General features: G+C 43.9%; 1 protein-coding gene and 1 non-coding gene across 3 annotated transcripts; one reads left to right on the top strand and one right to left on the bottom strand.

The window, feature by feature from the left end:
* Positions 1–13,221: 13,221 nt before the first annotated feature.
* On the bottom strand, positions 13,222–371,885 carry DIP2C (disco interacting protein 2 homolog C). Of its 2 annotated transcripts, XM_030878350.2 has the most exons (38): positions 371,667–371,885; positions 197,156–197,227; positions 195,405–195,572; positions 185,849–185,959; positions 158,828–158,953; positions 147,765–147,974; positions 137,019–137,153; positions 134,455–134,574; positions 133,097–133,294; positions 126,600–126,691; positions 120,163–120,273; positions 114,262–114,385; positions 113,866–113,975; positions 113,639–113,741; positions 111,806–111,870; positions 108,968–109,061; positions 108,765–108,884; positions 107,369–107,483; positions 87,094–87,233; positions 84,697–84,833; positions 83,312–83,520; positions 82,174–82,288; positions 81,497–81,698; positions 79,441–79,550; positions 78,054–78,134; positions 72,137–72,260; positions 71,476–71,597; positions 70,501–70,612; positions 70,303–70,412; positions 58,302–58,432; positions 46,857–47,025; positions 44,444–44,614; positions 29,884–29,945; positions 21,565–21,622; positions 20,059–20,133; positions 18,066–18,240; positions 16,385–16,508; positions 13,222–13,779 (listed from the first exon to the last, which is right to left on the bottom strand). In XM_030878350.2, exons 1-38 carry the CDS (start codon positions 371,749–371,751, stop codon positions 13,527–13,529), a joined length of 4,839 nt encoding a protein of 1,612 aa, XP_030734210.1. In that variant the 5' UTR covers positions 371,752–371,885; the 3' UTR covers positions 13,222–13,526. The 2 variants fall into 2 exon arrangements, with proteins under 2 accessions (XP_030734210.1, XP_030734212.1); XM_030878352.2 differs by lacking the exon at positions 195,405–195,572.
* LOC115864744 (U6 spliceosomal RNA) lies at positions 219,717–219,820 on the top strand. The gene has a single exon (XR_004044105.1). It is a non-coding gene; the product is annotated as a U6 spliceosomal RNA (small nuclear RNA).
* Positions 371,886–438,129: the final 66,244 nt, after the last annotated feature.

Raw genomic sequence — 438,129 nt, 5'->3', positions numbered from 1 at the left:
GTTTTACAACAAAATTGAGAAGCAGGGACCAAGATTTCCCATATGTCCCCTTCCACCACACATACACAGCCTCACCCATTATAGACATCACTCACCAGAAGTTTTTAAAATTTTTTACCAAGGATGAGCCTACGTGAACACATTAATCACCTAAAGTTCGTAGTTGACATCAGAGTTCACTCTTAGTGTTGTACATTCTAAGGGTTTGCACAAATGTGTAATGACATATATCCATCATAGTATCATATAGAATGTTTTCATTATCCTAAAAATCCTCTGTGCTCTGTCTAGTCATCTCTCCCCACCACCATCTCTGGTAACCACTAATCTTTAAATTGTCTCTATAGATTTGTCTTTTCCTGAATGTCATATTGGTGGAATCATACAGTATTTAGCTTTTTCTGATTGGCTTCTTTACTTCAGAATTTATCATTTAAGGTTCTTCCATGTCTTCTCGTTATCTGAGAGCTTATTTCTTTAGCACTGAATAATATTCCACTGTCTGGATATACTTCAGTTTATTTATCCGCTCACCTACTGAAGGCAACTATGAAGCAAGCTGCTATAAACATCTGTGTGGAGGTGTTTGTATGGACATAAGTTTTCCTTTGGGTAAACACCAAGGAATGTGATTGTTGGATTGTATGGTAAGAGTACGTTTCACTTCGTAAGAAACTACCAAATTGTCTTCCAGAGGTTGCATCATTTTGCATTCCCACCAGCAACGTAGAGAGTTTTTGTTGCTTCCCATCCTCGCTGGCATTTGGTGTTATCAGTGCTTTGGTTTTTGATCATTCTAAGTAAGTTGTGTAGTGTTATCCCATTGCTGTTTTAATTTTCATTTTCCTGATGAAATATGATGTGGAACATCTTTTCATATGCTTAATTGCCATCTGTATATCTACTTTGGTGGCATATCTAATCAGGCCATTGGCCCTCTTTTTATTTGGGTTGTCCATTTTCTTATTGTTGATTTTTAATAATTCTTTGTATATTTTAGATGAGAGTCCTTTATCAGATGTGTCTTTTGCAAATATTTTCTCCCAGTCTGTGGCTTGTCATTTCATTCTCTTAACACCGTCTTTCACAAAGGAGTTTTTAATTTTAATGAAGTCCAGTTTATCAATTTTTTTCATGGACCATGCCTTTAATATTATATCTAAAAAGGTATCACCATACTGAAGATCATCTATGTCTTCCCCTATGTTACCTTTTAGGAGTTTTACAGTTTTGTGTTTTACACTTTGGTGTAAGATCATTTCGAGTTAATTTTAGTGAAGGGTGTTAAGGTCTGTGTCTAGATTCATATTTTTGCATGTGGATGTCTAGTCATTTCAGCACCATTTGTTGAAGATACTATCTTTGCTCCATTGTATTGCTTTTGTTCCTTTGTAAAAGATCAGTTGGCTATATTTATGAGGACCTATTTCTTGCCTCTCTACTCTGTCCCACTGATCTATTATCTATCCTTTCTCCAATACCACACTGTCTTGATTACCAAGGCTTTATAGTAAGTCTTAAAGTCAAGGTGCATAAGTCCTCCAAATTTGCTCTTCTCCTTCAATATTGTGTTGGCTATTCTGGGTCTTATGACTCTCCATATAAATTTTAGAATGAATCAGTTTGTCAATATCTACAAAATAATTTGCTGGGATCTTATTGGGATTGCATTGAGTCAAGGTAGGAGGAATTGACATCTTGATAATATTAAGTCTTCCTACCCATGAATAAGGAATAGCTCTCCATTTATTCTTTGATTTTGTTCATTGGAGTTGTGTAGTTCTCATGTAGTTTTTATATGTATTTTAGATTTATACCTAAGTATTTCATTTTGGGAGTGCTAAAGTAAAGGGCATTGTGCTTTTAATTTCAAATTCCACTTGCTCATTACTGGTATATAGGAAAATGATTGGCTTTTTTTTTTTTTGCAGTATGCGGGCCTCTCACTGTTGTGGCCTCTCCCGTTGCGGAGCACAGGCTCTGGACACGCAGGCTCAGCGTCCATGGCTCACGGGTCCAGCCGCTCCGTGGCACGTGGGATCTTCCTGGACCGGGGCACGAACCCGCGTCCCCTGCATTGGCAGGTGGACTCTCAACCACTGTGCCACCAGGGAAGCCCAAATGATTGGCTTTTGTATGTCAACCTTGTATCCTGCAACCTTGCTGTAGTCACTTATTAGGCCCAGGAGTTGTTTCATTGATTCTTTTGGATTTTCTCCATAGACAATCATGTCATCTACAAACAAAGCAGTTTTATGTATTCCTTCCTAATCTACGTATCTTTTATTACCTTTTCTTGCATTGTTGCATTAGCAAGTACTTCCAGTACAATGTTGAAAAGGAGTGGTGAGAGGGGAATGTCTCTGCATTGTGCCTAATCTTAGTGGGGAAGCTTTGAGTTTCTCACCATGAAGTATGATTTCAGCTGTAGGTTTTTTGTAGATGTTCTTTATCAAGTTAAAGAAATTATCCTCTGTTCCTAGTTTACTAACAACAAGAGCATCAACAAAGTAGCAATATTGTCTTCAAATCTATGAACATAGGATGCATTTTCTTTTACTTATATCTTCTTTAATTTCTTTCAGCAATGCTTTATAGTTTTCATTATACCCAAAGTGATCTACAGATCCAAAGTAATACCTATCCAAATTCCAAAGATGTTTTTGCACAAAAAGAAAACCCCATCCTAAAATTCATATGAAATCTTAAAGGACTTCAAATATCCAAAACAACCTTGAAAAAGAAAATTAAAGTGGAAGGATTTGCACTTCCTGATTTTAAAACCTACTACAAAGCTACAGTAATCAAAATGACATGTTACTGACATAATACTGACATAGGAATCACATAGAGAGCCCAGTAATAAACCTTAGCATATAGTTTCAAATAGTTTTTGACAATGGTGTCAAGAGCATTCAATGCAGATAGGACAGGTTTTTCAACAAATGGTGCTAGAAAATGATATCCACATGCAAAAGAATGAAGTTGGAGCCTTGCCAACACCATATACAAAAAATACCTCAAAATGGATCAAAGACCTCAACATAAGCCTTAACTCTATAAAACTCTTAGAAGAAAACATAGGGCCAAAAATTCCCATATTAGATTTGACAATGACTTCTTAAATACGACACCAAAGGCACAGGCAACCAAAAAAACAAGTAGAAAAACTTGGCTTCATGAAAATTTTAAAATTTTGTGCATCGAAAGACACTATCTACAGAAGGCAACCCACAGAATGGGAGAATATATCTGCAAACCATGTATCTGATAAGGGATTTATATCCAGAGTACACAGAGAACTCCTAAAACTCAAAACAAACCAACAATTCAAAAGTGGGCAAAGGACTTGAACAGACATATCTCCAATGAAGAGCTACAGACTGTCAATAATCCCATGAAAAGATGTTCAACATCACTAGTTACTGGGGAAATGCAAATCAAACCTATGAGATACAACCTTACATCTATTAGAATGGCTACTATCAAAACAAAACAAAACAGAAAATAAGTGTTGGTAAGGATGTGAAGAAATCAAAACTCTTGTGCACTGTTGGTGGGAATGTAAAATGGTGCAGCCACTGTGGAAAACAGTATGGTGGTTCCCCCTAAAAATTAAAAACAGAATTTTCATATGACCCAGCAATTCCTCTCTGGGTATAAACCCAAAAGAACTGAAAGCAGTGTCTTGAAGAGATATTTGTACACCTATGTTCATAGCAGCATTATTCAACAATAGCTAAAACATGTAAGCAACACAAATGTCCATCAATAACCGAATGAGTAACAAAAGGCAGCCAGACGTCAGAGACATCCGAGTAGTGTCAGTCATGATAGATAGGGAGCAATGCCCCAGTAACAGACCCTGAGTTCCTGAAGCTCAAAATTTCAACTCTGAAGGCCAAGGGGACATCCAGAAACCAGGCAGCAAGGCATGTCATTGAGAGATCAGAAGACAAAGGTCACTGCATGGATCCAAAGACCCCTCACCTTTATCCACCTGCAGAAGACACACTTCTCCCCCTACTCTAAAAACTCTTGAGGGGAAGAGCAGGAGACAGGAAGTTAGCTCAAAGACCCAGTGTTCTTGTCCACGAGAGACTGCACATGACCTGAGAGGACCAATTCTATAATCAGTTTAGACCAAGCTTTCCTTTGAACCAGGTCTGTTCAGTGAGTGAGGTCTCAGGTAGTAGGCAAGATTAGGTTTAAACAAAACAAATTATTACACATTCTTTGTTTAAAAAAAAAAAAAGGAATGACAATCTACTCTTTTCTAATTCATTTTAAAGAGGATCATAAAGATTAAGAAAGATCAAGCTATAATTCTTATAACCTTTTAGTAATTCCAGCCACCGAGTACCTGCTGCTGGAGAGTGAAGACATGCCATGGAGCACACCTTCTCCATTTGTGTGTCTCCAGTTTAAATCCTGCGATTTGTGTTCAGTTTCTTTCCGCTGTTGACCTTTAGGCCAGCGAGTGGGAGCTCTTCTTGTAAATAAATCACTTCCAAGCATTTTATTCTGGATTTTACAAGAGTTTGCAGTAAGTTTTTCAGAAGCATAAGGAATGGTCTTAGGCACTGCCCGAGAATCCCAGAGGGCCTCCCCAGACCCGGGCACCTTCTTAGAGAGTGGCTGTGACATGTCCCCCACACTGGCGGGGGACTCCTCACCTGGGCCTGCGTGGGGTGCTCCTCACCCGGCCTTTGGGCCGAGAGCTGCATCTGCTCTGCTCTTGGTCCTTATCCTGGCTGCCCTGAGCCTGGGTCTGAGCAGAGAAAATACATAATTAAGAAGGGCTCAGAAAAAAGGATGAGGGAAGAGTGGAAAGGCGGGAGGGGAAGTTTACCTGGCAGAAGGTCCACGTACAAGTTACGTCTCACCGCCTTTTGTGCTAACCGTGCCCCTTGGGAGAGGAGCTGTCGGTGAGACCTGCCGTTTCAGGTCCCTTATCCGTGTGGAAGCTACCTTTCCCCCCAAGTCTGTCTTTGCATCCTTTACCTCTGTCTCTAAAACCCTTCCTGCAGCTCTGGGAGTAACAGATGGCTCCAAGCGCCTACCTGTCCACATGCATTTTTTTTTTCTTTTTTTAAGCATCCAGCTCACGTCCCATACCGAACTTTTCTCTGCTAATCAGTCCTTTCCCTCAGGTCTGATGTAATAATTAGGACTGGTTCCTTTTATCCGCAGAAATGGCATAGTATCTTGATGCTATACACATTCCTCTGGTCTCCCAGAAAGCGGCTGGTTCCTCCGGAATTCTATTTGAGAGCATACAATAAGAGATGAGATTTTTTTTTAAAGTAAATAAGTTTATGCACAATTGGAATGCAAAGCGGAATCTTTTCTGGTCTTGTAATATTAAGAAGTACAAGGAAAGTGCCTGATCGGTAGCAACATACACTTATCAGAATGACTATCTCCAGGCCCTCACTCATCTTAAGCTCCAGAAAGTCTGGAGCCTAAGACGAGTGAGCCTCGTGGAAAAAACCAACTAAGCAGGAGAAGTAACATGGACTGAAAGCGTCATGTGCTCAAGCACAACAAACTACAAAGCCACACAAGGTGGATACATTCAACCACATAAACATAAGAAAGTTCAGCGTGGCAAAAAAAGTGAATTAAAAAAAAAGTGACACAAAGAGGGAAAAAAAAATCTCAGCTCATCACAAAGGGCCAATCTCCCCAACTAACAGAACTCACAGCAATCAGAGGAAAAAGTGTGTCCAGGACAATGGCAAAGAGGAGCAGTCACGACTCCCGTGACTCCCGATATAAACACGTATCAAAGATTTTACAACGGGTTCACAGGAGGATTCCAGGAACGCCACAGATACAGAAAACAAGGAATTCTGAAGTGAATTTACAAATAGATGTGAAACAGGTCTGTCTACAGGGACACAATCTGCGTTTCTATGGACAAGAATAATCAGTATTATTATCAGTCTTCCACAATTTACAGATTGTAAAGTAGCTCAAGGACAGTAAAAGGCAGAGAACCTGGACAGGTGAGTTAGACAGGACTTCCAATAATTTTTTTTTTTTCCTTTTAAAAACTTTCACAATATTTCCTGACAAGTTAGTAGTTCAAGGGACATGAACAAACAGTCCACAGAAAGAGAAATACAAGTAGCCTTTAAGATATTTTTAAAACATTCAAACTTACTTATAATGAGATAAATGCTAATTAAATCGATAATTTCTGTCTTGAAGAGTTGCTGGTGAAAGTGAAAAATCAAAGTGAAACCACTATGGGGCTCTCTGGCAACATCCGTCAAAGTTACAGATGCATTTACCCGATGACTCATCAATCCTATGTCCAGAAATCTACCCATCAGATACGCTTGCCTACACGTAAAATCAACTGTTTTTGTCATAACAAAAGTTGATTGGAAAAGGTTAAGTGTCCACTGACAGGAATGGAATTAGGGAAGATGTAACGCTGTGACACTTTTTAGAAAACAGCAGCTCTTGGCGCCAACATTACAGAGCAGAGTGTATGGCAGACTATCTTTGGGTTAGAACCAAGGGATGATAGGATATGTATTCATAACTGACTTGTATTCACATAAAGAAACACAGAAATGATACACCAGAAACGAGTATACATGGCCACCTGTCATGGACTGTGTGGAGGGGGCGGTGCCAGGACAAGACTGAACCTCTTCCTGTAGTTTCCATATTTGGACCATGTGACTGGATTACCTATTCAAAATGTTACCTTTTTTTCAAAATGACGATTTGGGTTTTCCTAACAGCCCAGGCTGTAAATGGTGAGGTGGTGATGGCAGGTACAGTGATATTTTTCTCTTTTTCCTCTTGTCTAACTGCATCGTGTCTAACTAGAGAGGTCTGGACACCTTCACACACACTGCGCCTGCCCACTCGTGCTTTCTAGCTTCATTTTCCATAACTAGACTGTTGTCCCTGATGATCTCATGCCTCCTGGAACCTCCTCCCTTATCCTCATTAAGTGCTTTAAACATAGTAGGAGCTCCTTACAGCCATTAAACTGACTTATTGTCCTTGTTCCCTGAACCTCAAGGAGCCACGGGAGCCCACGGCTGAGGGAATCGAGGATTATGTAGCAGAGATGTCTGGATGAAGGACAGGCTGGAAAAGCAGAGGTGCCCATGGGGAGAAGGACCTTCCTGCAGCAAATTATCCTCCACAGACCACCCTCTCACATGACTAAACAAAATATTTAACATGTGAAAACTTGAATATTTGACTTGAATTTTAAGCAGACCAAATGGAGGCTTTAACCGTTCACATTACAAAGGACCATGGGGTCTCTGTAAATAGCTTCTCAAATGTTTCTCCTTATATCCTGAAACATTTGATAGAGTTAGAAACTAAGAGCAAAGTGTTAGCCTCTGCTGACAGATTATCAATCAGGCACTGAGATATAAAATTCTGAACTTGGCTGTTTAAAAAGAATTCTGACATTTTGGGGACTTCCCTGTTGTTCAGTGCAGGATACCAGGCGCCCTAACTCCTATACCACGAAGGGAGGCGGGAGGGGCCGCTCTGCTATTACTTGCCGACAGGGCGTATCGGCACGGACAACGCCCCCAGACACCCTGAGGCGTGTGGCCAGGTCACCCTGGCTCTACTGTGAGAAACACACGAGTCCCTTCCTCCCTGTGCAGCCCCGGCTGAAGCAGGTTAGTTCCGAGGAGCACCAGCTGCTTGATGGTGAGACAAGGCACTGGCCTCATCACCGTATTTTGGTTAGAGGATTAGTCTGAAGAACAGCGTGTGTAAGGGAAACAGGAAGACCGTCTAGTCTCACCCTTCCTTGTAAAGACGGGAAAGCTTATGTGATCTCCTGTGTTGGCAGAGCCAAGACTGACCCTCAGTCTCTGGCTCAGGCCTTGCTGTCCCTGCTGGACACAGACTCGGAGGAGGGTGGGCTCCTCCCCGACTTCAACCCAGCAACAACCCATGGTTGGTGCTCAAATGTTTATTGACTGAATAAGTGAAAGAGACAGAAGTTGGAAAATTAAAACATTTAAAGCCCAAACTATCAGACTCAGAAACTTATTGCTTTTGAAAGAAAAACCAGAATCAGACGTTAATTCTCAAAAGTTTGCCTTATTACTTGTGTGTCTTACAACAGGAATCAGCAAACTACAACCCCAAAGCTGGCCAAATCCAGCTACTATCTATTTTTGTAGGGCCCACAAGCTAAAAGTAGCATCTATACTTGGAAAAAATCCACAGAATAATATTTCATGATGGGAGAATGATATGAAGTTTACGTTTCTGTGTTCTTAAATACAGTTCTGTTGGACCAGATCCTTTCCCACAGATCTGAGGGCTGCACCTGGGTCACAACATCAGGACTTGAATGGTTCAGACAGAAGCCACCTGGCCCTTTACAAACATGTCCGCCACCCCAGCCTTAGCAAGCTGGTGAGGATCCGGTTCAACCCTCACTGGAGCTGTTGCCAAGATGCAGCATAATCAGTGTGCCACTGCCCGTCCAGGTGTAACTGCCCGCTAACGACCAACGGTTTAACCTTAACCAAAAGCATCCCTAAGACCCGTCAAGACCGGCCAACTCACCTCACAGCCCACTCCTACCTCCAGGAACCCCAGCCGGTGACACCCTGCAGCCATTGTCCAGGTGACGCTGACCTGAAAGCCGTGCTGCCCCCTTGGTGGCTAGGAGCTTTGCTCCGCGAGGAGAGCGTCTGTCTTTGAGGATTCACCCCCTGGCTCTCAGCTTCGGATGCTTTTGATGCTGCCTGACCTGTGGGAAAGCCCATTGGACAGTGGTCAGGACAGGTGGCCTCTGCCCTCTCATGGGAGGCTGAGGAATGGGATGCACAGCAATGCTGCCCCTTGCCCCCCAGGTTCAGGGAGCATGGACAGGGCTCAGGGACCGCCAAGGGTGACTTGACAAGATGCGTGGGTGCATCCAGTCCCTCGGAAAAAGTCCCACGGGAATGCAGGGAGGGGGCAGCTCTGGCCGCACATGGCCCTCACCTCACTGCTCCGTCCCGGGCTCTGCCGAAGTGCGGGTCCCAACGCGGTCCTCGTCCTCCTGACGGTCAGCAGAGCGGGGACGCATCAAGTTAGCAGACCTCTGCCCCTCAGCGGCTCCCCCGCATCTCCTGAACGTCTGCTCGGGCTGGTCTGGCCCGCAGAGAACACATGCCCTGGTCCCCCCAGGGAAACTGGACAGGCCCAGAGATATCTGTCAACACGTGTCAACACCAACACGAGGTAGGGAAACGAAGCAACACGAGGGGAGCTGAGGCCAAGCCTGGATCCTCTGCGCCCGCACTGCCGGGCTTCCCTTCCTCCTTCTCACTTTCCATTTCTGTTCCTTTGCTTTTCCCCTGGTCGGTCTGTCCCCCGAGCCCGACAGCCCCACGTGGGGCCCCGCGCTCTCTTCACAGGTGACGAGTGAGGAGCCGCGGAGTCGAGCCACCTGCTGGCCTCCTGCCCCGACGACCAGCACGACCGGCCCGGCCGCAGATGCCGTCCATCTGCTAGAGGCCTCTGTGCCAGCCCTGGGTGGGCCTCCAACTCTCCCCCCATGAACGACCGAGTTGGGGGTGACAGTGATGTGCAGGATGGAAGGGGGAGCCGAGGGGTCACCGAGACACGGGGGATCCACCCCAGCCAGAGGAGCTGATGCGTGGACCACCTCGAGGGGTCACCACCGCCAACCACCGCCCGCGGCAGCACGGCCGACCCAAGTCTCTCGCTAAGGTATCGTACTGACTTGGTCTTGCCCAGCTATTTTGTTCATGGATTAACCTTAAAAACCGAAAGACAGTAAGAGGTGAACTGAGGATCCCACTGTACTGGAGCCAGAGCGGCCGTGACGGGAAAGATGCCCTCTCGGGACACAGTGCCCGCCTGCGGGCCGGCAGAAGAGAAAGGGCTGGCCCACCGGTGGGGACGGGGGCTGTGGGTTCTGCTGCGAAGATGTCGTAAGTCGAGACTACAAGTCACAAGTCACGTGGGTGTCAAGGAAACGGAACCTCTCTCCTCGGAAGCAGTGACACCACGTTCCTTGAGGTGGACACATCACCCGACGTGGGACACCGAGACAACGAGGACGGTAGGACCCAGAATGATGATTGACCAGCTGATCAAACTCCTGACTGTGTCCCCAGACCTCAGCATCGTGCTGGAGGACGCAGAACGGAGCACCAGAAGAAACTCTACGCACGCACAGGAACACACACTCTGCACAAAGCACGGCCACACAGGGCGGTTCTGTGTCAGCAACGTTCTGAGTCACCCAATGCAGGTGGTCTGCACCAGCCACCCACTTTTATACCCCCCATTAGCGCGGGACGGTCCTGGTACAAGTGGAATTCTAACACAAAGGCACTCGGGTGAAGCCTGTCGATCTGTGTGCAGAATCAGTTCTACTGATTTTCACGTGTATTAGACTTAAGCTTTTGTAACCATTAGGCTGGTGGTCAGTTAACCCGCTACTACTTTTTTTTTTTAAACATCTTTATTGGAGTATCCCGCTCTTTCCAAGAGATGAAGCCAAGATCAAAACAAAGATAATCTGGGTTGGAATCGTCAGCGAGACCTATGTCCTGGCAAAGCTTCCTGCCGAGGAGCAGCAGAGAGTATGTGCTCACAGACGCACACTCCTTGTTCCTAAAAGTTACCAATAATCTGTACACTTGGAGCAAAATATGAACAAATATATTTAGATATATTTAAAAGAATTAAAAAAAACATTTCACAAAACATTTGTTGCCATAGGAAGATTTTTAGCAATAAATGCCCACATCAAAATTTAAACATTGTTCAAAGTATGATTATCTATACTGATAAGTAATGCAACAAATTATGTAAACAGAGTCAGATACATTCCTGGTAGGAGTCACTTCCTTCCTAGGATGGAAGCTGGCCCAGTTTTCCAGGGGACCAATTAAGAAACTGCTATTTTCAGAGCAACAAAAATAAAAGCTTTTATTTGTTCATTTGAATATAAAACAGGCGTTATCACAGATGTACAAAGCTTACTGGTGGTTTAACATACGAGAAGGTTGCCGTCCTTTGCACATAAAAATTTTGTTTGAAACCGTGATTGGTTGAGTACATGAATTTCTCTAACCAGTCACCACACTATGAAATAACGCTGCTAGCATCCAACTGGTAAAAGGGACCGTTTCCCTTGGGTAAAGTGTCAAGCAGGATTAAATAGATATAATAAACAAGCACCATGAGGAAGCCGCCCTGTCGGGTTGGTCTGAGTCTCAGTGATCACTGTGTACCCTCCTGTGTGCAAGGTGATCACACGGTTTTGTCTGACTTCAAAAGCACAAGGTCACAAGACAAACACTGGTTACGTTCTCATGAATGACTCATCCACAGCACAATTCCTAGTACAGAACGATCTTCCTTTATTGCTAAACGGGTGGTACTTAGTGTCTCCTTTCCTTTTTCTTGCACAACAGAACTTGGATCCCAGCCCTGAGCCCTCTGGACCTCGACGCTGACACAGGACAGCAGGACCGACCTCACCCCACCTCGCTGGGTCTCGCGAGCCACCTGCAGTCCTGCTTCCTCATCAGTGTCGGACCCGAAACCTTAAACCCCTCCCCCTACACAAGGTGGGCATGTGTGTCTTTTCTGTGTGTGGTGGGGTTTTTTCCGCCTTAGGAAGCGAAAGACTGTGGGAATGTGTATCTGAAGCATGTAGAGAAATATTCATACACAGCAATGAAGTCAAACAATATTTTAAAAATCAAATAACTTGTGGAGATGGAACAACGCACCCCACATGCAGACAATTTTTTTTTAAATGCCACTTAAAATTTTAACAGCAATTAGCCTTGGATCTCAGAAGTCAAACAAAACTCTCTTGTAGCAAAGGGCTCACTGCCAGCACACAGAGCAAAGGCAGATAAGACAACCTCACAGAAAGGGTCTCAGTCTCGCCAGCAGCAATCTTAGTCATGCAGACCTGACACAGCCCCCGTGGGGCGCACTGGGGCAATTACAAAGTGAATCTTGCTCGGACAGCTGATACTTCTTCCTGGCTGGAGGCAGACGGGCTGATTCAGTCCGGGAGTGTGCGAGGAGCTCTGAAAGTTCCAAGGCGTGTGAGGCGGCAGCAGCAGCAGCAGCAAGAGATGGAAATCAGAAGTGTGTCCTCGCAGGAGGTACGGTGATGGGGGTGGGGGTGGGGGTTGGGGGCCTCCTGCCCCAGCCAGTGGCTCTGTTGTCCTGGCAGCGGGGGCGGCTCCCCAGGCACGACCCCCCTCCTGGTGAGTCTCTTCCCTTAAAGCCGCTGAGGGAGTCAGCACAACCTGCTGCAAATGACCACAGAATGACATTCCTTTCATACCGAGGACCAAAAAAAGGTGACACAAACAAAAATGATGGGAACATTGTGCAATGACTTCTTGTGGCCGAGAGAGCGCGTGCTGCGGGCCAGCTGCTCCCCAGGCCGTGCAGTGCGGTGGGCACGCGGCACTGACAATCCGTTGAGACCCCGCAGCAGAGGGAAAAGTGCACGTCCAGCTCCGATCCGCCACCTTTGAGGCGACAGCGCCACTTGCTGGTCTCTGGTTCCAGAGGAAAGGTTCCGACTGTGCTGCTGGCTGTCTGGCCGCGCACACCAGCAACGGGCGAGAGTCTATCTACAGTGCAGTGGAAGGGACGCCATGCAAGTGACAGGTTCTGCGTTTTAAACTTTAAAATCTCCTTTGTTCTTAGTGAATTTATATTTCATATATATATATTTGTTGTGATGCTATCCACGCAAGATAATACAACACTTTTTATATTAGCAAACATTACAAGACTTTAATATTCTTGAATGTTTTCTCTGTTATACTTCTAAAGAGATCAAAATAAATTAAACGTTTTGTACATAATTACATAAGAAGTTAACTTATTTTATCATTTTAGTTTAGTACAAAGATATCTGCAAGGTAATTGCCGAAATACACCTTATTTATAATTTCTTCTCATTCCATGCTAAAATTCAAAGGCCGATTATTAGCCTGTTTCTTCAGCACATTTCTGACAAAGAAAGCTGCTAAAATCTAATTGGAAGGTGCTATTTGGAAGGTTTTCTCGTACCTCAACAAACTGTCCTAAAAGGATGAGCTCCAGCAATGGCTTAAGTTAGTAGCAGGTCCATGGCATTAAGATTTCATGACACATTAAAACAGAGAAAACAATTCTTTGTCACACTACATAAATTGTTTAAAAGAACCCATCTGGAGGGCAGAATATTTTTTTTAATTGCTAGTTTGGCTTAACAAAATACCACATTTACGAAGAAAGCACTTATTATCCAATAATTAAAAAAAAAGAAAAAGTTTTTGAAATGGGCTTTTCCAATAAACTGAAGGCAGTAACGCAAAGTCCTTCTGAGCAAACTTCACATTTCTCGTCTCATCCCCGTGCCGATCAGGACGAGTGGAAAGTCTCCTCCCCACCACTTGGCAAAAGCTCCGCTCGGGAACTCGCCCTGGCGTCTGCACACTCGCGACACTGAGCAGATGGCCCGCCTCTGGGAGTGTCTACATGTTGTAGGCCACGTAAATGGGGTCCAGCTGGTCGGCCAGGAAGCCGTCGCGGAGGTGCATGCGCTGCTTCTCCCCCCGGGAGTTGATGGGGATGACGCCGATGTCCACCACCACCACCACCCCCACCACCAGGTAGTGCTCCTCCAGGACCACGTTGGTCACCAGGGGGACCAGGTCCAGGGCTTCCTGCTCGGACCCGTCGAGCTCAACCACAACCACCAGCAAGTTTGTCCAGGTGAACACAGCACTGGAAGAGAGAGAAGCATCACTGTACAGCGGGGCTTGAACTTAACGATCCTGTTTTCTTTTCCAGACGCTCCATTGGGTTCTTTGTGGACCTGCCCGGGCGCTAAGCCTCCTCAGGCCTGTTGGTCCCTGACCGGCTCTCACACTCCCGTCACGCGCACCTCCTACCGACCTACTCTCGCGGTGGCAGCCCCGCCCCTGCCCTCCCTGGATCCACACACCCCTAAGGGTGGAGTCTGTCCCGCCGGGTGATTGGGTCAGCCTGCAACATGGTCTGTGGGCTTGTTGCTGAGGCTAGGACAGCGGGGGCACTGGGGCTGGTCCTGACTTGCCTCTGCCACCAGGGGGATGAAAAACATGTGCAGAAGAGTTGCCAGCCCCTGGCCCGCCTGACCCGTGGGCTCCAGCCACACTGGGGTCCGATTCCTCAGCGGTCGACTGCAGACCCAGGGCACATTAACTGATTCCTGTTTGAAGTACTGAGTTTAGGATGAGGGCAATGCAGTGAGACCTGACTCATGTGGGGTAATTCCTGGAGAACTCCAGAGATGTACCCAGAAGTGTCTTATTTTGGATCTTTCAACAGGAGTGCCACCCAGAGTATTCTGTCTGCCCAATTTGTAGACGCCTAAGAACAGTGTTTTACACGTTAAGTCACTTTAACATCACATAGTTGGGCTTTTAAAACGTGGTTGTTTAAGAACCTTAACACACACTGCCCTTGGCCACCAGAGCTGCGTGGAGGCCAGGCCAGGCTCTGGCGCCCTGCAGTGGGCTGCGGGGATCTTTCTCTTGCCAGACACAGAGAAGGTTCTATCTCAGTTGTGAGGCAGGAAGTATCTGGGAACATTCACTATTGCTTCCGGAAAGCACAGAGTATGCCTATTAGGAAAAAATGAATATTTTGTTCAGTACGGCCAATGAATACATGAAAATGAAAGGGAAACACTGGAGAAGGTGTTCAGCAGACCCCTCCTTCTGGAGTTTGCTTTGTGACGAACGTGTACACCTAAGGGAACAACCTTGTGGGGAGCTGTTCCCGAGAAGAAGGGCCAGCGCCGAGTCCCAGGGCACAACTCCCAGGCACCGGGCACCGCTCCACAAGGGCCGCGCCTTGAGCCCATGAATCACATGTGGCTACTCTGATGTGCGCTGGGGACAATCTTATCCTGGCATTTGAAATCGATGGCGCAGCATCAGGACCAGCTCAGACTCCACAGTTAACTGGGGAGGGGGTTTGCCAGGAGGCCGCGGGCTGCTGCCGGCTACTCTCCTTCCGCCGGAGCTCTCCTGGGGGCCGCGGTGGCTGAGAGGGCCGGGGGGCTGGACTGTACTCAGTGAGGCAGTCACAGATGTGACCTGGCATCACATCCTTCTTTCTCTGCATGAAAGTGATGGATGGGGGCACCCTGTGGGGGGGCCACAGGCAAGGGGGAGGGAAATAACAGAACAGTTGTGCTGCACAGACTCCAACAGAGAGAAACCCTTCGGAATAAAATGCAGCTTTATTCCACGTCACGGCATCTAAGCAATGCTCAGAACAGAAAGGAGAAACCTACGAGGGGCACTCCTGCCACACACTTTTAAGTGGAAATGGCACCTTTTCAACTACATAGAAAATACTCGAGGGAGGCAATACAAGCCAGTCAAAATTATTTTCTTAAAAATACAAAAATTGAAGGCTGTGATTGGTATTTATAGCTATTCAGATGGAAACTGAGGTGGGCCCCTGCCAATGTCTGGGCTGATACCTTTCTGGGGTTTCTGCCCTGCCCTCCTCGACACACGAGTGGACAGGCAGCTTTGGCAGGCGGAGGACTTGTGCTCCAGACGGGCTCCGTCACTGCTCGCCCTGAAACGCGGCACCAAGTGGGGACAAGGCGCTCCCGTCCACCCGACTCTTCTGTCTGCCAAGTCCTCTGTGCAGTGCAGTGCGTGGCCAAGAACACCAGCCTGCGTCAGCTAACAAGAGGCAGCCGACAATCTCAGACCAACCCACCTGCCGAGAAAACTGCTCCCGAGGGGTTTTGGAAAAAGCCTCCCCTGGGCCTCCTGCCCTGAGCTTCCAGACCGGCTCCATCAGGCCTCTGCCAGTTCAGGGACTAAGGGAATGAGCACACCTGCAGCCAATGGTGCTGAAGCCACTTTTCACTCTCAAATGCCACGTAAAGGCCCCGAGGAGGTCGTCAGCGCTGCAGCCCCCAGGCCAGGCGGTGATCTGGGCACACTCACACATCACAGCCAACCAAACAGCCAGGGAGAAGCGTGGCCTGCAAGGCTCCTCACCCCCAAGGACGGCTGGGGTGGGTGACTTGTCACTGACAACCCAGTGATGCTGGCAAACGCGGCCCCTCCTGGAGCCTAAGATCTTCCCACAGGCAGGCTGTGTTTAGGCTCCCGCGGACAGTCTATTTCCCCTACATCACGCCTTCCTTAACAAAAAACCAAATAAACGGCTCCCTGGAAACACTGCCCAGCCGTCTGTATGTCACTCTCGGGAAAAGCAACAACTCTGCACTAGGAGTGCTCTTCGGAGGTTCAGATTCACCCTGGAAAGCTGACTCCGCCCAGGACCCCGTGCCCTCGGGCTGCTGCCCCCTCCTCACCATTCCGTGACGCTTTTGTGGGCTCTGATGACGGAGGTCTCGATGTCTATCGGGTGATACCTCATGCCGCGCAGCTCCATGGCCTCATCTAGGGCCCCCACCACGTAGAGGGCGTCGTGGCGCTCTGTACGGGGAATGGAAACCGTGTGAGCTTCACCGCAATGCCGCTCAAACCGCTTAAAAAATAAAAAAAGACTACCCCTGAATGCGAAAGAGATGCAAAGAAAAGATCACTGAGCAAGGGATGCTGTCTCCCTTTTACCAGGGAAACTCTGCAGCCCGAGGCTTTCAGGGAGAAGGTGCAGGCGGAAGTGCTGCCTGGCTCAGCGCTGGCCGCACGCCTGCACGTCCCTCCCCTCATCCCACAGGAGTAGCCTCCACACGCCGTCAAGTGCGTTATCACACAGCCCTCAGCAGCATCAGCACCGCCGGGACACGGGCCAGCAGACCTGCTCCTGGAGTCACATGGTGAGGACCCAGCACAGCCCAAGTTATGCCCAGTTCCCTCTGGTGCCAGCACATGAGCTCTTAACTCTCTTATTACTGCACGTCTGGGCGGGAAGAGGAAGCATAGTTTATGAGAATGTTCATGAACAAAAATTTCCTTAGCTCGTGTAATTGTTCAATTTATTCTCATCAGCTGTGCAAACCTTGGGATAATGACAACATGCAGTCTGTCCATCTTTCCTTAAAAACAAGGAGACATCTTTAATCTTTAGACTAGTAAATCTATCATGGTGAGCTTGAGAGAAGTAACTGACATAAAACACTAGAAAATAAAGCTTTTCCAGTTTAAGTCAGATGAGGTGGAGGCAGTTACTTGCTGGCTTCTAACCACAGCTGCCGTGGGGTATCCCACTGTTCCAGCCCCCGGGCTCCGCAGGATGGGACCTGCCCTGCCTCCTGGGAGGTCTGGGTGTTGCTAAGCTTAGTTCTTCAAGGAACCCCAGATAGCATCCTCAAGTAAAACAGTCTATGATTTTCCCAAATTGAAAATGCAACACCAAAGGATCCTGCACTTTTCCCCTAAATTCATGCTGGTTCAGCCAGGTTGGCACAGCCCCCATCAGACAGGTGGGTCAGGAAGGCTCAGGCCCCATCTCTATGTAATACCCAAGTCCTGTCTCTGTTTTTAGTGAAATAAAGAGCGGAGAAAGGATTCCAGGATCAGCAAAGACCTGAAGAGCAGGCAGGCTCTTAATGTGTTAGTTCTGCGTAACACCCACGCCCAGCGCCAGCCCCTCAGAGCTGCTGCTCCCCTCAGGCACCTTGCGGCACCAGGCCTGCTGGACAGGTGCAGAAATGCAGAGCGCCCGAGGCCAGCGCCTCCTGCCCTGGAAGAGAGTAGCAGGGCTTCAGGAGGGCCTGGGCTGGTGGCTCCAGGACTGGCGACAAGTCTGTGAGCTGCACTTACAGGCACTTGTTGTGGACAACATGGCACCTGGCTCTTGCCTCTGGTTTTAAATGTGTTCCTGGCTCACATGGGAGCACAGAGCACGCGACATGCAGCTTCCACGGCTGGATGCACGTGCCCTGAGCTGGCGCTCTCTCACCCTCGGCTGTTTTCAGGCTGGCTTGCAGCAAGCATGCACGCATGCACGTTCTCCCGGGATTGGGATCCCAAACCCCAGATGGGTTTCCGGGGTCTGAGGACCTTCGTGCCGCCTGTTGGGACTCTCACCTCCGTTTGCATCAGTGAGTTCAGTTCTCCGCAGGAACCCCAAATAGCCTGTTCGTGCCCAGATGGTCTGTGTGTCTCCAAAACTTAATCTTGAGTTGAAGTGATCTGACTGGAGGGATTCATCTCCGTAAATAGTGAAATAACCACTGGCATTGTGGGCACTGTGAACCCAGATCTGTTAAGGAAGCAGAATATAACTGGATAAGTTAACTTGAGATGATCTCCAGGGCAGAAGCTGCTTTTACAACTCAATAGATTATATTCCGTGCTATTGAAACTGTCCTTGCCCTCCAAAAACAAGACGATTCCAGTTTCTGGGGAGACACAGATGCCACAAAGTTTATTGAAATGAAGGCATGACAGCAAGCTCATGGCTGAGCAAACAACCAAGCCATCATCTGTTGAGAATTCTATTAAAGCAGATGGATTGAGGGCTTTTGAAATAAACATCAAATGAACGAGGTTGTATGAGTTTCCTTGTATTTATTCAAATGTACCGACTGTTTCTAAAAAGCAAGCTGGAAAAATGTTAAAAAGCTTTGTGATTTATTTTCCCTTTCACTTGGTTTGCATACTTTTGGGAATATTACATTGTAATAAAACAACACAACACAAAACAAACTCTAGCAGGGAAAGGCATTGTAACATCAAAAAATGGGGGACAAAAGTGCCTGAGTGTGGAAATGGGAACCTGCTTACACGGTGCCGACCACGTGGGCTGAGCAGAGCCAGGGACAAGGCAGAGGAGCCCATCAAGTCCGCACAGATAAGGCCCGGAGGAGCCGAGGTCTAGCCAGCGGCCCTCAGTCGTGCCTGCTAAGCAACGAGGAAGCAGACCAGAGACGGAGGGCACCCCGTCAAGCGAGGGGAAGGAAAACCATCTCTGTTAAGACACGTTCCCAGTAGAACATCAGGGTGCAGTGGTTCCTGCCCCTCCGCCCAGCGCACCCGCTCAGCTCCAAGCAAGGCCGCCCGCTGTGAGGACAGCACCCGCCGGGAGCATCTCCAGGTGCCCGAGATGGCGGGTGCTACATCCCAATTTCATTCCTAGACATGTATTTAAAGGAAATCCCTAAAATATAGTGAAGCTCACAGACTAGTTCTGATCTTCACATAGAGAGAGATGAGTGAGGGGCCAAAAAACCGTCCAAGAAGAAAAAGGGTTTGGGGAGTGAGCAGTGGTTAGGACTCACGCCTCATCACTATTCACCCCTTTACGAGGTACACACATGTGCCCAGGGCACCACTCCAGGAGAGTGGCGGGGCTGGTGTGCTGGTTGGGTGCCAGCTGTGGCAGCCTTTTGTGTGTGGCCAGAACGGGTCAGAGGAAGGGGGGGAAGCTGACCGAACAGTGGGCGGCACCTGCAAGAGGGTCCTAGAGGGCAGGACAGGGTCACTGTGGGCTTGGCCTTGGAGAGGAAAACGGGGGTGGGGTGGGGAGGGGAGGCAGACATGTCAGAAGAAACAAGTCCATCAGGGAGAGAGAAGGACAGTGTAAGGCAGAGGCGGGCACACCTGGCCGGCCGAGCAGGGCAAGCTGCGGGGATGACGGCCCAGGAAGGGTCTCCTGCAGCCACACGCAGCCAACAGCGCGCAGGATGAGGGGGCAGGCGGGGAGTCACTGGCCAGGTTCATGGTCAACACAAGGGAGCGGAAGTGACTTTCTGACCCAGATAAACACCTGTCGTGTCCCCAGCCTGCCTGCCACGGTTGTTGGTGCTGTTACGATTCTGGGGTTCGCAAGAGTCCCTCTGCACGTTCTCCACCGTGTTCCTGATGAAGGACTTCCCTGCTGTGAAAGCAGCAGGCACGTGGAAGACAAACCAAGGGCTGGGAAACAAGGAAACTCAGTCCACTCACATGAAGTTTCCTCTTTTCTAAACTTTTGAAGAGAATCTATGATACTCCCTTAAGGAAATCCTACTTTGTAATCTTGAACTTTCATGGACACCCTGTACCTCACCTCACCCAGGTGTGAGTCCCCAGAACTCACCTCACCCAGGTGTGAGTCTCCCAACGGTCCTTTTGTTTCTGGATTGGCAATTATGATCCGAACCCCTGGAAGTATCTATGTTGGAAAGAAGAGTCTCATCAGTGGACAGACAGGTAGATACTGCACAATCAACCTTGACCTTGCTTTCATGCCATGTGCCTATTTTCCTGATTAAAATGGTTTAGAAAGTGAATGGCTTTAAATCAAAATTATATACCACAGCATCATATAATTACAGCAAAACAATTACATTTCATTGTAATTATTACAGTGACAGAGCCTGTGTTAAAGTGATCCTAAAATCAAGAATTTGAACAAAAACATGATACATGATATAATTTAACAGGCTCAATGCTTGCAAAATAGGATTTAGTAGAGCTGCTCTGTGGTGTCCAGAAGAGACGGCCGTCACCACCCACGCGTCTGCCGAGCCACGAGGACACCGCGCCTGCGGCTCGGCTCTGCCCCTCTCCTCCACCACACCACCCACTTTTCCTGCTGGTAAACATCTTCTAGTACAATGTCAATAGGAAGCACCTCCTTCTTAATGGACGTTTAGCTCAGAAATGCTCCACATTCCACTGAAACCACGTAATGAAGCAAAACCTGATTCTGGAAATTTAGAACAGAACCCGTCTCAGTTCAGCTAATTAACACTGTGCGGTTGAGATAAGGCAACACATCTGTGGTGAACGCTCCTCGAACACGTCTGATGAATGGCCCGCCAGACCGACTTGGGTGGGTGGGTAGCGCCGTGTCCCACCTTAGAGCCAACTTAGTACCAAGAATTCTAATGGGCAGTCATGTAGACACAGACTGTAAAAGGTCCAAAAACAATATGCTTTTAGAATTATGCTAAATGGAGAAGAGATCTGACGACTGGAGCCAAAAAGAAAAAAAAATCTTCAATTACGTCTAAATACGTTTCTTGCATTTAGTTCTATAAACAAGATAACCACCGTTGCAGGAACGACTAGCTGTCCCCTGATAACCATTCTTTGTCCAGCTCCGCAGTAAACAAGCCCCGATTGTCAGCCAGGCCCATAGACATTCAAAACCAATGTAGTGCTGCCAACCTGCCTTTCAGCTGTGGGTGACAATGCCCAGGGATACTGAAGTGTGAGTGAGGCAGCTGAGGAGCTGTCCTTAGAGTCTGCACCTTTGGCCTCCTCCTTTTTCTGCTTCTCCTCCTCTGGCTGGAATGTGCAAAGGAAGGCTGGAGCTGGAAAAACCACTCTAGACCCTGAGGCACCCTTGGGAGGGGAGGCCAAGACATAAGATGCCACGGTCCCTGGTGGTTTCTTCTACATGAGGAAAAAACCTAACTCATTTAAAACACTGTCATTTTGAGTTTCTGTGCTCATGGCCAAAACCAGTCCTGATATACTACATTCAAGAAAACTTTTTTGAAAAAAAAAATCTACCATCTATTTCGTGAATTTTCAAAGCCCATAAACTGAGACTCGTGTTTATATGGACATGCATAGGCCTTCCTTCAATACTTACTTTTCCTGATTCCATTAGGGGCAAACTATGAGGAGATCCTCTTTCTACTAAACGGACTCTACAAAGAGAAACAGAAGGTGTTACTGTGTTTTCTGTACCAGCGGTTCCCTTCCCCCACATCCAGCACTTGGTCAATGCCTGGCAGTTTGATGGGGAACATTAACTCTGCTGATGAGCATTACCCAACGCAAAGATAGTCTAGAAGTCAAAGGAAAAGCAGTCGATAGTAGAGAGGAAATGGCGAGGGCCACCACACAGGCCACGGAGAATGGAGATGCAGTCCCACCTACCAACCCGAAAAATGACTGGGAACAATTCTGCATTTAAAGTAACCGGGGGTCGACGTAGCACTTGCAGAAAAGGGAAAGTATAAGGATTAAACTGCATTCCTCAATGAGCTGCCACCCCCGTGACAGCGATGCCTGGTCCTGAAACACTCACGGCCCTGCCCCTGCAGACCACAGGCAGGGCCTCAGACACAGCTGCACAGAACCCACCTCCTCAAACAGGCACACAAGAGAGGACCGGCCAGTTCAGACAGCAAAAGCTCCTTTTAGAAAAGAAGCTCTTTTCTGTTTAAAAACTATTCACTGGTGATTTAATCTTAAAACTGTGGAGGACCTTGGTGCCAGTCACAACCTGAGCTCGCTAAGTCCTTCTCCGCTGTGTTATTTTAACTATTCTGTGACTGGGTTTACATCTCTCCATGTTACTTTGAGACTGTGACGCTGACCATCCACCTACAGGCAACTTTTATTTAAGGAAAACGGAGTGAAGGGGAACCTGCTGGGATGCCCGACTGCAGAACAAGGGGGCGTCAGCAGGAGGATGGGGCCAGGGAACGCGGGATTGTCAAATTCACCAGCACGACCCATTCTTTGTACCAACACAGATCTGCCCCCATAACTGATAAGTGTGGCTGAAGGGGGATGGGCAATGAAGGAAGGACCCTGCGAGGCACAGCTTGGTGGGGCTCCTTTGCAGGCTCTGCTCCGGTCACCCAGAGTGAGGGTCCAGGGCGCGGATGACAACATGAGCAGGAGGAGGACAGACAGACAAGGTCCCGACAGAGAGGGGTGTGGGTAGGGCTCCCGTGCCGGCAGGCATCCTGGGGCTGCAGGCCTCTGAAAAGCAGCTGAAAAGTTCTTACATTCAGGCAAAGGATGCCCTGCCTTCCAGCCAGCCTTTGGTGTGGTGCCTCGTGTGGCTGCAGACAAAAGGAGCAGAGGAGACCCTGGGAGGGCTGGAGGTACCTGAGTAGCTGCAGCAACGATGTAATGAGTGGAAGAAGTCACTGCAGCAATTCTGGATCACTTGATACCCACCACATGCTTCGGCATTTGTCTCTAGGAAGACCCTGATGCTGACAGCAAGAGATGCAGGCTATCAAAGAAAAACCACCTAGATCTTATACTACTTAAGCCTTCCAGAATGTGGGCACACCTCCTTTTATTGCACTTTGTTTGCTTTACTGCACCTCGCAGATACTGTGTTCTTTTTTTTAACAAATTGAAGGTTTGTGGCAACCCTGCATCAAGCAAGTCTATCGGTGCCATTTTTCCAACAGCGTTTGCTCACTTCATGTCTCTGTCACATTATGGTAGTAATTCTTGTAATATTTCAAACTTTTTCATTATTACTATTGCATTTATTATGGTGATCTGTGATCTTTGATGTTACTACTGTAATTGTTTTGGGGTGCCACGAATTTGCCCTTATAAGATGGTGAACTTAATAAATGCTGTGTGTTCTGATTGCTCCACTGACTGGCCATTCCCCGTCTTTCTCCCCCTCCTCATTCCCTGAGACACAATGATACTGAGATTAGGCCAATTAATAACCCTACAATGGCCTCAGTGTTCAAGTGACATTCTTCTCAAGGAAACGTCACGCATTTCTCACTTTAAATGAAACGGTAGAAGTGATTAAGCTTGGTGAGGAAGGCAGGTCTAAAGCTAAGATGGGCTGGAAGCGAGGCCTCTTGCACCACCAGATAGTTAGCCAAGTTGTACATGCCAAGGCAAAGTTCTTGAAGGAAATTAAAAGTGAACATATGAAGCAGCCTTATTGCTGATATGGAGGAAGTTTTAGTGGTCTGGATAGAAGATCAAAATAGCCACAACATTTCCTTAAGCCAGAGCCTAACCCAAAGCAAGGCCCTAACCCTCTCGAACTCTATGAAGGCTAAGAGAGGTGAGGAAGCTGCAGAGGAAAGTTAGAAGCTAGCAGAGGTTGGTTCATGAGGTTTATGGAAAGCAGCCTTTTCCATTACAGAAAAGTAAAGGGTGAAGCAGCAAGTGCTGATGAAGAAGCTGCAGCAGGTTATCCAGAAGATCTGCAGCTGAGATCATTCATGAAGGAGACTCCACCGAAAAACGGTTTTCAATGTAGATTGAACAGCCTTCTATTGGAAGAAGATGCCATCTGGGACTTTCACAGCAAGAGAGGAGAGGACAATGCCTGGCTTCAAAGCTTCAAAGGACAGGATGACTCTTGTTAGGGGCTACAACACCTGGTGACTTGAAGTTGAGCCAGTGGTCATCTACCATTCTGAAGATCCTAAGGCCTGTAAGAATGATGCTAAATCTACTCTGCCTGTGTCTGTGCTCTGTAAATGGAAAAACAAAGCCTGGATGACAGCACATCTGGTTACAACATGGTTTACTGAATATTTTAAGCCCACTGTCGAGGTGTGCTCAGGAAAAAAAACTCCTTTCAAAACACTACTGCTCATTGACAATGCTTCTGGTCACCCAAGGGCTCTGATGGAAATGGACAATGAGATACAGGATGCTTTCATGTCTGCTAACACGATATCCATTCTACAGTCCCTGGATCAAGTACTAATTTTGACTTTTAATTCTTATTATTTAAGAAATACATTTTATAAGGCTATATGGCTGCCATAGATAGTGATTTCCCTGATGGATCTGGGCAAAGGTAATTGAAAACCTTCTGGAAAGGATTTACTATTCTAGATGCCATTAAGAATATTCATGATTCACGGGAAGAGGTCAAAATATCAACATTAACAGGAGTTCAGAAGAAGTTGATTTCAACCCTCCTGGACGACTTTGAGGGGTTCAAGACTTCAGCGGAAGAAGTAACTGCAGATGTGGTAGAAACAGCAAAAGAACTAGAATTAGAAGTGGAGCCTGAGATGTGACTGAATTTCTGCAATCTCATGAGAAAACTTGGACAGATGAAGAGTTACTTTATGGATGAGCAAAGAAAGTGGTTTCTTGAGATGGAATCTATCCTGGTGAAGGTTCTGTGAAGATTGTTGGAATGACAACAAAGGATTTAGAATATGGCATAAACTTAGTAGATAAAACAGGGGCAGGGTTGGAGAAGACTGATCCAAGTTTTGAAAGAAGTTCCGCTGTGGGTAAAATGCTGTCATCAGCATTGCGTGTTACAGAGAAATCCTTCCTGAAGAGTCAGTGGCGAACTTCCTGGCTGTTCTATTTTAAGAAACTGCCACAGCCGCCCCAACCTTCAGTAAGGACCACCCTGTTCAGTCAGCAGCCGGCCACACTGAGGGGAGACCCTCCACCAGCAAAAAGATTATAACCCACTGAAGGCTCAGATGACGTGAGCGTTTTTTAGCAACAAAATATTTTAAAATTAAGGTATGTATACTTTGTTTTTTTCAGACATAATGCTATTGCATGCTTAATCGACTACAGTATAGTGTAAACATAACTTTTATATGCATTGGGAAACCAAAAAATTCGTGCGACTTGCTTTATTGTGATATTCCCTTTACTGAGGGGGTCTGGAATCAAATCCACAGAATCTCTGAGGTCTGCCTGTACGCCAACAGGCTTAACGATGCCATCCTTCAAACATAAACTACGGGCTGCATTAAGACAATTAAAAGGGACTAAAACTCTTCTAGGACCCAGGTAGCATTATGCTAATTTAGGGTGGGTTATAATTAAAAATTACCATTAGAGCACGAAGAATCCATGGAACTTCACCTGTAGCAGCTTTCAGACAGATGTGATGCTTGCAGGAAATATCAATGCTGGGAATGATAACTTTTTATAGCCTGCTGGGTCAGGAGGCTGCAGCCCGTTACACTGACTAAATTAGGCCAATTTAAGTAGTTAGGTTAAGTGAAGAAGCCTGTGTCCAAGTGCTGGCTGGCCGACTGTGGAGTGTGGGTATTGGCAACTGGCTACGGATGGAGAAAGCAAGAAAGAGGCCCAATTGGCTGGGAAGATTATGAGTGGGCAGAAGCAGGGGTGAGGAAAGAGGGAAAGAATGAAAGAGAAAGGGGCCGAGGTAGCGGCTGGCTCAGCCCACCTAGTCTGGCTGCTGCTATGGGCAGGGCAGCTGGCCAGCGAGTAGGCTGGGTGTCCTACAAAGGCCAGACCGTCAGGCAAGGGAAGGGAGCAAAACCTTTGCCAAAAATGAGGGCTGTTCTGGATAAGCTACGCTCTGCTCTTTGTCCACTCACAGCCACCACTCAGGTAGCTCTGGCCGTGGCACTATGACAGGGATGACTTCTGAGTGGGGCACCTGGTGTCATGAATGGAACCAGGCCACTTGAGCCAAGAGTGGGAGCAAGTGCCCTGGCCTGTGACTTGAGCCCAGACATTGTGCTTCTCCTCCTCTCAGACCCCAAGGTTCCCGCCAACATGGGGAGTGGAGTCCATGGCCCGGTCCTCCTTCAGCAGTGGGACTGCTGGCCACACACACTGGCCGGCCTCTGCCTCTCTGGCCAGCAGGCCTCCCCTGCTCTCGGAGTTTAGGAGTTTATCTTGTCTCCTGACCCTCCCTGCTGAGCTGAAGCCTCTGAGGAAGGCAGGCAAATGGGATGTCACCTGAGGATGTCACCTGAAATGTGGGAAACCCTACCGCTAAGAACTTCCTTGCGGCCTCCTGGCTGGGCTGCTGAGTGGTGGCAGGGACCTGGGCCAGCACGGAGGGCAAACGTAAGGACAAAACAAAGAATTTCTTCCCTGGTCAGTATGAAACGGTGCTCTCTGTCAGCAATTCACAGGCAAGCAGGAAGGGGGCGCTGGAATCACTCAGGGGTGGTCCTGTCCTGCCAGCAAATGCCACACGGGTGGCCGTTCCTTCGCTTGAAAATATCCACAGAGCAAAGAGAAAACCACCCCTTACAGGAGGAGACAGAGATGTATCTTTTGAAAGAGCTGGGAGCTACACACACAGGCAGCACACACGGGAGGGCGAGTGACTCACAGAAATACAGGAAACTCAGTAGGAGCCCTTCCCAGGCTTGCACCACAGGGAGGGGAGGCTCTCTCCTCCGGGGACCGCGCCTGCCCACACACCGTAACCCAGTGGCTCTGGAGATGCGCCACAATCAGGAAACCACAGCACCTTCCCCACAGGAGGGCTTGGCAGCGCCACAGCTGCTGTCAGGAGCCGGTCACTTCAGAACCACGGACAAAAGCCCAGCGTGGGCACATCCTGACGGAGCAGGTCAAGGGGACGGGGGTGCTGGACTGCCCAGCGGCCAGCCCAGACACACAGGAAGAGGAGCTGACAGGGCCCAGCGGCGTGCACTGGGCGGCCAGGACGAAGCGTGCACGGCGTTCCTGCGTCCGGGGTGGCCCTGGGCCGAGTCTCCCATGTCCCTGGGCAGCAGGGGGAGGACAGTGCCTTCCAGGAAGGGACACGGTAATTACTCCTTAACGTAAGACACCTATTTGGGTTTCTGCCCCCTTCAGAAGAAGGGGCCCATCAGGAGAGAGCGGCGATGAGCCCGGGCGTGCAGCAGGACCTCAGCCTGGAGGAGCTGCGTGTGGCAGCACCAAGCCAGCCCAGGGAGAAGGCTCCCTGCTGTGACTGCGCGAGGGTGCCTCCAGGGACAGAAACCAGCAGAACACCACGTGCAAGGGCAGGACTTTGCTTTGGTTTCTTAAGTCAAACCCTGACGAAGACGAGGAAGGGACAAGTCCAGTGCACGCGTTTCTGGTGTCTGACGGCCCCACAGCTCCCAGCCATGCCTGTCCTCTGACGCAGGACAGAGCTGAGAATGTGAAACGCGAGGCTGGAGAGTGCTCCAGGGACAGAGGCGGGGACGACTCTGAGGCTTTCTCACGAAGCCTGGACAGGGCGGGGGTGGGATCCCTCTGACACTGGGCAATGCTACCCTTAATTGTAAAGGTCGATGACATTCCTGACAGCGTCACTAACGTAGGACTGCACTGCAATTTCCAGTTCACAAAGCACTTTTACTTCTGTTTTGAATGACCAAGTCAGGAAATGTATTATAAGATATTATTTTACAGATTAGAACAGAAGTGTCACTTAAAAGGATACAGACTTCCCAAGGTCAAAAGATTAGGAAAAGAAACTCCTACTATGACTCAGGTCTCCTGGCTCTTTCTAGAACAGTGAAATCAATCTGATACTGGACTTTTATTACTTTACCATGATACATGGTACGGGTTCCAATTTCACTTTTCCTAAATCACAACTTTTCTCAATAGGAAGATCTGCCACACTGAAGATAGTTAAGAAGGTAGGTCACAAAGCCGTCAGAAAGGAGTTTCTAGATTTCTTTCCTTTTCCAGGAAAGAAAACTCCCTGAACCCCACTCCCAACCATCCCTGGTACTCCAGGAGATTTGTAACACACAATGGGACCAACTGTCCTTTCCTGATTACTATTCTTGTAAGTCCGTCTGAGACTGTAACCTACCCTCTCAGGCCCCAAAGATCAGCAGTTTTTATCTAAATGGTCTTACAAATTTGATCTTCACGTGTTTTGAGGGCCAGGTCACAGACAGAACTGCATAAATATTACTCAAACGGCGATTCTTTGATGAGCTGTTTTTCAGCTTCTGAAGTTATAAAGTTTTTTTCAAATGATTTTTATAGGGAGTAAAGTAGATTTCTTTTTAAAGCCCAGAAGTTGTATTTGGAATTTATGCCCCTGAAACACTGTTACTTAATCTCTTCAGAGCTAAGTGTCTGCATTTTGAAAATGTTCTGGATGGAGCTCTGCTCTAGTGGGCCGGTATGCTCTGGTGGGCCAGTGGTTCTCTCTGCCACCAGATGGGCTGTATCCTGTGATTCCCTGTGAATAGCAGGGTCTAAAATGAGGGCTACAAGGGCCGGGAAGCACCTCTAAGTGTGATGTGTTTAGGTGGATGCAGCGTTTCTTGGTCTCGGCACTGCTGCCATGCTGGTCATTTGCTGTGCGGCAGGAGTCTGTCTTGCATACTGTAGGATGTATGGCTGCATCCCTGGCCTCTGCCCCCCCCACATACCAGCAGTAACACTCCCCAGATTATGCTAATAAGACATGGCAACATGGTAACTCGTCCACTGGGGGTACAAGCACCCGGCTGGGAACCCCTGGTGTGAGTGGGGGCTGGCATTCCCCAGGATACCTGAGCCTGCATGGCACACCTGGCCCCTTCTCAGCCCCTGCAGCTCTGCCCCTGACACACTCACTCACACACAGGACTCAGTATCCTGGAAGAACACGCTCAGCCAGGCCAGGCTGGGGGCTCCTGGTTTCCCACCCACAGCTTTCCCTCTGCTCTCCCAGGTGTTGTGAGCACAGTGCACACGTCAGTAGGCACCACGTGAGGACACGCAAACAGCAGCACAGTATCCGGCCCTCACAACGCGTCCACAAGCACCTCTAGTAATTTACAAAAGGACACCTTCTACTAGAGTTCACGCTTACTATTAACACGTCATAGAAGCATCAATGAATGGGCATCTCCACAACTACCCCAAAGAAATGACCAAATCAGTGGGGAAGTCTATAGGAAAATGATAGCATTCTCTCTTCCCCCTCACGCATGTCAGGAGGGACCCCTTTGGGAGCAGAAGTTCTGCTAAAGATTCCTCATCTTGTCTCCACCTTCCCTCCCTCAAGGTGAACTCACAAGCACTCACTAGCAACACCCCCTTTCGTTCTTGCTCAAGGCTGCTTAGGAAGCTGCACAGAAAGGTCACCTGGCTTATATTTTAGTTTTTCATGGAAAAGCCTTGACACAAATTTTCAATTCATGTAAAGAAATGTGGGCAGTGTTGATATTTTATCAGGTGTACAATGGTGCCTGACTAGAGCGTTCAAGTAAAGGACCAAGTCTTCTGGGCAGACTGTGAGAAAAAGCAACTCTGGTTGCAACGGCTCTGGGCCAATCGTCGTCATTTGTGTCTGAAAATAAGAATTTGGTTGCTCACTGGGTACCTCACGCAGTAAATGTGGAGAGTTGTGAAAGCTCGCTCAATGAACCACCTTGTTTGGAGCAGATGATTCTGTACTCCTTCTAGAAGGAACCCTGCACGCCAGGCACCAAGAAGACAAAAATCACAATACCTGTCGTGTCTCAGAGCTCTCATGTCCACGTAGACGGTGGTCGGATCGGGCCCCGAGGTCCCCTGCAAGCAAGGACACAGTGAGGTTAACACGAGTTTGCTTTGGAGGAGCTGGGTCTGTGCTTCCTACTGGCTAGGGAGCATTTCTATGGTAAAGCCTGAACAAAACCCAAAAGCACTAAAGCCACACCTCTCAACTGATAACCCAACTCCGAAAGGAACATCTTATTAAGATAATACTGGACTTTCACACGGCTTGACTGTCAACCACATTTATGAAAATTAGAAAGAAAAGGGGCATCTTGCCAAATAAAAGAAGGCTGAAACTACAGAGGCAGCATTTTGGCAAAAGCAGGTCGCTGAGGATGTGAAGCATCATTTGCTGAGAGATTTTCACCACATGCATCCCAAAAGGTGTATTTTTAGGGCTCAAGATATTGAAGCAGAACACGTGACGTGAGCTGACAGATTAAGGAAGAAGAGATAAAAGATAATGACCTTGTTCCTTCTAATTCTAATTGTGCCTTGGTTTTCCTCCAATGTGGGAGGCCATTTCTGCCCAAGACATAAGTCAGGGAGGTTGTGTGTTTACCACTGGTCATCTGGGCAGCACCCTGTGTTCTGAACTATTCATTTACCACAGGATCCAGAAACCTTATCTTGGCATCATAAATCTCTTCAAAATATATGCTGAGTTGACTTCTGAACAGCGATCTCTGCTCATGTAAGAGCAATGGCATTAAAGCTGCATTACAAACCAAAATTCTACATACATTTCTTGGGAAAGTAATGCAATACCTTGGGTAGAAAAAGACAGAACCTAAGAAAAATCTGCCAAAAAATAAGGGAGCCTCTCAGAATTTATTTGAAGAACTACACTAAAATTCCTCACGAGAGAATCTTAATCTTATACCAAAGGCACGTTTAAATATAAGAAAAAGATAAAAATAAAGACACCTTTGTTGTACCATACTGGCCCCCCCGATAATCCTCCCCACAGAGAAAGCACATGCAATCAGCCTGGAGGAGGAGCTGCACTGCCATGTGGCCACGGTGCCCTCGCTGATCTGTGACTGCTTGGGGGAGCTGTGTTACAGACCAGCGCTGAGTGGAGAAGCGGTTTGTGGTCTGAGTAATGCAAAGCACATAACCATAAGAGGCCAATTAAAAACAAACAAATCAGAAAACAGGTCACTAGAAGTGGAAAATGAAATAAAACGGAGATGACCCCAAACTGATGGTATAAATGGAGGCACAGCATTTGTCACAAACGTGAGACGTCTGACAAGATCTGAGAAGTGACACCGCGCTGGCCGTCAGCCCTCCTGACCACGGGTCTAGAAGCCCAGCCCATCTCTGCACTCAACTCCTAGTCTGCCCACTGCTGGGAGCTGACGAGACGGTGGTGGTTAGCAGGCACTGGTGTGGATGAGCGGGAAATCCCTACCTTCTCAGCCAGCTTCCACAGCCGGTGGGGCTACAGCAGCAGGAGGTGGGAGCAGAGGAGAGGTGAGGACACCAGACCAACAGACACCGAAAATCCAGGACACACACAGACACATAAACAAACAACCCAACAATAAAAGTGGGATGAAGAAGAGAGAGGGGTGGGGAGGAAAATGCAAAAAGCAGGGAACAAAGTAAAAAGAAGATCAAAAACAATGTCAAATATGGAAGTCGTTAAAATCAATCACTGTACCATTAAAGGTTAAAAAAAATCTAAAAAGATGTCCACATATCCACAGAGCAACAGAGGAGAGTAACAGATGACTAGCCACGGGAAGGTGGACCTGAGTAATTGCTTTTAATACATATGGTCAGTGGGTTTTGATTTTATGGTACCTTTCTCTAGTTTCTTTTCTTTTCTGAGAAAGTGGGGAGTATGAATTTTATTGGCCAAATCTGTCAAGTGTTCCTCACTGAAATAGTTTCAAGTTTCTTACTACAACAATGAAGGGGAGCCTGGAAGTTTGTGGATCTAAAATCAGCCCTACTCACCTACAAGATTAGGACAAGAAAAGAGGTCAGAGTACGAGTGAAGCGTGAATCAAACCTTGGGCTCCTAGGTGGTCTAGCTCAGCGGTGCGGGGAGGGACCCCCCAGTGAGCACCCTGCTTCACCCTCAGCTCTGTCCTCAGAGACACTGCCTTCATTTCTCTCTTGTCTTCCACGGTTTTGGTGCCCACCTCTACCCCTGTTAAAGCATCTATTCCCACGGGGGAAAGACTCCAGAAAGCAACGTGGGCAAACTTCTCTGATGTTGTGTATTCCCTGGCTGACTCGGTATCTTTCCCAAACACTCCTAGAAAACTAGAACAGGGCCAAGTTCTCCCTTGGGTGCGGTCCTGACCCCGTCATCACAGTCACTAGGTGGGCTCCAGAGACAACAGCAGCAGCAACAAAGAAGGAGCTCTTCACTAGGTTTCCTGAGGCAGCAATTTGTGAATAAACAAGGCCAGACTGAAAAACTATCATCACGCAACTTGGAGGCAAGTCTATTTAAAAAAAAAAAAAAAAAAGCAATGGTTCCAGATTTAAAAATTACGATTCCATCCTTCTCTCTGAGACTTCCTTCACTGTGGTAACCATGGCTACTGCTTTCTCTCAGCATCTCTATTTTTAGAAAACTGAGGCAGGACTCCAGGAAAGAGAAGAGGGCCAGGAAAGGTGTGTGCACCTGGAAGGCACACACGACTTTCATTGGGTCTCTTCAAGCTGAATGCAATAATTTAAATAATTTCTCTCATGATTCTTTGAATCCCAAACATTAATTGGAACAAAACTAAGTCCATGTTCTCTCTCTAAATTATTCTAATTCACAATTTTTAAAAATAATTACTCAAAGTAGTATCTCAGAAGAAAAATACACATGACTGGGAACACGTTTCCTATCTTGTAAATGCGTGGAGGAGATAACATCTGGAGCAAAATCGGTCTACTGACTAATGAGGGAGACGTGAACGAAGAGTTAATGTACAGGTGTTTCCAAGTTTCAAAAACCCTAAGGTAGAAAACTCTGAGATTTCAAGATAAATAGTAGGGAGTGCATATTTAACAAAATCTTTACTTTGCCAAAGAATGCAAGCTGGAGTTCCTTTAACTAAGGCGTACGCTCCTAAGTATTTAAAGATAACGGAATACTTCCAGAAGGGACCAGCAAGAAAGCAAAGCTATCGATTCCAACCAAAGTTTATCAGAAATGAAGTCGAAACGTGTTTGAAATTGCAAGTTATATTAATCAGAAAAGAGGATTAACTTTAATGTTCAGTTGTATAATAAAAAGTGACATATGGACATACAATAAAAATCATTTTTTCTTATTGTCATAAAAGTGTATCAGTTAGGTATCAAGCACTTATTGAACAAATGAATTATATTTAAATCTCAGCTGTAGATATACAGACTCACATCCCAAACACAGCACAGCCAATTCAACCCAGTACTTATCTGAACACCTCGGCTGAGTGGTACTTTTCTATTCAGCAACTCACATACTATAGCATCAGTACAATCTAGTATTAGCACATAACTCCTTAAGCTTAAGTAGCAAATTCTAAGCAGAAACGTGATATAAAGACACAGTTCCAGAGTACTGATACTGGGCATATCTACTGTGCTGGTGTTTGAGGAATTGAGGGAGTTTCCCATAACTGGGGGCACAGGAGGCAGCTCTGCAGGACTGGATTCCAGCAGGGTATGGGCACAGCAAAGTGGCTCATCAGTGGGCTCTTCCCCCCGACCTTTAAGCAGTGTTTCTGCCTGCATGACCCCAAGGCACATTCTTTGGTCCTCCTAGCAGATCTGTGTATTAATAATGATGTTTTCACTATTTTAACTGAGATTTCAGCTTTCTTTTGATAAGCACTAGTATGGTGCAACTTTTCCATGCTTATACCTTTAATCTATTTGTGTCTTTATTTTTAAACCATGTTTGTTTTAGGCTATATATAACTGGGTCTTGCTTTTTAAAACTCCAACCTCATGATCTCTGCATCTTAAATGAAGTGATAGAGGATTTATATTTATTACTGATGTGATTATGTTTAAATCTATTTTTTGTTGTTTATAATTCATCCCATCTATCCCCCCACCTTTTCTCTGCCTTCTTTTATAGATCCACTCTCTCTCCTCTGTTGGCTTATTAGCTACAACTCTTTGTTTTTCTAATTCTAGTGGTTACTTTATGGCTTATAGCATACATCTTTAATTTCCCAGTCTACCTTCAAGCGGTATTACACCAATTCACATGTTGGAAGAACCTTATGATAGTATACTTCCATTTTTCCCTCCCAAACTCTGGGCAGTTGCTGTCACCAGTTGACTTTTATAGATGATATAAACCCTACAGTATATTACAAGTTTTGTAAAGGCAGTCAATTACCTTCTAAAGAGACTCAATAAGAAAAACATCTTATATGTTTACCTATGCACTTGCATTTCCAGCATTATTCATTCTTTTGTATAGACCCAGATTTCAAACTGGTATCATTTCCCTTCTGCCTAAAGGATTTCCTTTAATATTTCTTGCTCTGTGGGCCTGCTAGTAGTTGATTCTCAGCTTTTGTATGGCTAAAAAGTTTTTATTTCAAGTTTGCTCTTGAAAGATATTTCCATTGACTACTATGAAATTCTAGGTTGACAGTATTTTTCTTTTAGTATTTAAAAGCTGTTTTCCACTGTCTCTTTGCTTACATTTCTGATGAGAAGTCTGATGTCATTCTCATCACTGTTCCTCTGTAACTTGATTTTTTTCATCTGCTTTTCCCTGTATCATTGGTTTTGGGCAATTTAGTTAAGCAGTTTCCTTCACGTTACATTAGAGCAGTGGGATTTGTGGGTTTATAGTTCCATCAAATTTGATATATTTCTTCATGTATTTTTTTCTAGACCGTACTCTTCTTTTTCCTCTTTCATGGGAACTCCTATTATATGTATACTAAGTCCCTTGAAGTTTCCCCCGATTTCACTGATGTACTTTCCATTAAAAAATACTTTTTTCACGTTTCATTTTGGAAAGTTTCTATCTGTTCAAGTTCACTAATCTTTTCTTCTGCCATTGATTCCATCCAGTGTATTTTTCATCTCACATATTATAGTTTACATTTCTAGAAGTTCAACTTATTTTTTTTTAAACTTTCCATGTCTTTTCTTAACTTTCTGAATATGTGGAATACAGTTAAAATAACTTAGTGTCCTTGTCTATAAATTCAACATCTGTGTCAGTATGGTTCAGTTTTGATTGACTAATATTTCTCCTCATTGTGGATCTGTACCTGCTTCTTGGTATGCCTGGTAATATATATATTTTTTGGTTGCACTGTGTGGCATATGGGATATTAGTTCACCGACCAGGGATCGAACCCATGCCCCCTGCTGTGGAAGTGCAGAGTCTTAACCAGTGGACCGCCAGGGAAGTCCCTGCCTGATAATTTTTTATAGGATGTCAAACACTGTAAATTTGACCTTGCCAGTCACTCATCCCACTGTGTTCTGGCTTCCCCTGTATCTGATGAGAGTTCAGCATCATTTTTATTATTGTCCCCCTTACATAATACATCTTTATTTTGCAGCTGCTTTAAGAATGTCTCTGCTGTTGGCTTTCAGCACTTTGGTGATGATGTGTGTAGGTGTGTTTTTTAAGCTACTGTGCTTGGCGTTCACTGAGATTCTTGAATCTGTGTGTCGATCTCTCTCATCAGTTTTGGCCGCTGGGTCTTTAAATTGTTCTTCTGTCCCATTTTCTCTCACCCCCTCCTTCTGGGACTCCTATTACATGCATGTTAGACAACCTGCTATTCCACAGATCTCAGAGGCTATCCCATTTTATTTTCATTCCTGTTCCTCTTGCGTTTCAGTCTGGATAATTTCTATTGACTGGATTTCAAGATCACTCACTGACCCTTTCCCTGCTGCATTCAGTCTGCTATTAAACCATGAGGAATTTTTAAGACTGTAGTTTTCATTTCTAGCATTTCCATTTGGCTCTGTTTTGTGGCTTCTATCTTTCTGTGGTATTCCTCATCTCTCCATGCAAGGTGTATACCTTTCCAACTAGATTCTTTAACATATTTACCATAGCTATTTTAGAGTCTCTGATAAATCCAACATTTCTATTCTACTGACTCTATTGACCGTGTCCTTTCATGGCCATGTATCCTATTTTCTTTCTTCGTTGCACGTCTTTTTGATTTTGATTGTAAAGCAAACATTGTGTTTAAAAGCACAGTGGAGACTGAAGTAAAAACATTTACCCCCAGAAAAGGGCACACTCTCTCCTGTCAGCCCACTAGTTTGTGTGTCTGAGTGAGCTTGGTCTGGGATTTGTGGCAACGTTAGATTTCATTCATGCTGGCTTCCCATACCTGTGAGCATAATCAGGACTTTGGATCTGAGCACTAGTAAGATTCTGGATACCTCTTTATGCTTTATAGCTTAGAGACTTGCTTTCCAAACTGTGGGAGATTTCTTTCTGCTTCATAGCTTGGCTGCCAGCTTTTTGCACGACTGGCTGCTTCTCTTTCCTCTCCATTCTGCTGCCCAACCCCTAGCCTTTGGAAGGCAAGATCTGCACTTGGGGAAGGCCCTGGGGGCCTGAGAGAGATGTGCTTGGCCTCCCTATCCCACCTCCGTCTTTGGAGTGCAAGGGTGGTACACCAGATGATCTGAGGCTCTCCAGAGAGGGGCTCTCAGCTTTTCTGCTCTCCTTCCAGCCCTCAGGACCTCTGCTTTCCACTCACTGAGGAAATTTTTTCACTTCCAGGGCCCCTCCTCAGACTTCAGAGACCTGTTGCTTTAACTCACCAGAGGCCCACAGAACTGCAGCTGGATTCTCTCAGCTCCTGCTCTGTTCTTGGCTTTTGCATACTGCCCTCTGGAGTAGGTGAGGTCTGTGGGGAGTTGGTGGGGGGTATGTAGAATGACTGGGCTGGGGGTCCCTGGGATTCTCATCCTCTTGCCAAGCTATTTACTGCTGTTAACATTCTCAAAAAAGTTTGGCTGGTTCCTGCTCCCCTGTAAGGGGTGAAAACAATTGTAGGTCTCTTCTCTCTGAAAGATTTAGTTCATTTAGATTTCTCTGAATCTTGGCTCTCTGCTGAATTTTAAAAGCTATGATTTTGTGTATTAACCAGATGGTTTCAATAGTTAGGGCTAGAACAACAGTCTCTTGTGACTTATACATCCTAATCAAAAATGGAAGTCCAGCAGGGAACTACAGATATAGTCAGTATCTAAGGGAAAAAAAGGGAAGTCCAGAATCCTTTTTAATGAATGTATTTTTTGCTCAAATTGTGGTTAGTATTAAGCACGTTGATTGATTTATAAACTGGTATCAGGAGTGGTTGTCAGGGAAACAGGGATCTGAAACTGATTAGTTGGTTTGGTAAAAGCCAAAGGGCAGAGAAAATCCAGCTCATCTGCCAGGCTGGACTCTGCAGATGTCCGTGCCATACCTTGGCAAAATGGTAATTAAACCTCTTTCACAGGGGTCAGCAAACCCCTGTTTTTGCAAAGTCTTCCAGGAACACAGCCTCACCCATTCATTTAAACAGTATCTGTTTCTGCCTTGAGCTACAGAGCTGAAGGTCCCTGAGAAGAGACCACAGACTGCAGGCCCAGCTCTTCACTCTCTGGCAAGAAAAAGTGCCCCAAAGGCTTGTCTTGGGGACCGTTGATCCACAGACCAACGTGAAAACATAGTGAGACAACCCAAACCAGAGGGAACATCTGATTGAGAAGCTTGTGGGTTCAACATCACAGTCTACTAGGACCCCGAACTCCTCATGTGGTTATTTCTGAAGCCCCTGAATGTTCAGATGGAGAGACGTGCTTGGCTACGGCAGTTCCAGCACTGATTCTCTGTTCCATGCGGTGCCCCCGTGCCCAGCACACATCAGACATCTGATGGTGGTGGTGAACTTGACAATCGAGTCTATGGCTTACAGAGAATCAGTGACGGAAGGGCCACCAGCTGGAAACCCTGGACCTGGCCACAGTTGTCTCTTCGGGACAGAGGAAGGGTATGGTATTGGTTGCAAGAGTGAAAACTGCATTGTGGTGGGGTTTTGTGGGGGAGGGGTGATGGGTAAGAACGGGATGAACGTAGCCTTTGGTTGCTCCATTTTTGGTCATCAGGCATCAGAACTCTTTCTGTATTTGGGCAAGTCCTCCACTTTTGCAACCTGGTTGGATACAAAGCCTCTGTCCCTCTGTAGTAACTAAAAACATCTGCCACTCTCCTGCTCAGCTTTCCTGGAAGCCAGCCTGCCAGGTAGCTGCACCTATTCACAGCAAGAGGAAGCACAAATGTTCTTGCCCTTGGCGGCGGACACGTCTGCGACACCACCCAGCGACATTTTAATAAGTTCCTTTTAAGTTACCAAAGGTTTCTGCTGCCCACAAATTAGAACCCTGACTGATATACGGGTAATTGAGAATACAGGTCCCATGAACTCAAATGTTAATTTTCATTGTCTGGGACAACATACATCAGCAGGAGAGGATGTGGAAGTTCTGTGGATGTGACAAATTCCCTGGAGCATGGGAAAACCCCAGAGGCACCTCACTTATGTTCACTTCCCTCGTCTAAAAGCTGTGTTGGGAGAAAATGAATTGGGGGCTCAAATGAATGAGTCTTATTATAACTATTAATTTTATCTTGAGAATTACTTAAGATCTATGTCACCCTGAGCCTTCCACTTTTTTTTTCTTTTAACAATCAATGACTCTACTTCTCATCATCAGGGTGGCTGTATTTCCCTTTCATTGTGTGAGTTTCAAGATTTAAGGTTTAAGACCTTAAGGTTTCAAGATTTAAGACCATAACTGTAAATACTGAGTTAATTCCACACAGCTATTTATAATAAAGCTTTCCTCAGATAAATTAATCGTTATTTTTCTATATAATAAAGATCAAAGTTTCTGTTTAAAGTGGCTTAAAAGTTTTTTCCTAATAAAACAAAAATTGAGATTTCTTTTGGAAAGCAGAAGACCTCATTTCCCCTCCCTTCTTCAACTGGTGAGGAGGATGCTAATTTTTGTTACCAAGAACTAAATTTCTAAATCTAATACATCCAAAAACCTTTCAGCTTATACTTTTGAAAAGAGTAATTGTGAATGAAGCACAACATCTCTTTTGATGCAGGTTAATAAGCCAGTGGCACTTCCTAACAGAACTAAGGAAATTTATGTTAAAGCCAATCTCACAAGTCATAATTTGATCTTTCTAATGCCTACTTTTGTCATAAGTTCAATAAATCAAAAGTGCTTTAAAGTCATTTTTACAGCTAAAGATTCTGGGAAATGTCATTCCAAAGTATAACAAATGGTTCATACTTCTAAATTTCTTTCTTCTGCAGAGTCTAAAATACTCTGCAGAAATCAGAGTCATGTAAAACCAGAGTCATCCACACTGAATTTTATGAGTCCATTCTTTTGCCATTGAACTATGTCAAAAGGACAATTTCAAAATAATTAATGTGTCAATTCCTGCCTTAAAATGATACATGGGTAAACAAGTCACTCGGTTTCTAAGATACAGAAGCCGAAACAACAGCATCACAGAAATTATGACTGTCTCAGTTTTCTGTTATTCTACTTTTGCGATTGCCTCATATGTAAAATTTTTTAATTGCTCATTTGCATACTTGACAATGATGTATTTGTCAATTTTCATGATTCTCTCTATTACAAGAAACTAGGGTTTCATGTCACAGCCCATGAAAGCAGGCATTGAGGAGTCCCTTTGTGGTGGCCCTGACTCTGTTCCTAGTACACGCCGCCCCCCGCCTCCCCACCCCCTGGTGACAACAGACTGAAGAACAGCAACTAGCACACAGATGCACGTCTTCTGAGCTGTTTGATTTAGGTCACACGGAAATAGGGGGTCTGATTTAAAATGTTCCAGGAAAACAGTCAAAAACCGAAGGCAGGATATCCTGCCTGTATACAGTTCAGTTTTGTAAACAGTTTACAAGGCTGTTATTTCACTTGCATAATAAACCACAACATGGAATTGGCACCTGACAAAACTGCAAAATGTGAGATTTCTTTAACATGTTGCTCTGTTTAGATGACACAGTCAGTAGCAATGCCAGTTCTGTTTCCGGCAGCTGTTTTTATTTCCCTGCTTTGTCAGGAAAGCTCACTTAACTTCTCTGAGCCTCAGTTTCTCTCCTCTTAAAACGAAACGACCGAGCTTGCTCTCTGTGAGTTGTAGGCAGCTCTAGCCAGATGCTGCCTGGAATTGAGTGGTGTGACACATTTGTGAGAGAATTTGTTTTCTTTTTTGGGCATGAAGTCTTTTTTCTGAAGGTGCAGGCCCTGGAGCTACTGTTTGAGATGAAAATGCTGCTAGAAGCCTGAAGAGCAGCAAACGTTTGAGTTTCATTTCATTTCACTTCATTTCATTTCATGATAACTTACAAATGATGCTGTGAGTTTTTACCTGATGAAGATTCACATGAGTTCATTTCAGAGAAATTTCAGGACTGCTATGTACTTACTTCCCTCAGGAGGCTTGAGGCTAATAAAAAACACACTGAATTTCTCAAATGTGAAGCATATTTGCAGTCAGAGGAGTCGACACCCAGTACTTCCACAAAATTCAGTCTCAGGAAGTGACTGTGTGGCTATGTGAGTTGTGTACTGGGTTCTCTAAGACAGTTTTTCACAGAGCAGGGGGATAGAAGTTGTTTATGTACATAATTGTGAACTATGGCAGACAACATTAAGTGGGAGGGATGACCTGCCATGGGAATTCAGAGGAAGGAAAGTATTTCTAGCTGGAGGAATCAAAACATGACACCTGGAAAGAGAAGCAGCCTTTTGCCACATGAAGAAGGTGGAAGCCCATTTCAGGCAGAGAACAGCCTGAGTTGTGGCATCAGGAAGTAAAAGTATGAAAGACTCTACGGTAGAGGATGTCATTTAGCGTAAAATTGTACAAAGGGGAGAGAGATGCTCAGGCTGGATTGGTCGGCGTGCCACTGATGAAGTAAACACAAGCCCTGATTTATCTCACGTAAGTTCAGAACCTCAGGCATGAGATGCGTCTCATTCTGCAGTCACAGCACCCTGCCCGCTGCACAGCCCAGCCTCCCCAAGGCCAGGGGGCACTTCTGGAAGGGGACCCACAGACACTAATATTGTGGTCCCCAGCGAGAGCAGCTTGTAAACCCCACATGGCTCGGATGAGGCTCCATTCCTCGTCTGGACAGCGTCCTTCGCGTCCCTACCCACGTACCTCGTGGAGATGGAGACCTGCCCTCCTCCTGCAGGGCTGCCCTCTACCTGAGCACTCAGGGTCCAGTCAAGGGCCCTGAGGAAGGACGACAGGCGATCCAGGTGAGAAAACATGTCCTCAAACAACAACAAATCCACTGAAAACAAATATGCCCACTAACTGATTTCACATATATTGGTAATCCTGGTGTTCCACAAGGAAAATGGTGTAAACTTCTCAATGTCTTTAAACATTTACGACGGGTTTGGAATTTAGGAACTATCTTAGCATTTTTTAAATTTTTTTTACATCAAGGGAGTAATGGTGATTATCTCTGGGTATGACTTATGAATGTTATTTATTTATTGGCTAGTCTGTATTTCCTGATTTTGTTTCCTAAAATAAATATTCTTTTGTAAAAATACTTAATCTATAAAAAAATTCATAACTTTTCATGTTGTTTTCCTCATTTCTTTGTCTAAACATTCTTAAAAATTCAGTTTTAGTATATTTAACATCTTTATCAGGCATTTATTATGTGTCAGGCCCTGGAGAAACACAATGGGAACAAGAGACATGGGATTTCTGCCCTCAGACCTCAAGCTATGCCTGCTCTGTTTGCTTGGGACCATAATCACATATTTTTTAATTTCTGCAAAAATTAATAGAAAACAAACATTTCCACTGACCAGCCCTGCCTCAAGGCTTCTGCACTTGATGCTGCCTTTGCCCAAATTTTTGTATGTTCACCTCAGAGGGCACTTGGCTGAAGTGTCACCTCATAGAGAGGCCTTTCTTGGCTACCCTTCCTAAAATTGCCTCGTGTGTCTCCTTTTCCTTCTTATTTTATCTTTACTAAGAATATTTTACTCACTCACTGAAAAAATCATCTGTGTTTACTGTCCATCTGGTTCCATGAGGGCCAGAACCGTGTCTTGCACTTATCTGAGTAAACTCTGACTTAGGCTGACACGAGCTACTCACAGGATGGAGCGTCACCGAGAGACACCATGTGTGCGGTTACGGGGTTCTGCTCGCAGCCTGCTGGCTCCTGCCTCCCCAATGCCAGAGAACTCCGTAATCCCGACGCACACCTGGCCTCGGGGTTGGCAAGGACAGAGAGTCTGCATTCCTTAGTATGATACACTTAATTTATTTGATTTATCTCTACTATCAGACTGATATTTTCAGCTATTTTCTAATACTGACCATTCAGAAAAAGAAAAACTGGCTGAAAATTAGTTGAGAGTAAAGCACCCAAGTAGAAAAACTTAAAATGGACAAAAACACTTAAAGGTGCTGTCAACATTCCAGAACAGCACCCTGACCCGTGACTGGGGATGTCAGCTCTGATGTGGGGGTCATACTGACGGAACTGTTTTCTAGAAAAAGAATATTTATTCTTTTTATTAGGAGTACAGAACTTAATTTATCCAACATTCTTACAACACATATTTATTAAATATTTACAAAGCACCAGGTACGGTTCTAGGTGCTAAGGACACAGGAATGATGGAGCTCATGTTTTAGGCCACAGAGGTGGCGAACACCTGTGTGCCAACTTCATTCTCGGCTTCTTACCCTTATTTTCTGTCACCTCTATCTTTTCAATTATTTTTAGTGTATTTTACTTTCCCTACTTAATCTACTGCTTCCCTATAAAACTTCTTAAAACATTTTGGATCAAGTAGACGGAAATAAATGAAAAATAGAAAGGTAAATAACCATAAGTGCTCTATTTCTAGTATCTACAAAGTTTTAATTCTGTATAATAAAGTGTAGTAGAACTTGCTTTGTTGCCTGTATGAAGTGGACAAGTGCTAAGTGATATTATGTTAATATGGGATCTATTCTATGCCCTTCTCCCCTTCATCTGCCAACATTCTGAGAGAGAGAGAAAGAAGAAGAAATATTGTGGCCAAGAGCCTGTCTCTCATGGATCCCTGATCTTTTTTCTCCACTACTTGCAGGAGAAGGGAAGCATTACATTATCCTATGGCTAAATTTATTTAAGAAGTGGATTTCTGTATTTCTCATTTCTCCTCATGGAACAGATGGCTAGAAACATTTAAGCAGAACAGATCAAGGTGAATAGGAAAAGAAAACTTCAATATTTAAAGAACTAGTTTGGCAAGATAAATCCAATTCTTCAGATTACCTCTTAGAAAAGGGAATTAATTTCAATCATAGAACAAGGTTCAACTGACTCTTGAGAGGACCCTGGTAGTTATAAATTTTTAGAAATGGAGCTAATTCAAAGAGAAGGAAGACAGAAGCAAAGGAACACCAATGAAAATCAGAACACCTTCCTGTAGCTAATTTTTCTGAAGCGAGCTCAGCGGACTGGTCACATGGGGAGAGTCCTTCCTCTCCAAAGTCCACGCTGAGTCCAGATACTGAGAGCACTGGCCGGGAGAGAGCTGACCAGGAGCTTCCCGAGGTCTCCCAAGGGGAACTGTAAGCAGCATCTCTGGGTCGTAAATGGGAGAGACAGTGGGTGGGCAGGGAGGCGAGATCAGGAGCCAGCTTGTGTCCACTGTCCTGCACTCCAGCACCTGCTGTGAGCAAAGTTCTTGTCCTCTTAATATGTTCCAGGAACAAAGCCTGCAGCTGAGCCCTGGGCTGGCTTGTTTTGGATGAGGCTGCCCAAAGGGCACTGGGAACAGATCCCCATAGGACTTTCCCTTCCTTCATGGACTAGATCTCATGTTAAGAGTTCAGAGACGGAAAGGAATAGTGAAGATGGTCTGAAGTGGGCTAATGAAGAGAAAGAAAGAAAATAAGCTTTTTTTTTTTTTTTTTGCCACATATAATGCAAGGCTATCTTACGAGGGCAGCCTCACTTACAGCTCTGCCTTAGAAATGCAGCAAAAAGTATATACCTCAACGTCACCCCAGCCGCAAATTCATGAATCTGCTTAATGTCCTGGAATTCTTCCTACAGAAGTTACTGTCTGCATACAAGAGACTAAGTACTTCAAGAGACAGGATTTCTTGCCACAATGAAACATTTGTTTAGTATCTCATCTTTAAAGAGCCTGCCTTCACAGGTCTTGACAAACTGCTACTCGTGTTACAAAACTTAAAATGCCCCAGGACAGAATAAGCCTGTGAATGCTAGTTATGAATAATGGTTACTGACAAATGCAGAGTATAATTAAAAACAAAACAAAACAAACAAACAAAAGGTGTATACCAACCACATGCATTTACTGAAAGATACCTTCTAAATGTGGGTAAGCATCAGCAGGGGAAACTATGTTGAGCAGTGTGGCGCTGTATGCCTGTCTTTAAAAGTCACTCTCTGACTCACGCACTTACGGGCATCAAGGAAACTCACCTGTAAGCAAATCGCCAGGTTCACTCTACAGCCAAACGAGGTGCTAACGGCCCGTGGATGGAGGCCCAGGTCTTTAAACAGTTTTGAGAATGACTGGGTGAGTGCTATTCGGGGCCGTTCTTCTGCCACCACTACACAGGTCCGTACGCGGGACAAGTCCAGTCCTCGTGCCTAGAAATAATGACAGCAGTAGGAGGTCAGCCTTGCCAGTGTTAGGGGTGTGACCTGCAGGCTCCTTACCCAGATCTGTACAACAACAGAAACTCCACACAGATATTCATTCCCAGGGCTCTCTGTGTCTGCACCATTAACCAAAATGCTGTAGAACATGTGTAAATAAAAAAACGCCCATATCGGTAATCAAGGATGCCATTACAAACATATCTTAAATAATTCAAGAAGCATAATGAGGAGAAAAGTTGAAGAAAAACAAGGTGTGGATAAAATAATTAAAGGACAGGGTTTGGGGAAGAACAGAAGCACTTGTATACACTCCTGCCAGCATGGATACACAGGAACATCCGTCGGAGAGAAATGAGAAACCTGCTTTTAATGTAAGAATGGAAAATGAAAACATCTGGGCAGCTTCTTAAACACAGCTCTCCTTTCATGTCCTGAGACGTAAAAGGTCCCAGATAAACTGTCACAAGGAAGCACAGCTCAGTTCTGCCCAAATTCCATCTAGTGAACGAAATGGCAACACCCGGGACAGGCAATGAAGTACCTTAAAAGCACAACACTCCCAAGTGGAGCTGAGGAAGAGCAAAACGCGCAACGGGAGTGGCAATGAAACAGGAGGCGAGGGAGCGACAGGGTCTCCATCCCTACACAGGACAGTCACCAGGAGCCATCAGCGTCCTGGAGAGCTGACAAGGGCACCTGAGCTGAGGAGGGACATGAGTCAAGATAACGACAATCTTCCATACGTGCAGTTACACAGGGAAAATTAAGTCCAGGTAACAGGAATGACCCTCGACACATGCGTGTTTTGGGAGGCAATGCACCCTGGGCTTTGAGATGGTGCCCCTGGAGCCACAGATTCAAAATTTGGCTTCAAACTTTACTAAATGTAAGAACTTGGAGAAGGTGCTTAATTTCTCTGTAACCTAAGTTTCCTTATCTTTAAAATGGAAACAATAATGGACCTATTTCAGAGAACTATTGTAAAGGTTAAATTAATCAATTATGTAAAGTGCTTAGAAATCACTTATTATTTCATTTGGTTATTTATAAATGCACCTATAGGTAAAGTTCATGAAACGTACTCAATCATTTTATAGCATAATATAGGTGGACATGAATAATAATATTTTATAAATTTCCTTTGCTGTATAAACATATAACTTCAAGTAATATTTATTTATGTAGCTTAATGTCAAAGTTATCTTGCATTTTGCTTTCTTGTTCAAGCTTAATGCACTAGGTCTGAAGAGGAAAACAAAATTCAGAAGAGAGAAATATATTGCTTTACTAATGGCAAGTGTATAGATAATTTGTATGTGTGCATATATACACACAAATATAATCTGTGTATATATCTATACATACACACCCACACATATCTGAGCATATAAACAGTGAATAGTTGGAATATTAACCAAAATAGGTCATATAATTATTCTCTCCTAGTTACTTGAATAAGGACTACATAATTTACTATGAAAATATGTCTATCAGAAAGTCCTTGGGGCTTCCCTGGTGGCGCAGTGGTTGGGAGTCGGCCTGCCGATGCAGGGGACACGGGTTCGTGCCCCAGTCCGAGAGGATCCCACGTGCCGCGGAGCGGCTGGGCCCGTGAGCCATGGCCGCTGGGCCTGCGCGTCCGGAGCCTGTGCTCCGCAGCGGGAGAGGCCACAGCAGTGAGAGGCCTGCGTACCGCAAAAAAAAAAAAAAAAAAAAAGTCCTTGGCTTAAATGAAGGGAAATGTTGTTATTGTCACATAATGGTAATTGAATATTAAAAAATAAAACCAAGCCACTGTTCACTGGATTGTAAAAATGAATTTTGGTTAGGACCCAGATCTACCAATCAGGGTCCTCAAGGAAAACGAAATGAGTGGCTAAATTTAGACGTATGACTCGAACCCCAGCGTTGGGATAAAACTAACTGCACTCAAGAACTGAATTCACCAACAAATCAAAAGGCAATTCAGGACTCTCCAAGTAGCCCTAACAGAATTAAAGACATCAATAACATACACTCTGACCTCTAACCCTGGCAGTGGGAAAACATCCATGTTATAAAACAAGGTTTTCACGTGAAAACAACTTCGTCAACCTCAGGTGACAGGGGACCTTATGTCGGCTTTTCTGAAGGATCATTTAGCCTCACCACATCTACTCCACACCCTCTGACACTGGTGCTTTCCCAGGATGCTGGCAAGTGTCCCCCAGGCACTCTGAGGGCTGCTTACCTTGAGGGATTCTGTCTGCGAGCCCAGCCCCTTGGTACACAGTTCCATCACTGAGTAGGAGCAAAATGTATCCCGGACTTTGTACTGACTCACGGCAAGCAGCCACAAGGCAGGGTTGGTCTCCAGCTCTGCAGGTGGGATGAGGATGGACTGGTGCCCGGAATACACGCTGCACAGAGAGATGGGAGGGCTCAGTAAGGATGGAGAATGGGGGACCAGCCAGCCTCTGAGAAACACCTACTGTCCATTTGCAAGAGGGGACAGTCACACCAACTCTACTCTCCGGTATTTGTAAATATAAAACAAAAGCGTGTTTACAAAAACATTCTGAAAAATACAAAAGAACTATGGGATTATGATCCGCAGTTACTGCCATTTTGAGCACTCATTGAAAGATCTCAAAGCTCTGATGCTGTTAGGTTTCTCTCAAAGCTGCTATATTCACAGAATGGACTCTCACAGTGGGAAACACAGGACTGAATTTTGGTAAAAGGTCTGGAAGTTCAGAACAGGAGTTAGCAAACTAGATGCTGCCTGGTTTTGTAAATAAAGTTTTATTGGGACACGGCCCTCAGTCCTTGCAGTACCATCTGCAGTGGCTTTCACACCAACGGGCAGAGCTGAGGGTTGCGACAGAGACCATGGAGACTGAATATTTACTAAACAGCCACTTGAGGAAAAGCGTGCCCAACCCTGGTTCAGAAAACTGACATCCAGAGTAAATAAAAGGAAACTAGGACAATTAGAAGAATTAGGATTATAATTTTACTTCAGAATGATCCAATTGGATTACCAAACAGAACTAAGGAAAATACAATCATTCTCTAATTTTACCTTTACATTAGAGAGCACGGGGAGAGAAACAAGAGGCTATTTTGTTTCACCATTAATTAATGGGGCAACTGTGATTTTAAAATAATGAAGTATTTGCCAAACTACATTTTCAATGGTATTAATTTTGTTTGGTTTATGGCTACAAATCAACATTAATAGATATATGCTATAACAGAACATCCTAGATAAACTACCTTCTAAGATTTAAGTAAAAGAGATTTTTAAAATTGAAGTATAGTTGATTTACAATGTTGTGTTAGCTTCAGGTGTACAGCACAGTGATTCAGTTTTATATATATATATATATAAAATATATTCTTTTTCAGATTATTTTCCCTCATAGGTTATTACAAAATATTGAGTATAGCTCCCTGTGCTACACAGTAGGTCCTTCCTTGTTGGTTATCTATTTTATACATAGTAGTGTGTATATGTTAATCCCTCTCCCCACCACTTTCCCCTTTGGTAACCATAAGTTTGTTTTCTATGTCTGTGGGTCTATTTCTGTTTTGTAAATAAGTTCATTTGTATTTTTTTTCTTTTTTTTTAGATTCCACATATAAGTGATACCATATGGTATTTGTTTCTCCCTGGCTTACTTCACTTAGTATGATAATCTCTAGGTCCATCTATGTTGCTGCAAATGGCATCATTTCATTCTTTTTTATAGCTGAGTAATATTCCATTGTATATATATACCACATCTTCTTTATCCATTCATCTGTTGATGGACATTTAGGTTGCTTCCATGTCTTTGTAAATTTCCAGGCTACTGTAAATAGTGCTGCAATGAACATTGGGGTACATGCATCTTTTCAAATTAAGACTTTTCGCCAGATAGATGTCCAGGAGTGGGACTGCAGGATCATGCGGTAATTCTATTTTTAGTTTTTTAAGGAACCTCCACACTGTTTTCCATAATGGCTTCACCAATTTACATTCCCATCAACAGTGTAGGAGGGTTCCTTTTTCTCCACACCCTCTCCAGCATTTATTATTTGTAGACTTTTTGATGATGGCCATTTTGACTGGTATGAAGCGATACCTCATTGCAATTTTGGTTTGCATTTCTCTAATAATTAGCAAAGTTGAGTATTTTTCCATGTGCTTGTTGGCCATCTGTATGTTTTCTCTGGAGAAATGTCTTCCTAGATCTTCTGCCCATTTTTTGATTGGGTTGTTTGTTTTTTTGATATTGAGCTGCATGCACTGTTTGTGTATTTTGGAGATTAATCCTTTGTTGGCTGCATCATTTGCAAATATTTTCTCCCAGTCCGTAGGTTGTCTTTTTGTTTTGTTTATGATTTCCTTTGCTGTGCCAAAGCTTAAGTTTAATTAAGTCCCATTCATTTATTTTTGTTTTTACTTCCATTACTCTAGGAGATGGATCCAAAAAGATATTGCTGAGATTTATGTCAGTGTTCTGCCTATGTTTTCCTCTAGGAGTTTTATAGTAACCAGTCTTACATTTAGGTCTTTAATCCACTTTGAGTTTATTTTTGTGTATGGTGTTAAAGAATGTTCTAATTTCATTCTTTTACATGTAGCTGTCCAGTTTTCCCAGCACCACTTATTATTTTTAAAATTTATTTATTTTATTTTTGGCTGCGTTGGGACTTCGTTGCTGTGCGCAGGCTTTCTCTAGTTGTGGTGAGTGGGGGCTACTCTTTGTTGTGGTGCGCGGGCTTCTCATTGCGGTGGCTTCTCTTGTTGCAGAGCATGGGCTCTAGGCACACGGGCTTCGGTAGTTGTGGTGTGCAGCTTCAGTAGTTGTGGCTTGTGGGATCTACAGTGCAGGCTCAGTAGTTGGGGTGCAAGGGCTTAGTTGCTCCGCACCATGTGGGATCTTCCCGGACCAGGGCTCGAACCCATGTCCCCTGCATTGGCAGGCAGATTCTTAACCACTGCACCACCAGGGAAGCCCAGAAGACCCCCAGCACCACTTATTGAAGAGACTGTCTTTTCTGCATTGTATTATTCTTGCCTCCTTTGTCGTAGATTAATTAACCATAGGTGCATGGGTTTATCGCTGGACTTTCTATCCTGTTCCACTGATCTGTATTTCTGTTTTTGTGCCAGAACCATACACTTTTGATGACTGTAGCTTTGTAGTATAGTCTGAGGTCAGGAGGCCTGATTCCTCTGGCTCCATTCTACTTTCTCAAGATTGCTTTGGCTATTCGGGGTCTTTTGTGTTTCCATACAAATTAAAAAATTTTTTGTTCTAGTTCTGTGAAAAATGCCATTGGTAATTTGATAGGCATTGCACTGAATCTGTAGATTGTCTTGGGTAGTACAGTCATTTTAACAATATTGATTCTTCCAATCCAAGAACATGGTATATATTTTTATATATATATATATATTTATATATATCTTTCCATCTATTTGTGTCCTCTTCAATTTCTTTCATCAGCATCTTACAGTTTTCAGAGTACAGGTCTTCTGCCTCCTTAGGTAGGTTTATTCCTAAGTATCTTATTCTTTTTGATGTGGTGGTAAATGGGGTTGTTTCCTTAATTTCTCTTTCTGCTCTTCTGTTGTTAATGTATAGAAATGCAACAAATTTCTCTATTAATTTTGTATCCTGTCAATTTACTGAATTAATTGATGCGCTCTAGTAGTAGCAAACCGAATCCAACAACACATTAAAAGGATCATACACCACGATCAAGTGAAATTTATCCCAGGGATGCAAGGATTTTTCAATATTTGCAAATCAGTGTGGTATACCACATTAACAAATTGAAGAATAGAAACCATATGATCATCTCAATAGATTCCAAAAAAGCTTTTTATAAAATTCAACATCTATTTATGAGAAAAACTCTCCAGAAAGTGGGCATGGAGGAAACATACCTCAATATAATAAAGGCCATATATGACAAACCCACAGCTAACATACTCAACAGTGAAGAGCTGAAAGCATTTCCTCTAAGATCAGGAATAAGGCAAGGATGCCCACTCTCACCAGTTGTATTCAACACAGTTTTGGAAATCCTAGTCATAGCAATCAGAAAAGAAAAAGAAATAAAAGGAATCTAAATTGGAGAAGAAGAAGTAAAACTGTCACTGTTTGCAGATGACATGATACTATACAGAAAAATTCCTAAAGATGCTACCAAATGGTTTTTTTTGGTCTTAGTTTTAAAAGTCTTATTGTGGTAAAATATGTATAAGATTTACCATTCAGCCATTTTAAAATGACACTCCAGTGGCATTAATTACGTTTACAATGTTGTGCAACCATTACTGGCTATGTATGTCCAAAATTTTTCACCATCCCAAACAGAAGCTCTGTACCTAACCCATCACCACTTCCACCTCCCAGGGCCTGGTAACCTCTAACCTACTTTCTGTTTCTGAATTGCCTATTCCAGATATTTCATTTAAGTGAAATCACACAACATTTGTCCTCTTCTGCCTGGATTATTTCACTTAGCATATTGCCTTCAACATTCTTCCATGTTGTAGCATGTGTCTTCAAGGCTGAATAACATCCCACTGTATGGATAGACCACATTTTATTTGTTCATTCATCCATCAATGGATGCTTGGGTGGTTTCTACCTTTTGGCTACTGTGAATAATGCTGCTATGAATAGCACGTACAAGTATCTGTTTAAGTCCCTGTTTTCAATTCTTTTGGGTATGTACCCCAAAGTGGAATTGCTAGACCACATGGTAACTCTATGTTTAATTTGCCGAGGAACTGCCAAACTGTTTCCCAAAGGCTGCACAATTTTACATTCCTACCAGCAAGGTACGAAGATCCCAGTTTCTCCAAATTTTCCCCGGGACTTGTTATTTTCCATTTTTTTCAGTACAGCCATCCCAGTGGGTGTGAAGTGGTACCTCATGGTGGTTTTGACTTGCCTTTCCCTAATGACTCATGATTGAGCACCTTTTCATGTGCTTATTGGCCATTTGTATGTTTTCTTTGGAGGAATGTCTAATCAAGTCCTTTGCCCATTTAAAAAATGTAATTGGCTTTTATTATATAATTGGCTTTTATTATTATATTTTATTATATCACTGATTGAGGAATCTTAAGCCCCTCTGTCTGTTGAAAACAAAGATTCAAAAGTGTGAAAGTTACCCAATAGTGAGTAGTTCATCATTAGAGCTGTATTCACACACACACACACACACACACACACACACAATGTTTTACGATACAGCATTGTAATGCTGCACTGGTTTTTCTTTTGTGTTATTACTTGAAGTTAGTGTGTAAGCCAGGAATGTTAATTAATCTGATCTCCTCTGAAGGAATATCAGAATAAGTAAAAGAAGACATCGCCACTTTATTTCAACAATTCTATGCCAGTTAGGATTCATTGCACAGGCTGTATTAAATCTACCCAAGCATCTCAGAGCACACTCAAATGCCACAGTTATTGCAGAACAACAGAAGTTTCATTGAAACCAATGTCTCCTTTTAAAGGACACTGCTTCTTCAAGGGAGGAGTAAATAATGAGCCGAGAGTTAGGGCTCAGAGGAAACACCCCCGTGAGCTGAAGGCCCTCTGAGGTTCCACCCACCTTCCCTAGACCACCCTGGGGATCCCAGCTGAGCAAGTGAAAATCATAAGCAAGAACTTTAAAAACAAGGTTCTTAGACTAAGTCTGTCATGTACAAATAACTGACATGCTCTTTGGACGTATTAGAATAAGCACCATTTAAAGAACCTGTTTTTGCTTCATACAAAAGCCTTAGCCTGATGAGGTGGGCTGGGTGTGCCCCTCGGATGTCCCTTCAGAAAGGACCAATCCTGTGATATGCTGCGGGGCAGGGGGGGTGGAGCTCAGGAAGCTCCCGGTGGTGCCGGTTGCCCTGTCCAGTTCTCTGGCCGCCTTTTTACTTGGACAGGTATGACCCCCACAAAAAGCTCTCCTACTCCCAACTCCAGCTCATGACGGCTTTCAGAGGACCTTTCCTGTTTGTAGTGGAAACACTGGCTCCCAGGGATCACACACTCCCAATGTGGACCACTAGGAAGAACGGTCTTTTTAAGGAATGAAAGTGATTTGTTGGCAGATGTGTTCTAACTTGGCTTCTAAAGATGGATTCCACAAAACTTAAATCCAAGACACACGGTTAAAAACTTCCCATTTTTAATATTAAAAGGAGAAAGTGGGATATGGAACCACATACAAACTACGATTATAGCTGTGAAGAAGGGCAAGAGCACAGGAACAAACAGAGCAGGATACTAATGGGGGCTAGGGTAGGGCAGAGGGACCCCGGGCATTTCTCTGCCCATTTGTCAGTTCTCAGGGCACTCATTCATTTCCATAGAATATGACCCATAAACACATTCAAAAACACACACATTTCTATCCTGGAATACCTCTATCACACATTTCTTATCAGGATAACAAAATGCTACAAGTTGGTGATTGCTTTAGATTCTCCTATTGGAGCTTAATGCATCAAAACATCAGACAACCAACAACCAATGTGTGGGGATAAGATGTAGGTGTTATTCTAGGAAGGATATTTGATAATCAGGTGGGAATTTTTCCGGTGGTGGCTTTTGGATTTTTTGAATTTTACTTAATCCTTCTGAGCAAGGAAATCTGATAATGAACAGAGCCCTCTGTATTTAAAGAATTAAATGAAACTCAGAATAGAATAAGAACTTGTTCCAAGTTGAGTTTAGATGAACTTTAATGAGCTCTGAGGATGTGCTGACTGCTCTCAGTAACCAGGAGAAAGGATTATTATGCCCAAAACTTTCCTTTGAAAATTTTCAAATATTTCCTTTGAATTCCTGCTGATGTGAAAGTTTTGTTACACACAAAACATGCAAAACTACACATTCCAGTGGAGCCCTGTGGAAAAGTATAAAAATTATTTCTATAGTCAGTATACAAAAATCAATAAGATACCATTCCAATAATTATAACTCTCAACATTCTGTCAATTTTTCTTTAAGATTTGTCCTTGGGAAATTGATTTAGGCCTTTAAAGACCACTTTACAGTGCGGCTATTTAAGAGCTCAAACAGCACGACAATATATCTGCATTACAATACTGACACCTTGGTCAAACAACTACTTACTGCAAGTAGCATCTATCCAGTAACACTTCTGTACAAATTTAGCTGAGCCCTTGCAGTTTGTGAAAACACGCTTTCATCTGGAAGTCCTTGTAGCCAACACTGTGGTGCTTTAAAAATCAGAGTTTCCATCTGGTTGAGAATCCGGCATGTTTTGTTTTCTCACTTCTGAACCAACCACCACCAAGAATACGCACTGGGGGTCTGAAGTCGAGCCAAACACCTCCTCGGCTCCCGCAGCGCATCAGGGCTGCTCCCCTCACACCCGGAGGTCCTGCGGGCTGTTCCTGAGCCCTTGTCTTCTTTCCAGGGGCCATGAGAGCTAAGGGAGACCCCTGCCCCTGAGGCCACCGACACAAGAGGCGGCCACCTGCGAGGGCGACTTGTTGGACACCGGTGTTTTGTGCCACAGGCACCGTTGCACCCTCTGCCCTTTGCAACGCAGCACTCAAGGATCAGCCCCCACACCACGTCTGGCGTGACCTTGAATTAGAGCTTTCTTTGTAGCTCATGAACCAACTCCAATGAGAAGCCTCAAGGCAACATTAAGCAGGAAGAAATAAAAATAACGGAAAATTTACCTCTGCTGAATGGATATTAAAAGGACAATCTTGGCCAAAAATGGGATCATACACCAGGTAACAGCCCAAGATCTAACACCCTCGCACATCACGCACCATGTAAATCGTTAATTATCCACTAGGAAACATGCCTTTTCCCTCTTTGAAAAGTGATGGTGCACAGTTTTCCGTTAGCACCAAATGTTATTCAACCCATTCGTGAATCGGGGTTAACGAGACCACCTTAATTAGATTCCCCTGCATGACTTTTATTCCAGCTCAAATTTACACCACTTCTCTGACACTGAGGACTTTTACATTTTCTGGCAGGTACCGAACACAGTTAATGACATTGGAGCCCCATGTCTTAGGGAATCAAAATGCAGGTAAAAACCTTATGGTGATCTGCTTAATTATGACAATCTACCCATATTGTTCCCAGCATTTTCCTTTTACATGCTATCATAAGGAGACCAGAAATGACGAAAAGGAAATACAAATCACCCACTGCTAGCTTTCTCAAGAATATACACCAGGATAAATGACTTGCTTGATCAGACTGTTAGCACATGAAAGGGTAGGGTCCAGTGTGGAGTTCAAGGCTAGAGAATATAAGCATACTTGTGAAAACTAAACATAGTTTCACCTCTGTCCTCATTCCTATAAACAGAAGACAACATTAAGAAAAGGTTATTAAATCCTAGTAGAGGACGAACAGAAAACCTGATTCACCAATTTTCTACCTGCCCTTTTTTTTGCTCAATCCAACGAAAGTCGATTTGTTGCTTCATTTATTAACCAACACTGATTTCTTGGCACTGGCTATAAATACTTCCCTACTTAATAGCAGTTGCTTATAGGGAAGAAGATTATTTCCTGTGAATTTCTGGAACCTGAACTATTCTAGTTTAGATCTTAACTTCAAAAAGAACAAAACAACTTAAAAAACATTTTGGGAATATTTTCTCTCAGCCTCTGGCCTGCTCTCATTCTCGCGACAGTATCTTTTGCAGAGCAGAGATGATTAATTTTAATAAAGTCAGCCTATCAATTATTTCTTTCATGCATCATGCCTTTGGTGGTGTATCTAAAAGTCATCAACAAACCCAAGATCATCTAGATATTCTCCTAAGTTTTCTTCTAGGAGGTTTATAGTTTTACGTTTCACATTTAGGTCTATGATCTGTTTTGAGCTAACTTTTGTGAAGGTTGTTAACACCTGTGTCTAGATTCTTTTTTTTTTTTTTTGGCCTGTGGATGTCCAGTTATTCCAGCACCATTAGTTGAAAAGACCACCTCTGTTCCACTGTATCATTGTATTGCCTTTGCACTTTTGTCAAAGATCGACAGACTATACTTATGTGGGTCTATTTCTGGGCTCTCTACAATACCAAGAGTGAACCCTGATGTAAATTATAGACTCTGGGATGATAATGTGTCAAAGGTAGGTTCTTAGTTTGTAAAAAATGTACTACTCTGGTGGGAGATGCTGATAACAGGGGAAGCTGTGCGTGTGGGGGTGGGGTGTGCATGGGAAATCTTTGTACCTTCCACTCAATTTTGCTGTGAACCTAACAATACTCTGAAAAATAAAATCTAGATAAAAAAACAAAAATAAAAAATGTCTGAACAGGAGAGAGAGAGAGAAAAAAAGACATTTTGGTAACTAATATAAATTTGTACATTTATAATTCAATGATTTCAGATTATTAACTTGATAAAACATACAAAGAATTGATAACTCTCACAATTTGGGCACCCTGAGCAAGGCAGCCACACAACTCACGACAACACATGTCACCCTGTGGTGTCACGTGGGTGAGCCTACTGAACTGGGAGGGTAGGGTCTGTACCACGCACTTCAGTTACTCCAAGGAAAGTTGTTTTCCTTTTTAAAACTTTTACTTAGGTATAATTTGCATATCATAAATCTATCCATTTGCAGTACAGAATTAAAAGAACCTTGACAGTTTTGCAGAGTGTATAATTATCACCACAATGCACTTCCATCACCCTAGAACACTTCCATCACCCTAAAGGCATGCCTTGTATTCATTTGTAGTCAATCCTGTTTTCAGCTCTAGCCCCAGTTAATCATTATTCTACTTTCTGTCTCTATAGATTTGCCCTTTCTGAACATTTCCAACAAATGGTATCACATGATACAATCATATAATAAGTGGTCTTTTGAGTCTGGCTTCTTTCAGACTTGGCATATGTTTTTGAAGTTTATCCAGTCTGGGGAGAATTTTCATCTTAACAATAATGAATTTCCTAATCCATGAATACCAACTGTCTGACGTGCTTTTTAAAACAGGTCCAGTTTTTTAAGCAAGTCCATTGTGATCTGTTTCTATAATGGATTTCAGAACGAAGAAGTTTACAGCTGTTATGTATTTATTTTTAGTGCTGCAGGGGTCATAGCTGATTTTGTGACTTCTGAATGAATTTGCAGGTAAGACATTAAGCAAAGGGTCACTGCCACCCTCTCTGTACAATTCCTCTAGAGAGTCCCATTGCTGCTGGTGACATGCAGCAGGACTCACTCCAACCAGCACCTTCTCTGTGGATTTCACGGGGCTTGGCTGGGTGAGCCTGCAGAACCAGAAGGCACTTTTGCCAAGTAACAAGAGACAGTTGCCTATAAAGCTGTAGTTCAGAATAGGTTTCCTTCTCAGCTGGCCAGATATGTCTAAAGTCACTTTGGCCCTACTGTTGGAATGGTATATTCTGAACTATTTTCCAAGAAAAAATTACCCACAATGCTATTGCATTCTGAACTGAGGCAAAAATCATTAAAATATTTCAACTGTTCAATTATATTTGCTTTCTCAAAAAGTTTAATTGTGGTGATTAGAATGACAGTGTTTTTAAAAAATATGTAATTGGATTTAGTCCAATTTAACCCAATTGAATATTATAAATGCATTAAAATAATTGTTTTAGGAGAATGTTTAAAGATGAGAAAATGTCTACTATTATGAAAAAAGGCAATTATAAGCAATTTCACTGTAGCATCTCAGTTTTATAAATATATTAATGTACATTTACAAAATTGTATGTGTACTTAAAGGTTTATGGGTGAAACCGTATGTTTTTTGGTGTTTGCTTTAAAATGCCCATATGGAAAAGGGACAGAAATAATCAGAAGGCTGGATGAAACCAAACTGGCAAAATAAGATCCACGTGAAGCTGGTTGTTGGGCCCTGGTGTTTGTTACAGTGTTCTTTATACACTTAAACATATACACTTGTATATGTTTGAAAATGTCAATAATAAAAAATAGTACTACATTAGAAAATAAACTCTGTAAGACTATATGCCAAAATGCTACTAGTGAGAATTTACTGTTATCTCTGGGTAGTATACTTATGGATGGCTTAATTTTCTTCTTTATATTATTTTGTATTTTCTAAAGTTTCTACAATGAATATCTATGTACAATTAGAGAAAAATGACAATAAACATTCATCCTCTCCATTAATACTTGTTGGCAGCTACCAGGAGGTGGGCCTGGGGGCTGCCAGCTGTGGAGTGGGGGCCACGCAGGGGAGTGGGGGTAGGGGAGCCTGTGGAGCTTCCTTCCAGCCTCCCGCAGCTGAAGTCAGGGAGAAGCCTGAGGAGGAAAGAGCCTGGATGCCCCCGGTGAACACAATTCCAGGCCTGGGACACCTGAGAAGATTTAGAGGCATGAGAAGCAAGCCCACGGCCTGGGAGTTGCTTGGAAAACAGATTCCCAACAGACAGCTTCTGAGAATGGCCCCAGATTCTGTCTCTGTTGGTTTCAGCAAACTTTACGGAGACTAATTTTTCAGATGCTGGAGAGAGTGGCTACCAGGGCAGGTGTCCCTGTGGCACCCGGAGCTGGGCTGAGGAGGAGCCGCACCCTGCAGGCGGCCCCTTCCCGTTAGCAGTTCTCACAAGTGGTCTGAAAACACGTGTGTGATTTACTTACTTATATCGTAAAGGTGCAAAGACGAAACTCACCTACAGAGGCACCACAGGACAAACCCAAGTCCACAGTAAGGGTCCAGGCAGATGGCCACTTCTCTAGAGGGGTAGAGCTCACACTGCAGCTTAATAGAACGGCAGAAGGCACTGGTGGCTGCGTGAGACATCTGCAAGACAGCAAGGTCGCGTTAAGTGCACGGAGCCTGAGCCCATCCTAAGGACTCCTGTAACAGAACAAGGCCGCATGAAATGCACGGGACCTGACATCCGATGCCTAAGGGTGGTTTTATAACAGAGAACAACTGTACCCAAGCTTTGGTTTTGTTAGGAGAGAGCAGCCTGCTGATGTTCTCATTAGTCTTCCCATTTTCAAGAGTAAACCACAAGCAAAACTTCCTGGTCCCCCAGGACTTAGTAACCCTGGCCCATGAAGTCAGGACGTCTTGCATCTGAATGGCGGGTTTGACTGCGATCCCCACTGCAGCCCTGTACAGTAGGTGGGGACTTGTGACTCCTCACTTCCCCTCTCCAGGCAGGGACGACACCTGACTTGTGATTCATCTCCAGGCCCAACACCACACCTGTCGTGCAACAGGGGGACCAGCAGAGCACACTGGACGCACGACTCCTGTCTCAATGATCAGGAAATGTGGCTCAGAAAGGCCACACACATTTGTGCAGTAAGACATGCTCGTCATTTGACGGCAGCCCAAATCCAATCTCAGTGCAGCTAAAGTAAAGAGCTTCTCCAAAGTCAGCAACCAGTCCCACGACAGTCAGTATGGAATGTGAATTCTTTTAAAGTACTGGAAATTATATCTAGTGACATCAATTTTCTCACAGAAGCTTTCTAGCCAAAGAAATCTAAGAGGAAAAGGAAAGTAAAAGCAGCCCAGAAAACTTTACCAAGTTCGTGGTCTTAAACATGTCTCAAGTTACCGTGGAGTGCACGTCACCCAGAGTTGAACTGTAAAAGGGACCAGTGCAGAGCATCGTAATGTTCAGGGAAGTCCAGTCAAATGCCTGGGAAAAGCATTCATTAGCCACTCCAGGGAAAAGAGGAGAGAAACCAGGAGAGGGGGTTTCCATCCTACCACAGAGGATCCCTGTCAGAAGTTCTGCACAGAAGAAGATTTCATTGTGGATGTGTTACTGAATTCATACAAAGCAATGTAGAATCACTCTAGAATCTAACACACAAGCAGTTCTTCACAGTTTGTTTTTAAAACCACAACATTTGTTTAAAGAGGAAATGAAGCTGTATTTATGAAACATGCCTTCAACCCCCTGCCTGCTGCGTCAGGAGTTAGTAAGACCACAGCTACCAAAATCATCCACATTCTCAGATTAGCAACTAAAACAGACCTTCACAGAAACCCCGCTCTGTGCAGGTGTCGTATACAGCTTGAGAACCGAGCTCTCAGCTCAGCTCGGCAGATGCTAATTTGTTAACAGAGGACTTGTGCTTGGGATATAAAAAAGAACACACAGCCTCTGCCCTCAGGAGCTGGCCACGTAGTGGGAAGTTCAGAAACTTGGTAACTGCAGGGGCTGCAAGCACTTTGACAAAGTGTGCATAGAGCTTGGAGAAAGCAGATGATGATTCTCACACCCCTCTGTGGGCTCAGAGGGTGAGTTAACAGAGTTCAACACAGCGACCAGGAAGCTAACAGGTTAAGAAAACATAACTAGGAATGGGGACTGTCTATCCCTAAGCTCATTCCAATCTTGGACCCTGCCAACATCACAAACCCAGAGCCCATGCTCGAATGCTTTACCAGAACCTTTTAGTAAGAAAAACTCCTGCAAACTTGTACTTGAATAAAGAATTAGTTTTCTCAAAGCCCCAACATCAAACTCTAATGCTCTACTCTAAAAGGGACATCGAGAGCAGATACTTCAACGTGGAGGAACTGGGGATAAGGCCAAGGGTATTTATTTTAAGGCTGTATCTTATGACATCTTCAGCAAGTTTACCTTCCAGTGAAGTTTTGCTTTGGCTCACGTTAGAATAAGTGTCCATTCCTGGGGCACACATCAGCTCACGCATCAACTGCAGTGAGCAGGAGAGTGCTCCAGAAGCAAACTGGTGTCAGCGCTAAAACACCCTGCAGGGAAGCCCACCTAAAGCACATGCAGGTGCTGGGCAGGCGCTCCACAGGACGGCTGTGGAGTGGGGCGAATGCAGACCTAGGATCTATCTATTAGGAACCTTCAGAGTTCAAATCACACTTCTAAACAGGGAGCATGAACAACTTAAATTGAACACCTGAACTTGTACATTTTATACTAAATCGGACATTCTGTAATGCCCTTTATAGGGAAAACACTTTACTGGAAAGGCTTTTCTCTGTCAACTTTTGGTGTGTATTGGACGCTCAATGATATTTTTGTTCAAAACCTGAATCAAAATTTATTTCTGAGAAAAATGGTGACCTGAGCAACCACAGAGGTGGGAGTTTCCATTTGGAGCAGACTGGTAAGGCAGATAATTTCAACTCTATTTATGCCTCTCAGTATTTGAAGCATGTGGGTTTTTCACTAAACAACATCACAATACACTTCATTTCAGGTACTCATCAAATAAATTAAACAGTCAAAGGTTTAAGAAAAACATGAATTTGAGAGAAAGTCTAGTTATTCATCTCTCTGGGATTTCCAGAGTCTATACTTACATTAAGAGGAATCATTAGGAAGTAAGAACATAGATCACTTTGGCTCTGTTTCAAGTAGTAAAATCTTTATAGAATCAAGATTTAATATTACAGCTCCCACTTCTGTAGATCATGAAAATGGTACGATCAAAAGTGTGTGCTTCTCTTGTGGCTGTGACAGTAGGAGGCCAACCCAATTTTCATACTTAGTAAATAATTCATCTTGGTCTGAAAATATATCTTTATTTTTAAAAGCTTTTCAAAAATTATTTTATTTTATAATGTACTTTATTGGTGTACCACCTCAAATTCTATAAAAAGCAGAGGAGAGGGTTCAGGGACGATGGCAGAACAGGAATCCCTGTCCTACTTGGACAGTATCCGCACAGGCAGAATCTGATGTAACTACAGTGGAGCTCTGGAGTCAGTTGATGGCTTGCAACTTCCTGGGGGGCAGGGGAAAGCTTGGACAGTGAACCGCAATTAATTTTGGAGAAATTAAGACATTCCCAGGTTTAAAAAAAAGTTAAGGGAGTTCATTACATTTAGACCTGCTGTAAAGGAAATGCTCAAGGGAATCCTGCAGGTTGCAATAGAAAAACATTGTAACTCGATGTCATTTGAAGAAGTAAAGGTCTCAGTAAAGGTAAACACAAGACAATTATAAAAGCCAGTATAATTGAACAATTGCTTAAAAACTCTACTTTTTGTTTTCTACGTGATTTAAGAGACTAACATACTAAAACAAAACGGTTATTGGCCTAAAAACTAGTGTTACTGTAACTTTGGATTTCAATTCCACACTTTTCCTACATAAATTAAGAGACCAATGCATTTAAACGTTTATTACTGGGACTTCCCTGGTGGCACAGTGGTTAAGAATCTGCCTGCCAATATAGGGGACACGGGTTCGAGCCCTGGTCCGGGAAGGTCCCATATGTCGCGGAGCAACTAAGCCCATGCGCCACAACTACTTAGCCTGCACTCTAGAGCCCAGGAGCCACAACTATTGAAGCCCGTGTGCTTAGAGCCCATGCTCCACAACAAAAGAAGCCACCATAGTAAGAAGCCCGTGCACCACAACGAAGAATAGCCCCCGCTTGCTGCAATTAGAAAAAGCCCATGCACAGCAACAAAGACCCAATGCAGCCAAAAATAAATAAATGTATTAAAAAATGTTTATTATTATATGTTTTGGGTCATACAATGTATAAAGATATAATTTTGGACATCAACAACTGAAAAAATGGTGGGACAGAGCTGCACAGAAGCAGTTTTGTATATTACTGAAATTAGGCTGGCATACAAACTAGAGCATAATAACTTTAAGATATCAAATGGAATCCCATGGTAACCACAAAGAAAATAGCTATAGAATATATACAAAAGGAAATGAGATAGGAATTTTAAAGTATCACTACAAAAAATCAACTGAGCACAAAATAAGACAGTAAAGCAGGAAATGAGTAACAAAAAAGCTATCAGACATATGGAGAATAAGAGAGATGAGAAACGTTCCTTCTTATCAGTAATTACTTCAAATACAAATGGATTAACTCTCCAATCAATGACAGAAATAGGCAGAATGGATGAAAGAAATGATCCAACTACTGCTGTCCACAGGAGATTCATTTTAGATCAAAAGACACAAATAGTTTGAACATGAAAAGATGGATAAAGATATTCCACACGAACAGTCACCAAAAGAGAGCAGAGGTGGCTATATTAATATCAGACACATAAAATTTAAATCAAAATGGATACAAGAAACAAAGAAGGGCATTATATATTAATAAAAGGTTCATTACGGCAAGAGATATAACAATTATAAACATCTACAAACCTAAAAGCAAACCATCAAGATATATGAAACAAAAATAGACAGCTCTACAACAATAAGAGGAGACTTTGATATTACCTTTTCAATAATGGGCAAAACAACCAGACAGAAGACAACTACGGAAAGAGAGGACTTAACACAATAAACCAAAGAGCTCTAAGAAACATACAGAGGAATATACAACCACAACAGAATACACACTCTTCTCAAGAGCACTTGGGTCATGTTCCAGGGCAGACCATATTTTAGGCCACAAATTAAGTCTCAATAGATTTAAAAAGATAGATAACATACAAAGTATCTTCTCCAAGCACAACAGAATGAATAGAAGAAAAACTGGAAAACCTACAAATCTGTGGAATTTAAACAGTGCCCTCTTAACCAACAGATCAAAGAAGAAACTACAAGGAAAATCAGAGAATATTTAGACACAAATGAAAATGAAGACAATATAACCAAACCTAAGCGGATACTGCCGAAGCAGTGTTAAGGCAGAAATTTATAGCTATAAATTGTTATATTAAAAAACAAGAAAGGTCTCATGCCAACAACCTAACTTGACAACTTAAGGAATGAGAAGACAAAGGACAGACTAAACCCAAAGGTAGCAGAAGGAAATATTAAAGATTAGAGCAGAGATAAATAAGTAGAGAATAGAAAAATAGCAGAGATAAACAATGAAACCAGAAGTTGATTCTTTGAAAAGACCAACAAAATTGACAAACCTCTGGCTAGATGGCCTAAGAAAAAAGAGGGAAGTATCAGATTACTAAAATCAGAAATGGAAGTGGGGACATTTACTACTGATTCTACGGAAATTAAAAAAAAAAATTATAAGAGAGTACTATGAACAACTATACAACAACAAACTGCACAACCGACAAGAAATGGAAAAATTCTATTTCATGGAATTTGAAACACAAGCTATCAAGAAGGAACATGAACTCTATGAAGACTAAATCACAAAAAATAGAAAATCTGAATAAACCTGTAACTGGCAAGAAAGACAAATCAGTTAAAAAAAAAATCAAGAAGATGTTAAAAAAAAAAAAATCCCAACCAAAAAAGGCCCTGGAACTGATGGCTTCACTGCTGAATTCTATCAAACGTTTAAAGACGAAATAATACCAATCTTTCTCAAACTTCTCCAAAAACTGAAGAGGAGGGAACACTTTCTAATTCATTCTTGGAGGTCACCAAAACCCTGATACCAAAGCCAGACAAGGATACTGTAAGAACAAAAAACTACAGACCAATATCTCTTTTGAACACTGGTGCAAAAATACTCAACAAAATACTAGCAAACCAAATTCAGTAGCATATTGAAAGGCTTATGCATCATGACCAAGTTGGATTTATTCCTGGAATGCAAGGATGGCTCTACATATGAAAATCAAGCAATATAAAACATCACATTAAGAGAACGAAGAGAAAAACCCCAGATGATCATCTTGGTCGATGCAGAAAAAGCATCTGACAAAATTCAACATCCTTTCATGATACAAACAATCAACAGACTAGAAATAGAAGAAAAGTTCTCAACACAGTAAAAGCAATATACAAAAACCCACAGTGGGGAAGTAGCCACATAGCACAGGGTGATCAGCTCGGTGCTTTGTGACCGCCTGGAGGGGTGGGATAGGGAGGGTGGGAGGGAGGGAGACGCAAGAGGGAAGAGATACGGGAACATATGTATATGTATAATTGATTCACTTTGTTATAAAGCAGAAACTAACACACCATTGTAAAGTAATTATACCCCAATAAAGATGTTAAAAAAAAAAAAACCCACAGTGAACATCATACACAACTGTGATAGACTAAAAGCTTTTTCTCTAAGATCAGGAACAAGACAAGGATGCCTACTTTCACTACTTCTATTCAACACAGTGCTGGAAGTTCTAGCCAGAGCAATTAGGCATGAAAAAGATATAAAAGGCATCCAAATTGGAAAGGAAGAAGTAAAATTATCTCTGTTCACAGATGATGTGATTGTATATGTAGAAAACCCTAACAATTCCACAAAAAACTGTTAATAAATCATAAATGAATTCAGCAAAGTAGCAGGATAAAAAGTCAACATGCAAAAAGTAAGTTGCATTTCTATACACTAAAAGAAAAATCTGAAAAGGAAATTAAAGCAATTCCATTTACAATAGCATCAAAAAGAATAAAAAACTTAGGAATTAACTAAGGATGTAAGAAACTTGTACAATGAAAACTATAAAACACTGCTGAAAGAAATTAAAGAAGAAATAAATGGAAACACATCCCTTATTCACAGATGTCAATACTACCCAAGACTATACTGATTCAATGCAATCTATATCAAAATCTCAATGATACTTTTTGCAGAAATAGAAAAGCCTATTGTAACATTCATACGAAATCTCAAAGAAACCTGAGCAGCCAAAACAGTCTTGGAAAAAGAACAACAAAGTCAGAGGACTCACACTTCCTGATTTAAAAGCTTAGTACAAAGCTACAGTAATCAAAACAGTGTAGTACTGGCATAAAGACAGACATAGAGAAAAACAGAACAGAATATAGAGCCTAGAAATAAACCCTCACATATATGGTCAAATGATTTTTTAAAAAAAATTTTCACTAATTTATTTATTTTTACCTAGACTTCACATGCAATTGATTTGATTGATTGACTCATTGAGGTATAATTGACATACATTATATTAGTTTCAGGTATACAATATAACATACATATGTGTATGTATTGCAAAATGACTACCACAATAAGTCTAGTGAAGACAGCTACTAAGATTTACTCTTTTAGCAACTTCCAAATACGCAGTACGGTATATCATTATCTATAGTTTCCATGCTGTACATTACATACGCAGGCCTTATTTATAATTGGAAGTCTGTACCTTTTCATTCCCTTCACCCATTTTGCCCATCACCAATCTGTTCTCTGTATCTATGAGCTTGGTTTTCTTTTTTTTTTTTTTAAGATTCCACATATAAGTAAAATCATACAGTATTTGTCTTTCTCTGCCTTATTTCACTTAGCATAATGTCCTTCAGGTTCATTCACGTTGTCTGAAATGGCAGGATTTCCTTCTACTTTATGGCTGAATTATATTCCATTGTGTGTGTATGGGGGAGGGTGTGGGTAGGTGGGTGGGCATATCACATTTTACTTATCCATCCATCTGCCAATGGACACTGATGTTGTTTCCATATCTTGGCTATTGTAAACAATGCTGCTATGAACACGGGGGTGCAGATATCTTTTCGAGTTAGTATTTTTATTTTCTTCAGATCAATACCAAGAAGTGGAATTGCTGGATAATATGGTAGTTTTATTTTTAATTTTTTAAGGAACCCCCATACTGTTTTCCATAGTGGCTGCACCACTTTACATTCCCACCAGCAGTGCACAAGGATTCCCTTTTCTCCACCCTCTCACGGACACATGTTATCTCTTGTCTTTTTGATGATGGTCATCCTGACAGGTGTGAAGTGATAGCTTACTGTGGTTTTGATTTGCATTTCTCTGGTGATTAGTGATGTTGAGCATATTTTCATGTATCTGCTGTCCATCTGTATGTCCCTTTCAGAAAAATGTCTATTCAGATCCTCTGCCCATTTTTAAGAAACAATTGTTTGTTTTTCTGCTATTAAGTTGTATGAGTTCTTCACATATTTTGGATATTAACCCATTATCAGATATATGATTTGTAAATATTTTCTCCCATTCAGTAGGTTGCCTTTTCATTTGTTAACGGTTTCCTTTGCTGTGCAGAAGCTTTTCGGTTTGATGTAATCCCACTTGCTTAACTTTTGTTGCCTTTGCTTTTGATGTCAAACTCAAAAAATTGACAAGACCAATGTCTAGGAGTTTACCCCTATGTTTTCTTCTAGGACTTCTTTGGTTTCAGGTCTTACATTCAAGTCTTTAGTTCACTTTGAGTTCATTTTTATGTGTGGTGTAGAAAATTGGTCCAGTTTCATTCTTTTGCATGTGGCTGTCCAGTGTTCCAAGCACCATTTATTTAAAGACTGTCCTTGCCCCACCATATATTCTTGGCTCCTCTGTCATAAATTAGTTGACATATATGCATGGGTTAATTTTGGGGCTATTCTGTTTCATTGATCTATGTGTCTGCTTTTGTGCCAGTATAATAATACTGCTTGCATTACTGTAGCTTTGTAATGTCAGGGAGCATGATGTCTCCAGCTTTCATCTTTTTCAAGATGGCTTTGGCTATTGGGGGTCTTTTGTGGTTCCATACGTATTTTAGAATTGTTTGTTCTATTTCTGTGAAAAATGCCATTAGAATTTTGATAAGGATTGCAATGAATCTGTAGGTTGCTTTGCGTAGTATGGCTATTTTAACAATATTAATTATTCTAACCAAGAGTATGGAATATCCATTTATTTCTGTCTTCTTCAATTTATGTCATCAATATTTTATAGTTTTCAGTGTACAGGTCTTTCACCTCCTTGGTTAAATTTATTCCTAGGTATTTTATTCTTTTGATGCAGTTGTAAATAAGACTGTTTCCTTAATTTCTCTTTCTGATATTTCATTATTAGTATATAGAAACACAGCAGATTTCTCTGTATTAATTTTGTTATCCTGCACTTTACTGAATCATTTATTCTAACAGTTTTTGGTGGAGTTTTTAGTGTTTTCTATACATAGCATCATGTCATTTGCAAATAGTGACAATTTTACTTCTTCCTTTCCAGTTTGGATGCCTTTTATTTCTTTTTCTTGCCTAATTTCTCTGGTTAGGACTTCCAGTACTATATTAAATAAGAGTGGTACAAGTGAGCATCCTTACCTTGTTCCTGATCTTAGAGAAAAGCTTCAGCTTTTCACTGTTGAGTATGATGTTAACTGTGGGTGATCAAATGATTTTTGATATGGGTGCCAAGACCATTCAACGGGGAAAGGAGAGTCTTTTCAACAAATGGTGCTTGGAAAACTGGATATCCACATGCAAAAGAATTATGTTGGACTCTTACCTAATACCATAAACAAAATTAACACAAAATGGAGCAAAGATCTAAATATAAGATCTAAAAAATAAAACTTTTAGATGAAAATATGGGACAAAAGTTCACAACATTGGATTTGGAAATGTTTTCTTGGATATGACACTGAAGGCAAAGGCAAAAAAAATTAGACTTCACAGAAATCTTAAAATTTTGTACATCAAAAGACACTATCCATAGAGTAAAAAGGCAACCCAAAGAAAGGAAGAAAATATTTGCAAATCATATATTTGATAAGGGATTAATATTCATAATATACAGAGAACATCTAGAACTCAACAAGAAAACAATCAATTCAAAAACAGCAAAGGACTTGAATAAACATTTCTTCAAAGAATATATACAAATGGCCAATAATTCCATGAAAAGATGCTCAACATCATTAATCTTTAGGGAAATGCAAATCAAAATTACACTGTGATATCACCTCACATCCATTAGGAAGGCTACTATTAAAAACAAACAAACAAACCAACAGGGAGTTCCCTGGTGGCCTAATGGTTAGGATTCCAGGCTTTCACTGCAGTGGCCTGGGTTCAATCCCTGGTCAGGGAACCAAGAGCCCACAAGCCGTGCGGCACGGCTCTTCCCCCACCAAAAAAAGAGGACATTCAAAAGAAAAAAAAAAAAAACCAATGGAAAACAAAATACAAGTGCTGGTAAGGATGTGGAGATATTGGAAACTGTGCACTGTTGGTGAGAAGGTAAAATGGAACAGCTACTGTGGAAAACAGTACAGCAATTCCCCAGAAAATTAAAAATATAATTACCATATGACCCAACAATTCAACTTCTGGATATACACTTAAAATTGCTGAAGGCAATGTCTCGAAGAGATATTAATACACCCATGTTCACTGCAGCATTAGTCACAATAGCTAAAATGTGAAAGCAACTCAAGTGTCCATTGATAAACGAATGGATAAGCAAAATGTGGTAAATACATACAATGAAATATTAACTAGCCTTAAAAAGGAATTCTGATATATACTTCAACATGGATGAACCCTGAAGACACTATGCTAAGTGAAAATAAGCCAAACACAAGAAGACATATACTGTATGATTCCACATAAACATGGTACCTAGAATAGTCAAAATCATAAAGACAGAAAGTAGAGTGGGTGTTGCTGCAGGCAGGGGTGGTTTCAGTTTTGTGAGATGAAATGACTTACAAAGATGAGTGGTGGTGAGAGCAGCACAGAATTCTGAACGTGTTTAACACCACTGAGTTGTACACTTGAACTGGGTAAATGGTAAATTTGTGGTATATGTATTTTACCACAATTAAAAATTGGAAAAAAAAGTAAATGGAGTAAGAGAACTAAATGAAAATTATGCAAACCCAGCAGTCAGGTGGATAATAGGTGAAGGGCTTCCTGAGGCCAGAGAACTTAACCGTGTCTTTTTTTTTTTTTTAACATCTTTATTGGAGTATAATCGCTTTACAATGGTGTATTACTGTCTGCTTTATAACAAAGTGCATCAGCTATACATACACATATATCCCCATATCTCCTCCCTTTTGCATCTCCCTTCCACCCTCCCTATCCCCTCTAGGTGGTCACAAAGCACCGAGCTTATCTCCCGGTGCTATGCAGCTGCTTCTCACTAGCCATCTATTTTACACTGGTAGTGTATATATGTCCATGCCACTCGTCCCAGCTTACCCTTCCCTCTCCCTGTGTCCTCAAGTCCATTCTTTACATCTGTGTCTTTATTCCTGTCCTGCCCCTAGGTTCTTCAGAGCCTTTTTTTTTTAGATTCCATATATATGTGTTAGCGTATGGTATTTGTTTTTTTTCTTTCTGACTTACTTCCCTCTGTATGACAGACTCTAGGTCCACCCACCTCACTACAAACAACTCAATTTCATTTCTTTTTATGGCTGAGTAATATTCCATTGTATATGTGAACCACATCTTATTTATCCATTCATCTGTCGATGGACACTTAGGTTGCTTCCATGTCCTGGCTATTGCAAACAGAGCTTCAATGAATATTGTGGTACATGACTCTTTTTGAATTATGGTTTTCTCAGGCTTAACGGTATCTTGACAAGGACATTGCCTGAGCTGTGAGGGTCCTAATTCTGGTGACACACATAGTAGTTCCATCATTCTTTGATAGGAAAAAGCATCATTTCAGAGGCAATGAGCAGCGTGCTGGCAAGTTATAATGAGACCCATGTTAAACAAGTGAGGAACTCCAGTGCACAGAGTTTTATAATAGAATACTGGGATTTGAGAACCAGCAAGAAAAACATAGGCAGTTTTTAAATTAGAGGTTAGGGAAGCTCTGTTTACATAAAAAAATAGCTGGAACATCTGGAAATAATCAGTCAGCCTAGCTAACTATTGAAATGGTCACGCATTTTAGAGCTTGAACAAAATGCACATATATCGCTCTCTCTCTCCGTGTTTTGCTGCTAGGCCCCACTAGAGTCCTATACCCATAAGAATGAAACTGACCATTGCTTTGTGGCTTGTTAACTACTATTATGCAGACTGTGTTTCTCACCTTCACTCCAGCTAGCATCCCAGTCGTGGACACACTAAAATCAAGATAGGCTAGTGTGTCTGGGTTGGAAGGTTTGTAGATCTGGGCAGGCCGCTTCTTTGGCAAATCATCTAGAGAGCAAAACAAAGCTGTTAGCATCGCTGACTTAATGGAAAAGCAAATAAGCAAACAAACATATCAGCGAGTTGGAGGACGAACCTGTGTCCAGTATCGGGGGCCAGGCCCTGACGTCTACAGCTGCAGCTGCTTCCCTGGACCGTAACAATTTACAGATCAGTTGTGTTGTCATCAAACAGGCGGAGCGGCTCACCTGAGGGTCAGAGAACAAGGAATGGAGAGGAGGAGGGTAAAGGACGGGGATGGACACATGCTCACGTGCCAGCTGTGCACCACGTGGAGGCCATGAAGCTCGCAGCACAGGCTGGGCACCAGGAGCACAGCTGCCTCACAAGGGGCTGTGCTGGCCAATGGAGTTCCACATGACCAGGAATCTGACCACGGAGCACACAAGCAGACCTTGTGGGGACTGAGGTCCCTGGCAGTATCCCCAGTGTGATGGTCACACTCAGAAAGCAGCATCCAAACTACCTGCTCTCACTGTTAGCTCCGTCCCCCAGAAATGCACACATTTACACACACAGTACCATCTACCAGAGTGACAACCTTGAGGGTCCTCCAACACAACTACAAAGAAGTATTCATTTGTGATGTCCCTCATGGTTCCTCCTCCAAGGGAAAAACATATCCTAATCCTTTTAAACTTCCCCAGGCAAAAAAAAATTAAATCAAATCTATACTTTCAAAAAGGAACAGGATGCTTCTCAATCTTGAGAAAAGAACCTTTAAAAATGTATGACTTTCCCACTTGTTTTGGTCTGCTCCTTGGGCTTGGTAGGGAAGCTCCCAGTGTCCAGAGGGATGCCCTCTCTGGGCATCAATTCCCACGCATTGTGGCAAAGCTGCTCTCTAGCCCCTAATTCTACGCACAAGCTGCTATCTTCCTTCCAGAACGAGATGGCCAACTCCTAGAGGGAAGAGGCTGAGTCCCACTCCACCGCTGGGACCGCCGACTCCCATGCAATCCCATGCCTGCACCCAGCCCTTCCCCGGGAGCCCAGGCTCTGTGATCTGCAAGCCCAACACTCAGGCGCAGACACCCGCAGGCAGCATTACCTCCACGATCATCTTCACGGTTGGCAGCGTGGTTGCGATGTTCTGTGGGTGTGGAGGACGGACGGTTATTGGCACACAGCCTGCATACAGGCAACCATAAAATGCTGCGATAAGGTCTATTCCTACATGGGGAGAAAAGCAAAAGTTCTCACTTGAAACAAAACAAGCTGTTTAATGGCCATCATCCCTGTCAGCAGAATCACCAGCTGCAAACAGTCAGACGGGTACAGCAGTAACTGAGACCTTGAATAGACCTGTCCTCCTCCCTGTGGGTCTGTTAAACTTCAGGGGTAACTCCCACCTGGCCTGTTCTTTTAGGCACAGGAAGCCAAAGCAGCCCAGAAGCTTGATTGCCCTCATTTCTCTAAGGAATTACTCAACTTTCTGATTATCAATTCAGTAGTCAAGGATTTAACTACTATTGATTAAATGAACTACCTCAGATAGCTAATAAAACAAATTTAGATACAAAAGTCGTTGTGAACTACCGCTTTATCTGCGTCCCTACTATTAGTGGTATAGCACGTAGCACAGTCCGCACAAGTGAGGCAGGAGAGACAGTGTCCATTTTTGGTGGTAACACACAAGGTCATCGAGCACCAACATGTGCAGTGAAGGGTCACTCGGGCAAGGGCTGGTCTTGCATGGCCCTGCTTCTTACCTGGTGGGTAGACCAGAGCGACGTGGTCCCCATCCTGCAGGTGCCCTCTCTCCATCAGCATCACGGCTATCTTCTCAGCCCGCTTGTGCAGCTGGACACACGTCAGCGAGTTCGCTATTGTGCCCTGAGTAGCACAGGAACAAGCAGGTAAGATTTTTTTTTAATATGACAGCTTTGAGGTGCAGTTCATATACCATACAACTCACTTATTTAAAATGTGCAGTTAAATGGATGTATCTGCAGAGTTGGGCAACCACCACCACAGTCAGCTTCAGAATGTTTCTGTCACCTCCTCAGAAGACACCCCCCCCCACTGTTAGCATTCACTCTCCTTTCCTCCCCACTGGCTAAGAAGTACAACACCGAAGAGGCATCTAGATACGTTTGTATTAAAAAGAAATATTTAAAAAACAATGACTTGACTTGAAAAAACAGCTAAAATCACAAAAAAAAATCAATCTAGTAATTCTGGGACTTAAGTGTAATTGTCATGGGCAATAAGAATTAGTCGTAAATCTGCAGGACTCACACTATGAAAAGTAAGACTAATTGAAACTGCTTTTAAGAAAGACCACATCGCAAGTCAGGGAGGTCAGAAAACAAACAAACCCCCAGAAAAGCAACAGTCAAAAAAAAAAAAGTCAAAAAACCCCCAAAAAAACACAAAAGAAAAAAAGGGAATTGTCAAATTCATTTAATGTAGATTTTTAAATATGCAGGAGCAAATGTAAAACACACTTGGATTGAAAAGTACCTTAAAAAAGCTTTGTAGGCGAAAATCAGTAGCAAAGTAGGTACTAAGAGATATCAAAATACATGATGTTTACTCTTTAAAGAAAAGCAAGAATGAACTGCAAATTATAAACATACAACTATCCAAAAAAGTTTCTCTTGAGAATGCACTTTTCATTTGCACATATTCCCAGGTGAGAAGAGATCACTGTCTACAGCTATTTAAAAACTGCTTCTTTATTATCAATTCCTACTTTAAAGGGATGAACAGGGTGAAGGACCTTTCCTTAAGCAACAGGCAAACTGGCCAGGAGTGTCAGGTGAGGAAGACGCTGCAGCTGAAGAAACGATGGTGGACAATTGGGCCAGATGCTTTTATTTAGGTGGGGAGCTTCCAAGGAGGGTAAATGAGCTGGTGGGTGACACGGAAAAGACTGTCGCCTGAGCAGAAAGAAGTCAACAGGAAGGTGGTGTGAGCAGTTGGCTGTGTGGGAGGAGAAACGTGGACAGGAGAGACCAGAACCTTTGGGGCCGTTAAAGGACACTGGTGACCTGGTGACTTGAGGTGTGGGAAGAGACATTAGAATTCCCACTCAACTGGAACACGTGCACAAGGTGGGCGGGAACCGATGGGAGTGAAAACCACTTAAAAGGCATCAGGAGGTATATACCAGCAGCCGGTGTTTGCCTAAAACACTCACGAGATCACTGACGGCCGTATCTACCCTGAGAAGCAGCAGGCTCTCTCCATAACCGGGGCCCAGGGCCACAGAAGCCCGGCAAAGGGAGGCTGCCCAGGCAGCTGCCAGCCAGGTTCTGGCCCCTTCCTGCTGAGCTGGCACTGGCCTCTCCCACAGTGGACAGGATTAGCTTACATTTCTCTGATTTGAACTTTCTCATCGTATATATTTTCCTTAATTACCTTCCTTCTAAGAAAGGTTAAAAAATAATAGAAAAAGATATATGAAATGGAAGAGCCAGAGAGCAGAATGTGGCAAAGCTGGGTAAACACAGAAAGATCCACGAGACTGGCATCTAGAAACCCAGCCCAAACCTGAGAACTTGGTGCCTTCTCCACTGGACTGTTCCTCTGAGCAGTTACTCCTGGGGAACACACCTGTCGCATGAACCAAAACACACACTCAGAAGGACCCAAAAGTCCTGTGAGCTCTTCTAAGTGAAGATGGGGCACCAGCCCCCAGCACAGCTAAGGTGAGGCCCATGCCAGGCCTCCTGACACGCGCACACCAGCTGTCTTGGAGGGAAGCCAGCACTGTGCTCCTGGTTGTTGCTGGGGACCAGCTGTGCTGCTGGTGGGGTGGCAGTGTGCCACAGGGGAGTCCCACCACCACCCTGCTGTCCGCTGGTCGTTAGCCAGTCTTAAGCAGCAAGCATTCTCTGACTGAGTTGTTCAACTTCTGGGACTGATCTTCTCCCCATTATCCAGAGAGCAGACATTGATCCCCTATCATAACCAGCTTTTCTGTCACACAACAAAGCCTATGAGATTTGAGAGGCACCAGTGACTCACAACCAGCAGCCATATGTTTTGACTCTGTTTATGAAATTTCCACCTACAGGTACTTTAAAATGGTGACATTTAATTGGCATTCTGTCCTTTAGGAATCTCTGCGAATGTTTCACAATACCCTTTGCCACCCTACGGGCTTCACCCCAGACGGGAGGAGGGCCCCTCTGGGCAGTCGGTTGCCAACGAGCCCAGCCCAGCCTCTCTCCTCCACCCCAGCCTGCAGGCTCCACTGTGGCTCCCGGCAGGCTCCACGTTGAGGGAGCCAAATGGGATACAGGCCTCATCCAGCCCCGGACTGTGCATCACCACTGGTTATGGGGAGTCTCAATACAGCCTTTCACCTCGGGAGAAACACCACTGATTTTCAATCACACATTTCATTTTCCAAAGTGCTTGCTGTCATAAAAACATGAAATGCTGTTTATCCTCAGGTCAATGGTTACCTGGCATCCTCATCAACATTCATGGGAAAAGTTGGGTTTTCAGTACAGAAACCCACTGCCTAAGAAGAATGTTCTAGGAAAAAGCACCTCACAGGAAATTAAGGCTAACTTTTCCTAAAAGAAGCCTCGGCCGGTATCATGACAGAATGGCAATGCAGGGTAACCCAGCACCCAATCCCTATTCTAAAGACCACAGATTTCAGTATCAATGACTGCAAATGTAGCACCATTTTAAAGTTTTACATTAAATTAAATAATGACAAGTAAAAAGCATACTGAGGAATGAAGAACAAGCCAAACAGGATTCACATTTTTAAATTCTCAGAAAGTAAAAAAAAAAAAAAAAAAATGTTGAAAGAGTTGGCTGGTGTTTCTCTTTAAAAAAATAACAGGGCTTCCCTGGTGGCGCAGTGGTTGAGAGTCCGCCTGCCGATGCAGGGGACACGGGTTCGTGCCCTGGTCCGGGAAGATCCCACATGCCGTGGAGTGGCTGGGCCCGTGAGCCATGGCCGCTGAACCTGCGCGTCCAGAGCCTGTGCTCTGCAACGGGAGAGGCCGCAACGGTGAGAGGCCCGTGTACCGGAAAAAAAATAAAAAATAACAGATGCTCTTCTGTATGTAAGTAAGTTCTAAGAATGTAAGTCTTCCACGATTTGCAGTGGATCACATCCTCACTTCCTACTATAAACCTCTCATAACAACTCTGATCCTATCGACTGCATTGCCGTGGAGGAGGGCATACGAGTGAATACTGTGAAAAGACAGGATGCCAACGGGTAACCGTTTTAAGGGAGCCACGACCAAGTTGGGGAATTCACAACCAACGGAAGGGGCTGTCCAGGACAGAGGAAGCCTGGAAGCGCATTGGGGCCCTATGCTGGAAGGACAGTGTTTGGGTATATTGAGTAAAACACATTATTAGAATGAATTTCACCTGTTTCTTTATACTTTTTTTCAATATTGCTTTTAGAAAACATTAAACTGTGTGTGTGGCTTGCGCTGTACTTCTATTGGACAGTGCTGAACTAGAAGGTTGAGTGAGTGGAAATGACACTGTAACCACCATGGAAATGATGCTCTTGACCTTTGGTTCAGGTTGAACACTTGTCATAAGTGTGCACATGGGGTTGGAGAGGCTGGGAATGAACACAGATGCCTGGCTCCGATATGACCCTTCCAGCTGTTTGGATGTAGCTGCCTTCACGTCAGCAGAGCCTCAGGAGATAAGGTCATGTCTGAAGGGAGGCTGCTGTAGCCCACGCTGTCCCTGCGCTGACCTGAAGTAAACTTTCTCATGGCCTTGACCTCCACAGCTCACCCCATCAGACCTTCTGTTGCTGCTGACGAAGCCCTTCTAGAATACGAGTCATTTCTGGTGAACACATTTCTCCTAATGATCCAATGTCTAGCCACAGAAAAGGACAGTGAACTCAGGGTCTGGAAATGGGGTTGATCTGCCCTGCACATTGCCAGTCCCCAAGCGAGATGCAGTTAGCATGGCTGTTTTCCTCCCACTGACAGGACTATAGTCTATGAACATGCCTGAATCATTTTTGAATCTTTGTGTTTGGGACAGCTAAGAAATTTCCTCTTACCCAGAGCTCTGGAGGGGTCAAGCTGCAGGGTAGGGAAAAGGGATGCCGACCCAACTCTCGCCCCCTTGCTGCCCACAGTTCACGGGGGATGGCAGGCCTATCCTGGGGACGTCCTGTCCTACCTCGTCACGTCAGCACCACGGCCCCACTCAGGGAGCTGAGTGAAGGGGCTCTGAGTAGGAGTCCTTCCCAGGGGCTGGGGGACAGGCTGCAGTGTGGCTCCAGCTCCAGCTGCCCCTCTGAAGGTGCTGTTGGAAACCTCTAGAGGCCACGAGAGACTCTGGAGAAAGAAGGGGAAGTCCCCAACAGTCTCCAGGAGACACGCCACGTGCACAGGACGAAGAAAGTCAGAAGAAGCAATTGGAGAGACAGGACAGCACCAACCGGCAACGGTGCCAGGAAAAGAGAGTCTTATCTGTGTTTACAGGCTGAGGAGGAGCCAGAGGAAAGAGACGGATGAGAGCAGCAGGGCAGGCACGTTTCAGATGCGACGCAGGGCCTCCTGGTCACCACACGACCGTCGGGCTTGCCCTGCGTCTCACCACCACGCACCTGTGCACAAGAGCATTTATCCTGGGAAGAGGGTCCACTAGGCCCAAGCGTAGGCGCCAAAAGGCAAGGGTAGCAAGCGTTCCTCACAGAGGCTGGGGTGTGGGAGTTTTTTCTAAGATTCTTCCTGGGGTTGGTCTTGAACAGACACAGTGAACAAGAAACTGCTGAGGTCAACTCAGCACGCAAGGCAATTCAAGACAAGCTGTGTCAGAGGAGGACCAGAGGTTACTTCTACCAACTAAATCACCGCAAAACTTGTCTGTAGCTGGATATCCAAATTATAGGTTCAGGGAGTAACTTATATTGTTGGCATTTCCTTTCACTTGTCCTTAATCTACTGCTTTAAATGACAAGAGGTGCCTTCGCGCACTAAGATTTTGCCATTTTGCAACTGTGAAGAACTTCTTAAAGTTGCAAGTACCCATGCTTGTCAAGACGACCTACGTTAAATCTGTTTTTCAGGCCTTATTTCCAAAGCAAACACAAAGTTAACAAACGTATTAAAGACTTCTGCATTTAACGTTTATTGTTAGTACTATTTCTTGCCTTACTCTTAAGTACTATTAGGGAACACTATCTGAGGAGTTTGCTTTTCTAATACGAGATGTAAATATGAAATTTAATTATAAAATAGAAATTATTTTCATTCCTAAGAATGAAAGCCTATAACTAAAACATGACTTCTTATAAAAAAAAAAGGAGTTGAGTAATAAAAATAGAGACATAAATACCTCATAGATCTGCAATTGTTCTGTTGTAGACATTCATCACTCATTTTGAGGGGAAGGGAAATATTGCAAAACAGTATTGCTAACATACACACAAAAATATATGTACACACACGCACGCACACACACACACACACACACATACACATGCTCAAACCCTTATATTTCAAAGCAACCTTTCTTAGGTGAAAAGGTCTCAGTCAAAATAGCAACAAACAAACAAACAAAAGGATTCAGGTAAGACTGAGGAGAAAGGTTTGAGTGGAGAATATGATACAGAAGCATGAAATTGTGGACCACACAGGGAACGACCAGGGCACACGGGCGGGGCCTCACCCTACAGTTGAGCAGCGTGTACAGCACGTGATCAGGGGTGGTCTGCGCCCTCCACTGCAGGACCTCCGAGAGGAACAGGAACTGGAACAGAGCACAGCCATTAGGTCTTGACTGTCCTGGGGGGATTGGGCTGGCCTCAACATCTAAAAGTTTAGTCTGTCTGGGTGCTTTTAAGGTGGATTAAGACAGCGAGAGGATAATCCCATATAAATATAATTGACAGAATAAGCAGGTGCTCACAGTGCTTTCCTGACAGTGATTTGGAACTCACTGTGCTTGATTCAGACCCAGGAGTCAGAGGGCTGGTGCCATGCCACCATGAGGGAAGTTTTCTGAAACCTGCCCAAGGATGGGAAGACTCTATTCCCCTTATAGACAGAGTAGCCGACACAGAAAAATCCTGTCTCCTGGGGCTTCCAGAAGATGCAGCAGTGATTTCTGGGGGTTGCAATGACAGAATCAGAGCTACCCTGTTTCAAAAATGGGCTCTCTTAAATTTGTTGTGTTTACAATGGCCATCCCTGAAGTCATTCAATAGCTCTGCAGGTCACACAGGTGACACACACCCACTGACTCAGTCTCTAGTAACAAGGATGGCCCTGTTTAATGTCAGGACACAGCACTAGTGTCAGGATACAGGAAACACCCACATCTTCACCTTAATCCATTTTATGATGGAAATGTACTGTGAGGTGGGGAACATGGTGATCAAGTGCTTTCAGTGAACGTGTTACTACATGTTACCAAATTGGCAACATCTTAAATGGATGATTTTGTCACATTTCCTGGGAGCCCATTTAGAGTGGGACCACCTTTTGGTGAATCATGAGCGTTCTCAAGGCTGAATGTTCTAATGGGGACTTGTAGCTATGCGTGACAAACTGTGTGCCTGATGTTTAAGTGGAGTGGGGCCCAAGGATTCCTCCTACAGCTCCCAAGGCTGCTTTAAGAATGTCTGGCTCCCAAACCTGGGTTTTGCATTGACGTTTTCTTGAATTCCAACCATCAAAGGACTGAAGCCTCACTGTAAGGTGGCTGTGAGGCAGTGTGAGTGTCAAATCAGGGTTGGAGGGAGAATCAGGAACAAGTGCTTAGGGGATGCTAGGACACGACAGGGATTGCAGACACTGGCCTCAGGCCTGCTAGTCATGGGACTGCATCACCTACCCATGCAGTCCTACAACACTGCACCCTCAGCAAACACGTTTTCCTTATAAAATTACACAGACATCTCTTGCAGGACCAAGAGGGCAGGTAGGAAGAAAGGTCATCAATGGTAGATACTGGGCTGCCAGACAGGGCAGGTGGGAGTTGGTGACGCCTGTGATACAGCATCTGGGCAGGAGTGGAGAAGAGCCCAGGCGGACGTCTGACCCTCAGCTCTCACCTTCCGGGCCTGGTCATTGTCTTCTATCTGGCCCAGGTCTCTGCCGCTGGCCTGTGCGATCCTCTTCCCAGACACCAGGTTTCCCACCATCACAGAGGCAGGGCCGATCTCTGCAAAGAAGCAGCGGCACACACGTGAGGAAAACACGAGTGAAGTTCCTGAGAACATGACTTCTCACTTTGGGAAGAAGCCTACTCTGGGGAAATCCTTTCAAAGACGTAGCTTTGAAAAATCTAATTAGAACAGGATTTCAAGTAAGTCACTACCATGAAAATGACAGCAAATATGAACAAGCCTCAAGTAAGGGTACACAGAAATAACCCTTTCACCAAATTCCTATAAGTGTTCTTCCAGGCCGCTGCCTTTGTTCTCCAGTTAGGGAGATGCTGACATCTATTCATTTAGTATTTGTTAAAAAACAAACAAACAACAAACAGTTTTTTGAAGACAAAGTTATATAACCTCCAATATTTAACAAGAATAGATGAGATAACCAGGTACCATTAGAGAATCCTTTCCTTACAACTGCCAATCACACGAAGCTGCATTTCTGTGCTGCCTGTAAGAGCGGTGTGGATCCTGGTACCTGCCATGGGTGCCCTGAGGAGGAAGGCGCCCAACCTGGCTCTCAGAGCCTGTTCACTGGGCCACGCATCCCTGTCATGGGTTCCTAGATGTCTGACAGGTGTCTGAGCCCTGCAGCCCTGCAACGGTCATGCATCTGCCAACGATCCCTCAGCATAAATGTCTGTCCTGAATTCTGCTGTCACAAACTGCGTCTCCAACACCTGGGCCCACTGGCCACCGGGTCGAGGCATCTGATGATGGACCAAGGTTAAAGGTGGGAGAAGGAGGTTGGGACAGTGAGTGAGGACACCGCGGGGAGCCGAGACACTCCTGTCGATTCCGTAAGAACACGGCGAGAGCCACGCTGTGGCAATCCCGGTGCTGCTGCTTGCACAGAGGGGCAAAGTCGGCGAGCCTGGTACCTGCTTTCCTCCTGCAGTATCAGCGTCCTCACCTGAATCTGGAGAGACCGCTCACCCCCATCTCATCAAGCTCACTTCTGGGGGTGCCCTGGGGATGGGCTGGTTCCTATATCTACCACCAACTGTGCTGTGCCCAGTACCCACCAGCCACCTCTAGCTGACTCGCCAGGAACTCTGCCCGTGCTGTCACTCTTCATCAGTGGAGTGAAGAGTTGTCAGGGCTGGGCCTGTCTCTCCTACACTCTGGACCCACAGCCTTAGGCAGTTCCTGAACCCCTCTGTGGTACGATTTCCTAATTTCCTTGCAAAATGGAGATAAGAGGACGAAATCCATGAGGATGAAATGAGTTAATACATGTAACGTGTGGACAAGCAGCCTGCCTGTGCCAGGCACTGTTGGTCGTCGTCCTAATACCCCAGCCCGAGCTCATCCTGGCTGCCTCCGAGGTCTGTCTGCACATCAAGCCTGGAGGCCTGGGGACCCTCCATCACTACACTGGCGGAAGAGTTGATTCCTCACCACCATATTCTTGCAATGAATTCGTTTTCACTGATAACTGTGTGCAGCCTTAAAGACTGTGATCAATTAGCTGCTAGGAGGATCAAGTCAGATGGTAGATAATTACGTGTTCCCCAAATTGCAAAGCAGCACACAAATGTTTACCACCATGACAACATCACGAGTAGATCTGTACGATTCCTCACAGGCTTCCAGCTGCTGTGACTCATGAAACAGGTATGGAAGCCTTATTCTAATTTGTTCAACAGGAAGCCGTGACCCTGAGAGGTTCTCTGCCAAAGGCCACCCAGGAGGTCTGACAACTGCCAAGAAGGCTAGGCTCAGGCACCGCCAACACCTCTCCAACCAAGTGGTCTACAGCCCCTGCTGTCTGGACTCTGCTGCATTCTATCCCATGCTTGGTAGAAAGACATCGCTTAGCGGGAGGCTGACTTGCCTGGGAGTGTGTGATGGGAGACGGGAGGGGAGGGAGGCTGAGAACCGTGGTCAGCGTGGCCCCCACCCAGCTCCAGGGCCATCCCGGGCCTGCACGGCCCTCCAGATGTACCTGGTTGCTTCTGCCGAGGCTTGGGCAGGTTTGTGACGCACGTGTGGGGGCACATCAGGACATTGCAGGGGTGAAGTGAGCCCTCCAGGAAAAGCTGCTTCGTTTCTGACAAATGGATGCCACCGAGTGGGGTTTTGGGGAGGGTGTTTGCTGGAACCAATGCCAGACAATAAACCCCAACCTGATGTATACTGTCGATTGCCTGGAAGGTCGTGAGAGAGGGAACCGTGTTAAAATAGGTATCATGAACAGGCATGGAGCAAATACTCAGACTGTGCAAATCACAACACACAGAAGCAGGTGCAGCACCCGTGATGCTCCTGGCATGGAGACGCTGAGGTCAGAGGAGGGCAGGCTCGCCAAACTGAGCAGAATACAGTTTTCATAGCACTTGTGGGACACCACACACACAAGAGTTCGCACACTGGGAGAAAAGAAAGCACGCTCTCAAGGTCATAACCAAAAGGTCCTGCTGTGACCTCCACGAGCGAGCGGGAGGCCAGTTCTGCAAACCTCTGAACCCTAAGCCTGGTCTGTTTAGCACCTTCCCTAGAAGGCAACTGTAAGTTTCATGGCTGATGCAATCTCTGGTCAAAAGGAGGGATGATCAAAGAGCACAATGGTGCAGGGAAGCTCACGTGAGCCCAGGAGAGGGGCTCGGGGCAGGAGCGAGCTACCTGCAGCACCCTGCTCATCCACTGGAAGCTGTCCTCCTCCGTGGAGTCCGGCCTCTGCTCAGCCACGATCACGATCCTCTCGTCGTGCAGGACGGTCACCGAAAACACGGCTATTCTGTGGGGACAGACAGAAAATCGCGGTGATCACATGCTGGAGAGGCTCACGAAGGGATTGGCCCTGCCATAAAGCGCTTCGCAGCTGTTACGACTGCAGAGCTCAAGGGTTCCCAGTGCCAACTACCACCTTGACGGGAAATTGCAGCTTCCAACTCCCAGGTGCTCACCCAAGGAAGTGCGGCTTTGGGGGAGAAGCCTGGCAAAGCCGGAGGGCAGAACCACCACACTTCCTGTGGAGGTAGCCCGTGGCTTTGGGTGACGGGCCTCATGCCTCGGGACAGTGGAGTCAAGTGCAGGTATCAGAACGGCTGAAATTTACTGAGCCGTGCGACTTGCATCTTGAGTTTGCACCTGCGAAGCGATAGTCTCCCAATCAGCAGAAATCTGCCATTTGGGAGCTAATGGTTTTCTGCTAGCTGCGTCTGCCTCTCATGGGAAGCACAAAATGTGGCGAATGGCCCTCCAGGGTGCCCTGTGCACGAAGGTGGCTCGGCTACCCCCAACCCCAAGCTCTGCTTCCTCCTGCTCCCACTAGCTCGGCAACTCAGGGTGAGATCCAAAGCAGCTGACTTCCTCCAAATCGGCAAAACCTCAGGAGCCGTGGTCAGCGATCCAGTGTCGGTTGTGTGCCAAGCTGGGGTTGGGGGCACCGCCGGGAAGAAACCCATGGGAGCCAATTTCCAGGCAGTTTGTGGCTCAACTGTTACCTCTGGGTGAATGAGCTGCAGCAAGAGAAATGCTTGGCTCTTTTCTCTGTGTAGTTACTTACTAAAAGTAAGATTTTCAAATGGACGTTCTTATTTAACGTGGAAGAGAATTTAGTGAAAGTATATTTACGGGGCTCAGAACAGTTTCATAAAATTGGACATTCAGAACTGCATGGAATCTCAGAAGTAACAGAGTCCAGTGGCTTCATTTGACAGAGGAGGACACCAAGTCCCGTTAGTTTAAGCAATTTTTTGCAGTTTTACACAGAAAGTGTAGTCTGCGGAGAACTGTGCCAACCACAGAGGGCGCTCACCTTCCCCTGTACACGAACTTCATGGGCTCCACGGCCAGTGCTGTGGCCACGATGTCATCGGCATTGTGTCTGCGCCCACTGACCACCATGAGCCCGTCCATCTTGCCCACCACGAACACAAGGCCCCCAGGGCCGACGAAGCCCAGCAGGCCCGTCCTCACGAAGGGGTACTCGCTGACCGGGGCCCCCGAGCTCGTCACCGGGAACACCTGGGGACAAAGAGCTCTGAGTGCCCAGCAGGGCCCGGCCTCCACCCTCCTCCTTGGAGCCCACTGGTCCTGCTTCCCCCGAGCTGGGTCTCCTCACCTGACCCTGGCTGGAGAAGCCCAGGTCCGCATAGCTGCTGTGAGCGCCAGCCTGCGGGCACCTCCCCTCCCTCCCCAGCTCTCACAGCTCGTCCCACCGGCCCATGCGCAGGGGCCTCTGAAGAGGCCTGCCACTGTCTAACAGACACTAATTCATTCTTCTGCTTATAAAACCACAGCATAAAAATGGTTAAGTGGAGAAGCAAGGTGCATTTTAAATAACATCTGTCAGTTGTAAAGTAATTCCTGTTCATTAAAATGCTATTTTTCCTTACTGGAAATACACTCAAAAGAAAAATACAGAGGAAGCAGGCCCCACCATGAGTTCAAACTCGATCCCTAGTTTCCTCAACCCACCCGACAGGTAAGTCGCAAAGAAAAGGAGATAAGTTTTCTTTAGACTGTGTTTGGCTCAGTTTCAGGGGCACTTAGAAACCTGAATCTACATTCAACAAAGCTGCCTGTACAAGGCACCACACCACATGTGTTCACATCTGAAGTTCTACATGTTAATAAATGTATCCCCAAACAACTCATGTTTGTTGACATACAACTTAGTCAAAGTGTGTTCCTTCTAAGGTCAGGCACACTTGGTGAAATGATACGAATTCTGAGAATGCTGGGTTTACTGGGCAGTGTGTGCATGTGTGTGCTAACTGCATGCCACACCCGTGTGCACACGGCACAGACACACACTCGTGTGGTAGAGGTAGATGTGCAGTGTACATGTCTGGCCGAGGCTGACAGGCCCCAAGGGGGCCACTGCTCCCTCCCCTAGCACGGCCGTGCACACTCTCCAGCCCCCACCTGTCAGCTGCTGCTCTTCCTAAACAGGTGAGAATGGCAATGAACAAAAAGGCCCCTTTAAAAAAAACTGTACTTGCTCTTTCTCAACTCTGGTTGAGGTGCAAACAACGCTGCTGAGTCAAATGTATTGAAAACTATAAAAATAACGGCAGGAGAAAGTGCAGCCATTTTAATTACTATGAATACGTTTTATTGAGAAATTACCATCTTCTCTTTCACGTCTATTCCACGCACCTGGCAAGGGCTGTCTGACAGGGCTCACCTCCCACCTACCTCGAAGGTGTTCTTGGTCATACCCGAGAGGCCGTAGTAGGACGTGCCCGTGGCAACTGCGCACATGCAGAGCTCCCCGACTTCGTCCGTCCTGCACAGCTGGGGAACCCCGTCCGGCTTCACCGAACACATGATGGCTGAACGCAAAACGAAGCACAGTGATGTTAGAGAGGGAGGGAGGGAGGGAGTCAGAGAGAAGAAATGAATGAATATGAAAAAGAACCCAAACGAGCAGAAGCAGTGTCTGCAGCAAAACCACAGGTGAAAGCGAGCAGGTCCTCACAGTCCCTGAGGCAAGTGAGTTTCCATGTTGCAGCAAAACCTCACATTTTATAGTTGTGACATCAGTAAATAATTCCAATTGCTTTAATTTTAGTGTGTAAATGGCATGTAAAGGGAGTAACCGTTTCTGCCATCCAGACTTGAGGACGACACTTAGAACACGCCTGAGCGTCACTGCCGCACGCTGAGCGTCATTAGCCAGCCCACACAGCCTCCAAGATGCAGCCTGAGCCCTGAAACCAACGAGCAGGAGACACTTGCTCAACAGCCTCTCAGGCTTTTCCAAACAGAACGCCTCCCCCATCCCACGGGAATCTCAGTCTTTGACCTCAGATTCCCCGTCAAGGTGTGCCCTTCAGGGAAGGCTGGCGGATGCTAATTTTCCTGTTTGCAGAGCGCCAGCGATCAGGGCTGAAGCTGGTGTTTCAGGGAGGTTGTGGGTGCACCGAGTGACAGCTGAGCTGGGCAGAAAGAGTCATAAGGCTGCCCCTCATCCCCAGGTTGGTGTTAGGTGACAGGAAGTGCTGTGTCTAAAAAGAGACCCGCTCAAAACATGGGAAGATTTCAGCTCACTCATGGTAAGAAAAGTTCAAATTAAAATGACACCGAAGTATTCTTTACCCCTCAAACTGGTAAAAATCAGAAAGTCTGAAAATACACTGGGCATGAGGGAGTGGAGAAAGAGGGGCGTCCCCCGCTAGCAGCAGGAATATCAATCCTTATGATCCTTCTGAAGGACAGCCTCATCAGAGTCACTTGGGTGTGTGCCCTTCACACTGCACGTTTCTAGAACTCTCCCTGTTAGCTCTTCCTCACACCTCTGCAGGCTGGAGCACAGATGAGTTACTGCATCAACCACACTGCAGGGGCAAAAAGTGGAAAATCGCCCAATGGAAAGGGTTTGGATAAACTATTATGTGTTCAAACACCATAATGCTCCTCAGCCTGGAAGGGAATGTGTGAGCTCTTCACGTGCTGCTAACAAACGAGCTTCAAGATTCAAGATATGAGCAGGCACGAAGGGCTCTATTGTTACGTGAAATTTTAAAGAAACAGGAAAAAGAATATGCCAGTGTGTGTGTGTGTGTGTGTGTGTGTGTGTGTCTGTGTGTGTGTGTCTGTGTGTGTCTGTGTGTGTGTCTGTGTGTGTGTCTGTGTGTGTCTGTGTCTGTATCTGTGTACATGTTGCCTGCATGTCTCCACTGTGGTTGCCTCCAGTGGCTGGAAAGGAGGCTTTTCACTGTACAGTTTTCTCATCTTTTGAGGTTGGAACCACGGGGAATTTCTTTATTTGAAAAAGCAAGAAAGGAATGGAGCCAGGAGGCCTGGCTGAAGCTGCAGCTGAGCTGAGCATGTGCCTGGCTTTGGGGTTAGGTTGTATGTGGATGCGACTGCCCCCTGATGAGGCGAGACAACACCCATGTGCGTGGAGGCTCATCAGGAGAAGGTCCAGACTCTGGAGGAACTGCCCCAGGAGAGGGGGCCCACTCCCCGGGGACGCCATGTGAAGAGTGAGGAGAGGCAGGGCCAGGGAGGGAGCCCTACAAATCAGACCGGGGCTCCTTCCTGCCAGCAGAGCTGTTCCAGCTGCACTCCCTGGGGCCCCCGCGAGGCCTCAGGAGGTGTCCCAGCACAGGGCAGGGGTGGAGAGGCAAGAGGGCTTCATCAAGGCAGGTCCTTCTGCCGGGAGCTTGTCTGTATGCAACGCGGAAATGATTTCTGTGACTTAAACAAGGGCTCTTGTGCTGCAGGCAAGCTTCCATAAGGGTTTGGCCCCCAGCGCACCAGGACGACCAGCAAGAAGCTGACCTTTGCATGGGGAGAAGTTGCCCAGGTGACTCTGGGGGTGCAGAGCGGCCCCGGGTGCCTCCTGGGGTCCCAGGGTGCATGTGACATAGAGGCCTTTCCTCAGCCTCATGAACATTTTGGGTTTTCTTTTATCAGGAGGGGCCGTGTTACCGCACCTCCTGGGCTGAAGCTTGGCGAACATGGGACCAGACTGGAGGTCAGGCCGAGGTGGGCACGCTCACAGCCAGGGACAGGGATGCCAGCCAGGGCAGCACTGGCAGCTGGTCCCCGGCTGGGCTCTGACTCTGCGCCTGTACCCGCGCTCACCTCCAGGCATCACGAGGCCGACGTCCTGCACGGTGAGGACAGACAGCTTTTCCTCCGAGTCCACCCGGATGACCCCATAGGTCAGCCCGTGCATGGAGAGGACGCCGCGGCCTGGGGGCTGGTTGCTGTCATCGGTGGGCCTGTAACGGCAGTTTGCGTCTGGTTAGAAGCACGTCAGCTGTCTGAACACAGATATGCATGTAAATATGCTGCATGCACACCAAGGTTGCACCTTTGGGCCCTGAAGGCCTCTGAAGGCAGGTGTGGCTGCCACACGTCCCTGTGCTCTTCTCAGCACCTGTTTTCTCTGTTCAAGAGACACCAATGTCTGCTCCTCCTACTTCTGGGCTCCTGAGAAGTGTAGAGATGCCGAGGGACTCCCTTGTCCCCCTGCCCTCCCCTTACATGTGTCCACCAGAGAATGACCAACTCCTTTTCGCACCCACTCCTTTCTCTGCAAGGTTGGATTTCCCAGGTTTGAAAACGGCTAAGAAGGGAGAGTCACGTCTCCAAGAAGGACGATGACAGGAGTGAGCAGAAATGCTAGACTGCCTGTGTGGCCTCCAGGCCAGACGTGCACTGTGTGGGCACAGGCTCAGTACTTGTAAAAATCGGCAATTATTTGGATGAGAGACCACATATAAAGTGCTTGATGGCTGGGGGAAAGTACAGCTTCACCAAATCCATGGTCTGCCTTCGCCACCGTCCATGGGCTCCGAGGCTGCCCCGGCCTCACCTCTGCTCTTGTTCTCTCTGCTTCCACGCAGCATCCAGCCCTGCTCTCCCTCCAAACCCCAGCCCACCCCCTCCGGGGCCCTGGCCTCCTTCTTGCCTCTGGCAGACGGCCTCGTGGCCCTCTCCCTCACTGTCCTCCAGGGTGGTCCCGTCTCCATAGCAGGAACCATCTCACTATCTGTCCACGTCTCCTCCAGGAGGGCAGGAGGGTTTTCTTTTGGTCACTGCAGAGCCCCCACCCCTGGAGTAGTGTACAGCAATAAATGTCTGCTGACTAGATCAGGGAACAAATAAATTAAAACATTTCTAAGATCATGGATTTTATCCCTGCAAGCTAAAGATTCTTCAATGTAAGCAAAGTGAGAGAGTGCAGTTTAGGTAAACATCACATTTGTTTCTCTAATTTTCCATATACAAATGCTTAAGGTAGTTTTAGGATCTAAAATATGGACTATAAATAGAAGTTTCGGGCTTCCCTGATGGCGCAGTGGTTGAGAGTCTGCCTGTCGATGCAGGGGACACGGGTTTGTGCCCCGATCCGGGAAGATCCCACATGCCACGGAGCGGCTAGGTCCATGAGCCATGGCCACTGAGCCTGCGCGTCCGGAGCCTGTGCTCCACAACGGGAGAGGCCACAACAGTGAGAGGCCCGCGAACCGCAAAATAAAATAAATTAAAATAAAAAAAATAGAAGTTTGCTATATGGCTTTAAAGTATCATCAAAGTTTATAATGAAACTAAAACCATAAATGGGAAAACACAGAAGTTAAAATTTGCAAAAAGAGATCTAATTTGAATGAAGTAACTGGTGTATTTAAAAAAGAAGCATATGTTATATGTCAATTATATCTCAATTTTAAAAAGTAAAGAAGTATAAGAGTCTGAAAATCGAACTATTCCATCTGTAACAATCAAAAAGAGTAGTGCTAAAAGGATGTAAAATGAAAGTCGCCCAAATAATAAGACCCACATGAAACCACCTGGAAATGAGCCCCAAACACTGGAACTGATATTGATCTCCTGGCTTTTTTCTTTTCCAAAGATCCCAACAAATCAACCCTTTGAAATGAAAGACAGGAGTCCTGCAGGAACCCTCTGCGGCCAGGGCTCCCTCACCCTCGTCCTCGGTCAAGACCCCACATGAGAGTCAGAAATCATAAGCCTAAGTGACTGCTGTAGGCTGAACTGTGTCCCCACAAAAGACACGTCCCCGTCTTAACTCTCTGAACCTTGAATGGGACCTTACTGGGAAACAGCGTCTTTGCAGAAGTAGTCAGTTAGGAAGAGATTATGGGTCTGCAAGCCAAGGGTTGCTGGTACCACCAGAAGCCGGAGGGAGGCCCAGGACAGATTCCCCATCAGAGCCCCCAGAAGGAACCAACCCTCCTGACACCCTAATTTCAGACTTCCAAACTCCACAACTGTGAGAATAAATTTCTATTGTTTACAGCCACCCAGTTTGAGGTACTTTGTTATAACAGCCCTAGCAAATGAATTCTCCAGCTAAGTAACATAATTTAAAAGTGCACCTGTTTTAGGACTTCCCTGGTGGTGCAGTGGTTAAGAATCCACCAGCCAATGCAGGCGACATGGGTTCGAGCCCTGGTCCGGGAAGATCCCACATGCCACAGAGCAACTAAGTCTGTGAGCCACAATGACTGAGCCTGTGCTCTAGAGTCCATGAGTCACAACTACCGAAGCCCGTGCGCCTAGAGCCCATGCTCTGCAACAAGAGAAGCCACCGCAATTAGAAGCCCACACACCACAATGAAGAGTAGCCCGTGCTCGCCACAACTAGAGAAAGCCCGTGTGCAGCAACGAAGATCCAACACAGCCAAAAAAATAAATAAATAAATTTAAAAGTGCACCTGCTACATCTCAAATAAACAACCTAACCTTACACCTAAAACAATTAGAGAAAGAAGAACAAAAAAACCCCCAAAGTTAGCAGAAGGAAAGAAATCATAAAGATCAGATCAGAAATAAATGAAAAAGAAATGAAGGAAACGATAGCAAAGATCAATAAAACTAAAAGCTGGTTGTTTGAGAAGATAAACAAAATTGATAAACCATTAGCCAGACTCATCAAGAAAAAAAGGGAGAAGACTCAAATCAATAGAATTAGAAATGAAAAAGAAGAAGTAACAACTGACACTGCAGAAATGCAAAGGATCATGAAAGATTACTATAAGCAACTATATGCCTATAAAATGGACAACCTGGAAGAAATGGACAAATTCTTAGAAAAGTACAACCTTACGAGACTGAACCAGGAAGAAATAGAAAATATAAACAGACCAATCACAAGCACTGAAATAGAGACTATGATTAAAAATCTTCCAACAAACAAAAGCCCAGGACCAGATGGCTTCACAGGCAAATTCTATCAAACATTTAGAGAAGAGCTAACACCTATCCTTCTCAAACTCTTCCAAAATATAGCAGAGGGAGGAACACTCCCAAACTCATTCTACGAGGCCACCCTCACCCTGATACCAAAACCAAAGATGTCACAAAAAAAGAAAACTACAGGCCAGTATCACTGAACATAGATGCAAAAATCTGCAACAAAATACTAGCAAACAGAATCCAACAGCACATTAAAAGGATCATACACCATGATCAAGTGGGGTTTATCCCAGGAATGCAAGGATTCTTCAATATAAGCAAATCAATCAATGTCACAAACCATATTAACAAACTGAAGGAGGAAAACCATATGATCATCTCAATAGATGCAGAAGAAGTTTTCAACAAAATTCAACACCCGTTTATGATAAAAACCTTCCAGAAAGTAGGCATAGAGGGAACTTACCTCAACATAATAAAGGCCATATATGACAAACCCACAGCCAACATCGTTCTCAATGGTGAAAAACTGAAACCATTTCCTCTGAGATCAGGAACAAAACAAGGTTGTCTACTCTCACCACTATTACTTAATTTTGGAAGTTTTAGCCACAGCAATCAGAGAAGAAAAGGAAATAAAAGGAAGCCAAATTGGAAAAGAAGAAGTAAAGCTGTCACTGTTTGCAGATGACATGATACTATACATAGAGAATCCCAAGATGCTACCAGAAAACTACTAGAGCTAATCAATGAATTTGGTAAAGTAGCAGGATACAAAATTAATGCACAGAAATCTCTTGCATTCTTATACACTAATGATGAAAAATCTGAAAGAGAAATTAAGGAAACACTCCCATTTACCACTGCAACAAAGAGAATAAAATACCTAGGAATAAACCTACCTAACGAGACAAAAGACCTGTATGCAGAAAACTACAAGACACTGATGAAAGAAATTAAAGATGACACAAACAGATGGACAGAGACACCATGTTCTTGGATTGGAAGACTCAACGCTGTGAAAATGACTATACTACCCAAAGCAATCTACAGATTTAATGCAATCCCTATCAAACTACCAATGGCATTTTTCACAGAACTAGAACAAAAAATTTCAAAATTTGTATGGAAACACAAAAGACTCTGAATAGCCAAAGCAATCGTGAGAAAGAAAAACGGAGCTGGAGGAATCAGGCTCCCTGACTTCAGACTATACTACAAAGCTACAGTAATCAAGACAGTATGGTACTGGCACAGAAACAGAAATATAGATTAATGGAACAGAATAGAAAGCCCAGAGATAAACCCATGCACATAGGGTCACCTTATCTTTGATAAAGGAGGCAAGAATATACAATGGAGAAAAGACAGCCTCTTCAATAATTGGTGCTGGGAAAACTGGACAGCTACATGTAAAAGAATGAAATTAGAACACTCCCTAACACCATACACAAAAGTAAACTCAATATGGATTAAAGATCTAAATGTAAGGCCAGACACTGTAAAACTCTTAGAAGAAAACACAGGCAGAACACTATGACATAAATCACAGCAAGATCCTTTCTGACCCACCTCCTAGAGAAATGGAATAAAACCAAAAATAAACAAATGGGACCTAATGAAACTTAAAAGCTTTTGCACAGCAAAGGAAACATAAACAAGATGAAAAGACAACCCTCAGAATGGGAGAAAATATTTGCAAATGAAGCAACTGACAAAGGATTCATCTCCAAAATTTACAAGCAGCTCATGCAGCTCAATATCAAAATAACAAACAACCCAATCCAAAAATGGGCAGAAGACCTAAACAGACAGTTCTCCAAAGAAGATATACAGATTGCCAACAAACACATGAAAGAATGCTCAACTTCATTAATCATTAGAGAAATGCAAATCAAAACTACAATGAGATATCATCTTACACCAGTCAGAATGGCCAACATCAAAAAATCTACAAACAATAAATGCTGGAAAGGGTGTGGAGAAAAGAGAACCCTCATACACTGCTGGTGGGAATGTAAATTGATACAGCCACTTTGGAGAACAGTATGGAGGTTCCTTAAATAACTAGAAGTAAAACTACCATACGACCCAGCAATCCCACTACTGGGCATATACCCTGAGAAAACCATAATTCAAAAAGAGTCATGTACCACAATGTTCACTGCAGCTCTATTTACAATAGCCAGGGCATGGAAGCAACCTAAGTGCCCATTGACAGATGAATGGATAAAGAAGATGTGGCACATATATACAATGGAATATTACTCAGCCTTAAAAAGAAACGAAATTGAGTTATTTGTAGTGAGGTGGGTGGACCTAGAGTCTGTCATACAGAGTGAAGCAAGTCAGAAAGAGAAAAACAAATACTGTATGCTAACACATATACATGGAATCTAAAAAAAAAAAAAAATGTTCTGAAGAACCTAGGAGAAGGACAGGAATAAAGGTGCAGACGTAGAGAATGGACTTGAGGACATGGGGAGGGGGAAGGGTAAGCTGGGACGAAGTGAGAGAGCGGTGTGGACATATATACACTACCAAATGTAAAATAGCTTTTGGGAAGCAGCAGCATAGCACAGGGAGATCAGCTCGGTGCTTTGTGACCACCTAGAGGGGTCTGATAGGGAGGGTGGTTGGGAGACGCAAGAGGGAGGAGGTATGGGGATATATGTATATGTATAGCTGATTCAGTTTGCTATACAGCAGAAACTATCACACCATTGTAAAGCAATTATACTCCAATAAAGATGTTAAAAAAAAAAGTGTGCCTGTTTTCATTTTAAAAAGCCACATGAAAGCAAAATGCTGGATCAGCCCAGACATATCCCAAGTATGGGAAGACTGAAGAACTGATCTGTGGTGACCAGCAAGTACCGCACACGAGAAGCTGGAGGAAGAAGTTCCTTTACGACCCAAGAGTGTACAGTTTGTCTGAGTTACGAGATCCACTTTCCTACGTTTAATAACAGTAAGAATCAATATTTAAATACCTTAAAATCATGAACTCCATTTGCTACCGGAAATTTTCAATTGCATCTGTAAAATGGTAGTTATGGAAGACTGAGTTTACTCACCTAAAATGTAAACCGATGGCACTAATCTGGCACTACCGTAACCTATGCTGTGTATTTATATTTATTAGAGTCCCCTGCTAGTCAGAGACACTCAGACACCTAGGTTCTCCCTTGGCAGATTTGCAAAACACATGCGAGAAGGCAGAACAGAAGCACCTGAATTCCTAGGCACAGTACTCGGCCTCGCTGTCCCGCTCACTCAGACAACTGCATTCCCGGTTCTGTCCCCCAACCTCTCTTCAGGACCTGTTTGCCGACAGCCCCTCCCTCCTGATGGGGGAGCTGTGCTCAGTTGGTGTTTCATGTGCCGGAACAGTCCTGAGCCCTTTACACACCGACTTACTCACTATCACGAACCTGCACAGGCACTACTATTCTCCCATTTCACAGATTAGAAAACCAAGGCACAGAAATGCTAACTTAGTTGCCTGTGTGAGTGGTGGGGCTTGGGGGGATTCAGACCCACAGCAGAGCCCCTGCCCAACCATCCTGTCTCCTTTCCCAACACTTACCCTGCCTCTGGCCTAGGAGACCAAGCACTTTTTAGTTCACTGGAAGTTTTCTTTTCGTGAACTTTTAAAACAGTGATATGAGTAACATGTGAGCACACCCTTCGGATGGACAAAGCAAGCACTGCACAAGAACATACAGCAAAAGGCGAAAGACCCTGCTTATCCTCCAGCCCCTTCAGACCCACTCCCTCCCCTAGGCAGCCACTACCCACACTAAATACGAAGTTCCTGCCTCTTTAATACCCATTTACCTATAAAATACGTGCATACACAAATGTATTTACATCCGCAGAGAAGCAGAACCGCAACATGCACATTCTTCTGCAACTTGCTTTTGTCACCGAATACCTTGCAGATCTTCCCACAGGAGTGTGTGCAAGTGAACATATACAGTATGCGTACTGGACACATCAATGAATTGACTTGTTTTAATTATTAGATGGTGTTCAGTAATATGAATATATGTTTATTTTATTTCATTTAATCTGTATGCATTTAGAAATATTTCTGTAAGATACATATCTAGAAAGGGGATGGAGGAATTAAAGAGCATATACATTTAAAATTTTAATAAAGTCTAAGTACCTTCCCAAAAGACTAGGTCATTTTGCAATTCCACTAAGAGTGGATGAGTATCATTACTTTTTCACTCACTAGACATGTCTATTGCACCGTGGACGTTTACGAGTGTTACGAGTGTTAACTAATCTCTTTACAGCGACCCTGTGGGACAGACACAACTGTCCCCCACTCACAGGCAGGAAGGGCATCGCCAAGGCAACAGCGGTGGGGCTGGCCAGGCAGCATGCTCAGAATGGCTTCAGAACACCCGTGCCTTCCACCTTGGTGCTAAGCTGCCCTCAGCCTTACCCGTTTCCACACACTCGTGCCGACACTGATCACCAACCTTATAACTGTTCCCAATATGGTGAGTAAAATGCATTCCTCATTGTTGTTTCAATTTGTATTTCCAGGATTATTAACCAAGTCAGATGATCTTTTTCTCCATTAACACCTTCCTAGGAAATAAAAAGTCCGAGGAGATAAACTAGGTGAGGGAGGAAAAACCAATCCCAACAAGCAAAATTCCTAGGAATTTCAGAACATCCACTTTCATGATCAAAAACAGTAGATTAAATAATGGCAAAGAGAGCCACAGACCCATGTGTCAACTTTCAGGTTCAATTCCAAGGTGAACGGTGTGCTTGTGTCTCACAGAGAACACCAATTACAGGAGGAATCGTCCCGGCAATCTCAGGACTACGCAGAACTGGTCTTCACACTCTGAGAAAGCACACAGCTAGGAACGGCCGACACTGCCGTGGCGGCGAAAGGGGAAAAGACCGAGCTGCAGCCAAGGAAGAGGGGAGTCAGCTCAGTGCTCGGCCCCACCAAGAACGAGCTGCCGGGGATGGCCTTCAATCGGGCAGTTTACACCCATTGTCCACTTGTCATGCCATTTCCAGCCTCTGTAACACGCTAAATGCGACTTGAGTTGATCATGCTTCTGCCAATGCCTGAAGAAAGAGCTCCTATACACGCAATGAACACATCAGCAGTTTGCAAACAGCTGGCCAGACTCAAATGTGCATCGATGCCAAGTCAGCAACAAGGGTTACGAGTATTTCCGCTGCCAGGATTCAACAGGGTAACTACACCTCTTTAGTGCCACCGCCATCCTCCAGGCCCTCGGACAGGCAGGACAACAAAGATACAAGGTTGAAACACAGTACTCCCCAAGTTATAAGTTATTTTAATGTAATGTTCTCCCTTTTCTCTGATGAAAGCATTAAAAAAAAAAATCAACCCATTTTAAGAGCTATATAACACAGAAAGGACCGTTTTCCCTATATCACATCCTCACCTACCCAGTAAGTATGCAGTTATCAGATTTTCTTCCTGCTAAATATATTATTTAGAGAGGGTTAATTTTCTCCCAGCCAGAAAAGGGATCACACCATACAAATTGTTTACAAGCTGTGTTTTCCATTTGTCCTGGCTACTTTTCCACATCAGAGGGCAATCAGTCAGAACCAGCAAGCCTGCAAGTCCGGGAGGCTGCTTCCCAGAGTTCACTCTCTGTGCATCTCAGTCTCCACCAAAGCAAACTTCTGTGCGCAATTTAGTCCAACACCAAACACAGCAGAACAGACTCAAACACACGCGGTCAGGACAAGATAACACTGTTACTCTGCTCTTTACTGCTACTTCATTAAGTCATTTTAATTTAGATGGTTATCATCTCCAAACTATTTTGTGTTAGAGAAGTTTTAAAATTTTATCTAAATTTTTAGATAAAATGACAAACAACATATTTTTATCTTCTTGTGTTTTAAAAATAAGATTATGGATCTCTAACTCTGACTTTTTTGGGCAGTCAAAAACATTCTTGAAAACCCCACTTCAATTCATAGGCTGTGTTAACTGTTTTGTCACTCTGGATCACTGGTTGGTTTGCCCCTGCCAGAAACCGTCAAATTTCAGTGTCAGATGGGTGCTATATGCTGAGTACAGTGCCATGTTTGGTGTCTTTGCCCGTGGTTTTTGCCCAGCTTTCTAACTTCTGGGTTAGCTGTTTTCAAAGTGGAAGATATTTATGGTGGCAAGGGGGTATCTTCACCATTCTTTGGAATTACTGTTTTAATTACTGTGTTATATAATTATTACCTTTTTATCACCAAAGTGTCAAGGTACTGAAATAATACCTTGCAGTTGAAAGGGCTACATAAAGTTTTTTTTTAGTTCAATCAGTATTATCACAATGTAGCTTTAAAAAAATGGACTCTATCATCTATATTCTAGGAGACAGAGACATAATCAGACAGTGACCAAGGAGAAACCCCCCAGTTTTGTAATTCTACTGATGAGTTTAGGCATCACGAATCCATATTTCTCCAATAGTTTTTATTCTACAACTAATCTTCAGAGAAAAAGAAAATACAGAACATTTACCTGGACGATGACAATTTTAAAAAGATGGAAGCAGGTTAAATACCTGGGTAAAAATAAGCCTCCCACAGGAAGCCAGAACAGACTTCAGAGAGCAGCATGGCTTCTTGTCATCACCCGGTGGACACGTGTGCAGGTGGACACTTTAGATACATGTGAACAAAGGCACACAGGAAGACAAACACACGTAAATTCAGGCACACAAGAAGACATATGCATGAAGACAGATACATGTGCACTCAGACATGCGTGGCAACGGACACTCACCAAGACGGACACATGTGAAGACAGGCACGTCTCCTGTCGTTGTTCCATCAAGTTCTCTGACTCAAACATCCTGCATAAACCCCACTCATTTCCTGGGCTGACCTTTGTTTCCTCCTGGGGAGCATCCCTCCTGAGGGGAATGCTGATGGGGCAAGTCTTGGAGTCAGACACAGCCTGGGCAGCACACCTGGGGGCCCAGACCTCGGCCAGGCTCCTGTTGTCAGCTCTCTAGGGCGCCTGCACATCCTGCCCATTTTCAATCAGGAGGCCTAAGATGACCATGATTCTCTGTGCACCCCAGAGCCTTCCACATTCCCTTTCATGTAGGTGAGAGGTGTTCCGTTGTCTTCAAGAAGAGTGACATCAAGATACTCAATGGCCATGGCCACGGGCACCAACCCACCAGGACCGGCGTCCACTCTGGCAGGACCAGCTCAGACCAGCTCGAGAAGGCTGGCCCTGCACACGGCACTGCGGGCTTCCACCCAAACCCACCGACTGCCTATGCAGCTCTCTTGTAACAACTCAGCTTGCAGATTTACAAACATTATAACAGAAGAGAATCACAGAGTGATACGTGTGATACGTGTTCAGAAGGGCCAAGGCCCTGTAAATCTGAGCAGTGGAGATGCATCTGCAGTTTTTCTTCACTGAGGACCATAGGCAACAACTGAGTGTCATTTTCTACTTAAGTGGATAAAAGCCAAGCAGGCAATCATCTGCTCCCAGCTCCTTACCGCAAGTTCAATCTCCTCTTCAACGCAGGACAGAACAAGCTGTCCTGGGAAGGTTATTCAAGCACAGGACACAAACACTCAGACGATAGTGCAAAGGAAAGCATCAGCCCCCAATCCCATTTGAGTGAAGGGATGAGCCACAAAATAGGGTGACGTGGCAGCCAACCACTCATTTTTTGTTTTCTTTCCTTTTTCCTTTAAAGATCATCCTTTGAGTAGCAGACAAAGTGAGGATTGCAATGCTTCCCATGATGACTTTATAACATTTAAGAAAGCATCCATTTTGTCCTCACATCAAAATCCACAGGAGCAATGACTAGGCCTCCTGGACCCCCAGTCAAAATGGCTTGAATAGAATGGATCAAAGCTATTTTTACTTAATAAGCGGGCCTCTGACTTCTTATGTGTGGAAAGTTCACTTCAAGTTTTAGGAAGAAAATAAGCACAAAGTATTACAAAATAGGTGTAAACACACAGGCTCATTTTCCAAAAGCAAGACTTTTTCCAACCTTTCTGTGGACACAGTCGTGTATATGAACACCAGGAATGGGGAATTTGTCCTCTATTCACAGGTCACAGAGAACAGCCCGCAGAGGAGGACATTCACAAAAATGTAAGTGTGAGTGTTTTCATCAAGTTTGCTTGAAAATGATGTAAGCACGTAAGAAACAAGGACAATGAAAGAAACAGGTTCTAAACAGGAGTCTAGCATGTGTTTCTCTCCTAAAGATATTTACCCCTGAAACAGAGCCCCTGTCGCTGGCTTCACCTCCACGCAGAGCCTGAGAGCGACAGCCGGGTGCAGAGGCCATGCTCTGCACAACCAGCACTCAGTAGCTCCAACACGCAGCACGTGCATAATAACGAGATAAAAAGATGACAACCATCTCGGTGAGACTGAGAAATATGATCAAGGCGAGGGAACGGAACATGAAATAAGAAGCGACCAGGGGGCTATTTAAATTTTGATCACACCATTATTCCTATTTCTACCTAGAAGACTAAAATTGTACCTTTTTTCATCTTTTCATCCCTGTCCCTCGGTTTACTCAGGAACCTGAGAGACGCCAATCACAAAACTGGTGGTCTGAGAAGACACCCCAGCCAACCAGGGCGGGCGGCTCTGGGGAGGGGCTGTGGAAGCCAGATGACTGGAGCCTGAGAGCTGTGCACGCGGGCCGGGGGCGATTTTACCGTATGTGCTCAGTGCAGACAGTGAGGTGGCAGGACCCATGTCCTCCTATGTTTTTTTATGCCTGTGTTCTACTCAGCTCCTGACTCTCCACGGCTGTGCATGCAGCACATAGAGCCCACACATGGCTCCGGGGAGCCCGGGCAGAAGCAAGTTTCCTGCACAAACTCTGGGGTCCAGAGCTTGCTCCTGTGGAATGGATGAAGCCCCCTCTCTCCCTGCCATTATAACATCACCCTGACAGCCTCAGACTGCTGCCCCAGACCCCACCTGCGTCCACGCCTTCTCCCCATCTCTCTCCCTCCTCCTCTCCCCTCCAGTTCCTCCTTCTTTCTCCCACTCCTTTTCCCCCCTCCCCCCCTTCCTCCCTCATCTCAGCCTTTCTCATGACCAGCCTCATGGGGGCCGTGGAGGGTAAGGACACAGCTTTCTGCTGGTGCTGTTTTCTCAGGAGACCAGATTATGATACCAGAACTCTAGGCTGTTAGCTGCACCTAGATCATCAAGTAAAATGAAAGCAAACAAAACCCCGCATGACTACTCTCAGGTAAAACTGCAAGGGAGCATCTTCCTGCTTAGGTGGGCGTGCACATCCTGACACAGACACGCGGGAAAAGGCTCAACTCTTCACAGCACTTGCTGCTGGTACATTACGAAGGGTCATCGTACGTGTCTGGCAAGGGACTTTTACTTCTCACTTTACATATTTTTAATTTTTCTTTCATTCATCTATTAACAAAATATATACTAAGCACCAACTATTAACCAGACAGAGACAGAGAATAAACAATAATACACCAGTAAATCACACAGCGCATGAGAAAGTGGCAAATGCTGAGAGGGCATCACAATGAGTCACACAAGCGTGGGAGGGGCGAGTTCACTCTGTGGGGGGTGGTCAGGGCAGGCCTCGCCGAAGTGAGCAAAGACAGAGCTCTGGCCGTGCTACCCTGGGGGCACACCAGGTAGAGCGGGCAGCAGAGACCAGGAGGTCTGGTTGCGGGGAGGGAGGATGGGGCAGTGGGAGAAGGGGCCAAGAGGGGGTGTGGCCAGACTGCATGGCCTTGTGGGTCCTGCAGGCTCTGGTCAGGAAGGAGAGCAGGCAGAAGGCTGGGAACCCCGGTGAGGAGGCAGGAGAAACAGCTGGGCTTGGATGTTCCCTGGTGAATCGGATGGGAGGTGAGAAAAAGAAGGCTGGAGGCTGGCGGGAGGTGTGGGGTATGTTTACACATGGCTTCACTGAATAGTAAGTAAGAGAGGATGATCACGGGGGTGGAGGCTTAAACTAAAAATCGTGACCACTCTGTCCCCCACTCTCCTTCCCACGTGAAAGGAGAACTGAGTCCACAAACAGTGGCCAAGATCTAAGAGATGAAGACCAGCCCTCGGTCTTTGCATGCCCCTGGGTCTAACCTGAACTTCTCATGGACAGTGAACAGATGTGACGCCTTGGGGGGGTGGGTGGTGGGAGCAGCAAGAGGGACAGTGGTTACACACAGCCTGGAGCAGACATGGGTGTGGGCACCAGGGCCTGGTGTGTCAGACACAGGTAGGAGGCACAGATATCCACGGCCTCGTTTACATGCAAAGAAACTGAGCGTCTCAGAGGCTAACTGGTCCATTAGAAAGTAAGTCTACAATCTGCCTTTTCTATCAGATAAGGTGGTTGTGAAAATCAAGATGAGAAGACTGAAAAGCACTCTTTCAAATGTACACAGTTCTGGACAAACTCAAGGTAAACAACGCCACGGCGAACACTTGGCAAGCACTTGTCGGTCTTGAACTGTACCCTGAACTCTGCTCCTAGGACCTCTCTCCTATTGGATATGGTGAGCATGAAGTCTGTCATTTCAAGTCACATCAAAAACCAAAATGGGTTGGTGGGTAGCACAATGGAGTATTAACCACCGTAAGAATCTCTCTCTGTATGTGGGAATTCGCCGGCTGCTTTGGGCCAGTCATCAGTGATGCTCTGTTCATTTTACTGCAATGAAGTGAAGTACCACTTCCTGAGGCACTCCAGGCAGATGTGTGCCGCCTGCAGGCGCCGGGTCTCCAGAACCACAGGGCACCTCCAGGACACGACATCACCTGGCCAAAGCCACAAAAGAACAAGACAAAACCTCAGAAAAAGAACTACATGAAGCAGAGATAAGCAATTTACCAGACAGGGCTCAAACTAGTGGTCATGAAGATGCGCACTGAACTCAGGAGAAGAATGGAGGAACTCAGTGGGAATTTTGATAAGGACACATAAAATATAAAAAGAACCAAACAGAACTGAAAAATAACAGAAATCAAAACAACACTAGAGGGACCCAAAAGCAGATCAGAGGATGCGGAATGGATCAGTCATCTGGAAAACTGGGTAGTAGAAATCATCCGATAGGAACAGCAAAAGAAAAAAGAAAGAAAAAACATGAAGATGGTTTAAGGGGCCTCTGGGACAACATCAAGTGCGTGAACATTCACACTATGGGGTCCCAGAAGGAGAAGAGACAGAAAACCTATAGCTGAAGAAATAATGGATGAGAACGTCCCTAATCTGGGAAAGGAAACAGACATCCTAGTCCAGGAAGCACAGAGGGTGTCAAGATGAATTCAAAGAGACCCACACCAAGACACTAATTAAAATGGTAAAGGTTAAAGATAAGGAGAGAATCTTAAAATCAGAAAGAGAAAAGCAACTATTTACATGCAGAGAACCGATAGAGACTATCAGCTGACTTGTCAGCAGAAACTCTGCAGCCCAGGGTTCTGGCAAGATATATTCGGAGTGCTAAAAGGAAACACTCAGAACCAAGAAGACTGTACCCACAAAGCTCTTATTCAGACTTGGAGAGAGAAGAATTTTACAGACAAGCAAAGTTACAGGAGTTCATCACCACTAAACTATTCTTACAAGAAATGGTTTATGGTTTCTAGGCCATAACTAGAAACAAAAAATTATGAAAGGAAAAATCTCATTGGTAAAGGCAAACATATAGTAAAGGTAATGGATCAACCACCTGTGAAGCTAGTAGGAAGATTCAAAGACAAAAGTAGTAAAATCATCTATATCCACAATAAATAGTTAAGCCACAGAAAATTAAAAAAATGTAAAATGTGACATCAAAAACAAAATGGGGGGGAGTAAAAATGGAGTGGTTTTAAAATGTGCTCAAACTTAAGTGACCATCAACTTAAAACAGACGCATATATACACAGGTTGAAATATATGAACCTCATGGCAACCACAAACCAAAAACCTGTCACAGACAGGAGAATAAGGAGAAAGGAATGAAACATACCACACTGAAACAATTCTTTTTCTTTTGCTAATACCTTCTTACCCTACCCACCTCCTGCCTACAAAAACCTTCCATTTTGTACAACCCCTAGGAGCGTCTTTCTACTTGCTAGATGGGATGCAGCCCAATTCATGAATTGCTTAATAAAGCCAACTGGACCTTCAAATTAAAAAGAAACAAAGTTGGAAAGCATGCCGGTATGTCTCCCCAAAAGGAATAATCCTTTTTATGAAGTGAGTGATCACAACTCAATGTCTCTGCTTTAGAAATCTGGATTTTTTTGTTTTTATTGAAATATAGTTGATTTACAATATTGTGTTAGTTTCCGGTGTACAGCAAAGTGATTCAGAGCTATAAATACACACACACACACACACACACACACACACACACACACACACACACACAGATACCCCTGTGCTACAAGATACTGAAGTATCTTGTTATTACAAGATACTGAATATAGTTCCCTGTGCTATACAGTAGGTTTTGCTGTTTATTTTACGTGTAGTAGTGTGTATCTGTTAATCCCCAAATCCTGATTTATCCCTCCCCCACCCCCTTCCCCTTTGGTAACAGTAAGTTTGTTTTCTATGTCTGTGAGTCTGTTTCTGTTTTGTAAATAAGTTCATTTTCATCATTTTTTAAGATTCCACATATAAGTGATATCATATGATATTTGTCTTTCTCTGACTTACTTCACTTAGTATGATAATCTCTAGGTCCATCCGTGTTGCTGAAAATGGCATTACTTCGTTCTTTTTTTATGGCCGAGTAGTATTTCACTGTGTATATGTACCACATCTTCTTTATCCATTTGTCTGTCAATGGACACTTAGGTTGCTTTCATGTCTTGGTTATTATAAATAGTGCTGCAATGAACATTGGAGTGCATGAATCTTTTCAAGTTAGAGTTTTTGTCTTTTCCAGATATATGTCCAGGAGTGGGATTAATTCTATTTTTAGTTTCTTAAGGAACCTCCATACTGTTCTCCAGAGTGGCTACACCAATTTACATTCCCACCAACAGTGTAGGAGGGTTCCCTTTTCTCCACACCCTCTCCAGCATTTATTATTTGTAGACTTTTTGATGATGGCCATTCTGACCAGTATGAGGTGATACTTCATTGTAGTTTTGGTTTGCATTTCTCTGATAATTAGCGATGTTGAGCATCTTTTCACATGCCTGTTGGCCATCTGTATGCCTTCTTTGGAGAAGTGTCTATTTAGGTCTTCTGCCCAGTTTTTGATCGGGTTGTTCATTTTTTTGATATTGAGCTGTATGAGCTGTTTATTTTGGAAATTAATCCCTTGTCGGTTGCATCATTTGCAAATATTTTCTCCCAGTCAGTAGGTTGTCTTTTTGTCTTGTTTATGGCTTCCTTTGCTGTGCCAAAGCCTTAAGTTTCATTAGGTCCCATTTGCTTATTTTTGTTTCTATTTCCACTACTCTAGGAGATGGATCCAAAAAGATATTGCTGCGATTTATATCAAAGACTGTTCTGCCCATGTTTTCCTCTAGGAGTTTTATAGTATCTGGTCTTACATTTAGGTCTTTAATCCATTTTGAGTTTATTTTTGTATATGGTGTTAGAGAATGTTCTAATTTCATTCTTTTACATGTAGCTGTCCAGTTTTCCCAGCACCACTTATTGAAGAGACCGTCTTTTCTCCACTGTATATTCTTGCCTCCTTTGTCATAGATTAATTGACCAAAGGTGCATGGGTTTACTTCCTGGCTAATTTGCCTAGTTTTGTTAATAAACTTTTAATCTTTTTAAAGAAAGATTTTATAAAAGATTTTAAAACATGTTTAGAGAAACAATTAAAAATCCTTTGCTTCTTCCTGCCTGCTGATCCACATAGCAGAGGCGCACGTGCTGGTCTGAGAACAGGCTGAAGCCCTCAGGTTTACCTTGCTTTCTGGAGTGCTTTCTACTGAAACCTGTCAATACCCTGCTTATATAAACCACAGATTGCCAAAGCCCTGAATCTTCTATTGTCTATATTTTGTCTGTTTGGAACTATTTATTAGACTAGAAAAGCACCTCTTTTTCTTCATGTATAAAATGAAACCAGATGAACATCCTTCTAGCACTAAAGCTCTAGGTTGACTACATGTAAGTGCAGTATATGCGTCTTACTTTTTCTCTGAAAACAAGAGCTTTACCACCAGACAATAAAAATTCCATTCATTACTTTGGCCCACAGATGAAGTCCTCTTAAAGAAGAAAATTTATTTGAAGAAAATAAGACCTGATGTTGGGTCTCACTCAATTCATGCACATCATTTATTACTGAAGGGCAGGGATAACATTCCATAAACTAATGGAGATCTCACACTATTTATTAGCTTATTTGATGCTAATGAGCTGACAGTATTGGCTTCTTGATAATGGCACGTAACCTGACAGACTGAATAACAGCAGCCACAACTGGAAGATCATGAAGAAGGTTTAGAAGATCTTTTTTTTCCTGTAAGAACAATAATTCACTTGTCCACCGTTTGAAACTAAGAAGCCTACTTTTTCTTCACTTGTCCTCCCTATGACTATCCTTGTCCCTAAAAAATAACTTGAAGTTTTTTAAAGGTTAAAAAACTTATTAGGAAAATATAACTGATACAATGTTATAAATGGTTACTCCCATATGAAGATAGTTTTTACAAGTTTGAAAGCTTTTTGCACAGACTGTTAACAGCGTGGATTGCACTTATATCAGCTAGATATGAGTCAGATATGAGGCAGCACCTATAAACATCATTTTTTCTTTTTTTGTCTAAAGCTGTAAGAAATGCCAATTCTCAAGTCCTACTTTTTAACTTAAATAAGCGGCATTTCATTCATATGACATTCTCAGACGTCAGTCAGGAGGCTGTGTTAAAATGAGGTCTTGCCAGCATTTCTAAATTGCCTTGGCTGGGAACTACAGCTCTATGGAGTAGCAGGTTATGGTCAGCTCTATTGAGTATGTTCTTATGTACCTTATAAGAATGTAAATCAAACAACAAAAATCTGAATTTGAACAAATTAAATATCATTATTTTTCATGTCATCTTCAAAAAAAACCTCCTTTGCTCATCCCTTCCCCCTCTGCCAATCAACTCTGGCATAATCTATACAACATACCTTAAAGGCACAGAGAAAACACTTTTAGGAAAAGCAAATGAGCAAATCATTTGATCATAACAAGTCTACATGAATGAATCATTCATTCTGTGAATCATCTCTGGCAATGGTACTACTTCACAGAACTGTGGAATCTTAAAAATTTACAGGTAGAAGGAAATTGAGAGATTACTGAGTCCAAGCCCCTTGTTTCTTGGTGAAGGAAACCGAGGCCCTGGAGAGAAGGAATGTGCCCAGGATCGTGGGGCCAGCCACCAGCGGGCGGGGCTCAAACTGGGACTCCTGGCCCCAACATGCTTCCGGAGGCTGAGTCCCCTTAGAGTCAAATTAGACACATACTTGAATACTGATTTCTGCAGGACAACGTGATGGCAAATCTGCTATTGCAATCCTGATGTGTTTTGTACTCCAAGGTCGGACATAAATCTCAGAAGATTATTTGTTGCAAACCTTCTCTTTTGGGGACGACAATGCCATCCTTTAAAAAATGAAGACTGGATTCTGGTTAATGGTGCCATATTTCCTCATCAATTTAAATTACGTTATAGACTTTTAATTTCTGGTTCACTCAAAATTAAAAGTGGCTTCTGGGGACTTCCCTGGTGGCACAGTGGTTAAGAATCCACCTGCCAACGCAGAGGACACAGGTTTGGGCCCCGGTCCAGGAAGATCCACATGCCGTGGAGCAGCTAAGTCTGTGCACCACAACTACTGAGCCTGTGCTCTAGAGCCCGCGAGCCACAATTACTGAGCCTGCGTGCCACAACTACCAAGCCCACGTGCCACAACTACCGAAGCCCTCGCGCCTAGAGCCCATGCTTCGCAACAAAAGAAGCCACCGCAATGAGAAGCCTGCGCACTGCACCGAAGAGTAGCCCCTGCTTGCCGCAACTAGAGAAAGTCTGCGCACAACAATGAAGACCCAACACACCCAAAAATAAATAAATAAATAAATAAATAAATAAATTTATTTATTTTAAAAAAGTTGCTTCTGATACTTTAAAGGTTTTCAATTTCTCAACCTGTTAGGCGGCCTGGTTAATTTCACATTAACAAACTCCTAAAAGCATCAGAAGGTGTCTCTTTAAGGGCAACCTTTACATGAATATTTTTGCGAATCCCAACCTTTCAGTAAAAAGAGCAGAACTCATGCACTTTGTGCACCGAAAGCTCTGTCATCCACTGCTACAACAGAGCACACTGGTGTGACACGAAATAAAACATACTTAGAGACAGAAACCAAAGACCCTGGCGAATTAGTCATGTATAGGCTGCAAACGTCTGGGTGATGCAAACCCTCCTTTCTCAGGTTAGTGTGGATTACTGGGAGCTGCTGACGGTCAGACAGGCCGCTCTAGCCCTTCTCACCCTGGGCAGGGTGAGCTCTTATGAGCCGTACCACGGCCTGTCCCTGACAGGCCCCAGTGGCTCTGAAGCAGGCAGTGATGCAGGAGTGACCTAGGACCAAGGGCACTCACTGTGCTTGCTGGCCTTAGCAAGAGCCCCAGAAGCCCAGCCCCACACAGCGGGAGATTCCAGGCCCCAGAACCCTCTGATGTGCTGCTGAGCTGCTCAAAAGCTCAGAAAACCAGTTTTTAAAGTGCAGTATGTGCGGTATTGCAGAAAATGAAGATGACATAAAACCAGCATGTCCAAGGGCACAGGGGTGGCCACAAAAATTTCGTTTCATCCAACATTTACTCTGTTCTATCCTCAAGTTAAACCTGAGCCTAATACAAGCAAATGAAAATGTGCATAACCTGCCAGGACAAGGTTCACTGCTCAGCGTGCCTGTGGACAGACTTCCACTCACTCGGGAATTACAGCGAACCTCCAGAGTGAAAAGTGAGTTTCTAACTAACGAATCTAGACTATTTAAGAGAATCCATTCTAGAATACACTAGAATAAAAACTCATCTGGAAAATCTGGGTCCTGTTTTTATTCTCACACTAAGATGAACTGCGATGGCTCCGGGTCTCTGTTAGCTGCTGAATGAGACCCCTCCCCAGGCTGCCCACTTGAGTTAACACAGCAGTACCTCCTGATGGCCACGGTGAGAGCCTCTGGTGAGCTGGCGCATGGACAGATGACCTCCTGGCGTAGACCTTTACTTTGGAAGACGTTGAGAAACGCGTCACAGGAAGAAATAGACCCTAGAGGGAAAGGGGGGATGATAATCAGACAGGCGAAGCAATATGGACAATTAAAAGTATCCCATAATATAAAATGCTTTTGAAGTTAGGATCTAGGCACATGGGGAGTTAGGCAGCATGGAAAAATACTTTATTTAATATATAACTTATCACTCGTGTTACAATGAAAGGTAATATCATTCTCAAACACAGAACTCAAGAATTTAAAAAATGCAACTTCTATACTTAAAATCTTTTTGCTGACTGAAGCACTTAACTTTAATAACTTTTCTGAGACATGTTCTACCATTTTCAACACGCATGTTCCAAGAAATAAGTAAATCTAAACCCAACTAAATGAAGAAAACATTTCTCTATATTAATATGAGTGATGAGATCAAGGTATAATTACTAGGAACCTATCAGCTAAACTAGCTCCTAATACAAGTTTATCTTGCTTCCTGTAAGACATATTACTCTGAAGAGTTATGGGCAAAATCAATTGTGTACTAAACAGCCCACAATTTATGGAGTTATTTTGTAAATGGAAGCATCATTTATAAAACTAATACAAAATCACCTGTTTGCAAGTCCACTTTTGCATATCAGATGTTCTTTAAGAAAGTATATACTGCTTTAATTTACAAATATATATGCTGCAGAGTTTACAAATGTGGTCAGAAACATACATTGTTCATTCAATTCACTTCATTCACTTTGCTTCTCGCTTATATACTCTTCTCATAAAAAACAAGCTAGCTGGGTTTTTGTTTCAACTGACTGAAATATTTTTCAAGGTATATTAACAGTATTCTGTGGAACTGCTAATTTATTTTACCTAGGTAATTTCTGCTACAGGATTTGATAATAAAATTCCATTAAAAATGACAAATCAAATTTCCTGATCAATAAAACTACTATGGACCATAAAATAATAATAGTTAATATTTCTTGAGCACTTATTATATCCCAAGGAACTGTACACAGGGATTGCTTCATTTAATCCTCATAAAATCTGATGACTGGGTACCATCTTGCAGCTAACAAAAGGAGAAGAATTTTAACAAGTAAGATATGTTCTCTTCAGAATCAGGAAGTGGAAGGGCTAGGACTTCAACCCTAGGGCTGTGTCTGGACCTTCAGGCCCTGGTGCCCGTAGGCTACGCTGAGTAATACTGTTTGGCTATTATCTTAAGGCCACTTCTTCACTAAGGTAAAGACTAGAAAAGGGAAAAATCAAACCCCAGAGAATGAAACCTGGAGAATGAGGCCCCCTCCTGACTGCCTGGTGCCGTCACTTACAGGGATTTGCGCCGTCGGCCACTATCAGCATCCGGAGAGAGGAGAGGTTGATGTCTCTCTGATCCCTGTGTGCCACCAATGCCCAGTGCATGTCCCTGGATTTGACACAGGCCACTTTTGCTGAAGGAGAAGCAGGGGGGAAGTGAGTCACCGCCTGTGCCGCAGGATGGCGTGACATTAAAGGGGCAGCCTCCGCAACGCACCTTTGTACTGGCAGACCTTCTGAATCCAGGACAGCGGGTTCACCTTCATCAGCGAGTACGGGATGCTGATCACGTGCATCATGTTCATGACGCTCTGAAAGCAGGACACTGGGCAGTGAGTGGGGGAGGGCTCCATGTGGGACTCACCCTGCTGCCAGGGGCTCCCTGGTGGGAGGGTGGGGACCACACGGGCATCTCACTGGGGATGATCCTTTAAGAGGCTGTGGGAGTGGAGGCGACTTCTCAAAGCTTGTCTAGTCCTCCCGGCTCCTGCTTCTACTGATACAACTCAAGAATCTAAGTCCAATGGAAGCAACCTAAGTGTCCATCGACAGATGAATGGATAAAGAAGATGTGGCACATATATACAATGGAATATTACTCATCCATAAAAAGAAACGAAATTGAGTTATTTGTAGTGAGGTAGATGGACCTAGACACTGTCATACAGAGTGAAGTAAGTCAGAAAGAGAAAAACAAATACCGTATGCTAACACATATACATAGAATCTTAAAAAAAAAAAAAAAAAAGGTTCTGAAGAACCTAGGGGCAGGACAGGAATAAAGATGCAGACCTACTAGAGAATGGACTTGAGGACACGGGGAGGGGGAAGGGTGAGCTGGGATGAAGTGAGAGAGTGGCATGGACATATATACACTACCAAATGTAAAATAGCCAGCTAGTGGGAAGCAGCCGCATAGCACAGGGAGATCAGCTCGGTGCTTTGTGACCACCCAGAGGAGTGGGATAGGGAGGGTGGGAGGGAGATGCAAGAGGGAGGAGATATGGGGATGTATGTATATGTACAGCTGATTCACTCTGTTACACAGCAGAAACTAACACACCATTGTAAAGCAATTATACTCCAATAAAGATATATAAAAAAAAATCTAAATCCAAATCCTTTTCTTATAAAAACTTAAGTTGAATGATCACTTTTTTATTGGCCTTTCAGTCTTGAAGCTTAATTCTCTCTGGTGTATTCTACTCATTTTTATTCACAAAATTAACTTCCTTTATTAAATGTTACACTGAAATCCAAGGAGCGGTGGAAAGTTGTCTTAACACCCTCACTCTTCCATCTAGCCTGGCTCATGTAGACCAGGACCCGTAAAAGGTTTCTTTCTTTAAAATGGATGACAAAAACTAACTTTTTAAGTAAATGGTCAGTCCTCACACATTGCAGCTGGGACTCACACATCTGAGTGGCTGCACGCACAGACCTGGCAGGAAGGGACCACAACACGGGGAGCACTGGACAAGATTCCCCCTGGTCGGCTCTGCCCCCGCTGTGGGTGGAGGGGGAGAGAGAGGGCACGGACACTCTGCAGAGCGCTGGTCTAGCTCAGAAGCTCTGCAGGAAGATGACCACGTGCACCCTCCCCCACACCGGTGAGCCTGCTCACCGCTAGCATTCACCTCCCTCACCTCACGCTTGCTCCCCATTCCATACTGGGGGTGGGAGCATCTTCCACCATAAAGAAGATAAGATGCTTTGGAAGAATGCGTGCTGCCTAGCCAGAGACGTGTCTTGCTCTAGAAGGTGGCAGCCAGAGACAGACTCAGAAACCACCAATTCCAGAGGCAGTAATCCACAGCATCAGGGAGCAGGTGGGTGACCACGTCAACAAGATCTATCACACAGCTCTTGAAAGCAAGACTGTCACGAGAGAACTCTGATGGCAACGGTCATCAAGCAAGTAGATGGGCCAGGCACTCACTGAACGTTAAACCACGTGGTTCTCACACGGTCAACATTCCCATTGGACACATAAGGAAAACAGGTGCAGAGTGACTCAGGCAACAGACGATTCTTGGGCACAGGAGCAGGGGACGTGCCCAGAGTCACAAGCTACAGAAGGAAGGACCAACATCCAACCTGGGTTCTCTGAGGCTGTGCTCTTCCCATGACACCAGCAGCCCACGGGTAATGCATGTGTGGGGCTGTGTTTCTGTCTCACCGACTAGTGTCCAGGCGGTAAAAGAAGGAAGCTGGCTGGGCCGGGGCCCCAAACCTTTGTCTATATGATGTCTGCATAAATTCTGGTTTATCAAGAAACAACAAATCCCTCTTTTTATAGTTATGTTCCTATCACTCATGTAAAACTACTAGAGTTTTTTGCTTCTAAAAAGATATACGGTTTCAGCATAAGAAACTTAAAAAGAAAAACAGGTGAGTGGAAATCATCACATATGAAACAGACACAGGGAGATTCGAAGCAGTGATGCTACATATATTTCTTAAGTGCTAAGCATATCTTAATAATAAGGTTATCCCTCTATTAAAAGTGCCTACAGCTTTGAATGGCCATCACTTCTCAAGTGGCACTAACAAAAATGAGACATACATTCTCTGCAACTCGTGTTGAATTTTTGGCCAAGGGGAAATCTCAAAGTACTTTTCCCCCTGCAGCATAAGTCCCGAAACAGTCATTAAACGATGATTCACAGAAAGATAAAAAGAATTTTGTAGCCAAATCACATGTATGGGCAAAGTGACCCAAATGCAAGACATCAACGTTTCTGCACAATCTGAAATGCCAACCGTGGGAAGAAAGATCCTGAACTTCCCTGAGCCTAAAAAGGCCGCTCTCTCTCACAGCCGCAGCCTCAGAGCGTGGGCCCACGATGCAGGCAAGCAGCCACTGACCCGCTGGTCTGCTGAGCTCCTGGAAGTTACATTAACTTAAGACTTCTAAAAATGGTAACTTTTCTTTATAATGTGGGAGGAAGGGGCTTACCCAAGCCGCTGTGTACACAGATCATCATTCTAATCCCAACACTGAGCACATTCAAAGTTAAACAGGACACTGCAGAGCAAGGGGCGTCTCACTTACTGTTAGGATTCCGTGCCAAAGCCCAACGTCTTTCTTGAAATCCAACACATTCACAATTGTTTCAGCTATAAAATAAAGAGTCAAAGATTTTAACAAAAGACGGTCACAGACCAAAGGACAAAAAAAATCCAATACCACATCAGTGGGAAGTAATGGGTCTTAGAAAAACATCATTTCACTGTCTTTACAGAAATGCTGCAGCCTCCAATCAGACCCATTTAAAATGCTGGCCTGCCTGGGAAGTGTTTCTAGATGAGTATTCTGATACACAACTTAACAGCAATAGCTCTTCACAGCATCACTTAAAACGCCTTATTCCTTCTCCTTTTATATATTGGGTTGGCCAAAAAGTTCGTTTGGGTTTTAATGAACTATTTGGCCAACCCAATATTTGTTTTCCCTCTCCCTGCCTTTTCTTTCTTAAAAGATTCTTTTCATTTCCATCACATGTTCTCCCAAGAGAGGGAAATGCTGTGTACTTGCAGGAGGAGGCAATTTTCAGCAAACCTGCCACTAGAATGCTTGCCAAAGCTTCAGTACCGAGTGCCTCACCCCCTTTCAAAAAGGGACATTCAAAATACACAGCCTGTATTCTATCTTATGCAAGATTTTTAAAAGTGGAGAATCAGGAAGCAAGTATGTATCTATCTTCCCCAATCCCTGCAAGAGTGATGGCCCTGGACCTTTAGGAAATTAGGGCAAGGAATACAGGTCATGAGGTTGTGAGAAAAACTAGAAAACTGAAAACAGTGACAAACAGGGTGGTGATCATTAGAGGCAGTGTGTCTCCACGTGTGACAATGTCTGGGAAACTTGTCCAGGGACCAAACATCAGTGGAACATCTCCACGAGACAAGTGAACTGGTCTTAAAAAGGGAGACTGCCAGAAGGATGGGGAGAGAGAGAAAGCAAATGAGAACAGCAAAAAGAGAAAAGTGTCTCATCCATGGCTCGTGACAGATGCTTGGGTACTGGGAAGAGACTCCAGTGTGGCGGGTGCCTGCGACGTGGCTAGTGCGGGGACCTGATGGCAGACACTCCAGCGGAGGGAGCTGTGGGTATGTGGGGTCTGATCCTTCCTACCATGAGCCCGTCAGCACTGTCAACATGGTTACCTCCAGTGACCCTAACTCCGTGCCTCCAGGACAACCCCAAACAGGGCAAAGAAAGCACATCATGGAAACCAACCCTTTGACTGTGAAATGCAGCCCCAGAATCCAAGCCAGTTGCGGGGAGGGGGGTGCACTGTAGCATGCGCACTTTTTTAAAGCTCCCAGAGAGGTTCCACTGTGCAGCCAGGAACGAATATACATCAATGGTGTCAACTATCTGTTATGGCCTAGACTGTTTTCTCCCAAATTCCTATGCTGAAGCCCTAACGCCAAGTATAAATGTGCCTGGAGATGGGGCTCTAAGGAGATAATTAAAGTTAGGTAAAGTCATAGGGTGGGGCCTGATCCAATAAGAATGGTGTCCTTATAAGAAGAGGAAGACACACCAGAGCTCCCTCTGCACACAGAGGTGAGGTCGTATGAAGACACAGCCAGAAGGTGCCGTCCGCAGGCCTGGAAGGGGGTCTCCCAGGAACCAACCCTCTGGCACTGGATTTCAGACTCCAGCCTCCAGACTGTGAGACGTCAACATCTGTTGTTTAAGCCCCAGTCTGTGGCGTCTGTTTTGGCTGCCAGAGCAGACTGAGACGCCAACTAAACAATCCAACACACAGACCTTCGGTGGAGCCGCACGACTCTCTGAGTGACTAGTGGGAACAACACTCATCTCCACAGGGCTGGGGTCTGGGGTCAGGGTCCCCCAGGAATGGTCTGCCCATACCTTCTGTGTAGCCACACGCCTGTGTGAGGGCCTGGCAGTGGGTCAGAAGCGCGATCCTCGTCACGGTCACCCCGAGCACGCTCCCATCCTTGCACGTCTTGTACTGCAATGAGAAGGTGCTGAGAGGGTAGAGCTCCAGGCCCACATCCACCTCTGACCCTGAGCTGTGTAAGGGTTGCAGTGCGTGTCACTCAGTTCCCCAACCTCGTCCAGACCCAGCAACTCACCTCGATATACGCAGTGTCATTATTTGCGTCCTTAATGTGCGGGAACCAATCTCGAGGAGGTTTAGAGAGATGTTTTGACTCTGTGACAAACCATAATAGCTTTGGCCAACCTTGGAAATAAAGGACAAATTCCTTTCAGGCAAGCATCCCCCAGAAGACAGGTGTGACACCACCTTCCCGTTGGTGGCATGCTTCACAACAGCACAAGCCAGACCAAACCTCTGGTGTTTCCACCAAGTCTAAGGCCACGGCTAAGGTGCTGTAAGCCTCCTGCAGTTACAGCATATCACGTGCAGGCTGAGAGCATGTGGGGTGTGATCTGAAACCTCGTGTGTGCACGGTGTGTTGGCACAGATGCCTCAGAGCACATCCTCCCCGCCCGGCACTAAGGCTCACCTTTGAACTGTGGGATCTCCCCCGTCGGGCTCTTCGGCAGCCCTTTGTGGCAAGCGTCACTCGTCAAGGCTACAGTCACTCCACAGCTTCCTAGCAAGAACCCGATCTGCTGGCTTCCTGCGTCCTGGGAGACGGCAGCAAGGAGAGAAGGGTCACGAGCAGAGGTGATGGCCACTCTCCTAAAAAAACACGGTCTCGCCCTTGGGCCCTGGGATGGCACCAACCTCCCTGAGGAGAGGTTCAACCAGAGTGCCAGGGCACGGGCTGGTGTCTGCACAGCTGGGGTCAGATCTCAGGCTGCCGCTTGCCAGCTGCCTGACCTTGAACAGGCCACTAGCTTGGCCTCAGTCTCGTCATCTGCACCGTGTCCTTGGCTGGCTGTAAGGGATGCACACGGGGAGCACAGAGTGTGCTGCGCTCAGGGGGTCTCGTTCTGTTCCCCTCTGGTTGTACAGGACTGTGACCTCAGGACACAGAGCGGGTCCAAGAACACATCTCTGCACTCAGGACACTAACCCCAAGCGGTCTTTGATCACATCCGGCGTGATGGACTGGACACCCATGCCGACCACAGAGTAAGGGCGTGTGCGTGGCGGGGCGCCGCCCCACAGACTGACTGCCAGGACTTGGGAGCAGATGCTGCGGGAGGGGCAGCCCCGGGCGCCACCACCCTGAGCATCCAGCCACCCTGCCAGTCAGTTCAATTCGCTTTCCTTACTCCCACCACCTATGATTCAGAAAATAAAGCCGTGAAGCAGCCGGCATTCCTAGAAGGGAAACGTCAGGACTGTGGTGAGGCTGTCACCTCCTTCCTTCCCACGTGAGACAACATTCTCACCCCAGTAAAATCGGCAACATCGACATCTCAAAACTACGTCTTCCAAGTGCCCAGTTCCTACTCCTCACTGCAGATTTAAAAGCCGCATCTCTTTACACAGCATCACGCACAGCCAGCCTCCCAACACCCTTGCAGCCCCGACAAGGGGGAGGAGGCCTGGTGCTCCGCGGATGGAGACCTTCCCATTTCGGGGACCCTGTGGGATTGTTCCTTCAAGCAGTGCTTTTTCAAGGAGAATTATAATCAGTCACTTCAATGTGAATTTGGGTATCACATGGCCAAAAGCTGTGACCGGGTAAAGGGGTGGGGAGATGGGTTCTGAAGCCAGGTTTAGGAGCAGAAGGGCGTTTCTTTAGGAGCGTGAACTTGCTGGGACCGCCTACAGACAGGCTCAGAATGGCTCAAGAGAGGGAGCACCAGCGCCAACTGCAAGACCTGTCAGGGTCCACTGTGGAGGTCTGCTGTCCCCTGGGCCCTGTCTTCCTAGTATCTGCTCCTAAAGACCCTAAAATACAGAGGAAGGGTTGAGAGTAACCGTAAACAGAATCCATGGTTACCATGAAATTCAGCTTCCATGCCTGCTCCTCCTCCATCTTCTTGGTCTGGAAATTCCTACTCAGAGGTCCAGCCAAAAGCCAGCTTTGCAGAAACAGCCCCACCCAAGAACCCCATTGGGCTGAGATGAGACCCCTCCACCTACTCTCAAGAGCGCTCTGTCTCCTTCATGCACCGGGATCCCTGAAATTAAGCCCAGCTTGACCCCAGAGCCTCTGGCAGAGCCCACAGAGCCATCCGTGGCCTCCATGGGCCATCTCTCCTGGACCTGGGGACAGGGCCCTGAGCCCCGATACTTGGGAGCCCCCCGACACCCCACACCACTGTCCAGAAAGGCTCCACAGGAAGCTACTGAGGAGGCACGTGAACCACTGCCCTGACGGCCAGAGCACTCAGGCCCTGACACCGCCTCCCGTGTTTCCTGAGCGCTTTTCCCTGGAATGGCTGTTTCTGGCCTGCGGCTGGGCTCAGGGGCCCTTCCTCTGTAGGGTTGAGCTGTCCAGGACCACAAAATCTCACAAATGACTCTCTTTTGCTGTGCAAGAAAAGCTGACCCACACCCGAGTTCAAACCTTTCCCTCACTTTCAATCTTTCTCCAACATAGAGAGCTGACGAAGCATGTCCCTTCCCCGGCAGTCTCTCCACACCCACGGTCTCTGACAAGTCACTTCTCAAGCAGTAAATGCGCCCTCGACCAGCCCCACCCCGTCCCGTCTCAGTCTCCAGGTCAGAAAGCATCAGCCGTACCCATGAGAAGGACTCTCTCTCCAGTAAGTGTGAGGTGAGTTCACAGAAAGCGTCTCTTGTGAACTCGTTCTGGATTTGTGGACCTGCAACGACCAGCTGGTGCTTTTCCAATTTTGATGCTTGCCTACCCAAACCGCTGGCTTCTCAGCTGCCTCAGGAGGAGAGACAACAATGCAGGTGAAACTGAGTGAGGGGCTCTCGGTGCATTACTCTGCAGAGTCAACACAAGACAGGCTGCAGACCCATTAGTTTACAGACCCATTAGTTTTATTATGGTCATACAACCAGGGGATCCAAGAAACCTGACCAAGAAATTTTCCTTATCAATACTAAGAGAAACATGTCATTAATGTATTGTTGTTTTGCCAATTAATTTTTAACTTTTTATTTATACTGGAAATTTCCAAGCAGACACAAAGATACGAAGAAAAGGAGAAAGAAATCCTACGTTCCTGTCATCCAGCACCAACGAGTATCAACGTTGGCAAATGTGTTCTCATCTCTTACCTCAAACACATGCACACGTGCAGATTTGTTATTTTAAAACACATCCCAGACGTGGGGCATAACCTTCTACCCACAAACACTTCTGTTGGGTGGGTGTCACCCTCGGGCTGCCCCATTTCCCTCCCTCCCCACCCCAACTCCCTCTGATTTCTTCCAGCAAAATGCACTCCCAAGGGAAGGATCATGTGATGGTTCACGTGAGATTGTAAGTATGTGACAAGACGTCTATGTTTTTCCTTCCAGAGATGTTTCATTTTAACAGGACATCTGAAACCTTGGTTAAAGGAAACAAGTGGGGCATGTGCTAGATTCTAAGGAAAGAACAGTTTGCATCATGCAGGACAGTGAGCCCCCCCTGAGCCCAGAGGCAAGTGCTGATGGGCCAGGCCCTGCCTGGCTGGACTCCTGTGGCCTCCGGGGCCCACTTGGTCTCTGGCCCTATGGCACTTAGGATATGCAGAATTCCACCCCCCGCTACAGCCTTGCTACTTCCCACGCTGGCAGAAGGGAAATGCAGCTTAGTGGTCTCCGCCAGTCCACAGGCCCACTTTGCTGGCATCTGGCCTTCACAGACCAGCTCAGCCACCTCAAGAGGGCGAGGAGGACAGCCACTGTCCAGACCTGCCCATCGCGGCACAGACTTCTGGAGGCTCCTCTCTTGCCCCTGCCTACTCCGTGGCCAAACCATTGGAGGGACACCCATTTCTCCCACTATGAACTCTTCAATTGAAAAATGAGCCTTCTCCCCTCCCCCCAAGAACTAGAACAGAGAATAAATAAATACACATGGGCCTAAATCATTCAGTAAGGCTAATCAACATTGATGATCCTGAAAATTTGGTTCTCATTAGGCCCTTTATTTTAAGACAAGACTAGCGTGCATAGGACTGGTGGATAGAGGATTCACAAACTTCATCCCCTACACCCCTGTGCACATCTTACCCTGTGCTGAATGGCAACCGAGCCAGTGGATTCTTTTATTTAAAATTAAGTAAAGTTGGACTTGGTTGAGAGTCCGCCTGCCGATGCAGGGGACATGGGTTCGTGCCCTGGTCTGGGAAGATCCCACATGCCTCGGAGCGGTTGGGCCCGTGAGCCATGGCCGCTAAGTCTGTGTGTTCGGAGCCTGTGCTCCGCAATGGGAGAGACCACAACAATGAGAGGCCCGTGTACCGCAAAAAAAAAAAAAAAAGTAAAGTTTTCTAAGAATGAACATTACATTCTGAAACCACAGACTGAGGCCCAACGCACAGCTTCTGGTTTAACAATAACCTGTGAGTCATCTGCTGGTTCTGTTCCCCTCAGAAATGTTCCGAGGGAGAGAGGGCCAAGAAGAAACCTCAGCTTTTTCTTCTGAGAGAGGGTTCCTGGTCCTGAGGTACATGGTACAATATGAGAGTCTGAATGGGTCTGAGAGGTGAGTGAGACAGAGCCACCTGGCAGGTCACAGCCTGCAACGCCTGAGACGGCTGGCAAGCACGTGTCAGGAGACCCAGAGGAGTTGCAGGTGAGACACCCTGGCCCCGCTCGACAATGCCTGGTCAGGAAGTGGCAGAGACAGGTGCCTCTTCATTCAAATGATTTTCCTCTGCAAAGCAGACCTGGTCTGGAAGACACCAGGCTATAGATGTAGAGTAGACAAATCTAAATTCGATATGTGATGAGTAAACAATAACTGCTACTCACAACAACAATACCAAATGTTCTGGAGTCTGCTTGGTGCAGTGCTGACAGAGAATCAGTCTCTTCACTCATTAGGCTATGAATTTCTCCAAATTAGCATCCTGATGCCATTGACTAGAGAATCCAGAGGGTTTTCTTTTCTATTTCCAGAGGACCTCAACCCACTGAATTAGATATCAATTAAAGAGGAGCATCACACATCCCTTGAGAGGCTTTCCAGGTTAGTCACAGCACCAAAGAATCACATAGGAGAACGTGGCTACCTGCTCAGTAAATCCCCAAACCCTTCTGCATTTCTCGTCAGTTGTGAAGGTCACAGGGCTCAGGAAGATGAGGAAGCACTTTATGGGGTGTGTATTGTACACCAGGAATGCTAGAGGCAAACCCTCGCAGAAATCAGCCTTCTCCTCAGGCCACTGGTGGGGGCTCTGATGTCAGTGGCTGCAGGGCTCACCCCCCTTCCAGGGCCACCTGCCACCCCGCCTGACACTTGCAGGTGCCTAGGAGGCCCAGGAGGGAACTTGCAGATTTTGTACCCAGGAAAACGGAAACAGTAACCATTCCCCAACCTTTTTCTAAAGGATGCCCACGTTCTCTCCTTCCGACCCAAGGAGCAGCGTTTCAAAGGTACCCACACACCGTGAACAGACCTTGAGGCACTTCCCCATTTTCATAATGAGTAGCCACAAAGACAGCTGGAAGATTCTCTGGAAACTCTGAGCCTGGGCACATGAAAACCTTAGCATTTTGGAGCTGGAAGAGTCACCCCACACACTCTGCTCATGATGATGTGCTAAGTGACGGCCCGGTGAATCCAGGGTGGAGCCCAAGGGCACGACACACAACACAACCAGTGGCAGGGCACCTACCCCACAGCCGTCGGCCCCGTCTCCTTCGACAGCATCAGAGCACCTCTCGGGGGACCATCAGGGTCAACCCCAGCACAGCCTCCTCCCTCTGCCTTCCCTTCCAAAGTTACCACAGGTCTGTGGTGCAAGAAGCCAATCATTTACGCGGACAAAGACACACACACTGCTGTGCAGGGTTCCGACACTGGACTACACTACAACTGTAACAGCAAGATAGTTATTTATTCTAATCATAGAATAAGATCCAACAAATCGTAGGTGAACCTGGAACTTGTTAATGTCCAAACACCTGCACAAATGCAACAACGGCCACCCCTGAAATAAAAATAAGTGAAAAATCTATCATTTATCCAGATTTCTAGTGCAGTGACACTGAGGAATGAGATACTGGAACACCTGCTTTGCTGGTAGATCACCCTGCTCAACGCACAGAAGGTGCCACCTCAGGGCAGCAGCTCAATCCGGCCACTGAGTGGAGCTGCAGCGTCAGTGCTACTCCCTTGTCTGGGACAACCAACGACAACCTGCGCAGAGCCTCAGAGACAAGGCAAACAGCCCTGTGCTTCCTGATCCACATCCTGCTGAGATGAAAGCTCTTGAAGATGGCCGTCTGCACATTCTGACCCCATGACAGAACCTTCCAGGGCAGCAGAGCCGACCTTCCCGGCCAACAGGTTTGAACAGAAAGATACGTTATTTACCTTTCTCGTGAGGGGCACCTCGATGGGCACAGGCACAACTTCGGCCAGCAGGCAGCCGTAGAAAGCAACCATGGAGGCAGCAGGGTCATTGTTGGGGAACACCAGTGCCACCTGGACCAACACAGAGAGAGAGGGATTAACCACTAACACGATGCCACTGGAAAAAATTTAGATGCCCTGCTTGAAAAATGCATATTAGTAAGATGCATCTTAATAAGTTATCAGATGCTTTTCCTTGATCTCACATGGAAGGCAAACAGATTATCCGGGTCATCTCTGACACCGCACCAGAATGCAACTACCCTTGCTGTTTACACTCCCCCATCGGCACATATTTTTACACAGGTGAAACCACAGTGCATACACTATCTGTCTCTCACTATTCTCACTGGGCTCTCAAGTGCGTCCTCGTACGTCCACAGAGTCTTCACCATCGTAACTGAACGCTGTGCACTTCCTCCCTAAGGTGCTGGGCTCACAGCTGACTCTACTCTGATCCCAGCTCAGATTTAGCTCCCCAAGCCTTGACTTACCTGAAAATTGAGAATATTAGTGTCCTAGCGTTGTAGTAAAGGTCAAATGAGAAAATGTATGCAAGAGCTCACACCGTGCCTGACACACAGCAGGTAGCCATGAACCACAACTGCCCACGAGGCCCCGGCCCTGGGAGCCGGCACTCGGTCAGCCCGCACCTGCGGCATCTGGCTTTCTGCCCTCCCAGGGAAGGTTTCCGTGAACACCTGGCCACACATCTCCAGCCGCCCATTGCCTCTCCAGCTCAGCCTCTGAAGAACCAGGAGTACAATAATCATGGAGTTCTAAAAGGTAAATTTAAATTACTACCCTAATAATCCAATAATGGACAGTATGATTTTTCAAATGTTTTCTGATAGTCCTGAAGGGAATCTTAATGAAGAACAATTTTCCATCAGATGGCTTATAATTATTCGTCCTTGTATGAACTGTGTTTCATTTCCTTTGTTTATTTATCTGCTGGTGTTTTGACATTTCCCATAAAACCTTTAAATATACTTCATAGTATTAACTCTTACATTTGATGCAGACTTCTCGATACAATATTCTGTTTTATTTTTATTAGTGTATTTAATGTTGCATGCAAACTTGTCAAGTTTCTCCTTTATGTTGTCAGCTTCATCCCATTTACATCCACCTGGCGCTCAGGTTAGCATGTTGCTGTGGAGCTACCGCAATGTCGATCCGCTTGCTCTCCTGTTGCCCGATGCTCCTTCTGGAGTGGCCCTTCCTACTCTAGCTCTAGAAGCTGCCTTCAGGATACAACAGGCAGTCCTATTTCTGGATCCCCACTGAGCTCTGCAGGACTCTGCTTCCACTTTAACACAAGCTTCTCCCAAGTGTTGCTCCAGCATCGGCACTGCTCTTCCTTGTTGATGATTAAGCACATAAATCCCATGGTTCAGCAGATGTATATGATTTTTGTATTACCTCATTCAGGAATTTAACACATTTTTTTCTTTAAAAATGCCCTAACTAGAAGTTATTAACTTTGTCATGAACAGTTGGATAAGACATCCTAATTACCTCAATATCTAAGTAAGCAGGTTGGCATAAAGGACTCAGATGACAGCTGAGGATGGAGCACGCTGCATCTTAAATTTGGCTCTGTTAGCAACACAGGATAGTTGATGGAAATAAAATTAAGTTTGGAATTATGTGAAGATTGCCTTTCTATATGGTATTCCTGCAGTCTACTAAAATCAGCCAAACAGAGACAAATGAAACCGTTAAGGCCAATAAAAGCCATTCTGCACTACTGAAGAATTTTAAGAAACCCTGTGAAATAACTGTTGATTAGATATTAATCCTTATTTTGTCCCAAAAGCACCCAGACAGATGCCAGACTACTATCAGTAGGATTTCAAAGGAGGAATAAAAGGATTTATTTGCATGTCTCTGTATATGAACCACAAACAATTATTTTAAAAACGATCTGAGGTTTGCACTGGCCTCAGGTGTCTGCCTTCAACTGGTGGTCAGAGAGTTGACAGCATCTATTTTTAGTTCTGGATCTGGCAAAGCAACACCATTCAATCAAATGTTTGCAAAGCTTCCAAGGCACCACTGCTGCAAGACTGCTCTCCTTGAACCAAAACAGAGGATGTTAATAAAATGCAGAAGATGTTGAAGTTCCACCCAAAACTAATGGCTGCACCCACTCATAGAGGACTAGTTAAATTTGGACTTGTTAGTCCTCCTAGGACTAAACTATTCCACACGCAGGAGTCTTCAAGAGCATAGAACCGAGAGAAAGAAGGTGCTGCTTCCAGAGCCAGACTGTGGATCAACATATTTCCAAAGAGGAGCTTCTGGTCTGGCTCCTATCCCAGCTCTGTTTCAAGGGAGGGCAACCTGATCCAGGATTTAAAATTCCCACTGCTCGATCACTAAAGTTCATGCTGATAATGCCATATTATATAACCTTGCAGAGTTGGGTTAAAACAGGATGAAATGTTATATTAATGTAAAGTGGATAAAAGCAGAATATAAAATTGTGCATTATATGCTCTCAAAAATATAAAAGTAACAAATAGAAAATGGTCAAATAGCTAAAGGCTCATTTAGAATCAAAACTGAATTTTTAAAAAATTTGTTTTAAGGAAGGGAAGACTGTATTTGTATCATTCTCACCAAACTTTCCTTCTGTATCTCAATCAGTCACAAGTCCTGCTTTTTGGTGACTACACAGTGATTCCAGTGCAATACTGTACAAATATACAGATGCTTCATTTTCATAAACCCACATCGTTTCTTTTCATTCAATTCCCTATGTATTCTCTGATATTTCATCACACTTAACTATGCACAGAGCGTCAACAGACCACCTCCTTCCTCCACTCTCCTCCGCTGGTCTTCCTGTAACAGCCTTGCTGTCCCAGTGCCCGGCTTGTTCTGTCCACATACCACACAATCCCCCCTCAGCTCCTTTCCACACTCTATCCTACAACCTGACCAAGAGCCACGGGCTTGCTTTTTCTCCCAAGAAGTCTTCTCAGATGCCAGAAGCTCCCAAAATGAGAATATTCTCTGTCCTTCCCAAAGAGTTCAGCTGTATCTCTCACCACCTATTTTGGGGACCTGTATCATTTTCCAATTTACAGATAGCCAATTATCAATGTCTTTATTTTTTTTTTAACTCTGCAAGCTCCCTGAAGGCAGGCTTCACATATGATGCATCTTTGTTTGTTCCACAGCTCCCACTATAATATCCTGAAAACCTATTCAGCTTAGGCACATAAATGCCTTTTCAAAGCCCAAGCAGGACTCCCCAAAGTGCATTAATAGGGTCACCCACATGAAAAGCGTCTATAATTTTTATGCTAAGGACAGAATGTTCATTATCCTCGGAAAATTATATTTAATTAAAAATGATTTTCAAAGAGGTAAAGAATCCTGTTTATTGTGACAGAAGGCTATTATCAATTGAATACTACAGTTCCATATGCTTATTTAATAACTATACGCACATGCCAGGTGCCAGCCATATGAAAACTTTTTAAAGGAATAATTTAGAAAAGTAGTCCCACCTCATACAATTCAAACCACTCCCTGCTAAAGAAAATCTTTTCACATATTTTGTTCTATCAAAACTTGCCCCCCACATTCCTACTGACTTCTTAGCAGAACAGAGATGGTTTATTTTGTAATTGCTATTGTAAAGGAACTTCAAGAGTCTGAAGGCCAAAGACTTTTTTAAAAAAACTACTAAGACTATTAACCAAATTATAGATAAGGGAGATATATTACAACTGACTTTTTTTTATCGTGATAAAATAAATGTAACAAAGTTCACCATCTTGACCATTTTCAAGTATACAGTTCAGTGGCATTAAGTACATTTACACTGTTGTAAAACCATCATCAACCATCCATTTCCAGAACATTTTCATTTTCCTAAACTGTAACTCTGTCCCTATTAAACAATAACTGAAGCCGCTTCCCACAGCCCCTGGTAACGATCGTTCTTCTGTCTCTAGGAATTTAAGTACTCTAAGTACCTCATATAAATGGAACCATACAGTATTTATCGTTTGTGACTGGCTTATTTTACTGAGCATAATGTCCTCAAGGTACATCCATGTTGTAGAATGTGTCAGAATTTCCCTCCTTTTTAAGGCTGAATAGTATTACACCATACGAACATACCACCTTCTGTTTATTCATTCACCGACCATGGATGCTTGAGTTGCTTCCTCCTTTTGGTTTTCGTGAATAGTGCTGCTATGAACATTGGTGTAGATATATCTGTTCAAGTCCTTGCTTTCAATTCTTTTGAAACTGAACTGGAATTATCAGATCAGATGTTTAATTTTTTAAGGAACCACCACAGTACTGTTTTCCACAGTGGCTACACCACTGTATATTCCTACCAGCAATGCACAAGGGTTCCAATTTCTTCACATTCTTGTCATCACCTACTATTTTCTGTTTTGATAGCAGCCATCCTAATGAGTGTGAAGTGGTAGCTCATGTGGTTTTGACGTATATTTCCCTAATGATTAGTGATTCATGGGCTTATTTGGCTATTTGTAAATCTTCCCTGGAAAAAGGTCTATTCAAGTCCTTTGCCTGATTTTTAAACTTTTTTTTTTGGTTGTTGTTGTTGAGTTGTAGAACTTCTTTATATATTCTGGATACTAATCTTTTATCAGATATATGATTTGTAAACATTTTCTCCCATTCTGTATGTTTCTTTTTCACTCTCAAAAGTGTCCTTTGGTACACAGAAGTTTTTAATTTTATACATTTATTTTATTTATTTTTGGCTGCGTTGGGTCTTCGTTGCTGTGCATGGGTTTTAGTTGCAGCAAGCGGGGGCTACTCTGTTGTGGTGCGTGAGCTTCTCATTGCGGTGGCTTCTCTTGTTGCAGAGCACGGGCTCTAGGCTCACGGGCTTCAGTAGTTGTGGCACACGGGCTTAGTTGCTCTGTGGCATGTGAGATCTTCCCAGACCAGGGCTTGAACCCGTGGTCCCCTGCATTGGCAGGCGGATTCTTAACCACTGCGCCACCAGGGAAGCCCAGAATTTTTTAATTTTGATGAAGTGCAATTTATCAACTTTTTTGTTCCCTGTGCTTTTGGTGCCATATCCAAGAAATCATTGCCAAATCCAAACTCATGAAACATTTCCCCTATGTTTTATTCTAAGAGTTTAGGTCTTTAATCCATTTTGAGTTAATTTTTTAATATATGGTATAAAGGTTCAATTTTGGGTTTTTGCTTATGGATATCCAATTTTCCAAGCACCATTTGTTGAGTAGACTATCCTTTCCCCCATTTAATGTCTTAGCATCCTTCTTGAAAGTCCCTTGACCCTACATGTAAGGATTTATTTCTGGGTTTTCTATTCTATTCCTTTGGTCTATATCTGTCTTTGTGTTAATACCACACAGCTTTGATTGCTGTAGCTTTACGGTAAGTTTTATAATGAGGAAGTGTGAGACCTATAATTGACTTTTAAAAGCTAAATATCAAACTTGTTCATTAAACTGGAAAGAATCATAGCCTACCACAGAATCCTGGGGCTGCAGCAGTCTTATTAAAAATTCCCCATAATGGGCCCATGTTTTTATAATGTCTCTTATGTAAATCATAGCTTATATTCTTGTTGGTTTATGGTGCTCTAAAATGATATTTTTATAAAATTAATTTGGAGTCCTTTGGGTGCAGGTGGGTAACCCAGTCTTGGGGCATTCTGAGGTAAATAGCACCATATGGGAAAAAAATCACTCCATTTAAGGCAAGAAAACTAGGTTCTACTCTCAGCCCCACATCTTAATTGGGGTGTAAAGCTTGGGCAAGATTATTAACTGCTCTGGGTGTAACATTAAAAAGGAAATACTAATATCTGTTTTCAGTAACTTAGCAGATTGTAGTAAGAATAAAATTGTGCTTTTCAATGAAAGACAGTAGCCTATATCAAGAAATTTAACACTAGGAAAGGAACATACCAGCAGTTTGCTGCCAGGATTTTCGATATCACTGACTAATATAAAAAAGTTCTAAACACAATTGTCCTGCCTACTCAGGGAGACAGTGCAAGTACATTCCAAACTAGGAGATCACATATGTCAGGGGTTAGGAACACAGGTTTTGTGGTTGGACAGAAATGGATACGCGCACTGGCTATACCACTTTCTAGCTATGTGCCTTCAGCTGATATGATTCTTACCCTCTCAAGTCCTAATATCCTCATGGATAAAATGTGAGAACTACTATAGTTAAACTCGCTGAGTTACTGTGAAGATCCTGCTGAATAACTGCTTCTGGTTCACAGTAAATGTTAAGAAAGCCTGATTTAGCAGTATGGAGGCACTGAACTTTGCAACTTTAAAACAGTGGGTGTCTTCTCCACCTCAGACCACGTGTCTTGCAGATGTGATAATTTAAATTGCACTTACCCTATCTCCAGGTCGCACCATAGGTTCTTGTTTTGTACCTAATTTATGCAGAATGTTGTAAGCAACCTTCATACTTCTTGTCCACAGTTTGCCTATCAATACAAATTATAAAGACACAATTAATTGTACACATGCATTTTCTGTTGTGTACATGTGTGCACATTAACCTATATAGAGAGTATTACTTTTTCACTTTAAGCCTTTCAAGTTATTCCGAGCCCCTGGAATCAAGATGGGAAACAAAAGCCAGCAAATCTGACTTAAAAATCTGAGAAGCCTGAACACTGGAATAAGGTATTAAATACAAATACACCTAGGATGCTAAGAACCTAGAGGAAAGCCACACAGAATTTAATTACCATCACAGAAGTGGGGAGGATTTCTAGGGAGTAAAATAGGGCAGGGGCCAAGGCATTAGTGAGTTAATGCTAATTTATGTTGTGCAAAATGATACCTATTTCCTCTATTAATGAGTCCTGTCTTGTGTGATTGCAATGAATGTAAAGGGCACTTAAGACAGGCTTTGTACGGCCTGATCCCTCTCCTTCCCCACATCCTAAGTTTCTCAACTTCAACTTTTCCTAACTTTTAGGATTTAGGAATCCTAATCCCTGAATTTAGATAAAAATTATGGTAAAATTTTTGAATTATTTTAAAGTTTTGAACTCTAGAAAAAATCACCACAAAGCAGGATTAAAAAGATTAAAAAAAATGAGAAAAATAACCAGTTTTGAAGAACTTGCAGATTCAAATCCCTGCCTTCATTCCAGTGCCAGACATTTCCTCAGCATACCCAGGTGATAGCAAACAGTCTGAGATCAAACCAGAATGACTTTAAAATCTAACATGAATTCTTGGACACATAAAGGCCTTTTACAACTTTAGCTTCTATAAGCTTTCAGAAGCAGTCAAGGTGTTAGAAATTATATTAATGCAATAATAGTATAATAAAGATAACAATAATTTGAACTGTTTCCTATAAATGCAATCACTGCTCTAATCTTTTTCCTATTTTAAATGTAAAAGCTAAATTAATATACACTTTAATTATGAAATTATGAAATGAAAAAAATCTGAATTTGATTTTTTTCATATTGGATTTTGCAGCAATCCAAACTAGGGTTCTTACTGTTTTCCTATCAATGGATTTATCAATTTGTCTCTTCCTTAGTGATTAGGGGGACAAGGAGGATTTTTCCATTATCTCTGATTCCTCTAATTCCTAGGACATTCCTCGCTCATAGTATGTGCTCAACAAATGTTTCTTTGTTTTATTAACATCATAATAAAGCAAGCTATAAAAAACAAAATTGCAGTCTACATTTTAGCCTACTTCTTGATCATTGAGAGTAGCTACTAGGTGTGATGTTTTATTCATGCCCCTCTTCCACCTTCCTTAACTCCACCTCCTCAAGACTGGCTACTTTACAATTATTTGATGATTATATTTTTGCCCCAAATAGTCACTAGCCATTAGAAATAATGCAAGGAGTTATTTTTTTTCCTAAAGAAATCACAAATATTTTGTGCCTTCAGATTTATTTAATGTGAACAATGTTAGGAAATTATTATAGTTAAATAAACAATTACAATCAACCTGTTGTAAGTGAAAAAAATCAATGATTGTAAACAAACAAATCAATTACAATCAAACAATTAGCACCATTATATTTTGTTAAAGTTTCAACTTCATTCTCAGTTTGGAATATTAAAGTCGAGATCATCATAAATTCATACAAAAGCCAATTTACAACAGAGAGTTTGAAAAAGGAAACAACAAACTTTTGGCAAGTTCTAGAAATATTTTCAAATAGAAAAAAATAAAGAGTAAATTGATGATTTAAATTAAAGAAGATAAAACAGTTCTTGACTGATTTAGAAAGGAGAAAGAAAAAAAAAATTCCAACCAAGAATACTCTCCTGGCCAAAATTATCATTCAGAATTGAAGGACAGGGTTTCCCTGGTGGCGCAGTGGTTGAGAGTCTGCCTGCCGATGCAGGGGACATGGGTTCGTGCCCCGGTCCGGGAAGATCCCACATGCCCCGGAGAGGCTGGGTCCGTGAGCCATGGCCCCTGAGCCTGCGTGTCCGGAGCCTGTGCTCCGCAACGGGAGAGGCCACAACAGTGAGAGGCCCGCATACCACAAAAAAAAAAAAAGAGAGAAGAATTGAAGGACAGATAAAGTTCTCCAGACAAGCAAAAAGCTAAAGGAGTTCATCACCACGAAAGCAGGCTTACAAAAAAAGTGTTAAAGGAACTTATTTAAGCTGAAAAGAAAGGGCACTAATTTGTAACAAGAAAATATGTGTCTCACTGGTAAAGGTAAATATTTAGTAAAGGTAGTAGATTAATCACTTATAAACCTAGTATTAGGTTGAAAGACAAAAGTAGTAAAAATAACTACAACAGTTAGTTCAGGAATACACAAGATAAAAAGATGTAAAATGTGACATCAAAAACATAAAACAGGGGAAGACTAAAAATGCAGGGCTTGAGAATGTACTCAAACTTAAGTTTTTAATCAACTTAAAACAGACTATTATAAATGTTATATGTAAGCCTCATGGTAACCATCTAGCAAAAACCTATAGTAGATACACAAAAAATAATGTGAAAGGAATCTAAGCACACCACTAAAGAAAGTCATCAAACCACAAAGGAAGAGAGTAAGAGAAGACTAAAGGAACAGAGGAACTACAAAAGAGCCAGAAAGAAATTTAAAAAATGGCAATAAGGTCATACCTATCAATAACTACTTTAAATGTAAACAGACTAAATTCTCCAATCCAAAGACACAGCGGGTGAATGAATTAAAAAAAACCCAACAACACAAGACTCATCTACATACTTCTACGATAGACCCACTTCAAGTATAAAGACACACACAAAATGAAAGTGAACAGATGGAAAAAGATATTCCATGTAAATGGAAACTAAAAGAAAGCTGGGGTAGCTATACTTATAACAGATAAAATCAACTTTAAAACAAAGAATGTAACGAGACAAAGGACATTGTGTAATGATAAAGGGTAAATCCAACAAGCAAATATAACATTTGGATATATTTACGCACCCAATATAGAAGCACCTAAATATATAAAGCAAACATTAACAGGCATAAAGAGGGAAACAACAGCAATATAATAAGAGTAGGGGATTTTAATACCCCATTTACATCAATGAACAGACCAGCCAGACAGAAAATCAATAAGGAAACATCAGCCTTAAATTACACATTACACCAGATAGATTTAATAGCTATATAAAGAACACTCTATCGAAAAGCAGCAGAATAAACATTCTTCTCAAGCTCACACGGAACATTCTCCAGGATAGATCATATCTTAGGCCACAAAACGAGTCTTAAATTTAAGCAGACTGAAATCATATTGAGTATCTTTTCTGACCACAATGTTATCTAACTAGAAATCGATTATGAGAACTGATAAATTTACATGTATGTGGAGATTAAAAAACATGCTATCCAACAACCAACGAAACAAAGAAATCAAAAGAGAAAGTAAAAAACACCTTGAGACAAATGAAAATATAACATACTAAAACTTATGGGATACAGCAAAAGCAATTCTAAGAGGGAAGTTCACAGATAAACGTCTATCTTGAGAAACAAGAAAAATCTCAACCTAACTTTACATCTCAAGTAACCAGAAAGAGAAGAACAAATGAGGCCCAAAGTTAGTAGAAGGAAGAACATGACAAAGATCAGAGCGGAAATAAATGAAATAGAGATTAAAAAGACAATAGAAAAGATCAATGAAATCAAGAGCTGGTTCTTTAAAAAGATAAACAAAATTAACGAACCTTTGGCTAGACTCACCCAGGGAAAAAAGAGGACGCATAAATAAAATCAGAAATGAGAGACATTACAATTGGTATTAAAGAAATACAAATGATCATAAGAGATTACTATGAACAATTACATACCAACAAACTGGACAACCTCAAAGAAATAAATTCCTAGAAACATACAACCTTCCAAGACTGAACGATGAAAAACAGAAAATCTAAACAGACCGTTTACTAGTAAGGAGATTGAATCAGTAACCAAAACCCTCTCCACAAACAAAAGTCCAGGACTAAATAGCTTCACTGGTGTATTCTACCAAACATTCAAAGAAGAATTAATACCAATCCTTCTCAAGTTCTTCCAAAAAACAGAAGTTGAGAAAACACTTCCAAACTCATTTTACAAGGCCTGCATTACCCTGATATCAAAACAAGACAAGGACCCCATGAGAAAAGAAAATTACAGGCCTGAAGAACACAGATGCACAAATCTTCAACAAAACATTAGCAAACCAAATTTAATAATATGTTAAAATGCTCATACACCATGATCAAGTGGGATTTATTCCAGAGATGCAAGGATGGTTCAACATCCGCAAATCAATGAATGTGACACAGCACATTAATAACATAATAAAGGATAAAAATCATATGATCATCTCAGCAGATGCAGAAAAAACATTTGACAAAATTCAACATCCATTTATGATAAAAATTCTCAACAAAATAAAAGTCATATGTTTACAAACAAAATAAAAGTCATATGTTTACAAGCTCAGAGCTAACAGCATACTCAACAGTAAAAAGCTGGAAGCTTTTCCTCTAAGATTCAGGAACAAGACACTTTTGCCGTGCTTATTCAACATAGTATTGTAAGTCCTAGTCAGAATAATAAGGCAAGAAAAAGAAATAAAAAGCATCCAAACTGGAAAGGAAGAAGAAAAACTGTCATTACTTGCAGATAACATGACATTATATATAGACAAACTTAAAGACTATACAGAAAAACAGAGTAATAAATGAATTCAGTAAAGTAGCAGATACAAAATCAATACACAGAAAACTGTTCTGTTTATACACTAATAAAAATCTATCAGAAAGAGAAATCAAGAAAACAATCCCATTTACAACTGCATCAAAAGGAATAAAATACCTAGGAATGAATTTAATCAAGGCGGTAAAAGACCTGTACGTTAAAAATTATGACTTTAATGAAAGAAATTAAAGATGACACAAATAAATAGAAAGATATTCTCTGCTCATGGATCAGAAGAATATTGTTACAATGTCTGTACTACTCAAAGCAATCTATAGATTCAACGCAATCCTTATCAAAATTCCAATGGCATTTTTCACAGAAATAGAACAAATAATTCTAAAATTTGTATGAAACCATGAAGGACCCCAAATAGCCAAAGCCATCTCGAGAAAGAAAAACAAAGCTAGAAGCATCATACTCCTTGACATTACAAAACTACCAGTAATGAAAAAGTGTACTGGCACAAAAACAGACACATAGATCAATGAAACAGAATAGCCCAAAAAATAAACCCACGCATGTATGTCAACTAATTTATGACAAAGGAGCCAAGAAAGGGGAAAGAACAGTCTTTCAATAAATGATGCTTGGAAAACAGTACACAATCAGCTCCATGGCTGAATCTGGCAAGAGATGAAGGTCAGACAGGAAAGTCCTCTGTCTTTTTGACTGACTAAAATCTATTTCCAAGAGTATAACTTTTAAAAACATGAATCTTATGCCTCATGATGGGTGAAATACCCTCTCTCCACTCCACTCAGAATTTCCCAACAAAACGAGAAAAAAAAAAATGAGACTGTGAAAACATATGCTCCTAAATCCCATTTCCCTCCATGAGATGCACAGGATAATGACTGAGGCACAGTGGGTGCCTCACAGGCCCCACACCCACTAAAAGGCTGGGCTATAATACTTAACACCTGGCTCTTGACCTCCATTGCTAATGGAGAAAACACTTCCTCTCCTACCTGCAATTAGAAGAGCATTATCATCATAAAAACAAAACTGAAAGTTAAAAAAAGGTAATCTAACCTCACACATGCAGACATAACATAAGCCATTTTGGTGTTTTTGTTATGAAGCTTGTTTCTTTGCAAAACTGTAACAGAGAGTGTGAAAATGACCTGAAAATTTGCTTTCTCTGCCTCTTATCCGTGGTGCAAAGAGAAAGGAATCTCTCTGGTACAGTTAACTATTTCCAAGTTTATGGACTGCATTAATGGTACTGAATAAAGAATTAAAGAAAAGTTTGTTTTCTCTTGCTTTCTGAAAAAGCACTTTGGAAACAGATTCTGTTTCTTGTAAGTGAGTGACGCATGTCAAAGAGTTCTGATATACATTCTTTAACTACCAATCCTTCTTGAAAGCATTAATTTAATTAATATACATTCCAAGAGGTAAAATCTAACATCTTATTAGAGTTATAATCACTAATTTTTTATATCACTTTCTGGTTTTTACTCAAAAACATTTAACAAATAGTAACTTTTCATATTCAAACCAAATAATTTTCCTATAATATTCCTTTCAGGTTCCATTTATTTCTGTATTAGAAACATAAGGCAACACAAATATGAATCGGCCACCCTGAAAGTGACAGTTGTGTGCAGGCACAAACAAACAAAAGGTGGATAAGTCTCACAGGATTACCGTAAGTGAGGATGTACAGAGGTTTCCCATTCGTGTCCATCGTGGTCAAGCATGGGGCCTTTGGTGAGATGGTCCCCCATCGCTGTAACGCTGCTTCTAAAGATGGGGGCCAATTTGTAACCACACCCAGCTGTTCCCCACGCATCGCCAACATTTGGGCTCCCTCTGGCTTTGGCTGGTTTGGATCTGGTTGTTGAACTAAATACATTTGAACACAAAAGGTTTTCAAGAAAAACACATCCTTATTAGCACAATCACTTTTTTATTCCTTTTAAGGAAGCTAGAAGATTTACACTGGAGTTAGACATTTATTAGAGGACAGGAAACATGCACAGGTGTTTTTCTAGAATTAGAGCTATGACCGACACATGAGCCTCATGGATGTAACAAAAGCACTTAATTCTTACAATTTCCAAGGCAAAGTCAGGGTGTGGAACTTAGGGAGACCTGAATGCATTTATAAACTGACAAGTAAAACTATGCATTTTAACATGCCTAGAGTCTAGGACTGCCATGTTTAAAACATCGGTTATCGACATACACTAGTAATTATAGACTCCAAAGAGCTCAAATCTTGCTGAATTATATTTTTCCCTTAAATACTGAGATGTAAATTTGAATTTGCTACAGCTACTATGAATAACTAGCACAGCACATATTTTCTTACGTATAACAAAAATAAACGCCCCATAATAAAAACAATTTGCCCAACTCTTTAGATAGGTAAGAATCTGAGAGATTATTCTCACTTCTGGGAAAGGTTTCTCTTATAGTTGATGATTCACAATTTCCACCTGCTGGCTAGAAAATCAGCTATGTCTTACTTGTGGTATAAAGAGCAAGAAAATAGGCAGTTTGGGTTTGACACAACAAGCAGTACTTTGTTTCAATTTTAAGTTGTTTGTATTAAAAGGCTCAGGACTGTTCAGGGGTTAAGAACACCAGCTCCTGAAGCTGTCACGAGAGGCAGGAAGGTGAGATCTGCCACGGCTCATTCTGCATTCCTCTAAAGCCTATTCAGAGAGAACGCGCTGCTGCAAGCTCAGGTTGCCTATGATTTATCAACACCAGCATTCCTGTAGCCTCAAGGAGTCCTCAGAAAGAGGCCTGGCTCACGGGACAAAATCGCATTTTGCTGAGAGTGACACACAAATGGTATCAACCCAACTGTCCTGGGACTGGCGTATCTTTAAAGGGACCTTGGAAAATAGTACCTACAGTTTCTAGGCAGGATCCCTGTCTTCCCAGGAACACCAAGATTACTGTTCTTAAAAAGTCTAACAGCCTTGGTAGAAAAACACTATACTCTATAGGGTCACAGAAACACTGGACGAGCAAGTAGGAATGGGCTCTTTCACCTTCCAGCAGTTCTTCAAAGTCATCGACGAAGAATTCCCGCAATGGTGGTCGTTTGGGTCGTTTGAGGGTGTTGACAAGCTGCTGGATTTTTGCTGATACCCGGCTACTTACAGGCACTCCTGAAAAACAGAACCATGGGGCAGATGGACTGACTGTGAGCATGGAACAGCGTAAACAAGCAGCTACAGTAAAAACAGCCATGACAGCACACTCTGCCCCATCTCAGGGCTGGGAGCCCCTCACCTAAGATGACTGCTGCTCAACGAGAACATTCCAAGGTGGACGGCCTTAGCATGTGACCTTGCTAGAAAGCCTCAAGAGAGCATAAAGATGTAGCAGAAATGATTCCCTTTTACACTGTGAACTGTCCTGCTCTGGTGACCTTGGGAAAAACTCCAGACAATAGACTGGGCTCGGTCCCGCCTCTATTCCTAAAACAGGGTCTGTCATCTCCTAATTAATACCGTCACAGGGTCCCCTGTGTCCTTGGGGGTCAGAGAGCTGATTAAGCAGTGAGACCCTCCCCAAGTCCCAATCTCCCCTGAGACCACCTGTGCTCAGCCTCCAGCTGCCGCCCCTGAAAGTAAGGGGACTCAGGTTCTACAAGTGCTGCTGGCAGGCCTTGTCCTCTTGCAGGTAATGGCCAGGTCCCTCCTATATGTCTTTCAGACCCACTCTCCTGAGTGAACATTTAGGCAATGCATTCTAGAAGCACAGCAATTAAAAGTCTCTAAATTCAGTTTCTGATATAATACAGAACTTACATATATTTATCCATGTGTACTGAGAAAAACAGACCCAACCGTATAATACATTTCTCATGACAATAAATGTGACATCGTTTTCAAAACTGAATAAGTGAAATGATCAACGAAAAAGGCATGAAATTTAAAAAATTTTACATAACCCAAATAAATGAAAAAAATGGAGCACCAAGAGGCTGAATCCGTAACTGGATCACATGTACTCTCTGCAGGCAGATTTCATTCCTGCTGAACAGTTCTTGGAAACCTGAACCTGGTAAATATGAAGGCCTGGAACCGTCACGGTTCTCAGACAGAAGAACCACGACCAGAGAGGGTCTTTCCCATACTGACCGAGGCAAAGCCCTTCCTCCACGTCACAGTGTCACAAGAACAGAACTCAGCTTTTGGAACGAGTATGACAGAATTCAAGGAAATTTTTCTATCCAATAAAAACCATTTTAACAGATAGTCTCAAAATACTCTATGGGCACTTTCAGAATTGAGACATTAAATATTTTACAATCTTGAAAATACATAAAAATATACAACCCAGAATTCTCAATATCTAAACACAAAATTTCCCCATTAAAGAGTCCCAGTTAATCTGGTTTGGATGAATCAGAGATCATTTCACAAGGCCACTGGTGCTCCAGCTTAATTTAGAACACACACAAATCATCCTAGGACCCAGCCCAGAGCTTCTGATGTGTTAGGTCTGGGATGTGGCCCAGAATCTGTTTTCCAACAAGTGCCCCATGTGGTTCTGGTACGAGTCACCATCACAGCACTGAACTGGACAATAGATGAATTTACCTGGGGGAGCAGGTGAAGATGATGAACTTCAAAGACAACAAAGTTACTAAAATGGTGATGAAAAGAATAACAGTAATGACCAATTCAATAAACAATGAACTTAGTAGAGGACTAAAGCAAACCTTGATACTGAGAAGCATTCCAGGGAAACCAATCATACTGGAAACTGCAGTGACTTCAAATATACTAACAGAGAACTCAGAACCTAGCGACCTTGGGCTCTGACCACAGTGAAGAGGCATCTGCCTGTTAGAGGCTGGGTCCAGGCCTCCTCATCACCCCCGAGTCACAGTGTCACGGACACAAGCATAGTGGGATGGATGGCACACAGAGGCTATTTTGGCCATCTTCCAAGAAAATAACACTTTATATCATCATCGGGGTCCAGTCTAACTTTCATGACTCTGGAAGGTCAAGGAAAGCAGAATAAAGCATGAAATTCATGTTCGAGTCTGTCACTTTAGGATGGGTAACAGGAATATGTCAGAGCATACCAAGATGAAAGATTCAAGGAATAAGAGAAAACCCGAATGGCTGTATTTATCAAATCACCAATACTTTTTCCAACATGGAGGAGAAAGGACCATCTTTCTTCCAAAGTCTAAAGCACCATTCTGCCCATCTGTGTGCATTATTTTGGTTGTGTTTAGCTCCATCTTGCCCTTCCAAGTAACCATTCACAGTCTTAACACCTGCACTAATTTTCTAATTGTGGAATCAACATTATTCATTAGCAAAAACATAAGAATTTTATCAAATCTTTTTATTCTCATGACAAAATTCCTACAACGTTGACATTTTTCCTACAAGGAATAACTCTTGGCCCCCTTGGAGATAGCTTGCACTTCCTGTAACTATGCCACCTTCTAGGAAGGCTCATAAAGAACCTGATGAGTCAAAGAGCCGACTGTGTCACTAGAAGAAACACATCCAGTCAGGGCACAGAAAGCACGTCAGCAGAACTTAGAATTTACAAAGGAGGAAAAACTTGCTGGAAGACATACCATCGCCAGTCTCCATGAGCTCGGCATTGCCATACTTTGGGGCTGTTCTTGACGTCGTAGAGCCCTGCGGCCTTTCTACTTGTATTGAGTGTTCTGAGGTGTAAGTGGTTACGTCGGGAGGTGCAGAGTGATTTTCTGTAAAGAAGCAAATTGTAAGTTTTCTGGTTATCATGATACAGTTATTCTGAAGGCTACGTAAGCAATAAGGTTTCAAAAATGCCACATCCTAAGAAGAGAAAAAGATTCTGAATCAAAAACTACTACAAAAATCTCAGCATAAAGATGATCTTTACAATAATAACATCACGACAGGTGCCACATCAATGAATCACTGTTGCACTTTAATTAAAATAATGTCTTCAACTGGCCAAAGGAAAAAGACACTGTAAGTTATGTGTTCATAAAGGAGTAATTTTCTTGTCAGTCATAGTAGAGGCAGTTAAGAGCTCAAGCTTTAGATACAGAGAGCCTGGGGTTTGAATCCCAGTTCTGCAAATTCTTGAGACCTTGGAAGCATCCTGATCTCTATACCTTGGTTTCTTCATCCATCAAATGGGAATAATGGCAACTACCTCCTTGTTGGGTAGATTAAATGAGTTAACATATGTAAAGTACTTAGAACATTTTTCTTGATAGAAGGTGAACATTTAGGAAATAGTAGCTATTTTATTATTTGTTTTAGCATGAATAATACTGAACAGTCCAGTCATTCAAAAAATACCTGTTTACATCTAATGTGAATGGTGTGCCGTGTTCTGCACAATGAAACGTACGGCAGGCCTTCCCCATAACATTATTTGATGATAAAGTTAAGTACTTAAATGGGGAAAGCATGATTTTGTATTTATTACATAAGACATTAAGGAGAGCATGTCAAGTGAGAACGTCCATGTCATTTTATACGTACTAAGTTCTAATAATGAGTATTATACTATTAATTTTGATTTGTTAATCCTTACTAGATAAAAACTTGTCGAGATTCTATAGTTCCACGTGACAAAAGCACAACATTTTATGCTGTTAAAAGGGGAGCAGGTACTGGAAGTCCTTTCTCCGCTGTACACTGCCCACCTTGTCACTACACGTGAGGGCCAGTTTAAACTGTGAAATCACTAACATAAAGCACAAGAATGAGAAAAAAACAGAGCACCGAAGAGATCACATAAAGGACGCCATTTACAGACTGCGCTGAACTAGAAGCCGAGGCGTGGCCTGTCGACTCCGCTGGGAACATACACATCGGGGACTCAAATTTTAGCCGTTCTGCAAATGTCTAGACCTCGAGAAGCCCACGGGTACTCATTTGAGGGTGCAGGTAATTTTAACAAGTAGGCAGATTGGCAAGTACCCAATCCGCCAGAAGTGAAGACTGACTTCTGTGTCAGTGAGCCTGTGTATGTTAAGGGACATTACACTGAGTGAGACTTGAGGCCAAGGAATATTAATCTGAATTCCTAAGCAAGCTTCAAACACAGCAACCAGCGTGACCAATGCCGGTGCTTGGACTCGGGAGACCCTCAGTCCTAGGCACACTGACCAGTAAGTGTGTGGAAATGTGCACAGGGGCTGAGGGCTGGGCCGCCAGCAGTTGCCCAACTGGTCCTCAGGTCCGCGTCTCAGAGCTGATCACCTGCGACCAGTTACTGACCTTCCTATGCCTCGGTTCCCCATCCTGTAAAAGGGGGTGACAATGACAATGCCTACCTCTGAGTTACAGTGGCGATTAACGTAGATAAACAGATACAAGCACTGGCGTCACCAGGCACACAGAAAGACATGCCAGGAGAGGAACACATGGGCAGCTCTCTGCACCGACAACTACTCTTCCAGGGTCTGAGCCTGGAGATCTCTGTGAAGATAACAATCGGCATCAGCCCCTAAACACAGGCCATCAGCAGAGAGTCCAGCTCCCCATTTCTCATCTCCCTGTTCCAGGAGTGTCCAGCCTGTTCTGGACTGAACTATGTCTCCTCAAAATTCACATGTTGGAGTACTAATCTCCAGGACCTCAGAAGGTGACTGTGTTTGGAGATGGAGGTCTTTAAAGAGATGATTAAGGCAAAACAAAGCCACTAGGATGGGCCCTAATTCAATCTGACTGGTGCCTTATAAGAAGAGATGAGGACAGAGATGCCCAGAGAAGACGGCTGTCTACACGCCCGGAAGAGAGGCATTAGGAGAAAGTGCCAACACCGTGAGCGCAGACTTACAGCCTCCAGGATTGTGAGCCACTGAATGTCTCTTGTTTAAGCCGTGTTTAAGGTGCTTTGTTATGGCCGCCTGAGCCAACTGACACATACCCTTAAGGGCAATTTCTTAGATCTTAGCCCAGAAAAAGAGTACCTGTGAGAGGGAGGAGGGTGCGGCAGGGATGCTTTATCAGATCCCTGAGGGGAAGAGCAAGAGGGAGAGAAGAGGACCATTCAAATGACCTCTTTAATATTTCAAACACTGCATTCATTCTTCTCATCTCCTCTACCTGTGCTCTTGCCAAATAGACTTTATTTCATGTTTCAAAATGATCTAATTCTCCATGGCTGAGCCATTAACTCCCTGGGACCCCATATTTCAAACAAAAATATAATAGATGCCAATGTATGATGAGCAACATTTCTAATTAGCCACGTAAGACAAAAGCAGCTAAAATGTAAGTTCACTGCATTCCATTTTACTCAGGTTTACTTGTGTTTACGTTATGCTGTAGCTGCATCATTGGTGGCAGCCACTGAGTCTTTGTGTTGGGCAGCAGACGTACTCACTTCCACTTTGAAGTTGGGAAAAATAACGATTCCAATACATCTGGTGATTAAAAAATAGGAACAGTGACAGCTGCATGACTTCAAAGTGCTTTCCAAATTTATGTTAGCTCCTCTCCCCCTCCCTTTCAAACTCCCCACATATGCTGTCACTGTAGGATTATAAGCCCAGCAGCGGGCTTCTGTTAGGAAGCCAGAGAACATTCTTCCATTAAAGTGATACATGGTGCCCTATTTTAATAAACATCAGGACTCCAAGTATTTAACTCTGTTACCTATCTTTTGTGAGTACTGAAAAGACCTTTGTATGTAACAGATGCTCAAGAAACACTTGCTGACGGGTCAGAAAAAGTAGGGTCTGGTTGAAGGTGCAGGGTCAAAGGTCTAAAAGTGCTTATCAGCCCCAGGCATGATGCCAAACAGGTCCATATGCAACAGGAGCATTTCAAAGATTAAGAACTCTCATCAGAGCGAGTTCCTATCTTCTGAGCCAGATGACCCACTGTTCCTTAGATCAATTTCCCAATACTTTCAAAATCAACAGAAAAATGGTGGCCAACCTTCCAGCCACCTATCAGGTGTCACCTCCACTGTGACTGCCCCAGAGCTACTGTGACACCTTTGCATCTGCTCCCTGACAGGTGGGTCCTGTCTCATTCACCCCTCTATGGCTTTTGCTCCCAGCAGCCGACATGGGCTCCTTAAGAATCTGGAATCAAGGCACAAGGGGCAGGTGGGAGGGAAGTGTAATTCACCCGTCTTCCATGATAGTATCTGCTGTTTTGGAGCCATCAGCACCAGGGGTCCCATCTCACTGCATCCCCCTCCCACTCCGGATTTTAGTCTGTTACTCTTGCCAACTATCCACCCGTTTTGGACAGCTGTTTTGGCCATGACCGTTTCAGGTTACTAGCTGGTCTTCCTGCTCAGCTCTGCGTTGGAAATTCCCTGCTTCCTTGAACTAACTCGTTTCTCATCTCCTGCTCTTGCAGGCATCCAGCTCAGTCCAGTCCACACACATCATCTGTGTCCTACTCAGATGCTGAAGTTGTACAACACCCAGCTCAATGTCGTTTGCACTCAGCAAATGCTGGAGTGAAAGTTCAAAGAATGAATGAACATAAGAATGAATACACTGGAGCACTTGATGACTAGAGATAACATGCTTCTGGTTCTCACACCGCTGAAAAACAGCTTTCTTTAATTCTAACTATATGACTGGGAACCTCAGGGATCAGTGGTCAGAGATCCTACCTCCCAGCCTGTTATTTTTCAGTCCCCAAATAACTTATAAATTAAGAGAAGAAAAAGAGGAAATCTGGTTTTCACATGTAGAAAGCAACGTGCTCGTGGTCCACTAACTGATGACAGATAAGGAGAGACGAGTTCAGAGGGACCCAGCCTTCCATCTATCAACAAGGCCCCTCCCGTGTCTCCTACGGTCCATCCAACCTCCACAGTCACTGAGCAGAAAGCGATACAGGCCCTCAGACCACCCGTCCACCCAGCTGCCCTGGCTCCCTAAGATGACATGGCTGTGCCCTCCACATGGCAGCAGAGACGATGAGCTGGAGACGATGCTCAGCTGCCCACTGCACCGACCCATCTTCCAAGCACAGCTCATGAGAAGAGCAGGACTTCCTCCTTGGTTTCCCCAGCAATGTCCAACCTCCCTGGCTCTGACAGAAGCCCCCAACAGGAGAGCTCTACTGGTGTCTCACCCATGTGTCATATTGACGCATGACAATATAAGTGAGGATTTATCTCCTTAATCCTTTAATAATCACTCAGGGACAGAACAGTATACTCTGGTTACCTGTGAGAGTGTGTGTGATACTGCTAATGGCGAGTCACAGTTGCTTTTCAAATGTGCAGACTAAACCTGGAGATAGTTAGAAAGGGCTCAGTGGTTCTATATTCAAACATTTCTCTCAGCCAAGGCTCCCAGAGGTTGACTTTAGAAGCATTACACAGGTTCTCAGAACTGGAACAGCCTCCCTCCCACATTTATGCCACAAAAATCCATAAAGATGGGATAGTTACTGTTAGACAAATCTCGGGATGTTCTAGTATCAGAACAGAAATCTTTAACTTCAGACAAGAGCTTCTTGACTTTTATATCTGCAAATTCAAATTCATGCTGAAGGGCTCCAATCATCACAAGCCTGTACAGACCACAGACCCAGCAGGATTGTGATGGGGATGCTGGAACTTTTACTGTTTATGCAAAGTTTAATTGCATTTCTGTCTGCAAAGAGCTCTTGTTCTGCTTTTAACAAGCAGGGCCAAGCTGGAACACAGACACTGAGGAGGAAGCGGGACTGGAGTGTCACGAGCAGGTGCTCCTACACCTGACAGATAGGAGTCTGGTTCCTGCTGACCACTCACTAGCTGGGCGCCCTTGGCATCACATCCACCTTCCTGAGCCTGGGTCTTCTCACCTGGGGAACAAGAGTGCTGCTACTCGCTCCTCACCAAGTCTGAGGGCACAAGCGACACTACACCGTGACATTCTGCAGTGACGGTGACACTGCCATCCTCGCTCTCAGGCCCAAAGGCTCCCGCTCTGCCATTTCTCCTCTTGCATGGGAATCCTTTCCTCTCACGAGTTGCAAGAAAGAATCTGTGAAACTCATGGCATTAAGTGTAGATGACTGCATTTGAACACTGGGAGAAAGAGAAGAACTGAATAGACATCTTTCTATTTGGTTGGCTGTGTGCACCAACGTGTGAGCGGCAGGCTCCGAGGTACTCCTGCAGCGTGGAGTAGGCACTGGATGAAGGGTTAGGATACTTGTGGGTCAAAAATCATTACTTTGATTCTAAGTATAAAATCCAAATAAACAAAATCAGTTTCGAGTGGCAAAAATCCCAAAGTGTTTTTGGAGACAAGAAACTGGAGCAGATCTGTGCCCTAACAGCATCAACAGGGCAACAAGGACAATATGAACAGGACAGATATGAGGCTGGAAGGGGCTGCAGCACTGAGATGGGAGGTGAGGTGTCTGGATGCAGGGTCCTGGGAGCAGTAACGGAGAGGAAGGAGGCCTGCAAGACACAGGGTAGCCAAACGCTACCCAACAGGGACTGTGCTGGTCTGTGGAAGGAGGAGCCAAGGACGGCGAGGTCTGGAGCCTGCTCCTGGGAGTGCAGGACCTTGTCAGACGAGGCGACCTGGGGACACAGCGTAGGGCTGAGGTGCAGGGTCAAGAGGCACTCTGAAATGTGGACGGGTGAAGGAGGTACAGATCTGAAGGTCGTGAAAGAGCAGATGGCCTCGAAAACTGTGGGAGTGGATGAAATGGGCAAGAACACAGAGAGACAGGGTGGGGAGAGGAGCCACCAGAGGAGAGGAAAGGACAGAGCAGGAAGGAGAACCAGGGTGTGGTGCAGGCCGGGAGAGGAGGGAATGAGTGATCATCACAGCCAAAGCTCCGGTTCACCAATGGGGGAAGCTAAGATACAAAAGAGAAAAGAGCTGAGCCAGCAGATTTGGGAGGAGCCAGAATCCAGAATAAGGATGAAAAGATGAGACTTGGAAAGGAGCTTTCTTCCCCAGAAAAGGAAACATAGCAAAAAATGAACGGAGAAAGACATGGAAACATCTCAGCTGGAAAAGGATCAGTGGTTAAAGATGTTCGACAAGGGGACAGAAAAAGATCCATGGTGACATTCACTCAATTTCAGTATCTGTGAAGATCTCAGCTTTATTATGAATTGAGCAAGACAATGCAGGATTAGAAGCCAGACCTAGGACCTAACTAAAAACTCCCACAGTCACGTCGGCCAGTGAGAGATCCCTCTCTCTTTTAGTACTGTATCACCCAAAGAGCCACGAGAAACACGCAGTAATTGATGGAAGAGTCTCATCGGCCTTGTGTTACCTAATGCAAATTTTCTTTTCTTGCTTACTTTTTCAATAGCGTGGCTTAAAACTCTCTAAAACAGGAGTTGGCAAACTATGGCTCACAGGGTGGTCTGTCAGCTGCGTTTATAAATGAAGTTTTGTGGGGGCATAGCTATGCCTATGGTTCACGCACTGTCTTCTGCTCTTGAGCCAGCGGAATTCAGCAGTGGCCACAGGGACTGCATGGCCCACAAAGCTTAATATCCACTCTCTGGTCCTTTCCTGGAAAAATTCACTGACCCTGCCTTTGAATCATGAAGCTCTAGATGCAGGGATGCCCCACCCAGGAGGGGAGGTGAGGGTATAGCAGGGAGACCCCAGCCCCAAGTGTGCAGGCTTTGCTAATATCACCATCCTCGGTGTGTAGTTAATATTTTAAGACTGTAAATGTCTGAAAAGTATGGATAAAGAGATTATAAAAGAATTCTTTGATACTGTGGATGATTATACATAAATAAATTAGGGTAACTTATCACAACGGTGGCTATGCAGCCCTCTGAGCAAATTCCCTAGAACACCAGAATCTAGGTCCAGACAACAGCTGCCAGGCTCCAGGCTAACTATGTATCAAGCACATGGGGGCACATCTATCTGCTTACCAGGATCAGAGGCAAGAAACCTGATGAGAATTTCCTTGCTGATACAAACCGCACACACCAAAAGCAGCATTCGTGCTGACAAATTCTAAGACAGTCCGGAAATGGCAATAACTTCTATGAATATCTGGCTAATGACAACACACCCCCAACACATGCAGATGAAACCCGAATGTGACAACATCTCAGATGTGTCAGTTACAAAGGGTGACACAGACCTTACCTATACATCTGGAGCTACAAAATAAGAGAACAGCTCATGTAGAAGTCTCTTTAATTTCCTGAATATACAAATTTTGATTCTGAATATACAACCATGTTATCTATTATGCTTTGTTCTTATTTCTTAATCTAGAAATGTATTAACAGTTCCTCTTCAGTTTCTCCATTTCTATGTAGCTTACTAATTCCTATGTTACTCTAGTACCTTTTACAAATATGCCTCTTGAAGTTTCAAAGTGTTGCTTTAATTCTCCTGGTTACTCTAAAGTATGCTCCTTGACTTTTGATAATGATAAAATATTTTAGAGGTGTTGATCCTTTCCTTTCCAACTGTCTTAAGAACATGACATGCACAGAGGTTCTGAATAAACACCTTCTGGTTCTCTATCATTGTGGAGAGAGGGCCCTTAATGATGTGCAGGCCCTGTTCTGTCTGAGCTGCAGGGAGCCGTCGCATGGCACGTCCATCTTCTTGTGTCACAAATGTGCACATCTCAGGCCTTAGCATCTCAGGATGGGGAACGTCTTGAGCTCTCGTTGTCAGTGTTTTAAGTGTGAATAACAACAAGCAGAGCCATAGGAGGAAAAACCACCTGGACAGGGACCGCATGGTATGCTAAGCCAGCCTGATGGGAGATGCACGTGCAGTGTCCCTGTCATGTTGTCAGGATGGACCCACAAGGACACAGGATTTCATTCCAACAACCACAAAGCAGAAGTACCATCCACTTGTTACAGCCTCTTCATGGTCTTTAAACGCTTGTCTTTCCTCTACCGTTTGGGCAAAAGAGGTTTCTACAGACTCTATCCAAGTACTTCACCTTGAGGGACCAGAGGTACTACAAGTTGGTGGTTTATTTGACCCTAAATTCCTTAAAACACAGACATACACAGAATACTTTATTTGTAGGCTTCTGATGGCCTCAACAAAAGGTTGAACACTGCCAATTCTGACTTTTTACTTCTTTTGCTTTTGCCACAGGAGTAAAAAAAATTTTTTTTTTTTTTTTTTTTTGGCGGTACGCGGGCCTCTCACTGTTGTGGCCTCTCCCGTTGTGGAGCACAGGCTCCGGACACGCAGGCTCAGCAGCCACGGCTCACGGGCCCAGCCGCTCCACGACATGTGGGATCTTCCCGGACCGGGGCACGAACCCGTGTCCCCTGCATCGGCAGGCGGTCTCTCAACCACTGCGCCACCAGGGAAGCCCTGGAGTAAAATATCTTAATTCTCTTTTTCTTATTTTATTATTTTGCCACTGCTTTCTTTCAAAAAATTTTTTTCATATTTACAGAAAATTCCTGGATACTCTAGGAACTTATCTATGTGCCAAATTAGAAATTACTGAAATGTCACACACTGAGAAGCTATATTTAGGTTACACTGAGTCTTAACGTACCTGAGTAACGCAACCTTTTATAGTTCGGATAAATTTAATTCTCCATGCTATAATTTCCTCCAATATTCCACATGTAACTACATAAAGGGAGAAACAAATGCAGGGAGTAATCTGTTCAAAATTATGGGTTTCTCTTGGTAAGATTCCTGATATTTCCTTAGAAGTGTACTCAGTCAGAAAACACACATTCCTAAGGTACGAGCGAGGGGCAGAGGTGGAGGGAGTTCCACGTCTACCCTGCCCAGGTGGCTACCAGACAAAGCACACGGACTGAGCCTCAGGGCTATCTCAGGTTCCAAACACAGAGGAAGAAATTTTAGCATCTGAAACTCTTTAACGGTCATATACATTTCTGCTTAATTTTTATCTATGATTTCAAATAGAGGTTCTCAGTACACATTAACCAGTGTATGTTCCCGAAAACATTTTAAACTGAAATTTAATACTACTACTTTGCATGTGAGTGTTACTTTAAAAACTGGAGAATTTTCCTATTTTCTCCTTTTTACTCGCAATGGGTACAAAGAAAAGACATTATCATTCCTCTTCTTCCCACTAAAAAACTAGAGCAGGGAATACTGACTTCTGAAGAAGCCAGCAGCTGTTAACGTGAGAACTGGGACCAGACCCAGCCCTCCCAACCGGCTGCCTGTGTCCTGCTGGTAGACAACCAGTCTCACTGCTGATTCCGAAAAGGCTGTTGCTTTTAACCTCAACTTCATGCTGAGCAAGTGCCACTGGGGCCAAGTCCTGAGAAGTCAGTTTGGAATTCCTCTGACTCTTGTCAAGTAGCCAATAATCTAGAAATACTTTTTGAGTCTGAGAAGCTGGCAGAGTATTTCATTCATTCATTTCACTTACCTACTTTCTAAACATGGAGTTTTCGGATAAGAGGATAGATGTGGGAGGACGCGGTGCACCTGCCCTGTGCTCGATGATCAACCACTGCACAGGGAGGTGCAGCTTCCACGTCCCTGGATGCGGCTGACCCTGGTCCACCCCATTTGAATGGAGAACATACTGAACCATCTTGGCACCACATTCAAAGCAAGTAATTTACTTTGTGAATAATTTTTTATTGAAATGTTTAAAAATCTCAATCCACAGCTGAAAATGGATCAGACAGATCTGGACCTCATGCTGTGCCTTCCACACCAGATGAATGTGGCGCAGTGAATGGGGGGCTAGGGTGCAGGCAGAGAAACAGGACCCTTACTCATCCCCTCCACGCAGCCCCCTGCTCATCCAATATGCTCCTTTCCTCTAATAATTCTCACTTCATCTCCTGTTTTACACTATTTCCAAACATCTTACCAATGCTTCCTAACTCTGTGCTTTTTTAAATACAGAGGATCCCATGTATCATGGAACCTACACACAAAGTAACGTGAACCACCCCAGAAAGCTGAATGCCTATGGCAGAAAACCATATAAGCAGTAGTGATGAAAGCCTCCCCTTCCTAAGTAACTTCCAAAGTACGGGCAAACTCACTCTGAAGTCCCCAGCCTTGTTTATTAGCATAATTAAAATTTCATTTAGGAGCATACTTTAGCATGAGGAGAAGAAAGCACGTAACCAGATACGGCTGCAAGTTTCTCTAATGAACAAGAAAGCATTCTTCTACAAGCAGAGGAGACGTCTGGGATGTAAAGAATAGTAAAACCAAGGGTTTCACAAAACAGTAAAACCAACGCAACAAAGCAGCCCAGAAGCGGGAGTGGGGCTCTGTTCTGTCCCTCGGATGGATTCCATGGCCGAGATGCGCAAATAGAGAAATTTCAAAATAAAAAGGGCAGGGTTACTCAGCAGCCAATCAGACGTAAGGACAACGAGAATAAGACAGACGACTGCCCAGCAGGGCACTCACCTAGGTGCGTCTGAGCCATGACGTCAGCCAGTCTGTGGGCGGCGCCACTCCCCCCACTCTGGGTGGAAGAGGAGGAGGTGGTGGAGGTGGTGGAGCCGTGGATGGCCTGGCTGATCCAGTGCTCCATGTTGATGCTGCCCTGGCTGGAGGTGGGGGTCCCCTGGGAGTCACCCTGCACCGAGCCTTCGTCTTCTGAGCCAGAGGAGGTATCTGTGGGAGGCAGGTGATCAGCCGTGTATATCACAGCAAAGAAGCACCCCCCAGGATTAGTCCCTCTCCAAACACTGCGAACACAGACCTACCTCCCACACTAACTGATCGACGACCTTTGAACACTCTTGAAAAATTACACACTTTTCAGATGACAAATTATTTTTCACTGCAGTGAAGTCTTCATCCAAAACACCTTACATATATATGCTACAGAAAGTTGTGACATTACAATCTCAGACAAAGACATACTCACCAATTTCCTCCACTCAAGAGTTTGAGGGAGAAACCAAATGTTTTCTGTGTACTCAGACACAAAGGGAGAAGGTCAAGGTGGCATTTTCTAAAAGACACTGAACTTGCACGTGTTTTGAAGTGTGATGCTCTGTAGCCCTTCTTTATACCGAGGTGTTTCTCTGAGTCATGTGCTATTTTAAGTTCCATGTGAGTGTGGCAGGTCTCATCCTCCTGCCTCTCCCAATCTGGACTTCTCTACCAACCTACATCTAAGGACTCTGCCTCCTCCTTCCAGGAGGACAATAAATCACCATACTACATTCTGTGATCAAACTAAATGCATTTACTTTTACATTTGTTCCTTATAAAAGTTTTTCATTATTTACTTGATTTATTTTGCTATCTATGAAAACTGTGTATCTTGGATTGAGCAAAAACGTGTCACTTTTTGCATTAAAATTAATGGAAATAGTATTCATTTAATAACTTTTAACCTAGAAGCAAGGTTTTCAAGCACGAATCGTTGTATACTTGTTATTTAAACTTCAATATAAGAATGACATTTAGGATCATACATATAGGTGAGTTATGTGAGATGCCAGGAGGGAAAAAGGATGAGAGTAGCTCTAGAACATTTACTGAGAATAAGTGAAAGGGTAATTTGTCTTAAATCAAGAAATAGGACTTTTTCTTTTTTTAATGTTAATTTTGCTGTTTATTCACTCATTCATTCATCAATACTTATTAAGCACTTACTAATGTATTAGTTACTGTTCTTTTTTTTAAATTAATTTTTATTGGAGTATGGTTGATTTACAAGGACTTTTTCTTTAACACAGCAATATTTGTGAAGGATATTTACATTGCATTTTATTATCATTGTGACGTGACCTAGGCTGTCTAGAAATTTTTTAAAAGTTTATCTATTAGAAATTTGTTACAGAAGCAACAATAATATTAGAAGGCCAACAGATTCTCTTCCCTTGTCCTTCCTTTTAAAATAACTTAGAATTATAATTTACATAAAAATAAAATTTATATTTTTGGAATTCAGACCTAAGAATTTTTTCAATTTTTTTGAAATTGTGGTAAAATACACATAACATAAATTTTACCATTTTAACCATTTTTACGTGTACAGTTCAGTGATATTAAATACATTCATAATGTTGGACAACCCTCCCCATAACTCATTTCACCACCATCCATCCACATAACTCATTTCACCTTGTAAAACTGAAACTCTGTCCCCATTAAACAGTAACTCTCCATTGCCCCTTCCCCCCACATCCCCTGACAACCACCACTCTACTTTCTCTCTGTGTAATTCTGACTACTCTAAGTACCTCATGTTAAGTGGAATCGTACTTTTGTCTTTCTGTGACTGGCTTATTTCACTTGGCATAATGTCTTCAAGGTTCATCCACTTTGCAGCATGTGTCAGAACTTCTTTCCTTCTTAAGGCTGAATAACATTCCATGATATGTACAGACCACATGTTGTTATCCGTTCATCTGCTGTGGACACTTGGGTTGCTTCCATGTTTTTGCTGTTGTGAATAATGCTGCTGTGAACATAGGTATATAAATATCTCTTTGAGAGTCTCCTTTAAATTCTTTTGGGTATGTACTCTGAAGTGGAATTACTGGATCATATAGTAAATTCTATTTTTAATTTTTTGAGGAACTGCCATTCTGTTCTCCATAGAGGCTGCACCTCTATGCACCTCATTTCCACCAAGAGTGCACAAGGGTTCCAATTTCTTCATATCCTTACCAACACTTGTTATTTTCTGTTCCTTTTTTTTTTTTGATAGTAACCATCCTCATGGGTGTGAAGTTGTATCTCTTTGTAATTTTGATTTGCATTTCCCTAATGATCAGTGATGTTGAGTATCTTTAAATGTAATTATTGGCCATTTGTATATCTTCTTTGGAAAAATATCTATTCAAGTCTTCAGACTTAAGACTTCTGAGAATGTATACACCCCTATATCCACACAGAACATTACCACATCCCCAAAAGTTTTCTCATGCCCCTTTACAAATCAATCTTTCATTTCCCACCCCATCTTTTCATAAGAAAACTACAGAACAATATCATTCATGATATAGACACTAAAATCCTCAAAAATATTAGCAAACATTATCAAGCAACATATAAAATGACCAAGTGGTAACCAGGATTACACATATGAACATGAATTAAGGTTAATTTGACATTCAAAAATGAATTAATGTTATATATCATATTAGTAGAATAAAGAGAAAAAAAAAGTATGTTAACCTTAAAAGTCAGAAAAAGTATTTTACAAAACCTAACACCCACTCATGATAAAGCCTCTCAACAATGCAGGAATGGAAGGAAACTTCCTCAACCTGATGAAAGGCATTCATGAAAACCCATAGCTAACACTGTATATACTGGTAAAAGACTGAATACATTTCCCCTAAGATAAGAACAAGGCAAGAATGTCCCCTCTTGCTACTTCTATTCAACATTATCCAGCAGGTTCTGGCCAGTGAACTACAGGGAAAAGTAAAAATTAAAGACATCCATCCAGATTAGAAAGGAAGTTGTAAAACGGTCTTTATTCACAGATGACATGATCTTATATGTAGGAAATTCTAAGGAACACATGGAAAAATTCTTGAATTAATAAATGAGTTAGCCCCTTCTGCCATGTAAGGACACAGTGAGAACATGGACGACTATGAGGAAGAAGGCTCTCACCAGACAATGAATCTACCAGCACCCGGATATTCTCAGCATCCAGAACTACCTCTGCATTGACAAAGTCATCAATGTGCCCAGCTAATTTTCCAGTTATCCTTGAAGTGGGGGTTGGGGGGGGACTTAATCAAAATTTGTTGAGTGGAGCCTCCAAGAAAGTTCTTTAATGGGGAATGCCTCTGTTAAGAGGACTAAAAGACAATGGGACAAGATGAATTTCTGCAGTGGGACAAGCACATACAGAGTGAGAGAACCAAGATATCTCTTATCAAAGCAGATAGGCATCAATGCTCCCCCACACCCTTTTCTGGCTGGACAGACTGCAAATTATTCCCACCTCCCAGGGAACAAGCACACGTTGATCTAGTAGTCAGAAGTCAAAATCCAGCCATCCAATCAGTTAGCATGCGTTGTCACTGTGGCAGGTGAAAAGAGTTGCATAGTTATACATCTGACTTCTTAAATTCACAGGACCACCAAAAAAAGATATGAAATATCTTTATAAGATACTAGCACTGAACAATAAGAGAATGAAATTAAGAAAAAAATTCCATCATGACAGCATCAAAAAGGATAAAACACTTAGCAATATATCTAACAAAAAATTAAGACAATACCTAGTAAAATCCCAGAAGGCTTTTTTTTAAGAAATTGAAAGCTTATTTTAAAATTTATTTGGAAATGCAAAGGCCTGAGAATAGCCAAAATAATTTTGAGGAAGATGGAGGACTTCATTACCTGATACTAAAACTTACTATGAAGTTAAAGTAATCAAGATAGTGATATTAGCACAAGAATAGGCATATATTTCAATGGAACAGAACTGAACCCAGAAATATAGTCTTACATTTATGATCATGGTCAATTTATTTTTGACGAAGATTCCCAAGATAATTCAATGAGGAAAAGATCATCTTTTCAACAAATGGGCTGGGCAACTGAATATTCACGTATCAAAAAACCAAACCAGGGCTTCCCTGGTGGCACAGTGGTTGAGAGTCTGCTTGCCGATGCAGAGGACACAGGTTCGTGCCCCGATCCGGGAAGATCCCATATCCCGCGAAGCAGCTGGGCCCGTGAGCCATGGCCGCTGAGCCTGCGCGTCCGGAGCCCGTGCTCCGCAACGGGAGAGGCCACAACACTGAAAGGCCCGCGTACCGCAAAAAAAAAAAAAGAAAAAAAAAAAAAAAAAAAAAACCAAACCAAAATAAAAAACATAGATCCTTACCTCATACCATAAATAAAAATTAATTCAAAATGGATCACAGGCCTGAATGAAAGAACTAAAACTATAAAATTTCTGAAACTTCCCAAAGCACGATCCATAAAATAACTGATGAACTGAACTTCATCAAAATGGAAAACTCTTAAGCTATGGGTAACATAACAAGTCACCACTAATTCAGTGGCTTACAACACTGCACATACTTATTATCTTAACAGTTCTGGATGTCAGAAGTCTAAGATCAAAGTGTTGGCAGGGTTTTATTCCTTCTGGAGGCTTCAAGGGAGAATCCACTCCTTTATCTTTTCTGCCTTCTTAGAGCCCACCTGTGTCACCAGCTCATGGCCCCTTCATCGATCTTTAAAGTGTATCCCTCCAACCTCTGGTTTATTATCTTTTTTTTTTTTTTACTTTGATACTTTTCCCTAAGGACCTTTTTTCCTCCAGTTTTATTGAAATATAATAGATATATATCACTGTATAAGTTTAAAGTGTACAGCATAATCGTTTGACTTACATATATTAGGAAATAATTACCATAGTAACTTTAGTTAGCATCCATCATCTCATATAAAATAGAGAAAAAAACTTTCTTCCTTGTGATGAGAACTCTTAAATTTTACTCTCTTAACAACTTTCACATAGATCATACAGCAGCGTTAACTATAGTTATATTGTACATCACATCCCTAGTACTTATAACAAGAAGTTTTTGCCTTTTGACCACCTTCCTCCAATTCCCTCTCCCACCACTCCCTGCCTCTGGTAACCACAAATCTGATCTCTTTTTCTGTGAGTTTTTTTTTTTAAGATTCCACATGTGACTGAGATTACACAGTATTGTATTTCTCATTCTCTGCCTGAATAGAGACTTCTTTGATTACAGTGGGCCCACCTGGTTAATCCAGGATAACTGCCCTATCTCAAGGTGCTTAACTTAATCATGACTGCAAAGTCTTTTTTTACAATGTAAGGTGATATATTCACAAGTTCTAGAAATTAGGACATGGATATCTTTGGAGGGGGCCATAATTCTCTCCACCACAGACAACATTAAGAAAAGACAAACTACAGTTTGCAAATTGTATACCTGATAAAGAACTTGTATTCAGATTACATAGAGAACTCTTAACCAGTGAGAAGACAGACAACTCATTTTAAAAATGGGCAAAAGGGCTTCCCCGGTGGCACAGTGGTTGAGAATCCGCCCGCCAATGCAGGGGACACGGGTTCGATCCCTGGCCTGGGAGATCCCACATGCCGCAGAGCAACTAAGCTCATGTGCCACAACTACTGAGCCTGTGCTCTAGAGCCCGTGAGCCACAACTACTGAGCCCGCGTGCTGCAACTACTGAAGCCCGCATGCCTAGAGCCCGTGCTCCACAATGAGGGAAGCCACTGCAATGAGAAGCCCGCGCTCCGCAACGAAGAGTAGCCCCTGCTCGCTGCAACTAGAGAAAGCTCACGTGCAGCAACGAAGACCCAACGCAGCCAAAAATAAATAAATAAAATTTAAAAAATAATAAATAAAAAATAAATAAAAATGGGCAAAAAATCGGGACATTTCACCAGTGAATATATACAAATGGCTAACAAGCACACAAAAAGATCCTTAGCATCATTAGTCATTAGGGAAATGAAAATTAAAACCATAATGAAATACTATTTCATATCCACTAGAATGACTATTAAAAAAATAAGGACAATACCAAGTGTTGGTGAGGATGCTGAGAAACTGGAATCTTTATATGTTGCTGGTCGGAATATAACATGGTATAGCCATTATGGAAACAATGTGACAGTTTCTTAAAAGTCAAACATAAACTTACCATAAGACTCATTAATTCCACTCCTAGGAATCTACCCAAGATAAATGAAATTATATATATATACACAAATATATGCACATAAATGTTGATAGCAGCATTATTCATAATAGCTGAAAAGTGGACACAAGCTAAATATCCATCAACTAGTGACTGGATAAACAAAATGTGGCATATCTATCTAATAGAATACAATTCTGCAATAAGAATGAATGAACTACTGATGCTACAAAATGGACGCTCAAAAACATGCTAAAGAAGATACAGAAGGATATATTTTATTAATTCATTTACAAAATGTCTAGAATATTCTTAGAGGTATATAAATCAGATCAAATGCTCCCTAGGCCTGGGTGTGAGAATGGGAATTAACTGCAAATGGGCACAAGGAAACTTTCCGGGGAGAAGGAAATGCTTTAAAACTGGACTGCACCAATAGCTTCACAATCTATATATTTACTACAAGTCATTAAATTATACACTTACAATGTGCTAATTTTATGGGATGTAAATTATACCCCAAGAATGGTATTAAAAAGGAATGTGTTTTCCGCAATAGTTGGGCATAATATTCTGTAAGTATCAACTACATCAAGTTGGTTGATAGTGTTGTTTTGACAACTTTCTTATGATTATTTAAGAAGAATATTTTAAGAATCTCCAATTATTATTTTTGTTTTTTCTATTTTTCCCTTCATTATGCCAGTTTCTGCCTTATAAATTACAATGCTCTGTTTTTAGGTATATAAATATTCATTGTTATAACTTCCTGGTGAATTGCTCATTTTCCAATATGCAATGTTCATCTTTATATCTGGTACTACTTTGTCCTGCTGTCTACTTTGTCTGATATTAATATAGACTTTTCACCTTCCTATGCTTTATGTTTGCATTGTATATTTTTTCATCATTTTATTTTTAACTATCCTTGTTTTTATATTCAAATGTGTCTCTTATAGACAACATATAGATGTATCTTCCTTTTTTATTCAGTCTGACAATCTCTATCTTTTAAGTGGGCGTTTGGTCCATTTACATTTATTGTAATAATTTATACGAGTGAGTTTACATCTAACATTTTGCTATTTGTTTTCCATTCATTCCTCCTATTTTAATCTCTGTTGCTGATTTTTCCCACCTTTGTTTCTATTAACCAAATTTTTTTTTTTTTTTTTTTTTGCAGTACGCGGGCCTCTCACTGTTGTGGCCTCTCCCGTTGCGGAGCACAGGCTCCGGATGCGCAGGCTCAGCGGCCATGGCTCACGGGCTTAGCCGCTCTGCGGCATGTGGGATCTTCCTGGACCAGGGCACAAACCCACGTCTCCTGCATCGGCAGGCGGACTCTCAACCACTGCGCCACCAGGGAAGCCCCCCAAATATTTTTTAAGAGTTTCATTTTATGTTCTCTATTAAATTCTTACCTATACCTCTTCTCATTTTTTTTAGTGGTTACTTTAGGGCTAAGAATATGAATCCTCAATGGGTCCATACGGGGTCAATACTGTAACTGTTTGCTCTTCAAATCTGACACTACAAACTTTCTCTCCCATCTCACATCACACCTGACACTATTCATTTCATTCTTTCCATTTTCTGCTTCCTACTTCATAACCATACAACAGTATAATTCCATTCACCTGGCCTTGTCTTTTGTGCAATTGTTGTTTTAAAGAAAATTACAAGAAAAAGCATAGAATTTTACGTTTACCCAGCTATTTACTGTTTCCAGTGTTCTTCTTTCCTTTTCATAGATGTAAATTTTTATCTGGGATCATCTCCCATCAGCTAAATGACATCTGTTAGTGCGTTTGCAGTTCTGCTGGCACCATATTCTCTGAGCTTTCATGTGTCTCATTATGCCTTTTTTTCACCCTCGTTTATGAAGTATATTTTCACTGAGTATGAATTGACAGTTTCAGTCTTTTCCTTTTGGTACTTTATAAAAATGTCTTCTCATTGTCTTCTGGCCTTTACTGCATCTTCACATAAGTATTCATAATTCATATGACCGTTCTTCTGTATGCAATATATCTGTTTTCCTTTGATGACTTTCAAGATTTCCTCTTAATCTTTGGATTTCAGCACTTGGACTATTATTAATTTAGGGATGATTCTTTTCATACTTAATCTGCATGGCATTCACTGAACTTCTGGGATCTGTGAGGTGGTGTTTTACATCAATCTGAGAAGTTTGTGACCCTTATTTCCTTAAGTAGTTTTTCTTCCCTTTTCTCACTCTCTTTTCCTTCTTGGATTCCAATTATAAGTATGTTAACATTGTATCACAGATGCTTGAGGTTCTGTTAATTTTTCTTTTATCTTTTGACTTCTCATTCTTCAGTTTGGTTAATTTCTCTTTATCTAAGTTCACAGACTCTTTTATCCTACTTCTCCAATCTGATGCTAAGCTGATCTAGTAAAATATCATTTCTGTATTATATTTTTCATTTCTAGAGTTTCTATTAATTTTTAAAATATTTTTTCCTTTCCCTGATCAGCTCAAGTATTAAGATAATATTTTCATTTAGTTCTTTGACATATTTTCATTTGATTCCCTGAATGAGGTCCACTGCCTAAAAGCAGTCATCTTATTTGTTTTGTGCAGCTTTATAGTTGTTTATGGTGTATGGGTTAGTCTGGTAAGTTATTTCATTATGGCTGGAAGCAAAAGTACTGACAAATTCTTCTTATATTTTTGTACGTGAAAAATAAAGCAAAGTTTCATCTATAGAAGACTGGCATTGCAACGATCCTAATCATATCTTTTCTAGAAACTATGATACTAGTCAGCAACCAGTCACTTTATGCAGAGAATATAAACTTCAGGAATATTCTCTGAAGAAAACTGGACACAAAATTAGTTCTAACAAATGCTATCAGCAACCAAGGAAAACAGAGTGAGAGAAAATGAAGCTGAGCCACGATTTTCTTCAAGCAAGTACAGTTACAAATATGTAGACTGCTGATAAGCACAAAATAGGTTATGAATGAAAATTTTTATGATGATGGTGTTGGCATTTATGATTGTACAAAACTATCCCATGTGATACTGTTACTAGGACTCCTGAATGACAGTTTACAAAATGTATTATATGGTGTACGTGAAAATGCTAACCAAACAATTAAATGCAAATGTTGCACCAAAAATGACACTCATTTCCAATAACATTCTTTTATATTTTGCAAAGACCTTTGTACAAGGTTCGTTCTCCTGAAAGTTTTGTCTTTCATCATGCATGACACAACAACACTCATGAGGATGGATTCAACATGTGAAAAAGCACATACACAAATAATCACATTGCACCTTGTACTTTAGACTCAACATTTCCCATAAAAAGTGGCTCAGAAAAATGTCCATCTCCCTGAATACTGTCTAGTTCCAAAGAGTTGGCTAAAATATATTTTAAGTGGGGTTTGTTATTCTTGTAAGTCCATTCTGTTTGTTGTATAAACACATACAAAATAATTTTTCACCACTTATAAATTTTGGCAAATTATAACCATAAACTAAATAGGATTAAGTATATTAATTATGCTGATTTAAAAAGAGTCCAAAATACATGCTGTGGCTCAACAAAAAGGAAGGAAATTGGCGAAAAGGACACCCTTTCCTATTAGAATATTATATTCTTGAGATAAAGAACACTTGTGGTATTATCTGTTAAGACAAAACAAAACAACTAAGTTTTATATTATTTAAGTTTTGTCTTACAAAGCTCAGGACGTTCACTTTTAGAGGCATGTAAAGCTGAAGACTTAAGAGTTGTTTGAAGCAGTATTGGATATACTTGACCACATCTGTGAGTTGAAGTGTGTGCTTCTATTACCCTCACTGTTTGCAAACACTCATGACTAACTTCAAAAGACTCCAAAAAATGCTATGTATGTTCAACTATTCTTACTGCACCCTAAATTTCTCTTATGAACAAAGGGGTGTGCCAGGTAACTTAGATCTGCAGAAAAGACAGAGTGGCAACAACGACATGAATAATGTTGGAACCAGAAACACACACACACACAAATCAAGTAAATTAGGTTCAATCATTCATGTTTCTAATAGATACCTGGACGTTTAACTTCATGTTTCACTTCAGTTTTGAAGATCACAAGATACAGATTATAATTATTTGGGTAGAGTAGAGATCTTAGGTAGTTATATAAAATTCAAGATTAAACAAAAGCAGAAATACAATGGGATATTACCTTCAACCATTTAGATCAGGGGTTGGCAGGACTGTGGACCAAACCCTCTGCCTGTTTTTGTGACTAAAGTTTTATTGACACATAGCCATGCCTTTCACTGACATGTTGCCCATGGCTGCTTCAGCACCACAATAGCAGAGCAAGCAGCTGTGATACCCCAAAATACTACCTGCACTTCACAGGAAAAATTGATGACACCAGATTTAAGTAACTGCCTAAATTTTTCAATTCATTCAATTTCTTAACAGAACATTACAACCTACTGACATTTTAAAGACTTGAGAATATGCATACACCAGTCTAAGCAGGAGAGAAATCCAGCTTCGGTTAGAAGGATGGATGTACAAACTCTTCTCTTGCTTTGTAAAGAATTAAATAAAATTTTATAGGATTTAAAAAAAAAGTCTGTATCATATTTAAGTCTAAATGAAAAGTTTAAAAACATTTATTTATATAGACATATATATAATCATGCCAATTTTCCTTCCAAGTTTTATTTAGAGCGTATTTACTATTTCTGGACTTCTGGTTCTCAAAATCTGAATGACAGCACCATGATTTTAAAAGTTAGAAAGATCGCAGTTGCTGGCACTGACTTCATGAAGCAGACGGGACCTGCTGCTCACCTGGGGGTGTGTAGGCGTCCATCGAGGTCTGCACAACCAAGGACCTGCGTTTGGAAGGCATAGGCACTGCCATCTTCCTTTCTTTGTGTTTAGCGAGCGCAGCCTGGACAGCTTCTGTATGGACGTCTGAAACAAAGCGAGAGCTAAATCACTCCATTGTTCAGGGACAGCCCGAAGGCCCCAAGCTTTTCTGCTTTCTTTCTGGTCCTGTGGAAGAGTTTATCATCCTACAGAAACTGTCACAAATGGATGAGTGGGGAAGGAAGGAAAATAAGTGTAAACCTGCTAGTTTGAAAGCTCCAGGAAAAAGGCATTCAAATTCATTCACAGACTTTTAACTGTTCATTTTATTACCCTAGATCTGTATAAATAATCAGATACGGGATGTAAATCGCTGTGATTTTTCTTTTCTTAGAGTGAAAGGACATGGATCTTCAGATATTTCTTCACAGGTCACATTTTCAAGCTTCTTAATTCATTTCAATGTTCTGTTAAGGTAAGTATGTACACCTTACAGGCTGTACGGTAATGATCTTAGCTAACACTTTCCAAATATCAGTTATGGGGCAGTCACTATGTTAGGTATTTTGTGTGTATGAACCCATTATGTTAACTCCACAAATGATATTTTACTGCCGATTTTGTAAGGTGGTGTCCTCAGGGCTTGGCGTGGAGAATCAGGTGGACAAGGTACTGTGTCTCATGCAGCTCACTTTCTAAAGGGTTAAAGACAGACAACAGACAATCAAAGGGGGTAAGAATGAAAATAAGATAAAAAGATTGAGTACCTACTTAACTGTGAAGCCAGGGAAGAGCTCTCTTACTGTGAAATTTGAATAGTAAGATGAGAATCTCCAAGACAGAGGGAAAAGCCAGCTCAAAGGCCCTGCACTGTGAATGAGGATGGTGCTGGCACAATGCACACAACACCAGCAGAGGGACTCACCAGGATGAAGGGCTTTACAGGAGTGGTACAGAGCTTGGCTACCATTCTAACTTTGACAGGGAAGCATGGGGGAAGAAGGGTGAGCATGGATGACATGATCTGATTCCATTTTGGAGGGCTCATTCTGGATGTTGTGAAGGAGACTGCAGGAGAATCAGAGTAGGAGCCAGGAAACCAGTTAGAAGTCTGCAGTCAGGATACTACTACACCCACAATCCTGGACTTCTTGGACATTTGCATATCATCTCTTGTGAAGTATATGTCCAAGTGTTTGAGCTGCCTTTTTATTACTGATTTATACTAGTTCTTTATATATTATGGATACAAGCTTTTTTTTTAAAGATATATGTTTTGAAAATACTCATCCCAAGTCTATGGCTCAACTTTCAAACCCTTAATAGTGTGCTTGATGAGGAGAAATTTTTCATTTTCATGAGATTCATTTTGTTATCTTTTCCTCTCTAGCTAGTGCTTTTTGAATCCTGCCTATAAATTTCTACCTACCCCAAGGTTCAAAAAATACACTCCTTTGTTTTCTTTGGGAAGCTTTATACTTTTACCTTTTACTTTTAGGTCTAGGTAACATCTCAAGTTAATTTTTCTAAGTAGTGGAAGTGGAGGTTGGTGTTCACATTTTCCCACATGCTTACCTGATTTTTCAAGTACCATTTGTTGTAAAGATTTTCCTTTCCTTATTAAATTGCCCTAGCTCCTTTGTCAAGTGTCACCTGACCATGTGTGTACGGGTTTAATTTTGAACTCTCCATCTGGTACAGTAAATCCATTTGTCTATCCTTCTGCTAGTTCTATACTATGTTGATTAATTATATATTTTTTTCAGTTAGAGTATTTACAAAACATATAAGATTCACCCTCCCAGCAATTTTCAGGTGGTCAGCACAATACTGTCAACCACATGTACGTTATTGTGCCACAGACCCCAGAAGTCCCCATCCATCCTGCATGACTGAAGCTCTCCACCCACCTAACAGCAGCTCACCACCTCCCTGCCCCCAATCCTGAGCAACCACCATTCTACTTTCTGTTTCTATGAGTTTACTATTTTAGATCCCTCATATAAGTGGAATCACACAGCATTTGTCTTTCTGTGACTGGCTTATTTCTCACAGCAAAATGTCCTCAAGAATATGCTGTAGAATATGTCGTAATTTCCTTTCCTTTTAAGGCTCAGCAGTATTCCACTACATATACACACCATATTTTCTTTATCCATTCATCCACCGATGGATTTAAGTTGCTCTGACCTCCTGGCTAATGTGAATAATGCTGCTATGACTATTGGTGTGGCAATATCTGCTCGCATCCCTGCTTTAATATTTTGGATATATATCCAAATAGAATTCATAAATCACATGGTGGTTCTATTTTTTATTTTTTGAGGAAGCTCCATACTGTTTTCCATAGCTGCTGCACCATTTTACATTCCTACCAACAGTGCACAAGGGTTCCAATCTATCTACATACTCACCAACATTTGTTTTCTGTTTAAGAAAAATTTTTATAATAGCCATCCTAATGGGTGTGAGTGGTATCCCACTGTGGTTCTGAGTTGCATTTTCCTGATAATTAGTAATGTTGAACATCTTTTAATGGACTTATAGGCCATTTGTGCATCTTCCTTGGAGAAATGTCTATTAAAGTTTTTTGCCGATTATTAAATTCGGTTATTTAATGTTACTGAGTTGTAGGAGTTATTTATATATTCTGGATATTAAGCCATGATCAGATGTATACAAGAGGATATGTTCTTCAATTTCATAGGTTGCCTTTTCCCTCTATTGTTTCTTTACTGCAAAGAAGTTTTAAGTATGATGTAGTCTCACTTGTCTAATTTTGCTTTTGCTGCCTGTGCTTTTGGTGTCATATTCAATAAATCACTGCCAAATCCAATGTCATGAAGCTTTCCCCCTTTGTTTTCTTCTAAGAATTCTACAGTGTCAGGTCTTACATTTAGGTCTATAATCTATTTTGAGTTAATTTTTGTATATGGTGTAAGATAATGGTCCAACCTCTTTCTTTTGCAAAACAAAAGCCAATTTTCCCAACACTGTTAGTTGAAGAGACTATCCTTTCCCCACTGTGCAGCTCTGGCAGCCTTGTCCAAGATCATCTGACCATATACACAGAGTGTATTTCTGGGCTTTCTATTCTTTTCCATTATTCTACATGCCTGCCTTTATGCCTGTACCACAGGGTTTTGATTACTGTACCTTTGTAATTTATATTGAAATCAGGAATTGTGAGGCCTCCATTTTGTGGTTCTTTCTCAAGATCGTTTTGCTTATCTGAGGTCCTTTGAGATTCCATATGAATTTTAGAATTTTTTCATTTCTGCAAAAAATGTCATTGGGGTATTGATAAGGAAGATTATTGTAGTTTTATCATAAATTTTGATATTAGGTAGTGCAAGTCCTCCGACTTTGTTCTTTTCAAGTTTGTTCTGGCTATCCAGATTTGATCTCATTTTCATGGAAATTTTAGAAACACTCTGTCAATTTCTACAAAAACTCTGTTGGGATTTTGATTAGATTCATGTTAAATCTATAAATCAATGTAGAGAGACTATCTTAATATTGAGTCTTCCAATCCATGAACACACGGTGGATCTCTCCATTTTTTTCCTCCTTTAATTTCTACCAACAATGTTCTGTAACTTTCACTGAGGAAGTCTTCCTAAATGCTGGATGTTACTGATGTTATTATAAAAAGCATTGTTTTTTTATTTCACTTACAATTTTTGTTGCTAGTGTATACAAATACAATTAGTTTTTAGATACTGAATTTCTCCCTTCCGCCCTTGCAAAATTCACATTATTTCTACTAGTTTTGTAAATTCCTTAAAATGTTCAAAATAAACCATCATGGTGTCTGTAAATATAGTTTTACCCCTTCCTTTTCAGTTCAGTGAACTACACAAAAATATTGAGTAGTCATGTAAGGGTGACAAAATTACAATGTATTGTTTTTTGTCCATTCTTTTAGATATATGCAAGGTTTTTTGCCTTGAGCATAAATTACTTCTGCAATCAGATAAAAGTTATATTTTTGACATAAAACAATCATTTTAGAAAATATGAATAGATTAGAAAGGTACATTTTAAAGAAGTGTGGATTTTTTCCCACATTTAAAAAAATTGCTAAAACCAAACACAAGTGTGCTAAATTTTTTTCACAAAATTGAAAGAAAATAGTAAAACAAGAATATTTTCAATCACAAAGACACTCACATGCCCAAACTAGGAGCCACTCCTGGCCTATGCCCCAGAAGGTAAAGAGTTTACCCACAGTTGGCCATGAGTCAGAAATAAGTGCTTGTTGCTGTTAAGTCACTAAGATGTTGGATAGCTTACTGTACAGCAAAATTGAACAATACATAAACTGATGAAGTAACTAATTCTTTTCAAAAGCCAACTCTGTGTCTTATTTTAACTGCAAAACAATGGCATAAGAAACATTTAAAACATCTATAAATAGCACCCTGAAGGGTCCATAACACAACATGATGAATAACGATGGTAGGTGGAATACCAGGATGACCCTCCCCAAACAGCAGTGCTGGCGTGATCACTGAAGACCCCTAGAGACCATGCTCACCCAGTCAAAACAAGGCAAAGATACGGAAAGAGGTGTGCGGCCCTGAAGTTGAAGAGCTGCCTCTGGGGTGCACAGTGTAATTAGGGCAAAAAGCATTCACGGCAATGTTGAATGAAATGTTAGGATCAGAATTACCTCCACATGGTAAGCTTTTCAGGGCTTAATACTCCCCACTCCCAACCCAAATATCCAAACCAAAAAAGGACCACTAACATCTCAGGAGAGTGACTAGATGGAGAGACCTTTTTGGAAAGATGTTTCGAAATATGATGATTAGTCGGGGGAGAAAACCAACCCATGTCACCGTGCGACTCTCCTGGTTGTTCTAACTTGGCTTCTCCCTTCCATCCTCAACAAGACTGGGAGCTCTCCTAGTTCCCCCTGTTGCCAGTTGTACGTGTCTAACAGCTGCAGGACAAGAGGAGAGATTAAGACTGGACCACACGGCAAAGGGGACACAATGAAGTCTATCTTCTGTGAGAACCAACATGTGTCATCGGGTGCCATGGGGAGGCCCCTTGGCAGTTCCAAGAGCCCTGGATTCCAGGAAGGGGCGTCTGGATCAACAGTTAAGAAGACTGGAAAAGGGGTATTAGCTGAGAATACGTTCATAGCTCTTAGCCTAAAACCCAGATCAATCCTACAAGACCTCACGAAACTAAAAACTTTTAGGAAAACGTGGATAAGCAGGTTGCTACACAGCGAATCTTCCCTTGAAAGCTCAGCATCATTGCACGGGACGCATCCATGAGTGACATCAGTAGCTCTGATGCAGGAACCACGAAGGCATTTGATTAAGTGTCACAGAACCTTAATTACAAGCGTCTTGGATGCAATTCTTACACAGCCATGTGAATTAGGAACTAGATGAAAGCTGAGGAAGGGAAATAATAAGAAGTGGAGTCTCCCACTCATTTGAGGTGCTGGGCAGGGAGACAGAACAGTCGAGCTCCCGGCCACACAACGCGTCAACAAGAGCTGCTGATCATTATGAGCCCTGAGTTCCAGGGAAGGTCTGAAGCACAAATGGACCGAAAAAGATTAAACTAAATACCAGGAGGAAACAATATGGCTCAAGAGCTGTACATTTAGTTTTACAGGAAAGGGAACTGCTATTTTCTAGTATTTCTAACGTCAATGGAGACAAGTACCAAAAAGCGGTCAAAGACATCCCACACTTCCCACGAAGGGGCTGGGAAGTGGCAGACTGCAAGTCCATGGACACAGAACATGATTTTAGTTTGGGATTCCACAGTGGCATTGATGTTACCAAAGCACAGAGGAAAGAAGCCAGTCTGATCAAGAAGCACTGAATTAGGCAGGGCAAACATGGCAAGGGTGTAGGAAAAAGGGCAAAGATTTGAAAGCTTTCATAGCATAATGAAAGGCACCGTGCTACCCGGAAACCAAACGTGACCTCCGCCCTCCAGGGCAGGGGTGTCTCACAGAGCTATCCCTACAGAGCTGTACAGGACACGCTGGGTGAACTGCTGGCTGGTGCACAGTGCAGGGGCCGCAGAAGCCAGCAACACGCAAGAACCAAGAACCACTCCTGCTGAAAGGCCTCCACCTCCTCTGGTAACAGCTGCACATCAAGTCAGCTGACAAAGACAATGCAAGGGCCTAGATCCATTCTTTCCTGAGAAGGCAATGAAGGTGGATGCAGGTCTGAGAGGCGATAAATTGATTATGCCACATTTGAAAATAGGAAGCAAAACTAAGTAAAATCCTCTCATCCGCCCTTCCTTCCTCTGTGGCAGCATTCACAGCTTATTCAGCCTGGGTCTTTCATTCAAACATTCTCAAAGTATCCATCTATTCAGAGAAACGAGATATTTAAGGTCAGCTTCACGTGGCATGGAATAAACAGATCACTCTGGCTAGTAAAGAATTTTTTGGGTACTTACATTTATAGTGTTAGACAAATTGACATGCTAATAAGATGTACTTCTTCAGCAGAGTTTCAAAAATAGTGAAAATGGTAATATAAAATACGCCCATAGTTCTAGGCAAACGCAAGAATACTGAAGTGAGAGTCCAGGCTTTGGAATCAGAATGCTGGTTCTGCCACTTACTAACTGTAAAATACTGAATAAAATTTTAAATCCTTCTAGGCCTCACTTTGATCATCTGTAAAATGGAAACAAAAATAACAGAGTTGCTGTGAGAATTACGTAAGTTAAAATATACAAAGCAAGCCACTAGGTACCTGTCACCTAGCAGCACTCATTAATGACAGCTGTTTTTATTAATATTTTGAAGCAATGGTTTGGTACAGTGGGTTTGATCAACTGAAAAGGCCCAAGGAATCAGCACTGATAGTCTGTCTTGGAGTGACACCACCACAACGATGGTGTTCTTGCCAGGCACACATCACAGACCATGGGGTAAACCTACGAATTATACTCAGCACAAAAGGAAGGAAGACAGGCACTAAATGCTGATGCCTCTGAGCATGGGTTCCCATTGCTGCAGCCTCGGGTCTGCAGCTCAGAGGTCAACCCCAGAGGGCACGCACTCGGTCGAAGGTTCTTACTCTTCACAAGACTTCCATATTTTTGACCCCTGCATCAACAGTCTCAACAAGGTCTTCGAACAGATACAAGTTTCTTAATAACCTGAACAGAAGCTCTATTTTCCTTTTGGTTTCTTCAAAACAGACTGTACTTTCATTTGCTCAGTAAGAAACTACTATCCTGCAACACAGTAACCAGTGGGATATTTGAAGAATAAATTATAAATAACTAGACACCTTTACCCCCCTCAGAGGAAGGGCGTATCTCTGTGTATCTATGGGTTTAAATCTTATTTATTTATTTATTTAACATCTTTATTGGAGTATAATTGCTTTACAGTGGTGTGTTAGTTTCTGCTTTATAACAAAGTGAATTAGCTATACATATACATATATCTCCATATCTCCTCCCTCTTGCGTCTCCCTCCCACCCTCCCTATCCCACCCCTCTAGGTGGTCACAAAGCACCGAGCTGATCTCCCTGTGCTATGCGGCGGCTTCCCACTAGCTATATATTTCACATTTGGTAGTATATATATGTGCATGCCACTCTCTCACTTTGTCCCAGCTTACCCTTCCCCCTCCCCGTGTCCTTAAGTCCATTCTTTACACCTGCGTCTTTATTCCTGTCCTGCCCCTAGGTTCTTCAGAACCATTCTTTTTTCTTTTTTTAGATTCCATATATATGTGTTAGCAAATGGTATTTTTCTCTTTCTGACTTACTTCACTCTGTATGACAGACTCTAGTTCCATTCCCCTCACTACAAATAACTCAATTTCGTTTCTTTTTATGGCTGAGTAATATTCCATTGTATATATGTGCCACACCTTCTTTATCCATTCATCTGTCGATGGACACTTAGGTTGCTTCCATGTCCTGGCTATTGTAAATAGAGCTGCAGTGAACATTGTGGTACATGACTCTTTTTGAATTTTGGTTTTCTCAGGGTATATGCCCAGTAGTGGGACTGCTGGGTCATATGGTAGTTCTATTTTTAGTTTTTTAAGGAACCTCCATACTGTTCTCCATAGTGGCTGTACCAATTCACATTCCCACCAGCAGTGCAAGAGGGCTCCCTTTTCTCCACACCCTCTCCAGCATTTATTGTTTGTAGATTTTTTGATGATGGCCATGCTGACTGGTGTGAGGTGATACCTAATTGTAGTTTTGACTTGCATTTCTCTAATGATTAGTGATGTTGAGCATCCTTTCATGTGTTTGTTGGCAATCTGTATATCTTCTTTGGAGAAAAGTCTATTTAGGTCTTCTGTCCATTTTGGGATTGGGTTGTTTTTTTGATATTGAGCTGCATGAGTTACTTGTATGTTTTGGAGATTAATCCTTTGTCAGTTGCTTCATTTGCAAATATTTTCTCTCATTTCTAAGGGTTGTCTTTTCGTCTTGTTTATGGTTTCCTTTGCTGTGCCAAAGGTTTTAAGTTTCATTAGGTCCCATTTGTTTATTTTTGTTTTTATTTCCATTTCTCTAGGAGGTGGGTCAAAAAGGATCTTGTTGTGATGTATGTCAGAGAGTGTTTGTTCTGCCTATGTTTCCCTCTAAGAGTTTTATAGTGTCTGGCCTTACATTTAGGTCTTCAATCCATTTTGAGTTTATTTTTGTGTATGGTGTTAGGGAGTGTTCTGATTTCATTCTTTTTTTTTTTTTTTTATTTCATTCTTTTACATGTAGCTGTCCAGTTCTCCCAGCACCACTTATTGAAGAGGCTGTCTTTTCTCCATATGGGTTTAAATCTTAAGAAATACTGATGCTTGCCTGCCTCACTTCTCCCTCCTGAAGTCAAAAGCCATGACCCATTTTGCTCGTGCTGCTCTCAGAGCCCACATTATATCGATACAATTAACAGTAGGTATGTAGACAGAGAGGGGGATGCCCCTCCCACCCCGAAGGAAGGCAACAGTGAATCAACAGAAGAGAATGTTTTCTGTAAGGAAGCTTATTTGTTTCCAATAGTGTAACAACTGAGACCGAGATGCAAGCCAGACTGCTTGGGTTCACATCCCAGTCCCTCTGCAAGACTTCTGACACATTACTTAACCTATATGTGCCTCAATTTCCTCATGTGCAAAAAAATGAAGCAAGAAGAGTGCCTGCCCACTGGGGTGGCTACAAGGACTATGTGAGTCAGTTCATTACAAGACTCAGGGCAGAGTCTGGCTCGTGGTACTGAGAACACTATACTGTAGTCAGATCGTAACATGATGTGTCCAGTATTAATGTTTCCAGACTCTAAGCTGGAGAGAGAAGACAGGGAAGAAACAAGTGTGGGAGAAACTGAGCTTCTTGGATTCTGACTACTGCCACTCCTCAGCCCCACCACCAACCAGGGCCTGTCCAGGCTCAATTCCACCAGAGTTTCTTCTGTGGTCGTACTGTTTTTGTGCTTTGAGTAAAATATGCACATAGAAGTACAGTTGTGCTATCAAATTACCAATGGCATTGTTTACAGAACTAGAACAAAAAAATCTTAAAATCTGTATGGAGACAAAAAAGACCCCGAATAGCCAAAGCAATCTTGAGGGAAAAAAAGAGCTGGAGGAATCAGACTTCCTGACTTCAGACTATAATACAAATCTACAGTAATAAGACAATATGGTACTGGCACAAAAACAGAAATACAGATCAATGGAACAGGATAGAAAGCCCAGAGATAAACCCACGCACCTATGGCCAACTAATCTATGACAAAGGAGGCAAGGATATACTATGGAGAAAAGACAGTCTCTTCAATAAGTGGTGCTGGGAAAACTGGACAGCTACATGTAAAAGAATGAAATTAAAACACTCCCTAACACCATACACAAAAATAAACTCAAAATGGATAAAAGACCTACATGTAAGACTGGACACTATAAAACTCTTAAAGGAAAACATAGGAAGAACACTCTTTGATGTAAATCGCAGCAAGATCTTTTTTGACCCACCTCCTAAAGTAATGGAAATAAAAACAAAAATAAACAAGCGGGACCTAATGAAACTTAAAGGCTTTTGCACAGCAAAAGAAACTATAAACAAGACGAAAAGACAACCCTCAGACTGGGAGAAAATATTTGCAAACAAATCTGTGGACAAAGGATTAATCTCCAAAATATATAAACAGCTCATGCAGCTCAGTATTAAAAAAAACAAACAACCCAATCCAAAAATGGGCAGAAGACCTAAATAGACATTTCTCCAAAGAAGACATACAGATGGCCAAGAGGCACATGAAAAGCTGCTCAACATCACTAATTATGAGAGAAATCAAAACTACAATGAGGTATCACCTCAAACTGGTTAGAATGGGTATCATCAGAAAATCTACAAACAAATGCTGGAGAGGGTGTGGAGGAAAGGGAACCCTCTTGCACTGTTGGTGGGAATGTAAATTGATAGAGCCACTATGGAGGACAGTATGGTAGTTCCTTAAAAAACTAAAAATAGAATTACCATATAACCCAGCAATCCTACCACTGGGAATATACCCAGAGTAAACCATAATTCAAAAAGACACAAGCCCATTGTTCACTGCAGCACTATTTACAATAGCCGGGGCATGGAAGCAACCTAAATGCCCATCGACAGACGAATGGATAAACAAGATGTGGTACATATATACAATGGAATATTACTCAGCCATAAAAAGGAACAAAACTGGGTCCTTTGTAGAGACTTGGATGGACCTAGAGACTATCATACAGAGTAAAGTAAGTCAGAAAGAGAAAAACAAATATCGTATATTAATGCATATACGTGGACTCTAGAAAAATGGTACAGGTGAACCGGTTTGCAAGGCAGCAGTAGAGACACAGATGTAGAGAACAAACGTATGGACACCAAGGGTGGAAAGCGGTGGGGGGGTGGTGGTGGTGGGATGAATTGGGAGATTGGGATTGACATGTATACACTAATATGTATAAAACAGATAATAAGAAAAAATAATTGACTATCATGTACTTGACAATAAAAGCCAAGATTCTGAGAACAAAAAAGTTAAAGAGAACCTATATAAAATAGGTAAAGGATTAACTGATGCAGTCTTTTGGGAAAACACTATTTTCAGTAATAATTTGTTACTGTTTATAACAAAAGTGCAACTACTGATTAAAAAAAAAAGTACAGGGGCAGGGAGTGTGTAAAAATGGTGAGAAGAGCGGAGGCGACAAGAAAAGGAATGGTAGTTAAGAAAGCGTGTTTCCAGCGAGCACTGTCTTTGGTCAGAAGTGGAGCCAGGGCCACCATTTGGTTCCACCTACTTGCTGCTTCAGTTCCATTCCCTCCATTTCTCAGTCCTCAGGAAAAACATGTAGGTACATGACTGTACAGAGGGGCATGTACTGACCACTGCACTCATGCGTTCAATTATTCATTGAGCACCTACTGTGTACCTAGTCTCTGCTCTCAAAGAAGGCTGTTTGGGGATGGAGACCAGTACACCAACCAGACAGGAGGATGGGATGGATACGACATGTGAAGAGTGTGGGACCTAAGAATGCAGAAGATGGGCATCTGGCCCAGGCTGCCAGGAGAGGCCTGGGCAGGAAGTGACATGCAGAGAGGACCTAAAAGAACAGTGGGTACTCAAGCCTGTCCAATCAACAAGGACGTGTGACAGAGATTCATCTGCACAGCAACTGACCTTGCTTGTTCCTTAAACCCTTTCACTGGTTCCTGGCCCTCCTGAGTCACGTCAGATGCAGAGGCTCTCTCAGGACACGTACACAGGTCCCATGCACTTCCTCAACCAGTGCTCTTCCTCTCTCTCTCTTTACATTGAGGCTATACAGACACTCCACCTCTTGCACTCCACTCCACCTGCTGGGTCTTTGGCCTTCAGAACTGTTTCCAATGAAGAATGAAGAACGTCGCTCTTCGACAACTGAGTGAATGCGGATTGGTGCCTTTGCTGTGCCAGGCTCTGCTCTAGGTATAAATTATCTTCATTTTTTTTCATCATAAACTCAGCCTATTTTTAACCACCACCTTTAACTAATGCTTTTGTCCTTAATGGACAATAAGGGGGATAAAATTTTATAACAGCTACAAACTAAGTACACAGGAAGCACACCAAAATTTAATTAGAAAAACAAAGGCAATGACTCTTCACCATGAAACAAGCTAGTGAGACACTCTTGAAACATGTGATAGAGAAATTACATGAGTTAAACAAAAAGCGTTTAGAGCAGTGTCTGGTTCAAAGGAAGTGCTGGATAAATGCTGACTGCTGCTAGGATCACGGCTGTTGAGGTTTCACTATGCGTCTTGGAGGAGGCCACAGTTAAGTACCAGCGTGCTAGCTATTGCTACTATTATGCATTTTCTAGAACTTCATACAAATGTATTGTAACATCAGTCTCTTATGCCAGGCTTCCTTCTATCGGTACGATGCTTTGAGATTCACCCATGGCACCTCTGCAGTTCTTTATTGCATCTTGCCTGTTCTTAGCTCTTGCTCTTCCACATAAATTCTACAATCAGTTTAAGTCCCACAGAGGACCCTGTGGGGACTTTTATTAGAATTAAATATAAATTAAGAGAGCTGATATCTCTGCAGGATCCATTATCACAGGGTATCTATTCATTTTGGCATTAATGTCTTCCATATAAAGTTTCACAATTTTTACCATGGAAGTCTGGCCCATATTTTGTTTGATTTTTCATCAGGTTCCTCATAAAGTTTATTGCTACTGTACATAAAAACTTAAATTACATATTTACATGTTGCCAGTGTATAGAAATATTATTAATTTTTGTCTGTTCATATTATATCCAGACATTATGCTAAATCCTTATTATTTCTAGCAATTAATCTATAGATTAGTTGGGGGTTTCTCTGTAGATAAAGTCCTGTAGTTTTCCTTTCTCATCACTGTCCTTTTCCGTTACTGACACAGGCCTCTGTCCTAGAATGAACATGAACACAGAAGGCTTTTTTCTCTTTCCATTCTCTGAAATTGTTTGTTTAGAATCAAACTGGTTCATTTCTTGAACACTGGGTGTAACGTAATATAAAAACCTTCGGAGCCTGGTATATTTTTTGTGAGAAGATTTTTAGCTACTGTTTCCATTTATTTATTGGTCATAGGATTACTTAAGGTTTCCATTTTTTCTTAAGTTTTTAAACTAGGAATTTATCCATTTAATTAAGTTTTCAAATTTATCGTCACATGGTTATTCACAGTATTCCAATTATCTTTTTTCTTCTTGTGTATCTGTAGTAATGTCCCATTTTAAATTCCTTATATCATTTATTTCTGTCTTCTCTGCTTTATCATTCTCACTGGAGGTTTTTCAATGTTATTTGTATATTCTAAGAATCATCTTTGTTGAACTTCTAAATTTTATCATTGTCCTTTATTTCTTTTTTTAATTAACAGACTTTATTTATTTATTTTTTTGCGGTACACGGGCCTCTCACTGTTGTGGCCTCTCCCGTTGCGGAGCACAGGCTAAGGACGCGCAGGCTCAGCGGCCATGGCTCACGGGCCTGGCTGCTCCGCGGCATGTGGGATCTTCCTGGACCGGGGCACAAACCCGCGTCCCCTGCATCGGCAGGCGGACTCTCAACCACTGCGCCACCAAGGAAGCCCTAACAGACTTTATTTTTCGCAGTTATGAACAAAGCTGCTATAAACATTTGCATGCAGGTTTTTGTACGGATATATTTTCAACTTATTTGGGTAAATACCAAAGAGTGTAACTGCTGGATCATATTGTAAGAGTATGTTTAGCTTTAAGAAACCACCAAGCTGTCTTCCTGAGTGGCTGCACCATTTTGCATTCTTGCTAACAATGAATAAGAGTTCCTGTTGCTCCACATCCTTGGCAGCATTTGGTTTTGCCAGCACTCTGGATTTTGGCCACTCTAACAGTAGTATCTTATTGTTTTAATTTGTGATTTCCTGATGATGTATGTTGAGTATATTTTCCTATGCTTACTTTTCATCTGTGTACCTTCTTTGGTGTGGTATCTACTTAGACCTTTTGCCCACTTCTTAACTGGGTTGCTTGTTTTCTTACTCTTGACTTTAAGAGTTCTTTGTATATTTTGGATACCAGTCCTTTATCAGATATGTGTTTTGCAAAGCTTTTTCTCCTAATCTGTGGTTTGTTTCTCATTCTCTTAACTATGTCTTTTTTAGAGCAGAAGTTTCTAATTTTAATGACGTTCAACTTACCAATATTTCTTCCATGGACTGCGCTTTTGATGTTGTATCAGAAAGTCATCACCAAACCCAAGGTAACCTATATTATCTTCCAGGAATTTTATAGCTTTTTGTTTTACATTTATGTCTATAATCCATTTTGAGTTAATTTTTGTGAAAGCTGTAAGATCTGTATCTAGGTTCATTTTTAACATGTCAAAGTCCAGTTGTTCCAGTGCTATGTGTTGAAAAGATTGTCACATATTGGTTAACTGTATTTATGTTGGTCTATTTCTGGGCTGTCTAAAATATGATCCATTGACCTACATGTCTTTTCTTTCACCAATACCTCACAGTCTTGACTATTACTAGTTTATAGCAGGTCTTGAAGTCAAGTGGTATCAGTCCTCTGACTTTGTTCTTCTATAACATGTTGGCTATTTTGGGTCTTTTACCTTTTCATATCAACTTTAAAATCAGTTTGTTGATATTCACAATATAATTTGCTGGGATTTTGGCGGGGATTGTCCTGAATTTATAGATAAAATTGGGAAGACCTGACATCTTGACAATATTGAGTCTTCCTATCCATTTATTTAGATCTTATGATTTATTTAATCACTTTTATAGTTTCCTTCATATAGGCTTTGCACATTTTTTAGAGCTCTACCTAAGTATTTCATGTTTTTGGTGCTAATGTAAACAACATTGTTTTGGTTTTTTGTTTGGTTTTTTATTGAAGCATAGCTGATTTATAATATTGCATTAGTTTCCAGTATACAGCAAAGTGATTCAGATATATGTATGTGTGTATTCTTTTTCACATTCTTTTCCATTATGGTTTATTACAGAATATTGAATATAGTTCCTTGTGCTATACAGTAGGACCTTGTTGTTTATCCATTCTCTATATAATACTTTGCATCTGCTAATCTCAAATTCCCAATCCATCCCCCCCACCCCACCTCCCCCTGGGCAACCACAAATCTGTTCTCTATGTCTATTTCATAGGTAAGTTCATTTGTGTCCTATTTTAGATTCCACATATAAGTGATACCATATGGTATTTGTCTTTCTCTTTATGACTCTGCTTAGTATGATCATCTCTAGGTCCATCCATGTAGCTGCAAATGACATTATTTCTTTTTTTATGGCTGAGTAGTATTCCATTGTATATATACACCACATCTTCTTTATCCATTCATCTGCTGACAGACATTTAGGTTGTTTCCATGTCTTGGCTATTGTAAATAGTGCTGCTATGAACATAGGGGTGGTGCATGTATTCTTCTGAATTATAGTTTAATGACCTTGTGTTTTTAATTTCAAATTTCAATTGTTTATTGCTGATATATAAGGAAGTGGCTTTTAAAAAAATAAATTTATTTTTGGCAGCACTGGGTCTTCGTTGCTGCGTGCCGGCTTTCTCTAGAAAGAGCAGGGGCTCTCTAGTTGCGGTGAGCAGGGGCTACCCTTCGTTGTGCATGGGCTTCTCATTGCATGGCTTCTCTTGTTGCAGAGCACAGCATCTAGGTGCACAGGCTTCAGTAGTTATGGCTCGCAGGCTCTAGAGCGCAGGCTCAGTAGTTGTGGCACTCGGGTTTATTTGCTCCGTGGCATGTGGGATCTTCCTGGACCAGGGATCAAACCCGTGTCTCCTGCATTGGCAGGCGGTTTCTTAACCACTGCGCCACCAAAGAAGTCCCTAGAAAGTGGCTTTTTTAATATTAACCTTATATTCCACAACCTTGCTATAATCACTTATTAGTTCCAGATTTTTTCTTGATTCTTTGGGATTTTCTACATAGACAATCACATCACCCCCAGTATGTATACTTTTAATTTCCTTTACTTGTCCTATTGCATTAGCCAAGACTTTCAGTATAATGTTGAAAAGTAATGATGAGAGGGGACATCTTTGCCATGTTCTTGATCTTAGTGGGAAATCTCACCACTAAATATTATGTTAACTGTAGGTTTTTTTCATAGATGTTCTTTATCAAATTGAGGATATTCTCCCCTACTCCTAGTTCGCTGAGAATTTTTGTCAAAAATGGGTATTGGAGTTTGTGAAATGCTTTTTCTGCATCTATTGACAGGGTCATGTGGTTTTTTTTTCTTTAGCCTGTTGATACGATAGATTACATTAACTGATTTTCAAATGTTAAACCAGCCTTGCATACCTGGAATAAATCCCACTTGGATGTGTTGCATAATTATTTCCATCCATTACTGTATTTGACTTGCTAATATTTTGTTGAGGATTTTACATCTATGTTCATGAGAGGTACTAGTCTGTAGATTTTCTTTCTTGTAATGTCTTTGTTTAGTTTTGGTATTAGATTAATGCTCGCCACATAGAACAAATTAGGAAGTATTCCCTCTACTTTTATCTGCAGAAAGAGGATATAGAAAATAGGTATAATTTCTTCCATATATGTTTGGTAGGTTCACCAGTGAAACCATCTGGCCTGGTGTTTTGGAAGGTTAGAATTGTTTCAGTGTTTTTAATAGACACAGGCCTATTCAGATCACCTATTTCTTCTTGGGTAAGTTTTGGCCGATCGTGTCTTTCAAGGAATGGGTCATTTTCATCTAGGTTTTCAAATCTGTAGGCACAGAGTTGTTTGTAATACTCCCTTATTATCCTTTTATTATCTATGGGATAAATAGTGATGGTCACTTTTTCATTTCTGATACTAGTAATTTGTGTGTTCTCTATTTTTTTCTTAAACTGGCTAGAAGATTATCAATTTTATTGATCTTTGCAAAGAACCAGATTTAGGCTTGATTTTTTCTATTGATTTCTCATTTTCAATTTCATTATTTCTCCTTTTATTTATTTCCTTCTTCTTTGGATTAACTTTGCTCCTTTTCTTAGTTTCCTAAGGTTGAAGCTTAGATTACTGTTTTTAGATCCTTCTTTTCTACTATACACATTCAAGGCTATACATATGCCTCTAAGCACTGCTTTTGCTACATTCCACAAATTGTGATCCCTGTATTTTCATTTTTTCAGTTCAAAATATTTTTTAAATTTTGCTTAGATTTCTTCTTTGACCCATGTGTTTTTTAGAAGTGTGCTATTTAATCTCCAAGTATGTGCGGGTTTTCCAGCTACTTTTCTGTTACTGATTTCTAGTTTAATTCCACTGTGGTCTGAGAGCATACTTTGTTTGATTCCTACTGCTTTCACTGTTACAAGGTGTTTTATGGCCCCGAATGTGTTCTATCTTGGTGTATTTAGCTTGAGAGTGTGTATTCTGCTGTTGTTGGATGCAGTAATCTATAACTGTCAGTTAAATACAGTTGACTGATGTCCTTGCTGGATTTGTCAATTACTGACAGAGATGTTAAAGTCTCCCACTGTAACAGTGGATTTGTGCATTTATTCTTGCTGTTTTACTGGCTCTTGTCCCACGTGTTTCGATGTTTTGTTGTTGGGCAGGACATGTACACATTAAGGGTTGTTGTATCTTCTTAAAGAACTGACCCCTTTTTCATTACATAATGTTTCTCTTTATCTCTGATAACTTTCCTTGTTCTGAAGTTGGCACCACATGAAATTAATATAGCTACTCATGGTTTCAGATTAGTGTTAGTACTGTGTATCTGTCTCCATCCATGTCTTTATATTTAAAGGGGGTTTCCTGTAGACAACATATAGTGGGCTATGCTTTCGACCCACTGACAGCCTCCATCTTTTCATTGGTGCACTTAGACCACTTACATTCAAAGTGATTACTGATATATTTGGATAACTATTTACCCATGTTTGTTACTGTTTTCTGTTTGTTGCATTTGTTCTTTGTTTCTTTGTCTTCCACTCTTTTTCTGTCTTTTCTAGTTTTAATTGAACATTTTATACAATCCCATTTTTTCTTCTCTCTTGGCATATCAATTATACTTGATTTTTAAACTGTTCTTAGTGGTTGTCCTTAAGTTCACAATATACATTCACAATTAATCCAAGTCCACTTCCAAATAACACTATACCACCTCAAGGGTAGTATGAATACCGTATAACAGAGTATTCCAAATTCCTCCCTCCTGTAACACTGCTGTCATTCATTCACTAATCCACAGGCTATAAACACCCAATACATTGTTTCTATTATTACTTTGAACAAATGTTTATCTGTAAGATCAATTAAAAATACGAAAACCAAAAGATTTTATTTTATCACCTATTCCTTCTCCAACATTCTTCCTTTCTTTATGTAGATCTGAGTTTCTTACCTATCTACCTTCAGTCTATCAATCAGTTCATTCTTCATTTCAGCTACAGTGTTTTTGATTTCTAGCACTGTCTTTAGCCTTTCTCTCAGAGTTTCCATTATCCATCCCCAATTCTGGGGCAGCAGTTTGCCCAGTGACCTCAGTTCTTTCCTTTTTTTTTTTTTTTCTGGTAAGCGGGCCTCTCACTGTTGTGGCCTCTCCCGTTGCAGAGCATAGGCTCCGGACGTGCAGGATCAGTGGCCATGGCTCACGGGCCCAGCTGCTCCGCGGCATGTGGGATCCTCCTGGACCGGGGCACGAACCCATGTCCCTTGCATCAGCAGGCGGACTCTCAACCACTGCACCACCAGGGAAGCCCGACCTCAGTTCTTTGATGGTTCAAAGAAGGGTTGCTGATTTTCCATTTGTAAAGCTTTTTCTGGTGAGGATGTGTATGATGACTTCTGTGCTTCTACTACAGGCCAGGGTGGAAACCAAGTCTATATCCTCTATTCCACTTTATTCTCTTCATTGTTTTCTCATTTCTTCTTTTTGGGAACTCATTCAATTTTCCTTTTCTAACTTCTAAAGTTAAATCCTATTTCTTCAATTTCTAGGATCTCTTCTTACCTAATGTAAGCAGTTTTAATTTTGTAATTATTCTATCAATTTCTTTCTAAGTACTATTTTGGTACATCCCACAAATTGATTCACATTTTTTACCTGAAATACAACATCCTCTTAACATGTCCCTCTTCAACCAGGAACCCATCCCAACCCAACTAACTATACATTCCTGCTACACTGATATTTCTAAAATGCAAATCTGACTGTGTCATTTTCTGTTTAAATTACTAGGCACAGCTATCAAGTTTGATTAGTTTTGGACAAACAGGCCTTTAAGAACTGTCTTCAGCTGCTATACTACAAAGCTACAGTAATCAAGACAGTATGGTACTGGCACAAAAACAGAAATATAGATCAATGCAACAGGATAGAAAGCCCAGAGATAAAACCATGCACCTATGGTCACCTTATCTTTGGTAAAGGAGGCAAGAATATACAATGGAGAAAAGACAGCCTCTTCAATAAGTGGTGCTGGGAAAACTGGACAGCTACATGTAAAAGAATGAAATTAGAACATTCCCTAACACCATACACAAAAATAAACTCAAAATGGATTAAAGACCTAAATGTAAGGCCAGACACTATAAAACTCTTAGAGGAAAACATAGGCAGAACAAACACTCTCTGACATATATCACAACAAGATCCTTTTTGACCCACCTCCTAGAGAAATGGAAATAAAAACAAAAATAAACAAATTTTAAGTTTAATGAAACTTAAAACCTTTGGCACAGCAAAGGAAACCATAAACCAGACAAAAAGACAGGCTTCAGAATGGGAGAAAATATTTGCAAACGAAGCAACTGACAAAGGATTAATCTCCAAAATTTACAAGCAGCTCATGCAGCTCAATATCAAAAAACAAACAACCCAAACCAAAAATTGGCAGAAGACCTAAATAGACATTTCTCCAAAGAAGATATACAGATTGCCAACAAACACATGAAAGGATGCTGAACATCACTAATCATTAGAGAAATGCAAATCAAAACTACAATTAGGTATCACCTCATACCGGTCAAAATGGCCATCATCAAAAAATCTACAAACAACAAATGCTGGAGAGGGTGTGGAGAAAAGGGAACCCTCTGGCACTGTTGGTGGGAATGTAAATTGATACAGCCACTATGGAGAACAGTATGGAGGTTCCTTAAAAAACTAAAAATAGAACTACCATATGACCCAGCAATCCCACTACTGGGCACATACCCTGAGAAAACCAAAATTCAAAAAGAGTCATGTACCCCAATGTTCACTGCAGCTCTATTTACAACAGCCAGGACACGCAAGCAACCTAAGTGTCCATCGACAGATGAATGGATAAAGAAGGTGTGGCACATATATACAATGGAATATTACTCAGCCATAAAAAGAAATGAAATTGAGTTAGTTGTAGTGAGGGGGATGGACCTAGAGTCTGTCATACAGAGTGAAGTCAGACAGAAAGAGAAAAACAAATACCGTACGCTAACACATATATATGGAATCTAAAAAAAAATTAAAATGGTTCTGAAGAACCTAGGGGCAGGACAGGAATAAAGACACAGATGTAGAGAATGGACTTGAGGACACGGGGCAGGGGGGAAGGGTAAGCTGGGACGAAGCGAGAGAGTGGCATGGACATATATACACAACCAAATGTAAAACAGATAGCTAGTGGGAAGCAGCCGCATAGCACAGGGAGATCAGCTCAGTGCTTTGTGACCACCTAGAGGGGTGGGATAGGGAGGGTGGGAGGGAGACACAGGAGGGAGGAGATATGGGGATATATGTATATGATAGCTAATTCACTTTGTTATAAAGCAGAAACCAACACACCATTGTAAAGCAATTATTTTCCAATAAAGATGTTAAAAAAAAAAAGAACAAAAAAAAGAACTCTCTTCCGCTGCATCTTCTGCCTTCTCCATTCTTACACAACCTTGGGCCTAGTACAGCATTACGAAAGAGAACCTTCTGCTGTGGTGATGATTTTCCATATCTGCACTGCGCAGTATAGTAGCCACATGCCTTAAAATGTGGCTGGTAAAGCACAAAAACAGAATTTTAAATTTTATTTAATTTTATTAATTTAAATTTAAAAGGTCCCTTGTGGATACTGACCACCATGCTGGGTGGTATAGCTCTGCACAGATGGAGCCTGTCCTTCACTGGGAATATTTAGTTTAGTATGCAGTCTGATTTAAGTCTTCTCTTTTACTCTAAGTAAGAAAATGTTATTTCCTGATCTTTACTAAAATAAATTAACTAATGAAACATTTAGTTGTTCAGAGAGAACACAGGTCATCACAGAACTAGGAACCACATTAAAATGAGTAAATCTTGTCAAGTTTACTAGAGAAAGAGAAAACTTCTCAATCTAGAAAATTAAACTTCAGCGTCAAGGAAGAACTCACTATAGGGTAAATAAACTCTGGAAGCAAACATGTTTTCTGTATTTTTGCCTCACGTGTAGTCCAGAGCGGAATGCTCAGTACACAAACCTATTTGCATGTTTGTGAATGAATGAATACTAGGATAAAGTCCTTAGTCCCGGAAACTGATCATTGCTATGAATCAGACTTCATCATCAGCACAAAATCAGTCTCAAGGATGGGTTCAGAAGTAGAAGTTTCTAGTTCACACTATCTCTCAATTTTCTATTAAAAAAATTCCATTTTTATAAGTCTCATAGCAATGGTTCTCAAACTCTTTGACCCAAAGAACACTTTAAACTCAAAAACTGCTGAAAACCTTTAAAAGTTTTATTTATGGGATTAATACTTTGATATGTACTGTATTAGAAAGGAAACGGAAAAACTTTTTAAAACACAAGACTTCACAATCACAGATTCCACTGGCGGTCAGAATGATGATATCACCACATGTCAGGCAGCCTCTGGAAAAACCCATTGTACATTCATGAAAAAAGTGAGAATGAAAAAGGCAAGTAATGTGTTAGTGTTATTCTGAAAAGGGTTTGACCTCACAGACATCCCTGAAAGGGTCTTGAATCCCCCACGGGTCCCTGGATTCTGTTTTAGCTCCTCGTCCTAGAGGAAGACAGGGCTCCGTGACATTCTACCAGGAATGAGCACAGGGTGGATCAGGACACCTCAGCACTGAGAAGGCAGCTGCTCTTGTCCATGTCTGCACACAAATTATGAGATGTAGTTTTTTTCAAACTGTTCCTAAGCCCATAAATAGACAAAACAATCATTTAAAACATATTAGGAAATCATATGTTATATTTTAGTTTTAATATATTCTTCCTTGTCATAATCAGTCTTGGTTGGAATACAAACAACTCAAGTCTCAAGGTTTTCTTTTCCACGGTTTTTGGTTGAGGGAAAAAGGTGTTTAAAAAAACAGCTAGAATCTTTTAAAGCTCAAGTTAGACTTTATCAAGTGAAAGTAATAAAGTGCCCAATATAGAGTTTGACATTTTCTAGGTATTCAGTAAATGCCTATTCATTCACTTTCCAAATCAAATTTTAGTTCCCAAAGAAAATTATTTAAAAAGAAGAGAGGTGCACACTATTCTAAAGAATTCTAGTAGGAGTTCATTACCATGTAAGGCCATGGGTTTAGAAATGAAATGAAAAGGTATAGCCAAGAGAGATTAAATCTGTGACTATATGGTTGACTAGATCGACTGTTAATTAGGTCAATTGTCTAAAAGATAATAGAATTACTTCTTGGCTGATATATTTGGTCACTGAAGCAACCAAAGTAACTCCACTGCAAATTAAGTGGTCAAAGAATTTTAGAAAGCAAAATCTCCTTAAAGTCACAAAACTTTTTCTCTTAAATGTCTTAAATCTTCTGTGCTGGCTCAGGAGAAAATAAACCAGAAAATCCTGAAACATGGACACTGGTAACAGACCAAAACAAGCTTTTAAGATTTCATAACCACAGTTTAAAAAATATATGAGCATAAACTCCAAGAAGTACATCAGTGAAATGTCTAAATTAAGAAAACTGACTAGAGTATTTAAAAACAGGAAATAGCAGATAACAACGTAGTGAATGAGACTACCAAATGAGCCCTGGGAATGACCCAAAGGCCCTCCTTAGCTTTCCTCTAGGGCGGATGACATCCTATACAAGGGGTGGTGCTCCATGTCAGTTATAGAAAACGAGAACCCAACTGAGCTTTCAAAAGCATATGGAAAGATCCTCTGGGTATGTTTGCTCCTTATGTAAATTAAGCAGTCATTATTTATTCAAAATTGAAAGGAGTGTAAACTAAAAAAAAATAAAACTGTATATACGGCCTATTTTTCACATCTTACATGACACTTCAAGGAATGTCTACACAATTTTTCATGTATTCTCTACTTAGTAAGTGAATAGCTGAGGCGAATTCCACCATCTTTAACCTACGAATGAAAAACTTAATTCTCTAAAGGCAGACCCAGAGACCATCATCTATACAACTGTACAACCCAGACATCTTGGGGTCACCCCCAATCCCCTCTCTCACACACTCCTGCCTTAACTCAGCCTTCACGTCCTCAAGCTACTATCTTCTAAAGACATCTCAAGTCTCACTGGCACTGACTGATCTAAACAAATACCTCAGGTATTCAGGGTCTTTCCAAATACTCCACTTCTAATCCATATCTCCACAATGCCACCAAAGTACTCTTCAAACCCCACAACTACTCCAAACGTGACTTTGCCTAAAATCTTCAAATGGTACCCTAGCACCTTCAGGATAAAGTCCAAATGCTTGAGCACATATACAAAATACCTTAAAATCTGGCCCCTCCTACCTAATTTCTTGCTTTTCCCAAATGTGCTCTGCTCCCTTCATCACCTTTTCTTCAAAAACCATTAACTAGGCACTATTTTAGGTGCCTGGCATACACAAATGAACAAAGCAAAGATCCTTGCCCTGGTGGACCTTACATTCTTATGGTAGGTAGAGAGCTGACTGACAGATGGAGAGAGATGTGGGTAGACGGATGACAGATTGTAGGTAGATAAATAGATGGTGTATATAGATAGATTATTGGTAGATGATAGATAGCTAATAGATGGTTGACTGATAGACAACTTGGTAGACAGATGATCAACAGACAGCTAACTAGATAGACAGATGATTGATATTGGCAGGTAGGTAGGCAGATGATAGATTACTGATACAGATAGATAGTGAGATGATTGACAGATGGGTAGATGGACAGACAGATGACTGAGAGCATGCCAGGGGTAACAGATGCAGTGGATGCAAACAAATCAGGCTGGAAAGGGAAGGGACTGTGTATGAGATGGCATGGTGCTTTACCATTTTAATTGGGTGGTCAGAGAATGCCTCACAAAAACAGGGAACACTCAGGGAACCAGTGTGGCTGCAGAGGCGGGCGACGTGCAAGACGAGAGTGTGGAGTGCACATGGTGGGTCACTGTTGCCACACGACTCTTACTCTGAGAGCAACAGGAGCTGCTGGAATTCTTGAGCAGAGGAGTGTCGCCAGCTAACGTGCGTTTAGAATTCAGGGCGCCGTTATGTTGAGGACAGCCTCTGAGGGCAACCGAGTGAAGGGAACCAGAAAGAAGCAGACGAAGTGGGACGAGGGTGCCTGGAGAGACGCCCACAGGAAATGAAGTTGCAGGAACAGGAGCTGCTGGAATTCTCTGCAGCTTCCTCCAAAGTGGGGAGAGTTCCGAGTCTGGAGTTCTAATTGGGAAGGACTAACGCAAACCGGAGCTTCCCCTGCCTCACGATGCTGCTCACGAGAACTAAGTGATTTAAAGTAGGGCCTGAGGTAGGGGCTGGACAGGATGGGGTCTGGTTTCCTCTGCAGAGGGCTGTGCTGGCCATGTCCCTATGGACTGGTGACAATCAATCCCCTGACGTCGCCCTCCGTTCTTCTCCTCAGCACCACCCCTCCATCGAGTCTTCCCCTCCGCCCACAAAGAGGGGTGGTAGTGTGCACAGGTGAGCGGAGACGCACCTGAGGCCCAGAGATCACCACCTCCTATTGTACTGTGTTCACCTCTCTCAGACTTTTACTTGAAAAGAAAAACAGTGACACCACCGCCACCTGTCCTACTGATTTCCCAAAATAACTAGGAGGATTTGAACAAGACAATATACCTTATCAAAGGCCATATAAAGTTTTTACGGTATATCATCCTCCACCCTCATCGTTAGGAAAGACATATAATGTAGGACATAGATCGTACTATGATTTAATTTCCATCTAAACTTAAAAAATTAACACAAAAAATACAGGTTAGAAATGGACAGGAGATATAATCTATCTGGTAAGAAGTCAGATTACAGGGTCAGACAAAGCTAGATTTGCATCCTAATTTGGTGAGTTAGTTATCATTAACAATCACTGAACTTCAATTTTCTCATCTATAAAATGGAAATAAGAACTTGACCAGTTTCTCTGAGAACTAAAGATATGGATGATAGTAAACATGTGTCTACCTGTGTGTCTAAGTGCATGTCTACCTATATATCTATGTGTATGTCTACATGTGGCTATCTACCTGTATGTCTCCTGTATGTGTTACTATGTATGTGTATCTACCTGTGTGTGTCTATGTGTGATATATAAAATGAACAACACACTCAAGACAAAGGAAAAAATGGAAACATTCCACAGCAAGTCGACAGCACATATGTGTGTGCTACCCTCCTAATTATTTGAAAGGGGCCTTTGAGATGCCCGAATGAGTACAGTGTGCTCTTGGTATGTGCTAGGAGTTAAAATACCTGTGAAAAAAAAGAAGGTGTATTTGGGAACAAACTCCTGCCCTCACTCCACCCCCACATACTGTCCCAGGCACCAGGCCTGAGGGGGCCAAGAAGGCAGGAGCAGCAGTGAAGCTGCACTGGGCTTCTTCCTAGTTTCTCAAGACCATTCTTCTTGCTTCCGCAGATGAAGATTTCTGATGCCATAAAATCTGTCTTACCCCTTCTTCCCTTCCAGAAAGGAGAGCAGGGCCAGGCAGGCAGGCACACAGCTCCTTAGCGGGAAGGGTGGTGGTTTATCTTGCAAGCCCCCATTAATGGAAAAATTCACAGCGCTGAGAGGCTCACAGGGTTGACCCACCCACCTTGGTATGAACTGGCTGAGCTACTTCTCCTCTTGCAGTCTCAGCTTCCTCTTCTGCAACATGAAACAGTCATAAGTACTTCACCTTTCTGTTATAAAAACCAAGTGAGATAATGCCTTTGCAAGTACTTTGCAAAATATAAAGTGATATATAAATGTTATAATTTGGGTTGTCATCATGAGCAATCCACATGTACCCTGAACTGGTGTCCCAGCAACAACCCTTACTGATAATTTTCTTTTAAAAAATTAGGGAAGCAGGTAAAAGCAACTTTAATCCAGATGTTGGGGGGAAAAAACTTTTTTCAAAAAGTAAAACATTAATCACAATACAAGTTTCCTGATGCTCAATTAATGAAAGAAATTTAAGCCAGTCAAGCCCAGGTGATGACTGCAATAAAACGGAACTATGAAGATAGCATTCTTATACACAACATCATAAAACACAAAGGAAATAATAAACGGAGAACATATAACTTATTAAGAATCTTATTACTTTTTTGAAAATTGTACTTGAAAACAGAAATCACTGAGGTTAAAAGAGAAGGAAAAAATACTAGCAACCAAGATTATGAAAAGTAAAACCAAACTTTTCAACAGTAACACCTAAAAGAAATAAGCAAAATTTGGCTTATGAGAGGTTACTTTTTAAGTTCTTGTGAAATTCTAAATAATGGAAACTATCTTAAAAATATAAAAAGAGTTATTATTTACTGAATTTTAATGTGTACCCTAGAGGGTATATTTGTGTCTGAGATAAGATGGCATCTGTGGGCCACATGACCAACCACAGGGACATCCAAACTCACTGCCTCATACTCACACAGCTTCTGCAGACATGTGCCCACTCGTTCATTTCACCATCACCCACATTACAGACCCCACACCTGGTGCCTTACCCGACCGATAGCGCTCATCTCGTGACCCTGAGGACCTTCGGCGGTGATAGCGAGAGGCGGAGGAAGGAGTAACTGGAGCCCGGCGCTCTGGAGGCAACGCTTGATCCACTCCTGGGTTAATGAGGAAAACAGCAAAGTAAGGAGAGGTTTACTGGCAGCTGGAGTTAACTTATTTTGCAAAACAAATCATTTGGTAGAATAAATCTCTGACTCTCTGCTTTCCCACAGCCAAGCTGAAGCACACAGGGGAGTGGGCATGGAGGGCTGGGACATCCTGGACAATGAACAGGAAAGGAAGAAGTATCCGGGGTAGGGCACGACTCAGGGCCCCGACACTACAGCCTTCAGAAACACCGGTCCAGGCTCCTTCACGTCACAAATGCCTGTTATGTCATGTGCCGTGATGCAGAGTAAGCTACAAGCAATAATTCTTTAAATTACATTTATCATTAAATTAAAAGCAACTGCAAATAAGTCTTAAAGGATATTTTAATAATATAATCCAGGTAACCAGGATGGAGCATAAACTTTCATCTTTGTTCATTCAAAATTTCAAACTCTCTGCAATCTGACTCCATTTGATGCTAAACAACTGAACAAGTTGTATTTCAATATGGCTTTGAAGAATTACCAAAACTGTTTACATGGTCAGATAAAAATGATTCAATGATACTGGCCAAAAGCTGACCTAACTCTAACAATCTTGATACCTATTCAGAACTAGAGTAGTCAGAGGCACAATTTAGATAAAACTAGGTACTACGGGAAAGATGTAATCACTACAGTTCAGAAATAAAGTAATTCTGAGCCCTGAGTATTAAAGATTAATGGTTGCTTCTTCAGAAAAGGGTTAGTAATGCTCAGGAGAAAGTAAACCAGAAAGAGCAATTTTAGCAAAAAACTGTCTGGTCCCTGGTTTTCTGTGATGGCTCCATGAGAGTTAGCTATTCGTCCCTGAGATTTAATATCCCTCCTATGCTGGTGATTTCTGAACCTCACTTTTTAATGGAATGTTTGTGGGCCCTACATATTACGTTTGCTATGTTAGAACTGCACAAAAGACACCTGCACTGCAGGCCTGGGTTAGGTTCCATGGTTTTTCATCTAGCAAGCGTATTAACACTGCTAATTAACAGTCCTTGTTACTGAACTGTTCACAGCTCCAAGTCTCCTCCAGCTATTGTCTCAAATCTTTTAAAAAATTACTTTGTATTTTTGTCAAACAGATGCACAGAATTTATGAAATCAAAGACTACTATTAAGTCTCATAATGAAAACAGTAGTTACCTGGTATTTACGTTCATATTGAACCTTAGAATTCTAAACAAAATTATTTGTAAATTTAAAAATTTTAAATTTATTTGTATAAATATATTTATTTGAAAATTATATTCATTGCCTTTCCTGTCAATTATTGTCAAGAAGTTAAATTATTAAATGTCATTCTGATACTATAATCTTTATGTAAAATCTGTTTATTTTTTTCTTTTCTCCTGTGTCAACTTTTATAACTTTTCCTTTAATCCCACTGAAGGAGATGCAAGCAAGCGTTTCTTCCTATGGCAGGGGCGTCACCAGATCTACTTCCAGTAGGTCTTTTACCTGGGCTGTTCCGTTTACCCAAAGAAGAGACGTCCAGTCTCCTGTACTGTGACTAAACACAGTGTTCACAGTGTTTAGCTGGAGCTATTCTCACTCTCCAGCACATGCGCTCTGATTCAGGCCCTCTGGGTGCAGTACTGCCAGGTGTCCCCAACTCCAGAGGCTCTTAGTTCCCTTTCTCCAGAGAGCAAACATCTCTGGGGGAATGGGGAGGATGTGGATCGCCTGTTCCCTAGATGCCATGCCTACCCCCACCCCCCGCCGTAGTTTCATCAGCACCTTCATCTGCTGCCTTCCTCCCCTTGGCTAAATAAGGAGCCTCTAATTATCTACCTTATATAGCTTAAAAACACATCACTATTTCTCCCATTCTCTTGTCCTGGGGATTTATACTTTATCCATTTACTGACATCGTAGTGCAGCTCTGGGAAGAAGCAGAGCTAAATGTACACCTTTGAGCTGCTGAGGTTAAACAGTGCCTGATACACACACACACACACATCTAGCTTTCAATCTCAGTAGTTACCCATCTAGTTCTTTCAAATACGCTTTTTGGAATTAATTTCAACCTTGACCCCTTCCAGGTCCCTAGGTTGTCATATACTTCCTCTGGGAAGTGTAGTCATAGCACTTACAGACCAGCTATACAGAGTTGTAGGTTAGTTCTCACCTGTTGCAGTCCCTACACATCTGTCTTCAGAAAGCTAAGTCTGCATACAAGCACTGTGAACATTTACTCTCATAGGCTGAAAAATAGAGCTTACAACCCAAGTTTTAAAAAGAAATGAATAAATTAGACAAAAGGAGAATAGCTTCAACAGGTCACCAGCAACAGGACATTAAAAGAGACTAAAATATAAGTGTGCATATTTCAATCATTAGTTTTTATCTGACCTCACTGTAAATGAAATTTGAGGTAGCTTAAAGGTACCTCAGTCACATATGCAACTCCAAATTAGAATGACCTGGTACCACAAGAGAAGCCGGGGTAGTATAACCCATGGCCCATGACCCACAGTAAGAGGAGCTGACCACATGCTGCTGCTGGGATGGGCTCCCTCCTGGTAAGGCTAATCACGAATAATTAGTAAAACACATAATTACAACACAGTACTCAGCACTGCTGAGGTCTCACATTCAGGCACGATTGAAAACTAGCTCAAAGGAAAGCCACAAGATGACCAGTGTGTCTACGACACAAGGTGAGGCATCCCAAGGAAGGTGGGTGGGGTAACACGCAACGCAAGGGGGATAAAAAATTCTCCTCAGGCAAAAATGAGACAGAGATCAAGACTGGATCTCTTCTCCGACAAACATCTATTAAGCACCACTAGCTTCAGATCCCACACAAATTGAGAGGAAATGCACTGGGGACACCGCCATGCTCTGGAGCTGGAGCCCCATCTGCTGCAATCACGATCTGACCCTGAGCCTCAGTTTCCCATCTTTAGGCAGGACTGATAGGAACAGCCAACGCTTTACAGCAGTGCAAGCACTTTATATTTACTAATTTATTAACATAGGCATATGACATAAGTTTCTGCCATTTCACTGAGAGAAAATGCAGGCCCAGAACTGGGTCTTGAACTCAAGCAGTCTGTGCCACTCTCACTACTGCCCTTCCATTTGTGATGGGCATCCTTTCCTGGTGCTCCTGGGCACCTGCTGTCACTCAGAGCCCAAGCAGAGGCCAGGCCCTTGAAGCGGAGGCTACGTGCTGTTCAGTGCTGCACTCCAGGTGCAATGATCACTGGTTACATGGACCAAGTCCAGCTGGTACTTTGAATCCACGGAGAGGTATTTTTGTGATCTCACCACAAAACTACTGTTCAAGAGCATTCTTATAAAGAGAGATGGAAACTGCTACAATTCCAGACTGCTGCCCAGGAACAAACTCAGAGCAGGTGAAAACTGCTGAGGTTGTGTGACATGAAGGTGTGCACACATCGATCCTTGCTTGGGACAGGGGCAGGTTAAGAGCCCAGAGAAGGCAATGACTGACTCGCTGTCTGCCTCTGGCCAAGTGCTGCCCCTGGCTCACAGGAGGGTCTCAGGAAGCACTGCTGAACCAGTAAGTGAAATTTTCAAGGCTCGTGCAGAGTGCTGCAACTCATCAATTCATATACTACAATCTCAGAGAGCTTTTGTTTCCTCTAGAATTGCCACGGGACTGTAAATAAAACTCCTCATCAGAGGAAGAAGACCAGAGGTGCATAAGAGGAAAAGAGGAAACAAAAGGACAGCACAGGAGAGAGCAAAACACACCTCGTCCCGCTGCTGAGCGTGCGCCTTCCTGGGCCCTCACACTTCTGCACATGGCACCCCACCTCTCCACTCCCTCAAACACCTCCATCCCCTGGGACTCCTCTCTTCCCCACCCTACACTTTATCCTCAAGGTTAGAAAGGTCACCAGGCTTAGCGCCCAGCCCTGCCCGGGCGCCTTCACAGTCACACGCCACCTGCAGCTCCCAGCACCCTCTCTGCCACCAGGGCCACTAGAGCCCGGAATGTCAGTCTCTCTCTTCAATCCAAGCAGGGCTCTGACTGGTTCATGTCTCTACACCCTGTGGACCACAGAACCGAGCCCTAAGCTCCTTCCCTGACTGCCAACCTCCCTCCACCACACCCTCCTCGCCAGCCACCTCCCACTCGTGCCTCCAGGTTCCTGTCACACAGAAACACTCTTCCCAAGTTTTTGCCCTGTCCTATCGCTATTCACTCCTCCAAATGCTTTTTTTCCCATCCATATGTAAAAACTTTGTTTAAGCCCAAGGGAGAGAAAGCAGAGAAATAAGCCATTTTTATTAGAACTTCAATTACTTCTAACACATGTTTAAGAAAGGTTCCCCCAAACTAACATAATATTGTAAATCAACTTTACTTCAATAAAAAAAGAAAGGTTCCCCAAAGAAAATCCTAACAATATAGTTCTGGCACCTAAACAACCCACCAATTTCAGATTATTAAATAAATGCAGATATTTCATTAACGCTATGGTAAACTAGATAATAGAAATCACAATAATCCTCCTATTAACCTAAGAATAAGGCCCACAGGGGCTGGTCCATTCACCCAGACACAATGGTGCACTACAGGCCAGAAGACCTGCAGTATAGACACCTGCCAGAAAAAGTATTTCTAAATTCAGACAGTAAGGGAAGTACACTGAAAAACCTTGGTTTTCAACATATTTTTAAAAGAAATCATGAAGGATGTGTACGAGATAACCTGCATAAAAAAGTATATAAGATTTAAAACAAACATCTTGATTCAAATTCTGGTCTTATTTTTACTAATTGCGTAATGGGACAAATCGCGCAGCCTCTGAACCTCGGTTCCCACATGTGTTGGGGTGCAGCCATGGACACATTAATACAGGAGTGACTGCTACTCCCAGGACCCTCACCGTGACCCAAGGCTCTCTGCTCCCTGCACACAGCATTCGTGGATCTCAGGGTCCCTCGACCTCACCGGGCACCCAAAGGGCTCTCACTTAAGTGAAAACATGCTTTAGGCAGTTGGTAAAACTGACAAGGATTTTTCCATATTTCAAGTTTGTACAAAAACAATTTTTGAATTGTCCCATTCTCTTCTAGCACCTAATTATACTTTCCTTCACACAACAGCACTTATTTCTAACGTAAGTACCATCAAGGAGTTTGCCAGAAAATAAACAGGACAACTGTAGTACAGGTGAGAAATTTACTACATTCACTTCATACTGACGCAAATGAGAACAGCACAAAAGAGACAGAAATCTCACCATCAGCACTGTAACATCTCCCTGACCATGCTGACCATGCTGGCCTGATTCTTACATTACTGTCCCTCTTGTGTCTACCTTACCCTCCATTCGCATGAAGCCTTGCAATAAATCAGTATAAATTTGCTAACCATTTTCCTATTCATGTTTGAATTTTCGTAGGGACTCATGCCTGGAAAAGTACAGATGACCTGGAGTTCAGGGTTTCACAAGAGCCCCTACCATCATGCATCTGTGTCTCATCCCCACATCCCAGCACTTGGCTTTGCTCAGCAGGGAAGTTCGGAGGCAATGAGAGTATATGGTCAGGATCAGGGCTTCGGATTTCTGCGTTTTCCTTATAGATTGTCCACAAAAACCCATATGAGCCAGACCCAAAGTAGACACCACTCTCCCTGCTCCATGCCCAGCTCCACGCCCAGCTCCACCTTCCATAGAGTCTCAGCTGTTCCCTGTTAACTACTGGTGTCTGGGGGAGGAACCTGATTGGTTCATGCCACCAAAAAGAAGAAGAAACCCATCAATAATCACCAGCTGTGTGTGATAAAATAAGAATACTACTTAGACAACTGAGAGCAGCAAGCTGTGTATCAAATCATGACCAGGGCTTACCTAGGATACAGGTCATTTACCTTTAGGTGATGAAAGTTCATTTCCTGTAGCAACTCAGTCTGGAAAGAATTCATGCTAAGTCGCAGGCCACCCTGATTTAACTACTCATATTTCTCTTTTTCTGGCATTTAACTTTGCAGGCTACACCCCATCCATCATGAACAGATGGCATGGCCGAAGAAGTCCCCTAGGACCAGCTCTGTGTCCCTACAACCCAGGTCAGACAGGCAACACACTGCTGTGCCCAGGGAAGTGAGGGCTGCATTTTGGGAGACAAACTCTGTGGCAGGATGAAAATATAGACCAAACTGCACCTGGCACCAGAGAAGCAGAGCAGTTGTTAATGTGAAGAAGCAGAACCTATCAACCACAGCAGTGCCAGTAAGCTTCATTTTCTGGAGAATATAAAACACAACGGCCTGTCCTAACCCCAGGGATCAGGCAAGAAATCCTTGTTGAAGTGACACTGCACTGAGCTTTAAAAGATGCACAGGTACAGGCAGAGGGCACAAGCACGTACAGAATGCCTCACATGCAGTGTGACATCGGATGTAGGCTGGAGGAGGTGAAGAGAGGTCAGGCTGCTATCCGTGAAGCCCTTCTGATGCAGACGAGTCTGCACTCCGGGTGGGGCCGTCTGCCTTCTCCAAAAGAGCAAAAGTGGACAATAAACTCGCCCTAACCAAGAGAGGCTCCTCTCTGAGTAGGCTGTTCACGTGGATCCCACAGCCGATCCCCAGCGAGCAGGAAGGAAACAGACAGACTTGCCCTCTGGTCACGGTAGCCGAATTCACCAAGATTTTCACAACTACACAGTCACAGTAAGTCCTTGTAACTGAGCACAAGACGCTTGCTGTTGGAGGAGAGGCGAGATGGGCCTGGAGAAGACTGGATCTATATAAATCACTCACCACTCAGAAACATTTGATGCCAATCACGTGGAAAGTAATATTTAGCCAATACATGCATCATGAGAATAGAGGGACTATTTGGTCAAGGGAAGTTTCACTATTTATGGTAATGTTGGAATGTTACTACCTCACATCACCATGGCCTTGTCATGAAAGCAGTGAAGACTCATATAGAAGCTAACACCACGTGATTAAGATACCCCTGGAGAGAGTGGTAGAGAGTGGACTTTATCTTCTATTTTCATAAATTTTATCAGGTTCAGAGACTAATGAAAAATATATAGTTTCAAAGACTAATGAAAAACTGCAAGACAACTAGAACCAAGTAAGTTCTCCTGAATAATATTTTCTCTTTGATAATGATTTTCAATATATTCTGACCCCTTACTTCATTAAATACATAATTTTCTTTTTTCTTTCTAGCTCTGGCACACTTTCCCTCATCCAGCTTTAGGTGAGCATTCAACACTGTGCTCCCTGAAAACAGCGTATCTTTGACTGGGTTCCCCAGTCACTCACTTCTGTGCAGAGAAGAAAATCAGGAAAAAGCCTGCTTCCCCAGCACTTTGCCTCGGATGGGGTAATGCTTGGGAGCTCAGACTAGGGTGCTCAGCTGTTGCTGAAGGCTGTGGAAGCCATCCTAATTCATAATCGTGTGTCCCAAACAAATCTCCAAAGTATATTTGAAATATCTTTAGAATACTTTCTAGAGAAGTCTTTAAACAATTTTTTTTAATATATAAATTTATTTATTTATTTATGGCTGCATTGGGTCTTCGTTGCTGTGCGCAGGCTTTCTCTAGCTGTGTTGAATGGGGGTTACTCTTCGTTGCGATGCGCAGGCTTCTCATTGCCGTGGCTTCTCTTGTTGTGGAGCGTGGGCTCTAGAGCACAGGCTCAGTAGTTGTGCTGCACGGGCTTAGTTGCTCTGTGGCATGTGGGATCTTCCTGGGCCAGAGCTCGAACCCATGTCCCCTGCATTGGCAGGTGGATTCTTAACCACTGCGCCACCATGGAAGTCCCTCTAGAGAAGTCTTAACTTTTTCTCTGATAAATAAAAATAATGTTAAAAAAAAAAGAAGTAAAGTTCATCAAAACACAAACTACTTTTAGAAAAGTGTATGGCAGGATAAGGGTAACTAAAAAGGAAAACAAGATATTTCTCATAAAGATCCTACACCAGGGCTTCCCTGGTGGCGCAGTGGTTGAGAGTCTGCCTGCCGATGCAAGGGACATGGGTTCGTGCCCCGGTCCGGGAAGATCCCACATGCCGCGGAGCGGCTAGGCCCGTGAGCCATGGCCGCTGAGCCTGCGCATCCGGAGCCTGTGCTCTGCAACAGGAGAGGCCACAACAGTGAGAGGCCTGCGTACCGCAAAAAAAAAAAAAAAAGATCCTACACCAAAAGAATCATGTCTAAGACTGACCTAGTCAAGAAAGAATTCTCTGATTTAGATCCACGTGCTCTCCTTACTGCTTCCCAGAGACAGTCTTATACGTGTGACCATTCATCCAGGGCAACTTCTCAGAAATACAGATCAGCAATAAGAACTGCAAAACTACCTGGGCATCTGGTCGCCCAATCCCAGCATCATGGGTGAACCTGCCTTCTCCTTCCCAGTGGGAATGGCGTGGCCACAAGGGCCAGGGAGCAGTGTTCCCAAGCAGCTCTCACAGCCTCACACATCCGCAGGTGCAGCAGTGAAGCATACAGAAATTGCGACGGGGCCCCTGCAGCTAATGCCCAACTCCACCGCCCGCCTACCACCGCTCCGCTCTTCCCCACACAGACAGGCATCACGCCCGTCAGCAGGCTGGCATGGAGAGGAGGGCAGAGCCACAGCGGAGAGACCCGGCTGGGTTCCCTCCTCTAAGATCCTGGGGGTCAACTGTGACATAACAGCTTAGTGTCTGTACCTGATTCTCAAACAATGCCTTTTATTTGAGGTAAAACCCTGAAGCTTATAAATGCTTATTCCTTATTGTACTAAAAGGCGCAATGAACTCATCTTTTTGGGCTTCTTATATTCAAAATATTGCTCACTAAAATAATTTTGACCTCTGAATAGGATCACGACCTCTAAGAATACACTCTATGATTAACTGGTTCAATTTTTCAATTTCAAAACTCTATAACTGCCCTCTGGAGATAGGAATACCACGGAGCTACAGACCTTACTCCCTGAAGCAGATCTCAGAGGCCAGGATTCATTAGAGTTCATCCTTCACCCAGGTCTCTGGTTATGAGACAAAGTTTAGCGGAATATCAACAATTTTAGGAAGAACTGTATGATCTGTCATGCATTCTTCTTTCTTAAGTGTTTTGTAAGTGGTGCTCCAAATGCAAAACTATGGTTGTAAAAACCGAGTATTATATTTTAATAGAAAACACTCAAAAACTGGGCCCTGAGTCAGCAGGATGATCATGGTCCGGGGTCTGTGACAAGCTCTTTGCCCAAGGAGCACTGTGGCCTCGATAAGTCGCACAAGTTCAAATGGAGAACAGGGGCTCAGAAACAGGACCTCCTATGTTCCCCCAAGGCTGAGCCCTCACTTCTGTTTAGAAAGGCATCAGGTGGACAGTCCATTGCAAACGTGCCCTGCCGTGGGGTGTGTGTGTGTGTGTGTGTGTGTCTCTCTCTCTCTCTCTCTCAGTTAAGTGCGCTCACCGAAACGAAAGTAAAACAGTGGCCGGTTTCCTGCGGTGCTGGCCGCCCGCTCTCTGACCGCGGCGTCTCGGATGTCACACACCCCGATGTTGCCAGCCTGCAGCATTCTTCTCGGGGCTCCTTCACTGTGCTGCAGTCTACACCGGACCACGGCAGCTCCATTCGCTGCTGTAACAAGTTGAAAAAAAACTAATTAATTCAAACTTTAGTTTTTTTTAAATTTGTTACAGCACCGAGCAGAGCGGCCGACCCCATGCAGAACAGCATAAAGAACATCAAAGGGACCACGCCACACAGGGCCACCCTCAGCGCTCAGCAACACGGGTCAGCCACGTTCCTGGCACTGTCACAGCTCCAGAGCCATCTTCTGGGAAGGTGCAGAACTGCTTCTGTTTCACTTTTGTTTGGTAAGGCACGGACAATAAAATCTAGCAACCCAAAGGGCCTACAGTCTCCCCGCCAGCCTTCCTCCAAGACCAGGAGGGGCCAAGTGCAGACAGGAATTCATCACAACAGCTCTGCTGGAGCACGAGAGGAGGAAAGCGGGGAGACCACATCTACTCGTCTGCCCACGTGTGCTCTGAAGTCTCTCACACATGGGGTCAGCTAGACAACACACTTATGTTCCATCCACTCAGACAGCGCAGAGCTTCTTCCTTTTACAGACTAGACAGCAGGAAAACCCAGGCCGTCAGCTAAGGCAGGCCCACGCAGCCGGTCCATCTTTATGTTAACTCTCTTAAGTACCGAGAAAAGAAAGAAATCACACACAACCAAACAAAGCTAAAAAAGCAGCAGAAACTCAACACACAAGTTAAGTGTCCTGGAATGTGAGCCACAGGTGGGGACACTCCTTCTGCGCCCACAGCACTGGAGGCTGTGTCACAGCCCGGAGAGCCGGTGGGCCTGCGCTGGGCCTGCACATGCAGACTTGAACCTCTTCTAGCAGAAGCGGCTCAGCAGAGCTTCACATTTGTTCCAACACTGAACACTGGAGAGTCTATTTCTGTTGCTGTCCTTCCTCCTGGAGGACTTGTGTTAGCTTTAAGCCATTCCTAATGCCCAGAAAATTCTCAAGGTTGCCCTTGGGCTGAACTGAGCTTACATCAGAACGGAGTGTTACAACTGCAGCCCAGTATCATCTTCCTTTCCCTGAAATGTACAGAACCCAGCTTGAGGACAGAAATTCTACACACTTGCACACGTGCAAACGCTGGAATTAAACAGGATTTGTACTTGGGGAAGAATCCATTACGTTGACAATCACGTTTCAAGAAACAACCAACCTTTACAATTTTATAATACCAGGCAGGATGTTACACCATTTTTCTAGATTTCTAGATTGGCCCTCCACCCCGCACCAATGACGTCAACGAAAACCTTGGATTAATTTAAATCATTATCAATAAATTTAACTTACTAAGACAAAAGTCATGTTTAAACCATAAATGCTCTCATATTTTTTATGACTGTAGCCATTTTAAAGTAATCAAACATATTACTGCAGCTCTATGAATAAAATACCTATTAAATTTATTAGGCACATTTATAGAAAAGTCGTATGTATCTTCTAAATTCACAAAATATCCTGCAATCACACAAAGGAGTAGGATGTGCCTAGTGCCACCTCAATGGCGTGATCTGCATGCAGACTGGGGACTGAGGGAGGACTTGTGCTCAGCTGTTCTCTCGCGTGTTACAGTTAACTCTTAAAATGGGATGCTTTATGCTACTCATCAAGGTTTACGTACTCGGAGGCTGGGGCAGGTAGGCTCCAATCAATTTCGATCTCTTCTTTTCATATCCTTTTTGTGTGATGTCACCTGTAAGAGAAGGAAAGGGAAGTTCAGAATGCTTTCACAGGTAGAGCTGAACACTCAACTGTGAAGACACAGTCACATCTGTGTGTGTCTTCTATTTCCTTATAATTATAATTTAAGAAGAAAGCACTTCATATCATTCACCTTGACATTTCCTCTGCTCACAAATAAATACTCATTTAAGTTATATAAAATCCTTCACTACGCGCACACATGCTTGTCCCTGGCCGCTTCTCACAAGGTTTTGGGTCTGATGGGGTCCAGAATTAGATTCTTGCAATCTTATTCACATCTGTGGGGCAGGAAACCTCCCCGATCTACACGGCTCTCATTAACTCAATCAACAATGGATTCTGCAGGTGTCTACCCCAGTGAGAGCTGGCCAAAACCACCACTGATTAGCATCTTCCTCCATTAATGAGACTTTTTTTCTTATCAGGCGTGTCGGTCCCAAGGACTATACTTACTGCTAGCGTATTTTTGAAAATAAGTGTCTAAGATGAAATGAAACAGTAGATAAAACAAAGCAAGAGAACATAGGACCTATGGAATCCAAAATATATGAGAAAGAAGCTTATCAATAAAACAGGAATTAAATTGCTGATGCCAGAGATTCAAGAGCCATTGCTAGGCTGGCATTTTCCCCAAGTGCCAAGTACCTGAGACAAATAACCTTTATGACGTGCAACAGCCTTTCCCAATTACAAGCTCGAATGTACCCAAAATGCTGATTTGTGCCCTTGAATTTTTCTGAAACTGTTAATTTTTTTCCTAATATTCTGACCAAGCCATCATTCCTAAAAGAGCTAAACACTAAAGTTTCAATAAAAATACAGCAAACAAATGAAAAGTTATAATGAGTCACACACAAGTTGCTAAGTCCGCTTTTCCTGGTGGTGGTGCTCGCTACATTTGATCAAACCAGAGGGCACCCTGACCCAACCAGCTCACAGCTCACTGCAGTCTTGTCCAGCCCACGAAACACATGACTAGTTTATGCACATGGAGCTGTAAACAACATAAATAAATGAAAACACAGCCCGCTATTGACTATTGAGCATTTTTGGTGCTAAAACACACTGACCGCTCTTTGAAGACAATAAAACTACGAGAAAGCTATTTTTTGTGCTAATTGTGCTGCTGCTCAGCATTTTATAAACTCAAAACTAGTTTGCTCCCTGAGGGGTTGCCTAGAGGAAAACAGAAGCACGAGACAGGGAAAGGAGCACGTGTGTGGGGGTGTGTTGGTGGGAAAAGCACATACTGGCCTGTTGGGAGGCCACCTGAGCACAGGGTAGACACCTACTGTTTACCGGGTGTTTCCCTCCAGTGTTCTCCCTTTCCCAGCCAACCCCACAGCTGCTCTGCACAGTCCTGCCATCAAATCCTAGCCTGATGAACGAGCCCCGTCCAGCTTGTTCTTCACCCAAAGTTCAGCTTAAGTTTTGAGGAGGAGATCAAGATGGCAGAGCAGGAAGATGTGGAGCTCACCTCCCCCCATGAACAAATCTAAACTACATCTACATGTGGAACAATTCTCACTGAAAACTAACTGGAGACTGGCAGAAAGACTCCTGTACAACTGGGGCTATAAGAAAGAGCCACATGGAATAGGGTAGGAAGAGAAGTGATCTGGTCAGGAGCTGTGCCCCACGGAGGGGACTCAGAGGAAGAGGGAGACCACAGGAGCAGAGATCTGCCCTGGGGAGTAAGCGGTTTGGCCACAGATCAGGCTCCCTGGTCCTGGGGTCTGACACAGTGAAGATGAGTGCCCTTGGCTGGTTGGAGGGCCCATGGACTAACGGGAGGGCTGTGGGAAGCCTGGGCTCCACGGTGAGGAGTGTGCACGCCGGCTTGCTCCCATGCAGGGTGGAGCGAGGGCTGCTCCAGCAGCTGCTGGTTTCCCATAGCCTCAGCCAAGCGACCACTCCAGTCCCGCTTGCTTCATGATGGGGAGAGGGTCCAGCTGTAAGACTCAGAGCAGCTCAGACCCAAAGCAGCGACTGAGTGGGGTGGCGGCAACCACTAGCAGCGCTTACACAGGTGGCGAGTCAGAAGCAGCCCTGACCTCTGTCAGTGGCCAAACCCCCCAACCCCGCTGAGAGCCCACACAGGCACCTCTTGCTTCAGCACTGCTGGGGCGACGCGACTGGTGCGGGGAGCGTGGAAAACATACACTTAAAGGGAATGGAGCCGGCTTGGAACTGACCCTCAGGGCTTCTGCTCCAGCAACTTGGGACCTGGCCTGGCCCCAACAGGATGTTGATGCCATCGAGCAGAGGGGAAGCCCAGCTCACACCTGGCTGCAGCCCTCACCCCTCCATCTTCAGCCCCTCCTCCTAAAAGTTGAGAGCTGCCAGCACACCCTGGGGGTAAGACATGACTTGTGCTCACAACAGATAATGAAGCAAAAATAAACAAGTTACCAGATAAAGAATTCAAAGCATTAGTAATAAGGATGCTAACTAAACTTGGGAAAGGAATAGATGAACATGGTGAGAATTTTAGTAAGAAACTAGAAAATATTTTTTTAAAAAAGAACCAGTCAGAATTGAAGAATACAATAAGTGAAATGAAAAACACACTAGAAGGAAAGAAAAGCAGATTAGGTGATAGTGAAGAACACATAAGTCATCTGGAAGATAGAATAATGGAAATCACACAAGAAGAACAGTAAAAAGAAAAGCAAATTTAAAAATGAGAACAGTTTAAACAATCTCTGGGACAACATCAAGCACACTAACAACCACATTATGAGGTTCCAGAAGGAGAGATAGAGAAGAGGGTAAAAATGTATTTGATGAAGTTATGGCTGAAAACTTTACAAACCTAAAGAAGGAAACAGATATCCAGGTACAGGAAGCACAAAGAGTCCCATCCCAAACAAGATGAACTCAAAGAGACCCACATCAGGGCATATCATAATTAAAATGGCAAAAGTTACAGATAGAGGATTCTAATGGCAGCAAGAGAGAAACAAAGAGTCTCATTCAAGGGAACCCCCATAAGGCTATCAGCTGATTTTTCAGCAGAAATATTGCAGGCTAGAAGGGAGTGGCATGATACATTTAAAGTGCTGAAAGGTAAAAACCTGCAACCTAGGATACTCTACCCAGCAAGGTTACCATTCAGAATTGAAGAAGAGATAAAGAACTTCTCAGACAAGCAAAAACTAGAAGACTTCATCAATACTGAAGCTACCCTAAAAGGAATGTTACAGGATCTTCTCTAAGTGGAAAAGAAAAGGCTACAACAAGAAGAATCTATAGGAAAAGAAAAACCCCACTAGTAAAGGCAGACATACAGTAAAGGCTGAGGATCAACCATTTAAGCTAGTAGAAATATTAAAAGACAAAGTTCAGCTCAAGTTTTAAAAATTTCTCAGATGAACATTTAAGTATTGGGGGGGGGTCCCTCCCTTGAAGCCAACCTCAAAGGACACTCACTATTCACTCTCATTTTAAATGTGGTCTTACTTTGGAAAGCTCCAGCTGTTAAGATCCTGGCCTAAAGGAACACAGGCGCTTTCCGCGTGAAGCCACAGCTCCTCTTTAAAGGGGAGATGCTAATGTTGGCCTCACAGGGGTGTCCACTCAGGTTCCTGACCCCACAGACTCAGAAAGGCTGGGTGGGAGGCGGAGTCAGTACCTCCACGCAGGTGTTCTATTTCAGCTCCACTACTAAATCATGCCACTAAGCAGTCAGCTCGGAGAACCTCCGGATATGACTCAGAAATCCCAGGCTGCTATCATCTTTCGAAACCTAGAAGAGGGAAAGGGAGACACTATTTATTGAATAACTTCCACACCCCACGAATTTTATCTAAATCACAGGTTGGAAAACTACAAATCCAGCCTGTGGGCTGTTTCTGGAAATAAAGTTTTACCAGCACACAGCCATACTCCCTGGTAAGCACCACAACACACAGCGTGCAGCCTGCATAGCCAGAAGTATTAACTACACGGCCCTGTCCTATGCGTCCTAAATAATCTCTTTTAATCCTTATAACAACTGATGTTACAGGTAAGAAATCGAGGTGCAAATAATGGTTATGTTTCTTGCCCAGGCCCCCAGATCTATGAAGAAAACCACCTCTGTCCAAGTCCAAAACTTCTCCCATGAAAGCCACACCTAGAGTCTCCACTCGAGCCTCCACTCTGTGACCACTGGTCAGCATTCTTGCCACCGAATGTCCTGTCCAGCTCTCCGCCTGATCCGGACGCCCTCCTCAGGGACAACCTCTCACCCCACTGCCTGTTTCCATGCCCCCAGCCCCTGCCCTGTCTCAGTGACATCCCAGCCTTGAGCTCTGGCCACACAGATTCCTGCACAAGTCTCATGAGGCCTCAGATGGCTGCTTACAGTCTGTTTTTGTAACATATACGAGTGGCTTATCTTCAAAGCCGGGCTGTGACACCTTCACGGGTCAGTGTCCTACAGAACCGAGTATGACCCCTCTGTTTTACAGACCAGGACTATGTATTGATGGAGTTAATCACAAATGAGCAGCAGACACCAACATACAGAACGACTTCAAATAAGTGACTGGACAGATGCTGCATTCATAATCAGGGAAAGTGCCTGGTGATTATTTAACTGTTTGGTGGCCATGTGGGGAAAGGACAGAGGGAAATCGATGATTATTCCATTATTAAAGTGTGTGAAACACCAGCCTGGCTCATGTGTTACGTAAAGGATCCAGCGTCTGCGGCAGGAGCAGGTTCCTCAGGCGTCCCAAGCATCAGGGCTAAAATGTCCTCGCTGCGTTTCCTTTTCCACGCAGGAAGTCCAGTTATTTTTAACTCTGGAGCTACTTTAGCATCTGGTAGACTGAGGTCCAAAAGACTATCTATGTCAAACTCACTGCAAATTTATATAAGTAGGGCGATCTTGTGTTCTGAAGCAACCAATGAGGATAATATAGTAAGACAGATAAGAGAGGTAGATGAATGGAGATAGAAAGAATAAATTGAAAGGATAGATAGACGACTGATAGAAGGAAGGAAGATAGATGAAAGATGGGTAGGAAAGACAGAAGCTGGCTAGCTTTACACACAACTCCATCCACCCAGAGCCCCTCCTTCGTTTCTGCCTGAGGTTGACCTACAATCAGTGCCATGGTATCGCCATGGAAACACACAGTGTTTCTCTTCACTTTACATCCATTCAGGCTAAAGCTGGATGCTTTAGCATCCAACTTTGGCTGCTCCTCCCCTCTGCTCCTCACTTTGGATCTGTAATGAGCACACAGTCTTCAGGATGAAACTCTGTAAACTCAATGCAGAAAGGCTATGAGAGAGAGGAACCCTACTCCACATCACATTTCTAAGCAAGACTTTATTAAAACCTATCAATCTATAAAGACTATTCCATGGTTTACAGCAGGTTAATTAGTATTCTTTCAACCTGTAAGCTAAAAGAACACTATCAAGGAAACACATAGATCACTTCGCCCATGCTGCGTCTACATTTTGCTCCTTGAAAAGGCGCAAACAGTTGCTGATGTTAAAGGACATGGACCACAGGATCCCTTGCTTGAGAATTTCCCATACAAAATTCCAAAGAGTGTATTTTCCATGCTTTGATACTCAAGACACCCATCTAACTCTCCTTTCATTTTAGGAATAAGAATGTATGACAGAAAAGTAAACACATAAATCGTTTGTAACTTCAGTGAAGAGAAAATAAAAGTGATTTTTTGAGACACTTTCTACTTTATCAAAAACGTTATTTATATTATTATTCTTGGACAAAGAAGCTCCATAAGACCAAGAATTACAACAGTAGAAATTAAAGTTCTCATGTGTTCTGTAACAAAGGAAAGAGAGATTTACAGCCAAGTCATAAATTTGAACTGAAAATGCAAGTCAAGTAAAGCCCCCAATGTACAGTTGAATCTCACTAAGACAGAGACCATTCTCCCCCCCGCCCCGCCCCCACCCTGGGAAGAATTCTTTTTCTTACTTATATTGTAGTCCAGAGTTTCCAGGCAAACCCTGAGTCTTAGAAAAGCGAAGGAAAAAACAGCCTAGGAAATGCAAGAAGGGAGGTGATACTGCAGCTCCTCTCTTTTTCCATCCTGGCCTCATTCTGGCAAACTTGGACCCCACAGGAATTTGCAGAGCCCTGTGGGTGTTGGGTCAGAATAGGACAACCCGTAGAGCCAGGAATACCCCCAAGAGGGGAGTGTGTGCCCCAGAGCCACCTCCACAGCTGGGTAAGCGCCGAGTAAACAGACCAGCCTAACAGGGATGGTTTCCATTCTTGGTGTCAGGAGTTTATTATTTAATGCTGGAACGAATGCTTTACATAACAAAGCAATCATTTCCATGTTTGGAATTTTATGGCTGTCAGGAACCTTCAGAACGCCTCTCTCCTAAGCCGCTGGCTTTATAAGGCTTAGGGAGCACCCTTGACGGCCTTCTCCCTCCCACCCAGCTGCTGGAGGCACATTTGTCATCTCTGTGGGAAGCTTTTCTTTTCTGCAGAGAGACTGTGCTGTCCTGGCAAGAACCCACCTGTCCAGGGGAGTAGAAGCAGGCAGACCGGGAACCTCTCCTCGCCCTGAACACAAACCATACGTCAGCTAACTTCTCTGGTCTCATCTTTCTCAGTGATAAAATATTGGTAATAACACCTATCACCTTCCACCGTAGTTGAAAAGATCAAATACACAGAACGTGAAACGTCTCAGAAAGCATGAAATAGGGAAGAAAACATAGTTTAAAAACCCAGCAAGTACTCATGTGGTACCGACTACACGTGCAAACTTGTGAAGGACACTACCAGGCTCCCAGGCGCGGCACCTGCTCCGAGTTGGGCGGGAAGAATTCCATGCTGGGCGAGCCAGCCAGCAGTACATGCGAAGAGCAGGATGGCTCCAGGGGACGGAGGCCGAAGGCAGCAGATGACAGAGTATCAGAAACCCCGAGGAAACTTGAAATCCCAACCTCTTAGGCATCCACGCGCTTCTCTTTTATCCCCGCCACAGTAACTGGACCTGGGGTGCCATCAGCTCTCCCTGTGTCGACCACACAGCAGCTCGCAGCTCTGGATCTCAGTCCCCAGCGCCCGCCCGCTCCCCACCCACTGACCTACCACTAGGAGGGTGGTGAGACCATGGGGCCTCGTCCTCGGAGCCTGGCGAAGGCTGCTCCGGGACTGCGCGCAAACCCATCAGCAGCACCTTCACGTCCTTCCAGAGCCTGGGTCCACATCGCGAGATGTCACATCACTTCCCAATTACTGTGTTTTCCTTTGTTACTATCTTACGACTGGATTTATCGCTCTTTCATTTTTCTCAGGTTTATGCCATATTTCCAATGTAAAATTTAGAAATTTGAGTTCTATAAGGATATTTTAAGTAAGGTAATCAGGATAAATATAAACCCTCCTCTAGGATTATAAAATCACCAACGCTTATTCAAATGCTCAGGATGATGGAAAAAAACTCTCAACATGATTGGGATTTGTACGTTTATGGGAATAACCATAAAGTTCCTCAAAACATTTAGTTAATGGCATGACCAGAAAGAAAAATATATATTTTAAATATGGACTATGTTGAAATCTTAACTCTAGCCAGTAAGGTCCGGATGTTACCACTTAACTTTGACACTTGTCAGAGTCAGGAAGGGTGAGTGCAGGTCTACAAACACAGGGGCACTCCCAGTTCCAGCATCTTTTCATCCTCTTACAGTCTTCCACAGAACAGAAGTTTTCATCTTGATGAAGTCCAATTTATCCATTTTTCATCTTAGGGACTGTGCTTTTAGTTTCAATCTAAGAACTCTTTGCCTCATCCTCAGATTTGAAGACTTCTCTATTTTGCTAGATGTTTTGTAGTTTTACATTTTACACTGAGATCTATGATCCTTAATTTTTGTATAAGGTGTGGGATTCAGGTCTAGATTTTTTTTTTTTTGGCCTATGGATGTCCAATTCCTCCAATATGATTTATGGAACAGGTCATCCCTCCGCCATTGAATTGGTTTTGCTCCTTGGTCAAAAATTAATTGGGCATTTTGTGTAGGTCTGAGTTCCCCACCCCATTCCACTGCTCTGTGGGTCTAACCCACACTCTTGACAACTGTGGCTACACAGGAAGCCTTAGCATGGGGAAGAATGATTTCTCCTACTTTATTCTTTTTTTTTTTTAACATCTTTATTGGGGTATAATTGCTCTACAATGGTGTGTTAGTTTCTGCTTTATAACAAAGTGAATCAGTTATACATATACATATGTTCCCATATGTCTTCCCTGTTGCGTCTCCCTCCCTCCCACCCTCCCCATCCCACCCCTCCAGGCTGTCACAAAGCACCGAGCCAATATCCCTGTGCCACGCGGCTGCTTCCCACTAGCTATCTACCTTACTACGTTTGTTAGTGTGTATTCCTACTTTATTCTTATCAAAGCTGTTTTGGCTATTCGAGGGCCTTTCCCTTTCCACATAAATTTTAGGAAAAGTTTGTTATGTCTACCACAAAGCTGAGAACTTGATAGGCATTCTCTTAAATCTACAGATCAATTTAGGAAGAACTGACATCTTTACACATTGCATCATCTGATCCATGAACAAGGTATTTAACTCTGATTTCTTTCACCAGCATTTTGTTATTTTCATCATCCTGATCCTTTGATAACGCACATTTCCATATGGAACCTCTATCCTTAGGTTCCCAAAGAAAACAGTCCAACTCCAGGTCAATTCTAGAGTGTATGTGCCTGGCTCATCCCCTTTTGACCATTTCGGACGACATCCTCTGAGCCATCAGCCGGGATGAACGAAGAAGGGAGGGCCCAGCCCTGACCACATGTGACCTGACAGTAAGAAAAACCACAGCACAAGCAGCCATAACCCTGTGTGTGGAGAAGGCACAGACCTGGATTCGGGAAGTGGGGACTGGCTCCCAGAGGGTCACTTACCCAGCTGTAAGTCGGCTAGGAGCACAACCTCCCCAGCCCTCAGTTTTCCCATCTGTACAATGAGGAGCCAGACTCGGATCTACAAAGCCTCAAGAGCCCTGCAGTGAAAGCAGGGGTGCAGAGCAGACCCAGAGGGCTCCCCTCTTAGAGGTGAGACTACGGAGAGGCAGAGAGATGTAAGGGAGGACAGGAATGCGCACGCGAGAAGGGACAGAAGGGAGCAGGGGTTTGGTTCTGTGGAGACTGGGCAAAGCGCAACATGACAAGCAGCTGCAGCGTGCGTGCGAGAAAACGTGCAAGAACCCAGAAGTTCAACGTGAAATACAGCAGGGGATTCACCACAGGATCCTAAGACAAGAAAACAGGGCTTATGAGAATCAGATAATTTTAATTAAGCCTAAAAACACAGTTTAGGAGCGAAGCATGGTTTAAAATTTCTCTTTGAATGTGAAGCGGTAGGTTGGTAACTAGGGCATCCAGTCCACGCTGAAGGGTGCTCGTGTTCTCCCGACATTTGGGGAGGGGCTGCTGTTCTCACCCAGCATCCCAGGCAGACCCTCAACCCAGAGCACCAAGTCCTCCACTTACTCAGAAGCCCACTCTCCTCCTTGTGCCCACCCGTGGGGTCTCACTGCCCCCACTGGGAGCCCCGCAGTCCCAGGATGCCACGTCACACCAGGTGAGCGCATCACAGGTAAACAAGGTCTAGGTTCTGTGCACTAGCTTCCTGGCTTCAGGCAACCACGTTCCCCTTTCACACTGTAAACTCCTCATCAGTAAGAACATCCTCCATCCCATCATCACTGGATAGGGCACAAAGCGAATACATCCACCACTTGGAGCCTCAAGCCGTGAGGACCACCCCGCTGGAGATTCCATGTGTAGGGGGCAGAGGAAGGGCCCCTTTCAAAAATCGGACAGCTCTTTTGTTTAGAGGCAGAACCAAGGCAAAAACTGCTTTTTTTGAGCAGGAACAAGGCCCTTTTAACACAAGATTTACAGAGCATTTATGTAAATTACATGTCACAGGAACATGCATGGACCAAACGCAGGAAAACATCAACCCATCGCATCAGCTGGATGAACCCCAATGAGCCCCTTCTCTTGTGAAGAAATATTTAAGTACACACACACTCATATTTTCTCCACAGTTAAATTTAAAAAACCATTTCTGGCACAATGAGCTTAAGTGCTTAAGTGGAAGTAAATGAAAAAAAAACCAGAAAAGCCCAACCCTGTGATTCCTTCCCCATCCCCACAAACTGTTAATAGATTTTGAATATTGGTCTGTGTGGGAAGACTTCTGTTTTTTCAAGTAAAAGAATCACTGAAGAAAAATATAAAAGATGCTAAAGTGTACCTTGTAGATTTAAAAAAAATTACCGGGCAAGGAGAAAGTACACACACTTTATCTCCTCCAGCAGTTTCTGGTTGTTCCACCGTAGCAGCTACTTTTCTTTTTACCAACTTCAGAATGAATCCTCACCGATGGTAAGGAGGAAGGGAAGAACCTTCACCTCAACTTGTAACACCCGTTTCGTGCTGCAATTAGCTGACTACTCTGTCTTCTGCCAAAAGCTTATCCTCTACAAACTTACATGTGATCCAGTAAAGATCAATCCCACGATGCACGTCAGGTACATAGATCTAGACAAACCTGATTTGTGGAAGCCGGATGCTCAACTGTCTAAAGAGCACAATGGTAAGACAGACGCTTCACTGTGACAGTCCCCCAGGACACGGGCCACAGAATACAGGGAACATGGAGGGAGGCAGAAGTGAAATTTCTTGAGGCGACTATCATACATTGGTAGGTGGAATCTCAAAACATAAGTGCCACAAAATTAGTTATTTTGGAATAGGCTGGGATAGGGAAGATATCTGTGAAGAGTTTTAAAAACACTTCAGTTTTTGCAACATTCCGCTATGCAGTTGACCTATTTCCTAGCAATCTTCTCTGTGGCAACAACAATCTTGTCCCCATTTCTCTTCTGGCCTGTGATCACTTCTTGCTTCACTAAGGGCAAAGAAAGGAATAAGAGATCTACAAAGTGTTGAGTCCAAGAAAGCATTCTTGGTCTGAACATAAGATAACCAACTGAAGGAAAGTGCTTGGAGCATTTCCCCTGAACCTTGCTGGCTGTGCACAGGCGACTCTGGGGGAACATGATGTCTCTTGACAGCCAGCCACCTGGGCTACACAAGCCTCGTGTGCTTCTCTCTCCCAGTCCACCAGGACTCAGGATGGGGCCAGGCTCAGCATCTGCCGCACATGAGCAGTCCAGACACTGTCATCCTTGCTTCTGCTGGTCCCCAGGCAGCTTTCTTTAGTGGGCTTGTTAGGAATGCACTTTCTGTCCATCAGTGACTTTGACTTACATTTCATTTACCTGAAATTCAATTTCTACCCATTTCTTCTCAGCTAAATAAAACTCTTCAAGGAGGAAATCTGCTCACCTTCCCCTGTATCTTCCCTTGACTATTTAATCTTCCATCAGCATACACAGCACCTCAGTGCCAACTCACACTCTACCCCAGGGACAGCCGAGGCCCAAAAAAACTTCCACTGTGCCACTGAGTTAAGGAACCTATGAGAATATGTTGAATCCTACTGGCTAATAATTAATAAAAAATTTCAAAACTCTGTAAATGCTTACGTGTAAGTTTCTCTGTACTGTATGATTTATTTGCAAACTGACATTTCTTACCAACGTTACTCTAGTTTACAAAGAACTGTTGACCGTATGAAGAATGACTTCCTGTTTTTGTGGAAGGAACCAATTCTGAAAAACTTAGTCTAGATAATTTTCTCCCCTAAGCAGGCAGACCCTCCTCAACATTCTTGATTGCTTTGAATGGACTGAGAATAGCTTGTTCAGTGGAAACGACACCACCTGATCCCCTCGATGCCAAGACTGGTGGATGTGCACCTGCAGACTGGTTGCCAGCACTGGCCCCAGGAACCAAGGCAGTCACATCTATCATCTGTGTCCCTTTTTGAACTGTTGGGCTTTTCCAAAGGACACCTGGGACTTCTAGTCGTCATTCATCAAACTGTTCATGTTACCCTACAGAATCGACACGCTAATCCCTGGAACTTCATAATGACCCAAGTGCTAGCTTAGGGACCCAAGACCACCATGGTTGGAGGGGGGTGGATGGACCCCAACTCTAAGCTGGTCAGCTCCTGCTCAGAAAGGTTCCTGGGCCAGCTCAGAGAGTAAGTTTAGACCCAGAAAATAAAACTGGCGACCCCCTCAGCAAGCCCAGACCACCTATAAATGTTTACAGGGATTTGGGCCAGGTCAGGTCCTCTGCGCAAATCCATACACTAGGAGCACCCTGGTAGACGTACTCACTTCCCTCAAAAACCACCCCTGCCCCAGGTCAGCCAGCGGTCAGGGTCAGAGGTAGGCTCACATGCTGCTCCCTGCAGCTGTCCTGCCTTTCCCACCAGCAGGGCCCCGAGCAGCTTCAGGAAGCCCAAGATGCTGGCCAGGAGACTGCCTGTCACAGGCACGGTGATGTAAGCCTCGTTTTCCTCTTTGAAATGAGGGGCCACCACAGCCCTCTGTTTCTTCTCTCAGACGGGATAGAACACAGTATCAAAGGGGCACTCTGACCTTCTGGAAATCCAGGATCTGAAGAGCACACTGCTACTGTCCAAGACTGAATCACCTCTGAAATGGTACAAAATACAGCTTTCACTTGGCCCTTATTAAATAAGCTTCATACTCATTCCTACTCAAAATTCCCAAACACCATGGAAGTGACTCTGACTTTTATTTTCCCATTCATTCATCCAAGAGATCCTACTATGTGCCAGAAACAGACACAACCCCTATCACTAAACAATTGCTGAATGAAAGATTAAATAACAGTTACATTCTCACTTTTAAACCATGTTTAACAATGTACATAAAGTGATGCCTAAATTAATGAGTCCAGTGACTTTCTTAAACAAACTGCCCAATCTGGGCAAGTAATGGGAATAAAATGGAGACAAAGATTTTATTAGAAAGATAAAAATGACTGAATATTATCTCCCTCTTATAGTTTTGCAAGATGCAGAATATTCTAGGATTTTTATATCATTTTTTCTTCAAATTATACATATATAAATATATATAACATATATAAATATTATATAATTATATGTATAAATATATATATTTAAATATTTATACACATAAACTTAAAAATCCTGCTTTCTAAAATAATGGCTCTGTCCTGAAAAGGCCTGCAGTTGAAGGATTTGGGCGGTGGGGGGCAGGAGGGCAAAAAACATACTAGAAGACGTGTAGTAGGCTAGTTATTTTGAGTAAGTTTGTATAATGGTTACTTCTTTTTGTGAGACCAATGAGCTACAGGAATTCTCCCAGCAAACACTGAGGCTTCCTGTGCACAAAATCACTTTCAAGGTCAAAATTACCCTGAACTACTGGGAATAAAACATCTGGACAATCTTGGCATATAATGTGTGTGATAAAGTTTTGATGAGTCCACTACCTAATATTAAATAAGAATAACCATGACAGTACAAACTCCTAACTTATGGAAACATTATGCTTTCTAAACATTTTGCCCAACTTTGATCACGCGGCAATTATTAATAATACATCTATTCAAAAGGTAAATAATGAAGCATAATGTATACAATCCTCTACCCACTGATGTGTCATTAGAAGTGGAAGGCTCTGTAAACAAAGATCTGTGCTTTAGTTTTGGAACCCACAATCTCTGCTGGATTTTCGAGTACGTGTGTATTTACAGGTAATCTTTACAAAGTATGCATATTCCAAAATACGCTCCATACAATCACAGGATAAGAAAAAAAACCCTCTTCCATTTGAAATAAGAAAAAATAATGAGTAATCAAAGCTTAAATCAATATGCAAAGACAATGTGAAAATGTGCTCATGTTGCAAACTAACTTGGATAGCAAAGCAATTCAGACAAGCCAAGGACCAGGGTAGAAAAGGACAGGTGAAAATGAAATGACACTTAACTCAGTGTGCAAGCCCAGTGGTTAAGGATGTACAACACTGTTCACTCATCTGCAGTAACTCTTCCATGCCTACACTGTTTGGAGTCCTTGGCACTTAAACTCAAATTTCCACCCACTTTGAGACTGTTGTCTGTCCTGCCTACCTGGTAAGGAGCAGGGACATTCCTGACCATTATTCCTGGGCTTCCCATAGGCCCTGCAGTCAGGGTACAGTCAGCCACTTAACACATCCACTGAAGTGTTGGACACATCAGGGTAACCCAGTGACTGCTTTTTTACCCCAGTGCTTTCTCACCAACTGCTCTTAATGGGTCCTTTTACATTTTCTGTTCGTAAATGTTTACCTTCCTAAGGCGTGTGGTATTGAAAATTTTTAAATGCAGCCCACAAATATATGTGGTTTTGGTTTGTTTCTGTTTTTGTTTTTGTCCTAGAGGCATATTATTAAGGTAAACCAAATTCACAAAGATTATAAGGGTTTCCTGAAAACTGACTCCTAATTTTGAGGGAAAAAATGGCTCTCTACTATTAATACTGATATAGAAGAGTGTTGATGTCTTCTTTGTTTATAGAAAGGGAGAAAACCACTGAATATTTATACATACATGAGCACACATATCTGCAGTTGTATCCAAACAACTCAAGATATGTGTTCTTACAAATGTAGGTCAAAACTAGTAAACAAAGTGTATGTCAAAAGCACGTGACTTTTAAGAGTCCTACACTTTCTAAATACATGTATCCAATATTGGGTATTTTCCTTCAGGGGCACTATACCTAATTTAACATTCCTTTTTTTTTTTTTTTTTTTTGCGGTACGTGGGCCTCTTACTGTTGTGGCCTCTCCCATTGTGGAGCACAGGCTCCGGACGTGCAGGCTCAGTGGCCATGGCTCATGGGCTCAGCCGCTCCGCAGCATGTGGGATCTTCCCGGACCGGGACACGAACCCGTGTCCCCTGCATCAGCAGGCGGACTCTCAACCACTGCGCCACCAGGGAAGCCCTAACATTCCATTTTTAGTCACTGGTTTTAGAATCCGTGATTAGTTTCAGGCAAAAGAAATATATTTAACTTATACTACTGAATTAATGACTTCTAGAAAAAAAGCCACCGAATTAATAATGCCTTCTAGGAGAAAATGGTTAAACTTTGCAAGCTAAATTTGCTGGACCTCACATAAACTAAAAGGTTTGTTTTTTAAAGTTATTTCTGTTGTGTGTTTGTGTATGTTTCCCTTGAGAATGGAAATCGCCACTTAATTTTACTCAAAAGCAACAGACACCTGTGCAGGGTTTGAACCAAAGGTTACTCTTCAGTGTGGCCCGTAATCCTCACCCTTCACTGTGCCTGACACACCTTCCAAGTGGAAGTCATTAACTATAACCAAGAGGGAATGAGCAGAAAGATGACACCATCCCCAGTGTTCAGCATTCATGCAAGTATTTACACTAGTAAAATATTCACCACAGGAAAACAAACAAAACCCACCTACGTTCACTCATGGTGGCTGGCAGATTCATTTTCATGACAGTTTTAAGTATTTCATTAAGTAAAAGGAACTAACTGGAACCTTCAAGAAAAACAAACTTTTATGCAAAGAGACAGGCATTTGCAAACACTAATGGTGAAGACAGGACTTCACACCCCGGCTACCCATTGTGGAGGCTACAGGATGCAGACGATCCCTGCTCACACAGTTGAGTGTCTGAAAAGCTTCCAAACTCAACGATGTAAAGACTCTGATGCCAGCTGAACTTAAACCATGAATTTCCAATCAGAAAACAGGAAAATGAACCAGCTCCCAGTGACACTTCCTCTTGTCTGCATATGGGCAGGAACAGCATGAATGTCAGCCACCTCAGAGTGAGAAAAGGTCCCGCTTATCTCACTGGCTCTGAGGGATGTATTCGATCCCACCATGGACACCTGCTCACACTGACGAACTACACCGTTTCCTTACGCTTTATTCTACTCAGACATTCCGACCAGGAGGGAGTGTCCCCTTCACCACTGCTGCGCACGAAATCTGAGTTTCCACTGATGTGCTCGGAGTGTTTAAGCAGCAGACCTGCAGCTGAGTTCAGGAAGCCGAGCTGGTCAAGTGTTTCCCACTTGCTGGCACCCAACGGTCGTGAGAGCATCAGCCCTGTTCTCAGCATCTTTCCATCTCTGTTCACTGAATCTTCACAGCCTGCCTCCGGGGCAGCTGTTGCCAAGAGAGTTCTCAAGCTGGGAGGGCTGAGCTCAGACCACCCAGAGCAGCTATCCTGGTCCTTCCAGACCATGGCTTCTTCCAGGGATAGGCCCCAGGGATTAGCCCAGAGGTGTCTGCTTCCCCCTCATTCTTAAGAGTCCCAGACTCCAACCCTCATGGGCACTGCTGCTGCTTTCTCGCCAGCATTTTCTTTCCTTGTCTTCATTGCTCCCAGCCACGCACATTCCAGGCCCTGGTGGCCCAGTGGCTCCCACTCCAGCAGCCTGTGTGTGGTTAGGACTTCCACATATCAAATGCCAACGCTCACGTATATTATCATCTATTCCCCTGGATCTGATAATCAGGAGTCTGAGTATTGGAATTAGGAGACTATGTTTGCTTAGTATTGTGGAAGTGAAAGATAAAAGATTCTAAGTGCCTACAACGACCTCATTTCTGTACCTAAACAAACACAGTGGTGGCAAAAGACAAAAGGGGTTTTTAATGTCTTCTTTCTATACAAAATGAATGCAATTTAATTTCTTCATGTCCGCATTTTCAACATTTCTCACCTGGCAAGCATGCAAATACTAATTTCCAAAGAAATAAGCTGTTCTATAATTTTAACATTTAGCATTATCACTATTAAGCAAGAATTATCCCAAAAGAGACAAGATAATCTTGTTCTCACATTCACAGATTGATAGTTACATAGCTCAATAACAGTGTAATGGAAAGGAAACATTTCATTTTAGGTTTCTGATCTAAAAAAAAAATGAACAGAATTCTGGCAAAGAGATAAACATTAATTACGTAACTATGCAAAATGCCTCAGGAAAAGTTAACAAATAATGTAAAACAATTAGTTATTTAAAATGTTATAAATGTAGCTGAGTTTTAATAGTAATTTGTCCATAGTTAAAAGTGTCACAAAAACCTTTTAAAATTTTGATACTGAAAGAATAACTCTTCCAGCTTGCATTTTGTATCCATTCATGGTTAACACTTCGAGTAATTTTTAGCTGATATTTTTAACATATGCATAGTTATTACTCAGTTGAAGTATATCCCTTTCTACTCCAAGACTGATTTTCATACTTATGCTGATTTTTAGTAAGTGAAGGCAGCTTTAAAAGATGTCAAGATATCTAAAAATAAGAATTTAGCCCTCAAAAAAAGCTGTAAGCACCCCTGCAGGGATCGCACAGCAATAGTGTCTCATCTGATTTCAGTATATACATAAAGGTTCACTCCCTTCTTTACACACGATGGTAAACATTCACCATCAACACAAGACGCTCCTGGATCTGCTAATGGTGGACTAAGACAAAACTAATGGCCCCACAGTAGGGTTCAGCTGTAAAAGCTACGACATTAAGAATGTGTTTATGCTCAAAACTAGTTCCTTTGATTTGGGTTGGGGGGATACATTGTAGGGAATCCCTCACCCAGTGGAATAGCTTGTACTCATAAGGTCCACAGGAAACTGGGTGTTTATCCTAAATGCTGGTGGAGCTTCCCACCCACCCCACGCCCTACTCCCCACTGTTACGGAACAACAGTGTGAGAAGGTACGTGAGGGTGACGGTGAGGGGGGCGTTCCCCAGCCCCACTGGTGATGTCAGGATTCGACCACAAACATAGGAGGGGTTAGAGAAAGTCTTCCAAGTTTAATAACCTTCCTACAGACCCTCTTTCTTTGGAAATCAGTGAATACACATTATTTTGCCCATTTTAGTGACAACCACACAAGGAGGAATTTCTGAACATCGGACTATTTCCTGTGTGTGAAAGTGCCAGCTGAATCACTCAGTGGCTGTCCCTTGTCCCTACTTAGAATCGGCGCACATTACTAGCCATGCTTCGGCTCAAAGTCCTCCCTCTTCAAGGAGCACAGAGTATCAGGTGGCGAGCAGGCTGTCACCCTCACCCCACATCTGTAGATTGGGAAAAGCCAACCCAAGAAATAGGAATTCTTGGTCACTCTGCTTGTCACATCCTGCCAGATACATCAGCACACCCTGGCTTTCCAGTTAAACAGCAACACAAGCTTATCGATGTACCTGTTCTTTAAAAATCAGAGGCGAATTCAGATTTGAAGTTAATATGAATGATACTATACTAACTCAGTATCTCAAGATAAGAGAAACAGAAGCAGCAGAAGCGAGAGACACACCAGAGAAGGGCAGTTCCTCCAAGAGGCGGCAACTATGGCTTTAGGGGTTTTCTTGGCAACTTATACAAAAAAAGGTACCCTGGGCCACTGACTACTTGCTGTCGATGGGAAGGACATCCACTGGTGCATGGAAACAACCTTTCCTGGAATGACCCCCAGCAGCGAGCACCATGGGTCCCTGAGTAAGCAGGGGTACGTGTCATCACCCTATGCATAATACAGAACCACACTTAACCCCCACATTTCAGAAGTCTGAGGATGACATGGAGTCAGCCTAGACTCACACAAGACCCCCTGAGGGTACTGCAGGGTGATGTGTCATCAAGCCTTTCCTGACAAGCTTGCTTTGCAGGTGATCTGCACTGAGCCCAGAATCCTTCATCCATCCCGCTCTGCCTGGTGCCCACGCAGGGACACAAGGCTCAACAGGGACCCAACTCCCAGGTCCAAGGCCATCACCAACCTGAAAGAGCTGTCTGGACTCTTTCCAGAGATGGCTGTTGGATGTAACAACTCACTCGCGCCAGAGCTTTTTCCTTACCTTGTGGGTTTTAAGAAAGGAATGCAGAAATTCAGGTCTGGTGGGATGAACACCTGTGGATGCCTGACTCCATGGAAACATTCTAATGCTGGACTCCGCCGCCCCACCCAGTCCACGCGGCCTCCACGCTGCAGCTTGGCACTAAAGCCCCTTCCCACCCCCATCCCTACGGCTCTTTATTCCACGCACAAGTCCCTACCTTGCCAAGCCCATTCTCTTTCCCTGAAACACCTCCCCATCCCTCTCTGAGTACTTACTGTGTTCATCAAATCTAATCCAAGGCAAATTACATTACCTACCACCAAGGTAAAAATACGCTAATTAAACTAGGCTGCTCCCTTGATTGTAAAGTGCATCCCCATTTCAGAGACGGTAAATGAAAAACAAACAAAAAGAAGAGGGGTTGAGAGGAGTCACAGGATCTGTGGATTTTTTCTCCCCTGAAGCTTCCTCCCACCACACGAACCTGCCCACACTTGTCACACCTGGTCTGAGAGCTCCCTGAGGACAGGGCACTGGCACCTGTTCTCACCACAGCGCCCAAGGACTTGCACAATACAAGTTTCTTGCTGGTGATGATGACAAAAGGAATTCCTCATTATCCTCAGATCATGAGAGGAAAAAAACAAGCAGACAAACTGTGAACGACTTCTAATGAATTTCTGAAAGATTAGACTGGACGCCGTTCATCATTTTCCATCAGAGTTGGAATAAAATCAATACTCCAAGCAAACGTGTCAGTAGCAGAGAGATGGCCCCTTTCTTTTACAAACACGCCTATGTTACACTGAATTTACCTCAAGGCACCCCTATTTGTGCTGCTATAAAATGTCACTTGTTGATATCAGCAGCAAGCCAGAGGGTCAGGCAACACTTAGGTGCCATCTAAGAGTCAGAGGAAACGTGGGAGCCGCTTCAGTGCAATTCTACTGGAAAGAAATATATTATGTCAGTGAAATCCTACACCTATTCTTCCACTTCCACGTGAAGTTCACACTTCAAACAACACAGAGAGACTGCCAGAGCTTCACTGAGCATGGCTGGCCAGGTGGGTGGGGTTTGAGGGAATTTTACCGATAAAGGAAACATTAATATCCACCTTCCCCTCTAACTTAGGAGAAGCACCGACTCCAGAATCAGGCTCCCCCTCAGAACCATGTGTGGTCTTACAATGGGCTGCAGCACTGGGACAGGCTCGGGGCCCTAACTGAGCAGGAAACGATGGTTCTCCCATCAGCTCCAGCTCCGAGTACCCAAGAACGCTGCCCAGCTGAGTCGTGGAGAAGTGACTAAGGAACTAACACTGTTCTATCCAGGCAGCACTTCCCCTTCGACACTAAAGCCAGTGCAGACTCGTAGCAGCACGGCCCTCTGCTCCTAGACGAGCGTGCGGGTCTGCAGCACTGATTTCACGGCACTTCCTCTGTCCACAAGAGGCTCTGTCCCCTCGAGAACTGAGTTTGGTGGAAAACTAAACCTAAACGTCCAGTAAGTTGGGACTGTAGCAATGGGGCAACTGTCACTGACTCATGGGACAGGGGAGGCAGGAGAGGCCCCCAGAGCTGGTGTGACGAAAGTTCCTGCACGGTGCAATAACAGGTCTCTTCCCCTCGGACAACAATCCCAGCAGCCCATTCCTCATCTCCTCTGACTCTCTAAATAAACAGTTTTACTGTTAAGGAGGAAGTGAGAAGGATTGTTTTACATTAACCCACTCCAACCATGTCTAAAGACCACTTCACTATTTAACCCACTTCAACAGTATGGGAATTCCTACATCAGATCTGCAAGCCTGGGTTCTGCATATGGAACTAGCATGAACTTTTCAAGCTGCCCATCCAGTACCCACTTCCATCTGTTTGCTGACAACAGGCCGATTTTTCTTTGATATCCATCCTCCCCCTGCAGCCCCTGCCATGGTGGTTGGCTCAGGTAGCCCAGGCCTGAGCTAACCAGCGCCTGACGTTCTCCTGGCCATAGGGTCTGGGCCGGTCCTCAGGCTGGCACTCAGCCTCCCCACCGCTGCCCCTGGGTTCTGAGGGGACCCACAGAGGATGATGTTCCAGGACTGCTATTATGCGGTGGCCACAGGGAGCACACTGTGGATAAGGCCGTGCGTGGGAGGCCAACTGGAGCAAGAGCCCAGGCTGGATCGAAGCCAGTAAACAGGCAAAGCATAAGCCTGTCCCACTTCTGAACTTTCCAGGCTCACAAACCCACTCACTCAGTCACCGATTCGTCCAGCGGGGCCTCCATTCCCACCACAGGTCCCAGAGGAGGTGCCATTTGGGCAGGACGGTGGCACAGCTTCTCTCAGGGCCCAATCCGTCACCTTCATCATCAAAACTGGGCTGAAATCTAACCCTCCCACCAACATGACTCTGAGCTGAGTACAGGGAGGACAGACACGGTCTCTTGCTGTCTGTAATACTCCTTCCCCGCGTGCTTCCAGTTACAAACGCACCATGTGGTTAGAAGTCACGCTCCTGCTTCTGACGCTGCAGAGGGAAGGGGTCGATGCTGACACCAGGGAAACCGACATACAGATGTGCAAATGCTGAGGGTGACAAGGTACTTTAAACAGCTGCTTCTTCCACAAAAACCTTGATCTAGTCTTGGCGATAACAGAGAAAACATGAAGCTTAACTCAGAGAAAAACGATGCTTTTCCCCACAATACAAGCTCATGAATAACCAAGGACATGCTCACTGCTTCCTGGTACAGTTCACTTTACTTACACCCTGAAAAATATCTGAATTAATGAATAGTACTAAAACAAAAAAGTCATGCAACAAAATTTAGAAGGCTGTGTCAAATTTCAGTAGATCCAAAGATTTTGAACCAAGACTGCTAATTAATAAGCTAAGATAGTGGACAGTTTTTATATAGATCAGGGAGCATCACTAACTGGGGTGATGCTGGAAATTCCACTGTGAAATTTAAAACATGGACATACTGAAAAAATGATCAGAAGTAAAAGTGAAACATCCAATGTAATTTTTAAGTAATGGTAATACAGAGCTTAAACCAGCCACACTGTGCATTATATACTTTAAAGACGTGTATGTATATGCAGAGACTTATTAGAGATTAATTTAGGATGGGGAAGAAAAAAGAAAGTCAGAAATGAATTTAAATGACTTCGGCATTACACAAAAAATGTATTTCCATATCCACAGCGGCTTTCTGAGTAAGAACGCTTACATAAAGATGCATATCCCAACTATAAACAATTTGGTTATCTATGGGAAGAGACAGTGTCTCTCTCCGGGAAATACATGAATTCTTTCAACCTGACTGGACTCTGAGGCCCATGGGTCTTCCTGACGTCCATCACATCATTTTCTCTGCTCTCCACCACTTGGCCCTGCACATTTCCTGGCGCCCTCCCTCTATGCTCAAAGCCTGGGGCTATCAACACCCCAAAACTCTGTTATCTTTCTGTTCTGCTGCCATCAACTATTAGCCACAGAACTTTCACTTCTGCGCAAATAAGTAGAAAACTGGAAAATTACAAAACCTTTTAGCTTTTTAATATTTTGCCTTTTCAGATAATACAGATGATCTGAAAACATAACAGATCTTAAGCACTGACTGTACTTCCAAGGTTTGTTAATATACTGCCTACATCTGTGTATTAAAGTGAGTGCTCACTTCAGCAGCATATATACTAAAATTGGAACGATACAGAGAAGATTAGCATGGCCTCTCAAGGATGACACTCAAATTCGTGAAGCGTTCCATATTTTTAAAGACAAACACCATATAATGTCACTTACATGTGGAATCTAAATATGGCACAAATGAACCTATGTACAAAATAGAAACAGACTCACAGACATAGAGAACAGACTTGTGGTTGCTAAGGGTGAGGGGGAGAGGGATGGACTGGGAGTTTGAGGTTGGTAGATGCAAACTATTACATCTAGAATGAATAAACAACAAGGTCCTACTGTATAGCACAGGAAACTATCTTCAGCATCCTGTGATAAGCCACAATGGAAAAGAATATAAAAAAAGAATGTGGGGCTTCCCTGGTGGCGCAGTGGGTGGGAGTCTGCCTGCCGGTGCGGGGGACGCGGGTTCGTGCCCCGGTCCGGGAGGATCCCACATGCCGCGGAGTGGCTGGGCCCGTGAGCCATGGCCGCTGAGCCTGCGTGTCCGGAGCCTGTGCTCCACAACGTGAGAGGCCACAACAGTGAGAGGCCTGCGTACCGCAAAAAAAAAACAAAAAAACAAAAAAACACCCTGTGGCGGGCCCCTCACTGTGAGGATGCCCGAACTCTTGAGTGTGTAACTTTCACTTCTGCACTGAATAAACCGCTTCTTTAAAAAAAAAAAAAAAAAAAGAATGTGTATAACTGAGTCACTTTGCTGTACAGCAGAGATTGGCACAGCATTGTAAATCAACTATACATCGATAAAATAAATAAATAAAACTAAAAACAAAGTGTGTTGTCTGATATATGTCATTTAATCAATAAATATCCATAGGGCATAAACTGTTGGCTACATTTAGTTGTGATAACGTTTTAAGTGAAAAGCTTTAAATTCAGTGAATTTAGATATCCCTCAAAATTGAATCCTTCTGACACCTGTTAATTGAGAATGCTACACCTGAATATTACAAAATCAAGAAAAGTGTTTAAATCATGGAGCTCTAAATATATCCACACATGCACTGTGATATACTAATACATAAACGTTCGAACTTTAGCATTTTCACCAATTTTTGAGCCCAAATTCCTTGATTTTCACAACTACAGGTGAATAAACATCTACGTAAGTGTAAAGTTCAAGCACTGGCTCTTTAAAGCCACTGAGTCTGACTCCAGGCAGCGCAAAATGAGGTTTACTTACCTACAGACAAACCTAATTAGTGTACCAGTGGTGACACTGCACTCATGAGTCCCACAATCTCACATTTAAGCAAAGACGCTGAACATGAGGATTCTTTATCGTGATTCTGCTTTCGGGGGAAGACTACATAACAGCCTTTGGTTTCTGACTCTCTATGTCAAAGACAGCTCTATCAAGCAGCTGTGCTGCTTCTGGTGCCAAAGAATGGATCAGCTCATTAAACTAAAAAAAAACAGGTTAAAAACATAACCCTGCAAACCCTGAGCAAAACCATCCCAGGTCTAATTCCATCTGTGCCACTCTGACTGCATTCCTGGTCACAATGCTGGAGTCACTACCCATAAGATGAGAAGTCAGAGCAAGGTGATCTCTGCATCCTGCCAGTTCTGGAGTTAATCACTGATTCTGTGATTAACTTCTCAGTGAATTAGCTAATGTCACAGTTACGTTTTGAGTAATTTGGCTATATGTATATTAACAGGGAAATCCTGGACACACACCACCACAGGCCACTTCCCTCACACAGCCTTTACTATTATCTTTTTTCTTTTAAATTAGTTTTATTTTTAGAGAGTTTTAGGTTCACAGGAAAATTGAGAGGAAGGGACAGAGATTCCCCATGTATCCCCTGCCCCCATACATGCACAGCCTGCCCCACCATCAACATCCTCCACTATCAAGATCCCCCACCAGATGGGACATTTGTTAGAACTGGTGAACTTACAGGGACACATCATCATCACCCAGAGTCCACAGTTGACATTAGGGTTCACTCTTGGTCTTGGACATTCTGTGCATCTAGGGTTCCTCCATGTCTCTTCATGGCTTGATAGCTCTTTTTTTGGCTGAATAATATTCTACTGTCTGGATGGACCACAGTTTATTCACCTACTGAAGGACAAAACTTCCGAGTTTTGAAAGTTATGAATAAAGCTGCTGTGAGCATCCGTGTGCAAGGTTCTTTTGTGGACTTAAGTTTTCAACTCCTTTGGGTAAATACCAAGGAACGTGATTGCTGGATCACATGGTAAGAGTACATTTAGTTTTGTAAGAAACCACCAAACTGTCTTCCAAACTGGCTGTACCATGTTGCATTCCTACCAGCGGTGACTGAGAGTTCTGGTTGCTCCACACCCTTACCAGCATTTGGTGTTGTCAGTGTTCCAGATTTTGGCCATGCTAATAGGTGTGTAGTGATATCTCATTGATTTAATTTGCATTTTCCTGTTGACACACGATGTGGAGCATCTTTTCATAAGCATATTTGCCATCTGTATCTTCTTTGGTGAGGTGTCTTTTCAGATCTCCTGTCCATTTTTTATTTGGATTGTTTGTTTTCTTATTGAGTTTAAAGAGTTCATCGTGTATTGTGGGTAACAGTCCTTTATCAGACGTCTTTTGCAAATATTCTCTCCCATCTGTAGTTTGCCGTCTCCTTCCCTTGATGCTACGTATTTAATTACACAGAATATGGACTTCCCAGTTCATCTCAGTTTTCACCACTTCCTACTGTTGTTGACCTCACTCCCTCCCCAGGCCTCTTCTGACCTTGCTTCTTTAGTTTTCTTGATTTTCAACATGCAACAACGTTCTACTGAAGGGAACAAAAGGCAGAAGGGCTTGCAGCCTCAGGGCAGGAGGCACACATCACAATGGGAAACCCCTCAAATCACACGCCAAGCAAAGTTCCTCCCAAAGCCTGAGCAAGGAGCAGGAGCCCATGTCCCAGGCTGGGAGCTCCCTGCTGTATCAGCCAAGCAAGTAACCTGAAACTCAAAACCCCACCAAATGGGGCAAAACCTTTCACTGCCAAAGGCTTTTAATGAATAAACTAAAGGTCGGGCTTCCCTGGTTGCGCAGTGGTTGAGAATCCGCCTGCCAATGCAGGGGACATGGGTTCGAGCCCTGGTCCGGGAAGATCCCACACGCCGCGGAGCAACTAAGCCCATGAGCCTCAACTACTGAGCCTGCGCTCCAGATCCCGCGAGCCACAACTCCTGAAGCCCATGTGCCTAGAGCCCGTGCTCTGCAACAAGAGAAGCCACCACAGTGAGAAGCCCACGCACCGCAACGAAGAGTAGCCCCCGTTCACCACAACTAGAGAAAGCCCGCGCCCAGCAACAAAGACCCAATGCGGCCATAAATAAATAAATAAATAAATAAATAAACAAACAAACAAACAAATAAAATACGCTTTAAAAAAAAGAAACTAAAGGGCAATGCCTTGAATGAGAAAACAGTAATTGCTTCAGACTGTTTGCATGGTTGCAGTGTTTTTTTGTACCTTATGTAAGGAACCTGAGAGCACACACCACGACTTCTGAGTCTGGACCTAAAAATTCCAGCTCAAGAGAGCCTAACAATTTCAGGAATCTGAGGAGTAGGGCCAACGGGATCCTGCAGGAGCTGAGGACAAGCGCTGACCATGTGGTCAGTGTCAGTCAGCTAGGGTGTGGCCTGGGGCTGGCCACGTCTCCTCTCCTCTGCTCTCCTGGGTCTCAGCCAGCAGTCCAACACCCCCACCCCCAGCCCCAGGACTCAATTTCCATGCTGAGACTCCTGAAGGAGGAGCCTTTACTACCCCAGGGAGGCTGGAGCACAGATCCTCCTGGGACCCATTTGGTGCTATACTGAGCAACCAAGTGTTTCCAGAAGTGGCTGTAGACAAACTTCAGTTTCCAAAAACTGAAATGTGCTGTGTAAAACCAAGAATGTGGAAGGAGATAATTCAAGACAGTCCCTGCTCAAATTTTAAAGCATAGTTGAAAAGTCAAGTATGAAGAGATAGGAAACTTTTAATTACCCTCATGGTCATAACTAAAATCACTGTAATAGACATATCTCTAATCAGAAGTATAAATTTTTAAAAATCCATAACATAGGAAATAAACCATAAACAAGTAAGCTTTCAAATCTGACAGTCACACTAATCTCACTGACAAAAGAGGTTTCTGAAGCAGATTATTAATTATCCTCCAATTCTATATGGATATTAAAATTATTAAGTCCTGGCAATCAAGGTTCTCTGAACTGTCAGCATTTATTTTTAAAATAAAGGACACACTGTCACTCTGAATTTCTATTTTAAATGATCACTTTTACTTAGAAACTGTACAACTTGCTAACCTGACATCCAACATTACTAGAAGCTAATTAATTCAAGCACTAGTGAGTTTATTTATTTTAATGGAAACGCTGATTAGGAAAAAACTGCTTTAGGGACCGTCAACGTTTTAAAGCATAGTATTGTCTCTCTCCCTCTACTCAGGAGTAAGGAGGTTGTGTACAGATGTGTTCAAAGCAATCTGGATGGTGTACACATAGAGCTTAAGACAGAGTCGCACTTCCAAAGTCAGAAAGTCAAGGGTGAATCCAGAATATTGTGAATAAGGTCACTCTGCACTAATGTATATTGAAAATATTTCATATATCTGTAATTTGGATGGAATATCCTCATGAAAGACAACCAAGTCTAAACTACAGAAAAGCATTTTTAATGAGCCACGGTCCTTAAAACCAGAGTAATATTTCAGTGACAAATCATTTCATATCAAATTTAAAACACCCATTTGAACGAGTTTTGTCATATTTTCCTATTACATTTCAGAATTTCTAAAGCTCCTAAAGTCTCAGATTGAAGTAGAGTCTGACTTCGACAATCTCCACATCACAAATGTGTATCAAAAGCGATTGAGAATGCACTTTTTGATGGAAACCTTTACAAAAGGAGACAAAATACCTTGAGGAATACAAAGGCTGATTCAACCTACAACAGAATGAAGACAAGCGCATTCTGGTGGACTATGGTTGAGCTACTAATCACTGAACAAACAGGAATAGGAATACAAACAGGGAGAAGTCTTTCCAAATAAAAGAAGATGAGGGCTTCCCTGGTGGCGCAGTGGTTGAGAGTCCGCCTGCCGATGCAGGGGACGCGGGTTCGTGTCCCGGTCCGGGAAGATCCCACATGCCCCAGAGCGGCTAGGCCCGTGAGCCATGGCCACTGAGCCTGCGCGTCCGGAGCCTGTGCTCCGCAACGGGAGAGGCCACAACAGTGAGAGGCCCGTGTACCGCAAAAAAAAAAAGAAGATGAGCTGAGCTGACAGAAGGAGACTGACCATTGTGAAGGGGACCATGGCTGCTTATGAGCCTTCAGAATCGTCTTCACCTGTAAATGAGAATGGACACCTATCCTGCCTACCTACAAGCAGTAAATAACAGCAGGATAGACAGTGATAATGCTTTGTAAGTAAAAAAAAAAAAAGGAACGTTTAGCACCTACTACAAGCTGAGCTGTTTACATATTTAATCCGCACAACTACCTGATGTCAGGCATTTAGATGAGGGATCCAGGCTCAAGGTTGACATGACTTGTCTGGATAAACCCACACCCTGACCCGTCAGGGCTGGGTCCAGGAATGTGCATTTCCAAGAAGCTGCGGGTGAGCTGCTGTCAGGGCACAGCTGCACTCACGTCACCTGCTGTGGCCAGGGGGAGAACATCCCTGCTCCACACCCTCGTTTCTGAGGCCTGGGCTCTGATTCTCCTCACCTGCCACCACCAACTGTCTTCACTGAACTTACAAACAGAAGGAAAGGAGAAGGACAGAGAGCGGACTGCAGAGCGTATAAAAGTCTGCAAGAGAAAGACTTCACCTGAACTAGAATCAAATGGGGTTTGAGTCATCGAGTACAGAGAAAACACAGGAGAACACACTGTGCACCAGTCTTCTTTTAGGAAAGGAGGTGAACCAGCAGCCCCGAGCCGTCGCATCAACCCTAAGCAGTCTCGTTTCTACTTGGAAAGCAGGTTGCAGGGATGCAGGCACCGTGCAACTGTTTTTATGCTACATACGTAATCCTGGTGTTTATACTCACACCGCCGTGAAGTGACTGTGTTTCCTTCCTTCAACTGTGCCTCCGTGCAATGCCCAGGACCAACACGTGACAGCTGGAGTCTAATATCCGTACTCGTCCATCACAGTCCCACCCTACCCCCTAAAAAATTAAAAAGCCATGGGGTTTAATTCAAAATCAATTTTAATAAAATTAGGTTTACAACACTTTTAGAGATGAAAATATCTGTAGTTATGGCATAAGGACAGAGTAGAAATCCTGGTTTCCAGGGGTCAGAGGGAAGGAGGAATGGGGAGTCAGTGTTTAATGGACAGAGTTTCAGTTTTACAAGATGAAATGAGTTAAGGGGATGGATAGTAGTGTTAGTTGCACAACAATGTGAATGTTTCTAATACCAGTGAACTCGACACTTAAAAATCGTTAAGACAGTAAATTTTAGGTTATATATGTTTCACCACAATAAAAGGGGGGGGAATCCATTGTTCACATTAATTTTCTTTCACACACAATCCACTGTGGATTATATTGGGGGTTCAGGTGACACTCGGCTTTTTGCTGGGGATACACACTGTGCATTTACTGCACACCATCTGAGCTGGGAGGTGGATACTGGTAACGCGTCACGGGGCCCCCTGCGGGGTGCAGGCTAGCTCTCTGCCAGTCCCCGTTCCACGTACCCAGCTTACACCCAGCCTCAGCCCCGTAGAGTCCCCTCCTGTCCATGAGCACATGCATCGACCCCGCTCCCAGCTCACAGACCCAGAGAGGTAAGGTGACGTGGACACCTCAGGAGCTTGGTAAGCCCCACTATACTGACACTGTCCCACTCAGGGCAGCTGGGAAACGACTTCACTGCTGGTTTGGATCCCCTCACACACAGGCTGTGCTCAGCTGGCTGCACACCCTCCTGTTCAAATGAACAGAAAACCTACTTAAAACTCTGGAAACAGGAGTGAAAACACCGCGACAGCTCCCAGGGTGCAAACTTCCATACGCGTCACACACACCTTCGCAAAGACTGGGAGGGAATGAGATGCATGGCCCTCAAATCTGCCAGTCAGACTGGGTCCTAAGCTCCATGGGAGCCAGACCCACCAATTCAACCCACAAATGTGTATTTCTACAGGCCAGGAGCTCTTCTCCACTCATGCCGCTGCCTGTTCACAGGCGGCCTGACTCCCCGCTCTCAACGGCACACCCCGGGTCTGCTGAGCATTCACGGAGCAGGTGTCTACACGTAATGCTGCTTCATTAAAACTCCTCATCTGTTTACTTTTGGTTCCAATTACAGCACCTGAGAAAGTTTTTATCCTAGGAGATGGGGGAGTCATTAGGGGAGAAGATGAAGCCCCGCTAGAACCTAGTATCTCCACAAGTCGAGTCACTGCGAAGAGATCAGCATCCTTGTCCTTCGTGTGGCTCCTGCTTTATTTTTGTTGTTTGTCTTTAAAAGACACAAAAGCTGTTTCTCAACACCAAAGGCCTATTTTATTGTATTTTACACTCATGCTTAGGTATAAAGTAGCCAACTACCTACTCCAGAAGGGAGATTCCAGGAAAAGAGACAGGAGGAAGACAAGCACTGATGAAAAGGGGACATGTGGACGGTGGGAGGAGCACCAGAGGCCACAACTGGATGCTTCAGTTATTTCTTCATTAACTAGTCATGAAGCCTCAGGCAGGGCACTTTACCTCTTAAGTTATATCCTTCAGGGGTTTTATGGCTATTATTTTAAGTGGATAAGTTCTCCTTGCTGGGGAGCGAAAAATCAGCTACAGTTTTGTGCTAACCAAAAACGTCTTCATTACCAGTGCAAGGCCGGCAGGTTGGGCTGCACTAACCAGTTAGTCTTCCAAGACAAGAGTTACACTTTAGAAGTGCCACACTCTACAAACACTGCCACTTGACAGGTTCTCACCTTGAGGAGCCCCTGTGGCCAAGGCCAGGCCAAGCAATGCCTGACGTGCTAACGTGGATGGCATTTTATGCCACGGTGAAACTGCTCCCGCAATTAGAAAGGAAGTGTCACAGAGGCCTAAAAGGTGTTAGATATCAAGTGTAGCGTGAGGAGGACTGATTACATTCCTCAGTTATTTGTTGCTCAATTCAAAACAGCTTTCTGGGGGACCTTCAAGATGGCGGAGAAGTATGACGTCGAGATCACCTTCCTCCCCACAAATACATAAAAAATACATCTACATGTGGAACAACTCCTACAGAACACCTACTGAACGCCGGCAGAAGACCTCAGACCTCCCAAAAGGCAAGAAACTCCCCACGTACCTGGGTAGAGCAAAAGAAAAAACAGAGACAAAAGAATAGGGACAGGACCTGCAACAGTGGGAGGGAGCTATGAAGGAGGAAAGGTTTCCTCATACTAGGAAGCCCCTTCATGGGCGGAGACTGTGGGTGGCGGAGGTGGGGAGCTTCTGAGACACGGAGGAGAGCGCAGCCATAGGGGTGCAGAGGGCAAAGCGGAGAGATGCCCGCACAGAGGAGCAGTGCCAACCAGCACTCACCAGCCCGAGAGGCTTGTCTGCTCAGCCGCCAGGGCGGGTGGGGGCTGGGAGCTGAGGCTCCGGCTTCGGAGGTCAGACCCCAGGGAGAGGACTGGGGTTGGCTGCATGAACACAGCCTGAAGGGACTAGTGCACCACAGCTAGCAGGGAAGGAGTCCAGGAAAAAGTCTGGACCTGTCTAAGAGGCAAGACACCATTGTTTCGGGGTGTGCGAGGAGAGGAGATTCCTTCCTCATCTGCCCACAGAAAGCAGAGCACCACCTAAACGAGCTTCAGAGACGGGCGCAAGCCAAGGCTATCAGCTCGGACATCAGAGACGGGAATGAAACGCTAACGCTGCTGCTGCAGCCACCAAGAATCTGAAGTGCAAACAAAGGTCACTATCCACACTCCCCCTGAGGAGCCTGTGCAGCCCACCACTGCCAGGGTCCCGTGATCCAGGGATGACTACCCCAGGAGAACACAGGGCGCGCCTCAGGCTGTTGCAATGCCATGCTGGCCTCTGCTGCCGCAGGCTCCCCCCGCATTCCAATTATAACTAACATACTCTTCCCTCCCCCTGGCCTGAGTAAGCCAGAGCCCCCAGTCAGCCGCTGCTTTAACCCCCTCCTGCCTGGGTGGGAACAGATGCCTGAGGTCCACCTACACACAGAGGTGGGGTCAAAACCAAAGCTGAATCCCAGGAGCTGTGCGAATAAAGAAGAGAAATGGAAATCTCTCGCAGCAGCCTCAGGAGCAGCGGATTAAACTCCCACAATCAACTTGATGTACCCTGCATCTGTGAAATACCTGAAGAGACAACGAATCACCCCAAAATTGAGGTGGTGGACTTTGGGAGCAACTGTAGACTTGGGGTTTGCTGTCTGCAACTGATTTGTTTCTGATTTTTATGTTTACCTTAGATGAGTTTTTAGCGCCTGTTATCATTCATGGATTTGTTTATTGGTTTGGTTGTTCTCTTTATTATTATTTTTTATTTTAATAATTAAAAAAAAGTTTTTAATTTATTATTTTCTTTCTTTTTCTCCTCCTTTTTCTTCTGAGCTCTGTGGCTGACAGGGTCTTGGTGCTCTGGCCTGGTGCCAGGGCTGAGCCTCTGAGGTGGGAGAGCCGAGTTCAGGACACTGGACCACCAGAGACCTCCCGGCCCCACATAATATCAATTGGTGAGAGCTCTCCCAGAGATCTCCATCTCAACGCTAAGACCTAGATCCACCCAACGGCCAGCAAGCTCCAATGCTGGACATCCCATGCCAAACAACTAGCCAGACAGGAACACAACCCCATCCATTAGCGAAGAGGCTGCCTAAAATCATACTAAGTTCACAGATACCCCAAAACAAACCACCGGACACGGCCCTGCCCACCAGAAAGACAAGATCCAGCCCCACCCACGAGAACACAGGCACCAGTCCCCTCCACCAGGAAGCCTACACAAGCCACCGAACCAACCTCACCCACTGGGGGCAGACACCAAAAACAACGGAACTATGAACGTGCAGCCTACAAAAAGGATGCCCCAAACATAGTAAGTTAAACAAAATGAAAAGACAGAGAAATATGAAGCAGACGAAGAAGGAAGGTAAAACCCACCAGACCAAACAAATGAAGAGGAAATAGGCAGTCTACTTGAAAACGGAATCAAAGTAATGATCATAAAGATGATCCAAAATCTTGGAAATAAAATGGAGAAAATACAAGACATGTTTAACAAAGAACTAGAAGAACTAAAGAGCACAGAAACAGTGATGAACACCACCACAAATGAAATTAAAAATTCTCTAGAAGGAATCAATAGCAGAATAACTGAGGCAGAAGAACGGATAAGTGACCTGGAAGATAAAATAGTGGAAATAACTACAGCAGAGCAGAATAAAGAATGAAAAGAATTGAAGACAAGTTCAGAGACCTCTGTGACAACATTAAACACACCAACAATCAAATTATAGGAGTCCCAGAAGAAGAAGAGAAAGGGACTGAGAAAATATTTGAAGAGATTACAGTTGAAAACTTCCCTAACATGGTAAAGGAAATAGTGATGAAAGGGAAAAACCTACAACCAAGATTACTCTACCCAGCAAGGATCTCATTCAGATTTGACACAGAAATTAAAACCTTTACAGACAAGCAAAAGTTAGGAGAATTCAGCACCACCAAACCAGCTTTACAACAAATGCTACAGGAACTTCTCTAGGCAGGAAACACAAGAGAAGGAAAAGACCTACAAAAACAAACCCAAAACAATTTAAAAAAAGGTAATAGGAACATACATATCGATAATTACCTAAAATGTAAATGGATTAAATGCTCCAACCAAAAGACATAGACTGGCTGAATGGATACAAAAACAAGACCCATATATATGCTGTCTACAAGAGACACACTTCAGACCTAGGGGCACATACAGACTGAAGGTGAGGGGATGGAAAAAGATATTCCATGCAAATGGAAATCAAAAGAAAGCTGGAGTAGCAATTCTCATATCAGACAAAATAGACTTTAAAATAAGGACTATCACAAGAGACAAAGAGGGACACTACATAATGATCAAGGGATCAATCCAAGAAGAAGATATAACAATTGTAAATATTATGCACCCAAAGTAGGAGCACCGCAATACATAAGGCAAATAAATGCTAACAGTCATAAAAGGGGAAATCGACAGTACCACAATCAGAGTAGGGGATTTAACACCCCATTTTCACACATGGAGAGATCATCCAAAATGAGAATAAATAAGGAAACACAAGCTTTAAATGACATATTAAACAAGATGGACTTAATTGAGATTTATAGGACATTCCATCCAAAATCAACAGAATAAACTTTCTACTCAAGTGCTCATGGAACATTCCCCAGGACAGATCACATCTTCGGTCACAAATCAAGCCTTGGTAAATTTAAGAAAACTGAAATTGTATCAAGTATCTTTTCCGACCACAACACTATGAGACTAGGTATCAATTACAGGAAAAAAACTGTAAAAAAATACAAACACATGGAGGCTAAACAATACACTACTAAATAACCAAGAGATCACTGAAGAAATCAAAGAGGAAATCAAAAAATACCTAGAAGCAAATGACAATGAAAATACGACGACCCAAAACCTATGGGATGCAGCAAAAGCAGTTCTAAGAGGGAAGTTTTATAGCAATACAATCCTACCTCAAGAAACAAGAAACATTTCAAATAAAGAACCTAACCTTACAACTAAAGCAATTAGAGAAAGAACAAAAACCCCCAAAGTTAGCAGAAGGAAAGAAATCATAAAGATCAGATCAGAAATAAATGAAAAAGAAATGAAGGAAACAATAGCAAAGATCAATAAAACTAAAAGCTGGCTCTTTGAGAAGATAAACAAAATTGATAAACCATTAGCCAGACTCATCAAGAAAAAAAGGGAGAAGACTCAAATCAACAGAAATAGAAATGGAAAAAGAGAAGTAACAACTGACACTGCAGAAATACAAAGGATCATGAGAGATCACTACAAGCAACTATATGCCAATAAAATGGACAACCTAGAAGAAATGGACAAATTCTTAGAAAAGTACAAACTTCTGAGACTGAACCTGGAAGAAATAGAAAATATAAACAGACCAGTCACAAGCACTGAAATTGAAACTGTGATTAAAAATCTTCCAACAAACAAAAGCCCAGGACCAGATGGCTTCAAAGGTGAATTCTATCAAACATTTAAAGAGCTAACACCTATCCTTCTCAAACTCTTCTAAAATGCAGCAGAGGAAGAAACACTCCCAAACTCATTCTACGAAGCCACCCTCACCCTGATACCAAACCCAGACAAAGATGTCACAAAGAAAGAAAACTACAGGCCAATGTCACTGATGAACATAGATGCAAAAATCCTCAACGAATACTAGCAAACAGAATCCAACAGCACATTAAAAGGATCATACACCATGATCAAGTGGGGTTTATCCCAGGAATGCAAGGATTCTTCAATATATGCAAATCAATCAATGTGATACACCACATTAACAAACTGAAGGATAAATCGCAATAGATGCAGAAAAAGCTTTTGACAAAATTCAACATCCATTTATGATGAAAACTCTCCAGAAAGTAGGCATAGAGAGAACCTACTTCAACATAATGAAGGCCATATATGAAAACCCACAGCCACCATCATTCTCAGTGGTGAAAAATTGAAACCATTTCCTCTAAGATCAGGAACAAGAAAAGGCTGCCCACTCTCACTGCTATTATTCAACATAGTTTTGGAAGATTTAGCCACAGCATTCAGAGGAGAAAAATAAATAAAAGGAATCCAAATCAGAAAAGGAGAAGTAAAGCTGTCACTGTTTGCAGATAACATGATACTGTACATAGAGAATCCTAAAGATGCTACCAGAAAACTACTAGAGCTAATCAATGAATTTGGTAAAGTAGCAGGATACAAAATTAATGCACAGAAATCTCTTGCACTGCTATACACTAATGATGAGAAATCTGAAAGAGAAATTAAGGAAACACTCCCATTTACCATTGCAACAAAAAGAATAAAATACCTAGGAAAAAACCTACCTGAGGAGACAAAAGATCCATATGCAGAAAACTATAAGACACTGATGAAAGAAATTAAAGATGATACAAACAGATGGAGAGATATACCATGTTCTTGAATTGGAAGAATCAACATTGTGAAAATGACTATACTATAGTATACTATACTATAAAGCAATCTACAGATTCAATGCAATCCCTATCAAACTACCCATGGCATTTTTCACAGAACTAGAACAAAAAAATTTCACAATTTGTATAGAAACACAAAAGACCCCATATAGCCAAAGCAATCTTGAAAAAGAAAACAGCCTGAGAAAGAAAAGAGCTTGAGAAAGAAAAGAGCCTGGAGGAATCTGGCCCCCTGACTTCAGACTATACTAAAAAGTTAGAGCAATCAGGACAGTATGGTACTGGCACAAAAACAGAAATACAGACCAATGTAACAAAACAGAAAGCCGAGAGATAAACCCATGCAGATATGGTCACCTTATCTTGATAAAGGAGGCAAGAATATACAATGGAGAAAAGACAGTCTCTTCAATAAGTGGTGCTGGGAAAACTGGACAGCTACATGTAAAAGAATGAAATTAGAACACTCCCTAACACCATCCACAAAAATAATCTCCAAATGGATTAAAGACCTAAATGTAAGGCCAGACACTATAAAACTCTTAGAGGAAAATATAGGCAGAACACTCTATGACGTAAATCACAGCAAGATCCTTTTTGATCCACCTCCTAGAGAAATGGAAATAAAAACAAAAATAAACAAATGGGACCTAAAGAAACTTAAAAGCTTTTGCACAGCAAAGGAAATCATAAACAAGACAAAAAGACAACCCTCAGAATAGGAGAAATATTTGCAAATGAAGCAACGGACAAAGGATTCATCTCCAAAACATACAAGCAACTCATGCAGCTCAATATCAAAATAAAAAACAACCCAATCCAAAAATGGGAGGAAGAACTAAATAGACATTTCTCCAAAGAAGATACACAGATGGCCAACAAACACATGAAAGGATGCTCAACATCACTAATCATTAGAGAAATCCAAATCAAAACTACAATGAGATATCACCTCACACTGGTCAGAATGGCCATCATCAAAGAAACCACTAACAATAAATGCTGGAGAGGGTGTAGAGAAAAGGGAACCCTCTTGCTCTGCTGGTGGGAATGTGAATTGATACAGCCACTATGGAGAACAGTATGGAGGCTCCTTCAAAAACTAAAAATAGAACTACCATATGACCCAGAAATCCCACTACTGGGCACATACCCTGAGAAAACCATAATTCAAAAAGAGTCATGTACCCCAATGTTCATTGCAGCACTATTACAATAGCCAGGGCATGGAAGCAACCTAAGTGCCCATCGACAGATGAATGGATAAAGAAGATGTGGCACATATATACAATGGAATATTACTCAGCCATAAAAAGAAACGAAATTGAGTTATTTGTTGTGAGGTGGATGGACCTAGAGTCTATCATACAGAGTGAAGTAAGTCAGAAAGAGAAAAACAAATACCGTATGCTAACACATATATGGAATCTAAAAAAAAAAAAAAAATGCTTCTCACGAACCTAGGGTCAGGACAGGAATAAAGATGCAGATGCAGCAAATGGACTTGAGGACATGGGGAAGGGAGACAAAGTGTAAGCTGGGACAAAATGAGAGAGTGGCATTGACATATATACTGAATGTAAACTAGACAGCCAGTGGGAAGTAGCTGCATAGGACAGGGAGATCATCTCAGTGCTTTGTGACCACCTAGAGGGAGGGTGGGAGGGAGATGCAAGAGGGAGGGGATATGGGGATATATGTATACTTATAGCTGATTCACTTTTTTATACAGTAGAAACTAACACAACATTGTAAAGCAATTATACTCCAATAAAGATGTTTAAAAAAATAGCTTTCTGAACCCAAGGGACAAGCACCTCCAACTGGTAAGGTTCTGGTTTCTTTACAGAAGAGTCACCAAATGCCCATTTCACAACTGCTATTCTCATCAGAACTTGAGGCCAAAGAAAAGGGGAAAGTAGCAGGGGGCAGGGAGTGACTCCGAATTTGTAGGAGGTTGACCAGCTGCTTCAGCAGGTGGAGAGGCAGGGCGTCCCTCCCCGTGAGTTAAAAGTCATGCCAGGACTAAAATGTTAATAAATAAGTAGATTAGTTAATAATAAAATGGATGCTTTTACGAGTGCACAGAGGCAGAGCGCTGCACATGCTGGAAGCCAGGTAACAGCTGCTTGCAGAGCAACCAGTCCAAAGGTTGCTGATCTTGTTGAACTGAGGTCGGGGGAGCCTGGGAACACCAGCCAACGCAGAGAGGCCGGGCGGGTCTGGACCAAAGGAAACCTGCCAGTGTGTCCGAGGAATTCTGGGTCTGACAAGTGGCTCTGGGGAAATCACTGCATCGTCTGCGAGGACACGTCTGGAAAACTTTAGAGGCACAGAAGGCTCGTGAGACAAATGGCTGCAAAGGTCCCAAGGGCAAAGCCTGCTGTGCTCCGGTCAGGAAAATGGACTTTTGGTAGGAAGCAGCCAGTCATAGGACGATGCTGACAGCAGCCTAAGGGTATGGGCTCCCCACTACACTCAAGCACAAGTGCCAAACTCCGTGACGGAATCTGAAGATCAGGCTGTAACTGGTGATAATTCTGTAACTTATTTTATAGACAAACTGGGTGAACACAGGGTTCCCCTGGACACCAAAAGGATCAGCCCAGGACCTCAGTCTAAAATGCAGACGGCTGCTCTGAGCATTGCTAGGCACTCTCAGCACTGTAAGTAATTCTCGACCTAAATAAGTAAATACACTTTTTAAAGCAGAAGGAAACGTGAGCCTTCCTGTTGCACCTTCTGAAACATTCTCGTCCAAGGGCCAGTCCACCTACTCTGGCAGGAAGCTCTAGTATCAAGAGCGCTGACTTGGATGTGGGACAAATGCAAATCCAAGAAAGTGGTAGCACTGTGTCCTGGAGCCGGCACCCCCCTCCCCTTGCCCCTCCCCTGAGCCCTGTGTCCTTCACCGCTCCTCCGCAACACAAAGCCCCTCTCAAAGTGGGAAACCCAGGACAACCTTCCTCCATGGAAGGCCCAAGCAGAAAAACTGTTTAATCCAGAATCTCCATCCAACTAGGGGAAACTGCACGGCATTTCTCATCAGCAAACAAGTCAAAACTGTCATCTTACGTCAGGCAACCAAAACAGTTTTTTATTACTTAAAAGATCTTGCTGTCTTTGTCCATTTAGAACTGATATTTCTTAAACTAAAATGATTGAACTGGATCATATGAACTTCACTGTGTAGACTGTAGCCCAGTCTTAGGGGTTATAGAGATTTCTCTGGTTTTTCATTCTGTCTGTTGAAGTTCAATATCTAAAAATGGGTCAGAATTGACCACCCCTCCTCTAGTAAATTCTAATGGTAAACACAGTAAAATCCCATGAAGGTTGAGGAGAGACAGGTTTAAAGGGTAGTGAAATTAAAAATGTAATGAAATTCTGATGCTCAAATCATAATCAGTATTTTTAAGAGGCACCTTACTTTCCTAAGCATCTAGCTTGCACATTAACTGCAAGCATTACCAGATTCCACAAGGTCACGCCTCTTCCCCTTGAGGAGATTCTCAGAGGGACACAGATTTCTAAAGGCATCAGGATGAGTAGATACCACAATTGGATACACACAACACAACTTAAAATAAACCAAAGAAGTGCTCCATTCCTTCAAAACAGTCTCTTCTTTTCAAGGTTAGACAGCCTCCTAAAACACTTTTTATGGTGCCAATGTGTTTATCAAATGTTTCCTTCTACTCGGGAACAGAGATGGTACCACATGGAATTACAAAATGGCATTTTAATGACATCCAAAGAAATGGAGGGTTCAACATACTAAAAACATTTTTAAAGTCCTTTCTAATAGGTACTCCACCATGATGCCCAAACTCACGTCTTCAGTGATCAATAATACAATATTGACAGACTGCAGAGAAGACTGCTGGCTACCCCTCCCCAGTGTCCATTCTCTTCTTCCTGGAGTAACAAACCTCAAACTTCAGCTGGGCACATGCCTCCCACACAAAGATGATGTTCACCAGCCTCTCCTCCAATCGAGTGAGACCTCGTGATCAGGAATTAACCATGGGGTGTGAACTGGTCAGGTACAACTCGAACGGGGAAGGCACAGTCCACCCCCTTCCTTCCTCTCCTTCCTGCTGGCTGGAATGAGAGAGGGGAGCCTGGTCCCTGGCAGACCCCAGACAGCGACCACCAACCCACCCCACACCTGTTGACCTTTACCTTACAGAGGAAGACCCCGACCTAGGGTCTCTATTACAAAACATGTTTGCTTCCATTCCTTTTGAAAAACTCAGAAACAAGAAATGGGTGTTTTGCTGAATGACAGCATCTTAATTATTTAGGGGTTTGGATCAAACAAAGCCATAACAGAAAACAACAGAACCCTGTTTTAGGAGACCAAATTCTAGCCCGATGTACCACTAATGGGCCACATGGCCTCAGACACTTAGTTATTTCATCTCACAGTATTTCTTACCTGCTGGATGATCAGTCACTTTAAATTACAATTGTTCTCAAAAGCCAAATCTAAGAACAAGTAAGAAACTAGTTTCTGGTTGTGGGGAGAAGAGAGCCATGCCCGCTATTCTATTCCATGCCCATTTCCCCAGACAATCTGAAGCCGTCTCAGAATGCAGGGGTCCACAGAGCAGGTCCACAGAGCACCTTTCAAGCCTCAGCACAGGCAGTCCACCCTTCAACTGTGCATGTTCACGAGGAAAAGGCAGCACGGCTCAAACAGACCTTCTGCCTGAAGGCAGCCCTTGTCACAAGCCACCTGGCCCCGCAGTAAAGCTTTCTGCCCCCAGAACCGTGCCCCCAGATAAGAGACCGGCCTAGAGAGAAGGGAAATATAAGCCGGTTAAGAGAAAGGAGCTGAGAAAATCACTGATCCTGACACGAACCATTATCTACTCCAATGTGCCTGCCAAACCCAAATTTCTAACTGGTCATTTGACCTAAACTCCTCGAGGGTATTTAAGTTAAACACTAAGTCATCAACACCCAGGATTCTCTGTAGCGCACACTCTTCACAAAAAGGCCAGCACTTGGTGGCACGTGTGTCCCTGCAGGTCTCCATGGGTTTTCCCTTACATATTTCACCCTGAGCTACAAATGGCCACCATGCTAATGTTCTGTGATGTGTGCTGAGAGTCGGCGTGACCCGACCACAGAACTCACAGCAGACCCCAATCTTAATTATCTTACTTATTTTACTGCTCAAGATAAAATGGTTAAGTCTGATAACACAAACACTGGTGCTTACATGGACTGCGGTCCCCAAGTCACAAACCCTCAACTCAAACCTTCCACCTAAACGGCCGCCGAGAGCATGTGGATTCACTCAAGCAGTTACTGCATTAATCCGGGAGGTGTGACACCGCATATGTCTGTGCACATACATATGTACACGTACATACATAGTTGTGCCGTATTTTCAACATCTATCTCCCATTCCCGTGTAAACTTTCGTCCTGGGCACTGATGGCGTGCAAATAACAGTCAGATGGATGCTACCTTAGTTTCCTAGGTTTGCCATGACAGTTACCACAAACTGCATGGCTTAAACGACAGACGTTTATTCCCCCAGTTCTGGAGGCCCGCAGTCCAAACTCTGGAGGCCCTGTGGGCAGGGCTCCTCCCTCGGGAAGCTCTATCAGAGGAGCCTTCTTGACTCTCCAGGTTTCTGGGTCCCCTGGCATTCCTGGGATTGTGGCTGCATCACTCCAGTCTCTGCCTTGTCTTCACGTGGCCTTTTTGTCTGTGTTTCTGTGTCTCAGACCTCCCTCTCCTTTTGTACAAGGATACCACTCATCACATGGAGGGCCCACTCTAAGACCAGGATAATCTCATTTGGGATCCTTATCTGTTTCCCAATAAGGTAACATTCACAGGTACTGGAACTTGAACCTATCTTTTGGGAAGACACAGTTTAACACAGGACAGATGCTGAAACAGCCAAAGGAATTACAAATTTTGCAATCCTAATCCCAGCGAGCTGTGGAGGCAGAAGCCACTGTGGGAGGGCGCGAAGACAGAGCAGCTTTGAGTTACCTTTAAAAGTCTCATCAGTTTTTACTGATTAAACCTTCCTGCCAGCATGTAGTTTCTACGTGGACAGAAAAGAAAGAGTGTGAAATTCGAAGGGAGAAGGTTAAGATCTGAAACCACGTTCTTTTTCTTGAGTTACCATGGTCCCATTTTCAATTCTGAAGTATTTCAAAGCCCCATTTAAAAATCATTAGCTAACACATACTAGCTTTTCATTCTTTTTTCCCCTCAGAATGCATTACACATGCCACTATGATACCACTTGTTTTGTAATAACAGGAGATAAACTAAAATTTTTCAGTATCTAGGTATCAGCACTGTGTCCTATTCAGCCTTTCATCCTCAGCATGGAGCATAACGGGCGCAGTCAGTCTTCATTAAATGCTCACCACGTGGCCTGGAGGAATTTGCCCTGCTGAGGGGCTCCTTTGTTGAAGTTTGATTTACCCCATGGGGTGGGGGAAGCCTACAGAGTGAGCTGATAATCAAAATCACACTAAACATAAGGCCACACGTAGGACGTAAGAGGAAGTCAGAGACCCCTGTGGCTGCTCTGGAAAATTTATGTCAGATTCTTACAGGTATACACTCTCCACTGAGAACACCCTGTAAAACCTCTCTAAAAACTCCCATTGTTAACAAACAGGAATTATGGCCCTGGCATAGACTGCTGGTCCTTTCAGGCCTAGCACGTTCCCTCCTAACGCCCAGGAAGCCAGAGGAATGACAGGTCTGCGGGCCTGGCTCAGGGGTGGCGGGCAGCCTGTTAAAGCTTGCACGGTGCTCCTGAAGCCCACCAGCACAGGCGTTATCCCCACCCAACCAAGCTCCTTGTTTCACCCTCAAATATGACTCTCCAAGACACAGAGTAAGAAACATGACAGGCCCAGCAGAGCCCGTTCCCCCATCCCAGTCCCCCTTAACGAGCAGGCAGGGCTCCCGTCCGCGAAGTAGTTTCAAGTTCTAAGCTCTCTCTGTCCCGCTTCTGAGGGTCCTCTGGGGTTCAGATGAGGCCACAAGCACAGGGTCCCTTCCAGTGAGTAGAAGGGGATGATTGCTGGGAGGTCGAAGCTAAGAAACCTCAGAGTGGGGACGATGAGGATGGCTATCCAGTGCGCTCAGATCTAAGCTGCCATCAGTCAGCCTGTTTTATTCTGGTTCTCGAGTCTAACTTAAGGACCTCAAGTAAAAGTCTAAGAACCTCAGAATATCCAGGAAAGGATATAAACATTGTATGGTTCTGATTTATAAATTTTTTTTTTTTAACAGAAAAAACCCCTGTACCTATTCATACTTCTACCAACAACTGTATCAATGCAAGCACTGGGTAATGTGATTTTGAAAAACTGCTAATTAGAAATGGAAAAAGTAGCATGTCGTTAATTTGTACCTGTGTGAAACTAATAAGACAAAACTTCTTTCCAAGTGTTTGTTAATCTTCTATATTACCTCAGTTGTGAAGTGTTTGCTCATTCATCTTTGCACATCTACCTTTTAGTTTTAAGGCATTTCTTACCAACTGGAATAAGCCTTTCATATAGTAATCATATTAGCCCTTTAATCCCTGTTTTTTTTAATTTAATTTGTACAGATTTGGAAATACAGAGGTTTTTAAAAGTTTCTATGTAACAAATCTTGCTAATCTTGTGTTAAGAAGTCACTTATACTATTTTGAAGTCCTTCCTGGTCCAGACACTTGATATGTGTTCTGTGTTTTTTTAAAAAAAAATAACATAGAAAATTTAATTTTGTCCAATTACTGAACTAATCATCCCAGTCAATTTACTGAATACGCATCCATTTTTAAATTTCTAAATTCTTACAGAAATCACATTCATATTTTAAGAGAGATGTTTTGGTTTTTAAAGTAAAGTAACCAAGATTTTTGAAAAGCAGCAATATTATACTTCACAGGATAAGGCAGACCCTTAATATGCAAACATACGTAATTTCAAAGCTAACCACAATGTAAAACACATTAAAAAAACATGAATACTGAAATATGTGACCCACAGACGCCCCAAAAACAACCGCAGGCTGGAGAGAGCCCTTGCCTGTCACTACGTCCCTTGACTCCTCACGGTCTCAGCAATAAACCATGGATCAAACACAGGTAGCCCCACAAGAACGTTAACAACACAAACTGAGGAGGCCACAACACACGGCATACTTATGAGGACAGGTAGAGAGTTATAAAAGTGATGCGTGTGCCTTAGAATCAACAATGAACGTTCAGACTCTCAAGTCTCCCTGAAACATTAGATGTTAGTCATCAAACCTCATGCACAGAGAGCAAGTTCAGAATTCTTACGATGACGGCGTCATCCCTCCATGATTATCTTGGACCTGGGTTTGAGGACATATGCCTGGTTCACAGCACGAAAACAAACCTTGCAGCCCCAGGGATTTACCATCACATGACCACTGCTTTCCTCCATCTCCCATGGAAACAGGAGACGATGACCTAAAAATACATCTTAAACCCTAAAGACAGTCTTTCCTGCATCCTCTCCCTGCTGCCCCTCTCTTACTGAAAAGCTTATTGATGAGTAATCTATGATGGGGGCCAGGGTCTGGGGTGGGCATGTGGAGTTAGGGTTTAACAAAGACAGAGCTCCAGATTGGGAAGATGAGAAAGTTCTGTAAATGATGTTGTTGGTGGCAGCCCAATATTGTGAATTCAGGTAATGCCAATAAACTGTACATTTTAAAATGGTGAAAATGGTAAATTTTAAGTAATGTAAATTTTACCACAATAAAAAAAATTTTTAAGAATAAAAAGTAACCTATAACTACTGTCTCCAACTTCTTGCATCCTGTAACGTCCAATTTGCTTTTGAAAATATTCATCTCTATTATGGAAATGAATATGCTGTGGTTTGTAAAACAGGTAGAATCTTTTAAGTTCAAAATACAGCTGGAAGACGTGTGTTAGAAGTCACAGGACAAATCCGTGTTAAGACGATGACGACAGCTATACGCGGACAGCAAGGACCAGGAGATGCTAATGCCCCAAGGCACTTGTATATGAAATATTAAGGATGAATTCCTAACACCATCACTGAATATTCATGATGACTCACTCAGCTGCCACCACTGACAGCCATCCTGGCCCCATGTGCTCTCTGCCTGAGAAGCACCAATAAACCCATGGCTGTTCATTAGGCTAATTGGCAAACACAGCTGTGGCCAGGCATGTGGGCCCTGCTGGAACCTCAGCTGCTCAGAGACAGTCCTAAAAACAACACAACCTGGGATCCAAGCAGAGCGGCCCCGCTGCCTGGTTATGCCCTAACCTAGTAGGTGTACGAATTATCCCACCTCTTTCCCTTGCTTTCTCGATGTGCGTCCTAAATAGATTTAATAAACTGTGTGATGGGAGCAAGAGTCCAGTCTGCGAGCCTTCTGGCTCCATGACCTCAGGGGCAGCTGGCCTGGAAGACTGCTTAGAGACCTCCAGTGCAGTGCGCTAACTTCCCACAAGATGCATGCCTTCTACATCTGTGTGAGCTGGTGCCGGCCCTACTGCTCCAGCGAAATGGCCCTAAAGAAGAGGAATGTCTTAGGCAAATCCCCCGTGGGCACCTGCAGCCCTTACCACACCTGCCAGGCCCGGTCTCCCCTGGTCCCTCCGCTCCCTGAGGACCTCCTCGTCCTCTGAAATTCCTGTGAAAACACATTGCAGGTTTTGCCTATACCCTCTTCCTCCTCACTCCATGCCATCTCCACTCTGTCAAGTCCACATTTCCAGTTCAACCTTGCTTATAAGTTCTGGAGCCACAATTAGCACTGGATTCAAATTCCACTTCTTATCTATGTGACAACAGGCAAATTACGTAACTCCCAACTTTTACCAGATTACAATGATTTCGACATTGAGGCGTATTTTCAGAATTGTATCACACAATGCAGTGCCTAGAGCGCTGCACTCCTCAACAAACATCTCCTCTCCCCTTCTCCTAAAGGAACAGTGTAGAAAGAAGGCTGATTCCTCAGGGTTCCTACTTCTAAAACTGGGAAAAACAAACTTCAGAATGAACAGCATGGCCAATCACCTTAGCATTTCAGAAATCATACACCCAACATCCCCAAACTACCCACTGCTGACAACCCAGGCTCAGGAAACGCAAAGTAATTTTAATATTTTAATTAAAAGTAATTAAAAAGTAGTAAAAATGCTCCAAAGTCAAGTAAATGACATTTTTAAACAATCTGACTAGGGGTGGGTGTTCTAATTCTGTCCCTCTCAATAGCACAGATAATAAAATACTTTGAAAAATAAAATGCATTTTAAAAATCAGCATTTTTCTGCAAGCCAGTTTTAAAATGTTGTGAGTCTCACGGTTAAATATACTGCAATCATTAGGCTGTGCCCTTATTTCCAAAAAGGAAAAAATAATTCTTCAGTGCCACAAGATCCTCAGAAAGAAAATCTATGCCAATATTGAAAGGGTTTACAGGAAGAGGCTATTCTTTAAGCAATGCTTCACCAAGAATCTGCCTAATGAAACTACAGCAAACGATATCATTCACTAACATGCTAATTTATGTGAACGCTGCAGGTGACAGATTAAAGGGATGTGCCTGTAGGAGGAGTAAGTCAAGAAATAAGCTCATACCAATTTGTGCACTTTCAAAAGCAACCTCATGTCCTCACCTGCAGAACAGATATTTCCAGATGACAGGAAGGAAACTCAGGGAACACCCGTCTCCTGAAAAATCATCTTCCTCCAGCTGCTGGGTCCACCTAATCTGGGTTTTCCCAACAACCTGCCCAACATGGTGTTTGCTTTAGAAGATAGATCAGTGAGTGCGTTGGCCCTCTCGGGTTACAGCAGGAAGAACTGGAGGGCATTCTGTGAAATGCACAGGTGTCCTAGAAATTAAGATCCTGGGGAGTGCCATAAATATGGCTTCTTGACAGCCCCTCAGCTGGTTCTGATTGCAGCCAGGTTTGGAAACCTCTAGAAGGGGCTCCAGCTCCATGACGACAACACGCCCCCCTTCCTCCAAATCACCCCCAGGCTCAAGTGGGTGGACAGGTCTCAGGGGGTGTTCAGGTGTGCATTCCTACCAGGAGTAGTGTGCCCTGCACAAGCCGAGCTCTGCTCCAGTGGAGTGCTCAGAAGGCCTGCCCTGGCCAGTGTGCAAAAGGCCGGAGGAACCAGGCATGAGAAATCTCCTCACCCCTGAAAATCAGATGCTGCTGCCCTGCCAGCTCAGTCAGCAGGGGCCCCGGTCAAGCACAGGGCAGGGACCTGAGCTCAGAACGTGTCAGGTGCCAATCCTGGCAGGGACATTCACGGGCATCCTCAAGGAGCGATGGTGGCTAAACGCTCAGATACGAGGAACACCTGTGGAGGATTGTGACCATTCTGCCCACAGCTCAAGCTGTTACAGACAAAAAAGAATGAAATAATTCCATTTGCGGCAATATGGATGGACCCAGAGTTTGTCATACTGAGGGAAGTAAATCAGACAGAGAAGGACAAATATCACATGATATCGCTTATACGTGGAATCTTAAAAGGTGGTACAAATGAACTTATTTACAAAACAGAAATAGAGTTAAAGATGTAGAAAACAATCTTATGGTTATGGGGGGGAAGGGTGGAGGGATAAATGGGAGACTGGGATCGACATATACACACTACTGTACATAAAATAGATAACTAATAAGGACCTACTGTATAGCACAGGGAACGCTACTCAATACTCTGTAATGACCTATATGGGAAAAGAATCTTAAAAAAGAGTGGATATATGAATATATATAACTGATTCACTCTGCTGTACAGCAGGAACTAACACAACATTGTAAATCAACTATACTCCAATAAAAATTAAAAAAAAAAAAAAAAGACGACTGAATATCCACTTATGGGAAAAAAAAAAATCTCCTCTAGGAGTCTCTCTGGAGTCACGACTCCCACATGCCTGTCCTGTCAGCCTTCGCCAGATCAATGCACCTTTCTAGGTGAGCAACTGTGCAGGTCCTGCTACCTATTTCCGTGGGGAGGGTACACACAACACATGGAGATGGGTAGCCCTGACAGTAACTTTGCAGCAAAGACCTAAATGATTAAATGTGCCAAATTTTTGTTGCCATGGAGATGAAACTAATGTACTATGATTGCATTTCTTGCCGCTCTACCAAAGGCCTTTCGGGCAAAAGAAATTTTCTTTTGCATAGCACTCAGCTCACACACACCTACATGTCCACTCCTTCTCTGTATGAAGAAGAGCAGTTAGGTTGCTATGTAATATCGGAATTAAGAATACAGGTTATGACACAGCACTGTGTCTATTACACTCGGATATGCAATTTAAGATCCTATGAAGATGAAGCAAGGCAGATAACTCTTAGGATGAAAGTTACACGGTAACACACACTAGGTGCAGTACCCTCCACATTCTAAGATAGCCATACCAGGTATCAATACCAGCAAAGAAGTACTCAGTTTCTTTTTAAATTGAAGTACAATCTACAAACCACAAAATCTCTTCAGTGTACGGTACAGCGGTTATTAGTATACTCGAGTTCAAGGTGCTACAACCATCACTGTATTCATTCCAGAATGTTTTCACCACCCCAAAAAGAAACCCCATAACCCCTAACCATCACTTCTCATTCCTCCCTCCCCCAGCCCCTGGCAACACTCATCTGCTTTCTGTTTCCAAAGATTTACCAATTGTGGATATTTCATTTAAATGGGATCACACAGTATGTGACCTTTCCTGTCTGGCTTCTTTCACCTAGCATGCTTCCATGGTTCATCCATGTTGTAGCATGTATTCCTTCGTTCCTTTTCCAGGCTGAATACTATTTCATTGTATGGATATAGCACATTTAGTTCATCCGTCAGCTGGTAGACATCTGGGTTGTTTCTACACTTTTCCATTACTATGAATAATGGTGCTATGAAACTTCTTGCAAAAGTTTTTGTGTGGACATATGTTTTTAATTTTCTTGGGCTTATATGCCTCGGAGTAGAATTGCTGGGTCATATGGTAATTCTCTAACTTTCTGAGAAACTGCCAAACGTTTCCAAGGCTGCCGCACCATTTTACATCCCACAGCAATGTATGAGGACTCCAATTTCTCGACAGCCCTTCCGACATTTGTCACTGTCCAGTACTCTGATTATAGCCATCCTAGTGGGTATGAAGTAGTATCTCATAGTAGTTTTGAATTTCATTTCTATAATGACAAGTTATGCTAGACTTTTCATGTGCTTTTCTAACGTCTTTATTAGAGTATAATTGCTTTACAATGTTGTCTTAGTTTCTGCTGTATAAAAAAGTGAATCAGGCTTCCCTGGTGGCGCAGTGGTTGGGAGTCCGCCTGCCGATGCAGGGGACGGGGGTTCGTGCCCCGGTCCAGGAAGATTCCACATGCCGCGGAGCAGCTGGGCCCGTGAGCCATGGCCGCTGAGCCTGCGCATCCGGAGCCTGTGCTCCGCAGCAGGAGAGGCCACAACAGTGAGAGGCCCACATACCGCAAAAAAAAAAAAAAAAAAAAAAAAGTGAATCACCTATACATATACATATATCCCCATATCCCCTCTCTCTCGTCTCCTCCTCCCACTCTCCCTATCCCACCCCTCTAGGTGGTCACAAAGCACAGAGCTGATCTCCCTGTGCTATGCGGCTGCTTCCTATTTTACGTTTAGTAGTGTATATATGTCCATGCCACTCTCTCATTTCGTCCCAGCTTACCCTTCCCCCTCCCCGTGTCCTCAAGTCCATTCTCTACGTCTGTGTCTTTATTCCTGTCCTGCCCCTAGGTTCTTCAGAACCTTTTTTTTTTCTTCTAGTTTCCATATATATGTGTTAGCATACGGTATTTGTTTTTCTTTCCGACTTACTTCACTCTGTATGACAGACTCTAGGTCTGTCCACCTCACTACAAATAACTCAATTTCATTTCTTTTTATGGCTGAGTAATATTCCATTGTATATATGTGCCACACCTTCTTTATCCATTCATCTGTCGATGGACACTTAGGTTGCTTCCATGCCCTGGCTATTGTAAATAGTGCTGCAATGAACAGTGGGGTACATGACTCTTTTTGAATTATGGTTTTCTCAGGGTATATGCCCAGTAGTGGGATTTCTGGGTCATATGGTAGCTCTATTTTTAGTTTCTTAAGGAGCCTCCATACTGTTCTCCATAGTGGCTATATCAACTTACATTCCCACCAACAGTGCAAGAGGGTTCCCTTTTCTCTACACCCTCTCCAGCATTTATTGTTAGTGGTTTCTTTGATGATGGCCATTCTGACCAGTGTGAGGTGATATCTCATTGTAGTTTTGATTTGGATTTCTCTAATGATTAGTAATGTTGAGCATCCTTTCATGTGTTTGTTGGCCATCTGTGTATCTTCTTTGGAGAAATGTCTATTTAGTTCTTCTGCCCATTTTTGGATTGGGTTGTTTTTTGATATTAAGCTGCATGAGTTGCTTGTATGTTTTGGAGATGAATCCTTTGTCCGTTGCTTCATTTGCAAATATTTCTCCTATTCTGAGGGTTGTCTTTTTGTCTTGTTTATGATTTCCTTTGCTGTGCAAAAGCTTTTAAGTTTCATTAGGTCCCATTTGTTTATTTTTGTTTTTATTTCCATTTCTCTAGGAGTTGGGTCAAAAAGGATCTTGCTGTGATTTATGTCATAGAGTGTTCTGCCTATGTTTTCCTCTAAGAGTTTTATAGTGTCTGGCCTTACATTTAGGTCTTTAATCCATTTTGAGTTTATTTTTGTGTATGGTGTTAGGGAGTGTTCTAATTTCATTCTTTTTTTTTTTATTTTTTATTTTTGGCTGTGTTGGGTCTTTGTTGCTGCGCGCGGGCTTTCCTCTGGTTGCGGCGAGTGGGGGCTACTCTTCGTTGCGGTGCGTGGGCTTCTCATTGCAGTGGCTTCTCTTGTTGTGAAGCATGGGCTCTAGGTGCACGGGCTTCAGTAGTTGTGGCACACGCGCTTCAGTAGTTGTGGTGCACGGGCTTCAGTAGTTGTGGCTCACGGGCTCTAGAGTGCAGGCTCAGTAGTTGTGGCGCACGGGCTTAGTTGCTCCGCGGCATGTGGGATCTTCCGGCCCAGGGCTCGAACCTGTGTCCCCTGGCTTGGCAGGCGGATTCTTAACCACTGCGCCACCAGGGAAGCCCACTAATTTCATTCTTTTACATGTAGCTGTCCAGTTTTCCCAGCACCACTTATTGAAGAGGCTGTTTTTTCTCCATTGTATATTCTTGCCTCCTTTATCAAAGATTCATGTGCTTTTTAAACCAACTGTGTACCTTCTCTGGAGAATGTCTATTCAAATCCTTTGCCTATTTCTAAATTGGGTTAGTTTTCTTTTTATTGTTCAGTTGTAAGAGCTCTGTACATATTCTGAATATCAGACCCTTATCAGATATATCATTTGCAAACAATTTCATTTTGTGGGTTGTCTTTTCACTTTCTTGATGGTGTCATTTGAAACACAGACATTTTAAATTCTGATAAAGTCCAATTTATCTTTTCTTTGGTCTCTTGTGTTTTAGGTGTCATATCTGAGAAACCACTGCCTAACTTAAGGTCAAAGATTTTCACCTATGTTCCATTCTAAGGGTGTTAATGGGCTGAGATGTGTCCCCCCAAAATTCATATGTGGAAATTCTAACCCCTAGTACCTCAAAATGTGACTGTATTTGGAGATGGGGTCTTTAAAAAAGTAAGATTAAATGATGTCATGTGGGTGGATCCTAATCCAATCTAACTGGTGTCCTTATAAAAAGAACATTTGGACACACAAAGACACTGGGGACCATGTGAGGAAACAGGGAGAAGACAGCCATCTACAATCCAAGGAGAGAGGCCTCAAGAGAAACCAGCCCTGCAGGTGTCTTGATCTTGGACATCCAGCCTCCAGACTGTGAGAAAATGAATGACTACTGTTTAAAGCTCATGTCTGTGGTACTTTGTTATGGCGGCCTGAGCAAACTAATACAAAGGGTTTTTAGAGTTTCTGCTCTTACACTTGATCCATTTTTTGTCATTTTTTGTGTACAGTGTGAGAGATAGGGTCCAACTTCATTCTGTGCATGTGGATATCCAGCTCTGCCAGCACCATTTCTTAAAAAAACATTCTATCCCCACTGAATGGTCTTGGCACCCTTGTCAAAAGCCTGCTGACCACAGATGCATGGGTTTATTTCTGGAGTCTCAGTTCTATTGTATTGGTATATGTCTGTCCTTATGCCAGCACCGTACTGTCTAGACTACCACAGCTTTGTAGTAAGTTCTGAAACTGGAAAGTGTGAATCCTTCAGTTTTGTTCTTCTTTTTTCAAGACTGGTTGGCTTTTTACTTCATTTTTATCCCATGGGGAATTTAAAAGATGGCAGTAAAGGATTAATCTTGCCCAATGGAAGGTTGGCCCTTACCTAGGCTCCTGGGAGGTAACTTCCAGCTTCTTGTAAAGTCCTACCTGATAGAAGTGTCCTGGTTTACCTGGACGTGTGTCACACCAGGTGTGGGTCATGGTGGAGGCCTTGGTTCCTCTTGATCCCTGAAGGGGCTGGAGACAGAGGTCGGGCATGCGGGCCATCAGCCACGTCTACTTGGTCAACCTCCGGCAGAGTAAACACTCCGGACACCAAGGTCCAGAGAGCTCCTCTGGTTGGCCACGCTCCATGCATGCTGCCAGAAGAGGTGAGTGCTATCCGCAGACACCCCGGGGGGGGACTGGAGGCTCCACGCCTGGACCTCTCCCGGACCCTGTCCTGTGTGCTCTGCGCTGATGATTTTAATCTGTTTCCTTTCACTGTAATAAATCATATGTGAATGCAGCATCTTTTCTGAGGTCCTCTAGCAAATTATTGAACCTGAGGGCGGTCTGTGGGACACCCGACTCACACAAATTGAAAAGCAAAGAAAAGTTTTCCAGGTATTGATGAACTTTTATTCAAAAGTTCTATTTTTTGCACCTAAAAAAGCCCCCTTCTGGCTAATTGCTGGGTCCTCCTAACTGTTTTACAGTGTATTCTAGATGCAGGCGAACCTGGAAAGGGTTTGGCTGTCAGCCAGTATTTTCCAAACCACATTCCACAGAATACTTCGTCCACAAAGGACCTTTACGAGATTAACACTATTTTTCAAAATGTGTCCGGAATATGAAATGTTCTGAATTGTGAAAGGAAAAAAGCAATCCCTTCAACCATTTCTCCAGCAACAGACTGGAAGATATAAAGAATAGTGGACAACTTGTTATCAGTCTACACCAGTGGTTTTCCAAACTTCTGGGACTCATGAACTCTTTGCACTCTTAAAAGTTGCTCAAGATCACAAACAGCTTTTATGTGGGTTATTTCTATTAATATTTACCAAATGAAAAACTGTAAGAGAAAATTTTACATATTTTGTATTAATTCATTTTAAAATAAACTCAGTATATGTTAATAAACACATTCATAAAGAAAAAGAACATTATCCCCCCCCCCAAAAAAAAAGGGTGGCAATGAGCTACTTCGTTGCAATTTCTAATGTCTGGCTTAACACAAGACAGCAGACTCTCATGTCTGCTTCTGTATCAGTCTGTTGCAAGATGTAGCTCTAAATATGGCCTCACAGTGATAGCTGGAAAAGAAGCATTTAATCAGTTTTTTCATGTAACTTTTGGTCTTTGATGCAGCACCAAATTTAATAACTGGCACTTCTTTACAGGCTGTTTGGAATGTGGAATCTGAAATCTTATTGATGAACTTTCATATTCAATTCCTTGTATGTTCGTTGCCCTCTTGCACTGTGAACAGCTTTTACTCACGTGTGATTTCGTAATCACGCACTGGTCACTTAGAAAACGCACAGCTTTCCAAAGGCTGACACAGTCCTTCACATAACATCAAAATATCACTTCTATTAAAATCACAATTGGTCACACCAGGAACAGTGGTGAATACAACATTTCCAAAAGTTTCATATCTACTTGAAAGCTCAAATTTTATCATTGGGAACAAATGTATTTTCCATGAAGTGAAAGAGTAAATTTGTTCATTTTTGAGAAAACATCTCCAAATACCTAAGTCTGAATACTCATAGTTTGCAAGTCATTCTTTAAAATAAAAAAAAGTTCCCAGGAAAAAGTGGCTGGTTTAGCTCATCATGAGTGCTTTTCCTTGAGAAAACCATCACACTGCAGTATGTGGCAGAAGTACCTTACACACACTTCCCATTTCATCAACTCAGAATGTTAAAGGAAAGTCTACCAAGGGTTAAGATTTAATAAAACGAAAACTTTTACTGTTTCATCAAGTGTATTCCCAAGTGAAACTGGCCTTCCCCGCCCCCCCACCTCCCCATGAGTTTGTGACAGCAAAGAATGTAGTCAAACAGAACAGGCTGGTGATTCAGGCCAAGATGGCAGCAGTTCTGCCACCATTGCTTACGTGTCATCACTGTAAACATCCATACAGTGAGGAAGACAAATAGCATCTTAGAATTGTTATAATTTTTTCTGACCTCATGGATTTTCTGAGAGGGTCTGGGCATGCCCACAAACCACATTCTGAGAAGTGCTGTCTAAACCCAAGGAAGCAGCTAGGCCATAATGACATGGGGCCAGGAAAGCAGAAATAGCACAACTACAATTTCTGAATTTCTCAGAGACTGTATTCAGCATTGTACCTCTCTGATCAATGATGTGTGGTGCATGAGAAAGTGTTTACAAAATTGTGAACTTTTTTTTTTTTACTTTTGTATTCAGACTTACTCAAAATTATAAACCACCAAGAACTCAGAATTAAACCAGAGAAAAGGCTCAGAGCAGTGTCCTCCAACTATGGCCACTGAGATAAGAACTGAGAATGACTTATCAATAAGAAATAATTTAATCTATAAATAAATTAACTATAATCAAGAGCTCAGAGAGAATTACCTACCTGTAGAGCAGGCTGGTTTTGGACTTAAACACCATGTACACTGAACTAGTCACAAATACATAAAACCTATTCATTCCTGGTTCCTTGTTAAAGCATGTTGCTGAAGATGTCCCTCTGTCACCAACACTCATTAGCTTAACTTGAAAATTTCATTCTCAAAATTATTTTTAACTTTATTAACAAGCTTTCATTAAATCAGACCAGTAATGACTTCAAATTCATGTTACTATGTCATATAACCTGGGTCTGTTAAGACTAGGTTCAAATGATCAGAATAGAAAACCTCGAATTTCCAGTGGCTTAAACAATACTCAAGTATATTTCTTGCTCACACAGATAATACTAGGGTATCTCCACCAAGCTGTGGGGCCCAAGTTCCTCCCAGCTCACCATACCCAGATATGACCCTTAGTCTTGTGGTCTCAGACAGCTACTATAGCTCCAGTCAACGAGGGAAAGCAGGTCCCCAACTTAAAAGCCTCTTAGAACTAGCAAACCACACTTCCTTCTCAATAGCCAACTCTTTGTCACTGGCCACAGTACAGCGGGACAGGAAAATGACACTGCTTTGTGGCTGGACAGCAGGTGCCCCACAAACACTCAGGGTTCTTGCTCTTCAGGAGGAGAGGTGGAGCGGGTGTTGGGGGCAGTGAGTCGTCTCAGCCCACAAGTTGACACCAATAGCCCCCTAGCCCTTCCACACACACTGTTTAATCTGATAACAACTCATGAGATAAAAAGGCATTATTGTTTTTACCATTTTATAAATATGAAAACTGAGATCCAGAGAACTGACGATCATATGCTCTTCCAACAGGCTCCCAGAAATATTTTTCAAAGATATATATATATATCAACCACATGTGTGTATATATATGTACATGACATATATTAAATACATATATATGACATAAATAAAATCACATATTTTACACACCCCTCTCTTTCCCCTACTCTCAAGCTCACCTCCATTCCGTGATGAACCCAACACCTCATACCTCCCTGCTTTGCTTCTGTTGCTCCCTCGGCCTGGAACACTCGCTCTCCCTTCAAATGCGCTCTCTGTGAGAAGCCTCCTCTGTGTCAGAGCATAACTGTGGTTTACAAAGTGCTCTCACACACGCTGCCTCCTGTCATGACACCCAGGGCCCACTTCTCCCCACTCGCATTCCCACACACGCTGTCAACACCTCCGGCATCTCTCCTCTCTGATCCATGTGTGCCAGTCTGTGCCCTCCACAGGGAGCAGGGCGAGAGGGAAGGAGAAAGTTGTGCTCTGCTTCCAAAGAGGCCATGCCCTGAAACACCCAGGCTCTGAGACCCATTCGTGAGCACACCTCAGGATGCTGAGCTTCCAGAACACACTCTGGAAGAGAGAGAATGGGCAGCTGGCAGATGTTTGAGGGGGGTTCTCAGGGAGGGAAAAGGTGGGGTGTCCTCCAAAATCCTCAGACCCTGGACTCGCCACACCTGCACAGCTCAGGGCTGTGAGCTGAGTTGTGCATGAAATTTTAATTGAAATGTTGTACCTGACTTTAAAGAAAAGTAGCAATTTAGGCCACTGTGTACACTTAAAGCATGATACAAATACAGCACACTTCTAAGACCAGAGAAGAGGACACTGGCAGGAAGAAATACAGGGCAGCTCAACTCACCCCAAAACGCAATCCAAAAAGTGATTTAGGATTAGAAACAAAGAGTCCTTACAGTTCATCCGGTCAGTCCCCACCCACATGGAAATGGAAAAAAGGAATGTAAATTCTACTTAGAGTTAGAAATGAAAATTTTACTTTCTACTTGATGGAACACAAGATACCCATCAGGAAATACCACAAGCAATGGCTTCAGCAATCCTCCAATTAAAAACTCCATCTTTGTGAGGTTAAGTCAATCATTTAGGGGTGTGTGTGTGTGTGTGTGTACGAAGGTTTTTCATCATTGCCCCTCAATCCCCTATGAGCCTTCTTAGACTTTGTCCTTATCACTCCCACCCCCAGGAAATCTGAACACTAGATAAACTTTATCCATTCACATGCTGAGAGGGGCACCAACTGTTGTTAGATTCAGATTCTCCCCAAGAGCAAGTCACCCTGTTGGAAAGCACGACACACACGTACGGATAAAGACCCCACTATTACAAATGAACCGTCTATGCTAGCAGATGCGGAGATGTGGCACACGAAAGGGAAACTAAGACGCTCAGACATCACCCAGCACCACCAAGGAAGAGGCAGGGCAGGTAGCCTGCTACCAAACACCCCAACTCTCCCAGAAGACACTGAGGGGCCTGACCCAGCGCTGGGGCTCTTCACTTCTCACTGTTCCTCCCTCCCACTCTGCAGGTGCAGATCTTTACCACAAAACTAAGCATCTGTGAGACAGATCACTAACACAAGCCACAGGTGGGCAGACACAACAGGAGCACATGCCATTCAAGAGAAGAACTCACATACCAAACTTAATACTGTGACCTTATCCACGCACAAGGCTTATCTTCCAGAACCGTGCTGTCCCATGTGGAAACCACTGGTGACAAGCTGCTAAAAGTTCATGAAAATTAAAAGTTCAGTTCCTCGCCTGCGCTAACTGCATTTCAGGTGCTCGGTACCATGTGGGGACAGCTCAGAAACACATTTCCATCACTGTAGAAAGTTCTATGAACAGCGTTGTTCTGGACCCTCTCAGGATCTGTATATTGTGGCTAATGATATTCCATTTGCTCTAGGTGTGAAATAATCAGGGCTATTACAACATCGGGTCTGTACTGACGTCTTCTCTGTAACACAAGTATCTACAGGGCATCCCCATTCCACTCCCACGCTTAGCGTTGGCAGAAACCTGAACTTCTGGAAAATCAGAAGGAAATCAGATCCCTAGGCCCCTTCTCCTATAATTTTTTTTTTTAAATCCCTTTTACATTCAGGATAATCACCACAGTTGCAGTCAACAAACATCCACAGGTCATTTGGCAACAGGGAAGGAAGACGACTCAGGTCCTTGACTCAAACCCACCCATGGCTTCCAGCCCCCTCAGCGACACTCCTGGCTCAGGTGCCGGCTCTTTCCTCCGCCCCCCCTCCCTCCTTTCACCTTCTCAAAGAGCTTCCCTGCCTTTTCTTGACATCGAGACCACCCCCGCCAGCACACCGTGGGGCTCACTGCCCTTCCCTGCCCCAGACCCACGGTTCCCAAATACTGCCCAGGAACACTGTCCACAAGCACTGGCTCGTGCCTCCGGCTGCAACATCACAACATTCTGCAGCCAGGGTCTGGCCTCCTTTCTCGAGCAAGAGTGGCTCTTGGTGAGCAGATCCCAAGTTCCCGTATCAACTTCTCTTAAAGGGAAGGCCTTGGTTCATGGTCCCACACCCAGAGCCCCTGCATCCTGGTGGATTGAATCAGGTCAAGTACTGATGGACGTTCACTTCAAGGAAAGCCCCTCACCTCCCGGGGCAAAAACTCTCACAAGAACAGTGTGGACCAACAGAAAGTATGAGCTCGACATCCACACAGTAGCACCTATGAAGGGAATCAGAACTGCTGCTGAGCACCTGCTGCACCACTTTCAAATTTTTCTAAAACATTCCCGGTGTTAAAGTTCAGTCTCAACTGATAAGGCGCATCTTCTGGGAAAATTCATGCATGTCTGTTTTCTGTGGGCTACAGAGAAAAGTTAGTGTTTATATTCCTTACCTAGCACAATACTCAGCAAAAATATATGAACAGACTCAAGATCCTGGTGACTGTCCAGACATTTGCCCACTCCTCCGTCCTATGAAAGGGTCAAGTATAAATGTACAACCACTGATTAACTGTCAGAAGCAGAATTAACCCCAAAGTTCTCTCAATGAGCAGTCTTCTTCAGTCCCAGGTTTGAGGTTCACCACACGAGACCACCTGACTGAAGTGCCCCTTCATCCAGACATCACGACGACACATGGGAAGACCCACCCTACTTGTGCCTCCAGGAAGGGAGGACCCTCCAGATCCTTCACAGATGTGCCACAGCTGCTTCTATCCGAGAACAGCCACACATGGGAATTAGGGGGAAGGTCCCTTCATCTCTTCAGAGAACGAACGACTGCTTCTTCTGCAGCTTTGGGAAGGTGCACTAGTCTCAGTGACCTGGGTTCAGGTGTGCAATCTAATGACAGTTGCTATGGTGACACACATTCTCTGTTGTGGCTGATGGAGGCTGTCAATGGCAGTTCTATAATTTCTGAGATCTCCTCTCCAGACTTTCTATTCAGTATTTAGAAATAAAGTATCATAAAGTTCTAGTAAAAAAAAAAAAATTCTACAATCTGTCACATCGAGATAAAATTTAGCTGGAATTTAATAGGGTCTATGCAGAGGAACAGATGGGACTATTTTAGGAACAGTGCTTGCTGGCTTTTTGGAAACATAGTAAAGTCCCTGCCAAGTAAAAGGATGGTTTATGCTTTTGCTTTGGAAACAGTTTGGAAGCCTTTCCTTATTATTCTGATATATTAAGTATGTACATATTCTGTATTCAAAAGTAAGTAATTACATTTTTCTACTTCATTCCTTAAATCCAACTTTGAGAGAGGTGACCCAATGTCCTGAATCAGCCTGGCTCCAGCTGCTCTGTGAGGTGATAAAGGTAACAGGGGCTGTTGTGCAGAAGCCTCCACAGATCTGGCCTTTGTTCTACAGCTGCCATATGTGTTGCTGTCACAGAGCAAGGAAGCCCAAATTTGCTATTTTATGGGTGAGGTTCAGAGGACATTACATTTTGCCTCCAACCCAGAGCTAGGAACCATTTGCAAGAGAGGGCTTGGTGCTATTGAAAATCCTTTCCACCAAGTTCCTTGTTCCCAATCCCTGGATCCAGGGGTACACGGGCCTGGCCAGGGGTCTCCCTCCACATGATGCCCAGGCTATGAAAGGCCCTCTGAGGGGCAGCAGTGCCTTTCTTCTCCCTTCCATCCTGCTCCTGGTTCCTTGCGGGAGCCGAGTGGTGCCAGCTGGACACACAGTCAGTTCACATGTGGCCCCCCTCCCCCACGCAGAAGAGTCCACAAAGCAACGCGCTACGTGTTCATGACAGGGGCCTGATGTGCATGGATCTGCAGACACTTAACAATGCAGGTGCTCTGTTTATTTAGTGAACCCAAACTACAAACCACTCACTGTAGTTGTTCAATTCTTTACCCACCCTGTGTGAAAGCCAAGTTTACCCAGAGGACTGCAGAAGTTTGAGTTCAAAGTTTCAAGTATGGCATGATGCATTCAGAATTCACATAAAATTTCAAGTCACTACGTGTATTTTTCATTCGTCCGTTCATTCACTGAACAGGTGTCTCGAGTATGTGCACTGAATGCTGTGGAATTGGAGTAAGATTTAGTCCATACCTTCAAGAAATAGATAGCATGCACACAAAATTATATATACACACACACTTGTAACTATAATACAATGCAGAACCAAAGAGAACCTTAAAAGGGTCGCTTACGAAGAGCTCCAGGAAGAAGAGGAAGCGGTCATTTCCATCCATAGCAGATGAGCACTGTTTCTTGGAGGAAGTAACATCTACAGTGAGGCCTGCTTTTTGCTGTTTAAATTTTGGTCTGATCAGATATTGAATTCCCTCATTCTAATGTCATCTATATAAAATGCATCATTGTTAGGGAAGACTGTAAGTTATCACTAAATAATGTACATACTTCGTGCCACCTCAACGTGACATGCCAGGGGCTCAGGGGAGCAGGAACGTGCATTTCCCTCACCATTGCCCTGCGCTCTTGAGAAACAGGAGGGCATGAGCCCCTGTGCGTCCTTCCCCTTCCTGCTCCCCACAGCCAGGCAAGGGAAGAGAGGATGTGTCGTTAGAAATGGTACCAGAGCCAGGGTTCCCAGGGCACAGGCCGGACTCTTTCCACCCCATGAAGGGAACAAAAGCTTTGAGGAAAGACCACCGTGGACTGGCAGTGGGTAGACAGTCTTTCCCGGAAGAGCGTGTGCCTCCAGAAGGCAGGACAAAGCAGGAACCGAGAGCAAACCATCTGGTGATTCCTGAAAACTGGGCACAGTGGGATGACATGAAAGCCCCAGAAGAGAGGCCACCCTGGAGGGCTGGAGCACCCACGGGAGGTAGCAACTCCGTCCCTTCCTAACTGGACAACTACTTCAGGCCTTAAAACCAGGACACAACGTACTGGCAGGGTTGTGTTAGGAAAGCGCTGACGTTGTACCTGGACACCTCACCCGATGACGGTGACTGGGAATGACATCCACACACAGACATTCTCTTGCTGTCACACAGGCCTGGCGGCCCTTCTTATGCATGAAAGACACTTGTTCTGGGCTTCCCACTTAAAGGTGGAGATCAAGGTATAGGAATGTCACAAAGAGACTGTAGACAAATACCTCCAGGATCATATTTAATATATTTATCCCGGGAGATTTTTTTTGCATATTTTTCAAAAATAATGTGAACTGCAGTCAACTAATGCAAATCCAACAAAGAAAATAAGGATAAATAAATGTACAAATGCATGCCTACTAGAAGCAAACCATGGCCTCTTTCCCCACATGATACCCAAATTTCAGTTTAGTTTCCATCAATATTTCACTGCTGCTCCTGCCGCTCTCATTAGCCATATGACGGGCTGCTCTCTCTTCCCTCCCCTGTGATGCATCCATCTGCTCCTCAAAGCTCCTTTTCTGTGGTCTCTCAGGTGTAAACAGTATCGTTATTTCCCCAGTTATGTTTGTTTCCCTGGGTAAGGACATGTGTGTGTCAAAAATCAAATAACAGAATGAATACTGTTAGAAGTGAGGAGGAGGAGGAAATGCTGGACAGAGAGCTCGTCAGCCACCAGATCCTCTCTGGACATGCCCACAGTAGGTAGCTCTACAACCCCAGTGCTGGAGAAACGATGTCGGCAGGCAGCACTGATCCCACCCAGGAAAAAGAAGGTGTTTCAACAACGAATAACTGATTTAAGTCAGCCTTCAGTTAACAAAAACTTAATCCCACCCCAAGCAAGAGTTACGAAGCAGAATTCACAGCTGCGTAACCTGTAAGAGGAATATCATGAACGAATTTCTTTAAATAACTAAAAAGGCACTTTTAGAAACAGGACAGGCATCTAGACTTGTGGGGTCTGCAGATGGGCGGTACCTACACTGACCCTGGGACTGGGCAGCTCGGCACCCACCAGCCCACAGATCTCAATTCTGGAAGGTCCACCTGTGATGCCTGCTCCCCCACCAAAGGGCCTGCCCTGCCGGCACACCATCAAAATGCTTGAAGTTTGGGGGGATTTTCTCCCTGTGCTTTCTCCTTGTACAGAAGGACAGTCACTTGATCACCGGACGAAAGTAAATGGATCGGGCCTGATTTCCTTTTCCAAAACTGAGTGTTCACAACTCACTTTCATGTGCCCTAATTGGTGAGTACAAATAGATTGTGAGACTTTACAGTGCTTTCCCAGGCCTCAAAGATAACGCGGCTGTACTGTAATTTACTGCAATCGATCCCTTCTCCTGTTTTAAGGATGGCCATTGTGTTTGCCCATTTTTCAAAAAACCGTCCTCTGAATTCTCAGTAAAACAGCGTCCACAGAGGGCTACGAGCAGAACTTTCAGGTACGCTAAGATAAATGTTAAGGAACTTGGCTTATCTGAAGACACCCAGCTTTTAAAAAGTGAGATAGTCTCCTACAATTGTGCTTTCGTTTCTGCCTTAGACCTCTGTTCTATCCTAGGATTTCCCCCTGTGCTCCTTGTGCTCTGACCTTAAAAACAGTCCATGAATCTCTGCCCTCTCAGCCGCAGCCCAGCTGGGAGAGACTCTCTCCGTACTTACACTGGCAAATAGAAGAAGCTCAGAGGGATGAGAATGAGGAGCAATCTTATTTTGTGCTCAACAGCGACTAACCGGAAGGACTCCGGATTTCAACAGTCTCGCAGTGGACTCCCATGTGACAAGTGCCTCACTCCTCCTCATAAAGCCCTGTGAGGTAGGTACCATTAGTGATCCGTTGCACGACAGGACACTGAGGCCCAGAAAGGTAAACGACCGGCCAGACGGCACACAGCATGCAGGGGGCAGAGCTGAGGTCTGCATCCAGGCACTCCTCACTGCTCTCCAATCAGCGCAATGACATGGCTTTCTAACAAAAAAGAAAATGGATTTTGAGCATGAGGTATTTTATATGTTAATTTTTAGTTAACTTGCCTTGCAGGAACTTTGCCTAAAGAAGGACTAAGACAGTAAAGTGTGGGGAATCTGTGTCACGTGCTAAATGGTGAAGAGAGTCTCCATTTGTCTGGCAGAAGGAAGGTCGGAGAGATGTGATGACTGGCTCTGATGATGAAGAGCGTCGAGGGAAGAAAGCACAGAACTGCTCTGAGCTGGTGGAGAAGGCAGAGAGGCTCCAGGGAGTCAGGGTGAGGCGGTGCCCACTGCAGAGCTCTGTGAGAACGCGAGTCTCACAAGAAGTGGGAGGAACACTGTCACCCAGCATATCCCTGCTCGGCTGAAGGCTTGCTGTCTCTTCCAACCCCTAGATTCTAACATTCAACTCAGAGGGAGGCCAAGAATGGGCCTGGAGGCGGTACCTTATTCATCTCTGTAGCCCCAGGATCAGCAGAGTATCTGACACAATATTAGGTCCACAGTAAAAACATGTGTCAGAAAGAAAAAAAAAGCACACTGCTGTTACTATAATTGTTTGAAGAGGCTCTTTAATAAAACAGGTCATGTTCTGGACACCTGTGAATCACTGTTGAGATCAAAACTCTCATTTTTACACACAAGAAATCCAGACCAGGCTATGTGCCTGTGTGCCCAGGTCACAGCCCAGGGAAAGGAACTGGTACCGGCTCCCGCCCGCACCCCAGCCGCTGCCGAGAATCACGTCTTAGGAAATGATCCAGGCAAACAACGACTGAATGGCTGACACTTCCTACCACTCGGGCACTTCCACACGGTTTCACTGTCCAGCGGAGCAGAATGACTCGGAGCAGAGGCTTCTCCTCCAGGACAAGTCCTCCACCGACGCTGTGAGGGAGTGGGGGGTGCAGCCTGGCCTCCCCACCCCAAGCCGTGGGCACCACGGGGCCGTGTGGATGACGCACTCCACAACTGAGACCAATTCGGCCAAGGACACCACTCAGCCCTCCTGCCCCACGGGCCCTGGCCACTGTCACTGCCCCCACCTGTCCAGGGCGTGGCCTGAGGCAGAATGACAGGGACACACAGGCACGCGTGAGGGTCCTCGAACTGTGAACGTCATCAGCCCTCGGGGAGCTTCCTCAGAAACCCAGCAAAGAGAATGAGGTGCTCACCCGACTCCAGACTCCAGCTGCCGAGAGCAGAGGGTCAGCTGCCACCCAAGGTTGGCAAGGTAAGAGCCTCCCAGTTTCCTGCACAGAATAAAACTAGGCAAGTCCACCCAGAGAGATGCCAGGAAACAGGACGGCGGCGGACAAGCTGCTCTCCACTCTGTTCCCTCCATTTTCTATCCTTTTATCTCCCAAATCCTCCTCAGGATACTGTCATAGGTCTGACCTGAGAACAATTCTCTTCAAATTCAACATTCTCGTTATTTTCACCATTTCAGTCACCATGCCTTCCCCAGAGCTCATTTCAAAGCATTTTTCTCAATTGGGTACAACAAACATACTTACCGTCCTAATAATGTTTTTCATTAAGATTCTGGAATGTTTTGTGCCTAAAACTAGTAAATTAAGCTACTGCTTACAGCTGATGCCCCCCTAACAAGCTTGGAGGGAGGGCAACGCTGAGAGTACCTCTAGCACTGGAATCAATAACCAAACGTACCTTAGCGTCTTTGGGGTGTAACAGGCCCCTCGGGAGGCCCCTCTCCCTCTAACCTGCTCCTGGAAATCAATCCACATGAGGGGCACCCGGGGCCCGGGGATATCCCTGCACCACAGCCTGGTGGGCGGCTTCAGAAAGTACTCACCACTGAGCACATTCGCCATTGAACCCAAGTGCTTGTTTCTTCTTAAGGCTGGTGTCAGACGCCTCTGCCTCATGCCTACTTCTAGCAAACCCATTTACCATCTTTAACTCCCCTTCTAAAAACGGATTTTTTCATTCTTTTTATGAGCCTGTTCCACATTCTTTCTCATTCTTATTTTTTCTGTTTCACTTGTTTTAATAACCAACCATTTTTATCAGAGATGCAAAGTAATTAAAGAAACATAAAGGTAAGATGCCGACAAGTTGCGGTCACTTTCACGCTCCCCACCCCTCCTCCTAGAAACCGTCAATTGTCAACTCTCCTTGCCACCCTCACACGACTGGAACACACTCAGGAGCAGGGCGCCAAGGAAAACGGGAGACTCCGGAAGGAAACAGCACTTCAACTTTCCAGTCAGCACCCCCATGCCCAGCCCGACCCACTCTGTACTCGTGACTAAGTCTCAGGCTCTGTCCCCGTCCCTTCCGCTTCTCTCCCCCAGCTCGAGCCCCATCCATGTCCTCACCCCAGCCCAGACCCTCCCTGAGAAGAAGGTCCCTATAACCAACCAGCCACTGCACATCTCCATGGGAAATCTCCAGGAACTCGCACACTCAGCCTGCCCAAGCTGATGTCAACCTCGTGCTCCACAAAACCAGCTCAGAAATGACACCACCGTCCAGCTGGTGCCCAAAGCACACCTGGGAGTCTCCCCAACTCGCTGCTGTCCCTCTATCAGGTAAGTGGACAAATCTGCCCAACCCACGGCCCTCCTCTCTCTCTGACCTGCCCGCTCCATGAGCAATCCCATGGCTGCAACTCCCCTTCAAGACATCCTGGCTCTTGCCATGTCACTGGGACAGCTGCTAAACAATCCCCCCACTCCCACTTTATTAAAAACCATCTTTTGGGGGGCTTCCCTGGCGGTCCAGTGGTTAAGACTTCACCTTCCAACGCAGGGGTTGCAGGTTCGATCCCTGGTCAGGCAGCTAAGATCCCACATGCCTCAAGGCCAAAAAAACAAAACATAAAACAGAAGCAACATTGTAACAAATTCAATAAAGACTTTAAAAATGGTCCACATCAAGGGGCTTCCCTGGTGGCGCGGTGGTTGGGAGTCTGCCTGCCGATGCAGGCGACGCGGGTTTGTGCCCCGGTCCAGGAGGATCCCACGTGCTGCGGAGCGGCTGGGCCCGTGAGCCATGACCGCTGAGCCTGCGCGACCGGAACCTGTGCTCCGCAACAGGAGAGGCCACAGCGGTGAGGGGCCCGCGTACCAAAAAAAAAAAAAATGGTCCACATCAAAAAAACTCTAAAAAAAATTAAAAAAATAAAAACCATCTTTTTACTGTAACATCAGACAAAATAAAGAAGACCACCTAAAACAAACGTATGCCTTAATGAATTACTTTAAGGTGAACCTTTTAACCACCACCAAGTCAAGAAACAAAACTCTGTGACCCACCCCAGAAGCTCGCCCACGGCCCGTCCCAGTCCTTCCCTGGGAAGGACAGCACCACCCCTTCCCCACAAGTATCCTGATCTGATTTTTACAATTAGCACCCAAACGCATGTCCACTTTTCCTCTGTCACTCTCCATATTGCAGCCAGATTGTATCAATTGCCTATTTAAAAATCCTTTCGAGGCTCCATTTTTTTTTTTTTTTTTTTTTTTTGCGGTACGCAGGCCTCACTGTTGTGGCCTCTCCCGTTGCGGAGGAGCACAGGCTCCGGACGCGCAGGCCCAGCGGCCATGGCTCACGGGCCCAGCCGCTCCGCGGCATGTGGGATCTTCCCGGACCGGGGCACGAACCTGTGTCCCCTGCATCGGCAGGCGGACTCTCAACCACTGCGCCACCAGGGAAGCCCGAGGCTCCATTTTAAGATAATGTCCAAAATCCTACATGGCATGGGAGCCAGCTCCAAGAAAGCCTCATGACCCCACCCCCTGGTGCTGACGCTCTTGCACAGTCCCTCCCACACTGTGCCAGGGCTGCTTGGTGTGACCAGTTCTCTCACATCTCAGCTCTGGAGAAGCTGGCTGCCATGCGGTTGGGGAAGGGCCAGGTACGAGGCCCTGAGGCCTCTCACAACAGCCATGTGAGGGCACCATCCTGGAAGCAGAATCTCCAGGCCCAGTCAAGCCTTCAAATGAGTGCAGCCTGGCCATAATCTTGACCACAACGAGAGGACCATAGACAGAACCGCCCCGCAAAGCTGACCTGAGCCCATGACCCACAGAAACTGTATAATAATGAATGTTGGTTGCTTGGGGACAATCTGAAACACAGCCACAAGTAACTGATATACACAGGTACCAGGCCCTGTGTGATGGGCCTCTACCCACCTTCCTGGTCTTATCCAGAGTCACCCTTTGGGCTTCCTACAAACTAGCAACACTGTACTCCTCTCACTACCTCAAAGGTTGCCAGGGGTTTTTTTTTTACAGAATATTTTAAAGCATGAGAAAATGTTCACAACATAATGTTATGTGAAAAAAAGTGTGCAAAGTACATCATATGATCCAACATGGGTAGGTACTCACAGGAGCACACGCACGTGTGTGCGCGAATTCTCCAAACTCTAACTATTATATTTGGGTGCCCACTCTACCAAGACTGGGTTGGGTCCCCCCTGCACGCCGCACACATGCCAGCCCTCCACCTGCCTCTTGGCACACTGGCTGCTCCCAGAGCAGAGGCTGTGCCTTCTCTCCACATTTCCAGCAACCAGCAGAGACTGGCAATAAATATTTATTAAACCAAAGACTTGCCCATGGACAAATCTGAAGAATTGTTGTTAAACAGGATTCTGCAGTTTTTACCAGAGATCATACTATCGTTTCCTGTGTACATCCTGTGGTACTTCTAAACGTTTCGTAGGAGTGTCGCCAAGAATACCAATGGGCTCAGGCCAAGACACTTGCAACTACTGGAGCTCTGACGGAAAGCTCCAGACTCAGACTATGCAGAGAGTAATTAACAGCGATTTTGTTTTGACACTTGCCTTTTGTACTTAGATTAAAATGAAAAACAAGATGCAAAAGTAGTCCACGTAAAATTCCCTGTATTTCTGTAGTAACTGGGCTCTTTCCCTCTGGTTTCCCAGCCAAGTGTTAAGAGGGCCAGAGTAGTGGGAAGGAGACTGAGAGAGACTAAGAGAGACAGAGTGATGGAAAGGGAGAGATGGAGAGGGAGAGACAGACGGGGGAGAGAAAGAGAAAGTGAGATGAAGAGAAACAGCGAGGGAGAGAGTCGAGGCGGGGGGGGAGGCATGAAAATGAAGAGACAGAGGGAGAGAGAAAGAGAGACAGGGGAGAGAGGCAGAAGCCTGAGGCGGGGGAGTGCAAGTGTTGCCTAGTGACACTGAGATGTCTCCACTCCACTGTGGTAATGCAGAGCCGGCATCGTCGCCAGCACAGCTGGATTATATGCCAGGACTGAAGTAATAAAAGCGCTTAAAGAGAGGAGCACTTCAGCCTAGTATTTTTTTTAGATTAAGGTAGTTCCTGGTTTGCTCCTGTCCTAATACAATTTTCTATAAATTGAAAAGATAATGCACGTTGTTGTGAGACACACAGTTACCAAAATATTAAATATAATAAAAACTAGATCACTTGAGAACTTGGTGCCAGATGCTGTGGCTCCCTAACAACAGCCCTTCCAGGTAGGAAAATCTTCCCTCATTTTCTCAATCAAAAAACAGGTTCAAAGAAAATTCCCAGCGTACACAGCCAACACAAAACCCTGCAACTTCCTTATTCTTACCTGAAATGAGAAGACCTGAGTCATTTGCATAAGTAATTTAACCAGTTATACTTCGCAGAATTCTAAAAATTCACCCCCAAATCTCAAAGTCTGTATCATTCAGAAATATGTAAAGGAAGATATAATTATGTGTTCGTAAACTACCATATTACAGTACTGATTTGCATGACTTTGTATTACACTTGGTCTATCTATCTTTAATTTCAAAGAGCTGAACCACCACAGTCTTCCTAGCAATAGAAAATCCAGGGAGGCTTTAGGCCCCTCTATACAGGGCCATATGGCCGTGGGCAGGCTGTGGAGGAGGGTGGGAGACGGGGCAACTGGAGTCCAGATTTGGCCCCTGAAGCAAACGTGTCAGTAGGACATGGGTGACGATGAGATGGATAACGGTAAGCCCACTACAATCTGTCAACACTTAGGTGGAAGAGCTTCATCAAGTGGTAACACAGGGGAGCTGCAAAACAGACAAAAGAATCTTCTCTGTTGTCTCTTGAAGCTACACACCTTCGTTACTGACCTCAGCACAGCCAGAACCTTCTCTATTCTGAATGCAAAGAGCACCTCTGTCTGCACCGACTCATGTGGCCCGACCAAGGGCATTTCCCACCCCAACCAGAAAGAGACTCGGTCAGGTACAAAACACTGACCTGAACATGCCTGAAAGTTGGGACTGCTGGCATGTTCTAACCAGCTTAAAGTAAGATTAAAAATTATAATGAATGTCAGCATGTAAATTAAACCATTTGTCACTGCTCGATGAATGACAATGGGAAGTGACAAATGCTACTTTAATGAAATAAATTAGTTCTTCAATGTGGTTTTCACAGGAATCTCATTCTCCAGCTATTTATAAAATTAGGGTAAACTATTAGTGTTTTGTGAAATGACCCTTCATGCAAAGATTCTGCTTGGTACTGCTTTTTATTTACACTTAATTCCAACAAGTTCTCAGTTTTTGGTATGGCTTTTTAGGAAAACATTTGTTTTGAGTGTTTACTCTAGACATCCTTTGCAGAGGGTTTATAAGGCAGTTTTTTTCCCCTATGAAACAGTTTTGTCCACCTTCCATCATTTACATCATTCCAAAAGTGAGTATTCTTCCTTTTAGATACACTCAAACACGTAACACACACACACAGACACACATGTGCATTTAAAAGTCCTCAATCCATAATTTGGTTACCTACAAGCCAGCAGAAATAGGGCAGCCTAAATACAAATAAAGCCTGAGCTCACACAAAGACTTCTGGAAAACAACAATTTTTTCTTTACTTAAAAATGTCTGTGTCATTCATTTGCTTGTAAATATTTATCAGATGACCCCACAAGTCCAGCACTGTTTATAGGATAGAGGCCAGCTCTCAGGGAGTCACTGTTCTGGTGGAAGAAAGGAGCCAGGAAGGAGGAGGAAGTAGTAAAAAACAATAAAAGAGCAATACTGATTACTGCTAGGGTTAAGGGGGTGGTGCCCTGGAGTTACTACTTCAGATTAAGTCCTCAAGACAACTCTTGAGTTAGTGAAATTTAAAGACAAACGCCCAGAGATTCAGATAAGGGGCAGAGGCAGGAACAAGCCTGGTTGGGCCAAGGGGCCAGGGTATGGCCATCGTCTGTCAGACTGTCATGGTTAAGGAAAAGTCGCTCTTCCTCAATGTGAATCTGATACCTTAAGGTGTGTCCCTGATATGGGTAAGCATAAGTTAACATTTCAGGAATCCACAATTTGTCAGATAGTTATCTGTACGGCATGAAGACTGTTAAGTCTTTCCCAGCTTTGAAACTCTGGGATTATTCCTCTACCAACAAATGGTCACTCTACAGAAAGCATTTCAGCACAAAGAATTCCACTGGAATGCGAAGGTGGGGCCCTAACTTTACCTGTTTCTGGTAAATATTATTTTTCTAAGTTAACTGAGGCAACAATGGAACAAGATAATGACAAATGTCAGTGAGTCCACTTGGCCAGTTTAACAGTTTAGGCCCGGTAACGACGCTGCCCCGCCAAGGCTGTCTCATTAATGATGTAAAGGGAAGAATCCAGAGGAAGGAGCAGAACCCCAGCTCTGCCAGGAGCCTTCACTGTGACCCTGAAGAAGTCACTTACGTCTTTCTTCAATTTCTTCCCTGGTAAGAAGGAGAGTGAAGTAGTGGCAAAAGACCTGAGATTTCCAACAGAGTCTGAAAGAGACTTTCAAGATTTTGAAAGTTTAATAGGAATTATATATTTGCATCTACGAGATCACACAAACTAATTAAGAGTGAAATTTTTCCTCTTCTCTAGAATTATAATCAACCGGGTGTGAGAGCACTGGCCATATTTTATGCTGATCAGAAGTTCTGAGGCAATGATGTATCTTAGAGGAATGATTTTAATAATGAAGGAAGAGCCTGGGCACTTGGTCCTGGACCACCAGACGCTGGAAACGATGTGTAACTGGGAAAACAGCCTGGCCTAGAATGTCTGGTCTTTACGGGGGAACTTCAGAGGGAAGAGCCAGAAAAGGGCCACAGTAAACCCAGCTCAAGTACTGTGCTTCTTACATAAAGATAATCAGCCTTGAAGGGCAGCAGGACACGCCACCCCAAAACAAGACTGCAGGAGTTCAGGACATGCCACCCCAAAATGTGCCACTTTGGTGTACTGACTCTCTCGAGCTGAAGGCACCTGAATGGCAGCAGATGCAGGGAGAGCTTCCTCTGAACCCCCCCATCTGCCTGAACACAGAGCCTCCACAGGAACTCAGGGGTCACAGGTCCCCTCCCCAGGAGCTTCACCAACAGGAAGACTGACTCTTGTCACAGGAGAGGAGCCTAGAAGTGGACCCCACCCCCAGACAGACCCTGTCACCAACGGCCATCCTCCCATCCGCCCTCTAAGGGCCACTCATCTTCCCTAAAAATCCTTCCCCTCTCCTAAGAGCTACCTTCCACTTCTCCTTCACCTCTTAGGATTGTTTTCATGTCTGAATTCTAAGCCACCTCAGGAATTACTTATTTCCCCTGGGCATCTCCCATGTGCACATGAGATATGTGTGTTAATAAACTTAGGTTTTTCTCTTGTTAATCTGTCTTTTATTATGGGAGCCTCAGTTAAGAACTCAGAAGGGTAGAGGGAAAATTACTTTTTCTCCCCTATAGCATCAGCCACAGACTTTTTTTTTAATTCAGGAAGGAACATATTAGCCCAAAACAAGTGTCACTATCCCACAGCCCCACATCCCCAGAGCCTCTGACACGGCCAGGTTAACTGGCACCCTTCACAGTAACAACAGCAAATCCTATAGTAGGACAGTTCCAGCAGCAGCCCAAAAGCCAAGATTCCTCTTTGTCCTTTGGGGAAAGTTCCGGCATGGGAAAGCCTCTAACCAAGATGAGCTCACGACTCTGCCCACGAAGAGACTCATGGTGGCCCTCCTGCCTCGGTACCTGCACCTTCTAGTCCCCGCATCCTTCTGTCCCCACACCCTCTGGTATGTTAAGCCCAACCTTACGGGATCCCCTCACAACCCGCAGAAGGAAGGCAGCAGAGGAGCAGGTGTGGCTACAATCCCTGCAGGAGTTGGGACCTGGGTGTGCCACATGGAAGCCTGGCCACACCAGAGGAAACAGCTACTCATCTGACATTAGTCTGTTAACCGGAGACACAGAAAACCTGAGACTCTTATCTCTGCCCTTGACTAAGTTCCCCTCCCTGTTCTCAGTCCCAGTTCACTCAGTGCCCCTGTCTCTGCTGTGCCTACGGCTTCTGGAATCCAGACAGTTATGATTTTTAGAAGCTGAGAGTTATAAACAAAAAGAGGCACGCGAAGCAAGTGGTTACACACACCTACAGCATGCATGGCACAGGCAGGGCTTCTTTGAGACTAACGTCTGTGGGGAAACAACACACATGCACAAAGGAAGGGTATTCTCTCGGAGGGAATGCCAGGGGACAGAGCAGGAACTCAGGGAAGGGAGTGACAGCTGGAGGACAAAGTTAAGAAGGGTTCAGTGACTGGAACTGGATACAAACAGAAATAAAAAGCCTCGGTGACATGTGATCTTTTCAAGGAGAATACCTACCTCACTGTTAATTAAGAGTCAATCAAGATTTAAGTTCTTGAACCACTTGACATCCCAGCATGCAGGCTTCTCGAATGTCCCACTCCCTGGCAATAAGCCCTCGAATCACTCTTACTGAAGAGGTGCCACTGTTTTCTTGAAACGCTACTGGTTCTCAGGCTGGTTTCACAGTAAACTTTCCCTTTGCTGATAAACTCGATAACTGACATACTTGAACACCCAATGACTGCCAAAATGATCAGCTAATTGAAGAAAATATTAATTACCACACTGGTTACCATCAACAACCACCACCAATCACTTTCTGGTATTTTTTCATATGTGTGTGTCCATTTTCTTGGAGGCAGGAGGGCTCACAGTTGACAGAAGGAGGTAATTATCCTGCTCGACAAAAGTCTCCCCAAACAGGACTGATGATCAGCCTCTGGCCAGGGGGGATTCCAACTCCCTGAAGAAGACGGGGGACCATGCTTTGGTCTCCACCATCAGCTCTATCTCCTCGATCATGGATCTTGCTGGGCTCCACCTGCTCCCCTTCCCTGCACCACGGCCTGGGAAGCCCCACAGGCAGTAAAGACACCATCACAGGGCTACCTCACTCGTTTCCCCTCTCAGGTCACAGTCCTTCTTTGAATGTTGATTGTCCATACATTTGGTCTAGTGGTTTCTTTGAGGTGCCAAGGTGAACCTCGTCCCTGTAACTCCACCTTGGTTGGAAGCTGAAGTCCAGGTAACACATTAAGCTACAGCATAGCCTAGAGCCAAGGGTATCAGCTCAGAAGGCAGACAGTTGTGTTAAAACCTGTCACTTCGCTTTGTCATCTTTTGCAAGTGCCCTTTCAGCCTCAGTTTTCTCATCTGTAAAATGGGGGCAATAATAGTATTTGCCTCTTGGGGTTTTTTTTTTTTTTTTTTTTTTTTTTTTGCGCTACACGGGCCTCTCACTGCTGCGGCCTCTCCCGTTGCGGAGCACAGGTTCCGGACACGCAGCCCCAGCGGCCATGGCTCACGGGCCCAGCCTCTCTGCAGCATGTGGGATCTTCCCGGACCGGGGCACGAACCCGTGTCCCCTGCATCAGCAGGCGGACTCTCAACCACTGCGCCACCAGGGAAGCCCCCTCTTGGGGTTTTTGTGAGGATGCAGCGGGTCAATACATCTAAGTACTCAGAACAGTGCCTGACATAACAGTATTTGGACCAAACACTGGTGACATCCACCCGTTTTCTTCAGCATTTCACAAGCATATGGGTAAAAACTAGAAAACAACAGATATTTTCCAGCCTGACTTGCTGGAAGACTCAAACAACCAGACAATACAGTCATTCTTTTCCCTTTCTGACCTCTGCTTTATCATACTCAAGCAAAACCACATCACAGCCCAGCAAGCTCAATATTCTACTGCAAAACCTTGAAAAGCAAAGCCTTTTTAAGGATGAACAGAATAAATAACTTTTTTGTCCCCTTACCTGCCACAAATTTCCCTTCTTCTATTGAAAGAAGGCACGAAGCTGATGTACCTACAGGTGTAGGACTGTATCATCACTCCCGGGGGGAGCATCAGAGACAGGGAGCCCAAGGACACCCTCACCATGGGCAGCTGAGCCAGCTCAAGCCTGCACTTGTCCCTAGTCAGCGTCAGGGCCCCAAGTGCCCACAGCAGGTGGAGTAACGTGTCCTCTGTCAACAGACCAGGCATAAACAGTCATGATCCCATCCTCTGTGCAGAGCAGCACATTCGAGTGTATGCACATCTCCAAGTATGAAAAGAGTGCTGCCCTTCCAAAAGTTTTACCCACTCAAGGAAACAATGTGTCACTTCTAAAATATAAAACAGTACCAATAACACGCAACAAGTCACTATTTGGACTTTCAAATAGTCTACACTTCACTGTGAAGTGAAATTGTCTTCAACTAGAATCAGCCCAGATTTCTTTTCTATCTTAGTTCTAGCTTTTTAAACAATGCATGAAGATTAATCAATTTTTCCAAGTTTAAAAGAAGGCATTTTCCACAGACTACTACCCTGATAACACCTAGAATTTAGAACCTTGGAATTCACACGTGTTAAAGCAATAAGATGTAAAATTGTGCTTTTACCACTTGCTACACGCAAGTTATGTTTCTAACAGCATATCATCAAACGCACTTAAATTTCAAACTCCTGGAGTCATTCCAAATCTAAAAGACAGGAGCACAGTTACACCCGTACTTATATAAACTGACAAGAGCAAAGAGAAGTTAAACACATGAGTTATATACACTGCAACTGGGCACACTGATGTTGAATAGTTTAGGAACAGTAACCGTACTGCTGAATCAGAAAGAAGAAAGAAACCATCCATCAGAAGAATCATTTACAAGAACCGTGTCTCTGACTTCTTGTCATCGTTTTAAATATTTACGTGTTCCTGCATTCTCCTGGGAGGCGGAGGGGCTCTCACTACTGTCCGTGAAGACCTACGTCCTGATGCATTTGGAACTTCTTGATGGAGCAGAGGAGCAGAAATAAAGTCTGTTTCACAACTGGACCACATTTTAAGGGACAAAAAGTTTTTCAATACGTCCTTTTAGGGTGTTTTTGTATTAAAATCCTCAGTCTAAAAAAAATGCAGTAGTTTACATTTTAGCTTAATCTAAAGAGCTTTAACGTAATTTTTGCCAATTTAAAAACTATAGTAATGACTGCCATTTATTAAAAGCCTACTCTGTCAGGAATCTTCCAAATACACTTTTCCATTTAATGTATTTACAGTGCAAATGTGTGCATTTTTCTTTAGAAGGCTCACTATTACTTACCTGTTCATTATACACAACTATTATTAGCCAAAAGGAGACACAACCAAACCCTTCACTTCTATGGTTGCCTTTCCCTCCTGTTAAATTCCATTCCAAAATAAAAGGTCCTAACACTCTGGCACTGTTGCTGTTTTCAGAGTTCACTTGGATTTTGAAGCTTACGTGTTCAGAAAGCAAGAGGAAAGCTGGTGTGGAGGGGATGAGACGGCCCATGCCCAGCTGCAGGCATCCATATGAAGGCTCCCAGGCCAGCAGAAGGCAGAGAACGTGAGCCTTTGTGGCAACTCGGATTCAGTGAGGATCTCACCACAAAGTCAACTCCTGAGGGTGACTCAAACAGGAGCGTAGCAGTGGCCTATAACTTTTAATCCTGCATCTGAAGGAACACCCGTGACACAACAGCTAGTGCTGCCCAAGTCCTTGATGAGAACACGGCTGTCTCTACACCCCTGTGCCCCTTCTCCATCAATGCTCTGTCTCTGAATCAAGACTCAGGTTAGAAAAATCCTATTCCATAAACCATGAAATGACCACCAAGCAAGCTTAGAACTGATGTTCCAGTGGTTGAAATCTCTTTTGATAACTGACCTATTCAGGCAAAGTAACTCTAGGTAAATAGAATTTAACATACACTGGGCTGCACAAAGCCTGAACCTGAGGTTCTTAGCACGGCCTGGGAACATGCACATATTCGCCTATCCCAGACCCACCAAATCAGAAACTCAAACACTGGCCCAAGGACAGTAACCAGGGTTTTAACCAGCCCTCCGGGCAACTGTGATCCTCCCAATAATGCTCACCAAAATAGAGAGACGGTAGATATTACCCGGGTTGCTGTTTTCCTTTGTCAAATGTGCTTCCTATACATCTGAATGTTTCTGGGAAAATTATGTTCAGCTTGGCTACCCCTTGAGCATCAGCATGATACAGAGAAGAGCATTTCTGATCAAGGCTCAGAGCAGGTTCTGGGGCAGCACTGAAGGGTGCCATGGTAATCAGTCACCACCTGAACTTCCAAGTTTACTGAGGACGACATAGTAGTGACAGCACCCTGTAAACAAGTGGAATGACTGTGTGAATGGTCACACCCCAGAGCCACCAGGCAGCCTCTGAGGTGAGGGAAGAGGAAGCATGTGTCTCACAAGCAAAACAGCTCTCTTGCTACCCAGGAGGGGAAGACCACCTGGGGTGGAACAGTCAACAAAGCCGAGGGTCAGGAACCTTTGCACGTTTGGGCAAGGGGGAAGGCAGGGAGAGGAAGGAAAACAACAGAAGACATGTTGAAACTGGTTTCTTTTTGAGGTTTTTTTCCCTAGAACCCGAAACAAAAGTGAGAATTATAATCCACTTGTGAAATCAGAAGTAAAGCTCTAAATTAGGAGGAAAAGTGATTTTTCTACAAGTCTCATAGATTCAAGTGAAAGCAGAAGATAAACCAATTGCACAGGATTAGATTAGAAATTATGTCCCAGTGACATGTGTTTAGGAACAAATAAAGTTTCTTTCTGATCTAGACGACAGTTGTGGATCTACTAGAACGTTTCTGCAGTAAATGTCTCACAGAGCTGTTCTCTAGCGAAGTGACAGAACGAAAACACCCAGGTGCATTCTGTATTTTCTTGGGCCTGTGATGGTGACGGTGTAGCAACAGCATCCACTCCCGAGAGATACCAGCCTTGCAGAAAGGGAAGAGATCTTTAAAAAATTGTGAAGTAAGTTTTAGCATCAAGTTGAGCATTCTTAGCTGAAGTGATGAAGTAATTAAACGGGACTCCCACTCGTGGTGAAATTAAAGATCAAACTTATAAGTAAAATTCAGTCAGGAATCTGCAGACAATGGTCTCAGATGGAGACCCAGTGAGCTAAAAGTGATTGCTACATTTTTAAAGGATTTAAAAAACAAAGAAGAATTTGCAACAGAGACTCATGTGGCTGGCAAAGATAAAGCAGAAGGTTGGCCAGCCTAGCTCCAGCTGCAGAGCTCTTCTGTAAAATAGTCACCAATTCTTTAAAACTAAGCGTGGGACATTCAGGGCTGGAGTGGACATCATGTGCTTGAAACAGATCTGATTTTTGTAAAAGCTGAAACAAGGGAGGCAATTCAGCTAGGAAGTAATACAACTAGAGAAACACAATGATTATGATGGTAGAAGAGCTACCTGAGTTCCTGTGTGAAAATAAACTCCAAAGTCAAATTCAGAACACTACCAGCTAAAGCGTAGTCTGGCCTTTCCAAGCAATCAGTTAATCAGCTCATGATAACTAACAGTATGAGCACTTTATAATCACTGCTCAACTTTATTTGGAGATCACTGCAAAATGAAGTGAAGAGACATGACTAGAGGCTCTAAGAGACTAAGCCATCATCAATGTGAAACTGTGTCTCTGATACCCTCAGGGCCTCCTGAAAGGAGTCCTCCAGAACCTGCACGAGATGAGCCCAGAGGCCTTGCCCTAGAAGGCAGGACTTGGGAGGAGACAGAATATCCGGAAGCAGACAAGGTGTCTTATTTTACAAATTTACCACAGTTCCATTCTTCTAGACTGCTGGACATTTTGGAGCAATCTGGGCTTCTTTCGCTTCTTCATTTTCCTTTACCTGTAAGTCAGTAAGTCTTGACAGCCAGAGGTCCTACTGTTTCTGGCATCAGACCTTCTCTGTGTTTCCTCTACCTTAACCTATGTTTTCAAATCCGATCAGCTCATCCCTGAATTATTTCAATAGCCTCTTAGCTCCAAATGACCGTGCACACCACAGGCCAGAGTGTACCAGATGCCACAGTCGGGCTGTGCCTTGGATGAGCAGACCAGGTTACCAGATGACTCTGCGCTGTTTCCTCTGGTTCTGACCAGCTCCACCACTGTTTCAGCCTACTGATGTCACTTATAGCTGCTGTCATTTACTGAGTTTATGTGCCAGGAAAGAGGGAAAAAAAATCCACATTCATCATCTCGCTTAATCTTCACAATCTCCTAAGGTGTGTTTTATTTTGCTCGTTTTGTAGATAAAGGAAACTGAGTTTTAAAGAGGCTAAGTACACAGTCCAGAGTGACACATGGGTAAGGCCAGCAAAGGCCCTTCTGATTCCAAGGCTGGGCGGTGACCTTTGCCCTGAGCCACTCCTCAGTCTTTACATCCATTGCTGTCCAGTATGAGCCCATCCTCCTGCCCAGCTGGATCACCACCTTTCCCAAAGCACAACCTGCATCTCCCATTTCCCTTCTTCCTCTCCCCACAGCCCACAGATCCAAACTTCACCATCTTTCAACACAGGATCAAGCACCACTTCATCCAGAAGGTTCTCTAAAACCTAGAAGTGACGCCTTTCCCCTCTAACTGTATGCAGCACGAGCCTGCACTTTTCTGCTTCCTTCATTTCATGGGTTCTCAGATATTTCCGTGAGGCACCATCCAACTGACTACAGTCTGTTGAGAGTGGGACCTGACTCCATAAATTCATCCCCACCCAGAACACTGCCTTGCATAAGCTAAGCAATTAATTGCTGAATTACTATCAGCAAGATATTTCCATTCAAAGAAAAAAGATCAAAAGCGGTTCAGTAATAACGAAAAATTACATTTCGTTAGTCATTCAAAATTGTTTATGCATCATAATAAAAAATGTACGGGGCTTCCCTCGTGGTGCAGTGGCTAAGAATCTGCCTGCCAATGCAGGGGACATGGGTTCAAGCTCCAGTCCGGGAAGATCTCACATGCCACAGAGCAACTAAGCCTGTGCGCCACAACTACTGAAGCCCGCGCGCCTAGAGCCCGTGCTCTGCAACAAGAGAAGCCACCGCAATAAGAAGCCTGTGCACCGCAACGAAGAGTAGCCCGCCTGCAGCAACAAAGACCCGACGCAGCCAAAAATAAATAAATAAATTTATTTTTTTAAAAGTATTCCTTATTTAGCTTTATTTAATAAGAGGCTATTATTTTTCAGTACAAAACTTTCAATCAAAACCCCTATACAACAAAGGCATCATCTATCACCTCAGTTTTGCCACAATAGAACTGCATTAGCCAACAAAAAACAGACAAGATTTTCTCCACCAACTCAAGAATCTGAAGCTAGCCAATTGCTCTGAAGAGTAATAGACGTTATTATTCTCTAACATTTCCAGGGAGAAACCCCTCAACTGAACCATGATAAATATCATAAAATAAAAAGAATCCAAAGAGAGGAGTGCTTTTCTTTCCAGTTGGACCTAATAAATAACAACTGTGACAATAATCTCTTTGGTGAAGATTTATACTCATTGAATATCTGTGTCAGTGACCCACTGACAAAGGGGAGATGATCGTCGCATGCCTCCCTTCACCTCCCCTGGCAGCCTGTCATTTCAAGCTGGCCTCTGCTGCAAGGGGGGCTCCCACAGACCTGCTATAATCAGCGCTTATCACTGCCCAATAGAAGTAACTCTTTAGTCTCCCTCCCTCCTCTCCCAGTTGTTCTCCCCCTTCCTCTTTTCCTGTCCTCCTCTCTCTGCTCCCCTGTCCCTCACCATTCTCTCTCATCTTCTGTCCTGGGATGGGGTTTCTCAGTCCAAGTTAGCCAACTTATCTTCAGGGCCCATTAGGTTCACTGAGGAATTTTTTCCTTCTGTGTTTTCATTGCAATGATTATTTCTAACATTAATATAACTATGTTCCAGTCCACCTGGATGGCCGCCTTGTAACCATCTCCTGCCCTGTGATTTCCACATCAGGTGTGCACAATTGCGCAAGCAGCTTCACCTGCCAAGGCAGGTGGGGAGCGAGGCATAGGGGATATTCAAGGTGTAGGCAGCACATTTTTTCCACAACATGTCATTTAAATTCACAGATTACATAATTTTGTTACTAACTTGTAATTTCCTTTGGATATATAGTTACAGAGGAGCTACAAGCATTACGGGATACACATTTGGTTCCATGTTCACAGTGTTATCAGCAACATTATAATACACTTCACAGCATATCACGCCCTGCCTCTACACCACAGCTAACTATGCATCCTTTCCTCCACTAAAATTCCCAAACTCCATCAGGGCAAGGGTTCCCATTCCAGCCAGCTTGGGGCTCTGCATGGCAAGGGCACTCAGGAATGACTGTTTCAGAGTAGTGGATCTGCCCTGCTTTTACACTGTCTGGGATCAGCTCTTTCTGGAAGGCATGCCTTCCAGTGATGACCATAATAGCCCATACCACACTAGCTCAGACTGGCAAGAACAAACAATGGCTTTTTCTTAGATAGTCAAATGATTAGACAAGAAAGGTGGCATCATTTTCATGACAGTTTGGCAAGTCAAATTGGGAACACTTTTATAGTATTTCTTCCACACTCTCCTGCCCAAAGTGAGTACTGCCAGATTCTTACCGAGAATTCAATGAAGGAAAAGCTGTTTTTCCATTATTTGCCACTTTTTCGAGTATCACAACAGTGAAGAATATGAGTTTAAATGTATACAGTATCACACTTTGACACAGTGAACACTTTGTAAATCAAATTTTACCATAGTGATTCACAGCTTACCATGGACAAAACTTCCCAATAATCCCCAAGACAGATCATAGATGAGCACTCTTTTTAGTATAACTTCTACTCATCTAATAGGTACAGATATACTTTTTCTTCCATAAAACTCCAAAAGGGCTGTAGGTGAGAGTTAAATGTGTGAATTCAGATTAAAAAAACAAACAAAAAAAAACGGCTCCCTCAGGCTCCACAGGTAAACATCTGGAGAGCTACCCTCTCAAAGACCAGTGTAGTCAGGAAATTACTCTCCCCAATGTTAGACTAAATAACAGCCGATCACATTAAGACTAAATAAGTAACCAAGAGACTGAGGTCTCTAAGAGCAGAAAAAGCACTGGAGTCCAGATGTCCTATCTCCCTGGATTTTCTACAAATAGGCCATTCTGTCCAAATATTGAAAAAGTAGACAGAAATGTTTTCAGAAAATGGTACAATCAACCCATAAATAAAAGGTACCAACTATTATCTTCCTACAACTAAGCAGCCAAGAATAAGTTGGGAAGTGCATACTGTTTATTAAAAATAACTATTCTGTTGTTTTATGTACACATAAAATCAAATGAAAAAATTTAGTAGATGATGCTCTGGAAAACAATATTTCAAATAATAACAGTGAAATAGAAAATAATTCCTTAGGTGACAGCTTCACACAGCATCTGACAATCTAAATTTCTCTGTCTCAAAGCCAAGCTTGTTAACTGAAAAATAGGAAAAAAGCACCGGCCATCTTAACAAGTTGTCATCAGGAAAGTACAGCTGACATTTGTTTCATCTTCTTGATGGGATAAGCAATATATTCTTTTCAAGGAATGCTAATTAAAAAACACAAAATCTGCCCGAATATGAACGTTATTAGGCTCCTATTAACAAACACACACACAAATCTGGCATAACCACCGAGGTTTTTATGCAGGCTCTCAAAAATCATGGAGTGTGTTCTATGTACAATTCTTGAAACACTCAAAAGCCAGGTATCTTGAAGTTGCTCCGATACTGAGGTTTCGTTTCATGCAGACAAAGTGGAAGCGTCACTGCTCAGTGACCTCTCTCAGTATTTGATGCTTTATACATGCAAAGTCTGCTACTAAATCTTATTTGTTTGATATGATTCCATTTGTCACAGAAAAGATTCATTTAATTCAATATGCCAATTCCTTGCTTTCACCATCATGGCGGGAATGGCACCCATATACGGAACAGGGAGGGAAGATTCAGGAGAGTTGGTCTGTTGCTGGTGCTCAGAAACCGACATTATCTGTTTGCCAGGCCTGGCTTAGAGAAAATAGACATGAGAATGGAACTAAAGGGACTCACTCCATCTAACACTGTCATGTTCTCAACTTTATCTTGTAAAAAACACCAGAGCATAATGTTGCAAATGCTAATTTGAAACTCAGAATTACTTAGATGGTATCAAGGTTTGAGTGAGTACAATTCATATTATATATAAAACGATTAGCAAGTCTGTGATTGCTTCTATAAAAAGTAAATAAAATTCTCATTTGAGGGTCACATATATTAACTGATGTTTCCAGATACCAGCAATAATTAGCACTAACTCAAACTGTACAAACTTCTTGGCCTGATCAAGACAGACTTTTTTTAAAAAAGGAAGGGAATGGTGAATTTTATGATATGTGTTCTTTACCACAAAAAAAGGAAGGTGGCCATAAGGAAGGGAACTGGGACCAGCAACTACTTGTGCTTAAGACTCTTCTAGGACTCCAGGTCAATCTGTTTGCAAAACAGAGAGAGGACTATGGTGATTTAAACAGTGACCTCTCTTTAACAGACAGCAGCAGGGGTCTCAGAAGGTCAATGCTCTTTCCCATGGGCACATGTGAACCTTGCAATGACACAGGTGTGCATCTTCAGAAAGGAGAGAAGAGCATATGCCTTAGAGCCCTGAAATCTGAGAGGAGGAGGACGGTCCCAGAGGGATGATGCACGAAGGGCAATCCATGAGGGTGGGAAAGACCAGCTGTCAGAACATGGAATGAAGGGTACACTTACCCTTTTCTACCCATAAGCACTGCCACGCGGAGGCCACGCCCTCTCCAGGCTGAGGGGAGGCTCAGGGGCAAAGGCACTGCAGGGCACATTTCCCTCCAACCTGATGACAGACTCAGAATGTACACCCAGCAGGTTCTTGGTACTGGGAGAACTCAATTGGGGCACAAACGCACCAACTTCCAGTGCCATTTTCAGAAATACACGACAGTACAATACAGTCTTCTCCTACCCATTCCTCGTCTCTACTGCAGTAAAAGCTGAGTTAGCATTTTTATCAGGCACACTTTATCAGACTCTGAACGATTTTGCATTTTTGTCCTTTCAAGCATTCCCCTCCCCTAACACGGATGTTATTTCTGGAAGCAGATGTGCTCATTCCCAACACGGCTCACAAGCCATGTGCCCAGCTGTGACAACTTCAGAATGCACATTTGTCTAATACAAAAGTAATGGAGATTTTTAAAATTTAATTGCCATATACATTTGTTGGTCCAGTCTAACTATGTTATTCTATTCCAAATATGCTAGCACCTAACAGTGTTCAACATTTGTTTTATCCAATAAGTTTGTGAAATGGACTCCATACACTACACTATGAAGGCATTTATTCATAATTACCATCATTAACCATGACAGGGTTGTAAAGCAGATGCTGATTCACCACAGATTAAATCGTGTTTCAGTACTAACTGTATTTAATCATAAATGACTTTGAAGACTGTTTATTCATGTGCTGAAAGGCAATGTTAAGAAGTGGCTGGGACTGTCCACAAATTTCTACTCTCTTTAACCCCAGTTTTCTCATCTCTAGTTTCTTCAATAATAATGCTTCTACCTCATAAGGCCGCCATGAGAATTAAATGAGCTAGCATGTAAATTACCCAACAGAATGTACCAGATAAGTGTTTGTTTCATTTTACTTTCTTTCCAGTTTAGTAAAACCAGATGCTATTATTGAGACTAAATAATAACAAATATGATGGAACAGAGTATCACAAATAGAGATCCACTTCCAGTTAAAGCCTATGTTCCATTTATGTAAGATTTTAAAAACTGTTAAATGGTACTTGATCTATATATAATCTATATATTTTTTCATTGATTGTGATATTGTATATGCTTCTGAAACTGCTCAAAATTTTAAAGTTGAACAAATCACTCCTGTGCCCTGGGTGCACCTATCAGCAAAAGACGAAATGCTTACATTTCATAGATAAGCAAATTTCAGTAAGGATGCACCCAGTAGTATTTAAGAATCCTTTGATGATGTGAAACTGAACCATCTTTTGACATATTACTGGTACCTATCAAGGAGAATGGTCTCCAGTTAAACGAATACATCACTAGATTTAGAACACATACAGAGTTTCTCACCAATTCATCAGGATTAGCAATGATATTTTTAAGGTAAAAAAAAACATCAGGATTATAAGTAGAAATTAATAAACGCAAAAGTAAATTTGAAAAATTTATCACGTCAATTCCATTTTCTATGTGCCCTTAACAGTCTGTACACCTGTTTTTTACACTTTGTCACACCAGTTGCCAATGTGTTCTCCAAATGTGGTGAGAGTTTCACAAATTAAAGAAGCTTGGATTCATCTTTGTTAACACTGTGCTTGGGACAAAACTCTGTGAAAGTCTGTCAAGGAATAAATGGCCACTGAAAGGGTTTACAGCCATTAGCCCTGTAGCTACAAAAAGTATAAAACAAACTCCTGCCTTCCAGGTACTGTTATTGTGTTACTGTCAATTTCTCCTTTTATGTCTGTTAACATGTGACAGTAACACAGTAACAGTAGAAGACTTCAAAACCCTACTTATATCAATGCACAGATCATCCAGAGAGAAAAATCAATATGGAAACACAGGCCTTAAATGACACATTAGATCAGATGGACTTAATGGATACTTATAGAGCATTCCATCTGAAGGCAGCAGAATACACATTCTTTTCAAGTGCACATGGAACATTCTCCAGGATAGATCACATGCTGGGCCACAAAGCCAGCCTCCATAAATTTAAGAAAACTGAAGTCATATCAAGCATCTTTTCCAACCACAATACTATGATACTAGAAATCAACATAAGAAAAAAACTGCAAAAAATACAAACATGCAGAGGCTAAACATGCTACTAAACAACCAATTGATCACTGAGGAAATCAAAAAATACCTAGTGACAAATGAAAACGAAACACAACAATCCAAAACCTATGGGATGCAGTAAAAGCATTTCTAAGAGGGAAGTTTACAGTGATACAAGCTTACCTCAGGAAACAAGAAAAATCTCAAACAAACAACCCAAACTTACACCTGAAGCAACTAGAGAAAGAACAAACAAAACCCAAAGTTAGTAGAAGGAAAGAAGTCATAAAGATCAGAGCAGAAATAAATGAAATAGAGACTAAAAAAATAATAATAATAGAAAAGATCAGTGAAACTAAAGTCTGGTTCTTTGAAAACATAAACGAAAATGATAAACCTTTAGCCAGACTCATCAAAAAAATAGGGCTGGAAAGGCCCAAATCAATCGATAAAATCAGAAATAAAAATAGGAGAAGTTACAACGGACACCACAGAAATACAAAGGATCATAAGAGAGTACTACAAGGAACTATACACCAGCAAAATGAACAACCTAGAAGAAGTGAACAAATTCTTAGAAAGGTACAATCTCCCAAGACTGAACCAGAAAAAAACAGAAAATATGAACAGACCAATTACTAGTACTGAAATTGAATCAGTAATTTTAAAAACTCCCAACAAACAAAAGTCCAAGACCAGATGGCTTCACAGGTGAATTCTACCAAACATTTAAAGAAGAGTTAACACCTATCCATCCGAAACTATTCCAAAAACACCGCATAGGAAGTAACATTATGAACCCATTCTATGAGGCCACCATCACCCTGACACCAAAACCAGACAAAGCTATCACCAAAAAAAGAAAATGATAGGCCAATATCACTGATGAACATAGATACAAAAATCCTCAATAAAATACTAGCAAACTGACTCCAACAATACATTACAAGAATCATACACCATGATCAAGTGGGATTTATCCCAGGGATGCAAGGATTTTTCAATGTCTGCAAATCAATCAATGTGATACATCACATTAAAAAATTGAAGAATAAAAACCTTATGATCATTTCAACAGATACAGAAAAAGTTTTGATAAAATTCAACATCCATTTATGATTTAAAAAAAACTCTTCGGAAAGTGGGCATAGAAGGAACATACCTCAACATAATAAAGGCCATACATGACAAACTCACAGCTAACATAATTCATGGTGAAAAGCTGAAAGCATTTCCTCTAAAATCAGGAAAAAGACAAGGATGCCCACTCTCACCACTTTCATTCAGCATAGTTTTGGAAGTCCTAGCCACAGCAATCGAAGAAAAAGAAATGTAAGGAATGCAAATTGGAAAAGAAGACATAAAACTGTCACTGTTTACAGATGACATGATGCTATACATAGAAAATCCTAAAAACACTACCAGAAAACTACTAGAGATCATCAATGAATTCGGTAAAGTTGCTGGATACAATATACAGAAATCTGTTGCATTTCTATACACTAACAACAAAATATCAGAAAAAGAAATTAAGGGAAAATTCCATTTACTATTTCATCAAAAAGAATAAAAGATCTAGGAATAAACCTATCTAAGGAGGTAAAAAACCTCTACTCTGAAAACTATAAGACACTGATGAAAGAAATCGATGATGCAAACAGATGGAAAGATATACTGTGTTCTTGATTGGAAGAATTAATACTGTTAAAATGACCATACTAACCAAGGCAATCTATAGATTCAATGCAATCCCCATCAAACTGCCAATGGCATTTTTCACAGAACTAGAACAAAATTTGTTTTTTAATTTGAATGGAAACACAAAAGACCATAAATAGCCAAAACAGTATGGTAGGGCTTCCCTGGTGGTGCAGTGGTTGAGAGTCCGCCTGCCGATGCAGGGGACACAGGTTTGTGCCCTGGTCCGGGAAGATCCCACATGCCGCGGAGCGGCTGGGCCCGTGAGCCATGGCCACTGAGCCTCCGCGTCCGGAGCCTGTGCTCCGCAACGGGAGAGGCCACAACAGTGAGAGGCCCACGTACCACAAAAAAAAAAAAACCAGTATGGTACTGGCACAAAAACAGATATACAGATCAATGGAACAGGATAGAAAGTCCAGAAATAAATCCACACACTTATAGTCAGTTATCTATGAAAAAGGAGGCAAGAATATACAATGGAGAAAAGACAGTCTCTTCAATAAGCGGTACTGGGAAAACTAGATAGCTATGTGTAAAAGAATGAAATTAGAACATTCTCTTAACACCACATACAAAAATACACTCAATATGGATTAAAGACCTAAATGTAAGATTGGATACCATAAAACTCCTACAGGAAAACATGGGCCGAACACCCTTTGACATAAATCACAGCAATATCTTTTTGGATCTGTCTCCTAGAATAATGGAAATAAATACAAAAATAAACAAATGGGACTTAATTAAACATTAAGTTTTTGCAGAGCAAAAGAAACCATAAACAAAACAAAGAGACAACTTAATGACTGGGAGAAAATATTTGCAAATGATGCAACTGACAAGGGATTAATTTCCAAAATATACACACAGCTCATACAGCTTAATATCAAAAAAAAAACCCAATCAAAAAATGGGCAGAAGACCTAAATAGACATTTCTCCAAAGAAGACATACAGATGGCCAACAGACACATGAAAAGATGCTCAACATTGCTAATTATTAGAGAAATGCAAACCAAAACTACAGTGAGGAATCACCTCACACCTCAGTCAGAATGGCCATCATGAAAAAGTCTACAATAATAAATGCTGGAGAGGGTGTGGAGAAAAAGGAACCTTCCTACACTGTTGGTGGGAATGTAAATTGGTGCAGTCACTATGGAAAACAGTACGAAGGTTCCTTAAAAAACTAAAAATAGAGTTACCATATGATCCTGCAATCTCACTCCCGGGCACATATCTGGAAAAGATGAAAACTCTAATTTAAAAAGATACACATACCCCAAAGTTCACTGCAGCACTATTTACAATAGCCAAGACATGGAAGCAACCTAAATGTCCACTGACAGATGAATGGGTAAAGAGGATAAACAAACACACACACACACACACACACACACACACACACACACACACTGGAATATTTCTCAGCCATAAAAAAGAATGAAATAATGCCATTTGTAGCAACATGGATAGACCTAGAGATTATATTTAGTCAGACAGAGAAAGACAAATATAACATAACATCACTTATACGTGGAATCTTAAAAAAAATGATACAAATGAACTTATTTACAAAACAGAAATAGACTCACAGACATAGAAAACAAATTTATAGTTACCAAAGGGGATAGCGGTGGGCGGGGGGAGATAAATTAGGAGTTTGGGACTAACATATACACACTGCTGTATATAAAATAAACAACAAGGCACTACTGTATAGCACAGGGAACTATATTCAATATCTTGTAATAACCTATAATGGAAAAGAACCTGAAAAAGAATACACGTATGTGTGTGTATACATACACACACACACACACATGAATCACGTTACTGTAATCTGAAACAAACACAACATTGCAAATTATCTTTACTTCAATTTTTAAAAATGGTTATTAAAAAAAAGTGTATCACAAACCTACTACTTATTTGCTTCTGAAAAGCCAGGTATGGGCAAAACACACTTCCTCTAGACCCTTTCAGACTTTTTTAGAGGCTGTTTTACACATCCAGCTTCCCCCATGATACAAGGAGCAACAAAGGATTCAATAGGAACCCGTGGAAGGTGAGGAAGTAAATATCTTCCTCTGGGGAGGAATTAAATATCTGTACCAAGAGCCCCGAAAATCTGCATACTTTCCATACCAGTAATTATACTATCATTTTTATCAAAGAAATCATCTGCAATATAGGAAAAAAGCATATTTGATTACAGGTTAATATAAGCAAAAAACTCACTGTAGTATTGAGAAGTACTGTTACTTTTTTAACAGCAGAGAAGTGGAAGAAGAGCCCATGGATATACTTTCATAGTGGGGAGAGGACTGTGCCGAGAAACCATGTCTATGACTCTAGGACGAAGCACTATGTAATCAAAAAACAAACCAAACAAAACAAAAAACAAAACTTCAGAGGAATGAAGGAACTTCAGCTGGAGGTGGCTGCCCGTCATAAGCCAATGACAAGAGCTGAACTCCTCCAGCCTGTCCACCACACTTGGTGGTTCACCAGTAGGAAGCTGGGGGGAAGGTCTTGTCCTGTGCTCTGCTTCTCGGAGGGGTCCCAAACGTGAAAAATGGGAGGAAGGTCAAGAAAGGAGCTGGGGAGGCAAGATGACCCTCCCGGAGCTCAGCATCCACTGACCAGGCCACTGGACGTGTGCTGCTCTTGGGCAGTGAGGAGCCGTCTCAGGAGAACCCATCCAAGTGACCATCCGTGGGGGTGGCTGAACACCGCCGACTGTTCCCCTAACATATGCCACCTCCCTGGAGCCCATTTCTCCAAAGGACACAAACAAGTCTTGTTCCAGGTCTGCAAGGTTCCATAATAACTGCTTCAGGGCCCCGATTCAGGATTTTTTCAGAGTCAAGAATACATCAAGCTGTCAAGAAGCCAGTACAACAGAAGTGGGGCAAATATGAGGTAGAGGCTGAGCTGAGGAAGAAAGCTGCCAACTGGCCACGCAGACACCGAGGCACCAGGGTGCCAGTCAGATAGCCGCCACGGGCAGCACATGTGTGTCTCAGAAAACCATCAGAGGGGTTCCTGCATGCATGTGTGTGCACACCCCACATGTGCACATTCCCTCACTCACCCCAGACACACATCACTTGCACACCTTCAAGTACATGCACACACGCATAACCTAGACACACACCAGCCTAGAAATTGTCAACCTTCAACCACAAGCTTTGCGTTTTTCTCACATCACTTCTCTTGTCGTGTTACATCAACACTGAGAGACATCTAACGTGGTAATGTCTGACACCCAGGGAAGCCTCCATCTCTTAAGCAGAACTGCAGTCCCAAGTTGGTTTCATTTAGATGTTCCTCACAATCTCCTAAATGCCAGTCTTTGCCTCAAGGTGCATCAGTCTACACTGACAAAGTTTCGCAATCCAGTAAAACTAACAGGTCTCAAAGCTGCAGAAGAAAACAGGAGGGCTGCTCAGGACACGTGGAATGTGCGTTTCTCTTATTTCCATAATGCCACCTATCATGAGGTAGAAAGCAGCAGCTGGAAATTTCTGGGAGGCAAAACATCTTGCCATCATAGGGCAAAGCACTTGAAATCTTACCTTCCGAATGAAATAAGAAACCTAACATTGGTGGCCAGAGACAGCTAGCATGGGCACATAGCCGCCTGATTTCCACAACAGCCCAATGAAGTGGATGCTGGTAGCTACGTCCTACAGCTGAAACACCAACTTGAGAGTTCTCCTGCTACAGTAGGAAGAAACAAAGGCATCTCTGGAGATGATTTTAATTGGGACTTACAACACTGCACGATTCTGGCTAGAAGTTTACTGGAGCATGTTTTGCAAGGTGCAATGCACAGAAAAACATTACCAACCTGAGTACAAGCTACTGCTGCTCTGCAACAAGGAAATGACAGTAGGAGAAGATCATGAATAGAACACTGCAAATATTCAAAAGGAAGGATACAATGCAACAAAAGAGTCTTCTGTCAGTTACAGTTTATTTAAATTATTAAAAAAGAAATAGATAAAATGACAGCATACATATCTCTGGAGATTTTTCTTCTGAATTCTCTAATATGCCAGTACTCAGAAAAGTAGAGGGAATAATTTATAAGGATAAACTTGATGAGGCAGTATGTTGATGTGATAAGAAAATGGTAACAATTAGTTAACTATTTTATTTAAGTACTTCCTAGGAGTTCAAATAAGAATAAATTTGTCCCACTAGCTCTGCACCACTTCAGATGAAAAAAGCAAGGTTATTACCACAGCACAGAAAAAAAGCTGATATAGCTCAAATCAGATCTCACAAAGGGGTCCAACAGGTTATGGTTCCTTCATTATGTTTACTCTAGTTTTTAAAAATAAAATAGTCACACCAACTGCTCTTTTGCAGTTTTCTGGTAGAGACCCAACGAATTATCACTGTGGAAACAAGCCTGCGGTGAGGGCGGGAAACCGATATGCACAGAGGGTTTTATAAAGAAGTATTTCACCTAAGTTTATTTTTCATTGTGTAATAAAGAGCTTCCAGAAAGACTGCTCCATCTCCACAAAGAATGTGAAGTGGAGTTCATTCTAGTGTTCTATGTAAAGGCACAAGTAGGAAAGAAAACAGAGAATAAGCAAAGTACAAAGCTGATCAGACTAGATGCTAACAGATACGTTTAAATGAAGGGACTCCGAGAGCTGGGGCAGCCTGGCTTCCCACAAACTGAGGCAGTGCTAGCCATGTGGTGCGAGCACCTGTTGCTGTGCTACAATTTAGGAGGAAGCATCCTAAGCACCAGCACCCTTCATATTTTTAAAATCACCTGCTTTGAAACCTGCAGAAACTGATTTCACTCTGCAAGGAAGAGCCCCTGTCATAGTCTCTCCCATTGGTGGTGAGTATAAGCACACCAGGCTCTGTCAGGAAAGAGACAGTGCAGCCAAACGGTGGTAAATGCATTTCTATAAAACTACTTCAACCCATTTTCCAGTGGAGAACAATGGGATCTGCCTCGAGGACTAGGGGTCAGGTACTCACTGCAGACCAGCAAACAGGGACCCCTCACTCCCACAGTCAGGGCTCCCTGAACTGACCCATGTGAATTAACCAGCCAGCCTCTCCAAAACAGAAAAAGTACCACTTCCTTCTCCTCCTCAACCCTTAACTGCCCCAACTCCCAAGGCCCACTGTCCTCAGTGGCTGCCAGCAGAGTCAGCAGTCACATGGCGATGGGGGTTGGAGGCATGCTCCTGCCCACCTGCTGCCGCAGGACAAGCACTGGTTAGCGTCCTTTCCTTCTCCTTCTCTCTGGTCTCTATGGACATCACAATGAAATCAACCCAGGCGGCTGTCTGCACCAGAGACACAATGACAAATGCTCTTCCGAAACAGTCACCACCCTGAACTCTGCTTCACCATCCTAAAACCCACTCTCTGGGAACGTCCCATTTCCTTAATTCAGGAATACCCACAAGTCATGTAGGCTCCAATACAACCAAAGAAGGAAGTCTGGACACCCGCACAAACTGTACAAAATTTAACTGCAAGTTCCTACCTGTAATTTAAACAAATAGTCATTTCTCAGAAACGTGCCTGTTTAATGAGTTACATTTCAGGCTGAAAAAGCACACACATACACAAACCATCTGAGAAAAACAAACTGTGTTTTTTTCCCTGTGAATAAAAGAAACTTGCTGGATTCATCATCCATCTCCTTCTGATAAGAGAGAAAACACAGAGAAATATTTTCTGTTAAAACACTGATTTGAAGACAGACGACAGTTTTTTCCCCTAGTCCTCCTGGAACTTAATATCTATAATGGCTATTTCAAACCAATGTACACGAATTTAGAAAAATGTTATTTCTTGGCACCTTTATTTTTGGTTTCCATACTGGTAGACACCAGAGCCCTTAAAACAAATATTTTTCATTTGGGGGAAATGTGATTTTTCTGGTCCTAAGTCACAAAATGCTGCATCTACTAGGATGATGACGAGGGTCATGGCTGTGCAGAAACTTAAGTGTTGAGTGTTTATTATCTGACTAAACTGGGCTAAGAACTTCACCTGTGTTATCTCATTTACTCCTCACAACAGGTGAGCATCATCATCATCCTCATTTACATATGAGTAAACTGAGGCTCAGAAGAGAAACTCCCTTGCCTGAGTTCCCTCCACATATGGGCAGAATAGGTCTCTGGACCCTATGCTCCTATTTCATCCCCACCAATTCTGAGCAACAGATTACATCTTAAAGGGTGCTCCGTTCTGCCTTTTCATTATGTTCTATTACAGGGTGAAAAAATAGCTAAAAATCTTACTGTTATATTTATCAACTGACTTCTAGTTCTGGCCCAATTCAGGAAGGGGCATATGACACTGCTTTCTTTCCCTCTCCAAGAGACCCTAACCAATTCCAAACATCAATAGAATTAACAGAACAGGAGCGAGGATTTGTTTTGCCCTGACTTTCAAGAGTCACACAGGGGAACTTTTTAAACTGAAAAGTCTTCCTGCCAGTGTCTTGCTCCACTACAGCCTAGTTAAAAAGCACAAAAATGAAGGAGAGGGTTACCATCTCCTGGAAGTAATAAAGCTATAGAACAATGTTCTTTATTTCCTGTCTGGCATAAACAGGTGTCTCCATAGGCAAAGGATTATCTGTTGGAATGCTCTGAGCACTTTTTGTTTGTTTGTTTTGTTTTTGAGCACCTTAAAATGTGTCAGAGACATTGCCATCTAAACCAAAACTTGAGCCACACGTATCTAAGAACCCAACGACGCTGCATGTGACGGGTTGTGCCAGAGCTGACAAGAAGACTTGCAAACCATTCATCGCCCCTTCAACCTGGGGGCGAGACCTCAAACATTCAACAGTGGTGATAATTCCTCCTCTACAACTTCACAGTTTTAATGTACTGTTAAAGACAGGAGCACACCTCAAAGATTTGAGAGAAGGAGATTTGTTTGCAGTTCTCAGCTCTATGCAAACCCTTCTCTCTCCTCCACCAAGACCACCCCTGTCTACCACGGCAGGGGGACCTGGTGCCCCTGATGATGATTTTCTAGGGAGAAAGCAAAACACCCACAACACTTAGTGCAAAGTGAGAACAAAGTTTGACCCATTTAATGTTTTCTATACTTAATGCTATTGTTTAAATTCCATTGAAGGCAGTGTGTACACGCATGCGTGTATCAGGATCTAGTCTCCAGGCCCATCAGAAGCAAGACAAGAAAGGTTCCCTGGCTTATTTCCGCTGAATCAGCTCATAACGGACCAGGTCTTGAGGACCTGCTAGATACTTCCCACCTCAACACCCCGAGTCTTCGGTCTGGGAACACGAGGTCAGTGACAACCATCCTGGCCACTTAGAACCAGAGGACAGAACCACCGGGCATTAAATGCAGAGGAAGAGGCGTGCAGGATTATGAAAAGCTTACTGACCTGTAACTCCCTCCTGCCCAGCTTCTTGGCTAAGAGGAAGCAGAAACGGCACTAAACATCTACTTTCCCTCCAGGGCTGGGCTCTTTTTCTGCTCAGGAGTCACATACACCTTATGTTCACAGGCACGGCTCATTATTTTAACGACCTATACAAAGTACTTTCAGAATTTACTTTAAATCTTCAGAATGGGGACTACATCTAGCTATCTCCCTCAAAACGCCTCCTGTCTTACTGCGAAAAGAAAAATCAACTGAGAGAGAGATCAAACAAAGGCCATAAAACACACCCCGCAATTTAGACATTAAAATTTAATAACACACTTTAAGACGAATGAAGTTGCGTTCCCAAACCTGAAAGAGGCATGCAGCCTCCGGTGGCAGAGGCGGGTGCAGCACAAAAGGCTATCCTCTGATTACCCAGGTCAAATAACGCTCAAAATTCCTTCCCCCAAAGCTGCCGGCTCCTTTCTCGGCTTGGAATCAGCAGGAGATGCGAGAGCACCTCGTGTGGGCCGCCCAGACGCCAGCGCCGGCGCCCCACACACACACCTGGCGCTGCCCGCGCGCCGGGCCCTCTCACGCGCCCCCCACGGCCCGCACCCACACACACACCGTGCCCCCCAGGAAAGCAGAAGCGGAAGGTGGGACGCAGGGCAGGTGCTCACCTGGCGACGACGCCGACTCTCCACTGGGCTCCCTCACGCCGGAGGGCAGACACCTAAGCCCACGTCCAAGGAGGTCCCTACGCAGGGACCTGACGGTGGGTCTCCTCATGGCTCACTGGGTCTGCGGACCTCAGCCGGCCATGTCCCGCGGGGGAGAGGAGCTGGGCGCCAGAAGACTGCTGACGGACGGTGGTCCCAGCAGACGGCTGAGGCCCGCGGACGCCGACCACTCTGAGGAAAGGTTTAGGCGTGGGCCTTGTTCTTTCACCTCCAGGGAGGCCAGAAGGCTCACCACACGTCCTCACAGGGGGTTAAGAACCTACTTTCTCTCAGAGTACCGCGCTGCAATGGCGGAGCAAGCAATCCCGCCAGTTCACACAGCAGGGACGCACAACGCAGACTGAGAATAGGTGGGCACGTGAGCCCCAGTGCGCATGCTCAGAGAATACAAGGCGCACCTGAGTGGCGGAGGGCATGCCGGGAGAGCCCCAGAGCGCATGCTTGGGGTAATACAAGGCGCACGTGAGAAACAGAGGGCATGCCCCGGAGAGTGGAGGGAGCACCTGAGAAGTGGGTGGTTGGATAGGAAATTCTGCAGGCTTTCAGGTGTATGGGGTCCAGCGCAGATAAGGAAAGGCCTCATGCATTATAGTTGTTGTGGACTGAATGTGCGTCCCTCAAACGCATAGGTTGACCCCTAATTCTTAAGGTATTAGGAGGCGGGACCTTTGGAGATGATGAGGTAATGAGGGTGGAGCCCCATGATGGGACTAGTGCCCTTATAGAACAGACCCCACAGACCTCCCTCCACTTATGAGGGCACAGAAGACGCCGCCTACGAACCAGAAGTGGGTCCTCGTCAGACGGAATCTACCAGTGCCTCGATCTTGGACTTCCAGCCTCTAGAACCCTGAGAAATCAATGTCTGTTGTTTAAGCCCCCAGTCTATGGTGTTCTGTTACAGCAGCCCAAACAGACTGAGAAAATAGAGAGCCTGAGAAGTGGGAGGATGAAAATAAATCTTCTTCTGGCTTCAGACAATAAAAGAACTTGGGAGAAGGCTGACAAGACCATCTTAGAAATTTCCAATCTAAATGTAGAGGGAACTAAATAGCACATATGCAGAAAATGGCAGGTTAATACGTCACCTTAGAAATGTTCCTGAAGAAATGAACATAGATTGTGTTCAGCAAATAGCATTCAAATGTCTCTCAGGCACTGTTATTTTTAATAATACTTGAGTGAATAATTGTATAAAACCAAGAACCACAAACCAGGGCTTCAGCTGAGATGAGGCACATCCTAAAACTGTTTGCTAAAGTGGAGCCAGCGAAAATCTGGTGTAGTTCACAGGGATACAGGAAAACTGGCTGAACTAGATGCTTCTAAACCAGCAATACCCTACTTCCCTCTGGGCTTGCAATGCCTTTCAAGGCACACCTGGAAGAATCCCATTCAAAAGTGAAGGATAATTAAAATAACACTAACTGCAAAACTTGTGGCCCTTAAAGAATGAACTTGATCTACACCTGAATACACTAATCACCACACAAAAACGTTGGGGGAGGGAGTTCTTGTTTGCATTAAACATTCCTAACTGCCATATAAAAGGGAAAAGCAATTTGCTCAACCAGGAAACATAGCTCTTTAAGAGACCCAGAAGGCCCCAAAGAGATAACGCCCTCAAAACCGAGAAGGGTAATGAATGCATATATGGTCAACTAATATTTGACAAGGGAGCCAAGAACACTAAATGGGGAAAAGACAGATGGTGCTGGGAAATGTATGCTGGGAACAAATGGTGCTGGGAAAGCTGGATAACCACACACAGAGTAATGAAATTGGCCCCCTATCTTACACCACTCATAAAAATCAACTCCAACGGATTAAAGACTTAAATGTAAGGCTGGAAACTGTAAAACTCTTAGAAGAAAACACAGGGGAAAAGTTTCTTGATGTTGTTCTTGGCAACAAATTTTTGGATAAGACACCAAAAACACAAGCAACAAAAGCAAAAATAAACAAGTAGGAGTATATCAAACTAAAAGTCTTCTGCACAGCAAAAGACACAATCAGCAAAATGAAAAGGTAACCTATGGAATGGGAGAAAATATTTGCAAACCATCTATCTGATAAAGAACTAATATCCAAAATACTAAGGAACTCATACAACTCAATAGCAAACTAGCAAATAAGCCAATTAAATGGACAAAGGACCTGAAGAGACATTTTTCAAAGAGAACAAATAGCCAACAGGTACATGAAAAGGTGTTCCACATCACTAATCATGAGGAAAAACGCCAATTAAAGCCACAATGAGCTATCACCTCACACCTGTTAGAATGCCTATCATCAAAAAATATATATCTATAGATCTATGTAAAACAAATGTTGGTGAGGATGTGGACAAAAAAGAACTCTTATGCACTGTTGGTGGGAATGTAAGTTGGTGCAGCCACTATGGAAACAGTATGGAGGCTCCTCAAAAAATTAAAAATAGAGCTACCATATGATCCAGCAATTTCACTGCTGGTATTTAGCTAAAGAAAATGAAATCACTTTCTCAAAGAAATATCTGCAACCCCATGTTCATTACTGCATTATTTAAAATAGCCAAGACATGGAAATAACCTAAATGTTCACTGACAGCTGAAGATGTGGTATATACACACAATGGAATTTTAGTTACAGCAAAGAAGGAAATCCTGTCTTTTGCAACAACATGGATGGACCTTGAGAGCATTATGCCAAGCGAAACAAGCCAACAGAGGAAGGCAAATACTGTATATTCTCACTTATATATGGAGTCTAAAAAAGCAAAACACATAGAAATAGAGTAGAATGATGATTGCCAGAGGCAACCACTGATCTGCTCTCCATTCCTATGGTTTTCTCTTTTCCAGAACATCATGTAGATGGCATTTTACAGAATGTAATATCCTGAGACTGGCTGCTTTTACTCAGCAAAAGGCCCTGGAGGATCATCCAAGTTGCCGTGTGGATCAACAATTTGCTTATTTTTACTGCTGAGTAGCATTCCACGCTGTGGATATACCACAGTTTAACTATTCATCTGTTTGGGGGAACTATGAATAGAGCTGCTATAAACATTCAAGGTCAAGTTTTTGTTGATCTTCAGCTTTTGATTTTCTCGGGTAACCATCCAGAGTGGGACTGCTGGGTCAAGTGTTAAGTGTATGTTTATTTTTGTAAGAAACCGCCAAGCTGTTTTCCAGAGTGGAGCATTCCACACCTACCAGCAATGCACGAGAGCTGCAGTCTCCCATCCTCACCAGCACTTGGTGTTGTCAATGTTTTTTATGTTAGCCATTCTATTAGGGCACCTCATCATGGTTGTATAATAATTTGCCTTTCAATAGGATTAGTCACACTGACCATTTCATGTGCTTATTTGCCTTCCTTATATCCTTTGCAATGAAATATCTGTTCAGGTCTTCTGTCCACTTAAATTGTTTGATTTCTTAGTACTGAATTTGAGGAGTCCTTTATATATTCTGGATACAAGTCCTTTGGAGAATACGTGATTTGTAAATATTTTCTCCCAATGTGTAATGTCTCTGCATTTTCCTTAACAGTATCTTTCACAAAGCAGAAGTTTTTCATTTTGATGAATTCCACTTACGTTTTTCTTTTAGGAATCATAGTATTACGTCTAAGAACTCTTTGTCTAACTTCAGGTCAAGAAGAGTTTCTCCTATGTTTAGTTCTAGAAGTTTCAGAGTTTTACATTTAGAGCTTGAATCCACTTAAAGTTACCTTTTGTATAAGGTGTTTTTCATTTATTTTGCATATGGATGCTCAGTGCTTCCAGCACCATCTGTTGAAAAGACTATTATCCATTTTCCATTGAATTGGTTTTGCACACCTTGTCAAAAATCAATGGCCATATTTGTGTGGTTCTAGTTGTAGACCCTCTGTTCTGTCTATTGATCCATGTTGTATCCTGAGCATATTATAATTTACTACTTACTTTAGTAAATGTTTCTTTGCGGAAAAAGAAATTTGTCTGGAAGCAAAACAAACTAATAATGCTCTATATGATGTTATTCTTCTTGTAAGGAAGGTATGAGGCAGCACAGCTGTAAACAGATCAATGCTTTAACAGCTTCCAGGCAAATATACATGTAAAACTTGAATACATTTAGGGAGAAAGCAATTCATTTCAAAACAGTTTCCAAAGGCTATCAACATGGCACCAATTTCTCCATAAAAACTCCAACAATTTAACAACAGAATGACATTCATAAAACACTACTGAAAATATTTTAATTAAAAGTATAATATGAATACATCCTCACATTAAGATGGTTGGATCAACATTGACTAGATAATAAGTACCTTCAAGGTGCTGCACAAACAGGTGAAAAACTGGAGGTGGTTTCCAGTAGAGTGGCCCTACACAGCTATCTAACCTGCAGGAAAGACAGACACACTCTCTCTGAATGGCAGGTCCTGAGAACAAGGCCACAACCATACTGAGATGCACTAAACTGGGGACCAGACTGGCAGCCCAGGGCCTGCCCCGTGGAGGCCTCGGACCAGATGGCCTCTCGGGTCCATTAACAAGAGGGCCCGATGTTGGGACAAGAGCAAAGGGTAAGTAATTATTGGAAGAAAGCATAGTTTGTGCATGGTGCAAAATAAGGAGCTAAAATAGTACAGTGCCTCAAGTGGAATACACCGTGACACAAGGTCCTTACCCACGTAAGCTCTGTTATTCAGCCCTGGAAAGGCTGGAATTATTAACTCCCACACTGATCATCTTCTCTTGGTGATGACCCTCGGGTGACTCAAGGCCCCACAGCTCCTTTTAACCCAAGAGGTTCAGTGAAGAACTTGGATGCTGACCCCTTTGGCAGCACACGCTCCTTTAAATCTGGGACATCATAAACAAGGCACATGACAGCTTTGATTCATTCACATCTAGGTTAAACAAGACAACTCATGCCCTGAGTGGTGAACAGAAGAGTTTACTGCAGTCTTTAAACAGACACAGAGCCAGAAAGAAGCTACTGTCTATTCCTAAATAGGGTTCGGTCCCTGTGAGTTAGACGGTTCTTATTTTCCATTTCTTTGCCTTCAGAGTACTAGAAATCAAATTAAAAATAGAAGGAGAAGGAACCTAGAAACTCTACGAAATAAGAATCAGATGTCTGGCAGATGGTGGGAAATATTCCCACCTTAAGACAGAAATATACACACACATCAACCCACACCAACTAACTGTAGTCTGCTAAACCCTCCTCACCCCACCATCACAAAATAGTGCAGAATGTATGCCGACCATACAGTGCAAAACCCCACGGGATGGTCACGTTTCGGTAATAAACATACCGGAAGGTACATATTCAAAGTGTTGTCCCTTTCAAAAGGGCTCCACAGAAAATTATACATTGATTCCAATGAATTAATGGCACGGCACCAAACAGTTCTGGACTGTTCTTCATGCAACATTTCCTTCTGTCTGAAGTGGTCTAACAAAATTCATAAAATTCTTTGAGCTGGCAAGGACTTCAGAGATCTCCTTATTTAACCATAAATACTCTGCTCAGGTATGAGGTAAAGTAAATGATTCCCAAACCAGTTGTCTTATGACGTGTTGTATCTTGTGTCTAGTAATGGCAATCCTCATTCTATGAAGGATTAAATTTTTGTAAATAGTCCAGAGTGAGAGATAACTATTTCTGGTGAATTAAACACCAGGTATGAATACAAATTAATGTGTTTGGCTCTTCACATATGGTGGATAAACTGAATGAAAGGGATGACAGACAGGAAGAAATTGAGTCCTGTGACACAAGAATCTGACGCCTTTGGGAAACTGGACTTAAAAATGGAGCAAAGGGCTTCCCTGGTGGCGCAGTGGTTGAGAGTCCGCCTGCTGATGCAAGGGACACGGGTTCGTGCCCCGGTCCGGGAAGATCCCACATGCCGCAGAGCGGCTGGGCCCGTGAGCCATGGCCGTTGAGCCTGCACGTCTGGAGCCTGTGCTCCGCAAAGGGAGAGGCCACAGCAGTGAGAGGCCCACATACCGGAAAAAAAAAAAAAAAAAAAAAAAAAAATGGAGCAAACGTTGGGTGTCATGGAAGGGGCTGAGCTCGGCCAGCAGTGCCCATCCTCCTGAGGGCTGGGAGTGCAAACCCGATGCCCGAGGGACAATCTTTGCAGGGAGGGGCTCCTCGTCACCCCTCTGGACCGTGGAAGATGGGAGGTGCTGGGAAACCAATGCCAACCCACCCCTCCTCTTGCTCAGCCTCATTTGGACAGTGCACTCTTCTGGAAACTCCCCTATTCTCGGCAGCAAAGGGGTTGCTTTCAGGGCCCCAGACCTTGTCTGTCCTATTCTGGGGTCTCAAGTGACCAGAATGAGCCCCCTGCTCTCTCCCCTCAAGTCACCCCCACTCTCGAGGTCATCTGCAGGCATGTGAGGAGGGTCAGCGCATACACAGGACCTGAGGAGCCCGAGGGAAACGGCTCTCGATCAGCTGGATCCACCAGGACCTGCAGCCGTTGTCCCCTCTTCACTGCCCGCTAATTACGCCTCAGTCACGGAATCCCTACTCTGTCCTCAAAGGGACCCATGAAAACCATCTACAAGCAGTAAGGCTCAAGCTGAACAAAGTGTCCGTTCTTACCTTTCACTTGTCAAGATCAATGCTGCAACAGGGATTCCGTGCACATCACCACTAGAAGTGAAATAACTGTCTCCATTTACCACAGATGATGCAGGAGCTTTTCCATTCCTGGTATAATTTGTAAGCCGACCTCTCACACCCACTCCCGCATCTTTTAAAACCAGTTTCATGGCTGCGTTTTTCTCAGCAGAACCACCAGACAGTTGCTCATTTGGAGGACAAATAACCACACTTATTTTTTAAAACAAAAAAATACCATCAATCTGCACAGAAGCTTCCAAATACCCAGTTGCTTTGAGCCTTGCAGATAAAGTCATGCTGGTGACCAAATGAAATTTTCCTTTTCATTTATTTACTTTATGAGTTAGACGAAAGCATGAAGTCCATGAAATAGAAATAAGGGAAATATCAGGCAAAAAAACCTTTCAAATAAAAACTTCAGATGTAAACATAAAGACGCTACAATATCCTACATACCCCCTCCCCACAAACACACAAAGACTTCAAGACAATGAAACAGGGACCTTTGTCAGAAACCCACTCTGTTTAATAATCCCGACGTGTTAAAGGTGAGGTGAATGGTAAGTCATCCAATGACAGTTGAAGCATCTAAGGTAGATCTATATAGCAAGTTGGTTATTGGGAATTTATGTTCCACAAATGGGAATATTCTTGTGCAAACAATTTTTACATTTCATTAAACAACTATGTGCCATTCTAAGTGTGGAGATAGAAAACATACATTAAAATATAATTTCACTTTTCAATTGAAGAACACTGGTCATGTAAAAAGAAAAAACATCATGGCCATATATTTGGGATTATTAATCAAAATGCAGTTTATATCAGTTCTAAATGTATAACTTCACATTCTCAGATTTTTGTATAATTAATACATTTGCTGAATTAGCAGAAATTTTTAATAACAAAATAAACAAACTTAAGATCTGAGGAGCCATTTGGATGACGTTAGACTCCACATTTGTGTGTACTTGAATATAAAATGGTTCTACGTATTATCAATAAACTAGAACTGTCTTTCTGTATGGCTGCAATCAGAGTTCACGCTGGTTAAAAGGCACATAATGTTATCACATTATAACATTCTTAGCGTCTACAAGGAAATCCTGAAGTTCTGAAGAGACCCACACACACCAAATAGTCCAAATGCCCATCAACAGGAAAATGGATGAATTATGTTCAAACAATGGAATTTTCTACAGCAGTGAAAGCCAAACAAACTAGAGCTATCATATTAACTGGAATAAAGAAAAACATGTTTTAAGTTCATTAAGGGAAATTACTAGATGGAATGCATCTATCATAAATGTTTGCTTACAAAGAGTATTGCTAACCCTGTGATTTAAAACTTATAGTTTCCAAGTTGTGATAAACCGACTAGCTCTTCTTGCCTCTGTGTGTATCTATAAATCCTGTAAACATCTAAGAGCAACTTTGAATTATGCTGTTTAGCCTTTGAATCCCATAGTTACTGGGGTCTTTAAGGGGTTCTGTCTCCTCTGCCGATTTTCCTTCTTTGCCCATAATGTTCATCCAGGTTTCTATCCCTTGCCCTCCCTCAGTAGACAACTCCACTTCGGTGTCTTACCCTTGTCTTGGCCCAACGCCACCCTAAGGATTCATAAATGTCCATCTTCAGACCCCAAGATGCCCACACCTAGGGTGACAGTAAGAACGTGTCTGCCCAGTGTCCTGATTTATGTTGTGTCCCCAGATGATTTCAATGGCACCCTCTTCCACTCTGGTCACTCTGCCCACATCCCACTGGACATTCCTACTGAGGATGCCCCCCAACTGCAAACACAGCTTCCCCCAAACAAAACTCACTGCCTCCTTCACTACCTAACCCATCCCCATTTCCTCCTATCTTCCTTGTTGGAAAATGATACCTATCATCTAACCAACTGTCCCAAATCGGAAAATTGATTCTCCACCGTTCATTTCTAAGACCCTCAAGTCACCACCGACTGCCATTAATTTCACCTCCTAAGTATCTCTCAGCTCATCCCCTGCCCTCCAAACTAGTGGTTTCATCATCTCTCGCCTAGTTTATTTTAGGAAACTACTATTTGGGACCATCCTGCAAGCAGGATATTAACTCTCATATAACTATTTACTGTTTGCGTTATGAACATCATTAAGTCTGAAAGCAATCATTTTTGACACCTAAACAAATTAACTGACTATCCTCCCCTGATCAGAAGGGGACCCTGACACATTTGGACCTGTTGTGTTAAAAGGGGCACAAATACAAACTCCAAGAACCGAGGGTCACAGGCCCTACACTGGCTGCCGAATTGCTTGGATGTGCAGTTACGGTCTATTCCTCAGCTTCCCTACCTGTCAAAGGCACGATAATACCTTCCCTACTCCAAAGAGCACGGGGGAGACACAAGCAATAAGCATGATGGAAAACAGAAAGATCTCATAAACAAAATACCCTCATTTTTTAAAAATGAAATTCATTATATTAATGTAAATATTTAATTAGTCCATGATAGTCATGTAATACTTGATATTAAGTTTCCTCCTTATGAGACATATCATTTATTCACCCATTTATTCTGTATATATTTATTCAACTATTTTTAAAAATTATACTTCAGGAGACAAAGACAAGTAAGCCATTTCACCTTGAAGAAAGACGGGAGTCCAGGCGGAAAGGACACACCGGGAACTGAACTAGCATAAGGGATCCCGGCAGAGTTGTCAGCGGGGTGACAGCTACCCTGTCTGAGCTCCTTGGTGACAGCCTCCACCTACAGCCCTGCCAGCTCCTGCTCATGAGCCACCATTACCAGCACTTGATAAACACACAAAGCAACCACTCAGACAAGTTCACAACCTAAGAGAAGAGATGAGAGTGAAGCAGGTGAACAAACATGCAGAGGGAAAGGAACAGCAAACAACACTTGGAAGCTATTCCATAACCGCAGGTTATTTCCTTGAAGTGACCTGTAGGTTTCCTCCCAGCCCTGAGACCCAACACCCTCTACCCTTCCTGGTCCACAGGCAGAATTTGAGCATACACACCTAGTGACCAGGACACACAGAGACAGAAGGGCCCTAGTTACAAAAATGTGAAACATTTTACCGAGTATCAACCAATAATCAATGTTTGCCACAAAATGAGAACAGTAAATATATATTTTTAAATTTAAAAATATAAATATATTTTTAAATTTAAATGAATTTGTTTCATGATTTGCTCATAATACATGATTCGTGATAAAATGAGGCCTATTGATGATTATGTAAGTCTTTATATGCCCGTGAACTACTTCTGTCCCCTCATATTTTTATACCAAAGAAGCCTAAGGTTAGAGGAGTATAAATAATATTACTGACAACAGCTGGGACGTCACAAGGGCAGAACTTACACCCACAGGTACTGACTGACCCCAATTTCTCTCCTTTCTGTTTATAAACATACAGAAGAAACTATCAGTCAGGACTGAGCTTGCCCCCGCCCCACGTCCCCAGGCATCACTGCTGCCTCCCCTGCACACGCCCTACAGGGCAGGTGTGACCTCCTTTCGGCCCTCACCCCGCAGCAGCGGGGGGGGGCTGGACGTCACCACCTAGGGCCCCAGCAGGCAGCCGCCCTGGACCCCATCAGTGCCGCAGTCAAGTCAACACTGGAAGAAGCTGATGGATAACCAGTCATCCCCAAGGAAAACTCCACGTGTCTTTCCAGACAAGACACCAAGGGTGCCAGTGAATCGCCACAGGGGTGAAGTCCTTACACAAAAAAGAAAATGTTATTAGAGCAGCATTTACTTGAGGACACTCGTGGGCGGCCTCCCGTCTCATCCCTTCTTTGCAAGGTTCCTAAATCGAGCAGAAATTCAGGCTTTATTTTTTTTTTTTTAAAAAAGGACTCAACCTTTTCTACTGCTAAACTTTACAATTTTAAAAATTAACTTCTATGTGTTTAGCTAAGCACGAAATTTTTAATTTCCCTAAATCACAAGATTTCAACTTATTTCTTCAAATAAAAGATATTCTTGACTTCATAAGCAAAGGTCATTAATTCTAACTAATTTGAAGAAAGCTTAGTCTACATTAGTAAATAGTTTGAAATATATAATATTTGGGACACTATATTGTTATAATTTTTAACGGTAAATAGGATACTATCTGAGGGACTGCCAATTATAAATTTTCATAGTTGAGTTTTATGGGCAAATAGTTTTCTTGAAGTAGAAGAATTCAGCCTATTCTTTTTTTTTAATTTTTATTTTATATTGCAGTATAGCTGATTAACAATGTGTGTTAGTTTCAAGTGTACAGTAGAGTGATTCAGTTATACATATACATGTATCTATTCTTTTTCAAATTCTTTCCCCATTGAGGTTATCACACAGTATTGAGCAGAGTTCCCTGCGTTATATAGTAAATTCTTGCCAGTTATCTATTTTAAATATAGCAGTGATACATGTCAATCCCAAACTCCCAATCTATCCTCCCCCCCCACCCTTCCCCCCCCCCCCCCCGTAACCATAAGTTCATTCTCTAAGTCTGTGAGGCTTAGAGACTTAGAGAACTAAGGAGACTAAACAATATGCTACTAAACAACCAATTGATCACTGAAGAAATCAAAGAGGATATAAAAAAATACCTAGACACAAATGAAAACGAAAGCACAATGATCCAAAACCTATGGGATACAGCAAAAGCAGTTCTAAGAGGGAAGTTTATAGCAATAAAATATTACCTCAGGAAACAAGAAAAATCTCAAATAAACAACCTAACCTTAGGCTTAAAGCAACTACAGAAAGAACAATCAAAACCCAAGGTTAGTAGAAGGACAGAAATCATAAAGATCAGAGCAGAAATAAATGAAATAGAGACAAAGAAAATAATAGAAAAGATCAATGAAACTCAAAGAGCTGGATCCTTGAAAAGATAAACAAAATTGCTAAACCTTTAGCCAGACTCATCAAGACAAAGAGGGCCCCAATCAATAACATTAGAAATGAAAAAGGAGAAGTTACAAAGGACACCACAGAAATACAAAGGATTGTAAGAGACTGCTATAAGCAACTATACACCAGCAAAATGAACAACCTAGAATAAATGGACAAATTCTTAGAAAGGTACAATCTCCCAAGACTGAACCAAGAAGAAATAGAAAATATGAACAGACCAATCACGAGTACTGAAATTGCAACTGTGATTTAGAAACTCCCAACAAACAAAAGTCCAGGACCAGATGCTTCACAGGTGGATTCTATCAAACATTTAAAGAAGAGTTAACACATATCTTCTGAAATTATTCCAAAAAATGGCAGAGTGAGGAACACTCCCAAACTCAATTCTATGAGGCCACCATCACCCTGATACCAAAACCAGACAAAGATACCACAAAGAGTGAAAATTAGAGGCCAATATCATTGATGAACGTAGATGCAAATATCCTCAACAAAATACTAGCAAACTGAATCCAACAATACATTAAAAGAATCATACACCATGATCAAGTGGGATTTATCCCAGAGATGCAGGGTTTTCAATATCCGTAAATCAGTGTGATACACCACATCAACAAATTGAAGAATAAAAACCATATCATCACCTCAGTAGATGCAAAAAAAGCTTTTGACAAAATTCAACACTCATTTATGATTAAAAACTCTCCAAAAAGTGGGCAGAGAGGGAACATACCTCAACATAATAAAGGCCATACATGATCATACTCAACAGTGAAAAGCTGAAAGCATTTCCTCTAAAATCAGGAACAAGACATGGATGTCGACTCTCGCCACTTTTATTCAACATAGTTTTGGAAGTCCTAGCCATAGCAATCAGTGAAGAAAAAGAAATAAAGGGAATCCAAATTGGAAAAGAAGAAGTAAAACTGTCACTGTTTGCAGATGACATGATACTATACATAAAAAATCATAAATTCAGGATTTAAATCAACAAAGAATCACAATATGGATTTCCTCTCCCTTGATCCAAAAGGTCACCCTCACAAAGCACACATACAATTAGGACATGCATTTCCCATGGGAAACAGTCCAAACCCCACTCGGGCACCATGGGGACACAGTCACCGGAATGCTGGCCCTGGACTCCTCATCCTCTCCTGCCCCCTGGTGTGCCAAAGACTCCACCTGTCCCAAGCACTTGCTCCTCAAATCCAAAGCATGAAGGGCGTGAGGGTTTATTTTCTTAAGCATAAGAATAACAAAGTGAGAACCTTCACTGCTGCCCGAACATGACAGCATGTGAAGCAGAGTGAACTACCTGAAGCCAGGCAGGGAGTGGCTGCAGGCACCCCGGCACCATTGGTGAATTTGCGGTTTATTTTATTTTAAACTGTCACTGGCAAAAGAAAAGCCCATGGATGTTTGTCTTTCTGTCAAAAGCAGGGAAAACTTCACCACAGGCCACCCCCACGGGCACCTTCCCATACCCTGAAAGTTTCTGCCTCAGAGACAAATGTGGACCCTCGTCCTGCTTCACAAACTGAACTAACAAAGGCTCTGTGAAACCGGGACCTCGGAAACAAAGTAAGCGAAGAAAGGACAAGTCAGCCCTAATTGGGCTCCACAGACCACGAGCTCTCCTGGCTGTGAACCGGGTTCGGAGAGCAGAATCTGGACTCCGCTCCGTAGGAGGACAGATGAAGGTCATGTCCCCTCGTTCTGGGGAGACGGCAGCCTCTCCCTTCCTCAGATTCCAGCAGAAGTGAGACTTCCCTGAAAGGGTTAGAAGTAGTCAACCACGCACACGGAACAGGTAAAGACTTAACCAAGACGTCCATTTGAACATAATACCCAGCAAAAACAAAAGTTAAAGGAATTCACAGAAGTGTCAACTTAATCTGAGTGTGATTCCACTCCTACTATCTGTGTGATATTTAGCAACATATCTGGTGAGGCAGCTCCTGGAATCACAAGGCACTTCCCAAACTGCAGAATGATAAAGACCAGAGAGAAAAGGGCAGGCTCAACAGGTCAGGAACAGACAAAACCACAGCAAGGCACAGTCTGACCACCCGCTTTCCGGCTGAAGGGAGGGCAGTGCAGCTGCCGTCCACCAGCGCGCTGCTCATCCTTGGGTCACCCAGGGCCACCTCGAGGTACTCACCTAAAAAGGGCTGAAGGAACCTCCCAGCTCATCTCATCCAGCCGCCACAGCTGACACTGCAGACCCGTAAAGCTCAGAGCTCAGTGTGAACTGGGGCAAACCGAGCCCTGTAACTCATGTGTCCCAACTGCTCACCACCCCCTCCCATCTGTCCTTTCATATCTCATGGTGTTTACTGAAGAAATATGAAAGTCACGAGTTTCCAAATAAAACATTTAGATTCTGAGCAAAAAATGCGAGCTAAAAACATAAAGGTGAATGGTAGGAAACTTTGGAAATTCACCTCAATACAGTTTACTGAATATACAAACTCAAAACATCTTCCAAAAGGAGATCAGATGAATTTAAGTACTTTTTAAATTTCACTGAGAATCTGGAGTGATCTAGTTCCTTCTTCCCTTTTAATACATGAATAATCCAAGAAAAAGTTATTTCATTTCAGGGAAAAGGCTAAAATCATTCTTAAAGTCCGTCCCATAAAACGCTGATTGTTCATCTCTCTCTGTTTTATAATAAAAGGGGTATTCAGCTTTAGGCGTGTACAATACGGTTTTTGTTAAACAGCATTTATGCGAACAGACACGAGGACATCATGAAACACTTGGTCTGAGCTCTTAGAACCCGCAGAACACATTGTAACAGCAAGAGGAAAAGATACAGTGGTGTGGATCACCTAAAGATTCTTTGTCTTCATCCTGCGAAAAAGCCAAGTAAATGCCCCGCCATGTCCACCAAAAACAAAGAAAAGTGTCCCTCAGATGAGCAGTTATTTTTAACTGCTTCCCTCTTACTGCCGTTGACCAATGAAGCCTGCAAGATCATTTCAACACATTCAGCCTTTGATTCCACTGAAATTAGGCTGAAGAGTTTATAAACTTAGAAATGGTTTGAGTATTTTTAGAATCCAAGTGTGGGCTCTGATAGAAAAAAACGCCTTTAATTATTATGAATGAGTTCTCTAAACCTTTCCAGAATTTTCTTTTTTTAATTTAACTTTTTATTATAATGAATAAAAGTTATTATTGAATAACCCCCACCACCTTAGTTGAAATAAAAACTAAGGTGTTCCAGTGAAGGGGCAAGATGCAGTCTATGCTCCACTGCAGGCCGCACGGGGGCCATGGCGCCATCACCACCAGAAGATTGTCTGAGGACACAGTCAGCCTCGGTGCAGGTGCAGGACTAGAGGAGGTTCCTGGAACTGAATGGGGAACCATTTGATCACGTGGAGTAAGCCGTGTGTCCGGGGAGCACAGGCCTGGTGTCCCTCTGGTCCTGCAACTACTCAGTGAAGTCTGAAGAATAGAAACTAGTACAGACTCTGACAGCACACAGGAAAGTGGTTCCCTAACTGAGTCAAGACACAACAGGATCCAGGCTTTGAGCTCCTCCTCGTAGCCCTTCCTACAGCAAAGGTGGGGAATGAACCAAGGTTTTCTAAGGCTCATTAAAATCTCTCTCCAACGTGTGACGACAAACAGCATCTCAGTAACCAGCTTTGCCAAAATGCAGGGTGTGTTTCAGATTAACATGTGAAACAGTGCACTCCTGGAAGCCTCTGCACCCTTCCAGTCTGCTCACATGCCTTGAAATAAAGTCACCACTCCGTCTACACTCGCTGTATTTCCTCGCGTGGTTACAAAGGAAAGAAAACCAAAAAGATGGCTTCTTTCAGGCAGTCACCTACTTTAAGTTATAACACTTTGACTGCTTCACAGATAATGAGGCAAAAATCAAAAATAAAACCATATTAAGGCTTATAACACTCAACAATAGTTTAAAGACACACCTGTGCTTCGAAAATCACCATTCCTATTTTAGGTGCCAAAATGCTTACGAGAGAGATAGAAACACCCTCAATATTTTTAAAATCTTACATAGAAATGACCACTTTTATTATTTAAAATTTTTTTTCTTTTAAGAAACAACTCCTTTTATAACTACAATAATTCATGGTTCCAGACAGATGCTGAGGATTGGCTTACTCAATTTCAATTCCATCTGAAGCTGGAAAACTAAAAATAGGTTTTCCAGACACAAGGGTTCCCCATGTGCTCAAACACGCCTGGAATGCAGACGGCAGAGGATTCCTTCCCGCCCACTCTAGCCATTCTCTGCTGAAGCCGCATGGCAGGTGAAAAACAAATCTGAACTTGGGGAGGAGAGACTTTATTCAACGGGATTATTGCAGTGGGAAGAGGAGGCTCCTACAACAGGGGGCAGAACACTGCGACCCCGAGAGATCGGCCAGCACCTAAAGGGTGAGGCAGGAAGGGTGTTTCCTTTATAGGGAGGAGTTAGCAAGGCCAGGAAGGATGAGTGTGGGGAATGGGATGGAAAGGGCCTGGTCAGACTCAGGTCAGAGAGGGTTTCACTGAGGCCAGCTGCGCTGGGGGACCCTGAGGAGGGGCTCGGGTTCGAGGACCTGGGGACGGAGAGAGCTAACACTTTGCTCTCACTGATCAGTGGTGGGAGCAGCCCAGCTTGTGGTTTAGCAGACAAAGGTGGGATCTGGGACGGTATGCAAGGGCTTGTTCCAGGCTCACGGTGGTGGGGGCGGGGGGGGCATCGGAGTCTCATCCAGGTCTCATCGGAAGGGCGTTCTTTGCGGTAAGTGAAGGGGCAGGGGGACCTCTCAGCCACCCTGCCTGGCAAGACGCAAGGCTCAGGAGTACTCAGGTCAGCCGAGGTCTCCACGGCCTGGAGGACAGCCCAACAGTCCTGGCTCCACTCCTTCCACCGAAGCTCCCAGAGGGTTTCTGCACTAACCCGCGGCCCACACGAGTCCTCACAGCACACGCAAGGCAAAGGGCTCGGTTCTGCACAGACACACGACCACAGCAGCCCTGACGCTGCAGCCCGGGTCAGCACACCACTAATCGCTGCCTCTCCATGGGCCCCAGCGGAAACCCCACAGAGAGGCTCGCAGAGCTCCTTGGTGGGTGGGACGGGTAAGCAAAGATGACCCCCACCCAAATCAGGCATTCCCTCACTTCCTAAGTGGGGGCACTGCCCGCCTTCCTAAGCCCCCAGTGACAGCAGTGGCGATACAACCCACCAGACGGGCTGCAGGAGAGCTCACTGTGCTCACACTAAGGATGGTTTGCTCAGGGGCAAATGGCCAAGAACTTGCCCCACACCCCACAAAACAAAACAAACAAACCTGCCCCAGGAATGCCCTACCACACCACTGTGCTTGGGAAAACGTCCCATGTTCACACTGAAGTTCCAACGTGTCAATCAGTACATGAAATCTATGTGAACATTATTACAAAGTACACAAAATAGCAGAGTGAGAATGTTCAGCGAAGTATGCAGTTTCACTGTGTCCCAGTCCTCAAACACGGATTAATGCTGATCCACAACGTTTTTCTACCTCTCATATTACTTTCCTTCCTTATTCTCACAAGCAATGCATAGTAATTCCCCAGTGAGATCTGAACAAGTGTTTCCAACACAATGTTATTAACAAGACCAAACTATGTGATCCTAATGTCATTTTTAAAGGCCCAAATAATAGATTCAGAGAAGATAACTATTTCTGTCCAATTTTCTTTTCCACTGTACTTTAAATACCTATTATCTCCTAGAAACCACCTCTCACTATAATTTAAGGCACATTGAAAGGCTGATTCAACCTGGTCATTTCTAAAACATTCAGAGGCAATGAACAGAAGCACTGTTTTAATTTCCTACTCCTGCTGTAACAAATTATCACAAATTTAGTGGCTTCTGACACCACAAATTCATCTCCTAAGGTTCTGGAGGTCAGAAGTCTTACCGGGCGAACCTTGAGGTGTGGGCAGGTCTGGCTCCTCCTGAGGCTCCGGGGAGAGTCCGTCCCTCATCCTCTTCCAGCTTCTGGAGGCACCGCATCACCACCCCAACCTCTGACCCCATCATATCGCCTTTTCTGACTCTGACCCTCCTCCCTCCCATAAGGACCCTTGTGATGACACTGGTCCACCCCAATAACCCGGATCATCTCGCCATTTTGAGATCCTTAATTTAGTCACATCTGTAAGGTCCCCTCTGCCATGGAAGGTGACACATTCTCACTAGGGATCAGGATGTGGACATCTTTGGGGGGCCATTATTCTGCCAACCACAAATGCTGACAAGTAAAAATTACTTAGAGAGGGCTTCCCTGGTGGCGCAGTGGTTGAGAGTCCACCTGCCGATGCAGGGGACATGGGTTCGTGCCCTGGTCCAGGATCCCACGTGTCGCGGAGCGACTGGGCCCGTGGGCCATGGCCGCTGGGCCTGCGCGTTCGGAGCCTGTGCTCCACAACGGGAGAGGCCACAACAGTGAGAGGCCCGCGTACCGCAAAAAAAAAAAAAAAAAAAAAAATTACTTAGAGAATGTCTGTGGTTAATTTTCTATTTAACTCTTAAATTTAGGACCCAAGTATTACATCACACAACAATCATATTAATCACTAACCACACAGTCATGGGATGTCAACCAACATGACTTCAAAAAAAATCAGCCGACCAACAAGTACTGAGGGGCCAACGTATTTCCAGAGCTGCATGGTGTGATGGAGAATATGTGCATGTTCACACACACAGACCCACACACACAGGAACACACACACAGACACACACACATGCACACAAAAAGACATGCACCCAGACACACACATACATGCACACAGACACACACACACACAGAAACCCACAGACCCATGTGCACACCCACAAAAGTTTAAAGTCAAATATAAGGAGCTTTCAACTTTAGTATTCTAACTAAATCTTATTACAATAAAACAGCCTCTTGACTACATAAATTTTTATAGTGTGGGGTTCCATGTTTCTTTTCAAAGTAACTATCCCCCCCCCCGATAAAAAGATATCTCCATAATTACAGAAATGAATTTCCTCCACAAAAAGGTGCACTAAAGAAAAAAGACAAGAGCTATTTAGCTCATTAGGGGAGCTGCCTATGCCTTGGCCAAGCATGATTTACTCCTGGCCATTTAGGGAGCAGCAGCACTAAAATTTGGGGGGAGAGAAAAATGTGAATCTTCACTTGGGATCAGGCCATATATTCCAGGTTTTCTCCTCAAAATGTTGGCTTGCTGCTTCTCCTACACATTCTCAATGCTAGCCTCTTACAAAAACTAGAGTTCAAGGAAGCAGAAAAGGCCATCAACATCTGAAAAATCTACAAACTACAAGGTGAATCAAAGACCATGAACAATGAGATTGTTTAAGATAACTCGGAAGGTTTAAGCTGCACACCTGAGGCTTACAAAAAACAGCGAGGACTGCCTCCACCTGGCGTGGGGCGGGGTCTTCGCTCTCTCCTTCTGGCCGGGACCCTCCTCGTGATGTTCCCTGGGAATCACAACCTCCGCCACTGGTGCATCAGCCATCAGGGCTTCAACGTGGAACATTTTAGATTCAAGCCGTGTTTCCTCTTAAGATGGGGAATTGGATTTGGGGCAGCACAACTGGATTTCTACAACTATCTCAACTACTGGCTTTTGGGGGATCTTAGGAAATCATGAGAATCCCAATCTATTAAAATCACAATAGATTCCAGCATTTCCTGAAACATTCTTTCAATTTGTACTCAGGGATCTGATAAGGTCTAAATTTCCTACCAAAAAACATAAACGCCACAGAGAACAAGATCAACTGATACACTGGTCTAAATACAGAAAGTGAATTTATACAAGACTGCTCTTCTCAGCAGAAACTAGAAACCATGAAGCTTCATTACCCCCATTTTGGAATGAACGTGCAGGTTGCACTGAACCAGGCCTCACGTTTCTAAAGTAGAACGTGTTTCACTTCCCCGTCCACCTGTTTGGGGGTACTGATCCCCCTCAAAACTACGAACAACAGGTCACTGATACTAGCAGGTCATTTCTCCAGCCACAAAATAACAACAGCTATGCACTAAAAATGCCTTCTCGGGAACTACTCTCATGCTGACACAATGGTAACTAAACGAGGAAGCTGAGGACGCTCTATGAGGCTAGCAAAGGGGAAAGGTCCTCCATCACACCAATCAAAACCCAAGAAAACAGGTGAGTCGCTGGAAGGCGTGGAGCCCACACACAGTCCCTCGCGCCACCCCCCTCCCCAAGAACGCACCATCTACGGGTCTTTCTAGAGGGTCTCCATTTGTGAAACTCCCCCCACCACGAAAAATCAACTCCCCACTTCTGGTCCCCAGGGCACGCTCTGAGGCTGCATCCCGTGACAGGGTTGTCAGGCCCTGAGCTGCCGCAGGGTCTGGGAGGCACGGATGAATGTGGGGTGAAAGTACACGAACAACAACCCCTTCCTTCCCTCTGCTTCACTCTGACTCCTAAGCGTCTCTTCAGAATAAATTCCATTTAAGTGAGGAAGTCAGACCCACTCTATCGCAGCCTCAGCATTAAGGACTAGGCCAATGAACCTCACGCCCAGCATCCTCGGGCTCCACCCCTGTCTGGGGGGAGCGGAGGGGACCCCCCGGCAGCCACCACCCTCCACACTTCTCTTCTGGGATCTGGAGTTCTCCTTAATTAGGACGAGGGTCCCACTGCCTAAGGACTCCACCCAAAACCCCTCTTAAAGAACAATGTTTCTGCCATCTCAGAAACCAGACCCACCCTGAAGCCTGGGAGACGCATGAGGCACATTTGTAGGATCCCTGACCTGTCAATCATGTCAAATCCTCACAGTCTGCTCCGTTTGGGGGCGTAAAGCTGAAAGGGCTTTATCACAGGGAGTCAGACTGGAGTCTGAAGAGGTGTTTCTAGCAATTATTGGACAGGCAGCCAGAACGCACCAAAAAAAGCCCAAACCACCACCTTCCATATTCAGGGACACACACACACACACACACACAGACACACAGACACACAGACACACACACACACACACACACACACACACACACACACACACACACACACACACACACACACACACACACACACGGTGTGCATGGAGAGATGACCGACCCAGTGTGGAGCCAAGCACGGAGCAGGCCCTACAATGGCCTCTTTACTCTACATGGGCTCTTCCGCCCCAGGGAAGAGGGCCTCAAGCCTAAGACTTAAAGTTCTGGAACTTGGCTCTGCACCAGGAGGCCTTAAAGATACCAGTGTCAGAGCCAACCCGCCTCTTGTAGACGGTCAAGCACGACTCGCAGACACAGCAAGACTTCACCTCTAACCTGTGTGACCATTTTGCCCCTTGCAAGCGGTTAATAATTCACTGAGCTAAGATAAAAACGTAGATGCGATTACTCCAAGGACACGTTCAAGAGCCGCCGGCCACATCAATCCCCTTCTGGTTCAGCTCAGCTTGAAGGTGACTTTTCAGGTCACACACCCTGTGGTACCATTTTACAATAATAGTATGGCTGCTGTCTTCAACAGAGACTCGGGTAACCTCTTCTCAGACAAGAATCGCAATCTACAATCCTCAAAAGGGATAAGATTCTTAGCATTCTACAGGGTCAGACAAAACCAAACCAAAACCAAACTAGGTTTAGTCAGCCACTGGTGCCATTCTCATTAAGACACAGGAATCTATGGTGATGACAGTGACTCTCATGCAATCCCGTGGGGTGAGTGGTCCAAAGGAAAAGGCTGGGCTCGCAGACACCCCTGCAGGGCGCAAACCCAAATCCTCAGAGTCTCACTGGAACACACACGAATGCTCATCAGCAGATCTGACAGAGGCCTCCCAGATCTCCCTACCACGGCCTGAAAAAGAACCCGTTACATACAAACACAGATCATCTCAAAACGCTATTAACACTGCCTTCAACTCTGCCCATTCAGGACAGACTTTCTGGAGATAAACCTCTCCTCCAACTGCTGCATATTCTCATGTGACACAACACAAAGGGTTCAACATACAGAAGATTTTGGATCAAAACAGAATCGTTTCATTACGGGAACAATTAATGCACTGGTTTCCCCAATGCACAGCACAACATTGAAAGTATGACTGACTTGTGCCCCTAAAAATCCTAACACATTCGCAGCAGAAAGCCAACTCCTATGTCACGAGCGTAACTCCTCCATCATCATTTTTCTGCCGTTAGAGTCACATAAACAAAGGAATACTGTATCACAAAGGGAAAAGGTAAGGACACATCCAGCTGTTCTGACTCACTGCTCTGAATTTAATGTACAACAGCTAAAAATATCAAGAGACAAATAACAATTAGAACATATTTAACAACCTCTCCCTAACTTCAGGTCTCTGTTCAAGCACTTGACCTTTTCTCTCGTTATACGAACTTTCCAAAAGTAAACTCCAGAATTAACAAGATGACAACTTTTTCTGGTGGTGGAGTCAGGAAGAAATTGGTGGAAGGCTGTTCTCTCAGCTGTCAGGAACTTTTCTTTTGCAAACTACCACAGAGGGAGAAGCATCCCGCGCTCTTTATGTTCACTTCCAGTCCAGCAAGCAATGCTGAGTGTAAATACCAGCAGCATATTGTATCAAAGCAGTTTCTTTAAGGAATGAAGCACCATAGGTCTTTTCAAAACTATTTCATACGACCAAATAATTAACTCAATTCAGAAACAACATAAGTCACCTTTTCATCTTTGAAATAAGAGGATGATTTTTCCCCAAAATAGTTTCCCTTTCTTTCAAATGATTTAGTTTAATCTAAGATTGAGAGTATTTACCAGGATACTCTCAAGTTCCTTGACTTCTTAGAAAATAAAATATCTCCACGACCAAAACCTTAACAGATAATCCCACAGTTTAGCCAGGTCTGAAGACACTTTAAAGGGAGCAAAAATCTACCTGCGTATTTGGGGCTGACATGTAGCTCTGTCTGTGCAGTTTCCGCCTCATCTGCCCCCAGGTCAGATCCAGCCGGCACCCAAGTGAAAGACAGAAACCAAAGTGCGTGTCCTGCAGCTCCCCCCCACCACCTCACTTCCCATGGAACTCGTGTGCATGGCGCTCTGAGCTCCTGTGGAGAGCCTAAAACTAACCAGACAGGCCGCCGTGCAGGAGGAGGTGGCACAAAGGCCCAGGACCATCCAACGAATGTCAGCTCAATACGTTTTGCCTAGTTTTTAAGCCCTCGGCCAGAATTCCTGAGTCCACCCCCCAGTCTTCCTACTGTCCCACCTCAGGCAGTCTGTCCAACTTATTCGTCCACTACAGCTTTTCCCAGAGGCCCCAGGGCCTGGAATGCCGTCCCTCTCACCAACAATTTCTAATATTTCCCTCCACAAAGTCTTTTTGGATTTAGCACTAGAAAAGCTAACTAAGCATGTCCTTTGACTTCACTTATTCTGGATGAGAAAAGATTTTATGCTTTCTATTCAATGAAAAGAAAGAAAGAAAGAAAAAAGCAAGGCCCCTGAGGGCAGGGACCGTTTCTTATTCATGACTAAATCCCCATCTCCTAGAACAGGGCCTGGTCCCTCCTCACTCAACACACAGTAGTTGAATTAATATGACTGGCATTACGTTGAGAGGTTGAAATAGAAGCATCTCTATGACTTCAACCCCGCTGGATCCTCCAGGTGGTCCACTCAACTGGCATTTGTACTGGAACCACTTGAAACTGGCATCCAAATCCCTGTCCAAGTGATTCATTTATTTTCAGCACTTTTCAGACACAGCTGCCTTTTCTGTATTTTATTATTTTTTAGGGGATCTATTACATCAGTTACAACTAAGAATAAACTAATTCACCCAATTAACTTTTGCAAATAGAATGTCAAATATATGTTAAAAGAAGATGAAAAATCATAGGAAAGTTATGATTTAATCCATGGGGCTTCCCTGGTGGTGCAGGGTTAAGAATCCGCCTGCCATTGCAGGGGACACAGGTTCGATCCCTGGTCTGGGAAGATCCCACATGCCGCGGAGCAACTAAGCCCGTGAGCCACAACTACTGAGCCTGTGTGCCACAACTTTTGAGCCCACATGCCACAACTACTGAAGTCCTCATGCCTAGAGCCTGTGTTCTGCAACAAGAGAAGCCACCGCAATGAGAAGCCCGTGTGCCACAACAGAGTTGCCGCTGCTCACCGCAACTAGAGAAAGCCCACGCGCAACAAAGACCCAAATGCAGCCAAAAATAAATAAATTAATTAATTAAAAAAATAAATTAATAAACCCAATACAGCGTGTTTAGCCATATCTTTAAATGAGGATATGAAGATGGAAAGTTCTCCTAGGATGGGGAAACTTCAGTTATTAGATAATCTAAAAACCTCAAGGAGAAAGAATGAAGAAGGATGAGGAAAGACCTCTAGGTAACATTTTTGCTTTGAATTTGATTTCAAAAGGGCAGAGACACCTAAAATGTGAGCTCAGGCAGCACCCTTCTCAGCCTGACTCCTTCACACCAACAGCCCTACGGAGGGACCACGCACGTCCTCCACGGTTGAAAGAACCGTGATTTACACGTCTGCTCACTGCTTTAGCACAGGCGCAGCTTCCAGAAACGAAACGGATGCTGGTGCTCCACGGAGCCAGTGTCCACTCTTCCAAGTCAAAAAGGGCCGTTTTAGTTACCGAAAGACATGCTTACGTTCTGGTTTCATACTTAAATAAACTCAGAAGTTTAAAGGACGGCCCTTCTCAGCAGGCATGCACTTGGCGTTGGTTGCCGTAGGGATAAGGTTCAGCCACATGCTTCCCTCATCTTGCCTAAAACGAAACATCCCACACATGTGAAATGGGGGTCAAAGGACAGGAGCGCCTGTGGCTTCGGAGGGTCGACAGCAGAATTGTGTGCCGACTGTCTCAGATGTGCAAGAACATTGCTCCTGTTTCTAAGGAAATGGCTGCAAAAATGTATAACAAATGAGTTAAGAGTTCACAGGAGATTTCTAATTCCGTTCCATAAGAACTTTACAGAGCAGGTGTGCAGGAAATGAAGTACCCCTGCTCTTGGCAAGTCCCTGAGAGGGTGGGGTGGGGGTGGGGGCCAGAGCCAGGAAAGGCAGGCAGGGCACCAGCGTCTCCGAGCTGGAAACTGGCACACGCTTGAGCCCCACCCAAATCCAGGGACGCAGAACCTTTGGAGCTGGGCCCGGGGCGATCCTCAAACTCATTCAAGTGTAAGACCGACAAGCATCAGGGCCAACGGATCCCCAGAAGCCAATAACGAGAAAACGACGCCTTTTAACACCTCTCGCCACCGTTCTGCTCCAGCTGAGCCCAGAGTGGACACTCAGTTCCAGAAACCCTCTCCCCGGACAGGGCGCATCCCAGCGTGGGACCTACTGGAAAACCAGCAAGAAACCTTAGCTCCCCTGCCAAGCACAGCTCTGGAAGGCCTCCGGTAAAGGCCGCCATCCATCCCCCAGATGGCCTGCGACTGCCCAGTGCCAACATCTCCACACTTTAGAGTGTCAGGAAAGAGCATCCGTGGGAACCCACAGCCTCCTGGACTCTTCTCCTGGCGAGGCCCACACATCAGTGAGCACAGAGGCCGCCAGCTTATCTTGCGTGGGAGAGGGTTCAAGAAGGGACCCCCCGTGACTTGTTCGAGGTCTGTGCACTCTGCTCCCGTGGGAGGTGTTTACCACTCACTCAGAAGAGATTAAAAACAACCGAAGATGTAATTCCCCTCGGCCTCAGTGTCCACACCTATAAAATGCCAGCCCGACTGATAAGATAATGTGGTGTTACTTCCATAAATAATCGCTTGTCCTGGCACTTGAGTTATGTGCCTGCCAGACCTGGAGGGGCCGGCACCAGCGGCCCAGGAACCGACTAGGAGGAGAATTAAGGCACCAAAGGGTTCCACGGGTTTACATTCTTGGCAAGGCCGGGCCAGGCAAACACCATGTCAGCATCCACCCTGGATGGCTCTGATTCCAACTCCTTTTAATAACTACTATTGTTTCTAATTCATGATAATTGAAAGGGGAATTTAACAGCAGGTAATTAAAGCCACTGTACCATCTGCTCCTGAATTACCATGCCACACATTTCTAATAAAAGTGGACTTTATACCAGGAACTGTGGCCTGGAAATGGGGGCCAAGAGGCTCTTCCCTGTGGCTCCCGGGTTGCAGCCCCTGGAGGGGAGAGGCCCGGACCATCACTCTGTGATGCGTTGATGTCTGACCTTCGCCCATCCAAACCAGTCCCCTGCCCCCCACCTTCCTCCAGCCTAAGAGACTCAGGGATTTTTCTTCTGCATAGATGGCCAGGGAGCCTGGGTTATCCAAACCAGCCACTGCATTCAAACCAGCCCACAGCACTCTGACAGCTGCTGAGGACCAGGAAGGCTAACTCAGCAGCCGTTCCCAGGCTCTCTCGTTTCAGGATGCACGTATGTCTGTATTCACATTAGCAACCACATCTTTTTGCCACACGAATAACACAAACGACGATGTAGCTTCTGTACCTGGCCAGAAATCCATGCTCAGCCCCACCTGTGCCCACAATTCGAGATCCCACGACCGGGAACTCCGCTGTTTGCCCTCTGCGTGTATGGTGGGACCTGCCACAGTATTCCCAAGGACTCACTGAGGCGGGGCCTGGCCAGGGAAGCACAGGCACGGCCCGTGGCCCCCACCAGATCCCTGTACCAACTAAGAAAGCGGCCCAGGCAGCAGGCAGCTGCCCTGGCCTGCACGAACCTTGAGGTCCATGGACAAAAGAGACCTCAGGACCCCACGTGGCCCTCCTGTCCAGGTGCTCCCGCTGGGACGGCCCTGGCCAGCAGAACTTCCATGGAAATGGAAACGTCCCAGATCCGCTCAGTCCAAACAGAAGCCAACGCTCATGTGGGGCTGCTGAACACCTGAGAGGCTGCAAGTGTGACTCAAGGACAGAACTTTCAATTCATAAACATCTTTTCCAAATGTATTTCTTTAGTTCATGTGACTAATAGCTGTGGCTACTGGCTACCAGAGTGTACGTCACAGCTTGAGGGAGTCAGCGTGCCCACAAGCTCTTACGGTTCTTCAAAGTAATTCAAGAGGTGATCATAAAGAAAATCTCCTCAGTGACCTGGACAACAGAGGCCATGAGAAGAACTCGGTCTCTGGAGTCAGAGAGACCTGGCTTTGCCCCCCAGCATCTGTCTCCTCTTCTGAAAGTGGTGATCACACCCACCTGCACAGGTAGCAAGACAGGGAAGACGGGATGGCGATGGCCCAGCCAGCCAGGTGTCACCCTTTGGAAAGAGGGCCCTCCCACAAAGGAGTAATGAGGAGACACTTCCTACAACACATCTCATGCTCCTCGAGGGGACGTGAGTGGAAATCCTACCGTGGAGGGTGTCAGGTCTGAGCAGCCACTTCTGCCAACGTTCAAGTGACAAAAATAGAAATTGTGTGTACGCCACTTGCTTTGTCTTTCAGGAGAAGTCATTTGCACAGCCGTTAAGACGATATCAAATGGTGTATGTGTTCGATCTAACCCCACGGACCACACGGTCCCTTCTGCAGGGCCCAGAAACTTGCAGATATTCTCATTGGGGCCGGGTGTATACAACAGGAAACAGGTTACTGTGCCTGTTAACAGGGTTTTGTCTCCTCGGATACATTCAGCTCATCGAGATTTCACCACTGAGACCTCAAGGTCATTTATAGTCATTTACCTGCAACTACAGAAGGGAAGTAAGGACACTGCATTACCAAACTTCAGTTCTCTAAGACACACCCCCTATCCAACGTATAAATGTTTATAAAATGTCCACTTTCTTGGGATTCTGGAAGAGACGGCTAATGGCAGTTGTCCTGAGCTCTTTCTTCGCTGGAACTCTTGACTCACCTGAAACAATGTCACTGACAGATTTTACCAATGGAGCAAACATCCACTTGGAAGAGTTCCTGGGCTATGGTGTTGAAAATCTCACATTGGATTACAACAGCATTCAAACAGTAGGAACTGTGGCTCACATCAGATGATCCAAAAGGGCTCTTGGAATGAAACCCTACCAAATGCCACCACATATCCTACTTCCAAACTAATTGCTTTTTGTCTGCCAGTAGGCTGCACTGACCAACTGAGTCAGATTTTATGAGCACATGAGAGGTTCAGGATCTGAGGGAAGAAACTCCTGGTGGAACTCTTGCACACCGAGCGCCCTTTTCTTCCAGAGCCATCCTGAAGACCGCTGAGAAATGGCATAGGGCCCTTCCCCCTCTTCAGTATAACAACTCAGGCTTACGTCCCCCCCACCCCGACTCTGTCTACCCCTCGATTATAGGCTTTTGTGGGAAAAAAAATCAGTTCTTTTTACTTTGGGCTCCAAAACAAGTACATAATTTCTAACAATTCTATCAATTAAATTGTCAAGCAGCAGTTTGTAATCTGGACCACAAGCTGATGCAAAATTCACAAGTAATTTGGGCTGCAATAACAGCTCCTATTTACATTACAGATGAACACAGATGAACACTTCAACTAATCTGTATATATTGTTTGTGGGACCAATTTCATAAACAAACCAGCTATTCAAGCAAAGAGAGTGCCTTCAGTCAAATGCAAATTAATTTGCTTCCCTTATAAAAGATCTTTTTCTTTGCCAGTATGGATTTTTAAACCTATGGTCATAGGAGGAAATGCCATAAATCTGCATTCCTCCTGCCTAGGTCTGTGTCCTTCTTTCTCAGAAGGCGGCACAGTGAGACTCTCCTAAGCCTCCCATTGGCGAGCCCACCCACCAGAGTGACGCAGCACAGAAAACCACACACGGGACCAAGGGACAGGCCTGGAATCAAGCCTGAGGCACAGAAACAACCTCTCCGAGGTTCCCCACCCATGCGGTGCCCCTCAGGGGATTGACGTGACCACGCACATGAAGGATGCAGTGCTGAGCCGGCCAGAGTGGATACACAACCAGTGGGATGTCTCTCCTGTGACGTAGCAGTTCACCATGGGGACAGGTCTCGGGAACAGGCGTCCAGGGGCCTGAACAAGGCATCAAATCGATGCCTTCAGGAGCAGCAGGTGGGTAAATGGGAAACTGGAATTTGGGTGCCCTTCTTAGGACGCAAATACAAAAGTTCTTTTCCCTCCTTTATTGAGATGTAACTGAGGTGTGAGGCCGTGTCAGTTTAGGGTGACCTCACAATCTGATACATTTAAACAGCATAACGCGTTGACACCGCAGTTGGGCAGCTGAAGACCTCTACCACCGCACAGTCTCACTTTGTCTTTTTTTGCCATGAGAGCATTTAAGATCTACTCTCTCAGCAACTCTCAAGTACATAATACAGTACTTGAAAGTTGTTAACTATGGTCACTGCATTCCATCCCCAGAACTTACTCATCTTACGATGGAAGCCTGTGCCCTTTGACCAGCATCTCCCGTTTCTCCTCCCTCAGCCTCTGGCACCACCATTCTACTCTCTGCTTCTATGAGTTTGGCATTTTTAAATTCCACATATAAGAGGGATTATGCAGTATTTGTCTTTTTAAAATTTATTTTCTTCAAGTATAGTTGATTTACAGTGTTAATTTCTGCTGTACAGCAAAGTGACTCGGTTATGCATATATATTTTTTTTCATATTCTTTTCCATTATGGTTTATCACAGAATATTGAATGTAGTTCCAGGTGCTATGAAGTAGGTCCCTGTTGTTTATCCATCCTATATATAACAGTTCGTACCATGCAGTATTTACCGTTCTCTGACCTATTCCATTTAGCAATATGTCCTTCAGGTTCATCCATGTTGCAAATGGCAGGATTTCCTTCTTTTTATGGTTAAATAATAATATATACCTCACAGTTTCTTTATCCATTCATCCATTGATTTCACACTTAGCTTGCTTCCATGTCTTGACTATTGCAAATAACGCAGCAATGTACACGAGGGCGCAGATATCTTTGAGATTTTTATTTCATTTCCTTTGGAAAAATACCCAGAAGCGAAATTGCTAGGTCATATGGTAGCCCTATTTTTACTTTTTTGAGGAACCTCCATACTGTTTTCCATCGTGGCTGCACCAGTTTACATTCCCAGCAACAGTGCACAAGGGTTCCCTTTTCTCCACATCCTCAGCAACCTTGTTAGCTTTTCTTTTTGATGATGGCCATTCCTGCAGGTGTGAGGTGATATCCCACTGTGGTTTGATTTGCATTTCCCTGACGATTAGAAATGTTGAGCATATTTTCATGTACCTGATGGCCATTTGTATGTCTTCTTTGGAAAAATGTTTATTCAGATCCTCTGCTCGTTTTTTTAAATGGATTGTTTGTGTTTTCTTTTTTCTTTCATTTTTTTCCTCTTTAGTTGTATGAGTTTCTTATAAAATCCCATGCTGATGAGATAAAACCCAGGACTGACTCTAGGTCTGAAACCCCATGGTTTGCATTTGCCTGCCTGCGTCAGTGAGTGAAAGGATGCAATCACTCCATAGAAGGGCAAATCTCTCATAATCCTGGTTGACATCACAGTATTTATCCCAAAACATAAAGGTATTGGTGAAATACCTCCCAAGGAAATAGATCAAAGTTGACACATTCTTCTTTAATTATTAAAGCCTTAAAATCCATTCAAATTATTTTAGTCTAAATTTCTAGCATAGTACCCACAACATAGCAGGCAGTACTTGAATCTTGGTTCATTTGGCTGGTAGATCTGGACCCAAAGCCCATAAGCCCTCTCAGTGGACATCTGGCCCTGTTCAAGCTCGTGCATGGTTCCATTTACCGACATCTACCTTTCTGGGTTCACGTCCTATGTTCCCCACTTTCCCAACCATGCAGCTAGCTCTCTGAAACAGTTGGGGGCCACTGTGGCTGCCAGAGCTCCTTACAGCAGGCTTTACAGATATGGCAAGATGTCCAGGAACCTTCTACCTCAAGCTGGTATTCTCAGGTAGGTCTGAACCTGACTGGCCTAATCCTACAGCAGTGGTTCTCAAACTTCATCCTGCACAGAACCCCCAAGAAGGCTCAATGAAGCACAGATAGGGAGGGTTCCTCCCACCCCAGAGTTTCTGATTCAACAGGGTTAGGGTGGGGTCCAGCATCAGGATTTCTGACAAGTTCCCAGGTGACAGTGACGCTGCTGGTCTCCAAACCACCTTCCTGGGGTATTCCCTCCCTTGGCAGGACATCAAGGAATGAAACTGCAGCTTTAGTTCGGCTACTTCCTGCTCTTTCTCATGCCCTCCTGAGTTTGCACAGGTAGTACCAACTGTGTGATGAGGCTCCCTCACACTTTCCAACAACGAAGTCCCACCTACCTGATCTAACATAGATACTCTCATGATTCGGGTTTGCTACATAGCATGCAGCCATTAAAAGTGACATTTGTTAAGAATGTTTGTTAACATGGAAATTTTTCATGATATGATACTAGTAGAAAAAACAGCAAGTAATAAAGTTTATTATTTAAATTATTATTTCAGAATACAGAAGTATTGGTTTAAATATAGATAGGTGGATGGATGGGTAGTTGGATGGATAAATGGGTGGCTGCATGGATAGGTAGTTGGACGGGTAGCTGGATGGGTGAGTGGATGGATGGATGCGTAGTTGGGTGGGTGGGTGAGTGGGTGGATGGATGGATAGTTGGGTGGGTGGGTGAGTGGGTGGATGGGTGGGTGGGTGAGTGGGTGGATGGATGGATAGTTGGATGGGTGAGGGGATGGAAGGATGGGTAGTTGGATGGGTGGGTGGGTGAGTGGATGGATGGATGGATGGATGGATGGATGGATGGATGGATGGGTGGGTGGGAGGGTGGGTGGGTGAGAGGGTAGATGGGTAGTTGGGTGAGTGAGTGGATGGATGGATGGATGGGTGGGTGGTGGGTGGATGGGTAGATAGGTGGATCCTGAGAAATCCCTGGAAGGAGATACAATATTAAAAGAGGTTATTCCTGGCGGTGAGATTATTTGTGTTTTTTGTCAAATAATTTTCAATTAATACTACTTAGTAAAAGGAAAAAATCAGTTGTTTTTGGTTTGTTTGAAAATGTTTTAGGAAATGTATGCTTTCCTAACGCTTCTTGATCAGATATTTTTTATTGATTATGCTCGTTCTCATTTATCCCAGAGTCAGTGTGACACAGTGGGAAAGTGTATCTTTTGAGTCCAAAAACCTAGTCCTGGCTTCACATCTGTAAAATGGAGATAGCATCTCCCCTTTCTACTCCAATGGACCATGAAGACCATATGAAACCACACATGAGGAGCTTCCTGAGGCCTCAAAGCACTAACGTGACATAAAGACAGAGACAGATTTGGCTCCTCAGCTCCTCTTGGAAGCTCGGAAGCTTCCCCACTTAATGTGTACCTCACCCAAAAGGCACAGAAAATGCTGTATTAAATTTTAATATAGTTGCATTTCCACAGTATATGAATGCAAAAGGAGTACACCCTTGAGTGATTTGGAATCCACTCCAACCAACACCAGGCAGGCATGCGGTTCCTGCCTGCTAGCAAAGAGCAAAGCAACGCAGCTCTGCACCCAGCCTAGTGCAGGACTGCCTTCCAAAGTCAGCCGTAAGCCTTGACAAAGCCCATTTATAAACACTAAATATCCAAAATACATAACTAAGTAACTTACTAATTCAGGAAGGATTTACTGAGCAAACCCTAAGCAAGCGTTCGCCCCAGTGGGCACAAAGAAAATGACAAAATAACGTTAACAGTGCTAAGATGGAGATGCACATGCGTCACCATGACAACACAGAGAGGGAAACAACTGCACTTGAGCCAGAGAGTTGGGTCCCAAGGAGCCCAGAGAACCCTAAGACCCTCCAGCCTCCGATGTTCTCTGGGTGCACTAGGCTGCACCCACCCCCCCCGCAGGCCTGGTCAGCAGCCCCCACCTTCACCCACTGAGGTTTCTAACCGCACAACCAACACCACGAGGACTCACTGTCTATCTTAAAGCAGACACCCAGGAAAGATCACCTCAAACTGTACTTTTGCTAGATAATCTCCTGCATTTTAGATCCAGGCTCCAGATGGCAACTCTGAAAACAAAGATACGTCAACCTAATTTACAGGCGTTTTTTCAGCTGGCCATTATTTATACTAATAATTACAAAACAACCTGAACTCCACTGCAGCTGGTGGACAACAAGCCTTCTATGATCCACTGGCTCAGCAGCCTGGTGGACCTGCCCGGCATCCCTCCATCTGCCCGTGCTGGTCAGACTGACATGAAATCCCATGACGATGACTAACAGACAGTCACACACCAGCTTCAGCCCAGAGGAAACACCATGTAAACAGTTAAATACATCTTTAAAAAAGGCAGCTGGCTGCAGCCAATTCCTGGATTAAATGTGGCTCAGGGGCTTCCCTGGTGGTGCAGTGGTTAAGAATCTGCCTGCCAATGCAGGGGACATGGGTTCGAGCCCTGGTCTGGGAAGATCCCACATGCCACGGAGCTACTAAGCCCGTGCGCCACAACTACTGAGCCTGCACCCTAGAGTCTGCGAGCCACAACTACTGAAGCCCAGGTGCCTAGATCCCATGCTCCGCAACAAGAGAAGCCACCGCAGTGAGAAGCCCGCGCACTGCAACGAAGAGCAGCCCCCGCTCGCCACAACTAGAGAAAGCCTGTGCGCAGCAACGAAGACCCAACGCAGCCAAAAATAAATAAAAATAAAATTAAAAAAAAAAATGTGGCTCAGAGCGCTTCCCTGGCCGGCGTGGCTCCGTGGGGAAGGAAACGTAGCTGGGCTCCACCTGGACCTGTAGGCTGAGCCACCAGCAGCCGACAAGACAAAGCTTTCCACAGCTTCCGAGGGCTGGCGAAGGACATGGGAGCTATGAACAGGAAGAGGTGGTTCGGGGGGGAAATAGGAAAAAGCGCTCCTGAATTGACAGAAGATGTGAAGCCGCGCACGGCCTCACACACACCTGCCAGACACCCTGCTGTCTCCATCGGGTCAGGGACATCAGTAGCTCCTAATGTGTCCAAATAAATAGAGACCACCTTTCCAAATTGCACCGAATTTTTTATTACTTACAAATGGCAAACAGTTGCCTAAAATCCTCCCCCCAGAATTAAAGTTAACCTGAAATTGTATATAATAAAATTTATTTTAAAATGACAACCCTTCAGCTTAAAAGAATTAAATACTGAAGTATACTGCATTAGACAGCAATAGAATAAAACAGTGAAGATGAATTACCATAGAAGCCCCCAGAAAAGGGCCTCTAAGCAACATGCCAAGATTTCCACAAACTGGACTCGAGAAGAGCTGCATCTAATGAAACACATGATGAGCTGCTGGGTTCATCCCAAACTAACAAACTACTCAAATTGTACTCAAAAGTAAAGCAAGTTGATACACTGTGAATAAATGAAAACAAATAAGGAACCAGGATTTTGATGGGATGCTGCTTCCAAATTTCAATTAACCCTCAATCCTGTCACCATAAACATTCATTAAAAACGGCCATGGGGAGTCCCCTGGTGGCCTAGTGATTAGGATTCCAGGTTTTCGCTGCTGGGGCCTGGGGTCAATCCCTGATTGGGGAACTGAGATCCTAAGAGCCGCACGGTGTGGCCAAAAAACAAAAATAACGGCCACACTAGTTGAGAACCTGTGACGTGCGTACCTGTGATCTTCACAGCCACCATATCACTGAGGTAGAACTATGACCCCATTTCACAGATGGGAAAACAGAGGTAAGGACAGGTCACGGAACCTGCCACAGCCACACAGCTGGTAAAGAGCAGCCACAACAGCTGCCAGGACCTGGGCCCATGCATCCCTTTAAACCAACCACCCGCCGTCCCCGACGGAACTCAGTTGTGTCCACTTGCCATCAAGTGCATCCACACAGGGGGCTGGAGTGGGTGCGGGGGACGCCACCTGACCAGCAGCCCCTGGAGGAACAGTCACAGGGCCACCTCCTCTCTCCACCTCACCTCCGCTTCTGGTCTCTTTCTCCTCCCCGCACACTTCACTTTTCTGCTCCTTTGTACCCAGAGCCCCTGAAGTGGCTCCACCGCTTTCAAGAGTCTCAGCGCTGCCCCCAAAGATGCTCTGGCCTATTTGGGACAGGACAGGAGAGAGGGGGGAGTCCCGGCACAGAACAAGAGCCTGAGACCGCCTACTGAGCCCAACTCAGCGGAGAACAGCCAAGGCCACAGACCGTGAGTCGAACTAAAACCTGTTTTTGCTTTTTCGCTAGAACTCCCATTTTAGATCATTCATGAGCCAATCTGTTAATTTTCCCCCAATAACCGTTAGCATTTATTCTTTGGCTACAGACAGCATTCTCCTATGAGTTACTGATAAGATCAAAAGCCTTTTTTTTTCAAAAGCCTTCTATATCATACAAAACTCATCTCTCTGTCCTCCTGTCATGAAGGCAGATCTCATCACGTCACTCGCTGAGGCGGGAGTTCTTCTGGCTCAAGAGGAAACCCGGCAGTGGCTCACGTAACAAGGGCCCTCGCCTTATGGTACGAGGGAGCGGGCCTCGGGGAGCAGCGCACACAACACCCTCACGGGCCATGCTGTCACCCACCTGCCTTCACGTGGCTTTCCTCCTACACCCCAAGAAGCTGCTTTGCCACTGGGCATCACGGGCGTGTCCCGGGCAAGAAGAGAGGGTGAGAGGGCTGGGGGTTGTTTGGTTTTTTATCCCAAAAGGGACACCCTCCCCAGGAACCTTGCCAACTCCTCATTCCCTAGAACCTGTCTCCCAGCCACTGCTCGTTGCAAAAATGAGTTTTAAGCTGAGCCCACAGCTTCCCCGAACAAAACCAGGGATTTGTTCGTAGGAAGAAGGGAAAATGGGCATCTTCTTGGCGGCCAGCAGCCGAGAAGCCCCTGCGAGGAATCTCATCTTCCCCCCAACCGAGGTCACCGGCTGCCTCCTCTTCCACAGCCCCCGAGGAAGGTGGGTTTGCCTCACCTATCAGCCATGGTCTATGGGAAATCCTTAGCCTCCGTTAAGGCCAGGTGAACAGAGAGTAAGGTCACCAACAAAGATGCCTGCAACGCCAGCCTGGTCCACCCCTGCCGGGCACAAACAAGACAGCATCTCTCGGCCACAACCGTTTGCACCTGGCACAGAAGCACCTCCTGGGCAACGCTTGTGTGCACAGATGCACCGCAGGCCGGGCCCACCAGGTCCACCTCACTGCCTCATCCCCACCTGACTGGAGCTTTGTTGCACACACAGTTTTTTCCCATGACTTAGGGGTTTACTCAGATACTAACATGCAGAATCTGAAAGGTTGTTAACATCGTCCTCAACCACATTCCAGGCATAGCTCTGAGTGCCTCACGTGTAATAACTTATTGCTACTTAATCAACAAGGAAACCAAGGCACAAAAAGGTTTGGTAACTGCAGGAAATTACACTACTGCTAAGTAGCAGAACTGGGGTTCAAGACAATGTTAACCACATGCCGACCTCGTTCTCTACGCTGAAATAACATCCAGAATTTACAAGATAAAATATCACTACGTAAACAAAGCAAAGGTGGCCTCTAAGTACAGCCCTGGGTGGCTTATTTCTTTACTGCAGGCTGAGACCCATTAGCTCAAAAGTCTGCCGGCACCAAACTCAAACTTTTCACACATCCGATAATGTTTAAATAGCCCAAACAAGCATATCCTAGCCACTGAGAGCCTGCCGCTCTGCCCAGCAATGGGCTCTGTGCCAGGTGGGGACGGGAGGGAGGTGCAGACAGGGACCACACCCTTCGTCCAGGGCAGGTCCAAACCGGAGGGTCAGACAGGCCACGGCACACAGCCACCCTGCAGGAGCCCTGCAGGGTCGAAAAATGTTACCCAGCAAAAATGGGCGCAGCAGGGACCCTGTCAGAGAAAAGGAAGGGCCTGATTAAAGAGAGGGGAAGGGAGCATCCTGAGTCTCCAAGAACCACCAACAGTTTCCTTCAGCCAAACCTGCAGGGTTCCTCAGCCTCAGGGCTACAGACACCTGGTCACCTGCCATGGGGACGTCCTCCGCAGGGTGTGTAGCAGCTTCCCTCTCTCTCCCCACAGGTGCCAGCGTCACCCCAACCGCAGCCCCAACAATCAAAAATACCTCCAGGGCTTCCCTGGTGGCGCAGTGGTTAAGAATACGCCTGCCGATGCAGGGGGCATGGGTTCAAGCCCTGGTCCGGGAAGATCCCACATGCAAAGAAGCAGCTAAGCCCGTGTGCCATAACTACTGAGCATGCTGTAGAGCCCGCAAGCCACAACTACTGAGCCCACGTGCCACAACTACTGAAGCCTGAGCACCTAGAGCCCATGCTCCACAACAAGTGAAGCCACCACAACTAGAAGCCCGCGCACCACAACGAAGAGTAGCCCCCGCTCCCTGCAACTAAAGAAAGCCTGCAGGTGGCAACGAAGACCCAATGCAGCCAAAAATAAATTAATTAAATAAATAAATTTTTAAAAAAGATACCTCCAGAAACATCCCATGTCCCCTGCCCTGGGCGCTGAGGCCAGGAACCACTGGGCCCAGCAGGTGGACAAGGCGGATTCGTGGAGCGTGGGCTTGGAGGGCTCTGAGCAGCTTAAGAGGAAATGTGTTTTTTGTTTCTGTGGGTTTTGCTCCCAGGACTGGCATGATCACCGCTCTCCTTAGGACAGCAGGTGGAAGACATTACAGAAGAGACGACCCATCTGGATCCTCATCGCCTGGATCCACGGAGAAGGAGGCAGAGGCTCGACACATGGTGGCAGTGGGGAGCCACCATGCCTGACCCTCAGGTCTGCGCATGCCAGGGGCCCTCGGTCACCTGGTGTGGGGATTCTTACAGTGACCCTGAGAGGTGGCTGAGACCCTGTCCCTTTCTCTAGAGGAAGAAATTGGTCCAAAATCAACACAAGGATACGGGTTCATCTCAAAGCCTGGGTCCCTCCTGGGCATCAGGGCCACCCTGGACACAGACCCGCCCCTGGCGCTGCAAGAATGGAGGTGGGGAGCCCAAGATCCAACCCCCCTCCACCTGCCAGAGGCCAGGTCGAGGGTGGCCACCCACACAGACACCGCCAATCAGACACTTCATAGATGGATCTGGGCTTGAAGGACGACGCTAAGGCCTGACTATGTGGAAAATAGGTCCACTGTTCCTGTGCATCAGACTCAATGTCGTTGCTGGGCTGCCACCTGCGGGGTCACCAAACGTGAGTCACAGGAGGTGTCCTCAAGGAGAGGCTGAGACTAGAGCGCTTTATGGAAAGCTAACCACCAGTTCTGTGTTAAGTTCGTTCTAACTAGATCTGCACTAAATTCTTCCCAAGTTTTGGTACTCCGAGCTGAGGGCAAGAGACAGGTTCCACGCTGGGAAGTGGACCCTGGCACGTCCTTCTCCAGGGGTGGCACCTGCTCCCCAAGGGGCTGCTGAAGAGCGTTCGCTTTCTCGTCCATAAAACAGCAAAGCTGGACCCAGCTGTCCTGTCACTGTAAAAATCTGTGCTGTAAAATCAAAGGTGCTCACAGACTCGGCCCACATCTCTATCCCAAGAAACACAACATGAGGTTAATGAAACCACACAATCAGCACCAATCAGAACGGAACTGACTGCTTTGCTTTTCTGGTGTTTCTCTTTGTTTAAATAATCAAAGATACTTGTACACAAGGAAAAACTGCACTATGGAGCTGAACAAAAAAAAAAAACAATTTTCTTTCTAATTAAAGATTTTTAAATTCTCCCATATACTTTCTTTAATAGTTGTAATTATAGCTCTATTTCATGTGAAGCACTTCAACTAAATGAGAGGTTAATTATACAGACTGTGGTAATTATGAAAAGTAAAATAACATATAAAATGTCATAATGAATAATTAATAAGACCTCTTTGATCTGGTTCAGACCAGGGTTGCAGAGCTAACAGGCTCCGTCTGTCTCTTTGGTATGGGGACAATCTCACTACATAAATCAAGTATCTGGTACCAAAAGCAGGAGTTCATAATAAGCATTTAACCTTGCCTTAAAAATAAAGGTAAGAAGTTCTGATTTGTTTCATACTTAAACAGATATCCCAACAGTGAGGCATGGTGACTAACGTACCTTGTGGTACAGAACAAAGACAATATATTTGTGGCAGATGTTCTAGGATTCCCTTCTACATCCTGCTAGACTGTGTCATAGGCTCGTCACATGACATGAAAACCTTCAGGAAATAGACAATGTGGTAAACACGAAAGTAGCAGCAAGGAGGGACCTTGCCCTCAAAGAACATTAAGACTTCTCAGTGGGTAAAATAATTAATTCACGTAACTCAAATCAATAATTAAAATTATTTCATATATTATTAATATAATTAAAGTAAATTAATTCAAACAATTCACATTATTAAAATTATTTCAATTATGAATTTAATTTAATTTTAAGTAATTAAAATTAATGCAAATTGTTTCAATTATTTAATTAATGTAGTAAAATAAGTCAATTTTTAAAAGTACCATTTTCTTTGGAACTTTCTATTTGTTGCATTTCACATCTTCTAGGGGAAGCATAGTGAGTATTCTGCAATCTTATTTTCCCAGGCTTTTGTCTGTCCCTTGGGGATTTATAGCTTTGTAGCAATCTCCATTTTAATTTAATCTGCATAAGAATATATCATCAGCAGGGACTCCATTTTGATTCAAGAACAGTGACACCCATGATCACATTTGAAACACAGTTAACTATCAATGTTAATACTGTTTTAATGTGTCACTTTGTGACAAGCAGCAGCCACACCAGGAGCAGAACAGTCCACAGCAGGTCCTTCCTTAAGGAGTGGACCTTTAGAGGGAACACTAAGGAGTTTTTCAAACTAATTTTACATTGAGACAAATCTTTATCAAACGTTCGTTCACTCAATGCTAAACACCCCCTTCTCCAGCCACCCCTTAAGAGGCATCTAAAATTCAGGAAAGGAGTAACCTTTTCAATATATACTTCAGTGATGTATTCCGAGGCAGAGGGCTTTTCACCTCCACATCATTAAGTATGAAGTTCGGTGAAGGCATTTTAATATTTTTATACAGGTCCAGGATAGAAAACAAAGCATCACTTCCACTCGAATACTCTACTTAAAATGTAATTTTCCAATAAGTAAACCACCAATATTCCATAACCAACATTCCAAAGGACTTCTGAAACCTTTAGAAACTAGTAAGTAGGATCAAATGTTATTTTTAATTTTGGGGTTGGGGAGAATAGAGAGCACATGAGTAAATTAAAATAATGGAATTAATAAAAGAGATGGTGTAATTCTATAAAGCAACATTGAAGCAGGTTTCAGAAAAGGCAGACTGAGGTCATAAAAACACAGAGAGTCCCTTTTCTATTGAGGTCTGAGATGAGATAAACTATTAAGATGAAGAATGTTATATAGAATGTTATATCTCTTATCTCAGAAAGGTAGTGAGGACCAGTCCACTAACTTCGGCACCACCGGGGGCAGGACCACCCGGGGCAGGACCACCCAGGGCAGGACCAGAGCTCAGCTGGGTGGCTTCTGCCTGGGAGCCGCTCAACCTAGTCACCCATCATCACACTGAACTCAAAACTGTTTTTGCAGAAGCGCCTTCAAGGGGACAAGCACCCAGTCCTTCCATTTCGGTGGAGATGTAGCTGGTGATGGCTCTGTTTTTAAGACACTTTTAATAAAATACTTTATCCTAAAATGACTCTACATTCCTTCGCGTTACTTCAATGTTTGGGCACACGTCACATCCCAGTCCTGGGTGCCTTTTCAAGGGAGACCTGGGTCCATGTGTGCTCTGGGATGCAGACACTGGGCAGGAGGAGGGACACCGGGGCACAGCGTCTCTCTCGACACTTGGTAAAATGAAAAGAGTTGATGTTCTGACTGACAACCATGCCTCCATCACCACCAGGACATTTTACTGTGACTTACTCATTGGGAAACCCTACCCAAAGCAGGTGGCTGGCACACGGGGAGGGAGCCACAAAGGGTACCTGTGAATCAATGTGAAGAAACGTGTTCAAATCCCCAAAGAGAGGCACGTACACAGCTCTCCTCCTTAAACCCTTGTCTCTCTCCTGGCTTCGCCCCTTGTAAGGACGATTCTACGGTCCCAGCAGCCCAACCTCCTCCCAGAAGGTCCCCCCAGATAGTCTCCACTATCTCAAACTGTCTCGGGTTAGCCTGGCCTGAGTTCCACTGGTGATGAGGCTTACATTTATAAACCCTAGTAATCAAAGAACATGAAGCCTTCCCATCTGGGCAGTCTTTTTTTAGTAACCAAATTAGCAGCATTTCATTGGCAGAAACACCAACAAAAATATCAGCGTCTACATAATGCCTCCTTCTAGACACTCAGACCTCACACTCACAGCACAGCCGGGGGAATTGCCTTGTCCCCTTCACTTCTAACCTCTCCTGACATCGTATCTCTGAGCTTCACAATGTGTCATTTTCCACCTGCCTGTATGAACCAGCTGCACTAACCAGCCTCTACTCACAGTGGTAGCAGCTCATGAAAATTCAAAGTGACACCAGAGAGTAGGAAGGTCCTAGTTGGAAATGTCCCCCCTCCCTTTCTTCCAGGGATGCCAAGTGAGCCTCTTCAGTGGTTGAGGGTGTTGGCACTGAACTAACCTTCGATCTAGCCCAGGCCACTGCTTAATATTCATGTAGAAATGATGAACCACCAAAAAACTAAAGTTCCTTAGGAAAAGATGCTCATGAAACTGTCAACATCCTAAACTCTTCTGAAAGTAGCACAGAAGTATTGCGTAAAATGTAAAGCAAGTTTGATCAAAAGTCCGTCCTCAACAATCCACCTACGTAAATCTTTATTTCAAACTGGCCCCAAACTCTTCAAGATTCAAACAGCCTGCGATGATGGTGTCTAGGAGCAATCATAAACACGTAAGATTTAAGCAAACTTTCCAGTTTCACTGAATCTAGCTCAGGCATTCACCTTGAGAAGAGTGGTCCCCTTGACGCACAAAACACACGAAGAGGAGTTTACAAACGGTGGTAGCAGACATCCCCCTTTCCAACCTGAGAGAAACAGGGAGACGGGGAGAATGTCACAGATTTTTATCATCACTAATGCTGAAGAAACTCACAATATAAATTGCTGAGTGTTCCTGATTTAACGTAATAAACAGAGGTTACTCTTCACCCCCCCCCAAAAAAAAAACCATATACACACACCAGGAGTAGGTCTGACAATTTCCTGTCTGTCTATAAACAGGCTGTTGATGTAAAGGAACTACAGCTATGGGACTGATTTTCTACAGGTACAAACCCTGTCCCAAAGGCCCACTTAGGTGGCTAAATGGACTCTGTTCTTCCTGACAGACAGAAAACATCACCAGCGTCGGGGCAGCATGTCTAGGACGGTTGGACCGATGTCCAAGTCGGACACTGAACGAAGACCCAGGGCTCAGGCAGAGGAGAGGGGCCGGTGGTCCATCTCAGACAAAAACAAGCAGCAGCGGAGTGGCAGGGTCACGGTGAATAGGCAAGGAGCACTTGTAGCACTGAGTGAGCTGAGCTGGAACGGAGATGTCTGCCCCGTGCATCTCCTGTTCTTCCAAACAGGGAGGAAATGACCGCAGGACACAGGCCTGCCGCTGTCAGGAAAGGCACAGAGACAGACCAAGCAGGATCACCCTCTGCCTCCCTGGAGTCTGGAGCCAAGGCCACCTTGGGGGCTGCACAAACCAGTGGATCCTGAGAGTCATGCCCAGGAGGGGTTCCGAGCCCCCAGGGAGAGGGGGTCCTGAGCCTCCTGGGGGAGGAGACAGACAGTTCCTTCGGTCACCCGTCCAGGACACGGTTACAGGGCACCCACTGCAGCCAGTGCTCTAGCTGGGTGACCCCAGCTCTGGCTGACCCTGAGGAAAGCACAGTCCAGTGGGGAGCGAGGCACAGACACCCGCGCCGTGAAGGGCACAGGAAGGGCACACAGAGCGCCACCCTCAGGGGTCGAGCACAGTCGTTTCTCGCCCAGGGTGTAAAGATGACCGTCGACACAGACCAACTCAAACAAGATGTCTGTATCTGAGGGAAACTGTTAATATAGACATTAAAACAGGCAGTGCTTAAATTTTTATAAATTGTTTCTCTAACCAATTCTCCAATTTTTAAGACAATCCACACTAAATAGATATGTTTAGTATCATTTACACTTTTAACTATGCACAAAATAACTTTATGAGAAAGGAAAACTACGTGGGAAACCCAAAGGGAAGAAATCCTACAATGAATCATGAGAATCACATCACAAATACTTACACAGACATACCCTGTATCTCAATCCAAAAGTGCAGCTTGGTATTTTCTCTTAATTTCCAGATTTCTTATTTTCTCCTACTTTTAAACACTAAAAAATTGAAACGACGCTACAATGAAAGTACCCAACCTTTCTCCACATGGATCCAACAACTGTTAATATTTAGTTATGTTTACTTTGTCACCTACTGACCCACCCACCCACCCGCCATCCAAGCAGCATCCCCCTTCCCCCAGGCCCACTGAAGGGTAAGTGGGAGACTTCTAACGGCTCACCCCTAACTCCTCAGCCAGACATTTCCTAAGAAGTAGGATACTACACAACCACAAACCAGCATCACACATAAGACAATTAACAATAATTTCATATTATCATTGTCTAGTTTATAATCAAATTAGCTCAATTAACCCAAAAATGTCTCTTACAGCTGTTTCTTCTCCAAACCAATCCAACCCAGGTCACAGCTGCATTTGGTTATTCTCTTTTCACTGGTAACGGTCCCCGCCCCTCCCCGTACCCCACCCCACACTCTCTATTTCCCATGGTCCTCACTTTTTCACGAGTCCCAGGCAGCTGTCTCGAAGAACGTCACTCCTCTAGACGGTCTCTTCCTCAGCAGTCACCACGCTGTTCCTCTCCCCACCCACACCTCCCGCTCACAAGAATCCAGGTAAACTCTTCAGAGCAACCTGGCTGACTCGGGTCACGTACTGCCTACCACAGTGCACAATCACGGCCACCCCACCCTGATAAATCACAAATAGCTTTCGAGGGATGCTGGGTGGGTGTCTTGCCCACAAAGTCTGAAAAGCTCAGGCGCGCTTCACGCTGCATCCCACCGGAGACGGGCGCTGCCCTGTCAGGGCACCAGGGCTGCCTGCTCAGTAGTCAGCAGCCTCTTCACCGAGAAGAGCATTTCCCTCTTTTCAGTTAGTTCCCAGCTACCACCCCTATCCACCCCCCCCCACACACACACACACTTCCAGCATCCAGGGAAGACCCTCACCAGAATCAGCCACCATGCTGGGCTTAAAGATGCTGACTGACCACTTCCATCACTTCCTCCTGGACCAGCCTCAGTAAACAAGAGATCCTTTCCCAGCTCACCCCTTCCCTTTTGCTTTACACGTGGACTTTTATTTGTTTTTTTCTAACTTGTGAACTTTTATTTCCTCAGTGCCATGTGGTGAGTAATAATCACTGTTTTGACACACAAAATTTGGCATTAACTTCTGCTCTTGTGTAAGTATTGCTGTGAAAACATAACACGTAATAAGGTGATATTCACATTATTTTTACAAGGCATACTTACAAGGCTTTATGTATCACAAGATGATTCAAGTGATCCTAATCTGCATTTCTCCAGGACTTAGGGCTGTTTTTTCCAGACCCATTTCCTACACCACTAACACGCCAAGGTCCGTGGGGAAGGCATTTATCTGAGTATTTGGTAAACGTTCCCCTCGTGCTATAAAACTCTCCTGAAAAGAGAGCACAGCCAAGGTTGCAGGGCCCCTCACCTGCGTCTGTAGGACACTCAACCACAGATGCTGACATGGAAGAGATACAAGCAGTGTGGGTCTTCATCCTCCACAAGGTTTTTTCCCCCCACAGATATTTGCGAGATTTCCTTCCAACCTTCTCAGTATTCTTCAATGGCTAAGATCACAGATTTCATCCACATGTTTTTTTCTCCAAATACTTCTATATTCCTCATACAATATTACCTTAATTTTCCTCCATGACAAATTACACGATGCCCATCGGAATAAGTGTCAAGTTTCAAAGACGGGGCAAGAACCAGGTCAGATCATACTGTTACGTCAGATTCTAGACGGTTCCCAAACAGGGAAGGAAGTGGCATAGTCCTCCTGGATGTTTGAGACAACAAGACGTGAGAGCAAAGGCATCACCTGACGAAAAAGGCCACCAATTCGCAGAAGACAGTGCTTGTGCTTCTGAGACAGCTCAGGATGACGTGGAAAGAAAGAGCCTTCAGACACGTGAACGCAAGCATCTTCCCAAAGGGCCAACGACCCATACCCACCACTTCCATCCAAGACTGCCCAGTGTTCCTTGTTCTGGTAGGTGATTGTAAATTCCAAGATCTCCCGTGTTTTCACTGCTCAGAAGGCCAAAATCACCATTAAATTCATTTTCTCTCTTTTCCAAAGTTTAACAAGGGAGATTTAACTAAAAGAGATAACTAATCTGGTAGGAAATATCCAAATCTCTTGCCCAAGGACTACCTCCAAAACAGAATGTGAATATCTCCTGACCCTTCCTTCATTCTGAGAAACTGCGGGTACATGGCCCCGACTCACGCAGAACATGTGTGAGCATCGGGCAAGAAGGGCCTGCCATCACCTGTGTGCCGAGTCTGAGAAAACATTTTCTAGTAAAAATAAAACACAACTACTGTGCCAAAGCATCTTGCTTAATTATCTCTAAACCAAATTCTAAGTGCATTCTTATTCCAGAGACAGAGAGAAGTAACTGTTTAAAAATATATATGAACAGTGACTAGGGAACTAGGACAGAAGCATCCAATCCATGATTGATGAATAAATGAATTTCAAAAATGTTGAGAAGAGTACATGCTATTTAGGAAAATGCTATATAATTTGACATCCTAACTATACAGCTGCTCCTTCATACTGAGAGCAGGTTTTGCTTCAGTTAACTGAAGAAAAGGTAAATACTTCTAATGAGAAACCAGAAGTCTTTACAAAGAGTAATATCATGGTGCAATCCAATCGTGCATGATAATTTAGCCCAAATATTTAAATTCCCAAAGCACAGTTCTTGCAAAACAAGACATTAACATGAATAAATACATCACCTTTAGCAATACAAGAAAACATAGGCTTCTCCTGGGAGGTGACAGGGCTGTATTGCGAGTTCCAGGCAGAGGCTACCTCCCATCGTGGTGATAAACGTTCCAGAGCCAGGCAGCCTCTTGCCCACATCTGGACGCTCTGCTAACAGCAGCCGGGGTCCTGGCGCCCCGGACAGCATGCTTCCTGGTCCTCTGCCCTTTGGAGCAGGCAGTGTGCCCACTGTCGACGAGGCTGAGGCCTGATAAGCTGGAATCCTTGTCCAGGCCACACACAGGAGTAGACTCACTAGATCTCATCCTGACGTGGGCAGGAAGCTTGGCTGCCGGGCCGCCGCCCCCTCCATGCCTGAGCCCCCCATCCCACCTGCCACAAACCCACAGGCTCCGCAGCCAGAGGTCTGCTCTCCCCCACAGGGCCCGACCCTGCCTGACTGTTCCCCAGACGGAGGGCCCAGGCCACGTGCAGAGGGCACCCAGGTGACATGGGTGACCGTGCCCAGACAGGCTGCCGCCTCCTGCCCAGGCTGCCAGAGGCCTTGCCTGGTCCCCAATTTGCTTCCTGGTCTCCATAGACGGAGAAGTGCATCCACACAGTAGCAAAAAGCAGCCTTTAAAAGTAACGTCCACAGACACAACACTCCCAGACGGCAGGGTCCCGAGCACTGGTGACAGGACAGCCACAGCTGCAGCTCTGGCCTGGGAGCCTCACCTCGGGAAATCAGCTCGCGGTAAAAACAACCCTGGCACGCGGCACTGAGAGCCAGGCTGCCCTGAAACCAGCATAGCAGGTGGACCTCAAATTCCATGCTGCCAGGAGGGGCTGGTGGGAAGAGGACAGAGAAACGGCAAGGCCTGCCTCAGACAGCAGCCCCGCCAGCCACAGGCCATGGAGACAGAGATGCCCTGACCCTGAAGGGCCTGTGTCAAGGCAACGGAGAGCACGTGACCAAAAGGGGCCGGGTGCGTGCACATGCATAGCACGTGTGTGAACACGCACTATCACAGGATCACATGGCCGCGTTTCTCTTCTGTGACTTTGTTACATCCCAGTTGGCATACTGAGACTTTCTTAAGATACAGATTCTTCCACCCTTCCTATCAAAAAAGGGGGTGTGGGGAATAGGTCCAAGGTCATTCCCGACAAATTATTGATAGTTGAAGTGAAAAATCTGTTCTAATCTAAAAGGATCTCAAGGTCACACCACATTCCTCTAGGTCAGACCTGAGACATGCCTTCACCTACCCCACGGCCTGTGTGATCTCAGAGGATTCGCTCCTGAGGATGGTTTACAGGGCAAACCCCTGAGGCCCATTTGTGCTCTGAGGTCACCGGAGCTGGGGCGTTGGGACCTACGGGCAGGCCAACCACACAGTAACTCTAACCAAAGCACAGCCGGGCAACTCAGTCTGTCCTGCTCACTGCGTCACCGTACTTGTGGCTTTTGTTCAGTAATCCAGACCCCAGGACCCTCCTGCCAGCTCACAGAAACACCCTTCTCTCCTGCTGGGCTCCCGAGAAAATGTCAGTTGGTCGACACTCGGCGGGCTACGGGTGTAGTCCTGCTAGACCGCTTGTATTCTAACTGACCAGGGTGAATGGTTTCATATCCTGCTCCAATATGCAAAGACAGGAAGTACAGAGCTCACTATAATTCTAAACAGTGCCTACCAATTTGAAATCTTTTCTAAACACGATGAAAGAAATCATTTTTCTTACCATACCCGTTTTAAGAAAACGTTTCTATTTTTCTGCCGCACAATACTGTAACTAGCTGTTTCAGAACCTGGCCTCTTTATGTTGGAAATTCAGCAGAAGCCTGGTTCTCCGCAGCCAGTAAACCAGAGCTTCTGAACCCTGAGCTTCACTGGAATTGCCCAGAGGGCAAAGGGCGTATCAAAGGCGGGAGGGGGCTCCCTCCCCCGAATCTCTGATTCTGAAGGTCTGGGAGGGACCAGAGAGTTTGCATTTCTAACAAGAGCCCTGGAACCACGGCAGGTGGGCACGTTTACAGGGCAAATGTCCACAGACCACGTCCACCGGGTGCCAATTTACACCAAAGTAAGAAGCAGGTTTCCCTGAACAGGTTGTGTCCCTAACGACATGTCGGAACCAGCTCCTTCTAGAACAGCTTCTCTCTTTGTCCAAAGTAACAGCCTCAGGCCCGGCACCGTCGCAGGGTGGGGTCTGCAGGGCCTCCCAAGTCTCCATGAGACAGGACAGTCGCTTCTGCCTTTACTTTAAACCACAGCTGGTGTTCCCCAGAGGCTAATTTAGGAAAGGAACATAATACAGACACGTGTGAACTCCACTTTCCCCACACTCTGCACGGACTCCACGGAGGAAAGTAAAAACAGATCTAACCACCCAACACGGGAGCCCATGGAATAAACCGCCCGCCATCCCACACGACATGTCACAGCAGAGCGCCGAGGTCACGGTCTCAGACCTAATTCACCAGACTCATCATTCTGATCACAGACCATTCGAACTGGAAGGGATGTGTCTTCATCGTGACGCTTCCACCAAGTCCATTTTCATCAATAAATACACATTAGGCACCGATGATGCACAGGGAATCCCTTCTGGCCACCCAATGCTACCCATTCCGTACTGAATTCTGGCCGCTCTGTGATGTTACACGTATCAATACTTTTTACCATTTATCCCCCCAGTTTTCAAAAGAACTCTCATTTGATGCACTTGCTTTATTAAATCTTACTTCATGCTTTTAAGTCAGGGGGAAATATAAGAAGTAGAAGGCTCACTTGAGGGTGGAGCAAGGTCACAGAACTGGAGAGAAACGTGCCGAAGCACATGTGTTACTTGAGAGAAACACAAGGAGGACGTGCAACAGGGAAACAGCTGTACCGCTCTCTCCACCTGGATCCAACGACTCCAACTCCACTCACAGTGGAGAAGGACAAGCAATTCACACAGTGCGGAGGCACAAGACAGCGCAGGACGCTGTCTTAAAAGATAAAACAATTTAAAAGACTGTGACTATGTAAGCTGACTTGTTATTTATTTTTTTGTTTTGTTTTTGTTTTTGATTTTTTTGTTTTTTGTTTTTGTTTTTTTGCAGTACGCGGGCCTCTCACTGCCATGGCCCCTCCCGCTACAGAGCACAGGCTCCGGACGCGCAGGCTCAGCGGCCATGGCTCACGGGCCCAGCCGCTCCGCGGCATGTGGGATCTTCCCGGACAAGGGCACGTGTCCCCTGCATCGGCAGGCGGACTCTCGACCACTGCGCCACCAGGGAAGCCCTGACTTGTTATTTAAAATGAGAAAAGACACTGTAGTAAGAAGTCCTCAGCACACCCCAGAGGACAAAGGACGTGCCACCCGCAGGGACAGGATGGGGAAACTTGGTCCAGGGAGAGGAGCAGCAGCAGGGGTGCTGGGAAGGCAGGCATCCAGCAGCTTTTCCCCGACGTTCCTAACAACCAGACACTGACAGCGATTCCGTCTTAATTAAGTTACCTGTGTCCTGGGCTCTAAAAAGAGTGAGACTCACTGGTGAAACCCTACTCCTCCAGACAGCGTTCCAGACGTGTTAGTGAAGAACACGATCTGCAGACTCACCTCCAGAGGGTGGACCGGAACCGGCTCCTGCCCGGGCATCAGCCACCCCACCCCCGCAGGGGCACCGCACGCAGGACCCCTCGCTTCTGGGAGTCGGGCGGCTCGGTAGAAACGGCATCCAGGCGGCAGCTTCGCTATAAGCTCCGCTGCTTCTCAAAAGTCCTGATGGAGACAGGGAAGTAAACTAACGCGCCCACCGACGCCTCAGACACAGTTAAGCTGCGAAACCCGGCATCGCAAGACCCAGCGTCCGTGGGACAAGGGCCAAATGCACCTGGAAACGTGAGCGACAGTGAAGTGATGGTAGGGACGGATTGACGGCAGGGATGGAGATGGAAGGGCTTCAGGACTGGTGAGAAACACAATCCAGAAAGACGGAGCCGAATGTCACTGTCATCATGAAGACAAAGGGAGAAAAGACTGAAAACAGTCAGGAGGAAAACACGATACAAGAGTCGAGTCGCCTCCTATTTCGCCTCCACGACACTGAGTCCCCAGAGAAGTGGCAGACACAGGCTCTGACGGGCGAGGGCTGGCAAAGCGGCCCCGTGTCACCCGAGCTCCCTTCCTGCCACACTGACCCAAGGACACGCTCTCATCAAAATGGAAATCAAAGCTCAGAAATGACTGTGGGGTCTCCTTTCCCCGGGGGGACCCCAAACTCAGGAATTAGCTCAGACAGACTCTGACCCCAGGTCGCTCCCTGGCGTGCCTCCTGTCTGCCCCACCCCCACATCCAAGAAGTGTTTAGGAAATTATTTACTCTTTACAAAAATTTATATTTAAGTATATAAGAAAACCAAAAAAATTATAGGGCATGAATGACTTGGTGGGATTACGAGTAATTTTTAAACAAAAACATCTCAATTTTCTACGATAAAACATATACTACTTTTAACAGTAAAAGTGTTTTTTAAGTCATCATGGACAGCAACATATATGCAGTATGATCACCGTACAATAAAAAATAAACAGCAAACACCAGGACATCAACATACTGATGATGTTTCTCTCTCAATGGAGGGAGGGCGGGGGGCTGTTTTCCCCTCTATTTTCTTATATTAACAAGTGTGCTACTTTTGAAATGCAAAGTAAAACAAACTCCAGTTTAGGAAACACTGTCAATCAGCACGTAAGCCCTCCTCCTTCAAAATGCTATCCCACCTGTTACTCTGATTTCATGTTTTAAATCAACTGGACTTTTTTCCTAGAAAGTAGCACATAGTATAATTATTTTTTAAATTAAAGTGAATTAACATTCATGCTCACTCAAATACATTCTGGAAAGGGGATGTGTAAAAGCTGGGGTGACACTCGTTTTGTTCTCCAGGAGACACTGGCCCTGTGTGGACTGGATGCCCATGAGGGAGAGGAGCCCCCGTCTGCACCCTCCCCAGCCCTGACGGGGACCCCGGAACAGAGCAGAACGCCAGCCACCTACAGACACCTGGGAGCCACTCGACCGCTGATAATCGCGAGGAACCCAAATCACCCACACCCACCTCTACACCCGGGAGGGATGAGGACCCCCAGCACCAGAAGGCACCGGAGCCCCGAGGGAAGGGTGGTCTGTCCACTCTCTAAGCACACAAAGACATTCTAAGAAAAGACAACCTCGTTACAAAAGAAATAAGTGCAATTTTATCTTTGCTGTCTAATTTTATAATGCTTGATTATAACGCACATTAATTTTTATAGTAATTACTAAAATGATTCATGATGCATTTGCCATAGTAAGCCAAGCAACTGAAAAAACCAAAACGCACAAGTAGAATTTTATATGTTTGTAATAGTGTACGTTAGACTATCCAATTATTTTAAATTGGAAATTCAGCTCATTAAATCTGATTCTTGTCTGATTCTCGAGGTGGGCGCAAACACAAGGGAGAAGTTTAAGGTATCTTTTTTTTTACTTCCGAACTTCCCACAGACCCTCTTGGTTGAGAACTTCCATTGCTGGAATTACATCCGACTCCATGGGTTGAAAAACCACTTTATTAATGCTTATGAATAATAATATTTGTTTTTCATAAGCAAGCTTGAACATAAGCGATGAGGCCAAAGCTTGAACATAAGCGATGAGGCCAGAGGTGGGGAAGGACAGGAAAAAGGTGAGTAAAAATACTTTTAAATTAAAATACTGGGGCTTCCCTGGTGGCGCAGTGGTTGAGAGTCCGCCTGCCATTGCAGGGGACACAGGTTCGTGCCCCGGTCCAGGAAGATCCCACATGCCACAGAGCGGCTGGGCCCGTGAGCCATGGCCGCGGAGCCTGCGCATCCGGAGCCTGTGCTCCACAACGGGAGAGGCCACAACAGTGAGAGGCCCACGTACCAAAAAAAAAAAAAAAAAAAATTTAAATACTGCACTTCCAAGTGTGTTACCTTTATTTTTATTAATTTTCAGATAAGTTTATATCTGATAAGGAAATAATTCTTCCTACTGGAAAAGGAGAAAATTAAATAAATGTAATATAATGCAACTCACTTAAAGCAAAACACCAGAGAACCAACTTTTTCTTTTCTCACATTATCCAATAATTCTCAGATTTAGAGTTTTGTCATGTTAGAGCAAATGCCATGAATTAGAGGGAAATCAGAAGTCAGAGAACACAGCATGTGAGTGTTATTTGAATTCTCCATGAATAATTAAGTCAAAGATCATGTTCAGAGGGCCATAAGATGAAATTAATTTACTTTTAGTTTAAACCAAAATCCCAAATCACTTGCCAAATGATCCTCTATTTTAAATAAAGAACAGGTTCTTTCTGGCAGAAAATCATTAAACTTTTTATGTGAGGTAAGAGAATGCCCTGCTTACACCGAACACGCTCACGGCCCCCGTAGGTGACCATCTGCCACCAACATTCCAGTGTGGCACTGCCCTGTCACACCCCAGTAACACAGCCACATGGGAGGGGGTGGAGATGGCACCTGTGGTCCCGAGCACGGGTCCACCCCAGCCGTCTAGCAGGGCACACGGTTTCCTCACGGGCAGAGCCCTCACCCTCCATGTGGGAGGGGGCGTGCCGCCTCCAGGTCCACCCAGAGGCCCTACCGCTCGGCACCAGACACTGGAAGCCTTCGCCTCTGCCCCGCCCGGCTCTAGGCCCCAGCCCCCCAAGCACCACCAGCCCCTTTCATCCCAGGCACGCCATCCCCTACTATATCAGGGGCCACATCTGTCTCTCATTTCTATCTCTGGCCCAGCACTCAGCTCAAGGAACTGCACCACAAAACTCTGGAATGACGGAATGATGGACTGAATAAATAAAAATGGTCGGTAAAAAACAGAAGACATGGTAGAATGTATGTGAATATTACAATTATACAATAAGGATCCACAGGAAAGGTAGTATGGAAAAGAGTTACATTTTTCTTTAACTGTGTTTCTATGCCTTTCCAATAAAATATATTTTTAAAAAATATTTCCCCAAAAAGGTACATGTTTTATACTATAAGAATATATGCCCCTGAAAGCAACGTGGAACATTTATTTAAATGAATTCACATCCTCAAAGTTTTTCCTTATCCAAAATTCTGGGGGGTTTCCAAATACCATCCTTGGCACAGAAAAAATCTCTCCATTTAAGCATCGTGGGGCGTGTAGCTGCTAGACAAGCAGTACAGCAATCCCCACCCGAGATCTGTCACCACGGTGAAGGGACGAGTGAAAAGTAACTTATGAAGGAAACTACAGAAAGGAAGGAATCTCTAGAACTCAAGGGTACAAAATAAAAGGAAACATTAGGACATTCCTGAGGAACACCATATTAACAGTCCTGAAATACACAATGAACCCTACTTTCCAAGAGCTGGCACCATAATAACATGAACAAGACCCCAGAACTGGAATGGGGTGCATCTCAATGACTGCTGCACATCCCCGGGGGACCCCCCCAGGGAAAGGCCGCAGCCAACCACCCCACTTCCACCGCCGCCCTGGACTGCTCATCTGCCTCCTCACGCAGGGTGAGCCCTGGTGGGGCCCCGGGAGCTGTGGCCCCTCAGCCCAGAGCAGCGCCTCCCCTCGGGAAGCCACACCTGCTGTGCAGGAGGCACACCAGGAGCCCCGGCCACCTCTGCCCAAGACCTGGGACCCCAACCTCTCGTGACCAAGAAACTGTCATCGGTTGAAGCTGCTCCACGCTCACATCCACTCGTCACCGCAGCCAGGCCGACCCACCACTCAAATCCCACTTCAATCACTTGCTTTGAAAAATAAAATCACATAAAAGTAACAGGTAGGCACTCCTTCGCACCCACTCCCAAGCCCCTCCCCACTTCCAAGCATCTTTATGCACATTTTCCCCACTCACATGAACTCATAAAGATTGCATCTTTTTTTTTTTTTTAACAGAAATGGGATCATGGGAGATGACCCTTTTTGTCCCGTTTCTCTGCTTTCTTGGGCACTTTTCCCAGCCAGCAAACACAGATCCTGCTCCTTCTTTCTTAGCAGCTACAGTGCGGTGCAGGCTGCACTGTAATTTCCATCCTGCTAAACTGTGGGTATTTCCCTAGACGCCTCAAACCCTTGCCATGTAACAGGAGGTCATCACTCCGGGGGGCCCCCGCCACAAGCCGGGACAGCCAGACCTCTCTCGGCCAAGCAGGGGCAACCTGGAGGTCCCCCAGAGCCCGGCACAGCCTGGACAGTGAGGAACAAAAAGGCACACATTTGACGTTACGGTCACCACTTCCTCGCCCACAGGGTGCCTTCATCTGTCACTGTGCATCCGTGAGTGGCAGGCGGCGTGGAGCCCGAGGGGGCGGTTGACGTGGGGCAGGAGGAGATCTACCAGCCACCCCGCCTTAACCTCAGGTGGTAAAATGGACAATCACACGTGGGAGGGGGGTCTTCCAGCTGTGGTCACAGTCAGTCACTCACACTCTGGAGCCATGCATTTGTCTGCTAGCACAAACGGTTCATCCTACTCTCCTGCACAGGGTGTGAGCGGAATACCCAAAACCCAGGGCCACGAGACTCAGTACACTGCGGCGGGATGTCTCCCGGCGTGTGGGAGGATGGCCCTGGCATCTCCGTTCAATACTAAGTGTTTCCAGATTCGGGGTGTAAGCACGTCACTGAGAACCATCGTTCATGTTTCCTCCTACTGAAAACCACTCATTTCTGGTTAGAAGACAACATCTGGATGTCTAGAGACTGAAATTTTCCAAGAAAAATGTTGCTAAGACCCAAAATGCCAACAGTCACGCTGGAGGCTGAGGACCGCGCCCGACCCCATGGTTTTGTGGGGCAGTCCTGTAGGGAACACGGCTGATGCACCACGGTTCCTCAGTTTTATGCCACCAGCTTGGCCAGGCTGTGCGGCCACTGGTGGGGCTGGTTACCAGTGGGGGTGGGGGCAGGGATGAGGGCAGAGTGCTGCCCTGGGGCGGGGTCCCCGTGCGCATGCACGTCAGAGACGCTGGTTCCCCTCCACCTCCGACAGGCGTGACACCACCTCCCTGGGCCTGCAGCATATAAAGAAGGAAAAGAGGCAGAGGCTGCCCTCCGTGACCCCATCTCGCTTCCCACTGCCCGCCCAGCTGTCGGGGCTGGAGGTCAGGAGACACCCTCCCTCAGCCACGACGCAGCCCTGAGTCCCCTCTGGCCATGCCCACACCCTCCCAGGGTACCGCTGGAAAGGGGTACATTTCCTGAGAGAAGGAATGTCCTGCAGAGGACTTGGAAGGACAGGGACTCAGGCTGGACAGTGTTTGTGGAGAAAGAGACACACCTGAGTGCATGTGACTGGCCCACTGCTCTCAGCCACAAACACATACATGCTGGCCGGCCTGGGGGCCTCCACCAGCATCCCCACCGAAATCCCCTAAAACACCCTGATGGCTGAGAAATCCTCAGTGCACTTAGCAAATCAACAATCCCCTTAAAGGCTCACTGATAAGCCTCGGGGTCCTTGGACAGCATCCTCCCCGACCTGGCCACCCTGTGCACAAACACCGCCTCTCCACGGCCTGAGAACTGCTCCTGGGACGACACTCTCTCCAGGGCGCTGCTGCGGTTGAATCCACAATCTTTCCAGGAACAGTTCGAGAGATCAGTCACCAGACCACTGTGAGCAGGAATCTCCCTACCGACTAGTTAGTTAACAGAAGAGCAAGGTAGCGTGTAAAACACGAGGGACGCCGTAATCGAGGAGACAGGAGAGAAGCTACATTAAACCACTGTTTTACTGGGGGGACACTAAGACTGGGGTGTCGAGTCGAGCTTCTGACTGAAGTACATCCTTTTAGCCAAAGGCCTCTGAGAAATTCCACGGAGCCCCAGCCACTCCCTCTCCTGGTCCCTCTTCATTCCAGGCCGGGCAGAAGCAACAGGGCTTCCCACAAAGACAGCTGCACGAAATCCTAAAGAAATCCCCAAATCAGCAAACATGCCCCCGGGGTGGACAGTCGCCCTGGGCCCCCGACAGAGGAGATGGGATTTCCACCTCTAGTGGGTCCAGCTCCTGCACCACCATCTAAACTGTGTGAGGACAAAAGTCATCGAAAACTCCAGGACATCCTGTGACCTGGAGCATCTCAGTCAGAGAGGACTTGGCAAGGGAGGTGGGCCTTTGAGGGGCAAGTGGAATTTAAGGCAAAGTATATACACTCCCGGTCCTCTGCTTACGCTCGGGGTTTATACCCGTCGTGTCACAGCTCTGACTCTGGAGCTTGCTAGAGTGATCATCTATTATGAATTAAAATGAGAGTCAGCATTCTCTCAGAAATGCTAAGAGTCCTCCACTGGGATGGAGACCACAGGTCTCTAATGGTCAACAGCTGGATGGGGTTCCCAGCAAGGCCAGCAACTCCAAAAGGACATTAAACTGTCCTGTGACTAATTCTTAAGCTTGAGAAACCCAAGTTCTCTTTGTGAAGGACTTCCGAAAGGATGAGACCAGAACAGCTCGGCAGAGAAGGTCCTGGCTCCTCCTGGAAGGGCTCCTGCTGGTGTGTCTGGGCTCGCAGACGCCTGCAGACATGTCTCTCTGGACCGGGTACAGCTGCCAGCCACACGTCACACGCTCCTCGGGAAGACCCAGCACTGGCTGTGCCACTCACTCTTCCGCAAGGAGGGGTCCGGCCAGGGTCCCACGAAGGAGGCCCACAGCCGAGGGACAGGCCAGGGATGAGCGCAGCCCCCGCGTGGTGCCCAAAGCAGCCCCAGGGCTGGCGGAGCACAGCACCTCCCCGATGCTGCCTCATCACAGCTGTCTTTCATCACACACTCATTGGTGCTCTCTGACAACTAATGGGTTTCTCTGAAAAGACCGCAGATGGAAGAAGGGAGAAAAGGCATAACAATCAGAAGTCCTTTCCACAGCAGCTGGACACGTAAAACCATCCACAGTACGAAACGTCCAGAGGGCCCTGCATCCTGAGTCCTAGGGGGGTTTTCCCAAGGCATTTCTGCTTTTGTTAAAATGAAACCTCGCTTCATGAAAAGGCTCTGATTTTTCCACATTGTTTGGTATGTATTACACATATGTGTCTCTTTTCGAATGAGGGAAAGTACTTTAGAGACATAACTGGAATATTAACAACAGCTAAAAGCCACCGAGCAGCTGACATGGGCCAGGCATGATGCACCTGTTTACACAAAACATCCATTTCCTACTACACAGAATGCACAGAGCACCACAGATACTACAAAGCAAATAGAGGCCATCAAACAGTCCTGAGGATAAAGGGCCCGAGAAGTAAGAGAAAACCGCCTTTCCACCCTCTCATGGGGCTCAGTCCTGATTCTCGTCGTAACGCAAAGAAGAACCATCAAGGGCCCGCGGTGGGTGCTCCGCCCGGCCTGCTAAACGCGCTGTCCCACCAGACACCGCCCCAGAGAGAAGCCGGTTACACTTCACGGCAGCTCTTCTCCAAGCTCTTCTCGAGTGCAATACTCCAATGTGATTTTATAAACATCGCGTTTTAAAGTAATAATGTGTATCTGTATGTGAACGCACATTTCACTATAACCAGTGCTATTACCTCTTCTACATAATTAACCACATCTTACAGCCAGGCCTCTCTGGGCTTTTTCTTTTGGAGTCTCTGGTTTCCTATGAAGACAAAAGCGAGGTCCACAGCAGGATCCTGGGACACCGACATCGACACAGAATCATCATCCAGCACACCTGCCGGCCTCACGTCACGGGCATAGCAGGAGGCTCCCCGGACTCCCATCAGGGGACAGCGGGCATGAAGCACACAGCAGACTCCAGGATGGCAGAACTGAGGCGGGGGGATGCCTGGCACCTCAGGCAGAAGGGCACAGAGCTGACCCATCCTAAGGAACCTGGAGCCTTGCTGACACAGTTGCACTCCTGACAGCCGTGGCTTTAAAGAGGGAGGAGTCAGGCTTCCACGTGGTCACATGGAGGGGACTCCACCTCCACTGGTCTTTAAGTGACACATTCAAGTTCATGGAGAAAGTAAAGCGGTTCTGAGAGCAGCTGTCCCAGCTCTGGCCAAAGTCACCAGGAGAAACCGAGCCCTGGTGTCACTAAACCGGCAGGGGGCGGGCGCCTCTCCCACATCCTACGAAAGTCCACACGGCCTCTGTTACAGAAATGCTAACCAATCCCCCCCCCCCCGATTAACCAAACACCACTATCAACAGGCCCATGTTTGTCTTCTGTCGTGTCCAGGAAATTCTCCACAAAGGTTACAACCAGCAGGTCCTGATGGTATTTGTATTTCAACCGCTGCCCCCATTTAAAGAGTTTACTCCCACGAAGGGCGTAGACAAAGTCTCTATACCTTCAGGCGCTTCTGCCCGACGACCGGAGAGAGGGCTGCAGCATCAGGGGAGAGGCTGTCCAGTGATGCGGCCCCCAGAGAGGGAATCCCAGTCCCGCGACACGCACAGAATGAGCACACGCACACGCACGCTCACACACAAGCACACACACCACACACGCTATACGCAGAAACACATACACATGCATCTGCACACGTTCACGCCTACAGACACATACACACAGAAACACACATGTGCACACAATCATACACACATGCACACACTCAGGGGGCCCGATCATTCACTCCCATCCCCCAAATGCACCTTCTTGAAGCTAATGAGTCCCCTTTACTGCATGTCTCTCACCTGGAATGACACAGCCTCACCGTGCCCCGTGCCCTGCCGTGACCTCAAACCTGAACTGAGCTAAGCTGCAGGTTATGATCAGAGGCAGCAGAGATGTGACTTCGGCCTCAGACTGAGTGTGCTCATTCTTGGGCCCCTGGTGACAAGGCCTGTAGGAAGGAGCAGTGGAAGGTGGGGCCACTTACTCCCAGGACTTCCTGGGACCTGACCCACTTACGATGTTTTCTCTGTCGGACTGATTTCCTTCTGACCAAAATCATGAGAGAATTCCTGCCCTTCCTGCTCCTTCTTTCCACGCCCTGTTCACTACCCTTCATCATCTCAGGCATTAAATCACAGTTGTCAAAACTGAAGGCAAAGAAACAGCCTTCAGAAATAACACCACAGCAAAGTGAACCAGAGGGGAAAATGCACAAAACCGAACCCAAGGCCTGGGTCCCTCTCACGCCAGAAACGCACAGATGTGACCGGGAACATTCAGCTCGGAGCCTGGCGTCTACATGAAGATCCCACCTTCCTACCTTCCTATTGACGCAGCTACAGGGAAGGCTCAACGGACAGAGAGAGGAAGCAGGATGACATTTAAAATGCACGTCTGCCTTACAGGGCCATGAGGACAGTGAGGCTCACTCTTGACAGAGAGGAGCTGTAAGGATGCTACAAAGTCCTTAGACCCGGGGAGAAGACCCCATGCGCCAGGTGTCCTGAAAACACTAGAAACAGTCGCACGGCCAGGTTCACCACCAGGTGCTCGGAACACGACCCGCGAGGTGTGGCCATGAGTTCCACAGCCAATTTCTAGGAATCTAATTTTAAACACCTCCCAGCGAACATATCACAAAAATACAGTGTTCCAAATGCTGCAACACAAGTGCTAAAAAGCATCCAACCAAAAATAAAAGTGGCATTTTCAGACAAAACCCCAGAATCAGAAGAATGCAAGTTCTATCTTGAATTTCTCCTAAACCTTTTTTCTTCCTTCAGCTATATTCACCCCCAGCTCCCATATAATGATGACGAAAACGATCCGAGTCAGAATATTTAAATAATTTGGCAAAGATCCCACGATCTTCTCTCCCATGAAGACCCACTGTCCACACTGTGAAAATTCCATGTTTCTCCCATCATCCCTCCCCCGACCTCTGACTCCAGTTCTCATCCAGGTGCCGTGTGTGACTGGGCGGGCTCTGCAGATTCCACGACTAACTCCCACTCGTCACTTGTCACCAGAGAGGAAGGGACACACAGGACTGAAGGAGGGCCAGGGGAGCCATGCACCTGCCCCCCACTGGATGTGGTTGCCTCGGAAATGGAACTATACAACTTGGGGACCATGCTCCCAACGGAGACTGAGGGCTCAGGCATCCCAAGGGCGCCAGACCTCAGCACACAGGGTCCCAGAGCATGAGATGCCGCCAGAGGCCCTGGAACCGACCGTGTTCTGTGTAAGGCGGTCACCCCGGGAACCGGGTACAGACAACATCCACAAGGCCGGGGCCGCGCCCTCCATGGACACCCGGCTCCACTGGGCGCCTTCCTGGTGGTCTCGGCCTCTCCCTCCACAGCCCCCCTAGTCTGCAGGCATGTCCTCCCCAGGGAAGTGCTGTCACCCTCAGACCCACCTCCCATCCTGACCGCTCTTCTCGGTACCGATGGCCCAAGGCCTGGCCTCCTGCTCCAGCAGCACTGGGGCACCGTCTCCCCGGGGCTGTGACTGGCTCACCCCGGGGCCATGGCCCCTATTGCTCCCGACTCTCCTTCTAAACGACCAGCCGTGCACCCTCCTCAGCCTCCCTGCTTCCCACCTGCGCCCTCCTCCACTCACTACTGACTGCACCCCCACTGGGGGACCACCGACCCTGCCTCCGGCCAAGTGCCTCCCCAGGCCTCGCTCCCCGTTTCCAAACTCTCAGCTCACGTGGTGTCCAGAGCATCTCAAAGTCCAGTCTGAAATGAACTTGTCACCCTCCTCCCAGACCTGCTCCTGTTTCCCACAAGTACCACCAACCCCAGCTTCAAACCCCGCTCCCCCTCCCTCTCCTCCTTCCTCCCCCAACTCAGTTGTCAGGCTGTCGGTTCACTTGTTGGCATGCACTCCGCCAGCCGGAGCGTCACCACCCAGGCCGTGCCCCCCTCCTGCACGTGCTGCCCTGTCAGACGCACCGCTGGGATCAGCCATGATGCCCCCAGAACCCTTCCTGGCTCGGCAGTAACCCGACAGGTGAGGACTGCACATTCTGGCCCCAGTGGTGCTCACACATGTTTTATCTCCCATGAAGCTGTAAGCATCAGACCTGCGTTCATCTTAGGCCCCAGCTCCTCCTACAAACTCTGTGTAGAATACCTAAAACTTTCACATTTTAAGTGAACATGTGCTCTTAAAAAAACCTTTCCTGATAATTTGGTGACATTGCAAGACACAATGCACGGCTGCCAAACAAGAGCTCAGGCCCACGAGCGTGAAGGTCCACCGTGACCGGCGTTGTCCCCCCACGAGCTACGTCCCACCGTCCCCGCCACAGGCTCACGAGGCCACGGCCGCCGAAGCCACCCTGCTCCTGTTCGCCAGCCGAGCGGCCGCAGATCACGAAACAGGTGCATCTGTCCCTCCATCTGTCCCTGCCGGTGTACCCGTTACAGGTTACTCCACCCCAAAAATAAAATGGGACTCTGAGAAGAACTGGTTCCATGAAAACTAAGTGGAATGTTTTACAAAGACTTGATATAGAAAACCAAAATGTTGCCTTCAAATTAGGTGTGGGTGAAGCAACGATAAAAATATTATAGGAAATAATAAATGTTTTAAATCTGAGACTCTAAACTGAGATTGTCTCTCAAATGTCGGCTTGCTCTCTTTCTGAGAAATCGAAACTCGGCAGTGAGAGGCACCATGTCACGGCTGTGGTTTGGGCAAGACAGTCGCCCGAAACCAGGGAACCAACTCCGAGGACCCGCCCAACGTCCAGAGATGGGAGCGTCCGCGTCTCCACACACTGTCACCAGGAGTCCCGGTTCAGGGTTCCTCAGTGAACTGAATGGAGACTGTGATCCCATCAGAAAAATGGGTTTCTCCTGGCTAGGGAAGATTTTTAAACACCTTGGGCCCTATCAGGATGGACGATGACCACGACTAGGCAGCACTGCCCTCCGGCGGGGCGGGGGGGAACTTGGGGGTGACCCCCTCACTGCCCTGGCATGGGCCGTGTTTCTGCTGTAATTCCACATCCAGCTTAAATAAATTGTGGGAAACTCAGGTATGGTAAAGGAAGGCAACTGAACTGATAAACGAATAGAAAGGCCTGAAGGGTCACCATCCACAGACTGGACCTGGTTTGGGACAGCAAAGGCCAACGGGACCAGGAACACGGTGGGGGGTGGGGGGTGTCACCCTCTACCATAACCGAAAGGTGAGAAGAGTCTTTACAGAGGGACTGGAATCTCCGAGCCCAGAACTCCCGCCACGGAACACAGCAGAAATCCCCAGAGCCCTGCATCCTGCATCCTGGGCAACAGGAATGTCAGATGTGCTCCAACACACATGAGGCAAAAGCACAGAAGCACACACGTCCACTGCCACACAAACACCTCAGGATCCAGGCATCAGACGGGCCACATTCCTGTGAAACAAACCCGTGCCCCAACTGAGGTCTGGACAGTGAGGTGTATATGTGTGTCTAACCAAACACCGATATTCAACCAGGTCTGTCACACAACTAGATTTTCAAAAACTAGAAACAGCTACTAATCAAGTAATGCAAAGTGCATGTCTCACTCTGCCATCAAAAGCAGCGATTCTCCACAGGGGGCAACGTTGCTGGGCGTGAGGGTGCTAGTGGCATCAGACGGGTAGAAGGCAGTGATGATACTAAGTGTCTTAAGATGCACACAAAGAACTCAACTGTACCGAGGCTGAGAAGCCCGACCCGAAGAATCAAGTTCCTTGCCCCAACTTCACGAGGTGTAACTGACAAATATAATTATCTATATTTAAAGTGTACATGTGATGATTTGTTATACATATACATTGAGGAATAACTACCGAGATCAAGATAATTAACACATCCCTCACCTCACGTTGTTAACTCTGGGTGTGTGTGTGTCTGTGGTGAGAAAGTTTAAGATCTCCTCTCAGGAACTTTCAAGTACATGATACCTAATTGTTAAGTACAGTTGCCACACTGTACATCAGATCCTTACTCATCTTAAAACTGGAAGTTTGTATCCTTTGACCAGCACCTCCCCATTTCCCCACCCCCGGCAACCACCCATTCCACTTTGTTTCTATAAAATCAGCTTTTTTTGGTAAGATCCCACATTATCAATGATACCATGCAACATTTGTTTTTGGCTAATTTCACTTAGTGTAATGCCCATCCATGTTGTCACAGAGAGCAGGATTCTATTCTTTTTATAGCTGAGTAATAGTCCATTGTGTGTGTGTGTGTGTGTGTGTGTGTGTGTATACACATACACACCACATCTTCTTTATCCATGTATCCGTCATTGGACACTTACATTGCTTCCATATCTTGACTATTGTAAATAACGCTGCTATGAACATGGCGGTATATACATTTTCAAGTTAGTGTTTTCATTTTCTTCAGATAAATACCCAGAAGTGGAACTGCTGGATGGTATGCTAGTTCTATTTTTAATGTTTTGTGGAACCTTCATACTGTTTTCCATCGTGGCTGCACCAATTTACATTCCCACCAACAGTGTAGGAGGGTTCCCTTTTCTCCACATCCTCACCAACACTTGTTATTTGTTGTCTTTTTGATGATGGCCATTCTGGCAGGTGTGAGGTGATATCTCATTGTGGTTTGATTTGCATTTCCCTGATGATTAGTCATGTTGAGTACCTTTTCATGTACCCATTGGCCCTTTGTATGTTTTCTTTGAAAAAATGTCTATTCAGGTCCTTTGTCCATTTTTTAATTGGATTATTTGCTGTTTTGCTATTGAGTTATATGAGGACAATAGGGGAAAAAAAACAGTTTCTGCAATAAGTGTGTTGGGAAAACTGGAAAACCATCAGTTTTCCCAACACCACTTACTGAAGCAGAAGAATGGACTGGACCTCATTTTACACGACTCACAAAAATTAACCTGAAATGGATTAAAGACCTGAAAGTATAAAACTCCTAAAAGAGACAGAGGAAAAAAGATCCTTGACATAGGTCTTGGCAATGATTTCTTGCATAAGACACCAAAAGCACAGGCAACATAAGCAAAAATCAAGTGGGAATACATTAATCTAAAGAGCTTCTGCACAGCAAGGGAAAACCATGAGTGAATTAAAAAGGCAACCTACAGAGTGAGAGAAAATATTTGCAATCCTTTTATCTGATAAGGGGTTAATATCCAAAATAGAAAGGATTAAGTTTTGTGTTTTCAACATAGTTCAATTCTGAGGCATCTTAACATGTAAACTTTCTTCTACCTTTTTTTTCTTTAACAAAGTATGGTGCCTTGTAATAGACAAACCTTTATATGACGCAACATAAGGACCTAGCAAGTTTATTTTGCTCCAGGAGGGAGAAAGGGAAGACCGCCTTGGGAAAGTCCACTGAACTTCTGTGACTTCTTGACTAGAAATTATCCAGTCGGCAATCCTGAGTGTGGGTCCTAGCCCACCTTCACCCACTGTGAGCCCCGGACAAGATGTTTAACCTCGAACCTTGTTTTTACTGAGAAAGAACAAAAACCTGTTTCATGTGGTTAATGGATTCCCCCCCCATAAAGTAATACAACAATACATGTGAAACACTGTTATAAACTAGACAGCACCAACATCGTTTCACCACTGTTATACTTCTGGACTAATTAAAATGACATGGAGACATAAAATGTATTGTTGTTACGTTGAATTGTAAAATTACAGATTTTTTAAAATCTTTGTCCCAATTTTTATAGTGTTACTTACAGATTTTTTAAAATATCAATTTATATTCTAAAATAATATTTGTGATGTGTTAAAACTGTAGTGTATCAAGCATTTTAAACTGTTCCAAATATACATCTAAAAACACATAGGGAACTTTTTAATAAACATTATGGCAGAGGAATTACAACTCCTAATTCAACATATTATAATTCAGAATAGCAGAAAAGTTACACAGTTCTCACAGAATCCTGAAGAAACATATAGTAATAAACTCCAAAAAAGTATGTTAGCAAACTTTTATAACTGTGAAACGCTTTAAATTATCAACTAATAAGAAAATGTCTGTTGAATTATGACTGGCAAATGCCAAAATCATCTTTCCATCTTTCACTCTTTACTCTGGGGCTGGTGAAGACAGATCTGCCTGGGAAGTTGACGTTGAAAAAGTAAACACAGAGCTTTGAAGAGTTACGTTTCCTGGATACAACAGAAAATCATTGTAACGTTTCTATACCAGTGGGTCCTCTCAATCTTTATTTTTGCTTTTTTCTTTTGATGACTTATATAAAGTATACATATATATTTTAACATATTTTAATACATAATGTTACATATCTGTGACCTTTATTTCATTATTAACTTAATTCCAAAGCTAAATGGTACTTTTTTCATGGGAAAAAAAAGTGGGAAGGGGATAAATGGTAACTATGTAACCTAGAACAAGATTTTGAATTGTACAAGTCCACTAATGATACCATCTAGTACGGAAAATATTTTCTAAACTTCCAGAAAACTTTACAGTATATGAGTAAGCTTTTGAGAAGAAAAACATAACACAGCTGTTCAGAAGATTCTGAGTTTTCCCTAAAAAATCTGTAGAATCTACATCTTGACCCCTGTGTGATAAGGCGTGGGATGATGGCCCACCACCCATGAAACTCTGCCTCTCCCTCAAGGAAGCCCTGAGCAGGCCTCACACCACTTCCCTGGAAAACCGTCAACCACGGGAACCGGGTAAAATGTGTGAGAGTCAAATAAAAACAAGAGCTGAGCTTCTCTCTTACAGGATCTAATGCCAGGAAGAGTCCATAAAGCTGACCCTGGACTCAGCATCCCTGGTCCCTGAACACAATCTGCTGGTACAGGTCAGCAGTGGGATGCAAATCCCTCACAGAAGCCGCTTTCCTCCCTCCGCAGTGGCTCGGGCTCCACCTCAGCTTTGACGCAGGGCTTGAACTTTTAAGGACCCGCAGTTACCACCTGAGGCTGGCAGACATCTGGCATCACCGCCCCCATCGCTGCTGTGCACCCCAACTCCAGGCGGGATGCGGGAGGTAAGCCTAGCTCTTAGCATCCTTCCTCCTCTGCATTAATGGGGCGGGGGGGGGGGCGGGTAATATGCATTTAAAATAAAAGTTCACATAACACAATTCTGGATTTCATTTTTCTTCAAACCGGCCACCTGTGCGCAACTATTCTTTTTGTACCTACTGGGAAAGTTGAAAATAAAGCCTAGGACACAATTTCCTACCCCCAAATGCTCCCAGAGTCAAGACTAAACCAGAATTTCCTACCATCTACTTCTTTTCCTTCCACTCTGATACCCTTGTACCAAGAAATGTACGATAACCTTCAAGTGGGTGGAGAGGCCCCAGGGTCCCACAGGTTGGCCAGCTGCCCTGGACTTGCCTGGAGACCCACACCCCTGCCCCGCCCAAGACCGTCAGTCATGCAGAAGGTGGGAGCTGGGGCAGGGAGTCAGCCTCCCAGGTGACTGCAGTAAACTGCCTGTTTTCCGCAGGAAAGAACCAACAGATGGTAAAACAGAGCCTGGCCATCCGCGTGCTGGCCACACCTGTGCAAGTTTCAAGGGCAGTGACAGTCGCAAGCTGAACTGGCTTTCCTCGGGTGGCTGCCGGGCTGTGCGAGGGCCATGGCCTCGGGTGCCAGGACACCGTCTGGCTGCGGTCTGGGCAGGGGGGCTGGGGGAAGGTGCCTAGGCTAAGGCACGTGGTCAGACCCATCATGCTCCCCCAGGCCCACAAGACAAGGGGAAGCCCCCAGCCAGGAACCACCCCTGCAGTCATGTCTGCCTGAGAAGCACTGTGCTCCCCACATTGGAAACAGCCAGGGGGCTCGCTCCCAGGCCGCGGGCTACGGTCCCAAAGGAAAAATGGGGAGGGGGACAGGACACACGCAGAAATAAAAACAATCACTCACATGTGCCTTTGAGAAGCAGGAAAGGTCCCGGTGCCATCATTCCACTAGGCTCAGTGCCCGAGCCCCTGGCCCCAGCCCCACAGCTCAGCCAGAGCAGTCAGGCCGGGAGTAGCCAGGCTGCGAGCAGGGTCGGAATGGCCCACCCCAAACACAGGTGCTCCAGGCACAACGAGGGAAGGGCCGCCCCCCAGCATCCAGCCGCTCCCTCTTCGGCACTCAGAACCCTCCTTGCTGAGACCACTCACTGAGTGTCTGAGTGCACACGGCCTCGAAGTAAATCCTTCTCAATTATTTGTCTATCGATACTGAGCTTCCCACTGGCTTCCATCCTATCTCCTGGATTATAAAAACAGCTGTCGCCACTCCCATAGTTCCCAAGAGACCCTCGCTCAATAAATTGCAAATTAAATAAATGCTTAAGGAACAGAACAATTCAAAAGCTCTCATGTGGCAAAAACATTCCCTAACTTTGGAATCAAATGTGATTGAATCAGTTAGATATATGTGTGTATGTTTGCACCTACACACACACACACACACGCACACACACTCTTCCACCTAAATACACACCAGCAAGGGGGTGGGGCATGTCAGCCACTTAAAAGTCCACTATATTTGGTGTTAAATAGTGAACAACAAATAATATGGAAAAGCTATTCCATCTAAATCCCCAGAGAGTATTTTTATTGTAAAGTAATTTATCCTCTTAAAATAAGCAAGTATCTCCTTTAGGAACTGTAGACACTCTAAGTAAAACACAGAAAACAGTATAAGCACAGCTTTCAAAGTATGACAAAAACCAGATGCTTTTTTCAAAAAGGTCATCAAACATCCAAACCGAACACACCCTAATTTTCAGCTGCTGTTCAGATGAAAGCATCTTTGTTGTCCGCTTGTGAGTGATAATAATACTGTAATCAGTTTTACATTTCATACCCACCTCAATGTGAGGTACTTCCAAACAAAGGCCAGAATTCTCAGGGCCACCACAGGAGCAAAAACAATCCACACTCAAATGACAGGGAAACTATTTATGTGGCAACATGTGATTTCTTATTTATAGAGCTCTGTTAATTATTTTGCATATAAGCAATGTTGAACCAGGCCTGCAGAGTTCGAGTACACATGGGCTGGGTGGAGTAATTGGTGGGGCAGAGAAAGGTCAGCCCAACCCCACAAAAAACAATTAAAATTTCCACAGACAGTCCACAAAACGGGTGATATTTAGGCAATAGAAAGTTCATTTAGAGGTGTAAGTTACAACGTTATCACTCCGAGCCTACAGCCCATCTTCTGGATCGGATCCATATTATGAAAAAATCAAAAAATAGTTAATTCACAATGCAGTGAAATGATTCAGCCATAGATAACCAAATTAATTATAATCCACTAAAAGTCAAATTGTATCATTTTTAAAGATTGGGCTAGGGCTTCCCTGGTGGCGCAGTGGTTGAGAGTCCGCCTGCCGATGCAGGGGACACGGGTTCATGCCCCGGTCCGGGAAGATCCCACATGCCGTGGAGCGGCTGGGCCCATGAGCCATGGCTGCTGAGCCTGCGCATCTGGAGCCTGTGCTCTGCAACGGGAGAGGCCACAACAGTGAGAGGCCCACGTACCACAAAAAAAAAAAAAAGATTGGGCTATTATGCAGATAACGGGCAGCTTTAGGTTTAAAACAAGCTGGAAATGATCTTGTTTCCCTTAATTCTATCAGCATAGGCCCAGCTAGGCCAAGACTGATGGCTTTCACAGCTAATAGAACAGGTGTGATCATAAATACATGAAAATGATCTGGAGACAGAATAATCCATGTTCTCTGTTTAAGCTAGTCATAGGATTTCCGATAAGTGGGTGAAACATTCACACTTCTTACAAGAAAATCATGGCAAATACATAGTACACAAAACCATCTTTGTTCTGGGATTTATTTATTTAATATAACACAGAATGTATTCAGGGCTTCCTGATACTAGAACATCTACCTTTATTAATGAGGAGCTACCGGTCTTCTGACCAAGTTGTCAGTGTCCAAAAGCACTATTTAAACAGTCCATCTTATAGCAAAAAGGCATGATACATGCACACACATACAAGTACCATCTTGGACACACTTGTATTCAAATTTCTGGTGCAAATGGAAATAATCAGGGAACGGGAAGGGTGTAAACTAGTGAGAATAAAGATGGATGCTCTAGAAAATTCCTGAGACAATATCCCAGGGTGACCACGTCACACAAAAATCTTATCCACTTTATACATGGTCATTCCTGCCAACACTTACCTGAATCAAGATTTTTTTATTTACATAAAAGAAAGGAGACATAGATTTGTCCTAACAAGATCCTCTAATCACTAGATTATTTTCACAATTATGAGTAATCACTAAATAGCTTCCACTCAAGGAACAAAAAATAAAATAACAGGGCTTCCCTGGTGGCGCAGTGGTTGAGAGTCCACCTGCCGATGCAGGGGACACGGGTTCGTGCCCCGGTCCGGGAAGATCCCACATGCTGCGGAGCGGCTGGGCCCGTGAGCCACGGCCGCTGAGCCTGCATGTCTGGAGCCTGTGCTCAGCAACGGGAGAGGCCACAACAGTGAGAGGCCCGCGTACCGCAGAAAAAAAAAAAAAAAAGGTAATCTATGTAAGACACCTAATGCAGTGCTTAGCACACATGAACAATCAGTGAGTGGTGGCCTGAGACATGTAAGCGTCCTCCCCCATAAACAGAGATAACAGACTTTGTTCACGCCAAAAAAGACATCAATTTGCAACATCTGATTTAAAAATCTGAGTTATGCACTGTCCGCTCCTACTGACACGACTCCGGTTCTCTGGGGACCAGAGATGAGGGTGGTTCACATCCATTAGACGTGGTCTGCATCCCTGCAAGGCCTGGAGAAGGTCAGACAGGCACTCCACTTGGAATAAAAGCACTCTACATAAAAGACCTAAGATTGATTGTCTTGTAAGTGATTGGTGGCGGCTTAACCATGATCGCCATCATCCTGGTTAGTAACAGGGAGCTTTGAGAGAGGTCACTCTTGCAGAGACACTGAAGAGGTTATTCCTGGAACCTCATGTAGAATATTTTTCCCAGAAACAACACAAGAACTAACAGCATCGTCTCTTGACCAAAACGATTAAGATTTCAGATAAGCCATATCATATCCAGCCTCCTGATTCTAAAGGATGCTGTTCCGGGGCTTCCCTGGTGGCGCAGTGGTTAAGAATCCGCCTGCCAATGCAGGGGACACGGCTTTGAGCCTTGGTCCAGGAAGATCCCACATGCCGCGGGGCAACTAAGCCCATGCGCCACAACTCTAGAGCCCGCGAGCCACAACTACTGAGCTCTCACACCTCGAGCCCGTGCTCCCCAACAAGAGAAGCCACTGCAATGAGAAGCCCGCGCACCGCAACGAAGAGTAGCCCTCACTCGCCACAACTAGAGAAAGCCCGCGCGCAGCAACGAAGACACAACTCAGCCAAAAAAAAAATTTTTTTTCATAAATAAAGGATGTTCATCTTCCATGAGAAACAAAAAAATTTCAAACATACAGAAAACAGAGTTGTACAGAGAACACCCATATATTCATCCCCTAGATGACAGATTCGATCTTAAATGCAAAGTTTAGGGGCAGCCAGCTAAGAAAACGTGCAGCATAAGCCTCCACCCGTTACAACCACATGCAAGGGAAATTCGTCTGATTTCCTCACTGACTTGGAACAGGCTGCTGGGGAGGGCGCTGCCCACGGCCCACACTCCCGAGAGCACCCAAGACTCCACAGAACTCCTGCTGCTGATCTCACAGGAGAAGACAGGATCCCCATCATGCTTCAAAAGAAAGCAGCTCGGTGGTTCAGTTCACTCGTGATGGTGAAAATGTGTCGGGAAGCCAAGATTCTAGGCTCGTGATGAGTTTCTGATCATTTGAAGTCTCCTCATCTATACAGAGAAGCTAATGTCATTTCCTTAGAAAATATTTTCAAAGGACTAAAAAAAGGTCAATATGAAAGCAGCTAAAAGCTATAAGGCACCATGAGATGTATAAGCTTTATTTCATATCTTTGTTTCAAGGAATGCTAGTGTTCTAAATACTGCTCCCCACCCCACATCATCTTTCAAGAATTAGTGATAGTGATCAAACCTGCCCTATGACCCCAATGACACAGTCAGCCTGTGAGCTTTCCATCTGTGGTAGGCACCCCCACAGCAGATGCCCATCACCCGAGGAATGGCAGCCCATCCAAGGAACCTCTGCCCACGTTCCTTCCCCATGGCTTTGCTCCTCTGTATCCACGGGAGACAGAATATTGTACAACACTTTCAGAGAGCCTGTTTTACTTAGACACTTTCCATAAAGGGCAGATTTCATCCAGAATCCTATTTGTGTCAAATTCAACATGTCATGAAGGAAACAGCAAAATCAAGGCTACGTTCTTCCCCGTGTCCCAGGCCAGATCTTCCTAATAACAGGAAAGAAATTCTAAAATACCAACAGCCATTAGAAAATCCTTTACTGGTATGGTAGCTAAATAATAATTCGCCACCATCTAAAACAGGGAGGCAGAATTCTACTTCCTTTTCGTATTAATTTATGTACAAGTAACAGAAATTCTCGAAGTCTGAACTCTGATATCAACAGCAAAATAACCCCAAGCGCTATTTCTCATTTGGCCCAGGTCAATGTTGTGCTTGGTGGGGGAAGCCTAGCCCCACCATTTGCAATAAGACTATATTCACTTGAGCTAAAAGCAAAATGAAACAACAAAACCCACCCAGACACCAAGTCTCAGGTTGACAGAATTTCCCTACAGGACAGGCACTGCAACAGTAACTTGTAAGCATGAGGTACATTCTAATGTACCTTAGTAACATTAGTAACAAAGTTTCCACCCTGGCAAGTTGATACACTATTTCCTTGGGTTTAAGTAGGTGGTTGGTTTTTGGGGGTTTTTTTTAATATATTTTTTGATGTGGACCATTTTTAAAGTCTTTATTGAACTTGTTACAACATTGTTTCTGTTTATGTTTTGGTTTTTGGCCGGGAGGCATGTGGGATCTTAGCTCCCTGACCAGGGATTGAACCCGCACCCCCTGCACTGGAAGGCTAAGTCTTAACCACTGCACCGCCAGAGAAGTCCCTAAATAGGTGTATTTTAATGACTTAAGCTTAATGGAATTGCACCCTTGCTTAAAGAGCTCCTTAAAGACTGCTTTATATTACTAAATCTCAACAGCCTTCAAGCATCCATCACGTTCATTAAAACAAGAAAAAACAAAAGATGTTTCGAAGCCCAATGATGCTCACTTAAGCTATCCTGAAGTACAGCTCCACCTTAGTACTTGGTGTTACTCTTAAGTTGTTTTTACACGTAACTGAAGCCATAACTTCTGTGATACCATTAAATTCACAGCGGGGGCAGGGGGGGCTTCAAACTATCTCTGGTTTTTATTTTAAAAGAAGCAGCTTATGAAAGTCGATAAGAAAAAGATCCCACTCACTCACAAACCCACACGGCACTTAACTGACATAACTGCCAGGGTGATCGTAAACGATAAAAGCCCAGGATCTGTTACAGGTGTTGGGCGGGGGGGCACAGAGTCCCGGGCCCACTGCCACGGTGAGCCCTGGCTCTGACCTGGCCTCTCAGAGCTGCCCAGCCTCACGCAATCCCACCTATGTGGCCTGTTGGGTAGCATCTACGTGCACTTGTCTCAGGACAGGACACGGGGGCATGACGAGAGGGGAGCCAGCTCAGTCCCTCTCCACACACACTGAGGGCAGGGGGACACACACCTCCAGGAGGACAATTCCCACAGTCACAGCGGTGGAGCTCTGTGTTTCATCCTGGGGGCACTGTGGTGAGGGGACTGCAGGAGATGGTCAGGCCCTTCCTCCATGAAGCTCTGGAACAACTCTGATTGGAGGTCCACACATGGTCCTGAGATTCGATGATTACAGCCTAAAAGGACGTCCTTCCGGACACACCTGGACTTGAATCTGACCTAGGACACCTTTCCCCAACTATTCTCTTGAAAAGTAAAGGGGCTGAAAAAGGGATTCCAGGAATATTGACACAAAGAGTCCACCAGAAAGGAAGTTTTATCTTTAAAAAAAAAAAAAAAAAAAGAGGCATTGCAGCTCTGAAGCTATCCTAGCACAGGGTAAGTGCCCAGATAGCATCTATTAAGAGGTGCACCCTCCAAGCACAGGAAAGTGAAAGTGCTTTCCCGCACCCGGGCCTATGCCGCCTCTCCACTGCTTTTCTCCGAAGGCCACTGTAACTCAAATCACCTGGATAAACTGGGGAGGCGGCGGGAGGGCAGGGAACTCTGTCCCAGTGACAGCACCTCAGAGGGAAACTGCAGGGCTGGATGTTTACGGAGCAGATACTGTGACTCTGCCTCGCTGACCCCCACTACCATCCCAAAGGCAGAGTTCTTAACCCTATCTGACAGCCGAGGACACCAAAACTGGGAGAGCCTTATCCGGGGTGATGCCACGACTGCAGAGCCCCGGACAGGCCCTCCCAACGTAGGAAAATCCATAGAAAGACTTCTCAGTGGACACTCACATGAGAATCTCAAGATCTTCACACAAATCTCCAAACAGGATTTAGAAAAAGACCCAAAGAGGTTCAAGAAGCACAGAAGAAGGTCACGCACAAGTTAAACACGGATTTTTGTGCTTTCAGTGCCCACTGCACCAAATCCAGCCCCTCAGACCGATGGCTCCAGAGTGAACCTGTCCTTCCTAAAGCAACTGGCCAACTCCAGATTTCACCCCTTCCTGTCCCCTGACAGCATCAGGCTCTGCGACTGCTCTTATCCTTCTGTGAAGGTTTATAAGCTATATTTTGTCAGGTATTGTGACACTGACATAACTGGATGTGCTCTATTTGCAATAAAGCATGTAATCTCCATTTATCTACTTTATTCATAAAGACCCAGAATCTCCTGATAAGGTTAATTAGTAACAACACAGTTTACATTTCTGTTTTCATTTCAGGTAAACTGGCCAGGAAGCGCTTCCTTAGAGAGCTAGTCAGCTAGACCCACGCCACCTGCATCTTCACAGGGACATGACTCTGGGCTTAGCCAGGAAGGGGACAGGGCTCGATGTGGAGGTCTGTGTTCTTCCCGAGAGTGAAGTGGTCCGGACATGTGGCTCTGCCAACTCGAGGGAGTGGCAGGAACAAAGCCACGACGGCGGATTAAGACCTGCCGCGTGGAAACTGAGATGCGTGGGCCTCTCCCCACTAAAGCTTAACATGTTTTATAAACTCCTGACACATGGCAAGCTGCACTGGTAAGACACATGGTCAGAACATGAGAGACTCACTTTTCTGGTTTTAATTAGACACTCAGGACCGAGTGTCCAGCAGGGAACTGCCTTCCTCCTTGGCCAGAGGCTCAGACCTGAGGCTGGTGGGTGTGAAGCCGCCCACAACAAAGAGGGGACATATTTACATATGAGTTTTTTAACTTCATAATTTTAAAATGTTAGAGTATTCCTCTAATTAAAAAAATAGAATATGTGACTTGACTAACCAGATAATTCAGTAAAAAAAAAAAATTAATTGTGCATAATTGCAGACAAATATCTAAGGAATTGCTCTCGCTGGTGCCGACAGAACTAGTTTGGATCTGACCCGCAGTCTTCAATCTTTTCATGAGGACACAGAAAGAGTTTCCAACTTAATAAGCAAAAAAAAAAAAAAAAAATATTTAAAACCAGCAGCCCAGAAGAAAAAGATCTATTTAACCCACTATCAATCACAGAATCTCTCAGTCCTCGCTATCTTTGGTCGTTTTTTCCCGGATTTTTTAAACCTACTGCACGAAGCATTTGGTAAAGAACCACCTCAATTTGTGATTCTCAGCACAGAGAGCACATTTCATTCTCCACGACATTCAACAGCAAGAGAACTAAAGAGCAACCTCCCCAGCCCCCCACCCCACAAAAGAAGGCTGCTTGTCATGTTGACTTTTACAGCTCAATATCTTAGCCTTTCCCACTTTATTTGTCTTAAGGGCTTATGAACATTAACACCCTGCTGGGTCCTGAAGAAAGTGCCATATACGTACAAACCTGACACCTATGTTCTTACCCCCCCAGCTGGGGTTCTCAATTAGATCCTCCCCTTTGAGAGCATTATTTATTATCAAGAACAAACGGATGCAACTGCTTCTTTTGAGACGTGACAAGGTTTTGACCCCCTCAGCAGAACACAGCACTGGCAATGATAGTAGGTAACTTTCGTAGGGCACACGAAAAGCTCGTGAAAGAAGGAAAATGAACACGGGCAACATTGAAAGTAGAGGCATACAAACGGAGAGACCGGAGAACAGGAACAGTAAACAGTGGCCAGAGCCCATCGCATCCCCTGAGGTGCCTTCCGTGTACCAGGATAAACAATGATGTGCGAAACCAAGCCAATAACTGCAGGTGAGCATCTGCTTTTAGTCAGGTACCTGAGTAATTATGAGAATCTTAATATGACTAGGATTTGAACTGGTGAGTCAGTCTATATACATGACATCAAAATGAAGATTATCCAATACATTCTCTTTGCAATTCAGAAGAACGCTACAACTCATCCCATAAATCACTGCTTTAAAAGAAAAAAATCAGCTCTAAAAAAAGAGACAACCCATGTGAAAAAGGCTGGGAGGAGGAAGGCAAAAAGTGACTCATATCATCCAACAGCTTGTAGCCTCCAAACCATAACAAGAATATAAAGCCAGTGGGCCCAGAATGAAACAAAATAGAGTCGTTGTTACAGCTGTGACCTCACAGCATTCAGCTCTGAGCATGACTACAGCACCACAAAGATCTTTTGAGCATTGGGAGCAACCTTACACATCAGTGCCTCTAATGTGTGCCTTTAATTTCCTGGCTAAATTTGACATCTATATTTATTCATCAAGAAAAGAACATTCAAATTTAACTATTTTCATAACTCTGAATAACTCTTAAAATTCAAGTCCACACATTTCACATCCCACACATATCAATGCTGCCATTTTGTACATATTTTTAATTCAGATAACCATCTTTTAGATTTATCAAGCCAAGTAGTCCATTTCATTCACCACAATACGTACAGCTACTGGGGGCAGCTTTGAGACGATGTGACAGAGTGAACAGGATGTACAGCTACTGGGGGCAGCGTTGAGACGATGTGACAGAGCGAACAGGTTTTCTTAACAACGGTGAGGTCTGATCCCCGGTGGAGTGGCTCAGCTATTCCCTGAATCTGCTGACCCCTTCCCTCCTCCCCTCCCAATGACAACAAATTATCAACAAGACTCTAGAAGAAAGTATTTTTTCACACATTTGCTTTCCAGAGTCCACTATTTCCTTTCAATGAGAACATTTGGGTTGCATTAGAGACAGCAGGTCTCCTCTCCCGGACCCTGGAAGGTGGTCCCAGGCTTCAGTTTGGGCGGCCACCTCTGCAGCCACAGGGACCTCCAAGAAAAGCACAGGGGCTGATGGGGACAGAACTGACGTTCTAGAGCTAAGCGTATCTGCTATATTGTGCTGGAAGCCCTGAAAATGCCACACACACCCAAATCTACAAACCTTCCAACTGGCCATCTCTTTAAGATTTTACTCTGGTGACAGGATTATGCCAGCTGCATGTGAATTGCTCACCTGCAATTTAAAAAATCACTGGTTCCTTGATCAACACAAAGAACGACAGCATGCACCTCCTTCCTTGAGTAGTTTCACACTTACTAGAAAATGTTAAGTTGGACTCGCGTACAGAACATAACTAATAGTTGCAGTAATTCTGTACCTTACAAACTGAGTAACTCCCATAAGCAAGAGTTAGGAAGTTAGTAAACACACTCACAATTCAAAAGCCACAAAGTAGAAAGCTAACGGGCTTCTCTTCTGCAAACACCAAACAGTTTTCACAGGCTACATACATCACGAGGCAATTTCCCAAAGTCCTACCAAAATAAGAATTCAACCACTCCTGAAACAGTGGGATGATATCGTCTACAGGTGCAAGTCCAGGGTGTGTACAGCCCAGGACACAAGCCGTCAGTTAACACAGAAACTTATTGCTGAAGTTCAATCAACAACTGATTTTTTTTTTAAATAAGACATGAGTCTGTCTTTATTGAGAAATTTTGTTTCCTCTCTGCTTTGCCAGTGTTTCCATTTAAAGTTTTTCCTTAAGCCAAATAATGTCTATTTACATATTAATGAAACTACTTGGGGGCCCTCTGAAAGCCAAATAGAAAAATGCATGATTCCAAAAGGCAAGAATGAAGGGAAGGGAAGGGAAGAAAAAAATGATTCAGGGAAGTTTGTGAAGAAAAGAGCCACCGCTACCCCACCTGGCACCCAGCAACCAGCCAGCTCACTGGCTTCCTCTCCATTTCACGTTGAGTCCCAAGAATTCACCAGACCGACAACCCCTGGCTCCACACCAAAGACTTTACCCGGACCCGTGGATTGGAGGCCATTACTGCCCACAGGAGGGGCAGCCACCACATCTCCCCACAGAAATCTCCTGTTCTTTGCTGGCACCAGATCTGCAGGGAGAGCAGCCCAGTTTTCCCCCAAGAGGGAAGCATTGGGTAGCAACAGACAGTGGAAAGAAAAGAGGAGGCAACCAGCAGGGCAGGAAAGTGAAAATCTGACTTCTGCAGCCAAGAAGTCAATCTGCAACCCTCTACCAAACAGTGACCCATAAAATAAAATAACCTAAGTGTCTGTAGCAGCACGAGCAGACAGTGCAAACCAAAACTGGACCGGCATCTACTAATCTAGATAAGATATACAACCATTAACAGCTGGCAGGCCATATAGGAACTTTGAAAGAGGAGTCTACTCTTTTTTCAACCTACATTATGTGCTTAAAATGGAATTGTTTTCCCATGCTCCTTTGTAGGAAGTGAGCACTGGAACGTCCACACGTTTCCACAGTATGTTCTGATATTTTAATAAAACGATGAAGACTAATTTAAAGAATTCTCTCCACATGAATCCTGATTGAAGATAAAATATGAAAGCAATATGCTTAAATAACTGGGCATTAAAAGCTGTTTTAACTTTTCACTTTGAAAGTGGCTATGTTGGGGGATTTTAAGTTCTAAAATGTAAAGAGGCACAGATTTCTGATCCCTCCATTCTTTGGTTGCTATTAAGCAATACTGGAAAACAAGTTGATTCATCTAATTTAAGACAGTAAAACGACTCTACGTAGTCACAAGACACAAAATTCCAAATGACCTGAAAGAGAGACCCAATCGACTCAGCATGGACAAAGCAAGTCAAAGATGACACAGCTAAAGCGGGGAGATGTGGGCTGAGGCTGGGTGGCCAAAGCAACAACCCTCTGACTCTTACTCTTGGGTGAGGCAGCCAGGCCTAGCAGAGTTTAGAGAGAGAGAAAAACAATAATGTGATTCCCATATGCAAACACACACCCCTTTCTCTGCCCAGACACTCAATAAGAAACTCATTAAACCCTTTTTAAAAATCTGTAGGGACACAAGAAATTCACAGAGAACTAGGCTAAGCACACCTTGGTCTAAAGTGGTTTGCCATCCCCTGGACAACAGGGACACATTCTAGGAGTGACTGATGGTGACAGGTGAGTGCAATCTAGCAGGTGAGTGTCCACGTCCACAAGCAGGCACTCCCACCAGGGACCACGCACTGTCCCAGATGTGCAGAAGCAAATGTGAGCCCATCCCAGACCGATGGGGGAGGTGGAGGGCTCCTGGTGAGTTCAGACAGCTTCCCGCTTTGCCAACACAGGTAGGGTACTGACACTTAACACCAGTATAATACAGACATAGCAGAAGTGCTTGTCTGGAGAGAATGCATGAATGATACGGTGTTGTAAATAACACAACTGTGGTGCACAGCTACGGGGGCCTGTAAAGTGAGGGAGAAAAACCCATGTGAACATTGACAAAATCAAAGAACTTGGGCAAATATTTTCCAATGGGCACTTCATCCCTCCAAGCAATCTGTCCACACTGCACACCTTATCCACCAGTGTAAACCTAAGTACTGTTCGCCCAGCTGGGCACTGCACTGAGGTACCAGCAACACCCTCATCATCTACAACCCTTCAGAACAGTGTCTGTTGAGCACAGAGTCCAGGAAACGGTCTCCTCCTATGGGACAGTTGAGCATTACAGAACCCTGCAGAACCCCAAATGTGAAACAGAAACATCTCCAGTCTGTGACATCTGAAAAGACACTTCACCCCAGGCCCCCACCTGTACCCCCTTCTTCGCCCTGAAAGTGTTAAAAAGGAAACCATACGGTCAACACCAGCTTCTCCCTGCTGATGAAAACTGGCACGAATGAATTTACTTTCTGGCTGCCAGCCCCACAAAACCGTTACACACACACACATACAAGTTCACCACTAAACTGCTCCAAATATAAATTCGAGACAAGCCGGCCTATCCCCACCCCTCAGTGTATTAGTGGCCTTCCCAGGGTGAGCTGGGTGAATTCTAAATCTATATTAAACATTCAACATTTCGGAACTTCAGTGGGTTGTTTTTTTTTTAAGACATAGCAAAATCCGATCTGAAACTTATGACAGCTGAGCACATGATCCCACCATTAAGAGCAAATAAGAAACCGTATATAACACTCCATGAAATCACTGTGGCAAATCTGTCACAAATTCTAAGTATGGGACGATGGGAACGCGCCACAGACCCTGGCCTGAGGGAGGAGGCTTTCCAATTTCACCCAACCTTCGCATCCCAGCGGACGGGAACAATAGTAGTACTATCCCGGTCCAGCCAGGATGCCTCGGACACCGGCGGTCAAACCTCAAGTCCAAAGACAAGTTTCGCATTAGAACGAGGCCCGCGGAGCCTCAGGCCGCGCAACGCGGAACCGCCCCCGGCCCGGCCGCGGTGGGCAGCGCTCGGACGCGCACCAAGGACACGGCCCCGTCCGCCAGGCCGCGCGCGAGGCCGCCCCGGCCCCGCGGCCCGTCCTGCGTCCCGGCTGCGCCCCGGGCCCCGCGGCCCCGTCCTGCGCCCCGGCTGCGCCCCGAGCCCCGCGGCCCCGTCCTGCGCCCCCGGCCCCGCGGCCCCGTCCGGCTCCCCAGGGCCCCGGCGCCGGGGCCGCGGCCGACGACGCGGAGCCGCAGGGCGGGGGCCGCGCTCGCACCGCCCCGAGACCCCCGCCCGCCCGCCCGCGCCCCGGCCCCCGTGACAGCACGGCCGGCTGAGCGCGGGGCCTGTTACCTTCCGACAGCTCCAGCTCCAGCTCGGCCAGCCGGGCCCGCACCTCCAGGGGCAGCGCCATGCCTTCCAGGCTGCGGTCCGCCATGCTCGCGACGCCCCCGCCCCAGCCGGCCTCCCTTTGTTCCAGGCCGCGGTCTCGCCGCTCCTCGCGCCCCGCGGACCCGCACCGAGCGGCGGCAGGCCGGGCGGCGGCGCAGCGCGCTCCTCCCCGGTGCCTCCTCCGCGCGGCCCCGGCACGAAGGCCTCGCGCCCGCGCCCGCGCCCCCGTCCCGCCCGGAGCGCGCCCACCGCCGCTCCACCGGGCGGCTCCGCGGCGCGCGCGTGACGGCGAAGAGCGCGCACGGGGCGGGGGCGGCGGGGGCACGCGCTCCGGGGCTGGGCCGGGCGGGGACGCGCACCGGGGACGGAGGGCGGGCCGGCGCAGCGCGCGCTCCCGGGGGCGCGGGGCTCGCACACCGGCACAGCGGGGCCTCCCCCACCCCGGCACGGCCCTCGCCTACCCAGGCCTAAGGCAGAAAAATACCTGCTGGAGCCCCCGGCCTCGGCGTTCCGGGTCTTTGCGGGCTGAATTTTTTTTTTTTTTTAATAAATACGTTGTGTGTTGGGGGCGGGAGGTGTAAAAGACAGCGTGGGCTGTGGAAAGAGGAGTAGGCTGGAAGTTCCTAATTCGCGTTGATTTAGGACCTGCCAGCCTGGCCCGGAGGCTACAATCAGTGCCTCTCCCTCGGCTCCGTCTCCCCACCATGAAGGCGGCTAGAGAAGAGATGGGTCACCGAATCTCCACGTTCCCGGTCAGCCCGAGCACGCTCGCCCTGATACCCCGGCCCGTCCTCAGCCCGGGGCTCCGTGTCCTCAGCAGGTCTTCCCGCGCCCTCGCCCGAGGGCCCTACGGCTCGTCCTCTGCGCTTCTCTCTTCCGCCCCCACCGCACCGGTGTCATCTCTGGGGGCATCACCAAACCTGGGCCTCCAGTCCTGACCGTTTGGGGAGGCTAGCTCACCCCTCCGACTGTCCAACTGAATAACGTCACCCAGATGCCCCCAAACCCCGAACTGCACAAACCAGCCCCTCCTCCTGGCTTCTAATAACTTCCACCATTTTCTTAATGATCCAGGCTGGGGAGAGTCCCGGGAGTGTTTGTCTGTCTTCCTCAGTCTTCACACACCCTCTGCTTCCCTGTCCCCTCAAGGCTCTCGCGTGTCATTTTCATTCCGGACCCACTCCTCCCAGTTCAGCCCCTATCGCAGACCTCCTGGTGGCCCCACCACCACCATCTGCTTGACCCTGTGGCAGGAGGGGCCGAAGGTGGCTCCGGAAACACAGTGGCATTTATTCCCCTTTCAAAAATAGGCAATTTAATACTTCCTGCATTGTCTACTGAATACAAGTCCACCCTCTTAATGGGAGACTCCAGACCCTCCACCACTTGGCCCCTATCTGCAGTCACACCATGCGCCCCCCACAAGCTGGTTCCTGAAGACCTAGTGGCCTTCACCCTGGGTGCCCCCCTTCTCTGCCCACACGCTCCCACAGCGTCCCTAACATCAACTCCAGAAAAATCTCTCCTCCCCCTTACTGTGCTCCCACTATCTTATCTACTTGTTTCTGCCCTTATATCCGTGGCCTTTATCTTTCTCATTAGTCTGAGTGACAGCTCTGGGGACAACGACCAAGCCTTCTTCCTCAGTGACCACTAGAGAGCTGTGGGCATTTCTTACATAGGTCTCACTGATCTAATACAGATCAATGATGAGCTTAAAACGGGAGAACCCCAAACACCTCTGCTTTATGGTCTTGGACGTAAAGCCAGTGGACGTGGGGGGCCACACAGGTATGCTCCACCACAGTCTCTCCCCCTTTCAGGATAAACAGACCACTGAGGCAGAGAGCCCTCGAGAGGCTTTGGGGCTACAGGTGAAGGCCTTAGAGAAATAAAATGCAGCAGAACCAGGATTCAAACCCCAGTCTCCAGAGCAAATCTCTGCGCTCATTTCTTCACAGCAAAGTGGGCCTGTGCATTCCACACATCGAGTGTGTCAAGTCAGTCTAGGTCCAGATGGTATCAGAATAAAATTATGTATTCTGCTTTAATTCGTGGGTGGGTCTTGATCATCCATGTCTGATGCTGTAACTGAGGTTAGTTCCAAAGAAAACCACTATGTTACACTAAACACATCAAATGTCAACTTGGATTCCAAGCAGATGCGTCTTCATTGGGGCAGGTCTCTGTATGACTACTAAGTACACTTGGGAGAGTGTTCGTGGCATTTCCAATGTCCTGAGACACATCTTTATCTGGAAGTCCTTCCACGTCTTCAAAACACGTTATGTCTGAAATCAAACTCCACTTGCCTCCCACCCTTACTGTGTTCTTACTCGAGAGCAGCCCCCATTTCTCCTGGTTTCCGTGCTTTGAGTCATGCCCGTTGTCAAGCTTCAGTAACATCCACCCCACAGGCCCACTGCCACTGCCTAATTCAGGCACTCAGAGTCCCTACCCTGTTTTTCCCCTTCTGATCTTCCTACTGTGGCTGCCATGGGTTACAGTCCCCTTGCTCTACCATCTACAATGGTTCTCTGCCTACAAACCAAAGAACTCCTTGATCTGACACTGAAGGCTTCACAGACACAAAGTTTCCTTCCCTACTTTCTATCCTGCGCTCCCTGCATGCACCTGTGGTCACCTGAGGAGTTCTAACTTGCCTGTGGGGCATCTCCCCTTCTTGTATCTCTTTTGCTGACGTGTGCCTCTCCTCTTCCTATTCCCCCACCCAAGTCATGGCCACACGTCGGATTTCACCCATCCAAGTCCAGGGTCAAATGCCACCTCTTCCATGAAGCCTTCCTTCCTAATCTCCCACCTGGAACTACACACCTCTCTTCCCACCTGGTCTTCCTGGTGCTTGTATTTAACATGTGCATCTTACTGGGCAGCTAGTCCACCTGTGATTCCCCCGCTGTGTTGAATGACGTATAAACAGCACACTGTTTCTCAAAGTACAATCCAGCCTTGGAAAAGGGGAAAGACTATTTCCCTTCATCTCCTTCTGCTCCAGTCCTGGCCAGTCTCAATGAAAGTGGCGCTTAGTGAAAACCCAGTTATGCTTTGTGTGTTTCCATGTATAAAAACCTGGTTCAAGTGGATGTCAAGGTGGGCATAACAATACCCAACAGAGGTTTATTAGAATGAATTGAATACCTGCTAAGGGCTATTTGCTTCCAAAGCTCTCCGAAAGCCCTGAAATTCCATCCTCAGAGCTACACCTGTGAACTATGGTCACTTATCTTCAGAAAGCCACTGTGACATCTCATGACTGCTACTTGGGAAGAGCTAGGCATCATTAGCACTTATCAACACACTAGCATGGTTTAATTTGCGAAATAAGCCAGCTTTTACATAACAAATCCCAGAGGGTCTGAGACATGTACAAAACCTGTAGGTGTCTAGGAGAGAAAAGCTGGAGAGGTAGCCAGCCCGAGGCCTCAGGACTGGAGGGACGCTGACACGGGACACGTGAGCTACCTCTGCTCCTCCACGGTTTTGAGTTCCACAGAGGGGCAGGGACAGAACAGTAATTGAGTAATTAACCCCATGACAGCCAGCACTGGGGGGCCTCTGTCGCTGTCTTGACTGTCTGCTGTGGGGGATTTGTTACCCCTCTGCCAACCTGCAGTACCTCACCTCTATTTTGTTCTGTCTCACCGAATTCCAAGCGAATTCTGAATGAAAACTTCATTACTCACATGTATTGGGGCTCTAGACTTGAGAAAACCTGGTTGGGGTGGAAGAGGGTAGTAAAGGGGTGCTGATTAATCAGGTAACTCGCTGGTGTTGCCCCGAAGCCTTGTTGCTGATGAGAGTTGATCCTCTCACTCCTAGTCAGATTCCTGCAGAATTTGTTCATGCCGTGCTCTCTCCTACGGATCCCAGTTCTGAGAAATTTTTACCTTTTCCGAAGTGAGCAGGAAGAGCTGGTTGTCAAATACTCTGTTCGGATTCTCCGAGCACATCATAAATCCAGGGAGTGGGGGCTCACGCCCCTGTTACAACAGAACCTTCTTAAACTGGAATTTCCCTACAGAACTATGCCTGGCCATTCATGTTTTAGTTCTGTTTCATTTCGGTCTTACCATATTATCAGGAATTCAGCTTGGGTAGAGTGTTAGGTTTAAAGAAAGAGCAAAAGTGAGCAATGTGACACAGAAAGTTTGGGTTTAATGAATTAGTACTTAGAAAGCAGCGTGAACCCTTGAATGAAACTACTCTATGCATGAAAGAGATCATTAACATTTTTGTGACATTTTTTCACATCACTATAGAATTAACTAAACAATGTGTATGTGACTGAATTCACTGAACCACACATGTGTTTGCATTTCTGTTATGGCTACTGTCTTCCTCTAGAAGTAAGAGCTACCCAACCTATTCACCTAAGAACAAGTGTACCCACAAAAGAGGAGTAAGAAGTAATCCCACAGAGGGCGTCCCTAGTGGTGCAGTGCTTAAGAATCTGCCTGCCAATGCAGGGAACATGGGTTCGAGACCTGGTCCGGGAAGATCCCACATGCCGAGGAGCAACTAAGCCCATGCACCACAACCACTGAGCCCGCGCTCTAGAGCCCGTGAGCCACAACTACTGAAGCCTACGCTCCTAGAGCCCGTGCTCTGCAACAAGAGAAGCCACCACAGTGAGAAGCCTGCACACCGCAACAAAGAGTAGCCCCTACTCGCCGCAACTAGAGGAAGCCCACATGCAGCAACAAAGACCCAATGCAGCCAAAAATAAAACAAATAAATTTATATATATAAAAAGACAGGGGCTTCCCTGGTGGCGCAGTGGTTGAGAGTCCGCCTGCCGATGCAGGGGACACGGGTTCGTGCCCCGGTCCGGGAAGATCCCACATGCCGCGGAGTGGCTAGGCCCGTGAGCTATGGCCGCTTAGCCTGCGCGTCCGGAGCCTGTGCTCCGCAACGGGAGAGGCCACAGCAGTGAGAGGCCCACATACCGCAAAAAAAAAAAAAAAAAGACAGAATTCCCACGGCAAAATTAGTCTAATTTTCCAGACCATAACTGGAAGTGCTGAGAATTCAACTGTGAGTCAAAGGTGTCTTGATGGAAAAACAAGTGTGTGAAATTTATCTTGGACAAATAGTCTGAGTGTCTCCTTGTATATGTAATTACAAATCAATACACAATTATCAATAATGTAATTACTTCTGATCATTTTAGTGAATTCTAATCACTCATGCTAATGGTGATGTGAATAGCACAAAACAACCAATTAGCCAAAAATTACTCCTGTTTGGTCTTAGATTGCATCATATTTTTACAGTATATTTCCTTTGCCAAGTATGATTGACTACACTCTGGCTTAATTAAGGTAATGTTAAAATTAATTGTCATTCCCAGAACTCATATCAATTAATGGCTGAGACAAGTGACACATAGGTTTTTAAAAAACATTTTACCAAATATTCTAAGATATAAGACTTTATTGGATGTTAAAACATACGCTTCTGAAGTAGAAAAGAAGGGAGTGGTTGAGGACTAAAATTTTGCCATCAAAAGTCTACAAAGTGGAATAGCATCATAAAAGAAAGTTATAAAATGGACCTCATCCCTTCAAAATGGAAACATATATCAATACATAGAGAGAGAGAGTCAGGCACATTCCTGAAGGGCATCTGTTCTGCCAAGAAAAACTCCACCACAAGGTTCATAAGTGGAGTCTAAAAAATTTAATTGTGTAAAACGCAGAATCTTGTTGTGAAGTTAATTAAAAGCAGTGCTTTGCAGTCAGTCTGTATGAGCTCACGCACACACTCAATGAAAGTAAATAAAAATAAAGATTGAGCCGTTGACACTGCCCACCACTGACCACAAGCTGGGCTGAGAAGTTCCCAACCACTCCAGGGCCTCGGCATCCCAGCCAGCACCCTCCCCCGAATCAGAAGATAAACCTCGTGCTTTGACTGTGGGACAGGGCAGAACAGGAGAGGATGGACCAGCACAGCACAGCCAGATCCCCGTTACCGGGAGGTTTTACCTTAGTCGGGACTGGGGCTTCAGCTCCTTGCAATGCTCACAGTTGTGTAAATGGACCGGGTGATGCAGGGTGGGTTCCTAAGAAGCAGAGCCTGAGACGAGAGTTCAGGGCACATGCTTTATTGAGGGCATCCTCTTAAAAATGGAGCCTTTTGGAAGTGAGCACATCGGGGCAGGAGGGAAAGAGCAGGCCTCAGTGGCCCGGTCCACAGATGGATGGGGCAGGAGCACCACAGAACTGGTGGCCAGCCTTTGTACAGCTGTGTCACTCAGTCGCTGGTCCCCACTGGGGACCCACCAACAGTTTATCCCATCAGGAAAGTGAGTAGCTGTGATCCATTAGCACAAACACTTACAGCCCCGAAGGGCTGGCGCACCCAGCCTGTAAAGGGCTCCAGGTCGGCACCATGTCCCCTCCTGCACATCTGTGGGGCAGACATTTGGGTTACCACTGATTCAGCCATAGTGGCTACATCCACCCTGAAGCTGGTCTGGGAAGACAGATGATAGAAAGTCAAGAACCCGGAGAATCTCGGGGGGAAAATTGGACTTGGGCGATTGGGTTTATTCTGTATGTTAATATTCTTTGGGTTTTTTTTTTTTTAATAAGACAAAGAATCATTCAAAATGACTGTATTTGCTTTGCATGGGGTCATGAAGGATTTCAGACGATGCCCGTCATTCATGGAAAGTTTTACAAAGCGACGGGCATGAAACCCCTGCCGGGCACCATGTACGATGCTGCTCGTACTTCCAGGAACTTACTGTCCAGCTGGCTCGGGGCCAAGTGAGACACAGGTGTGAACGGAGCAGGCGGGAGCTGTCTCCACAGGCCGTCCTGGTCTGGAGCACCTGACAGAGTTTACGAAGTATCCCATATCTTCCAAAGATCTGATTCCCAAGCACCTTGCCCAGCTGTACCTCGAGTTCCCTCAGCCTTCAAAGCACAGGCAGGCCTCTCTCCGGCAGCTGCACGTCCAGCTGCCCCAATTCCCTCCCCAGATGTTGTGCAGCTGGCATTTCCCCACCTCGTTGACCTCGGGCGTCGGCGTGGGAAGACCCCAGGTGGAGGGGAACGGGACCCTGGGGTGTCACGCACTCTGGACAGGTTCCTGAGATCTGTCTTCTTCGAGTCTCTCTCGGCCCGCCACCCTGGCCCCAGCTGGGATCCCCTCAGAGACCCCAGTTCCCGACGCATGAACAGGGAAAGCCTCACCGCTCAGCCCTCACACAATAGCAGCATGGAGGCCTCAGCCCTCTTGAGAATCTAACTTCTAGACCAAATGTTTGCCCCCAGCCACCTCCAAACACCCAGGCTGGCAGGGGCAGGGACAGGGGCTGGAGTGGCTCTCTCACCCACCTGACTTCCCAAACCTGTGGTCCCTCGTAGCATCCTCTCTATGCAAGCAGGCATCCTCCCCAAGGGCTCCACAAATTCTCACAGTGGTTTCAGACCTTGGGAAGAAGAGGATGTGGGTGCAAATCACAGTAGAACAAAGAAGAATTTAATGAGTGCCACACGGGCAGTGTGTTTCTGAAGAAGGTAAAGAATGAGGAAGTTAATTTAGAAAAATTCACTAAATCTTCAGGTGAGGCTTTGATCTCTAACTGTGGAAGCTGTGTCTAACAAGAGCTGCTCTGCTCTCGTTCAGATGCAACGCGGTCTTTTCTCTCTGACTCCGATTCCCCACAAAACTAGAGGAAAATCCTCTTAAGCACAAGAAAGATTGAAGATGGAAAGAGAAAGATAATGAGCAGAGGAAGAGTACGAGAAAGAGACAGAGGCTGCAAGCAAGGAAGGAGGAAGGTGCACACACAGACAAGTTAATGTTTCAAGGAACATACATTCAAGGAAGAAGAACTGTGTTAAAACAGGAAAGAGGCCTCATGCAACAAAACACAAATACAGGCAAATGAAAACTAGAAATTTTTAAGATATAATAAACCAGATATAAATTTTAAAAATAGGGAAGCAAAATGGTACTTTGAAATGTTGTTGTGGAAATTAGACCTTGGATTCCTAGGGCTGCTGTAACAACATGGCACAAACTGGGAGGCTTTAAGCCAGAGAAACACGCTGTCTCAACATTTGGAGGCTGTAAGTCTGAAATCAGGGTGTCGGCTGGGGACGCACCCGTCCTTGCCTCTTCCTGGTGCCTGGCGGTTCTTGGCTTGTCCTGCATCACTGCAGGCTCTGATTCCGTTGTCACACTGGCCTCTGTACATCATCTTCCGTCTGTGTCTGTCTCCAAATTTCCCACTTAATAAGGACACCAGCCACTAGATCAGGGCCACCGTCGTGACCTCACCTTCACTTGGTTGACTCTGCAAAGAACTTATTTCCAAATGAAGCCACATTCTGAGGAACTGGGGGCCAGGACGTCAACATACCTTCTTTTGAGGGACACAACTCAACTGAACATAATAGCTGTTGATATGGGAATAAAAACAATCTAGATAAAAACTTACCAAGAAATCGAACACCAAGAAATTACAAAGGACTAAGTACTAAAGAGAAAATTATGAAACGAACAGATCAGAATCATGAACTGGGATTGAAGCAGCAGAATAAATCATTAGCTGCACGGATATATATACAACTTCAAATATTTTTTGGATAACAAAAAATACTAAACTAAAACAAAAGCAATAAAAGATGATTACGAAAGAGATTAGCTTTATGTCTCGCACAAGAGAAATGGGTAGCGCTCAGTAATTGACTCAGTTGACTGATAAGCTACTTTTCTTTGTCACCTAAAATAGTTTCATTTTAATATCAGCATGTTTCAAATCACATTAGTAGATGAACACCTGTTCTGATAGGGCCTCTGATTCTATAATCTTTTAGGAGACCAAATATTCACTTTTATTATAATAATACTGTTGCTGGTGAATGTGTCTTACACCTGCCGGCAAACGGGCTCCCCAGTACTGGGCCCTGGAAATGTCCTCCTATAGCCGCCTGGGGCTGGCAGCCTCCTCCTGCAGGCAGAGTCCGCCCTTGCTGACCAGCATGCAATGTGTGTCCTCCACACAGAGCTCACCCACAAGAGGAACAGAAGCCAGCATCCGGGCTGTGCTGTGTCTTCTTCTTTCTCACCAGTCAGGTAAGATACTTCGCTCTCTGGCGCAGGGTGTGCATGCATGTGTGCACATGGGTGTCCACCTGTGTGTGTTTCTGTTTATAAATACAGGAAGCCTAGGAATGTTACACGAACAGAGCCACACCACATGGAGGAAACACAAGATTTGTGGAGAGGTCTTCCCTGCAAAAAAGTTAAAAATGGAATTGATAGATTAATTGCTGTGATTGATCTTGCATAAAATTTTAGTGAGAGAGGGCTTCCCTGGTGGCGCAGTGGTTGAGAGTCCGCCTGCCAATGCAGGGGACGCGGGTTCGTGACCCGGTCGGGGAAGATCTCACATGCCGCGGAGCCGCTGGACCCGTGAGCCATGGCTGCTGAGCCTGTGCATCCGGAGCCTGTGCTCCGCCACGGGAGAGGCCACAACAGTGAGAGGCCCGCGTACAAAAAAATTTTAGTGAGAGACTATTGTAAGGGATGGGGAAAATTACCAGTGATTACTCCAAAAAGCTAATCTGATAGAAGAAATAAGGCAGTTATTTTTAGGAAAAACAAAAAGAAAGGATCCAGGTTCACAGTACCCCATAAGGATGAATTGTGGGCAATATCTGCTTATAATAGAATGTTAGGGCGGTTGGACTTGATCGATCATTTTGCAATTAGTTTTCTGTCTTTCATTCCTTTGTTCCTCCTTTCCTGATTTATTTTGGATTAACCAAATATTTTCTTAGTATTCCGTTTGAACTCCTTCACACTTTCCTGTACCTCTTTTCATTGTTTTGTGTATTGTTGCCATATACACACATTACATATACATATACTACAAATGCCACAAAGCAGTGGGACAATATTTGCTTTGCCAGTTATATGTCTTTTTTCTTTTTTTTTTTCGGTATGCGGGCCTCTCACTGTTGTGGCCTCTCCCGTTGCGGAGCACAGGCTCCGGACGCACAGGCTCAGCGGCCATGGCTCACGGGCCCAGCCGCTCCACGGCATGTGGAATCTTCCTGGACCGGGGCACGAACCCGTGTCCCCTGCATCGGCAGGCGGACTCTCAACCACTGCGCCACCAGGGAAGCCCCTATATGTCTTCTTAAGAGAAGAAAATTAAAAGGTGTGTAGTCTTTTCTATTTACCAGTTTTGATGCTCTTTATTTATTCTTGCAGATCTGAATTTCTATCTAGGGTCGTGAAGAACTTCCTTTAGAATTCCTATAGTGTGATAATGCTGGCAACAAATTATCTTCACTGCATCTTCCATTTTGAATGATGTTCGAAAACCTGCTGGAGTTAGAATCTTGGGTTGACAGCTTTTTTCTTTTGGCATTTCACAATCTTGTTCTATCGTCTTCTGGCCTCCACTGCTTCCGATGAGAAATCAGCCATAGTTCCTATCATCACTCACTTGTATATAATTGTCATTTTCCTCTGTCTGCTTTCAAGATCTTTATCTTTGGTTTCAACATTTTGACCATAATGTGCCTTGTTTTCCTTGTATTCATCCTGCATAGAGTTTGCTGAGTTTTTTGACCTCTAAGTTTATACATTTCACACAATTTGGGTGATCCTCAGCTATTCTTCCAACATATTGTTCCTGCTCCTTCTTGCTGTCCTCTTCTCCTGGGTTCCTCTGCACTTATGCTGTATGGATTGATATGGTCCTGCAGGTCAGTGTGACTCTGTCCATGTTTCTTTTCTTTTCCCCCAATATTTTTTCTTTCTGTTTTTCAGATTGAGCTGCTCATTGACACTTCCTTGTAACTCCTGCAGTCCACTGTTAAGCTCATCTTATTACTTTTTCATTTCATATATTGCACTTTTCTAATTTCCCTCTGATTCTTTTTTTTTTATAATTTACATTTCTCTGTTGAGAGTCCCCATTTGTTCACTAATCATTGCCATTTATTCAAACAGCTGTTAGAAACGTGTACATTTGTGTTCGCTGCTTGAAAGTTCTAGCTTGCTAATTCCAACATCTGGGAAACCAAGAATGAGTTTCCAAAAACTGCATATTCTCTTAGCTATGGGTCCTATTTTCCCATTTCTTTGCATATGCAGTAATTTTTTTTATTGTATGCTGGACATTGTGTATGATGTGTTGGAGAGAGTGAAAGTCATGTCTTCTTCCTTTATAGGTGTTCAGTTTATTCAGGCAGACAGTGAAATCATTGGTACCTACTTATGGTCTTGTCAGCCTTGGTTTTATTCTTTCTTGGAGTGGGCCTACTTTGGTTTAGAACTCATGTTTAGGAAGTATCCCATACTGTAGAGTGTGAAGCTTACTCTTACATTTTGGCCTTTCCGGAATCTCAGTTCTGCTCCAAACTTTTCAATGACGTCTCTCCACTGCCTCGGCTGGTGTGTGAATGTCTCCCAGAACCACGTGCTGTCTGCTGTCACTGTTTTGCTCTCAGCCTGCAGCTGATCTCTATTAAGCCTCATGGATTTTCGCCTTTTGCCTGTGCACCCCAGTCCTAAGCTAAGGACTCACAAAGAATCCCCATGCAGACTTCTTGGAGCACTTCTCTGTGAAGCATTCATTCCTCAGAAACCCTGCCAGACAGATTCCAACCACTTCAAAGATCTGAACTTCAGCATCTTCCTGCTCAGTTCAGAGAGACCACCTCCAGGTTGATGGGTACAACAGTCATGGGGCAACATTGTGCTCTCCTCAGGGGTGTCTCTTCTCCTGTGATGCTCATTTTTCAAAGCCTGAAAAGAATCATACCATGTACTGTCCAGTACTGTAGTTGTTGGCAATGGAGAGCATTTACTCTCTCATGGCTGGTGGTAGAAGTCTCTGAAAACTATTTCATAAGCATGATAATGTAAAGAGTAGCCCAAATTGGAGAAAAATGAGGACTTCTGAGGGATGTCTCCAAGAAAAAAAATGAAACTAATAGAATGAACACACTGAGAGGAGTTTGGAGTTGAATTATTTTGGTGATGAATGATATTTACATAGTCATAATAAGGTAAATTCTGGATATTGACATAAATGAAAAACAATATAGTTGGGGAGGAAGAAAATAAGAAACGTGTGTGTGAGCCTAGAGAGAAAACGGTAGATAAGAAATCCATGTCCACATCTTATCATGTAGACAGCCAATAAATAGTATCTAAAGATGAAAATTAAAGATACAGAACTGTAAGCTTATATTTAGAAATATAGAGGTAAACACCAAAAGAAACACCAGAAAACCTGACCGTGCTTGCCTCTAGGTAGTAAGATGGGCTAGGTCTGACCACTGTTATTTTTCATTCGAAGCCTAATTATACAAGGATATACTTTTATTGTGAAAGATAACACGTACAGGAATGTGCATAAATGTTTCAGCATTTGACAAATATGTAGAAAGCCAACTAACTCTCAACTATGTCAGAAAATTAATTTTCATTGGAAGTCTAATTTTTCTAATTTTAAACATGTCTATTGCAAACTATAATACACAAAAGGTGCATAACAAACAGTTATAAGGCCAAGTAACTATGAACCAAGTCAAGGAACTGAACATTATTTATAGCCCAAAGGTCCTTTCTGACTACAATACACTCATTCCCACCAAGGCAGACCATCCTCCTGTCTCTTATGGTAATTCTAGCCTTGCTTTTCTTAAGCATCCTTGAATGCAACCTTCTAAAATGTATTTTAATTTTGCTTACTTTTGAACTTTATATAATTAGCATTATACTGTAAGTATAATTTTTGTTTTATTTTTGATTCATTCAGCTTTAGGTTTATAGATTCATTCATATTGTTTCATGTAACCTACTTCTCTTTTGGTTCTAAGTAAATATTTTCTGAATGACTATATCCAAAAGTTTATTGATCCATTCTACCATTCCACTGTTGACGGACATTTGAGTTATTTCCAGACTTGGGTTATTATGGGGAAAATACAATATTATAATTTAGTATTATATGATTATATCTCATATATATCTGATACATTCTCATATATGATATCTTGGTGAACATAAGTGAAACTTTCCCCCCCACTGCTCTGAATTGCTCCCTATGCCGAATATGACTACGCACATACAGGCTGTATGTTTCACTCGTCTGTTTGTCTATTTCTACACCAATACAGCATGGTATTGATTAACATAGCTTTACAATATCTGAACACTTGACAAACTGAGGTTTTTCATTCCCTCTTTGACCTCTTCCCTCCCATCCTTCCTTCTCCTCCTTCTTCTTCACCGCCTCAGCTATTTTTCTCCCTGGAATTGTTTCACATTTTGAATTATGTTGTCACGTGTCATTTTCGCAAAATACCTATTGGGATTTGGAGTGGGAGTGCACTGAATACAGAGGTCAATTCAGAGATGAATAACCTCTGCATTTTGAATCTTCCATTCTGTAAACATGGCCTATTTCTCCATTTACACATAATGTCTTTCCGTAAAGTTGTATAATTTTCCTCATAAAAGTCTTTCACATCATTCTTTTATATTTATCCTAGTTGCTATTTTTGGATGCTCTGTAAGTAGTATATTTTAAAATTAACATTTTCTATTTGTTGCTCTTATATAGAAATATAATGGAATTTTTATATTGATTTCATTTTTTGGTGACCTTGCCATAAACTTTCTTATTAGTTCTAATATTTTATATGTAAAAATGTTTTATTTAATACATATAGAATCATTTTATCTGAAAACAATTATAGCTTGGTTTCTGCTTTTCTAAAGTTACTAGTCTTGATTTTTTTTCTTGTCATATTGTACATCCAGGACCTCCTGTTCAGTATTGAGCAACGGTGACGATAGTGGTGATAGGAGGTGTCCTTTTCTTGTTCATCATCTCAGACGGAAATTTTTCACACTTTTTAAAAACGTATTTGTTAAATATGGTGTTTATTGTAGATTTTTGCACCTTCTCGTTATCTGATTAAGAAAGCCCTAGTTTACTCAGTTTTTAATCTGATACTGAATTTTATCAAGTGTTTTTCTTGCACCTACTGGGATGATCATATAATTTTTCCTGTATTAGCTAGCTAATATGGAAAATAATTAACTGATTTTTAAAAAATGTTAAACCAACCTTGCATTCCTTGAATGAATCTGACTTAGTCAAAATGTATTATCCTTTTTACTGCTGAATTAGTTTTATGTAAAACTCATCAATATTTTCCCCCAAATAATCTGAAATTGAGAGTAATACATTGGCAATTTTCCTTCCTTTTCTCAAACAGAGGCTGATTAAAGTTCTTAACCTCCTCAGGGGTTGTGTAGGGGGCTAGGGCAGCTGCAGGTAATCATTTATTTCCTGGGAGATGGAGGAGTAGAGGGCAGGTCCCTGCAACCCCAGTATTCTTCCAGCCTAATCAGTGGGTTTCTGAGATCTATGTCAGTGTCTTTGACAGCCCAGTCACCACAAAAATCAAAATTTTCTCCACTGATATTGAAGCCAAAATTTGACAAACAAAGACCAGAAACAAAGGTGAAGGGGGAAAGATAAAAGACAAAAGCGGGGGGGGGGGGCACTTCCCCGGTGGTCCAGTGGCTGGGACTTGACCTTCCAATACAGGGGGTGAGGGTTCGATACCTGGTTGGGGAGCTAGGATCCCACATGCCTCACGGCCGAAAAACCAAAACATAAAAATAAGAAGCAATATTGTAACAAATTCAATAAAGACTTTAAAAATGGTCTACATCAAAAAAATATTTTAAAAAATAAAGGAAAAATATGACCCCCCCCCCACAGCACACACATATAAAACAACATCAGGGGCTGAGGCTTGTGTGCAAGTCTGATGTGGCCACTCATGAACTTCACAATCATGGGACCTGTGTTTACACAACTGATTTTATTTGAATCTCATTATCGTATTATGATGGGGCTTTACTACATTTTGAAAAATTTTACATCTATGTCCATGAGTGAAATTAGCCTGGAAATATTTCTGACCTATTTGTCCTTGGTCTCAAGTTTTGCTCTATCATAAAATAAGTGTTTCTTCTTCTTTTGTTGTCTGGAGGTGTGTTGTAAGAATGAAACTGTTTCTTCCTTGAATGTCTGGAAAAACTGCCTAGTGAAGCCAGCTGGCCTGGGGCTTTCCTTTCAGGTTACACACGTACTACTGATTTAATTCTTTAAAGATTTGGGACTGTTGCAGTTTTCTGTTTCTTCTCCAGTCAGTCTTGGTATCCTTCCCCTAAAATTCATCTTCTTCATCTATATTTTCAAATGTATTGGTATAAAGTTGATAATAATATCTCCTTTCTAAGATGTCTGGCATCTGTAGTTATATTCTCTTTCTTACTCCAGTATTGTTTATTTGTACCTTCTCTATTTTTGATCAATTTCACAAGAGGTTTTATGAACTTTATTGGTTTTATGAAAGAACTAACTTTTAGCCATCTAGAGCCTTCCTATTGTATGTTTGTTTTAGTTTCATTTAATTACTGCTTCTATCTTTATTATTTACTTTATTCTTCCTTTTTTGGTGTTAATTTTGTAGTTGCTTTAAAAAATTTTTTGATGCATACTAACCTCATTAATTTTCAACCTGTCTTCCTTTCTAACATGTGGATACAAACCTATAAATTTTTCTCTATTTGACTTCATCTGTAGTTGTAATATGTAGCATTTTCATTATTCAGTTCAAAATTTAATTTTCATTGTAATTTCTTACTTGACATATGACTTCAGAATGTTGTTCCTCATTCCCAACGACATGCGAATTTCTACCTGCTCTTTGTTGTTGATTTCTCCCTAATGTTATGACCAGAAAATATTTGAAGATTCTTTCAATCCTTTGAAATGTTTTAATTCTTGCCTTTTTTCATTATTTGTAAATTATTTGTGTGTGTTTTTAAATAATATGAGGGGGTTTGTGGTTGGTTATAATGTTTAATAGATGCCATAAATCTAGTTTGTTAATTACATTGTTCAGTCTTTTGTATCTTAACCAACAGGTTATTTATTTATTTATTTGGTCTCATTATATCTATCAATCCCTGAGAAGAATAAATTTTCCCTCTATAATTGTGAATTTGTCTATTTCTCCTTATAGCTCTATTAAATTTTTGCTTTATATATTTTTATGAGGTACCTACAAATTTAGATAATCCTATCTAACTTTTTATCATCATGAAGTATCCTTCTTTATCTCTCACAATGCTTTTTGCCTGATACAATCTGTTTTGTCTGGTATTAATCTATTTATACCAAATATCTTTGCAAATACAAATGATATATTTTCCCATCCTTTTACTATTATTCTCCCTTTATTCTCATGATATACAGAGTTCAATTTTTAAAAATCCAGTATAGCACTATTTGTCTTTTTTTAAACCATAGAATTGAATTATGTTTAATGTAATTATTAAGATAATATTTTAAAATCTGCCATCTTATTTTGTGATTTCTACTTGTTCCACGTCTTCTATTTTTTTCCTCTCCTTTTCTGTAGTGTTTTGATTGGCTAAGAATTTCTTCTTATTCAATTTTTCCCTCTATTAGTTTGGAAGTTATGCATTCTAATTATCTTACTCTAGAAATTATAGCACCAATGATTAGATTATCAAAAAAATAAAATAAAATCTTCATTATTTTCTTGGATAATACAAGGATTTTAGAACACTTTAACTCCATTTATACCCCATAATTTATCTCTCCTTTTTAGGCCCCACTAAATATTATTATTAACATTGCATTCAGTCAATGTTCATTTACATTTACCTGTTTGTTCATTTCTCTGTTATTCTATTTTTGTATCTCAGAACTTGCGTTTGGGATCACTTATCTTCTGCCTGAGTATCTCCTTTAGAATTCCCTATAGTGAGGAATTCACTGGTGATTATTTCAGCTTTTACTTCTGATAATGCCTTTACTCCACTCTCATTCATGAAATACAGATTCACTAAATATAGAATTCTAGGTTGGCAGTTGAAGATATCAGTAAACTGTTTTCTGCTTTCAAGGTTGCAATTGAGAATCCAGATGTGAGTAACTGTCAATCATTTGAAGGTGATCTGTCCATTTTCTTTAGCTGATTTGAAAATTTTCTCTTTGTCTTATAAGATACCCATTGAGTTTTAAATTTTGGTTATTGTATTTATTTCTGGAAGTTCTATTTTCATAGTTTCATGGTTCCTGGATATATTTCCAGTTTTCATTTTATTTCTTTAAACATGATATATTTAGTTGTTTCAAAATGTGTGTTTGATAATTTCATTCTTTGACATCTGTACAGTTATGTTTCTGTTATTTTTGTGTTCTCCTAATTCTCATTCATGTTGTCTCCCTACCAACCTCCACCACTTTCACTTTGGTGCCTTGTTATCTCTGACTTCCTGCTTGTCACTGTCCTTGAAAATTACTTGAACTTGTTGGTTAACCAAAGTCTAGGATGGATATGCCCTCCTTCGGAGAGCATTTGTATTCCTTTCTAAAAATGTTAGGGCATACTAACAGGTGCAAACATCTCAAACCAATTCCATAGCTTGATCTTCCTTGGCCTCTGAGTTCTAGATTGTGTGTACCCAGGTGCAAATCTTTGTAAGAGTTGATCTGTGGTCCCAAAATCTCTGGAATTTTTTCTTTCTTTTTTTTCTCCTGTTCTGTTTTTTTTTTTCCAAGGCAGCTTTCTTTAAAATCTCCCATGGTTGGGGTAGAGGGTGGATTTAGGTATGATTCACCCTTACTCTGAGTGTGATTCCCTTTCCAGGAACCAGCTTAATGTCAGGACTGCCTCCTTTAAGACCTCGGATACTGGGATTGACTTCTGTTCCTCTTCTCTTTTTATTTTTTAATTTAATTTAATTAATTTACTTATTTTTAGCTGCGTTGGGTCTTTGTTGCTGCACGTGGGCTTTCTCCACTTGCGGCAAGCAGGGGCTAGTCTTCATTGCCACGGGCTTCTCATTGCAGTGGCTTCTCGTTGTGGAGCATAGGCTCTAGGTGCATGGGCTTCAGTAGCTGTGGCATGCGGGCTCAGTAGTTGTGGTGCATGAGCTTAGTTGCTTCGCAACATGTGGGACCTTCTTGGACCAGGGCTTGAACCCATGTCCCCTGCATTGGCAGGTGGATTCCTAACCACTGTGCCACCAGGGAAGCCCCTGTTCCTCTTCTCTTTTGTGGATGTAGAGCCAAAACTCTCCGGTCCTATAGGAAATGCCCTCAGGGCATGAACATGTTTGATGAGCATGTATACTTTCATGTACAGTATATTTGTATGCTTATAACCCTCTTTGCAGACTCTCATACAATAATTTGGAGTTCCTACTGTCTTTTCAGATTTCTGATACTTTTAAAGTTATTTTTTATTATATAAAGCTATGTTATATAATACTTTTCATTGTCTTTAGATGGAGAGTTAATCTGACTAATCCAGTCTGCTGTTTCTGGAAATCAGAAACCACTAACTTCAAAATATTTTTACATATTACTTTTATTAAAATAAAAGTAAAGTAAAAGAAAAACATAAACAGACATCAAAAATGTGGGGACTGCAGAAAAACAGCTATGTACGAGATGGACACAGAGCAGAGAGTGACTCAGTCTAGAGTTTGAGGTAAGGTTTCACACAGAAGAGACTTCAGCTGAGTCTTGAACAGTTAGAAGAAAAGTTCGGACAAAGACAAAAATGTGGGCACATCAGGAAATGTAAGCAGCAAGTACAAGAGCAAGAGGAGTGAGAGAGCACGGCGTGTTCAGGGAAGTGTCACAGTGTGGCTGTCACCATGCAGCCAACAGCCCAGAGGGCAAGATGCCCACACCGCAGCACTGGTGACCTTCCAACCTCACTCTCTCCTTCATCCTATTAAAGTCACTTCCTCCTTACCTCTGACTGACCTGACTCTTGACTTTATTTCCCAGTTTCAGCCCTGCCCCTGCTCATCAGATTTGATGGGAGAAGTCATTTTCCTGCACCAATCCTGAACCTCTCATGATTTTCACTCACCCTCTGGCTCTTTCTGGTCCTGATTCCCTTAGTTGGTTTTCAAACTAAATTTAAAGCCCTGATGCCAACCATACTGCATCACTATGGCCCCTCCTGTGACAACCAGTGGTGCTAATCGCCAAGATCCAGAGAAAGGAGGAGAAGCAGTTTGTGAGAGAAGATGATAAGTTAAATATGAAGCACGTAGAGTTTGAGAAACTGAAATTTTCAGTAGGTTCTTGGATACCTAAGTCCAGCACTAGAAGGGTACGTAGAACTAGAGATAAAGACTTAAGAGTAATTAGCACCTAATTGAAACCTTGGGAAAGGATGAGGTTGGTCTGCTAAATCAGGTAGAGTGAGATCAATGATCCAGGAATGAACCTGGAGGCCAACACTCAACGTGTGGTGAGAAGAAGAGGAAAGAAAACCCCATGTTCGACACCGCAGAAGGTCTGCATTACCACTTCTGTTTGCTCTGGATTATGGACTGTGGGAGTTAATGCAGGTTCTTAAAATGCCTAACTTATTCCAGGAGAAAAGGTTGAGGTCTGCAAGAACCCAGTTCAACAGCTATTAAAATATATTCTTCTCTTTGAATAAACGCTGTTAGAAAAGTGAAAAGTATTGTTTAATAGGCCTCCAGATCCTAGTTGGCATTTTTTACTACTCTATTTTTAAATAGTTCATGGAATGAGGATAATACAAGTTTAGACAGAACAGTCACTAAGTTGGATTTCACTAAACCTCTTCAGCTGCCGCACAGCATCTTCACATTGAACGTGGAAATGTGAACCTCTGTGCAATCAGAGACTTCAGCTGGAAGGACCCTTAGGGTTTTTCTTTTTTCTTTTAGTATTTTTGATGAGGACCATTTTTTTTAAGTCTTTACTGAATTTATTACAATACTGCTTCTGTTTTATATTTTGGTGTTTTGACCGCAAGGCATGTGGGATCTTAGCTCCCCGACCAGGAATCGAACCCGCACCCCCTGCATTGGAAGGCGAAGTCTTAACTACTGGACCACCAGGGAAGTCCCGTGGCTGCAATGGTAAACTGTAAAGCTTCAAGAGAGGCTGGTCCTCTCCATCCAGGCCATTGTCTCCTAACAGCTGCATGTAACAGATCACTCATCAAGTTTGTGGAGAAAACTTACACAATATCGTTTCTCTGCAGGGAAACCTCACATACGTGCGACAGCTCAAAGTCCGCTGAAGACAAGAGATCTGAATGGACTGAATCCACCACCCAAGAAACTGTTTGCAGCTCCAGCCCATCCAAGAAAACACCTACCAAGCAAAGGAAACAATCCCATGGAGAAAAATGGCAGAATTTTGACCTGCGCAGCTTCCTTTCCACACGACCAGGATACAATCCCAAACCACCCAGCCCATGAAGAACCAGGACAATAGGACACATTCTCAAGCGACAAGAAATCCATCGAGTCTGACTCCAAGTTTGGTTCCAGATGTTGGAATTTACATTCCAGCCTTCTGCTTGGTGGGCTCACCTGTCCCCCAGCACCACTGACACAGCAACCTTCCCACCTCATTCTGCAACTCCACCTACATTCTAGAGGCAACGTATCCAGTTACACTAAAAGAATACAATGAACGAAAACCTGTTGGAAGTGTTATTGAGTCTACTTGGAAACACTCAGCAATTTGGGAAGACTTTTTTTTTTATAACTTTATTTATTTTATTTATTTATTTTTGGCTGCGTTGGGTCTTCGTTGCTGTGCGGGCTTTTCTCTTGTTGTTGCGAGTGGGGGCTACTCTTCATTGCGGTGCACGGGCTTCTCATTGCAGTGGCTTCCCTTGTTACGGAGCACGGGCTCTAGGCGCACAGGCTTCAGTAGTTGTGGCTCGCGGGCTCTAGAGCGCAGGCTCAGTAGTTGTGGCGCGTGGGCTTAGTTGCTCCGCGGCATGTGGGATCTTCCCAGATCAGGGCTCAAACCCGTGCCCACTGCATTGGCAGGCAGATTCTTAACCACTGTGCCACCAGGGAAGCCCAGGAAGACTTTATATCACAGTGTTGCATCTACCAATTCATGGGCCTCCCTAGCTTGCCATTGGTTTAGGCTCTTTCAGTGTCTCACAATGAAGTTTTATAATTTTGCCTGAAGAGGTCTTTTGTTAGATTTCTGAGAGTTTGACACTTTTTGATGCTACGTTAATGGTATATTTTACAAATGTTTATTTTTTGTTTCTTTCTTGACTGTAGGAATACAATGCATAGACATTTCACCAAAGAAGACATACAGATGGCCAAGAGGCACATGAAAAGATACTCAACATCACTAATTATTAAAGAAATGCAAATCAAAATGACAATGAGGTATCACCTCACACCAGTCAGAATGACCATCATCAAAAAATCTACAAACAATAAATGCTGGAGAGGGTGTGGAGAAAAGAGAACCCTCTAGCACTGTTGGTGGGAATGTAAATTGATACAGCCACTATGTAAAACAGTATGGAGGTTCCTTAAAAAACTAAAAATAGAACTACCATATGACCTAGCAATCCCACTACTGGGTATATACCCTGAGAAAACCATAATTCAAAAGGACACATGTACCCCAGTGTTCACTGCAGCACTATTTACAGTTGCCAGGACATGGAAACAACCTAAATGTCCAACAACAGATGAACGGATAAAGAAGATGTGGTACATATATATAATGGAATATTACTCAGCCATAAAAAGGAATGAAATTGGGTCATTTGTAGAGATGTGGATGGACCTAGAGTCTGTCATACAGAGTGAAGTAAGCCAAAAAGAGAAAAACAAATATCATATATAAACACATATATGGGGGGCTTCCCTGGTGGCGCAGTGGTTGAGAGTCCGCCTGCCGATGCGGGAGACACGGATTCGTGCCCCGGTCTGGGAAGATCCCACATGCCGCGGAGCAGCTGGGCCCGTGAGCCATGGCCGCTGGGCCTGCGCGTCCGGAGCCTGTGCTCTGCAGCGGGAGAGGCCACAACAGTGAGAGGCCCGCGTACTGCAAAAAAAAAAAAAAAAAAAATTAAAAAAAAAACAAACACATATATGGGGAATCTAGAAAAATGGTACAGATGAACTTATTTGCAGGGCAGGAATAGAGATGTAGATATAGAGAATGGACATGTGGACACAGGGAGGGGAAGGGGAGGGTGGGACGAATTGGGAGATCAGGATTGACATATATACACTACCATGTGTAAAACAGGTAGTTAGGGAGAACATGCTATAAAGCACAGGAAGCTCACCTTGGTGCTCGGTGATGACCTAGATGGGTGGGATGGAGGTAGGTCCAAGAGGGAGGGGACATATGTATACATATAGCTGATTCACTTCATTGTACAGTAGAAACTAACACAACATTGTAAAGCAATTATACTCCAATAAAACAAATTAATGCAAAAAACTGAAAAAGGGCTTCCCTGGTGGCACAGTGGTTAGAATCCGCCTGCCAATGCAGGGGACACGGGTTCAAGCCCTGGTCTGGGAAGATGCCGCAAAGCAACTAAGTCCATGTGCCACAACTACTGAGTCTGCGCACTAGAGCCTGTGCTCTGCAACAATAGAATCCACCACAATGAGAAGCCTGCGCACTGCAACGAAGAGTAGCCCCTGCTTGTGCGACTAGAGAAAACCCATGCACAGAAGCAAAGACCCAACGCAGCCAAAAATAATAAATAAATAAAATAAATAAATTTATTTTTAAAAAACTCAGAAAAAATTTTCAAAAATAAAAAGGGGAGAAAAAGAAATACAATGCAATATAATATGCAATTTTTAGTATATTGAACAGTGCAAAGCTCACTTATTAATTCTAGTAACTTATCTATAGATTTACTTTGGTTTTTCTATGTGCACATTCATCTGTGAGTAATGACAATTTTATTTATTCCTTCACAGTCTTTATAACTTTAACTATTTTAGTCCTTATTACTCTGGAGGAGCCATCCAACACAGAGTTGGATAGAAGTGGTGTTAGCTGACAGCTCTGTCCTCTGCAAATTCTCTGCATTTCACCATTGAGTACGGTGTTTGCTGCAGGTCTATCCTTTATCAGATTAAGGGAGTCTCTGTCTATTTTTAGTTTGCTAAGTAAGAGGTGTGCTTTTTTTTTTTTTTTGCGGTACGCGGGCTTCTCACTACTGTGGCCTCTCCCGTTGCGGAGCACAGGCTCCGGATGCGCAGGCTCAGTGGCCACGGCTCACGGGCCCAGCCACTCCACGGCATGTAGGATCTTCCTGGACTGGGGCACGAACCCGTGTCTCCTGCATCGGCAGGCGGACTCTCAACCACTGCGCCACCAGGGGAGCCCGAGGTGTGCTTTGTTTTAAATTATGAATGCATACTGAACTCCATCCAATGCATTTTATAAGTCTACTTAGGTAAGCATATTATTTTTCTCATTTAACATGTCAATACATTGAATTTTACTGATTGATTTTCTAATGATAATCTATTTCTAAAACACATCCACCTTGACAATGAGGTATTTTTCCTTCTCCTTTTACTGATTTCAGTTTGCTAATATTTTGTCTAGGATTTCTGCATCCATGTTCATCGTGTGATTTTCCTTTCTGGTGATGTCCTTATCTGGTTTTCGTATCAAGGTTCTGCCAGTCTCATACAACAAGTTGGGATGTGTTTCTTTCTTTCCTGTTTTCTGAAATCACTTATGTAAGACCAGTGTTACTCTTGAAAGGCCTCTGAGACCTCACCAGGATCACCACCTGCCGGCACTCCACCAAGCATGTCCTGAGGCCGGCTCTCAGGGAGGACCCGTCTTCCGGTTCCTCTCTGCTCCATGCAGTGCCAGGGCACCTCTCTGGGCGTCCCCAGGGCTTCAGCAGGCGAAGGGCCTGTCTTCACACGGTGTGGCCCTCACAAGCCTTCCCACCACGGGGGACGCTGCACTCGCTGCTTGGGGACAGGACAGCTGTGTCGTGCTGGCTTCCTTGTGCCTCTCTGTCTCCACCCTGTCACTGACCCCCAGAGGCCCCCCTGCTTCAGATCTTTAGTGCTTTCGTGGCATTTTCTTTCCCTAAGTGCAGTTTTCTTGGGTCACTGCACTTCGGCAGGATGGTCTAGCCTACTGACATCACAGACACCAGCACGTCAGACACTCTTGTTGGCCACGTCAGATGACACGTCCGCAAAGCCAAGCCATCTGCTTTCACCACTGACGCGACGGAGGTGGGCGGGAAATTTCTTCCTTTTCTAGAGAAAAGCATCAGCAGTGCCTTAGAGGGAGGTGCGGCTTCGCAATCAATCACAAATTCCAGTCAGATGGGCCCCAGCTGCGAAACTAACACAAGCTCAGACTTAAACATTTTTTGAGTGAGCACACGTCTTGGTGTCCTTTTTAAATGACTAAAAATGGAAACAGTTTTTCATCTCTGATCTGAGGAAAGTCTTATAATGAATGTCTTCAAGATGCACATCTAAGAGTAATAGAATAGGAATCAGGAACACTGTTGAATAAATCAGAAGCATCAACAAAATCTATGATTGTATGTATGCTTACATGCTTGCAAGAAGAAAGGAAAATTCCAGCTATGCTTGGCTTTTAACAATATGCCAGTAAATTTTATCTCTTTCCAATTTCTAGGGTTTGGTGTCTGTAAATATACACAATTTTCAATGTTCTTTGAATAAAGAAAGACAATCTGATGATGTTTCTGCATCTCTGTTGCTTTTTGCTGTGGGAACACTGCATAGATCAACAAGAGTAGGTATCATTTTTTTTTACCACTACAAAGGAATACAGACTTTCCTCAGTCTAGATCCAAAGTCATTATTACTTTTTAAAAAGGAGAGAGAGAGAGAGGAAAGAGATTCTCTAAAGTATATGCAGTGGATTTTGTAAATCAAAATCCTACTCCTGTTAAGTGTGGGTGCAGAGTAGGTGGACAGGCAGGTTGTCTGGGTGTGTAAACTGCTCACACAGACATTCTCCTACGGGGATTACCTCACAGCAGGTGATGTTTGCAGAGAACATTGCCCCATTTGGTGGGTGCTTATTGTAAATGAGCTTAAGGAAAGAGTGTCCAGGAAAAAGGCAGCTTGTAAACATTAAGGACTTGGTATCATGGAAAAGAACCTTTCAGAAGGTGAATTGCTGTTTTGCTATCCTCAGGTCTACAGGGAAGAGGCCGGTGACCGTCGGAGCATGTTGGCTACACTCACCTGGGCAGGAGAGTGCCCTGTTCCCCCAGCACCAGCAAGGGCGGCTCGCTGTGAGTGATGGGCTGAGTTACACGATCGAAGGGGCAGCCGCAAGGAGGAGGGTTAGAGCGCAGCAGGTCCAACAGGAGGCACCCACGCCCAGGGGCCCTGTCGTCCACTAGCCGGTGGTCCTGCCTAGAAGATGAGTTTCAGTTTCTAAACTTCCCAGTAAGTCAACGGGCTAGATTCCAGAGCATCTGACAGCTTTGACATTCACCGTAACTGTTAATTCCACTTCCAGAAGCTGTTGCAAAGATCAGTTCACATGCCCTGGTTTTCTGGTAGATACTTGGGGAGCAAAGGACAAATGGACCAATGAGTAGGAATGAAATTTGGAATTTACCTTTTCTTTTGTCAGTGATGAGCAGACATGCAGGTCTACGTGGAGAAGCTATGAAGTTGCTCAGAGGATGATGTCTGGTGACTCAAGAAGACATGGGCTCGACTGTCTCTCTGCCCACTGCACCAGTATCCACAGCCACTGAAAGAGATGATCTTTACTGATAAACTTAGGGAGTCTTGAACTAATTCTATAAATTTCTACTCAAAGATCATAATCATTTTTATACTAAAAAAAAAAAGGAAAAAGCCTTTCTAGTGTGATCAGAAGTACATTCTTTTAAATATTTCATTCTCGGTACCACTTAAGTGATGAAATGGCATTTTGTGTAAATAAAAAGAGACAGAGGGGCTTCCCTGGTGGCGCAGTGGTTGAGAATCCGCCTGCCAATGCAGGGGACACGGGTTCGAGCCCTGGTCCAGGAAGATCCCACAGGCCGCTGAGCAACTGCGCCCATGTGCCACAACTACTGAGCCTGCGCTCTAGAGCCTGCGTGCCACAACTACTGAAGCCCACGCGCCTAGAGCCCATGCTCTGCAACAAGAGAAGGCACTGCAACGAGAAGCCCGCACCACAACAAAGAGTAGCCCACACTTGTCGCGACTAGAGAAAGCCCACATGCAGCAACGAACACTCAACGCAGCCAAAAATAAAATAAATAAATAAATTTAAAAGAAAAGAGAGACAGAGATGGAAATACAGAGAATGTTAAAGTATAGCCCGATTAGTACCTACATGCAAATTAGAGGAATATACCTGAGTCCCTGTCTGCTGTTGCACAGAAACTACCCCATCACCCCAGAGCTGAGCAGCCTCTTTCTTTGCCCCGATTCCATGACCAGTAATTTGGACATCAGGCAGAGATGTGGCTGCATGGTCTTTGTTCCTGGCTGGAAGTTGGCTCTGGCTGTCGGGGGGACCACGTGTCTCTAGAAGGCCAGCCTGGGCTTCTTCCCACATGTCTGAACTCCAGAAGTCCAAGATGGAGCATGAGCTCCTGGGAGTATGAGACTCCCAGGACCCTGCTAGGGACATTGTGTCCACTGTCTGGAAAGAGAGACAGAGAGGGAGAAAGTAAGGGACACAGGTGGAGGGAGGAAAAGAGGGAGCTGGAGAGAGGAGGAGCCCAGGAGAGGGAGGGGGAGCAGAGGGCAGAGCCCAGGGGATGCGGTACCTAGGGCTCCAAGTCTCCAAGGAGCTGGGACGTGCCCCAGACCAGAGGTGGCTTCCCCTTCAATCCCAGGACCTCAGAGCTCTTCAGAGAGAATCCACATCATCCACCATTAAATGGAAAAAGAGGAGACAAACAGGGACATGGCAACTTCCCCAAAGTTGAAAACCTTGTCGGCACTCAGACCCAGAACAGAACGAGGATCCCAGATTTTAGGTCACTGTTGTCACTTTCTCTCTTAATATCCACAGACCAACAAAAGGAGGGCTCTGGGGTTCTGACGGGAAGGGGAGACCACAGTGAGTCCTTCCAAATAAGATTGAATTGTACATTCAGAGTCTAAACGCCACGTGCATGAACCATAGGTTTTAAGTGAATACTTTTAAATTAAGCTTTTTAGAAAAAAATTTAAAAGTACCTGAAATACACCAGGGTTTCAATTATTCCACTAAGGATACTCTAGCACTGTGGTTGGACTGTGTGATTTATAAACAGTAATTAACACAAAGTCACTTTGACGCCTTTGTTATAATTGACATTCACTCATTCATCCAGCTTCCCCACCACCTATTGTGTGCCAGGCACTGTGCTAGGCTCTGAGGAGATGCATTTGGGGATTAGGCCCTACTAGATACCTGTTAAGGAAACAATTTTAAATGAGAGCTAGCCTAAGACAGAAAATAGTTATGGTATTTTATGTAAAAACAAATTGGTAAAATAATAGCTAATGTAACTTCATTTTTGTAAAACAAACAAAGTGTGTGTGTGTGTGTGTGTGTGTGTGTTTAAATAGTAGCCATCTACTTGGGTGTATGGTATCTACTACTTTTATAATTTGTAAGTTTCTTATGCTCTAAAAAGTCTATACCTCAAGGAACTCGAAAAAGAAGAACAAATTGAGCCCAATGTTAGCAGAAAGAAAGAAATTATAAAGATTAGAGCAAAAATAAATAAAGTAGAGAACAGGAAACAATAGAAAAGGTCAACAAAACTAAAAGGTGGATCTTTAAAAAGATAAACAAAGTTTACAAACTTTTAGCTACACTACCAAGGAAAAAGAGAGAGGACCCAAATCAACAAAATTATAAATGAAAGAGGAGAGATTACAACTGATAACACAGAAATACAAAGGGTCATAAGAGGCTACTATGAACAACTGCATGCCAACAGATTGGACAACCTAGAAGAAATGGATAAATTCTTAGAAACATAAAACCTAGCAAGACTGAATCAGAAAGAAACAGAAAATCTGAACAGATCAATAAGGACTAAGAACACTGAATCAGTAATAAAAAATCTCCCAACAAAGCAAAGCTCAGGACAAGATGGCTTCACTGATGAAGCTTATCAAACATTTAGAAGAGAGTTAATGTCAATACTTCTCAAATTCTTCCCAAAAATTGAAGAGCAAGAACATTCCCAAACTCATTTTACTAGGCCAGCATTACCCCAATACCCAAGCCAGAAAAGGACACCACAGACTAATATCCATGATGAATATAGATACAAAAATTCTCAACAAAATACTAGCAACTGAAATTCAGCAGCACACTAAAAGGATCATTCACCATGATCAAATGGGATTTATCCCTGAGATGCAAGGTGGTTCAATATATGCAAATCAATAAATGTGATACACCAATTAATAGAATGAAATACAAATATCACATGATCATCTCAGTTGATGCAGGAAAAGCACTTGACAAAATTCAATATCCATTCATGATAAAAACTCTCAACAAATTACTTACAAAAGGAAAGTACCCCATCATAATAAAGTCCATATATGCCAGGCCCACAGCTAATATTATACTCAAAGAGGAAAAACTGAAACCTTTTCCACTAAGAAAAGGGTACCCACTCTCACCACCCTTATTCAACATAGTAATGAAAGTCCTAGCCAGAACAACAAGGCAAGAAAAAGAAATAAAAGGCATCTAAACTGGAAAGGAAGAAGTTAAATGGTCTCAGTTTGCAAATGACATGATTTTATATAGAGAAAATCCTAAAGATTCCACCAAAAAAACTGTTAGATATAATTAATGAATTCAGTAAGACTGCAAGATATAAAATTAACATACAAAAATTAGTAGCATTTCTATATACCAATAACAAATTATCTGAAAAAGAAATAAAACAATCCCATTTAGAATAGTATCAAAAACAATAAAACACTTATGAATAAATTTAACCAAGAAGGTGAAATATCTCTACACTGGAAACGACAAGACACTGATGAAAGAAATTAAAAAATGCACAAATAAATGGAAAGATATTTCATGTTCACAGATTGGAAGTATTAATATTGTTAAAATACTTGTATTAACCAAAGCCATCCATAGATTTGATGCAATGCTGATCAAAATTCTGATGGCATTTTCTTTCTATATTACTTTGTCTACTTAATAGACAATTTAACTAAATAATTGATAACCTATGAGGTTTTTTTAACTTTTGAATTTTATTTATTTTTTTATACAGCAGGTTCTTATTAGTTATCCATTTTATACATATTAGTATATATATGTCAATCCCAATCTCCCAATTCATCACACCACCACCACCCCTGCCACTTTCCCCCCCTTGGTGTCCATACATTTGTCCTCTACATCTGTGTCACTATTTCTGCCCTTCAAACCAGTTCATCTGTACCAATTTTCTAGGTTCCACATATATGCATTAATATACGATATTTGTTTTTCTTTCTGACTTACTTCATTCTGTATGACAGTCTCTAGATCCATCCATGTCTCTACAAATGACCCAATTTCATTCCTTTTTATGGCTGAGTAATATTCCATTGTCTATATGTACCACATCTTCTTTATCCATTCATCTGTCAATGGGCATTTAGGTGCTTCCATGACCTGGCTATTGTAAAGAGTGCTGCAATGAACATTGGGGTGCATGTGTCTTTTTGAATTATGGTTTTCTCTGGGTATATACCCAGTAGTGGGATTGCTGGGTCATATGGTAATTCTATTTTTAGTTTTTTAAGGAACCTCCATACTGTTCTACATAGTAGCTGTATCAATTCCCACCAACAGTGCTAGAGGGTTCCCTTTTCTCCACACCCTCTCCAGCATTAGTTGTTTCTAGATTTTTTGATGATGCTCATTCTGACTGGTGTGAGGTGATACCTCATTGTAGTTTTGATTTGCATTTCTCTAATAATTAGTGATGTTGAGTATCTTTTCTTGTGCTTCTTGGCCATCTATATGTCTTCTTTGGAGAAATGTCTATTTAGTTCTTCTGCCCATTTTTGGATTGGGTTGTTTGTTTTTTAATATTGAGCTGCATGAGCTGTTTATATATTTTGGAAATTAATCCTTTGTCCGTTGATTCATTTGCAAATATTTTCTCCCACTCTGAGGGTTGTCTTTTCATCTTGTTTGTAGTTTCCTTTGCATGCAAAAGCTTTTAAGTTTCATTAGGTCCCATTTGTTTATTTTTGTTTTTATTTCCATTACTCTAGGAGGTGGGTCAAAAAAGATCTTGCTGCAATTTATATCAAAGAGTGTTCTTCCTATGTTTTCCTTTAAGAGTTTTATAGTATCTCGTCTTACATTTAGGTCTCTAATCCATTTTGAGTTTATTTTTGTGTATGGTGTTAGGGATTGTTCTAATTTCATTCTTTTACATGTAGCTGCCCAGTTTTGCCAGCACCACTTATTGAAGAGACTGTCTTTTCTCCATTGTATATCCTTGCCTCCTTTGTCATAGATTAGTTGACCATAGGTGCGTGGGTTTATCTCTGGGCTTTCTATCCTGTTCCATTGATCTATATTTCTGTTTTTGTGCCAGTACCATATTGCCTTGATTACTGTAGCTTTGTAGTATAGTCTGAAGTCAGGGAGTCTGATTCTCCAGCTCCGTTTTTTTCCCTCAAGACTGCTTTGGCTATTCGGGGTCTTTTGTGTCTCCAAACAAATTTTAAGATTTTTTGATCTAGTCCTGTAAAAAATGCCATTGATAATTTGATAGAGATTGCATTGAATCTGTAGATTGCTTTGAGTAGTATAGTCATTTTCACAATATTGATTCTTCTAATCCAAGAACATGGTATATCTCTCCATCTGTTTCTATAAACTTTAATTTCTTTCATCAGTGTCTTATAGCTTTATGCATACAGGTCTTTTGTCTCCATAGGTAGGTTTTTTCCTAGGTATTTTATTCTTTTTGTTGCAATGGTAAATGGGAGTGTTTCCTTAATTTCTCTTTCAGATTTTTCATCATTAGTGTATAGCAATGAAAGAGATTTCTGTGCATTAATTTTGTATCCTGCAACTTTACCAAATTCATTGATTAGCTCTAGTAGTTTTCTGGTAGCATCTTTAGGATTCTCTATGTATAGTATCATGTCACCTGCAAACAATGACAGTTTTACTTCTTTTCCAATTTGTATTCCTTTTATTTCTTTTTCTTCTCTGATTGCTGTGGCTAGGACTTCCAAAACTATGTTGAATAACAGTGGTGAGATTGGATATTCTTGTCTTGTTCCTGATCTTAGAGGAAATGCTTTCAGTTTTTCACCATTGAGAATGATGTTTGCTGTGCATTTGTCATATATGGCCTTTATTATGCTGAGGTAGGTTCCCTCTATGCCCACTTTCTGGAGAGTTTTTATCATAAATGGGTGTTGAATTTTGTCAAAAGCTTTTCCTGCATCTATTGAGATGATCATATGGTTTTTATTCTTCAGTTTGTTAATATGGTGTATCACATTGATTGATTTGCATATATTGAAGAATCCTTGCATCCCTGGGATAAATCCCACTTGATCATAGTGTATGATCCTTTTAATGTGTTGTTGGATTCTGTTTGCTAGTATTTTGTTGAGGATTTTTGCATCTATATTCATCAGTGATATTGCTTTGTAATTTTCTTTTTTTGTAGTATCTTTGTCTGGTTTTGGTATCAGGCGATGGTGGCCTCATAGAATGAGTTTGAGAGTGTTCCTTCCTCTGCAATTTTTTGGAAGAGTTTGAGAAGGATGGCTGTTAGCTCTTCTCTAAATGTTTGATAGAATTCACCTGTGAAGCCATCTGGTCCTGGACTTTTGTTTGTTGGAAGATTTTTTTGTTTTGTTTTGTTTTGTGGTACGCAGGCCTCTCACAGTTGTGGCCTCTCCCGTTGCGGAGCACAGGCTCCGGACATGCAGGCTCAGTGGCCATGGCTCACAGGCCTAGCCACTCTGTGGCATGTAGGATCTTCCTGGACTGGGGCACGAACGTGTGTCCCCTGCATCGGCAGGCGGACTCTCAACCACTGCGCCACCAGGGAAGCCCTGTTGGAAGATTTTTAATCACAGTTTCAATTTCATTACTTGTGATTGGTCTGTTCATATTTTCTATTTCTTCCTGGTTCAGTCTTGGAAGGTTATACCTTTCTAAGAATTTGTCTGTTTCTTCCAGGTTGTCCATGTTATTGGCATAGAGTTGCTTGTAGTAGTCTCTTAGGGTGCTTTGTATTTCTCCAGTGTCTGTTGTAATGTCACCTTTTTCATATCTAATTTTATTGATTTGAGTCCTCTCCCTCTTTTTCTTGATGAGTCTGGCTAATGGTTTATCGATTTTATTTATCTTCTCAAAGAACCAGCTTTTCGATTTATTGATCTTAGCTATTGTTTTCTTTGTTTCTATTCCATTTATTTCTGCTCTGATATTTATGATTTCTTTCCTTCTGCTAACATTGGGTTTTGTTTGTTCTTCTTTCTCTAGTTCCTTTAGGTGTAAGGTTGTATTGTTTATTTGAGATTTTTCTTGTTTTTTGAGGTAGGCTTGTATTGCTATAAACCTCCGTCTTACAACTGCTTTTGCTGCAGCCCATAGGTTTTGAATCGTCATGTTTTCATTGTCATTTGTCTCTAGGTATTTTCTGATTTTCTCTTTGATTTCTTCAGCAATCTCTTGGTTATTTAGTAACATATTGTTTAGGCTCCATGTGTTTGTGTTTTTCACATATTTTCCCTATAATTGATTTCTAATCTCATAGCATTGTGGTCAGAAAAGATGCTTGATATGATTTCAATTTTCTTAAATTTAGTGAGGCTTGATTTGTGACCCAAGATGTGATTCATCCTGGAGAATGTTCTGTGCGCACTTGAGAAAAAAGTGTAATCTGCTGTTTTTGGATGGAATGTCCGATAAATATCAATTAATTCTATCTGGTCTACTGTGTCATTTAAAGTTTGTGTTTACTTACTAATTTTCTGTTTGGATGATCTGTCCATTGGTGTAAGTGAGGTGTTAAAGTCCCCCACTATTATTGTGTTACTGTCGATTTCCTCTTTTACAGCTGTTATCAGTTGCTTTATGTATTGAGGTGCTCCTATGTTGGGTGCAGATATATCTATAATTGTTACATCTTCTTCTTGGATTGATCCCTTGATCATTATGTAGTGTCCTTCCTTGTCTCTTGTAACATTCTTTTTTTTTTTTTTTTTTTGCAGTACGCGGGCCTCTCACTGTTGTGGCCTCTCCCGTTGCAGAGCACAGGCTCCGGACATGCAGGCTCAGTGGCCATGGCTCACAGGCCTAGCTGCTCCATGGCATGTGGGATCTTCCCCAACCAGGGCAAGAACCTGTGTCCTCTGCATCGGCAGGCAGACTCTCAACCACTGCACCACCAGGGAAGCCCTCTTGTAACATTCTTTATCTTAAACTCTATTTATCTGATATGAGTATTGCTACTCCAGCTTTCTTTTGATTTCCATTTGCATGGAATATCTTCTTTCATCCCCTCACTTTCAGTCTGTATGTGTCCCTAGGTCTGAAGTGGTTCTCTTGTAGACAGCATATATATGGGTCTTGTTTTTGTATCCATTCAGCAAGCCTGTGTCTTTTGGTTGGAGCATTTAATCCACTCACATTAAGGTAATTATCAATATGTATGTTCCTATTACCATTTTCTTAATTATTATTTTTTTTGTTTGTTCATTTGTTTTTTTGTGGTACGCGGCCCTCTCACTGTTGTGGCCTCTCCTGCTGTGGAGCACTGGCTCCGGATGCGCAGGCCCAGCAGCCATGGCTCATGGGCCTAGTTGCTCCGCGGCATGTGGGATCCTCCCAGACCGGGGCACGAACCCGTGTCCCCTGCATCGGCGGGCAGACCCTCAACCACTGCGCTACCAGGGAAGCCCGATGGGTTTGCTTTTGTAGGTCCTTTTCTTGTCTTGTGTTTCCCACTTAGAGAAGTTCCTTTAGCATTTGTTGTAGAGCTGGTTTGGTGGTGCTGAATTCTCTTAGCTTTTGCTTGTCTCTAAAGCTTTTGATTTCTCCATCGAATCTGAATGCAATCCTTGCTGGGTAGAGTAATCTTGGTTGTAAGTTGTTCCCTTTCATCACTTTAAATATATCATGCCACTCCCTTCTGGCTTGTAGACTTTCTGCTGAGAAATCAGCTGTTAACTTTATGGGAGTTCTGTTGTATGTTACTTGTTGTTTTTCCCTTGTTGCTTTCAGTAATTTTTCTTTGTCTTTAATTTTTGTCAATTTGATTACTATGCGTCTGGGTGTGTTTCTCCTTGGGTTTATCCTGCCTGGGACTCTCTGTGCTTCCTGGACTTGGGTGGCTATTTCCTTTCCCATGTTATGGAAGTTTTCGACTATAATCTCTTCAAATTTTCTCGGATCCTTTCTCTCTCTCTTCTCCTTCTGGGACCCCTATAATGTGAATGTTGTTGTGTTTAATGTTGTCCCAGAGGTCTCTTAGACTGCCTTCATTTCTTTTCTTTCTTTTTTCTTTATTCTGTTCCACGGCAGTGAATTCCACCATTCTGTCTTCCAGGTCACTTATCCATTCTTCTGCCTCAGTTATTCTGCTACTGATTCCTTTTAGTGTATTTTTCATTTCAGCTATTGTATTGTTCATCTCTGTTTGTTTGTTCTTTAATTCTTCTAGGTCTTTTTAAAACATTTCTTGCATCTTTTTGATCTTTGCCTCCATTTTCTTTCCGAGGTCCTGGATCATCTTCACTATCATTATTCTGAATTCTTTTTCTGGAAGGTTTCCTATCTCCACTTCATTTAGTTGTTTTCTGGGGTTTTAGCTTGTTCCTTCATCTGGTACATAGCCCTCTGCCTTTTCATCTTGTCTATCTTTCTGTGAATGTGGTTTTTGTTCCACAGGCTGCAGGATTGTAGTTCTTCTTGCTTCTGCTGTTTGCCCTCTGGTCCCAATGGCATTTTTTACAGAAGTATAAAGTATAATCCTAAAACTTATATGGAATCACAAAAGACCTTGAATAACCAAAGCCATCCAGAGAAAGAAGAACAAAGCAAGAGGCATCACTCTTCCTGTATGCAAACTATAGTAATCAAAACAGTATGATACTGGCATAAAAACAGATACATAGATTAAGGGAACAGAATAGCCCAGAAATAAACCCACACATATATGCTCAACTAATACTTAAAAAGGAAGCAAACAATACTCAATGGAGAAAAGACAGGCTCTTCAGTAATACTGCTGAGGAAAATGAATATTCACATGCAAAAGAATGAAACTAGACCCCTATCTTACACCATTCACAAAAATTAACTCAAAAGGGATTAAAGACTTAAAAATAAGACCTCAAACCATAAAACTGCTAGAAGAAAACAGGAAAAAGCTCCTTGACCTGGGTCTTGGCAATGTTTTTTTAGATGTGATACCTAAAGCACAAGCAACAAAAACAAAACATAAAGTGGGAGTACAACACACTAAAAGCTTTTGCACATTAAAGGAAACCATCACCAAAATGAAAAGGCAACCTAGGGAATGGGAGAAAATATTTGCAAATCATATATCTAATAAGGGGTTAATATCCAAAATATATAAAAACTCATACAACTCAAAAGCAAAAAAAAACAAATAATCCAATTTTAAATGTGCAAAGGACCTGAATAGACATTTTTCCAAAGAAGACATACGGATGACTAACAGGCACATGAAAAGATGCTCAACATCGCTAATCATCAGGGAAATGCAAATCAAAATCAATAAGCTATCACCTCACACCTGTCAGAATGGCCATCATTAAAGACAAGAGATAAAAAGTGCTTGTGAGGATGTAGAGAAAAGGGAACCCTTGTGACTGTTTGTGGGAATGTAAATTGGTGCTGCCACTATGGAAAACAGTATGCAGGTTCCTCAAAAATTTAAAAATAGAACTACCATATAATCCAGTAATTCTACTTCTGGGTATTTATCCAAAGGAAACTAAACCACAATGTTGAAGAGATACCTGCACCCCCATGTTCATATTATTCACAATAGCCAAGATATGGAAACGAGAAGATGTGGTATATATATAAAGGGGAATACGGTTCGGTCATAAGAAGGAGTGGAATGAAATCTTGCCATTTGCAACAACACAGATGGACATTGAAGATATTATGGTAAGTGAAATAAGTTAGACAGAGAAAGACAAATACTGTATGATCTCACTTATATGTGTAATTAAATAAAAATCCCAAACTCACAGAAAAAGAGATCAGATCTGTGGTTACCAGAGGTGGAGGGGAGGGGAGGGGGATTTGGAAGAAGGTTGTCAAAAGGTACAAACTTCCAGCTATAAGATAAATAAATACTAGGGATGTAAGGTACAACATGATTAATATAATTAACGCTGCAGTATGTTATCATGGAAGTCGTTGAGAGTAGATTCTAAAAGTTCTCATCACAAAGAAAAAAATTGTGTAATTATACGAGATAATGGATGTTAACTAAATTAACTGTGATAATCATTTTGCAATATATGTACGTCAAGTCATTATGCTGTACACCTTAAACTTAGACAGTGCTGTATGTCTATTATATTTCAGTAAGATTGAAAAAAACTAAAATTAAAAATAAACTGAAAAAAATCTAATAGATATCTTTCCCACTTGTTTGGAAATATAATAGTAATACATGGTCATTATAAAAATGCTAATTGTACATACAGATAAAGTCACTCCCCTAAATGCAACTTCTCAGAAATTATAAATTTTTTCCTGTCCATTTCTCTTTCTATGCTTTTACATTTATAATTTTCCATATGTTATTATACTTATTGCTTGGTAACATTTTTTTTGGCTTAAGATATTATAAACATTTTCCACACCAATTTATATAAATCTACTTTATTCTTTTGAATAGCTACATAATATTCTCTTAATAAGACATGTCCTACTTTATTTAACCATTCCCTACTGATAGAATTTAGAATATTTAAACAATTTTTGTATAATAAATAATACCTTCATGGACATCCTCTTGCAAGGCTTTCAGTTCATCTGTTTTTTTCCCAGAAATACAATTGCTGGGTTGAGGATTATGCACTTTAAAATCTTGATATATTAAGCCTACTATTTCCTGATTCAGTTATCTCATTCCCCAATAATGCTACATAACAAATAACCACAAACCTTACATTTAAAGATCTAATAATAAGCACCTCCTGCTCGTGTGATCACCTCTTGCTTCACTGGTCTTGGCTGGCTCGCCTGCGTGACTGCGGACAGGTTGGGTGGCCCTGGCTGGGATGCCACACACTCTGCTCTGCTCACACGTATCTTGCCCTCCAACAGGGTAGCCAGGGCACGTTCTCCTGGTGCAAAGAGAGAGGTGCAAAGAGAGAGGCCAACTCCAGTCACACGCCTTTTCAGTCCCTGCATTCTGCGATCACCCCGTGGGCTGCTGCAAGTCTCACAGCTGAGCCTGGACCCAAATGGGCGAGTACCATGAAGCCAGGAGGAAAGGGGCGTCAGTTTACGGAGGGTGTAGAACTGAGGACACCTGAGCTATTGCGCCTCCAAGTAGGGTGTTCGTCCACAGTCCTTCCAATATCAGATAAGAACTTTTGTTACACCTATATCAGATAAGAACCTTTGTTTTACCAAAGGCTTACTAACACTGGATATTATCAATTTTGAAACTTTATGCTATCTGGTAGGCAAAAAAATTATATTAATCATGGCTTTCATTTTTATTTCCTGCACTGCTAGTGAGGTGTATCTTATTTCCATGTGTATACTGGCTATTTGTATTTCTTCTGTGAATTGCCTCTTCTTATAGTTTTTCTATTTCTCTCTTGGTTTCTTTTTAAGATAATGTTTAAATATTTTTTCAAACAAGCAAGGTCTCAATTTTCCTTCCCTAGACTGCTCTTTTATTCATAAAGGTGAAATGGAGGATAAAACAACTTTGCAGGTAATTTAACCAAATAAAATCTGTACTTTGCGCTCAATTATCTGGATATTCCAAGGGCAAATTTTGATGTGAATTATCTCTATAATTTCTTGAGTTCTCTGCTTTACTTTGCAGTTTAACCAGGAAAAATTAGATTCTTTCCACTGTACTTTGAAGAATTTAAAAATGAAATATGGCTCCACTTTGTCCTTAACAAAACAACAATCTAACACTAGAAATCAATTCCACCTTTCTATTTTCAGTAGGTGTTTTTTTTTTTTTTTTTTTTTTGCGGTACTTGGGCCTCTCACTGTTGTGGCCTCTCCCGCTGCGGAGCACAGGCTCCGGACGCGCAGGCTCAGCGGCCATGGCTCACGGGCCCAGCCGCTCCGCGGCATGTGGTATCTTCCCGGACCGGGGCACGAACCCGTGTCCCCTGCATCGGCAGGCGGACTCTCAACCACTGCGCCACCAGGGAAGCCCCAATAGGTGTTTTTAACAAAGCCTTTCTTACTGTTTTTACCTAAAATCTTCTAAAGCTTTGAATTGGGCATATTCTTTTGGGCCATTTTGGTTGAACTAGTGAGTCAAGTTGTGGAAGAAAAGATGGGTCTAAATTCAGCTGTGTTCCACCTCCTCCAAACCATTATCTCATCTCCTGGGGGGGTCAGGCATGACCCTGGGAGAGGTCAGGAGTGGGGGATGGTGGCAGTGGGATGCCAGTCAAGGGTAAAAAGCAAAAAGACAGATTATTCCAATAAGAAGAGAAATAAAAATAATAAAGATACAATTCTTATTTACAGGAGCTAAAATTTTCCCTATGGAAATAAAAAGGAAATAAAATTTAAATTAAATTTTTGGAAAAGTGGCTGCATGTAAATTTAATTTTTAAATTTCAATAGCACACCTATATACACTAACAGCAATGACTAATTAGAAAGAGAGAATGCACGCACATGCTACCATTCTTGACAGGATCTAAAAATATAAATATATTTTAAAAGTTTAAAGAAAAAGGTGAAGAGCATATGTGACAGAAACTACACAGTATTTTTATGAGATAAGGAAGGCCTTCTGGGAATTCTCTGGTGGTCCAGTAGTTAGGACTCCACGCTCTCACTGCTGAGGGCCCAGGTTCAATCCCTGGTTGGGGAACTAAGTTCCCACAAGCCATGCGGTTCAGCCACAAAAAAAAAAAAAAAAAAAGAAAAGACTCCTGTTTTTAATAACGACTAATAATAATACTAATAGTGATAATAACTACTGGACCACATGCTTGCAGGAAACAACTATAACATTCAGATATCAGCTGCCTGAAGGACCAGAGAAGCATGTAGGTTCTGCCGGAGTCCACATACATTTGTATGAGTCAGTGCCTGTCTCTGTAGCTCTTTGGCAGGGCCAGACACAATGAGCACTGTGCCCAGGGCCCTGAGGGTGCTGGTGGGAAAACCCCACTCTTTAGTCCTGGAGAACTAGACAGCAGAATCCAGGGAGACTGTGACCTCCTGAGGGAGAGAGAGAGAGAGAATCCAAGAAGGGAAATCCAGAGAGGGGATCCCCAAATCCTATCTCTCTGTCTCTGAACTACACATGTGTTGCACAGACTCTGAGAATACCTGCTCAAGAGAGAAGATCTGAGCTGAGGCTGGTTCTGAAGCCCAACAAGATAATTGTCTTCTAAAACCAAGAAACAACACTCCCCAGAAGAAATGAACAGAATCCTGAGTCTTCCCAGCTTAATGTTTTGAATGTCCAGGATTTCCAAAATTACCATATAGACAAACGAAAAACCCAGGGAAATGGAACTCACCCTCCAGAGAAAAGAAAATAAATTGACATAAAGACTGAGATGATTTGGATTCGGAAATAACAGGAAAGATTTTAAAGTGGATGTTATATCTAACCTCAGTGAGATAAAATATGTTCACAGAGAAATAGAAATGAGCAAAAAAGAACCAAAAGAAAATTTCTAGAACTGAAAAAACTTAATATCTCAAAAAATTCACTGGATGGACTTAAAAGCCAAATGGAGATGACAGAACAATAACTAAACCTAGTAAATAAATAGAAATGACACAGTGTGAAGAACCAAGAGATTCGGGTTGATAAAGAAGATGGAATCTTGAGGGACCTATTAGGGAAGATCAAACAATCTTAACGTATGAATAACTGAAGACCTAGAAGGAGAGGAGAAAAAATGGGACAGAAAAAGTGTTTGAAGAAATAATGGCTGAACGTTTCCATCTTATAAAAGACATAGCTTTGTAGATTTAAGACATTCAATAAAAACCAAGCTGGACAAATATGAAGAGGCACATCACAGTCAAATTACTGAAGCTAAATGTGGAGACTAAATAGTGAAACTAAGGAGAAACGCAATGTGTTAAATATGGGGATGATAATTCAATTATTGGATGATGTTTCATCAGATATGAATGAGGCTGGAGAAAAGGAAGCTGTTGACCCAGAATTCTCCAGTGAAAATAACCTTCAAAAATCAAGGCAAAGTTAAGTTTGTTTTTGCAAAAAGGCAGCTGGGAACTTCTGATTTCCAATTCTGCTTCAAATTTGCCATACTGTCTTAACAAAAAGTATAAAACTGAACAGAATAAAAAATCAACAACTCTTCTTGGATCCATAAGAGAGGGAATAACACAGGGCAAACCGCTGCCCCCAAGATGGGAGAGACTGACAGACACTGAATACAAAAGATTGCAACTTACTGGAGCAGGAACCCAGGGGCAGACACCATGTAGGGACCACTGCTGGGTAGGAAAGCCTAAATGTAATTGATGGATTGCTGGAGGCTCTGTCGGGACAACTCTGAGAGCTAAAAACTCCAGGGGATCCAATCATAGGGGCTCCATAATTCATGAAATCTACCTCCAAGAGCACTACCAGGTTCCCACAGTGAATAGGGAGCAGAGGAAAGTCCCCTCAGGTCTCCAGCAGAGAAAGAGGAAAAGAACCATTTTTAAAAACTCTAGAGGGAATTCCCTGGTGGTCCAGTGGTTAAGATGCCTCGCTTCCAATTGAGGGGGTGCAAGTTCGATCCCTGGTTTTGGAACCAAGATCCCGCATGTTGTGCAGTGCAGCCAAAATACAAACTAACAAAAAAAAATCATTATATTGTACACCTGAAACTAATATAATGTTACATGTCAATTATACCTCAATAAAATAAAATAAGAAATAAAAGTGATCTGCAAGCTTTTAAAAAATTTTTTTAAATAAAAACACTCTATAGCACTCTGTTCCTCTTAACAAGGCCTGCCTCAAGGGAGACTAGCTAACCTGAGCCTAACCTGCTGGCGTTATCAGAGCCTAACTGGCCCAGGGGGCAGGAAAACCCACTCCAGTCTACACTACCCATCCTGTGCTTCCTAAGGGAGGACAAAACTTAGACGCACTTGTCCAGAGGAACAGGCTTCACTAAAGGACCTAGACCCAATGATAGGACTATCAAACACTTCCTCTCCCTCCACACCTCACCATCACATCACTAGTGACCTATTTATAGTAGTTCCTCTTGCTCAGGACATTACGTCCAAATACCAAGAAAAAACCACAAGGCATACCAAAAGGCGCGCGTGCGCGCGCGCGCACACACACACACACACACAATTTGAAGAGATAGAGGAAGCATCAGAACCAGACATGGCAGAATGCTGTAACTATCAGACTGGGAATTTAAAACTACTATGATTAGTATGCTAAGTGCTCTAATGGATAAAGTAGACAGCATGCAAGAACAGATGGGCAATATAAGCAGAGAGATGTAAATCCTAAGAAAGAACCAAGAAGAAATGCTAGAGATCAAAAACACTGTAACAGAAATGAAGAATGCCTTTGATAGTCTCATTAGTGTGTGTGTGTGTATGTGTGTGTGTGTGTATGTGTATGTGTGATGTAAAAATCCTCAATAAAATTTTAGCAAGTTGAATCAAAAAATCTATTTAAACTATTTACACCATAACCAAGTGGGATTTATCTCAGGTATGCAAGGCTGGTTCAGCATTCAAAAATCAATTAATGTAATCCATCACATGAATAGTTTAAAAAAGAAAAATCATTGATCAGATCAATAGGTACAGAAAAAGAATTTGACACAATCCAACACCCATTCATGATAAAAACTCTCAGTAAACTAGAAATAGACGGAAACTTTCTTAACTTGATAAAGACTATCTACCAAAGACCTATAGCTAACATCATACTTAATGGTGAGAAACTTGAAGCTTTCCCACTAAGATCAGGTACAAAACAGGACCTCCCCCCTGTCACCACCACTCCTTTGCCACCTCATAGAAAGCAAATGTAATAAATCAAAAAGAGAAAATAAAAGGTATACAGATTAAGAAGGAAGAAACAAAACTGTCTTTGTTTGCAGATGGCATGATTGTCTATGTAGAAAATCCAAAATAATCAACAAAAATCTCCTGGAACTAATAAGTGATTATAGCAAGGTTGTAGGATACAAGGTTAATATACAAAAGTCAGTTGCTTACCTATGTACCAACAATGAAAAAGTGGAAATTGAAATTTAAACAATAATATCATTTACATTAGTACCACCAAAACTGAAATACTTCGGTATAAATATAACAAGAATTTTGCATGAAGAAAACTATAAAACTCTGATGAACTAAATCAAAGAAGAACTAAATAGATATTCCATATTCATGGACAGGAAGATTCAATATTGTCAAGATGTCTGTCCTTCCCAACTTGATCTACAGATTCAATCAATCCCAATCAAAATACCAGCAAGTTATTTTGTGGATATCAACAAACTGATTCTAAATTGTACCTGAAGTGGCAAAAAGACCCAGAAAGGCCAACACAATATTGAAGAAGAAGAAAAAGGTTATAGGGCTGATGTTACCAGACCTCAAGACTACAAAACAGTGTGTATTGGTGAAGGAACGGACAAATTGATCAGTGGAACAGAACAGAGAGTCCAGAAGTAGACCCACATAAATATAGTCAACTGATGTTTGACAAAGGAGCAAGGCAATGCAATGCAGTGAACACAGCATCTTCAACAAATGGTGCTAAAACAACTGGACATACACATGCAAAGAAATTTAATCCAGACACAGATCTTACACCTTTCATAAAAAAATAACTCAGAAAGGATCATAGACTTAAATGCAAATGGTAAAACTATAAAATTCCTAGAAGGTAACATATGAGAAAACCTAGAAGACCTTGGGTATGGTGATGAATTTTTTTAAAAAATAAATTTATTTATTTTATTTATTTATTTTTGGCTGCACTGGGTCTTCGTTGCTGTGCGCGGGCTTTCCCTAGTTGTGGCAAGTGGGGGCTACTCTTCGTTGTGGTGTGCAGGCTTCTCATTGCCGTGGCTTCTCTTGTTGAGGAGCATGGGTCCTAGGCACGTAGGCTTCAGTAGTTGTGGCACGTGGGCTCAGTAGTTGTGGTGCCTGGGCTCTAGAGTGCAGGCTCAGTAGTTGTGGCACACAGACTTAGTTACTCTGCGGCATGTGGGATCTTTCCGGACCAGGGCTCAAACCCGCGTCCCCTGCACTGGCAGGCAGATTCTTAACCACAGCGCCACCTGGGAAGCATGGTGATGCCTTTTTTGATACAACACCACCAAAACATGATCCATCAAAGAAAGAATTGATAAGCTGGACTTCACTGAAATTAAAAACTTCTGCTTTGTGAAAGACAATGTCAAGAAAATTAGAAGACAAGCCACAGACTGGGAGAAAATATTTGTGAAAGATGCATCTAATAAAAGAGTGTTATCCAAAACATACAAGAACACTTAAAACTTAACAGTAAGAAAGCAAACAACCTGATTAAAAAATGGGGCAAAGACCTGGACACCTCACCAAAGAAGATACACAGATGGCAAATAAGCACATGAAAATATGCTCCACATCATATGTCATCGGAGAAATGCAAATTAAAACAACAATGATATAACACTATATACCTATTAGAATGGCCAAAATCCAGAACACTGACAACACCAAATGCTGACTAGTATGTGGAGCAACACAAGCCCTCACTCACTGCTGGTGGGAATGCAAAATTGTGCAGCCTCTTTGGAAGACAATTTGGCGGTTTCTTACAAAACTAAACGTACTCTTACCATACAATCCAGCAACTGTGCTCCTTGGTATTTACCCAAATGAGTCGAAAACTTATGTCCTCACAAAAACCTGCACATGGATTTATAGCAGCTTTATTCATAGTTGACAAAACTCATATAGGCACTTTGGAAGACAATGTGGCAGTTTCTTAAAAAACTGAACATACTCTCTTTGGTGGAGCTTATGGTGGACTCTGGGAGGGCTCACACCAAGGAGTACTTCCAAGAACTTCTGTTGCCAGGTTCCTTGTCCTCATGGTAAGGCACAACCACCCCCACCTCTGCAGGAGACCCTCCAACACTAGCAGTGGGGTGATCACCTGGTCAAACAGATATCTCTCCAGTGCACGAGACCAGACTGCTGCAGAAGTCTATTGTTGCCTTTTCTTTGACTTCTTTGAGTGTGAGCATGGGAGATGCTCTTCTATCAGCCTGGGCCCTGGTTAGTCAACAGGCACTAGACCCCTCCACCAGGAAGTCTACACAACCCACTGAACCAAACTTAGCCACTGGGGACAGACACCAAGAACAGTGGGAACTATGAACCTGCAGCCTGCAAAGAGGAGACCCCAAACACAGTAAGATAAGCAAAATGAGAAGACAGAAAAACACACAGCAGATGAAGGAGCAAGATAAAAACCCACCAGACCTAACAAATGAGGAGGAAATAGGCAGTCTACCTGAAAAATAATTCAGAATAATGATAGTAAAGATGATCCAAAATCTTGGAAATAGAATAGACAAAATGCAAGAAACATTTAACAAGGACCTAGAAGAACTAAAGATGAAACAAACAATGATGAACAACACAATAAATGAAATTAAAAACACTCTAGATGGGATCAATAGTGGAATAACTGAGGCAGAAGAATGGATAACTGACCTGGAAGATAAAATAGTGGAAATAACTACTGCAGAGCAGAATAAAGAAAAAAGAATGAAAAGAAATGAGGACAGTCTCAGAGACCTATGGGACAACATTAAACACACCAAAATTCAAATTATAGGTGTTCCAAAGAAGAAGAGAAAAAGAAAGGGACTGAGAAAATATTTGAAGAGATTATAGTTGAAAACTTCCCTAATATGGGAAAGGAAACAGTTAATCAAGTCCAGGAAGCACAGAGAGTCCCATACAGGATAAATCCAAGGAGAAACATGCCAAGACACATACTAATCAAACTATCAAAATTTAAATACAAAGAAAACATATTAAAAGCAGCAAGGGAAAAACAACAAATAACACACAAGGGAATCCCCATAAGGTTAACCGCTGATCTTTCAGCAGAAACTCTGCAAGCCAGAAGGGACTGGCAGGTCATATTTAAAGTGATGAAGGAGAAAAACCTGCAACCAAGATTACTCTACCCAGCAAGGATCTCATTCAGATTTGATGGAGAAATTAAAACCTTTACAGACAAGCAAAAGCTGATAGAGTTCAGCACCACCAAACCAGCTTTACAACAAACGCTAAAAGAAATTCTCTAGGCAAGAAACACAAGAGCAGGAAAAGAACTACAATAACGAACCCAAAACAATTAAGAAAATGGGATTAGGAACATACATATCAATAATTACCTTAAATGTAAATGGACTAAATGCTCCCACCAAAATACACAGATTGGCTGAATGTATACAAAAACAAGACCCATATATATGCTGTCTACAAGAGAGCCACTTCAGACCTAGAGACACATACAGACTGAAAGTAAGGGGATGGAAAAAGATATACCATGCAAATGGAAACCAAAAGAAAGCTGGAGTAGCAATTCTCATATCAGACAAAATAGACTTTAAAATAAAGACTATTAGAAGAGACAAAGAAGGACACTACATAATGATCAAGGGATCGATCCAAGAAGAAGATATAACAATTGTAAATATTTATGCACCCAACACAGGAGCACCTCAACACATAAGGCAAATACTAACAGCCATAAAAGGAGAAATTGACAGTAACACATTCATAGTAGGGGACTTTAACACCCCACTTTCACCAATGGACAGATGATCCAAAATGAAAATAAATAAGGAAACACAAGCTTTAAATGATACATTAAACAAGATGGACTTAATTGATCTTTATAGGACATTCCATCCAAAAACAACAGAATACACATTTTTCTCAAGTGCTCATGGAACATTCTCCAACATAGATCATATCCTGGGTCACACATCAAGCCTTGGTAAATTTAAGAAAATTGAAATTATATCAAGTAGCTTTTGTGACAACAATGCTATGAGACTAGATATCAATTACAGGAAAAGATCTGTAAAACATACAAACACATGGGGGCTAAACAATACACTACTTAATAACGAAGTGCTCACTGAAGAAATCAAAGAGGAAATCAAAAAATACCTAGAAACAAATGACAATGGAGACACGACGACCCAAAACCTATGGGATGCAGCAAAAGCAGTTCTAAGAGGGAAGTTTATAGCAATACAATCCTACCTCAAGAAACAGGAAACATCTCGAATAAACAACCTAACCTTGCACCTAAAGCAATTAGAGAAACAAGAACACAAAAACCCCAAAGTTAGCAGCAGGAAAGAAATCATAAAAGTCAGATCAGAAATAAATGAAAAAGAAATGAAGGAAACGATAGCAAAGATAAATAAAACTAAAAGCTGGTTCTTTGAGAAGATAAACAAAATTGATAAACCACTAGCCAGACTCATCAAGAAAAAAAGGGAGAAGGCTCAAATCAATACAATTAGAAATGAAAAAGGAGAAGTAACAACTGACACTGCAGAAATACAAAAGATCATGAGAGATTACTACAAGCAACCCTATGCCAATAAAATGGACAACCTGGAAGAAATGGACAAATTCTTAGAAATGCACAACCTGCTAAGACTGAATCAGGAAGAAATAGAAAATATGAACAGATCAGTCACAAGCACTGAAATTGAAACTGTGATTAAAAATCTTCCAACAAACAAAAGCCCAGGACCAGATGGCTTCACAGGCGAATTCTATCAAACATTCAGAGAAGAGCTAACACCTATCCTTCTCAAACTCTTCCAAAATATAGTAGAGGGAGGAACACTCCCAAACTCATTCTACAAGGCCACCATCACCTTGATACCAAAACCAGACAAGGATGTCACAAAGAAAAAAAACTACAGGCCAATATCACTGATGAACATAGATGCAAAAATCCTCAACAAAATACTAGCAAACAGAATCTAACTGCACATTAAAAGGATCATACACCATGATCAAGTGGGGTTTATCTCAGGAATGCAAGGATTCTTCAATATATGCAAATCAATCAATGTGATAAACCATATTAAAAAATTGAAGGAGAAAAACCATATGATCATCTCAATAGATGCAGAGAAAGCTTTTGACAAAATTCAACACCCATTTATGATAAAAACCCTGCAGAAAGTAGGCATAGAGGGAACTTTCCTCAACATAATAAAGGTCATATATGACAAACCCATAGCCAACATCGTCCTCAGTGGTGAAAACTGAAAGCATTTCCACTAAGATCAGGAACAAGACAAGGTTGCCCACTCTCACCATTCTTATTCAACATAGTTTTGGAAGTTTTAGCCACAGCAATCAGAGAAGAAAAGGAAATAAAAGGAATCCATATCAGAAAAGAAGAAGTAAAGCTGTCACTGTTTGCAGATGACATGATACTATACATAGAGAACCCTAAAGATGCTACCAGAAAACTACTAGAGCTAATCAATGAATTTGGTAAAGTAGCAGGATACAAAATTAATGCACAGAAACCTCTGGCACTCCTATACACTAATGATGAAAAATCTGAAAGTGAAATCCTCACAAAGAAAACACTCCCATTTACCATTGCAACAGAAAGAATAAAATATCTAGGAATAAATCTACCTCATGGGACAAAAGACCTGTATGCAGAAAATTATAAGACACTGATGAAAGAAATTAAAGATAATACAAATAGATGGAGAGATACACCATGTTCTTGGATTGGAAGAATCAACATTGTGAAAATGACTCCACTACACTAAGCAATCTAGAAATTCAATGCAATCCCTATCAAACTACCCCTGGCATTTTTCACAGAACTAGAACAAAAAATTTCACAATTTGTATGGAAACACAAAAGACCCCAAATAGCCAAAGCAATCTTGAGAACGAAAAACGGAGCTGGAGGAATCAGGCTCCCTGACTTCAGACTATACTACAAAGCTACAGTAATCAAGACAGTATGGTACTGGCACAAAAACAGAAAGATACATCAATGGAACAGGATAGAAAACCCAGAGATAAACCCACGCACATATGGTCACCTTATCTTTGATAAAGGAGGCAGGAGTGTACAGTGGAGAAAGGACAGCCTCTTCAATAAGTGGTGCTGGGAAAACTGGACAGGTACACATAAAAGTATGAGATTAGATCACTCCCTAACACCATACACAAAAATAAGCTCAAAATGGATTAAAGACCTAAATGTAAGGCCAGAAACTATCAAACTCTTAGAGGAAAACATAGGCAGAACACTTTATGACATAAATCACAGCAAGATCCTTTTTGACCCAGCTCCTAGAGAAACGGAAATAAAAACAAAAATAAACAAATGGGACCTAATGAAACTTCAAAGCTTTTGCACAGCAAAGGAAACCATAAACAAGACCAAAAGACAACCCTCAGAATGGGAGAAAATATTTGCTAATGAAGCAACTGACAAAGGATTCATCTCTAAATTTTACAAGCAGCTCATGCAGCTCAATAACAAAAAAACAAACAACCCAATCCAAAAATGGGCAGAAGACCTAAATAGACATTTCTCCAAAGAAGATATATAGACTGCCAACAAGCACATGAAAGAATGCTCAACATCATTAATCATTAGAGAAATGGAAATCAAAACTACAATGAGATATCATCTTACACCAGTCAGAATGGCCATCATCAAAAAATCTAGAAACAATAAATTCTGGAGAGGGTGTGGCGAAAAGGGAACACTCTTGCACTGCTGGTGGGAATGTGAATTGGTTCAGCCACTGTGGAGAACAGTATGGAGGTTCCTTAAAAAACTGCAAATAGAAATACCATATGACCCAGCAATCCAACTACTGGACATATACCCTGAGAAAACCAAAATTCAAAAAGAGTCATGTACCAAAATGTTCATTGCAGCTCTATTTACAATAGCCCGGAGATGGAAACAACCTAAGTGCCCATCATCGGATGAATGGATAAAGAAGATGTGGCACATATATACAATGGAATATTACTCAGCCATAAAAAGAAACGAAATTGAGCTATTTGTAATGAGGTGGATAGACCTAGCGTCTGTCATACAGAGTGAAGTAAGTCAGAAAGAGAAATATCGTATGCTAACACATATATATGGAGTTTAAGAAAAAAAAATGTCATGAAGAACCTAGGGGTAAGACAGGAATAAAGACACAGACCTACTGGAGCATGGACTTGAAGATATGGGGAGGGGGAAGGGTGAGCTGTGACAAAGCGAGAGAGAGGCATGGACATATATACACTAACAAACGTAAGGTAGATAGCTAGTGGGAAGCAGCCGCATAGCACAAGGAGATCAGCTCGGTGCTTTGTGACCACCTGGAGGGGTGGGATAGGGAGGGGGGGAGGGAGGGAGACGCAAGAGGGAAGAGATATGGGAACATATGTATATGTATAACTGATTCACTTTGTTATAAAGCAGAAACGAACACACCATTGTAAAGCAATTATACCCCAATAAAGATGTTAAAAAAAAAAGACCTTGACACAACTTGAGTTAAGATTTATTTTCTTACAGATTCAATGCAATTTCTGTTAAAATCTCCATGACATCTTTTTGCAGAAGTAGAGAAATCCAACCTAAAATTTATATGGAATGTCAAGGGACCCCTGATAGTCAAAACAATCTTGAAAAAGAACAAAGCTGATGGTCTCAAACTTCCTGATTTCAAAAGTTACTGCAAAGCTACAGTAATCAAAACAATGTGGTACTGGCAGAAAGACGAATAAAACAGTGGAATAGAATAGACAGCCCAGAAATAAACCCTTGCATATAGAGTCAAATGATTTTCAACAAGGGTGCCAAGACCATTAAATAAGGGAAAGAACAATATTTTCAACAAATGGTGTTGGGAAAACTGGATGTCCACAAATGAAAGAATGATATTGGACCCTAACATATATTACATACAAAATTAACTCAAAATGAATCAAAGAAAGACCCAAATGGAGGAGTTAAAACTATAAAACTCTTAGAAGAAAAAATAGAGGAAATTTTCAATTTTTAATTTGGCAATGATTTCTGGATATGACACCAAAAGGCAACAAAAGGAAAAATAGATAAACTGGACTACATCACAATTTAAAACTTCTGTACATCAAAAGACACAATCAACAGGGTGAAAAAGGTAATACCTGGAATGGAAGAAAATATTTGGAGATTACATATCGGATAAGGGGTTAATATCCAGGATGCATAAAGAACTCCTACAACTCAGTAACAACAACAAAAAACAACCCAATTAAAAAATGCGCAAAGACTTGAAAAGGCACTTCCCCAAAGAAGATATATAAATGGCCAAAAAGCACATTAAAAGATGCTCAGTGTTACTAATTATTAGGTGAATGCAAATCAAAACCACAATAAAATACCACCTTACACCCATTAGGATGACTACCATCACAAAAACAAAATAACTAATGTTGAAAAGGATGCAGAGAAATTGGAATCCTTGTGCACTCTTGATGGGAATGTAAAATGACACAGCTGCTGTGGAAAACAATATGATGGTTCCTCAAAAAATAAAACATTTAGAATTAGCATATGATCCAGAGATTCCAGTTTTGGATATGCACCCAAAAGAATTGAAAGCAGGGATTCAAACAGATATTTGTGCACTCAAGTTTATAACAACATTATTCACTATAGCCAGAAGTTAAAAGCAACCCAAGTGTCCTTCAATGGATGAATGGATAAACAAAATGTGGTATTATATATAAACTGGAATATTACTCAGTCTTAAAAAGGAATGAAATTATGATACATGCTATGACATGGATGAACCTTGATGATGTTATGCAAAGTGAAATAAGTCAGTCACAAAAGGGCAGATGTTGTAAGTTTCCACTTATATGAGGTATCTAGGGTGGTCAAATTCTTGGAGACCGTAGAATGGTAATTGCCAGGGCCTGAGGCCAGGGGAGAATGAGGAGTTACTGTTTAATGAGGACAGCTTCAGATGAAAAGAGTTCGAGATGTGGATGGTAGTGATGGTTGTATGACTATGTGAATGCATTTAATGTGAATGAACTGTACAGTTTAAAATAGTTAAGATGGTAAATTTTACCTTATGTATATTTCACCACAATTTTTTAAAAAACAAAGTTTTACATTCTTGGCATCTTTAAATGTCTTGCAAGTATTTGAAAACTTTATCTTTGATTTCTTCTCCTCTCTGAGTCAATAGTCCTCATCTTCCCAAGGTTCTTGCTAATAAATGCTAATAAGAGGCTCCTAATCTCTGGCATAGGCTTGATTTTTTTAAGCCAGGCTGAATCTCAGTTTATGGAACTTGCTGAATATGTGATTTGAATCAAAGAATACAGGGTTTAAAATTTTGTTTCCATAGTATCTCTGAAAAAACTCAGCAACCTTCATTATGAATGAAGTAGTGTTGAAAAGAGTTCTCTTTAAAAATCAGAAACAAGTAGATACCTGCTAGTTCTGCTTCTATTCAACATTGTTGAGGCTCTTACACTAAAGAAAAAGCATTATGAAGAACGCTTTACCATTGTAAAAGACCAATTGTCACTATTCACAGCTGTTAAGGTGGTTTTAAAAATGACCCCCAAAATACACAAAGTATTAAAATTAATGGGAAATTTGGACAAAGTTGCTGGATATAAAATCAATATGCAGGGACTTCCCTGGTGGTGCAGTGGGTAAGAATCCATCTGCCAATGCAGGGGACACGGGTTCGAGCCCTGGTCCAGGAAGATCCCACATGCCACCGAGCAGCTAAGCCTGTGTGCCACAACTACTGAGCCCGTGTGCAGCAACTACTAAAGCCCACACGCCTAGAGCCCGTGCTCCACAACAAAAGCCACTGCAATGAGAAGCCCGCACTCCGCAACAGAGTAGCCCCCGCTTCTCACAAAAAGAGAAAGCCCGACGCAGCAACGAAGACCCCACACAGTCAAAAATAAATAAAATAAATAAAAATTTTAAAATCAATATGCAAAACTCAACTGCATTTCTATATACTAATAATATATAGGAAACATATTTAAAATGCCATTTATAATAGCAATTAAGAAGAAGTTATCTAGAACTACTATCAATGAAGTTGGTCTTCAACCTCTGTTTTTGGCCCAAATCTGGTATTTGGTGTAAGGTTTGGATGCAAGAAGGTCAAATGTCTACTTTAATGTCATTTCTTGTATCCCTGAATCTGTGTGTGATCATAGACTCTGTATTAGTAACACAAAGCCTGCTATTAGATTTTTTTGCTAATATCTAAATCTTTATAAATATAGGTAAACATTCTACATGTAACTAACTTAGAGGGGAAATCGTAGGTTCTTTCCATGTTGAAATGCTGGTTGTAGTATAACTGTGTATTTATTATTGCAGGAGTAAAATTCCACAGTAATTAATGATGGTTGTAAAAGCAGTTAATTTTATGTGGAAAAACAACAATCAAGAGCTTCCAAATAGCTAAATAAATAAGGGGAAAGACTGCAGATTAATATGAATATTAAGAGAATGTATTAGCTAGATAAATTTAGAGTGAACATTATATCATTTTTGAACTGAGAAGTGTTCCTAAAACTTTATGTAATTATACAAGCACAGTACTAAGAATTAGATTATGTAATTATTCTAGTCATCATAGAATTGTTTGGCATACTGGCACTCATTACATTAAATAAAATAATCTTTAAAACCTGCATTTAATTTTCAGTTACTTAATTTCATTTAAACCATGAGATCTTTGAGAAAAATTATTGTTTGGCAATCTCTCACATCTCATGAAGATAAATTAAAAGTATATTGTTATGTTTGCCACTTCAAATTTTCCTAGGAAGAAAAGATCTAGCCAATAAAACACACAAAAAATATGAAGATAAAACTTTTAGAGAAGAAAAAGATATTCCTCAAAAACATCTTGCTTTTCCCTTCACCTCATTTGAGGGCAAGAGTGCTGTTGACGTGCCATTTAGTAGCTGTGGGAGCAATCTAACCGCTGTTGGTTCTGAGAACTGATTGCTTCTGCATCACAATATCAAACTTTTCAAACAAAAATTTTACTTAAAAATTGCAATATTTTTCATAACATAAATTTCCTGATAAAATTTTGTATTTATGGATGTATTCAGACATTTATTTAGTTTTCTGAAATCAGTTTTTGCCATGGCTTTGGCCAAATATCTGCTTTGGCATTTGGCTATTTGGCAAAAATGTATTTGATGCGCCTCTAGCAACTCTGAATATATGTAAAAAAATTATTTGCAAGGCTATTATGGAGAAAATGTTGAAATTTATCTGAAAACCATTAAAGAAGACCTTAAAATAAAGAAATATATTTATGAATAGAAAGGCCCAAGATCATAAAGATTTTATTTTTCCCCCAATTGATATATAGATCCAATGTGATTTTAATAGAAAGCCCTAGAGGGATTGTGTGGAACTTGATGAGCTAATTATAAAATTTCTATGGAGGGGCAAAGAGCCAAGTATAGCTAAGATGTTCCTGAAGGGAATACAGTGGGGGATTTGCCCAATACCAAGACTTATGTAGTTTTAGTAATCAACCCAGTGCGGTGATACTGGTTCATGGATGGACCAATGGTTCAGAAATAGACATGTGCATATTTGCAAATTTGAATTTTTATAATTTGTAAATACAAATACCTATTGCTGAATAGGATAAAAATATAAAATTATCTGACTCATAAAAAACAGAAATTTAATTTAATTGGCACATTAAAGAATATACCGCAAGGAAAGAAGACATCCACATATTAGCCTTTCACCTTACCTTACCTCCCACATAATTCGGTGGTTGCTTTTTATAATTAATTTACCCTTTGTTATTACCAACCCATAAATAAAATTCTCACATTCACACTTCTAGGAGTCCTAATAACTGTGTTATCAAAATACTACAGCAGCAGGATAGGCTGTCTTCTGCCTTCTGTTTTAAGTGAATGAATTATTAGTAGGATTTTGAACTTGTTTCGGCTAGTTTTATCAACAGGATCATGGCAGATTTTGATACTCAGGCTTGGCAAAACAATCTTTTTTACAAAGATGTTTTGTTTTTACAAAACACTCTTTTTTACAAACTATCCTGCAAACCAGTCCCCACAAAACTGATGACTCAGTACATCACTCCAGTACTGTAAAATTTCTAGAGGTAAATTCTGTGAGAGCTCAGAGTTAATTTCTTTTTTGTCTGTGATTCTTTTTAAAAAAAATCTTTTCCATTTCTGTTTATTCTACATTTACACAGCTAACCCCAGTCTATAAGGTACTTGTCTATACATTGATTTGCTACTGCTTTCCAAATAGACACAGCATTTATCTCTCTTACCAGTGCGATATTAAATTCCTTAAGCACAGAGACCATGATGTCTATTTTTTGGGTACACTGCAATGTTTAGGATGGTATTAACAGTGGAATAGACTCTATAGAATTTTGAGGAAGAATTAGAGTTGGAGGAAAGGACAGAAGTAGGGAAGGAAGGTAGATGAAGAGGGGTATTCATAAGTAAGGAGATGAGAGTCTCAGGACTGTAATAAAGTGGAAATATCTATGACATAATATTAAATGAAAAAATCAGATTATAAAATAGTATGTGCAATATCATCCTATTTTTGTAAAAAAAATATTACGTACATATACACACTCACACATACACTCACAGGGACCCTATCAGAAAGATATATACCACAACATTAGTGGTTATTTTTTGTGGTGTGTGTGATTTCTATTTTCATTTTTGTGTCTACTTGTAACTTCAAATTTTCTCAAATGAGCATGTGTTATTTTTATAATTAAGAAAAAAATATTAAAAAATATAAAACCAACTTTTTTACTTCTGGCTATAAGGGAGTAACAGTGTCCAGACTTGTCTTTCTGTTGAAACACAGACATGATATGCTAAACAAACAATCTGCAAAATCGCCGGGGTTCGTAAAATTGTTTTTAGATGTTAAACAACAGACAGTGCAGGACTGGGATCCCTAAGAGAGGGAAACCAATGGGGATGAGCCCCTCAAGCAACCTAGATTTCTGCCTGAAGGCAATTTGTGATCTTGGCACTGGTAGGGAAAATAGGGCCAGGTGGTTTCACTGAGTTGAGGAGGCAGAGCTGGGAGCCAGATGAGGAAGAAGTAGCTAAAATATGTGAGGCAGAATAATAAAGAGGAGGAAGGGTTGTAGGCAAAGAGCTCAGAAATCTGCACGGGGGTTCTCTGAGTCTTCAGTTGGAAATCATCTGCCCACGATCAAGGTAAAACTCCTTGGTTTACGAAGAGCAAATCCCAGGGAAAGAAGAGGTGTTGGGGAGCTACAAGCAGAGCAATTTCCAGAGCTCATACAGGGCAAGGAATTGTTCATATCCCCTACAGCCAGACCTTGTTGAGTGCATGGGCATTCAGTAAGTGCCTTAGTAGTGAGGCTAAACTAGCCCTATAGAAAAGACCCACCTATACCCATCTTAAAATAGCCTAAAAAAAAAAAAGCCTTAAAAGAATAAAGCAGGACTGAAAATAGTTTCAATACTTTTTTAAAGAATACAGCAAAATGTGGTATCTACAATCTAAAATTCACAATGACTGGCATGCAATAAAAAAATTACTAGACATGCACTAATGCAAGAAAATGTGAAACATTATCAGAAGAAAAATTAGTCAATAGAAACAGACCTAGAAATGACAGAGGTGATGGAATTTTCACACAGAAGCATAAAAGTTAATATAAATACATTCAATATGATCAAGAATGTAATGGAACACATGAACCTAGTGAGGAGGGAAATGGAAGATATAAAAGATAGAAAAAGAACCAAATGGAAATTCTAGAGATGAAAAATACAAAAGCTAAAATAAAAATTTTATTAAGTGACATTAACACCTGATTAGACACTGAAGAAAAAAAGTCAGTGAGCTTGAATATGTAGCAAATAAAACTACCCAAAACAAAGTACAGAGAAAAACACTGAAAAACCGTGAGCATAAGCCTAGTGCACCAAGGGCAACATCCAGTGGTCTAACGTGTGCAGCTGGAAGCCCAGTGAAAAGGTGGGGGACATAGAAATTATTCAATGATGCAACTTTCCAAATCTGATAAAATATATAAACCTATAGATCCAAGAAACTCAATGAATCCCCAAGAAGGATAAACACAAAGAAAACCATGATACATATCACAATGAAAATACTTAAAACCAATAAATCTTAAAAGTAACCAAAGAAAATAGATACAGAAAGGCAATTTTTAAAAAAGGTCTTCAGGGGGCTTCCCTGGTGGTGCAGTGGTTGAGAGTCTGCCTGCCGATGCAGGGGACATGGGTTTGTGCCCTGGTCCGGGAGGATCCCACATGCCGCGGAGCGGCTGGGCCCGTGAGCCATGGCCGCTGAGCCTGCACGTCCAGAGACTGTGCTCCACAACGGGAGAGGCCACAACAGTGAGAGACCCGCGTACCGCAAAAAAAAAAAGGTCTTCAAAATGAAAACCTCTGTACTTTGAAAGACTCCTGGTGGCACAGTGGTTAAGAATCCGCCTGCCAATGCAGGGGATACAGGTTCGAACCCTGGTCCAGGAAGATCCCACGTGCTGCGGAGCAACTAAGCCCGTGTGCCACAACTACTGAGCCTGCACTCTAGAGTCCGTGAGCCACGGCTACTGAGCCCAAATGCCACAACTAGTGAAGCCCGCGTGTCTAGAGCCCATGCTCTGCAATGAGAAGCCACCCAATGAGAAGCCCGCGCACCGCAATGAAGAGTAGCCCCTGCTCGCCACAACTAGAGAAAAGCCTGCGCGCAGCAACAAACACCCAACGCGGCCAAAAATATAAATAAATAAATATATTTAAAAAGAAAATGAAAAAGCAAGCCTCAGACTGGGAGAAAATATTTAATACATATACCTTTCAAAGGAATTGCACCTAAATATGTAAACAACTCTTACAGTTTCATAAGACAACTCAATTATTTTTTTTTTTTTTTTTTTTTTTTTTTGCGGTACGCGGTCCTCTCACTGTTGTGTCCTCTCCCGTTGCAGAGCACAGGCTCTGGACGCGCAGGGTCAGTGGCCATGGCTCACGGGCCCAGCCGCTCTGCAGCATGTGGGATCTTCCCGGACCGGGGCACGAACCCGTGTCCCCTGCATCGGCAGGTGGACTCTCAACCACTGCGCCACCAGGGAAGCCCCAACTCAATTTTTTAAATGGGGAAAAATGTTTGGACAGACAGTCCATAAAATAAAGTATGCAAATTGCCAATAAGTACCAGAAAATATGCTTAACATTGTGCAAATTAAACACATGCAAGTCAAACCCACAATGAGATGCTACTACATGTCCACTAATTGTCTAAAATTTAAAAGCTGACAACATCAAGTGTTGATGAGAATGCAGAACAATTAGAATGCAGAACAATTTGTATGTTGCTGGTGGGGAAATAAAATGGTGCAAACACTTTAGAAATCAATTTGTCAGTTTCCTATAAAGTTAAACTGTGAGACCAGAGGAGGGGTTGGGATATCACAGCACATTACCTTAGCCGTGCTCTCCTCTTGTTCTCTGAAGACCCTCATTTCTCCAATTTCCAAGTCTTCTGGAAGCTGCCTTCCAAAGAGAGTGGCTGTGAGGAAATCACCTTTCAAGAAATCTCAAAGATGGAAGCAGGACTTTTCTTTGCTCATGGACTTGTGTAAATTATTCCTGAGCAGTGACCCGAGCCATGAAGGCTGACAGATCTGTGTTCTATGGAGTCCAGGGCCTTGGCTTGTCCAGGTGGGACCTGGTGAGCCAGACATGGGATGTGTTTGGGTGGGTCCTTCCTGTCCATCCTTCCCACCTGTGCCCTCCACTTGCAGCTTCTCCTATGGTGTCTGCTTTTGATTCTTCCAATGAGTATGTGGTACTGTTTTCTATAGTGGTAAAATACACATACCATAAAATTTGCCATCTTAACCTTTTTTTTTGTTGTTTTTTTAATATTTATTTATTTATTTTGGCTGCACCGGATCTTAGTTGTGGCACACGAGATCTTTGTTGCAGCATGCGGGATCTGTAGTTGCGGCATGCAGACTTCCTAGTTGTGGCATGTGGACGTCTTAGTTGCAGCACGTGAACTCTCAGCTGCAGCATGTGGGATCTAGTTCCCTGACCAGGGGTCGAACCTGGGCCCCCTGCTGGAGTCATACCCACTGGACCACCAGGGAAGTCCCATATTAATCATTTTAAGTGCACAGTTCAATGGCATTAAGTACATCACTGCCATCCATCTACAGACCTTTCTCATCTTCCCAGACAAACTCTGTCCCCATTAAACACTAACTCACCATTCCCCCTTCCCTTGGCCCCTGTCACCCACCATCCTACTTTCTATCCTTATGGATTTGCCCTAGATATCTCATAGAAGTGGAATTATACAGTATTTATCTTTTGTGACTGGCTTATTTCACTTAGAATAAAGCCTCAAGATTCATCCATGTTGCGGCCTTTTAAGGCTGAATAATATTCCCTGTATGGATGGGCCACATTCTGTCTACTCCTTCATCCGTCAGTGGATACTTGGGATACGTTTCTTCTTCAATCAAAAAAACATTAAGTGTTGAAAACAACATTAATCTCATCTCTCAGAAATTCCTTTAGCTCTGATGGCGTCAAGCGCTGAGCTCTGAAATGCTTCCGATTCTTGCCTTCGGTGCTGGGAAGCTTGAGATGACACCTGGAGAGCTTTCTCTCTGTGTGTCTGCTCTTACTAACGTGCAGCTCTGGAAAAGGGTCTTCACTCTCTTTCACACGTGCGTGAGTGTGTGCTGTGTGTGTGTCTCCATCACAGACACACAGGCCAGGGCTCTGTGTTACAACGTCCTCGGCCAGGGTGAAAACACAGGCCTCTCATCCAAAACAGAGGGGGAAAGTGCTGTGAGAGCTACATTTAAAGGCTTTTCTTTCTTCCAAGGTTGTTCTCTTGACTTATTATATTTTTTATTTGCTATTCATCATTGTTCTAAGAAAATCTAAGAATTTAAATTATTAGCATGAATTTTACTATTCTTTATGTTGTGCAATACAGTTTTAAATGCAAACATCAGAGCGTTTAACTTGTATGCAGAATCACTGAAATGACACCAATTCTGTTTGTTGGCTCGACCCTGGACGATGCCTCCATCCACCAGCAGAGACAAAACAGGCCAGATGGGGCAGGGCTGGAAGGAGAAAAGGGCCCCTGCACACGGCAGACAGCAACACCAGGGGTCAGTGTGACCCAGCTCCAGCCAGGCCGAGGCGCCAGCAGGGTGGGCGGGGAGGATGCAGGAAGGGGGCAGAGGGGCAGGTGGCTCCAGGCCCCGCACACACAAGCACAGGTCAGAAGACAGGGTCATTGAGAAGCTGGAGACACAGTCCCTGGCCCAGGCAGCCAGTGTCCATCAGCCATCCAGCCCTCGCACAGACGGCTCCTCCCAAGGGATGAACAGCTCACCTGGGGCCTCTGCCCAGCAGCAGGGGTCACGCCCTTGAACCTCCAGCTAACACCCGGGCCTCTCTCTCCCAGGGTCCTCCCAGGACCCCTTTGGAGTCCCCAGGGGCCGGTCAGCTTGGCCAGGTGGGGTCAAGATGAGAACTCAGGGAGCAGCCCCAGTGGACAGAGCATGCAGGGCACCAGGACACCCACCATCAGCCCCCTCCTCTGCCCAGTGTTAGACTAAAGGAAGCCTTCATCGTTATCTACAGGAAGGTGCAGGTGCTGAGCGAGAGCTTCTATCAGTTACAGCTCTGGCCCGGGTGCCGTCCAAGTTCCCTTCCCTTCCCTGGTTGAGCCCCGTATGTGTCCTGTGCTTCACGCATTTCTCCTCTGCCTCTTTCCAAAAAAGGACTTGAGGCAGCTGCTTGCCCTGGGTATCTGGAACCACCCCCAGAAGCATCTTTCCACTAGAAGTTTAACTGGTATTCTCTCTTGAATTTCCTGCAAAAAGGAAATTACTTTCTGTACAATGTGGATACTGGTAAAATCTCTGATTTCATCATTAGCTTTAAAAACCGCAGCTAACAGTACGGTAGACTCTGGTGAAATCAACCTGGTGGCTCAGAGAGGACATCCCACATCCAACACTTTTCCTATTTTTACACCCAGAAATTCATTTTGGCTTTGATTCCCTCTTTTCATCTTTACGGATTTTAAATTTCACACTGTAGCAGCGTTTGTCTGTATGCGCAATGAGATACCGGACAAAATTTGAAACTCTGACCTGAGCAATCTCGGCGTGTCAGCCCCTCCCAGTGCTTCCCAGGAGATTCAGAGGGCCATGTGCTCTCGGTAACCACCCAACTGCAAAGCTCACAGCACCCCCAAATAAATGGAAAGTTCTCTTCCCTGCCTTGCTGTAGCCCCACTTGGTGGGCTCTCTGAAGGGCCATTTCACACTTCCTGGGCTCTTCCCCTTAAGAGGCAGAGCAAATCACAGCCCTGCCGGGCTTTCCCGGGGTCTCCACTGTACTGGCTGTTTTGGGAAACAAACAGGAGAGGGTAGAGGAATGTTGGCTGGGTGGTTTCTAAAGCCCCCTGGCTGCGTGGCAGACAGAGAGGAAAGTGCACTTGTTCAAACAGCGCATTCATGACAGAAGGGGTGAAAAGGCAGATTCAAGATCCTGAGGGGCAGGTACCGACCTGGGCCTGGCACAACACTGCCCAGCGATTTTCAGATGTGGGCAATGGCATTGTTGGCAAGGTGACTTGGGGCAAACTGGGGTGAATCGGGGACTTTGGCGTCATGATATGAAGCTTGGCAAAAAAAAAATACACTGCATTTTCTTTGTAATTATGTAGACGTGACAAGAAAAAATATTGACTTTGCATAAAACTTCCAAATGAAATCGTTTCAAAAAACCTTGTAGGGGCTTCCCTGGTGGCGCAGTGGTTGAGAGTCCGCCTGCCGATGCAGGGGACGCGGGTTCGTGCCCCAATCCGGGAAGATCCCACATGCCGCGGAGCGGCTGGGCCCGTGAGCCATGGCCACTGACCCTGCGCGTCCGGAGCCTGTGCTCCGCAACGGGAGAGGCCACAACAGTGAGAGGCCCATGTACCGCAAAAAAAAAAAAAAAAAACCTTGTAAAACTTGATTTAGAAAAACATAACCTCCTCACAGCAGGATTTAGCCTCGAAACGGCCACACGGAAGTCCTTACCGAGACCTTCTAACGACGCACTCTTCCAAGTCTTGACACCCGCTTGCAGTGAGAAGCACAAGGAGAATTTCGAGACAATTCTGTAACCACCTAAAAGTCAAAAGTTGGAATTTCATCTAAGATTTTGGTACCTCCCTTCCTTTCCCTGTAACATGGGCATCTTTTAAAATTTTATTGAAAAAAATGTTACTGTAGTAAGAGCACTTAACACAAGATCTGTCCTCTTAGATTTTAGGTGCCAACCCCAGGCTGTTACACGTGTGGTACAGCCTGTGGGGGATTGGAGCCCTGGACACTGGGGCTGGCAATGCAAATGGTTGGCATTTCTTATCATCTGAATGGATCTGGAAACCAATCAAACTCCCTCAACGTGGAAGGCCCCCTCTACTATGTGCGGGTGCATTTTAAACAGTTCCCGGAGGCTGGCAGCAATGGTGGGAGGGCAGCTGTGGAAGGAGAAAAGGTGGAGAAATGGGGGCGGGGCTGTCCCAGGACCTTGGCCGCCCGTCCCCACAGGACACAAGTCCCCCGGCAGCGCACAGGCCCTCGGCCACTCGGGGCGTGCTCTGCCCAGGTGCCAGGGACCGGTAGCCCTGTGGCTCTGCTGCGGACAGGAGGACCGACTGTCACTCTGGTACCCGCCGCCTACAGGGCCGGGGCCCCCCAGACGCCACCCCTCGGGTCAGGCGAAGCTGCGTGAGGCTCTGGCCTCAGGTGCTGGCGGTTCCCACCAGGCATGTGGGCGGGGGAGGATGTGCTGGAGGGCTGGGCGGGGTGGAGCAGAGACAGAGCCCCAGGGCTGCAGCCACGTTGTGGGAGAGGAGAGGTTGGGTGTGACAGACTGGGACCCAGGGCTGAAGAAAGCACCGCAAAAGACAGGTGAGACAGGCTCACACAGACACGCAAGAAAGACAACATGAACTGTCTCAACAATAATTTTTATATTGATTTCATGTTGAAACAATATAATGGATATGATGTTTAACTAAAATATTTTATTAATTTTACCTGTTTTTTACTTCTTAAATGTGACCAGTAGGGAACATTAAATGTCCGGAGGGCAAGCGTCCTGTCACCATTGCACACGCCAGGCTTCCCGGCCGGCTACCTGTTGATTAAAGGCTGCTGTCACCTGGGCCCCGTGCCAAGAGTTCAGGTGACTGTGTCGGAGCCAGGTGACACGAGAACACCCCCTGGGACCTGTCAGGGCAGAAACGGAGGCGGGGTCAGCCTGCTCGGGTGACACAATCTCTGAAAAGATCCTGAATCTGGAGAGATTTAATTTCAAGAGACACAGGCAAGTCTCAGCACTGAGCCAACCCCAGACAGCACGGGTGTGGGTGATGGAGGAGACGCAGCTCCTGGCGATGGACAAGAAGCTGGGGGTCTTATTGTGCAGGGAGGGGAGGGTCGTTTTGACCAGAGTCCAATCACCTTGGCAGTAGCTGAAGTATATTTGCTGTTCGTTCCCTCATTCGACCACCAGGTGCTGGACCCCCGCCTACGCCCAGGGGTCAGGAGTGATGGGCTGGCCTAGCACACAGGCAAGGACACAGCCCATGGGAGAGGCCAGGAGAGTGGAGCTGGAGGGGACGGAGAGGGATGAGGAGTTGGGGGGTGGCTTCTGAAGTGGGACCAGACGGGGCCTGGGGTGTGCTGGGGCTGAGGGGGCAGGGGCTGGGTGCTAGGTGTCAGGACCCTTCTAGAAGGCGCTGGGAACTTTGGGTTTGATCAAAGTGCTATGGGTGAGGTGGTGGATTCACACTTTCCGGTGGCCCTGGGGACATGAACCTTGAAGTGGAGTGTTGAGAAGGGGCTGGATTTGGGCAAAGCTGCAGGAGGAGGCCAGCCACCAGTCAGAGCATCACACTGGGGCCTTCTCTGCAGAACTAGGGACATGGAACTGTCTTCAAGGGCAGGAGGCAGACTGGAAGGGAGCTCCCGGGGAGGGGACACCCTTGCTCTTCAGTGAAGGAGCTGCTGGGCGGTGGGCTGAGCAGGTGGACGTCAGCTTGGCTCAGAGCAACCCTCCTGACCCCAAGAGTCAGTGTTTCTGAGAAGAGGGAGGTGGATGGAGGCTAAGAGCAGGGCCGGGCAAGTTCTCCAGGCGGCACCGAGGGGCCTGCATCCCCATGAACAGCTGGCACGTTGCACTTCAGTCCCTCTGACCTCAGAGTGCTGGTCCCTGCCCCAGAGGAGAAGAGGGGAGGAGGAGGGAGGGGAGGAGGAGAGAGGGGAGGAGGAGGAGGAGGGGAGGGGAGGGGAGGAGGAGGGGAGGGGAGGAGGAGGGAGGGGAGGAGGAGGGGAGGAGAGGGGAGGAGAGGGGAAGAGGAGGGGAGGAGGAGGGAGGGGAGGAGGAGGGAGGGGAGGAGGAGTGGGGGGAGGAGGAGGGAGGGGAGGAGGAGGGGAGGGGAGGAGGAGGGACGGGAGGAGGAGGGGAGGAGAGGGGAGGTGGGGGGGAGGTGGGGGGAGAGGAGGAGGAGGGAGGGGAACCAGCCCAGACCCGGCCAGCCTGCCTCAAACTTCACTGTGCTGGCCCATCCCTACGAGACCTGGCCCAGGTGGTAGTGGACCAGCTGGTCGTGGGGCCTGAGAGTCTGCATTTCTGACACCCGCCACCACCCCCTGCCCCAGGCGATGCTTGTGCTGCAGAGTGGGTCAAACTGAGCAGAACAACGTGACCTGGACTCTGTGTCGTCCAGCAGCTGGAGGGGAGGCCTAGAGAGCGCCTGTGAAGAGCGAGGAGGCTGAACATTGTGCAATCTTTTCAGAGTAGTAGTATTCTTCTCCTCGGGATACTTTGTGCAGCCCCAGGGCGCCCTCAAAAATTCTGGCTCTGACAGGAGGTTTGAGTGGCCTTTCTAGATGTTTGCCTGGGGCCCAAATCTGAATCCATGCGCTGCTTGGGAGGATGGCAGCAGTGGGCCAGTGACGGCCGAGCACTTTCGGGAGGACTCGTGTCTCATCCCTGTGTGGTTTTCCCAAGCCACCGACCCTAATCCACAGGCAGGAAGGACTCCCACAAAAGCAAAGTTAACAGTGAGAAGCTCAGTGCTCACGCGGAGCTTTTTGGCAGCTGGACTGCAAAGATGTCCCCGATGGACGTGCCCCAAGTGGTCCCTCCCCTTGACACTGGGCCAGCCCCCTGAGGCCAGCAGAAGACAATGGAAACTTCCAGTTGGGTTGGAAGCCCTGCAGCTGCCATCCTGCTCCGGGGAAGGCAGACACCACCCCGAGTCTGCCTGCCCCAGGCAGGGAGGAAACCCAGGCTGGCTGCGTGGAGGCAGTGTGGACACAGGGGGGCCCCGGCACAGGTGACACGGAGAAGATGGAGGGACCTGGCAGACAGCTGGCCCCAAGGACCAAGCTACCCCCGCTAAGACACCTCTGCTCTGCCTGCATTCCTGACCCACAGAATCACGGGCGGATTAAAATGAGTTTTGAAGGTGAATGTGTTGCCATGACTGGTGACCGAAGCAAGTCTGAGGGTGATGAATAAACAGTAACTAGTCACACAAGCACATGTAAAAGGTGGTGGCACTAATCCTGTGAAAGAGCAGAAGACGGCTCTCTCAGCACAGGAAATAGAGATTTCCCCAGTCAGAGAGGTCAGGGAAGGCTTCCTGAAAGAAGCAGCATTTGAGATGAAATCCAAAACCAGCGAAGAGGGTTGAAAGCGGAGGAAACAGCAGGTGGAAAGGCTCTGAGGTCAGAGAGCTCCATAAGCCCAGACGCAGAGGGCAGGGAGAGGGGGCTGTTGTCTGAGGTGGAGCCGAGAGGGGGGTGGTGCACTGGGAGGCCCTCAGGGCGCTAAACAGGGAGGTGACAGCATCAGGTTTGGTGGGAGTGGGGGGGCCTCAGATCTTAGCAGCTGGTGGGGCCTCTTGGGACAAGAGCTGCTGAAATGAAACCCACACACAGCAGCGCCTGGGCCCATAAGCCCCCTCTCCAATTCCCTGGGGCAAGACACGTCCCCTGGGCCTGCGGTCAGTCGGTCAGTCGGTCGGTTGGTCGGTGTAAAGGAGGGTGGCTCGTGGGACACTCCCCTCTCCATTGCCCCGCCAGCGCCACCCCTACACGCCAGGACCCCCGCACCGCAGAGGCTGTCGTGTCAGCAACCCCCCGCCCCACCCAATGCCGTGACAGCTCCCTACCTGCGGTGCGACCACAGGACAGTCTCCAGAGCAGTGGCGTCTCCTCCGCCCCCCCTGGAGCCGGTCAGGCCTGTGAGGGCTGGCGTTGGAGGCGGGCTTAGAAGGGCAGCGGGCGAGGCTTTAATTTCCCTCCCACCTGTGTCTGCTCCCGCCCACCTGCAACCCGGGAGAGAACCCGGGGGAGCCTGACGAGGCCCACCTGGCTCGGGCCTCAGGCGGGGCAGCCGGGCCACGGCGAGGCCCCTGGGTGGCCGGCGGGTGGGGTGGGGGTGTCCAGGGGCTTCGAGGGAGGCGAGCAGCTCACAGCCCCTCACAGGATGTGCTAGAGGGGGCGATGCTGCAGGACGTTCCCCAAGCCTCCCTGACCCTGACCCTGACCCTGACCTGGAGGCTCATGGGAGACCCAGCGCTCACCTGGGGAGGCCACCCCACGAGCCGGGCCGGGGCCCCAGGGCCCTACTTCCTGCACATGAGCCCTGCCTCCTCCCTGACAGCTTGGCCGCTCCACAGCTTCTGGGAGGGCAGCCCATGGCCCCAGCTCCAGGTGCCCTGGGCTCCATTCGGCCTGTAGGGCCAGGCCCAGGAGCCGCAGAGCAGAGAGCTTCCAGGAGATTCTAATGCGTCATCAGTGAGAAGCCCTGGTCTGAAACCAGCTTTCTGCCTTCAACCTAATTCCAAGGCAGCTGCTGTAAATCCACACCCGGCCGAGGACGCCTTCCCTGAAGCTGGGAAGGCTTGCCCTGTTCTCTGAGGACAAAGCCCAGAGTCCGCAGAGCTCCGCCCTGGGCCAGGCTGCTGGCAGCCCTGCGGAGACGGCTTGCTCTCCTGGGTTATTGATGTCAGGTGCAGACCCCAGGCTAAGCCCT

This window comes from Globicephala melas, chromosome 2, assembly GCF_963455315.2.
Source record: "Globicephala melas chromosome 2, mGloMel1.2, whole genome shotgun sequence".
NCBI classification, from domain to species: domain Eukaryota; kingdom Metazoa; phylum Chordata; class Mammalia; order Artiodactyla; family Delphinidae; genus Globicephala; species Globicephala melas.
This window is presented reverse-complemented; position numbering and strand designations above follow the sequence as displayed.

Bases quoted from the DNA above. Each gene is read 5' to 3' on its own strand.
- DIP2C (XM_030878350.2), bottom strand. From the start codon at position 371,751: ATGGCGGACCGCAGCCTGGAAGGCATGGCGCTGCCCCTGGAGGTGCGG. The intron at 113,742-113,865 runs GTGAGTTGCTGG...TTCTCATTGCAG, and splicing joins ATGACACTGCGTATATCGAG to TACAAGACGTGCAAGGATGG. The intron at 70,413-70,500 runs GTTCGTCCTCCA...TTTGCTCTCTAG, and splicing joins GCCCCCGATACTGGACACAG to ATGATTTGCCAAAGAAGCGG.